Source organism: Acomys russatus, chromosome 23 (genome assembly GCF_903995435.1).
Source record: "Acomys russatus chromosome 23, mAcoRus1.1, whole genome shotgun sequence".
Lineage (NCBI taxonomy): Eukaryota > Metazoa > Chordata > Mammalia > Rodentia > Muridae > Acomys > Acomys russatus.
The window spans coordinates 42,328,962-42,905,677 of record NC_067159.1 but is presented as its reverse complement, the minus strand read 5'-3'; the positions used below and the strand labels follow the sequence as shown (position 1 = coordinate 42,905,677).

At 38.1% G+C, this 576,716-nt stretch overlaps 3 protein-coding genes across 5 annotated transcripts; 2 read left to right on the top strand and 1 right to left on the bottom strand.

The window, feature by feature from the left end:
• Nucleotides 1-89,766: 89,766 nt before the first annotated feature.
• Nucleotides 89,767-90,039, top strand: LOC127206584 (60S ribosomal protein L36-like). Its single transcript, XM_051165901.1, has one exon. It carries the CDS (start codon nucleotides 89,767-89,769, stop codon nucleotides 90,037-90,039), a length of 273 nt encoding a protein of 90 aa, XP_051021858.1.
• Nucleotides 90,040-122,384: 32,345 nt separating this feature from the next.
• On the top strand, nucleotides 122,385-168,923 carry Bmpr1b (bone morphogenetic protein receptor type 1B). Of its 2 annotated transcripts, XM_051165898.1 has the most exons (10): nucleotides 122,385-122,541; nucleotides 130,977-131,079; nucleotides 131,552-131,654; nucleotides 138,340-138,436; nucleotides 139,381-139,519; nucleotides 148,152-148,344; nucleotides 149,088-149,385; nucleotides 163,001-163,176; nucleotides 165,170-165,300; nucleotides 168,558-168,923. In XM_051165898.1, the coding sequence occupies exons 1-10, from the start codon at nucleotides 122,399-122,401 to the stop codon at nucleotides 168,681-168,683; spliced, it is 1,509 nt and encodes a 502-aa protein (XP_051021855.1). In that variant the 5' UTR covers nucleotides 122,385-122,398; the 3' UTR covers nucleotides 168,684-168,923. The 2 variants fall into 2 exon arrangements, with proteins under 2 accessions (XP_051021855.1, XP_051021854.1); XM_051165897.1 differs by lacking the exon at nucleotides 122,385-122,541 and having other exon boundaries at nucleotides 130,971-131,079.
• A 10,285-nt stretch (nucleotides 168,924-179,208) lies between these two features.
• Unc5c (unc-5 netrin receptor C) lies at nucleotides 179,209-531,048 on the bottom strand. 2 transcript variants are annotated; one of them, XM_051165895.1, is made up of 17 exons: nucleotides 530,499-531,048; nucleotides 322,846-323,067; nucleotides 289,169-289,312; nucleotides 270,223-270,326; nucleotides 247,816-247,996; nucleotides 243,633-243,800; nucleotides 240,964-241,128; nucleotides 224,656-224,712; nucleotides 222,468-222,659; nucleotides 221,440-221,784; nucleotides 219,226-219,313; nucleotides 210,381-210,549; nucleotides 207,984-208,217; nucleotides 192,247-192,396; nucleotides 191,038-191,202; nucleotides 182,507-182,685; nucleotides 179,209-181,737 (listed from the first exon to the last, which is right to left on the bottom strand). In XM_051165895.1, the coding sequence occupies exons 1-17, from the start codon at nucleotides 530,620-530,622 to the stop codon at nucleotides 181,572-181,574; spliced, it is 2,853 nt and encodes a 950-aa protein (XP_051021852.1). In that variant the 5' UTR covers nucleotides 530,623-531,048; the 3' UTR covers nucleotides 179,209-181,571. The 2 variants fall into 2 exon arrangements, with proteins under 2 accessions (XP_051021852.1, XP_051021853.1); XM_051165896.1 differs by lacking the exon at nucleotides 224,656-224,712 and having other exon boundaries at nucleotides 530,499-531,047.
• Between the last annotated feature and the right edge of the window lie 45,668 nt (nucleotides 531,049-576,716).

The following is a 576,716-nucleotide window of genomic DNA, read 5'->3' as shown; positions in this document are numbered from 1 at the left end:
TGGGTTAGGAATACAGTTTTAAAATATTATGGGACAGAGACTGGGCTGGCTGAAAAAATGTGAGTGAGCTAACTTGGCTGAAAAGAAGCTGTAAGTTTTCATGTTCCGAGAGGCTAAGGACATATAAGATAAAGGATACGTATTCTAGAATGTTTCATAATCTGTTCTGAAGTTTTCTGATCCCATGAAACATCTATTGGTGATTACTGAATTGGCAAAACATATGAGGAAGTCATACTTCCTTTTCCCACAGGCTTCTGCATGGTTGACATACCCAGTTCTATATTTATGCCTTACACAGATGGTTAAAACCAATGTCTGTCACCACATTTGAAATGATCTTCTTCCTTATCCATGCTGACAGGCAGTAGGATATTAGGAGACTCATATGTCATGTCCCCTATTGCATGCTGGTTACTCAGCCCACTCAGTACACTCGGTGACAACATAGGTGATAAAGACCCTTGAGACCCTGTCATCTTGTACCCCAGTAACCCTTGAGAGAGTCTATAAGCATTTTATAGGCCCTCCTGCAATTTGGTACATTAAAATATATCTTATTTCTCACATTTCTCTTAAATATTTTTGTCATTACCCTCTGAGCCACATTGGCTATCTTTTTAAAGACAACATTCTTCCTTGAAATGTAATATAAAATTTCATTAGAAAATATGTAGTTGGGTTCCATTTCATAAAGTTAATTTATTTTGCAGAGTCCTGGAAATGTTTTGGTCAGTGAAGTTTTTGATCTTTGATTAAAATGTCAGGTAATAAAAATATTATGTGAGTCGAGGCCTATCTGAAATGAAATCTAGAGTGGAGAGTATGGCTTTAGTCGCAGCTTGTAGAAGATTTGTGGATTTGTTATTTTTGAAGTCTTTCTAAAAGTAAAAAAGAAGAAGAAGAAGAAGAAAAGGTCAAAATGAAAGATAATTTGAAATTTAATTTTCAAAGATTTAAATGTTAATTGAATTGTCTGCATGCTTTCCCTGTCAAAAGCTTAACGGTCTTTGAAGTAGCCTTCACTGGAAGGTTAATGTCTACACATTGAATTATTAGATGCTTGTAAAACCCAATAGTCTCTTTTACCTCATTAAAATGGTCTGGAATGCTAAATTTCTATTTTCTTTTGCAAATTTGAAGGGTTGGAAATGAGGCAGATCTTTAAGATGTCAGTTGTAGACTGGGAAGCATTATGAATGCATTCGTGAGGCTGAGACAATGGGGCCGTGAGTTCAAGAACTATGTTACATAGAGACACCCTAACTCAGACACAATACAACCTCATACAACCCAACCCAACACCAGAAACAAACACAAGTGGAACTTTCAGTTGTGTTATTCATTATTATTATTATTATTATTACTATTATTATTATTATTATTATTATTATTATTATTACTATTATTATTATTATCGGTGGGAGAGTATATATGTATGTGTGCCCCCCTGTGTGTGTGTGTGTGTGTGTGTGTGTGTGTGTGTGTACATATGTGTGCACCCCTGTGTGTGTATATGCACACAGAGGGTAGAAGTGGGTTTGGGTGCCCTCTTCTATTATCCTGTGCTCACTCATTTTGAAGCAAGGTCTCTTCCTGAACCTGGGGCTCATGGGATTTCTCTTCCTTTGACTAAGCTGGAAGCCAGCAAGCCCTGGCAATCCATGGGGGTTACAGAGACACACTGAATGCCTGGCTAGGGTGTTCTACATTGTGAAGTCTCATCTTCATGCTGACATAGCACATTCTCTATCTCTCCAGCCCTTTGTGTCAGTTTCCTCTTTGAAAGTCAAATTCTGGCTCAGTAGAAGTAAATAGTATCTGGTTATTTAACAGTTCTAAGTGAAACATCTCATTATAGGTAAAGGACTTCAACTTTACTATACATCCTTTTGTAGCATATATATATAGCCTGTGGACTGTACTTGATTTTTAAAGGTCCTTATCAGTGGGCATAGTAGTTTGTCTCATTTCTTTCTTTTTCCTTTTCCTGTCTTTTTTTAATTTGTTCACTTTACATCCCAATTGTAGCCCCTTACCTCTTGTCTCTAGGTCCCACCCTCCCTCCTTCTTCCCCTCCCCTATTTCTCAGAAGGGGGACCCTCCTCCCCTATCATCTGGACTGCTTACACCCTCTTCTTCTGTGGCCTGGCAAAGCCACCCCTCAAGGGGGAAGTGATTAAGTGGCTACCAGAGTCTGTGTCAGAAGTAGCCCCTACTCCCCATGTTATGAGACCCAAGAGGAGACTGTGCTGTCTATCTACTTCATCTGAGCAGAGGGTCTAGGTCCACACCATGCATGGTCCTTGGTTGGTACATTAGTCTCTGAAGTGCTGGCTCCATTGGTCTCCTTACGGAGCTCCTGTCCCCTCCAGATCCTTCTATCCCCCAACTGTTTCATAAGACTTCCTGAAGTGTGGCTGTGAGTCTGTGAGTCAGCATCTGCTTGGGTCCCCTAATGGGTGGAGTCTTTTGGAGGACCTCGGTGGAAGGCTCCCTTCCTGTTCCGTAACTGCTTCTGTTGTCTATTCTATTTGCCCTTCTGAGTGAGAATCAAGCATCCTCCGTAGGGTCCTCCTTGTTATTTAGCCTCATGAGGTGTGTGGATTGTAATGTGGTTATCCTCTATTATGGAAGGAACCATTTCTGGGATAGCTTCAAGAAGGTGCGGTGAGTGCCTTACGCAGCTTCATGGTTTGGAATCTGAGATAGTAGGGTTACGGCACAATAGGAGCAAAAACACTTGGCATTTAGAGACAAGTTAGGCTTTAGAGTCTGCTCTCATTTTAAGAAACAAAAGCTATACTGTTTGTAGCCAGAAAACCACATATCTTGGAGTCAAACATGGAAAATGTTTATAGTGTTGTATAGTTTTATTACTACAGACAGGAGGAAATCGTTTATGAAGTACCTTCCAGCCAGTGAGGAAACTTTATACAGGCCAACAATAAAGAGGCATATGAAAATATTTCTTTCTTTACTGAGAATGGGTGATAAAACGTTAAGATACTGAGGCCTTCACTTTTTAACAAGTGGGGTCCTTTTCTGGGTTTTATGTGGCAACAAATAGCTAACCAAGTGGGAAGGCTTTGTGAGTTAGAGCTGTCCTTGAAGAAAGATCTTGCCTTATTTCTTACCAACTCTCCTTGCTTAGTGGTAGGCTTGAATACCTGGAACTCAAGTAGGCACTCTGCTACAGTGGCGACAAGTCACACCAATCAGTGGTGACTGAGAAACATGGGTCTTTTTAGAGCTGAGGAAATACCATAACAAACCTGTGTTACTTGAGGATTTTGTTTAGAAGGGGAGAGAGCTGAACTGCTCTCCTGCCACCACTACAGACTGACACAAAATTTTCCTTATTCCTGGGGTGGTTAACTGAGAGAGTTCATTTATTTTTCTTGAAAATACCTATTAAAATCTTCTATCAGTGCTGCTTTCTTAGCAGGCTATTTTTTTCCACATCATTTCTTTATTAAAAACCTTTCAAAATCATTCATAATGTTATCACTATTGATCTGAAAAACTATAACGTGTTAAAGTTTCTCAAGCAGAGTTCATAGCATGTCACTCTTAAGAACTCAGTGACTATTTCCTACACTATTAGGACATAGCGTTTTTAGCTTGGCTTTATGATTCTCAGTAATTTTAATATTTTTTTAAAAATTGACAATATTGATTAATCACATGTGTGTGTGTATGTGTGTGTGTGCGCACGCGCGCTCGCGCACATGCGCTTTCATGTGCATGCCTATTACAGCATGCTGTGGAAATCAGAGGACAACTTTGTGGAAGGTTTTTCCACCTTTCTTTGGCTTCCAGGGACTGAACTCAGGTCAATAGGCTTTCTTGGCAATGCCTTTATCTGCTGAACTGACTGTTTCACAAATTCTTACTAGTATTTCTGTCTTAACACTAGCAGGTCAACATGATTTCCTCTTAGTCATATAAGCTTATTTAATGTATGTGGTAGAAAATATAACACCTTTGTCTGAAAGCTAGGAGCTTCTGACTGGTCACTATGACCATCTTCCTGTTACTGCTCTCCGAAGGCAGATGCATCATCCACTCCTAACAATAGCCTTCAGTGACTCCCAGTCCTCAACCCTACAGGTCATGTGGAATAATGTCAGTTTATTGGTACACCATACAAGCTTTTGTGTGGTATGGCAAGCTTCTGTAACACTATTTCTTTTGTGAGTCAGACATGTTTTATTCTGTTCTTGAATAGACCTCACCATTTCTGGAATTTCTACCTAGTAGCTTGGATATATATATATATATATAGTCTTATAAAGCCTTTCCAGATAAATATATATGCTATTTTCACTGTGAAATGACCCTGCCTCCTCTCACTTGGTTCTTCAAGGGCTTTGCAAGGGTTGGGAGAGGAATGGTCAGCTTTGTTGTTGGCCCTTACATTTGTAATTATTATTTTTTTATTTTTGGTTTTTGCTTCATGCGTTCACTTTGCCTCTATTAGATTGGAACTCTTCACACAATCTACTTTTTTGGTTTTGTAACTATTCCTCATGCCAGTCATATTATGTGTGTGTGTTGTGTGCTATGTGCTGTATATTGTGTTATGTTTGTGTGTTATGCGTATTGTGTGTGTTGTGCATTTTGTATGTGTATTAATAGATGATTAATGACTTTCTACTTCTAGTTCACCTACCTCTAACCCTATAACAAACTTGCATTTTTAACACATTTTTATTGAAAGATAAAATAATTCATATTACGTCTCATTTTCTATCCCATCCCATACATCCTCCCATTCCTCCCTCCCTCCCACCTTCACCCCAATCCCCCTTCCCTATGACTGTGACCAAGGGGGACCTCCTCCCCCTGAATATGGTGCTAGGGTATCAAGTCTCTTCTTGGTAGTCCGCTATCCTTCCTCCGAGTGCCATTGGGCCTCCCCAACAAAGGGACATAGCCAAATATGGGGCACCAGAGATCCTGTGACAGTCAGTCCCCAGTCTCCACTTAACTGTGGAGAATGTTCTGTCCCTTGGTTAGATCTGGAGCTGCTTCGGTCCGCCTAACACAAAAGACTATACAACAAACTTGCATTTTTTAAACTCATCCAATATATAGCTGAGTTTTTGGCTTTTACCATTTACATGGAACATTTGTTACTTAATAGTTGAATTTATTTATTTATTTATTGAGGGCAAAGACTGCTTTCATCTTTTCTATTATGTCAGTAAATTTGATTATAATTATTGTAGCCAGGAAGAGTGTTTATTTTTCAATGTGGAAATATTCTTTAATGAGTGCCATCAGACATTGAGTGCATAAAGTGACCAGAGCAGAAATGCCATGCCTGAACATCTACATCCCAGCAGGCCACAATGCTCTTAGGATGACTTCTGACTTATAGAATCCCTGAACCCTTGTGTCTCAGAGTGCATGGAAAGCCACAGTGTAAATATGAGCCACATGCTCGGCCTTTGCTGTTTGAGTTTAGGCAAACCACTTAACCACTTTTGAAGTTTGACTTCCTATCTCTGGAAAGTGAGATCCATTCCAAACATTTCTTTCTAGTTATATAAATATATCCAAATATTTCAAATTTACCTGACCCTTGTTAACTGAAGTTAGTACCAGCATGGTCTTGCCTCTGTTTCTTCTAATAGTTAAATATTCCCTGAAACGAGGGCAGTTTCTACCTGACCAAGGAGCCTTTGGGGCCTCTGTTTATTGTTCTTAGCATGCGTGTTCACTGTCCTCAGAACATAAATTATATTCTGGTCCACAGAGCTTCTTCAAATCCTACAGCAGTGCACATTTACATTTACTACGCAGCTGTGTAGACCTCATCCCATACCCTTGAATGCTGTAAGATCCTAATATTATTTCAAACTATTAACGTATGCTCTCCCATGTGTGGATGACTTACCTCTTGACAGCTATTTGTGTTCTTTTGTAATAGTGTGTTAAGGTCTTTTATTGGCAGCTTTGGTTAGTTTTACCTGCATAGCTATAGAGACCGCATGCTGTGTTCATCCCTGTGTATGTACGCCCTCTCACTGACTGCTTACTTGTTGGTTGATTAGTTCAAAGTCAAACACCATTTTAGTTGATAAAGTTATGAACAGGAGAGGAAATTGGGCTTTCAACGTCTATGATAAGGTTGAAGTTCAAACCAGTTTATACAAGGCAAACAATCCACTAAACTTTTTTTTTTGTCCACTTTTTGTTAATGTGGAAGAGAGCCATGCCATTGGAGTCACACAACTGAATGTAGAGTGAGAAGGAGGGTTGAGTACTTTAGTCAGATTCAGCTCCCCCCAAACTTTTTTTGTAACAGAGTTTACTTTGTAACCCAGGCTCACATTTGTGTGTGTGTGTGTGTGTGTCTGGGATTATAGGTGTGAACCATGTTCAGGTTTGGATTCTCTCTTCTCTTTTCTCTCTTCTCTCTCTTCTCTCCTCCCCTCCCCTTGCCCCAGCCTTCCCCTCCCCTTCTCTCCTCTCCTCTCCTCTCCTCTTCTCTCTCTCTCTCTCTCTCTCTCTCTCTCTCTCTCTCTCTCTCTCTCTCTCTCTCTCTCTCTCTCTCTCTCTGTGTGTGTCAAATGAGTCATTGCTTGTCATTTTTGCTAGCTTTTAGCTTGTGATCATTTTGCCTCCAGCTCCCAAGGAAATCTTCATTTTAAAATGGAAATAGGCTCCTCTTTCTCAGGATCATTGTGCTGATTATTTATTTAAACTAACACATATTAGATGCCTGGCTTATTCTCAGAATTTAATTGCTTTATGTTATTTCTTAGACCACAAGGATTCCGAGGAACATCCCCTAAGCTTGAGTGTTGATGGGTACGATTAGGAATGTAGGTGCGCAGAGTCCATACAAATATACTTATTTTTTGACTCAAGTTATGTAAGATGTTTTGAATTGAATATACAAAAAGTTACAGGATGCTTTTCTTCAACCCTACAAATTTTCTCCTAGCTCCAAGTACCAAAAGACACTGAAAAAAATCAAAGATATGGTAACTTTGGTTACAGCTAGTCCTACTTTGCAAAGCTGACTTTGCTGGATTCAACTGGTGGCACACTGGAGAAGTGTTCTTCTTGTTGAATGTGTTTCAAAGAAAACATATTCTGATTTAGTCTTTCGACTGAAAGAGCAAATTGTGCATGTCTGCTTTCATGTTTACACATACGCACTGGAGTATTGATACGGTAAACACATCTTATGGCACTCAACAACTCTGATGCCTACATAGGCAACGACCCTGTGAGCCAACAATGGAGCATCTGTGAGCTCGAGAACACAAAGGCACACTGGAAAGCAAGTCCCTTGGCACATAGAAAAAGCATCCATCAGGAGAGAATGTAGGGAACAGACATACAAACACAGAGCTGCACAAGCAAGCAAACAAACAAACAAACAAACAAACAAACTCTGAGTCACTTAACACAAAATTTTCGCTTCAGGCTCTTTTAATTTAAATATTGACTTTGAAATAGGATGAAATTTGGTTTGTGCCATTTTGCAGCATTTTTTTTTTTCAGCACATGCTAAGTGGCAACAATACCACTTTTTTTTTGATAACTAATACCTGTTTTCCTGATTGACAGCCCTGGTAACTTTTCTTATTTGGGGCATACATTACACATGGCATATGTTGGAGCTCAAATCAGCTTCCAAATTACCTAATTATTCTGATATTTCTGGCTTATAAATTTTGGGTTTTAAAATTGCATTTAAATGTAGAGATGTATCCTCTTTTTTTCCTTTTCAGAAGAACTGCAATCATAGAAAAAATAACAACAGGAGTAATTGCAACACATGTCAGTTAAGTTTTACAAGAAAATGCAGCACTTAAGCACTAAACAAACACACACACACACACACACACACACACACACACACACACCACACATACACCCTACTCACACACACACACACACCATTCACCTCTCTCTCTCTCTCTCTCTCTCACACACACACACAGCATGAAAACAAACATGTTATCACATTTAAATTCTAGAGAAAACTTCAGTGTTAAATTGGTCATAGTAATATGTTTTCAATGGAAAAAATCATTCTTTTTATAGTGAATATTTTTGAATAATGAACTCCACACAGAATGATGTGGAAAAATCTCCCAGGACCTAGGTGATTTCAGGACCTTTACTTGCTATGTATATGAGGCAAAGGTGTCTTCAGTAGGATTTATGACTTGACTTTCATGCATGAAAAAGTATTACATTTTATTAGTTAAATTTAAAGTGGGCATAAAAGTCGAAACCTAAAAGTTTGATGACTAACTTTGTTATTTCCAGTTGCTGCAGATGTGTGAGATGGCAGATTTATACTGGACAATGTTTATGAACTGAGGCAACTGTTCCCAAAGAGATAGTACAGGGGAGTGAAAGAGCTGATTGTTGAGGTCCTGTGAGGGGCAGGGCACCTTGGAGAATTATCAGTCAGCTTGTAGGGGAAAACTTACTTTATCTGGGAAGGTGACAAGAGTCAGGAAGACTTGAGCATCTGTACTGTATTTTTGTATCTACATTGGGGGGAGCTAGGGATCCATGACAGAATTTCTCAGAGTTGTATTATATGCAAGCCTTGTAAGCTTCAGGGGGAAAACACATGGAATTAAATGACAGTCCCTGCTTATATTTTTTTTCACCAAGGCTAAGCCTTTTATGACACGTCATGTACTCTTAAATGCTGTTAAATAGACACAGAATCACTGTTAACATCTTCTTGGAGTAATGAGGACAAATATATACATAGAGCATGCTGCAGAGAACAGAACAGAAGGCAGAGACCGCTACAAAACAAGCTCTCTTGTCACAGTCAATAGATGTCAGTCCTAGTTGCATAAAGTTGCCATTGAAAATTGCATTGCTTTATTGTTAGTGTAGCAAGGGGTTTTTCTATTAAGTAGCTCTTAAATCAGGATGTATATGCTGCTGTAAGTATTGCTTGGAGCACACGAGGTCACACATATTCCTAAACAACACTATTTCCTTTGTGTCACTTGAAGGGACCAACATAAAGGTTGCGGTAATAGTGGGCTGGTAGTTTTTATACTTCGTCATTAATAGTCAAACACGTATAAGCCACACATGAGCCTTTCATTTAGAGAATTTTTTTTCTCTCCAGACATTTTGGAATCCTTCCAGTCATCCACTTAATCATATTTCCATAGTTTATTCTGCGTTATTTGCTCAGAAAGCACAGAAACTGACAATGGAAGTGATTAGAAGTTGCTGGCAATAGTGACCACACACTGTTCTTAGTCCCCCTTCCTCTCCTTGATGAATGAGAACGACCTCCACCTAGAGGATTATAAGACTCAAGAGCTGGAGATGAGTGGTTTAAAAAATACAAAGTTAAGAATGATAATGTACTGGGCTCTGGACAGTTTTGTTATGTTTTAAAAATAGGCACTTTTGCTGGGTGCAATGATGCATGCCTGTAATCCCAGCATTTGGGGAGTCAGAGACAAGCAGATCTGAGTTCGAGGCCAACCTGCTCTATGGTGTGAGTTCAGGACAGTGAAGGCTACACAGAGAAACCCTGTCTCAAAACAACAACAACAATAACAACATCAAAATAAGTAAATAATAAAATTGCGTGCTCAGCTCTTTCTCCTCTTCCTTTGTGTGACAGTGGTGGTACGTCTTCTCACCTCAGCCAACCCACTCTAGAGAATCCCTGAGGAGCATGCTCATGTCCATGTCTCCTGTTAAGTTGATAATATCAACCATCACAATAATTCCAGTGTGATGTTTCATCTCTTAAAACTTTCTCTTGGAATACTTATTTATGTGACACTTCTATGCACTCAAAGCAGTAGGGGTTTACCTTACTTCGTTTATCTATTATTTTAGCTATGGAACAGATCATTGCAATCCAGAGTGGCATAGACTCTAGCTGTTTGGCAGTCTCACTGTTTTTGTGGTTTGGGAACTGGTGGAGAGTTGAGTTGTTGGTGTCCGGTCAGGGTTTTCCATGTATTTGGTCAGCCATTTACTTGAAATGGAGAAGATGGGGCAGAGCCTAGTCTAGAGTCTTTCTCTTCGTAGAGCCTTGTCCTTGCCCACTGTGCAGCTAACACAGTACCCAAGGGTTTCAGAAAGAGCATTGCAGTGAGCAAGGTGAGAACTCTGCCTTTCGTGTTGTGTTTATGAAATCAGACAGCTTCAGGTTGGGGAAGATACATGGCTGGAGTGCCTTGGTACATTGTAAAGCAGGGGTGCTACTGTGGTCCTCTTTGCAAAGCATGGTCTCTGTCCTCTGTTCACAGCTACTTATAGTTCTCCTATACACAAGGTTTTTTTTTTTTTTTTTTCCGAGACAGGGTTTCTCTGTGTAGCCTTGGCCATCCTGGACTCACTTTGTAGACCAGGCTGGCCTCGAACTCACAGCGATCCGCCCGCCTCTGCCTCCCGAGTGCTGGGATTAAAGGCGGTTTTATTGTTGCTCCCTTCATATTCCCAGTCTCACTCCGTTATGAGATGCATTTGCAGTCTAAGCTCTTGTTTTAAGGCAAATACTGGTGCAGGCAAGAGGTAAATGGCCTTGAGTACTGAAAAACTTTGAACTAGAGGGTCTTGGGAGCATTTTTTCGCCAACAAAACAAGCTTCCCGTTGGCCACACACTCACACTCAATGTTGGGAAACCTGTGGGAAATCCCAATTGCTTCTCCTGTTTACATGAGTAAAGGAGCCATAGCCATCCTGGGGCCTACTGGCCATGTAGCCATTAGATTAATGAGGCGCTGTCCTTCCTGGGAATTGTTCCTGGTGGCTCTTGGCTCTTATGTTTGTCCTCTGGATTCCATCCTTTGGGTTATCAATGTTCTCCAGAAGGTGTGGCTTATGTTCACCACTGGTGATTCCATTTCTTTTTATACCTGAGCATCTGGGGATCCAAGGGATACTTTTAATTTTAACTTTTTTTCTTTCAGTTCCATGACAGTCTCTAAAGTTTCTCATGTATCAATTTAGAAGTCAATGTATTTGCAAAAGCTATACATACACACCCAATTCGGAGATAATCACTTCTTTATCAGGGAATGTTCCCTGTAGGAGTGCTGAACACACAACAATGCTGTAGGTTTCTGAGTAGCCCTGGTTAGTAGGGAGAGTCAGCTCCTGTGTCTTTAAGAGTCACAGGAGACCTTTTAACTGCATTACAGCACCTGAGTCTCGACTCACACATTCCTGAGTGTAATAAACACTGTTTTAGTTACCATCTCACCTTCATTTGTCTTCTGTCAAGGCCTCCCTCCATCCAGTCTGATCCTTGCTTTTATTTTCAGACTGCTTCATCTCTGGTGTGAGAGGGGATGCCGAGAAGTTTTGATTTTAACACAGCAAACCTTGTCTTTATTTTAAGTAGTACTTCTAAGCTTTGTTTTAAAACAATGTGGCTTATTTTTATTTTAATTTACTCAGCTATATCTACTACTCAATGAACAACAAAAACAAAAACAAAAACAAAACAAAAAACGCCAGATGTTCTTCTTAGATTATTCTCCGACGTCTCCTGAGCTGGATACCTAGAGCCCATTAGGTACCTATTCTGTCTCAAATGTCACTGCGCTGAACTTATTGCTAAATTTTCTTCCACTCTAAGAGACACTTCACTTTCTAGTCTAGGGGCAGAGTCAGGAGTGTTGACGCAGCAAGGATCTGTCCAGTTATCTGTGACTCATGGCAGGTGCTGGTTGCTGTACATTGGAAGTTTGCTCTCTGTAACAGTGTAGTATCCCGTGGAGGGAGATGCTGCTCAGAACTTTCCAGAGCTCTGTTTAGTTGAGTAAGGTGTGACATGAATCAAATTTTATGACCTAGCCTTGGGAGTCCTAGGATGACACATTTGCCATGGTCATAAATTCCAAGGCTGAAAGAGAAGGAGCTGACAACCCCCCTCTGTGGGAGGAGTCTTGAAGGCAAGCTGTAAGAATGTTCTGGGTGGGAGAGATTGTTTTTTAGCTACCCGCTCCCCAAAAATACTGTCACAGCAATGGGGAAGAAAGAAAAGAGAATTCAACTTAGGCTGAGTATGGAACTGGGAATTGATGTGGGAAGGAGAATGTATATGATCAAAACACATTAAATAAAATTCACAGATAAGAATATAAAAACATTTGGCACATGTCTTTATGTCCAACATTTCAAATTAACTAAAGTTGGTAGAATGTTGATGTAATGAATTTTGTGTTAAAAGACAATTTCTTTTTTTAAATTTATTTATTTTTATTAATTTATTCATATTACATCTCGATTGTTAGCCCTTCCCCTGTTTCCTCCCATTCTTCCCTTCCTCCCACTTCTCCCCTTATCCCCTCCCCTATGTCTGTGATTGAGGGAGACCTCCTCCCCCTATATATGCTCTTAGAATATCAAGTCTCTTCTTGGTAACTAGCTATCCTTCCTCTGAGTGCCACCAGGTCTCCCCATCCAGGGGACGTGGTCAGAAAAGGGGCAGCAGAGTTCGTGTGAGAGTCAGATCTCACTCTCCACTCAACGGTGGAGAATATCATGTTCGTCGACTAGGTCTTGGTAGGGGTTCGAAGCTTACTGCCTATATTCTCCTTGGCTGGTGCCTTAGTTTGAGGAGGACCCCAGGATCCAGATCTGCCTGTCATAAAGTTCTTCTTGTAGGTTTCCAGGACGCTGTGGGTCCTACTATTTCCCCATTCTTCCATGCTACTCTCGCCTAAAGTCTCAATAGGATGTCCTCTCCTCTGACCCACTTTCTTGGTAGGTAAAGATTTTCATGGTACGTGTCCCTTGGACTAGTGTTTTGATATAAGTGAGTATATACCATTTGTCTCTTTTTGCATCTGGGTGAACTCACTCATTATGATAATTTCTAGATCAATCCATTTGTCCACAAATTTCGGGAATTCCTTGTTTTTAATAGCTGAGTAGTATTCCATAGTGTAAATGTACCACAGTTTCTTAGTCCATTCTTCTACTGAGGGACACTTAGGCTGTTTCCATGTTCTGGCTATTATGTATAAAGCAGCTATAAACATGGTTGAGCATACGTCCCTGTTGTGTGGTAGGGCATTTTCTGGGTATATTCCAAGGAGTGGGATGGCTGGGTCTTGAGGAAGCCCTATTCCCATTTTTCTGAAAAAGTGCCAGATAGCTTCCCAAAGTGGTTGTACTAGTTTGCATTCCCACCAGCAATGAAGGAGTGTTCCTCTCTCTCCACATCTTCGCCAGCATGTGGTGAAAAGACAAATTCTGAAACCTTTGCTTTTCACAATCAAATCTTGTTTAAACGTTCAGTCCATTTCTATTTATAGCAACTAATGTTGTCTTTACCTTTATGTTTTTCTCTTGCCAAAGCCAAAATAGTCATTGTGGGTGGCACAGGTTTTAAGTTATATTAACGTCATAGCCACACAGAATTGAATGGTAATAGTTTTATTGGGCTGGCTACTGAAAAAAATTAATAAGAGCGGAAAAGTGTCACCTTAAACATTACACCTCCTCCTAAAATTTACCTGTGCATTGCTATTTTGTGGAAGGTCCCAGCGATTCTTAAAATTAATCTTGTAAAAGACCAATAGGCATATGGCTGAATGCTAAATGAATGCTTCATTTAGCTTATGTGGTTGTAACTGTGAGTGAGGATTTCTTTACTCTTGGCCACACCAGCCTAGCTGATCTTCTATCCCTAGGGGGTTGTGGGCCACGTGGGCTTTGGCAAATATGGAACTATTTTGGATGTTTAGTCTGCACAGGCTGGACCCTTTCACTGTGTCTTATTGCCTTGGATTCTTCTCTACTTTTCACAATAGCATCACACAGCTGAGTTTTGAGAGAGTGCCAGAAAGCAACAGCATTTAAGATCCAAGATCCAGAAAATGGCTATGCTTGTCAAAGATGTACATAACTTCTCTGTGCTTTCAAGGGACTATGTTCGGTGCAACCCTTTAAAATAAATCAAAGGTGACAAAAATGTATGGAGAGCCAGGGTAATTCATCCTAATTCACAATAATTATTGTGCCTAAGAAGTCACACACATAACTTGCCTATTGGTGTCGTTATTGACAATGAAAAATTCAGCAGTCCCAAAAATGAACCAGTGTCTCTCGGGAAACTAAGGTTTTCAGTTATGCTTTCAATGCACTCCAAAGTGGGAGTGGTGTATAATCTAGTGCAGTGAGTTATGGAATATTGTAACTGCTTAGTCCAAGTCACGAGTGCAACTTGCCTCAATAGCTCGTGTTGAGTGATCTACTGAGAATCCTAGGAATTAGTGAATGTAATATGAACACTAGTGGAATTGTTGGTGTGGTTCATTTATTAATTGCAACCTGAATTTTAAGACTTTTGGATTATCTTCAAGCATATAGGCACCTTGAGTGAAATGTGTTTTGGGTGGGTAACTAAAAGAGTTTCATAGACTTATCTTATATTGAGTGAAATTTTGATTAAGTTCCCTCAAGTAGTTATGTATTTTACCATGATTGTACGAGATCTAGAAGCTGGTGCACTGGTAACTTGCAGTAGTGAAAGCAGATTTCTATCACTTTTATTCTGAATGATAATTTGGTTTAGGAAGAAATGTATTCCTAATATATAATGTTCCTTTTAACCAAAGGTCTAGATATAATTTAAATAATTTGGTGCATAGTAAGTTATAAGTGATACTTTTGTCTTTCAATGTTATGTCATTAGACTAAAAATTGAATTTCTTGTACTGGCTTAAATTAGTATATCTCAGCTGGACTGTCCATCTGGATCCCCTGGAAAGTGTCAGAGAATGCTAGCACCTGGGAAAACTGCACTGACTCTGGGCCTGCTTATTCATGACCCAGATATCTGCATTTGGGAGAACCTTCCAGGTGGTTTTAATGGGCTACACATTTAGGAACAACTAGCTGGAAAGGACTTCTTTCAGCCCCACGTACTGGACTCCCTTCCATGTTCTTCCACTCCGCACCTCAATGGAGACAATCCTGTTCAAGTGACCTTCCATGGAAAGTTACTTCTGCTGGAAATGGTTTTTCTTGATATGTTTACACAGCAGACACCTTCACAGACCTCTCTGGGTTCAGTTTAAAGTAAAGTGTTTCAAAACACAGTCTTGTGTGGTGCTTTTTGTTGTTTTGTTTTATGTCTGTTGTGAGATATTATCATGTTCTTTGAATTTCTCTTCCTCCTGGAATATGAACCCAGCAAGACATATAGCTCTCCATCATTGTCTGAAACCTTACAGCCTCTTAGAACACAGCTGTCAATAAATACTTAGGGATAAGTGGATATAAACTCTGATGTCGAGCTGGGTGCTGGTGGCACACTCATTTAATCCTAGCACTTGGGAGACAGAGACAGGTAGGATCTCTGAGTGTGGGGCCAGCCCAGTCTACAGAGGGAGTTTCCCACCATCCAGGGTGGAACAGAAAATCTCTATCTTGAAACCCCCCTCCAAATAAAAAATGCTGATCTGGAAATGATAGTGCTAACATGTGAAATTATATTTTTCATTCCTTCAAAGTGTAATTATACTTTTAATGTTATAGATCTAGAAATAAATGAGTGAAAATGTGAACAGGAAGAGAGGCATACAACCTAGAAAATATGGATACTCTATTATTGGAAACCTATGGATGGCGATTATGACCCTGGGTTAGTTGCTGCCTCTAGTTTCCAGTGGCCATATTTTGAATCTTCCTATCACGTTTACCATGTTACCATGGTAAGATGTTTAATGTTTCCCTAGCTTTCTGGTTAACTACTGCTATTTCCAGATCCTAGATAATCACATTCTCTTCCAAAAAGTCTCTCTGAACTCTGTCTCCAGCAATCTGACCTTTTCTGTGCTACGTGTTGGCTAGTGTTGCTTGTGTCAGGCTGGCTGTTGGGATTCGCTTGCCACCATCTGTCTCCCTCACTAAAGTCACTGAAATCAGAAGAATGTGTCTGTGTGTCTTGCTCCATCAACAGCTACTCGGCAGTGTTGATTGAATGAAAGCATCAAATACATATAGACTTTTTCATAAGAACCAGTAGTTGACTACACTCCAGTTGAAGGGCTTATTGCCAAGGATATGTGCTTAGCATGCAATATACTTGATGGCTATGAAAAATAACACGAAAGACGACACAAAGTTAGAGGGTTAGCGGGTCTCAGAGTGGAGGAAGGGAGATTGTGATTAAAACACAATGTAAGAAATTCTCAGAGAACTAAAAAAAGATGCATTAGAAGTGGTAATTAAGATTGCAAAAATGTATTTGTTGAGAGTGTAAGTCAGTCAAAGTAGTTTTTAATAGTATAGTGCAATAAATGGGATTTCCCAAGCCAGGGAGTGAAGTGCGGTGCTGTGCACTCATAGGAAAGTAAGGCAACAGTATTGGAGCCAATGAGTCTGAGTACTGGCTTCCGACTGGTAGGCAGCTTGTCATCTGAGTGAGGATTTCACTGCTCACTAGGGACTCTTTATACATTATTTACTATTTTTGATAAACTTTTCAATAGCTGTCATTCAGATAGATGCGTTTTCCAGTAACACCTGACACAGGTTTTTTTTTTCATCTCCCACATTTTTTTAATTAATTTATTCTTGACACAGGTTTTTAAATGCAGCTTTAATTGATATTGATCGCTCATAGACCCCATGGTGACTTTCAGCACCATTGTTTGAACTTCATTGTTCTATCTCGCCACCCAAATGGCAGTGACATTTGCACATGTCAACACTTAATCCTCTCCCTAAAGACACTGTTGGTTTCATAGGTAGAGTTGTCAATCTTTGCACATTTAAATATGTCTTCATATCCCCTTAACACTTGGTCTTGTGCTTCAAAATCTCCGAAGTGCCACATGTGTAGTTTTATGTGATGGTAATGTTTTCCAGAGACTGCCATCTGGCTGAAATGGTCACGTTTTTATTACCTTACTTTTTATACTGCTAGGTCCCAGAAACTCACCCTGAGGGGCACAGTGATGCGAGAATTTCACTGCTGGGAGCTTGTGAGATGGATCAACTTCTCTTTCTTCCTTTGCTTTTTCAGGAGGAAATATACCAGCCAAGCAGTTTGCTATGTTCCTCAGAGGAAAGGTAGAAACCTTGATGAGAAGTCAGAGCATCCAGGAAATTTTTATTCTAATTTGCACCTGCACTAACACACAGCTGTATCTAGGCCTGTTCTACCTTAAAGGGGCCATTTTGTTAAGAGTCCTGGAAGTGTGGAAGTGCTGAACATGTCATTTAAGTGAACACGTGGTGTAGGGTATTGCAGTGTATCATGGGATTTCTGTTGCGGGCACGGAGGAAACAAAGCTGAAAGTGTAGGGTTCATTTCAACCAGCAAGAGGCCCGGAGTCCACACTGAGATATTTGACCATTTTGTCATCAAAGGAGACTTTAGTGATAGAAGATTGATGAAGAAAAAAGTGAAACCATGACTGAGAGACTAGACTAGGGCCATATGAGTTGTTAAGTTATGTGAAAGCAAAGTAAGAATTTTAGAAGAAACACAGAGAAATGAGAGAATGCGGGAACACTCCAGGTAGCTCTCAATGCCTGAATTTTGGTGGGTCGGTCTCTAATTGGAAATAGGGGGCAGTGTATATATGATTGTGTGTGTTGCTAGTTTCAAGTTCATTAGGCTCCAAATTAGAAGATTGGTTTTGTCCCCCAAGAATGAGTATTATACCATAGGAAAGATGTTGCTACTGAGACATCCTGCTACGCTAGGGGACTTGCTAGGGACTGTGAGTTTTGTGCAGTTGCTTGAGTTGAGAATTTTCTCTCAGTCTCGGACGCCATGGTTTAGTAGCTTACCCTTTTCGAGCTTCTGTTTCTCTCTGTGTTAAGTAGAGATACCAGCAGCTATGCTTGTTCTGAGCATAAAAATGAGATATATAGGGTACACAATAAAGGGCTATGTAATCGAGTTACCAGAATGTTAAGTACCCCACTTGGAGTTGGCCAATAACAGAAAAAGGTATTATTCATTAACCTAAGAGCACATTTTCTGTACCTGGTAATATTATCTCACATTCTCTACTGGTATTTTTATTCAGTTATTGAACATAAAAGGCCTATAAAAGAAACGAAATGTGAATAAGGTAGTTAATAAAACTACATGCTATTTATTAACATGATTCTGTCTTTAGTTGGGTGTTAGAGGTTCATCTGGTTGCTGCCCAATGAGCAGATTCATGTACCCCGAAATGTTTGTAACCTTGCCTAAGAACTTATTCCTGTTTGACCAATAAAAAGCCAGCACACCCAGGCAAGGCACATTGTATAAGTGTGGCTAAGATTCCCAGGCTTTGGGGAGGGAGATGAGAAGAGGAAGGGAAGCAACGGAAGGAGGAGCTGTGGGTGGAGGAGAAGCACATGGCCAGCATGGATGGAGGATTCAGATCAGACGAGGAGCAGCATTAGCAAGTATTTGGGATTATGGCTGGGAGGTAGCTCAAGAGAAATTATTAGAAGCAAATGGCATGGGTTTGGAGCAGGGTATGGGATACCTACCTCAATATGGGAGGTAGTTTAGGGGATTAATATCTGTCCTGCCCCAGGTGAATCAAGGCTATTTTCAAATACAACAAGTGTCTGTGTTTTTAGTTGAATGATGGTGGGTTAGAAAAGACCGCCATAATAGTAGTAATAATTAGCCTAATAATAAATTTTTATTAGGCCCTACTTCTAAATTAACCACCACAATTGGGTCATGGGAAAACAAGTGCAAACATGCTCTTCATCCTTATATGTGCTACTTTAGGCATCTGTCCACAGCCAAGTGTCAGCATTGCTTTTTGTTTTGTTTTGTTGTTTTGTTTTTGTTGTTGTTTTGTTTTTTATTCACTTTGTAGCCCTCTCCCACCAGTGGGAAGTGATCCCGAGACAGGCAACAGAGTCCATGTCCGAGACAGCCCCTGCTCTCCTTACTAGGGGACCCACATGAAGACCAGACTGCCCATGAGCTACGTCTCTGTAGGGGGTCTATGTCCACTCTATTGCATGGTCTTTGGTTGGTGCTTCAGTATCCATACTCTCCTCTGGGCCTAGGTTACTTGGCTCTCTTGGTCTTCTTGTAGCGCTCCTGTTCCCTCCAGGAGAGATCAAAACAGACACGGGGACCTACTGCAGAGTGCAGGGAGTCTTGTGGAAGAGTGGGTGGAAGGATGAAAGGTCAGCAAGCTATTGTTGGTTAAACCCAAAACTCATAATGAAAGCAACCAGAAGAAAAAGGACATAGTATGTCTCTCCATCATATGCACCTATCTCTATGGCGTCTTACAAACACTTCCAAAATAGCTGAAAATGCCTAGAAAACGGAAAAAAATCACTTCAACTTGCCTCACAACCTAATTAGCTCTTGTAAATGTATTATACATGACACTATTATACACAACAGTATTCAGCTCTAATGAAAAATAGACCTATAAGACAAAGATTCCCCATCATTAGACTTTTCATTATTTATTGGTCATTTTTGACTACACAGAGGACAATTTCAGCTTCTTTCTGTCCATTATGACAGCTACTTAAAAATTATATTTCTATATGAACCAAATAAAGCAAAAGATGGTTCACACATTTCTTACTAAAACTGTTATTCTCTGTTGGTGGTGGTGGTTGTTATTGTTACTTCCTCTCCAGTTTCTTGGAATATATTTTGACTGGAGAAAGCCAGCCCTAAAACGAGTGATGAGGACTCTCGGTTTTGCAGCTTTAATCCCCCCAATGAAAGCATGCTTATTATGAAGAAGCAAAATAAACCGTGTTGTTTTTGTTGTATTTTCACTCATGAATTATTAGACTTAATTTACATTGCTATTTTTACTGCCCCGCTGAATTTAATCATCCAGCGATATTTTTATGAGGTACTGCCAGATGATTAATAAATAATTTTTTAAAAGTCAGTATAAATTTGGAGGATGAGCTTTAATGGCAGACCTGGTATCCTTACTCCTTCTGGGCTGGAAGAGGCAGGGCCAGAGTAGAGTGAGGAATGCCTCATCATTGTTTCTCTCCTTGGGCTGATACAGATCTGTTCCTGTGGGTGGCTTCAAGGTGGCCTCTGTGACCTTCCTATTGTTGAGAGGGGCACCTGTGCTTCTCCTGAGTTTGGTTCCATTTCCTTGTAAAAATGCAGATTTTTTTTTTCTAAAACTAAATATTCTATTAAGTTAATGGATGTTAGAGAGGTGAAATTCTGGAGGAATTTAGGGAATATGATCAAAATATATTGTATTTTAGAAATTATATATTATGCAAAAAGATTAATTGTACATTTTAATGTTATGTATATATATATACATGAAAGTATCTTCACACAAGTCATTCCTAAAGAAACAGACATAAGGGTTGGAAAGATAGCTTAGGCATTCAGAGTGCATACTGCTTATGCAGAGGACTCAGTTCAGTTTGCTGAGTACATAAAGGCAACGCAACTACTTATAACTCAATCACCATCTGGACACTAAAACTCTTTCTAGAGTCTTATTGTCATATGGACCTAATTTCTATTTTGCAATGATATTAGACAATATTGAATTAATGTGGAATAAGTTTAATAACTTGTTATGAAATGCCCATGTTACATTTTTTATAATTGTACAGTTTTAAAATATAAAATGCTTGAAAGTATAATATGGATACATATTTACTATGTCAAACTACACTTCTTACATTTTTAAAATTACATCCTTCATATTAATTGCTTTCTAATCTATATATTCGTGTATAAATATCAGAAACGTATGTCATCTTGTAATTTAGGTATGATTAATAAACGAGAAGTAAAATTAGCATACATGCGCAGGTAGCAGCAATAATAATGTGACAATGACAGTGTTCCTGATGCCTTTTACTGCTGCAGACTTGCTAAACTAAGCACGGTTGAGCACATGTTTGGCTCTGCTTTTGTTTGTTCACTCCACTGTGGAGTTTAGGACATTTTCTATTCATTAATGGCACGGTGCTTTATTTTGGTTTGGCATTAGTTTGTTGTGCTGTCAAAGGAAAGTTAAAAAGGGCACGCATTCTTCGCTATGGCTCACTTATTTAGGATACTCTTTCTTCTCCATTTACATATGACATTGTTCCAGTTTCAGAGAACAAATGGCCTATTTACAAATTGTGCAGTCAATATTTCTAAAACTTATAATGGGCAAGTGCTCAAATAAAGGGCAATGGTAAAGGTTAGTAGACTTATGTGTGATTTTCCTGTGGGGTCCTGGGAACACAAAGTATTTATTACTTGAGAACAAAGAACCTTAGAGTTAAGGTAACTCACTGTGTATATGATATGACTAATAATAGGTCCCCAAAGGAAAGAGAAGGGAGAACTCAGTCCACAGCTTGCTTTTCACTAGGCGTATTGTGTGCTTTCTTCTTCTTGTCATTTATACTGAAAGTGACACACTCCCTCAGGTGTACAATGAGCACACAGTTCTGCTTATAGCTGTTTGTCCCTGAGATATGCTCATTCCTTTATAGGGCAGACAACTTTATATTGCTCATATCCAATTAAGTTTTTCAACAAAATAGTTCAAAATTATTCACTGCTTAGCTTGGTTTTTTGGCCTCTAACTTCAAGGAATCATTAAATGTAAGCATTAGTATATACAGAGTAGAATACCTGCTTCTTTTAGTGTATTAGCCAGCCACACGTGCCCAGTAGGTGCCTACAGTTCTGCATAATCAACTCATTTTCTCTAAAATTGTTTTCCTTTTCAAAGTACTAAAAAATTTCCATAAACTTTATTGTTTAAAAAAAAAAAAGCCTTGCAACTAAATAAAAACTCCATCTTTGTCAAAGCTTTTTCTGCTAAAATATTTTATTAGCAAATATGTGTGATAGTTTTGAAGCAGATTAGATGGCCTTTTGTTCTTTACAAAATGTCTATTGAAACTGTAGATGAATCTAAATTTAGTTTAAAAGCTGAACAATGATACATAAATAAAAATTCTAATAGTCTAATCTTTGATTTGTCTACCAGCCTATTTAGTTAGTGTGTAAGTGGCGATGACTATGCAAGGTCAGCTTTGGAAGATGAAAATACACTTGTTTGGTCTGTATTTCCTGAAATATGTAGTGAACGTCAATCATAGAAAAACTATTATTAGCCATTATAGAGAAACCATTGAGCCTGGACTTCAACTTTACTAATTTCACTATGAAAAAAAGAGAAATAATTATAGATCTTTTAGGGATGTAGAGAAATTAAAAGCTAAGTTGCAGCCTATCTAGAAAATAATTTGGACTATTTTTTAAATGTTGGAATTTATTCCCAAGAAATTTCACTCCTTGGTATTTACCAAATATTAATAAGATTATACACTCAAGGACAACATGTGTGTGTATGTTCATAACATCCTTATTTATACTGGTCCATCAGCTAAGGAATCAGCATGTAAACTCTGACATATCTGTATAATGAAACAGCAGTCTATAACATGACGAAGAGATCTCAAAGACTCTCACACTATTAATCCCAGTTTAACAATGAAGAAGCAGAGACATGGTGCCCCTCACTGTTCACCTTGAGAAAGGAGCACAGACTTGACACCTCCCCTGCTTCTCTTCTGCTTCTTGGTTGTTGCTTTAAAGCATCACCCATGTCTCTCTGTGTGTCTATCTGTGTGTCTGTGTGTCTGCCTGCCTGCCTGTCTCTCTCTCTCTCTCTCTCTCTCTCTCTCTCTCTCTCTCTCTCTCTCTCTCTCTCTCTCTCTCTCTCAAATGCAGGAAAGGCTTTCCAAAGAATAAGTTTGCTCTTGTCTAATTTTGCATGGTGACCTTGCATCCCTGGAGAACCAGCTTAGGCACCAATGCTCTCTCTTTTCTATCTTCTTCACAAATGACAGCTTGTGTAATGTGTTGATGGTTTTACATTGCACATGGTAGTGGCTTCAGTGCCATGAAACTCTCTGCTTCCTGTAACAACCTCTCTTCTGTTCCTGCCCTGCAGGATTTTTCCAAGCATTTGGCATTCCAAGCACTGACTTCTCCCTAGTACTCCAGCTCCACATGAGTCCCTTTCTCATTCTCCTTAGGTTTTCAGTGTGTGTACATGTCTCTTCTTTGGTAGATCCTTAAGGTACTGACTTTGGCTGACTTCTTGCATGGTGCCACTGAGAGACCTCATGACTGTTTTAATATACAGCTGGCCACTATCTTTTTCAGCCATGTATCCAGAAAATTCTATGCATTTATTATTTTCAAGGCTCACCTTGGATACTTGAACCTGATGCTGTTACTGGGCTTACTTTCTGTTGGGCATAGAACAAAGTTTATCATTTTAGGGAGTATTGCAGAGGTAGGGTTTGTGGAGAAGGCGCCTGTATGAGAAACACTCAAAAAGGTGAATGTAAGTAAAAGTTTATCAAGGGAAATTTTTACCAAAGGAAAGGCCTGTTAGGAAAATCCAGAGGGTAAGTAAGTTGCAGCTGACACAGAGATGGGTTACAGTTGCTACTGTGTAAGGCAGAGTGATGAAGAAGATCAACTAGATCTACAGACCATTGCTTCTACTGAGTAAAGTGAGGAAACAGTAGAGATGTTGATAAGAAGATGACTATGAACTGGGGGGTATTTTAAGTAACTTGTATGGATGCTGTATAGAATTGTATGCCCATGGGATTTGAATAACTAAAGACCAGATGTTTCCCTTTAACATACATCAGTATATTTAAATATCAAACTCATCATGCCTAAAACTAAAACTGCCTCCTCTTCCCAGGGCCCCGTGGTGATGTTCCTTTTCTTGTAACCTAGCTTGGCAAAGCCAAGAAGAGACAGCCTTGACTTTTCCGAGGTTCTTCATCCATTTTCTAAGTTGAAGAAAAGGCATTTGATCTCTTTCATGCCACCTTCTAATCTGCTAGCCCCATCTTTTTACCATCTTTTGGTACTCAATATTAAAATTCTCTTCATTCTCTGAAAGAAGTTCAGTTGGCTCATTAGGTCCTTCTTTGTGTGTCACCTGAATTACCTGTCCTAGGTGGTACCTGTTCTTAGTTAAACAAGTGATGCCCAGGGGCGCAATGTGGCACATAGTCTAGTCACAGCCTGGGGGTCCATCTCAGTTCTATGACTAATTTGTTACATGCCTTCTGTCAAGACATTTAATAACTTAACTTTATTTCATTTATCATAAAGCAGCAAAACCATTCAGGGTTGATTTTAGTGTTAGAATATTTTGAAATACCCTGCTGGACAAAAATTGCTCAATAAACAATATCACTTCTCAGCCACGTACTTCAGCAAGTCAGAGAAGATGCTTCATTCTCTTCATATTGAACACAGGAGTTTTTATTCAAAAAATGTAAAGTGTGTGTGTGTGTGTGTGTGTGTGTGTGTGTGTACTCTCTCATGACTATACCTTCTTCTGGAGGCCAAGCAGTATTGGATCCCCCTGGAGCTGGACTTATAAGTAATTATAAGCCACAAGAAATAGGTCTTGTAAACCAAAGTCTCATCATCTGCAGGAATCGCCAGGGTTGAGGCATCTCTCCAGCCTTGTGCTTCATTCTTTGTGTTGTTTAATTCTGCACATTTGCTGCATGCATGACATCGTGCTGCCATCACATCATCCCAAGTGGCCGTGCGTCCATGAGAATCCTCCTTCATGCCCTTTGTCTCCCCACCTCCCAACGCCTGGAACCCATGGAACTATCTCCTGTTCCCAAATGTCATGGAACTGGAACCACAGGCTGTCAAGCTTTTAACAGTAGTTCTATTCAATTAGCAGCTGAATGGATAGTTTCACTGGAGTGTCTATCGTTGCAAAATTTACTTGTATTCTGTTGGTATTGATCTTGCTGACAGAATGATTTACTAAAGGCAGTCTTTTCCCTGACCACAAAACAACAACCACCAAAATAAAAAAAACTCACACCCTCATTCATTCTAAATCATACTATGGTATTATGGTTTGTACATGACAGTAATAGAATATTTAATAAGTAAAAATTCAATACATTCAATTTTATTGAGGAGACATATGAAGCACACGAAAGAACAATTAAATACTTCATATTACATGCATTTCACAAAAATTCTATGAAGAAATTAGGTGGATAAAAATCAATAAAATAAAATATAAAACAATTTTCAAATCTTAAATGAGTATCTATCTTTATATTTCTAAACAGATAATGGTTGTTGACAATTTACAATGGATTGACTGTGTATTGTTGCTGAATTTTATTTTTAAAATGTCATTATTTTCAGAACAGTAAAAAATCAGGTTTTTGGGTTTTTTGTTTTTTTTTTGTTTGTTTGCATGCCCCCATGCTACTATGGCTGAAAATTATAAATATAAGCTTGATGATCGTGTGATGATTATAGAATCTTCTAAATTCTCTTTCTTGTGAAAAATACCTGAAGCCTGGTAGCCTACCCTAAACAGAAATCCCAAATTTGTTAACATGACTTTTAAAGCCCACACTTCTGTCTCTACTGCATACGACCCCTAAATTTTTTTGTCTTCTCTGTACCTCAGCTAGAAAGAGCTGTGTGCAGGTGCACTTGTGTGACATGTTTGTACCTCAGCTAGAAAGAGCTGTGTGCAGGTGCACTTGTGTGCCGTTCCTTTTCTGCCCTCCTTTACCCTGTCCTGTCTGTGTGCCTCAGTAACCTTGCCTGGAGTCTTATGGGACAAGCTGCCTGTTGGAGTGTGTGTTGCCTGAGATGCTGGCTGCTCCTGGTTCCTCACTGCCCTTCCCTTCCCTTCATTGTTTAGCGAATGTGCTGTCTAGCCATTAACTAGTTGTCCAACTTAGACTGTAAGCTCTTTGAGAGTAGGAACATTGCCTTTTCAGAATCTAGCTGTATGTGTGTCCCAGCAATGAGTTCACTTAGTAAAAATATTAATTACTGACTTAGTTCTAGAAGATTGGATTTCAGTTGTTTGAAACAAATTTATCTAACAATTTTAGGTATTTTGCTTATCACAAATTCTCTTTTACATTGATTTTGTGCTGTGAATTTTGTTTTGATTTGTTTTTGTTTGCTTGGTTTGGTTTGGTTTTTTGAGACAAGGTCTCACTTTATAGCTCTTTCTAGATGTCCTGGAACTCAGTATGTACTCCTGGCTGGCCTCAAACTCACAGAGATATGCTTTTCTCAGGCTCCCAAGTACTGGGATTAAAGGTGTGTGTGAATGTATTTTCTTCTGGGCAGGGCTTTCAGCAAGTGTTTATATGGATATGAAGTTAAAGATAGGGTTTGAGCATCACTGTGCTGGTGGAAGTTGCCTACCCTCTGAGTAGTAAGGGCAGGCTGTGGTTTGCCCACCCTCTGAGTAGTAAGGGCAGGCTGTGGTTTGCCCACCCTCTGAGTAGTAAGGGCAGCCTGTGGTTTGCCCACCCTCTGAGTAGTAAGGGCAGCCTGTGGTTTGCTTTGGGCTCTGCTACTATTTTGCCACATGAGCCTGAGTAAAGTAAGAGCCTAGCTGAATGTGGATCTCTGAGATCTAGCACCAGGTTATTTTCTCAAGATTCCTTCATTTGATTTAATCAAGAAGTACTATTTAATAAAGCAAACAAGTGATTATTATTGGCAAAAGCATGAATATTGAAAATGATATATTTTCTAATCATTTATAATGTAAATGGTATGTAATATATATAATAGGAAATGTATATTGCCTATAATCTACATCTTGGGATGACTTAGTTTGTCCTTAATCAAAGCGTCTATCATAAAATAATTCAAATTGTCAGGATTATAAATCTAAAGGTTAATAAAGCATGTTGATTCACATAATGTTTAGATTACATTTTAGTTTCTTTCATGAAATACATAATTTATCTGTTTAATATCATACATTCCAATTTATCTCTATCATTCTGCAAGTGAACATATGTAAAAAAAAAATCTCTGTGGCCAATTACTCATTCCCTGAAGCATTTTTTAAGTAAGAAGCAATATTAAAATAATTATAAGATTACTTTTCTATGGTTTAGGTAATTTGTAATATGTATAAGCAAATTTTGCAAAGCTTAACTGAATGGCATTTAGGTAGGAATTTTATAGAAGTTTGAGATGGCGCTGCTTGGACCAAACAAAGGCAGGAGTTCCTCCCTTGTCTTCCCCTCCTCCTAGCCCTCTTCTCTCCACCTGCTTGAGGAAAGCTGTATTTCTTCAGACAAGCCTCATAATTGCCCCTCTGTGCCTGATTTGGGGCTCAGGAAAGGCCCGTAGCATCTGTAAAGCTGGCAGCAAAATGGTATTTCCAGGCAAGCACAGGGTTGCTGGCTAGTGAGCCAATCCAGTGCTTTGTGCGAGCAGCTGAGAACCTCGCCGGAGTATTACCACGGTGTTCAGTAACACAGACCTGTGCCATGAGCAAGGAGAGCTCTGAGCAAGTGTGAGGGTCAATATTTATAGACCACTACGTAGCTGCCTTGCAGAGAGACACAGAAAAACACGCACACACAGAGAGAGCAGGCAAAGAAGAGAACAGTGGAGGGAACTTTAATTCTGGATATTTGTTCTGAAAAGAAAAAAAAATTTTTTTTTCTGTCAGGTTCAAACTTCGGCTGAATCACAACTATTTGGCGCTGAGCTATGACAACAGAGGAACCTAAACGTTAAAGGAGCAACCCAGCCATACGTGACGAGGTAAGTAATTAACCAGTTTAGGCTGGCTGTTACTTGTAAAGCCCATCTCCCTGATGGCTGCTCTGCGTCAGTGGGCAGAGGGCTGCAGGGCTTAGTACAGCAGTGAGAGGGAGTCCACTGCTCTGAGTGTTCTTGGAGGCAGCATTGGTTTGTGTGCTCCCATTGAGAATGCCTGAACTGTGCCAGTGCCCCTAGTGCGGGTGGTGGGAGTCAACACTCGCACATTGATTTCGTGTTCTCACTCCACTCTCCATCAGACTGAAGCCTGCCAGTTGGTAACTTTCTAACATTACATAGATAGTAAGACGTTAGTATTCATTAAGTTTTGTGGTCTAAAGGCACGGCATAGAAAATTCACATCAACTTATAGAGACGTACTTACTAGGCAGTATGAGAATGTGGGAACAGGCGATGTGGGCAGCAGGATCTTCTTGACAAGACAGAACGTCACTGGGCAGTAACTGAAATAGTTACTGCCGTGTTTGGGAAGAGATGAACCCAGAGTGACAAGAATTGTCTTCTCTGTACAAACAATCAAAGACAGGATTTAGGAGACAGTCCCTGCTCGTCCAGGTGACTTGTTGTCCTGTGGATTTTTACAAATTGTATTCCTTTTCTTAATATTAACCCAAGTCAGTGTCCCTCGCTGTGCATTACACTGGCGTTTTCCTGTTACTGCAGGTAGCTGGTCAAAGGCTTCCCTGTGTGCGGGTATTGCTGTGGTGTGCTTGGCTTATCTCTGATCATCCTAAAAGCACTAATGCTGAAGAACACAGGAAGCACTTTCTGTGTACCTTCCTGTTAGGAACACTCCTGATATGTATATGCTTTCATTATTTATATCTACAGTGTGTAGTTTGCAAAGTCAGTATTGTGCTTCATTAGAACCATGGCATTAAGCACATGAAAATAACCTAGCAATATAACAAAAGTTTACCTGTTTGAGTTTTAGACTGTGGAACTATAAATGCTTGCATGGTATTTAAACATTTTAGGCTGTGTTATCGAGGATGGTTTGAGGTCAAGTGAGTTTTCTGTCCTGTTGCTGTACATATTTAAGTTGAAAACAAAAATTATTCTGCTGTAGGGTATAAATGATGGGCCGGTAGATATTCAAGGCACTGATTCATGTAGGAATATCAAACAGAAAGAAACTCATTTTGAAATGCGATGAGCCATATCAAAACAGTAGCTGGAATTGCTCTAAAGGTAAAGTAAATGCCTTTGAATGAGGCCGGAATTTATGCAGAATTACTGTAATTGACTGATGTATAATTTGGCGGCGGGGCAGGGGGAGAGGGACGTTGTTATTGAGCCTGGGTCTTTTTTGTAACCCCGCTCATCTGGTACTTCTGTAGCATGATCTGGTGATTATGTTACACTGATCACCATCTCAGCTTCCTGGGGATGATTGCAGGTGTCAGTCACCAATACACAAAAGTGTATGCATAATTTTTGGGTAGGGGGCATTCTAGACAGGGTTTCTCTGTGTAGCCCTCGCTGTCCTGGATCTTTCTATGTAGACTAGGCTGACCTTGAACTCAGAGATCTGCCTGCTTCTGCCTCCCAAGTGTGGGGATTTAACGGTGTCCTCCACCACTGCTTGGCTGTATGCATAGTTTTTTTTTTAAAGGTTTCCAAAAACCATCAGTTGAGGGACATCACATAAGCTGTTTCTATATTCTGCCTATTGTGAATGAAGTGCCCCTGAACGTGGATGAGCAGGTGTCTCTGTAGTAGAAGTGTGTTGGGAATATGCCCAAGACAGCTATGCCTGGATCATGTGACAAATGTCTTCCTGGTTTTTGAGGAGCCTCTACACTGATTTCTTCGTGGCTGTACCAGTTTGCATTGCTATCAACAGTGAATAGGTTTTTTTCCTTTTCCCACTGCAGCATTTTTTTTATTTTTTTAAGGTTAGCCATTTAGACTGGAGGGAGATGAAATAGTAGTATTAATTTGCATTTCCTTGATTGGTAAGGATGCTGCACACTTGAAATATGTCTCACCTATTTGTATTTATTCTTTTGAATTCTCCATTAAATTCCATGCCCTATATTTTAGTTGGGTTGTTTCTTTTCATGATATTTAATTCTTTTGTCTGTTTGGCTTGTTGTTTGTTTGTTTGTCTGTTTGGCTTTTTGTTTGTTTGTTTGTTTTGGCACTAACCCTCTCTCAGATGTATAGCTGATGAGATTTTTTTCCCCCATTCTCTAGGCTGCCTCTTCATTGGGATGATGGTGCCTCTTGCTCTACAGAAACTTAGTTTCATGAGGTCCCGTTCATCACTTGTTGGCCTTAATGCCTACACTATTGGTGTCCCCTTTAGTAGTCCTTCATTTTAAGACTGAACTAATCCATATCTATTCTTAAAGTTTATGTTACATTTAATGCTTGTTTCATCCTTATACTCAATTTTTTTTATATTATTTGAAATTTCGCTTTCTGGCTTGTAAGGTCTCATTTATGTTTTTAAACATTATTTATTTTGAAAATGCATAATGGTTGATCTTGAATGGGGAAAAAATGAAACTTGCTGACTAAATACATCAGTAAATTTTTCTTTGCTTTAAGGTGAAGACTGTAATTTCTTTTTCATCAAGTATCCTGTTTGGTTTTTATGTTATATAAATACATCATGTATTTTGATCTCCTTTTATAAGTTTTCTTTTTATTCCTCCTGATAGCTTTATTTCTGAAGTTTCTTGCTGACTCTTTATTGAAAGGAAACATGGCAAATAAGTCATCACAAAGAAAATAAACCAGAGAAAGATTTTCCTTCAGTTTAGGAGAAAAGAATAGAAATGATAATACTGGTTGATAATGTCTAAAATAGTTTATGTTTGAAGACTTTGGATACATTCTCACTATTATTTTTGGCTTTTGGATAATCCTGGTATTGGCTGCCTATCATGTTTCTAAATAACATTTCTATTAGGCATATATCAGAAAATTAAAAAGTCTGGAGACTTTTGCTATATGTGTACTATTTAGCATCCATTGAAGCAATAATGAATTAAGACCAGAATGTTAATAGGTACTTCTTAATGGTCCTCACTCCCTCAGTCTTGCTTTTTGTAGTACACATCCATCTACCACACCACCCTTGGAGGGAGTAGTCCACACTCTGATAAACATAGCCCATTCCTACAAAACTCCTCCCAACTCTGGCCTTTCATTGTCCTAGAAAAAAGGTCACTGTTCTTGGAACTGTTGACATTTTTTGATCTTGTTAACACTTGTGTTCTACACTCACCTTCTGCTGATCCTCCTGCAATGCTACCTTCATTTCTCCTGTCTATGCAGAAGAATGTCCCTCTTTTTCTGTTTCTTGCTTTTGTTTTTTTATATTTTATTAATTTATTCATATTACATCTCTATTGTTATCCCATCCCTTGTATCCTCCCATTCCTCCCTCCCTCCCATTTTCCCTTTACTCCCCTCCCCTATGACTATGACTGAGGGAGACTTCCTCCCCCTGTATCTGCTCATAGGGTATCAAGTCTCTTCTTGGTAGCCTGCTATCCTTCCTCTGAGTGCCACCAGGTCTCCCCATCCAGGGGACATGGTCAAATATGGGGCACCAGAGTTCGTGTGAAAGTCAGTCCCCACTCTCCACTCAACTTGGAGAATTTCCTGTCCATTGGCTAGATCTTGGTATATATTAGCTACCAAATATATAACTCAGAATATATAGATCCCAAATGTTTTCCCAGTCATATTGCTCAAATTTGTCACTGTAGTCAATAAATTGATGCTGTGGTGTTGAATGCAGTGATACAATAAAGGATTCCACCAGGGAACAATGTCCCCCTTTTCAAAGGCCCAGAGCTTCAGGGGAAAATAGGTCTGCCCTCATGTGCTTGGGAAAATTAGCATTGCAGTATGGAGTTGCTCCCAGTGATCCCAGTAAAGGCATTCTTTCAGTTATATTTACTCTTGCAGGCAGAGCTAGGGACTTAAGGAAATAACACAAAAGCATGGCTGAAGAAGCCTCAAACATGAAAGGTGATACTCCAGTTAAGTCGGAGGAAGAATTTACTTCTCAAAATAGAAATGTTGAAAGAAAAGGAAGTCAGTGTTTAAAAAAAAAAGTTGAGAAATAACAGCTGTTTCTTTAAGCTCTGAAATTAAAAAAAAAAGTATTGCTTTGTTTTCAATTGTGTTTTGTTTACCTAGAATGAGCAATGTGCTTGTTATCTGAGCATCAATCTTCATGAAAAAATTAGGGAATTGTGGTTTCCCAATGCTGAGTGTTTTTGCTCCTTGGTGCATCTCTACCATTGTTTTCACTACTACTTAAGCCTGCAAAACCTCTTCCAGACATTGAATATGACTCTTGTTTGCTTAACTTTGACTTGTATCTGTCTGAGGAATGAAAACAATATTGGTATTTTATAGGAAAATATAGTGACGTTTTAGTTGCTTAAAGTAGACCACAGTCAGTTGTAATTTCTTTTCATATGTATTTTGTCCACATAACTGTCCGGCATTAAGCTTGTATTAGAACAGGTGCCAGCTTTTAAAGTTTACTGGTAAAACTTTTGTAGATCTTTCGGGCATATCATATGATATGAGAAGACTGGGCAAATAGAGGTTTCTTTGATCATGGTATAGACATGTACCTGCTTCTCCATATTTAGTGATGACAAAAACAAGAGCTTGTCTCAATATACTCTCAATGAATACAGCAAGACCAAGTCACAAAGCCCCACCACTGTGCCTGAGGATAGATAGGTCAGGGAGCTTTGTGCTTGAAATATGACAGAAGGATTTTAAATTTTTAAATATTTTTTTCCAAATCAGTAGTAGTCTCACTTTATTACACTAGCAGTTTGCATTGCCAGTCAATATTTTTCTGTAACTACACATGGCATGCAATTCATAAAATATAAAAAAAGTAGAACCTATTAGCTTTTAAATTGGAAATCTTTTGTGTTCAAGATGGGCAAATGCATGAGAAATTTTATCCAACTTGTCAAACATTTAAACTTTAAAATATGTAATTATAAAGTAAATCACAAAGGAAAAATTCCTAAGTTTAAAGACAATATATGACTTTTGGGGGCTATGATTATACTTTTTACTAATTTCTAAATGTTAAGTATTGTGATGACTATCCTCAGATGAGCTAATGTACTTTTCCGCTCATAACGATACTTAAATTTTTTCAAACGTCACTCCCTTCCTTTCTTTTTTGGTTTTACCGTTATTCTTGGTAGTACATCACAAAAACTTCTTTTTTTTTTTTTCAACTTGAAAATATGGCAAATAACCTTAAAACAAAAGTAATGAAAATGAAAATCCTGTGTTTTGATAATACCTTAGGAAACAAAATAGGGAGTGGAGGGCTATATCATTCATAACTTTGTTTTAGAGTTGATCTGTTTCTTAATTTTCAGCACATAAAAGCTTTGAATAAGATAAAAATAGACATTTCTAGATCAAACTGAATTCTATCTATAAAAGAATTTTTTTTCTCAAAACATTTAGGCTTCATCAATGATTTAGGTGGAAATCCTTTTGTATTTCATGGATAGTTGAGAATTATTGATGTTAATGTTTTAAGGGACTGATAATGTCAACAGTGACTCCATTTGGGCCTGTACTTTTAGGTAAGACATTTTGAAAGAAAATATTGCTTTAATCTAACTGGTTGTTATAGATCTGTTTAAATATTGTCATCTTGGCTTAATTCTATGAGGTTATATGCATCTATAATTGATCCATTTCTTTTTGATTTTCCAATTTGTAGAATATAAGTTTGAATCATATGTCATTAAGATTTCCTGAATTACATTGGTAGCTATTATAATTCCTTTTGTTCATTTCTAATTTTATTACTTTATATTGTCTTTTTTGATTAGTTTAGCTCGGGGTTTCTCAACCTTTGTTATCTTTAAAAGAACCAACTCTTTTTTCATTGATTATTTGTAAATATTATATTTGTTTTGTTGACATTATATTAATTTCTGCCCTGATGTTAATTATTTCTTTCTGTCTCCTGATTTGGAGTTAGGCTTTTCTATGTTTTTCCCAAGATTCTAAGGTATTGGGTTATGTGATTTATTTAAGATATTTATTATATTTTAATTTAGGCAATGGAAGCTATTAGCTTTCTTTTTAGGGTTGCTTTAGTTTTAAGAATGTTGGACATGTCAAAAGCCTTTTCTGCATTTACTTAGATGATCATATGTTATCTATCCTTGAGTTAATTTATGTAAAGTATTACATTTGCTGATTTACTTATGATGAACCATCTCTGCATTTTGGGGATTTTTGTATATGTTAATTTTTACTGGTTTCAACGCTTTCTGAATTTCAAACATTTTCTCCTTGATCTTTTTGATGATTCACTCACCATTCAATAGTGTGTTGTTCACTCTTCCTCATACCAAAGCCACATAAAGACAGGAAAGCAACAGTAACAGGAAAGAGACTTATAGGTCCATCACTGTGATGAGCCTGAGGAAAATCTTCAGTAAAATAGTTGAAATCAGAATTCAGGAACACACCAAACACCATCATTCAGCATGGTCACCTTAGCTTTCTCCTCGAAATGTAACATACACAAGTCAGCAGGTGTAATAGTCCACTACATGAACTATAGCTAGCACATGATCATTTTAGTGAATTTAAGAACGGCTTATGATGCATTCCAATATCCTTTCATGATTAAAGATTACTGAAGAGAATAAAAAGAACACATTTCAACATTATTGAAAGCTCTATAGTACAACCCTATAGCCAACATTATCCTAAGTGGGGAACAAGTCAAACCATTTCCACCAAAGTCATAAACAAATCAAAGGTATCTAGATTCTCATTTGTTATTCAATTTAATGTTTTGAAGTCTTGTCTAGAACACCGATATAAAAAGATATAAATAGGGAAGGAAGAAGGCAACATAGCACTCTTATTTGCAGATGATACAGCTCTTTAAATAAGAGACCCTGAAGACTTTATCAGAAAACTCAATTCTGATTAATACTTTCAGTAAAATGCCAAGACAAGTAATTAGCATTCAAATGTCCATATTTTTCCTGTAAAGTGATAACACTTGCGCTTAGAAATAAATGAGGAAAGCAGCTCTATTCACAGTTGCCTCAAATAAGATAGAATACCATAAAATAAACCTAGCCAAACATGTAAACATCCTGTACAGTGCAGACTCTGAACCACCAAAGAATTTGAAGAAGATAATAGAAGGTGGAGAGACCTCTTGTGCTTTAGGATTAGAAGAGTCACTGCTGTGAAAATTATGATTTTCCTAAAGCACTGAAAATATAGATTCAGAGAAATCTCCATCAAAATCTCAGTGATGTTCTTCACACAAACAGAAAAACAAAAAACAACTTTAAACTTCATATAGCACAAAAGACCCTGGATAGCACTATGCCTGATTTCAAGTTATAAGCAGGGCTTTAGGAACAAAACCAACATGTTACAGGCACAAAACAAATATCTTGAACAATAGGACACAAGAACCAGAAGAAACTCACGCAGCTAAGCTCCTCTGTTTTTTCACAAAGATGCTAAGAAATACACAATAGAGGAAAGATAGTCTCTTCAGCAAATGGTCCTAGCCAAGACTGGATACCCATATACCAAACAAAACTGAAACCACTCTGTGTCTCTCTCCCAATACAGAAATTAACTCCAAGTGGATCAGTGTAAGACCTGAAACTCTGAAAGTAATAAGGGAAACACTTTTATGATACAGGCATAAGAATGTGATTTTCTTCAGTCACTCAAGAAATAAAACACACTTATTATGAGAATAAATAACTGTGAGTGCTCACCTGAAAGTGGGCCATCTGGGTCAACTTTCCCCAGCCACGGCTCCAGGAATGGTAGTGAGGAGTGGTAGAGAGAATGTAAGAGCCGGAGGATAGGGTGCAAAGCTTTGCCATGGAGCACATTACCTCATTGCACCTCTGGTTGTTTGCACAAGACCTGTACAAGATCAAGCCAGTCAAAATCCCAGCAGAAATGACAAAGGAGAACATGAATGCCCAATCCTAAATGTGGAATTTTGGAAGTTGATGGGTGCTGAGGGAGGGAGAGATATTTTTCTTTGGGGATGTGAACACAGGTAGGTTACTCATGCCCCAGTATGTGGCTCAAGACCTATTTACTTGTTATTAGCACTGATTGAACTCTACCAAGTGGAGACAAAGACAAGGACAACTACTACTACTAAAAGAAAGGCTGAAGTTGAGAGTGTCTCAGAGGGTGTCAGAAGGGGGTAGGAGGAAGTTGGTATTACAAAAAAAATAAAGGTATCAAAAGTGAATGAATTTTTCTTTTTATTAGTTCTTTGAGAGTCTGATCATGTTTACCTGCTCCACTACCTCTTCTTTAACACACAGCCTTCCCTACTCATTCTTTTGCTAGAGAGTGGCTGACTTACCAGGGCCTTACACTCTTCAAGAAAACTCTTGGCTCCCTCTCCCAGCAGCTAATAACTGCCAGTAGATCAAATTTGGGCTAGGATTCTGTGCCCAGGTTTTCTCTCCATGCTAGGACTGGGTCTGGCTTGGGCTTGCACAAGTTTTCTGCATGCTATCAAAATCTCTGTGAGTTCAAATGTGCAGTTGCCATTCTCTGCCTAGAAGATAATATTTCCTGGTTGTCATCCACAACTTTGGCTCTTACTCTCTTTCCACTTTCTCTGAGTCTTGGGAGAAAGGATAAGGCTTATATATTCTTTAATGTCTGAGCCTTCTGCAGTCACTTAAACCTTGGACAGTCATGGGGTCACAGTTTTGGTCACTTTCCACTGTAAATAGAAGCTTCTCAGATGTAGGATGAACAATTCACTGGTCTATGGCCATGACAATAAGTCATCTTAATTTCACAAGTTTTCCCCCTGGATCCTATGACCTGTTAAGCTGTAGGTTTCTACGCTAATATTGGTGCCAGGTATGACTTTTATCTTGAATGGCAGAACTGGAGTCCAATCAGAAAATGGCTGGTTACTCACCTGATGTTCATGTTACTTCTGTCACCTAAGTGGGCACATCTTGTTGGCCTGTCATTGTTTCAACCGGCAGGGTTCAAGATTGGTGGTTACTTTTCTCTGCCAGTGGCTTGCTTGCCATTCACCCTCAAGCACAATGAAAGCTAACTACTAGGGATAAAGCATTCAGATTGTTCCCAGCTTGATTTCACCATGTTCTATGACCCAACTAATATGGCGTCTTTGGCAATAGAGCCTTACTATCAAGAGCTTCTCTGTGTAGTTGCCACCTTCACATTGCTATCCTCTTACCTCAGCCTCCCAGGTGCTGGCCTTACACGTTCCTTTTGTTGAACTCACCTGTGGAGAAGTTGTTTCATGACTAACTGAAGGTTAAGCCCAACCTCAGCCTGTGACGATGCATTCTGCAGTTGTCCTTCCCTTACCAGAATTAAAGTGACCTTTGAATCTGTACCTTTCAGATTACTGAAGACAGTTTTCATGGCCTTTGAGGAAGCACATTCCACTGGGTGCCTGCCTTTTGCTCTGGGTTTGAATTAGCCACTTTTAAAAATTCTTTCCCTGAACGTACTTATAAATCTTTTTTAAAATCTGTACCAATAAAAGTTACAATTATTTTGATTTATATCTTCATTACTATTGAACTTGAATTTGAGGAGATTATTAGTAATTATAGTTTTCTTTAAGTATCTATTTATGCTTTTTGCAAAGGTTGTATTTCTCTCTTTTTGTTTACAGAAGTCTTTTTTTTTTTTTTTTTTAGATGAAACCAGATAATCCTGAGTCTAACTGATCTTTGAAGACGCTTTCTTAGCAACTTTAAAAATTTAGTTTGTCTGTTTTGAAATAAAAACATTTCCTAGAATATCTTTGTTTTCAGAAGTAATTAGAATTTCCTTCATCTCCATTGAAGCATGGAAAGCTTTTTATATTCAGAAATAGTAATGTTGGTTGAATTTGTTCACAGCCGCTGTGCTTTCTTGATCAAGGTTTTGTTTGTATGTTTGTTTGTTTTTTGTATTTGTGTTGGATCATTACCCATTTCTACTCTCTTTGTGAGGCCATCTTTGGTTCATGATCCTATAGCACAACTTTAAATCTGTGTGCTACCTTTCAATTTGTATTGCATTTATATTTTTATAAGTATGGACTAAAAATATATTTCTTGTTAAATGAGAGTTAAGCATCAGAGCATGTTGCAGTGGTTATACTGGCATGGCTCTTGAAAATTCTGTAAACCAGAGAATATGCATAATGCTATGTTAAAGCAGACTTTACAGAAATATTATCTGTGTGAGAAATTATGCATGAATAATAGCTACTATGAAGTGCGTGTCTGTAAGCCCAGTGGTATGTGTGTGGGTCAGGGCTGGTGTTGTTGGAGACCCTGCATGCAGGTCTTTGGAATTGTCTGTGGAACACGTGATTATTTAGAGTGCCTTTGCTTCCCCTGCGCCAGCCCCCACCCCCACAATTCTGTTGCAGCCTGTTGTGTCAGAATGCAAAGTGCAAAGGCAATGTAAGTTTTGCACGTGTAGGGGCAATTGTCCTTGTGGCGTATTTGCAGCTTTTTAACCTCATGTTCACCTGGTAGAAAGGAAATGGGATCTTGATAGTGACATGATTTCAGTTTCTTAAGACTATAAGCGTTTGCCTGGATAGTAAATCAATTACGAATTTGGCTAGGTTTTAATAAGTTATGTCCTGTGAAACATTTTCCTGTTTGATAACTTTATTACTGGTGGTAATTGATGCCCATAGCCAGAAAGCTTATACGAGATAAAACACTGATTCACAAATACCTCTGAATGTATGTAGAGCCCCCAGCTGGCCAGTTCAACATATTTCTTCTTCACTGTAATGCTGACATGGTTTACATATGTGGGCATTTCTTTAGACAGCTTGATTTGAGCTTAGCCGGTGGCCTGCTCTGAGTCCCGCATCAGCTGCCAGTCGGTCTCCTTTCTTTCCCCGGTCTTTCCCACTTTCTTGTTACTCTCTTTCTTTATTAGTTCTTCACTCCCCCTTTCTTTCCAGGGTTTTTTTTTTTCCTTAGTCTTGAATGTCTATTGTACTGCAGGTTACCTATGATACCAAATTGTTACTTAATCTTTTTTTTTAAAGTTTTTTTCCTTTTTTCTTTCATTTCATTTCATTATTTTATTTTATTTTATTCTGTTTGAAAATGGGATTTCATGTAGCCTGGGCTGATATCAAACTCCCTATAGTAATGATGGTCTGAAACTCGTGATGTTCCTGCTTTCATTTCCTATATACTGGGACTGCAAGCATACACTGCTATGATGATTTATACTATGTGGTGGGATTAGAGTCTTGTACATGTCATGCAACTCTGCCAACTTAGCCATGTCTCTAGTTCCTTAACTTGTTTAAATTTAACTTTATCTTTCACCTTCAATTTCCTCCCTCCTTATATCAGAAATCTGTACTTTTATGCAATTTGAAGAAACTCTTTTAAATTTAATTGAATATTAAATATATGGAAGTCAGAAAAACTTTTATCATAAGAATTTATAGTACAATTACTATCTTTCACAATGCATGATAGCTGTTTACTCTTTCATTTTATAATGAATAGCAGTTTGATCAATGCTATGCCATAGATATTTCTATATAGGACAATAGTTTCATTTAACAATTATACATAAGTATTAATTATATAGAAAGGTCTTTGTAAGTTCCATTTTAAAGATGAGTGAATAGAAATCCAAGAAGGGAAAACAGCAGTGCTTAAGTGATACAGTTTGGAAAGTATATGGGGTAAGAATGAAATCAAGTTCTTTCTGACTGCAGACACCATTTCATTTGATGTGTTACTTAATTTGAAATAAACAGTAGGCTTTCCTACTCTTCCACATGCCTAAAATGAAGAGAGGTCAAACAGCAGTACAGAGGCTTATAGGTGAGGTGCCTGCTCAAACCAGACATTCCAGCTCTGTTCTTTACAGCAACAGAGCCCTGTCTCTAGTCACCACAGAAAGGGTCAATCCTCATTTAGGTAGAGTAGTCTTATTTTATTCAACACTGTGCTACTTTAGCAATTTTCTCAGTGCTTGTACAGACAGACAAAAATGGTCAGGAAAACATGTTCTTAAAGATAATTCTGTGTTTCTGAGAGAATTCAAATCCTTGTCTTCTGTGCAAGGATTTTGCTTTAAACATTGCATTTAGACTCTATTGGTCTTTTACATTAATTATATCACACTTGTGTCAGTTCTTACAGCAGATCACTCTAAAATTAGAGGGATTTGGTGATTCGGAACTGAGGTTTCCTGTGTAGAGTTTAACCTTTACCTTGCTCTGCTTTCCAGGAGCTTTCTTTGAAATGATATGAGGCAGGAAATCACATTAAAAATGAATTTTATTTCTGATTCCTGTCCAATAACCTCGTGCCCTTTTTGGAAATGACTTAGGTATGAAAGAAATAAAAATAAAGATTACAATGAAGAAATGGTCCATTGATTTTTTTTTTCCATGATTGCTTTGGTCCTGTATTTAGATGAAATAATTTAAGATGATTATAAGTTGTAGATTCTTTGCAATGTTTTTCATTATAAAATCATCTTCACACTACTTCTTTTCACTTTGCTGACCCACGTACTTTGAGGTGAACATGTGTATGCACCACATGCATGAGGAAGTTATAATGCAAGGAGTGAGGTAGCTAAAAATACCCTGGACCTGACTACTTGGTTCTAAAAATTGGGTATCTTATTTACAATACATGAAACTGTGAGTAAGTACATATTCGATTATGTTAAGATATAGTAGTAGAAATAATTAGCAGCGAATGCAAATCATTAAAAATACTTCTGAGAATGATGCCTAATACAGTTGCCGCAAATGGAGAAGGGACTGTTGTGATTCTAGTGGGAGAAAGGTTGTACAGAGCTTGGGGAGCTGGGGAGAGTCTGCTTTGAGAGCCACAGAGTTATCACATAGAGATTTTAATTAGAGTGTAAAGTGGAATTAATACTTTCTTAGATATTTGCATAAACTGTGCTAGTATGTAAGTAAAGAGTTTATATAGAACACAGGGCCATTCAAAGAAACTCCTGAAGACCTCCAACTCTGGGGAGAGGGAGAAGTAAAGTACCGATAGTGAGATGCATTCTCATATGAACTGTATCAAAAATCCTGATTCCCCTTTAGCCCTCTCTACTTCATCCATCTGTGATATTGTGCTGTCTGCTTCAATTGTGATGCCTCATTCATACAGGCCATCACCAGGCAACTAGGACATCCATGAAGTCCAGTGAGCCCTGAGTGCAAATAGAAGACAAGATATTTTAACTCCATCTTTCTCCAAAAGACTTAACATTTCTAGCTAAGGCTTATCAATATGCTCCTTGTTTTTGTATGGGTACTTGTAAGTTGATGTCTTGTAGTTTCTGTGTAACTTGGCCTCTTTGTCAGCTGTCTCTTAGATCCATTTTTATTTTGCTCATTAGTATTGCTTTCTTAGCATGCCCTAAATTTGTTCTTGTAGTAGTGTGGTAAGATTCTGCCAGTGCCTCACTAGCCTTTTATTCTTCATGGACTCAGATTTCTTGAGCTCTTAAGCTCTCAGGAGTCCAGCTGCTGGACTCTTGAGTCTGCCTTTTCTTGTTTCCTTTTCTAAACCACACTGTTTCTGGGAATTCTCAGAGGGCTTCCCACCTCCACATCTCTTCAGATGCAGCCAGGCCACCCCTGGGAGTCAGCACTGGCCTCCCAGGCTCCCTTTGTTCACCCTGGCACCACGTTCTTCAGTGCCCTCCATCTTTGGAGCTTTCCTGCTCCTAGGCAGAATCCTGACGCTGGAAAGTGGTGTTACTTGGAATCATTGCAGTTAACCAACATGCTCATGTTTTTACCACTGCTGGTAAAAACCTTGTGGACTGGGAACCATTAGGGGTCCAGTACCCATCACTCTTCTATCATGTTTGTGCCCTGACAATACACAGTTCTGAAAAGTGAAAATGTTTTCCCATTGTGGCTTACTTTTGTTTTGTTTTGTTTTGAGGATCTTCACTATAATAGAACCCTGACTTCTAGTTGTAACTCTTCTCTCATATTGGCCAGCGAAGTTGATAGACGAGGAAGGTTGCCTGGGCATTTATCAAGTTTTAATGAGAAACGTTACTGTCCGAGACTTTAGTCCTGTGATGGGCACAGTTTGCCAAACCTGTCTCCATCTTCAAGAGAAAATTCTATTATAAAGTTCTTATTTCTACCTTGAAAAAAGGAGCTTTAAAAATTCTATGCAATTCATTTGCAGCCTCAGCCCATAAGACAATAATCAGTTATTCACAGAATCTCAATCTCATCCTGTCTGCTTCTTTCTCCTTCCTTCCCTCCTTTCATCTTTTCTTTCTCCTTCCTTCCCTCTGGTCTTTCTTTCTTTCTTTCTTTCTTTCTTTCTTTCTTTCTTTCTTTCTTCTTTTTTATATGCACATATGGCATACACCTGAATTTTATTTTTCTTTAAAATATTTTTATTTTATTATTTTTTCTTTTTAAAAATTTAATTTATTATTTTTTTTACACCTGAAATTTTTACATGGTTGATTGTGCTATATAGTTGAGAACTAGTCTATGGATCAGTCTGACTTCCACTAGTCATCTAGAGGGTAATATTAACGTATGGGCCTCCCAAGTGATGAGATTCTTGACATCTGATAACACCACTGGCTTGCTTTTCTAGACAATAGCCAGAACAGTTGTCTAAAATGTAACTTTGTGCTACACCAGGACTCCGTGATGGACCCAAGCTAAGTTGCTAAGTGTTCTTAGGTTGATAAACCACTCTTTCTCTATCAACAAGTCAGCTACAGTGTGGTCACTTAGTGATAAGGTGTGTTCTCAGACGTACACACATGGATGACTTGCCATTGCACAAACAGGACAGAACTCATTTGCACAGTGTAAGCTTGCTTTCCTGAAGGGCTGTAACTGGTGGGAATATCATCTCCTGTGTCCATCACTGACTGAAATCACCTCATGTGGGCATGTAAATGTTAAAGGCTGTTTAGACTCCCTTTTAAAAAAATATCAAAAGTGTGTTTATTCATATGTAATAATGTAACTGGTGTGTATACCCAATTGCCTACAAAGAGCTGGCTCCCTTTAATGTTTTGATACCCTTTGTACTTGGAAACATTGATGCTGATTTTTTTTTTTTTTTAAAGCCCAGTACTGGTTGAACTTCAAAGCAAGAACCTCTGCTCCTTGGGAAGTGGCTTGGTTCACACAAAGCTTTGTTTGTCTCCTTTCCTGGAATAGCACTTCAAGCTCCAGAAATTGGGAAGAATATTGTTATGAAATCAGAGTTTAGTCACTCTTTAATCCAAAGTATGGGTACGATTTACCTAAGTTTTAATTCAAAGAATTCCACCCAGTGTTCAATAATAGCTAAGATGACCACCATGCAGATCAAACTATTTAATAAATTCTCTCATTGTCCAGATCACTCTCATGAAGCAGCAAGACATAATGTCTGTTTTTGACTTTTCATATCATGCAAATGCACATCCTGTTATGTAGCAATTTACATTTACATGGGAGTAAAACAAAGCAGAAGTGATCGAAGGATAAAATAGAAGCTTATTTCATTTGTAGAGACAAGTGTAGAAGTCAGAAATTACACTAGACATTTGCTCTCTTTCTTTCATTCCTCCCCAGTAGCCTACCACACAGCTGTATGATGTTCCTGAACTTTCCTTCCATTTCAATGGCCAGTTTTTAAGCAATTGGCCACATTATGAATTTTTCTTTTATTAAGTTTAAAAACATTTATTTATTTTATTTCACATGCATTGGTGTTTTGTCTGCATGTATGTGTGTGCCACGGTGTCAGATCTCCTAGAACTACAGTTCCAGATAGCTGTGAGATGCCATGTGGGTGTTGACAATTGAACCCCGGTCTCTAGAAGAACAGCCAGTGCTCTTGACCACTGAGCAATATCTGCAGCGCCCCCCCCCCCCATTATCATCTTAACTAGAGTTATTGCTACCATGAGAGACCAGATTAAAGTTGCCAAGAAGAAGAGATGATTAGTCACAACTTTGCTGCTCCACCTAAACTTTTATGCTTCGGATAGTGATAGATACATTACATAGATGAGTCAGAAAAAATATCAGCATATTTAGCCATGAATTTAATGTGTTGATTCTCTATCCTAAGACAATCTTCCTAGAATCCAGTCTATTAACCATTTAAAGATGTCTTTTAAGTGCTTAGTGATTTTCTTCTCCTCAGTACACTGAGTTGTGTAGTTCCATGACAAGATTTGGACATCTGATCCCTTGAATATCTTTGACAACTGAACTAAGCAACCAAAGAATGAAGTCTGTATCTGAATGCATAAAAATGCTTCGAACATTAGGATTGTCAGAGATGTCTATGTCTTAGGAAAACTGAGAAAATGAGGTAGTAATTTGTCCAAGTTCACAGGTGAATTATATCAGTAAGTTACAATGGGGCTAATTCAAGAGAGAATGATTGGCATGTATTCAAATGAGTCATTTCTCTTCTTAAACATGCATACTTCACCTAACCTTTATGAACTTTGATATAACTGCACCTATGCTGCTTATAATTAATATTGATTTGGAATTAAGATTGGCATAGTCAGAGTTGTTTTTGGTGCATTGCCAGCTGTGTAAATACCCTTATTGCATAAATAGACTAAATTTAATCACAAAATTTATATAGCTAGCAGTATTTACAGCTTCATTGTGAACCTGATGTCTTAAACATCTGTCTTTCATTTACTATTTCTTAAATATAGACTTTTATAACTCAGACAGGGTTATAAGTATTTATACAGAAATGCTGTAATGAAACACTCCTTGGAGGAAGGAATAAAATCTCTGAGAAGAGTTTCTTAATAATTAACATGGTTTGAGTCGGTAACCCTTTCCCATGGAAAGAAGTAGATGCCTTATCAGATAGGAGAAGAAAGCAGTTTTGAGAAAGCTCTTGGGGTGGGGAAATTTAAAATGATTTTAAAGAGCTTAAAAGTAATGTTTCAGTATATGTAATACTATTGATTTTTTAAAAACCGTTTTTGTCTTGTGCTTAATTATGTAATGGTGTCAAATAAACAAAACTTTGTGTGGTGTTCAAAGTGAGTTAGTAGGACATACAAGGTAGAGAAACAGATTTAATACCTAAATTTCAAAGATTATTTTCTCTCAAATAGTTACTATATATCTGTCTAATTCAATTATGTAAAAGAAGATTTTTGTTTTTATAGTTAATTTTTTTGTTTGAGCCCTGAGAGGCCAATTCTCTGTATATTTCCTCCAGCTGATTTTATTTTGGATAAAAATGATTTTTATCTGATTTTCCTTTGAGAGAACATGGACGTTCGCTCCCTTGGCTGACTTACAGGTAAGGGTGAGTACTGAGAGACCCACATGAGTAAACTTCACAGATGAGAGCCCACCCCATGCAGAGAAGCTTTCCAGGCCAGCTCTTTGTGCTAAGTTGCATGAGGAAACAGGTACTGAGACTGCCTAGTTCTCAGGTCTTATACGCTCTTTTATAGAGGCACACAGCGTTCTTGAAGATGGTAAGGGGAGATTAGAGCATGCTCACTTTCAGAGTAGTACAATTGGTGTGTGAAATAGAAGAGACAGAGAGGACAAAGAAGAAATGGAATAGAAGGTTCTGTTTGGAGTCTTCACCGTGCATTTGAGTCGAGATGTGTGTTGCATTTATTTTATGCTGTACTCTTTGCTTTGTGTTTGTGGTTATATTCCTACCTTTGTGGAAACTACTGTCTTTGACTTCAGCATTGAATGTCATATCAGATACTTTCTAAGCCTCAGATGGAGATGTCTCACCAGACCCAGGTGACATTTGATAAGTAATGGCTTATTGGCATAGTGTTTTGTTGGCATAGTGTTTTTAGACTCCTGCTGCTACCTTTCTGCAGTTAAGAAAAACTATGGTAACATAAGGCAGGTACTATCGTAATTTTGACAATATGCATGATTCTCAGAGTGGTACCTGGCAAACTGGTTTGTTTGAAGAATGAATAAGTAATTCTGCAATAGTTGAGAATACAAGTAAGTATCAAGCATATTGGCCATCCCATCCCCATAAAAATGTGACAATCTTTTATACTTTTTAAACTCTGTAATTAATATAAGTATCTGTTGATTCATTATATACTAAACTATCTTTAACTAGCTGTGTTACATGGGATAAATTCCACCCCACACATTTAAAGTAAAAGCTATTAAGGAGTAATAAGTTTGAGGAAAGATAAGCTTTTCTGGTATTCAGTCATCATTGTTTAAAAAACAATTTTAAAATTTCAGTTATTGATGAAATTATGCCAGTTTTATTATGTCAAAATCCAACTAATATTAAACTAACAAAACAGTCAGAATTCCTCAGTTTATATTGCAGGGTATATAACACGAGATGCCAGCAAGAAAGGTTTGGGTATGATTGAGTTGTCTGTTTCATGTAGGAATATACTGTGGGTTTTGTTTTTGTTTTTGTTTTTTTGTTGGTTTTTTGGTTTTTTTTCTTTGTTTTTCAATCAAAATTTAAAAGGCAGTATACCTTCTCCTTTCTGCTTATTGTAAGGATGATTAGTTCTTAGAAATGAAACTACATATGTAGATTATTATTAGCAGCTATAGTATACCACTGGGTTCCACATTTCAGCATTGGTAACTTTGAAACGTTTTTGCTGCTACGTTTGCTGTAAGGAAGATTAATACTTAGAAATGAAATTAGATTTGTACATTGTTGTCACAGGGATAGTTGACCCCCAGGTTCCTGTTTGATGGAATGTTTGAAATGATGTCATTTCCGTGTTGTCTTTCCATCAAACACTGCAGTGGACATCCTACTAAGAGCAGGGTGATTATACACTGTGCAGAGGTTTCCAACTGTTCCTTGGAGATCCTCATTCTGAGGGGGAAGGCATGTGGAGCAATGATTCTAAAAGTGTGGTCCATGTACCTGCAAGGGGTGTCTCAGAATGTTCTAGGGATTTTTTTTTCCAATCCTGGAGATTGTTTTTGTTGTTATTTTGGTTTGGTTTTTTTTTTTTTTTTTAAATCCCAGTGATACTTAATTTTTCATTCTGTTGACACTTGTTTCAGTGGTTCAAAAGTTTTACTTTGTTATAGTTTTGGTATCAGAGTACTGACCAAGGTCATGGCAATGGGCTTTCTCTTCTTGCTTTTACTCAGAAAATTCTTGCTAAACTAGACCTTTCTCAACAGGACATTTTAAGTTGAAAATATGACTGATAGAGCATGATAGTTCACACTTGGATGCTGCGCAGACATTTTTGAAAATGAGCTACTTGGGATACTATCCAAAGAAAAGTAAGGAGCAGTGTTTGTGCTGTTTATTAAAAAAAAACATCAGGTTTAACGTGACATCCCCAACTTTTAAATGTGTACCCCTGCTATAAGCACCTTGAGAATGCTCAGATATTTAAAAACTTGGTTTGTTTGAGTTTGTTGTTATTGTTTGCGACAGAGTTTCTCTTTGCAACCCTCGCTGTCTTGGAACTCACTATCGATGCCAGGCTGCCCTTGAACTCAGAGATCCATCCACCTGCCGCTGCCACCCAAGTGCTGGGATTAGAGATATGTGCTATCACCACCAGGCTTAAGATCTTTTTGATGTTATCGGCACCGGCATTACTTGACATGGCATTTTTGTGTCGCATAAGGAAATGCGTTTCTGCATGGAGAGTCTTGACTCGGTAGCTGATATTTTCCAGATGATCGAACCGTGACATTCCAGCAGTCGTCATGGATCACAGAGCCTTTCAAAGTGTAAGATAGCTGGAAGGATTGTGATGTAACAGATTATAAATAGGCTGCTGTGCTTCGGGCTCTGCATCCTAAGCAGGCTTTAAGAAACCAGCACTGGGTGAATTGGAGTAGCATTAGGGAGGTGTCCATACTATCTGACAATTACACACACACACACACACACACACACACACACACACACACACACACACACACACAAAAGAAAGTAGCATGCTCTCTCAAAGCAGTTTCTGATGTGCCCTGTGCTTACCTTTTCCAAGCTCTACATCAAGAGTACACAGAGAACTACAAACCATATTTAAAACATTCAGAAGTTATACTGAATAAACTAATGCACTATTAAAATGCTTAGCGAAGTATTTATCTTCCTTTGATGGCAAGTGTGCCGTCTTGCCCACAATAGAAACATACATGTAGCACCCTCTCTAGTACATAACTGATGGTGGCGCAGATTCAAAATGATTTTCATTTTCCATTGAAAACTGTGTTTAGTTCTTGGGAGGTCTACTGGTTTTTGTGAGACACAAAATGAGTAGGAAAAAGGACTTATTTCCTACTTTGGTCCTTTAGCCTCTTGTTTAAATTTTTGGATAAAACTATAGAAAACACTTGTCACTTGTTTGCTCTATCAAGTTGGTCTTTGTTTTGGCACTATGAAACTCAGCTGCTCTTCTCTGTGTCCTTCCCCAAGCTCCATATTCACACATGCACAAGGACATGAAAAGAAGAAATGTGTGAGGGTTCTGTTTTCAGCAGTGCATGTGTTTCTTCTCCCTGGTAACAGTGAACTTTAAAGTGCTGAGTGACTTAAAGGAAAGTGAAGTCAAAAGGCCAGGTGCTAGTTAGAGTGCAATGGATGCTGGGAAAAGTTACTGCTGATGTAACAGAAAAGGTCTTCTGAGCATGGTCCAGAGCCCTGGGTCTTCTATCCTATTGCCTTGTTTCTGAGCCACAAGGAACTTATTTTTACACTGATGTGGACACTTTTTTCCCCTCAGAGGATCACCAGTAAGTTTTCCTTGACATCTTTGGGCCTGTTGTTATACACTTAGGTCTTGAGCCGGAAAATTTTATGCTTTCAGGCCCATTTGCCATCTTTGAAAGGAAAAAATGGTAGAGTCTAGAGAGGTATAGCCCTTGATTCCATTGATCTGGTAGCTGGTAGCTTGTGGTTGGAAGGCATTAATTCAAAGATGATTAGATCCATTATCTCCAAAATTTAAACTTCAGCATCGAGATTTTCTTTGGCTATAACTAAGTCTAGTATTGGCATGGATGAGATAGAATCTATGATGTATTAGGATCATCAACTGTGATTATTAAAAATTCAAGTTCTTGGGCTCCCCCTACACCTAGACTCTTGCCAAGACAGCATTGCATTACCATGTAAGGTTTAAGGTACTGTCAATCATGGGTCTTTTTAGAGGTGTTTCTAGGCAGATGAATTTTCTGCTTAGCATCCGAGTTTCAGTGTGCCCTTTAAGATACCCATAAAACATGTAATCTAAACCTCCTGGCTGTTCTCTGAGTTTGTTAGTTCTAATTTTTAGAATGCATGCTATAACTTATGTGAGGAATAGTGGTCCTGAGATGGCCCTGGGATAAATTTTCCTCTAAGGTGAAAGTTCTATGTCATATCCATCAAGATTTGCACATAGTGTTGATGGGAGACACCTGCTGTACAGTGTGGAAGCACGGGGTGCAGCAGGCCTGTAGTGCATATATTGACATAAAAATACTCTCCTGAAGTGGGTGAACAAATGCAGGATATTTGATCACACGGTAAACCCTGAGATTGTGTAGTGGAAGAACCTGTTTCTAGTTGTGGTGTGGCTCAGTCCTAACACACATTTAATCCAAGAGCTTTTTATAACAAGGACTAAATAAAGTTAACCCTAGGTCAAGAGGCAGAGCAAGCAACCACTTGACAGGGAGTGAACGTAGGTAAAAACCATAGAGAGTGAAAGGAAGTCTGTAGGATGGATAGAGAGGTGCACATAAGTACAACTAAGAAACATTTAGTTAGAAGGGATTTTAAGACAGTGTGAAAAAGGAGAAGGGGCTTCTTTCTTCTGCGTCATCTGAGTAGGAAGGTCAACTGTGTGCTTTCTCTGCCTCTCTGAGCTAACAAATTTTCACCCCAGCATCTTCCTCCTGAATCTTCATTGGTTAAGTTGAACACTTGGGATTTTGTCTAAAAACAACACAGATGCCTTTTGTAGAAGGAAAACCTCTCTAAATTTTTATGAAAACACTATCTTTCTTAATAAAATCAATTCCCATTAAGCAAATTAAATGCTACTATGTTAGTTAAAGTTCCTGATGAAATGTGAAATAATTGTTAATGAATACAAGAAAGTTTTGTGCCCGTAGCGATGTTTGGAGTGTCACGTTGAGATTTTTTACATTTTTAGCATTTCTTTTTAAAAGCATGCCATCAGAGACTAGAATTGTATTCTGAAACAGGTTCAGTGGATCAAAATAGGGATTACATAGCAGCACTCATAGTGTCTTTAAAATTAATTTTTAAAAATAATGAATGGTCAGATTTAAAAGTGACTAATAATAGTTGTAGGAAATAAATAATCACTCACTTTTTAAAAAGTGTGTCCACATGAAATTCGGTCTCGTAGCCAGGGGGCGCTAGTTAGCACTAACTACACAGTACTCCAATTGTTCTCTAGAGCTCACTGAACCACAGTAGATTTCTAATTTATAATGCAAAAATATTTCATACAGCTGAGAAGCCTTCCTAAAGATGCAGAACTTCTGTGTATTAAAGCTGCCAATGAAGCATGGTATTACAAAGAAAAATGAAGGTAGTATAGGTTAGAAGTGCATCTGGAACTGACAGAGTTAATTTTCAATTTCAGCTGGTGTCCTGTCTGCTGATGCTTTATGTGGCTGATTGTTAATTGACACCTCAGCCTCTGCACTAATTAAGGGAATGGCAAGGGGCAGGTGGCACCATTATATTTTCATAATCCTCATCAACAAGACCTGTGTAATCTTCTTGTTTAATTATAATGAAATGTTCAGTTGGAGTGCATGAACTTTCTGCCACATTTTCACTGGAAGTTCACTGGTCAAAGACAGTTTAGCAACCGTCAGACACTGCCATAAAGTTTTTTTTCTTATTTTTCTTCCTTCCTTCTTTTCCTCCTTTCTTATCCCTGCAGATACTAATTCATAGGTTTTTAAATAACTAAAGGATAAAACTTGTGCTTGTTTAAAAGAAACAGACAACTGTATCTCAACCCAGAAAACTGAAGCATACTTGCTACAGTTGTGCTTTTGTTTGTTTGCTTTGTTTTTTGTTTTTTGAGTGAGAATGAGAAAGTTTGTTTAAATAGAGACATTAATGTTAAAGTGGGTGAAAATATTAATGTTTTCTCTGGAAGCAAGCTCCTAGGCAGGAAGTCAGAATCAATGGAACTACTTTGATTATGAATTTGCAGGATTGAGCTGTGAAATGACTAGATAAACGATTTTTATGGAATGGAGAGACCTACCAAAAGGTACTTTCTCATTTCCACTTTTAAAGATATTATTATGTTTTTATTTGTAAGTATAAAATTAGACAAAAATAAATTCTTGATATTAATAGTTGTAAAGTTTGGTAACTTGTCTTAAAATTGTGACCCATACAATACATTATTTATTTTTAGAGAATCAAAGAAAAGGGGGGAGGAAAAAAAAACCACTCCTTGGCTGTTAATACCTTGAAAGTTAGTAGAAAGGAAATAACACTCCATTTATAAGAATTCCGATATAAGCAGGAGCTGTGATAGGAAATAGCATGAGAACCCATTTATAAGACTTGGTCCATGCTCCCTTTTCAGATAATACTTTCTGTGCTTATTCTTTTGGGAGGAGACTAAACTCCAAACAAATCTTTCTCAAATAGGAAAGAGCATCATTTTCATTGTGTAATAGTTTTAGAAATCAGAAATAGTTACTTCTACTTTTGATACTTCAATACATTTTTTAAACAAATTGACGATAAAAATATGTAAATTTGGATGCTATGCACTTTGCAGTTTGTTACATGATAACGGAATGTGATGCGTTTGTAAATAAGCAAAGAATCTTGGTAATATTGATTTACATCTATAATTAAAATGAAAATCCATTACCCCAAGTCTGTGGCTTCAGGCCCAGGAGCAGTTCTGGCACTGAAAGGGCCGTTTGGCACTGTTTGAAGATGGTTCTAATTTTTACTGCTGCGAAGGAGCTTTGGTGAATTGTGCTGCTATCGCAGTCCCCTTTCTGAAAGTTATCCATGCTGCTGGGAGGGCGCGATCTCTCTAAGTGATGCTGCCTTCTGATAAAACACCATCTTCTTAATGATTGCTGTGTTGTGAGACTCTCCCTCAAGAAATGCTGTGCACGAGGAGAATGTCATGTATGAGCACATGTTGGGCTGTGTGGAGTCATTAGCAAGAACATATTCCTAACGCTTATTTTATTTTCTTGCAAGTTGTTCGTTTACAAGGAAAAAAAAAAAGGTTCATGGAGGGGAAGATTCTCAGATATCATGGAAGCAGCAACTACGGTTTCTTTATGGAGATTTCCGCTTTCCCTACTATGTTTGTATGTCCAGTGGGAGGAAGCACAGTGCTGGCGTGGCGTGGGAAGAGTAGATGCAATAACATGTCCTCTCGCAGTCCCTTATGTTCTAGGAGCTTCACAAAGTAGCTGTGTGTTAGGGACTTTTAAGGGGGCTGTAAACCTGGCAACTAATATAATGGATAGAAATACTATAAATGGTGGAAAAAAAACCCAAGGCGCATAGCATTTTTACATATACTGTATATATGACATGCCCATTAGAGATTATAAAAATATTTCTGAGTCTATAATATGTGAGATTTTTAGAATGAGCCCCATTCCCACTGTGAGTCTTGGCTGAAAAAGTTGGAGATGTTTGCTCTTTGCCTGGGTCCTTCCTCAGGTGCTTTTGGCAAAGCATGCTATTTTTAAGGGCTTGAATGTGTGATGGGAAGGGCTTCTTTCACCTATGTATTTCTGAAAATAGCTTGCTAGGTAATGAAGAATCATGTGTCAGAAAACAGCTTAGTGTGTTTTCATGTTTTATCCCTGGGAGAGAAGTCAGACATGTGCCTAGCTGGGGGAGCCCCCGCGCCTCCGAGTACTTAGATGGCAAGAGGCTTTGTTCACAGAAACACGGAGGCTCATTCAGCTGTGGAGCTGTGGAGCATTTTATAAGGAAATCCCTGTCTAAAAATAGATGCAGATTGAAACTTCTTTTAAAGCACAGGGCCATATGTTTTTTAAAGGACCACTTTGTTTAATGGGAAAGAAAGTATGAGAACTCCCCATTTAGATACAAGGGTTACTATTAACTTTTCAAAAAACGTCTTTGGGGCACCATTACTGAGTGAGTGTTCTAAATCAGGGATTTTTCTGAACATAGTAGATAAGTAACTATTTGAATTTATTAATAATTCTTATGATACTATCAGAGCATGATCTTTTTGAATGGTTGTGGAGGCCGTTTGCAGTTATTTGGCACAGATATATATTTTTTACTGTGGCTTTTGGAAGGTGTTCAGTCTGAGACATAAGATGTGAAATTGAGGAACAGTGTGAAATTCTAATTGGCCTTTGCTGTTCATGTGTTAATTCTTCTCTGAAGATTTGTTCTTAATTATGTGTAACCCTGCATGTCTGAGTGTGGGCTTGTGCACACACATATAGTGCTTGCAGAGGCTGGAAGAGGGTTTGGATCCACTGTAGCTGGAGTTATAGGCACTGTGAGCAGCCCAAAGTGGATGCTGGAGTGTCATCTTGGGTTCTCTGCAAGGTTAGTAGCTGCTTAACCACTGAGCATCTCTCCAGCTCTGGATGTTACTTCATTAAAAAGTTCACATAATATGGCCAGACCATAATATTAATGTTATGTTGCGTAATGGAAAAAAACATATTTCTATGACACTTAAACATTCATGTACCAACAGTCCATTGTGTAAATATAGTTTCTAAAATTTGAGTTTAGGAAAAAGACTCTTAAACCTAATTTTTAAATTAAACCTTTATTAAGACGATGTTAAAATAGTATATGTCTTGAAATTCCTGTTAGTTTAAGTGACTGATAAGGATGTTTTATATTACATCCTTCCCTTTTGGTTGCAAGAAAGACTGTGTTATAGATCCAAGCTTTTTAAACAGGGTCTTGAGCACATAAATAGCTATGTAACTGAATGTAGGAATCATGAGACATTGGTAATAGTAGAAGGCTTCTGAGTGTGCAAGGACCCAAGTCAATTTAAAAGCAAACATGTGATGAACTCAAGGCATTTTTGCAGAGTGTACCCTTGCTGCTTCCTGTTACTTCCCTGAAGTCAAAGCAGCCAGTGTGCACACAGCACAAGCATGCTGTCATGCCAGCGGCAAGAGCTCACCTTCCTCGGCATGACTCACACTCAAGACTTTCGTAAGCTATGAATAGTGTTGTGTTCATGTACATACAAAGCTTCTTCACCTGTGGAAATGAAACTTAATAATAAATGCTTTAGTATTTCCTGATGTCATTAAAAATCAAATGAGTTTAATTAGTCAAAATAAGTATTGAGGTAACAATTTCTGAATAAATGCTAAGTGTACTTCTGATACATTGTGTTATATATTGATGCAAAGTGGCCCTTCAGAATCAACAATTATATAATTAAAATATTAACCAAGGTTGAAAAACATTGAAAATTTCTCTCTACATCTTGCAGTATCAACTATTCAACCAATATTTAATTCATTATGCAAATATGTTCAAGGACATTTGCCTCATTGGTGTTCAAATTTGCTTTAATCTTTAGTAGGTGATAAATTTATGTATGCCAAAGAATTGTTTCAAAATAAGATCGCTTATGATTTGTCATCAGTAAAAGTTTGTTTTGTGAACCTGTTTTATATTTATCTACATATACATGGGTCATGTAAACATTTCTCCAGTATAAAGGGCTTGCAATGGGAACAGTTTAGAAAGCTTTGTTATATATCACAAGTCATTTGTGATAATTCATGTTGGATGTAAGAGATGAAAACTTCCCTGTCATCAGGGCTATATGCTAAAATTATAAATGCTTTCTTATTTCTTAAAACCAGAGCAGGCTGATTATTTCTCATCCAAGTGCTCACAAGTAGGGATGTTTTGGATTTCTTTTGGATTTTGGAATACCTACACAAAATAAAGACATATCTTTAGTGTAAGAATCACATCCCATCATGAAATTTTATTTATGCTTCATGCACACCTCATATATGTAGCCTGAAGGTAATGTTATACTATATTTCTTGCATACCTGCATTTTGACTGCAGCTCATCACAGGAGACAAGTGTGGAATTTTCTACTTGTAGTGTCATGTCAGAGCTCAAAAAATGTTCAGTTACGTAACATTTTGGGTTGGAGATTTTCATCTGAAAACTTTAAGGTGCAACCCGAGACTCTCATGGTTACATACATGCTTCATATTGGAAATTTCCCCAGTTTAATTCTTCTTAATGTGAGAGCATTTCCCATTGGTAACATGAAACTCATAGGGCTCAAAATAAACATAACCAAACATCTCTCCAGTTTCAACATGCATTCAGTCCAAAGTCTTTCCTCCATAATTTTTGTCCCTTTCCTCAGAGACTTCTGCTTTCTAAAAGCACGTGCCTGCCAAAAACACTTCTAGCGTGGTGAAATGTTTTATATTTGTATGTTCTTTCCAACTCTTATGTCAGAGATCCTTGGATATAACTCAGATCTACAAGCAAAGATGGCAAAGCTTCAAGACTCCCTTCTTTTTTAATGTGTTTATATGCATTGTGCAATGTATTTCTGGGACATGGCTTTGAAGCATGCACTTATGAGCAAAACTTCTCACATCACCTGCATTTTAATATTTGTACATTTACTCACATGCACAAGTAAGTGTGTAAGCTTAACATGTAGGCTTCAATTTTATGCAACATCTAGCAAATTCCAAGCATTTACAACTACTTCTGTTGTTCAGTGTGGCAGTATTGTGATGCTTAAGAGGAGTTTGGTTTTATGGCAATGAATTGATGCTTCAGGGGGTTAAATGACCGATTCTGAATTTTAGTGGAATTTGGTTCAATGGCCATAAGTCAAGGGCTCTTTTCATTTTACCACCATCAACATATATTACAACACAGTAGGGTGATACTCCTTCATGATTATTTTGTTGGATTTAGAAGTATTGATTCTTTGCCCCAGAGGCTCAAATACTTAACTACTTGAAAAGTAAAAATTCTAGTAGCTAATATATTAGAAATTATATCTGCATACTGCATACTCTGCCTATTAAAGGTTCAAGCAACTTTTACCCTTCTTGCTTTGAGAAAGCACTTTGCTCCTGATGATGATGTGGTCTAGGGTTTTGCATTATTGATTGAGAGTGGAACTTACTTTGGCTATAGAGCTAGTACTTCATACCTTAGCTTGGTCATGAGACTCAAGAAAAAGAGAGACATCAGAAAAGACTCATGAGAGGAAAGCATCCTTTTTTTTTTTTTTTTTTTTTTTTTTAGTGATATTTACTGAGTTCTGAGCAATTACTCCATCACTATTTTTCAGTACCAGTCAGGAGAATGAGAAGTTTATAGAGTCAGCATTTATATTTTACAGTGGTTTTCAAACATATTACTCTCGTCATTAGGTATAGGTGTCACTTTTTAAAAAGTGTTTGTGACAGAGCTTGGATCATTCTCACTTCAGGGGAATGTTTTTCTAATCCTCCATACATCACAGAATACTTCATCAAAATTAAAAAAAAATTAGTCTATAATTTTGATGTGGATGTAGAAGACTTGCTATGATTTTTATAATGCTAAGATGGAAGACATTGAATTTATTTCAAAATTACTTGCTTTTCCTTCCAGTTAGCATAGGTTTTTTTATTGCACTTATATGTACAAGTCAGTTTGATATTGTGCCAGGGCTGCTTTTGTAATCCATGTGCAAAACATGTCTCTGTTCATTGTGTAGAACTTGGAACTCAACTTTATTGTATTATGTGGAAGACTATAATATCTTAATTTATCATATTAAGTCATATGTATGATTCATATGCGTCAATCTTTAATTACAGCATTCATATTAATCCTTCAATTATAGGAAGATGAAGCCTCAGCATAAAGTTGTAAGCCCCCACGTCTTACAAAACACCTTTGTGTCCTTACAGATTGCTCACACTAAATACGAGTCTTATTTTTTCCTACTATTTGGTGTCCTATGTTCTCAATATTACTACTAGTGTGTTTTAATTTTCTAAAGAAAACTTTCTTTCAATATTACTACTTTTTGAGTCCCCCAGGTTTTTCACCATGTTAACATTGTTTTAAATCCAAGTTGGAAATTATAAAAATTATCTTTAATCATGATTTGCTTCCATATTGTCAAATGTACTATAGTTGTTCTGCCGTCTATGCTTTTTATGAAACAAATGGTAGAGTTTTTCAAAATCTAGTAATCATTTCTGTGCACCTGAAAGAAACATCTTAGGGGAGAGATTGTGTATTTGGTTCATGGTTTCAAAGGTATCAGCCTGTCATGATAGGGACATTGTAGAGCAAAGGGCTTCATCTGCATCAGAGAAACAGGAAGGAAGGCACAGAGACAAGACACCCTCAGGAGTCCCTTCCTAGTAAGCTACTCCCTCTGCCTATGTCCAAGCTCTAAAGTATCCCCGGATGCTTAATGGCAGCTCAGGACAAAGCTCTCAGCCCATATTCATAGGTATGTTTCATATCTGTAACATAACATAATATAAATTAATATTAATAAATTTTGAGACCACTAGCATTTGAACCCTAACATTAACATTTACATTTGGAGTTACCTATACTCTGATTTAGTTTTTCCTGTGGCTGCCCTTTAAGAAATTGTACTCCTTTCAGATCAGAAAATTAAATCACCTTGTGTGTAGAACATGATTAAAACAGGTATTTACAAACCTAGAATAATCTAATTTAATCTTCTTTAGTGTTTTCTTTAGTAAAATGAAAAGCAGAGTGGAAATTAGAACACATACTATGAAGGGAAAAGTGGAAGTGGGCAGAGGGGGGCTTTAACTGGGGAGAAGGTAGGTAGAAGGAGAAATAGCACTGAGGATGTTTGAAAAATATATGAGAAAACATTATTTTAAAAGCTTAAAAATACTTGTGATACACACACACACACACACACACACACACACACACACACACACACAATGGTTTAAGTGCATATATGTACACCATGTGGAACGTAATGCTGCCCCAGAGAGCCATGAAGTAGAAACAAAGCAAAACCACTCACAACATTTAAAGTCAGTTGTTGGTCAGAGGGTGTCCAAGAGACTCCAAAAACAATATAAATTATTGCCATTGCCTTTGCTACCTCCCAGAGCTTGAAGATAAAAACCTATTGCTGAAGAAACCACATACTTTGCACGTAGGATTATTGGAGACATAGTCCTGGACCTGGCCTGGATGGGTCCTCCTTTGCTTAGTTCTTGTTTTATCAGAAGGTGCTATTTATGTTGCCAAGAGAGAAGAGACATCAATTGTACTATCCTGCTTTAAAGCCTACAAACCAAAGCAATGACTGGTCTGGCAAGATATACTCAGTGATGCAGTTAGTGCCATTTTTATCTTGGGTAACCAACTTTCTAATAGGAATTATGACCCAATAAATAGGGAATTCATGTCTGGTACTGAAAACATACCAACTACTCATGGGTGGGGTGGTCAGAGAAGAACAACTTCTACCATTCTAAACCAGTATAATTTCTGACATTTTGAAATAGTTATTTATGTTCCCACCGTTAGTATAGCTTTTATCTTTCATCAAAGAAACTTCTTTTTCCAATAAATGGAGACTCCAACAGATACCTACAACTTGTCAAAATACAGAGATTAAGTAACCATGTCATGCTCAACCCCAGCTGATACATCTATAATGTAACCCATACACATAAGGCTCAGGGAATGTTACAGAAAAGGGAATGGGACGTTTGTAAAAGCCAGAGGACCAAGATGCTTGGAGGTAGATAGTGTCTTCTGGACAGTTTAGGGTAACTGTAACCATGAAGTCTCAACCATATGGCTGCCTAAACAAAAACTGCACACTTGTAACAGCCAAGATGGCTAGGAAAATTTCACAAGGTCTCATCCCTAAAGGAAGAACTACAGCCAATTAATGGCTACTAAGACAATGAATCAGGTTTTTTTCCAAGAATGAGCTTACTGATGGATTATCTAAAACCATGTGGTCAACCCAAAATATATATACACATGAGCAATACAAAATAGGCGCAGTGGGTTGTATGCTTATGTATGTGTGTTTATATGCATATGTATCAATAGTAAAAGGTTATGAATTTGAGATGGGTAACATGTGATGTATTATAGAGAGGAAAGGATGTAGAAATAATGCCAATACAGTGTTCTAATGTCTGAACGTTTCAAAAGTGCATGTAAATTAAAAGTATTCTTTAAAAATCAAAATATGTTGAGAAGTAGAAATACCAATCATTTTTATGAGTAACTTTCTTAGAGTTTAAATGTAGCTTGGTGGAAAAAATGGAAATTTCTTATTTTCTTGTCACTTTATACTGACTGCTTTTCTCTAAGGTGTGATTTTCAGAGGAGAATTCTCTTTGCTTTCATTTTTCTTTTTGAACTGGATGATAAGTGTTGAATCATCCTGAGGAGCCTATTCTAAAACTGCTCGTAGTACAATAAACTCTTTGTGATGAGGACAGCACAGTGTGACTATTTATAGTGCATTGTCAGTAATCAGTTGTGCAATTGTTACTATACCCAGTGTCCATGGCACTTGGATTGTCTTTAAGTTATAGACTGAGAAAGCACGCTAAAATAGAATGTAATTCTTTTCACTGTCTTGTGCTTTAATCCCAAAACACATAGATAATTAAGTTGGTGTGGGGAATGCCTTTGTTTATGGATATACATATGTAATGTCCTTTGTATTCTATAATTTTTCTTAGCGTTTGTGTGCATGATCTTCTATTTGCCCATTACTTTTTAACTTGATAAGTTCAACTACATCATAGACTGTGGTAAAGGTAATTCTGTCCCAGAGTTAAAGAAAGCATTCTATTATTTAAATGATTTGGCTTAAGGAAGATTTTTTTTTTTTTTTAAGTGGTGAGGCAACAAAAGGCCCAGGACATTTCTCTGGGAGGCCAAACGGGATGGTGGGAGACATTCCTAAAGACAATGCAGAGGTGGCATTCTTCTAAGAAGGAAGCCTTTCCCCCCTGAATCCAGCCCATGTTGGAATTAACTGGTGTCATTTTGAAGGAGTGGTCTGCTAATTGGCATCTCCTGATTGTATATAATGCCAACACCTTTCTCTATTAATTATTTCCCATGCACATAGCTGCACAAGGGGAAACTGCCTGAAAACGTATACATGTCTAAGGGGAGCTGTTGCAGTTTCATTAACTTCCAAAAGTTCTCGGTGAAGGTTAACAGTTGGTTGGTGTTATTTGTAGATTCTTTTTTTTTTTTTGAGGCTGGAAGCATGATGTGGTGATGGCCTGCTGAGTAATTGCAAGGTTCATTATACTACCACGACTGTCAAGGGGTATTTATGGATATTCATGTGCAGTGAACCATTGAACTTGAACTGGTCATTTGTGTCTCCCGTGGCTGGAATTGTGTTTACGCTAAATAGCAGGAGAAACCTTAATTACGAGACAGGAAAGAAGCAGTGTTATCCAAGTTTAAAGTGGTAGATGGACTAAAGACACAAACCCCTGCATCTTCACCCTCAACTATTGTATTATTACTAATCTTCATTATCAAAGAAATTAACTGCAATTCTTTTGCTTTTTAAAAAAATGTTTTGTGGGTATTTTTTTTTCCTTCAGGTTTTTCAGTTGAAAGTGACAGAAACCAAGCATGGTAGATGTATGTAGAAAATAAATTTATTTGAAGAGTATTTGTTAAAAAGAATCAAGCTTGGGAAAGTCAAAGCCAAAAGGAATAATGAAAGTTCCATTCTGTAAGAATGCCACCATTTCTAAAACATTTACTGGGCATTCCAATTTATGTTGCTTCCACATCCTGCTTATGTCATGCTAAGAAGTGTTTGTGCTCTCTCTAGACACGGATTGTGGCAACTGCTTCCACAGTCACCAGTCAGAATGAACACCCTGAGGCCCTTGTTTCTGCGTTCCAAAGCCTGGAAGACACACACATCACATAGAGGATTTCAGTCCTGTCCTCATGTCTTGGCAATTTTAGCCTTTGTGTTTTCAGAGTTGTGCCTTAACTAAATAAAGTGTAGCCAACGTTCACAAAAATGCTGTAAGTAAGGACTGGAAATAACTACTTCCTGGGAGAGGTTGGATTTGAACTGCTGTAGGAAAAATAGGGATATTTGGACCTACAGCTTTACTTGAAAATAGGAGTATTCATTTGGGAAAATATTTAGCTCAGTGGTCTACATGATGTAAACTTAGAGCCATATCTGGTATGAAGAAATACCTTTTAGTGAAGCAAGTTTGAGGAAAGAAATCCAATCACTTGTGTTGTGGTGAATGGAAGAGGGAACCTGGGTAGACAAGTCTTCATCAAAATCCTAAGGCAAGGCTTCGAGGAGGTGCCTAGTTCATGGAAGTTGTTTAGTTTACTTCCAGATGACTAACGAATTTGAGGAGGGAAGTAGTCACTGCACACAGCATTAACTGGGTCAAAAAGGACAAAAATCAGGAAAAAGTGACTTTTTGATCTTATTAGCCTAGTAAGGGAAGAAACTAGAGGACAAGTAGGAACTTGCAAGCAAAAGTGATTGAGACATGAGTAATTGCTGGCACAAAGGCTTGGAATTTGGAAAAAAAAATGTCAGAGACTTTTCAAACACTTGCTACATTACGGTGCCCGGTGCTTGAGTTACGGAAGTGAGCACAGTGGACACAGCTGAATGATCTCGGCAACCTTATCGTCCATTCAGGTTGGGTGGAGATGTATTGCACACAATAAAAAAATTATAGTAAATACATCATGTCATGTTTGGAAGGTGTTTTATCCTGTGGAAAACAGCAGTAGAGCAGGTGAGGGGGTTGGAAGTTAGGGTAGAGTATGTTTGTCGTGCTGCCTGGTAGTGGAAAGGTTGGCATTATTGAGGAGGCCATATTGAAGGCAAGATTTGTCTGAGATGAGAGGAAAGCCAGTTGATCTGGACGTCTTAGTATGAGGCCCAGGCAACACAAAGCTAGGACATGAGTCATGTATTTGCTGAGAGGAAGAAGCTAGGCTAAGCAAGGGGAGTTGGGGAGAGGAGCAGCTCTCAGATGTAGCTGTGATAGCATGGCAGCCTTTTGATGTTTTCTTCCCCTTTTCAAGGTATTATGTGTATCTGATAATAACAGTGTACATATATATTTAGTGTTATGAATGCCTAACCCCAAGCTCCTTTTCTTTCTTTCTTTTTTTTTTTTTTAAATATTTCTTTATTGATTTTACATCCTATTGCAGCACCTCCCCGCCAAGTCCCCCTCACACACACACACCAATTTCCTTTTTCCCTTCTCCTTAGAGAAGGGGGAGGTCCCCATGCTTACCAACCCTCCCTAGCACATTAGGTGGCTGCCAAACTAGGTGCATCCTCTCCCACTGAGGCCAGACAAGGCAGCCCAATTAGGAGAACAGGATCCGAAGGGAGGGATCAGAGTCAGAGAGGGTCCCTGCTTCAGTTGTTGGGGACCCACATGATGATCAAGCTGCGCATCTGAAACATGTGTGCAGGGGGCCTATGATGAGTCCATGCATGCAGGGGGCCTATGATGAGTCCATGCATGCAGGGGGCCTATGATGAGTCCATGCATGCAGGGGGCCTATGATGAGTCCATGCATGCAGGGGGCCTATGATGAGTCCACGCATGCTCTTTGTTTGCTGGTTCAGTCTTGTGTGTCCCCATGGGCCAAGTTTAGTTGTCTCTGTAGGTCTCCTTGTGGGGTCCTTGACCCCCATGATTCCCTCAGTCATTCCCCCAACTCTTCTACAGGACTCCCCTGAGTTCTGCCTGATGTTCGCCTGTGGGTCTCTGCATCTGTTTCCATCAACTGGTGACTGAAGGCTCCCAGAGGAGTTTTGCTTGCTTCCTGCCTACAAGCATAGCAGAGAAACATCAATAGTGTCAGGATTGGTTGGGTCTCAATTAGGTCCCATCTTTGGTTAGCCATTCCCTCAAACTTTGCTCCATCTTTGTCTCTGCACATCTTGTAGGCAGGAAAAATTTTGGGTTGAAGGTGTTGTGGGTATTTTTCTGTAGCTCAACAGGAAGTCAGTGTAAGTGTACAATTCAGAGAGGCTTCGAGCTTTTTTCCCTATTGCTGTCCCTAGACTGTGATAGGATTAAGGTCAACACCAAGGGGTGGTGTTGTAAGACCAGTTGGAAGAAAGATCAGGGGCTGTGGCCTACATTTGTGGACCAAAGCAAAAGACATTTTTGTTCTTTCGTCTGTTTCTGCTCCTGTGCTTTCCACTCCGAAGAAAAGGAGCTACTTTTTAAAGCAAGCAATTGTAAAGCAGCTATCCCGGCTGAACTTCCTCCCTCTTCTTGTTTCTTTACACATCCTTGGTGGAGGTGCTAATGAGATGTGCTGAGCACTTTGAAGAGTTTCCACCATAAACCTCTGAGAAACCTCTGAGTGGAAGTGATGGTGATGGTTTAGACCATGTGGCTGCCTTAATAGGTCTTAAATCATTTGGATAAATACAAGTTTTACTCATTTTGGTTAAGGTTGAGTTTGAGTGTTTCATTTGGCATAATCCTTAGGCTAACTCATTGCTTGTCTAAGTTTTCCCTTTCTGGCTGGGCGTTTGGTCTTTGTAGTCTTAACCACATGGAATACTGACTGGAGTGAAAGGGAGAGCAAGCAGATCTGATAAAGGAATGACCATGTAGCAGGCAGCCTTTGAGACAGGAATGGGGGCTCAGTTTCTTGTCTTCACCCAAGAGTACTAGAGATATGATTTTGTGTCATCATATCCCTACTTGCATTATCACTAGAACTCCTTTTACTTTTGTTTCATGATATAAAAACCTTGCTTCTACCATATTGTATATGTTGAGTATCTTCTGGTGTTACTGTAATGTGATTGGCAGAATGACTTGCTGTATCTCTACAGTGCTGAGTTCCATGAAGGTCAAACCCTCTCCTGTGGTGGAATAAAATTTGTAAGTGAGATTTGACTATACTTTCAAAAACAAAAACAAAACGTAACCTTGCTTGGTAAATACCATGCAAAAAAAACCTCTTCCTTCTAAAACATTTTATTGTGTAGAAACTGGTAGAAAGATGTTAATGAAGTTTCCAATGACTGTTACTTTTCATACAGACAAAAATTCGAAGTGGTATAGAACTATGATTTTAATCTGGAGACAGGTGAAGGGGAGCTAAGGGGGTGGATGTGTCCGCATGTGCACACACACACACACCTGCTGAAGAGATAGACACCATATGTTTTCAGGCATCATTTAGCTGTCAGACATCTGCCATGAGGAAAATATTTTAATATAGAGAATCAATTGTGTGAATATTAAGTTTAGCATGTTATAAACCTAAGCCAAAAATTATGACATCATTATTGCTTTTACATGAAAACACTTTTATATGTACAGAGAATTTCAACATAACTTTCAGTAAAAAAGTTGGTTTTCATAAACCTTTATGCTTTTCTTAGCATTAATATTTGAGGACTATTTTGAGCCAAGTCTAATAATAAATGCCTAACTTACATATTTTATTATTTAATAGTATTATTGTCAAGGTAATCTGTAGAAAGGATAGTATGTGCTAAACAAGAACAAAATCTCATTGTGAAGAATGTCTTCAGTTCTACCTTTATAAACTTCTTATATTTAGGTACTTTCCAAATTGTGGGAACCAGGTTTCCTAGTGATCGTGTCATATGGTGCATGGACAGATGACAGCCTGAGCACCTTCCTTGTGGTATTTAAGCAGGAGGTGTGCTTGCGTGCTGGATGCCCATTCCCAAAGCCCACTCAAAGACAATTGCAGGGAATGCAGAAGATGATAAATGGAATTCTTTTGATAATATCATCCCCATTTCAAGTTTTATTTCAGCCTCCTTCTGTAGGGCACAGGGCATTTCCATGAGCTTCATGTGTACTTGATGTTAGGATGGAGGGAGAAATGGTGACCCTAAGAGACTGGTTGTCTTATGGGACTTTGCTTGTCTTCTTTTGTCATTGGCAAACACTGGAAGCAAACAGATCTTAGGGGTTTGACTTTTAGGGATTTTGAATTCCTGTATGAGGATGCTGTGGCACTGCTTTTGTAGAGAAGACAGTGGCCTTGGAAACCTTTTAAGAGAGTTTCTAAAACATCAGTTTATCACAGGGACTTGGGATTGCCATAATGTGCCTATTTTAGAGCTCAGGTGTCGAGGGTCTCAAAGTTACAGTGCGTCTCCTGCTTTTTAAACAGACAGGCATACAGACAACAGCAAACAGTCATTTATGAGTTAGCTTTCTGTAAGGGAAGCAGAGTCCATCTTCAGAAGCCCTTTTCTAAACAAGAGAAAGAACTGTTTCTCTGCTACGGGAGACTCATCTTGTTTCTTCCCCCACAAGCCTCAGTGCTGCCTCATAGCCTCCCATCACACAGACGTGCTCAGGGGAGAAAAAAAAAACATTTTCCCCAATCACAAAATATTTCATTTTCATTTGAAAAATATGTGGTTGACTGAATGGCTACAGAGAAAGAGGGAAAATGATTACAGAACACATCTTCTAGCTTAGATACTATAATTATTTTATTACAGTTATTCTTACAAATAACTCATATTCTGTTAAATGAATCTGAACCACCTGATCTGTGACTTCTCAACTGTAGATTCCAGGGGTCAGGTGGGGTTGGGTGGAGTTGGGTGGAGTGGTGGCGTCAAAATCCTATTAAGTCACACTACCATCTAACCTTTCTGTTTTCCAGCTTTGTCGGTCATGTCCCTTTAATGGATCTTACCAGTCTCTTGGATGATCTGAGGCCTCCCCCTACTCAAGGGGCTATTTCTGCCTCAATATTTTTGCAGAACAAAAGCACTGTGTTCCTCGCCTGTAAAGTATGGGTGTCTGAGTGTCTTACTCATAACTTGTTTGCAGACCCCATTTGTTTACTCATAGTGTTCGCATCTGCAAATGAAAGTGTGATTACCTACTACACAGGGTGAACACTAGATGTGGAACTATATTAGAGATATAATATAGAGCATAACAAGAATTAGCAGAATTGTATTAAATGGAAAACAATTCATACTAAGGACCGCTGGCCCAATTTATGTTAAGATGTTCAAGGTGTTTCCTGAAAGTGTGTTTCTTCTGTTACCTATGGGAATGTCTCAGATTCATTTTAATTTGTTTTTTATATGAAAATTTACACTTTTAGTTTTTTAAAAAATACATCCTTAGTAAAATATTATCAGGGGGCACGGGTGGGGGGCATCTGCTAAGGCTGTTAAGACTTAGTTTACTATAAAAGTTTTCTAATTTTAAAGAAAAGACAAAGTCTGGTTGTCTGTTTGTGTGTGTGTGTGTGTGTGTGTGTGTGTGGAGTTTTCATTGTTGCTAGTGGTAACTATAGAGAGTTATTTTAAACAGTACCCTTTAAATAACAATAGTCTTCCCCAATGTAGTGTGGCATAGCTTTAAACTTTATTAAGTCTGCCTTGTCCCCCTTCCTCTCCCAGAGTAAATGGAAGAAAAGTTTCCAGGCTCCATGCTGTGAGTTTGATTGATGTCCAGAACATCTGAAGGACTTTTGTGTCCTGCCTGCTCTCCATGGGTTCATAATGTGTGAATACGGAAAGAAGGTCAGCCCTTATCACATGTAATCGAGGCCTGAAAGCAGATCTGCAGTGACAGTCAGGCTCTGTAAATAAGGGCACACATCATCGCCAGCGCAGCTTAGACAAGTTGTGGGATCTTTGCTCTCCTCTTTACCCCTTCCCACTCAGGGGGACCTTGGCAGAGCAATGAAAGCCGAGCGAAGACGTGCTCAGAATAACGTGTCACTCTTGCGAGGGAGGAAGGGATTGTGTATTTGTCATGATGTGACGGTCTTTCATTGAACAGCTGAAGGCAGCTCCGGGTTGTTAGTGACTAGTGGTGTGGAATGCTGCAAATTAGGACAGGGCAGGGAGGTGGGAGGCCTGAGAGACAGCCGAAGATGTGGTCTTTATACACTCCAAAGTTGGGGAAAATGTTTTAATACCTTGAGCTGTTTTCCAGTTCCCTGTCTCGGTGGAATATTCATAGTTTCTTTTTAAATGTGAATTCAGTGTTAACTTAAAATCAGAAAAATGCCAAGGGGTTGCCAGCACTGTCCTTAAGGCAATACATATATGAACTTTTGAGAATATTGTTGTCCAAAACTCCATGGAATAATAGGGACCAAAAATGCTATAGCCTCTGAAAGGAAGATGAAAGTTTTTACCATCCTGGCACCTGTGCACTGCAACTGCTATTTAAGTAAACAGTCTCTCAAGCAACATTAGTAGAAATGCTCAGGTAATAATTACAGTAGTACAGATGTTACTGTTCCTTCTAACAATAATCAAAGATTTGTGACATTCTCATAGATACAGAAGAAAATATTATTCATCTTGTTTCCAAATCTTTAGTGGTTTCCTTCAAAGTATAATCAGCTACAAGATGGAAATATTTGTGGTAGTTTTGTGTGATAGAGAAATGGAGAGAGAGCCACAGTGATGCCTGTAGGTTTGGAAGCATTCTTTTCCCAACATGATAAGATGAAATTGAAGCTTCTGTTTTAGGATACATGACCCTTCCTGGCTTCTAGTTGCTTTTCCAGACTTTCAGCTGCTGCTCCCCACCCCAGATCTCTGGATATTTGAGCATACTCCATTTCTCATATCTCCTTCAAACATGACTCCTAACATTTATTCATAAATGTATATGATATAATTTCCTCCTCTGTTCCAAGGATTCTTTACATTGTTAATATCTTTGAACACAGAGCTCTGCTTTATTTTTTAGTTTTATTTTATTTGTGAATCCATGTGAGTAAGTGTGTGTGTGCGTGTGCATGTGTGTGTGTGTGTTGTGCATGCATGTGTGTTCCTGCATGTAGAGATCAGTGTCAGGTGTCTTTGTCTATTGCTGTCTGTCAGTGAAGTTTAGATTTCAGCCGTCTATGCCTCTCCCCCTCCCCCAGGTGCTGATATTACTGATACGCACATGCTACTGTGTCTGCTAGGGATCAGATACACACATGCTGCTGTGTCAGCTGGGGATCAGATACATACATGCTACTGTGTTAGCTGGGGATCAGATACACACATGCTACTGTGTCGGCTGGGGATCAGATACACACATGCTACTGTGTTAGCTGGGGATCAGATACACACATGCTACTGTGTCGGCTGGGGATCAGATACACACATGCTGCTGTGTCGGCTGGGGATTGGATACACACATGCTACTGTGTTGCTGGGGATCAGATACACACATGCTATTATGTCTGCCGGGGATCAGATACACACATTCTACTGTGTCGACTGGGGCTCAGATACACACATGCTGCTGTGTCGGCTGGGGCTCAGATACACACATGCTACTGTGTTGCTGGGGCTCAGATACACACATGCTACTGTGTCGGCTGGGGCTCAGATACACACATGCTACTGTGTTGCTGGGGCTCAGATACACACATGCTACTGTGTCGGCTGGGGATCAGATACACACATGCTACTGTGTTGCTGGGGCTCAGATACACACATGCTACTGTGTCGGCTGGGATCAGATACACACATGCTACTGTGTTGCTGGGGCTCAGATACACACATGCTACTGTGTCTGCTGGGGCTCAGATACACACATGCTACTGTGTCGGCTGGGGATCAGATACACACATGCTGCTGTGTCGGCTGGGGATTGGAACTCAGGTTCTCATGCTTACTCTTTGCTGTTGGCACTGCACAAGGAGACCTAGTCAGGAAACCTTTCTTATAAGTACAGCCCTACCCTCAGGCACCGCTGCGTAGTCATTGATTCTGCTGCCTTCTCCTCCCACTATAAGTTTAGACAAGTTCTTTCCTGAATGAGGCTATTACCTCTTTTTATTCTCATAGCATACTTACTAGATGCAGGCATACCTCCTCCATCACATGCAGAAAGCAAAGTCCCCAGCAAAATGTGAGTTCTCACATTATATTATATATGTGACAATCAGGAAGATGGAATTTCCAGCTGAAAATAAATCACAAATTGAAATTGGCAACAAGGTAATCTCAATTTAGAAATAGTCTTCTGAGACTTGATACCCTAGGATCATATTCAGTGGAAGGAGGTCCCCCTCAGTCACAGTCATAGGGAAGGGGACTAGGGTAAAAGCGGGAGGGAGGGAGGAATGGGAGGATACACAGGATGGGATAACAATTGAGATGTAATATGAATGAATTAATAAAAAATTACAATGCAAAAAAATGTCTGGCACAATAAAGAAAAAGAAATACTCTTCTGCTTCAAATATATGAATATTTAATGGATTAAGTCAAAGTAAATGCATCCAAAGAGATACCTTCCTGAGTATAATTTGAATTATTTTGAAACGTGTGTTGTTTCAATGATAGCACTACTTGTCACAGGAATGGTGTGGCTGGTGTAGCTTTGTGTCTTGTTCTATGAAAGGAGGATCATGAAGGATCTCGTTTCAGAGGGCAGGAGAATGGTTAGCAAGGGATGTCAGGACATTCCTGCTTCTCTCTGATGCCTTCCTGCGTTCACATCGGACTCAGTTATGTGCCAGTTCACTGGCTCCCAGCACAGTTATCACAGCGGACCTGCCAGTTCACTGTTGCTGCGTGTTTGAACAGCTCCTCTGGGTTGTGCAGATAACACAGTCATAATATATTATACTGCAAGGATGCCGTGTGTGTAGAGGGTGTCATTTTGTACACAATTTCTGCAGATGTGTAGTACAACATACTCTCATGTTGGGGTATGTCTTTGACCTCTGTTGTGCTCACTGTTGAAGTGAGACCTTCAAACAAAATTTCCCCGCTGCAGATTTATCAGAACCTCAGTATATAAATTGACTGCAAAGTCACCTTTGTTCAGTAAAAGCTGAAGAACACCTAAGATGTAAGCCATCGCTATTCCCTTTTCTTCTATTTCTTCTTATGGATAAGGACCTTTTAAAGTATTAACCTTTTCAAGCTAAAATAAAGCCTGTGGGTACAGCAGGGTTAGCTATGACAGCTTCATAAGAAAGTCTTCAAAGATGCCATCAAGTGTGTGTGGCCCAGTGGCTGTCACCACCACTGTTAGGGAAAAGGGTGAATGTGGGTTCAGCCATGAAGACACTGGTACAGAAAAGGCTTAATTAGATTGGACTTTGGAAACTAAAATGTGAGCTCTGAGGAAATGGTATACATTAGGGAGAATGAGTTAAATTATATAAACGTCTGCAGGTTTTCCTGAGCTGGATTTCTTGAGAAGTATAGGTGCTTTTTTGATTTTCTTTGAGTCCAATAGTCTGAGACCTGACTTTTTTTTTTTCTTGAACATTTTTATTGTTGTCACACAAGACATGTGACAGTGTAGAAGGGACACAACACATGTGACAGTGTAGAAGGGAGCTGGTAGATGCTGTGTGAGTTTTTTGATATTTCAAAATGAAACCCACATTAGTAAAAGCTTGATTAACTAGAAACTTCACTTTGTAAGTCTAATTATCATTTCTCCCCATGTGGTTACAGATGGAGGGTTATCCTACATCCAACATCCTAACTAACTTTTACCTTTAAGCCAGCCAATTGCTTGAAAGCCTTTAATATATAGACTCAGCCTTGTAACCTGTATTCAGAGTCCTGAGCACTCTGGTTCCACTCTGTCTGGCTTTTTCTCCAACCCACTTTTGAATGGGAGCTGCCTGTTCCAGTAAGCTTTGTCTGTCCCCAGGCTGCTTCACAGATGAAATATTATTCTTACCTCGAGGCTGACTCGTTCGTCCTCCCCCTCCTGCTCCTCCATGGCTGCACACATTCTGTTCCTCCCTCCGCACCTAGCTGACTCATCTTCAGCCCACCCTAATCCATCCATCCACTCTGCGTTTCTGCAAATGCTACTGAAGGCGGGTGTCTTAAAATGCTCCTCTTTCCACACTAGTTTGTTATCATGGAGCTTATTTCCCTGCGGTGTTGAGTGCATCTGCTTCAACTAGCATTTCATTCAAAAATCAGAAATAGCTGCACATATAAGTAGGTTTTTTTTTTAACTCAAAAGTGGGGTTCTGAGAGAGAGAGAGAGAGAGAGAGAGAGAGAGAGAGAGAGAGAGAGAGAGAGAGAGAGAGAGAGGGCGCTGGTTATGCTCTGAAGAAGTCTTCTTTGCCCTTTTTTTAGGGGTGGGGGCGGGGGATGTGACAATGGAGCTGTCCCACATTTCAGCCATTCAATCACTGCCCAAACCTTAGGCAGAGCTCCAAACTGGCAACAGACCACAGGGCAGTGTGGCTCTGAGCCCAGCAGAGAAGATTTGAATAGATTCCACTACTTGGTTTTTGGTCCCCTTTCTCCCTCTTTCTTGATTGCCTCCACTCACTTGCATGTCTACTATACATTCATGTTATATGTTGCTGTTACTTCCATCCCCTATTACCCTCTTGTACCCCTTCCTTTTCCCACAAACCCCTTCTTCTCACCTAGTCCTGAAGCAGCCCCATGGTTAGAGAACACGACACCCTTCTTCCAGCAATGGTCATTAATTCTCAGGAAGGGATGGGAAGAAGGCAGAGTTTTTGTTCTAAATCTTTTTTTTTCCATCAAACAGCAAACAAACACATCACAGTGATATATATTAAGTCAGTTGGCTGAAATGTATTCACTCATAGATTTTGGGTGTGTGTGTGGAGGCCAGAGGACAAAGTCGAACGTGTTTATCACTCTTCATCTCATTTTAGACAGGGATTCTAACTGAACTGGGTGTTTGCTAGCTTACCTGGCTAGAGAACACCAGGGATCTGATCTGTTTCCCCTGTCTCTGCCTGCAGTGCTAGACTATAGGTACAGGGGATAGAGGATTTGAACTCAGGCCTTACTTACAAAGCCGTCACTCTTACCTTGCACACTGAGCCATCTCTCAGCTCTTCTCATAAATCTTGGTCAGGTAAAGTAACGAAGTTTAAGAAGTACTCTGCTATACCTAAAATAGCATTGCAATCTTCATAGGCACTGACAATTAATGTATGCCTTTTGGTTTTAGTAACAATCACAGAATTAAAAAAAAACAGGGCTGTCTCTCTCCCTCCCTCCCTCCCTCCCTCTCTCTCTCTCTCTCTCTCTCTCTCTCTCTCTCTCTCTCTCTCTCTCTCTCTCTCTCTCTCTCAGAACCTTTCCGTGGGAAAAGTTTATTCCATCTCCTGGAAAAATAAATATTTATAAAAATAGTGTTCTGCAGTTAAAGTAGAAGAATTAAAGTAGAAGGATTTTTTTGGTACATAAACTTGTTAATATTCAAAAGCACAGGTTTTTGTTTCTGTTGAGGTAATGAAGGCATCACTATTTAGAGAAAGTTGACAAATGAATAGGAAGCCCGAATATGTCACCTTGCAGCATTGGCTAACATACTGTCAGTATGGACCTTTTCCTATTTGTGAGTTGGATTCAGTCATTTGCTCAATTATTTAAATGTTGATGCAGCATGAGAAACCAAGGGAAAGTGTCACTTTGATGTGTTCAAGTATCTCTGTCATTTCATCCAAGAAAAGAACACTATTATTTCTCCTTGTATCCCCCTCCCGCCGCCCCCCCCCCCCTTCTTTTCAAATTAACAATTCTTAGGGGAAAAAATGCTGACCGGAGAAGTAAACTGTTTTCTGACAGCAGAATGGTGATCTGGTTTGCAGTGGCTTCTCTCATTGCTCCCTGAGAGGGGGCGACTTGGGTGCTGCCTAGGCAGGGTGGAGCCTCTTATGCACTGGCCCTGTGTGGGCGTCTGGGTCAAACTCCTTTCTTTAGAAAACAATAGGGGAGGGGTCCTTTCCGCCTTTGTTGTCCTCTCCAGGAGGTGGTGCTGAAATACTGCAGTGACAAAACCAGTTTGTAATAGACTTGTCTTTGGGGCTTGCTGGCCCGCTTGCAGGGAAACCTAGTATCCCAAGTGGAGGCCAGGCAGAGCAGGCAGGTCGCAGTCACTGCTTTCCTGCAGTGGGCTGGCTCCCAGAACTAGAGGAGCAGCTTCTCAGTTCCTTGATTATTCTTCTGCCTTTGCACAGGAGGGTAAGATCGGTGGCACACACCACAGTGCTGACAGGGGCTGAGTTCGCGTGTGATTTCGGGGCTTTTATCACACCGAAGGGCAGAAGTTCAATGGGTAAAACCTCCCATCCTTGTCCTCCAACTGCTCTGTGGTTTTGCTACCGTCTCTCTCTGGCATAACTCTCTAGGTAATTCTGTAGAATAATTGCAAAATGATTTAAAATTTCTTCCTTTTATCTTTTTTTCTAACAAGAGTTAATTTCAGCTCAGTTTGGCACTTTCAGTATGGGCTTTAATATGTGAAGAAGTTAAGACCATAACAAAGTTTATAAACTTTGTTTTGACCAGTAATGCTATTAGAGTGTGTAGGTTGGTTAGTTAACTTTTAAGGCCATGGTAATATCTCTGTGGCTGCATTAAGAAAATCTCTTAACTTTACAACTGCAACAGTTACAGTTTGTGAATGTGTGAGGTATTGTTCTGCATTTAAAAACAGTGGTTTGTTGTATAGAATTCATCCAAAGCCATTCTTACATAAAGGTGACTAAAATGAAGTAATTTCAAAAGTGTTTTAATTGTCTGAATAAAAGTATAATAATTTTAAAAGTAAGTAAACTATTTTTAAGGTAGAAGGTAGGCAACTTAATGAATATGAATATTTTCTTGTGGTAATGACTGAAATGATGCATTTATGATGTTGGAAATGAGGAGAAAACTGGCTTTGTAAATTTAAAGCAACTGATAACAAATGAGTGGGACTGAAATGCATTAACAGTTCAGCCTTGTACAGACTGCTTTTTGTTGGATCAACTTGACTGTACTGTTTATGTTAAAAGTATCTCTTATCTATTATCTTGTACTTTTTATTGGTATGTACAGGGCAATTTCTTTTTCTAATCTCCAAGGTTTCATATCTGTTAAAATATTTTATGGCTTTGCTCTAAGAAAAAATGCTCTGAAATAAAAAGGAATGGATGGTGTAAGTCAGAGCAGTCGTTACACAGGCATGTTAGGTATATCACCCATCCAGCTTGTTAGCTCATTCTCCACACGCTGTTATGATCCGATATCTTCTAGAAGAGAAGACAAAAATTTTAGGAAACACGCTGCCTGTGGTAGTTCTGGAATGCTGTGCATAAGGGGCCCGTGCAGCAGAGCTCTCATTTCTCTGTTCAGATTGGGAATGCTAATTTTTAATTTTCTTTTAGTATTTTCTTTTAAAGATAAATATCTGAATGTGGCTTCAAATTATGCAATAAAAATAGAGGCCATGTAATATTCAGATCTACGAATCATAAACTACTAGTTTAGGATATAGCTTCATGTATAAAAATGCTCTCATTTGTCATAGGAGGAGGTAGATTCTCAGAGAGAATCCTTGTTGCCTTCAGCGTCATAGAGCCTTCCCTGTCTGGGGTTCCTTTCTGCCTGCACATGCGTGTGCGTGTTGTGTGTTGCAAGTATGCACATGTGTATTTTTATAAGCATGTGTCTCTGTATATGTGTGCTTGGGCTTTTACTCATTTACCTTGCAGCACAGTAATTGAAGTCCCTGTGTCTACCATGCCTGGTTCTGACTCTTGGCTCTACCACATCTGGGTATGACTATTTAAAACAGTTAACTCTCATATCTCAGTTTTTTCTACTATTAAGTGTACATGATACTTATATTTCCTACAACATTGGTCTTATTCCTTAATCAGCATATAGGAAGTTTAAAAAAATTGGGAATGTATAGGGACCAGATTCTGAAGAATCTTAGTGTGGGTTACATGCCACATTCCAATAGATGTTTGCTTCCAGAGTAGTTATCAACTAGCATTAACATTTTATGATGAATTTTCTGTTAATACCATTGTGTAAAATAAGCTTCATTTTGCTAATGGTCTTTCTTGTCTTGATGAATATAGACTGTGCAAGGGCTGTGAGTTTAACCCGTGAGTAACTGCCAAACATTGACTGCCAGATTTCAATATTTATTGACAGCTTGCATGTTTTATAGTAATTCTGTAGTAGTTTAATAAATAAAGTCATTCTCACATACAACCTGATGTGAGCACAGATCAAGGAAGATGTCACGGCTCTGAAACAAGTGACAAATTGAAGACTAACATTGTTGGGTTCGTGGATCCTTGTGTAAAGTAACCGTTTGTGAATGGTTACAAGTCACATGTGAAGAATGTGACTCCTAAATGTGTACAGCCTTGCTGTTCTACCCACATGACACTAGGTCACGTGAAGCCAGAGTCACTGAACGAAGAACTCTTTGGTACTGGGACAGTGGTGTGGGTCGCCTGTGTGTAGGGCACTTGACCAGCTTAAGTCCTCCCACCACAAGATCTCATCTCAAACATTTCACTAGAGCAAACACAGGCTTAGAAAACGCAAAGTAAGAATGGACCTTGGTGGAGATTTTGAAGGCCATACCTTTTACATTTGGACACCGTGACTGTTTCCGAAGTAGAGTTTTTGAAAGCTAGAAAGTCCTTCAAGGCTCTATTGCCTTCCTAACAGTGAAGCTATGACCCTTTATGGGGAAAATCTATAGTGTTCATTAATTCTCCAAACCAATTAAATAGTGGAACACACACACACACACACACACACACACACACACACACACACACACACACACACACACACACACACACCCCCTTTGACCTTTGTTGTCAAAACATACTACAGAACTATGCACAGAATAAGACATGATGGAGCAGCATGAACAGTGTTAAAATACTATTTTTGGTCTCCGCCACTCCAAAAGTTCTGCTGAAGGGACTTAAGTGGCATTAGAAGTGTTCTAGATTCACTGACCTAAAAACTAATAGTAGATAGTTTATTGGTCTTCACACATGGAGGGGAACAATGTCTGCTTCCTGACAAGGACTGGGCTTACATTTTGACATTTAGCCAGGTAAAATTCTCATTCAGAGGCCTGTTTAATGCATATATGACAATTATGACAGTTTCTCATCTGTACCATCATGGTGTGGTTATATATAAGTAAAATTAAGCTTATATATATATCACGTTGTCGTGATAGTTACAGGAAAAAATAGGGCAAGATAGGAAATAGAGATTGATTTTTTTTTTCTCCCTAAGTACAAAATATTCCCAAACCCAATGAGCAAAAATAGATCTTGGTCTCCAGGGTCCCTCTAACTTTATATAACCCAGGTTTAACATCCTGTTTCTTCAGCGCCAGGCAATATGATGCAATTTTTTCTAGTGTAAAATATTTGTTTCTGACCTGGTTGACACTAGTGTATAGTCTGAAAGTCTTTTATGAAACATTTAAGCAAAACTGGGGGAAATTGAGAGTCTAAAAGTGGCTGTGCACATGTGGGCTCAAACTAGGATGTAATACTGTTGTGAACCAAGTTTTGGTAATATTTTAGGTGAAAACTGATCCTTGTTACCATATGGCGAAATATAGTTCAGAATTTGAACTGTTAGACCGACACAGCTGTTGAATGCATACATGTGTTTAAAGTGTTCTCTGTCGGAGCTATTATGCGGCATTTCCAGAGATTAATTTTGGGCTGTTAATCGGTAGTAACTGCAAGTTGTGGTGAGCATCACAGATGGAAGTAACTTGATCTCTGTGGTGATTTACCTGGGAGGAGAGTGACCAAACTAAAGTTTTCAATCTACAGGGTAGATTGGTTAACAACTAATAGATATAGATTCAAATTATTTAGTTCTATCTTTTCACGAGAAATTGCAGTATTTAAAATGTGCTGTTAACTGAACATGTCTTACATGTGTATGCATGTCTGGACAAACATAATTTTAACAGTAGATTGCAACTATGTAAAGGCCTTTGGGAAACAAATAGTATTAAGAATGTCAGAGTGCCATCTAATTAATTCTTGTACTCTGTAAGGCAGTTAGCACAAAGCAGCATTTTAAAAATCATTTATTTGATGAGAGCTGCCCTAACATTTCAACCAAATATTTATTTTAAAAATTCACACAAGAAATTAAACAAATCAATACAAAGTGACTATACAAAGATTGTCTTAATTTTCTGTTGGTCTGAATTTCTTCCTTCTGAGACCAGATAACTCTTGATTTCCTATTGTTTTTATCTATAAGTATCTACTTTGCAATGCTAATAGATGCGCCCTTCAAAAAAAATTAGTATTAATGCATATAAGATGATTTTGTGACTCTGCACTAAGAATAACTGTCTGTGTTCTAAACTCCTCCACTGTTCTCTTACCTCTGAACAAAGGTTTGGGAAGAAGTAATTGTATGCAGATACTATCTTCAGTCACATTCCTATCTCTGTACCCTCACAGTATTGGGCTGGAGAGATGTTTTATTCAGTAAAGGGCTTGCTGAGCAATCATGAAGATCTGAGTTAGATCCCCAGAACCCATGTAAAAAACTGAACATGGTGGCACAGGTGTGCAATCACAGCACTAGGGAGGAAGGGACAGGTAGGATGTGGGGCTTGCTGGCTGGTCAGCCTAGTCTACTGAGTTCCAGAACAGTGACACACCTGTCTCAAAAGACAGGGTAGATGGTACCTGTGGAAAACACCTGAAATTGACCCCTGCCTTCACATGTAAGCACACACGCACTCTTACCTCCACCCACATGTGCACTTAAAAACACAGACACACGTGTGCCCATGTGTGCTCACCCATTATTGTGTTTATATTTTGGTTACTAAAAAACAGATATTTTGGTAGAGAAGAAAAGTTGAATGTAGACATGGCAAAAAACTGAAAAGAGTTCACAGGTATGCAGGGGGACCAGAGGCCCACACTTCCTCTCTCAGACTCTGAAGCTGGTTTTTCTGGCATGAGATACAGAGACTTCTCCCTGCCTAACTGTTTCTCAAATACTGAAAGTCAAAGCCCTTTCTGACTCAGGTATTTCTGATTTACTGTTTCCATAGCTTGAAACTTCTCTCCCTTTGTGCGCTGCCTATGCTTGTTTGCATAAGTGTCAAGTTAAAATGTCCCTTATGTCTAAATTTAATGAGCTCCTTGATGTCATCCCTCAATGTATGTTTTCATGTTCTTTAATAGTACCTATTATTTCTCATTGCATATGCCACTTCATTGGTGGAAGCCTACATCTCAGAATGAGATCTGTGCCCTGTATTCATAGCTGTCTCCTGAATTCATAGCTTCTGCATGGCATATGACTTGCTGGCTATCCTCATTCTCATTTGGTCTACATGGTTGAGGGATACTGGTGTTACAAGATCTTCCTCTTCCTCATCCTCCTCCCTTCTCCTCCCTCCTTGTCCTCCTCCTCCCCTTCATCCTCCTCCTCCTCCTCCTCCTCCTCCTCCTCTTCTTCTTCTTCTTCTTCTTCTTCTTCTTCTTCTTCTTCTTCTTCTTCTTCTTCTTCTTCTTCTTCTTCGCCTCTCGGCTTGTATCTGCAGAGTTAATGGATAAATTGTTCACTGTCTTTTATTTTTAGCCTCTGGAGAGAGAACTTGTTTAGCTACTGACCTTAAAATGGTCGAATGAACCCAGCTCTAATGAACGTTTATTCACCCAATACCAAGATGGCCCTTCAGGAATAGCACTCTGGGCAGATGTGGCTGTGAAAGCAGCTTTCATTTTAAGTTAGAATAAGAAACATTTAGAGCTTAGAATGTAGCTCAGTGGAACATTGCATACCTAACATGCTCTAGGCCTCAACTCTATCTCTGTCATTACAAAAGCTAATATTTAATGTAACTGCTGTTGTCGCTTATAGCGCTGTGAATGTTCCTCAAGCCCCCTTATTTATGATGAATTAGCTGATGTTTACTAGGTATTGTGTTTATTGGGTATATTCTTAAAGAGCAATAATTCTTATTGAACTTAATTATCAAGAAAGGGTTACCACCATAATTAATGCTAGCACAATCCATTTCAGTAATATTTTGATCTTTTTGTAGCTGTTCTTTAATGTGAAATTCTAGATGCTCAGTGGTGGGAAGACTAGTACATGAACACAACAGTGAGATGGGTGTGAGAAACAATGATTCTGTAAGGTTGGTAAATTTGAATTTCCACTCTCAGTTAAAGTAACAGTTAAGTACATGATATCTCATGAAACAATTATATACTTGGTACTTAGAGTCCTTGAACAAGCCCTGGCCTTATACACCCCTCATTGGAGCAGATTCTGACAACTTAGTGTCTGAAGCTGCTTTTCATATCTCCTCTAGACCAGTTGAAAATTAACATATGTATCTAATACACTTACTAATGTATTAGTGTGTATTAAGTGTATGTTGAAAAGGCTTTTGTCCATACTAATTTCTCCTCTGCAGTATTTTTCCCACACAGTATCCGTAATCATCTTGATATTTTTAACTTCAAGTGGAAGGTGTCATGTATGGGGAAATCATAACTTAGACTATTTTATTATTAACTTATTATAGGACCTCAAAAATGTGGGAACAGGATCAATAGGAGCTATCGATTCCTACTGTGAGGCCAGAGAACATGACATAAGTAGATGCTTAGCTTTCTGTGGGCTCTCAAATATAAAGTAAAACAAGACAAGAAATTGCCTTTTGGTGACTATGCTTATATAACTATTCAATTATAAAAGCGAATAATATAAGAATATTGTATTCTCTCTGGAAATAACCTTTGTCCTCTCTCTAACAGATTACCTTTTAACCCAAAATGAAAAATTAGATCAATATTTTAGATGAATACTCTCTCCAAGTCTAAAAGAAAAAAAATTGCTGATTTGTGGTTATGTTTCACTTTAATGGTTATTCGTTTTGTGGGACAAATTTTCAACAGTATATTTACTTTGGTTAATGCTAATATGCTAAGATTATTATTCCATTACAAAGAAACAGTCTTATGTGTCTCTTTTGATTAAGAAGAAACCCACAAGGTTGGTGTTTTATGTGTAACACACTGTATCTACACATGAAATATTAGGGGCAGTTCTGGCAGCTCTGGATATAGCTTTGCCATTGAAATCAGGTGAGCAGTGACCTGGAAAACAGCCTTAGAGAAACTCTAAGGTGACACAGTCACAGAAGAAGGGCAGATGGCACTTTGCTGAGGTTTCTGACAAATTACCCTTTAATGTCACACTCTTTGTTCTATAGAAATCCATACACATATTTTTTATACATATGTTTTTATAGAATTACTGGAGTTTATTGAAATCAGACAATATCAGTAAATGTTTTCTACTTAATTTCTTATGCCCTGAGTGAAAGCATGTTATTAGGCCTGGATATAAAGAACTAAGAGCATAAATCATATGATTTTTTAACAGATATATGGCATTCTTTTGATTGTTTCTGACTTGGATTTTAGAAGTATATACCAAGCCGTTTGTTTCTAGCTCAAGCAATTTACTGGCAATTATGTGTGTTGTTAATCTATACTACTTAGCCTTTACAGTGAAAAAATTGTTATTTTCTGTGTTTTTTTAAAAATAGACTTAATGACAAACATCTTGCAAATTAGATTTTCATACATTTCATCTCTCTCTTATGCTCAATTTAATCTATCAAAGCCACACATTGTTGAAGACATCTGGTATTGAGCTTAAGCAGCTGGATTTCATTTGTTAGATTTTAAGCAAATTTTGATACTTGCCAACAATAACACAGCAGTTGGCCAGGGTGGTTTTTTTTTCCCCCCTCTGGCAGCTTTGTGCAAAGTGGCAGAGAAGCCCTGAGTTCAGAAGCAGGTGATTTTCTGCTTCCCTGTGCCCTGACTAGAGGAAGGTGAAGGTTTTCTTAGGTGATTCTGTATTTCTTCATAAGCTATGAATGTAGCACTTACTATAGAATGACAAATCCCAGTGTGCATGTGTGTGTGTGGATATGCGTGTGTATGTGTGTGTGCGCGTGTGCGTGTGTGTGTTGTCTCATTCCATTGCCCTCTAGTCAAGGCTCGCTATGCTGCCTGTGGAGAAAGAATCAGTGTTGAGCCATGGGCAGCCAGCTGGGCAACTCTAGTGACATAGGTTATAGGCTCTCTCAGCAGGATTACTGGTTTCTTGGCTCAGAATCACCACAGATCATCAAGATATAGGTGCCAACACTACATTACAAATCTTTGAAGCAAATATCTGAGTGCTCACACTAGGCAACCCCAATGTAGTCAGCTCTTTTGGGGGGGGGGAATCATCCACACCTTAGCGAACCAGGAGAGCTTGTTCATTCTTTGCTGCAGAGGCAATCTCCAGAAGCCCCGTTCTTCTTCTAAGGAGAAAATGTTCTGTTTGTATGTATTTAAAAGGAATAGAATTGATTTGAAAAGTGGCTTACTTTCCCAGGTTACAATGGGCATTTTTTTTTTTGTCTTTTATAAAACATAAGCACGTCCTATTATTTGATAAAAAACACCTGCTCATACATCATGGAAATGTGATCCTCAATGATAAAAAAGGTGCAGGTAGTAGCAAGCCTTAGTTTCTTTGAAACAATCAATTATGAGCTGAGAGCCTTCTGAGATAGTAAATCCAAATAGGAATACTAGATTTCTTTCTTTTTCATATGTATGTATATATATGTCTATACATACATTCATATAAACACAGGTATACATGTACATATACATATATACATAAGTATACACATATATTTATACATATGTACATGTATGTGTATGTATGTGTATAAAATCATAGATCATGTGTACGTGTATAAAGATATATACACATATATAAATATATAAAATTAGTTTCTGTCTCCTGATAATCATTAAATACCTGTTTGCCTCTGGGAGTTTGCCTCAGAGTTTATAAAGTTTCATAAACTACCTTCAGAAAGCACCATATTGTTGACTGCCTGAAGGTCTGTGCCCACCCCTAGTCACATTAAACATGTTCCCAATGAAAATAATTTATGTGTTTGTCACTGTCTAGCAGTGCGGAGGGCTGTTCTGGGAAGAAACAAAGTCATAATTCTCTTCTATTGGAAAAGTTCTGTGCCAGGATTCTTACTACCTTAGTTGAGTATTGTTTTGTTCTTTCTGAGTCCAGGATTGAGTTTTCCAGACACACACTTCTGAGTGCCAGGGAAGTGTGGAAACATACCAAGGGAGAGAGAGAGAGAGAGAGAGAGAGAGAGAGAGAGAGAGAGAGAGAGAGAGAGAGAGAGAGAAGAGTGAGAGTTGTCTCTTTGAAGTTAATAGGTAGTAAATGTTGTGAAAATGCCATTATCTGCAAATGTGCTCTTTTTAACCTTATCTTGCTTATAAATTAGCATTCTGGCATTTACAGGAGAGTGTGTGTTCCCTTAGGGCCCATGCTTACAGCACTTACTGTACTCAGACAAACCTACACTATATATGTCAAAATAAAAGAGGGAAGAGAAGGGACACTGAATGCTTGGGATTGTCTCGTCATGTTGCATGAGCCACATCTGCAGCTTTCTGAAGTTTCTGCAGGAAGCTGAGCAATGCAGCTGTCTCTAATGTACTGTGAACCTTGAAAGGAATTTCCTTTCAAGTAGGAGCGGAAGTAGTTTGTGTGTGGGATGATGGAGCAGAGAGTTTTATTTAACTGAAAGTAAAGCATGATTATGTATGAAAAATAGCCACACATCTTAGAACAAGCCTAGCAGGAAGATATGTTAGAGGGACCTGCCTGCATAGTTGAATGGGTCCTCTCCAACATTCCGCAATCTGCTTCTATTCCCTTATCTTCGGTAGAGTCGAGTGGTGCGTATACTTTTGGTGACTTAACAAAGTCTCACAGGCAGTCCTAGAGGTGGACCAGCAGTTCCGGTTCTTCAGAATTTACACTTTCAGTTTAGGACTACAGCTGAAGCAGAGAAGAAATAAGTGACAGCCTAGACAGAGAGCTACCAAAGAGAATTCTTATAAATTGTAATAAGGATGCTGAAGTGTAGCTCTCCAGGATTGATGGATTCTGGCAGGAGTGTGGGTGGCGAAGGACTCAGTTTTCTTTAAGGGCTGGCACCTGGGAGTTTGACCATGCTCCAGTGCGTATGTAGGCAACATAAATTGGATGAAAACAACTACCACTTCTGTTATCACTACTATTACTACAAGTAGAACTTTGTTTCTCCTCCCTCCTCCTCCCCCTCCCCCTCCTCCTCTTCTCCTTCTCTTTGTCCTTCCTTCCTTCTCTCCCTTCCTCCCTTCTTTCTTGCTTTCTTATTTCTTATTCTTCTTGCAAGGGGGAAGTTACAAGGGTGGAGAGACAGACCATGGAGGTCTGAGAAGTGAATATGATTAAGGTTTGTGATATGAAATTCCCAAATAATCAAAATTTACTAACCGAAAAGGGGGGATCTGAAGCAAGTGTTTGCCACATGAACATCTAACACATGAGTTACCACACAAACATCAGCACACTGGAGGATCAATTTGAATGTCTGAATAAGACAGAGCCAGGGACTTTTCTTTTGCCTATCTTCTTTATTCCATTATATTCTAGTTTATTAAAAGCATTTGTGCTCATGGCAACAAATTTTTATGCTTGTTTGTTTGTTTGTTTTTTCTGTTCATAAACATTCAGAAAAATTATAAAGACGATGTTTAAGTTCGAGGGGAAAAATACACACCGCCTGGAAGAATAGAACAGCTTTCCCGTTTCTTCTTGAAATACTTATCTAATGAGGTAACTTGCAAAGTATCTCAAATATCCCTGCCAGCAAAGAAGACATCTGATCTCTGGCTTTACTCCTGGAGAGTGAGTTTTAACACCTCTACAGATTCATTTCTTAATGCTAAAATTGTGCGGTCATTGTTCCTTTCCAGTGCTGAACAGCACTTGTACAGTGTGACCCTCTAAATGTTCACATTGGGTTTCATAGAATTGGGCATCTCGGGTAGAAGGTTTGGGGGAAATGATCTGCTGTTTTTAGTAGGGGAAGTTGCTGTAGTGCTTATCCTATTTTTCTACCTCTCTGTCGATTATTTATCCAGTGAGCATACGTGTACATGTTGGTTCAGAAAGCTGAATGAGAACACTTGTCCTTTGTCTGTGGCTTGTTTTTATTCTTACATCTGCTCCAGAAACAGTTTTAAAGGTCCACTGAAGATGTCATATCATCTGTTTTTATTTTATAAGACACATGGGCAAAATTATGCTCTAAAAGTTCTATATGCTTTACTTCTTAGTCCATGGATTATTTTATTATTCTCAGGCTTAAATGAATCATTACCTTACTACCTACAAAATAATCAAGAATTGGCTAGTAAAAAAGCGTACTTGTGGCTATATTAAATATTAGTAATGTAACAGACAATAATTGACATAATTTATTGGTTCTTTTGCAACTTAAGGATACACATGTCAACATTTTTTAGTATGACAATTCTTGTCATTTTTAGATATTAGGCATAAAGGAAGCTAAGAAGAACTTTCTTTTGAGAAATAATAAATTATGCTATAGATTTACTACTTTACATAATGCGATTATGGCATAAGATAAAGCATTAGTGCTTTGTTATCTCCTTGTGTAAACCATGAAGCAGGCTCAAAGGAGGTAAGTGACATACTGTGCCATGAAGGGTAATTCAAGGGAGTACCTAGTCTAAGCTGGCCTGACTATTATGCCGATTCTGTTATCTACCCTTTACGACTTTAGAGTCTCATAGTGGAGAACTTAATACTTTAGGAAACCAAACCACAAAAGAGCAAGATAGTCTGCACTCTTGGAAAATGTGTTGTGTGGCATATGAAACAGAGTGACTGTCAGCTGTTATATCTTTAAAGAACAGAAATGGAAAGCTAAACAACATAAACATTGAAAGTAATGAGCAAGCTATTCAGAGGCGGAAGACGTAGATATGACAAGCAGCTAACACGAGAATTATAGGCTCAAGTAATAGGAAATCCTGAGCTGCAGTAAGCCATCTGACAAAGTAATTAGCAGTTTGGAATTACTGAGGTTTGGCAAGTCAGGAAGAGACAGAAATGCTTTACTGCCGTTAGTTATAAATTTTCTTCCAAGTTTGAAGAGTGACCAATCGTTCACAGATGTTGAAACTGAGTAGACATAGCCCATAGAGTAAAAAAGAAAGAGATATCCAGATCATATATATGATATTAAATATTTATTCAAGTGAAATGAAGAAATTAATAACAAGGAATTATCCTATGTATAATCAGGCAACTATCTAAAGAGAATTTGTACAGTGGCCAACAAATGAATAGATGATCAGCATTGCTATTTATCATAGACTTTAAAATCAGAACCACAGTGAGATGTTGCTTTCACATCTGCTAGGATGATTGTAACAAAAAATTATAGTTAAGTGACCAAGTGGTTTAAAGAAGAATGTGTGTTCATACATGCACATGAATGTTTATAGTTGAATTACTTAAAATGGACAGCTCACATATTCATCAAGTGATGCATAGACTAAATAATTACAGGATTTTATTTTTGTACATTTATAGATTTTTTTATATACTAGAAGATAACCAGAAATGATATCAAGTACGTATGCCTCCTACACCATGTCTCCTAGAAAACATTGGCTTTCTCCGCCTTTTCTCTTTCTATAAATTGAAGCAAATGTTGTCTATAATTAAAACATTGAATTAGGGTTCCTACCTTGACTTCTGCTTGCTTTCATGATGTCAATTACAGTTTTTTCATATTTAAGATACAAACTTTAGTGAAGTAATTTGTCATTTATTGCTTTTTTTTTTTTTAATAATAAAAACCGTTTGTGAATAAGTTTTGGTCTTGGTTCAAGTTGGGTTCATTTCCCTTTGCTAACGTAGCAAGAGTGGTCCACCTGCAGTTGTCCTTTCGTTCTCAGGTCAGGGGAAACAGTATCTTGCGGTACAGCTGCTATGTGTAACTGAGAGTCTGGTCCTATTCCCTTGCCTGTCAGCCTTTAACATGGCTTCTTCCTCTTCACACTTAAAACAGTTCATAAAGGGAAGGCTCCTTCCTGAAAACGAGTGTTCATTTCTTTTCTGTTGGAGATGTAGTGGAAATGCTTTTCCTTCACATGGCATAGTGCCTAGGTGAAAACTCACCCACAATGGCATGCCCATCTGCAGTAGGAGCATCTCATAGTCATAACAAAAACATATTTTTCTAGAATATTATTTTCATCCTTTTCTTGTTCAGGGCCGTGGCCATGGGCAGGGCCGGGAAATCAACCTTGGGCGTTCAAATTTGTGTATCAGAGAACTCAAAGGAAGCCCTGAGGCAGTCTCAGAACTGGTCATAATACAAGTATGGGAGCATTCAGACACAGAAATGTGGTGTACATTTTGTAGTACATTTGGAAATGTAATTACCCTATAGAGTGCAGATAGAGTAAAGGGTTCTCCTTCTCAGGGTAGCACCTATAGACAGAGTGGTTGGAATGAATGAACAAAAGCTAAGAAGTTAGAGTTTGGTGAGGGGAGCCAAAAATGCCAACGCTAGATAAGCAACAACAACAATAACAAAACCCTACTTTTCAAGTCATGTGCCACTGTCAACACTGCGAGAAAACTCGATGACTTGACAAAAGGAATTCTAAGATCCTATCCCAGATCCATTGAATCTCGAAACCTACAGAAATGCATTTTTAAAAGGCTTACATTTGATTTGGCATCCAGTAAAGTCTGAGAAGCACCTGCCTGGATGATGCTGAAGACTTGGAGCCAGGTGCACACATCAGTGGGAATTCAGGGAATATTTGTAAGCAGATATAGAATGCTTCAGGGGACTTACTAGCTATAGATATGAGTCCTCTGCCTTATTTTTCTAGTGAAGAGAATACAGCTTGATTATAAATGCTAAATATCTGTGATCTGATTTAATGCATACAACTTTAAAGAGTATATTGACTTGTAGTTTCTTTTGATTAAATGATACTTTTATATCCATGTAGAAATTTGGAAATTTCAAAGGAATAATTTTTTTTAATTCATACAAGTCATTTTATTTTGAGCCATTTCTTCCGTAGTACTTCTCATCTTCATAGATATATCCATAGAAATATATATACATGTATGTAATCTTATGATTAAATTTATAAAATATACCTATTTCTCTTTCCACTGATTGCCAATTTGAAGGACAATGTCCACAATATGTTGGTTTCTGGATGAATATTCCATAACATTATGTAATACAATGAATTAAACATCGGCCACAGTAGAAAAAAAAGATGTCCATTTATACAAATGGATAGCATAGAAGACAAAATTGATCATCAGAATCCTACCCCTGTTATGAATAAATTAATAAAAAAATGTAAAAAAAACACCAAAGGTAAAGTTAATAACCATGTTTTTGTCCTATTTTAAATTTACCTACAGTACTTTTCGTACCAATTTAGGAACCAATCTAGTACAATACATTTTCTGTACTGCTCATCATTTTTCAAGAGAAAGCAAAGCCTAATCAAGCACTTAGAAACATTTTCTTTGAATTTCAGCAGATACAACTTCAAATGTGGCTTCATCATATACTACGTGACTTTTAGACAAGTTGTTTTACATCTTTTCCTTTTCTCAATGACAAAATGGTGATAAGGCCCACTTAGTAATTGTTCTATGAATATTAGATATGAAAACACATCTAGCATGTTATTAGTCATCAATAAATAATAGCTTGAAATATCAGAGAACTAGAAAAGATGTTTCAGCCTCACACTTGGGCAGATTTGAGTGGAACTCTGCTAGTTGGAAGGTAGCCACAACCCAAATATTCACTGTAGAGTAAATTATGCTACAAAGATATCTGTATAATTCTTGATGTTCTCCTTGAAGTTTTGGTTTCATTGCTAGCCTGAACTAGCAGTGAGCCAAGCTACACATGCTGTTCCAGCTGCTGATGTTCCAGGCTTTCCACTGTGGTGTTAAGCAGCATGACACAGATGTGTGGAGCCAATGGTATGTTTGAACTAGAAGCAGCAGTCTCCACAGCAAAATCTTCTGTTACAAGGATTGCCTAGAATTTTAATTTTATAAAAATTGTATTTTTACATTTATTAATTCAAGTATTTGTATATGTATATATGGTGCACATATTCAAGTGCATTGTGTGTCACAGTGTAAAAGCAGAAGTCAGAGGACCTCTTCTTTCAAAGGAATAATTTTTATTATCTATAATTAAGTTTCTTTATTTTATGTGCTGTTTTGTTTGTTAAATGCAAACCATTTTATGTATTTTTTTCAGACCTAGTCATGCTTTTAAATCATCAAGATATCCTAATAATTTTAGAAAATGGCTAAGAACATTTCTCAGGTCATTTTATGGTATAATTTTTCCAAAGTATGTTTTGTATTTTAGATATTTTCATTTCTCTGATAATCTTATTATATATTGAGACCACATGAAAGGCAAATTTATTCCAAATGCAAATGGCTAGACTCAGTAAATCTAGTCATCCATGAAGTGTACCCAACAGAACCTGTGCTGAAGCTAAAACTAATGGTTAGTTTTCATCAGACTGACTGTGTGCTCGTTTATACCAAGTGCACAGCATTAAGTAACTAGTACTGAAATACGCCATTTAGCCCTGTGTATAAGAGACTGTGTGAAAACTGATTATTTCTTTGTGGGGAGTGCTAATACATTTTTCTAGGCTGGTCTTAAACTTAAATGATCAAATTGTCCTCCCAGAACCTCTGGAATACTTACATGGCAGGACACGCATCATCACGCCTACAGGAAATTAGGTCTTTTGTCTACAGATTTGACATGGGAGTGACTTCACAAAAACCTGATTACACACTCCGCCTTTCAGAGTTGTTTTGATCATAGTTGGAAGGAATTTAGTTTACCACCAGAAGACCATATTTTTATGTTCCGATCAGAAGTGAGCATTAAGATACAGTAGGCAATTTTCTTCTTGATCCACCTAATCTTACAAATAACTGAGAGTGTATTATCCCTAGTTCTTCTCTAAGAGCTATCTCTTTGGGGAAAAAGTATGTGTTTTTGATGGTAATAAGAAAACCTAGATTTTTACTTTTGCCCTCTGGTATTAAGTTCTTATATGTATTTGGATATCACTTTTAAAATCTCTTACTAGTTGATATAAAAATGCTGAAATGTTTCATAGGAAAAGTTAGTTGTGGGCAGTATTACTATGTCTTTAACACACAGAGAACATTTTTCACTCATTTATCACATCATTACAACAAAGAAGGTTTTCTAATGTTGTATGTGCTCTGTACATGCAAGGAAGGTAGCCCCAGGTGGGACCATGTGGAGATGAGAGAATATCAATACAAAGAATAGTTTCAGAAGAGAGTAGTGTAAATGTCAGAGCTGTGAGGGGCAGATCAGCAGGTGGTAAGCAGGGGCAGATGAAAGTAAGGTGTGTGGCAACTCAAATTAGGGAGCTAGTGCTTTTCCTTCGGGTCACATAGATCCTTGTAATAAGTTCCAGGCAAATAACAAAATTCTAATTCCCATTGTCTTTTGTTAATGGCAGTCCCACCCTTTTAATTGATTGAGATAAAACCCTTGGCACCATTTCAACTTTTCTTTTTCTCTTATATGGTGTATGCAGTTCATTAGAAAATTATCTTAGCAGTACCCAAATTGCATCTTCAGATAGTGTTCTTTGCAGCTCTTAGACTACAGCAAACCATCCTGTAAAGGCAAATGGCCAGCTTTGTGCAGGTTACACTGGACTGCCCTTCCTCTTGCCCTTCAGTACCTTCTCCTTTGATGTAGCATCCACACCTCATGCAGAAACCATACCATGTCCGTCACCTTCAAAAAGTGACAGAAAGGTGTCATGGGACAGTTTGATAATGAGAGTAAGAGATGAGGGGTAGTCATGGATGGATGTACTGAGGCATTTCTTGGTACCATTATTTAGAGATGAACTAAATAGTAGCCCCTAATTACTATTTTTTCCTTCTCTGTTTCACACCATCCTGGAGTGCCATTCCAAAGTAAGCTACTTTACTTTGGTTTTACTTTTTTTGTTGTTGTTGTTTTTGTTTTTTCAAGACAGGGTTTCTCAGTGTAGCCTTGACTGTTCTGAACTCACTTTGTAGACCAGGCTGGCCTCGAACTCACAGAGATCCGTCTGCCTCTGCCTCCTAAGTCCTGGAATTAAAGGAGTGTGCCACCACCACCCGGCTTGGTTTTACTTCTTTAAGAAACTAAGGTCGTTGTCTTCCTGTCGCGGCCGCCATTGGAGAGCAGCAGCCATGGCCCTGTGCTACCCCATGGCTGTGGGCCTCAACAAGGGCCACAAAGTGACGAAGAACGTCAGCAAGCCGAGGCACAGCCAGCGCCTCACCAAGCACACCAAGTTCGTGCGGGACATGATCAGGGAGGTGTGCGGCTTCGCGCCCTATGAGTGGCGCGCCATGGAGCTGCTCAAGGTGTCCAAGGACAAGCGCGCGATCAAGTTCATCAAGAAGTGGGTGGGCACACACATCCGGGCCAGGAGGAGCTTAGCAACGTGCTGGCAGCCATGAGGAAGGCAGTGGCCAAGAAGGACTGATGCCCCCTCCCTCAATAAACGTTTGTGCACAGTTAAAAAAAGAAACTAAGGTTGTAATAGTAGCTTCAATGTGTGTTCTCAATAGAATAATTTCTCCTCACCTCTGTGCTACCTCCTACATATGTGCTTGCTTGTTTGCTTTAATGATTACAGTAGTCTCCTGGCTTCCTTCATTTTGTTTTGCTGTCTGTAGTCTTATCTTAACAGCCAGAGTAATGTTTCCAACAGAGGATGGGAGGCCTCTCCCGTCCGGTCTCTATTTCTTCTCTGATCTCCTACCTCCTATTGCTGGACAAGCCGGGCTCCACTATTCCCTTATAACACAGGTGTGCCTTTGGGTCTGCTTGCTACTCCTTTTATCCAGAGTATTTTTGACTTTTCTTTATGGGTCACTGACTTCCTTATCTTTATTTGCAAAGATGACTAAATAGTGAGAAAACTGTAAGCATCCTCTGAAATAATGGTTTCCAGTATGTTCTGTCTGCTTTCCACTTTCTCTCCATAGTGGTTAGAAAGATTTATGTACATTCATGTTATGCTCTCTTCTGTTTCTTTTTTCCTGCAGTGACTGAACGAGCTGTGTTGGCGCCGGGGGGGGGGGGGGGCGTGGGAATTATGCTGATTTCTTTCCCTTGTTCTTGGACTGAACAGTGTGTGATCATAGGCTGGTACCTACCTGGAAAGTACTCAATAAATAGTTAACCTAGTGATTGAAAGAGGGCATATTTTAAGAAATGTAATTCTAACTGTAGTATAAAAATATTAAGGGAAGGTAGGGCTAAGAAAGACACACTGAAATGCTCGTGATGACCATCAGAGCAAAAAAAACCCAAAAAACCAAAAAACAAAAACAAAAAAAACCCAAACAAACAAACAAACCCAAAATATGGCATCTCTCAATGGAGTCAACAGAAATGTGAGGAAGAAGGATAGACATATAGAGAAGATTAAGGTGAAATTATTATATTCTGGACAGTTTAACAGAAATGACAAGAGATTTGTTTAGGATTCTGAGGGCTTGGGGCATCGGCAGCTGATTAATCATGGCTTTTTCCATCAGAGAACACTAAAGAAAGCAGATGGAGTGGAACACGATGGTATCCACAGGACATTGTGTATTTGAAGTCAGTGTGGACAACCACATGAGGAAATTTCTTTAAAAAACAAAAAAAGACTCAGAAAGAGACAGGAAGAAAGGCATCAGGCAGGAGAAGGAATGGCTTCAGTTGTTAGTTTTGATGTATGACTGATTATCCTGAATGTTAAGTAATCAGTTGAATACGCAATCCTCAAGTCCACGAATACTGTCATGTCACCTATAGAGTGGTCAGGGAGTAGAGCCTTGTGTAAGCCAGCAAACCTAAAGCATATGTTCTGATGCCAGCACAAGAATTCCTAAGTTATAAGCAGATTGATATATTCTTAGTTATACTGAAAGTATTACTATAAATATTGATATTATAAAAGAGGAAACAAAAAAATTTCTGTATTTCTCTGTTAATATTTTCTCCTTGGTTAACTTTTGCTGCTACAGTGGGAATATGAAAAAACAGCTTGTATCTAAGCACTTTTGCAGTACAAAATATATACCATTGGCTTGTCTGGCCAGCTATAAACTCTGTGTATTGATTTCCTAATCATCACCTTTTATTGAAAACATGCTACTCACTGGAAATGAGTAATTTCTTTAGCAAAACATTCAGAATATATGTATTTGTTTGTTTGTTTCTGGTTTTTTTGTTTTGTTTTGTTTTTTGTTTTTTGTTTTTTGTTTTTTGTTTTTTGTTTTAGAGACAGGGTTTTTCTTTGTAGCCATGGCTGTTCTGGACTCACTTTGTAGACCAGGCTGGCATTGAACTCACAGAGGCCTACCTGCCTCTCCCTCCCTAGAATAAAAGGCCTGCACCACCATGCCTGCCAGAATGCATGCATTTTTTTTTTTGGCATATAATTTTTTTTTATTAATTCTTGTTACATCTCAATGTTTATCCCATCCCTTGTATCCTCCCGTTCCTCCCCCCCCCCCATTTTCCCATTATTCCCCTCCCCTATGACTGTTCCTGAGGGGGATTACCTCCCCGTGTATATGCTCATAGGGTATCAAGTCTCTTCTTGGCTACCTGCTGTCCTTCCATTTTTAAAAAATGGTTTATATGTGTTCAAGTAAGCCTGTTGGCATGTATGTATGCTAATAATACCTAGTTATTAATAGCTTCACAAACACACTTTTGTGTATTTTGAAGTTGAGATTTTGCCAATAGTCTTCATACTTCTGATGAGTTTTTGTTACCTTATTTAGTAGTGGAGAGTCAAGCGTGTTGAAATGGTCTTCAGTCTAGAAATTTATTAAATGATTTAATTTCTCAAAGGGACCCTGTTGTTGGAAAGGTTACTGGATGCAGATTGCTGGACCAGAATAGCAACACAGAAATGTATGAACATTTATGGAACTGAAGACAAAATGACCCAGCCTAATCAGTGAGCATCCCTTCGTTGGCACGGGCACATAGGTTGTGGTGAGACCCTTGACCTGGTACCTGGCTGTCATCCTGCTTTAATCTCATGCCACCACTTTGCAGGGAGCTCTGATGTTAGGATCTCTTTCTTACCTTCCCTTGGAGACTCAGTGGGGTGCAGAAGCCTCAGAGGCCACATTGTCTTGCCTGGATTGCTATCATGAGAGCCTGATTCTGGATATGGATAGCACAGGTTTATGGATAGCAGTGAAATAGCAGTTATTGCATTCTTGTTTGGAGGAACTGTGAGAACCACATTTCAAAGATCCAACTAGCTCAGATTTAATTAAAATTCAAACACTTGGCTATTTAATACACTTCACAAACTTAGAATAATTGTGTTTTGTGGCTTCTCAGAGACAAAGACAATGACGTGTATATGTGTGGGCATCTATATAAAGAGACTGTAAGGAATTGTGTCACATTAGAGAGGCCCCAGTCTCTGTGGATGGAAAACTGGAGATGCAGAAAGTCTGATATGTAGCTTCTATAAGAGGCCAGCAAGCTCTGGACAAGGAAGACAAAGCTTTCAGTTTGACGTAAAAAAAAAAAAATCACTTTAAAATTATTTTTTGTTGCCATTAATGTGTATGTGTGTAAGAGAGCGGGTGTGTGCTTGTGGGTACAAATGTCACAGCTTGCATATGGAGGCCACAGGACAATATTTTGGGGGTGGCACTCTCCTTGTATGTTTACATGGGTTCTAATGGTCAAATTCAGGCTTGTGCTGCAAGTGCCTTCAACCACTCAGTGTCCATCAGTTTGGTTTTGAAAGCCACTGCTCTGAGGATGCCTGTCTTTGTTAAAGAGTGTAGGCTGCCCTTCTAATTATTCAAATATTAACACCCTCCAAGAACACCTGGAAGATGGCTCATTGGGTACAATGTTTGGTGCTTATGCAAGGAAGACCCCAGTATAGATCCAGCACCCACTGCCGTGCTGCCTATAATGGTGTCTGCCTGTAATAACATCACTGCTGGGGTGGGAAAGTCCACACAAGCAGATCCTAGAGGTATGGTGACTAGTTAAGAGAGCCAAACTGGTAAGCTCTGGCTTCACTGAGCAACCCTGTTGTATATGGTAATGTGCAAAGTGAATTTTACAAGACAATGAATGTTGATCACCAGTCATGCACAAACACAATGGTAACCTCCCATAGAAAAGCTCAGAATCCCTGACCCCTTTCTACATTTCTCTTATTGGCTCTCAAAAAAAAAAAAAAAAAAAAAAGTGACACATTTTTAATCAAGTTGCTGCCTTTCCAAAGTTTAAACAACAACAAAAACTAGTTTAAAAGTTGCCACCCAAATGCTCACAAGTATTCTCCTTTCATAGCTTAGGTTGTGTTAATATCATTAGGAGTCTGTTAGTATTAAACATCAGTGCTCAGTTGGACAAGCTGTTTTCCACCACTCCCAGAACCTGGGGAAGCAGGTGTTAGCAATCATACTAATTTTTCAGTCTTTAGGGTTTTCTGGGTCAGATTGCAACTCTGGCAGTCTTTTGTCTTCTCACTGATAGCCACAGGTACTGTCTCATGTCGTGGACTACAAAGTGACCCAGAATAGGATCATTAGAGCAAATCTCAACACACTGATACAAGCATGTCAACATAAACAGTATCACGGGTTGTAAGAATTCAGGGCCATCCCCAGCTTCTTCGTAGCACAATCAACATTGTTTTGATCTATCTCAGGAAACTTCCGCTGGCGCATAAGCTCAGTGATAATCCAGTGCAGGGACATTACCAGCACCACTGTGGCCAGGATGGTCCACAGTGAAGCTGCCTGCATTGCGGAAGTCCATTTAGAAAGACTTGTTATTGACATTGAAGCCCATGTGGTCCCCAAGGAGAGTTTGATTCCATATTTTATGGTACACTTCAGTTAACTTGTGGTGTTGAGTAGAAGCAAGGTGACCACCATGTTGTGTTGGAGAACCCCAGCCTCCTCAGACCACAAAGGACAGCACCAACACCACAGGTTTGGTAGGTACTCTGAAGGGAGAAGGCACAAGAGCTCGTCAGGTAGGTGAAGTGACTGCAGAATGCAAAGGAGGGGTCCATACAGTGGACATTGCAGGATTTATGTGACTTCCATTAATAGAGCCAGGGAGGTTCATACATGGTTTCCAGGTGCTGCTACAGTACCAGGCAGAACCTGCTACAGGCTCAGCTAGGTTGGATGTTTACCAATTGTAATGTGTGTAGTAAATTCTTTGATCATTTCTTCATATCACTTCAGGTTATTGCATGGATCAGTAGAATCCTTTTTTTTTTTTTTTTTTTCCCCGAATCCATTTTGTTACTGGGAACAAGTAGATTTTTTTTTCATGTATCATTTATAAGCCAGCAGACATGGTTGATGTAGGCTTAGTTGATTTACTTCTTGTCATGAACTCCATCATCAACACTCAGAGCAGCATAGCCAGCCTGGGATGTGTCTATGCTCCCATTTTAAAACTGAAATTTCTGTACCATTATGTAGCAAGTATAGTCACATAACACTATCTAGTCTCAAATGTCTGTGTGGGGATGACAATGGGAATACTACGCATGTCCTTGGCTTTCAGTTTGTCTGATTCTTTGGCATGCTTGACGGAGCTGTCCCCACCCGCAGCCTTCTTGTCAGATGTTTGAATCCTTCTTTCATTGGTCCTATCACGCTTTTACATTATTTGATGAGTAGTGAGTGTTAGCGATGTCTGAAACTACTTTGGTTATCTTCTCCCATTTCAACCTGAATTTACTATATTTTAGGGCATGTGTTCTGGCATCAAACCTTGTAAAAGGCCCATATTAATTTTTAAGGTCTGTCTTTGCACTCTTGTCTCCAGTTATTTTTCAAAACAACCCAATTTAATATTTTATTTTATTGCATTTATTTGGTATTTGGATGTGTACTTAGAGATCAGAGAGCAACTTGAGACAATCAGTTATTTTCTAATACTGTGTAGTTCCAAGGGGTTTAGCTAAGATCACCAGGCTTGGTGGCAAGCACTTCTATACACTGAGCCATCTTGCTGGCCCTACATTGCCTATTTAAATCTTATCCAAGTTCATGCAGTTTTCTGGGATGGAGTCTATAGAGTGAGCAGAGATAGGACTTATAAGATATTCTAATGAAGGAGAAATGGCTAGGAAGATGATTTATTTGGTGAAGTGTTCATCATGCAAGCAACACAAGAGTATGGATCCCTAGCACCCACAAAAAACCAAGATGTGGTGACATGCATTTGTGAGCATGATTAGCAAATTTGCCAAGTGCCAGGTTCAGTGAGAGACCCTGTCTTAAAAATAATGTGGAGAACTAGGGAGATGGCTCAATGCTTAAAGCATGCGTGTGCATGTGTCCATGTAGGGGAGGGAGAGGTAAACAAGAAGAGAAGACCTCAGATCCCCAGAATCCATGTATAATTGTTTGGCTGTGGCAGCATACCTATGCTTCCAGACTTGAGAGACAAATGGAATCAATGGAGCAAGTTTACTCAGAAGACTTGCAGTTTGACTGAGCTTTTCATTTGATTGAAAGATCCTGTGGCATAAGGGTAAGGTAGGAGAGTGAGGGAGACAGAGTTTCTAGTATCAATCTTGGGCCTCCATGTGCACACTTGTGCAAAAGCATCTGCGTGCATGCGCATGCGCACACATACACATAGCATAGCATGCGCATGCGCACACATACACACAGCATAGTTATGTATATACAAAGAAAAAGGTAAATATCAAGTACCCCTTGACAGTTTCTTTAAAAAAATGTATGTAGCTGTATGAAGACTTTTCCCATGCACATGTTTCTCAGTTTATGTGGAAGTTCCATCCTAAGTCCACCCACCATAAATGAAAATGCACTCCACCAACCAAACAGCTCCACTCAGTCTGGCCTGTCTTCAGCATGCTTGGAGCCTCACATCAGGCCATGTCATCCAACATGAAGTCCCTTTGAGGGCTGAATGGCCTATAATTTACTTAATACTATCCCAAAGGGGAAGGATGCAACAATTTAAGGATATATTGCTGCGTCATTGGAAAGTAAAAATACCCATAAAGGCGAAGAAGATCACTGTGTAGAGAGGCTTAATATCTGGCACCAAAATTAAGTTAATCTTAACTTTAAACTAATTAACAGACAATATGAAAGTATATTCTTTAAAAATCATTGTGTTTTATATTTGTTTATACAGCAGCAAATATTAATCATAAAGCAATGGGCCAATAAAGCCTGGTTTCTGACTTTGTTTTATATTGACACATCAGAGTGCCACATATTGGGTAATTGATGAAGAAAATAGCTTGAGGTTGAGGAAGCAAGTGTCAGATACTAACTTCTAGAAAGGGCTGTGAGGCTGCATGATAACATGGGGTTCTCACAGCATGAAAAGGCAAGAGAAAGATGAGTAAGGCCCACGGTAACTTATCAACTCTTGAGATAATGGTCTTGATGTGGTCATGAAGGTGGAGTGCTGATGACCTAATGACTCCTAAAGCTCCTTCTTTTTTATGCTACAATGGCAAATACATTTTTTTGAGAGTTTTGGAGAAAATGTGTAAACTGTAATATGTCTTTAGAGAAATGTTACTATAACATTTTGTGGCCAGATTCATTTCGTCCTTACCACACCAGGCTTCCTCCTTCCCTCCCTCCCTCCCTCCCTCCCTCCCTCCCTCCCTCTCTCCCTCCCTCTCTCCCTCCCTCCCTCTCTCCCTCCTCCATTCCTCACTCAGTTCCTCCCTCCATTCTTTATTCTTTCCTTTTCTCTCCATTCTTCCCATCCTCCACCTCCTCTTTCAAGACAGGGCCTCCTGTACACCAGGATGGCCTTGAACTTGCTATGTAGCTGATGACGCACTTCTCATCCTCCTGCCCCTACCTCTAGGAATTGGTGCATGTTCAACTACGTGGCATGTCTCTGTTTTTAGTTTCTGCATATAAGCACTAGAAAATGTTTCTTTATACTGGTTGTGATAGGCAAGCAACATTTGATTTTATGTTTTATTTGAAATCATGGGCTGTGAATGGTGGTGCACTTCTGTATCACCAGCAGTCAGGAGGCTGAGGCAAGAAAGAAAGAAAGTAAAAGGCAGTAAGAAGAAGGGAGGAGGGAAGAGTAAAGGGACTGGAGGGAGGGAAGGAGGAAGAAGGGGGAAAGATGGATAGCACTGAGCATAATTATTGAATCTTATTAACAGCATTACTGTACAGAAGGAGAAAGGGAGGGAGGGAGGGAGTATAGTGCTGAGAAGAACCCTCGTGAGTGTAATCTTACTAACTTGGCATTACTGCACGCTTAGTTGGTGCTTACTCTGTCTTTGCAATCCCAGACCAACTTATGAAAATTAAAAATATAAGGACAACAAAATATAAAGTGTGTCTGGTTGATTCTAATCACTTTGGAGTAAAAGACAAATTAAAATTATTTGGTTAACAACTGCATTTAAATTAAATATCCAAAGCCACGACAGATTAATGTTATCTAGACTTGGTTATAATGGAAATTATTATATAGAAGTGGGAATCCATTTAAAACAGCCTAGTCATACTCTTAATTTACTGTTGAAAAGTCTCAAATCTCAAATCCACACCTCACTGAATATTTTGTTATTTCTGGTCACATGTTAATGATGACCTAGTTTCTTTAGCAGTTCAGTCATTTTTGGAGTATACATTTATAGAAACCTGTTGTCAATGTTTCTTAGTCAGAGAAAAAAAAATAACTCCATGGCCATCACTGTTCAGCTGGAAGGCACAGACATGACTTCCTCCTTTCCAGCTTCCTTTCAATGGTGAATCAGAGGTAGTAGGTTTGGAAAGATTTTTGTGTAGTGACTGAAGGTTGCTGATTCCTGCTCTGACCTCAGGAAGCCTGCCATTGCCAAGATGCCTGGTGGCCATTCCCTGCCCTTTGACAGCTAGAAATACCCAGGGCAGTGACTCCAAATAAGAGAGCAATGATGTCTTCTGACTTCTGTGTTGCGTTTATGGAACATGAGACACTTCGAGGAACACTTTCTTTGGAAACCCAGATCCAATGTGGAAAAGACTGTAAGCCTTTCATGGTAGCAAGAATTGCCTTATTAATGTAGGTCAAAGCAATTTCCTCCCAACGTCATAACCATTGTGCTATTCACTGGTGCAGAAGTCATTAGAAAGAGCTGGCAAAACTGTTATGGACTGTTCAGAACAGTATGAGAGATAAAATAAATGACCAACACTGCTGGAGAACAACTTTTAAAGGCAAAAGTCAGAATGTTTTTACTACGCAGCTTTAAGTATTCTACCGATATGAGTCATTGTGACAAACACTGACTTTAAAATGGAGTGTTCACAATTCCCCTCCACATCTGCTGCGCCTGGGAGCCTTACTGTTTTGTCTCCCAGCTTTCAGGCAAGGGAAAGAAAAAAAAAAAATAAAACAAAACAAAAAAACCAAAAACTGCTCTTAAGGTCTAATGAATATTTATGAAGTCCTTTGACAATTAAAGGCTCATTAAAATTCTCTTCAAAAGAAAAGATAAAAAGCACTTTTAAGACCAAAGAAGGATGCAATGGCAAGTAGAAACTCAAATTCTTTTTCATTGCAAATTGCCAGGTCGGAAAGGCTCTGCAAATGCGCTTTAAAAAATGACTTTTGATAGGAGGCGTATCTCAGTGCTGGCACAGGTTTTGGACTCAGACTCTCGGTGTTTATCTCTGGTTCTGCTGTTTCTAGCACTGTGACCTGTAGCCTATCCTGTATGGCCACACTCTGATCAGAAGAAGCAGCCGAGTCTGCACATGAGCAGACTAAGAGTAGGGACAGCCACACTGGCTTCTCTGTCTCAGAACTGTTTCCTGTCACTCCAAAGTCATTTATACTCCTCACATACTCCCGCCCATTGGGAGAATCCTTATTTTCCTGTTTCTGAAGTGGTGCAAGGGAATGTTTAAGGAATCCTTGTATCTGATAGGAACATATGAGTTCCCTTTATTTCCTTCTTTTTCTCTGTGGTGGGAGATCAAGCTAGAAAGTGGCTTGAATCCATTTATAAAGACCTTCCTTTGACTTTCTTAACTTCAGATGGGTTAGGGACTTTGTTTATTTTGCTTTATTTGTTTGTTTGGTTTCTTGAACGTATGCATGTGTGTTGTGAATTTTATTTTATTTTATTTTAATTTTATTAATCTATTCAGATGACAACTCAATTGTTATCCCATCACTTGTATTCTATGGTCTTCCTTCTGCAAGATGCTGACTGGCATGTTAGCCTGAGAGACTGTTTAGAAACTTCCCAACTCAGGCTACAGTGATTGGCCTTTTAGCCAAATATGATTTCATTGCCTATCTCTGTCAAAACCTGTATTTTTTTAAGTAGGGAGAAAAACCCAGCTCTGTTCTCATCTTTTGTTTTTAGTTTCCTGAACTGGAGATTGTACAAAGCAGCAGCCACAGCAGACTATCCACAGCCCCATCAGAGGTGGCAGCATTGCACTAGCAGATGTAAAGTTTGTTAGTTCTGTCTAACTAGATGATCCATGAGACCTTTATGATAGGAAGTTGTGCACACACCAAACCCATCAATAGAAATGCATTGCACGCCTTGGTACCTGGCATCTAGAGTGTGAGATAAAGAACCATGTTTAAAACATTCTGTGAGTAATGTACTTCTGTATTCCTTAGGCATCCATATAATATGAAAAAAGAAAACAAAATATGATAAAAAGAAGTCTGCTAAGTGTATCTCTTCTTAGGCTGTTATATGAAGAAGCGTGATCTTTCTTTGGTCAGAATTAGCCGTTTCCTGAGGCATGGTTGAGAGACTAAATTGTGCTTAGAAATCAAGATTTAAACTAAGTGAAAGTCAAGATGTAAACATAAATTTAGAAGAAAATCTATCTCAATATCAGTCCTCTAGTGTTCAGATGTGGAAACAAATTCATAAGAAACAGAATGTGCTGACTATGGAAGCTTAAAACCCATCAGATAAATAAGCTACTCCCACCCCACCATCAACTACTACCACATTTGAGGAGCTTTTCCTCTTTAAAATTACTGTGTTAAGAGTGGCAATGTTTTGTATTTGTTTGCTTTATTCTCATATTATTGAATATTTTCTGAAGTGTTTATAACTATTTCATAACTTGAAGAAACTAAGTGGTAATGAGTTGAACCTGGATTTGTAGCTTAATTTTAATATTTAAAGATGGACTAAAAGCCTGAGTGCATAGCTTTTCATTAATAATTTCTTCCTACTACATTTACTGCACCTAATAGTTTTATCAGTGACTTGCTGATTCTCAATGGAAAAATAGAATTACCTTTTAAGAAGATTCAGATTTTTAAAATTTTCTTTTAAAGAAGGTTATTTTTGTTAGACATGTATGCGTATTTCGCCTGTGTATGTGCACCACATAAATGCAGTATGCTTGGAGGCCAGAAGAGGGCACTGGATCTCTTGGATAAAACTGGATTTGAGGGCACTTGTGATTCACCATATAGGTTCTAAGAACCTAACCTCTCCTCTGGGAGAGCAGTGCTGTTGCTTGTAACTACTAGGGTCTCTCTCCAGCCCCCAAATTTTTATTTTCTCCATCGAATAAATCTTGGGCCTGCTTTTGACTCAGTAGAGAAAGTGCTTGCTGAGCAAGCATGGGGACCTGAATGTAGACCTCAAGCACCCATATAAAAGCAAGGCAGAGCTGTGTTCAACCTGGAACTCCAGTGCTGGAGGCTAAGGGGAAGTTGGCAGAGAGGTGTGTTCTAGGCTTCTTGACTAGACAAAGTAGCTGAAATGGTGAATACTTGGCTCATTGAAAGACCTTGTCTCAAAAAACTGAACCAAACCAAACAACAACAACAACAACAATAACAACAGAAAATAACCCCCCTAATGGAGAGATAAAGAAAATACTCAACATTGACATCTGGCCTCTACATACATATGTGTGAGTATAATGGTACACGTACACAAATCTTATTATACATCTGTGTCTTCCATAGCTAATATTTCTCGGTGTATAAATTTATATTTGTAATTCTGAAGACTAGTTGGAACTTGTTCTAGTTCTCAAAGTATGCTCACAAATATAGTTTGTTTTGGAATGTGTTAACACTTGCGATGCTGGTATATAACCAATGATGGATGGATGGATCCTTGGCACACAGCGAGGCAGGATGCCAAATCATCATCATCGTTGCAGGAAATTCTTAGTGGTGATAGACAGTTCAAATAATAAAGAGAAGCCTTTTTTAAGGATGTCCAACTGGAGCAGTAAATATTGATTTTATTAAGTGTATGTATGTATGTATGTATGTATGTATTGGTTTTGCAAGACAAGGTTTCTCTGTGTAGCTTTAGCTGTCCTGGACTCTTCTTCGTAAACAAGGCTGGCTTCAAACTTAAAGATCCACCTGCCTCTGCCTCCCAAGTGCTGGCATTACAGGTGTGCGTCACCAAACCGAGCTTAACATTCTGCCTGAGTGAACTCTATCTCTTTCTGGCAGCAGAGATGTGGACTATATGAGGACACCCTTCAGTGTAATGGAGAGCATGGGTTTTCTTGAGATGAGTTCCATGGAAGAACTGTTTCCTGTGGAGAATGACTGACGAGCAACGGCTACGCTGATGAGTGTTTCCAAAATGAACAAAAGGGAACCAGTCACTTCACGGAAAATGACATGATTAACTACCAATGACAACACATAAAACCATCAGGGAGCAACAGGGTTTTGGGGATTGGAGTGATGGCTCAGTCAGGAAAGTGCTCACTGTGCAAGCATCAAAACCTGAATCCAGATCTTCAGAACCTAAAAAGCTAGACATGGCACATGCACCAGTAATCCCAGTATGGAGGGCATGGAAGCTGAAGGACCCACAGGGCTTGCTGACCAGCTAGTTGAATCAGTGAGAGGCCTTGTCTCAAAAAACAAACAAAAATAGTTGAGGAAGATACACAACGTTGACCTCTGCCTTCCAGATGCATGTGCATATTAACTGCCCCCTCAAAAAAAAAAAACCCTAGGATTTTGAGCTCACTTCCACATAACTCACCTCCATCACACAGTGAACCAGACATTATCAAAATCTAGAGATGTCTTGTGATTCTACCAGCCATTCTGTAGGACTTTACCTAGGCTCTTGCATATGAAAGAAAAATAATACTGAGCTATCCCTCTAGCCCTAACCTGCAACATGTTTAACATAATTGTTATTTCTCATGGTGGCTTTTTTTCCCTCCCAGTAGTCTCACGATAATCACCCAGAAATTATTGGCAAGAACTCTACGTACCCATCACACACAAATGCCAATGCAAATAAGGCAAAAGCCAAATTACAATGAGTGCAGAAAGTTATGGTAATGGCCACGTGTAGATAGTCATGGCCTTCTGAGACCACTGACTAATTTGCATTGTTTCTATTCTTTTTTTTTTTTCTTCAAGCCTTAGAAACTTTATAATTCATAGAAGCTTAATATGAACTAAAATGTGAGTGGATTGCAAGGCCCAATACGGTAATTAGGAAGCAAAACAAACTGGAAATGTTTGGAATAGGAAAGTACATATCATAATTAGGATCAGACGGCCTTTTTCTTCAGCCCAGTCCTGAACAAAAAAAAATTTATTGGGGGTCTAAAGTTTGTGGCACAGTACTATCTTTGCATGTTGAGACTTATTCTCCTCATCCATCATCCAAAGATCCTTGTGGGGATGGAGTTAAGGTTTTTGTTTATCACACTAGGGTATTTCTCTCTTCTTTTTGTGTTAGGTCATAATATGTTCCCAGTTACCAAGTCAAATTAAAAACACTATCAACTGAGTCTGAATCTGAGTCTCTCTCTCTCTCCCCCTGTGTGTGTGTGTGTGTGTGTGTGTGTGTATGCATATATGTCAGAATAAAATATGACTTTTATTTAAATAAATTTTGTATGAATAATCTCAACTGTTATTTCTAGAATCCTCTACTATAGGTATATGTGGTACCTCCCACCCTACCCTTTCTAGTAAATATCATTCAGTTCATTTGATCCTTATCACAGTAACTTTAGTGATGCAAACTCACAAGCATAAATAAGTTGAAATGTTCACGATAGCCTGTAAATGCATAAATGCAGACCACCACCTTAAAATCTCTCGAATTTAGGTGGGTCAAGCAAAGGACACCCACATACATCTGTATCTAATATATATTCAGAACTCTGTGTATTCACATGATCTCATATGTATAATAGAAATGTTTTCCTGGTGGGTTTAGATCTGTTTTCATTCTTCCTGCTTGTGACTTTAGATATTCTTTCCCCAAGTTCTTGCTTGGTAGGGTAGGGCTGGAAGTAAAGGTATAGTGTGATAGGATGGCAGTGGAACAAGGGAGTTGCCAGATGGTTCCCTTCTATAGAGACATCCATTAGCACCCTTTGTTTGCCCATCCTGGGGTTGGGGTCAACAGTGAAGTCAGAATCGCTTCCTGCACACCAAAGTGCTAATCAAGACAGATGTGTTCAACAAAGTCTCCCACGTCAGGTAATGAAGTCTGTAAGTATTCCATAAAAAAAAAACCTTCTGTTATGTTTCCTGAGATGCTGTGTTTGCTGCCTATACCTTATTTAGAGAGTATCATTGTGCTGAGCTCCACCCCTCGCCCCTCGCCCTGGGGGGGGGGGGAAGACACTGTAGATTCCCAAGTCAGTGGCATACCCAGACTAGAAATCATTATTCCTACACCTGTTTGGAGTCCTGTTACCCTGTTACACGTGTGACTTGGTCTATTGTGAGAGGCGGTGCCTGGTTACGTGTTTTGTATGTAAGTTTCTACCTTTTGATATAAAGATTTAAGTAAAACCTCTCGGGCTCTTCTTTCAGTGTTCACTTGCTTGCTGTTTTCCTCCAATAAACTTACATTCTCTTTGTCCTAAACCCTTTCTTCAGCTGGGCTGAGTGGGGCTGGGCCAATTCCTCTGTTGGTATCACCAGGCAGAGAGATAGCTGGGAATTTGGGAATAAAAAGAAGCGGTTCAGCACACAAATGACAGGCAGGGCAGCTCTGGAGATAGCATATAAAAGGCAGTTCACAAGGAGGAGCTGCTGTGGCGTGCATGGGGCAAAGGCAGTTTGTACCTAGTGTTTTCTAGCATCTGAGACCAAGTGAGAGGGAGGGAGTTTTTACGAATATTTTAAGTTTTTGAGGAACTACTAGGAGTTGGATGATAAGATACAAAGGGGATGGGGGTTAGAAAATATTTACAATTTTAATAATACTCCTCCAATGAAAAGAGCCATCCCCCCTCTACTCCATGTCCCCTGTGTACCACAGAAGATTAGCGGAGGCTTCTGAGTTTGCTGCTGTGGAGGGAAATGTGACTGAGCCCTGTTTTCAGTAGCGAGACTGGCAGTTCCAGTTTAGCAAACACTGGCTACCACTTTTCTACACCAGGCTTTTGATGCCAGCCATAAACACCATGTCTTTCCTAGACAAGCAGCTTTTGGTATGAACCAATTCTCAAGCATTTTGTACTTGATTCTGTTTGTCTGTGTGTGGGGGAGGGGGTTGTAGTTTTTGTGATATAACAAAAATATATGTGCTAATAATTTTTCATCGTTCAGTTTCTTTGTACTGTCAGAGAAATGGAACAGAAGTGGTGACATTGGAGAAAACATTATAGGTTTCTTTAAACCTGCCTGTGAGTTTGATTGGTGACAAAGGTGCTTTGGACAATGCTGGTAGGGAATGGATCTCATGCTTTCTGGGGTGTTTTTTAAAAATTAGCCTTTGTGTACTATTCTTTTCAGAGGGTGTTTGTAATGCCCCCAAGAATGTGTTGGAACGGGGATCAGATTCCACACTCACCTTCAGGTTCTTTTCACTGGTGTAGCGCACACCTGTGTGTTCTGTGCCCTGACCTCAGAATTCTTTTTGAAGAGCTTCTGACATCTGATGTGTGGGGAAAAAAGCAGATTCCTGTTAGTCTTCTGACAAGAAAGTTCACATCGTTCCTGTGCATGGTACTTCTGAAGAGGTCCTTTTTGGCTAACATTATGCTAAATCATGTGCAGAATGAAGTCTCAAGTGGTCCTGGGTAGGTTATGTTTAACTGTATAGTGTTTTCTTGAAGCACTGAACACACATGTTATGGACAGATAAATCCATATAAACACATTTATAGTAAGATGTAAAAGAGCCCTAATGTTTTTTGGGTTTTATTTTTTTTTTTGGTTGTTTGTTTGTTTGTTTGTTTTTGAAGGGCCCATTTTCAGTGTTCTCTTTTTAAATAGTTTGCTGTAGAAATGGTGATTAAGACTACTGACCCAGTTACATTTTACATTTTATGTATACAGAGGGAAAGCTTTGCTCGATGACTCGCATTCAGTCAACATTTGCATTACCATAAATGTTGTCACCTAAGAGAGAACATCAAATTTCTGCAAATGTTCTATAACTCTGCAATACTTTTGATAACTGAATTAACACACTTGTGAAATATCACAGGTATTTTACATGTATTTTTTTATGTTAGAAGATATTGTAAGCTTTTGTATTTCAGCATCCTGCATTTGGGTTTTATTAAATTTACAGATTGGCCCATTCAAAATCAAGGTACCTTTGTCTTAACATCATTAGTAGATTTCTTGCATTCTGTAAATGAGTGGTTTCTGCTGTTTCCCCTAAAATGTAGATAAATAGCTTTCAGGACACAGTTTATAGTGGAACAGCTTCTGAAGAGAGCCAGCCTTATCAGCTAGAGTCTTCATGCCATAACTAATGATATCTCTGCTTATACCTCCCTCCTAGAGAGAAGGCATCAAATGTTGCAGAGGCAAGACAGAGGTGGTACAGCCAGAGTGGGTGGACTGGCTGGTAAGGGCGCCTACAGGGAGGATTCTGTTTCTCTTTACTGCCAGGAAGCAGGGAGGGAAGTCTTGTCCATGGTTTTCCCATATACAGAGCAGCTACCATGTTCTGAGAGCTAGGGTAAAGAAGGTCTATGAGGTAACTGTAGAGGTACACTGTTTTTGCAAATTGCATATTTAGTAACCAATGCCATTTCAAAACATCCTAGGCCAATGGAGACGAGGACAGAAAGGGAGAGACTTCATGTTACTGCCAAAGAACGACTATGGCTTTAATAATGAAAGTAAATGGTTTTCTCTCTTATAAAAGATAGAAGGAAAATAAACAGATTCAGCTAATCACTTATAAAATGGTCTATTTATTCAGAAAGGTCATTGTGGTCTTTCTTAAGGGAATCAAAAACAGCTGACCCGAACAAGCCATTTCTGGGTTTGTGGATCCCAACAACCCCAATTTGCCTAGTAGTTAAAGCTGGTAGACTTTACCAACCTCTGTTTATTTTTCTGGTTAGTGAACATACATGTGCAGGTGCAAGGTGTGTACAGGTTCATGGGCATGTGGGGGGTGTGTATGTGTGTGTGTGTGTGTGTGTGTGTGTGTGTGTGTGTGTGTGTAAGCCAGAGGACAACCTTGGCCACCATTCCTCAAGTGCCTTGTGTTTTCAGACAGACTCTCTCATTGTCTTGGAGCTCCGGAAGTAGGCTAGGATGACTGGCCAGTGAGGCTTAGGTACCAGTCTCCCCAGCACTCAGGTTCAAACATGTGACATCATGTACTTGTTGTCTTTCTTCCCTCTTCTTTTGATGAGGAGGATTTGATGAGGAGGCAAGCACTCTCTTGAGTGAACTATCCTTCTGGCCTTGTTTTGCTGGGTTTTTACATAAAGTACAGTTGTAGGTAAATAGGAGTGCCACTTGATAGCAAAAACACATGCTGATACATTTTGGGAAAAAATATCTGCTCAATCACATGGTGTAGAGGCTGTGGAAGAGCATCGGATGAGAGGAGTAGTTGAAGAGAACCGCTGTGTTAGTATCATTAGTATCATGAGGGTCTGGAAGCACTTACTTTCATGATTCATGTAAGGTATGCTAAGTGTGTATTTCCTATTTCCCTCCTTCATTTCAAAGTTGACATTATATAATCAAGTTACTGATGTATTCAGGGTGAAACAGTACAAGACATAATTCATCTGCTTTAGCTTGATGTGAGTCAAAGTACACAAACAGGTGGGGAAAAAGTTTATGAAGGACAGTTGTTTTTATGTATCAGCTTACAGTCAATCTTTAGGATTTTTTTTGGTGGTTTACCTATTATAATAACCCATATGATGATGGAAATTCTGAAAAATAGTAAGGAAACATCTTGAATTTAAAGTAAAATGTGTGATGATATTTAAGCATAAATAGAAGTATAGGAATTGAATTAAAAAAAAAAAAAAGTCATGTATTACCATACTCACCATTACTCACTCCTCTAATTCAGCATTTAAGACCTATGCGGGGGATTACCTTGATTTTGAAATCAGTCTTGGCTACACAGTATGTTTTAAGCCACCGTAGACTATAACATAAAATCTTGCCTCCAAAAATAAAACTATGCATAAAGAAAGGAAATGGAAAGAAAAGTTAGGAAGACTTTCAAAGAGAAAACCATTGAGCACCGAGTGTAATGCAAAAAAAAAAAAAAAAAAAAAAAAAAAAACCCTGAAAGTATTTTGGAAAATGTTTTGAAAACCAAAATCTTTTTTTATCAAAAGAAGGACAGCTTGAGCAGAATGAGGTCAGAGTGTTCCAGTGTGTGCCTTACACAGATTTAAGATAGCACTATGTTTATGGTAACATAGTTTCACTTAAGATGGTTCCTAATTGTTTCTGCCCAGAATGCAGTCTTCTTCCTTCAAACCATGTGGCGGTGGTGGCGGTGGTGGTGGTGGTGGTGGTGGTGGTGGCGGCGGCGGCGGCGGCGGCGGCGGCGGCGGCGGCGGCGGCGGCGGCGGCGGCGGTGGTGATGTGTGGTGTGTGTATGTGTGGTGTGTGTATGTGTGCGGGGGGCATTCACAGTTTTTGCTTAGTTAGCTGGTTGGTTTTTGATTTTTCCAATCAGGGTTTCTCTGTGTAGCCTTGGCTGTCCTGGACTTGCTTTGTAGACCAGGCTGGCCTTGAACTCACAATGAGCTACCTGTCTCTGTCTCCTGAGTGGGTTCACAGTTTCTGAACCGCTTTAATAGTCAATTCAGTATGGTTAGCAGAGACAAATGGTGTTTTGCTTCCCTCTGAAATTATCAAACTATGTCTTCTAGTCTTACACATCTATGACACTATTCAGATTTCTTATTTTGGATTTCAACATGGATAAAAATGGAAGAGTTAGGGGAAAGATTTGCATCACACATCTTACTTCAGGGTTGCTTGGAAATTATAATGCGTAATTAGATTATTATTTTAACTGTGTTATCTGCATGTGAGAGAAAACTGTTGAGACTTGTCTGATGCTGATGACAAAGAATGTCCTTGGGGATGTAGGGACAAATTTCACTTTATTGTTCTATAAACATGTCATTTGTATACATAGATCTTTTCCTAATTGAAAAAAAAAATAACTGGTATGTGACAAAAAAAATTAATGTATTAAAAAATACCCAAATAACAAATGTGTGTGTGTGTGTAAAACTCACATTTTGGAATTGATACAATTTTCTTATTTTAGACATTTATTGTGCAAAAAATGTTTGCTTTTTAATCCTCTGCTAATTAGGAGAAGATGCATGGCTCCTAGATAAAGTTATAAGCTGTAAATGTGGAACAGAAAGTAGCCTCAGACACAGAGTGTGGCATTTGCCCAGCATATAAAGGAATACAATGAAAGTTTTGGTCTGAGTAAATATAGTCAGGAGAAAGGAAATGTAACATAATTGTTGACTGGCATGCTGCTCTCCGGTTGGAACTTAAGGCTCTGAGAGCACAGTGAGTGGCACTTTCTTCTCCATCCCCTCAAGTCTCCAGTATTTTGATGGGTGGTGCATGATAGATACTTCCAAAGGTACTTGTCTTTTTTAGCATTCCTGTGATGCTTAAAGATTGCAGCAACTTCAATCATTTGGTCTTCTGCTTTCCCAGCAGCATGAAAGGTTTGAAATTACAAAAGAAAACCTGTGAAAGTAAACCTCTCTGAAGAAGGTTCTAAGTATGAAATCATGCTGAAGCTATACTGGAGGCAGTGCATGTTGCCATAGTTTCCTGGAGAATGGTGGTATTACTTTGGAGCTCTAGGTATATAAGTGACAAATTTTAAATTATTTTCTGACTTGCATAAAGCCAGAGAAAGCTTTTAGTCATCTGGGAATCTGCAAATGAAGCATAATAATGCCCTGTGGTAATTGCCTTTCTTTCTTTCTTTCTTTCTTTCTTTCTTTCTTTCTTTCTTTCTTTCTTTTTTAGTCTATAGTTTTCTTTTCTCTATTACCTTTGCACTGTCATATGCTGTGTATCCTGGGCATAGCTCAACGCCTGACTGGAGTAATCTCCTTGGCCAGCTCATAATCAAAGGGAGGACTGAGGGAGACAGCTGAGCTGCATTAGGCAGCCACAGCCTGGGACACATTTCTTAACTGCTGAATAACACATCACAGGTGCAGGATTAGTGCTGCCCACGGTGCTGGGCTTTTGAGTGGGAACCCCAGCAATTCTGTGCCTTCTTTTCATGTCTCTCATCCCAGGAAGCTTGGCAACCATACATCAAGCATGCGGAAATCAAAAGTGAGTAGTGAGAAATGCTTTCTGTCTCACAGCTTCTTGCATCCTTCTCCAAGAAATGTGAAAAAAAAAAAAATCCACAAAGTCAGTCCTGGCACAGGCCCATGTGGACACACACACACACACACACACACACACACACACACACACACACACACACACACACACACACACACACGGGCTGTTTTAACCTTTCTCTTTCTTGGCATAGAAGATGGAATAGAACAACTCAGAAGGCTACAACATCTGACGCACAAAATCCAAATGACAAGTAAGCACAGTTCACTCGCTCTGTCCTGGCAGTATGTAATTTATTCTGCTTTATGACAGTTGAAACATCACATACGTCATTTCAACATTCATCTTGAGTGTATTGAAACGAGGCTGTCGTTACCCCAGCGTGTTCCAAGACTATATAAAGTCAAGTGGTGTGATTGTGTACAGTCTTTGTGGCAGCATTTGTTGATAGCCTCTGACATTCCCAGTCCCTTTACTGGTATGATGTTCAACTCTCAATTTATAGAGTATAAACATCTAAATTGTATTCCTGCAATTCCTTCTTCCCTTCCTCCCTCCTTCCCTCCCTCCCTTCTTCCCTTTGAACTCTATAGCGAAGGCTAACACTTCCTCCTCCTCTTTTGCCCCTATGTCCTGAGGGCTGGGATCATAGTCATAAGCCACAATGCCCATTCCCGTCTGGTGCTAGAGCTTCAAGAATGCTGGACAAGGTTGCATTCTCAGCCTTCAGATTCAGTTTTAAAAGACCAAGTATAAAAGTCTGAATACAATTACTTAAATATGATTCCAAATGAAGGTTTTGAAAAAATAGGTAAGTAAGCCATTCTTTTTATCCAGATGGTTATAATTATTTTTAATAAGAAAATGTATAGCCTTGGAATAACGAAAGTAAGTTTATCTTAGTAACTCTTGCCATTTTTGGTTTGGTTTCTAGGAAATTTTTCTATAATATGTAAAGTGCAAGAAACAAACAAACAACAACAACAAACAAAAACCGTGCAGACTCTAAACAGTTTACTTTTCAGAGATTTCCTGAGACTCTGTAATGGGCTTTGAATATTCTAATCTCATTTTAATTAATTTTGTCATCATAAATAATCTATTAATATACTGATAATGATTATAATTAATAATTGGATTCTAATGTTAGGTATGTATATACTTTAATACACCAATTTTATATAATGTATGTTTAGATATGTGAATAATCAGTATATTTCTGTATGGTGGTCAATATTTATGATAATTAAAGTATCTTTTAATAGTTATTCAATTAAGGATTAGAAACTGAAAGATTTTAAATGCCTTTTTAGGGGCTTGTTTGTAATTTTTTAGGGAGAAATATATCTGGTATAAGACAGGCAAGCTTCATTTCTTTCTGGCCCACTGTTTGTACATACATACATACACACATGTGTATATCTATTTAAATACATACACACATTGTATGTATGTATGTATGTATGTATGTATGTATGTATGTATGTATGTATGTATCCTGTTCAATCTGGTGTTGTAGGTCCCTGTGTCCTGGGCATGTTTGGCAGGACCGCATAGTAAGGCCTGGTAAATCCGTCTGATTAGGCCCAGGACTTTGTGAAGCAGGGCACAGATGGAAAGACCACTACACAAAACTACAGCTCCTGGCTTAGAAATTGGCTCAGATCTAGCTAATTCTGTGGCATTGACATTATCATCAGACAGACCATAGTTCAGTTTCTTTTCCTACTCTGTTGACCTAGCTGGTGTATAAAATATTTTAAACTGCAGACACAAGTAAAAGTTTTTAATCTTCCTCAGAAAGTATGCTGCTGCATGCGTAAGGAGTCAGTGTGATGTTTAATGTCTGTAAACATCATGGTGACCTGCTAGGTGGGTTTTTTGTTTTCTTATTATGTTGAAGATTTTATCAAAATGCTTATAACTTATGCTCTAAGACATTTTGCATAATTTTTTATTGAAATAAACATTTTGATTGAATTTCTGTAAATCCAAAAGCATTATAAAGCCTGAGTGAAGGCCTAGCTCCTGTTTAATGTATAAAAGTGATGCTAAAATACCTTTATACCTAAAATGCTGACTCAGGCTCACGACTCTGCATCAGTTACATGCAAAACAAGTAAAAGAAAATGCAGGTTGACATTTATTGAATATTTAATCTTTTTATGACTTGCTTAAATTATAATCTGACATCAAAAACAAATGACCAAAGCTTTTAATTTTTCTTTAATCAGCTGGTTTGGGGTTTCTAGCAGGTTTTCAAGTGACATGTAATGTTGGCTTTTGAGCATTGAACATAACCTGCGTGATGTAATGTGGGTATGCATTATGGGGAAGGAGCCACATTGTCAGGGCATAGGACATGCCCAGGTATTTAATGATAAAGGGCATGTTTCGTAGCACTAGCATGTCCCTTAAGACTGTAGCCAATTAGTATTGTCATTTGCCACATTGTTTAAAGGGGCTCAGTTAGTCACTAAGGCCCATTAATAAGGAGGGAGCTGAGCTGAGAGGGTGAATCTATTTGTCAGGCTCCATTAGTTAGTGACCACACATCTGTCACTTGACATTTCCCCCAGCCATAGCACCCCCAAACCCAACATATTCCCACTCAAGTCTGAGTCTTGAGAAGCAAGCTTTTTCCTCCAACATTAAGTTTTCCTTTTGTCAATTTTGAAAATTTTGTCAATTTTCTGAAACCTTAGACAAATAATTGTTCAAAGAAATTGGAAAAAAACGGGTATTTAAACTACTGACTGAAAAATGGAAATTTATTGACATAATTAAATATGTGAATGAGAATGATCATTATTATCATCAAATTCTAGCAATTTGGTAGTTTTAATTTTTTTCTCCCTCTTAACCTCTTTTTTTATATAATTTCATGAATATTTTTATCTATATGACACACATATAAAACCAGTATATACTTAATCAAGCAATAATTACATGCAAAATTCTAGTTTTTCCCTTTTTCTTTTTTTATTTTTAATTAATCTATTCTTGTTACATCTCAATGGTTATCCCATCCCTTGTATTCTCTCATTCTTCCCTCCCTCCCATTTTCCCCCTACTCCCTTCCCCTTCCCCAAGACATTGACCACTTTTGATTTCCATGTCTCTTCTTGCTCCTGCCTGCCCTCTAGTGGATATCATATAGAATAGAAAGACAGTGGACATTTCAAGACCTGAACAACAGTATCAGCAGACTTTGTAATGTGAAAGGGGGAAAATCTCACAGGGTCCAACCCCTAGGCAAAGAACTACAGGCAACTAATGACCGCTGAGATGTTCTTTTAATTGAACATCTGATATTTGGGATGCTTCATTAAAATAATCCTAACGTGTTCATCTAGATTCTCACATATTTAATCTTCTATTTCTTTTTTTTTTTTTTTATTAATTTATTCTTGTTACATCTCAATGTTTATCCCATCCCTTGTATCCTCCCATTCCTCCCCGCCACATTTTCCCCTTATTCCCCTCCCCTATGACTGTTCCTGAGGGGGATTACCTCCCCCTATATATTCTCATAGGGTATCAAGTCTCTTCTTGGCTACTTGCTGTCCTTCCTCTGAGTGCCACCAGGTCTCCCCCTCCAGGGGACATGGTCAAATGTGAGGCACCAGAACACGTGAGAAAGTCGTATCACACTCTCCACTCAACTGTGGAGAATATTCTGACCATTGGCTAGATCTGGGAAGGGGTTTAAAGTTTACCTCCTGTATTGTCCTTGGCTGGTGCCTTAGTTTGAGCGGGACCCCTGGGCCCAAATCTGCCTATCATATTGTTCTACTTGTAGATTTCTAGGACCCTCTGGATCCTTTTATTTTGCTGTTCTCCCATGCGTCTCTCATTTAGAGTCCCAATAGGATGCCTTCCCCTCTGTCCCAGTTTCCTGGTAAGTGAAGGCTTTCGTGGGACATGCCCCTTGGGCTAGTATGCAGATATAAGTGAGTATATACCATTTGATTCTTTCTGCTTCTGGGTTAATTCACTCATTATGATCATTTCTAGCTCAATCCATTTATCCACAAATTTCGGGAATTCCTTGTTTTTAATAGCTGAGTAGTATTCCAATTGAGAAATGGGGCTTGGAACTAAACAGAGAATTCTCAACAGAGGAGTATCAAATGGCTGAGAAACACTTAAAGAAATGCTCAACCTCCTTAGTCATCAGGGAAATGCAAATCAAAACAACTCTGAGATTCCATCTTACACCCATCAGAATGGCTAAAATCAAAAATTCAAGCGACACCACATGCTGGCGAGGATGTGGGGAGAGAGGAACACTCCTTCATTGCTGGTGGGAATGCAAACTAGTACAGCCACTTTGGAAATTCTATTTCAGCACTTTTACCATTATTTAAAAAATTATTACATTTTAAACAAAATGAGTTTTTATTGTATATGGATCTAATTGATTGCCTTTCAGGCATTAGCCGATTATACTGTTTTGCTTACAGCTCTGGCTTCTGTGAGGCTGGATTTTATTTGAGCGCAGGGTAATATGATATATGAAACTAACCCTTTTGTAAATCCCTTCCCACAATTATAATGTTAGAGCCAAGCAGTTTCTGATGGGCCACTTTGCACTGCTATTCAGAGACTGTTCAGCCTTTCCTGGCCTTACTTAGCATGTGCAGGGTCCAAGGGTCTGGCCACTGCATTGATGCTTTAAACTCTCTTCAGAGCAGATTATCTTTTTTTTCTTTTTTCTTCTGGTTTTTACTCAATTTTTCCAGTGTTTTCTGGTGTTTATGAACCATGATATAATGATTTTCATCCCTAGGGAATTAAGTATATACAAATTTTAAATAGCAAGTACATCTATAAATTATTTCTTTGTTCTGGTTATTTTGACAGAAACCAGAAACTCCTCCCCAGTTCTGGCAGATTGGCAGTTTACTGGTTACTAAATGGTTAATCTAACCAGAAGAAGTCACTGTCTCATCCCCCTACATTCAGTTTACTTAGTGTACATTGCATGAAAACCACCTTGATGTTCACTCAGGACGGGTATCTGCTCATGTTTAAAGAAGTTTTGTTTCCATTATCAGTTAGTGATGGTTACATATCTTTTTGGTCTTGTTAACATCTTTCTGGTTAAAAAAAAAAAAAAAAAAGCCTACATTCTGTCTGCAAAAAGATTTAAACCAGTAGTTTATCTTCATCATCTTTATGTGAGGAGTAACTTTTAATTGAGTTTTTTCCCAGTGTTTCAAAGATAGCTTTTTATTTGAAAGGGGCACTTAAAATTACTAGATTTTTCCTTTGCAACTGAAGTGGTTAGCCTATGACCATCTGCAATATACTGCAGGCTGAGTATTCATTATCCAAGGTATTTGAGAAACAATTATATGAGGTTTATTATTATTATTGAATATTAGCTTCTGTATAATGAGATACCATTGTGGTGGGATCCAGGTTTAAATGCAGAAATAATCTATGTTTCAATTTCTATATACAGTGTATAAATAGCCTGAAAGTAAACTTATGAAATATTTTAAAACAATTTTTACATGCAAGTTTATATACATTGAACTCTGTGACTTAGCATTTAAACATTAAAGAGATTTGGAGTTTGAGGTGGTTTCATATTTGGGGTTTTCAGGAATGTTTAACCTGTAACAAATTATTAATAACCAACAGTATAGAATGAAGTATGCTTATTTTTCAAAAACTGTGCCAAACATGCACGTAAGCACACAACAGCATATTCAACCAACTGGGCATGGCTAGCTCATACCTGTAGTCCCAGCACTCAGGAGGCTGAGACAGAAATATTACAAGTTGAAGACATTTGGGACTACAGAGTGTATTTGAGGCCAGTTTGTGCTATTTCATGAACCATCATCATGAAAGAAAAGAAGAAGCCAAAATGAAGCAAAGCCAGAACGATTCTTGGGAGTGACCATTAGTGTCACTCCTAAGAATCGTTGCTGTGGCTCAGCAGTGACTCCTCTGAGGGAAGATGAGCTACAGAACAGGATCTTCCTGACTATGAAGCTTTTGATTTTCTACTTTGTTTTTAATTGATGTTTTTCATTCTATATCAGGACCTGAAAACAATCTTTTCTTTGTTTTTAAAAGAAAAACAGTTTGTAAATTCACCTAAATAGCTCTTAACTGTGATCAGTTCAGATTTGCTATCCCACAGGTAAATCCAGGGATAGAAACAGGAGTTAGAGCCTATTTGGATACACACAGAATCTTTTATATTACATTCTTCCCTCGCAGATAATTTTTCTCCAACTACTCAAATATCTACATAACGATGTGAGGCCATCTATGTCTCCCATGTACTTGTTTTAATATAATGTAGAGATACTTATATTTTAAATAATGCTTTCAAGTTCTCTCTCTCCAATAACAAGGGTGTGTGTGCTTTTTTCTTTTTTCTTTTCTTTTCTTTTTTTTTTTTTCTTTCTTCTTTTGTTTTTTGTTTTTGTCAAGACAGGTTTTCTCTATGTAGTCTTGGCTGGCCTCGAAGTCACAAAGACCCACCTGTCTTGCCTCCCAGAGTGCTGGGATTACAGGCATGTGCCACTGATTCTGGCTTCAATTTTTATTTTTATTTTTTTAAGTTTCCTTGGTATCTAGAAATGAGCACTTACGGCAGTACTCAGTGCCACTAGGCTTCCCACAGTGGACAGGACAATTGTATTCTCTCTCACCTCCTTCTCTCCCACTGTCTACACTCGTATTCCTATCTGTTTACAAGGATAGAAGTAGCAGTTTCCATATATTCTTATGTTTCTATCACATTTTCATTTTCAAACTTTCAATCAGCACAAATGGAAAATGCATGAGTCATTCCGTTAGCAGTACATCATTAATATCTCCATTTTACAGTCTTGTGACCTCCTTTAATGAGGTATTAGATCTGACATGAGGACTAATTCACGTCCTTTGACAGTTGGGTCTCTACCTAGCAAATGCTTATTCTTCATATGGATAGGCTATCTCTTCCAATATATTTTAGATAAGGATGCGTAGAAAGTACTTTGATACCTTGAGTATTAAACTGCTTTTTACTACCGTCGTGTTTGATTTATATTTTGCCCACATGTTGATCTTTGCCTTTTTAGACTTTTTACCCAGATTTTGCACCACTGTCTTGTATACCTGTTTCCAGTTGTAGTTTTTATTATGTGGGAACTACAATGCCATTCACATTTTATATTTTCCCTTAATTGAAAATAGATTTTTCACATGTATATCAAGTTTATGCACACACATAAATACACACACATATTCACACACACATACACATATATATATGTATGTATATATATATATATGTCCTGATTATGTATTTTGCCGCTTCTACCTCCATACCAGGTCCACCCCCTTTCTGTCACTCATTAAAAAACAAACAGGCTTCTAATATAATAATTAATATCATATATAATAATCAATATAATATAAAAACCAACACATCAGAATTGGAAAAAACTAATAGGAGGGAAATTATTCAAGAAAAGTCACAAGAAACAGAGACCTATTATAATAGAAGTCACAATATATACACAAAGGATGCTTTTTCAGCCTCTGCTTCTGCAGTGTTCTCTGATCCCTAAAGGTAAAGATTTGATAAACACATCTCCTTTAGGGCTGAGCGTTCCACTCTCACTCTTTGCTTACTGTCTGGATTTGAATCTTCATATTTGCTCTCATCTGCTGCTTGGAGATGCTTCTCTGATGATGGCCGACTATAACAGAATTATTAGGACTCATTTTATCCCTACTGAAAACAAAAACAAACATGGGAAAAAAAAGCCTAGGTCCCTGGGCTGTCTAGTCTCAGGTTCTTGGTCACTCGAGGATGTTGGGTATGCATTCTATCTCATGGAGTAGGCCTTAAGTCAAATCAGATTTTGGTTAACTACACCCACAAGTTTTGCACCAGCATTGCAGTGGCATATCCTGCAGGCAGGACAGCAGGGTAGATGGAAAGGCTTTAGTATTCATGATTGTTTTTAGCTACTCTAGGTTCTTTGGAATTTTCATAAGGAGTTGAGATTTGTCCTTTCAGAATCTGTGAAGAATTATGTTGGAATTTTGATGGGAATTGTATTCAATCTATAGATTGTTTTTATAAAATTAGGTCATTTTTACTGTGTTTATCCTTCTTGATGTATGAGCATGGGAGACCTTTCCCTCTTCTGATATCTTCTTCTGTTTCTTTCGGTGACTTGAAGTTTTTAATCATACAGGTCTCTCACTTACTAGGTTAGAGTTAATGCAAGATATTTTATAATATTTGAGGCTGTTCTGAAAGGTTTAATTTCCTTGATTACTTTCTCAGTCTGATGTCATTTGTATACAGGAAGGCTACTGATTTTGTAGGCATTTAGTGGGATGAACTTTACTCTTAAAACAGCCTTCATTGTGTCCCATAAGTTTGGGTATAATCTAAATGCATTTTCATTCAATTCTAGAAAGTTTTAAATTTCTACCTTGACCCAGTTTTCATTCCCTAGTGAGTTGTTCAGTTTCCATGAGTTCGTAAGCCCTGTGTTGTTTCTGTTGTTGATGCCCAGCTTAATTTTCGTGGTGGTCTGATAGGATGCAGGTGTTATTTAACTTTACTTCTTATCTCTTGAGACATGACGTGTCTCTGAGTATATGTGGTGAATTTTGGAGAAAGTTTCATGAGGTTCTGAGAAAAGGTTATATTCTTCTGTGTTAGGTTGAAATGTTCTGTAAATATCAGCTAGGTCCATTTGGTTTATAACATTAGTTATCTCCAGCATTTCTGCCATTCTCATTTTAATCTTATTTTTTTTTTTTTCACCCTGGATTCTGATTATTTAAAATTTAAGGTCTTTAGGTCTGTGCTGGCTAGTCACACTTATGTCAACTTGATGAAAGCTAGCATCATCTGAGAGATGGAACCTACAAGAGGGACCCTTCATAAGATCAGGTTGTAGGCAAGCCTGTGAGACATGTTCTTAATTAAAATAAATTTGGAAGAGCCCGCCCCACTAGGTGGGACCATCCCTGGCCTGATAGTCCTGTATGCTATAAGAAAGCAGGCTGAGCAAGCCATGAGGAGCAAGCCAGTAAGCAGCATTCCTTCATGGACTCTGCATCAGCTTCTGCCTCCAACTTCCTGCCCAGGCTTCATTGCATAAAGTTATAAGCTGTAGGTGAAATAAATTCCCCCCAATGTTGTTTTCCTACAGTTGGTTGTTTGCTATCAGTAGGTTCTAGGAAATGAACCAGAGTACTATGTAAAATAGCAAATATTCTTAACCTCTGAGCCTTCTCTCTAGCCCCATGGTTCCTATTCTTATACTCTGCCCTTTCAAACCAGAAACTCGTGATATTCAGTGTGTGTGGCTTACTGACTTGATGATTGATCTACTGTTTTCTCCAGTCTCTCTGATTTGTCTCCTGTGCTGATTTTCTATGAGTGATGCTTATGAAGTTCCTGAGCCTTTTCCTTGGTCTGTTCTTCTTGTATTAGCTTGCTTTTCTAATGCTCGTCTTTGAACTCAAGTGCTGAGATTTTCACTGATGCAGCCATATGTTTGGAGTTCCTCAATGAACTTTTGCTTTGCTGGTGTGCTTTTCAATAATCTAAGAAGAGTATTGATAACAGTTGTTTTTACAGTTGCTTGCTTTCATACACTAATCTGTTTTCCTCCTAGTCGTTTTTATATAAATGTGTTTTGTCTTCAGTCTCTAATGTTTGGGGTTTTCTTCAGACATCTCCTGGCCCTGAACTCATGACTCATGCAAGGGAGATGGCACAGTGAAAGAGCTGATAGGAAGCCTCCAAATAAAAGCCTTCTCTGGAAGATCTCCTTGTAGGATGGCAGTGAGGAGAACTGTTTTCGCTATTTCTTTCTTTAGTCCTTGGCTTGCTCTTGACCTGCTTAAATTCCTCAGTGAAAGAGACAAAGCCTAGTGGGGAAAGAAGACAGGAAATCACTGTCCATTGTGAATTAAAAGTAGTTCTCCAGCCCCACACCCCCATCACCTGTTCTTTAAGCTTTAGTTTTGAAGAACCTGAAGGGAAGAAAAGGGAAATAAAAAGTCTGATATTGTAAGCATAAGATTTACCCCTTCCCCTCCTTCACACATGGGTGAGAAAGGTTATCAGCCCATAGTGCATCTGCATAATAAATGAATATTAATTGTTTTGTTTTTAAACATCTAGGAAAAAGGGTCTGCTATGGGAGGAAACAAAAAATAATATTTTTGCATACTCTTTTTTTTTTATCATACTAGGTCTAGAGGTAACTCAGGTCATCAAGTTAGTATAATTTAGGCCAGATTTACAAAGAAGGAATTTACTATGAGAGGATGGACATACCTCCATGAACTGATTTAAACAGGTGTTCATATTCTTCTGTTAACAGACGTAACAACCGACTTCTAAGACAAGCTATTATGGTAAAGTGTTTAGTGTCATTGTATCTTGGAGTTTAACTTACACATGAGAACACTATAATATAGAAGAGTATGGACACAGTGAAATCTATTGTATGATTGGATTAAATAAATGCTACCCAATAAACCCTGGGAATCTTCTTATCTCTGCCTTTCCTGCACTGTCATTATAGGCACAGCTATGATCAGCTTTTAAATATAGGTGCTTCGGATCAAATTTAGGGGCTGACACTTGTCTAGCAAGCACTTTCCTGACTCAGCCATCTACCCAGGCCACCTGCTTTGACAGATTTAAATTATTTTTACATAAATTATTCACTAAAGTTTGACTAATTGGCTCAATATATAGAAGGGACAGGAAAAGTTATCACACATATTTTTACTAAATTTCTTGTCATGACTACAATCACATATTAAAAATATAACAAACGTAGTATGTATAATACCATACTTTATTTCATTTGTTGCTTCTGATATAAAACTTTAGTTTTTTAACCAAAAATACATATTTCAATATTTTGTTGAAATTTGGTACAATCCACTTAGATGTGGTTTGAGATTATTTTTAAGCTGATCATTGGTTAAGACATAATTTATTTACTCAGTGATGTGTTATGTAAGAACTCTGATCACAGAGCCTGAAGCAAAACAGACATCAACTATGCATGCTCTTGTCATGTAACATACACATGCTAGTCTCTTGATATAAGAGATAGGTATTTGTAATCATTATTTTAAAAATAACTAAATGCGTTACAGAACATTATAAAGATATCTAAGACAACTATGTGGAAGACAGACATGCCTGTTATTAAACCCAGAAAATTGCCTCTAGGAAGTCATTCCTGCATAATATTTTCTATAAACGATGGTAGACCCATCACTGCAATGGCAGACAGACACTTTTGTCTGTAAAAAGCTGATGGAAAAAGATATCTCTTTTGAAATACATTTCTAATTTTTTGTTTTTCTACACATTTTGCAGATTAAACATGCCCGGTTGTTCTGGCTATTTTTGTCAACTTGGCACAAACTAAAGTCATGTGGGAAGAAAGACCCTAAATTGTGGAAATGTCTTCATCTGATTGTCCTATGGGCATGTCTTTGGGACATTTTCTTAATTGCTAATTGACATAGGAGGTCCCAAACCACTGTGGGTGGTTCTGACCCTGTGCAGGTGGGCCTGGGCTCTACAAGAAAAGTAGCTGAACAAACCTCTGTACATAAGTAGAAAGCATCCATGAATGCTGTTTTAGCTAATGCTTCCAGGATTCTGTCCTGATTTCCCTCAGGTATAGATTGAGACCCAGATGTTATAAGGTGAAACAAATCCTTTCTTCTCCAAGTTCCAGTGTTTTATCACAACAATAGAAAACATATTAATACAATGATGTACCTCAAATCAACTTTTTTGACATGATAAAAACAGTAATGTTAGGTTTCAGACAATCTGGACTTAAAATGCTCAACGCATAATTGAAGACTTGAGTTTATTATCTAAAAAAAAAGACTGATAACATTTTTAGTATTAATACAGTAATCTTTACTATTTCACTGAGCTGTTTTTATTCAGCTGAATACAATTATACTAATTTAGTGAATAACATTATATCCTGAAAGTGTTGTTTATATTTCTTACTCACTAGGAGACATAAACAGATGATGTACACTTATGAAAACATTAGGATATCTGTTGTTTGTTTGAATCTTTGTTACAAGTACTTACTTTTTAACTTAATATCACATCGTTTCTAGGATACAAGGCAGGAAGTCTGTCCTAATCATCATTCTTTATTCTCTACAGAGACGTTCATTGATAACATGCTCTTAAGAAGCTCAGGAAAAATAAATGTGGGCACGAAGAAAGAGGATGGTGAGAGTTCAGCCCCCACCCCTCGCCCCAAGATCCTTCGTTGTAAATGCCACCACCACTGTCCTGAAGACTCAGTCAACAACATCTGCAGGTTGGTGATAGAAATCATTCAAACATTGCTTTTACAAGTGGCCACATACCATTTTGAACTTCCATTAATGCTTCCAAAAATAGAATCTGGAGGATGGTGTTGTATTAAGAGAAAAATTTAATCACGTTTAACCCTGAAATGGTACTTGAGACTTCCCTTTCCCTAAACATGTAAACAGAACAAGGGTCTCAGGTTCCTTGTCAATGAAAAAAACAAAAACAAAAACTATTGTGTTTTGTGTGTTTCTAAAAAATTTTTTTATATTCACTTAGCATAGATTTTATGTAAATATGCTGACTTTGTCTTAATCACTCATTACAGTGATGTTGTTCGTGTTTTACACCAGCAGGGCATGTCAAACTGAGTCAAATGTTTCTGTTATTGCAAAGAGCTTTTATTAAGTTTATCATGATAGGGAGTCTAAAACAGGTTATTGCACTAGTATCCCTGGTCCCAAAATAACAAACTTAAAATGTTCACAAAGCACAGATGTGATGCCACTAGTGAAAAATTCCCCACCTGATGTCATATGATGGGTCACAGTCGGATTGTAGCCATGCTAAAAATATTGTGTAAAATTATGTCTCTGCTATGTTTGTATAAGACATAGAAGATATACATAAACTTCATGGTTAGATGTAAGTCCCATTCCCAAGATATCAAATTAATAACATGTAAATATTCTGAAAAATCTAAAAAAACACACAAAGCAGTGGCCAGTGTTGGCTAGGGAACACGCTGCCTTAAAAACATAGACTTATGAGTGAAATGTTTGTTTTTCACTTGGAGGTGCTGAGCTCTGCTGGCTAGGGTGTCCCTGGCTTGAGGGTGATTGTTGGACTCAGCTTTGCTACCTCTCTGACCTTTCTTTGGGGGAACAGCAGCTGTGCAGGACATACTTTCTATTATGAATGTAGAAGAGCCATATCCTGTGCTTGCCTCCCATGCTCTCACAGTGCACTAAACAGATCAAGTGCTACAGGGAAGCTCAACATTGGAGGAAAGCCGTATCTATGGAGAAACAACTGGGGTCAGCAATGGGGTCTTAAGACAGGAAATCTTGAGACATTGAAGACTTGGGTCAAAGAGAATTTCTAAGGGGCCAAACAGAAGTGTCATGGAAACTATTGCTGGAAAGGAAGATAATTCAGTCAGCTGCATTGGATGCCATTAGAGGTCAAATGTGACAAGGACCAAAAGTGGAAATCAGAATGGATAACTCTTATCAGATCAACTTAGAGATACTTAAGGTAGTAGAGGTAGAAACTAGATTGAGATGGGGTTTTAATTTTGATGTTTTCAACCTTTGATTCACTGTAGTAAAGAAAATCAAAACCCACAACAATAACAACAGAATCCCTCAATAGAGAGTGAATATACCACTCAATATTGAGATGTTGATTTGAAGAATGCAACAGAAAACTAGTATTTACTCAAAAGATCATGTTTACTTTTACCTCTCTGATCATCACAACATTCTTATGAAGAATGCAGTTTTTGCTATTTATTTCTAGGTAAGAAATGTGAGGTTCTAAACAGTCACATTATCCCTAGTCAGTATGATGGTATGAAAAAAATACATTGTCAAAGACTCCAAGCCATGCATTCTTCAGCAGCAGCCGACCCTGCTGGGATCTCTGAGGCTTTCTCTTTTGTGTGCACCGCACATTTTGCCAGTGAGGAGCTGACTCCAGTTGAGCCGCCTTCTGTGTGAGTCACAGGGACTCCTTTGTTCTTTGCCCTAAGACAGTGGTTTTCAACATGTGGACCGCAACCCCCAAAGATCATTAGGAAACACTGATATTTGCGTCATAATTCATAACAGTTGCAAAATTACATCTATGAAGTAGCAAGGAAAATAGAGCTCCTACAACATGAGAAACTGTGTTAAAGGGTCATAGCATTAGGAAGGCTGAGAGGCACTGCTAAGAGCTAGAAGCACATGACTTTGTCTTATTTCTGGAAGACCATTCTTTGTTCTTTCCCTCTAAAGCAATACTTCTCAAGCTCTTTCTGTTAAAAGATCCTCCCTAAACACACACACACACACACACACACACACACACACACACACACACACACACACACACACACAGTCAGAGTTGGGCATGAGTACTTTCCTAAAGTACACTCAAGATTAATTATTGAAGTCTTTCATGTAAAAGCTTATAAACTATTTGTCCTTTTAAATTTTTTAGTAAGTTTCAACAGGCATGAATTTATTATATCAAATTGCTATACAAGTTTCAATTTCTGCTTTAATTTTTTTTTTCACAGACAAGCTGTGAGCAGTTTGCTGTTGTGACTCTTGTACTCCAAGGCAAAGCAGCTATAAAGACAAGGGCATACTTTTCTATGAATTAGATAATTTCTGGTATATATTGTTTGCCCTTAGACTTTGTACCAGGCAAAACACCTCCCACCTTCAAGCTAAATGTCCCAAGTAGGTTGCTTACTCACCATCACTTCCCCCACCCTGCAGAAAGAAATCCAAAAAGGGAACAAGAACTAATAATGCTTTATACTTAAAGTTCTAGTGAAATCTCACTGGCCAAGTCAGAACAAATAGATGGAGCTTAGAGGTTTGTAAATTCTTTAGTACTCTCAGGTGTTTTATCAGCCAACAGCAAGGTCACAGGTACAGATGCAACTTTAGCAAAATTCATGTCATTTTGAGCCAGATGGGTGATGAACATCTTTAATCCCAGAACTAGAGAAGTAAATGCAAAGAGATTGTTGTAAGTTCGAGACCAGCCTGGCCTATTTTGCAAGGAAAAAAAAAAAAAGAAACATAACTGATTACTACAACATTAGTGTAAGAACACTGTTTTTATTTGTGATCAAGAGAGGAGTAAAGCCACTGAGACTTCTCTCTTAAGACGATGTCTGTCTTCCAGTTATGCCTCCAAATGTCATGTAGCTTTGTAGTCTCTCCATTTCCTGATTTTGTTGGTGAAACTACAGATCATCAGTGCAAAGCCTAGCACAATTCCTTGTAGGTGGTTTTCACCATGTCATGTTCTGTGTCATTTTCACATTTTTCTAGAAAATATTCGCTCAGTCTCACTTATTTATTTTTCCTATATATAGATATACTTTCATTTGGCTTTATAAATCCTTTCTTATCTTCTTAGATTGGTCTTTAATAGTCATTTTTTCCTTGACTCATGACCATCCTCTAATTTCTTCAACCTGTTATACATTGGTAATAGCTATTGTGATGATTTTAATAATCCTCATTTAAATTATTGTTTTCTGATTAAAAAAAAAATCCCCTGCATGGGTAGTGTTCAGGTATAATAAGTTGGCATGCTTATTTATATAAAGAATGGGCAAATGATACTAGCTGCAAAAAATAGGAGTCAAATATATCTCAACTCTTGTTGTTTTTGTTGTTGTTGTCATTGTAGTCTTCTTTTCCTTCTCTTCCTTCCCTCCTTTTCCTCTCTATCACTCTTCTCTTTTTCCTCCTCTTCCTTTAATACAACGTACCATTATGGAACCCTTGCTGGCATGGAACTCTCGTTATAGGTCAGGCTGGCCTTGAACTCATAGACTCCATCTACTTCTGCCTCGCAAATGCTGCCTTAACTGTATGTCTTAAAGTATAGGGATAAAAGGAAAAGCTAACAGTCATGATAGATGTCATTAGAACCATCCAGTTTTTCTAGTATTGGCCAGTTCAACTAAATGCCAAGGATTGTGAGTTTATCTTTTCTAGTTGGTACTGATTTCAAACAATTTTGTTAGGAGGACCCTAACTGCACTAGAACCCATGATGTAGCCATTACTGATATTTTGAAGTCAATGATGGAGGTTTTTAAAGGAATAACTATTATTGTTGTACATCTTATTGTCATACATTTGGTTGTTTGGTTTAATTGAAACTGAAGAGTATTGGGCTTCTTTACATTATCCACTGAGGCCTCCTGAGCAGAGAAGGAAAATGACATAACTCTCAGACAATACAATTCATGTAGAGATTGGCCAGGTCAAGAGACAGGAGAGAGGAGTCCTCTTAAAAGACTCTTAGAGATGTTAGGGGTCTGCACAGGGTAGTGACAGTAAAGGACTGTAAGCAAATATCTACAGATACACAGTGAATGTAAAATTAGGACAATGGTTTAAAATGTGTGCTTCATAGAAAAATAATCTCATCTCTAAGTGAGTCACTATGAGTACCAGAGAAGGCTACTGGCTGCCGGAGAGTCATTGTCCTTGAGGATAGAATCAAAGGCAACACTCATGCTTGGGCTTTGTTGTCAATGCTGTTAACTTCATACCCTTACAATGACTCAAAATAGGAAAAGACAGAGAAGGGCATAGGAGCTGTCTTCAAACTGATGGAATCCATTCGTCCCAGAGCTTAAGGAGCAAGGGGATCAGTAAAATGCTTAGGAGTCTGCAGCTTTGGCCACTTCCACTGCTCATCACTCTTTGCTCTTCCCCCAAATCAGCTGGAAACACTAGGTATCTTGTGATTTATATCTGTGCAGCTTGAAGTTGATGGTTTTCTTTCGTCTAAAACCAGAGTCTATGGTCTATGTGCTCCTTGCACCAAGAACTTCTTCCTCATGGTTCTTCCTTTGGTTCCTGATTCTTCCTTCTTTCTTTCTTTCTTTCTTTCTTTCTTTCTTTCTTTCTTTCTTTCTTTCTTTGTTTTTCGAGACAGGGTTTCTCTGTATAGCCTTGATTGTTGACTGTCCTGGACTTGCTTTGTAGATCAGGCTGGCCTTGAACTCACAGAAATCCTCCTGCTGGGCTTTCAGGAGTGTAGTACCAAGCCTGGTGAGAGGCCCCTGATTCTTGAATATGATCCACAAATGAAAAAACGGACTGCCCTGAACAAAGTTACACATGGCCATGGGCCACTTGTTGATACAAATCTGCAAGATCAAACAGCAGCTGTACAGATTGTATGTACCATTAGATTATCTGTGTTGGAATTTTTTGAGAACTTCCTGTGCTCCCTTGAAAGTTAAATAGGTATGTTCAAAGTCAGGGTGTGTTTTGTCAGTCGGCCCTTTAAAATGGATTCTGATTGCAGCCTAAACTTAAAGGAAATTCAAGGATTCCGGAATTTGGTACAACTTTAGCAATGTTCAGGGCTTATGTATTGATCATTGAAGAGAGCTGTAAATCCTTGGAGGCATGCAAGAGTGGTTTGCTCTCATAATCTCTGAACTATCTTTCTAGCCCCATTTCCCTCACTTTAAATAAAGGAATTGTTGAAATCATTTTATATATAACTCGAGAAATTGCTTCCTTTCCCTCAACGATAACTCACAAAGCAAGAGGGTCCCAGAAGGCTGTTCTAAACCCATTTGATGAGAAATGAGAGGAGTTCAAATCTTTGCAGTTTCTAGATGCATAGCAGCCTAACAAAGGATCACTACCTCCCTCAAACCTCCAAAGCAGGCATACCCCTTCCGGGTTAGTATGAGTTCACTAGGTGACATTGCAAGTATTCTAAAGCAGTCAGCCTGCTTCCCACTATGTGGCTGTTTCAAACTTTCCTTTGCTTTTGGAATACTGGAAAAATTTAAGAGACTTGATATGAAGTGCTATCTACCCAAGGACTGTAACAAATGTTATTACTACTCTGACCTCATATAACCTTTGGCTTCCTAAGTGTTTTACATTTTTCTTCAATAAGTACAGGAACACTGAGAATCCATGACTCATTTTCTTGGTATGCACCCTACTTCCATTCGATTTGTCACTGGCTCTTCCCCACCTGTAACACAGAGGGACTGCACTGACAGTTCTATTAATTGAGTGTGTCACGGCCCATCTCATTCATAATCATTATTGTAACCAAACGATTCATTCTACATGCATTATGTAATTCACTTCTTAAAACTTTTTCCTGCTTTGATTTCCTTTGTGATTCTTCATTGTACCACTTCCTACATTATGAAAATGATCACACAAGCTTGGACACCCAGGCAGCAGAGTATTTAAGAAAAAAAAAAAAACTGCTATCAGAGAGTAATTGTCCTTTATGACACCTAATAGCCACCTTGGTAGTGAGAAGGATTGGTTAGCTTGGACTCAAGACGATTGGTGCTTGCTACAGAGTTAAAGGCTTTCAGGTAATGCTTAGGCTTCTGTAATTGTCCTGTACATTTCTAGGTAACGGTGCTTGTTGGACAGAAACTGCAGTGTGAAGTTTATAAATTACATTTGCTATGTGGCAGATAATAAAACACTATGATAATTATCTCTTTTCTTAGTCTCCATATATTTTATTTCTATCTGAATTTATGACAAAATATACTGTGATTCTTTTCTCCGAGATGCCTATGTCTTGTCTTCACATGCATACATACATACATTTATATATATTAAATTTATTTTTGTTTTATGTGTTTGGGTATTTTGCTTGCACATGCGTATGTGTACCACACTTGTTTATAAACCCAGGAGAAGTAAAAAGAAGGTGCTGGATGTTTGAAACTGAAGTGACAGATGGTTTTCAGCCACCATGTGTGTGTTAGGATTCAGGTCTTCTGGAAAAGAAACTAGTTGCTGTTAATTTCTGAGCCATAACCTCAGCCTCACCCCCTTCTTTTTATTTGTAGCTCTCAGATCTGCAAACAGGTTTGTATTTTTTTTAAAGCTTGATTTACTCTCCCCAGTGTTTGTATTGTAAGTTGCCAACAAATTTATTCCCATTTTATTATTTATTTTGAATTGCCTTGATGCCTATTTCTGGACATTTTGATTATGAGTAATACATTATATTATCTCAGATTTAATGTATTATGTTGACTTCTCTACTGGCTAGGAATACCAAATGAGAAATATTTTACACAAATAGACTGAATACGTAGGAAAAACATCAAAAGATTCATCATTATTTACTCACATTGTTAGGAGTGAAGGTCCATCTTATTTATTGCCTTCAGTAGTGTGTTTACACTGCCATTGAGGTGTCAAGGAGTTGACTAAAGAGCTCCAATGAATTTGAGCATGGGCTGTTCAGAGGCAGTTTCTCTTCTACAACAATATTCATACATTTGACCTTAGTGTAACACAGATTTATCACTGGCCCCTCCTTGCCATTTATTAGTATGTTTCAACTCTGCCCTTCTAGCTTGTATAAACTGAGACATGCTGGGTCACTTGAGACTTTAAAAGTAAGTAAACGATTGCAAGGGTGTTGATGCTAACTGAAGGGCTCCTGCATGGCAGAATGCTGCTTGCACTGATGCGAGTGGAACCTACAAATCATGGGTAATACTTTTCTCACAGCTTTGTCCCCATGCCTTTTGGAACTCCATTGTCATATTTGTCTTGAACATTCCACATGCATATGGATGAGAAGAGGATGGGAGCTGTGGCTCCATACTTTATTTCTGAGGACACGGATGGCAGCTTGTGATCTATTGGGAACCCACAATAGAAGTCCTGATTTATGAAGAGAATATATCTGATTGCACACTGTCCTGTATATACAAGTTACTGTTTTCAGTTTAGTCCCAGGAGAGCAGAGCACAAGTATGAGTGAAGTAAGAAGAGCTCCTGATGCTGTAATTATTTCTGTTCAACATTATATGGTTGTATTTTCTCATGAAGTCACTTCTACCTTGTGCAGAATAGGAATAGTATTTTCTTTAAATTATTGATAAGAAGATGAAATGTCCTAGAACAACTGAAAGTTAATTTTATAGATAGAAACATTAAAATGTAGTTATATCAAACCTTTCATTCTATTTTCCATTTTTATCCATGCCCAACAGTATTTGCTCCATGCTTAATTTCTTGCTGTCTACCCCTCCAGCGCTAAGCCAAGCACTTAGAACCATGACCTTTATTGCTTAGCCTGTATTTGGCTGACCCTGCTCCTGCCTGTCTTCAACCACTATGCCATAGATGGGTGGTGTGTTACTGCCACCAATGAGAGACCCAGCTCTCTTGATAGCATAGGTTCCAGCTTTGCCATGCCTTACTCTCTCATCTCTGTCTCTGTCTCAGTTTCTGTCTCTGTCTCCCTCTGTGTCCCCCACTTCTCTCTCACTATCGCACTGACCTTGTGATATTTGGGGAATTACTGAAGCTCTCTGACCATTAGTGTCCTCACATAAAGGACAAGGATAGGACTATCTTCCTCAGGTTGTCTGTCTGGGAAGGTGAAAGAACAAGAAAAGTTCACTAAGAGTGTCAGTGCTAAATGGTAATAATGATGTGAGGAAATTTTGATCCTTCTCTCTCTCAAGATTCTAAGTGAAGATGAAGCCATATGCTTTTAATGATTGGTGCATCTGCTTTCATATATGCAAATGCTGAGATGTCTTCAACAGTTTGTAGTTAAAAAAAAATAATCGGTGATTATTTTCTGTGCAATGAAGCCAGTGGTATCACGGTTCACTATTTTCCTAAGTCCTGTGTTCTCTTCTCTCACTCTCTTGCTTTTCCTATTTGGTCTTCAGCACAGATGGGTATTGCTTCACGATGATAGAAGAAGATGACTCTGGGATGCCTGTTGTCACCTCTGGATGTCTAGGACTAGAAGGGTCAGATTTTCAATGTCGCGTAAGGACAATAACCTGAATTTACTTTGTAACTTGCATTGGCAAAATAAAATAACCCCTTTGTCATGGCTATCCCATGTTGAGTGGTTTGCAGAATAATTGAAAATTCTCTTTATCCTTTGTTTTCAAACCATGTTTTTTTAAAATCAGCTATTAACATCTTGCTTAGTTTCCAATTAGACTATCCTTAAAAATCCAGATTATCTGTTGATTAAACTGAGACTTCATTATTTACCTATTCAATTTATGCTGATTGTTACAAGAATAATAATATTTTTATTGAAGAGGAAATGATGTAATGGTACATGATAGTTTGAAATAAATTTCCTCGTAGAAAGCAACATTTCCAAGATTTTGAGCAAAATCGTTAGCATTTTAAATGTGTTCTCTAGTGATAATCTGTTAAATTTTTGATGATGTGACATTGAAAATGTAGAGGAAACCTACTAATAGCTGTTTGTGTTCCATTTTAGGACACTCCCATTCCTCATCAGAGAAGATCAATTGAGTGCTGCACAGAAAGGAATGAATGTAACAAGGACCTGCACCCCACGCTGCCCCCACTGAAGAACAGAGGTACGTCAGGGGAGGAGGGGCTTCGGCTTCCTGAGGCTGAGCACTGGGCTCTTCCTCCTTGCCAGATTCCGTGGTGCCCTGACCATGCTTCGTTTTTAATTGGTTTCCTTACCGGCTGCTGGAGTAGAGAGCAAGATCACAACTGTCCTTGTCCTTTGACCACTGTGCAGACAGACTGTGGCTGTGTATAGCTTTATTCTTACAGTCCTTGTTGCTCTGTTTGTTCCCACCTCTCTCCAGAAAGCTCCAGCTCAGGAAGTGTACTGTGTGCTGCTGGGAGGTAAAGAAAGAAATAGTACTGTACACCTACTCCATAAAATGATTCAGGATTCGGAATGAACTATATCTTATATGCCATAATATGCATTCAGATAACAAAACCCTTAGAAATGACTGAATAAAAGGTTGTTTGGTCTACCGCATTTTACTTTATCTTCACGGCAATCTGTTTTATATTAAATTAATAGCATATTTCTAAAACAGGAAATGTGTTTAATAGTTTTAACTTCAAATTTTATATACTTGGATATATTTAAAATAATAGTCATTGCATTCTTAAAGACTTTTGGTACAGGTTTTGACAACAGCTTCTAGATTTCCCCTCCCTTGTGCTCATCACAAATAAGTGATTTTTAAATGTTGTGGACTCCTAATTCTTATGTGCATAATTTAAAATGAAACTTCATGATTGACATTATTTCTTGAGAGCATAATTACCACAAAATATAATGGCATTTTGTATTTTTGATGACGTTTCATAAATATGTTCCCATTATAGTGTTGAAGCTTTTCAGATTAATGTATATAGATTCAGAAAAAAAAAACAGGTTTTTAACTTATTTCTCAAGCAGCCTTGTGTTAGGGACACAGAAATGGATGAAGAAAATATTGTTTGCAAAAAGGGTACACCAAGTTGTAAGAATTAACATGTAAAAACTTAGCTTGCGTTTGATCTTTAGTATCTCATTAGTAGAATTAGTTTACAAATTATATTAGGGAAGGTTCAGTAACCTTATTGTTCCTTTGATAAAATACCCTGACAAAAAGCAACCTTGAGAAAAAAGAGCTTATTTTGATTTATAGTTCCAGGACACGAGGGGGTGGGGGTAGAGGTTGGAGTGGAGTCAGCCTATCAAAAAGTAATATGCTTCTTCCTTCAAGTCTTTACCTCAAACAGTGCCAGTAGCTGAGGAACAAGTGCATAAGCCTGGCCGGGGAGCAGTGGCGGGGGGAGGTGCGAGCATGTCTCACTCAAAGGACAAGATCATACTCCTGGCCCCCATATGCTTATTGCCATCTCATAATAAAAATGCATTTAGTCCAACTTCAAAGACTTACCTATTCAGCACTGTTCAAAAGCACAAACTCTTTTCTAAAATCCAAGACTATTTCCCAGTATTACAAACAAACAAACAAACAAACCTAAAGTATGTGCTTTCAATATCCAAGGCATAGAGTGTGGATTCCCATTCCAAAATGAAGGAATAAGGCCATCAGAAAGAAGATGTTGACCAAAGCAAAACAAAAAACCCAGTAGCACAAAAGCCACCAAAGTTCTCTTTCAAGGGCTTAAACAACTGTATCCCTCCACCTCTGCAATATGCAGCATCTCTCCCTTTCTTGGGCTGGTTCTACTCCCAAATGCAACCCTCCTTAGATGTCTCGCCATTTTGGCATCTCCAGTAGCTTGGGATCTCCATTGAAACATAGACTTTCGTGAGGTGTTTTCAGCTGCCCAGCACACAGCTCTCAGTCATTTCTTGGTCTTGATGAGAATGAATGGGGTTTCCAGTTCAACTTGCTCTTCCACTGCTCATTCCCAGGGTGGAGAATTTTTGGCTGAGACTAGCAGCAGGAAGAATGGCATTTTCTGTAGCTACAGCAGCCAGAGCCATAGCCACAGCCATACCTGGAACCATAGCCACAGCCATACCTGTCCAAATGTGTTTGTTCTTGATATAAGCTAAAGAGTTTGGCTCATCATGGAAGATGGATTTTATTTTACTGGATTTTGGAGTGTAATCTATACAACTGTCTCTGATCCTGTGATGCAGCTGTCTTCACAAGCGTAGAAGAACTGTACAATTGGAGTATACAAATGTGGGGGAAATGCCAGTTTCTAAATAAAATAATTCATTCACTATTTAAAAAAAAAAAGAAACATAGACTTTCTCTTCATAGCTTTATGCGGTGGACTTTGGAGCCCCCTCACAGGGACTTTCACTCTGTTGATGCCTAGGCTTAGAGACTCTCTGCCATCATGGTGGAAGAATCTGTCACATCCTCAATATTCTGTCTTTCATGAGCCCACAATAAGTATGGCACTGACATGAGATTTTGCTGCCAGCTGAGGATGGAGCCTACTGTCCTTGAACTGTCTGAAGCACATTTTCTATGCTAAATCCACTAAAAGTATCCCTAGATATTTGTTTTCTTGGAGTAGGAAACTCCTCAGGTTCTCTCCTTTGAGAGATTAAAGGAGGTTCTCTCCCAGATTAAATCTGACCTTTAATCTGGTGGTATCTTGTCTCTAGGCCTTACCTGTTGCTCAGTGAAGCCCAGGAGGGCTCTTTTCAATGGTGTTAATCTTATAAACAGCAATAGCTACTTTTGAGCACACAGCTTGGCTGGAGGCTTACACTTCCTAATACTTGTTTCCTCTCCATACAGCTTTACATCTCTTCTGTATAAGAGTAATCAAGAATAACCCTGCCACAGACTCCACATTATGCTGCCTGAGATGTCCTGTGCCACAGAAATTCGCCCACTAGTTTAAATTCAGCCTTAAATAAATTCTCACCACATATGTAGAATGCAGCCAGACTCTTTACCCAAAATATTACATGAATTGCCATTAGCCCAGTTGCCATTTGAGTCTTTGTTCCCCCCTCTGAGACTTGAAGAGATGTGCTTACAGTGTCTTGTGTTACTCTGCACCCTCCTGTCTTTCAATCATTTACAAGAGTAGCCACTAAGCTTTGCCCACAGCGCTTTCCAGCCTGAAGTACAGAGTCTTCCCCGTCCCGCCACGTCATCGTCGTCAGGCTCACCACAGAAGCAAACCCACTTTGCTGCTACCACTTTCTGTGTTAGTTACTTTCCTTTTGGTATGACAGAATATCCTAACACATGGCAGCTTTGGGTAGAAATAGTTTAACTTCCAGAGTATATAGGGACCCTCAGGCTGTAGAAGGCACGTCGGCAGGACTGTGATGTTGGCAGATCATAAGGGCATGACAGCTAGTTCTGTAGCAAACGGCAGAAAGGCACAGAATCCTCAGAAATGACACATGAACAAGAATCAGGGATGGACAGGAGTTTACTAATGGGTGAGACAAACATATTAAATGAAAATTAAAATGACTAGTGCAAGCCCGGCATTATGCTAAGTATTACATGAACTAAACCATTTGAGTCTTATAACTCCATGAGATATTTAGGATGCATATTCAATTTAAAGATAAAAAAAATTACAGCATGGAGGATGTGACAGGATTTAGTTTTGTTATGGAACAGCTGGTGATTCTGTCTTGTTTCTCTGAGGGATCTCCACTTGCCTGCAGAGTTCTCAGTTGGTTGTACTTCCTGAGAAGCTAGAAGGGCAGCACAGGCAGAAACATGCTATCCTGAAAGAGACTGCGCCTCACTCCCCCCTGCCCCGCCCCCCTCCCCCCCCAGCACTGTCCTTCTCCTCTGAGTGTCTGGAAGAATTTCCTTCCAGGAATATTCCTGTTAGTACTCCAACTGCAGCCAATGACAGAGTAACACAAGACAAGCACAAACAGTGGAAACAGATATTTATTGATAGGGATTCATCTGTTCATGACCCGAGACAAGCAGGCAGCAGAGTTGACTGCAAGAGAGAATTATTGGGGAAAATACAGAATAACGCTAGCCCTAAGTACAGTGCTGGATGGTAAAGAAAGACTCCCTTAGGTCCTTGTGGTTTTGTTCCTGTCATAAGTCAGAAGTGTAAAGAGTAATCAAAACATGGTCTGCAGTTCACAGTGCACTCTGTGCTCTGCATCTACACGAAAAAGCAAAGAGGAACTGCAAAAATCATAGCATAGGAGAGAAAAAGGATTCTGGGCTTATTGAAAATTCATTATGATCCTTTGGTTAGACTTAATTTTAGTAGAGGAACATTCTCTTGTATTCCTAAAGTTGTCCTTAAAATTGGAAATATAGTGTAATCTGTGTTTTCCAGGAGAAGCAAATATTCCAGTCTTTACATGTATATGTGGGACACAGAGGCAAGAAGCTTAGTAAAGTACTACACTGAATAAAATTATAGATTATTTACTTTTGAGAACCTATAAGTTATTTTTAACATGTATTAAATAATATTTTGCAAGCGGTATGTGTGCTAATTATGACTCCTGTTTGTAATGGCTTTTAGGACAATACTTAAGTAGTTCAAGCTTCTAAACTCTTTACCCTGGGCTACTTATAACAGTTCTGAATTCGATAATTTTTTTTTAAAAAACCTACTAATTTCCAATGATTTTCACTTAGTCTTTAGAGATACCGCCTACTTTCACTTATATTTACAGATAGTATGAAGTAGGAGTGATAAGAACATATCTCAGGCCACCGAATAATCATATCAGCGACTGTTATCAGATTTGTCAAGAAAAACTATAAATATCTGTGGGTAGAGTTTGAAATAACTAATCCAAGCATTTTATGCAGCGTTGCAAAGTAAGTTTATTTTCAACTAGCTGGTTAATATTCCAGTAACAAGGGAATATATATATATATATATATATATATATATATATATATTGTATTATGTACCTATTTGTAAAACAGTAACCTTGTTCATATTTGTAGTAAGAACTCTGAATTATTTAAAAGTGACTAGCATAACAATATTGTCCTGCAACCTCAGATTGTGTAAATGAATACAGGCACACAAAATGAATAAAGGAAAAGGAATGTGAATACAAATGCATATATATATATGTTTATGAGGAATGTTTTGTGTGAGGAGTGATCAGAGAGCAAGAGAATTATAGCACACATGATAAAATACAAATAGTGAGAACTGTGGATGAAGGATATCTTGGAAGTCTTCATTCGAGTTTTTGTCCAAGTATAAATGATTATATTGATAATTAATTAGAAATTGTTTCAGTCTTCTTAAATGGTATTTGGTAATGTGTATGAGGAGATTTGTAATACCTGTCCTCAGAAGAAATAGTTTTACATCTGAGAAAGTTAAAGAAGTAGACATAATCATAATCAAAGACATGTCTGTGTTAATTACATAATTGTATATACTATAAAATACCTGCATTATAACAAAAGCTCTTTTTTTATATATAACAAAAGCTCTTAAATACATCACAACAAAGGGGTGGTTTCTAATTGGGATGCATCTATGCAAAATATTATCTCATCTTTGAAGACAACTTATTGTGGGAAATGTTCACAATATTTTAAACAAAAATAGTTTAGCTAGCATAGTGGCAGATATTATAACCTCAGTCCTCAAGGCTAAAGCAGAATGATGTGAAGTTTCAGACAGCCTGAGTTATACAGTAATAATTTCTCCATAAAAGACAGAGAAAAGAATCTAATTCAAGATGATATAATATCCTTGAGAAATACCTTTTTGGTTAATAATTTTGTTCATTGAAGTGATATAATAATGGCACATACTTCTGTCAGCAATTTGTTAGGAATGTAATGATTTCATATATTATAGTTAATTGGTCATTTTAAATTTTTTTCATGAAGCATATACTACTTTTTACTGGAAAAAGTCACATTTTAATGAGAGAAAAATATCTTGCCAAATTTGAATATGTCTTATCTATGTCTGGGAACAGCTGGGAAAACATCTTGTATTGGCCAAAGTCATACCTTATAATCCTCCCCTTTATAATTAAGTAGTAGCCATTGTTGCTTTTCTCAGGGGCATGTTGTACCTTTCATAAGGCAGCTAACTCTGTCATTGTGTGATTGTACTTGATTTCAACTCATTTTTCAAAAAAATGTCCTGAGCCACATGCATAAAAGTCACTTGGGGTGATTGGTTTAAAAAAGTTATTTTGAATAAATACATCTAGGTTTAAACTCAATAAATGTACATTTGTATCAATGGTCCCCTAAGACATTTTAATCCACATGAAGCTTGAGAAAGCTCACTTTAAGCAAATCTGATTGGTCTAGAACTTGAGTTAATAAAAAGTACACTATAATCATATCTGTCTTTTAAAGGCCATGAGGTGTCCTTATGCTGTGCATCTATCAGACAGCAACTTTGGGTATAGTGAATTGAGATTTCTTTTTGTTTCTTATCCAAAGAATATTCTAGATGCCAGGTGAGAAGAGCCTTCCAACCTACGACTTGACTCTGGGATCCATGTCAGTTCCGGCTTGGATGTTAGGTCCAGTGACCCATTTACTCCCCTTGTATTCCTCTTGTTGGTTCATTCTCTGTCAGGTCAATCCGTCCATGGAGGGGATGCATGCTATTGAAATCTCATCTAGCTGAGTGGATTCATCCTTGCCAAGTACACTGTTTTGAGTATATATGCCCCACCCCACCCCCAGCAAGTTAAAAGGTTTTTTTCTGATCATTTATCATTATTGACAATTTCATTTACTGTCAACTTGTGGAAAAGAGTTCAACCATTTTAAGTAATGATGTATGCTGTTTTGTGGCCTTCTTTTTCAGATTTTGTTGATGGACCTATACACCACAAGGCCTTACTTATATCTGTGACTGTCTGTAGTTTACTCTTGGTCTTCATTATTTTATTCTGTTACTTCAGGTAAGTGTTAAATATATACATGGAGTTTCACACTCAGAGTGACATGAGATACTGCTGTTGCCTGTCAGGGTTTTGGATCACAGCTTTCTTTGCCCCTAGAGCTTAGGTTTATCTGAAAAATATCTATTACTGTTGACAAAGATTTACCCCAAGCTATAAATAACTACCTGTTTCATTTCCTTTTCAGACATCACAACATTTCATATAGAATTTTCATTCCTAAGGAAACATGGATAATTGGAAAATGTAATGACTAGCTATGACTTAGGTTAAACAAAAAACAAAAACAAAAATACCAAAAACATATGGGAGTCCAAATGCGTTCTGTAATTTCTTATTTCCTGACTACAAATTTCTCTAGTATTACAACTTTTATAGAGTAAACATTAAAATAAACTAAGCTTAGTTATATTAATGTTTTAAGTCAAGAAGTTATTTTCTACTTTGTGAAATATAAAGATTTAGATGTCTGTAGCATTTGAAATCAGGCTATTCCGCTGTAGCACTCTACAAGTATATCAGATAGTTAGGATACATTTTTGGAAGACATTAGAATAGCATGTTTTAAGGCTTAATTTGATGTCGTAGTTACTGTATTGTCTTGTACATCTTCTTATGTGAAAGGATTTCCTCATATATCTTTTATAAATGAAAGAACCTCCATGTTTTATTACTTAGGGACCTTAAAGGAAGTGCTTCTAAGAAACGGATATTGGAGCTATTTGGAAATGCCATCAGAATTTAGTCTGCTTATATATAGCATTTGAGAGGCATAGAGAAGAAAGATTGCACATGATTGAGTGAAAAACATTCCCCGGGTAGCAAATAGCATTTGTCCTTGTGTTTATTGCTAAATTCCACGATTGAAGTTTCTCTGTAATGTTTCACATTGTCATTGCATTTCAATGTTTAAAACTATCTCCTTCATCCATTCTTGTCTCTAGGTATAAGAGACAAGAAGCCAGACCTCGGTACAGCATTGGGCTAGAGCAGGAGGAAACTTACATTCCTCCTGGAGAGTCCCTGAGAGACTTAATTGAGCAGTCTCAGAGCTCGGGAAGTGGATCAGGCCTCCCTCTGCTGGTAGGAGACGATATAACATGAATTCCAAGGAAATGTGTTCTCAGAGGCATTGTCAGTTTCGCTTTAGCTATACAGAGCAGTAGACAAGGGGAGGGCTCAGTGCCTGTTTGGTGTCACATCTTACATGCTGGGCTTCCAGATAACATTTGACATGTGGAGAGTGAGGTTATGGTTTTCAATGCAAGTATCTATTTACAAGCCAGACCTCAGACATCCTGACCAAGAGTGAGTTAGAAAACAGTAACTGTGGGCCCTCTGCCTTCTGTTTCTGGTGAGGATAGCATTACTGTGCTTTGATCTGGTTTTGAAAGCAAAAAACATCACCAATGTCTGCGAAGGGAGAAGGCTGCCCCTCAGAGGCCGGGTAAGGTTTCTGTCTGAGCTCTGTCTTTTCCATTCATGAGAGGTAAAACTTCTCATTGTGAGCCCTGCCAACTTCGTTGAGAACATATTCTAAATCAAGACACTTGCTTGGCTGAGAAAAGCGTTTGATTCTTTTATGGACCACAAAGGAAAGTGGCTGGAATTAAGTATGAAAGTAATTTCAATGTAAAATTAATTTTCTGAACAGCTTTATTATCATAGAGAGAAAGGAGAATGAGAGAGAATACATATGAATATGTGTGGGTACATATATGCCATGGTGTGCATGTGGAGGTCAGAGGTAACTTGCAGGCATTGGTTCTTCGCCTCGCATTGATGGAGTCTCGAACTCAGGCCTGGTGGCACCTGCTTTTACTCACTGAGCCATCTCCCTGGCCCCTTAGCAACTCTTTGACTCTCAGACTTCAGGGTTTCCTTCTGACTTGCATGTCTTCTTGACTTCTTGTGCTTATGCATCCATTTTAGTCACTATAAGCAGAATGATAATACGCAGGACATTAAAAATTACCGTTTCTAATGATCAAACCATTTTTTTTTTAACATTTAATTTGTGTGTAACAATTATACTGGCTATATTTGTAAACTCTTTAGTTTTGTATTTTATTTGTAAACAAATGCACAAAATCCACTTGGCACTAACAAATCTGATGCTTCTGCTCTTAGAATTGTAACTGGTTTGTGCTTAGTTTCTCATAACTTATCTCATTAAGCTGCAATTATCACTTTGAATACTGTCTTTGGTCTTGGTCGGGGTACAATAGTCTACCACCTCCCATTTTCTGTAGCTCTTCTTTCTGGGCTTCATGTGGATAGTATTTAAACTCCATCTGACTCCTGCCCTTTCCTACAGGTCCCTGGCTTGTAGCCTCAGCTCCATCATCACATGTGAGCAATTGTTCTACAAACAAAGCACAGGTCTCTGTATTCACAAATGTAATGGCCTTGCAGATCATTCCACTAGTTTATGGCTCAAGGCTGTCTTTGTGTTTTTCCTCTTTTTTTTTTTTTAATATTTTTTTATTAATTTATTCTTGTTACATCTCAATGTTTATCCCATCCCTTGTACCCTCCCATTCTTCCCTCCACCCCCCCCCCCATTTTCCCATTATTCCCCTCTCCTATGACTGTTCCTGAGGGGGATTTCCTCCCCCTGTATATGCTCATAGGGTATCAAGTCTCTTCTTGGCAACCTGCTGTCCTTCCTCTGAGTGCCACCAGGTCTCCCCCTCCAGGGGACATGGTCAAATTGAGGCACCAGAGTACATGAGAAAGTCATATCCCACTCTCCACTCAACTGTGGAGAATGTTCTTACCGTTGGCTAGATCTGGGTAGGGGTTTAAAGTTTACCGCCTGTATTGTCCTTGGCTGGTGCCTTAGTTTGAGCGGGACCCCTGGGCCCAAATCTGCCTATCATATTGTTCTACTTGTAGGTTTCTAGGACCCTCTGGATCCTTCTACTTTGCTATTCTCCCATGCTTCTCTCATTTAGAGTCCCAATAGGATGTCCTCCCCTCTGTCCCAGTTTCCTAGTAAGTGAAGATGCTCCAGCATACAACAAGAAAATTTGCTCAACCATGTTCAGAGCAGCCTTATTCATAATAGCCAGATCATGGAAACAGCCTAAGTGTCCCTCAGTAGAAGAATGGATAAAGAAACTGTGGTACATATACACTATGGAATACTACTCAGCTATTAAAAACAAGGAATTCCCGAAATTTGTGGATAAATGGATTGAGCTAGAAATGATCATAATGAGTGAGTTAACCCAGAAGCAGAAAGACTCAAATGGTGTTTTTCCCCTTACTACTTCTGAGTTACTCCAGCCTAGAGCCTGTTTTTTTTTTTTTTTTTTTGGTCATATATTGTCCTTTTACTACTAATGTTGCAGTTTAAATGATGTGCCTTGTTTGTGTGGGATATACTCCATTATATTCACTTCCTTTCCATCTGAGAATCTCTCTAATCTATTAAACAGATTGCTCAGTCATTGGCGTAAAAAACTTTTAGCTCTAGATTTTTACCATCTTTAGGGACCCTTTCTGTTTTTATGTGCTGGGTCCCAGCACACCACCAATGTGTGGCTTTTCTCTGGATCTGCTTTTTATTGCTTCAGCAAAAGACTCAAGGAAAACAAATTCAAGAGAAATTCTTAATTTTTGCTTAATTCTCCATACCCTGTTTAGATCCTGGCTCACCCTGCCCGCGGATCCTCTCAGAACCTCCCCACCTTCCTGTCTGCCCCCATATATTCTCTCTGTTGTACTTGTTCTCTCTCAGAACACAAAGTAAAACATAACATAACAAAACATAAAACTAATAATATAAAATACCTCCCCACAAACCAAAATATGCATGGAGCCTGTTGGCCAATGTTTTCTTATTTGTTGGCCAACTACCCCTAGGTGTGGAATCTGCCCAGAGACATGGCCAATTGAAACCCCGTGTCTACTCCCTCCTCTTAGTGCTGTGATTTTTGTCTGGCTTGAACTTGTGTAGGTCCTGTGCATGCTACAAGAAGAAATGTCTCTGATGAGAAGTATATCTGGTGATGCCCATATCTATGGGCATATCATTAGGAACCATTGTATTGATATGTTTCTCTAGCAGAACTGCAGTAGTAGGTTTTCCTTTAGGCCCATGATGTGTAGAGTCTGAGATTCTTGTCCACTTTAGTAATGTCAGATGTGAGTTCATTCTTGTGGAATGGGCCTTTAAATTCCATCAGAAAGTTGTTGGTTACTCCTATGACATTCTGTCACTATTGCTCCAGGATATCTTGCAGGTAAGCCACTGCTGTTGTTGACAGAGTTTGTAGCTAGTAATTATTGATGATTGCCTTTCTTTTCCAATGGTACCCAAGAGTTGTTAATAGTATAGATTAGCTAGATTAGGCTAGATTGGCTGGGCTTTCCAATCCAAAAATTGCCCTTTATAAAAGCACTTCTGTTGACTATTTATAGAAGCCTCACAAGGTAAGAAAGCCATGTGATCCTTAATTATGGAAATAGATTCTAAGAAACATATCTCTAGACAATCTTGTTGCCATGTAAACATTAAAGCATGTTTTAACACAAACTAATGTAAGTCTGTTACCACTAGCGAATTTAATCTTATAAAACAATCATTGTTCATATAGGTCATGGTTTACCAAACAAACAAACAAAAAAAAACCTCCAATATTTATCACTTGACTGCACTAGAAACATATCCTTGCATTAATTTGGGGACACAGACCCAGTTAAGTTAGTCACTTGGTATATACAGAAGCCAGATTCCAATTCAAACTGTGAATCTGTAGAATCCATGTTATTGACATTTTTAACATGTGAAATAAATATTAGCCTAAGAAAGAAATATGTATAGATAGCAGCATAGAAGAGAGGCTAGAGGACCTAGATCCATGAAAAAAGTAATACAGTCTCAGCATTATAGCTGTAATATCTAGTCTTAAGATGTGAGCTTTGAGATAAACAGTGGTGTAATACACCATAGTCAGTATTGTTAAGGGAATGACTGTCTCACATTAAGACTAATTGATTGCTTATCATTTTAACACAAAGGCAATTTTTCATGCTTCATCTATATGCGTATAATTGGACATAGTGTTTTCCAAGTTACTTTTGGAGACCTCTCCTTTTAAATACGGCATCCATCCCCTTTTCAAAAACAGGTCATAGAGCTATTTTAAGAATTAGGATATGTTCTTCTTCTCTTGTGTAGCAGATAGTTATGTGTTATTTATATATACATTTAATATATAACGTTTAAAATATTATTTATATGTGTATGGTATAATATAATAAAACATTACTATTTATATCCTTATTTGACCTTGTAAAGGAATGCGAGATAATTTTTTTAACTCATTGAACCTCTTAAAATTTTTTTCATTTTTTATTAATTTATTCTTGTTGCATCTCAATGGTTATCCCATCCCTTGTATCCTCCCATTCTTCCCTCCCTCCCATTTTCCCCTTATTCCCCTCCCCTATGACTGTTCCTGAGGGGGATTTCCTCCCCCTGTATATGCTCATAGGGTATCAAGTCTCTTCTTGGTAACCTGCTATCCTTCCTCTGAGTGCCACCAGGTCTCCCCCTCCAGGGGACATGGTCAAATATGAGGCACCAGAGTTCATGTAAAAGTCATACCCCACTCTCCACTCAACTGTGGAGAATGTTCTGTCTATTGTCTAGATCTGGGTAGGGGTTTAAAGTTTACCGCCTGTATTGTCCTTGGCTGGTGCCTTAGTTTGAGCGGGACCCCTGGGCCCAAATCTGCCTATCATAATGTTCTACTTGTAGGTTTCTAGGACCCTCTGGATCCTTCTACTTTGCTATTCTCCCATGCTTCTCTCATCTAGAGTCTCAATAGGATGTCCTCCCCTCTGTCCCAGTTTCCTGGTAAGTGAAGGCTTTCATGGGACATGCCCCTTGGGCTAGTATGCAGATATAAGTGAGTATATACCATCTGAGTATTTATGCTTTTGGGAAACAGCCTAAATGTCCCTCAGTAGAAGAATGGATAAAGAAAATGTGGTACATATACACTATGGAATACTACTCAGCTATTAAAAACAAGGAATTCCCGAAATTTGTAGACAAATGGATTGACCTCTTAAATTTTTATTTAATTTAATTTGTTGTGTGCATCTCTCTGTGTGTGAGCACAGGCTCTGTGTGCCCCAGTGCATGTATACTATTATAACAGCTCTCAGGGGTCAGTCCTTTCCTGCTATCTTACTGGACCTAGAGAGAAGAACAAGACCATTAGTCCTAGCTACTGAGCCACCTTGCCACCCCAATATTAAGGCTCTAGAATGAAGTCCAGTAAATATCTTTCCCATATCTAATACTTCAGCCTAACTAAGCCAAATATTTGTGTGTGTGTGTGTGTGTGTGTGTGTGTGTGTGTGTGTGTGTGTGTTTTGTTAACTCAGTAATAGAGTATTTTATACTGGTTATATTAACCTGTTTTCTACTTTTCATGTGTGTTTACAGATTTACATATAGAAAGCAGACATCTAATCATTAACTGAGATGACTTATATTTTTATCTATGTACATATATTATTTATATACAGTACATAGGAGATCATTGTCATTTTAGAATCATGGTTATAGTAATTAAATATTACAGATATAAATTGGTCATTTTTCCATGGCAAGTGGCTGAGATATACAACTTATGTAGACAAAAGCTTTGTTTGGGCTCACAGGTTGGAGGGTTAGAGGATTTAGTTGCGGTTGCCTGTCCTCCTCCTTCGGGCTTGTGGTTGCACCGTGAGGTGAAAGTGCATGGCAGAGCAGAACTATTCTTCTCATGGAAAGGAAGTGAAGCAAGAAACTGAGAGTTCTATGCTCCCCTTCGTGGGCCCATTCCCTGTGACCTGCAGATCTCCTACTAGACCCCATCTCTTGCAGTTCCCACTTGCTCACACTCGAACCTAGCAGGGTACCAAACTTTGAACACAGACCTTTGGGGAACTCTTAAGATAGAATTTATAGCAAATTATTATAAATTTTGTCTACATACTCAACTTTCAAAAAAAAATCATGAATGTAATTTAGATTGATATTTTATGTGCAGAAAGAACAGAAATGTTTGTGAAATCAGTGTGTAAATTTCAAAAATATGTTCAAGCTTCTTTAAAAATATAATCTCAAGATGGAAGTAAATTTTGTTTCATGGTCTAACTTAATGGCAAAATATCCTGGAGGTCTGTTGTTTCTATCCTATTTAGCATGGCCATTACTGTCCATAGGTTCATTAGAGAAGACAGCTTATTTCTAGAAAAGAAGCAGAGCTGTTTGTTAGGTGGGGTTCCAGAGAGTCACAGAACAATACTTGCAGCATATGTAAATTGAATACACTATTTCTTTAATAAGCCTGGCAAGTTTCCTTCCAAGTGGATGGTTTAACTGCGTGGTACCTGGTTCTTAGCTGCCTAGTGCTCTCTCTATGTTCCTGTTATCTTGTCAGAGTAGTGGGCATATGGTATACCAAAGATTGCCTCATAGGCACTGCCAAGCTTTGTGAGAGGAGAGATGCTTCGTGCATCTACTTGTTCGCTTATTCCCACCTCACTTTATGCTTCCTAGGTTATTAGTTGTTCTTTAATTTTTAAGATCTTAACTTTAGGAAAAATACTCTTTCATAAAAGGCTTCTATTCTGTAGTTGGAGTCATTACAGTTTTAAGAATAAACTCAGGGGACACATTTAGTTGGTATTATTATCCATCCTGGAAACAGGAGGATCCTAAATAGAGGACCTACAGAATAGTGTCTACGTCCTAATCCTTAGACTCTGTTACGTTGTCATGCGGGAAGGATATAGGATGCCAGCCATGGACTAGGAATGTATTACATGGATTTGTTTATCACAATTGAATATTCCTAAGACATACACAAACGGAAAGGAAAGCTTTTAAGTTTGTATTTGATATATCACTTCAAAAAGGACTTTGTGTTTACTATGGTAAGATTTTGTTAGCATCATACGCTAGTTTGTATGTTCGAGGCAGCATATATCCTACGGAGACCAGGCTGGCCTTTCAACTCATAGTCCACCTACTTTGGCTTCCTGAGTTCTGGGATTACAGGTTTGTGTTCAGACCTGGGTGTACCAAGTTCTTTCTGTCTACTTCCCAGATTATATAAATTGCCTCCAGTATTTAGTCCTTTCAGCCAGGGATTCGTTGATAAAGTACAGGTGGTATAAATACCATGTAGACAGAGGCATTTAACTTTCAAAGCACAAAACTCAAAGTTTTCTCTTTGTTTTTATGAACTCTTTCTAATTCTTCAGATCTATTTTATAGATTGTTAAATAAACTTTCTCTCCAGCTTGTTAACTTTCTTTTATCAGTTCTTTTGTTTGAATGTCTGTCTTCTGTCTCCATTCTGTATTTATTTTTACTGTGACAAGCATCTCTTTTTCTTCAAATGTGATATTTTTTACTATCTCACTTTGCTTGTTTTGTCTTCATTTGGTTTGTTTCTTAACATTCCCTGCAATTACTTGGCATTCTGTAACTAAAAAGTTTATTATGTAATCTGAAGGGAGTCAAGACAGTGGCATATTCTTTTTTTGTTGTTGTTTTGTTTTTAATGAGCTCTCCTTTGCCCTTTCCCCTAACCCTCCTTTTTTCTTTTTCTCCTTCCTTCTTTCTTTTTTTTTAAATAATACTTTTATTATTTTAATTTTTCTAGTGAAAAAATGAAACCTAAAAAATTAACATAAAAATCTTGTTGTGGAGACTAGAGGGATGGCTCAGTGGCTAATTGCATTTGCTGATCTTTCAGAGGGTTTGAAGTTTTTCTAAGCACCCACTTTGCGGGTTATATCTACTTGAAACTCTACTTACTTTAAAGGAATATATGACGCCTTCTTCCAGACTTTTAATGAACTACGTTTGCACATGCACTCATACATGAAGAAAGTACTCTAAGTGTTATAAAAAATTAAATAAATATTTTATTTTACTTTTTAATTTGTTCATTTTTACATCCCAATGGTAGCCCCTTCCTTCAAGGAAACAAAAGCTACTGAAGTAAACTGGGGACCACGCCCACCTCTTAATGCAAGAAAGGCAAGCAGGTTTAGTCAATACCAAGTACTAACTACTGCTAACTAAAACAACAACAAAAAAATACTCTTTGCTAGAATATTTGTAACAATCATCAATAGTAAAGATAATATGTTTAAAAACTCTCCTTTCTTTCTTTCATTTTTCTCTTTTCTTCCTCACTTTAGGAGTTTTTATAAACATTGTAATATTGCTGTGTCCAATATTTTTTGTCTTGTTTAGTGGATTCATGATTTGTGGTGTGTTGGTAAGAACTCTTTCACAGTATTTAATAAATCATTATATCAGTGGAACACTTTGGTCTACCTGGTATGGTCTCAGTTACTGTGAAACCATTTTTGTTCTTTTGTTTGTTTTGGTTTTTGTTGTTCTTTGTTTGTTTATTTCTCTTTTTCTCTGAAAATTGCAATAGGTAAAATGGAAGATCTAAAGATTTGGAAGCAGTATTTGATATTTTACATTGACACCCATTCATCTGAAATACATTTAAAGGAGACCAGCATAAATTAAAAATACAAATGACTAATGAGTGTAAAGAATAATATTGACTACAGTCTTTTAGATGCAGTCATTGCCCCCCAATGCCCCGCTCCTGGAGGAAAGCTTAAACAGATCTGTAGTGTTATAAATATGGTAATGAGGTGTTTTGGGCCTTACCAGGTACAAAGGACAATAGCTAAGCAAATTCAGATGGTGAAGCAGATTGGAAAAGGTCGCTATGGGGAAGTATGGATGGGAAAGTGGCGTGGAGAAAAGGTCGCCGTGAAAGTGTTCTTCACCACAGAGGAAGCCAGCTGGTTCCGGGAGACTGAGATATATCAGACAGTCCTAATGAGGCACGAAAACATTCTGGGTGAGTCACAGTCCACACCATGATATTTGGGGGTTCCTCCCATTCTTCTGTCTCTCTCTTCACATCTGCATATGAACTCCTCTGTCTAGACTTGCAGTTATGTTCATTTTTTGGCATGGGCCCCACAGCTTCTGAGGAAGACCTCACCGGAGGCCTGACTAAGTGCTGTAGATGAGTCGTGGGCTGGGAATGCTATACTCTCTAACGATATTTTCTTTCCTTCAGAAGCAGGAAGTGCACATGAAATGCGAGAATTTTTTAAGGTTTCCTAGGGACTTGAAAGAACATGTTTAGGTTTAAATGTTGTGAAAAGTTATAGGGATCTTATTTTCAGAGTTTATTTGTAGTAAGTGTTTATGTTGAGAATTGATTTCCCTTTCCTTTCCCCAGACTAGACATGATCTTCCTGGGTCAGTTGAGTAGGAGTGGACCTAGTCAGCAAAGCTCAAGTCTTTCACACAACATGCCTTTCTTGTAACTGGAATACCGAAAGGGAATTTTAATACCATTGATTAAAGAATGGCTTAAAATCCAAACTTCTAAGTTCTCTCTCTCTCCCTCCCTCCAATTGTGATTACCTCTGCTTGGTATTTGTTGTTTAACATTAACATAGGCATAGTCAGAAAACTGGGCAAGATGCTAAACCAAAGACATCTGGTGAGAAAGAATATTTGAGCACATTAATGATTCCTCATTCTGACCAGGAAACATATCCACATTTTCCCCCCTCTTTTTCCTTTTAGGGTTCATAGCTGCAGACATCAAAGGGACTGGTTCCTGGACTCAGTTATACCTCATCACAGACTATCATGAAAATGGATCTCTTTATGACTATCTGAAATCCACTACCCTAGATGCAAAGTCCATGCTGAAATTAGCCTACTCTTCTGTCAGCGGCCTATGCCACTTGCACACAGAAATCTTCAGTACTCAAGGTAAACCCGCCATTGCCCATCGAGACCTGAAAAGCAAGAACATCCTGGTGAAGAAAAATGGGACTTGCTGCATAGCAGACCTGGGCCTGGCCGTCAAATTTATTAGGTTAGTATCCAAGTCAGCAAACACCCATTTTTGAGATAATTTGTCAGTGTTCTGGTTACTTTCCGTAGCTCCATCCTAAGATAACTCAATGGTTGAGGAATATCATACATTTCAACCTTATTGGAGAGAAAAATATCACCACCATTTTGGTAACATGGTGTGTCTGGGTCAGTCCTCTTGTTTCTGTTCTCATCAGTGACCTGGCTCATCAATTACTGATGTTACATTTGCATGAGCGATGCTGCTGTACTGGAAAGAGGTATTAATGTTTGTGCTATGTGTTTTTATGCCAAGTTAACACAAGTTAGAGTCATTTTGAAAGAAGGAACCTCAACTGAGAAAATGTTCCAACAGGATTGGCTTGTGGCAACCTGTGCTTCTTTTCTTGATTGATGATTGATTGACAGGGAAGGGTCCAGTTCACTATGGGTAGGGCCACCCCTGGGCAAGTGGTCTTAGGTTCTATTACAAAGCAGGTTGAGCAAGCCTTGGGGAGCAAGCCAGTAAGCAGCATCCCTCTATAATTTTCTGCGTTGTTACTGCCTCCAGGTCCCTACCTTGACTCCCTGTCCTGACTTTTCTGAATGAACTTATAAGCTGTAAGGTGAAATAAACCCTTTCCTCCCAAAGTTGCTTTTGGTCAGTGATGTTTTATCACAGCTATAGAGACCTCTAACTAAGATGATGCCTGAGGAACTACAGCCAGAATTCTGCATGAAATTTGTAAGTATGGGGAGCTTTTTTAAAAGAAGAACCAGCAACTATGTAGTGGCTAAAACCATGCTTTGTTTGTGTGAGGTACAGTAAGGATAACTTCTGTAAGTTTCTATGGGAAGTACTATACACCAACAAACAAAACAGCTGGTATTCAGTGCTATCAGAGAATATAGCCGCTGGACACACATACCCCTCGGATTTGCTGATGGTGGTACAGACACTTCAGGCTTCTTGGAACATTGGTATCCCCTGTGCAGTGAGGAGGGTTTCACACTGAGGAGCCTGGGACCCTGTGTCTTTCTCTTTAATTAGTGTAGCTCCTTTTAGCTAGGAGCGCCTGCCTTTGTAACCCAATTCAAAATCACAAACTTAAAACATTATTCTTATAATTGCAATTTGGTTTCGTAACTCAGTTGCCCAATGCTCCAGTGTGAACTTTGTAGATTATAATGTGTTGTTGCAGTGGGAAAAGGATGGGCACAACAGGTGGTGGGGAGGTGGTTTAGAGGAAATGGCTCCTCCAGTCTGAGATGAAAGCAGGCTTGATTTGGGTAAAGACATCGTTGCATAACTGCCTTTAGAATCCCAAACCTAGGCTGACCCTTCAGTGCATCTCTGGACCTGCTTGTGAATATTTTCCAAAGAAGATTCTCTAGTGTCTAGACAAGGACAAAAGGAAGAGCTGAGGCTGATTGTATGAAAGCACTAATAGGTTTTCATTTTCTCCTGAATGTAAAATCTTCAATGTGATTTAATAATGAACTCAGATAAGTGGAGATATTCGCCATTTAGAAGTAACAAGCGAAAACTTAAACAAAGAAAGTTAAATGTGCTAAAAATTTAAGTTTGAGACATGGGCCTCACACTAATAATTTAAAGCATTAAAATCTAGCTTACTTTAGAATTCATTTCCGTGAAAGGCTATTCTTTTAAAGTCTACTACTCTACAGCAACCGAACAAATATAAGCAATTCATCTGTTATGCCTCTATACCAGGCTCCACCTTCCTTGTCAAATTTCCCCGAAGCAGTCCGAGCAGAAATAGTCTTTCTCATCCTCGTCATTTGTCTCCTGCCCTCCCCTCGCTGCCCTGCTTTATGGAGAAACCATTGCTGTATGCACCGAAAGCCTTAGCTCATTGTGACAGCATTGTCCCCGGTACCCAAAGTGCTCTCAGCATCATCCCACAATATGTCACTGTGCTTGAGGCTCCCTCTCCTATCTCTCCATTGGCTCTGCTCATCTTTCACTTTTAAATGCTTCCCTTTGTGAGAGCTCCAGCCTCATCTGACCTTTCTTCTCAGCTCCGAGAGTTTGGCTGAACCACGTTAACCCATGGAGAGCCTAATTTTTGATTTGTACAATTGAAAGACTTTTATCCTCATGAAGCGTAAGCTTTACCTCACCGGGTTATCCCCACGGTAATAGCTCATCTAGATCCTCGGGTAAAACATCGTGCAGTGGCTTCCTTTCTGTCTTTCTGCTTCTGGGCTTTTCTTCACGCTGCAGAATTTATTTTCTCAAACTGCAGTAGGACATCATCACAATTTTGTAGTTTCCTGTGGCCTGGGCTTAAACTCTAGTTAGGGTCCCTTACTGTGGTGAACTCTTTTTTGACCATGCGTTGTTCTAGAGATTTATCCCCACTGCACTGCTTACCTTTCCCTATTCATTCTGAACACCGTTGACTTCTTATACCCACAAGTGCTTCCAGTGTGCTTTTCTTATTACCCTTACAGCTTAATCCCCTTCTCTCCTTCACCACCGATCTTCAGAGTGCAGGGATGTCTGTTGCTCCTCACAAGTGGCCCTGTACAAAATGTCACAGCGTTTCTCACACTGCTGCAGGGATTGTTGGCTTCTTATTGTTCCCCTCCTGGTAGAAAGTTCCTGTCAAAGTTCATCCCCAGTGTCTTTGCCGTTGACTCTGGAGGTGTTTTCAGTTCTGAATTGTGGGTCATTGAATGGTACATATGGACTATGCAAGGAAGAAAAGCATGGTGCCCTCGCTTCAGAGGAGCTACACCCTTCGTAGCTTTCTATTGTACCCATATCCTGATTTCTATTTCTTTTGCAATAGTGAACTGCTGTGTTTTCCCCACATATAGCCCATGTTGGCTGAAGCTCAGCTTTTGCTTCTAGAGTTCGTAGCTTGAGATGTCCTTGTCTTTTCCACATACACTTCCCCAATGAGAATGACCTCCCAGTCAGCACACTCATCCACACCTAGGAGGAAAGATATCACCTGCTGTGTTCTAAAGCTACTGTTCTAAATCAGCACATGTAGGGACGGTAAAGTAATTGAGACAGCACCTTCCTTGTGAATCTTAAAACACAGTGAGTTTTTATTTCTGAAATGTACTTTTGTTTAAGGGGAAATGAATTAAATGGCTTCTTGATTTTATGTGGATCCCAGCTCTGGGAAGAAAAGGAGGCTCTTCGGGGATAAATTGAGGTTCTTTGTTATATACTGTCCTGTTCACCAGAGGAGAGGGATGAGGATGCTGGCTTCACACTCATTTTCTTTTCCAGATGGAGGTGGTACTGGATAATTTCAACAGATATTTTGATTTTTATTTCCTATGTGTCAAAGTTTTGATGTCTTCCATTCTTAGCCCAGGGTTTAGGCTTTGTTTTACCCGTTTCATTTTTATCCCTCATGATGATTTGTGTTGTGCGTCTGTACACGTGTGGCTGTGTAGAATGTTTTGTTTCAAATGAAGTCATAGCTAACCTTCGTTCATGTGTTAGTTTCCTTTGAGACTTTAATCTTCACTGCATAGGCAGTAAGTGGTCTCTTAGGCTTTTAGGTAATTTCTGGAAGGTTCCCAGGGAACTTGAGAATCACAGAGAGCACCATTGGTACCTTGGGGACTTTCTGTTCACATAACACTTTTGCTCTTATTGGCTTCTTTCGCTGATCCATTTCCTGCTGAAATGAGATGTAATCCAGGTGAGGTCAGGAAATCCCTGCTGTCCCTGGGGAGAGGGAAACAATGCCACATGAAATGTCTTGAAGGAATTCACACAGTTACTGTGACTCCCTCTAACTGGTTTCTAGTAGTTCAATGTCCAAATAAAACCTTTTCCTTTTTTTGAAATACTTTATTGAAAATAAATTTTTTATAACAATTTATTCTGTTCATAATTTTCCTCACTCCCAATTCCTCCCTCTTTCCCCTGACACCTAACTCCACACTCTTTCTTTTTCACTGTAAAAAAAAAAAACAAAACAGAAAACCAAAAACCAACCAACCAACCAAAAAAACAAACCACACACACACACACACACACACACACATACACACACACACATTCACAAACAAAACAAAAAGCAAAGGAGTGCACACACACCACAAAAGCAAAAAAAAAAAAAAAAAAAAAAAGGAACCAAAAGAGCCCAAACAAAGCAATATAAGACAAAGAATCTACAAAATGCCCTTGAGTTCATTTGAATTGTGTTGTTTATGTAATACTGGGTGTGAGGCCTATCCTGAGCTGTGGGTAGTATACACAGTGAGATCTTATTGGAAAGAACTATTTTTCCTTTGTAAAAGGTTATCAATTGCAGATAACAATTGATTTTTCATTTGCAAGAGATTGGTTATCAATTGGTTAGGGATGAGAGACCGTGTCATTATTGTTAGAATACTGCCCCTAGCAACCTATGATGTCATTACTTACCTGCCACTAGGCATGCTCCTGCCCAGGAGTATGTAAAAGGATAAACTCTCTGACTTACTTACTCTTTTCCTCTCTTATTTTCTCATTCTCTTGTTCTTCTTGTTTTCTTTCGTCCTTTCTTCCTCTGTCCCTGTCTGTCTCTCTGGGGTCCTCCCCCATTCTTTCTTCCCCCGGGCTCATATAATAAACCTCTCTATATCATATCTGCTGTGTGGCACATATTTCATATCTCATATTTTATTTTTAATATTTAAAAGGTCTCCTCAGTGCTGGGACCCAGTCTGACTAGAAGCTGTGCAGGCCCTGTGCATGCTGCCACAGTCTCTCTGAGTTCATATGTGTATCATTCCTGTTGTTTCTGGAAGACACTGTTTCCCTAGAGTCATTCATTGGCTCTATCTCTAATAAGCTTTCTGTCTCCTCTTCTTAGATCCCCTGAGGGGAGGGATTTGATGAAAACCTCCCTTTTAGGGTTCAGTGCTCAAAAGTCTCTAACTGTGTGCATTTTCCAATTGTTATTCTCTTGTGTTCATTCCCATATACTAAAACAAGTAGCTTTCCTGATGATGGCTGAGCACTGATCTATGGGTATAGCAGAATGTCATTAGAAGTCATCTTACAGCAATAAAATATTTCTTTATCAGAACAATAGTATTTGGTTTTTCCTAGACCTGTATCCAGCTAGTCTTGGGTTCTTGGCTACCCTTGCAGTGTCAAGCATGGGCTCCATCTCATGGAATGGACCTTCACTCCAACGAGAGAGTGTTTGGTTACTCCAACAGTGTTTTTCCCAGTCTAGTGGCAGTGCAGTATATTTTGTAGGCAGATCGCTACTGCACACCACAGAGCTTGCAGGTAGCTTGGTTACCTTTCCAGTACCATAAATGCTCTCTAGTAGGGCTGAAGCACCAGCTTGATGTCTCTGTTTTTTATGAGATATACAAAACCCTTTTTCTTTTAGGAGAGATAAATCCTGGAGCAGGGCATCTCAGATGTTGAATCTTAAACAGAAAACCTATAGTGACCATTGTATCGATCTCCTTCCCCACTGAGGGTTGTGAGTTGTCCAAATACAGGAAAAAAATTGGCATCATGCAACAGATACTGATTTTCCAGCATCCTTCTGATGTCATTTTCTGCACTCTCTCTCTCTCTCTCTCTGTGTGTGTGTGTGTGTGTGTGTGTGTGTGTGTGTGTGTGGTGTATATGTATGTACTAAGCTCACTAGTGATGGTGTCAGTACTCCCAGTAAATGTCTTTGCAGATGTCTCTATCTTTGATGAAGTTTCAGTTCTGAAATACATTGAGATTAAAAAGAATTCATTCCATTTTACATCCCCATTGGCTCAGTGGTTAAGAGTACTGTCTGTTCTTCCAGAGGTTGTGAGTTCAATTCCCAGGGACCACACGGTGCCCCACAACCATCTATATTGAAATCACCCTCTCCTGGAATGCAGGTATACATTGAGATTTTTAGAAATTTGATTTTTGCAACATCGTTTTAGTTCCTTTTCTTGTTGCTGCAGTACAATACCTGGCAAAAGGAAACTTAAAGCTCAGTTCGAAGGTAAAGTGTAGCATGGCAGGGAAGCCAGAACTGTAAGCAGGTGAGATGCTGGCCACATTGCACCCATGGTCAGGAATCGGGAAGAGACAAATTCTACCTCCATTTGGATTCAGTCCAGGAGTGCAGCCCATAGAATGGTGCCACCCGCATGTAATGTGGGGTCCTTCTCACCTTAACCAATCCAGTCTAGAAAGTTCCTCAAAGACATGCCCAAGAGTTTTTTCTCCTGGGTGATTGAGATCCTATCACCTTGTCAATAACTATTAACTATCATAAGCATTGAGCTAGGGTGACAAGTCCTGCAGAAAATGCCCCACACCCAGCGAGCTTATGAATGTACAGGGTTCAGCTCAGTAAGTTAGTTCCACAGCCACTGGGAAAATAATTCAGGAGACACAAGTAGTGTGTGTATGACCTTGTGTAAGCCATGTGTCTCACACTTAGGATATATCTACCATGACCAGAGATTTACTATTCCTTCACGTATATTGTTTATAATTTCAAACACCAATTGCACCCAGCACCTCCTTTGCAGTTTCTTAAAACAGTTCTTTCAACATGCTTAGGTTTCAGAAGCTTAGTAGATTATTACCGAAGATGGTCTGGGTTTACTTACCATCTTTCTCTCACCCTGATTTCTCTCCCTCTGTCTTGGGTATCAGTGGTTTCCAGCAGGAGGCCCACCTCAGGTATAGAAGGCTAGGAAGTGGAGCCCCCACTGACTTGCCACTGCTCCTGATTGTTTGACTTCCACAGTAGGTTCTGTTCAGGCACTTCAGGAAACACATGCCCAGTTTGTTTCCATGGGGAATGTGCACTGTGCTGAGCTCCATAGTGGAACTTTCCATTACTAACTCTTGTTGCCAGAATTCCTGGCACAGACTTGTAGTTGGGAAGCTAAATTAATACAAGAGATTTTGAGTGTGTCATAAGGCTAGCGGAGGTATTATTTTAAAAACCCCTTATTCTCTACTTTGGAACTATGACCCTGTTACCTGACCTCAAACAGTGCACTGAGCACACAGGTCCCAGGCTACTCACTAGGCTTCTGGTGTTCAGGGATGCCCTGCTGTGGTGTACCTGGCCTTGAAAAAGAGTGCTCTGGCTTCCCTGAGAGAATGAGGCCAGGTAAGATTTTGATCTTTCTTCACCCCACATGACAACATTCTAAATGAAGCCTGTGGTAACATGCGTTTCACAGCTGTATGCCCGGTTCTCCTGATCTGATCCCCTCTTGGCATGGCTCTGCCCGTTAGGGGAGTGGGTGGCCTTTCTCTGCCTCTCAGGACACTTCTTTTCTATGTCTCTGTCATGTGCACAGTTCTCCCCTCTTGCCTCTATCCCTCATAGAGACATTATCCAGGAGAATTTACACTTATTCCTCATCATCCTGATCTGGGCTAGAAGATTCACAAAGGAAGCCCTTTGTCACCCTCATGAATCTCTGATTGTTTTTGCTGTCATAACACCACTAGCCAGTGGCAGGGCAGAAGTGCATACTTGCCTTCTGTATCTCCACTGAGGCCAGGCACACAGTTTGAAGTTCAGATAAAATGAGTCATTATAAATCCAGCCTCAGATTGAGGTAAAACAAAGAGTGAGGAATTGTAAAATCCTGGTGGAAAAGAAGCTCTTCTGAAGAGAAATTTGTGTCTCTAAATGTGCTGATCAGAATACTGAATCAATGGACGCCAAAGAAGTAGGAATCTCCCCAGGAATCTAATGCCGGGGGAAAGAGAGGCCAGATACAGAGGGGAATGTGGCCTCCAGGAAGAGGTTTCACAGAGTCTAACACCTGAACGGAAGGATGGCTCAACACTAGGTGGGAGCACACCTTGAAAAACTGTGTAAATGCACATATCCTTGGCCATCTATCTAAACTAGTCCTCACTTTGGGGCATTTGATGGAGCTCTTTCTTCCTCTTTGTGGGGTGGCCACCTTGTTTATATGTCCTTTTCTGTTTAAGAGAAATGTTTTCTGCATTCTTATCTGGTACTTCCTGACGGGATTCTCAGGAGGCAGTTTCTTCTCAGGCATGCCCACTTTACCTTCCCCATACCTGTAGAAGAGCTCCCTCAGGCTTGCTATAACTCCCTCTGTGATGTACCTATCCCTGTAACTTAAATTTGCCTTGATTTATGTCTTTCTTCATTCTGCAAAGACTATAATAATTCATGAAACAACTTCCATATTGAAAGGAATCTTTTTTCCAGGGCCATTGTCACTCAAAATGGCTCTGCCCCTTATTCCCTTTAAAATGAGAGCCATGGCTTTTGCTTCAACATTAGTTATCCTCAAATTACATCTATTTTCTAATTCTACTTAAGTTTATAACCCCTTGGTACACACATTAAGAAGAACAAAAGCCTTGTTGAGTCTAGTGAGAATATTAATTATGGGATAGAACTGAGATAGACAGTCTATTTCTGTAGTTCTCTAAAGCCTCTGCCTCTGCCATGAGGCTCTGGTCATTAACCCAATTCCTGTTCACCCAAAGGGTAAAGAGAACCTCCCATGTTTCTTATGGTAAATGGAAAGAGCTCATCTTTCCTTAATAGTTAATGCAGAACCCACATTTATGACAGAGTATTTTAAGTGCTTAGCAGAAATCTATTTCTTTTAGTTTGCTAATTTGATCCAGTTTATAAATGACTTTTGAACTCCAGGATCTTTTGTCGTCTTCTTCTTCTTCTTTTTTTTTTTTGCCATTATTATTTTTTTTTTTTTACTTTTATTGAATGTCTATGATTTACATGTCATGCACCAAAATCCCTCTTCTCTCCCCATCCCCTCATATCCTCCCTCTGCCCTTGCAACCTTCCCCCAGTAAGATAAAACAAACAAACGAAAATTGTGTCACAGAAGCTGTAGTGTATCACACAGTATAGCCTTTTGTCCACATATGTTTACTTTCAAATGTTCATTGCTATAAGTCATGGGTCTGGTTTGAGGCCTACACTATCGTTACCTGATCCTCAATGGGACTGCTGTCAGATATCCCGTAGTTGCTGTGTGTCAAGGAGATTCTTAATCTTTGAATCTGCAGGTCCGGCCCCTTCATGTGTTCCAGCGGGTCATACATGGGGTAGATGTTGGGGTGAGGTCCACTCAGAGCCCTGGATCAAGGCCCGCTCTCCCATTCTAGTGTCCTCAGGGGAACTTCAGGATCTTATGCCTGTAGTTTATTCCTAGTCCTTGAAATATAGCCTTTTCAGTCACTGATCCTGCTGGATTATATTATATAGTATATTTAATAATGTATATTTATATTTATGATATATTGTGAACATATTCACAAAGAGAGTTATTCTCTCCTCTTTGCACCTCTATTATAAGGTGTCAACTCTGCTTCTCCCTGCTCTGCACTCCTCCATGGAAAAGGAGGTGCCTGGCCCTGACTGCTGTTTTCTTTCTCTTTGACTTCCTTCTGTGAGCCTCTTTCTACCCTCTTCTTAAGAGTATGACAGCTTATTAATCCATGTTTTTCTTCTTTTATTTTGGTACACCAGGGTTCAGTTTCATTTCTAGTTTTAGTCTTGAATATTAGTAGAAGCTCATTTTTTCCTGTTATTATTTGAGAATAGGTGTGATCCTAATGAAAGTCAGAGAGATAGCCTTTAATTAATTCCTTGTGTTTATTTGCATGTTTAATTTTGAGATTTTAATTTAATTACAACATTTCTCCCTTTTCTTTTTTCCTTCCAAACTTTCCTATATATCCTATGCCACTCTCCAACTTCTTCCACCTTTTTTCTACTGCTTGTTATTGCATGAACACACACACGTGTGTGTGTGCATGCATGCGCATGTACATGTGCACACATATACATATTTATTCCTAAATATAACCTGTTGGCGTCTGTATAATGTTACTTATATGTATGTTTTCAGGCTGTCAGTTTGAACTGGACAGCCAATTGATGTGCTCTGAGAAGGATCATCTTTCTTGCTTCCAGCTTTATTCAGCTGGCTATACTTCTTTGTGTATGGTTGAGACTTCATAGGCTGCCCAGTTTAGCATGTTTATTGGTATCATTCCTTTTCAGTTCATGTTTGGGCATCATTGATGTGTTGTCATTCTTTTCACTGGTAAAATGAGCCAATCCAAGACAAGTTAAAGTATGTAAATGCAAGTTTATTGGGAGCAGCTCTCAGTAGGTTCACTGGTAGGAAGGAACTTGCCCAGAGAGCTTGCCATGCAGGGGGTAGGGGAGACAGATAAGTGCAGGAAGAAATAATCTGCATGCTGAGAGAGGAGTGAGGGAAGCAGAAACACACACTCACAGAGAGAGAGAGAGAGAGGGGGGGGGGGGGAGGAAGAGAGAGAGAGGGGGGCGCCCAGGAACCAAAATGTCTGGTTTATATAGTGACTCTCTGGGAGAGGGGAAGCCCCGCCCCTAGGTAGAGGGCAGGGCATGCCAGCCTTGCTCTACAGCAGGACCTAACATCCCAGCCTAAAATCCCTGATGTTAAATGGATAAAGGACGCAGAAATCTGGTCTTTTGACTGCTTCAGGCTGACAGTAGGATGTCGACGGGAGGTCAAAAGGCTGAAGCATTGGCCAAGTCTGGGAAGAACAGGCTGTTGTATTTGCTGGTCAGGATCTGTGAGACCATCTGTGGCTAAGAAACTGCAGGTCCAGCTGATGCAGTCTGTGAGGTTTAGGCTGGAGCACCTGTGTTCTGGATGCAGCACCTGGCAGGATGCTGGAAGATACATATGTTAGGGGCAGAAGATAAAGTTAAGGAGTTTAAATTTGAAACTTTTAGGCACATGGTCTTGGTAATTGGGGGTGGGGAGTCCCAAAACTGGGGAATGAGGGAGGAATCCCACCCTTTGGAATGGGAAATACTGATCTGTGGATTCCAGTGCATCTTCTGAAGTTTACAAGAATCTTTTTAAATGAGACAACTTAAAATCTGATTGGTAAAGCTCAGAATAGTCTAAACACAGTAGTAGTATAGTGATGGAAGATCTTTTATGTTCCTTAAATAACTCTCTTATTACCAACCTTAAAACACCTTCTCACCCTCAAACACATCTTTAGATCCTCAGACCTTACATACGCTTCACACTTTTCTGAGAAGGCAGCTGAAGCCTTGGATTTTGTTGTTAAACTGATCTTCAAACCCATCAGAGACCTGAGAAAGATAAATTACCACAGGGAGCATAGTCCAAGTGGCCTAAGTATTGATTAATCTGACAGAGAGCCTTTCCAGTAGGCTCCTGTGGAGTTAGTGGCTTCATTCTGGCCATAGATCTTAGGGCAGCATCGCAGAACCTGGGCCAGCAAATCTGAGAGGTCTTTCTGTAGAAGAGGATTTTGGGAAGAATTAGTCTGGGCAAAATGGGCAATCAGCTCTCCAGGTGTCCACAGTTCCGCTCAGGGCTTTTCAGTGGGCTAGTTGGGGCAGATTTGACCAGTATCACAATCCAGAAGGAGGAGTCATATCTGATTGCATCCGAGTCTTCTTGGAGGCCTTGGGGGTCACTGCTAGGAGCTGGGGTCTCTGTCACATTAAGCTTTTCTATTAAGCATTTAGATGTACTTATTCTACAGATTATCTGACAGCTTTGAGGACCCTCATTTATAAAAACATGGCTAATCTAAACAATGATAGCTCCAGGTAAGGGAAGATGGGGTAGTCTCCAGGACTGCGAAGAATATGCAGAGGGGGCAGGATTGGAGAAAGCTGTGGGATTTAACAGACCATGTGGGGGAAGGGGAAGGGCAAACAGAGATTCCAACTGAACATCCAGAGTTCAGGGTAGAGGGCAGTGTATGCCAGCCACCACCCTGTAGGAGGTAGGGACTAGGACCAAGGAATGCTGGGAAGCCAAAAAGCCATGTTGATATATAGCTTCTGATGTTACTAGGAGACACAATCTCAACAAAGTCCCTGATCCTCTGTCGTTTCTATAGAAACATGCAGAAGAGGCAGAGCTCTTAGCTCAGAGAATATGAACCCTGATAACACCCAGAAGGAGTTACTTCTAATTAGCATCTTTGTTTTTTAAGTGTAGTGCTTAAGGCATTTACTATTAGGTTAAAAGTAATTTTTCACAAAATCAATTTGCAGAACAAAATTCCATTTATCCATCTACACATTGGTTCCAACTCATTTTGTGTGTGTGTGTTTTTTTAATGTAACAGCTTAACATTTCTCTTTAAATTTTCCAAGGGAAAGGTTACTGCTAACAGAGTTTTTCATTCGGCCCAGTTCACTATCTTTTCCAACAGTGTGCAAACTACGTGATGAGTGAAGATGAGTTAAAGCTTCCATCTTTAGGGCCACACCAAATGACTGTGGCAGATAGTCAGGAACTTAAACCCTTCACATTGATAGATACTTGTTCGAATAGTACTCAAGAAGATGTTTTCTGCTACTCATGGAGAAGATGCTATACAGATACTATTGGGAACCATGAGAGTGAGGGTGAGGGCGAAGGACCAGCCACTGTGACCTGCATGTGGGAGGAGGCACTGCTATCTTTGCAATTGGTGGATCTTGAAAGCCTTGATATGTTGGATAGTTGAGAGGGAAGAGTTAGAGTCCTCTTACTAGTGCCCCTTGGTAACCATAATCTTTCAGTTCCCCAGCAGAGATCTATCTTTACCACACATTTCCCAACCACTGCCCATCCTCCCAGATTCAAATAGACATAAAGGAGCTAAGAGTTGAGCTGTCAAAAAAAAAAAAAAAAAAATCATCAACTGGGGCCAGAATGCATCTCCAGCATTCCTGATACGCTCTTGGGTGTCCTAGCCTAAGATGATTCTTGTTTTCCTTTTTCAGCATGTACTCATGAATATAATTAAAGGCTATAGTTATCCTTTATCCTTTATTTATTGTTTTCTGTCTTGAACCTAAGATTTCATAATTAGAACCACCGCAACATCCTTTTAATGATTAAAAATGACACATCGTAGCACAGACGACATGTCAATGGAACACCTCCTTTGTGCTCATGTAGTATTTATCAGCAGGCATAGTAGGAGGGGAGAAGCCTTTCATTATTAGTCCTTTGAGAATTATCAGCATCATAAAGTGTGTATAAAACTTTTCTAGCTTCCCCTTGAGCCTTTCCTGGCATTCTTTCCCTCCCTCACTCCCTCCCTCCTTCCCTCCCTTTCTTCCCAAGTTTAAGCCAACTTGGTATATATTCTTACCAATTATAAGGACAAGTCAATTAAATATATAGAGAAGAAAGGTGCATTTTAGGTATTTATTTGATACTGTTTATTTTTTGAGGCAGGTTTCATGCAACTCAGGCTGGCCTCAAATGCATTACACAGTTGAGGCTGCCCTTGAGCTCCTTATCTTCTTGTTCTATATCCCACGTGTCTGGACTGCAGGTGTGAACTACAATCTCAGCTTCATTAGATAGTCAGCAATAGTTGACAGCTTAAATTCAATTTTGTGCTAATATAATTTTATATGTTGGGGCTTCCTCTTCATTCAGTTACACATGGTCTTGATGTTCAATCTGTGAATGCTAAAGTTTTGCCAAGAATGATTTCTGAGGAAATGGGCTGCTTCCTAAAAGCTTTTCCCTTCGAGTTGCCACTGATGCTTGCTCAGAGAGCCTCAGAAGCCTCCAGTGCTCTCCAGGGCTCACGATGGCCTGCTTTACTTTTCCCTCAGTGACACAAACGAGGTTGACATCCCACCGAACACACGGGTGGGCACCAAGCGCTATATGCCTCCGGAAGTGCTGGATGAGAGCTTGAACAGAAATCATTTCCAGTCTTATATTATGGCCGACATGTACAGTTTTGGACTCATCCTCTGGGAGATTGGAAGGCGATGTGTTTCTGGAGGTAAGAAAGAAACATCTTTGAAAAGCCACCCAATGGGAGATGCTTGCAAACAGTAAAGATTAAAGTTTCATTCAGTATCAGATTTTCTTTCTTTTCCCCCATTTATTTCTGTTGATGTAGTTATAATCCTTTGAGGAAGTACTTGATATTTTAGGATGATCTTTGGCTGGCTGCCTCCTCCCTTTTACTGACCAGTGAATGTGTTTTTCCAGACTCCATGCCAACTTCCCTTCTACTTCTGTTTCACTTCTCTCTAAGACTTTCTTTGGCAGTTACTCCAGCAAGTCTACACCCTCTCCTACCCCTTCCAGCTTCTCCTCGGCTACCTGCTGGACCTCATTCCTAACCCTTCTGCGACATTCTCTGTACTTCCTCTGCAGGGGTAATGCAGAGAGTCCTGAACATTCCTGAACACTCAGGTTTTTTTGTTAAAATGAAATTGAAGCATCAAAATATTGCCACTGTTCATGATAATTTTCCTACAAGCATAAGGATTCCCAATAAGGATAGCTGCTTGTCATGGGTGCTGGGAATCAAACTTGCATCCTCCGCACAAGCAGCAAGTGCTCGTAACCACTGCTTCATCTCTTCAGCTCCTGGTTCTGCCCGTCACATGTAGTTTGTATACCTAGCTTACCATCCATGAGTCCATAGAAGTAATGAGTTAAATAGGTACAGTCTTCACCTTCACACTGTATGTGAGTCAATGTCTTGGAGTTAGAAATGAAGCACTCAAGTGAAGGGAAGCATCCTATGAGTAGAACACATTATTTCATGACCTGTATATTGAGGTTACAGTGAGTTCCAGTAGAAGAATAACAAACACAGATAATACATGTAATAATACTATGTGGTCACAGTATGTGTCCACAGGCAACAAGCAGGCATTGAGTTTGAATTGTCTGAAAACAAGTTTTGAATCTTTGGGTCTTTAATATTCTATGTGGGCTTGATTTTTACAAAATTGGGACATAACACAAACCTCAGGTTTGTTTGTTTTTTTTTTTTTTTCCCTGAATAAATCTTCAGTCAAATTCATCATAGTTGATGTTTGCTTTTTGAGATAGAATTTCACTATGTAGTCTAGGTTGGTATGGGATTCTCTATGTATTCCTGCCTAGCTTTGAACTCTGTATCAGGTTCCCTAGTATTGGTAGGTAGATGCCATCATCCTAATGCATTTAGTGCTGTGGTTGGCGATCTTATGAGGTGATGGTTTCATCCTAGTCTGATAAACAGTGAGAGCATTTGTCCATTGAAGTGCTTGAGGGCAGAATCTGGGAAGTTGTTCAGAAACCTTCTCCATCATTTGAGGTAAGGGGTTACTTAGAATTACGATCATCAGTTAAAGTTAAAAAGAACATACTAAAAATCACCTATTTAAAGGACAGGGCGAACAATAATTATTATCAAAATTAGCTATTAGATATGATGAGGTAAATAAAATAAAAAGCTAAAGGAGAAAATGAAAATCAGATAATTCTCAAGCCAAAGATGAGTCCTGGCTAGTTTTTTGGACATACCACTTTCCAATATTGAATATGCAAAACTTTTTATGATTAAATACAAATATATGAATCTGGTGTTTGTTTAAGTAGGAAAGTCTTCCACACTTATGATGCTTTCAGTCTCAGATGCCAGAAACAGAAACAGTTACATGTGATGTGGCATTGATTCAAGATGTGTCATCTAATTTTACATTGAGACTTAATATGGACTTTAAAAACATAACTAGCTCATGCAAATTGTAGATGCCTGTTTAAAACAGCTTTTGGAAATTGGACAGTGGCTTGTGATAGGAGAAGGCTTAAGGATCTATGACAATATGTATCATGGGACTTACTAGTATTTTTTGTAAATTTTGTCCTTTGGGTAAATGGTTGTTAAGAATTACTTTGTTGTTAAGCCAAGCCTATGTTATTATCAGTAGAGTTTTTAAAAATATAAACTGTCAGTTAACAGAAAATAATATAAGTAATAAACATGTCTTCAGGCATAGTGGAAGAATACCAGCTCCCCTATCATGACCTGGTTCCCAGTGACCCTTCTTATGAGGACATGAGAGAAATTGTATGCATCAAGAAGCTACGGCCTTCATTCCCCAATCGGTGGAGCAGTGATGAGGTGAGGCCAGACTCGGGGAGGGTATGACTAACTTCTAAATATGCTTCTGTTTCGCCAGAATTATTGATATGTATCACCAAAACTCATTTCGGTGGTGACAGTATTTGTTTTTTTAATATATTTTATTAATTTATTCATATTACATCTCAATTGTTATCCCATCCCTTGTGTCTTCCCATTCCTCCCTCCCTCCCATTTTCCCCTTACTCCCATCCCCTATGACTGTGACTGAGGGCAACTTCCTCCCCCTTTATATGCTCATAGGGTATCAAGTCTCTTCTTGGTACCCTGCTATCCTTCCTCTGAATGTCACCAGGCCTCTCCATCCAGGAGACGTGGTCAAATATGGGGCACTAGAGTTCATGTGAAAGTCAGACCCCACTCTCCACTCAACTTTAAAGAATGTCCTGTCCGTTGGATAGATCTGGGTAGGGGTTCAAAGTTTACTGCATGTATTGTCCTTGGCTGGTGCCATAGTTTGAGCAGGACCCCTGGGCCCAGATCTGCCCGTCATAATGTTCTTCTTGTAGGTTTCTAGGACCCTCTGGATCCTTCTATTTCCCCATTCTCCCGTGCTTCTCTCACCTAGAGTCCCAATAGGATGAATGACAGTATTTGTGTAGAACTATCTGTAGTGCATCTACTCCCTTTTTTTCCTAATTTTATTTTGTCAATTGTACAACATCGTGAATGGTCATGATTGCGCCCACATACAGAACATTATCTCCTATATCGGCTGTGACATTTGCATAGCTGCTATTGTTTCTTTCTTTCTGTGTTTTAAGGCACCATGATTTTTTTTTTCTCCATGACAAGTCAGACCCTTCTTTCTGGAATTTGGTAAACAGCAGAGGACTGGGTTTTCCATAGAGTGACACGATAAAGGGGCACTCCACTACCCACCCTGATGGTGCTGGCTGAGACCTTGGCGTGAGAGAGAGGATCACTGGTTAGAAAGAGGGACTCATTTTGAAATGGACCAGTTCACAACCACCCATAACAGTAGCTCCAGGCAATCTGATGCCCCCTTTTAGCATCTGAACACCTGAACTCATATATGTATGCACGCACACACACCACACACAATTAAAACTAAAAATATTTTTATTTTTTATTTTTCTCTTTTCTTTTCTTCCCCAAACCTTCCCATGAACTCTCTTGCTCACTTTCCAAATCAACAGCATCCATTTTTAATTATTGTTTTACACACAGACACACACACACACACACACACACACACACACACACACACACACACACACATTCCTGATTATATAAATACAACCTGTTCAAGCTGTATAAAGTTACTTGTATGTATATGATTTTAGGGATGAATATAATTAGTGTGGGAAAGTGGTCTTTCTCAGAGAAGAGCCCCTCAATTAGCTATATAATAATAATAATAATAATAATAATAATAATAATAATAATAATAATAAATGTATAATAATAGTAAATGTATATATATACTATGTGATACATGTGTATGCATTAAGTTGAAGGCTAAGAGGTAATGTGAGCAAATCTATTTATTGAAAGGGTTTAAATGAGAACCCCAAATATGTAGGAAGTCTGCTTTCAAGCTGGATAAAGTGAGTGAAGCGACCTGGATACCAGAATTGTTTCTGCTCCAGTGTCTCTCCATCTTCCTCCATGCATTCACTCACTCTGCTCTGGCATGTTGGAAGCACATTCAGATAAAGAAGAATCTCACCAAAAGTGTTCTGAGCCCAACAAAGACAGGGCTGTAGAGCATTGTTCGTTAGTAAGGTGTCCATGGACATTCATTTGAAATAAATGGCTCATTGGCCGGGTGAGTAGTTTCTGTTGTGACACAGTATGTGCTTTCCAACAAGCTATACTGAGAGCATCATGAGATGCTGGAGTTACATTCTCCTGAGGGAGACTGAGGGAACTGGTATCATTTGAAAGCTCTTATATGTTACTTGGCCTTTTTCTCTTGCTGCTTTTAAGAATTTTTCTTTGTTCTATATATTTGTGTTTTTATTATTATGTGGTGGGAAGATTTTCTTTTCTGGTCTATTCTATTTGGTGTTCTATAGGCCTTTTTGATATATATATATATATATATATATATATATATATATATATATATATATACACATCTTTAAATTGGGGGAAATTTTCTTCTATGATTTTTTGTTGAAGATATTTTCTGGGCTTTGGAGTTGGGTGTCTTCTCTTTCCTCAATGCCTAGTATTCTTAGGTTTCATCTTTTCATGTTGTTGTTGATTTCTTGCAAGCTTTGTGTCAGGAAGTTTTGAGATTTAGCATTTTCTTTGATGGTTGCTTTGAGTTCTATGAATGTATCTGCTAGTCCCGAGATTTGTTTCTCCCTTTCTCGGATTCTGTTAGAGAAGCTCACCTCTGTGTTGCTTGCTTTCTTCTCTAAGGGAACTCTGGTGTCCCATATTTGACCACTTCCCCTTGGTGGGGAGGCCTGGTTACACTCAGAGAAAGAATAAGCAGGCTGCTAAAATGAGACTTGATAGCTTGTGACCATATAGTCGGGGAGGACGTCCCCCTAGGTCTTAGACCTAGGGGAGGGGAATAGGGTGAAAGTGGGAGGGAGGGAGGAACGGGAGGATACAAGTGATGGGATAACAATTGAGATGTAATCTGAATAAATTAATTTTAAAGGAATAATAAAAAAAGAAAAGAAAATAGTCATTCTCATAAAAAGAAAAAAGAAGAAAGCTTTTCACTGACGATTTCTAATGAAGGGAAATTGTGCTTTGCAGCCAGCACAAATGCTAGACCACAGGAAAAATACAGGAGAAAGTTTTAGCAAAGCTGTGCACAGGTCATTAATCTTGTTAAGTGGTACAGCACTGTGCTATTGTTAGAGCAGACTGCCATGATTTAGGAATAGCTGTGTTTCTTTGAGCAGTACAGAATTAGATAAAATGTTGAAACATATTCATGTTGTAAACAATCTGTCACTAGAGAGTAGAATTCAGATTCACTGGGTATCCTGTTTGCTTAATACTGACTTTAAAGTCATCCTTTTTTGTCCACAAAACCTTCTGTTTTCTCTTGTCACAAGGGAGATAAGAGAATCCGTGAGCCATGATCATTTCACATGAAAAAGAGTTTTAGGGAAATTTTCTGCTCGTAATTTATTGGTGCCTTAAAACTATATTCAGACTTTATGAACAGCAACTAAAAGCCACATATTGAGCGCTTTGTGTAGTACATCTCTCTGGTGTCACACCAATATTCCTTTCTCTTTCAGTGTCTCAGACAGATGGGGAAGCTCATGACAGAGTGCTGGGCTCACAATCCTGCCTCCAGGCTGACCGCCTTGCGAGTTAAGAAAACACTTGCCAAAATGTCAGAGTCCCAGGACATTAAGCTCTGATGGCAGATGCTTGTGGACAGAGCAAGAGATTCCACAGGAGCATCCCTAGCCCAAGCCTTGAACATGGCCCTACAGCCCAATGGCTTCAGACTTCCCCTCTCAGGGAGTATGCTGGACAGACACAGAGGGCACCAGATTCATCGTGACTTTCTGAGGATGGGAATCCATTTGGGTAACTTGTTCAAGATACGATGCACACTGCTTTCTGAGAAAGCCCTGTATTTTGGGATTGACATTTTTTTTTTTAAAAGAAAGATACTTTAATTTTACCAAAATAAATACTCTAGACGTTTTAAGGTTTGTACAACTATAGCTTAAACAATAACAAAAGTTCTTCCTATAAACTCTTCTAAAAGTCAAAATGATTTTCCATTGGCCAATACTCTTACATTGCACAAACCAAAGCAGCCTGCGAAGGTAAATTAGAACTCAGCTGACTTGCTTTGCTTCCCTGGCCTAGCCACCCAGGATTGTTTGGGCCAGCCCTGCAAGTGCAGTGTGAATGCACCCCCAACCCCCACTCCCACCCCTGTCTGGGACCACAGTTTGCAGTCCTACAGGTGGACCTCTTACAGCTTCAGCCAGTGTAGAACAAATGAAGGCTTACGTCACTCATAGAAGTGTATGTTGAGGGTTATTCTTCAGAACCTTCTTGTTTCTGGTTATATTAGGCAGCTCTCTCAGGTAAGCCCCCCCCCTCTTTCATTAAACACAGCAAAGCTTCCTCATGTGCAGAGAATCAACATGGGCTGGCTTTTGTTCTCGTAAATCAGAAGATCAATATTAAATAAAACCACCACGAGTGTGGTAGAGACAAGGTACTTTAAAATGGAAATGATTTGCTCTTGTGTTGTAAGAAAAGCATGCCAATAAGGCAGGGCAGATGTCGAAGGTGTAGGCTTGTTTCTTATATATGCACAAGAGCTCATCACAGAAGCACAGGAAAGAAGTATGCAACCATAATTTGTATAGATACATCTAGTATTATGTTGTTGTTGTTGTTTTTTTTCTGAATCTCTGATTTAAGAGGCAGGAAGCATCTGATGGGTTAACATCTCTAAACTTTATTTTAAAAATAAGCTCCACATAGCTGAGCAGAGGGAGGTTAATGAAGGTGGTCAAACATCCTGGCTGCTGTGATTTATTCTAGAATAGACATGGATCCGGTACAGACTGCTTAAGTGGTTATTTCACACCTTAGGTACGACTCATTCATTCTCATGTGCATTTACCTATTAACTTACTCTGTTTCTCCTTTATAGCATGTGTACAAAACAAACAAACAAACAAAAAACAACTTGTGATTCAGTCCTGTGCAGTTTTAACTTTTGACTGAATGAGCAAAATCACTGATAAGGCCAATATTCCTCAGAACCAGGACTATGATAAACTGTAAAATGGCACACGACCCTCTCAACTTTCTTATTTAGTTTCCATAATGAATAGAAAGTGCCTCTTCGTCATTAAGGAATGTTGAAGTACTTCCTTTGCCTTAGAAAATGGCATTCCTTCCAGAATACTCCAGGGGGCAGTGTGTTTTTATACATCTCACCACTGGGTGCTTGAAATATGGAGACTTTGGGGGGAATTGGCAGCTGCATGACAAGCGAGGACATGTTTTATCTTTTCTGGAGCAGACCGTTCAGCCACTTCAGCTGGTGGGCTGTTCATCCGGAAAAAACAAAAATCCTGGAGCTGCAGTGTCTGTGAGCTGTATTCTGAGTTTAAGAAAGCTGTAAAGAGAATTGCCCTTCTATGTCCCTATTTACAGTGTGGTGTTGCAGAGCCATGTTTTGTTTTCCACTAAGAAGAATTTCTTAGTTCTTGAATATGGAAAAAGTCACAAAACAACTAGTTGTTAATTTAATGGTTATCCACTCTGTTTCTCTGTTAAATTATATTTGCTACAGAAATATTTCTAAGTGTGTCATTTGAGCCTGGAAGAAAAGTCGTAATGCCAAGTAAGCATTTTACTAGTTAAGTGGGTACATTTAGATTTTTTCCAGGTCTTTCTTAGGTTTAAGTGAGGTTGCAGGAAACTGTTTTCTTATTGGTAGATTTTAAACATGGACAACTTCAAGTCAGAATGTTTTGCCATGAAAACTATTTATAATGTAAAATTTACTAGATTTCTAGGGTTCCAGTAAAGAATGGGGAGAAATTAAGAGTGTCCAATTTCATCTATATTATTCATTTTGTTGCTTTGGGGAAAATCAAAAGCTTACTTGCCAGTTATCAACTTTATTTATTCAGAATGAAACTCTTGAAATTATTGAGATCCTTAAAAAAGATTCACCCAGTTATTACCAATTTTCAAGAAAAGAATTTATAATTTATTTATGAATATAATTTCTGTCTTATTAAAATCTAGTTAATAAAACTGAGTTCTTGTTAAGGACTACCTGCTCAATTCCCAGTAATCCATTATAATTTTTAAACTTCTAGCATCTCAGAAATGAAATTTTATTTTATCCTTTGCTTTGGCTTTCTGCAAATTAATAATATAATTGACTGCTGCTTATCCTCAGGACTTCTGCAAAGAGTAAGATTTCTTTCTAATTCCTCTCCCCCAAAGGAATCCTAAATTATTAATTGTTAGATAAGCTTTGTATGTTCAAGTTTATGGTTGCTGTATGTGTGTATATATTATATAAATATAGATGTATATGTAAATATGTTCATTCTGGAGTCTGGCACAAGTCTAGTATGTGGATTAGAGAGTAAAATATTATGAATGATAAAGTCCTAAATAAAACATAATATTTATTTATGGAGGCATGTACATTGTTAACTCACCAATGAAGAACAGTGGGCACTCTGTCTGTCACGACTGGCCATTCTACATATTCCTCAAACAGACAGCTTCTTAGATGACATGCTGGGGTTCCATTTACAGGGAATTCTTTGACATAGTTCAATTGGTGTATAGCCAAGGATAATAAGTACTTAATAATGATTGACTTCCTTGTTCCTAGAGTCATTCAAACTCATCAGGAGTTTTATGTTTTTCATCTGTTCTCACACTCCTTTATTTTTGTTGATGGAAAGGCAGTGAGAAAAAATACACTAACAACAACAATAACAACAAAACCCTTGAACATGTTTTGGTGGTTACACCATCTCAGAAACCCCCAGTCCCATAAAAAAGTAGAAATGAAAGGGGCTGCATAAAAAATAATGCCATTTAACAGTTAAAACTAATTGTTACAGCAACTAATACCATAGTTACGAAAAGAAAAGTTGGCAATATTGGGGGGGCAGTTTCTTTTCTATCTGTTTTAAAACAAGACTCATTTGTGTTCTTTTGGGGGAACCAGTGCCTTATTGAATTTGTATATACTACAATTAATCATAATTAGGGAACAAACAATTGTATTTGTTACAAATTGTGTATGGCTTGTTTTCATATTTCCCTCAATAAAATTGTTTCATCCTCCCCATAAAAAAGTATGACTGCTATCTCATAGTTGTGCCTTTTTTGTGTCTTTGGATGACCTCATGGCAGCAGGTGGGAAGACAGCCGTGAAGGAGCAGACCAAGTATGTGTGTGCACTGTGCATCATGTGGGTCAGAGTGGGCTGTTACCTTCTACTTTTTCTGTTTAGGAAACACAGTCTTCCAGTGGGGTGGGATGGGGTGGGCTGGGTAGTTGGCGATTGGAGAGAAATGAAGAAAGTGTGAAGTTGTACTACAGAACAATGCAGCTTACTTGGGGAAACAGCCAGCTAGTTCTGGGCAATGCTAAGAACCAGTAGAGGTGGTTGATATGAAGTGGGACACCAGACCCCAGAGCCGTGTTATGACCAACGCTCACTTCTACGTGAGTGCTATGAAAACAGGATGTGGTCTAGACTTTTCAAGTCTGTTTCTTCCCCTTGAAGGGAAGCCCAACAATAACACCTGTTGCATTCAATATTTCAGAAGATGGCGTGTGTACCCAGCCTATGGTAAGCACCCGGCTAATCTATCAGCTCTTACTATGGGTTTATGGTGCCCCTTGTTTTGTTGCTTGTATTTCTAAAATCTCACTCCAGATATATCAGCACAGAGACAACATCAGTCATGGAAATCATTGTGCCAGGGAGAGGAAGAATTCGTATCGAAGGGCTGTGTGTCATGGGCCTCCAGAGTACAGCATAAAACACAGTTAATGAACGGAAAGAAACTAGGTAAGAGAACAGGATCCTGACAATGCTTGAGTAGTGTGTTTGTGATTACTGAGGCACGTGATTGAAATATGGATTTTGAACAAGACTGAGGAGAGGTAGAGGGTGTCATCCGAGGTGGTAGGCTTAAATTAGTGGACACGATTGTTGGTAATGGAAACCCAGGGGTCAAGTTTTGGGATTTGCTCTTGTGGAGTTTAAAATCCACAGGATGTAGGTAGCTTCAATAAGATTGGGAGGTCCAATTCTCCAAGGGCCCTGGGAGAATGAGTAGGAAGTCAGTGAGTGGGGGCAAAGATTAGACTTTAGAAATGGACTGAGGGGCCTAATGATGAAGGACAAGAAATAGGGTGATGGCAAGGATGCCTCAGAATGGCATGGGAGAGACTGCTTCTCTTGGGGGGTGGGGGTGAGAACTTTGCTCTTGCCTCGGAAGCATTCTCGTGGAAAAGGGGAAAGGAGGGGCCAAGCTAGTTCTTCCATTGAGTATGAATCTGGAGGATAGGTTGGGAAGCTTGTTTCTGAGGGAACCTATTTGAGATTGGAAAGAGAGAGGAAGCCAAAGACTGTTTGGGTTCATATGTCATAATAACCAGGGATTGGAAGGCCTGTCATTTGGCATTCTAGTCTACTACACTGCTACTACCACACAAGAGACTATAGCCCAATATTTGAGGTTCAGATTAACAACTCTATTCCCTCACTTTTACAACCATGACTCCTCAGAAATCTTTAATCTCTGAACACTAATATTTTCAATATACCTTGAGATAAAATGCTTTCCCACTCTCAAACCCTTCCCCCCTTCCAGGGCTCTGTGAAAATCAGGATGACTATATGAGTATTGAACTGTCCATGTTGGGGCTTTGTAGTTGCTCATCCATCTAGACTTTCCTTTCTGACAGTTTTTCTGGCTGTACAGCTGACGACAGGTCAAGCCTGAGGAGGCTTCCTTTTGGAACCCACACTCCCCGTTCTCCAACTTCTGCATGCTGTGGTTCAAGCCTTGCTTCCCGTAGTACTCAAAGGTAAGTATCAAAGTGCGCTGAGCTAAATGGGTTCTCTTTCCGTGGGTCATGTTATATGTGGCAGATTTGTTTTCTCATCTGAAATAGCAGCAAAGTACAGAGTACAAAGAAGTCTACTCCTTCAGGGGAATGATCTCAGATACATAATTCCTACCCAGGCTTCTGATATTTACCCAGTTGGAGGGTTCCTAGGACTGAGGAAGAGTCTTTACCTGGTACCATACGTTGACAGAGAGGAATAGATTCAGGGCAAGGCCGATCTCAGAACTCTAATGAACTCATAGACTGGCTTTTGGGGTGCAGACTCACTGATGGGACCTTGAAAAACATTTGCATATTCTCTAAAATGTGGTTGAGATGTCAGTGGAACTTCCAGCTATTGAAGATCAAAGGAGGGACAAACACTGTGGCTAAACTGTATACTATGGAACATGTATTGTATTTTCTTTGTAACTAACTGGTTTTGTTTGCTTCTTAATCAATTTTTCATTGTTTTATTCACAGACATTCCATCGAGTCTGTGTATGCAAGGTCCCTTTACATATTTTACTTCTTTATCCCATGAATAAATACTTGAGTTTGTCACCATTGTGTAACTCCGGGAAGGGAAAGTTTTCTTCATTTCTGCTTACCTCTGTTGGCTAAGGGAAAGGTCAAGGGTCAGATGGCATGCAATCTACAGTACTTCTCCAAGTCACTGTGTCACTGAGGAATGTGCTGACACTGCCCTTTCTCCCCAGAGGCATAGCTGCTTTCCACTTAAGCTTGGAAGCTTACTGCTTGCTCACCTGAGTACCTGGAGTCCTAAACTAAGGCAGACACATATTCTGGGATTCACAACAATCTGGGATGGGTCATGGGGTTTGCTGTTTCTTTCCTGTTGCTGTAGGTATTTACAAACTCCACTTGAGATCAGATCTTTGAGTGTAGAGCATGGCCATGTTTATAATCTTCTTCAGAAAATGTTGATGGCTGGAGCCAGAAGATGCTGGCTGTATTATCTGCTTACTGGTACCACCTGCAAGATTTTTCACACTTACTATTGAAACTGCATCCAGACCAAGGAAACCAGAGGTGGGTCAAGACAATAGCCCAGAGATTGCTATATGTAATGGTGCTGGTGCTGGAGAATCATTCTTCTAGAACATCGCCATACCATGGAGGAAGGTTGTGATCACCATTCATACAAGACCCAAAATATTCTGTCTTACTGAAGAAATCCACAGTAACCTCCTGACACAAGTGTGTGTTGTAAAGATACAGTCATACAGTCTGCACTCTCTGTTGCTTATAAATATAATTTATTACCTGTTTAAAAATTCTTTCTTACATTTGTACATGTTGGCTGACAGAATAAATGCAGGCAATTTACAAACCAAGGGGACTGCAGGAAAATTGGGTGAGGCAACCAGGGAGAGAGAAGAGGCACACCCAAAGCTGGTATCCCTCACCTCCATCACACAGCAAGGCAATGAGGGGAATGCTGGAGAGCGCCCCTCTGCCACCAGGGGTCGTTAGAAAAGGAATTGCATAGAAGATACAGCAAGACAGAATTCCATAGCAAAGAAAGAAGTATTCCATATTGGAGAGGCCAAAGATGTGTAGTTTTGCCAAAAAATAAAGGAAAACCTGACAAAGCACAAAATTTCAACCTGATACTTCTGGAGTTGAGCTGGTCCAAAGAAGACAGCAGGTGGATGACCCAGCCTCTCTTTAGCAGAAAGCTGGGGATTGTTTTCTGATGAATATTGGTTTTCTTCTTTAAACCAAAGGGGAAGGTTACTGGTTCCTTACAGCTCAACATTAAAATCAACACACACAACGCTGTGACAACATCCAACACACACACACACACACACACACACACACACACACACACACACACACACACACAGAGAGAGTAATGATATTCCCTGGAACTTGGCTAAATACATTGTCTGGAGGGTGAGGGCATCACTACCCACAGTTGGACTAGGAAAACATGAGAAAGAAAGAATGCAAGTTTTGTGTTCAACTGGCTCCCTGTTCTTTTCCAAGATCTGGAGAAAAATGTATCTGAGTCCATATGTGTCCAGTTATAGGTGCCACTGATGACTTTAGAAGCATGGAACAGCAAAGGCATTTTCTCTTGCCTGTGGATTCTTGTCTATATACTGTCTTGAAACTGGTTTAGCATACAGCATAGTGCATACATCATGGTGCTTTGATGTTGCCACATCACAGTGCTGAGTGAAGATCAAAGGCCGAAAGCTCATCCCCCTTTAGGCAGCTGATCAGTACAACCAGCCTACAGTTCCTAGTGACCGCTGCTGGGTGTCATCACGTTCCATTGCATTAGGCCTTTGGCATATGAACATGATATGAGGCTTAGGCTTATTGAAAATAGGTCTTACAGTACTATTACCTGCAATGTACAATTCTGCCATAGAGCAAGTTCCCAAATGATATATAGAAAGCTGGTGTACCATAGCAAATAACATGGGTGGTGGACAGCTGATTGCATCTCAGAACACTTCCTGTGCTTCTGCTTAACAACTAGTGGGTTGGGCCATAATTGTCCTGATATATGACAGGGACTTCCAATTTAGGATCCTGCAAGTTCTTGGGACAGATCCCTTCATATAAAGACTTGTGGGTAGCCTCTTACATCTCATTGGTTTTCCCTGCTAGCATGTTTATGGAAGGTGTTTGTTTGTCCTGAGGATGCCACCCCAGCCACACTTTAATAAGCCTCTGGCAGAAAATACCTTTGGTTGAATGAGCCCATTAATATCCTACCGCAGATCAATAAAGGAAGCAGCCAAGCCCGCTGGACTTTCTGAAGACTATTGCAGTAAGTTTTCAGAAAAAGGACAACCATTTGTCTGAAAGGACTAAAGGATCCATAACTGCATTGTTGGTTTGAAGAACTACTCCACCCACATGCATGCCATCTCCACTCTTACTTTAAAAAATGAGCTTAAATGTCAGACTTCTGGAAACATGACTCCATTTGGCTGATGAAGCCTATATGACTATAAGCTTAACTTAGTATTGGTTATAATGTGTGTGCTCCCCGTAGTCCCAATTCCATCAAAAATTATCAGGGAACTGTCAAAGTGGTCAGTATAAGCAGAAGTGACACAATCGGATCACTTGGTGGCAGAGAAACAGCATTTTGTTGCACAGAGGGAGAGTTATAAAGTTTTCAGTCAATGTCAGCCCAGTATGCTTAAAAATACAAAAAACAATACAAAACTAAAGGAACAAGATAGTTGGTCCCACGAGGCACTCAGAAGGCAAAACCAGTTTTATTATCTTGAGATAATAATAAAAATATTTTTCCTTTTGGATCTATAAAATAAGATGCTCATTGGTCATTATCACCTTTACAAAACTGATTTGAATAATGATGTTCTAATTTACAAAGCTTCTCAAAGATGTCTCAAGCCTAATTCCATCCACACTGAGTTACTGTACTCCTCCTTTCTGCCACTGGCCTTGGACTTGCACCAGCATCTCCATTTCAACAGGCTACTTCTCCAGATCAATAGATCAGCTCAAATTCATGTTCATCTTGAGATTGGGAACAAGTAAACCTTTTGTACTTTTCCTCACATACTCTCCAACATCCTCCTTCAGTTTTATATTGATTAGTCCCAGAGCATGGGCTGTATGGATGTCAATGGACTCTGTAAGCTCCCTCCGTCTTATGCCTATGACCTTGGAGCCCAGCTGCAGGTCTTCAACAGAAACACACAGAAATGCAAGACAAATGCCTGTTCTTCTTCAGAAGTGAACTGTCTAGATGCTAAACTCTGAATGTTTCCTTTCTATCACTTTTAGGAAAAATGCCTTTAAAAACCTAGTTTTAAAATACTTTGTTTCTAGAGGGTCCTACATATAGTCATTGTGACTTTCCCCTAAAGAATGTCTCTACTCTTTGATAGTGGGATGATTAAAATCTATAGAATCATAGCATATATGAAAATAGCTGATACACCTTGATCCCGGATCTCTCATCCCCCATAGTATCCTTTCCTTGAAGAGATTAATTTGCTCGGGTGACGATGGTGTTCTTCGTATAGCAGAGGTACTGTGTCTGCTTTGGAGATGTTTGACTGTGTGTTTCTTAACACAAACTTGTCATCATCCTGTACTCAGCTACCAAGTCAATTTGAATGAATGACATGAGAAGAAAAATAGAACACGAAGCCTCTGCCTTTAAAGTCTTAATCTCAGAATGATCACCTTCATCTGAAGGTCATTCTTCTTGATCAACAGCCACAATGTCCCTATCTATAAACACAGGATTCTCATTTACAAATACAGAGAGTGTTTAAGTGGCACGTGTTTAAAGTCTCATCACTTGAGAGGCTGTGGAAATAGGATTATGGGTTTGACACCGTCCTGGGATACCCAGCAAGAATATATCTGAAAATACTAGGTCAAATAACAAAAACCCCAAGGAGATGCCAGGTGTATGTAGATGTGTGTGTGGAAGTGTGGGGCAGGGGGCACTTTCTTCTTTATAAATATACTTTATTTTTCTAAAAGTATCCTGAAATTAAAAGATTTTAAATATTCAAAACCCAATGGCATTCATAAATAAAAATGACTACTTTCTGAGCCTTTTATATGGATTTCATATATATGTTACAAAAAAGTAAAGATGTGTATGAGAAAGTTAATGATATACTGTACTATCAATTTTGAAGTGGGTGACTTAACTGAACAAATATGAAAATACGGGCATTAAACAGTTGAAGGGAAAATTTCCCCATGTCTAGTTGTCCCAAATGTCTTGTCAAACTCTACAGGTATTTACTCTCCTTGTCAACTTTTAGTAAACTGTATATGAAACTGAGTAACTATGTGGCAGGCCACTAGATGGCACCATGCACAAATGATTAGTTTTTCTACCTAAATGCAGCAAGCACAGCTCTCCTCAGAAGCTGTGTAGAAGTTGGACATGCCACAGAGGTGATGATGAAGCTCCCTCTGAAATGAACTGTGGCAGGTGAACCTTGTATGTTAGAAAGCAGCGATGTAACAGCTATTACTTTTCTCCAAAGGAGAAAATTATTTGATATATGAGATGTTCTAGTTTGAAAACTGTCACTCACGTGAGAGAAAGTAGTTTTATGACAAATGAGTACCTCATAAGAGATCATTCTTTTCCTGTTGTGAGACTGAACGAAAACCATGTATCTCTAGATGCTTGAACACGAGGACTCGCAAAAGCCTCAATAATGTCGCTCTAGTCATAGTCAACCTTTCTGTGTTGGTGATTTACCAGTTTTTATGATAGATTTAACCAGAATGGTAACATTTTTTTCCTCTCAGCAGAAAGTATTGAAGTTACATAGAACATCCAGTACAGATCTCTAGGTTTTGATTTCTATGATGGTTCGAAAATCCCAGGACTGAAGAGGAACTTTCACATTTGTTTCAAGAGGCAGCAATGGACAGCTCTTTCTTCCTCTTGTCTTTGAGGAATATCTAAACTCTTGGAACTTTTGCATTTGTTTCAAGAGGCAGTAATGCACAGCTTTTTCTTCCTCTTGCCCTTTAAGAATATCTAAACTCTTAAAAGATCAAGTTCATTGTTATAGACATCAGCCACTGCACTTGTTTAGGAGTACAGAATTTCCCTTCCACAATCAATGTGTCCAGCATTTTCACATATGAGTATTCTGATGGTTAGAGAAAGAGATTATAGAATACACATCTGGAAGATAAGATAAACAGCACGAAGGATGAGCCTCCATAACCATATCCACAGTTCTTTAATGACTAAGATGGAAGAGTCAGAGAATAGCAGTAAGTAACAAAAATTAGAGGGGAAATGGATAAAATGATTTCTAACTGGAATCCATTCAGCAACTTAGACACTTCTGGCCCCAAAGTAAACCAGCATCATATTTTGAGGGCTCTGGCTTAAGGACATGGATGCCTTCTAGTTATTTGTGACGATGGGGCTGATAAGTTCTTATTCTCCTACCTGCTAAATGGAGTTCCTATGTCAAAACAAACCATGATGATCCCAAGGAAAACACATAGCTTCTACAACTAACATTTTGGAGGATAAAGGAGATCATTAAATGCTGTAAATACAACTGAGTATCATGAAAACAAAGATTAATGAAAAAAAGAAAAAATGTACCAATTCCTTGAGCTGCATTGGCTTTTTGTAGAAATGGTCTCGAGATCCAGAAATCAATAAATGGAGTAGAATTTACAACTAGTTGGAAGGCTGTAGGGAAGGGCCCTGCCAAAAGACAATACAATGATAATACAGGGATGCCATCTCTCTGTCAGCAACATCATACAACAGTGATACAAAGGCTACGCCAAAGAAATATATGCATGTTGAAGTAATCCCCTGTCAAATCAATAATGCCTGAAAGATGTGAAAGGCTGATGACATCACAATGGTAGTTCAGCATTCTGAAACCTTGAGATGATCTGATCTCACACCATTGTTTACAGATAAGGAAAATGAGTTAATTGAGTTTCAATGTTTTTCCCCAAGTTCATACAGCCAGCCAATAACCAACCCTGGAATGATACTGGTTTCCTAATTCCATGTTCAGAAACTATGGCCCACAACCAACCGCACTGCTTCTCAGATAGACAGCCACAAGATAAACTTTCCATGGAGAACACCCCTCTTGATAAGAGCCAGAACTGAAGACTTTGCCTGAGCAAGCTGAAAGAGCAGACAGAGCCAGTGAACATTTCAATCTTTTCCACCACTGAATGGTAGCTCAAAGGTCAAGGAAACAAAAGCTACTGAACTAAACTGGGGACCACGCCCACCTCTTAATGCAAGAAAGGGAAGCAGGTCTAGTCAATACCAAATACTAACTACTGCTAACTAAAACAACAACAAAAAAAACTCTTTGCTAGAATATTTGTAACAATCATCAATAGTAAAGATAATATGTTTAAAAACACTTGAAATTGCATATTACAAACACACATGTGGTACAGCAATGTTTGTGTAGAGGAACATGAATTACTATCTTCCCTGCAGTGCTACAGCTCTGTTCCCAAAGGATACAGATTGGGTTCTCCCACGGCATCTTAATAATTTCTCCTTTACATTGAGATTCTCCACTTCCCTGATACAAAAGCCAACAACTGATCTGACAAGTTTCAGAAACAGAACACTGATGGGAGGATTATCTGAGACACTTGATGTACACGCTTTGTAGCAAAAGTTTGTGATTTCTCTGTAAATTGCTAATCTGAAATAGACACAATAAACCGTCCACAGCTTCAACTTCAAATGATCTGAACAAAAATAGAACGAGCCATGGACAGCGTCTGCATCCCTGTCCATTTTGATGTAAACAACATTTGTAGAAACTGGGTTTGTTAAGAAAGTTTATCCATACATCTGGATAGCAATAAAAAGCGTTTCCTAGGAAACTGTAAGATCCTGTACCATACAGCATACAGCCCAACGAAGAGAAAATTAGATTGATTTCTAAATTCAAGGTACAAATTTACACAATTTTCCTTAACTCCTGTGGTGGTGCTGTCTGAAGTGGGCGTGTACCTTGGTGGTAGTTTCTGGCCCCCACCTTTCCTCTTGCCATCTTGCCTATAAAGCGCCTTGGTCCTGTCTGGATTTCCTCCTCAGCTGTGTTTCCCCTGGACACAGACTCCCTGTGTAATTTTGTCCTTCAGTTTCAGTTCCAGTGTGGTCAATACTGCCCTTCTGCTGCTAAGGACACTACTGTTTCGTGTCTCCCCATTTCTTCCAGGACAGCTGCCAGCATGCTCAGGTTTCCATCGGGGAAGTTCTGTGCTTCCCAAAGATCCAGGATGACGCCAGTTGGGCTTGATTTGGTGGCAAAGTAATTCAAGTACCTGCAATTAGGAATGAGAAAATATGCAGAAAGGTATGACTTCCAGGTTTATTGACACTGTCCTTTTCTCCTCTGCTTCTGTGCTAAACCTGTCTGTCTTGAAGTATTTCAGTCCCACTGTGGATTATAGTGAAGCTCACTAAATGATTGTTCCATTCCTAATTAGATCAGTCCCAGACAGGACATGTGCTGCTTAACTTTGTTAACCTCAACTCTGAATAGGATAATTTAAGAGACAATGTGTCTGTGGGTTTTGTCCTAAACAGGAAATCAAGAGGCTTATGTTTTCTGTCCAGCCCAGGCTCTGATGATCTTTGACAGGTCATGCCACATCTCTTCTTTGGAGGTGACAGCGACATTCTACAAAACAGTGGCTCTCAGGGTCTCTTCATAACTTAATACAAGTGCTATGTGAGCATGTAAATTATTCATTACACATTACGTCTTGCTCAACTGGCGATGAACAATAATTACTTTAGTGAATAGACATGATGCTTAGGTGCACATAGCACATAAGATAGACAAAGTAGATCACAAATCTTGATTCTGATAAATGTCATATGACCCAGAATTTCTCTTGGAACTGTTTGGAAGCTTATTGTACAAGGTATACAGGAGCTGAACCCATATTTTCAGAATGAAAATGTAAACAGATATGCAGTGGGAAGGAAAATAAAAATAATATTGTTGTTTTTTTTTATCTACCCTTTTTGGTCCTGGAGACCTCTACTAAATGAAAGTAACAGGTCCAGAAGCCTAGACACACTCACCTGTCCAGGTTGAGTTTATGGGCCAGCATCCTCCAGTCATGGCCTCTCGTCTGGGGGGCATCCAGGCTGCTGCATAGCTTCTGCCGGATAGGGAGAGGGATGCTAAAAGCACTTGGTCCAGTGACAGTGGTGATGGTGCTTGCAGGATCCAGCAGAGGCAAATCGATGCCAGTAGGTTCCTGTAGAAATGACACACCTTTCTTTTTAGAGGAAAATGCAATCCCTGTTGAATCAATCAGCATAAAGCCTGACTCTCAGTGAACTGAGATAGACACGGAGAGTGAGCTCTGTTCACTTCAGGAAGGACAGTTTCTTCCTGGTCTGAAAGTAATGGGTGGTTAGTATAGGCAGTTGGGAGAGAAAAGGGAGGACATTGTGGGATAGTCTTGCATAGACGGCTCAAGGGTCATTGATCAGGACTGAGCAGGACAAAAAGCTCTGGTGACCTAGCAGATGGCTTCTCTAATGAGACCCTCCAGTTCTCAACCTATGGGTGGTGAACACCAGAAAACACATATTTCCAGTGGTCTTAGGAACTGAGACACCACTAAGTAGAAAAATGTCAGTTACAAAGAAGCAGCATAAATAAATTTATGATTCCTAAGACCATCAGAAATACATGCTTTCTGAAAGAATAAAGGGATTGCCAATGTTTGTGGAGGTTTATTCAGATGTGGGAAATGTTCAAATGGCAGTTCTTTCTGGAGGAATAGATCAATCTGAAATGAATAAGATCTGGAAGCCATCTAACCCTAAAGGCATGCCCTAGGTGAACATTTAGGAAACTCCCATCTAGCCTTGTAAAAGTGGCTCCCTTTGGCTCTTGCTTGATAAAATGGGAGGATGCTAAGAGATATCAAATTAAGACAAACTTTTTAAAAAAGAAAATGGTAAACACAGAATATTGCCTCAGGGTAAGCCACTAATGGTATCCTCTAATTGCTGAACTTCCTTGCTTAGGTTTTTTTTTTAATCCAATTTTAGTAGAGAAAACCATAAATTGGCTCTTAAAATAGTTTCAGCTCATAAAACAGCACAAATGCAAAATCTAAATTTCATCTGCAAGAGAAACTAATCATTTTCTGATCATTTCTGCTGGTCTGAAAGCAAAAGGAAATGTTGCCTGGGAACCACTAAAGCAATAACAAGAAATTTCCTTGATCTGCTTTAAATGTCACCTCTTTTTCAAAGACAGGTAACTCCTTGGTGTGCACAATTAGTTGCTAAAAGATACAGTGGACACAGACTCCCGATCATCATGAAGTCTGTGATGTCCTGCCAAGTGCTCAGCTCATGGGTCAGTGGTACTTGCTGTCAGAGTTCCTATGTCCTGCCTTGATTCTGAGACCTCTGCAGACTTGTGAACTCTGGAGCTTTGAGGGGCATTTGGGGGATCAGTGGCCAATGCTGATTTTTCAACTTCTGTAATACTTCCAGACATGGCCCATTGAGGAGTTGGGGCAAATGTTAGAGTAAATCCTTTTTTTTTTTTTTTTTTTTTTTTTTAATTAGATAATAGACGCAGTAGTCTTGGCTTTGATCAAAGTATCAGGGTTCAAAACCTATAACTTGGCAAACAAATAGATGCCATTGGCTCCTCTGCTGTAGCTCTGGCTCCATGGCTAGACTGTGGGCTGCAGCTGAGAAGCAACCAGCAGGATTAAAAGGCTCCATTGAGACTCAAAACCTGCAGCTCTTCCCCTCAGGCACAGAGTTCTGCCAAGAAGCATGAGTTCATAACCTCTAGGGTCACAGGGTTTCAAAAAGGCAAGCAGCAAGTCATTCAGGGGCGCATATCAATGCTTATTAGTGGATTCATATTTGAAATGTTGTAATTCAAGCATTGCAGTGCTTCTATTGGGCACAGTAGTGTGCAGGAGTGCATTGTTGTAGGGAGCAGAGAAGTCCCACACTATTGCCATTTTAGTGACCTCACCCTGGTTCAAGTCCTCTCACTCTTTATGGAAAATTACAATCCAGACTACTCCTCAGGCCTGGAAGGGGAAACTACCATCCCCTCAGGTACACCCCCCACCTTGATTGTCCTTGGGTGGGAGGGCAGGTTAAAGTCCACAGGGAGGAAATGGCTTGTGAGGTGTGGACTCTTGTCCCTAAAGAGTCTCCTTATCACATCATAGTATCTTCTTTTTGCTTGTCTCTTATCCACCCTGAACTCCCGCCAGACTGTCTTCACATAGAGCTCACCCTTCTGCATGACTTTCCCCTGCCCCTCTCTGCTCCTGTTCATTCATGTAAGGAACTGTTCAATATCCTTTCTCTTGCAGGAAGTTCCATCCTTAAATTTTTGTATCGGTGTGTGTGTGTGTGTGTGTGTGTGTGTGTGTGTGTGTGTGTGTGTGTGCGCGCGCGCGCCTGTGTGTGTACATTCATAGGTGCACATTCAGGTGTGTGTGCATTCACAAGTGACACTCTGAGTGTCATTCCTCAGGTACTGTTTTTGAGTCTAGATCTCATCTCTGAGGCTAGGCTATTGAGTCTATTGAGTACAGGGAGCACCAGGGTTTCTTCTGTCTCCTCCCCTCCTCAGTGCTGGCATTATTATTGCATGTTGTGCCGTTTGTAGCTAGCTGTTTTAATTTTATTTTTTACATGGGTTTTGGAGATCAAAATCAGGTCTTTGCACTTTACCAACTGAGCCATCTCCCAATCCTAATATTTCAACATGTATTTAACCATATACAGCTAATGTTCTGTCTTCAAACAAGCATAAAGGGTGATGTGACAAAATATCATCACTCTTCTTTAACCTCCACCTTTTCCAATCTCTGGATCTTGATATTTGACCTTCTGGTTGGTGTTTCATTGTTGTTCTTTGTTTGAGGGAGAAAGGGAGGGAGAGAGAGAGGAAGAAAGGGAAGGTGCGAGGGACTCATAAACCCACACGAATTTACTCTTCTATGCTTGGCTTATTTTACTTATGTCCTGCATTCAGTTCTAGGCATTTCATGACACATTACAGGATTCCATTCTGTATGACTGAGTGTATTTATTTAATGTTGAGGGTGCCTAGGCTGAATCTGTGACTTAACTGTTGTGACTTATGCTGCAGTACCCAAGGGCATGTGGCCATGTTTGATTTGCCATACTGGCTCAATTTCCTCTGGTTCTATACTTAGAAGTGAGAGAGCTGGATCATCCAGTGGACTATTTTTAGCATTTTCAGGCACCTTTATAATGACTGTACCAATTTTCCTTCCCATTGACAAAGTGAGAGTTCCTCTTCGCCACATGCTCATTAGCATTTATTTTTTGTCACCTTGATCATAGCCCTACTACCTGGGGTGAGTGACATCACACAGTGCCTTTGATTTGTACTCCCTGATGCCTAGCTCAGCATTTTTCCACATGCATGTTGGCCATTTGTATTCTTTTAAGATGTGCCTTTGTTATAATTTGCTCATTTTAAAACTTAGAAGAAACTAAAAACAAAACAACAACAACAAAAAAAGCACTCTATTTCCTAGCTTGGAACCTGTCACATTTAAGGCTGGCATGTGAATTCTCTGTTCTGCAGCTGCATCTTCATCTGTTAATCCTTTCCTTTGCTGTGCAAAAGCTTTGCAATTTGAGGTGATCCTAGATGTCAATTCTTGCCCCATTTCTAGTGCTTCTTGCATCCTAGCCAGAAAATCATCGCCTTTAACAAGGTTTTGAGTTGTTTTCTTCCAGTAGTTTCAACATTTTGAGTCTTAATGCTGAAGATTTTATCCAGTTTGGTTTGGTGTCATGCTGTGGTTTTGTTGCTGGTTTTGTTTGTTTTTTTCTTGTTGTTGTTGATGATGATGATGATGATGATGATGATGATGTGTGTGTGTGTGTGTGTGTGTGTGTGTGTGTGTGTGTGTGTGGAGTGTGGAAGATTACATCTCAGTCATCTACATGTGTTAAGTTTCCCCAGCATCATTTATTGATGAGGTTGTTCTCATTTCAGTGTGAATCTTTGTTGAAAAGTTTGATCCCTGAGATGAAACCTCTTGATCAGAATTTTGTTGAGAATTTTTGGTGTCTATTTTGTCTTAGGTATTGGTCTATAGCTGTAAAATCATACATATGATTTCCTTCCAAAGCAATGCTGGTATCATATAATAAACTTAGAAAACTACCCTCCCTTGAAAACTGTGTAAGAGTTTGGCAAGAATTGGAGTTAGTTCTTCTTTAAAAGTTTACCCCCTAGTTTTGGTTAAGCATGAAGGACATGGACAGCTGCTGCCCAGGCCTGCATGGGCTCTATAGGTGATGGTGGAAGCTGAGCTCCATTTCTGACTTGGGGTAGGGAGCCCCTAGAATTCTGCTTCCCTCCCTCTCCATTCTGGCCCCAATCCTTTTCAGGTTACCATCTTCGGTGTTACTTGACCTGGTTCAGTGCCAGAAAAACTGCCCTGCTTCTTATTCCGACCACCCATTACAGAAGCAGCCCTCTGACAGTTCATTTGCCCTCTCCTTTCATTTCTTTTAGATAAATGCCTCAGAACTTGGCCCAAAGGATATGGGCTGCAATGCTCCTCTTCAGCTGTGCTGAAGACACTCTAGCTGGAGGCCTGAGAGCACATGGCTATAGCTTTTCTTCAGGTCCAGCCATGTGCAGACTGGATGGGCTGAAAATTCTTTGATTGTCTTAAACTTCTTGGCAGGTAGAGTATTTTATCTGTTCTTTTATTAGCAAAGATCTCTGTGCTACTTACACAGGGCCCTGTGCATTGAAGTTACTCAATTACTGTTTGCTAAAATGGGAAAAAGTTTTTCCCCCTAGGTAGGAAGGCAGTGAAGCCCATTCCTGGTAAATTCCACCTGCAGAGTAGGATGTGGGCTTGATGTTCTCATTGGGAAACCCTGAAGAAAGGCCAGTTTAAGATAGGTATGGATCTCAGGAAGGTATGGATCGCACACACACAGCTCATTCCTTTCTTGTTGAGTAAGGAGCCAGGACCATTTTATGAGGGTGTTGCTCTCACTCCTAACCTGGCTACTATGCCTGTGTCTTACTGGCTGGCTGGCTGTATACTTTTCTAATACTTTGAAGGTAATCAGAAAAAAAAAATACACATATACATTTATGTTTAAATGTCATGCAGTAATCTCAGTTGCCATTAGTTTCTCCTTTACTTCCAGGTAAAAGTAGGGACTACTCTCCCAGAATGTTTATTACAATAATATTTTATGATATTGGTGCCATCTGCTTTTGATGTTGTAAATCTCTTACTTAACTATATGATTTTTTTTTTCAGCATTAACCAAATATCTGTTCTGGGTGATTACACACATTTCAGCATTTGTGCTCTACTACTGAAGTACATCCCCAGGCCAAACTGTTAGGTGGCTGATCTTTATACAAGGTTTCTCTGTGTAGCCCTGGCTATCCTGGAGCTCACTCTATAGTCCAGGCTGGCCTCAAAGTCAGAGATCTGCCTGTCTCTGCCTCTCCAGTACTGGTGTATGCCAGCACTGTCAGGCTATTTATTTCTATTTACTGTATGTATGTATGTGCACCATGTGTATACATGATACCACAGAGCATAGAAAAAGAATATCAGATTTCCTGGAACTTGAGTTAGAGATAATTGTGAGCTGCAATGTGGGTACTGGATCTGTACCTACGTCTTCTACGAGAGCAGCAAGTGCTCTGAACCATCTCCACAATGTGAGTTGTCCTTTTCTAAAGACACATCTGATGCTTAGAATGGTGGTGGGGTCCACAGGTTGGAGAGGCAATGCTTATTAAGGACAGTTATTCTAATAACAAAAATAGTGGATGTGATTATGTGCTATGGAGCAAGTTCCATTTATGACACCTCTTAAACATGCTCTCATTGAATTATCTCAACATCCCTAACAAAGAATGATATTCCAGTCATATACATACATACATATATATATATATATATATATATATATATATATGGAAATGATTTTGTGTGGCTATATTGGGAATGTATTATGATGGGTCTTTGGCTACAACTAAATTAATATCAAAGCCTAAAACCAAATTTCCAGTGTTTTTTCCTTCTCTGTATCATATTTTCATTTTGAAAAACTTTGTCACCCTTCCCTGTCTAAATAAACAAAAAGTGAAATATCTTCCATCATTTTCATTTTGATATTCATTCACACCAATATTTTAAGTTTCTAGGCATTTTCCTTCTTAAATCTCTTTTCTGCAGTTAGAGAATTTTGAGGAACATTTGTTAAAAGGGACACAGAAGAACAGGTAGTGGCTCCTGAGAAAACCCTGTCCCGCCTGGTCTCTGTGATGGGCAGAAGACTCTACCCCAGACTGGAGAGGCCCTGAGCTGTGTAGCTTTATAAATGACCACTTGTGAGTGACCTTCATTAGTATGTGGCTAATGGGAAAAGGCAGTATGTTCTAAACAAGGCAGATCATTCAAGGAGGGTCAGGGTATGACATCAGAATTCGAACCTCTTAAAATCTGTTACCTTGCTTTGTGAAGGAAGGAGCAGGGCTCAGAAGAAAGTAAGCACAAATGAAGGCTTTTCTCTATTTGTTTCAGCTTGTGAGTCAGACTGGACCACTTCTGAGTTTTTCTTGAGGACTTGGGTCACTGGACTCCCTAGAACCTGCTGTTCTTCCACATAGAGGCTCACATTGCTCTAACATCAGCACCGTCACCATCACCAGATCCCTACTCCCTCCAGTAAAACCCAATGTGCATTTGAATGTTAACCACAGTAGTGGAAGGCAGTGACCCAGAAGTATAAGCAGTAGAGTGCCCCTTAATCCCCAAAGTCTTCCCCAGTTTGGTCACTTCTTTAATCCTCAGTACCATGTGTGTGTTTGTCACACATGGGCAAATGCCTGGCACGTGACTACAGGGCTGGCCTCTGAGCTTACTGCCAAGTTGCAAAAGGAAAAAATCTTTTCTCTGTGTTGGCACCAGAAAGAAGTCCTTAAGTTGTGATCACACTTTGCAAAACTGCCCTTTCTGTGTGAGGAGCTAGCAGCCCTGGTGGGGGAGAACTCAGAGCAGCTCTCATTTCTTTGTGGCTGCATCTGATCCACCTTTTTAGTGCACAGCAAATGTTCATGCTGAACAGAAAGCATGCATCAAAGGGCCAGACTCCTCACCCCCCTCCAAAATTCCTCAGCCTTTGTTGTCACTGGATCTGGGTGGTTATTGAACTTTGCAGACCTGCTGGGCCAGGAAAGTGAAAACACCCTCTGGAGCCAGCAGGGGTGGTGCTGTGTGCCTGGGAGATAGGGCAGTGCATCCAAAGGCCCGGCGGTTGCCATGGCACCCTGACACAGAGATCATTCCTTATGAATGTCACTGAGGTCTGTGACTAAAGTTGTTTATGAGTCAAAAGTCTCATGAAACTGCAGGAGGAGAGGATGACTGCGCCTCACAGGCTGTGGGAAAGAATATTGGAGCTTCAATGAGCTCACATGCTCCCCAACACCCTCCGCCCCCCACCTCGTTTGCTAAGGAAGATCATCTTTAAATAGGACATGTGGCGCAAGACAGGCTGAACAGACTGACATGGCAGTAATCTCTGTGCACAAGACAAAAAGTATTTTAAATCATACACGGCTGGCTGTAGTTTTCCTGGGCTTTGTGGCTCAGGCAGCAGCATGGAGCTGAGCTCCAAGGGGCCACAAGGGGTAGCTTTCCGACCATTTGGCTTATTCTTCCTCCTTTGTTCCTCCAACATGAAGGCTTACCGCTTTTCAAACCATAGTCTTTGCATCCAAAGAGGACAGATAAGGTCATGGGTACCTCCTCTTTCCTTACAGAGAGGTCTGAAATAACAGCAACTATTGTTATTGCTGGAATATGAATGTATGAAAATGTCCAGCTGAGTGTGTGAAAATCATAGCAGAGAAAAGCAGCAGTGACAGCTATGGAAGGCCTGGATTTTCTACTATTCCGGGAGTATCACCTCCACCATGAGATAAAGGACATCCCCTCTGATATTTGGAGGTTAGAGAAAGAAAGGAGACCAAATGGCTTCTCTTTTCAATGTGAGAGAAAAGTTGGGGAGCAGGCACCCATCTTTACCTTCATTCTACTTAGTAGCACGTGACTAGGACAAAATGACAAAAATTTTTGTGAGAGAAAGGCATGGCAGATGAAAGATGCTTGTGGAACATGTCATGTGCATGCTACTAATACTTTGCACTTGAAGTTTGGCTCTCTATTGTATTTGTCTGTTAGTGTTTTAAAATGTGGTCTCACTATGGGGCCATGGCTGGCCTGTAACTCGCTATTTAGGTTGAGGTAGTCTCGGATTTGCAGGAACTCTCAGGACTGTTGGGGATTACAGGAATTTACTGTCATGTCTTGTCCTCAGACCTCTTTTTATAAGTTACACGATGGATGTTAAATGGATGGCATGAGAAAACTCTGTTTTGAAAAATGATTCCTTTCCCAGTTGCACTAAATGCATAGGAACCAACTTGTGAGATCTTCCATGTCACTTACACAAGGAAAGCTTTGCCTTCCTTTGGCTATTCTTTCCCCTGAAACCTTCTCCAAGGTCCTCGGAATGTGTCTTACCTCTGACACAGTACAGTTGAGCTGGAAGATCTGCCCTTCTCCTTCCACCTGCCGCACACAGAGTTTGCAAACCAGCTCCATTGTGTTCAGGCTGAGTCTTTCCAGAGTGAAGGTACAATGGAGGTTTCTTTGAGAGCCACTCCAGATATGGTAAAATGGAATTTCCTGGAAGACATGGGGGTGGTTACCACAACCAAGAGATACTGGATGTACCCATAAAACACAGCTGCTTCTCAGTTTTCACCTCATTCAACTGAATGACTGCCCTTACCTTTCTTCACACAAGATAACAAAGGTACAATTACAGCCAACGTCCAACAGTAAGGAAGTAGATGACCTGAGACTGAAACCCACCGAATCAAGGTATAGACCACACTTACCTGAGTGCCTGCCTCTTATTGAGAAAATCAGCCACTGTAGAGATGTTTAGAAAGTCTCAGAGAGTTCCTAAAACAAACCCTCCACACTCCATCTTCTCATTAAAAGGAATCCCTGGTGTGACATAGTGGAGAACAGCAAAGCTTGCCATGGATGGAGTGAGAGTTCCACAGCTTTTCATGCCTCTACTCTCCCTGTACTGAGGTCAGTGAAAGCTTGCTCTAGTTGGGACTCAGGCACCACAAAAAGTCTTAGGCCTAAGCAGCACCAAGCTCAAACCAGATGCTCATTTGTAACCATCTAAACCACAGCCTGGAACCAGTCCTATATTCTTGTGGCAATTAAGCCAAAGAAAGAATTCATGAAAGAACATGGTGTTTAGGCTGAGGTTCTGGTGCCAAATCCAGTACCGGTGAGTGACAGTGTGCCATTCACTGACATACCATGTGACCAAACTCTGGTTCCTGTAAAATGTGAGTGCTGTGCTAGCAAGCAAGATGGAAGCCCAGTGCATATTAAATCAGGTATGGTGTATTTCATCTTTTGGATGCATATGAGGTTGTTCCTGGTAATGTAGTGAATGTTGAAAACTACCTTCTAAAGCTGAAGTAACAGTACAGCTATCATAAAAATAGTACTTTAAAACATTCCTTTAAATATGCTTATTGGGCATTTTTAAAAACTCGGGCCCCCATACTGTTTTGGAGAAATAAGTGTTGACATAGAAGACATTAGAGATGTCTCCAAGAAAGGAGCCATCTATGTCCATTAAATCTCAGTCATCTGCTTTATATCTGTCTCCAAGCAGTTGGTAATTCTTGGCAGACTCACCTGATACTTAGCCAGCAATTTGCTTTTCCAGAGAGAATGGGCAATGTCATGAATTGACAGGCGCAGGTTGTGGATGCTGCCTTTAAAATGAAGAGCCTTGGGTTCCTCCAGGAGTTGTCCTCCCATTTGCCTTTCCAGTTGTAGAACTTCCTACAATGACACATTCCAAACCACGACATATTATTGGTGGACTGGCCTAATTTCCATCAGACCTCCCCTCAAGTGAATACGTTTCTTCGCCGTGTCAGATGGATAGAGTACTGTACTTAGCCAATGTCATGAATACTTCCACCAGTGGGTCTGAGACCCTCACTATGAAATCCTGACCAACTTGCATGGGACAAGTCCCCTACTGACAAGTAGCCTGTGGCATTTGCACCACACCACATGGAAGAAAAGTTAGCACTTTGTTTCTTGTAGGTGACAAGAACAAGAGACTGGCATTAGGAATGGGAAGAGATACTAATACAAGAAAAATATTGGTAGAAATATATGTAAACAAATAAAGTATATTTTCATTGAAATTTGAGAGAAATGCCTGACAATTAAAAAGCAACCAACCAACAAGAAATGTGGAATGCTTTAGGCATTTAGTCCAGTCTCTTTGAGAAAAGTTATGAAGTACCTAAGTCACAGTTACTAGAACATTCCCATGTACAACACACTAAGGCAAACCTTGAGGGCATTCATTTCATGGCCACCTGTGGGACTGTAATGGCCCAGGACTACAGAGGAAGGGTCCAGGGATCTTCAACCCTAGATATGAGGACAGCAGGCATTTGCTACCTCCCCCTCCCACCCTGGAGCCATAAAGCCAGCTCCCCCATCATATACTCTAGTAAAGATTTATTACCCTGACAAGTATCAGACTTCACTCCTTGTTTGACCTTGTAAGTCTCCTCTCCCTACAGTCCCTGAGTAGGAAGATGAAGCATCTTCCAACACCCAAGCCCTGGCCAATGGTAGAAGGCAACACAAACCTTGCCCCAGAGACCCTGGCCACCTCTCCAGGGGCATAAGTACACCCTCAACACACACACACACACACACACACACACACACACACACACACACACACACACACACACACACACACACACACACACACACACACACACCAAACCAGTTTTCTAAAGCTGTTCCCAATGTGTCGATTGCCCGAGCACTCACTGTGACCAAGATCTTGTATTGCACTAACTGGTGCCTGCCTAAGCTTCCATCCCTTCAGTCTAGCGCAGTGCACAATGGGCCTGGCTACACCAACGGGGAACTGGACACGGGTCAGCATCCACCTTTGTTCAGAGACAGTTGCTCACCGGCCTTGACCTCTTCAAATAGGCTAGTCAGGGTACCTCAGAGGCCGACCTTTCTGTCTCCCTGGTTTTAGAATTACAAGCATGTGCCATCAACATTTTTTTTTTTTTGTAACATGGATTCTTCGATTTCATGGCCAGAACTTTACCAACTGAGCCTAAAAGAGGATATATATCCTATTGGAGATAAATCTGTGGATATAGATAATAAAGATTTTTTTTATACAACAGTTTCTGAACCAGTTGCCCAGATTAAGGTTTAAAAAAGAATGCCCCATCTATCAAAAATTCTAGGTGAATTTCTACCCCAGCTTTTATTTACAGTATAAAGATGTAACAATAAGACAAAGGCTTAATCCACTTTCATTCCTCAAGCTACTTAATGGGACTTAATGAAGCATTTCCAACTACAGCTGAAATTATCCAAACAGCAGCGCACTGTAAGTTATCAATATCAATGCACAAATGGACCACCCTTGTATGTCACGCCTCTCATGCCACCAAGGTTTTAATGATTAAAAAATCAATTGTGTAATTTACGATCTTTTAAAAGTGGGGATCCAGAAAAATAATGACATCTGTAAATAACATAAAGTACAATCTGATTGTCTGTTGTGGTGATATTTCAACAAATAAAGAAATATCCAGAATACATTAATTCAGAATGTCTTCTCCATGCACTTAGGAACACCTAAAGTGTGAAATCCAGAGGAACCTACAGTGCACAAGTAGGGTCCATGTTGCTAGATACCCAGAGACGCCTGTGCTTTGTATTTGTTGAGTGAATACTGAGCCACACTGTGGCTATCTAGTCACTACTGAACATCATGGATAAGAAGCAAACAGCTCAGTGATGCTGGTGCCTGGGTTCTTAGCTTCCATCACCAACCACCAAAAGGTCCTTTGAGGCATAGAGAAATACTAGGATAATGGGGAACATTGTCTCAGATAGGGAGTCCTCTAATTAGTGTCTGATGGAAGGCATGAGACAAGACCCCTCTGGCACAGAGCAGTGTGTGGTCCAGATGTCTGATGGTATTGACCTGTTCTCTTCAATGGCTGAGGATGAGTAGCTATTGCTTGTGACAGGAGCCAAGCAGCCAGCTAGCCACACTGACACAGATGCCATGTCACTGTGCTTACCTCAACAGACTCCCAAGATCCCAGTAGGACCTACAGATCAAGCCAGCGCACAATCACACACAGATGCCCTCCCAGTGTACCTAATATACTGCATACCCCATTCCCTGACAAGAATCCTCTGTCAGCCTGTGGAACAGGGAAGAGACGTGAGGGTTAATTGCAGTTGCTTCTGCTTCAGCAGGAACACATAATGAGCTTATGTTGATCATGTTCAGTGTCTAGTTAGCATAACAGAGAAAGCTGATGTTCCCAATGAACCTGGCACCTGACAAATTTTAAACTAAAATGATGTTTGTTTATAAGCCATTAGAAGAAAAGAAACATAATTAGAAATCTTTGAGATTACAGTCATGCCAATCAATCAGTTCTAGCTTCTTTCCAGTATGCCCTAATTACCTCATCAAGACATCTAAAGAGCAATCGATAGTAATTATCTGATTACTATAGATCTTCATTACATCCAAATTATCTCCCTGGGATGTCTGAAAGAAGATGCATTGTATTCTGGGAGGTAATTGTACCCAACAATGTAGAATGCATACCCCATCCCTACAATCAACATAGAATGCCAGAAGACAGCACCGTATCATTGTATCATTATCAGTTTTCTTGGCAGGATGGCCCACCTGACAAATCTTAGCTGCCTGTTCACCATGACCTTGAAGTCAAGAAATTTTGAATCCAAAGTCTGAGTTGGAGTCAGTCCAAGAATAAGGCTCAGTATTTGGTTTTTCAGAAGCCATGCTAGGGAGTACTCTCTCATGAAGAGCAGGTCTTGGGCAGGGTTTGGGGGAGCCCGAGAGAGAGAGAGAGAGAGAGAGAGAGAGAGAGAGAGAGAGAGAGAGAGAGAGAGAGAGAGAGAGAGAGAGAGAGAGACCTCAAACTACCACTTAGTAGAAGTGGAGCCACAGAACACACTTTCTCCATATTATTTTGTTTTCCATTTCTCCATCAACCAGGAGGCCCATAATAAGCTGCTGTGCAGAACTAGAACATGACCTCTTTCACCTTCTTAGCAGTAGAACAAAAGGTTGTATCATCTACCAATTGAAACTGATTGTGAATTTCTAAACAAATTTTTAATTAAATATTTTTTACATATACATTGTTATTATTACACATATATACAATAAAGTACACACAGTAAGAAGAACCATGAAACAATTAGGAATTTTACACACACACACACACACACACACACACACACACACACACACACATACACACGTTATATTCATAGTCTTTTGGCTGTTTGTATTTCACAGCCTCAAAGAACTGATTGTGGATTTTATACTAATTTCCTTAAAAATTATAAACCCATATTAGCACATCGATATACCAATATATTATGTTATAAAAGTAAAGTTATAAGCTGAAATTAATAAACATAGAAGTGCTAATGTTGTCTTTTGTTGACCAATAATTCACTGAGCCTGGGGTGTGTGAAATTGTCCTCTATCTTAGAGATAGTTGGTGTGAACAGCTGTCTTTGCACCACTGTCTGGGTGAGGAACTAACTCAAGAATAAATAGTTCAGCTATATACATCTTTACTCAAATTTAACATATTTTAACTGAAAATTAGTGACTAGTGTTACTACAGTTAGGATATTCAACTTGGGAAAAAACAATAAATTCCAAGATACTGGAAAAAAGCAGTGGATAGATGTGGTAACATATACTTTTAATCTCAGCACTCTCAGGAGGCAGAGCAGATGGATCTTGTGAATTCAAGGCCAGCCCAGTTTACATAGTGAGTTCCAGGACAGCTAGAGCTACATAGTCAGATCCCTTCTCAAAAAACAAACAAACAAACCCAACCCAACACAAAACCCAAAACAAATCAAAACAACAATAGCAGCAGCAGCAGCAGCAACAACAACAGCAAAAACCCTATGAAATCACAAAAGATACTCAAGCACAAATAGAAGATATTTTAATGAATAAGTGGAACACTCCTTGGCAATAAAAAAGCATGTAAAACACAGAGTTGCCCCAACCCACAGTTTCTCTTTGCTCTTTTCTCTACAGGCCTTCTGTCCTTCTGCCCCTACTCTCCCGAGATCTGATCTCTACCATTGTGTCTCTCTGCACTCCCTTTCCCTTGTTTCCCTTCCTCATCTATACCTCTTTCCATTCTATTTCATCTTCTGTTTGAGATTTAAGCATCTTCCCATGGATCCTCCTTTTTACTTAGCTTCATTGGGTCTGTACATTGTAGTGCTTCATCCTGTATTATATGGCTAAAATCTCTGACAAGCTAGAAGCCTAAATCAAGGTAGGATCCTGGGAGGATATGACAGGGACACTAGCAAAGACATAGAGATTGAAGAGGACACCCTCTAACTAGACAAGTGTCTAGTAGATGGAAGAGAACACCAATCCACTTACAAAAACTCCAATCCAAAATTTACCCTGCCTACAAGATATTCAGGAATAAAGATAGAGCAGAGATTGACAGAATGTCCAACCAATACCCGGCCCAACCTAAAACCCTCTCCCTGGAAGAAATCCAACCCCTGACACTATTAATGACACTCTGCTATACTTGCATGTAGAAGCCTGGCAGAGTTGTCCTTAGAGAAGCTCCATACAGCTCTTCAAAACAGATGCTGAGACTTACAGCTAAGCATTGGGCAATGCATAAGGAATCTCATGGAAAAGTGGAGGCAAGAATAGAAGGACCTAGAGGTGACAGGAGTTCCACAAGTAGACCAACAAAGCCAACTAACCAGGACCCAGAGAGGCTTGCTGTGACAGAAGCACCAACCAAGGACCATACATGAACTGGATATAGGTCCCCTACACAGATGTCACCAATGGGCAGCTCAGGCTTCATATGGGTTCTCTAGTAATGGGAGCAGGGGATCTCTCTGAAATGAACTCTGTTGCCAGCTTTTTGATCACTTCTCTCTGGCAGGACTGCCTTACCAGGCCACAGTGGAAGATGATGAACTCAGTTCTGATGTGACTTGATGAGCTGGGGTGGATGGGAAGGGGGGCTTCCCCTCCTCTGAGGAATAGAGGAGGGGATACATGAGAGAGGGAGGGAAGGTGGGGCTACAACTAGGATGTAAAGTGAATTTAAAAAATATAAATCCACCTGTGAATCAAAATGACTAATCATGCTCAGTGGATGCCACCCCTAAGTTTTGTGTCAAAAGAGTGGTCAACCCATGGGACATGCTACCAGGCTTGGTTTCCATGTTGTTAGTGCTCAGTGCTCTAATCTGAGATATGCTATGGCCATTTACACTTAAAAATACACTGTGACTTTTACATAACAACTTGGTTTTCTGGATTCTTCCTGCACAAAATCATGTTGGTTAATGTATGTGATACGGATACAAGGATGAAATAAAAATAACAGACACACTTATTAATGAAACATGACTTTACAGCTAAATGTTTTCCTTTCCTGGAAACAGTATTTCAGTATCACTGTGAAATATGACTTATGTCAGGAAGTGTGTGCTTGGGATGCCGCTTCTGTTCTGCATGGTATAGAGACAATGTGAACCTATAACCAGGCTGAAATGAGTTCCACTCTAAAACAGTTCTTGAAAGACTGTTTTTTGAGTCACAAAGGTCAGGTTATTTATATACCTTAATGGAGAATAAGAACCACATATACTGAAGGTCAAAAGATTTAGGAAGATTTAACAAAATATCGTGACCTTGGAAAGAAATGTCATAATAAACATTAGGATCATCTAGGTTGTTTGTACTTAGAAATATAAAGGTCACCTTCTTTTGTTGAGGTTGTCTTTCTTATTGGCAGTCAGTCTCACTTTATGGTTAGGGTCCTGGATGAACCTATGCGATGACCTGATAAACTGTCTTTGCCCCTTGTTTTACTTTGAAAAAGAACCTCAAGAGTGACTCAAGAGTAATCGACAACAGATATCTATCCCACTTCTCCATGGGAGCATGCATGTGTACAAGTACATGAACCATAGGTTAGTGTCACCAGGAACTGTCCCTGGGCTCTTGAGCAGCTTCTTGGTGCAGCACCTGGTTCCAGAAGAGACCTGACTGAGGGCTGAATTGATTTCAGAGGCCTATGAAAGACTGCAGCAAAGGCAGCAACATGGAATTCCACCGCAGACACAAGCAGCTGGCACAATAACCAATTAAACCAAGGCATTACCCAGGCCGAGCCATTAGCCTGGGCCACTTCAGAGGCATAATAAATCCAAGCTCCTTTAAAGGCCTATGTGGAAAAATAAAGCAGCTCTGTTGTATGCTTGCAGCTCTCGCAGGCTCCCCTATAGTAAGATATCTCCACATTGGGCATGACAGAGGAAGGGAAATGGAGGCATACTTGGGAACTCATGACTCTTGAGTTCTTTCTCTACCACCAGAAATTCTCACTCATCAGGACTGTCAATCCATGTGTGATTAGCCACCTCTCTACCCCCTACCCCCTTGTCTCCTATTGGTCCTTCCAACTATGGGCAAACTTCCTTCCAGGGACAGTCTCTCACAGTTAGGCTTCCTGATTAAATGTCAGTTTCTTTTAGTTCACTGGTGACTAAAGAGAGGGCAGGAAGGAGACAAAACCACCATTTTGTTTCACTTGTCTGGTTTCATTGTTGATACTGTTTCTGCACTTAAAAACAAATTCAAAGAAAGAATTCTGTGTACTCTATTTCCAACGGAAACATAGAAACATGAACAGGCTCCATCTACTTCTGCCAAGGAGCTGGATCATCAGTATTGGGATCACTAGAAGGTGGAAGGAGATACTGTGGAGAAACCCTTGCGCCCTAAAGAAAAGAAGGCCATAGCAGCTAGCTTTGTCCCAGGACAGTCGCTTTGCTCTGTCCATGGTGCTGACCTAATCCAGGGTACTGCTTGGGTTATCCTTACAGAACTCTTACTTAAAAACAACCCACTATGGAATACTACTCAGCTATTAAAAACAAGGAATTCCCGAAATTTGTGGATAAATGGATTGAGCTAGAAATGATCATAATGAGTGAGTTAACCCAGAAGCAGAAAGAATCAAATGGTATATACTCACTTATATCTGCATACTAGCCCAAGGGGCATGTCCCACAAAAGCCTTCACTTACCAGGAAACTGGGACAGAGGGGAAGGCATCCTATTGGGACTCTAAATGAGAGACGCATGGGAGAACAGCAAAATAAAAGGATACAGAGGGTCCTAGAAATCTACAAGTAGAACAATATGATAGGCAGATTTGGGCCCAGGGGTCCTGCTCAAACTAAGGCACCAGCCAAGGACAATACAGGAGGTAAACTTTAAACCCCTTCCCAGATCTAGCCAATGGTCAGAATATTCTCCACAGTTGAGTGGAGAGTGTGATACGACTTTCTCACATACTCTGGTGCCTCACATTTGACCATGTCCCCTGGAGGGGGAGACCTGGTGGCACTCAGAGGAAGGACAGCAAGTAGCCAAGAAGAGACTTGATACCCTATGAGAATATATAGGGGGACGTAATCCCCCTCAGGAACAGTCATAGGGGAGGGGAATAATGGGAAAATGGGGGGGGGGAGGAATGGGAGGATACAAGGGATGGGATAAACATTGAGATGTAACAAGAATAAATTAAAAAAAAAAAAAAAAAAAAGAACAACCTAATATGTATGTGTTCAGCACACCAAGCACATTAAGCCCCAGACCAGTCCTCGGTGATTGTGGTGACTGTCTGTACAAAGAGTCACATCTGCCTTTCAGATTTAGTGAAACTTGCCTTGTTTTTAATGCAGTCTTTATTCCTCTATTGAAACCTGCCCTGGTCATTCGGGAATGAGAGTTTCTCTCTGCTACTGTGGTTATTGCCGCTGCCCCTGTCACAGCAGTGTGCCTGCACTCTACTAAAGCAGAGGCCAAAAAGAGCAGCCGTCCTTCTCTCCTGTTCCCTGCCAGCTTATCAGCAGGCAGCTCTCAGCCCTGCGCCTGCTGTCCCCTCCTCTGGCCTTCAGGCCTCTGGCTGCTGAGCTGGGCAATGGGGAACAGCTGACTTTCAGTCAGCCTCTTCCACCTGCTCAGGTCAGTGTCACCTCATGCTGCTACTTTCTCTTCCTGTATTTACACTGGGGTGCTCTGCCCTCCCCCCCCAAGTCTGCCTGCTTGCCTTCATCCTTAATAATAATAAGGCTAGATGCCAGTGACCATGTGTAACCATTCCCCATCAAGTCCCTTCATTCCCAGGGCTCTGCCTGCTGTTCCAGCAGCTGCTGATGCCACAGATGCAAGAGCTGAGCTGCCACTCTCAGCCTGCCCAGTCAAGAAAGTGTGTGACGCTTTCAAAGCAATGTGCCAAGAGTCCCTCTCAATAGAGCAGCCATTTCATTTGTCTCCCTTGGGTGTTCCAATAAAAACAAGCATATCTTACATAGTATTATGGAACAGGACGTTTAGATCACTCTGTTACTTGTGAGTTCAGGTTGAATTTCTGTTTACCCTTTAACATGTTATTATTCAAATTCCATGTGAGCACTCCATAAGAAATTACCATAAACTGAGGGCAATACAAACTTACTGTCTTGTGCTGTATAGGCCAGCAGCCCAAAGCAGGCTTTAATATCTGCAATTAAGGTGCATGTGGGCAGCTTTCCTTTCTGGAGACTTGTTGGGAGAGGAATTCAGTTTCTTTTCCTTCCCTAGTTTCTCCAGTCTGCTTGCTTTCCTGTCTCATGATTCCCTTCCTCTGTCTTCAAATTCAACAATAAAACATCTGCCCCATCTCCCTTCCATAGTTATAACACCTATTGACCAGATGTCAAACAGGTTCTCTACTTTATAAGGGCTAAGTCCAAATCTCACAAGAAGGAGACAGTGGGAAAATCAATTCGAAGACACCATAAAGATCTCCTTGACAACATCTGACCAGGTAGACTGCCACCAAAGAGGAAACATTCTGAAATTAGATGACAATTAAATTTCACATCTTTCTTGACTTATCATCTTCCAAACACCACAATAGTCTTGATGCCATGGAGGGATGACTAATGGCATCTAGTCTTTATTTTGTGCCAGATTTAATAACTTTATTCTTGAATCATCCAGGGGTCCTGGAGGTAGATGCAATCCCTGGAACCTTTAGCACATTTTTTGTTGGTTTTTATCTAATATATGTGTCATATGCATGGATACATTAATGTTAGCTACCAGGACTCTGAGAGTTGCATACACAAGTCAGGTTAGTTTGGAGTCATCTGCTGCTTGCCACGAGGCAGTAGCAAATGGATAACAGTGTGGTTGGCAACAGGTGGCAAGATGAAAATAAAGCCAGCTGCCCCCTTTAACAAGCTGCCTAGCAAGCATATCCCAGGAGGACATCACACAATTGGCAATTAAGCATCATCCAAACCATTTTGTTTTCTCTACTTTTCAGTGTTTCATTCCTTTATTTTCATCCCTCTTTTACAGAGTTACTGTACTCTACTGGAACATACATTAGGGTAGTGGAGAACTACATTCATCTAAGGGAGGGTTTTCTCTGTGCCTAAGGACTCCAAAGAGAAAACCAGATTGTGGTAATGTACATTATTTGGTCTGGATCACAAATCCATCTGTCGGAAACTCAATTAACCCCATGCATATAGAGTGGATGCAAATAACTTCTTTTAAGTTTCAGCATTTATTGAGGGCCTTTACTATAAAGAGACATCTCCGATAGTGGAGCAGAAATTACTTATTTCTACATAGATGTATTTTTCTCTTTGGGTGTTTTAAAACTTATTCCAAATATAACCTTGTTCTCTGTTAATTTCTAGTCTATTTATACTAGGATTTAAGTCTTTGCAAATAATGAAAGGAAAACATCATTTTTATTACTTTAATCACCCAAGGAAGAGGAGAATGAAAGAAACTCACTGATAGTCCAACACCATCTTTTTAATATACTTGACCTCTGTATTTGGGTTTATTCCAAACTATTTTCAGTTTTCAGCATCTTTATCTCTTTGTGTGAACTCAACCTGAGCTTTGCTCCCACTGGTCCTTCATGCATGTGCACAGGGAGAAACTGCCCTGAAAAGTATATAAAAGATTCCCGCTGTCTTCCATCGCCCTTGACTTCTACCCCAGCAGTCACCGCTAGAATTCTGATTGTACATCAGTGCCTCCAAATTGCTAAGTGCAGCTTTTAAGTTTCAGGTGACCATTTTTGCTCCAGGGCTTAACAAAATTCAGGAAAATTGTTACCAAAGCTGCCAAACTCAAAGAGGTAGGCAGAAAGATGAAAGAATCCATTGGGGCTTATTGAGCTTGACTGACAGAGAGGCCTCCTTCTCTTTTCTAGCCATACACATAATAATATAACCAGATTAAAAAAATTTTTTTCCAGGACAGGGGTTCTCTGTGTAGCCTTGGCTGCCTAGGACTTGCTTTGTAGGCCATGCTGACCGCAAACTTACAGCGATCCACCAGCCTCTGCCGCCCCGAGTCCTTGGATGTGCACCACCATGGCCAGCTTAAAAATGTTTCCAATATATCCAGATTTGATAAAAAATAATAATTAATATTTTAGTATTTATAAGCTATTAGAAAACATGATAGTCTGAATATACTAAGTAGTTGTCTCCATTGAAATTGAGTACTCCTCTGGACCTCCACCATATTCTCATATTTCTATCTTTTCACAATCCAGAAAGACTCCTTACATCCATCTGTAACCTTATGAAAATGTCAAACCCTTGCAGACACAACACTGGGCTGCCAGTGTTACTGGCAAGGAAGTTAACTTTAAGCATAAATCAGGAAGCAGGCCCTTCCTCCCAGGGCCCAGATTTAAAGAGAAGAGATCATGTCAAAGACAGGGAGGTATAAAGGTTGAGATGATGGCGTATGCATGGAGAGGGGAGATCATTGTTAGGCATGAAGATGGCTGTGGTGCGATGAGGACATGGGAGACATGAGAGATGTTCCAAACAACTGCACTGTGAAATACGATGTGCTAAGAGGAGATCAATAAAGGACAAGGGAAGCAGAGCAGGCACTATTTGGATTAGCCATCTTGGGATTGTGATGGACCAAATGGGAAATGAGCCTGAACAAAAGGTAGAGAATTTGTTAATGTGTAGACATTATTGGTGGTGGGAAGCCATGCAGCTGGCTGCAGCTCAGCATAAGAATGTGCTTGACATGAGTTTTATCTGGATATGGATAAAGGTAGAAGGGGATTTTTTTGGGTCAGGAGACCAGGGAAGGTTGAGGCAGTTTCTCCTAAAAGCAAGTGACAGCTTCACAGTGACAGAGATAGAAGCTCATGTGCTTTTAGTCATGATACCGGGAGACATGCTCTCCTTGGAGATCCTGACATAGGAGAAGTTACTGCCAAGACTAAATTATGAGCCCATCTGCATGGACGGATGGGTGATGTGAATAGAGTGAGGAGTAAAAAAAGTTATATCTATAACAATTCTGAGGGTAACACTGAATTTGAGAGAATGTTTTGAGTGAAATAGGTTGAAAAAAAGACCACAAGGCAGGTCCTGTTGAGGCTGAAAGGAGCAGTGGTCTGCACTTAAGGAAATGCAGTGGGTAATAGACAGCATGAGAGAGGCCTAACCCATAAGTGGAGCGATGTCCTAGAGCAGCTATGGAGTGTTAGAATGAGTGCAGTTTTTTTCTTTCAGTCTTGTGAATTAAGAGAATGGGGCTTCACTGTGGATACTGGGAGGGATGAAGAGCCATCTGGAAGGTCTAGTAGTGGCTAAGATGAGCAAGTGAAGGAATGGGGGAATGGATGATTTGAGGATGCAAGATATTTGTCCTTAATGGAATCACGTTTCCCAAAAATGATGTGTGAATATTAAAAGCAATAGTCCTTAACTGACAGTACAATATACTGGGGTATAACTCCAATTCCAGCCAGTGTTGCTCACCGTGTTTGTGGAAGGACCCTGGATCAAGACTCGGAAACCCCAGCAGATTTTTTACATGTAGTGTGATAAAGAATAACTAAGTGAGAAAGAGACCTAGGAAGGAGAAGCCAAGGAAGAGAGAAGGAAGGACTGGAAAGGGTGATGCAAAAGAGCCTGCAAATGGAAGGACCACAAAATGAGCATGGAGATAGCATACCAGCAGAGAAAAACAGCAGGAGGTATGCGAAGAAGGTATGCTTTCCATACTGGAGCGTTCTTTAGAGCTAATCAGCCTCCAGGTTCCAATTCAAGTGTGGGTGTGGTAGTACAGACATGACTGAACTAATTGTCTCTTCGGAGTGTTGAGTAGACCGTATACTTATTACCAGGATTTTGGTATTCCTGCATTATTAAAAGGCCAAAAGGTGCAAGGATGCCTCATCCATTATTTACATTTCTTTCCAGCTAAGTGCTGGATCCCCAGATGCTGAGAATTTATAAATGTCTGTCTGGAAAGCACTGACCATAACACACACTGCTCTTGGGCTGTTTTCTCTGCTGAAAGCAATCTGCTGGTTTCCTTTCACATTGACCATTTCCACCCCTGTTCCATAATTAACATACTCAAATGTGGCTTTTGCAAAGCATTAAATTTTGCATAGATCTTTGTGTGTCTCCTGGGAAAGCAGGTCAGGAGATCCGGAGTATTGCTGTGTCAGAACAGGAATTGTATGGCTGAGATATTTCAGATCCCATTAATGTCTCTGGCTATGCGCGTCTTGCAATAGTTTCCCATGGAATTGTTCAGAAGATTCACTTTAATCAGACTCCGTGGCTCTCCAACAAATACAGTTTTCCCCTAGAAGGATTTAAACCTAGCATGATTCGTATTCTGACACTGACTTAGAAGTGTCATGTGCATCTGCAAGGAGGATAAAAGAAAGAGCCCGAAGCCCTACACAGAGCCACATTTACCTCACTTAGTTCTATATCAGGAAACCCAACAAACTTAATCATGAAGAAGACATGTAGTGACCAACAAGGTCCCTTCCTCTCCCTGGAGACTTTGCTGGCCACATCCACCATGAGATCTGCCCAGTTGCCTATGGCTGCTCGTTTCTCCACAAGTCCCTTACCACCATCCACTGAGATTGCTTCCTAGGAGCCCTGATCTTTAACCTCCATTTTTCATAATCCAAAATCATTCTCTGGACAAAAACTTCAGAAAGAAATAACCTGATAGCCAGAAAATGTTCTTCCCTTGGCTTTCTTGGCTCTTTTCACTCTCATTTTCCTCCCCTGGGTACTCTAATTTCCATTGGTTCTCTGGCCTTCCTACTCCCATATCATGACAGCTTCTCCTTAGTCCCTGTCTGGATTTTCACTCAAGTTGGTTCCATAGACCAACTGTATTTAACTTCCTGCACTTGAGGCTTGCTTTATCTACACCATTGCTGTGTGACCTAGAGCCACTCCTGATCTTTGGAGTCCATATCTGTCAAATAGAAATAATGATACCTTATGGGGCTATGGTAGAGACTGAACGGGTTAATAAAAATATGTAGGATTTTGCCTGGTATATAGAAGCACTCAATTATAGTCATTGTTTTTATTTTTCCACTGTTCTCTTTAGGTATTTTCCCTTTTAACCTTGGCTAACATTGGAATCTGTTCTCTGTTCAGAAGAATAAAACCCATAAATAATTATTTGAAAAGCATATGTCATTTAAAAATTGCTGCCCTGTGTAATAATTCTACATATTTATGGAGTATTGTATGTTGATGGACAGATACCAAAAGCTAAGGAGGGTGAAAAGAGGGAGGGAACAGAGACTGTCAAATAGCTATAAGGCCACATACATATATCTAATTTGGATATCTTTGGATGCCAGGCTTCTACCACTAACTCAGTAGTCCATGAGTAAAAACCCTACTGCCCGCAAATGTTTGTGTCATCCAAAATTAATAGCTGATAATCCTGCTCCACAGAGTCAGACTTTTAAAAGATCGGACCTTTGGAAGGTAATTAGGTGATGAGGGTAAGGCTTTCCTGAATGAGATCGATGCCATTATAAAGGAGACTCCACGGACCTTCCGAGCCATCTCTCTACCCCATGAAGACACAGCAGGAGACTGGCTCCCTTAAACCTGGAGGAAGTACTTACTAGAGCTCGACCCTGATGACACCCTCACACTATGATTCCAGCCTCCAGCATGATGAGGAATTAATGTCTACATTTATTTAGGTCACCTAGTCCATGGTATTTGTTACAGTACCCTGAGTTGACAAAGCAGCAAAGCCACACACCCTGGACTTTGCCATTGTCATGGAGAGAAGTTTGATCTTCTATTCCACTACTTGAGTGGTAGTCATCAGGCTATTTTCTCAGGACTTTGTATCCCTGTTTCCTTCCTTTCATTTTTCTTGCATCACCCCAGCTCTACCACATCTTCTTATTAACATGACATTATCCACTGAAGTCAGAGTCATGGGTCTAATGTATATTTCCAATCACACCTTGTTTCTGTTTAAACCTCTGTAGACTTCATTGACTCTCTCTGATGGCTAAGATCCATCTTATGCAAAGATGCCATTATGCTTAGCTTACTGGTATACCTCTGCATAAAGGCCATCAATTACTGTTCACTTTTGTGTGTTTTCATCCTGTTCTGATTATCTAGACATCTTGAATGTTCTTTCCTATCAAAGATGATTAAAAACCTTACCCTCTATTCAAGGTTCAAATGTTAGCTCTTGCTCAGATTTTCTTAGAATACTGTGTAGCTTCCCTTCCTGAACTCTTACAGAAGGCTGCATCTCAGCTGTGACACTCATTCCATTCTGGCTTATCTCCTCAATCCTGGCATACTTCCTTTATTCCTCCTTCTAGATCATAACTTCTTCAAAGGCACTTATTATATCCCTTAAAGCTCCAAATGGGATAAAACGAATGGCAATAATCACACCAGGAATTAAGCTAATTTATTCTGCAAAGCAGCAGCCTGTTGTCAAATGCTAACCCTCTCCCTCACAGCCCTCGTAAAAAGAATGGGAAAGCATATAAATGAAGTAGCACACAAGAGGAACATACACTGTGAGCAATTACACCAATTTCTTTTATAGGAAGAATACAGCTGAGATAAACATGGAAGCAAATTATTTACCATCCATGGGTTTCATTGCCAAATTCTTCTACATTTTTCATTAAAAGAGCTCAAGTAAGGTAAACAAAAGTAGCCCTTGGGAGGAATCAGCACAGAGAAAATAGCTTATCTATCAGCCTGGCCTCTGAGATATGTCTATTTGTGTAACTGCTTCCTCTGGGACATAATGCATGTGTTTGCACACCTGCACAGAGCCACTCCAGGTGTGTAAGGTCTCTTCAAACCCTAGCTTCCAGGTGAAGGAGAAGAGGGCAAGGCAGGTGGGAGGCACTTACCTTCAGGGCATCCTGTGTGTCATCCAGGCAGTAAACTCTGATGCTATACTCCAGGGAAGAACAGCAGAGTGGCCCAAAGATGGCCAACTTCAGGCGCTTGGCAGCTGCCTTGTTGGTGGACTGCCCAACCAGGGCAAACGTACTGAGGTTCTCTGTGAGGATATGGCAAGCCTCCGCATCCAACTGAATGTAACAGGGGGTTGTGAAGTTTTCCTCTCCAACCACCACCACGTCCTGGGAATGAGAGGGAAGGGAACCTGGCTAAGCTACCAAGAACACATGTCTGCCACCATGGATGGAAGTAGATAAAACAGGAGTATATCTCTGAGTTCATCTTTCACTAACTTTGTGGTACCCATTTTCACTCTCCAGCATTAGCTGTCTTCTATCATTGTCTATATATGATGCAATTATTGACATAAATATCCTGAACTGTACATGAAAATCCAAAATACACTAATAAATTATACCATTTATTTCAGTATTAAATATCTTATTAACTGCTTCTGAGAATTTGGCATTTGAATTGTTCAATATCAAATTTAATCTAGAAGTACAAATTATTGACATACTACCATAGCATATCAACCTTTCCCTAAGAATCCACATTTACACATAATTCAAGGAATTAAGACATTATACAATATAACTGCCATTTCAGAAAAGCATACTTTCCCCTAAATAACCTCAGCCTGCAGAATCTCCACAAGGTAAACTGTGGCAAGTTCACACAGACTTTGACATACTTCTCTGGTAGTTTTCTTATGTAACCCGTTAAACAGTTCATTATTTTAGGCATAAGAATATTTAGTAAGAAATAAGTGGAAGTGGTGATTTTTGTAAAAATAATTGCTAATTCAACCATATTTTGATTTATTGTAACTAAATGGCTTAGCTTATATACTAACAAAGACAGAGGATCAGGTCATTAAGGCAAGGGTCAACATCTCACTTGCTTTCAAGGCCAGGGTGGAAAGCGATAAGACGAGTTGGGAAAAGAGAGCATGTGGCTGGGTTATGAGTCCAGTGGCCCCTGAGCTCAGCCAATGGGATGGCAGGATCAGGGCCAGCAGGGCCAGATTTACCGCAGAGAAGTACACATTTTGATTGCACATAGGCTCCCAGCTTTTAAGTAATTCAGATTGAGAAGGATGTGTGTGTGGGAAACAAAACACATGCATGAACATGTGAATTAGATAATTTTCTTTCCACAGAACAGAAGTCACTTCTACAGTGCTTTCTACTGTGCCCCAGTGAGTCTAACTCATGACGAGTGCCAACGACTCAAAAGAGTGAGTGAATGAAAGGCAGTCTCCAGGTCTGGATAAAGACATGAAAAAAGTAGCCACCTCAGGTAATAGCTTATTGGTTAGGCCTTATGGCATCATCTGAGATATGATGAGCTGTATTTTAACAAAATCAATGAAATCATATTTTGAAGTGAATATAAAGAAATCTTACACAGATGAGAAAAGGCATCTCAAGGCCTCTAAGTATTATAGGCCCCGGGCACTGGAGAAAGAAGGACCGGTGTGTGTATGTGTGTGTGTGGGGGGGGTAGAATTTAGAGCCTGTGGCCAGCAGTGGACACAGTGGACACCATCACCCGAGCCTGCTTTGCAAGAGTTTGAACAAGAAAATTCTTTGTGCTTTCCTGGACTTTTGAGTTCATTGCTCTATCGTTGCTAGCATCACTTAGCCCCAGATATGGAAAAAGCATTCAGCAAAGAATCTTGCAAATACTTAAGATAGGGCCATTTAAGTCTATTTAAAGACACTAGTTGAATTGTATCACCAAACTCAATCCTTCCTGTGGTGACCAGATAAGGAATGATTTCCTCTTATGGTCAAGTGTAGCCAATGTTTGTAGAAAGGAAATTCTAGTTAATCCCAGAATACCATGCTTTGCTGCTAAGTTAGTTTTTCTAAAATATTATATATAGGCTTAAGCTTTCATGTATATCTTCATAATTTCTTTTGCTAAAAATACATAAGTAATTATATTGTAACTTTACATTTTACATATGGAAATTTTGTATAAATATACATCTATACTATGATTTACATATGTATTTGATGAAGATATTTTTGAGAGACAGATGCTAAGTGAAGAGTTCTGATGTAAGTTCCGATGATTTCTCCTTCCCTCCTTTCCCAACATGTGCTGCCTATGCTCCCAAGAGTAGGTTTCCTGGGATGTCCTTTCATCTATGAGCTGGTTTTGAGGATCCCCTTCCTTTTGCCCATCAGGCAGAAGATAGAGAAGTAGTTACTGGTCCTCTCTCTCTCATTTTGAGTGTGAGCTAAAGGCCATCATGTTTTGCTTTAGAAATAAAGGCCTCCCCTGCTTGCATCAGTGGTGGATATGGGTGTCACACTTCTCCCACAGACACTCACCTCCCACTGTCCCTGCACTGCCTGGTTTTTTAGCTGAATCTTCCAGTCCTCAGTGTTGGGGTCTGCACAGTGATGCAGAGTAAGGATGACAGGGCGGGTCAAGAGAGCTCCAGGAGGCCCACAGCTCACCACAGGGGTCAGGAGGGTCTGAGAGTCTTCCATGGGAGGCCTGCAGGGAGAGCAGAGAACCATGCCTATGACATTTCCATAGTGTTAATGCACTGTGTCATCATGGAGATCTAAAGTTGGATAAACAGTTCAAATCACTTCCTCATAATACTTGAGGGGGATGGGTATTGGCCAGAAATAAATGGACACCATGTTCTCTATAGACAGGCTTTCATCTTGTAAGACTGGAGGTTTTTCTGACAGCAGAGCATCTCTTTGCCCAGTCTCTTTGATCCCTATCCTCAGACACAGGGCTGCCTTGGGAGGCTTCCTATGAATTCATGCTCTGATACTTTCAGGACGGAATGAGAAAGAACAGAATCCTTATGAAGTTACATAACCAGCTTGTCTGATAACTCTCACCACTGGTCTCACAGTGTTTTAAATACTTTTGTGTTTTCAGGGCCTAACTTGAAAAATACTTAAAAAAAAAAAAAAAAAAAAAAAAAACCTCACTTCAGAATGAGGACACCCTAGAGCTAAACTTAGTCTAAATGATTTTCAGGCATAATTCAGTCTAGTATAGCAGATTCATTCTTTCAAATGTGAGTAGAAAGAATATAGAATGGCATCTCTATAGCAAGTTAAAATGAGATCACATCACTTATGTATTTCATATACAAAAAAAACTGGTCATAAGGGACTCAAAGACACACACTGTTCTTCCTTCCTTCCTTTCCTTTCTTTCTTTCCTAAACTCTGTCAGTCTGTTTAATTTACATGACTAAACAACAAACAAGTGGACTAATTAGTCCAAGCTGCCAATTAGTATGTGAGGAAGTCATTCCAAAGTTCCTGAGGTTGTTTAAGTGTCTCACAACTCACAATTGCTGTTCTGTGATTAGACTAAACGCATGCTTCCCAACAGTTTTGAAACTGACTGCCAGAGAGCACAGCTATGGAAGTCACAGGCCCAGGAAATTGGAGGGTTTCTCCCCACCTAGAACAAGAGACTGACATGTGATTAGTCATAACTGACATGTGATTGATACCTTAGGTATTTCCAAAGTCACAGACCATGGTTACTAGAGCAACTTCTATTCATTATCAACTCATATTATAATCAACTAGCATGAACACAATCTGCCTTTCCATATATCTTTGACCTGATAACTAGCTGGCTTTATATCATGTACTTGGAAATTATTTTGATATCTGTTCCATTACAGAACATTCTCAAATTTTCCAATGTCATTTGGGAGGCCAGGATTCTAACTCTTTGCTTATGTTTTTCTTCATGTTCATAAGGAATTTGTCAGTGATTTGGTGTCTCATTAAATTGGGAATCCTGAAATCAACCTAAAACTTAAGTGTATTGCACATGAGAACTGCTATTTTTTTTTTAAACTTTGACTATGTGGATATAGTTACACATTACAAAATCATTGTAGTGAATTATTTTCAATCAACTAATAACTTAAAATTTTTAGGTACCAGGCTCCAGTTAAGAAGGAAGGATGGCAATATTATTATTAAAAGTTTCCTTTATAGAAGTAGACAATGAAAGCCACTGGAAGCTAAGTAATTTTTAAAAGCTAAGCCCTCAAATATTCCTAACATAAGTGTTCTTAGGCTATGTTAAGTCTATATAGTCTTATACTTGTTAGTTAAAATTTGAACCTAGACATATTTATACTTTAAAGTTTGTTTTAGTAAATTTAGCATACAATTATTAATGCAGTGCCATTCCTCCAAATATTGTTTATCCCCTACAGTGACCTGACCTTCACGAATTGGATATGTCTGCCATTTTTGTGTTCATTATAATCACTGCCAACATTGTAACACAAGAGTAAGTCAAGAATATAATCTTTTCAAGGTTACCACTTGAAGTCTCTCCCTCATCGAACATCAATACCTCCAAGTTATTTAGCTCAACCAAATATAAACCCATTAAAATGCATATCTCAGTGACATCCTTCTGTCTTATTCATGTGGACATTTAAAAGGACATCTCAAATTCTTCCATAATTGCACTGGCTACCTGAAATTGATTTGTCTCTTAGTGTTACCTATAGTTTATGCATTATTTATCACATCAGCTAGAAGTTGGTAAATATCAATGCCCTACCCTCATCAAATGCTGCATAAATGAACAAAGATGAATGAATGATGGCAGTTATTATTGTTTTTAACTGTTAGAAGATAATTCCTTATAGATTTATTATGATGCTTGTCTGCAGTTTCCTTGGAAAATAAAGATGTCTGCATCTGCAGGGAACAATATATAGGGCTACCTGTCATTTAGAAAGACTCAGCTTCCCCATCCTCTCTGAAATACTCCTGAACTATATCGACGATGATCTAGAAGACCCCATTGTTGTGATTAATGAAGTTTCTGACCTAAAACTATGTGCCTTCTATCAGTATTGACACAACAGGACAGCTAACATGGCAGCTTGCAAGTGAGGCCAGACATTAAAGCCTTCCCAGTTGCTAGTCATCATCCCCAAAGCTTACAGTGTGGCCGTTATTGGCGTTAAGAATCCTGTTCCTCGCTGCTTCTCCCCTTCCCCGGATCTCACCAGCTTCTGTCTTTTCATTCCATCTTGCCACATGGAGGCCTCAAATAGGCTTTGGTTACTTCCAGTTCTTTAATATCCTGCATAACATGTCTCCTTTATTAAGTCCACAATTTCCTAAGCACCTGGGGGATATACTTATTTTTGGAATCATAAGGTTTCTGTCAAGAGGTTGAAACTTCAATACTATACTTTCTACCATTTTGGTTTTCATTTTCTCCTAACATATTTTGTCTTTTTTCCTTTGTCTACACCCCTCTCCCATATAGCATAAGTGATGCTTTGCTTTATCTTGTCATGATTAATACTACATTGTCTGCCTTTGGCAGTTATTTTATTGTTGCTTATTATCACTTTACATACCAGGAAAGAAATAAACCTGCAATGGTTGTGGTTTCCTGAGGCACTACTCTTAACCTCTGAGTTACAAGTGTACCTTGAGAGGTGAACACTCACCTTTTCAAGGAGGGACTTCAAGTGGATCCATTTCAAGTGGCCCTAGCAGAGAGCTGGGTTCTATTCCCCCAGGCTGATGGCAACAGCCTGTGCTTGGAGAAGGGAAGGAACGGCTTCCTCTCAATCCCCCTGCTGGGTTGGAAAATTGTCAGCTGGACACTGTCTGGGCACACCCCTGGCATGCATCATTAAAGGACACTGTTCTTGGAGGACGGAAACCAAACGAAGGATGGGGAGGGGAGGGGCAAATGAATGTCAAATGAGTGTCAAAAGAATTTATTAACACAGTGAAGTGCAAACATGTAATGCATAAGGAAGTGATGAAGATGAAGTGGAATCCATGACGAGGTAAAAAAACAAAGAAGTAACACTCTCATATACTTCTAAGACGAAGGAAGCAGTTCCCATCATGTGTGACAGGAGAAACTTAGGTAAATAATAACTTTATTAAAGAAAATGTCAGAAGTGTCTTAAGTTCACACACATTCCAATGATCAGAATTTTTTAAAGTATTTCAAAAACAAACAAATAAAAAAAGTAGCAAGGAAACAGGTCCCAGTGCTCCTTCTCACAAAGTTCATGGGGAAGAGAAGAAGCTGGTTTTCTGTCAGAGAGGTTTGCTTTCAGCTGTTGCTGGCTATTGCCAGTGAGAAGAGCATTGTCAGTGCTCATGTAAGCAGCAGCATTTAGCTGCCCAAGCACACTTGTAAGTCAGGTGATCATGTGACTGCTTTTTAGAAGAGGAAACCAGAAACACTAACACTTCTAAGGATACAGGGCTAAAGATTAGCACCACAATCTCACACACAAATCATGTTGCTTCTTTCATACTGGTGTATCTAGGTGTGCTGCTCATGAGCTTAGGGACTTTTTGAAAAGAATCTGCCTCCATCTACCTTGTGTGGACATAAAATGCTTCTGTGAATGCATGCCTTTCTGTCATGTCCCTCAGGGTGACAATCCCACCCTAGGCTCAGATGTCTTTTAAAGTACATGCCTTCTCACATAATGGGCAATTTGAAATATTTGCTCTTTGGGGCTTCTGACAGGGAATATTCAACTGGCTTCCTAGCAAAGGCTCAATTGAGAAGAAAAATAATATATATATGGAAGCCACTCTGAAGGGCATGTTGTCATTATCCCAGACACACAGCGTCTTTCACCAGACTCAGTCAGGACAGCTAAGCACTGTGTTCTGGGCCGGATCCTTGTGGAATTATTTTACCGAGTGTTTACTTTGGTTCCCCACAATCTGCTTCCCTTGGGATCATTAATATAAACAGTCTTTAAACTCCTTGCTATTTTATCCTAGGATCTCAGTCGCTCAAAATGTGTTCTTTATGAGGAAGCAGAGAGGAAAAGAAATAGACTACTTCCAGCTCCATTGTTGATATGGATCCTAAAGCTTAGTGAAGCTCGTCTTTCCTTTTTCCCTTTTCATTCCTTCTTTTTTCAGTCTCTCTATAGCCAGTGATGGCCTTGAACTCATGACTTTGCTGTCTCAGTGTTGTGAGTGCTAGCATTTCAGACATGCCCCATGCATCTGGCTACCTTCCCCCACCCCCAGAGGAAGATATGAAGCACGCAATTCATTATCTATTTCCAGGAAATGGACTTCATTATGATTTTGTTTTATATTTCTACTGCCCACCTGACTTTATCTATACATCATTATGCACTTTGTGGTTTATATAGATTATATATGGTCATTTCATTGCCCTATCACTAACTTATACTTTACACTAGTTCTATGGGGGATTTCACCAATGTCCTACAGTTAAACAACCCAGAAGTTTTAAAAATGGTTCTTCCTCACCATTTTCATTTCAATGTATTATTACCACTGTCAACCACCTCTTTATTTTTTATTTTTAAGATTCTTTTATACCATGGCTTATTTATCCTTATGCATTTTCATCCTTTAGTTCAAAGATCCACAATGAGGAGCCATTATATAATACCTCTGTGTCAGATATAAACCATGTGCTCACCTTATCCTTTCTTATTTAGTTTCATTAAAAAATAAACCAGAATAGGAATAATTCTGATTCCCGCCACCACCAACCCTGCCTCTTTGTGTCTTAAACATAGCTTATGTACTCCTCTACAACACTTCTCATTGGTTAAAAAATACATTTTTTTTTTTTTTTTGCTCTGTAGTAATTTTCACTTTATACTCCCCTGTCTTCAGTTTGATGCACACCTCTTTCACCTCTCTGAAACCCAACCCAACCCAGAACCTTCAGGAAGATGTACTGTTCCCTCTTCCAGCCTGTCACATCACCAGTCATGATACCACTCTTTATTAAAGAAGTGTTAGTCCTGTGTCATTAAGTTATTCATGACGATCCAGTGGCAGCCCACAGTTTACAGAGAGTCCTGTTCATTTTCACATCTGGGATTTCTGAACTGGTTGATCCTTTTTGGCGGGCCAAGAGAAGTAACTACGAGGCCAGTATGGGATACAGAAAGAGGGGAAAACTTGACTTTCAGATCTCAAACCAACTTGTCCACAAGAAACTGATAAAGGATCATGTTTCGGTCTCAGTGAGATTAAAAATAAATCATTCTAGAAACAAGACAAAAAGGGCCACATTCCTACAGAGCCATAGAAATTGTATTCATGAGAAAGGTGGGTGGAAACTGAGGCTTTGTGGTTTTTCCAGAGTTCTGGAAAGTAGAAAAGGACGAAATCTTTGCAAACTCAGCCTTGCAACTCTTCCCCGTCTTTCGTCAGATATCCTTTGTCCCTTCTCTGGCTCACTTAGGCCAGGCATCTGTCAGTCCTGTGCTCTGTAAAGAGCACATTCAGTAATAATAAGGAACCCATTTGTCACAATCACTATGCCACATGTAATTAAGTTCACGCCTCCCTTCAGACAACTCACATCAGCAGATGACCAGCTGGGTGCCATCCAGATGGACACACACCCAGTTCTGGATGCAATGAAAGGAATCAGAGAGAAAGAGAAAAACAAATGGAGAAAAATAGCGTTTCCACTTTTGCTGCAAATGCCTTCAAGTGTCTCTCATCTCCTGATCTCCTTACCCTGACTTAGACAATTTTCTTCTGTATTACATGAAGATCGTAAAGGTCTTCATCGAGCATTGGCAAGCGTAGCCAAATGTATGATAAGGAAAAGGTGAAGATGGGGCTCTGGAGTGGTACACACAGGAAATGTCACCTTGGAAAGCAAAAGAGCTGTGGGTTCAGGTGAACCTCAGTTGTCTTTAGCCCTCCTCAGTCACTGAGGAAGCCATGTTGTTGAGATTTGATTCCCTGAGATTACATTCCACCACCATCAAAGTGGGGTTCGTCATAATGTATGGAGCTTTACTAAGACAGAAACACACATAAGAGTCTGCAGAATGAAAGTCAGCTTAATGATACCCACTTTGAAGTATCCCTCCACCACCACCACGGTGCTTTTACAGGGAAAACACATTTGTGTCACAATAGAAAATTAGTGGTGTGAGGTCTTCTCATTTATCTGAGGGGTCATCTTGTGTTCTGTCTTTGACTCACAGACTCTGGTATGTATTTTCTTTGCAGGTGTATGTATTAATGTGTGGAGGCTAAAAGTGGATCTTCAGGTATCTTCCTCAACTGCTGCTTGCCTTATTTTTCTGAGACAGAACGTCTCACTGAAACTGGGGCTAGTCAATCTGTCTAAAGTGGTTTGCTGGCAAGCCCTTCGAATCCTTGTGTCTCTACCTTCCTGGTGCTGGGGTTATAGGTGTGTGTGTCTCTGCGCCCATATGTTGGTGATGGGTATCAAAGTCAGGACTTCTGGGTCCTGTGGCAAACAATTTACATGCTTAGCCATACCTTGTACCTATTTTTTGTATTTTTTTTTTCTTTTGAGAACTTGAGCTTTCTCCACAGACACAACTTTCTTGATACAAACCAAATTCAATAGAATACCCTCCCCAGCACCATATCCGTATCTTTCATTTAAAGCCAAAGTCTTTTGGAACCTTGAGGTTGAGCTGTTTGACCTTATCAATATTCTATTTTTCCCTCTATCCAAAATGTACAGTTATGACTTTGATTAGGATATCCTGAAAGGATGGAAAGAAAAACTAGGGGAGAGTGGGAGAGGCCCAAAATGGCCTAGGTGTTAGCTGGAGATAATGGTAATTAGATGAATAAAGGAAGTCATGAACACTGCATGTCATTGTGGCAAAAATGCATGACACTTCTCATTCGTGTCAAAGGCACTGCCCAGAACATCAACAGCAGCTATTGAATGCTCACACTGGCTTAGGACAAGAGTAAAGAAAATGAATGACATCTTGGAGTTTTAAATTACTTTTCTTGCTCCCAAAAAAGGGAACCCTAAGAGTCTGTGAAGGTTGCTATGCGGTAGTGATGAGAAAATGTTTGGTATAAGTAAATACAAATCTTTTAATTATTTTTCTGGGGCTCGAATTTGAGGCATGAATAATGCTCAAAGATTCATTGCCTTTTTAAAAAACTTCTTAGTCTGGCCACTGTTTGTGTAGTTGGAAGGATACTACCAGAGGGGAAAAATGTTCTGGGTCATACTGTTATAAATACCAGTGTCTCCACATGGGTGCACAACAAAAGAGGTTTTCAGCTTCCAAAGTACCAAACTAAAAAGAGCTGGTTTCCTGAGGATGAGGATGAGAGTAGGGAGTGACACAAACCAGGGTGGCCACCTTGTCTGCATTTGTCACTACTCTGCTCAGAGCCAGACCAAGGAACATGGCTGGACCTGATGCTAGCAATGGTCTTACACAACGAGCACCTCCATTTTCAGAATGTCTTTTGCTTTAAGATTTCAATGTGGTTTTGAAAGCATAAATCATCCAGGTTTGTAGTGCACTGCTTGCATGAGTGCGCATGCACGCTTGCGAGCGCATGCACAAACACACACACACACACACACACGCTACAGATCATGTGGGGACTAATCGAGAAAGACCATTTCTGCTATGTCAGAAGGTAAACTGAAAATGAATTTAGGACATCTAACCTATTGTTTATTTATTTATTTATTTATTCTTAAAATAGCTTCATATTGATGAATACGACACATTCAATATAGAACTTTGGATTCAGTCTAGTTTTAATCAACACTAGGCTCATTTTGAAACATCTAATGATAAAAGCTAAGCATAAGAGGAAGGTGACAACTTTTATGGTGGAGGAGAATTATAAAGGGAAGAATCTTCACAAGGGGTATGCTAGGCTGAGGTGGGAGGAGCATGTCAGGGCTATGATAGGCTGAGAGGGGGGCAGAGCAAGTCAGGGCTGTGTTAGGTTGAGGTGGGTGGGGCATCAGAGGCTAACGGGTATCCACTTTTGTGACCTTTATCTCTACAATGGTGAGGTTCTTGACCCAGGTCACAGGAAGCCAGTCTATCTATTTAAATCCACACATCCCTTTGGATAATCTGTGAATCATGGTTTTGGCCATATTTTTCTTCTAAAGGACCATGTGTGCACTCAGAAAAGATCTCTAGCATTCCATCCACATTCAAGATATGACGTATGTAAAGCTTCAAAGGGGAAGAGAAGTAAAAATTGACTTCTTTTTGGTATAGGTCTAGAACCGAATGTATACCACTCAAGACCAAAAATATATTGGGTCTGTGGTTTCTATTTTGCAATTCTCCTCCAAGTTAGACACTGACAAAAAAAAAAAACATGTATCAGAAAAGACCATACTTACCTCATATTTTCTTTCCTGTGTACAGTTACGTACATCTCGTACACTCTTCCTTGGGGAATGGCCCCAGCGGGAATCAGCAAGCTTACTCCTGAATAGCAAAAGAGAAAAGTAGTGTATAAGACCTATGAACCCAATGGAAACTTCTAGGATGCCTTTGTAGTGAGCAAAAAGGAATGAGATTTTGTACCCATGTAGCACTAGTTTTACATTTTCCCTAAGGACATGTAAAGGTCTATAGCTGCCCTCCCTTCTTGAAGGACTTGCTTTCCGCCACAGCTCCCTCTGAACTGCTATGGAATTACTTCAGAGACTGATGTCATTTTGAAAATTCGTGTTTTATTTAAGGAACAGACAGATGGTTCCACTGTTGTTTTTCTTGTAAATTGAGGGGGAACCAAAAACTGCTATTAAAATTTTAAACAGCTGCAATGATGCATTGTTTTTATTTAAGAAAAAGTTCCCCATGAAATTCAAAGTCAGGGAAATGCTAACCTCAGCCATATCAGAAAACTTGTTTTGTTTAGTCCCCCCCTCCACCCCGAAATATCTGGTGAGCATCAGTGTTACTGCACAGCACAGTTAGAGATGGGAAGAATTTATGACATACAGCTATAGAAAATGAGCAACAACATTTCACTTAGCTGCAGCACGTGAGAATGCTTCTTTGTTGCTGCCTGGTTCCTAGGAGAAGGATTGTTGGTATGATCTGTGGGAATGGGGATGGACAATGCTGAAACAATATGAGCTGGTGTCTGGACCACCTGGGGGTCCTGGTTCCAAAGGCTTGGTATAAACTTTGTTTATAGAATATATATGTTAATGTCATATAAATTAAGTATTATACTCACAAATATGTATATATACTCTCTATATACACTATGTAAATGTATATATATACTCTATAAACTCTATATGTTAAATGTTATATATAGCATATGCAGTTTATAGAGTATATATACATATATATACATATACATGTGTGTATAACACAAGATATTGGTGAAGCTATTTTTGTTATTTTATTGAATAATATTCGGTCTTTCCCAAAAGAGTTAGCTGTGCTCTGAAAGTAGGCATTAGCTTTCTTATGACCTATGGCTTCAAGTCCATCAGTACTACTAAAAATGAATACCAACTTTCACCATTGGCAGCCAGTGACTTAGGCTTACTATGGAAGACTGTTATGTTTTTCATTTTTAAGGCTTTGCTAAACTCTTTAATAAACTTAAACATAACCAAAAACTACAAATGGACACTAGATTAAGCTGAGATTGTAGATCAATATATCACTGACTGGAATAAATTCCTTATAGATACTCTGGTTGAATGATACACTGAATAATTAATAAATGAAGGTTTTGTGTCTATTGTTATATTTCCAATCACTTATGAAACAGTTTTCTGAAATCTATCAGGAACACTGGACTGGGGCAACTGATTTCATTTTCTAATTTGTTCTGAAGCACAGGGACTAAAATGAGGGTTCATGGATCAATTATGCCTTCAAGTTGGTTGGTGCCAGTTCTGCATCACAGCTCAGCAGAAAGGTCTTCCTAGTGGAACAGAATTCAGGGTCGGATGGAGACAAATGGGTTGAGAGCCATTGAATGGAAATTTGAGGTAGACTATATCTACCATTTCAGGCTCAATAAAAACAAACAGATAAGATTTCAGAAATACAAGTGAGGGGGTAACAATCAGAATGTAATGTGAATAAATCATTTTAAAAAGGACTTATAGAGAATGATTCACAGGATAATTTCCTTCAGACATAATTTATGTATTCATTTTGTCTATGTATGTACACAGCATATGTCTATGTGTTTTTAATAGATATAAAAGGTAGATAAATTTAGGAATATAAATTTTCTCAGTGATAATATTTATGCACAAGTGCATATTTATATTTAGTTCTTCATATATGTACATTATATATTATAATATGTAATATGAATACATATGTACATTATGTATTATTAAATGTGAATATTGCTATTTGAATAAATGTATACTCACACATAGGAATGTAAATTATTCTGTTGATTTCTTATTCATATAGGTAGGAAATAAACTATGTTTGAGGGTTAATAAACTATATATATATATGACACACACTTTTTAAATAATAAATTTAATATTTCAATTAAAAAAGATTTTAGAGACTCTAGTATAATTCCAAGCTGCATCTTTGTCGCTTACACTTTTAGGAACTACCTGAGTTAGGAATGATGAGGTGACCCCCAAGGGAGTTGAAGGTGCCAAATGCTGTGCAGGATGGGTCAGTCTGTCTCGCAAGACTCTGATTCTTCAGGTTCAAGGCTTCATTCTCCAGCAAAGATTGGGTCATTTGGGGCGAGAGCTTGGATGTGAACTCAGAGAGGTCGTCCTGGGGAGTGACAGCACCTGAGGTGTTATAGACTTTGATTTTCAAGTTGGGTAGTGGGTCCAGAATTGGAGAATTGGTCATTGGGATCTTGTCTGAGACATCGTGCAGAGCATAGACGGGTCCCCTGTACATGGCTGCAGCTGAGGTGAGGTCTGGGGGGACTGCCAGGAGATCTGAGGCAGAAAGAGAAAGGAATTCTATTTGTATTCTCCATTCAGACCAAGATAGATTAGTAAGAAACCACTTCCCACCTTTAAGCCAAAGCAAACCTGCTTTGCTAATAGTGCAAATGAGCAGATCCAAGGCTCTGGAAAACAGGACAAACATAGTGCCAGTACGTATCTTGATACGGGCCATCCATAAGTAACCTTGATCCTTCTGTATTTTGCCTTGAGGTCTAATACTGATACTTAGGGTATTTGGCTATTTCAGCAGATTAGAAAGAACAATAAGAGCTCCTGAGTGACTATCTGGTAATGGCTTTGCTTGCATATGCTAAATTTAGATTCATCTGTACATCATTGTACTAAAAGCATTATAAGAAAGGGAAAAGGGACCAGAAAAAAAAAAATCAATGAATCAATGTACTTATTCTTTCAAAAAGAAGTTTGAAAAACAGGACATTGGTACCCGTCAGAAAGGCAAACCAGAAATGATCTGTGCAGCTCATCAACTCTGAGTAATTACATAGAATGATTTTATTCCTATAATGAACAAAGTCAACCAAAGTTTCTGCCTTCACTCAGTTTATGCTCTGACTCAACTGGATGTCACAAATGCCCCTGAATCTGAGGCTATGTGGGCACACTGCTCACTCACATGTGTAACTGCCCCCTAGGGTGGAGAGCCTACTGACCTTGTCTAGCAGCCTTGATGTTCACAGGCTGAAAGCCTCCATTGAGTGCTGAGGAGTCGATGATGTCAGACTCAAAGTCACGGTGGTTCTTCCGATACACGAACAGGGCCACCACAACAGTGATTGCCAGGCAAACGGTGACAGCTATCACGATCCCGACATAAAGCGCAACGTCATCTGAGTCAGGAGCAGCTGGAGAGAGAGAGAGAGAATGAAACATCAGACCAACTGCTTCTAGAAACTTCCCGTAGAACACATATGTATTGTGGTAATTTTTTTCAGACATTTATTGCCATTTTTTATGGGTTAATTTCAAGTCTATTTCAAAAGCTATATAAAATGACTGTGGCTTTTCAGTGGAAAATTATCTCTGATTTCTTTTTCTTTCTCACTCTGCATCAATCCACCCACTAATCTATCTTATAATTGGGCAGCATAACGGACTATTTATTGCCAGGCATTTAAAGAAACTGGAGCCCAAAACGTCTCAAACCAGAGGAAATAAAAACTTTATTACTATTCCCTTCAGGTGAGAAAGTTTAGAAGGGTTTTTGAATTCACTGAGAGTTAAAAACAACAACAAGAACATAAACACTCTCAGAAACATCTGGTATGATTTTAATATGTATGTGGATTGAACCAAGATGTTTTTCTAAGTACCATTCCAAGTCATAAAATTACTTCCTGTACACTCTTCTCCTTCCCCTTAAATCAGTATGAGAATGGATGGGAACTGTGCAAACACAGGAAAACAATGGTAAGAAGCAAAGCATATTGGGTTAGAAAGGTGTGCTTTCAGAAGCCCAGAGTCAGGGCAAAAGCAATGTGAGTTCCAGGTTTTGATGCAGCTAGAGTATTATCTCCCAGAATCCTGAGCTTCCTGTGGGCCCTTGATGGAGCTTCCCACCTAAGATTCTCATCACTGGAATAAGCTATAGGTTCCTGATATGTTGGTTGAGTTAAAGGTCTTGGTCAATAATCTGAAAGGTCAGGCTATTCCAGGATGCAGGTAAACAGTTGACCAGCACAAGGTGCCATCCACAGGGGGCTACCTCTAGGTAATATACATATGTATGTATACACATACACACATATACATGTATGTATACACACATATATACATGCACATACATATATATACATATACATATATATATAATAAAATTCTTATAAATGTTGCTTGTTTTGGTGGCATGAACTGAACAAAGTGACAGAAACTGATTATTAAAACAAAACAGATAAAAATCAGAGTTTTTTTTTTTTTTGTCTGAGTTTGACATTGTTACTTCTTTGTTTTTAGACCTACCAGAAATATTCAACAGAGTTAAACAGAGCTGTAGTCTCCTCACCATAAAATAATGTAGTTAAATTGATGCTTCAGGAGTCTAGAACAACTCAAAATGTATATATTTTGGGGAGGGGAAGGAGAGCGGATTTTCAAACTTTTAGGTTTTGTGTTCTAAAATTTGAGAAACCTTCCCTCTCTCCTAAGACACAGAGCCACATGGTTTACATGTGGAAAGAACTCATCATTTTATCTGCCAGGTGCTCCCAGCAATTACCCACACTCTTGTGTCCCAGTCTTTGATTACAATGGCTGTTTATATGAATCTGGGGCTGGAAAATGCCCCCCTTTACAAACATTACCCTTCCTACTATTTCAGCTTTTGCATCGATCAAGTCCGTATTGACAGCATCTCCCCAACATCTCCATCCTCCTCCTTATGTGAACACTGCTTCCAAAATGCTGGCTCTAATTTGCTTTGGGGTTTTATTGGAGACCCTATAGAAGAATTTGTAACTCTGATCAGAATAATATATCTAATCCTTAATGTTTTACTTTATTTATTCATGGTTTATAGCACAACAGATCTGCATTTTTTCAACCTTTCCTTTTTAGTGTTTGAACCCTGCCCGTTACGTATACCAACCAGTTACGTGATGCTTTTTCTTAGTGGCAGAGACTACTGCTTTCAATGGTAGACTGATAGCTTTTAAAGCTGGCAGCCACTTGAAATGACCCCTTTTTCTTTTCAGCGTTGAAAATCTAATTTGTTTTTTCATGTTAGAATACATTAGGCTCCTATTTCCTGTGTGTACATCTGTGAGCCAACCAAAGGCAAACTTGAGCAGGGGCAACGATGTTAAAGGGTTATTTCCCAACATAAAACCCAAACATCAAACTTACAAGAAAATCCATATTCATTCTGGGTTCTGGGTTCAGTTGAAATAGGGTAAATGAATCCTTGAAAAGAAAAGAAAACAATGAAACAAAAACGGGAACAAAATCAAATTAATGAAGGAAAACAAAATAGGAAGCATGGAAAAAGTGGTTTAATTAAAGAAAAAAGGAAAAGAAACCCATAGTCCTTTAAAATTCTGGTTCAGTATAGGATTATGAATTTTTGCTCCCTGTTTGCTCTGGAGTCTTACTAAGAATTAATAAGTAGGCAGATTGAATTTCAGAGCAAAAACTGGTCTCGAGTCACTAACTTTGGAGTGCTTAAAGTCTTTCTTTTATTGAGCATAAACTCTAATGGATCTAATTTATTTCAGACATCGAGGGTCATTAGCATAAGGAAAATCTTTTTTTCCTCATCCCTGCCATATGCTTTAATTCCCAGGACATGCTCAGAAGGCTCTGAACAGTTTCCCTTTCCTTTTTTATTTAATTATAACAGCTTGCTTTTGGCCTCATGGAACTAAAGCAGGCCTGTCGTCACTGGTCAAAGGTTAAGTACCCATTTAACCAGCTGAGCAGTGCTCACCTCTCCTCCATCTCAGACTCACTTTTTGGATTTTTGGTTATTTCTTGTCCCTTTCATTTAATAGCAATCCAATAGAGACTGCCTGAGGACTGTACAGATTGTCAATACAATGACAATTGGGTGTTGTTGTTGTTGTTGTTTTTATTTGAAATCATTTGAAAATCAATAGGGCTAAGGATTATAAGGTTATTTATTTTAGGTCTTTTGAGAAATGTTATTCATTGGCCAGATAGTAACTAATAACCTCTTTCTGCTGAAAGTGCAGAAATAGCATGATAAGGTTTCTTTTTCTTTTGAGTGTATTCCGAGTAGGAAATATTAACATAATACTAAAAATGCCAATGCAGATTGGAGGGCGATGGGTACAAAACAGGTAAATAAATGAGAACAGAAAGTTTTTGAAATGATAAAGCCATGGTAAGAAATCTAAGTCTAACTTATAACCAGTACCCAGTGTTCCCTAAGATTTAATATTCTTCAGCATATAAATTAATCAAATAATGTAGCACGGTTTGTATTAATCAAATGAAGATGAACATGGACATGTGAATTAAACATTCCTAATAATACTCAAGGGCAAAAAACTAGAGAGAAACCCTAAGAATCACAATTAATTAGTTCACACTGAAGGTCTGGAAGGCTTCAGTGGTAAGGATGACTCTAAATCATACCGCAGGTAGCTCTTCTGCAGCCAGCGGAGCGCTTACTGCTCACCAACTATTTACCTATTTGGGAGTTAATTCCAGAGAAACACACAATGCTACTTTAATGAAAGCGAGGCTTGCCAGAGCACAGATAGGTTTGCTCTGAATTAATATTTAATGCTTTATTTCAGAGCAATGATTGCAACCTCCTACTCCGTTTTATAAATATTATATTCCTTATCCCAGTTGTCGGACTCCATGTATTAGTTTGGTTTTCATTTTTAAACATCTCTGTCTGGTAATAGCCTTTTTCCATTTGCAGTCTGTGAACTCAATAAAAGGACAATTGGGACGAATAAAGGCTTTAGAAACCCAAGGACTTAGGGCAAACCAAGTTTACTGCTATGGGAGGAGAGCTGAGGGTGAAGCTGTTCTCTGGGAAGTAAGGATGTTACTCAGAGGAATGTTAAGACACTTTTTTTTTTTTTTTCATGTGACATGGCAAGGATGTAAGTGTAAAATAGAAACTTGGAAATGGTCTGCTAGTGATCTGGAAAATGTTGGTAAGCACTTAAAGGGGCCTGCTTGGGCAAGCAGGAACTTCAAATCTCACGAAAGAAAAGACCGAGTAGAGAGACAAATGACATGCTCTGAGGTGCATCCTCCATAAAGCAGTTCCTGGCTTTGCCTGATGGCTTCTTTTCCTACTTCTCAGTAAAATTCTGTTCTTAGAAGGCAAAACAAAGACTAATAGAAAATTATAGTTTCTATTTTATTTTTTAATGTCCCATATTTTCTTATATCTAAATTATTCAATAAGTATATTTATGTTGTATGGTATGATTCTGCACTGTACCTTTAATTCCAGGCAAAGAATTTGCTCATTCATTCATTCATTCATTCATTCATTCATTCATTCATTCAAACACTCATCCAGAATGTACATTTGAATTCTACTGTAGTCTGAGTTCTAATCTAGATATGACAGAGAGGCTTTCCTGCTGCCATGGAGCTTTCATTCTGCCATACACTTAACAGGAAATAAGTAAGTAAATGACATGACACACAAGATCATTTTAAATATTGAAAGTGTCATTAAACATCAAGCATACAGGCTCAGGTAGCTCAGCTGTGGAAGGCTTGCTTATGCAAAGCCTCGGGTTGATCCCCAGCACTGACTATGGGCGGCATCAGGAATGGTGATGTACACTTTTCATCTCTACTTGGAAGGTAGAGGCAGGAAGATCAGAAGTTCAAAGTCAGCTATGTAGCAAATTCAAGGATAGCCTGGGGTCCATGAGATGCATTTCAAAACATTGTTGTCTTCATCACTGCCATTGTCATTGTCATCATCATAACCACCATCATACTATATAATGCAGGAAGAGTATGTGGTCTCATTAGAGATATAAGCAGCAGCCGATCAGGTAGGCCTCCTGGTCTATGAAGAAGTTATAATTTTATTACAAACAAAATGAAAACTATGTGTCTGAAACATGAAAAAGGTCACTTTGGATTCTCTACAGTGAATGAATTGCAGAAGGAACAGAGCCATAACATTTCTGTGAACACACAGCTGGGAGTTCACTTTTAATATTCCTATGTGTTTTGTGATATACTTGCATTTGAAGTTGCTTTTTAGTAAATCAGGAAGTACAAAACTGAATGCCTCATTCACTATTAATTATTTTTCATAGTCAATTAGGACCAATCTAGGGAAACTGTTAGTTTCCCACATGGAAAAACCTAAAAGAGGCCAATGTTAAGAGTACTCAATGCCCCAATTTACTATGTTATGGATGCATTGATAAGAGATTTGTTTTGAAGGCGACGCTGTGAAACCACTTCCACCCTTTCTAAACACTTCTGCAACTACATGAGGAAAAAATGCTACTTAGGAGGCTGGGTCAGAGAAGGGGCGATGCCTCCATTCTGTAAATGAGGGAGCATTTTTCCAGAGCTCGTTTTTATGATTTTTCCATCTGATTTGTCTCTCCTGAACAACAGGGGACATTTTCTTCAGTTAATGAGGTGGCCCTGCTGAGTGCCGTCCTAGCAATAATGAAAAATAACATGTCCCGCACAACATAGTACAAAATGATTGTTTTATAGGCTCCCTTTGGAAATAGTTCATATCTCAGGGATTTCACTTAAGTTCTCTGAAACTTGAAGTAAAGTCAAGTGAAGGGAAAGAACCCCAGGGATGCTGGCCAACATAGTGACCTTGAGTTCATGAACTTGAATTTGTCAGCCTGGTGAACTCCTGTTCAAATCCCAGCTCTACCATTTCTTAAGCTGGGAGAGGCTGGCCAAATGACCTCTTTCCCCTAAGTGCCAGTGTTCTGATCTTTGTAGAGGACTACAGATACTTACTTCCATGGCTGTAGAAAGGAGACATCATCATTACAAAATGTTTATAACAAATCAATAAACGACAAACTGTTACGATCAATGCCTTCATGAAGCAGTGTTAAGCTGAGATGACTTGCTGGGTTCTAACGGATTGTCTTTTTGTACAATGAGTGTGGCCTATTTAGTGAGTGACCTCAGAAAACTTGCATGAATTTTAGCTCCCTGTTTACTGCAGAGCCAAGGAGCCTAGTTTCTCTGAGAAGGCATGGGCAATGCTCTTTTTTAAGTACTATATACTCTTTCACTGCCCCTGTTAAAAGGGGTTTGTGCTTGGCCTTTGTGGCTTCTGGCAACCATTCAGTGACATGCTTCAGGAGCAAGTTTCCAGGAGCAGAGTGAAAATTGACACTGACCTGATTTCCCAACTGAGAGTGCTCTATTTCTCAGCAAGGCATTTGGAAGGGGGAAGAAGTCCTGGCTTTTATTCTTTGGATTCTCATGTTTTGGGGGCTTGTTTTGGCATGTAGTAACTGAGGTCCAAGGACACTAAATGTCCTGAAAAAAGACAAACATTCTTGGGAACAAATTGCACTCCATAACCTCCAACTCACATTGCTGAGGCCCAGGGCAGGACGCAGTAGCCTTAGCCAATTCCAGGGCAGGGTATATAACCTCTTTTGAAAATAACTTTTTATTCTCAAAGAAAACTTCCTTTTTAGAGAGGAAGTTTTCTTAACTTGGAGTACTAGAAATTGAAAGGTTCAGGATGGTGAAAAAATTCATTATTATTATTTGCATTTATGAGTGTATGTGTAAGTGTTAGCACTTATGTGACAAAGCACATGTCTGGTGATCAGAAAACAGTTCTGTTCTTCCACCACAGAATCCAGGTACTATTATCAGACCATCAGGCTGCTGATCCATCTTATTGGCTCTCGTCATGGAGAAAAAACTTTCAAGGAAGGTACAAACAACTTGAAAACAAAAGCAGGTCTCTCTCTTGAGCAGTCTGTGCAATATTCCTTTGGCTTTAAAAGCATCCTATAATGGCCCCGAACACCATTTCAAGAGATCATACCATCTAGCCACTTCCAGGCAAGAAGACTGGACCCCAAAGGCTAGAAATGATAATTTCAATAGTATCCAAGTTTAAATTCAACCAAATGAAATTGATTTTAGCCATTCTTGCAATCATGGTGATATGTGAATTTTGCCTTGCCTAACCCCAGGGTGTTCCATTCATATTTTTTGTTGACTCTAAACTTGGACTGCAGCTATCATTCTCCCCATTTCCTGGTTGGTGATAGTAAAGTGACACGAGAAAGGTGTGATGTCTATTTTACTCAGTGTCATCTATTAGTCCTGGGATGAGACTGTCAATATTTTCCAACTGATGTCACACTCTTACAAAATCAGAACCTATATCCAACTATCTTAAAATGGAAAGAGACATTTCTTTAGTTTCAAATTTTAATAACAATACAGTCTTTGTGAGCATGTCTATTACTTGAGATCGGCACAGTTACACGCCTGATAGCAGCTATTTGGTGGAGCTGTCATTTGGGCATTAACAGGAGCAGTGCTAGAATTTCTACTTTCCCCAAAAGGAGCAACTACTTTCATGTTTCTAGTTTTTTAAAAAGAGGTTTGCTTTTAGTGAAATATGAACATTGGAGGATAGTAAAACATCTTTATAATTAAAATAGTTTAATGTTAAGTACTTCTATGTATAAGTAATATTTTCATACAAAAATTTTTGTGATGGCTAATTTTGCTTGTCAACATGACAGGATTTAGAGTCACCATGGAAATGAATCTCTGGGCACATCTCTGAGGAATACTTTAGGTGAGGGCAATTAAGCTAGGGAGACCTGTCCTTAGCAAGAGCAGTAGCATTCTACTTATAACCCTTAGCTCAGTGGTTAAGATATACAGGCCAGTCACCAAGTCCTAGGAGTCCTCCTGTCTCCATCTCCCCAGTGCTAGGAGTGTCACTGCACTAGCAGTGCAGATCAGCACTCATGTCCTTAGGCCTGTACACTATTCCTCAGCCCCAGAAACATCATATAGAAGGATAAATCACTAAACCCTGGTAAAAAAGAACTGTTTTGGTAAGAAGAATAAAAGAAAAAAGGAAACAGATTTGGGCTTATATGGTGGCTCCAACATTTGTTTGCGGGTCTCAGAAGGGTCAGTAGTTTTTATTCAGTGTTTCAATGTCTTACTTTGCACAACAGAACAATTATTAGTGGTAGTCAAAAGATCCATCTATGAAGTTATTTGTTCTATCTTTTGAGTATTAATTACGTTGAGCTCCAGTCATTTCTGTCTCCATTTGGCCATGTCTGACACTGAAGTGTAGAGTTGGGACAATTTAAGCTACAGTTTAACAGTTCTTCGTGACATTAAAACAGAATAGAATTAAAATTAGAACTGAAATCCTTTTGACTATAGAAACAAGATATGACTATTTCATGTTCTCCAAAATTTGAGAACTCCTGACTCAGATGTAGGGAATATGCAAAAGGAAAGCATCCATGTAGATGCTGTAGTAATTAAAGCACTCTGCATTTGGAACCAAGGTAGTAAAGATGGAGACGCTATCATACTACAAGGACTTTTGCCTGCCTCCATGGTTTACTTACTGTCTCCTGATATGGAGTTGCTTGTATTATCATAAGATTCTAAACTGACTGCTGGATGTTGACAGATCTTTGAAAAAGAGGACCAGTTCTTCCCAGAGATGATGATAACATTGTATCAGTATTAACTCAATAGTTGCACATCATAAGTCAACCGTCCAAAAGGAGGTTATCTGTGTTCCTTGCAACTGGTGGTGCTTTTGCTTTACTTTTTTTTTATTTTATATTTTCTATGTTTGAGAGAATAGCTTATTCTATTCTGGAACTCACTAGGTAGCCTAAGCTTGCCTCAGTTTTCTTGCTTTACCATCCTGAGTGCAGTGACTATAGGTATGAGCCACCACACCTGCCTCAAACTCCTGTTTTCAAACCATCAAATTTTAGTTAGTTGTAGTTGTACTTATTTAGTTGAAATACAGTCACTAGAAAACTTCCTAAGACTTTAAAAAAATATATATAATTTAATATCTTATCATTAGAAGGATCTGCTCCAGGTAGACTTGCCCCTTTCCTTGACCTGGCTACGTCGTCTGTTTGCCAGTAATTGCACACCAACCTAACATGGGGGATATTCTCATCTCAATCTCATTTCTTCTGGTATAAATTTTCTTGTTAATCCTCAAGAGTAGCTCAAAAATAAACATGCCTAGGTTCCCTCTCTTTCCCTCTCAAGTCAGGGATTATGTTATAAACCCATCAGAGCACTAATAATGTCAAAGGTCAGGTTCATTAAAAATACTCAAGGTCGTTTATTATAATTCACCTACTCTTCTGAGGGTTTATTATTGATGGGGCTCACAGAAATCCAAGTAAGTGAATATGTAAAATTTAAGACATGACAACAAAAACTGGAAGGAGCATTTTCTTATCCTTGATGTCAGTCATCTGGAGTAGCTGTGGGTATCTGTTGCTCCTTTATTTAGGGGACACTGGCCATGCCACACTAAGTTGGTTTATGACCTTGTTTGTAACAGTGCCAGCACATGATCTGAAAGCAGGCAGCAAATGATTAACTACCCAGCAAGGAAAAGGTCTTATCTCAGGATTCACAGTGGCTGAGGCAAAAATGCCTGAGATCCATTTCAGTTCACCAGAATCAAGCTTATGTGTGCACCAGCTGGCCACGAGCTTTTATGCTGGTCAACCTCAAACCATCAGACTTTTAAAAGATGAATAAAACATTACACATGGGTTGTAACACTCATCATGCCCCCATCATAACAAAGTCTTTAGATAGAAGGAGTAAAATAATATGGAATCATGACCTAAGGTGATTTATTCCTAAAGAGTCTCAGCCAATCTGATGACTTTTTATACTAAAATAAAAGTCAGTTTAATACCCTTGCACTAAGCCTGTTTTTGCTCTGTTTGCATTTTTCTCAGTTTATATAGCTGCATCTTTCCTGATTGCTCCTGATTGCCAATAGAGGTGAAAGCTCTTGCCTTTGTTTCCTCACACTAACCTTTTTTTGGGCTCAATAGGTGTTCATCAGGTTTCTGTGGCCTAAAGTTTGTGACCACATCCTTGTTTTTAAAAGCAAGAAAATGTTTTTACCAGAATGTAGAAAGGCAGGCCACACTGATTATGCCAGAGAATATCGAGGACTGTGTCGGGCAGGAAGTCTATGGACAGAATATTTATTTGCCTTCTGGGACATCGAGCATATGAAGAACTATAATAACACAGCTATGACATCAACTTCTCTCTGCAGATAAAAGTGTTCACTGTCTAACACTCACAGCCACGCTTTCCTATCAAACTGCTGGATTGACAAGAATTTCACTGGAAAGTGACTAGCACCATGGCAAATGCCCAGGGCATGCAGTTATAAACACATCATCCTTAAGTCAGGGAATGGAGATTTGTTAGGTAAATGATTTCCCCATCTTATAAGCACCTGGGGTTGCAGGAGCCCAGTATGCAGCGTGTCCACACTGAAATTTACATGCGGAGAGTTCTGCTACTTCCTCTGGTGAGAACTGATAGAAGAGCTGTGTGACTTGCAAATGCTTTAATGAGTAGAAAGTGCTAAATTTGCACAATGAATAACATTTTAATTTCCCCAGTCAGGGGGTGCACTGGTGTAGACACAAAGCAGTTCTTCTTTGGAAATTACAATGTATAATTTATCTTCTATAGCATAAACTCTCTTCAAGCAAGAAATAATTCTAAGTTCATGTTTGTACTCTTATGTACACTGGTGTAGAAATTCAAATTTCAATTGGGATTAAAAGTTAAATTTCACAGGAATGTTTGGAGGAATGTACCAATTCAATCCAATAATCCACATTTATGAACCAGACTACATTTAGTCTTTGGATAACTATTTTTCCAAAGGAAGAGAAACATGGATTAAACTGCTATAAATATTACTTGCTCTTAAAAATACCAGTGCATTTCAATGTAAAATAAGTTTACCTGTTGGGTTAGCATTAAAAAAAAAAAAAAAAGCCTTCTTAAGGGCTTTGTTCTCTATGGGTGTGTGTCCTATTTCTTTCTCTCTTGCTGTGTGTCATCAATTCACCTCAAACAATCTTATTTCCAATGCAGCAAGCAGCTTCTACCACATAATGTTTGGATAATAAACTGAATTATTTTAATAGACAATCCGTAAGCACAGTAGCCCCTACAGCATCCCCTTCTGAATAGGCATTATTACATAAAAACACTGAAATACGTTGTGAAGCTAATTTCTTTCTCACGTCAGAACTAGATATCTGTTTTTCTTATTTTCAATATGAAAAGCCTATCTTTGCATTTTGTTGTTGTTTAATATAATCCATGCTGGTCAATGCATCAAAAATTCTAGTGTTTGAAATGATTGCATTCTTTTACAAGACTAACAGTGTGACTATAAAAAAGTCCAATTTCTTTGGTGGTGATTTAGAGACTCTGATGCCTTTAATTACATTTGCTAGTGTGTTTTAGTCCAAACACACTCATCTCCCAAGGTTTTGGTTTGAGTGAATGATGCATTTTGTTATCTCTAATGTAGAAACTGCTTGCTTTATTTTAGGTCAATACAGCTATATCCTACCCTCCCTCTGTGTGTGTGGTGTGTGCGTGTGTGCATGTGCGTGTGCGTGCGCGCGCGCGTGTGTGTGTGTGTGTGTGTGTGTGTAGCTTCTTAAAATGAACTAATATATGTGGATTGCCTAAATGGAGCTTTGAAAATATCCAAACTATTTATGTCCTGTTGCACAAATGTCATTTCACAATGCATCTGATATACCAAACATTCTAATACTAAGGTTAGCTGCAAACATTGGGTGATATGTGCATGACAGGCAACTGAGAAATATTGGGAAACCATAATTCAATTCCAAATCTCCATGTCTTCAAAGTACATGATATACTGGCTTTTAGTATCTCTTGCCAACCTGGGTTTTCTACAATATTCTTTTCTGCAAGTATTTTATTAAATATTGTTATTAGTAATTTATTTTGAATAACATGACCAAGATTTCAAGTTATACCAACAATAATTTTATATCTCAAATTCAGCAGATCCATTGTCACTCATGCTGGGACACTATCCTTCCTTCAACATTTCTTTTAAAAAATGCCATTTATGCCTAGAAACATAATCGATTACCAAGTAAGAAATGAATGTGCAGAACAGAAATCACATAGAAAAAATACTTATAATCTCATAAGCTGAGGAACAGAATACTTTTCAACAATCTTTTCCTGAGATCACTTTTGCATAGTTATAGAAAAATGCATGTATAAATCCAAAACCCACTTTTCTGGATATGGATCATAAAAATATTTTAGTACATGCACCATTATGCATTTCATAACCACTACAATTTTAATTTTTTTCTTGTATGCCTGTGAGTGCTCAGCTTTGGAGAGACATGTCTTTCAGCTCTAAGAAGCATGAGAGCCAGAGGGTGGGGTCAGCACCATCTCTGGACATGGCTGCTGTGCACAGGAGCTCAGAGCAGCTGTGGTGCTCCCTGCACAAGATCCGCACACAATAAAACCAGTGCAGACGTCCAGCATAGAGAAGGGGCTCTGGAGGCCTCACCCCACTGGAGGAGCTCTTGGCAGTTCCTGGCTGCTGGGAAAGTGAGAGTTTCTTTGGTTTGTTGCCACTGGTAGGTTGCCACAGTGAATGATCTCACACATACATGTTAGTAGTACTGATTGGACTCAGTGGTTTTACACACACACACACACACACACACACAGAGTTGTGAATGAGGTGTTGAGGGGAGGTGGAGGGAAGTTCTGGGAGGAGTTAGACAGCGAATAAGACCATATCTATTTTTTATAGACATGAAATGTTCAAAAAATGAAAGGGGATTTATAATAATACAAATTTAAACAGACAAAAGTATATAGATATACTTGACATATACATATATATGTAGTGTTTATATTAATTACTTGAAATGTATTCATTCAGGTAAAAGTGGTATGATATTGAATATTATTAGTTAAATTTTTCCTGAAGTAATTATGAAGATCAGAATATCTACTAGTAAAACACAAGTTTCTACTACAAATGCATCAAGATTTAGCATAATTTCATATTTGAAATATTAGATAATGTTATAACTGAACCTCACAATTGTGTGTGTTTGTGTGTATATGTGTGTATGTGTGTGTCCATTTGCAGAGCTCAGAAGTCAACACCAAATATCTTCCTCTGATGTCAACTTTAATATTGAGACATAGTCTCTCCAGTAAGACCTCTTATGAAACCATCAGTGGCCTGGTAAACAATTGAAAATTACTTCAAATGGAAATTGAACATTTTAAACCTACAGAGCCCAAGCAAATTAGCTCTGTAAATTAGAAGTATGAATAAAACAATAACTAGCATGTACTTAGGCATAATGAGAAATGGAACTAAAGAATGATCAAAACAGATAGTTAAAGATATTAATCAGCTTTATAAAATAGACATTGTAAGTTCCTTGTCTTAATTTTTAATCTTTCCCAGTATGATAAATATTGAACTCATAAAAGGCATAAAACTGGATCTCTATAGGTCTTAAACTTCTATGAAAAGATGAGTTTAATTCATTATATTGTAGTTCTTAAAATGTGTATATTTCTTTCTGCTACCCTATTTATTGTTTGTATTTACCATGGACTTTTGCTTTTATCCTTTCTACCCTTACATGTTTTACCTTAAGTTTCTAAACTCAATTCATACATTTGTCGACAATCTTACCATTCTATCTTGATTACTTGAGTCAATAAAATACAATGCGAAAAGCATTACTATCTTCTTCCAGAATCACAAATGGAAATTTGGAATCCTACTTTAGTTCATAGCCTTTTACAATCCATATCAATATCATTTAGTTTCCCCTTAATTTCAGCTAGTCTTCAATTATTGTTTGATTATATCATTTTTTAGTTTACTTTTTGTTGTTCACTTCCTGAGTTTTATTTTTTATTTTTTAAAATTTTATTGATTTATTTATATTACATCTCAATGGTTATCCCATCCCTTGTATCCTCCCATTCCTTCCTCCCTCCCATTTTCCCCTTACTCCCCTCCCCTATAACTGTGATTGAGGGGGACTTACTCCCCCTGTATATGCTCATAGGGTATCAAGTCTCTTCTTGATAACCTGCTACTCTTCCTCTGAGTGCCACCAGGTCTCCCCCTCCAGGGGAGTGAGTTAACCCAGAAGCAGAAAGAGTCAAATGGTATATACTCACTTATATCTACACACTAGCCCAAGGGGCATGTCCCATGAAAGTCTTCACTTACTAGAAACTTGGACAGAGAGGAGGACATCCTACTGGGACTCTAGGTGAAAGAAGTATGGGAGAATGGCAAAATAGAAGGATCCAGAGGGTCCTAGAAACCTACAAGAAGAATATTATGATGGGCAGATCTGGGCCCAGGGTCCTGCTCAAACTACAGCACCAGCCAAGGACAACATGTGCAGGAAACTTCAAACCCCTACCCAGATCTAGCCAATGGACAGGACATTCTCCACAGTTGAGTGGAGAGTGGGGTCTGACCTTCACAGGAACTCTGGTGCCTCATACTTCCTGAGATTTTTGAAGGCAAATGTATACTTTGTCTCTTGTCTGCCAATATCTTTTAAGTTTGTTTTCTTGATTAATAAATGTCATAGTTCCTCATGTTAACTTCCAGTTGCTGTGCTATTGTTCATATAGCCTACTTAGAAAAATATTTATTTTTCACTTTACACCTCCATTATATCCCTCCTCTCCTCCTGGTCCCTCACTTCCTTTTTCCCTGTTCCCACTTTCCTACTCCTCAGAAAAGAGGAGATCCCCTACATAGTCTACTTTTATTTCATATGTTTCTTTCAGTTCTATTAGATCTTTATTCTAATTTCTTGATTTTTCTCTTCATCCTTCTTTATAGCTATATCTAATCTGATGATAAATCTCCCAAAGTTTTAAATTTCAACCACTGTGTTTAATTTTTTCAACATTCCATTTAATTCCCCTAAATGTACCCATTCTTATAACGATATTTTGTGCTTCTTTTCTTCCTTTCTTTCTTCCTCCTCCTTCTTCTTTTCTTTCTTTCCGTGTGTGTGTGTGTGTGTGTGTGTGTGTGTGGTTTTTTGAGACAGGGTTTCTTTGTCTGGCCTTGGCTGTCCTGGACTCACTTTGTAGACTAGGCTGGGCATGAACTCATATCAATACGCTTGCCTCTACCTCTTGAGTGCTGGGACTAAAGGCTACATCACCACACCCAGCAAATCTGTGCTTTCATTGTAAAATGGAGTTGTCTTTATATTTTTACTTACTATATATTTTAAATCAGATTGTCCTATGTCCCTATGTTAGAATGTTAATTTGTTTGCTCTGTCATAGGTTTTCCCTTACACTTCATTTTGAGAGACTATAAACTGCATATTTCATGTTATTTTCAGGATTTTTTTTGTCATAGACCAGTGCACTTAGATTGCAGAGGGGAGCTGTATAGCAGCTTGCTGTCTGCTATGCCACCTCAGAAGTTGCTCCAAAGATGCTAATTACATATCTTTCTGGTTTTTGCTCTCTGCAGAAGATCTTAAGCTCCACACCACAGCTGGATATAGCACTGTGGGTTTACTACAGATTTTACTTAAATAAAGACTTCATTTTTTGTTTTCTCTACCATGATTTTCCTGTGGTTTTCTTGGAATGGTGGGAAAAATGTTCTAGTTTTTTTTTTATGCTCTGCAGAAGTTAATGAATTACAGCTATATTCAGAGTTCTTGTTCCAAGTCTCGGCCCAATTCTTTCACAAAGTCTCTCACACTAAGCCAAATCCCATGTACTCTATGAACTAAATCATATCCAAATCTAGTCATTCCAGTGTCTGTCACACAGCCTTCTCTACCTTTGCCTTGAAACTGCCTGACTGGCACTTGTAGACTTCTCTCCCTACTTTGTGTCCCCTCTGTCTCTGTCTCTCTTCTTCCTCTCCCTCTCCCTTTCCTGTATGTATAATGATAGTTAAGTCTGTAACACTTTATCTAACATGTCTTCATGATTTGAATCAATGGTACTTATATTTAGGTGGTAAAGGAATAAGTGTGCCAGACTTTGGTCGTTTTGAGGAAAATAATGACTAAATATTGACAACACCATTTTCTATTAATGTTATCTTTCAGAGATCTTAAAGGCCAGTTTACTTTATTGAGAAATAATGTAATATAGTGTCTAGGGAATTCTTAAATCTTACTCAGATCCATCAGAAACTTTGACCTTCTTTTACCCAGCAGCATACGCATATTTATAACAGAATTATTTGTTTATAATTTAGAGTAGATTTAATTGTTTTATTTCATACCTGGTTTGACATTGAGCAGACAAGCTTTGTTTTTAATATAATATTATTGTATTACTAAATAACAACATATTCAAGCTATGAATTACCTCAAAGCAAATGCATATCAGATGATAAATTCCCCATTGGCAATTGCAAATCTGGGGCTTTCTATTCTAGTCCATTCCTTTTTCTTAACATGAAAATTGTCTGTCTTCCAAGCTTTATAGTTTTGTCATTAAAAAGGCTTTTGTTTTCCAACCAAAGGAAGTATTATTTCTTTGCAAAACTTAGGCAGCAATTCTTCACCAGAAGTTCTAAGCTTAGTGGTAAACACTGTAAAATACTGTAATTATATAGTGAAGCAATATCTCTGTCATTGTTCTATCCCCCAGGAAATCAATAGTGGAATAGACTACAATTCTCTGCTCAACCAAAGTAGATCTAGGAGGACAGATGAGAGAGTTTATTGACTTGGTAGGAACTGCTAGCATAGGAAATCACAGCAGCAGGAAAATATGGGTTTTTACCTGAATGACTTCAATCCAAATTCCAAAATGTTATTTGTCCAACAAGAGACTTGGTTTTAAAAAATCAAGAAAGCACATAAATAAACAAGCCAAAAACACCACCTGTGTCCCAAATCATCTTTCCTAGTTATAAGTACACTGCAAGCCACTGTTGCTGGCAAATATCCAATCATAAGGAAAATTCACATTATGGCTATGAGAAATGGTTTAGGTGTTGAGGAACTACTGGTCATAAGGTCTTAGCTTAGATGTCTTGTGTTTGACAAATGTCTTAATTTGGAAAGTATTTTGTACATGAAAGGTCCAATGTCCCAGAATGTAGAACTATATTCATTGTTAACTATGTTGCCCAGAATTTTAAACATATGGAGTAGAAGCAAGAGGTATTGTTTTACTCCATTTTGAGTTATTATATTGAGAGAGGATGAAATTATTAAAGAAAACAACAACCCCTCATAGCCTTCCAAATACTTGTACATTTCAATTACATCAATCAGTTTATTTCATACTGAAGAAGAATATAAAATAATAAAAAGTGGTACGTTTATGCTGTTATTTTTGGTCCTCATTTAAAACTTGTGCTTGGGGATGAAGCAGGTTATCTCTAGACAGACAATTAATAAAACATCTGTCTTCTCTTTATTTTTGCAATTATGGCATGAACAGTGTGGTCATGGTGGCTGTCCCCAACCCTCAGAAGCTTAGCACCATGGCAACGCTTGTGGAGCTAAGTGAGAGGCTCCTGGATTTCTATTCAGTGCGAGCAACATGATTATGTATTTGTACTTTAAGTAAGATTTCTTTTTAAAGGATCATTGCGTATAGACTGAAAAGTAAACAAAGTTGCATGAATATTATGAAAACAAAATACTTGTTCTTGAATAACAAACACAAATATTCTTCTGTGAATCCATCTCATTACATTTGCAACATGTATGAGGAATGTCAACATTTGGCTACCATTAGTTCAGATTCACAATGGCACATTGTTTAATCCATTTGCCTGAGCAAATCTATGCACTTTATTTCATGCTCAGGAAAAACGATGATAAATTCTGAACATCTAAGGGCTCTTTAACAATTGGTTAGGTGTTTGGAAGTCTTCAAAGCAAGCCATCCTTTCACTGAAAAAATTCTATGCATAAGACATGAAAAATAAAGAACATAGCTCATTAAATCGAGCATATCACCTGAGCCAGTTTCTATACACATTAAAATTGTTTTACCAATAATATTCTCCTTGAATAAGCTAAACTATACCCATGATGTAATTTCCAACACAGACCCAGCACCTTTAAGAGGTTGTGAAGATGTTCTTACTAAAGATTTATTGTACATTCATAAAACTACCTGCAGAAACACTTATTGTCCTTGTATATTTTATATTTCAAGGATGTTGGTTCTGTGCCAGGCATGAAATACAAATAAGTAGCTCACTTGTTGGAAGACATGCTTTGATTCTATGAGGAGTTTAAGATACCCTTATGTGCAAGGTAATACAACTGAGTTTAACAGTTTTCTGTTCTAGAAAGACTCACAGCCCCTCAACGGAAATGCCAAATTATTTCTTGCTTGGATGGAAGCAACACTGTTACATTTGTTAACTTAGACATTTATTTATTCTAGCTCCTGAGAGATTGGCTTTTACCAATTATTAAAGAAAGCTGGGGTAGAGCTGTATCATTATTGTTATTTTATTGTTTTTGAACATTCTTAATTACTAATATTCCTTCAAGATATTTAATGGCTTGGTCTCAGCCCCATCAGTGTCTGCATTTCTTCAGTTTGACTTACCCTGCATGCACAACCCATCAGTGCAGTTCTTGGATTGCAGGACCAGGCCATCACAATCTTTGCCCCCATTCTTGGGTGCTGGTGCTGTACACTCCCTCCTGCGCCAATGGGTGCATTCAGTTCCACAGGTTGACCATTTGCTCCACGAGGTCCATCTTCCATCCACTGTCATGAGAAAAGCCAACATGAGTTCAGAAGAAGCAGCTACTTAAAGGGTAAAAGCAGCACAACTCAATTCCAACACACCAACAGGAATGGAAGAAGGTACCGAGTGAGAAGCCTGGCATTTTCTTTAGTCTCTAGTGAAGGAGTCAGCTTTGTCTGTGGGAGTTCTGTGCATTTTGTTCCATCTGATGGGTAGGGAAGGCATACTGGGACTTATCAAGAGCTTTTCGAGCAAGTCCTCACACTTCTGCTTTATTCTTTAAAGAGGAGGCATCTGAATATTGTATTGATGATTAGAGGGTTTCCTTTTTAATCAAAGATTCCTTCATTTATAGTGTCATATAAAAAATGAAAAGAAATGTGTATGAGAGTTAGAAGCAAAGGATGTGTAGTGGTGAAGAAACATATCCATTATCTCTGTGTCTCTGTGTCTCTGCCTGCCTGTCTGTCTCTGTCTCTTTTTCTGTCTTTTTCTGTCTGTCTGTCTGTCTGTCTGTCTGTCTGTCTCTCTCTCTCTCTCTCTCTCTCTCTCTCTCTCTCTCTCTCTCTCTCTCTCCTCCCTCTCCCCTGTGTCTTGACTTCTATACTCTATATTTTCTTTTGGTCATCCAGACAACTAATTTTGGCTGAAACCTGTGCCATGCCTTCTTGTAAAGGCAATAGTATTTGAAACTTATTTGATGATTCTATTCCATTATTTGACGGTGTAGACATTTCTATTAATGCTGAAATAATATTTAAGTAAATTGACAGTTTTGGCAGTGAGATAGTAATTCTGAATTAACCCAGTTTCATTTGAATTTTGGTGGGTTACTTGTAAGAAGGTTCAGTAATAATAAGCTGAGATATCTCTTTCTTGAGAATATACAACTTGATGTTAATTTGAAAAATAGAGTGAATTGTCGTACTTTAAAATGAATCATTTTAAATATACCAAAGATAGGAATAAACTACTAAACCAAGTTGAAAAAGTGTTTGATTTTTCCATGAAATACGTAAATGACTATGATTATCCAGGATTCCACATAAAACAATGCCAAGCTTCATTTATTGAACCCTTAAACTTCTCAAATCTGAACACTGGAAAAAAAATATAAATTTTAGTAGCTTAAAGCATTTAACAAATATGTCTTATTATTGAGTAAATATACTACTCATAATGTGTACTAGAATATAAACATGCCTTTGTGCAAAATTAAGGAACACATTACTCTTTACATAATACAGAGTCAGCTATGCATCAACTCCCAGTTACCCAAAGCATTTATATTTGCTTTGTTGTCAACAATATGTGTCTGTTATTTAAAGTACTGGCACATACATACGTGTGTGTGTGTGTGTGTGTGTGTGTGTGTGTGTGTGTGTGTGCGCTGCGTGTGTGTATACACACATTGCTCTTTCAGCTCAAATTGGTCAATGGACTCTGAATTATAGGAGTCAGAACTTGGGTGAAATAAAGGTCAGAGTATGATAGAAGCTGAACTTCTAAGCTTACCTACAAGTCAAAATTTGTTCCATAAATAAGAGCCCTCAATGGCTCAGTGCAGAAAAGCATTTTGATGCTTGGAATCAATACTTGAAAATATAACCAGTAGATTACATTTCTCTCTCCTCCTACTTCTGAAGAATGTTCTATTGGAGGATGAACAGTAAAGAAAGAAAGAAAGAAAGAAAAAAGGGCAAAGCAAAGAGAGCTAAGGAAGCTATGTATTCAAACACTGATCTTGATAACAGAATTCCTAAGCATTGACCATATGGATTACTTTAAAACCATTTTAGTTTAACTTCTGGGTATGCTATAAGATTATGCATTTAACAGGCTTGGGATTTAGTTAGTATTTGGCTAACTATTATCTAAAATTTACCTAGAGTCAAGTGCTGATAGAAAAAAATACTACAAGATGAATCCAAGAGGCAGAGGGACACAATCTTGGTATAGGAACCACTGCAAATAATTTATAAGACAGATAGCCAAGATATACAGATAGTGAAGAGCTGGCTATGTTGTATTTTCCAAATCCATTATCTCATGTGTCAAAAAGCTTAGCCTTTCTCTTAATTCATTCCAAATGTTTTATTTGCCACTGCCCAGAAACTGACACCACATGTCAACTATTCCAGTAACAGACATTTTTTTTTCTAAATTTTAGTTCCTATTTATTTTCATAGGTTTTTTTTTTTTTTTTGAAGATCAAGGGTCGTTATTTATAACTTTATATGGTTTTCAAAATTGTTCAAATCATTTGAATTAAAGGATATACAAACTTGCTTCAAGCAGGTTAGCTGAGAAACATAGGATGTATTAATGGGTGTTTGTTCTCCTATATAACACACTGCCTTCCAGGTGATGAAGTTAAGGGCCCTTGTATGAAGCTTTGACTTCTCAGCAAGGTAAATACTGAATGTTGAATGGATTTAAATAATGTTTATCACAGATTTCGGTCAAGGTTAGGTTTTTGCATCTAGTTCTAGTACACGTTTTCAGAAAGGAAAAGATTGTTTACCTGGGCATAATGTGGTACATGCTATTTTCTGCACACTCTGCCCCTCACAGAAGGCCCCACCATTGAGTGGGGCAGGGTTGGTGCAGGTTCTCGTGCGTTTCTGATATCCTCGCCCACAGCGGCTGTTACACACAGACCACTCTGTCCAGGTGGACCAGCCGCCGTTCACTGAAGGAGGCAAAGCACAAAGGTGGGTTACACATATGGGCATGTCCGATACACACACAAACCACATACAGGCCAGAGTCATTTCCTACGTAACCATCAAAGAAGCAAGAGAGAAACCACAGATACCAGTTCAGAGTTTTGTTGTATAGCTGAAGAATCTAAACAGAGATATAAAAAAATATTTTCTACAAGTAACTCACTTATAAAAATAAATAAGACAATGTTCTCTTTTCCTTGGCTAGCATTCTTTTAAAAAACACATCTTGTTACCTAGTTAACCTCCAAAAAATTACATTTGACAGCTTTTCTTGCATAATAAATGTTTACTTCCTGATGCCAAGGTTGTGAGCCAAAGCATGGGAACTAAATAAAATCACTTTGACTCTTTAAAAAAACAAATGATTAATTATTTTACTTCAGCATTTGAAAACTTCACAGCTTTTCAAGGAATTTTACCTGTTTCACAAACCCACATGTGAATGCAATTACTGAATTAAATGTTATAGTATTCAAGTTTTAAAAAATTATATGAGGTTTATTAAGTAAGCATGGGGGGGGGGGAGAACCAAAGGGGGGAGGGGTACTCCAGAGAGAGAAAAGAAGAGGGAGAGAGAAAGTAAGAGGGAGGAGCAGGTAGAGGAGGGGAGAGCGGTAAGAGGTAAGAGAGCTAAAGTTTTAAACAAATTGGCAATCTGATTGAGCTGGCAGTTGGTTGGTGCATTTCAAATGGATCCTCATCTTGTCCAGAAGAGTAATCATGGTATATGATGGAGGGGACAGTATATATGTGACATCTTGTGGAGAAGGCTATTTATGTTATATGATGGAGGGGAAAGTATCTATGTGACATATTGTGTATAAGGTTACTTATGGTAATATGATGGAGGGGTGAGTAGATACGTGACATCTTGTGCAGAAGGCTAATTATGGTATATGATGGAGGAGCCAGTATATATGTGACTATAAAACCAGAATAGCACACAAATCATACTTTTTATTTTTAGACACTTTCCTTTAGAAGAAAAATCATGATTAAAATACTTCACTAATATATGTAATATTTATGTAATATCTTTAACAAAGCAATTTTAAACATGAATTATGTGCTGTTAGTTAAAATACTATGGAACAAATATATGCACTTGTCTGCTGAGGTAAAGAAGAGCGTTAACTACTAAAGCAAAATAGATTATGCATGCAAATAATTTGCCACAAATCACATTTTCTAAGAAATCTATTTACTCATCAGAAAGTAAGTATGACAATATAACAATTTTGTAACATATTATTAAATATAGTGATAAATAATTAGAAGTACCTATGATGTTAAAATATAGAAAAATTATAAGTTGTACATTTTCATACCATTAAAATGATAAAAAAGAGCCTATCTAATAAAAATGGATGTTTAACATTGTACATTAAATAAAAATAACATGCATATGTGTTACTTTAATGTATTGCCTATGCATACAATATACTACTGGCAGATTAATTCCAAAACCACTATCTGCACATTACAGGATCAAAGATATTTTTTCTTAGACTTTTTCAGTGTGTTCTAAATTTTCTCTATTAGATAGATATTTATAAGAAAAAAGTAACAGCAATGAAAAAGCAGACATGAAACCAATTCAGAAGAAATGATGATTAGATGTATATTTACATAGAGTGATGAAGCTCAACCCATGAGCCTTGGGCAATTCAATTTATAAAGCCATGAAAAGCATGAGCAGACAGTTGACAGGTGGGTTTCAGCTGGAGTTCCCAAATCAAGGTCCTGGCTCAGCTTTCTAGAATTACAGATGTCACGTATATAACTTACTAACATTGGAAGCTGAGATTCTGAGTTACAGCTCCAATTACCGGTCTGCTGACATTCTACTGTTATATGAAAATAAACCTTTTAGATATTCATTAATTTATTCATTATTTACTTATTTATTATTTATTGAAGATACTATAAATATCCCCTAATTTTATGAAAAAAGAGAAAAGGACTCCAAAACTATAAGTTAAAAAGCTGGATGATTACTGATCAAGGTCTAGCTGTTTCATCTTTGGTCCTGGCCCTTGTCTAAAAACGCTGTTGTTATTTGTGTATGACCATTTCTAATAGCAACGGTCTCTTTGCATTTGCAGGTATTGAACTAATGCAATATGTAGAAAGAGATTGGCATCTATATTAAATACATATAGAATACATCTATTTATAGCATGCCTTCATTAGTTATTTACAATTGGCACATACTATAATTGGGCCTCATTGCTTCTTTGCATTTTAAATGCAATTAATCAAGTGTTTCAGGCAGTTTAGAGTAAGATAAAAAGTACAAAACAATTTCTTGTGATTTAAGGAATACAATTGCTTAAAATTCAACATAGTCGTTATCTGGACTAGGAAATTAAACTCTAGAGTAATCAGAGGATTAAAAAAAAAAATGGAATGCTCTGTCCTGTAATTAAAATGCTGGTTTTCAAGTATTACTCTGTGCAGCCTCTGAGACACCATGATGTTTTCCATTCCTGGCGCTCTTCATCTTGTCAGCACACAAGCACACAATATGATGTCAGAGAGGAAACAATTTAATCTTTCTTTTTAGTTTGATATGAGACAAACTTATAAGATGTATTAACAGGTAACAAGCACATAAGTGGGTTCAATACATATTTATTCATCACAGGAATGTCACAAAGTAAGCAGCAGCCACAAATGCCATGAGAACTAAACATGTATGTTAGGAAGTGTCCCAGAAATGTAAGTTATGAAAAGGTTACTCAGAGTTAAGAGTTAATTGAATAAGATCTGTACAGCAACAGAACTCTTAAGCTTTCAACTTCCTAACCTCAATCGTAAGATTTTTTATTTTCTTTCTAGTGTGTGGCAGGTAGTTTTCTCGGCAACTTCTCTTGTATTTAAGGCAAAGGAGAAAAGTTGGGGCGATCTCTTTGGATGTGCTCTTAGTAAGTTGGGGTGATCTCTTTGGACCTGCTCTTATTAAATTGCCTTTAACTTTAGAAAATAGCCAATAAGCTGTAACGGCATATTCTTTGGCACTGCATTTTATCTTACTCTTCTCTTCTTTAGGACTCTCTGAAGTCATTGCCGGGATATTCCTGGTGATAGTCCTCCCTTCCCAGGCTATGACAGTCCAGGCACATGGCAGACCACCAAAGTGAGGAGGGACAGCTTCACTGTTTTCTAAGCAGAGGTGAAGTCTGGGCTCCTTGTTCTAGAGAAAACCTCACCTCAAATACTTGGGGTTTGGTTTCTTCTGTGACAAGAAATCAACAAAATGAAGACTCAATGCTCCAAGAATTATGTAAATGCGCGGTGAAATCTCTTAGTTTACAAAAGAGCTGAAATCATAGCTGGGGGATGGACCACCTTGTGAAATACATAGGGGATAATGGAATGCTGGCTGCTTAGAGAAGTAAGAGCATTGATACCGCACCAAAATGCATGTGGAGCCGTTTGATACCTGAAGAGAGTCAAGAGATTAAGAGATGAGCAGGGTGAGAAGGACCAGACTGTGATACAGTCTTTCATGAGGCTCTGCCATGCTGTTAGAATGACAGCCCTCCATTACAGTCCTCTGGTGGAGGCAGGAAAGCAAGTTCTGGAGTGGGTGGGCACCAAGTGTGTTTCAGCTTTCTTGTGTTTCTGTAATCATGAGTCTGAGGCTAGAGTCAGAGAAATATCATTTGTCTGTCTTGACATTTGTCATCTCCTAAACTCAGTCAGGTCCTATTGCTACCAGTTCTCCTTGAGAAATGAGACCTCAGAGAAGCAGCAGACACTTGGGTAGGTTTCCAGAAACTTCTAAGGCTTAACAGATAGATTCATCACTCTATGAGCCTCCTGGAAGTACTTAAACTTACTGACCATGCATGAGGCTGCAACAGTGGTGGAAGTACAGAAGAGATTGGTAGCTGGACATTTTAAAACAAAATAATGCTCTTGATAAGAACGAATGTCATGACATGTGCTGGACAGAGACTGGAATTCTCTTACCATACACGATTACAGTGGCTGTGGTGCTTTTCCTCTTGGCAACAATGTTTTTGGCAACACAGGTATAATTTGCTGTATCTGAGAGCCGGGCCTGCTTGATGATCAGGTTGTGATCAATAGTAATATAAAAATTCCGATCTTCAACAGGATCAATTATGTCTTCATTCTTTAGCCACTCCACCTAAATATGCACAAGAAAATTTGATAAAGCCCTAGTCTGGGGCCCTGCATGGCCGCTTGTCCTGACCTGGGTTCTGTAGTGTATACAACATGGTTTCCTGCTATGAACTGCTGGCAAGCAGAGGAAAGTCACTTTCGGAGGTCATATTAGGTATCACTCACCTGCCAAACGTGCTGATTCTGTCTTTACTACATTATTCTCAAATGTCAATGAACCAGTGGGGAAATACAGAGCTCAAATTGTTTTCACTTTGCCCCGCAGGCAGGAATGGAGAACGAGCACTGCCAAGCACCCAATCAAAAATAACAGGCAAAGCATTTCAAAATGAACCCAAATCTTTCACTATTTGATTTATGTACTCTTGGCAACTTACCTGCTGTTTTACGGAAAAGAATGTAAGACTATTAAAAAAAAAAAAAGCTCAAAAGGCATTTCAGATATCATGGCGCTCTAATAAAGCAACATTCAGATGATTTACCTGTAGCTTCTCTGCAACATATGGATTAAATTTTCCTGAAACTGCACAGACCTTAAAATGTAGCCAAGCACAGATTTGGAGATGGGTATAAGCCAAAATATTTATTTGAGTGGGGGAGGGGTTCCCTACCAACCCAATGCAATCCAAATAGCTCATAAGTCACACTCATGCCTCTTTGTGAATACTTCTAGTATTCAAATCTTTGGCTCATACTATGCTTTTGGAAAATCTGGCCTAAGACATGACTATTGAATACTATCAAAGCATTGTTTTGCTATGCAAATGCTATTGACTTAACAGCAGTGGTATTGTCCTTGGTGAATAAAAGCACAGAAATATTCCCATGCAAACTCACTTTCTGGAGGGTAAACTATTTTTTTTTTTCATCCTGGCAAGATTTGTTTCCCTGTGAATCAGTTTTTCCATAAAAGAAAACAACATTGATATTTACCACAGTTAAACGTCCCTCCTGCCTTACAGTGGATGTGGAGGCAGGTAACCTTTAGTAGGAGGGAGTCAATATTGTTGCCATTTTCAAAATCTTAAAGAGCTTCTTCGGCACTGTAAGAAGTCTAGAAATTAATCTCTAAATCTGTCAGTGAACTTGACAGAGCACAGTTCTAAGTTACTTCTATAAGGCAGGGGACTGTCAGTTACCCTTCTGTAATCCACAGAAGACAACTGGCATTAGGAGGGAAAATCAAAAAGCAAACATACTCCTAAGAAATAGAAGTGGGTGGAGGTACAGATGAGAGCCGTTATTTGTAATCACATCAATTTGGAATCAGTCAAACATTCTTGATATTTGCATTAACGGTAGGGAGAAAGAGAATAGGGTCCTTTTAAGTATGAGTTTTGTTATCTGATGCAGACCACACATGATGCCATTTGCTAGTGTGTATGCAAGGCCCCAAAATAGACTATCAGACATCTACTTGACAATACTGACAGTGGACGTTATTATTTCTTGGTCTAGTCTTGGCCTTGGTTATCTCTCTGTGGTCGTTTAAATAAAAATGGCCCCATAGGTTCACAGGGGGTGTCCTTATAGATGGTTTGGCCTTGTTGGAGTAGGTGTGGTCTTATTGGAGGAGGTATGTTCCTAGGGGTGGGCTTTGAGGTCTTAGAAGCTCAGGCTCACCTAGCAGATAACTGTCTCCCCTGTTGGCTGTAGATCAAGATGTAGATCTCTTGGCTCCTTCTCCAGCACCACGTCTGCCTGCATGCTGCCTGCCATGATGATAATGGACTGACCCTCTGAACTGTAAGCCAACTCCAGTTAAATATTTTCCTTTATAAAAGTTGGCATGGCCATGATGTCTCTTCACCGCAATAGAAACCTTGACTAAGACACTGTCCCATCTTAAAGAAAACTTTCTTACACACTGAAGGTGGGATTGATCATTTTGTACTCACAGCAAGTCATGTTATCCCTCCTTGAATGCCATCCCTCAGACATGGATTCTCTTTTCCTTGGATATGTCTTTGAGTTTACATTCTCCCCCACAACTTCCCTATCTGTCACTGTTCTGTGTATATATATATAGACTCATAAATTCCAACGGAGTTCTGGGATGCAGTTCTCTGATTCCATGGGATTGTATGGAATATTTCTCCTAAGATTATATTTGAATCAGTCTCCTTGTTTCTCTTTCTCCTTTTGCTCATATTATCCCTGCTCATTTTTCTTAAAGAGTGTCTCCTTAAATAATGACTTGCATTCAACCCTTAGGCACATGACTTGCCTCTGTTTTTTTTTTTCTGTATATAGACTGATAACCTGTTTAACAACAGTGATGCTATCCTAATCACAATTGGCATAAAGAGATCCCAAAAATAATAGAACCTCTAGTTTATTTGAAGGGTGTATTACATGGAAGAAAGAATTCAATTTATACAGTTGACAAAAGATTTTTAGAGCCTGAAACTGACTGTTTGGTGTATGATCTTTTTGTTTTCATACATACAGACACATTTTCTTTCAATGGTTCAATGAGTGTTGGGGACATAGGACCTGAGAAGCTTCTGTGTTGAAGTGGATGCCTCAGGTACTTAAGGAAGTGCGCTCACTTTCTCCCCTAATGACTGTTTTGATCACAGAAGCTCTGCTCTAGCAGTTCCCTGTACTGACCTATAGAGTGCCCTTGTAAGAAATGGTGGGCTATAAGTACTAGAAAATACCACAGAAAAGAAGAGGTAAATTTTCACACTCCCAGAGTTCCTGTACCCCTGCTGTGCCACAGCCTCTGCTCTGAGATCAGACCCCTGGTATAAACAGGTTAGGGTTCTTTTGCTGTGGAACTAGGCAGCATCACTCTCAAGAGTGCCATGTTATTATAATGTCTACCTTTTCTGTTCCCCATCTAAACTTCATGCCTCTTGACATGAGTGTCCCTTCTGGAGTCTTGCTAAGTAGAAGATATTTTGTCTCCTGAGCCTGGGTTTGGGTAAGTGTCTTAATTTATACTCTTGTTCCAGATCATTCTCTCTCATCCCTCTTGTTTTTATTCTCAGGCATCAGGTATCAGTTGATACCTTCATTATTTTTGTAGGAATCTAGAGGTATATGGGCTATAGTCACTGATGAGACATCTTATTTCTTGCACTCCCCTCCCAGGCCTGCATCTACCTGCAACAGCTTTATCCTCTTAGGTCATACATTCTTTGTAAAGGTTTTCAACTTTGGCTTCACAATAGGATAATTCAGGGAATGTTTCTAATATATCAGTGGTAAGTTTGATTCCAAGAGTAAATCTTCCGCAGAAAAATAAGGATTCTCAGTCTGAAGGGTTCTACATTCAGTGTTTTTAAATCTTTCTGTGGTTATACATTACTCTTATATTATTGGCTTTCAAGATGAGATCTCTGGACTGACAGTGCTTGCACTACCCCAGGAGCAAAATGGGATGCACAACTCCACCCACCTAGCCTCACTGACCCAAGTCAGGCATCCAAACAGGAGTTGCAGGCACCTCTGTGTACAATGACATGTTGGAAGCATTGGTGTAAATTGTGTCCTATCACTACATGTCAACCACCTGAGGATGCAGTCAATGTCCAATACCCTCTCCTTTCACCATTGTTTCTGTCATCTATGTCTTTTTTCCCTGGGAATCTTTGGTCAACTTCAGCAGAACTTCCCTCCTGGTTTACCTTCCAATTTTATTTCTCACTTTTCTGGATCACCTTGTCCTTCTTTCTTAAATGTAATTCCAGTGTTTATTATGATGCACAATTTTGCATCATGCTTCTAACTTTACTCTTTACTGTCAAGTACTGGCTTCCCCGTACAGTGCTATGCCTTGAAGCAGAACATTCATGCTCAGAGCCATTCTGAATGGGCTCATGACAAATTCATGGAGGAGAATGTGGACCTTTAGTTTTGTCAAGCCACACTGTAGTTTCATCTGTTTGCTCCACTGTCTTGGACAACTGCTTCTTGCTTTGCCCTTCATCCTTAAACATTGCTTCCTTGTCTGTCCTTATGTTATCTAACATGACAGAGACAATGGGCAATCAGGGGAAAGCCTCCTAGTCTGCCGATCTACTCCGACAGCTCACTATCTGAGGGAGCTCTCTGGGATCCTATAATGCAACGCTAATTGGCGCCTTCTTTCCCTTTCTCACTCTCTTATTGAAGGGCGATTCCAAGAAATTCTCTTTCTCTTGAATCATTCAATGATTCCATAAACCGATACACACAGTGTTTGTTATTTTTCACGACTTCAAGCAAAGCCCTTCCCACCTATTTCCACCTCTTTTCAGCCTCACATCCTTCTGTGTGTCTTCTAGGGCTTCTTGGAATTGACTAACTTAAGCTTCCTATGACCCTCTGTCTTCTTCATTTCTATTGAACCCATCCTAATCCTTCTCCATGTTCCTTTTCATTGAGATTGCCCTCAGTTGTGAGTGACTTTGACACTATTGGGGTAGATCTCAGGGCCCATCATACTTTCTCAGCAGCAGCATGTAGTCCTGTTAGTTCTCTCCTTACTTGTTTTCCATGGACAGTCTCTGGATTTCTCAGCACATTACAGGATCTGTCCACAGCTCCCTCATCCTCCTCAACTGCCTTAATCCAGCTTGTACAGCCACAATCTTGATCTCTTTGCTGTTTTCTACTCAGATTCACTTTTTGATGAGTTCATTGCATATAACCCCCAAATATATTCCCAATCGATACTCCACCTATGATCTCTGGGATCATATCTACTGTCTTTAAAAAAGAAGATTTAGTTATTTATTGTGTATACAGTGCTCTGCTCTGCCTGCCTGAACACCTGCAGGCCAGAAGAGGGCTTTAGGTCACATGAGCCACCACTTGGTTTCTGGGAATTGAACTCAGGACCTCTGGAAGAGCAAACAGTGCTCTTAACAGCTGAGCCATCTCTCCAGCACCCGATATCTGCTGTCTTGTAATGCACTCAGTTGTTTGACAATGTCCTAAACAGACTTTTCCAACCTGCCCTTCCTGCTCTTGCAGCTATCCCAAGCCAAGGCCAAGCTCAGCCTACAGCTAGTTAAAGATATCTCTGGGTGCCTATCGCATTCTTTTTCTCTCCAACCATTTACTGTTGAACAGCACAGCAAGATTCTCTCAACCCTACTACTGACTCCCTTCCTAGTTCAAGTCACCATTTCTCTCCTGGGTTGCGAGAAGAATCTTACACCTTCCCCTCTACACTTCTTCTTGCTCCTCGATATTTGGGGAGACACCCAAATCTCCCAAAGCATGCTACACATATCTGAAGACCTCCAACGACTCCTTAGTTAAGTCAATATTAACCTCACGCCCTAACAAGAAACTAGTGTGGATCCCCATGCTGCCAGAGAACTCCTCCCTTTCAGGGCTTGACTCCTGCCCTCCGCATGACACTATCTTTTAGACTCAGGCACTTCATATGACACTATCTATTCATTTGCAGGCCCTATTGCAAAGGCCTCCATGCAAACCGGTGTGTTCTTAGCAGGAAGATACTGAATCTGCTGGTGCCTCTAAATCTGCATGAATCAACCTCCCCTGAGATGCTGTCATGCGTGCTGTCCCCCGCCCCTCCCGTATCCTTGTTCTCGGTTTATCTGTTCCTGATCAGCCTTTGCACCTTCAGCCCCCATTTATCCCTATACTCCAACCTGTCACCTTTTCAAAAAAATTTTTTTATCTCATTTACTAGAATTTTTACCAATTCTGTTCCTCTAGAATGTATGCTGTATGGATTTTTGATCTGGTATTTGGTTGGTATGTAGCCCAAACTGGCCTTGAATACATGACTCTCTTGCATGAGTATTTTTTAAGTACTATAATTACAGGCACAAGCCACCATGCCAGGCTTTTCAGTTTCTCCCCTCTTCCTTCTTTATTTTTTAATCACTGCTATCTCTTATGCTCTGGAACTTGCCTATCAATGCTTAGCCAATATGTCCTCACATATGAATGAAAACAGGACACACAGTGGAGTGAAACCTGCTATGCACACTTTTAGGTTCTAATAAGAAGGTTTGTGTTTGGATGCCAGAATTAAGACTACATATTTTTAGTGAGGGCCATTCTGTAAAACATGATTTTAATTAAGTAGAATTAGCAACGGCTACAGTTCTTCTAGGGACCGGAAATTCAAACCCCCAGTGTCTGTTGTTGAGGATAGCTGCCTCACCTCTGTGTGGCTTTAGCAGAGAAGCATGAACTAAAGGATAAGCTCCAACTACTCCAGAGGCTCCCAGGACCTGATTGCCATCTGCATTCCAGTCTATCTGTCCTATATTCAGTGAGTCTTTCTTCAAAGACACCATTTCTACACAGTATATATAAAACTCGTATAGCTTCTGAATAATAATAATAATAATAATAATAATAATAATAATAATAATAATAATAATAATAATAAAGTTGGTTGAATAACTTCTACAAATTTATCTAGAAATCACAGAATCTGTTTGTAAAATGGCTTCCTAAGAAGTTAGATCTATGGCTTAATGGTAGAGTCCTTACTTGTCTAGCATGAGTGAGAACCAGGATTAAGACTCAACCAAGTTAAACATTAAAAAACAAATAAACAAAAAAAATAGGGCTGGGTATGTGTCCGAGTTGGCAGGATGCATGGCTAGCACACACTAAGCTCTAGCTTTGATCTCTAGCCTACACAGTCTGGGTTTGATGGTGCATAACTGCAAGTGTAGTCCTCAGGTGGAGGAGCAGATGTTCAAAGTCATCCTATGCTATATGGTAAGTTCTAGGCTGCCCTGGGACACACAAAACTCTGTTTTAAAAATGAAAATAATTTTAATCTGTGGTTTCAACTCATCCACAAACCTAGTGTATATGTGTGTAATCATTGTGTTAAATGCTGGATAGTAGACAGGAAAAAAACCTGCTGATGGAGTTCTCAACCAAAGCAGGGCATGAGACATACACACAATTGCAATAGGACACGTGTTAAGATAAAGAAAATCTGAGGCTGAAACATATAGAGGGTGAACTTGATGGGACTGCACATCTGCACTTGCTTTTGGTGAGGAATTCTGATTACTGAGAGGCAAAGGGGATTAGGGTGATAATGATGGAGATATTTGAGGAAGAGCATATGCTTGGGTACAGGCTGTAGAACCTTAGTTCATACATACACACACACACACACACACACACACACACACACACACACACATGAAAAAGAGTACAAAATGCACTCTGCAGTTTCTGGCTTGGGAATCTGTGTGTAGAACAGTATTACAGAAGGCAGAAACAATGTGAAGGCCAAAACAATGATTTGTTGTTGGTCCAGTCTCATGAGGAATCCATGCAGGAGTACATATCATTGGCAACAGTGCGATTACTCAAAATTGCGTTTTTGGTAAACTGAATTTTGAAATACTTAAATCCTGATGACTTTTTAAAAAGGTGTCAGCTATCTCTTTACATTAAAAGTGTAAAATATTGATTTAAAAATATTTACAATGCAAGTGGACTGAAATAATATTTAATTATTATTATTTTTGGCTTAGATAAAATGTTAGAGCAGTTATAGAAACATAAATGTATAAAAAAGAAAAATGCATGATGGTAATTCTATTTGTCATGTAAAAGACTAGCTGCATCAGCAGGAGAAATCAAGATGCAAAAGCTATAACATCTAATTTTTATAAATATGTTTCATGTACTAGCTCCAGAATCAGCAGTGCCAGAGAAAAGGGCTCCTTCATTTTGAAGTAATTTCTTGGATATTATATATAAAATTGTGAAAAAAGATATAGTATCTCTTGTGTTAGGTTTTTATTATATTAAACAGTAATTAATTAAATGGTTCCAAAGATATTTATTCACAGTGCAATCTTGGTTACTGAAGTGTCAGTACCTGTTCTGGCTTCTAATTCTCTTCTTATTTTGGTTAATTTTACATTTTTTCTCTTTTCTCTTTCATATCTCCCACTTCGCAAACTGATTTATACAACATGGAACTCTTTCTGAGTTTGTAGTTATCTTTAACTGTGTAATAAACACTCAAGAAGCCTGAAATATAGGTTAAAGTGCAGAAAGCAATGAAGGGTTTTTGTCATAAACCATGACTTGACATGGCTGCAGTGAGCTGGGCACCATTCAGTTTCTGTTCATGGGCTCAGTAACTGTAGCCTTTGCTGTCATTGGGGGACATATTTGACGTCATTTTCTCATGTTCAAAAGGTGTGGAATTTCATTAAACGTGGGAAGAATAGTTAGGAGGAAATATTGGAATGTCCCACTTGCGTATTCTGCTGCTTTGTTTGATTGGAGTCATCCTGCTGCTTACAGCTGAAATGTTCCTCTCAAAAGGCAGATCCTAAAATCCCAAAGAAAAGGCTGAACTGACTATGTGAGTTCAAAGCTGAACTTGGCCATGTTGGGTTATGTAGGTCTGCTTTGAGTTGGTTTTCTCATCTATACAACCTGGTCTGTTTATTTATAAAAATGAGAATAATTCTAGACCACATTTCCTAAAGATTTGAAGGCTCAATTACCTATGCCTAAAATAATCACAAATATTTAATAAACAGCCTAAGTGTCCCTCAGTAGAAGAATGGATAAAGAAACTGTGGTACATTTACACTATGGAATACTACTCAGCTATTAAAAACAAGGAATTTCTGAAATTTGTGGACAAATGGATTGAACTAGAAATTATCATAATGAGTGAGTTCACCCAGAAGCAAAAGGAGTTAAATGGCATATACTCATTTATATCGAGACACTAGTCCAAGGGGTATGTCCTCATGAAAAACTTTACCTACCAGAAAAATAGGTCAGAGGGGAGGACATCCTATTGAGATTTTAGGTGTGAGAAGCCTGGGAGAATGAGGAAATAGAAGGATCCAGAGGGTCCTGGAAAACTACAGGCGGGTCTGGGCCCTGGGGTCCTCCTCAAACTATGGCACCAGCCAAGGAAAATATAGGCAATAAACTTCGAACCCCTACCCAGACTAGCCGATGGACAGGACATTCTCCACCGTTAAGTGGAGAAGGAGATCTGACTTTCACACAAACTCTGGTGCCCCATATTTGACCATGTTCCTTGGATGGGGATGCCTGGTGGCACTCAGAGGAAGGACTTGGTACCCTATGAGCATATACAGGGGGAGGAGGTCCCCCTCAGTCACAGACATAGGGGAGAGGAATAGGGGGGGAAGCAGGAGGGAGGGAGGAATGGGAGGATACAAGGGATGGGCTAACAACTGAGATGTAATTTGAATAAATTAATAATAAAAAAAGGAAAAAAAAGAATCTACAAACGGAGGTGAGATTGAGACAACATGTACAGAACTCAAAATATGAAAGAAATAATGTTAACCTAAAAAGCTTGAGCACTACGTAAGTAAGCATTGGATAGACCAATAGCTATTTGGTGCATATTAAAATATAATGGTTAATAAATTAACTTGCTAAGTGCTTTTTAATCATGTTAGACAGTGCTATTATTGCATAACTTTCTAATAGCATCCAAGAATGCATTTTTTAAATCGAAGATATTTTAACAATATTAAATCTAATGGTTATTTTTATTTTGGTAATAAGTCTAATAAATATGATAAATGCATACTCATATGACAAATACATATTCATATATATATATATATATGTTATTCCTCATATGTATTTCAAGTCATTCTTCAACACTTGTTCTTTGTGACATCTCTCTTCTTATCCCATCTTGAACGTGTGGTACATCTCTCATAATCTCTATCACGTTAACTAGGCCCTCAGGGATGGTATTTCCTGTTAGTGACTTCAAAATGAAAGCTATCTAAAAATATTTTCAATGGGCACACTTTTTTTTTTTTAAATCAAGCAGCATTCCGTTATGATCTGTCTTATAGACACCACGTCTTTGCACATACAGAGGAACTGAAATTCATGATGTTAAATCTAGACATCCTGTGGTTTGTGATATTCTTGCTCTGCGGCAAGTATGCTGAGAAAGAACATGATATAGTTCTGCGAAGAAAAATCTCACATTGTGAATCCTGTTTCAACATTCAATCGAAGAACAGCGAACAAATATACGTTCATACAATTCTTGCTGAAAGTGTTAGCAAATAGCCAAGAGAGAATATTTATCTAGAAGACATAACCCGAAGGTTTATGTACCACTCCAAAAGCCATCTACAACTCCAGGTTGCTGAGTATTTACCTTTAGAAACTGCAGCCACTGGTGATTCATATAATATTACTGCTTAGACCCTCTGAGCTCCTGGGTCATCAACAAACTACTCAATATTTTTGTAGCTCCCCACTTATCTGAGCACATGATGTGTGTCTTCCCAACAGTCATGCTTCAGTCCTTTTATCTCATAAAAATTACAACCCTGTATGGACCCTGGATGTACGTATTTTCTCACTCACTCCCAAGATGGCAACTCTCTGGGGTAACGCCCATCATTCTGCTCCAACTTTACTTTCAAAGGCAATCAGTGGTTCTGTTTAATTTTCAAATGCAAAGGCATCTTTTGTTACTGACCTTGCTATGGCAAGAGGCTACCCTGGCTCCACCTCAGAAAACCCTATCTATGATGCTTACATGCCGTTATGCAAGCCACTCACTGTCCCCATTATGTCCTCTCTCTCCTTTACATGAGTGTTCCTTAACTTTGTGCCCAGAAATATCCAGGAATCTTTTACACCATCTTTGTGTCTAGAGTCTGTTGGAGAGGCTCTTATTTTATTGGTTGCAGGATGGGCCTAGGTACCTGGATTTTCCAAGCTCAACAGAGAAGCCCATTGTAACTCTGCTTGAGACCTGAAAAGTCCTGTGCACTGCACAGCCAAATCGGTCCTTCATTTATGCCTGATAATTTTCAAATTGGCAACACTAGTCTCAATTTTTGTTAAGTTCTGTGATCTTCCCAATTATTTTCTATATAATTTCATCTAGACGTTCAACAAATATGAAAGTGTAGGATCAGTCATAATTTCTGTTTCAATTTGATATCTTGCTGCTTATCTTAAAATAATGGAGTCAGGAATGGATCTTCAAGTTGAGTGTATTTAATTCCTTTTCTACGTCCTAAGATTTTCCTTATTTAACAAAGTATGACTTTCACACAAACTCTGGTGCCTCATATTTGACCATGTCCCCTGGAGGGGGAGACCTGGTGGCACTCAGAGGAAGGATAGCAGGTTACCAAGAAGAGACTTGATACCTTATGAGCATATACAGGGGGAGGAAATCCCCCTCAGGAACAGTCATAGGGGAGGGGAATAAGGGGAAAATGGGAAGGAGGGAAGAATGGGAGGATACAAGGGATGGGATAACCATTGAGATGTAACAAGAATAAATTAATAAAAATTAAAAAAACACAACAAAGTATGTGCAGAGAGTTATTATCTACAGTGTCACAAAATGGCCTCACTATAAAGCTGGTGAGACAATTCAACACTTTAAAATTTTTTCCCAAGATGCTTTTAAAAATATTTTATTTGCTCATGGAAATAAATAAAAAAAGCTCACACACAATTTGTACCACTTCAATTAACCAAATTTCAAAAATGTATAGTCAATGAAACTATTTTGTTACTTGGGGGAAAAAAGAATGTAAGAGTCTAACAGAATTGGCTATAGTCTTTACCTGTACAAGGTAGAGGACTACCTGGCCAGAGGTTGCTGAAGGATTTAATGAGGTAAGTGTGAGGAAGTGTATGGTAGCAGGAGCTAGCCAATAGTCTTAATTTTTCCCCCTTGGTGCTAAACTTAACTCAGAGGCTACTGTCAAAATATGGTGTTTTAAACATGGCCCAGAGTCCTCAATGTCTCTCTTTTTTTTTTTTTATTAATTTATTCTTGTTACATCTCAATGTTTATCCCATCCCTTGTATCCTCCCATTCCTCCCCCCCCCATTTTTCCATTATTCCCCTCCCCTATGACTGTTCCTGAGGGGGATTACGTCCCCCTATATATTCTCATAGGGTATCCAGTCTCTTCTTGGCTACTTGCTGTCCTTCCTCTGAGTGCCACCAGGTCTCCCCCTCCAGGGGACATGGTCAAATGTGAGGCACCAGAGTACGTGAGAAAGTCGTATCACACTCTCCACTCAACTGTGGAGAATATTCTGACCATTGGCTAGATCTGGGAAGGGGTTTAAAGTTTACCTCCTGTATTGTCCTTGGCTGGTGCCTTAGTTTGAGCAGGACCCCTGGGCCCAAATCTGCCTATCAATGTCTCTCTTAAAAAGTAAGTATTTTAAAATTTTCTAATACCAGCCAGGCATGTAAACACTTGGGAAGAATACGACTTTGACTTTATCATTGTATGAAAGTCCATGAATACTGGCTTCTAAATCCTCATGCTGGAGGGCAGTGAGATAGCTCAATAGGTCTTCTCTTTACACCTAGGGACCTGAATTTTATCCCTGGGGCCCACATGTTGAAATAAGGATTGAGGACTAAAAGTTGTCCTCAGATGTCCACTCACAGAGGAGATGTTATAGTTCCACTCTTCTTGCACGAGGGTGGGTTCCCAGGTCTTGCTGTAGGAGGACCATATGCTTAAGAATTCCCCAGATGCTCTCATCATCCAATTCAAATGCTAGGATGACTTTAGTAATGAAGCCGAGTGATTCTCAATTTGATTATAGGTCCCAGGACTGAAGCATACTGTCCCCATTGTGTGTTTCTAGAAAAGGTTTATAAGACTGCCAACTCTACCTGTGCAGTTTGATTTAAGAAAGAGCCTTTATGGTTCTTAGATGCATGGTTTTATAGTTTCACAATGACTGGTATTTTATAAAAGTCAGTACTACCATCTTTATTGTCAGGGGAAGCAAGGCTTTGCAGTAAAACACCGCTCAATGGCCCAGGCTTCTATAAGTTCTACTGAGAGGTCACTCCAACATTTTAAATGTTATCTATTCTCTTGTTTCTAAATACCTTATATTTATTTTTAAGAGAAAATCTATACCATGGACAAAGACAGAAAAATATATGGTTCCCAATAATAGAGCTCACAATTGCATATGGAATAAGTAATAACTCTTAAATTGAATCCCAGTTTTGAAAACTCATTTGTTCACATTTATTTACCTAGCATTTTCCTAACCAAATCTCACAATAGTTGTGCTACCTAATACTGACCTAAACCTTTTAGTGTTCTTATAGCTAAGAGAGTAAAAAACGGGGAGTTATTTAAACAAGATGGTCAATCAAACATTATTTCTAGTAGTGTTTGGTGATTTTACGTTAAAACATCTGCTAAGAATATATTGATTTTCCTGTTTTACTACTGGAGAATCAAACTCAAATACTTGGGGATAGAGCAAGAAAAAGTTAAAGCTAGCCACCATAGCCTCTTTCTTAGTTCTCTATTCTTCTCAATCCCCTGAGTAAAAGGAAAATACACAAGCACGATTAATGTGTGAGGAACACTGAGTGCTAGGAACTATGACTGTCTTTCAGAATTATTATCTTTTCTGAGCTGTTTTTTTTTTTTTTAATTAAAAGCATCACCGTAAGGGAAAAATTACAAACAGGAATTGTAGTTTCATTTTCTAACCAACTGCTTCTCAAAAACAACTGGGATGTTATATTTGAGGTCTCAATAATACAAACTTTATGATTATTTCTGATGAGATCCACAGATGATAAATATATAGTGGAATGTTATTAAATGTTTACACACACACACACACACACACACACACACACACACACACACACACATATATATGTACCATATTTACTAGGAAATTTTGAGTTTCAAACTTTGAAATTCAAACTTTGAATTGGAAACAAATTCACAAGCTTTCTGTTAGGATATTCTGAGACCCAGTCAAAGATGGCAGTAAGGATGGAGATGTTGCTTATAGCATTAAGTAATTTGAATACAACTTCATCTCTTCCCTACAGTCCTACAAAATATGGGCTGTCAATGCCAATAAAATTACAATGGGATAACATGAATTTTCCGCTAACCAGAAGCCTCTGAGGTTTAGATCCATAGAAAGCTCTAATAGAGACTGTAGCAAACTAGAATGCCATTGTGGCTTCTGTACAGTCACAATCCTTTTACTCCTGTCCCACAGGCTGAAGTTTGTGATTTCTTTTAGCACAATCCCTTACAGTAATAAAGCCAAATTATTTTCTGGAGCTTAAAATAATTCTACACAGGAACTTATTCATTTATGTAGATTAGAGACAAATAAATACATAACTTAACTACACATTACCAATAGGACTATGAATTTTGTTTTTTGGTATGAAGGAAGAAAGGATGGTTTCAATTCTTTGCAGAGAGCCTTCTCACTTTGTGGAGCTATTCAGACCCTCAGTGGCCACTGGCACCCTGTACCATTTTAACACAAAAACTTGCTGAGCCAGCGATTGGTTAAGTAAGGTATTGTCTAATCATATATGTCAATAAAGGAAGCCAGGAACCTTATACTTTTTCTATTCTCCTCCCCTGTGAAAGACAGATGTGTTTTGTCTAATTATTCACTGATTGGTATCGAGAGAAACATTAACATAATTGGCACATTTGTCCTAATTAACCAAGGAAACTGCCACATGCCATCCAAGATGAAAAAGTGACTCCAGCAACCATTATGTAGAAAAATTCACATCTATCAGAAAGGTTACATTGTTAATAGCAAATTGGGGCCTACTGTGCCAGAACACTACACTGGAAAGAGACACAACAGAATTCTTAAGTGTGTGCACACCTATGAGAGTGGGGATTTGGTAGAGAATTGTATATAGGTACATTAATCAAACGAATGGGAAAAGCAGTTATTGGGCAATTATCAAATGCACACTCAGCCAAGCTAAGCTTCTCATAGGTGTATTAGTTAACCTCTGGGAGCCTGCCAAGTTTCACTGACTGGTTTACAGATGACAAGTCTGAAGTATTATTATTATTATTGTTACTATTATTATTAATTCATTTGCTTGTTTTTACCTTCTTAAAATATGCTAGAATATAGAAAATATAGGCAGTTTTTGTAAGTTTTAGTAATCGCATTGTACACAGTACCGGTTACTGTCAGGTTTTCCAGGGGAGAGCTTCCATGTAAGTTACACTTGTAGACTGAAAAAGGCATACGCTGATGAAGTGTGTGCGTGTGTGTGAGTGTGTGTGAGTGTGTGTGAGTGTGTGTGTGTGTAGGGGCTGCCTAAGATTTGCTCTGCTCATAGGTTTGAAGTTCCAGGTTCCTTTCCCTTTTTTGCTTGCTCCACTGGCAAGAAATATCTTACTGTCTCCTTTGAATGTCTCAAATAACCAAGAAAGCATTCCAAGAAAGGAAGGCCACATTCTCTTTGCAGCTATTTGCTTTTCAGATCTGAAAAAAGAATTCATCTACTTGTACTTTGATGGTCATTATTCAGTATTCTTTGCACCTTTCAGTAGATCTGTGAAAATAAAGGTATTTCATGTGCTCTAAAAAGTGTCAGTCTTCAAACAAGGTAAATTCTATCCTTAGGCACTTGTAAAAATAAAATGGGCAAAGAATTTAAAAAATTCAAATGGAAACTGCAGTGACATTTTGCTCAGTTGTTGTAACTTCTGCAGAAGGAAGGAATTTGCCAAGAAAGGGAATTTGTTTTCCTCCCCTAATTGCACATATGTCTGGCTCATTGCTTTTGAGAGCTGAATGTACACAGACCATATTGTGGAGGCGAACTCATCTTCAGTTCTGTGAACGTCTAAAACTGGAGTTAGACCGTGAAGAGATAAAAACAAATGGACAAAGAAGTTAACGTAATGAACACTAATGGAGAAATGAAATTAAAAACCAGAAAAAAGTACCAAAGTTGAATGACACCACAACACAAGAGAACAAATCAGCCCAGAATTGTATTTAAAAAGCTAAATTTTCTACATTAAAAGAGCTGTAGGTTGACAAGCAAGAGTATTGGTGTTACTAGTCTGTTATTACTTTTCACTAAGAACTTGACTTCCAGATAGATAGGCAATTCTTAGCCTTTCTTACTCAAAACTGTGGTAAGTCTGACCATGACCAGGAAATGCAAACCTTCTTTCTTTTCTCTGGAGATATCTTGTCCACGCTGACCGAGGTAAATAGACTGTAGACATATGGAATTCCCAAACAAGAAAACGATCTAAAATACAAGATAACTTTTCTTTAGCAACAAATCAGGGTCATGAAAATAGAAGGCCTCTCTGTCCTGTGATTATGAATCTCTTTAGTGCTTTGCTCATTGCCGAAGCACAAATGAGATTAGATGTAGTAACAGATTCCACTGACCACTGGCTTTAGTCCATTCAGAAGGAGCTTGTGCTAGTTGGTCTGCTGAACGTGGACATGGAAGACAGAACAAACAATTTACACATTTTCTCCATTTTGGAAAATCATATTTAAATGGCACATTCAGAAAAAATATGTGTGTCCTGTGTTTTCTTGTTTTTCTCATGACCTTCTATTTTTATCTTGGGCTAAGCAACTATTTTCTTTTGTTTGGATGTCAATGAGAGCCAAGCAAGAACTCTACATAGTCTCCCCACCTCCATTATCAAACAATGAAAATCTATTTTCCATGAAGTAGTAAGAGTGATCTTCTAAAGCTACATATCAGGTTGTGAAAATCCTTTATTTAAAATCTCTAGTGGCATCCCATGCATTTAAAGGTGGTTCTAAGTGGCTTGTCATATCTATAGACCCTGAACTCCTCCCTCAGACAAATAAGGTCTTCCTGTCACTGGCTCTCAGATGACAGGTATTGGAGACCATCCTGCTTAGGCATTGGAAACCATCCGTGCCTAGGGGGATTTGTGCCATTCCTCTATTGCCTGGGGCTTTATGACCCAGTTTGTTTCAAGACTGGCTCCTTCCTGTAGCTCAGGTCTCAGTGAAAACTTCTCTTCACACAGAGTTTCCTTGAACACTCTCAACCCTCAACAACCACCTAACATGTCCTTGTGTTTGGCTTCCCTCTCCCATACAATCTTGCTTTATTCTCTTTCTCTGGAGGTACCTAAGAATGCCTTCATCCTGCCTTTTCATTTTGTTTTTTTCTCTCTCAGGATAATCATAAGAGTATTGAGTGCACAGTGAATCTACAAGAAGTATTTTTGGATAAGTGGATTGATAATACATAGAAGATAGAATATGCATTTTGCATCTATCTCCCTGAAGGAAAGACTATGCATGTTTGAAAATTGAACCCTGAGTCCGTAGCTGGTAAGACAATGTGTTTCGTAGCTTACATTTGTTATATAAATTGATGTGTTGAATGTTAATTTTGTCATTAATTTAAATATTTAAATATCCACAGATATATGGCTTTGTATTATGCTCAGTGTATTAAATAATAGAAATAGATTAAAAATTAAAGGTTTAAGAGTAGACAATGTTTTTGGAACAAGGCAAAGCTTAAAATGACCATTCTAGGAACACAAGGCTTAAAAAATAAACCTACATTCTAGTTTTTCATGCTGCTATACACAAAAGGAAAAAATTTCAGTAGATATTATAGGCACTGAAACCAACATTCCCTCCCAAATGAGGACCACCAAACTCTTCATTTCTCTCTAAGCCTCTCTTACCTGCAAAGAGCATGACTCACGGCTTGGTAGACAGTGCACCTGCCAGAAAATTCATCTCCACCAATTCTGAGGGGGGGTGTGCCATATTAATAAGCAATTAGACAGAAAGCCACCTGATGTTGCACATTTGGTATTGCCTCTGGCTGCCAGTAGGATTTGGTCTTGTCAGTATCTACTTAAAAAAATCTGTTTCCTATTTATCATGACTAAACTCAGCAAAACAATCTATGCTTTCACACTTCACCCCATATTTTCCCACTCACTAATTAGAGATGCAAATGTTGATAAATAAGAAGACAGGTTTTAAGTACAACTGGGTCAATAAGTTGAACACTGTGCCCTGTTCCTCCAATTAAACTCCTATAAGAAATAGCTCAATTATAATTAGAGAAGCAATTATCCCCTTGTTAAAGGTGAGACAAATCGCAGGTTTTAGTGAAAACTTTTGTTTTTTTGTTTTTTTTTTTCTCCTACCATGCCAAAAAACCTTGACTCCATTGATGATTTGATCCAGTGATCCCCCAAAGAAATAATCTGATGATAAAGCATCCCAGGCTTGCTGACTGATAGTAACATTTTCTAGGCAGGAACTCAAATGAGAGAGAGGGATTAATTTCATGGAGAGCTGCTATTATGCCTTGAGAATGACCCAGCACCCACTCTACAGCATATTAATTTTCTTGCTTCTTCGGGGAGATGGGAGAGAGACTTGTTATTGAAATGGAGTCAAATGCCAGCAGAAAGACAAAGAAAGAATATTTCCTGTACTGATACTAGGAAATATGCTGTAAAAGCACCAAGCAATATTACCAAACAGTGTTTCTGGGAGGATTAGTTTTTCTTTCTTTCAAATTGTCTACTTTGTAATTTCAATGTGGCCTGTGATCTCCGGGCTGAAATGTCTCCCAAGCATCCTTTTATTTCTAGTCCTGGTGAGTTGGATTCCTGCTCTGGGAGTTCAGATTATAGGATCCTACCATCTCACATGAGGTTCTCTAGATGGGGTATACCTTTATAAGTGAAGGTATAATTATTCTTGACATTTTTATGTTTTATTTCCTTAAGGCAGCCTATCCATTTTATCAAACATACCTTTCTATTTTTTTTCATTAGGTTTAATATACTTTAGGAATCTATTGTGACCTCTAGTTTGATGTCATTAGAGATACAATAATAAACCAAATTTGTGTTCCTTTTCTCTTCATGTATAATCAGACAGAAGAGTAAATATATGAATTACCATACAGTTATGAAATTACAGTGAAGACTTCAAGACATTTGCCAATACTATGGTTTGAAGGTGAAATGTTCCCCCACAGGCTCCTGTGCTTGAATACTTGGGCCCCACCTGACTTCTATTTTGGAATGCTGTTGTACCTTTTGGAAGTAGAAACTTGCTAGAGGAAGTCAGTCGTTAGGTGGTATGCATTGGGGTTCATTGTACTGGGGGTAAGCATGGGGATTTGCAATATCCCATTTTCTGTCTTTTTTTTTTTTTTATTCTGACTATAGCTGCAATGTGAGTAGCTGCCCCTGCCTTCTCCTGAAATACCATCCCTATTGCATTCGACTGTATTCCCTATGATCCTAAACAGACACTTCTTCTCTGAAGTTGCCCTTTGTCAGATCTTTGGTCGCATCAATGAGGAAAGCAATACAGCAGGTGATTTGGTTAGCATCAGCAGAAGACAATGGTGTGTTCCAAGTGTCACATTTATCTGTAACACTAATGATCTTCAAGCAAACCAATGGCCATAGAATGTAGGTGGTGTCTTGGTGATTCTTCACACAGCTGAAGTTTCTCCACCATGTGTCCCAAAGTGCTTAGGGTGAGAAACGTTCAGTGGCTATTTTATGATACTGAGTTCAATCTCCTGGGAATTTATAACATAAGATAATAATAGTATAAATAATGGTAGATAGCCCTCTAGGAGTCTAGATATATTTAAGTGGTTTTCATGGACTATGTTATTAAATATCACAAACATTTAGTACATGAATAATCTCTTCCATATATGACTGAAAAAAAATTCTGGATACAAAATACTTAAATATCTTGCCTAGAGTCAAAGAGGAAAACATGATCATACTTGAATTTAAACCTGGATTTTGAAAAGAAAATCAGTTGCTATTCCATAAAAGAGGCAGCAGGATGCCCAAATAGTACCAGGAGGGACCAACTGTTACTACCTGAGCAACACCTATGACATTATATGCACAAATGCTGTATTATCATAATTGAGGTTAGAAATTTTTTCAATGAAGGCTGGTTTAGATATTTAGAAGAAAATTTCTGCTCCCTGATAATCTGTAAATACTGTATCTTCCTTCATGAAAGCATCCACATGCATGAAAAGCAAAGATCATCTGACTGGACCAGCCATGTGTTCATGGAACATTCACTGTCAGCTTTTCTTTCAAAAGTAGTTGCTTTGGACAGCAGCAAAGCACACATCTACCTAGGCTGACCTCCTTTGGGATGATCTAATGATCATAAAACACATGCATGTTACCTGCTGGTTTTATGTTACAATCAACATCTTATTTTATGTCACTCTTGTGCTTTCAAGTTTCATAAACAACAGAAAATGAATATAAAATACCGAATGTACTTATAGTAAAGCTAAAATGATCAAATAATCTCTTAACTCCTAAGATCTCTTTTATCCCTTTCCTTCTACACTTTTTTTTTCTCTTGGTATTGAGCAAATAGCAGCTGGAAAGTGTCATGTTAAGACATCCACTGGTTTTCTGATCTTGGTGATTTTAATGGTGTTAAAAAGAATCTACACAGCAGTTTATTAGCCTGCTCTTAAGCATGCTTGTTTGATCTCTCCTCTGACTGAAAAAAAAAAAAAAAGAAGGAAAAAGTAATATGTATTAAATATAGTTCTTTGAATGTCAAATGGGTATATGATTTTTGAGCTTGCCAAATGTTAATTAGACTCTTCCCCAATGATGATACACATAAAATTCATAGCCAATTAGTTTGAAGTCATGAATCTTTACTCCTTGACAAAGTGAACTGCTTTGTTGAGACTGAACAAAAAGAGTAGCATGGTATTCTCTCTGTAAGATTCTTCTGGGGGCTGTTGCTTTTAAGCTGTGTTGAGTAAAAGCTAGACTACAGATGTTTGTGCTCACAGGATGCTGGGACCTCACAGTGGCTTTAGGGACAGGCTTGCCTTAGAACTACAAGTAAGGAGGCAGATGCACTATTGCACAACTCAAATGAAATGTTGCTTAGAAAAGGGGGTCCTTCATCTCAGCCACAATAAATCATACCCTGTGCTTCGGGGCTGCAAGGTGTGGACGTGGTATGGTACAATAATGAGTGATAATCACGCAATTTCTGATATGGTGCTGAAGAGACATGACATGCCAATGACAAGGAAAAATTAGGTGGTTTTTTTTTTTTCAGAGTAAAAAAAGGAAATATGTGATTTTGCATTGAGTAAACGTTATGGCAGACAAAATGGAATCCTTTTGCATATATTTTCAAGTAATTTGTTGCCAGTATTATTAACTCAGAAGAATCAGATGCTCAGTTTTGCTATGGTTGTGGGGAGGGGACACCTTAGCTGATTCCTACCTGTACCAGTCTTCAAAGGACTGAAAAGCTACTAGAAATCAAATGGTAAATGAATTGTTTATAACGAATCACTCAAAGTTTCAACGTTATTATGTCTCATTTGTTGGAGAGGCAAAATTTCAAGATTTTGTTGCATGCAAAATGAGCAGAACCATGCCCACTGAATCCATATTAGGTTTGAATAGCAACAACTGGCATATGCCTCTTTGCACCTATGCAAAATAGAGTACATCCTTCCAATGACTTCATGAAATTTAGTGGATAGCAAGGACCATCAACAAACCTTGTTACTTGTCAAATGGAGGTGTGTTTGGATTTGTAGAACTCTGTAGCAGCTATGATAATTATGTTGGAAAATATAAGATAGTTTTCTATTAATCATATAAGAGAAAGAACGTTTTAGAGTTATTTGGTAACAAATGAAATACACGGTATTAGTTTCCTTCAGCAGGGGTGTTGCAGCATCATGGTGAGTGTCACCAGGAGAACATGCATTCTCCTATGGGTCAGGTAGAGCAGCTTTTTCAACTACAGTCATTTTCAAAGAGCAATATACTTCTGCTAATGAAAAGCCATGCCAAATATCTGATCCATAATATTTCATTAGCTTTCCCTAGGCTTCATTTAAGCAGAACCAACACATTGAATAAACTACTAAAATATTACTGAATGAAAGTGAACATGTTTATGGCAAGAGATACCACCTTTCAATCTCAGTGATGACATCATGAACTAAAAAACACACATGTACAGTGCAAACTCACAGGACAGGCACATCTTTCTTGCACTAATATTTTTAAACATCATCAGGAGCAATAATACAATAGTTACCACAATAAATCACAGCATCTCTTTCTATAGATGCCAGATAAAGTAAAATGCCATTTCTGATTGTTTTGAAAGAGAATGATAAAATTAAACCATGCTGCCTGTGGCTTTGTCCAATGGGGCATTCTAATTGACTCCCAAGTCATTAATCAGTTCCTAATCAATCTGTTTTGCCAGCAGCAGGCAGTTAGGACTCCATTACTAACCATTCATCATGCCATGCCCTAATTCACTGCACCATTAGCCATGGATTAGGCCTCTGTTAGAATAACTAAGTGCCAACTGCTAAATGCAATGCATTTTTGTTACCTCAGCCACTGGGATCCCTTCAGGTGGACGACACTGGAGTAAGACTTCCTGTTCCAAGGACACTTCCTTTCCCAAGGGTTCCTGCTCAAATGTCTTCCGTAGGTCTGGAAGGTGAAGATAATAAAGTACATGTCAACACAAAACAACATCTTCTTACAGAAAGCGTCAAGCTCTCTGCAGTTTAGTATTTTACGTCTTTATATCTTATCCATCTGTTGATATTATACCATAGTCTGAGGAGTAACATTCTATGTGGAAGATATTATGAAAGTTAAAGGCTATTAACTGTACTGACTTTAAGCTTTAATAAAATCCTTTTATAGATCATTTTAATAGTTACTGAAATACATTAATTTCACTTCAATACTTTTTGGTAATCTGTTGTGATGATCACATTTTTTTTTTTAGCTAAAAGAACCCTAATATTATGAATCTTACTGGCAGAGTTCCTTATGGACATAAATATTTTTCTTGTAATTGATATTAGTAAAGTTATAGTAACTCCAGGATATTTTCATTCATAAATCAAAAGTGAGATTCTATTCAGGTTGAAAAATAAGATTTTTTCATGAGCCACAAAGGAGGATTATAACTTTTGGAATAGTTTTAAAAACTCAAGGGAAAAGAGGATACTACTGAGAATAATCTAGAAATAATTTAATTTCTGATCATGTAGCCACTTTCAACAAGAAGATTAAGTATTCATTTCTGCTCAAACATGCCAAGTACCTAATTATGTGCTTGTATGGCTAGAGCTATTATAGCAAGATGCAGCAGCTTTGGAAACTACACAGAAATGAAAATGTCAGAAAACATCCTATCAGCTTACAAATATCACTGGTACACACAGCAGGAGGCAGGTTTAACTACCACATCCTTGAATGAGATATAATTGTTTTGTTTTCACAGTTTGGCTTTAAAATCTAAGTAAATGCTATATAGTTTTCCAAATAAAATGTGTTCAGGGCATTTCTTAAGAACCTTTAGAATTTTACTTTGTATGTATAGCTCAATTTTTTATAACACAGTAATTATCTTAAGTCAAAGGATGGGCTAACAATTTAGATGTAATATGAATAAATTAATAAAAAAGATTAAAAATTAATAAACAGCTACTTTACACAACAACAACAACAAAAGAGTGTGTTTCCATAATAATTAAATGCTTCTGCCCTTTTGTCTATGTCTGTGACAAAATATAAGAATCTGAAAGGACCATTTCAGCTGACTGAACTACTAGATAGAAATCCAAAGGCTCTAAAGATGTGGATGTGTCCTAGTGGGTTCCTTTCAGAAAGTGTCATCTAGAAAAAGTCAGTGAGGGAAAAAGACGCACTCATATATTTGCTATATTATTGGAATATCTTAACAGAAGAAACTCTTCTAAGTTTCTGGTGGTTGTAAGAAAATGATTGATAGATGTGAGCTAAGACAGGAGACTCTCTAAAGAATGAGAGAAATCCTTTCAGAAGGACATTTTTAATATGATTATCAATAAATTGAATATATATTCAAAATGCATATTTAGAATCCAGATTATTATCACAACTTGAATGATACCTCAGCTATGTTTCTCTTTCAGAAATGAGGAATATGCTCCATAAGTCACCCACAACCTCACAGCAAAATAGTTGATACTAAGTTGGAATGTGCTGGCCTTTGGCTTTATATACCCACACACTCCTCTTAATACTTTCTCTTCCATTTGTGCCCCAATTGTACCAGGATATAAAAATATTTTCTTTGTTATAGTAACTACTATTTGTTTTTAATCTGCATTAATGGAAACATTTTTTCAAGTATGGCTGCCAAAGGAAACAATAGTAGCTAATACGTTTTATAGGGTAAAACACTATCTATTTGGTTTGTGTTATTTGCAGAAAACTACCGTAAAGAGATTCCCATGTAGTGTGAAGTAAAGTAGAGATGAAAAAACTGGGATTTGTTCTAAAATTGATAAGATGCTGATTTGCTTTCACTTAAATTTACCAGGAATTACAAAAGGGCTAAGAACAAGAAAAGTAGTTAAAATTCACTTGATGTTTATAAATTACATGCTTATGGTAGTGACTTGATGAAAAGCTTAGGATGAACTTGTGTGAGTTACAGAAACAAGATTTAAAAGATAAGCTGAGGTGTGTTAATGAAAAGCCTTTTTCCTCAATAAGCAATGGTCAGAGCTCCAAGACCGTAGCAAAGGATTGAGGTCAACTGCCATATTACCTTTAGGATGACAGATGGATCATGGTGGTAATGAAGAGTCAGAGTTAGGGAATACATTGTGTAGACAGGTGGGAATGAGAGGGTCAAGGGCTCAATAGATAGTTGACAACATCTTCAGTGTATGTAGATCATATAATCAGGAATATTTGCATATTTGGAGTGTGTCAGCCTCTGATAGGTGATTGTTACATTTGAAGCTACTGCATTATACCAAAATGAATAGTATTGACTTGGACAGAAAAGATGGGGAGAAAAACAACTTGTTCTCGTTATGGATTGAGTTTAGTGTTTCTATAGGATACTCAAATGAAATATTCCAGTGCATCTAATAATACTGAATTTGGGGCCTGTGCCATTTCATTTGGGAAGCTGCTCTTTCCGTAGCAGGTGCTTACTGCCATCAGTAATCTCTACTCACTATATTCTAGACCCTTTCTCTGCTGTGACAAAATAAGTGGCTGTAGAAAATGCCAAATGTTTACAGAGATGACCTGTGCCAAGAATCACTTAGTGGGCTTGGCTGTCTCAGCAGTGGCTGAAGCACTTGAAATAAATGCTACTGCCCAGGAATGGAATACAGACAGAAATATTGAAGTAGAAGGGCTCCCAACAAAAATGACAAAGAGTGAATGGATAAATGGGAGGAAGCTCCAAAGAATAAAGAAAGTGGCAGAGGGATCACAAGGAAGCTAATGTTTGTGGGGAGTGGAGTGGGCGGGCATCAATGGCACAAGGAACATTTTGAGGATCTATTGTTTTCCCTGATTAAGGTACAGTTTTTTGTTAGGATATGGTACAACTTTTTACACTGTATTTATATTTCTGCAATATGAACGCGTATGACTGTGGTCATTGTTTCTTAATTGAGAAATACTAAGCACAGGAAATGTTGTCCATAGGTTTCTACTTAAGGGAAAGATGTATCTAAATCACCAATAAATGAATATTGTCATAATGGCTGGGCCTTAGATTACACATACATTTTATTGAATTTCTAGAATAAAAATCACACTTAACCCCATAAAACAGTTGCTTCCTACTGAAAAAATATTTTAATTTTTTTCCCTCAAACTTTGCTTTGGGGTTATATAAGAAGTATGGAATATATTTTGTTGTGACAGTGTAAGAGAGGGTGACTAACATCCTTTATCATTCAGAGAGTTATGATAGAAGGTAGAGAGGATGCCTGTCAGGCAGAGTGAATACACGGGTGATAGAAAAATGGGTACCTGTCTGCTAAGAATTAGATGTAAAACATGGTTCAGAATAATATGGGAATTCAAGTCAGGGAAAAGAAAGATACACTTTCCTGTCAGACAGCCTTTAGGATTCTGTATTTATGTTTCTTTTTCATTAGTTCAAAGGCTGCTACTAAAGTATGTGTAACAGGCTATTTCTGCAAAGTCAACTTGGTGTAAATATGATTTACATATTGATTCTACCTATTAAAAGAAAAGTCAGTGTTGTTGTAAGCATGGATCCAGAGACAGGTTGACTCCTAACCATGAATATTGGCTTTCTAAATCCATTAGCTGAAATCCAATTAGCGGATGTTGGATCAGACCGTCAAGGACAGGGATTTCAATCAACCATTTATGCTCAATCAAGGAATAGCTTTTTGAACATGTGTGAAAAGACTAATTTGTCATCCTAGTGTGTTGTGGCTAGTATGTTCAAGCTTTTGTACAATATACTGTGGTTGCAAAGTATGTATAATATGGAAAACACCAACCCTCAGACCCTTGCAGTGGCAAGCATTATTGAGGCTTTTTGATGATGCATTAAACAGATGGTTAGATGAGAAATAGAAGACTTTTGGGCCTTTACTTTCCTTATTAATGAAAAATAAAAGCCTGTTGTTTTTAGGGTCCTTTGCCTATTGGGATCTATGCATGAATATTTCAAATATGTACTCAAGAGGGCAGGAATCTTATTCTTCATGATATAAGATGCCACTTGGTTGCAGTTAGCAGTGCCCAGAGGATTGACATAATAAATTGCTTTGTAAACTGTAAGAGTAGATGCATCTTAGAAAAATTAACCCTACTTTCACTGAGATGTCTGACACTTGGGTCTGTACATAAAATGCATAGTGTCTATTTCTATCTAGAAATAGAAATTGAGGAGAAGGGTGGCTTCCAGAAGATTCGGTGTTAAAAATCTCAGAAGCTATACTGATAAGTCTCCCCAACATGACTGGCTGAAAATGAGCGATAGAAGGACACAGAAACAGACAGGGTAAAGTAGATAAGCCCAGCAGGCCTTAGGACTACAGAGAAACTACAGGCTATTAAAGAGTGCTGAGAATGGGGAAGAGTATACGAACTGGTTATTTAATACCAAATGGTCAGCCTGAAAACATATAGACATTATACAGACTGCGAAGATGTTATATAGACACACGCATGCACACACACACACACACACACACACACACACACACACCATCATTCAATGAAAACAGAGGACATGAGATTGAAAGAGAAAGGTGAGGTATGTGGGAGGATTTAGAGGGAGGAAAGGGAGAAGAGAAATAATTTAATTATATAGTTATCATAAAAATAAACGAAAATATCAAAGTGTCATATAAATATTTTAAAGCAATATGTAACATGATATAGAAGAAACTTGAAATTTTGATTATTATAATACATCCTGAATTACTTTGACAAAACTAGAGAATCATAGAGAAATCCATACGCAACATACAAGAAACTTTATCATGTCAACTAGTTCATTTAGAAGAGAAAGCAACATGTCTCATCCCAAGGGATGGCCTTCAGGCACCATTGACTGACAGTCTGAAATGGATGAATGTATACTCTGATGAGAAAGCTGAGGTTGTACAGGTCTCAGTTTTGAGTATGATGGACCACACTAGCTTCTATGCACTTGAGAGCCCTGCTGATGTGGGAAGGAGGTAAAGAGAAGTTGTCAGCAAAAAGACCTCCCAATCATCTTAAAGCAGGCAGGTAAATTTTCAAAATACAAATGCTCTGTAATCCCAAGCTTCAAGGAAGAGTCTACATTTGTTAAAATTGTCCAGTCTTTCAGGATTTACTAGGGAAACATAATTTTGAAAAAAATGATCTAGGCATTTTGATAGAGTGTTTCTGTGAAGTGACAACTTTTCTAATGATTTATTCTTTAGGAAACTATTTGGAATTCATATTATAATGTACATAGAATAAGATATAAAGAAAATATTACATTATTGATATTGGTTGTTTTTTTGGCTTTGTTTAAACCTCATAAGGTGGTATGAATATTAAAATACATATTGAATACTAGTAGGGGTTGGGATATTTAAAAATATAAAATATATATAATAACCATTATATACAGAACATTCTAGAAGATAATGATTCATCTGTGCATTTTTAAAATTTCATCTTCTTATAGAGTTTTACCATATGATAATTATCTTTAAACTCTACTGTGGAATATTCTGTATTGTTCTTGCAGAATTTCAGGCTTATTGTTTTAAAATATTTTATTATAGTTTTTAATCATGAAAACAATTTCTCACCCTTCTCTAGGGATTCAGTTTGCTTTAGGAACAATGAGATCTCTTTCCTTCTCCATATATGTTTGTTTCAGATAGTGTTAAATGCCTCACTTGTATAAGTAGCAAGAAGGACATCATCAACACCTGAAATTACAGTCTCCTGGGCTTGGGGTGTTGTTAATGAACATTTATTTAGGCCTACATAGTCAAAAAGTAGAAGTCTTGAGTAGTACTTAAAGACACTCCACTTAAACCTAATATTCACTTGGGGGTTCTGTTAGATAGAAATTTGCATGTTGAACCACGCTAAATCCCTGTCACGGCCATTTGTAGGGTGACAAATTTTGTCAGAGGATTAAAAGCCAGCACTAAGGAAGTGTAATTGAATAAAATAAAAATATTAATATGCATATGAGTCCTATCATGTGTTCTGCATGTATATATATACATGTATATGTACATATATTCACATATGAGCATAGGCAGGTATATGCTCAGTGAATCATGATATGGACAGGTTTATTACTATTATTATTGTTATTGTCATTATTTATTATTATCCATTGTAAAATAGATCTGGAAGCAATTGGAAGGGAGAATACTATAATGGCCAATAGCAGGGTTTGATGTAGACAAATGTGGTTACAGGTGTTGACCCTACCACTTGAAGTCTTAGCTAAGTAGCTTCAGCTGGAAAAAAGTAAATATTGTAAGAAGGATTTCAGAAGCTGCAGTAGTAACCTATAAAATCTTTAGTGTTATATTAGCACATAGCAAGTGCCCATGCAAACTAACCCCATGCTTCCGCTTTCCCCTTGTTATGAGAAAATTTTCATCATGACATATCAACATTTGGCACTGTCACTATTACTCAAATATAAGAGATGCAAGACAAGGCTATTACAAATATGGGCTGACTAATGATTGATGGGAACTTCATAAGGTGAAAACCAAGGATTTCAAGCTATGATTGATAAACCCAGACTTCTTTTGTTCAGGTCAGACCTTCATATGCCACTTCTGACAAATCCCACAGGCTGTATGCAAACAACTAAAATCTGAGAACCATGGATTGATAATTAGTTGGCTGGTCTATCCTGATCTATGTAGCCCAGTGCCAAACACTACAGGCATCATGGGCAGCTGAGAGTAATGAGGTAGATAGGTATGGTCTTGAATTGTGGCTTTAACCAGTTGGTTTGAAACTGAGCCCTTGCTGGCAATTGTACAGCATCGTCAGAGTTCCCTTCTCTCCTGGCTGATGGCTGACATGGCCTAACACTGTACTCAAACCTTACATAACGATAAGGACCATGTAGGTAGCACAAATAGCAGAAAACTAGGCAATAGTTTTTTCTGTGAAACTCATCACTCACTTGGGTCATTTCCCCCCTAAATTTTAACAGATTTGAATAGGAAAACAAACCCACAACAAAACACTTCTTCTCTCTTACTGCTCAGCTTGATTTCATCTAACTGAATGGGATGCATGTTCTGAGGGCCACAACCCTAAATATAATTGCTAATCCAGGGTTGGAATGTACATTTTTGTGCAAGTTTTATTTATTAACTATGTGGTCGAATACCTAAAACTAGTGGGGCAATAATTTGAGGGTTAAACACAAAAGTGGATAAGCCCTATGTGGCCTGTGACTGCTGCTTTGAGATCATCAGTCTAACTAATTCAATGCTGAAAATAAATGTTTCCCAAGGCCTCCCTCCCGCCTTGGACAAAACCCCTGAGATTTCTCCCCATAATTGTCCTGCTTATATGAGGTTTAGATACAGAACCTGAAAAGCTGGCTAAGGTATTTTGGAAGGTAAGCTGACTTTGTAAAGTTTCAATGCCTAATATTTTAATTAGTATTTCATAATTACTAATATGTGTTCTCTTACCTACTTTAAGAAAGAATGTTACATGATAAATGTGTGAAGTTCAGAAGACTGGTGACATTTTAAATAGATGGAGACTATTAATGCCAGAGTTAGGAAAATGAGTTTTAGATGGCTGAAAAGACAAGTTGTCATCCCTGTAATTCTTGATGATCACATATGATATAAATACCCCCACATTCTGGGCTGAATGAGACCCATTAATTGCTCTAATGGCTACATACAGAAGCCTGAAGCTCTTTAGGCACAGCAGGAAGCTGTCATGATCAATTACGGTCTTTCTCTTCCTAAGAGTAGGAATTGCAAATATTTGGTACCACTGGCTTCCCGTACAGCTCAAATGTCCATAACCAATCAATTACTTCTTTCTATGGTATCTGGATGTGTGCTTATAAGCCTTCTCAACACAGGGTGCCCATAGGCCAAACCTAAGCAGTAGCCTTTAGTTAGGAGGTAACACTTCTTTCTCTACCTTGAAGTTTAAAAGCTTCCTGACCAAAGGGGAAGGAAAAGTGCAGCAGCAAGACCATCTGCCCATGAGACATATCACCAACCTGTTAGCACTGCAACTGAGCCTAGAACTTCAATCACTTAAACAAGCACATACTTTATTACTATGCCACATCTCCAAGTCTTTTAACTTTCTTTATATTTTGAGAAAGGGCTCATTAACTTGCCTATTCTACAACTGGGCAATTCTTCTGCCTCCGACTGCCAAGTAGCTAGGATCATAGACCTGTATGATCTGAAAGTGTTCTGATGTCAAATATAATTTCACACATGTGTGTATTACACAGCAACTCTTCTGACAATACAGAGCTCTAGAGGTCAGAGATTTGAAAAAGGTTTTGCTGGGTCACCATGAAGGAATCAGCAGGGTAGCAACTCTTCCAGAGGGTTTTAAGGAGTGGTCATGGTTTTGTCACAGGTATTGGATGGCATCCAGCATCCTTTGACTTGTGGCTACAGCTCTCTTGCTTATGTTTTGGCTTTGGAATTTTCATCTGTACCCAACCTTCCTCTCACTCCTTCTCTCCACTGGATAACACACAATCTTGAGGCCCATCTACAAATATCCTTCTCTAACATTTACACCTTCTAGGACAGGGCATAATGCATTTGGGTTTGGGGGTGGGGAGTGACTGGAGAGTCACATTTAAGCCAACTACAGTGGCTATTAGCATGGATCTTGGGTACATGGCCTATGTTTGATTGTGATCAGCATTGGGTTAGGTTTCTATACCTTTCAGTCTTTATGCATAAAATGATGATAACTGTAATAGTTACTGCATAGTGACTATGAAGATTAAATAAGGCAGTCATAATAAAGCTCTTAAGACAGTTCATCTTCATTAAACGCTTCCCCTTGTATGCCATCCCTTGGATACCCATCTGCTTGCCCCCTTAATTCAGTATAGTTGTGGATGTCCGGAGTCATGGCCATGCAATTAACTCATTTAATTTTTACCAAGAGGCTGAACTTCAAGCATCAGGATTAAGCTCCCTGCCCTTCAAACTAAGCTTGTTTCGGCAAAATGGCTCTTGATTTAGGCAAACCCTTGACTTCTGAGACATTCTTGTTGCAGTGATGTGTTTAAGGCCATCTTCAGTACTTTTGGGGCATGTCTGACCTCACATTAAGCAAACACAGTTGCTTTATTGTACTTCACAGTTTTTAACTTTCAAATTACTTCTCCACTAATTCCTTTTACAAGTTCAATGGACAGGGACACTGAATTTACTTTTTATTTAAAAAATGTTTCACTGTATTTTTAAAGTGCTCCTTTGTCAAAATGAAATAATTCCACAACCATATAAGACATTAATACTTGTGTTCTTAAAGGGAAAAATGTACCTGTCCTCCAATGATGATGGAAGGGGATAATTATGTTGTCACAGTAGAGTAGAATTTATGCTTAAGTCACAAAATTTGGCTGTTAACAGGACATAACTGCTGATACCATGCAACAGGGCATATTTGGGGAGCATTAGATTAGTCTTCAGAGCTTTGGGCACTTATTAAAAGTGAAAAATGCCTGGCTTAATGTCTAGGGGCCGAAGTTCATGATGGCTTTCTCTCTTATAAACAGAATATTAGATCTGTGCTGGTTTTAAAATCATAATGTACTATATTAAGTAACTCATTGCTTATATTTTAAAATGTAAGGACTACAACATGAGAAAAAGGAATTTTCTTTTTACACTTGCTCTTCTTTCTCAAATATTATAAATAATAAGCAAGGAGCCACTCACCAAGCCAAACTGACTGAAGCTCACATTTGCTACAAGTGTTAGACAGTGAAGTCAATAATTGCTTCATGTGTTTGCAGCTGTATGCAGTGAGGCAGAATGCAGTGAGAAGACCTTGCTTCATTTTCAGATATATCATTAGGTAAAAGGGACGCTCTGGCAACTTTCCTGATATTTTCACACCTCTACTTTATTATTCATAGAATGTGGGTGATGACAAGACCTGCCTCATGGGATTCCTGGGTAATGGCTAGAACACAATTAGGCACAGAGTATGAATGCAGTGCTGTTGGTTTGCAATACAGTATTTTAAGAAGAAAGAGCAAAGCTAATAGGTTTTGACTATTGACTTTGTAACCTTAATTCTTTGTAACCCCATTTTCCTATTTAGGAGCTAAAGTATTTGGCCCTTCCTAAGATTTGACCATGAAACCTTCCACAACATCACAATTCATACCTGAGGACAGAGGTTAGGCCACTATCGTTAAGCAGGAGGGCATAGTCGCAAAGCCTTTAGTGTACGACAGACCGCACTACATCAGGGCACCAATATCATTTCAACTGATGAATCTCAAGTGAACGCAGTCCCTGAAGTAAAGATATGCCATCAAGCCATTCTTTCTTATTTCTTGACTTTAGGGCATTTATAGGACAAATACATTTATATTCAGATAGTCTTGCCAAAGGGTTTTTTAGAAAAAAATTCTTCAGAGTTAGAAGCGCAAATGACATCCATTACAAAAAAGAGGAAGAGAGTAACAGCCATGCAGGTCACACTTTTTATTCATACTGCATTTTTAGTTTTAGAAAAAAATTTGATGTCATCTCCGTATTTTTTAAAGGTATGTCTTAGGGATAAATAATGAGAAACATGCCAACTTTATGGATGGAGAACTTTTTGGATCATATTCCAAAACTTTAAGGCTTTCTTTGCTTCATCCAAAAAGAATTCAGTTCTTGCAGATAATACTTTGGCAATTAAGCATTTAAGCCATAAACTTCCCTTTTCATTAACATAAAATAAACTTTACTGTCAAATTTCAGTCACATGGGTTACATGGATGACTTTGCCTAGAATGTAACTGTATGAGATAGTTTCCAATCAGTTACCTGTACACTTCCCATAATAAATCTGGGTTAGAAATGTCCATGAATTGGTGAGCCTTCATGAAATTTCAGAGCTTTTGCCTATAGACGAAAGCACACATATTTGGGAAAGTACATTCAGCAATAGGCTCTGGCTTCTAATCTTGTCATATACCCCCATAATGAACTGTTAATAGCTACATTAATTATTGAGACCTAAATAAAGTAAAGAGTAAGTTAGATCTCTCCCTTATATAGCAGTGTCTAATCTATGCAGATAATCTCTTTGAAATCTGCCATTTACAACAGGCTGGGGGGGGGGGGGGGGCGGGGCGGCTAATGATCACCTAAAGACCTGGAACCAAAACTAAGAAATTCACAATAGTGAATAAGTTATTTATTTTGCTATTGAAAAATCTGTCTGTTCTACCAACACTCTCAGTAGTAAGCTGTCAAGTTCATGGTCCATGCCATTAAAATGTCTACTTAAAGAAACACATTATTTAGTTAAATTGTTTAATTTTTATAAGTATTTCAATAATGTAGGAAATTGAAGAGTAGAATGCAAGGCCCTAAGAGATATGATTTTCATGAATATATAAACAAACATGATAACTCATGAGAATAGCTATATCTTTAGCTAGAAATGTCTGTACACAAAACTGCTAATGTAATCCTTCCTTGGGACAGTGTTGATTCCCACACTAATCCAGGAATATTTTATGCTAGATAATTTTGCTTCATCATTGGGCAATAAAATATCTTTCTCTACATGGATCTGACGTTCTAAAGGTGTCATGAGGGATACAATATAACCCATGAACATATAACACATATAATACATTAATAGATGTCCCTAAGTGCTATAAAAAAAAAAAAAAAAAACAGCAGAAAATCAAGGAGGTGCTTATGGCGATTTGTGGGGAAGCACAAAAGCAATCCTTTCCTAAAGATGCCCTTGAATTCCTTAAAAAATAAACTGATTTTGCTAAATGGACAAAAGCCCAGCTTGCATCATCATTTTGCCCCATGTTTTCAATTTAATTTCATGCATTTGCTATCTTCGTTTGTTTACCACAGCCACATATATGCAAGGAGCTAGGTTTATGTACTCTGGTTGTAACATCGAAGCCAAAAAGTCTTTGAGCTTTAGGGGCTTCTATAATTCTAGGGGATAAAACCAATACAAATGAAAATAAATAATGAAGGAGAAAAAGTACTATCAAGAAAAAATGTGCTTAAGAGAATGACAAGATTGAGGCCCTGATAGGGCCAGCTAAAGGAATGATTTCAGTAGAAACACAGCTGAGAGAGGCAGAGGAACTGGCCTTATATAGGGGAAGAATATTTGAGACGGGAGGGAAAGGTTGTGCGAATTGTCTGTCTGTAGAATGGCTATTGCCATTTGGGGACAAGGAAATGGGTGTAGTTACATACACCATGTGAAGAGGAGAAATTTGTGAGGCAGTGGGTTCTTCGTACTCTTCTATAGTAAATACAAGGGAGCTTGCAAGAATTCATTAAATGGAAAAGATAATCTTGAAAACTTCCACCTGACCAAAACCAAAGCAAAAGAAGGAACAACAAAATGCCATTATCTCCTTTGATCTCAGTGTGTTGGTTAAGGCATAGAATTGGCTTCTGGATTTACAAGCGTTTCTATGCTTCACCTGCAGGACTTCACGCAGAATTTTTCATCTCTGCTCTTAATTTCCTTTACCTATAAACTGTAGATGATAATCTCACTTATCACACAGTCCTTGCAAGGACTGAACAGGTAATACATATACAGGGTTCAGTAATACCTTTGTTAATATTATATGGTCATTCTACATGTTTTAACACATTCTATGTGTTATGCCATGTGGGGCTCTGGAGCACATGCCCTGTGAGTGATCTTAATTGAGAGGTCCTGTAAGTATGCACAGAACAGATCCCAGAGACTAGTATGAAAACTTGTTAAGAATTCAGGTAATCAATTTTATTCCTTCTCAAGTCTCTGATGGGGTTGGAGACCAGATAATTGAGTTTTACAGTTAAGCTTAGTTGTTTAGGAGTTAATATGTTTTTAGGTCTAGATAGATATTTTAAGTTGATAATGATGAGGTATGATAGATATTGATTTACATTCAGAATTATAGACTCACCAAGATAGGAAAGATGTTTTCTTTAAGGCTGCCAAATACAAATAGCCAAAACACTATGAATGTAACATTTATATAATTTCTTATTGTTTCATGGTTTTTCTTGCTGTAGGTAGTTTATTGTATATATGTATAATAATATAAATGTATATGAAAAGATAAAAAATATTTAATAATAAAGAATTTCATTGATATGTGTTTTCCTGCATTCTATTGTTGAAATACTCTTGTATATATGAGACTCAATGCAATACATTATTGAAGTTAATTTCCTCTGCCTATGCTTACTTTTGAAATCATGGATGTTAGTAGGTGACAGATGTAGCCAATATTACATTTCTATTAGACTCAGCTCTCCTAGACACTGTGCTAAGTGCTATGGACTCACAAACCTGAGCAAGGTTGGTGTGATCTGCGAGGTGGCTCAAAATGCAGTTTTGATAATGTGGAAAAGGCCCAGAGAGCTGTTGGAGAAGGTCAGGAAGGCCACCTTGGCCCTCCTTAGCTCTTTTCAAGAACTCTGTGATGCCTGGCTGTGTCAGTGGCCTTTGAGACTACTTTGACTTACAGGTTAGTACATGTGATTCAGGAATAATCCTAAGGAACTGTCCTGACATCTTTAGGAAGATGGATCCTCTATATGCTCAACATCCTGCTGTCACCCAAAATTTGTAGATGAACAGTGACTATGTGGCTCATTTTTTTCTCCTCAGGCACTGGGAGAAATTATGGCCTCGTATTGTGTGAATCTGGAGACAATTTCAGCCTTGTGGGTTGAAGGTCTAGACAGACACAAAGGGGTGAAGGAAGGGGTGATTTTCACTTGCAAAGTTTGTTTACTATGTGTAAGTTTTAAAAAGAGTGTATAGAGCCTTTGAAACCATGGTAGCTGGTAGTACAAGCACCTGTTATCACTCTCTGAGCAATTGATTTGTGTCCTGGCACTCTGCCACATGCTTGGAAAAGTTTATCTTCTTTAATCTTAAAATAAGCCTATCATTTTCATCTCATGGTTCATGACCAATGTCTCACTTTTTAGTGATGGAGGATGATTTCAACATAATACAGCCTGGTCAGAGGCAAATGCTTTAACTGTTGCATTTCTAGTTGTTTGTTTGTTTATATTTTTGGTTGTGAGCCTAGCTTTAATGGCTGAGCCATCTCTCCAGCCCTTGTTTTTGTTTTTGTTTTTGTTTTTTTATGTCACTCCCTTTCTACAAAACTACATCAAAGGACAACCACTATTACTACCAGTACAGAGGCATCTATAACAGCCAGAATATTGATCCCAAGTCTTTTGTGGACAGTGTTGTTCAGCAGGTTGCCTGGATACCCTTTTTCCTGCCTCAGACTTTGGGGTTCTCAAATTGGCTTTGAACTAGAAACACTTGGGAAACAAACCCTTCACTTCTTAGGATGGTTGCTGTGGCATGCCCTTGGGTGCTCTCTGGGGACGTTTCCCTCCACAGGGGAAGTCATCCCCCTACTGGAAAGATGACAACTCTAGTATAAATGAAGGTATTTGATGAGGTAAGGCATGTTCTCAGTTAATTTCTTGCCAAATATTTACTTTTAAATTTCCATTTCTTCCTCCCTTCAGATTGTGTCACTAAGTACTTTTCTATTTGATAGGGTTTGGATATGTGAATTATTGGTCACAAACTGAAAATAGAGCTTTTTAATGGAAGAATGACAGAGGAGCATACATACATTCAGGGTAGAGCTTACCAATTACACTGACTTAAGCACTGCTTTGTGGTTATGTTCACCTGTGACAAATATGCACTGGAATTGCTGTTTATGATATGACCATCCATCAGGTATCACTACTCAAAGCACATAGTTTACTCAGTGTAGGGAAGACTTAGAAACCCACAAATGTGCTGCACGAGGGAGATGAACTTGGCCAGGAGCACCCTTGACAGAGGAAAAGGGACGTCCTTTCTGAGTGAATAGTCATGAGTGAGATTGAGTGCCTTGGTCACATGCATGGCAATGTAACTGATTTGGAAGTTATAGGCAGACCTCTCTTGAGACTGGTCAGGCAGTAAACTGTCTTAAGTCAATTTGTGCATTTTGGAAGCTGCTAACCCGCACCGCTGGTTTACTCAGGAATTTAAGTTTTATTCCTTCTCAATTCTCTGAGGGACATTGAAGACAAGATAGTATCATTTTACAACAAAGTTTAGTTGGTTAGGGAATAAGATTGTTTTAGATCAAGATAAAGAAGTTAAGCTATTAGAGTTGAGATAGGATAGATATTGAACTTCATTAGACCCAACAAGACAGGAAAGACACCTACTTCAAACAGGACAAATGCAGATGGCCAAGTCACTATGAATGTAACATGTATAGAACTCATTATTCTCATGATTGTCACATGGTTCTCCCTGCTGTGTGTAGTTTGTTTTATACATGTGTAATAAAATAAATGTAGGAAAAATAAAAAAGAGTCATTACCAGAGGGAAAAGGTGCCAGGGAAGAGCCTGTTCATTGATTATTTTAAAATGCTAAACTCTTTAAAAACAAGGAGTTAAAGAGTAGAGTTTAGAAAAGGGAGTGTGTGTGTGTGTGTGCTACAGAAAGAGCACACACATATCTAATTTTAAAATAGAAAATGAATGAAGACACATATATGTATGTATATATACATTTCTATTTAAAATTGGAAACACAAACTTTTCTTTAGGAAAATCTATGAACCTTCAATGCTTATTATATAAGAACACATTGTGTGGAACTCTGCAGCCTTAAACAATAGCTATAGATTAATTTGATGTAGAGTCTAGGCTGCAATTTTAAATATGTACTGAGCTTGATGCTCGTGAGTATGCAGAAAAATGGGATTGAAACTAACTTCCATCACATTTGTCTTTTCATTACAATTCAAAGCTAATTTCAAATTCATTTAAATCTTATGTGGAGGAGGTGGGGCTGTTCCACAGGGTTTTCTTTTTTTTTTCTTTTTTTTTTTTAATTTATTCTTGTTACATCTCAATGTTTATCCCATCCCTTGTATCCTCCCATTCCTCCCCCCCCCATTTTCCCATTATTCCCCTCCCCTATGACTGTTCCTGAGGGGGATCACCTCCCCCTATATATTCTCATAGGGTATCAAGTCTCTTCTTGGCTACTTGCTGTCCTTCCTCTGAGTGCCACCAGGTCTCCCCCTCCTGGGGACATGGTCAAATGTGAGGCACCAGAGTACGTGAGAAAGTCATATCACACTCTCCACTCAACTGTGGAGAATATTCTGACCATTGGCTAGATCTGGGAAGGGGTTTAAAGTTAACCACAGGGTTTTCTTTGAAGCCAGATTCCACTCATTGGCAGAAGTGATGGTGAAACCCTCTCTTCTTTTTGGGAACTTCTTTGGGTGAAGAAGCTGTTTCAACCTGGATCATAGGCTGGTGGGGGTCAAAAGTGAAGAGGGAATCCATATCCTTTGACCAGCCAATGTGGAAGAACAGAAGCCCATTGTTTCCTTCCTCCCAAGAGCCATCCCAGCTGCAGGTCTTCCTGCGGTATTGCCAACAGCTCAGTTTCTCCTTATGCCCAATCCTATTGATGGAGCCCTTCACTTAACATCTGTAATGCCCTTAGTACACTGTTGCTAGGAGCAGCCGTCTATAGTTTTCCCGTAAGTGTGTTTTTCATCACAGCAGCTCAATGGGCAAGCCACTGAGGACACCAAACAGATCTACAGCTATATTAAGAGAGGGCTATGCATCCTCAATGTTGACGCAAGCTTCGCAGAGGATTCATTCTCAGGAGTGTCATTCAGATACACCCACAAAACATATAGTATGTCCTAGGCATTGTTCTGTGAATGGGCTTCTCACTAGTGTGCAGCACACAGTGAGTCTGTGACTGGAGGTGATATGGGCTTCTGCTGGGTTTTCAAATCATTCTGAACCCAAATATCCAACACCTGCCATGTCTGAACTTCCCCCCACCTCCCATTTTGTCCTGACTCCCAGGCCTTGCCTTTCTCTTGTCATCTAGGAATCTCTAGTATCTGTACTAGTCTGCTGCAGTTCCCCCAACCCCCGACCCCTCACTTTCAGGGTTAGGAAGGACTCAGAGCTTAGCTCTACAGCAGATCTCACTGATATCTTTCTCCCAGGCACAGCATCTTCCTAGTCTGCTTGGTTTATCTGCAGTGCACACCACTTGTTCATTATTTACTTTATGTAGAGTTTACTCTGCCTCACCAAGTCACTCCCAAAGTATAAAACTGTCCAAGGACAGAAAAAAAAAATCTTGATTAGATATTTGCTGACGAAATTAACTTTTAAAACTCACATAGGCAAATAAAGGCTGTAATTCATAAGTACTCATGAATTACAGTTGAAGGGCAAGGAAACTGCAACTGTTCACATCTAATGTGACTAACATTTGGAAATCTTTAGTGATCAGAGCTGGAGGCTTCGGTGGAGAGATGGATTTTGGTGCGTGATTGTTATATACTAAGCCATATCCTTCTCCTCAGTTCAAATGCTTAATCACAACTTTCAGTAGCTTAGACTGTGATGGCATTGGAAAAATTAGGCCTTTAAAGAGGTGATTAAGTTAAAATAAGGCTGTCTGGATGGGTCATAATCCAACTTGATTTGCATTTTGTAAGGAAAAGAAATGTAGGCACATAAAGGGACACCAGGAAGGGTCCTGTGAGTCCTTTGAGGCCTCCAGATGAAGGCAGCTGTCTTCAAGATGCAGAGAGGCCTCAGGAGAAACAGAGTCTGCTGACTCCTTGATCTTGGAACTTCGAGCCTTCAAAACTACAACAAAGGAAGCTTCTGGTTTTAAGCCACCTAGTCTCTGGAGTTTTGAAACGGAATTGTGAATTTATGTGACAAGGCTCAGCTATTGTGAGTTGGGGTGGAAGTGAGACAAGAGGAGGCCTGTGTTTTAGGAAGGCTGCACTGAACAATGAAGTGGGGGACAAGAAGATGCTAGCTCACTGGGAAGCATGGCAGCCCTAGATCAAGAGGAAGAGAAGGCGGAGATGAGTGTATATCAGTGATGACATCAATCAGTACTGAAGAGAAATTCTGACACAGTTGTGATGCTGTGATATTGACATCTGCCACAAAGTATAATTTATTAAAGTGCAGTGGTACAAAAGTTCAGCAAATAAAACATGAATTTCAGCGGTCATACAATTTCTTAGAAAGAGTGTCAATGTGGAATGTAATATAGGCATGCTCAGCATACATACTGCTCCAGTGGGAAGGGCTATGTGTTGATAAGGGGCGCTGTGGAGGTAAGAACCCATCCCTCCATTAGCACACCAAAGGCATTTTATAATGAGATCTCTGTAACTATCTAAAACAAAAATGTTCCTTACATTTAATTGATTACTCTTGTTTGAGAGCCACTTTACCCCATTCTAAACCGTAATGTTTTGGAAATTAACATCTCTGGAGTGTGTTCCAGTACACTACTATAGCTTCAGCGTAAATAGAAAACCTTGGCCTGGGAACCTTCTGGTTCTCATAGAAATACTGCTCAACATTATTCTAACAAGCTAGAAGAATCAATTAAAAACAAAACCAACCAAGCAAAACACAGAACAAAAGACAACACTTGGTTCTTCCTTAGCCTGATAGCCATTAGACCTATAAAACCAGTTAAAATTGTCTGACAGCAGTTCCTTGGTACTTTTAAAGAAAAAAATTAAGGTGATTTCAGAGGAATTATGGTTCAAATGCAGAACTCTGGGGTCCATTTTTTAGTTCAAACTCTGACTAGGGTTCTTTCATGCCAGATCAACCACTTTCTAGGCTTTTGTATATTCCCATCAGTTTTGTACCCAAGTGCCCACATGCAACAACTCACAAGCAATGCGCACGTATGCCTTCCGACTCTTTGTGGTGCCTGCTGAACTCCAGGCCACACACTGGCACCAGTAATCTTCAGGCCCAAACAGTTCCTCCACCTGCTGGCGTGAAATCTCAATGCTCACTTCCCTCACAATGAGACCTGAGAAAAGAAAGAAAGGTTCAAGTCAAGAGATGACCTGCACTAATGAAACATACTGCAGCCATATTCTCTCAAAGGTCTCCACTTGATGCCACCGATCACCATCCAGCCATCGCCTCCCAACTGTTATTTTCCGAGGGCTCCAGTCACTGTACTCCACACAGTTATTATTTTCTCTGCTATTTCAAGTCTTCAATATTCATCTGAACATCAAAGTGAGATGGGTCTATTTCCTTCTATCTAGTTTAGTAATATCCCGTTCTTACTGGAATTTATCCCTCTGTTGCTAAAATAGTATCATCTGGTCTCTCATTTTTCCTAATCTCTATCTTATTTACATAGGTTGTAGTTAAGGTGCTCAGGTCCTGTAAAGAGCTTGCCACAATAGTGTCTCCTTAGTGCTTCCCAAGAAAAGAAAGAAAATAACCTTAATCTGTAAAATCAGTGGAGACCATTTAAAAACAACTTTAACAGATGTGCTTACAATATAATACTAAACCATTTTTATTGAAATAAATTATATTTTCAATTAAACAAAGAATACATGGCTAAAAAGGTTTTCCTGTATAATCGCTTAGACACTCAGATGTTTCTATGTAATTGTAATGTAAGTGTCATCCCAATGAAGTGTCTTCAACTACAGTGTTAAAATAATTTCAATTTTTGTATCTTGAGTAGCAGATACTGAACCAAGGATCTAGGGTTACCATTTCAATGACATTTATTTGAGATATTAAGGAAATTTCAGAGATTCATTCTACAGTGTGTCTCTTTGTGCTGACCAAGAGAGATAACGGAGCAATATATGTGGGCAACTGCCAGTTCACCTGGAGAGTGAATGTACACATTTCCAAGATGAAGTGTTCATTGAAAGCAATAGCAGAACACTCAAAAAGATCAAGGGAATTTGCTCTGAATCAAGTGTAGACATAGTAAGAATGATGGGATAAACTGCTTTTGTTTATTAACTTTATATTCATTAATCCCTTCATTGTCCATTGAGACTTTATCAAGTATCAGTTATGTTAAGGACACTGTGTTAGGCATTTGTGAAATATTTTTTTAATTCTGTAAATGTTATTTTTTTTTTTTTTTTAAGATTTGTTTACAGTGCTCTGCCTGCATGTACACCTGCAGGCCAGAAGAGGGTATCATATCACATTATAGATGGTTGTGAGCCACCATGTGGTTGCTGGGAATTGAACTCAGGACCTCTGGAAGAGCAGTCAGTGCTCTAAACCTCTGAGCCATCTCTCCAGCCCCACTTGTGAAATTCTAACAAGTAAGAAAGTTTATTCATTCAAACTTAATGAACTATAGACAGTGAATTATTTTTATGGTGAAGAAGGCTTATCTTAACAATAGAGTAATACAATTTATTAATGTGGAATAAATATGTCATGAAAAGAAGCTATATATAAATGAGAGTGAGTGACAAGAGAACTCGGTCTATTATGAAGGAGTTACTTTATTTACATTAAATGTAGAGAGGTATTTAACAAATGGGAAAGAGTAATGAGAATTATAAGATTGTAAACCAAAAAGGTCACTGAAGCCTGGTCATAGAGAGCAGTGATATGAAACGGAAACAGAGACAAAAAAGGGTCCAGTTTCAACATTTGTATTCTAATTGTTCTCAGAGTGGGACTCCTTGATTGGCTTTCTTGGCATCACCTGAGGGCCTGTGGGAACTGCAAATTCTTAGACCTTGCTCCAGATTCAAGCAATAGAAAAGCTTTGGGGATGGGGCCGTCCAGTTTATGAGCTTTTTAAAATTTTATTAATTTATTCATGTTACATCTCAATGGTTATCCCATCCCTTGTATCCTCCCATTCCTCCCTCCCTCCCATTTTTCCCTTATTCCCCCCTCCTCTATGACTGTGGCTGAGGGGGACTTCTTCCCCCTATATATGATTTTTTAACAACCCTGCCAAGTAATGGTGTTCGCTAAATTAGTTAATTCTTGTACACAATGCCTAAGATTGTTTCTTTCTGAAACCCATGCCTATCTTTGAGGTGTTTAAAGTAGATGACTTGAGGAGAGGATTATTGAATATATATGTGAGATAGACAATATCTGCACATTCATATACATTTAGTTAGAGATTAATAAGCTACACAGTATTATGGTATTTAAAAATGTTTTTGTCATAGATGACAGGAAAAGGTAAAGCTTCTGGAAACCTTGAAAGGTGGGTAGCCAAAATATTTATCTAATACCTAAGATGTATTCAATCATTTCAGAGAATCCAGAGAAGCTCACAGGTACCCAACAGATAGGTGCCATCCTATGGAAGAATGAGCAGTATTTTCTACCAAGAAGCCATGGGGTCTGAGTCATAGACCCTTAGATCTCCTGAAAACTGAATTATACTGAATCCCAGCAAACCATGTATCACATGTCCAGGGCAGGACAAAATCCTGAAAAAAACCCACTATGGTCAAAAGTATATAAATTTATCATTATTTCAAAGTTTGAAGATTATTAATCCTTTCAAATCTATTTACTAGCCAGTTTAAAAGTACTTTCAGGTAAATGGCAAAGTATATCCCTTCATCCTGCTCTGAAAAGGACATAAAGAATTACACCCATCAATTCATGAGTAATAAAACAATCTTCATAGCACAAATCACTGTTTTTCTTTCTATTTCCTGGGTCCTCCCCAGGTCCCAGTTTTCTAACCTTGCCTCACTTTTCCTCTTTAACATCTAGAAATCTTTGTCAAATAAATGAACACAGCCTCCTTTCCAAACCTCCTCCTTTTTCTCCTCACTTTGCAATGTGTAGTGCTTTCACCCGTCTTTCTTGCTAAAGCATGCCCTCTTTATGTGGAAGTCCAGTTACTGGAAACAAAGCTCTTCCTTTTAAAGCTGTTGCAGGAAATTTACAGTCACCAAAGGGCTGATAAACCTGCAGTGTGTATTTACTTCTAAGTATAATGGTTCTTTCTAAAATGCAGAACAGCAACAAATAGGCTACGGATATTAAAACCACATACAAATATTTTGCATCCCAAGATGATAACCTCAGGTTTCATCCCCCTCCCATTTACTTGAAGTAATTACTGGAAACCTAATTAAATGCTGGTGGAACTTGACCGGGTCCACTGTATCCTTAAGACTGAGTAGGTACATGAATGTTTCTACTAACCACAAATCCGAAACCTTTTAAGAAGCCACAGAGCAACCCTCCTGCTACAGGAGCTATTCATAGTATGAATGTTCTGAATTATGTGGCCAGGCTCCCTGTGGGCACTGGAGTCTAGCACGCATGGAGGGCTGTGTTTAGCTTCACAGACACCCCATTCAGGAGCACATGAACTAATTATGGTTGTGTACAGTTGCTTGGCCACATGGCCCACACCATTTGCCTTTCAATATTTGGTCAGTGGCAGAATAAGAAAGCACTGCAGCATGAAGTATCTAAATCTTAGCGCTCAGGAGGCCCTGCAGTCCTCTGCGTTGCTCAGGCTCTCAGCTGCATAATTAGGTACAGGTTTTTTTTTTTCCATTGCCATATGCAATTTCATTACCTGTGACATTTTGCTCACCAAACCAGATCCTAGTGACTTCAATAAAAGTAAGTAATATCTTTTCTCTTTGAAAGCAGAATTTCAGATCTTCTTGAAGACATGAGATGCAAGAAAGGAGCTGCCTTGAAATCTGAAAAGCCATCAGCATTACCTCCAAGGAAGACTGCTTTGAAAAGCCTTTTGGGAAGTTGTTTTCAGGTTATTTAGGGTTTGGGGGAGGGCTACAGAATTTACACAAATACAAATGAGTAGTTTCTATCACATGTGATAACATCAAAGGTTTCCTATCGCTTTCTTTAATAGTGGCATCTCAAAGATGCAGGCTGTTTGAAGTTTGCAGTCATTTGTGTCTATAATAGGATTCATTGTGATTTGGGAACCAGAGCACAAGGAGCTGATTAGCGTGTTATACCAAGAACTCTTACAATGAGTATGAATGTGCATTTAATAAAGGGAGTTTCGAACCGATAAAAAAAAAATCCAGATAGAAATTCAACACTCTGATTGAAATCTTGGGAGACCCACATAGTAGTAAAACAGGTCGATCACAAATATATGTAGAATTGATTTTTAAAAACCCATATTCCCACAGAAATATGATATGCAGTCCTCTCAAATGACTATGTATTAAAAGTTCACCACTGTCAGGTATTTTGTTGAGTTGTGTAAGTGAAAAGACAGTCTAAACATTACCCAGTCTGAAGCTGTTAATTTATTGTATAAAAGGTCTTGTTTGTAAGTCAACTCTTAAAAGTTATATACCTGCTTGCCACAATCATCCTGGATCAACCTACAGCATGGATTAATAATTGTAGCACATAAACAGACTCAAAGGCGGAAGCCATATAATCCCATGGAATACAAAAAATGTCTTTGACAAAATACAGCATCTCTTCATGATAAAAGTGATGTGCAGTTGAGGGACACATGGGGCATATATCAACATAATAAAGGTAGTATATGAAAAGTCCATTGTCAACATTATGCTAAATGGAGAAATATTCAAAGCACTTCCACTAAAATCAGGAAGAATAGAAGGGTGTCCACTCTCTCCACAATGTTCAGTATAATCACTTGAGGCCTTAACTAGAGCAGTAAGACAAAAGAAGAGGATAAAGGGAATGCAAATAGAAAGGGAAGAAGGCAAAATATCCTTATTTGCAGATGATATATTTTTAAAAATAAAATAATTGAAGACTCAACTAGAAAACTCCTACAACTGCTAAAGACATTTAGCAAAATAGTAGGATACAGAATTAATACCATAAAATCAGTAGCTTTTCTATCCACCAACAGCAAATGTACTAAACAAAAACAAACAAACAAACAAACAAACAAACAAAAAACCAGAAATACCATTCATGGTAGCCCCCACAAAACTGAAAAAAAAATTTAAATATTTCTAATCAAGGAAGTTGAATACTTGTATAGTGAAAACTTAAAGGCCCTGAAGAAAATAATTTGTGTAACTAACCAACCAATTTTTTATTGGATTTATGGCCCACTTCATGAGATGAAACCCATTCATGACATTGCTTCTGTGGCCAAGAGCCTGAGATAAGACAGGCCAGGGACCTAGGGGACTGTTGTTATACTAAAGAAACATAGCAACACAATCCCTCTACTATAATTATAGACCAATGTCTTACTCAACCATCATCAAAGGAGCTTCCCCCTGCAGGAGATGGTAACAAATATAGAAACCCCCAAGTGGACAATGTGCAGAGAGTGGGATGTCTCCATCAGTTCCCTCCCCGACACAGTTCATGGAACCCTGTGGAAGAGGAGGCAGAACAATTCTAAGAGCCAGAGTGAATGGAGAAAATAAAAGAAACAAGGTACATATGAAATCGCAGAAACTGAGGCAGCACGCACCGGGCAAGCACAGGTTTGGGGACTGAAGGGGGCCCAGGGCTGAGAGGGTACACATAAACCCAAATCCCTAAGTCAGAAGCTGTCTTCAGTTGATAAGGCTTGCAAAGGAAACAGTTTTCTCCAATGTAGTCTTACAAGGCATACAAACCGCTCTTAAGGGAAGGCCCCATGCCTAGCTGTAGTAGGTGGCCAACACAAAACTAATTAAATGGTAATTTTGGAGGTTTTTGTGTCTCATAATAATTTGTTAGGGATTTTCTTTCAATTTTTACTCTATAGGTCTTATGTGTTTGTATGCTTTTCTAGTTTTGTGTTTTCATGGAAATTGTGTATTTGCAAATGTGTACATATCTGCATCTATACACATATAGATTTTCTTGTGCTTTCTCTTTAGTTCTTTGCTTTTCTGTTCATTTGTTTTGTTTTACTCAGGTTTATTTGGTTTTCTTTTTCTTTTTTTCTTTTTTAGATGCCTGTTTGTTTTTTAATGAGAGAAAGCAAGAAAAGGGTGTATGAAGAGGTGGGGGAAATGGGACAAGTGGAGAATATATTTTATAAAAATTCCATTTCAATAAAAATATTAACTAAAAAGTTAAAGGTAATATCAGAAGATGGAAAGACCACTAATGTTCATGGGCTGGTCACATTAATATTATAAAAACATTTATTGTATCAAAAGTCACCTATAGGTTTAATAGCTTCTCCACTAACCTTCAAGATAATTACTCACCAAAGCTAAAAATAATAATTTTAAAGTCCACATGTTATCACCAAAGATCAAGGATAGTTGAAACAATCTTAAGTGATAATAATACTATAGGAGTTATCAACAGCCCTGATGTCACGGCATATTAAAGAAGTGTTGTTTAAAAAAAAATCCCAGAATAATACTGACATAAAAACAAACATATCAATCAACTGAATTGAACTGAAGACCCAGATGTAATCCCAGGCCCTGTTGCCAGATGATTTTGACAAAAATAAATCGAAAAAATACATGTTAGAGAAGAGGCAACATTCTAATAAATGGTGCTGGTAAAATTGGATAGCTACATGTAGAAGAAAGAAATTAGATGTGTCTCTCACCCAGTATAAAACTCAGGTCCAAATGGATCAATGACTTAAACATAAGACATGAAAACCTGAAACTGTTAGAAGAGAAGGGAGTATATTTCAATTTACAGGCTTAGAAAGGAATTTTTCAACAGGACGCTGGTATAATCAGGATTTGGATGCTATTTTGAGAAATAAAAATTCATAAGACTAAAAAGCTTCCTTACAGTAAAGGATATCATAATTCTAGTAATGAGGAAGTATACAGAACAGGAAAAATTCTTGACAGCTATATATCAGACTCTATAAAGCATCTTGCATAAAACTAAGCACTAATAATAATAATAATAATAATAAATAATCCAATTAAAAATTGGATCATGAGAGTAAACAGAGAACTTTCAAAAGAAGAGAATAAATGCATAAGAAATATTTTTAAAATGCTCAATATCCATAGCCATCAGAGATGTGAAAATTACATATAGTTAGAGATTTCATATTACCTTAGTTAGAATGGCTAAGACAAAAAAAAAAAAAAAAATGACAATAAATGTTGCCGTGGATTCAGAAAAAGGTAAACTTATTCAGTGTAGATGCTAGTGCAAGCTGATGTGTCAATAATGGAAATCAGTGTAAGGTTGCCTCAAAAATCTAGAAATAGACATAAGATTATAACTGTTGGCACATTCCCAAAAAAGTCTATATGTTACTTCAGAGATATTCATTCAAGGAATATTGTTCCATTTACAACAGCCAGGAAATGGAAATAGCCTAGCTACCCATCAACTAATAAATGGATAATAAAGTAGCACCTTAACCAATGGAACATTGTTCAGCTATAAATACAAATGAAATTATGCAATTCACAGGTAAACAATGGAGCCAAAAATAATAATTCTGACTCAAGTAAACTGGATCAAGAAAGACAAACACTGCATATTCTCTCTCATCTGTGGATACTAGACTTGACTCTTCAGATATATGTGTTTAGACTGTAGTACTCACAGAGAGTAGAAATCAGTGATGGTCCATAAAGGGACCTCAAGGGAATTGGAGATAGAGTGCAGGAGATATATAATGGATCAGAGGATAATGGACCAGCAAGAAGTAAATGGGGAAGAGGGTGAAATGGTAGTATAGACATGAGAGTATAGGGAAAGATAATTGACATAAAAGATTGGAGCTGGCATGTAACAGGGAGGCAATGTCTCTCCCGGATACCATAGATTATATAAAATGCGCAGTACCAGGTATTGCTTACTTAATTTTGAGTTGTTGGACAGTGTAGTCTCAAAGATCTCCTCTGAAAAGATGATATGTCCTTGCCTGATGGTGATATCATATTGTTGAAGACACCACACATACGACTCATTAAGACACAGAGAAATCAAGCTAGTACCAACGTGGAAGCTTCAATCTTACTGGCTGGTCATAGGCCCTGTGAGGGAACCAAATGCTATTATTCTGCCAAAAAAAAAAAAAAAAAAAAACCCCTCAGTAATAAACTGCACACTACATTATTATCTTTATACCCATAACTCAGTGCATCACTTAACTCTCATCAGAAATGGCTCTTTTTGTAGTATTTGGCTGTTAATACCATGACTGACAGCTAAGCAGTGTGCAGAGTGTAGGAGACTGTGGATCATGGATCATCTATATTACACCTTCTTTCCTCAAGACTCATGGATCACTTTGAAAATGGGAGTTGAAAGATCGTAAGGTTCACAGATAGTGGGTATCTATAATGAGATAGTATTTGTTAGCCATGACAGGGTCACTTTACAGATCAGCACATAGAGGCTGTGCAGATTGGGCCATTAAAAGTCCCAGTATTGGTGGGGGAAGAGGTCTCGGGAAGCCTAGCCTCTACCTGAAAAATTACTGAAAATTGATGGGTGCTGGGGAAGAAGAGATGGTTTGGTTTTGTTTTTAGGGACACAGCTCCTGGGAGTCTAAAATTACTCTACTAGTTTGTCCTACATCCATTCACATACAAGCAGCACTAAGTGAGAGTCAGTGGCTTTAAAAGCAAGAGCACATGAAGTGTGGAGGGAAGGAAGATCTGGGGTGGGGGATTGCAGGGGAAGGAACAGGAGTGAGATTTGATTAAAATACACGCATGTATTAAATTGTCAAATAAAAATTACAAACTAGATTTACACACTGCCATGGAATATTCTTTCCAATGTGGTCACCTATCTGTATCTGTGATGCACTTTGAGTGGTTCACTGAACCCCATCCTAAGCAAACAGACTTTGGGGTCATGTGTGCCCTAGCTGCAGGTTTCATTTCTCGCAATGACTTTATCATTCCTATGGCACAAAGAAGTTATACGACACCATATCCCACAGGCTTGCCAATTTAACTTCCTCTAGCAGCCCTTCGAATAGGGACAGAGCTGCTGACCTCTGACAAATCTCATTCCAGGATGTTCACAGCTAGGACGTGAACTGGTGGGAGATGCACCGAGTTGCAGGTAGTGGTGCTCTGGGATGCATTACAATACTTTATTGAATTAGTGTGGTCTCCTTCTCAGGCTCTCATTCAGATTCTAATCTTTTTAGTCTTCACTAATATGATCTGAAATATGAAACATGCCAGCTTTAAATGTCTTAACGTAAATTAAATTGCAGAAAGCCTTGTCATTCTTTGAAAGGATGTCATGTTAAAAATTGATAGCTGTTTTGACAGCCTCTACCTTTCGCTGTAGTAATGCAACTACTGTAACTTGCAAGACAGAAGTTCACAATCAAGACACTGGTTTATATTAGACAGAGCTATTTGACAGTCTTTAAACTATAGCAGGAAAGATAGACACTGCAAACACAGTTTAACTATTTTTGAGACATTTTCTGTGAATTTTAATGTAATATTCAATATGTAAGCAGACTAATGCAAATATAATTATTTAAGCAATTGTGAATAGAAACCATGGTATGCTAGCTTTGTTATGACTGTAATTTTGTTAATAATACTTATTCTTGTAATGAGGATGAATTTAAGAAATAAACACCTAAAAAGACTGAGTCATGAAGAAAGCGAAAATCTGCACAGATCAATGAGAGGTAATTAGATTGAATCAGTAATAAATTTTCCCCTCCAATAAAAGCTCAGAGAAGGGCAGTTGCACTGGTAAATTATGACAAATATTTAAAGAACTACAACTTTTACATATTTTCCCCCTGGCCAGCATTGTTCACATATGAAAACTAGACAAAGACAGTATTAGAAAAAGAAGAAGTCAATGAACCAGGTGAACACAGGTGTGAAAGTTCTCCAAGTACCAGTGAGCTGAGTTCAACAGGCTATTAAAGGGATCACACATTACTACTAAGAGAGGATTATTTCTTACATGGACAGAAAAGTTCACTGTAAGTAGATCAATTAGTGTGGCATCTCATAGTAACAAAAAGAAGGAAAGAACTTTCTGATCATCCTAATATGGACAATCATCATTCATGGTTAAAAAAAAATGGTCTCAACAAGTTAAACAGAGAATGACCACAGTGCAACATAATACAGTGCTACACTTGATAAACCCTCAAATAAGACCATACTTACAGGAAGAGCTGAAAGCATTTGCTCTAATGCCTAGAGCAAGACAGAGCCATTCATCTTCACTACTTTCGTTTAACACACTACTTACTGAAAGTCTTTACCAGAACCATCAGGCAAGAGAAAGAAACAAAGAGTGTCCAAGGAGCAAAGGGGAATGTTATACTGCCGCCCTTTGGACAATAACATTTTCTTGCATATAGGAAATTCTACATTTTACCATAAAACTGTTTGGATTAATCAACAAATTCATTCAAGTTGAAAGACAGAATCCTAATACCCCACCCATCGCCCCACACACAATTAGCTGTTCCTATATATTAACATCAACCTAAAAACATGAAGTGAGCATGCCAATTACAATGTCCATAGAACAAACGAACAAGAGAAATAATTGAAGAATGATGTTAAAGAGCTCTGCAATAAACATGGTGAAAGATGAATGAAAAAGATACAAATAGGTAAAAAATATATCATGTGTTCAGGAATTAGACAAATTAATATTGGTAAAGTGCCCATACTTCTAAAACAATCTACAGATTCGGTGTACTGTCCATCAAAACAACAATGTTATCTTTTACCAATGTAAGACCATATCATTTGGATCCAAAGAAGACACCCAAATGTGTCTATTATGAAATAGCAACAAACTAAGGGCATTACATTACACAATATCAAGTCTACTGCAAATTTACAGTAATAAAAACAGCATGGTCTTGGCATGAACAGGTGTGTAGTCCTAAGGAAAAAAGAAGAGACAGAAATAAACTCATATCTTCAGAGTCCATTGAGTTTTCAACAAAGATGCCAAAAAATATACAATGGCGAATGAACAATATTCTTAATGATAATAAAGTTAAATTTATACATGAAGAAAAATTTAAAACCAGGCACTCATATCACATATTATGTAGAAACCATATACATGTAACAACTCAACATGACTTGAAGACTTTGACTCAAACCTGTAGAATTGCAGAAAGTGGACAGCAATGTTTTGGGCAATGTTATTGCTACAAATACAAACACAGACACACACAAAAATAGAGGAAAAATTGGGAACTAGGATTTCATCAAACAAAAAGCTTTGTAAGGAGACTTTAACAACCCAAACATAGAAGGATCTCAACTATCAATAGAAAATAATCTGGTTAAAAAATGAACAAAGTACTTAAGCAGACATGTCTTGAAAGCAGACATAAAAGTACCAATTATATGAGAAGAATCTCAACAGCATAAATAGTGTTAAATGAAAATCATATTTAAAATGAGCTATGTGTTATCTGGATAAAGTAGATATTATTTGCAAAAGACAAGATGTAAATGTTGACAAGGCTTGACAATAGAGAAAGCTCTTGATACCATTGCAGGAACCCTAAATTATGACAGACCTTATGAGAAACAGTGTGAATGCTTGTCTAAAAGTCAAAGACAGAACTTATATGATATAGCAAGCCCTATGTAATTCTTATGCTGCTCTAGATATAACTGCCAGTGTTTGTTTCTCAACATGTCCACAAGTGCACTTAAGGTATTACTCACAAGCACTTCCATTTAGAATCTACAGGAGGAAATATGGGAAGGGCCATGAGAAGGCCCTAATACAATAAATACTGCTCTAAAAAACTGAGGGCAAGGCTCTGTTGATGAAGACAACACCTACACAACTTGTTAGGTGTAGAAAAGTTGAGCTGGTGCCTATATAGAGATGTTACTATTATGTGCTAATGTCTTTGGTAAAGGAAGGTACTCTGCATGGTACCAAAAGGGAAACTCTACCACAAACCCTTTATCTACAATTGTGTCCTGCCTTCATTGCTAGTCCAATGGTGGCTCAAAGCTTGTGGGAGTAACCACCAATAATAGCTAATTTGATTTAAGGCTCACTCCATGACATAGAATTCATGCCTAACTCTGCTTGGCTGACCAAGAACCTGAGAGTAGAAATGCCAGGATTCTAGGCAAAAACCAAACACTACTATTAAAGCATGCAAGCAAGCAAGCAAGCAAACAACCAACCAACCAACCAAAATAAGCAAAAAATCCAAAATGTAGCAATAAAATGACTCCTAATGACATTCTTTTATACCTTCCTAATGCTGTGACGCTTTAATCCAGTTTCTCATGTTGTGGTGACCGCCAGTCAGAATTATCTTATTGCTCCTTCATAGCTCTAATTTTTGTAGTTATGAAACTATGAATCATAATGTAAATATTTGATATGCAGGTTGTCTGTTATAGGATGTCTTTGAAATGGGTCATGGCCCACAGGTTGGGGACCACTGTGTTACACTCATAGATCACCTGCCATCATCAAACAAGCTTCCTCCTGCATTAGATAGGAACAAATATGGAGAGCCACAGCTAGAGATTATTCAGAGAATGAGAGACTTTAGAACATTCATCCCTAAAGGGGATGATACTATCAGGTTCTTCTCATCACGGCTGTTTCTTGTGTCTTTTCTTTTCCTTCTACCCAATTCTGATGTATTAGGTTTTGTCATATTATATTATAATTCCTTAGAAGTTTGTTTTATTTTCTAATGAGAGACAGAAGGGAATGGCTCTGAATGGGAGGGAAGGGGAGGAGGAACTTGGAATAGTAGAGGGAAGAATCCATAATGAGTATATACCATGTGATTAAAAAAATCTATTTTTAATAAGAGGAAAAATAGTCTGCCTTGTGAATTATACCTGTTCTCCAATTTATTTAAACCATAAACTCGATAGTTAACACATGTGCAGAAACCATCTAGCCATGGCTTTTACAATGTAGCTCTTTGCAGTATTCTTTACATTGGTCTTCTTAATAAGACCGAATTGTGGTTTAGAAAATTCTGTCATTGTTTGAAGAAAGGAAGGGTGAACTAGACTTAGACAGAAATTGGGGGAAGTGGAGTCTTGGACTATTTGAGGTCGTCACTGAGAGCAGGACTCTCAGTGGTTTGGATACAAAGAAATAGGGAGAGATCAAAGACAATTGAAGAATAGCATGAGGTGGAAGAGCACAGATGCTAAAAAACAAACCATTAGATGTAGAGGAGCTCGCATGTGCTGTAGAAAGAAATGACTGTTGAATGAGACAGAAGATAAAATCATGGTGAGCCCCAAGTAGCAGCCTGCAATGTGTGCTGTGTGGAACTGGAAGTCTGGAAATTATAAATAAGTTAAATGACATTTGTAAAATGGCACATGATTTAGGAAGATTAATCTGTGTTTACTAGAAATTTGACTTGAAGAGAATTTCAATAATTTTCATTTTAATTATGAAATTGTTTCTGATCTATGACCTTACACCAAGTCTTTTATCTAAAGTGTTGTGAGCTGTGTGTGTGTGTGTGTGTGTGTGTGTGTGTGTGTGTGTGTGACCTTCTGAAAACACTGATAACAGAAAGCAGGTGTATGCATCAGGAATAATAAACATTTGCATTACTACCTATTCTTTCTGCAGTTACTTCAAGTGACTTGGAATTAAGGATTAAGAGCAGTGACCCTGGAGTGACTGCCACTACAGTCCAGACTCCATATTGTCCTGGGATGGCAGTTTTGTTTCTCTTAAAAGCAGTATGCTTTCTATTCTTAATAAAACTTTAAAAAAAGAAAATGTACAGTTTGAGTTTTAAGGATTTCAGCTTTCTTGGGACTTTCATTACTGCGACGGAACAAATTCCCATCAAACACACACTGTGGGGATTAGTATAGGTAAGAAAATTAATCCTGCTCTGTATTTGTACCTGCCTTTAGGTAAATCCTAAAGTCATTAAGGCTTGATTTTATAATATAACATGAGATTTTTCTGTCTATTTATTTATTTTAATCATGCTGGGGTATGAGAAAAAAAATGTCAGTAGAATTAGAAATGGAGTTTGATACCAGAAGTGAAGTGAGTTTTTTAAGATTTGTGCTTTCAGCCAAGTCCTCTGGAATTTTCCCATTCCCTGGGGGCCTGACTATTAAAACCTATAGTAGTACAGCCTAGCATGGGGAGTGGAAGTGTGCTCTCACGGGTCCTTGATTCCTCATGTTTTTATGCAGCAACACATGGAAGGCAGGACATTACATCACTAGATTGGAATTTCTACGTAGGCTAGCTCTGAATAATACAGACGGAATATACAAACTCTGTATTTAAATGACAGTATAAGTGGGTTTGAATCTTCATGCCTTCAGGAGCCTTCCTTGGCTTTGCTGCTGTACCACAGTAGAAACTTTGCAGAGCACAGGTTTTGTCAGGTCTAGAATAATGCCCAGAGCATATTGAAGACTTATAGAAAAATACTTATTAATGAAGAAAACATTCCCCAACGATATTATTACCTATTTATTTAAGAGGTATGTCATCATATTTTAGAGGAAAGAAACATTTTTAGTCATGAGAGTAGTTACATAACTTCAATCTGACCAGGAAACTTTTTAAAAATCTATAATTTAAACTTTGAATATGAAGATTAAGGGAACATATACTTATCATGCTTTCTAAAGACTCTATTCTCTTCTGTAACAGCTAAGAAAATACAGATTAATATATTGAAAATATTCTTTTCATCTGCCTTTGTAGAGCACTGTAATAACACAATTATAACTAACTAAGTCTTAGAAAAATAACGTCAAGCTGAAAGAAGAGCTTTAAAGCCACGTCCCCCGGTTTTTTATTTTTTTGTTGTTGTTTTGGTTTTTTGTTTGTTTGTTTGTTTTGGTTTTTTTTTTTGTAATGAGTGATCACTGTGTGTTCAGAAATTTCCAATTTTTGAAAGCCTTTTTATCATTCTGGAGGGAAAGCTGGGTTATTAAAAACATTACCACCAAGTGTAATGTACTTCCTTATATTTTCCTTATTAATAATGCAGACACCTCTTTGCTGTCTGCTGATCCCATTGCTTATATTTTTGTCTTTCACACTTAGATTTTGATAAACAAGTTTTAATGTAGAAATACAGAAGATAGTATTGATGCAGATTTGCAGACAAACCTTATCTTTTTTTTCTGTGTGTACTGTTTGAGAGTATGCAATTTGCAAGGGATATTGCCAAGCCTTGTGTTCGTCTATTAACTAAATTTGGGGAAAACCTTACATCTTATTTAATCTAGCTTCCTTTTAAGGGACAATGTAATTAGAATTCCTATTTGGTGAGTTGTTGAAAAAGGTAAGTATGTAAAATTCTTAGCAGAGTAAATACAATGCGAGTTAGCTAATAAGGATTTAGACGCTAGAGTATTTTCATTATTCTTTTTTGCATATTAGCATATTTTAATTTTTATTATTTCTTCTAATATATCTTCTTTTTTTCATATTCTTTCTGTTTTAAAATTTTTTATTAATTTATTCTTGTTATATCTCAATGGTTATCCCATCCCTTGTATCCTCCCATTCTTTCCTCCCGTTTTCCCCTTACTCCCCTCCGTATGACTGTTCCTGAGGGGGACTTCCTCCTCCTGTATATGCTCATAGGGGATCAAGTCTCTTCTTGGTAACCTGCTATCCTTCCTCTGAGTGCCACCAGGTCTCCTCCTCCAGGGGACATGGTCAAATATGAGGCACCAGAGTTCGTGTGAAAGTCATACCCCACTCTCCACTCAACTGTGGAGAATGTTCTGTCCGTTGGCTAGATCTGGGTAGGGGTTTAAAGTTTACCGCCTGTATTGTCATTATTTTCTAAAAACATCCTGGTCTTCAACATCACCAGAAGCCCAGTAGCTGCTCTCTGACATCGTTGTCCCTCTGCTTTGCCCCCTCCTCCTGCCCTGCCAGAGCCTCTAAGAGAGAGTTATGTGTTCACAGTTGCACTCAATTATTTCAACAGGAAATGATGAGACATGGCTCAGATGAGCTTGAATGGGATGGGATTTGGATATGAGTAAGAAAAAGAGGTCCTGTGATGCTATAATTGATAAGGCTACTCTTAGACTAGAGGAATAGATTTACTTCTTAAGAAATCACAATAGCACTGATATATTAACAGTAATATTCAGAAATCAAAATGAAATGTGGATTACTGTTTTCTACAGTATGAAGTCTTTACTGACAGAATTAAATACAGGGAAAAAAAACATAATACTAGAATAAAAGGAAGAAAGTATGACTTTGGGTTCTGGCTTGGCTGGAACCATAACTAACCTTGAGCATGGCACTAAATTCCTCACTGCTTTTAAATTCTTTCCAATGATCTGGTTAAAATAGGTGCTCTTTTCAGGCATGCTTCACGGGAGCTCAGAAGCTACTTCTACAGGCAGACCTTGGGGCAGTCTGCCAGTGCCTAACAGCTTCCCTTTGATGTACTCTACCACACTTCCTAGCTTGTTCTGTTTTGGATGTGGCCACAAAGCAATGCTAGTGAACAGTGCAGAAGTGCACATGGACTTTTTCTTACTAACCCTTTGGGAGAAGCTGGTGGGCCCCTGTATTCTGGTATTTACCCTTCTGAAGTTGGATACAGAACAGTGAGGCTTGACATAATGACTGACATAGCAGGGAGGAGGCGCCTAGGTCATGGCCAACTAGGGAGCCCACCTTAGCCTCAATAGGACTTCCTCCTGCAGACTGTCACAGAAACAGGCATTTGTGCTACTATAATTGAGCTGTTTTATCTTGCTGTGGTAGCTGAATGCTCTTTAGGGTTTGTGCAAAATGAAGCCTTAATGAAGACCAGAGAAAGTTTGCACACATGCTGCTTAGTATCAGTAGGTTTCCCAAATGAAGGAAGAAAACGCAAATCACACAATGCTTTTGGAATGTGATTTAAAACTCAGCTCCAGGTTATTAAGCATTTAAGAAATTATAGTAAATTTGAGTATTGCCAAATATCTAAAAGTTTAATTCCAATGCATTTGAAATATTAAATTATTCAGAAGAACTCACTTATTATAATACATGATATTCTTTTCAAAATATGATGCAATATATTCAAACTATCACTTCTGATATGAATGTTGAACTGTAAGATGTTCTGTCATTGTGTTTGATGACTATTTCCCTTCTTTTACCAGAAACACATTTTGATGTTATAAAAGATAAATTTGAAACAACAGAAAAATAATACCTGGTATTGAATATTTTTTGCTACTTGTAGTATCTTCATGTTACTTCCATTCTGGCGTCACAAGAAAAATGGAAGAACAGTGATGGTTTTCCACTGTGACTATAATTCCCTCAGATGTTTATATAACTGTATAATATTGGCATCCAAACAGGCAGCTTCAATCATTTGCCTGCTTATATCTCTAGCCTATGTTTGTTCTCTGGTTTTACAAATGTATGTTTGTATGTATGTACATATGTGTATATGTGTGTATGTATGTACGTATCATACAAATATATTCTTCTTGAAGGACACATTCATATAATAGTGGCTAATGATTTCCAGAGGAAGAACATGAATGCAAACTAGTTAGTATGTGTAGTCACAGTTGTAAGATGTAGAATCATGATTAATGATTCTAACATCAATAAGGAGTATAGTGCTTCATGATTCAATGTTCTTAGTAAAGGGAAATTACTGCATAGGAAAATTCAGTGTGATTCATATCTACAAATTGCTGGAAACACAGCTGGATTCATCATAAAGTAGATATATCACGCAGTCTGTATGTTTGTGCATCTATCATCCTTGTGTGCATTTATATGCACATTATTCATCTATTACTTTCTTTTTATCTGAAAATGGCATGTGTGTCCTTCATATCTATTATATCCCCTTTTAACTGCACTACTGTCAGGTTCCACTTACTTCTGCACTGCTGAATAAATTGGTGGCTAATAAATGTCCTTAGAAATATACTCAGAGCTGAACAATAAGCTGCTGTATCTAATCATAATTTTACATCCAGCATACATGTTTACTCTTAGAATCTCAAAGAAATACAGCTTCACTTGGCATATGCACTGAGGGTAAAGAGAGAGAGAGAGATAGAGAGAGAGAGAGAGAGAGAGAGAGAGAGAGAGAGAGAGAGAGAGAGAGAGAGAGAGAGAGAAGTAATTATAGAGCAGGCTTGTAAGAGAGCCTCCTTTATGACTGAGCAGATATGTGGTATATAGCACAAAGTTCACAACTGTTTAAAATCTTCTACTGCAAAGGAAATGCCAAATGATGGTCTAGATCAACATTTCAATTATGATGCTCTAGGTCGTAAATCCAAAGGCTTGTATTGTAGGCTCATCCTCATAGTGGGCAAATCTATGGGACTTTCAGGACTCTAGCTCTCCTCTGATACCTCTTTTTTTTTTTTTTAACTTTAAACAATTAAAATGCTTTATTGGCATTAATATTTCTTTTTGTAGAATTAAGATAACAGTGTTATGGGTACATTAAGGAAAAACAGATCAGTGGCTGAAAGAAATGTGGGGCTTGCTATGGGCACTCTGTCTCTAGGAAAGTGCTATGGTGAGGAGAAGAGGAGGAAAGCAGAAGTGAAAATGCAGATAATGTACAAAGAAACATGTGTGCCCCTGCAATAAACAAATAAGAATGAGGTAATAGTGCAGCCAGAACAGAGGTATTAAGATGAGAATAGAACACTACTTTCTCCTTGGTAATTTTCATACTCCCATTACATCCTACGACTTTGTAAATAAAATTTATATCACTTGATCTACCTGATAAATATCATTCCATCTCCCTCAAAGCTTCCTGCTATTCAGAATGTTTTCAGGTTTGTTGTGGAAATCTAGTGTGTAGATGAACTCCTAGCAATACCGTGAAGGATCACCCTATTAAGACAGAAGGGACCTGGGCTTCCGTCATGTTGGAGGATGCCCACTACTTCAAATGTTCTTAATAGAAAGGTCACTACTTAAAAAAAAAAAAAAAAAAACAACAACAACAACCACAAGGCAAAGTAAAATAAGCTGAAGTAAAGTTGGGAAGGTAAAAGAGGCCACATGAAGTCTTACCAAAGGTTCGTGTTTTACATAAAGCCGCAGTTGGAGCTTCACAGAGGGAATCTCTGTACTTTTTATTTCGGGTTCAGAGGATTTACATGCTCTTTCTAATGATCGGAGCCTTCAGCTCCGGGTAATGTATCCCAGTCCCCAGCGTAGTGCTCATGCAAAATTGAAGCACTTTGGAGGCAGTTTAGTGGCTGCAGATGAATCTCAATGTGCAGGAAAAGGCATAATGGCTATTTAGCACTTGCGAGGAGAAGCTGAGGAAATCAGGGGGAAAAATCTATTGAACTTGAGCCATCTGGGAAGCCAACTGAGAGAGGCTACATTCGCACTGTGTTTGCATTTCCATTGTGTTGCTGGCCAAGCAAACACACGTGTGTGTGTGTGTGTGTGTGTGTGTGTGTGTGTGTGTGTGTGTGTGTGTGTGTACAAATGTGTGCACATGGAGGAGAGCATTATGGAGTGAAGACTGGTCTTTGCCTACACTGGCAGTTTGATGTGGCTTTGGCAATACATGGGCAAATGTCATCATGAGAGTTTTCATGTCTTGATGAGATGGACACTGGTACAGGGCAGGGTTGGCACAGATGCCATGGGCATGAGGAAAATGGGGGATATGTAGGGCCAGAATGAGCAGCTCCTTTCCTCTCCCTGGCTCAGAGTGTAGCAAGGCAGATCATAGGCGCTTAGGGAAGCTGATAGCAAACATTAGAGGACAGTTGCCATCTGTTATAGCTGTACTTATAAATAGGAGGCAAAGCAGGAACACAAGGCACGCAGGTACTTTTGCTTTGATGCTCCACCACTTGCCCTGACTTTTGCTGAATACCTACTTAGTAACTATACCATTGCTTTTGCAATGCTTTTATAACAACATGTCTCTTGTTTGCTGCTTTTTTGAGCTGGGTTGTATGTCTCAATCAACAGAGAATGTGAGACAAATAGGCAGGGACATAAACGGCAGATATAGGGAAATATCTACTCTGTTTCCACCCCCAAAAATTATCATGCTAAATGGTGCACACACACACACACACACACACACACACACACACACACACACACACACACACACACACACACACACAAAGAAACATCTATGCTGGAATACCTAGATCTGTGAAAGCAACATTTTGTGGCATGTGGCCTTTGAAAAAACCATCAATACAATATTATATCCTTCCTGGATCATTTAGGTGAGCACCGAAGCCTACAGCAAGTGTCCTCATAGAAGATTCACAGAAGACAGACACAGGGTAGGAAGTGAAGTAAAGACTGAGACAGGGACTGCACTAATGCGGCCACAAGCTCAGGGATGCTGAGCAGGTACCAGGAGAAGGATGAGACACAGGGTGTCTATTCCTCCTGAGTCACTGTGGGAAGAAGTGTGCTTCTGCTCCATTCTCCACTTCTGGCCTGTGAGAAAAGAAACTTCGGTTGCTTGAAGTCACCACATTTGTGCTAATTCATGGTAGCCAGTCTACTAAACAAATATGGCAACTAGAGGGGAACCCCATCCATCACCATATACAGAGTGACCAAGAGAGTCTGACAGAGCAGAAAGTGAGGACGAGCTGTCTGCCAGGAAGTGGTTTTTCTGGTTTCACAAATGCCCACCCAAGTGGGTGTGGGGAGGCAGCTTCTTATTCCTTAGCACCATCCCACACACAGGACACCATTGTGTAGGACCATCCAGGTTGCAGCTATAAAAAGAGGCCTGGCATAAAGCCCCTGCCATCCCTAGGCTTGCCCTGCTCAGCACATGCCCCTGGGTTTTTCCACATAGAGATTTTAATTCACTTCACATTGAGGGCCCTCACTTTCTTAAGAAGGCAGCTTGTTGTCCCTCAGTCTCAGAAGTTTAGTAGGTAGAGACAAGGAATATGAAACTGAAGTAAGCAGAGGCTCTCTCCCTTGTAACTTTATGAAGTGACTATGGGTCCCACAAACGTATTTATTTGGACTGCGGGAGAACTCAAGCAAATGTTAGAACCTGCCTTTTCCCTCTTATTACTCTCACCTATTTTGGCATTTTTCTGTGTCCTCTATACTTAATATCCTTTTGTAGTGCCTAGGTTATTTCTCTGCTTTCAGTTCCAAGATAAGTTTCCAGTTTATTCGTAGCTTTCGAACAGACTATATGCATGCATACCGCTTATGCAACACTTTTACATAATGTCTCCTGTTTGCTGGTTTTCAAGCTGGGTTGTATGTCTGTATTTGAGGCAGATAGGCAGACACACAGACAGCAGATGTAGGATAATATCTGCTTTGTTCCCAATAAAATTATCATTAGTATGAGTGCCTAGTATTATTGTATATTGTTATGCCGTGTTAGTTGGTATCCTCGGAGGCCTCTCTTTTTGAAGGGAAATGGAGAAGCATTGGATCCGGGGCAGAGGTGAGCTAGGGAGTACTGCGAAGGGTGGAGGGAGAGGAATCTATGATCAACATGTATGAGAGAAAACAAACAAACAAATAAATAAATAAATAAATAAACAATCATTAGAACATAGGCCAGGACATAGGTGTCTGGACATGTGCTTCCTGGTGTCTGTCAAGTGCCAGGAGGGTTAATCACATTGTTTCTTCTCCCTCTTTCCTTCACTTTCTGGGAAATTTCTTCCAGAACAGATTTTTATAATTAGTTTAAAACTTCGATGAAATTAGGATTGAATACAAGACTTCCCTCTTATTATAAATTGGTTTTTTTATTGCTAGATATTATGCTTCCTACAGGCTGTGCTTGCTTTTTATGCCAAACACACTGGTACTTGGCAAGTCGTAGCCATCGTGTTATACATGCTGGCTTTGTATTTCCAAGTCCACTTTTCAGAGGATCTGGCAAGAGTGGCTATCTGAGCAGGCATGGTAAGAGGGGTCTGCGTAGCAGTCTAAGGGATAACTCAGGATTGCTGGCAAGTTGGGGCGAAGAGCAAGATATGATCTAGTCAAGTCGTTCCCCTCCTGTTAGCATTAGCCACCAGGGTTAGAATTTGTAACTAAAGCTATTCTCTATTTCCTCTTTAGAGGCTCCAGATTATCTTAGGTTAAAAGAAGAGAAACTAGCATCAGGATTTTGAACAAATTACTGAAGAAATAGTAGGCACTAAGATGAATGAAAACAATTTATCTCCTCAAAGAACAACAGCATGGGTGGTGGTCCCATCATTATCAAGCAAGTTTGTTTATATGTAGTAAATATGTACAGACACTAAAAATATTTTTATGTATGTATGCTACTAGTGTGCATGCTTCTATATGTCCAAGTGTATGTGTGTGAAAGAACAATCTAACATTCATTGTGGAGGTATTGTCTACCTTGGTTTAAGTCTACCTCTGGCCCTAGCTTTTTCAATTAGGCTAGGCTGGCGGGCTGAGGAGCCCCAGGGATCTACCTGTCTCTGCCACTCCATTGCTGGGATCCCAGCCACATACTACCATGCTTGCCTTTATTTTACATGGGTTTGGGACCTTGAACTAAGGTCCTCAAGCTTGTGTGGTAAGCAATTTACAGACTAAGCCTTTTCCCTACCTCCTCAGAAAAGAATATTAAATTTGCAGATAAGATTCTGTGAGTTTCAGTAAGCTGAATTTCTTTTTAAGCTGAAGTTATTTCTTCTGTAAGTGCCTTAAATAGGATGCCTTATCTCTTTCATGTCTTTTTCCCGAAAAAAGAAACTACAAGCAACCCTCCTTAAAGCCCTATTTCACCCAAAGGTTAGATTGGAAAAAAAAAATGAGCTACAGCTTCTGACAATACTGTTATTCTCACTTTGAAGTGGGCATTTTTAAACTGGAAGTCACAGCAGATGCATGGCAACTGGGCAAATGGCAATATTGCCATAGCAACACAGTCACTAATGTTGTTCATAAAAGCCCTGTTTTGGTATCAAGTAACCTAGATGAAGAATGTCCTTGGATACTTGATTCTCGCTGTAGCCCCTGGGTGGGCTTGAGGGATGTGAATTGATTTTTCTCTGGATTTATGGGCACACATACCTACATATACACAAGCATGCATGCAATCACATTTTTATGTACATGCATGTTTTAGACTAAATCATATTAATCAATGATTTTTTCACTTATTTGAGGAAAAGAGGAGCACTAGATGGCAAAAGTTCTTGTTCTTAATGCTAATTTGAGAAGAATGTTTTATTGCCTTAAAAACTCTCACTATACTTTTGTTTTTCTCTAATAAAACACAGCTTGATAAAACAGCACTGAAACGTTTAACACTTTCCTTAACAATCCTGTTGTAGCCATATTTTTTCAATAAGTGAATGCTATTAAAATATTCTATGTAATATGCAATTTTCACAACAGAAATAGTGTAGCTCTGCAAGTGTACTGTAGTCAGAGTTTGTCAGTATAATGCATAGTTTATAATACTGAAATTTTCAAATTGATCTTTGCAAATATTAGAATTGTAAAATGTGAACAGAAAGAATCCAAGCATGTAATCTAAAAAATACCGGGCACCCACTTTTGTTTGTATGTTTGGAAAATAGATGCAGAGGTCATGTTCGCAAGCAATATAGGAACTAAGCCATCTGCCAAGTAGAGGGTCCATTTAGTGACAAAAGGGAAAAGGGAAGTAGAAATCACAACTAAATCTCTGGTTTGGTAACTCTAACTGAATTGGATTTTTGTGATGGCAGTTGAGACTATGTCAGCCATGTTAACTCATGTGTTAAAGACTTGTTTCAATCGATGGGAAATAAAGATTAATCAACTGTAAATAGTAACAAGCAAAGAGTAAGCAGAAGTATCTAATTCAGGATAACTGGTTTTCTCTTGGCAACTACTCTCTTGTGAAGTTTTAAGATTGACTCCATGGGAAAACCTTTTTGTACTACATGGATCCTTATCAATTTCTATTTTGATTTACCCAGCCCTGGGGCTAGCTTCATAATGCAAAGGAAAAACCTGTTAGTTTCTGGTACTGAAGTGAATACCTCTGAGAAGGAAGTCAAATGAATAATTGACTTATATTCCAAAATCATTTATTTTCATTGCCAGACAACTGTGTTATGCATAGATGTCTCTATGCTTGCAGGGGCAATAAACCCATAACTCAAAATTTAAAAGTTGGGGTATAAGGTTCAAATACACTTCCCAAATTTTGTACATCATCTACAGAAAGTTAAACAAAACACATATAGCTTTCTTTTAACATGTTCACTTTGTTAGTGAGTGTTGAGCTTAAAATGATTGTGGAGAATTAAAAAATTAACATAATGTACCCCTCGAATATTCAAAATAACTCCTCCTTACAGAAGACTGAGCTACTTAATGTAGTCATCAAATCACATACTTATGACACGGTACAGACTAATCACAATTAGAATATTCACAAAATTTCAGTTACCTGAATTTAGCAGAGTAATTTTAATCTCCCAAAACAAATGTTCCCTGACCATTTCTTGTGTTTGATATCTTATGCTTTTAACTTTTGAAGACAACCATTTTCTAAATTGTGGGCCATAATACATCATTTTAGTATAGCTTAAGAGATATTTAACAGAAAGATAATAGATAGAAGATAGATAAATAATGATAGATAGTGGGTAAATAGGTATAATGGTAAATTGATAGATGGTAGATAGACAAACAAATAGGTGAAAAATATACAATTATTATATAATAAGATTTATGATAAATTATGTTTTTATACAGGAAATGGTTATATATTGGTACTTTCTCGTATGTTACACTATTATTCATATAATGGACAATATTATTAACATAATGAAGCAAATGAAATGAAGACATATTAGCGTCATTTTTGCAGAAAGATGCATTTGTAATACTCCTTGAGTAAGCTTCTTCATGAACAAGAAAGATTTTGACAGAATCAGGAGGCAGGAAACTGGTTTGAAGAATATTTCATCCAACTTACAGTTTCTAAGTTAAGTATCCACCTCAAGTAACCATGGAGCTTGAACAGTAAAAATCACAGATAGTACCCTTGATTTCATGGAGCATGCTCTTCACACTGAAGAGGAAAGGTAAACTGGAAGCATATATGTGACAAGTATCTTTCTCTAGCAGTGAAAATTACTCAGAGAACAGAATGTGACCAGACTTCTTTATGAAGCTCCATGTGATGTAATAGGCCCCGGAAGTCAAGAGAATAGAAACTCAGTTACAGTCTATTTCATGACAAGCCTGGATCATACCAAAACATTCCTGTTAAAGTTAATGGCTACCACAGTTCTTTTAAGCAGAAATCCCTATGATTCTAAGAAATAGCAATGTAACATAAGAGACCATGTGAATACAAAACTATCAATATGACCATCACTCACTTCTCTTTGACAATGTCACAGTAGCTTTTCTTGATCATTACTCAGTATGGCAGGAAGGTCTCACGACATTTTCATAGAAGTTCACTTTCATAATAGTTGGCTTTTTTCCCGTGAAGTATAATGTTCCTAGACTTTCACATGCTAAGATTAATATAATATGGTCTTTATAGACCACACTGTATTCATGTTTCTCCAACAATTATGCATAGAAGTCCAACTCCCTAGGTGAAGGGATTGAAGTGGGGGAAAGAGGTTTTGAGAGGTCCTTTCGTCAACAGAAGACTGATGTCCTCATAAATGACAACTTGGTTAGATGCCACTTGTGAAAAAGCAGACACTCCACAGACACCAAGTCTTTACAAAGCCTGCTCTTGGGCTTCTGGTTTTTAGATCTGAGAAATAGCTTTCTATTACAATCTACTTGACAGTGTTATTTTGTTATAGTGGTGCAAGAAGACTGAGATAACTTTATACTTTCCCCTGAAGAGGATTATAATTATTATGGAATTTTAAAAAATGTTCAACTACATTGCATTTATTCATTCATTCTTTTATTTTACAAAAAAAGCATCTACTAAGGTAATTCAATAAATATATATAAGAGGAAAATACTAAGCTGCCCTATGACAGAAGATGTAGTAGAGAGAATCATCAGGATAAGACTAGGGAAACTGGTGAGGAAGTGATTAGAAAACTAGAAGGTTAAGCCAGGCACGGTGGTGCACTCCTTTAATCCCAGCACTTGGGAGGCAGAGGAAGGTGGGTCACTGTAAGTTTAAGGCCAGTCTGGTCTACAAAGCAAGCCTAGGACCGCCAAGATAACACAGAGAAATCCTGCCTGGAAAAACTAAAACAAACAAACAAACAAACAAAAATAAAAACAAAAGAAAAAGAAGAAAGAAAGAAAGAAAGAAAAAAGAAAGAAAACTAGAAGGTATCTCCAGGAGCACACAATTTATGTTATAGGTAAAGAAAAGGCTTCCTAGATTTTAATATTTATTGATTAGCATTAATATGTTTATATTTTTTGTATGATACATACGTGTGTGTATGGTATATGGGGCACATAGGCAAAAGGGTTATTTGGCCATCAAGGACTAACTTTTAGAGTCACCTTTCTCAATACAACTTTAAGAAGCCTCCAGAGATAGAAGGCACATCACCAAGTTTTCATGGCAGACACCTTTATTTGCTGAGCCTTCTTGTTGTCCCACATTCTAGACTTCTACAAAAGAGCAATCACTTGATGCTATGCTTTAGACTGGTAAAGACCTGGAGGTTGGTCTGCTGAAGGGATAGGCTAAGTCTAAGAAGGTGTAGAGAAACACTCAAGTTATCTAATAGATACATGGTAGAGGCTTATGCTTAGGGAGAGAAGTAAGACCTTAAAATAGCTGGCTTTGAATCTTAGAGAAACACCTTCTTTAGTCCTCCCTGTCCCCAAATAAAGACCTATATCAAGACTTCTTGAAATATTCTACCTTAAAAGAAAAGAAAGAAAGGCTAATTTGGAAAAGAACAGGGTATTTTTTGATCTTGTTGGATGACAAAATAACTGTTTTTTTGTTTGTTTGTTTGTTTGGTACTGGATGAAAAGATAAAATACATCACAAATAACACAAGAAAAGAAAGAATAACTCAACTGAGGTGGGCCCAGTGTGTATATGACAGGCCCTTGGTGAGATTTGAAATAGAAGCAATGTACTTCTATGTGTAGCTAGCTAGAGAGTCTCTGCATTACTTTAAAATATTTTTTTTTTCTTGTTAATGCTCAACTTTTGCTAACTGGCCCAAGGCCAAACACCTTCAAGAATGAAATGAATCACATCTTAGCCTCCAGTTAACCCCATTACATTAAAGGATCACAGAGGACTCTGTGCAGAAGAATGACAACCACAAGGAAAGCTTATGGAAGCACAGAGAGTACGCAATCGCTACCTTTTTTTGCATTTTATTTTATTTTAATATATTTTATTAATTTATTCATATTACACTATGGAATATGACTTAGCTATTAAGAACAAGGAATTCCCGAAATTTGTGGATAAATGGATTGAGCTAGAAATGATCATAATGAGTGAGTTAACCCAGAAGCAGAAAGAGTCAAATGGTATATACTCACTTATGTCTGCATACTAGCCCAAGGGGAAGGTCCCATGAAAGTCTTCACTTACCAGGAAACTGGGACAGAGGGGAGGACGTCCTATTGGGACTCTAGGTGAGAGAAGCTGCCTTTCTTAGATGGTGCTGGGAACTGGACTCAAAGCCTCAGGCATGCCGGAATTATTGCACCACAAGTCCAAGAGGGAAAAGGAGTTGGTGTTGACATCCTGGTTCTGTTTGTGTCTCTTTGTGTAATTTGGGTTGGCTAGGGGTGGGGTGAGGGTGGGGTGGGGGTGCGGATTAGCTTCTTTATCCTGCTGAGCCTTTGTTTCCTTATTCATAAAAAACAAAACAAAACAAACAAAGAAAACACCCAGAACCCATTTCATATAAAGTCTATGGGATGCTTAAAGAGCATAAGACATATGAAAGGCACAGTTTAAGAGTCAGAGCACTTTTTATTATTGTATGTTGGTCTTACAGACATTTCAACTAATTTGAGAATAATTAAAGGTGAAGGGAGAAAAACCTCAAAGATTATTAAAATTTCAAAACAACTGTGGCTTTCTTAACTCCCCAGCTTCTTCTTGGAAGAAAAATATTTGCTTTTTCACATGGAGGATTTTAGGTGCCATGGAAACAAGAGTTGAAAAGACTTCAAGTAAATAGAAAGCAAGCGACAGAGTCTGAGTTTTTCTTAAAAATATAACCTTAAAAGCTTAATCAGACCAACATTTCTTTGTGATTTGGGGGCTAGATAGGTGGTTCAGTACTCAAGAGCAGTTGATGCTCTTGCTGAGGACCGGGGTTTGGTTCTTGGCACCCAGTGTGGCTCACAGCCACTTGTAACTCCAGCACTAAATGATCAGATTCTTTCTCCTGATCTGCACAGGTACTACATACAGGTGATGGCCATATATACAGGCAAGGAAGACTCTCATACACATAAAAGCAAAATAAATACTCTAATGAGATTTTGAAAGCCATCTAGGAACACTTTACTGTGTCACCACGTCAATAATTTTTGAATAATAAATACTATAAACATTTAATTTCATTTTCTCTAATTTTTTCAGATTTTTTTTAATTTAAATTTATTTTTTTTATTAATTTATTCTTGTTACATCTCAATGTTTATCCCATCCCTTGTATCCTCCCATTCCCCCCCCCCCATTTTCCCATTATTCCCCTCCCCTATGACTGTTCCTGAGGGGGATTACCTCCCCCTATATATTCTCATAGGGTATCAAGTCTCTTTTGGCTACCTGCTGTCCTTCCTCTGAGTGCCACCAGGTCTCCCCCTCCAGGGGACATGGTCAAATGTGAGGCACCATAGTACGTGAGAAAGTCATATCACACTCTCCACTCAACTGTGGAGAACATTCTGACCATTGGCTAGATCTGGGAAGGGGTTTAAAGTTTACCTCCTGTATTGTCCTTGGCTGGTGCCTTAGTTTGAGCGGGACCCCTGGGCCCAAATCTGCCTATCATATTGTTCTACTTGTAGGTTTCTAGGACCCTCTGTATCCTTTTATTTTGCTATTCTCCCATGCGTCTCTCATTTAGAGTCCCAATAGGATGCCTTTAAATGATGAAAAAGCAAACAATAAGTGTAGTGTGGGCTTTAATCATTAGGCTTCATTTTGATCAATGACATAGCTTTGCTAAATGAGTGAAAACAACAATTTGTTACATACCTCAGAGGAGGAGGGACTGTAGAGTGGTTTCAGAACTTAAGAGCAACACTAATTTTTCTGTTTTAGTTTGTTTGAAACAGGGTCTCAAGATATAGCCAAATGTGACCCTGAACTCGCTAAGTATCCCAGGCCTTGCCTTGAAATGACCACAATCCTCTTCCCTTGGCCTTCTGAGTACTGGGACTGCAGATGTAAGCCACTGGGCTAGGATTAAGTGGAAAAATTCTTAAGAGCTCTGCTCTTAAAAATGTTTATTAATTTTTCAATATGAAAGTATCTTTGCAAGAGGCTTCGTTGAATTCAATATATTGTTCTTAATCACAGGAAATGTGATTTACGTTAAATATGTTTGCATTTGTTGCTCTAAAAAAGATATAACTGTAAAAATGAATGTGTTTGCAATGACTTCTGTCTGTTATGTCATTTAAGAACAAATTTGTGGTTTTTTAAAAAGATACTAAAACATTTCTGTTTTGCAATATATTTCAAGACTCAATATATCCTAAATTTCTTGCTATTAAAAAAAAAACAAAACACCATGTCTCCTCAAAATAATAAAATCAGAATGTTAAAGTACGGAGCTGAGGACCCAAGTTGCAGGAGAATCTAGTTTTATGAAAACATATAAGCAAGCAAAGAAAACCCACAACAAATTTTATTCTCACTCCATTCTCCAGGTTTTTCATCTCAAAAGATGCCAAAGAATTCTAATATAAGAGACCAAGACATTTCTACATAGTTTTTCTAGATTGAAGATTTATGATAGCTGGCAGAGAGGGCAATAACATGGTGTGGGCTGCTTAGGGGATTTCATTATTTATGATGAAAATAATATATTCAAAGGAAAAAATCGAACAATAAAAGTCTCAACTCATCACCCTAGATTCTTAGCTGTCAACTTCTTGGTGTGCATTTATGCAGAAGATTTCAATTTATATACAAAAGTATGTATATCCTTTTTTTCTTTGCCTATGGTAATAAACAATGGTAATGCTGTGTTGTATTGTGGTCTTTGTGTTCAATTTTATTTGACAGAACTTTGTACAGCTTCACAGGTAGAAAAACTTCACTTAAAAAGCACACCAACATTATAGTAATCTATTCTATAAATGAACATAGTCAACAGTGCACAGTGGGTGACATGCAATAGTAACTCGTTGTGTATGTCCAGAATTTTACTTGTAGGAAGTACCTAGATTTTCTTACTGAAAACAAAGGAATATACATATTTTACTATTTGTGCTATTTTCATACTGGCATTGCAATTTAAGCCTCAGGGGAAAAACATATTTCAAACTAGATAACATCTCCTTGGGTGCCTATTTATAATTAGCATTCCTTTCCCTATAATCCTATGTTCAAACACTGGTTGGTTTTCTTTTGGGTGCTGGTACATTTTCTAAAATATTATTCAAAACATATTTACATAGTAACTAAGTTATCTCTTTGACTTATATTCATTAATGTTGATATAAGTTTGTAAAAATATTCTTCTTGGATCTGCTTGTAGCATTTTAAAATTCAATTTCATAATGGTTTCCTATAGGGCTCTTTTATTTTGTGTTTTAATTTAGAAGATTTTGTTACTGAACCTCAGTAAAAACCGACAAATGGCCAAAATAATAGTGATGGTGATTATGATGATGATGGTGGTAATAGTATTGGAAGTGACGATGGGGTTAGTCTATGTTTTGTCTTCTGCGAAGGGCACTCCCCTTTAATGTCTTTTATTTTATGTTTATAAAGATACTTAGTACTTCTATTTCAGGTTTCACTCAGCTATACTTAGAAGTTACTCTATATAAAAGTATGGCAATCTTACAAAATCACTTATAAATGACATGAATCTCAAAATTATTTATCACTTTTATTCAAGAATAATATATACATACATGTATGTGTCCATGTGTGTATGTGTGTGTCTGTTCTCACAAAATTTTTTATAACTGAGTAGAATTTGAATTTTTTCTTTCTAAATCTGGTGTGTATCGCAGTGGTAGAACCTAGGCCTACCATGCATGAGGTCTTGGGTCTATCCCCAGTGTCATGAAAAAAAAAATCCTCAACTTCATAACTACATAATTTCTTTTACATTAATATTATAGGTGTCATGCCTCATTACATTTGAATTTGAATTGGCTATCTGTACATAGAAAAACTAATGAGTTATACTACTTTGACCAGCTATTTTCTGTACTTCCAATTTTGTACTTTTTTGAAACTGTGGGTTGTCTATATATACAAAATTATGACATATGTCATAAATAATAATTTTCCACTTCCTTTATAAGTTTTACACATTGTAATGGTCTATGGCAGCTAGTAAACTTGTTAACAGGTTAGAATGAGTCACTCAGTACCAGTGTCTGTAGACACCTTCCTCTTACATATGTCTAGATTGGCACCATGAAAATGGTTAGTAACTTTTTGCAAAGTTTCATTTGGAAATAAAAGTCAACAAAAATGACATTACATTTATTCTTTCTTGATCTCAGGTACTGAGACTTTTTCTTTAATTCTCATGTACCCATACTGAATTTAAATAAAAATGTATGATAATTTTTAGTTTGTAGTTACTTAAATGGTAATTTTAATTATTGATATACCATAATTAATTTTGTGTGTAGAACATAGGAAAACCAGTATTTGCATGAGAATGTGTGTTTTTTACTAATATATTAAGAAGTTATTAGAAGTTCTATTTTTATTTATAATCTTGGTATATATACATTTTCATTAATTAATAAAGACAAGCCTAAATACATTGTGATTCTCATTTTTATATTTGTGATACCTTGCACTCATCATTAAAAGCTTTTGTATTTGAAATCTTTACAAATAAATGAGCTGAAATCAATAAAATTCAGTTCACTTGAGATTTTTGTCAACATCTGGTAGAGTAATTTTCTGAGTAATTAGATGAAAGAGTGAGGCATTTCCCTGATGTAAGCTTGCCCATGATTGGATGATCAGTTATTTCTGTAGTCAGCAGCTTACAGCTAGTGAGCATACTGATGAATAAATGACCAGCAATTATGTAGAGCTGCTACTTGATTTTCTAACACCACTTATACTGTGTAAATATATGTTCCACATGTTCTGTAGAGTTGTCTCTTCTCAGTCAATAGCCTAGTCTGCCGTTAATTACCTTCTCTTCAAATGATATTGTTGTTGGGACATTAAAGTAGGTACCTATCATGTGATAGATAGTCTGTCCTTGTTTTGGATTAAGCCAACAGGTAGGCACAAGTAGAAATTATTTGTGATCTTGAAAACCTGAATCTGCTTTTTTAAATAGAGAGATATTTGTAAAATATAAGATGTAAAAATGTTTCCCATTTCTGTCATTTTATTTTCCTTTTATTTCAGAATGTTGATTAATAATATCAACATATACAATATATATTTTAAGATTATAATATTACAGATTTAGATCTGAGTTTTTAAAGTGCTATTCTCTCTCCTGAAGATAACTATACTTAAGCTCTAGAATAAACCTATCTACCTTTTTAATTTAAAAGAAATATAACATATTACACAACTATCTTTAATTAGTAATTGTGAAATAAAGCATCATGAAAGACTCATGGACAGCTAATTTTCAAAAAGTAAATTAAAATGTTATATAAAATAATATCAACTATGTATTGTATGTTTATCAATACTAGGCAGTGATGTCAACAAGCACAGCATGTTCCCATTTGCACATAGATTTCAGGAATTTATCTTTTATTACCATACATGTGAAATGCAAAGATATTACTTGCCAAAATGTTTAACATTAACTCATTCTATTGATTCTATATCATGTATCTTATTGAACAGTCATGGATTATGGGAACAATAAAGCATTTATCCTTATCTATATTTGCTTTTCATTGAATAGAATGAGATCATTAATTCATAACCAAACTGATTCAAAGCTTTTTGCCAATGAATAATAATTCTATTTCCAGCGTTTCTTAGAGTCATTTTTATAAAACTGTGTTTGTTTCTCTTAGTTTCTCTCTCAACTCAATATCACATAAATATTTGAGTTTCTTATATGTTTGTTTATACTCTTAAGCACTCTAAGTCTATTCTTAACCCTCTATGTTATCATGACTCCATCTTTGCCAAAATGCTCATTACTTGCTTTTTAGTTCTCTCTTTGCTCTAGCTGAATCTTCCTCTCTCTTTGCATTTCTGCTGTGGCTGAATCTCCAACTGAATCGCCTGTTTCCTCTTCTAACTTCTCCTCCCCTGGCTGGCAGGAAGTCCAGTCCTATTCTCTCCCTTGCTCAGTGATTGGCTGTTAGATGCTTACTGACGTATCAGGGGACAACTTGCGGGCAGTGTTTACACTACATTGAGACAGGAGAATCTCAGAGCAAGGATTTCAACCAGACATGGAGGGTGGAGAATACAGAAATCAGCATTTGAATTACATAAGAACCTTTTAAGTACAAGCCTTGATAACTAAGGTAGTATTATGACAACAGCACAGTGGAGTAAGTGAACTACAATTCCAAACTCACCAGAGGTTTCGTCTACTCTTTCATCTACTACATGGTCCTTCTGATGAACCCACTCGCTGTTGCACTTGAAGTAGATCTGGGTAGCAGGGCTGGCTTTACAATACAGGTTCACGGGCTTGTTCTTCACAATGTAAGCTTCCTCGGGCTCAATGAGGAAGTGTGGCAGTGGCTCAGGTGGGTCAGATGGAAACGTTTCTGGGAGTTCATGGAAAAAGTCATCATCTGGTAAAGGAGTAGAAAGTGGAAAAAAAATAATCAAAATATGGCACCTTATCTTTTTTTTTTTTTTTTGAACTTTAAACAAAATTTTATTACACAAAGGTTGTGGCATATTTGGATACTTGTCTACTTTGTACACAATTATTCTCTCTCTACAGGAAGGCTGCTTCTGGACTTCTCATGTGGTGACACAGAGCTACAATCCTGACTGTAACAGAACAGTGGAAATGCCTCAGTGATTTGAGTTGAAAGCAGGACACTGGCATATGGCTCTTGCACCCAGTATCAGGAATGGAAAAATGTCTTTATTCAAAAATACAAAATAAATTATCATGGCACCTTATCTTTTAATTGTAATTTTTTTTTCAGAAAATAACTCTGACTGAAAATGAAGTTTTTGAATGCTTGCTATGTGAAAATCAATATTTAGAAATATTAACAAGTTGCTCATTGAATAATCCAGATTATTATCCTATTTTTTTACATATGACAAATCTTAATCTCAGGAAGAATATTTGGTACTGAAACCTTTAGGAATGGGTAGCAAACTGGGATACGAAGACCAGGCTCTTGTCATCCATAAAAGCTAGGGTCTTCACAATGTAGTATGTACTTTCCAGTGTCCAGGGTTACTATGAATAACTGAAAAACTTGCTGGAGAGATAACTCAGGTGTTAAAAACATGTGTTGCTGTTCCAGAGGACCTGGGTTCAGTTCTCAGCAGCCAATGGTGACTAACAGCCACCCATAACTTTAGTTCCTGACACCCTGATGCCGTCCCTGGCCTCAGATAGACACTCCACACATGTAGTGCACAGATACACAAGCAAGCACAACACCCATACTCAAAAATAAATACTGAAACAAAAGAAAACATCTTCTGTTAGAAGCGTAAGGCTTATAGCAAATTTTAAATTCTTTGCAGATATCTGAGCAAAAACAGTAGAAATGTGAATTGATCATTAATTTCCATTAGATGCATTTGATTCTTTCATTCAGTTGAAACTATTCACTGAGCATTGGAAATATGAATGAGAGTATAAATCTGGTCACTCGTGTAGCCCTGATGGAAAAGCTATCTGGTCTAATCATGAAATTTTACTCCATTTGGTATCAAATGACTATTAGAAAATTGTTTAACCTCATTATAAACAAATTTCATTCTTACAGTTTTGAAAACAGTCAAATGTGCTACTTTTACTCTGGTAAACATCACTGAAAAATTTTAACCCAAATCATTGGAGAGATCTGTAAACTTCGAGGTCTTCCAGTTTCTCTTAACTTGCATCCCACATGATTTCAAGTTTTAAAGATGATATGTGTTTGTTTTAATACAGCCTAGTAATGTTTTATAAAATGAAAAGTATCCTTTTATTGTTATATGCTATGCCTGATAGTTGGTATTTAGAGACTGGCTGCATAGACGTTATGTTGAAATTCATTATATTATGCATTCAGTTGCTATCCCAGTTTTTGGGAGCTATCCATTGGTGAAGTAGACATCTGTCCACTAAGAAATCTGGCCTGTGACTTTTTTCAGCTAGGTCATGGGATAGCTTTCAAATAATAATGACACCCTATCATTGCCAATCTGTTTTGCAGTAAAAATTGGCTTTACTTGAATCACAGACAAAACTAGTTTTTGAGGTCACTTCACCAGAGTCAATCCCTGACATTGTGGGGAAGATGTCTGCTCTAGCTAGACTTCCTGTCCTAGTACACCTCCTTGATATACTTCTTTATGGCAAGATATCATTTTAAGTTTCTTCACAATTGACAAACAAGGACACAAACTGTCAGCCTACTAAAGAATAACCTTGTTTATATCAATTTTAGCTCCACTAGTCAATTTGCAACACCACTCAAGACAACTAAAAAAAAAGCAGAGCTAGAAAAGCAAAGGAACACGGAACCAAACTATTGACAGCTCCGTCTGTAAAATTTTGATGACTTGAATGCTTTACCCAATCTTTCTGTCATCTTCAAGAGCACTTCCTTTTATATGTGAGGATGTACTAGGCTGGTAATCAATACAACTATACAAAATGCCACACTCAAATTCCACTGAAGCATAGCTCTTGTTTCATTATTATTCATGAAAGCAAACAAGATAGTAACTCTAGTATATTTCACTTTTCTTTTGGATTATGTTTGCATACATATGAACACAAAAATGTACTTAAAACTACACAACCATTGCAGCATGCAAAGGATAAAATACATTCAAGCTATTGTTTTAAGCGAAGTTTGTTCCTTTAAATGATTCTAAAGTACTATATAATTATACAGATCATTTTATTCAGCAATGTAGAATATGTATTTGTTCATAATTCATAGACATAATTCATATGCACTAAAATCAGTTATTTCACCTTGCTAAAAACATACATACCTCTATTTTCATTATTTTATTGCAACTACTGAGAAGATGAATAATAATGGGATATTTAAAAAATTACATGTGTATTTTCAAACTAAAAGAAGCTCAGTGAAATGCCAGCAGGAAAAGCAATGATTTAATAAATATCCAGAGCACATATGAGCAAACTATTGAGCATGTCCTATATTTGAGTTTTCCCACAAAGTAATCATTACAAGTGAAAGAAATTAGCTAATGCCTTGGTTTGAAGTTTCATAGTATTGATTTGTCAAGACGCTTGTTAACACTCAAAATGAAATATGATAAGGAATCCTTTCTATCATAAGAAATAACCTTTACTTCCTGTGATAAAACTTCTGTTTCTATTGCATATAATTCTCATGTCCACAGAACTCATCTCTTAGTGTTCCTCTGGAGAGTTGTCCTAACAAACAATGGCTCATTAGCTTAATATTGCTGATGGCATACATATTGTAAATTCCAATTTAGAGCCTAGATAAAAATCACATTATACATTACGCCTTATTTCTAGTACTCAGTTCAATGACAATTAGCCAAGAAAATTCAAGACCTTAACTTAGTAATAAGTGGTAATATGTGTGGTGGAACAAATACAGCAAAGGAAACAGGCTGATTCTATGTACTCTCATAGACTGTTGTGCGATTTCCACTCATGAGATGCCATGTATGCCATAGCCAACCTCATAAACAAGTATAAATAACACTGCCCCAGCATAGTAAGCATGCTAAGAAAAAGCTTTCTGATTCTTGCTACAGATAGAAACCTCAAGAGTTAGTATTCATTTTCCAGATAGCATATTTTAAAAAAAATAATTTTATCCTAAAACTTTTTCTAAAGATTTTTTTTTTTGAAATAAACAAATCAATTCTCCTTGACCAAAATGATACAAATCAATACACAAAGTATCTAAATTTCCAGCATGGCTATTTATATGAGTATTTGATAAGCAGAACAGCCAGCTTTAATGCCTCTGAATCTACATGAACACATAGCTGCCTTGCCTTGTGCATTTGCTTCTCACATAAATAGTGAACTTTAATCTCTTCCTTTGTCAACCCTTTTATGCACCTACCAATACTCTTGAAAAGACTGAAAACACTCAACAAATTTTTAACACTAGAGAGGAAGTAACTTGAAGGTGAAGATTATTTTATGCTTATGTTCATTTTCATGATTCAGAATATTTTAAAATGTCACGTGTATGCTTGTGCCTGCTGAAGTTTATGGCCACAACGTTTGTGCATGAGCCTGTGGTAGCCATAGATTACCCCTGGAACTGGAGTTACAGGAGGTGGTGAGATGCCTAATGGGGATGCTCGGAACGCACAGAGGAGCAGCTGTAAAACGTGGCCCAATACAGAATGAAAACTCAAGGATCCTAGTTAGAAGATGTGAAGATTTTTGAGAGAATGAAAGAGGAATATTAAGCAAGACTCTGGTCCTTTGAGACAGCACAGGTCACATTAGCTAAAAATCCAACCCTACCTACTGATGAAGTAAGAGGGGCATTCTGCTCCACAGTGTCTGAACAGACATGATACTATTTCTAGTGGACATTCATGTTGAAATTTATTGGGGATTTCACACATTTTTAATACATATCAGGTAGTTTAAAAAAGACATGGAGTTTCAGACTGAGAAATCTAGGCTCTAGTCAATTCCTTGCATTGACGGTGTGTGGCAATCTGTGCTTAACCTTCCCTTGAGAGCTAGACTTGTTCCCACCCACTGCGATGGCCTTCAGTAAGAGCTCCCAGGCCATGCACAGGACAATTCCTTCGGTAGCAAGAGGCTGGCTCCCTTCTGAATGGACACACTTCCTACTGGGATCACTTCTTATAACCTTGGTGATTTTACTATACAAACAAACCAGCTTTCAGATACCATAAAGGTCATATCACAAAACTTGAAGACATAATAGAACAACCCTGAATTTTTACCTCACAAGAGATAGATTAGTAATTAAATCTCCTTATCACTTCATAGCTTGGTATCTGAAGAGACGACGTCAGGATAATAATAGGAACCCAGCTTATGACCACTGCTCCAGATTGAGGAGTTATATTATGTAATATATTTAAATTATTCTAAAGTATTCCTTTTTATGAAAGCATGCTTCAACTTGAAATTAAATGCACTAATTTAGGTAAAATGATTTGAATTATGAAATTGTTGTTTTGTGTATAGTTAATTCATATTAGGAAAGTAAAATTCTCATGGTGATTTCCCTTCTACATGATGAATTTAGCTTTAACCTAAAGCTAGACATGCCTTTTTGTATGTGGATAAAGCATTGTTATTCAATTTATTCTCTTCTAACATTTGACTTAATTTTCTGCTTTTTACCAGTACTTAATATCTGCATTTCAGCAGTACTGCAGTTTTTATCTGGGTATCAGTAAATCTTAGCATTTCTGCTTCTATTATCTCATACAGGCATTGGCTTTTTCATTTATATACAAGAGGGGAAAGCTTTGTACCATGTATTATCTTTATAGACTTTCATTTCACCTAATTCTTGACAGGAAAATATTATGCTATGAACATCAATCTAGGAAGCTTTAGGTTGCTGGTTTTATTGCTATATCAAGCCCTAATTTTCATCAACTTAATACATAAGTTTCTACATTTCTGAATCACAGGACTTAAACTGTTATTGCTCATAGAATGAAATATAGGACCATTATCTCTTTGTCTGAGACTTGAAACATATTCTTCTAAAATGGAATTTGCTTCCAAAGAACTAGAGAGCAATTTAAAATGAATGACTGAAAAGCTAATTTTATCTGTATTTGGCCACCCATCCATCAGAGAGATAATGTATGATCTATTACCCCCCAAAAGCAGCAGGAGTTAACTGTTTGAAAAAGACTCTAGGCTATTTTTAATATTTTGATTAAAATATCCCTTGGAAGACAAAGGCTATGTTCTATATATCAAGGAACACCACTAGGTTCACTCTTTAAATTCAAATAGTTGGATCAATAATGCTTTACATGTATTACGTATTTTGGATCTACTGACTATTTCTAACTTCAAAAGAAACCCTTTTTACTTTCAGGGAAATATTTTCTGAACCACATCCTTCTATTACGAGGAGTGATGTAAAGTTAACATGCTATTTGACCTTCAGCTGCTTCTGAAATGAAAGGCCCTCCTTGTGCCCCAGGTAAGTTCTCCTGATTTCTATAATGTTGAACTAAATAAATAAAGCAACATTTTGGCTTTATTTTTTATGTTTTCTGTATCAACAGAAACAGAGGTGTTTGTATACATGTAAGTGTGTGCATATGTATGAAGGTTATTGACCTGTAAGGTCAAAGGATGTGCAAAGAAAAGTTTTACAGCTGGCACATGCAGACATTAGAGGTCTGTACTTCCGGGGTGGGAGTGAATTGCAAGGGTTGACGGGAAGCATGTTTTACTTGAATGTTTTTCAAATATGTCATAACCGATGAAAAAATATATGATGTGACTTTTGAGCTTTTGCTCATATTAAGAGATAGAGAAATTGGATCATTCTCACATACAAACTAGTTTCAGCCAAGAGTTAACATCATGGGATGCTACATTATGTACAACTTTCAAAACCACCCACACGGACACCATTAAAATTTACTCCACATCTCCACTAAAGGCTGTGTTTGCAGACTATGATATTTGTAAGTATATCACCTTGATTTACTTATTCCTAGCTTTCTTTTATTTTTTCCATTAATTTTCCCCAAATTCCTCAGCTGTATGATCTCTGACTGTGAATTAACATAGTTTACTACTGTTTTCATATTTTCTTGAAGAATCTATATTTGACAAACCCTTTCCATATGGTAAAGCAGTGCAGTGCACACTGCTGTGATCGAAGATATATTTTATCTGCTTTATCTTTAAATGACATCTTACAGGAATAGAAACCACATGAGAAAAGATACTATGGTAATCTGACTGTATAATAGAATGATTTTGCTAGTCTTCTTATGTAAATACAATATTTATAATTAAGTAATAATCCATTAGTGTTTTTCCTTTCTCCTTTAAATGCTTAATTTTACCATATCAGAATAGATTGCTAATATGGATAGTCTTCTCCAATGAATTATGGGAAATGTCTGACTGTTTTGATTCCTTTGACTATGAACCTTAGGCAGTTGAAAATAAATAAAAACACAATTAAGAATATTATATAGAGAGTGATGGCTCAGCAGTTAAGATCACTGACAGCTCTTTTAGAGGAGCCCATGCAAGCATGTGGTGGTTCATGACCAGCTCACACTCAAGTTCTGTGGGATCCAAAGTCCTCTTCTGGCCTCTGTAGTCACCAGGAAATTGCATGGTACACAGACAAACATGAAGGCAAAATGCCCACAAACATAAAATAAATTAAAAGATGAATAAATAAATAAAATATATAAAATAGTTTTAAAGAAATCTCATAAATACTCTGTTAATCACTGACATAGAAGAGAAGATAACCTTGGGGCTGATTTCATTACTAATGAGAACTATTTATAGAAAGGTCTTTTAAAGGTGTGAATACTCAGTGTTTTCAGGTATACACATCACACATTCTGGTGACCTTCCTGGAAAATTGTCTGAAGGACTGCACGAGGCTCTGGTTTCCAGGTATCACATGTTAAGTATGTGTTCCTGTGAAGGCGTTTGTGATATGATTAAGCTCATAGGTAACCTTGAGTGAAAAAAAATCAATTATCCTAGATCATCTGAGTGTGTCTCAAGCCAGAGAGGCAGACCTGAAGGTCCCAGGATGGTCTACACCAGCCTTTAACTAAACAATGAAAACATTGGCAGATAAAACTCATTTCATCAAAATCTCCCCTGACTTTCTGCTGACACTCTTTAATAGTCTAACTCCTCTGGAGCAGGTGAAACATCCCTTGCTCTGGATGTGCCTCCCAGATTAAGCCCATGTAGCGGCTGCCATTCCTGTTGCTCCTTTTTTTTTGTGTATATCCAGTACCTACCAGATAGCAAGATCATGCACAACGATGGTGCTTATTAACTTATGAATATTCCATGTTTAGCACGCCTGTCATAGAACTCAAGGCTTTCTTTTCCTCTCAATTGTTATCCCTAAGGAGAGTTCACAGAACAACACAGCAGTGTATAGGGATTACTTCAGTTACTGAAATCACAAGAGTAAGAAGAAATCATTGTAAAACCATTGCAGAAATATATATCAAAGGGTCCCTCTGACTGTGTGTGAGTGTGTGTGTCTGTGTCTGTGTGCTTAGTGAACGAAGTATGTACTTATTAATTTGTGTACATTCATATGGGTGTGCATTCACAGGTAGGTATGGAGGGCAGAGGATGTTGGGTATATTTCCTAGATCACCTTCCACTTTTTTTTGAGTCAGGATTCTTTAGAGTGCCCGAAGCTCATAGATTTGGTTGGCTTGCCTAACAATTGAGCCCTAGCTGCCTCTATCTCCACTGCCTCTAACTCTGGCATTATAGCCACATGCCTGGTGTGTGTGTGTGTGTGTGTGTGTGTGTGTGTGTGTGTGTGTGTGTGTGTGTGTGTATTTGTGTGTGTGTGTGCGCCAAGCTTCATGTTTGACCTGTCACCACTTTACTGACTGAACCAATGCCTCAACTTCCAAAGGCATACTCAAAACTCACATGTTTGTAAGTATGAATCTACCTCCAATATAAAAAAAAAAAAACCCACTCATCTTTTATGTAAATTTTAATACCATCAATCAGGAGCTATACATAGTTTTGGACTAAGTGAATTCTTCCACAAAATATTGAAGGTTAAGTCTAACATCATGTGAGTGAGAAGTCTTAAGTACATCTGATTTTATTGCCTTCCTCTATCGAGCTCATTTGACACGTGATGTATTACATCACTCTTCCCATTTATAAACTTCCTTGTCCTCGGGGACTCTGCATTAGCTCTATATTACTGCCGATCCTATGTCTTTGACCTTCCACTTTCTCCTTTGCTGCTTAAATACAGTCAGATACTTCTCAGAGTTTCTCCTTTGGTCTCTCTCTTGGGGATGTCATCACATCAGTGGCTTCAATTATCAGATCGTGTCACATACATAACCTTCCCCTCCACTCCCTTGCTCCTTAAAATTCTGATGCCTCTGTATTGACTGAGAATGAAATCAGACTCTATCCAGTCCAACAAGGACCTGCTTGCTCTGATTGCTTCTGCCCTCCTCTATGTCTCATGTCTTAGCCTCCTGTTCTCTTTCCAACATATGGAGACAGAAAGCCTGGCACTGGATCTTTAACACACCACACTCGTCCACACTGATACACTTGTGTTTTACTTGAAGGGCATTTTTTTTCTTCTTACCTTGAAGGTTATAGTGCAAATGTTTCTCCTGGTCAAGAAGAGAATCAAGACCACAAAACGCAAATAAGTGACTCCTTCTCTGAACACATTCCTCTGTGATGTCTTATCATTATCACTATCGTTGTCATCATCATCATCATCATCATCATCATCATCATCATTTTCTGTTATCTCAGCTTGTTCACTAAGCTGATCAGTTTTTCTCCTTGTACATAACTCCAAGTTCCATGAAATAAGTTAGTGTCCATTTTGCTCAACACTGTATTCTCAGCATCAATACCAGATGGACTAATCTCCCTCTAAAACTAATCTTAATTTTTTTATATTTTTCAAAATTTTAATAATTTATTCAGATTACAACTCAATTGTTATCTCATCACTTGTATCCTCTCATTCTTCCCTCCCTCCCACTTTCACCCTATTCTCCTCCCCTAGGTCTATGACCGAGGGGGACCTCCTCCCCCACTATATGGTCAAAAGCTACCAAGTCTCATCTTGGTAGCCTGCTTATTCTTTCTTTGAGTCAGAGAAATGCAAATCAAAACGACTCTGAGATTCCATCTTAAACCCATTAGAATGGCTAAGATCAAAAATTCAAGAGACATCACATGCTGGGGAGGATGTAGAGAAAGAGGAACACTCCTTCATTGCTGGTGGGAATGCAAACTTGTAAAATCACTTTGGAAATCTATCTGGCAATTTCTCAGAAAACTGGGAATAGGGCTTCCTCAAGACCCAGCTATTGCACTCCTTGGAATATACCCAGAAAATGCTCTACCACACAACAAGGATATAAAACTAACCTTACTTTTAAAAAGAGTTGTTCATTTCTTGTTATAACATTACTTTCACAGTGAAAATCGAGTCTCTCATGAGGGTTGAATTAATAAATTAAGGAATAGAGTCCTGTGCTTTTTATCTTAATTATTACAAAACCCTTGATATTAAATTGTCCTAGATTTTCCACCTTCAATTCTATCTGCACCTGTATTAGTCAGGTTTTCATTGCACTGAAAAAACACCAGAAAGAAAAAAGTTAAAAAAAAAAAAAAAAAAAAAAACAGGCTTCTTTTAGTTCATGGCTTGAAATCTCATATATGTAACCTGGTCCATGGTCATTTGAACCCAGCATGCTGGATCCCAGTTGATGCTGTTCAGTTCATGGCAACCAGGAAGCAAACAGCCTGAGAGAGGAAGAGGCTGCTGACAGGCCAAACATCTCTAAGCGCAGGCTCCACGTACCAGTTCCTCCTACTGCTTCACTGAAATTTCTAACATTTCCTTGTAGTTCATCAATCAGGTGCCCATTAAAGGGTAAAATAGCTCCTTCCCATGTCACCTCCAACACTGCTGCATTGGAGACCAAGCTGAAGCAGGGACGGTTCAGATTAGCACTATGGCAATAGTACATGACCTTAATGAGTACGAATATTCCAAGATGAAAGTGGAATCGAATTAGCATCTGCCAGAAACTCTGACTATTGCACAGAACATGGCCCCATACCGACTAAACATCATGGTAATTTATTACCCTCCACCAAATTTAAATTTAGAGATTCTGTATCCCACAGATAGAATTTTAAAGTTTTTTTTTTAAGTTCTTTTTTCTACTTCCACATATTTCATGGCTTGGAATCCATCATTCAGAATTGACTCACTATCTGTTTTAATTCCATTAAAAATTCATTCTTAATCTTCTCACCTACAAACACACCTTGCTGTTCAGCTATAAAACTCTTACAACGCAATTTGAGGGGCCAGTGGCTTTACATCAGGCTGGCGCTGCCATCTCACAGAAGGGTCTAAGACTTTTTCTCAACTGAAGTGAACATATCTATAACTGATGACTTCAAGAACTACAAAGAAAACTGTTATCTGTATAGATTATGTGTTGTAAGTCAAAATTTGGTGTGATTTGCAGCAATGTCACTATAAACAATCCATATATCTGTAGCTGTTACAAAAAAATTCATGTTTGTATGACATCATGGACTTCAAATACCTGTAATTTAGCTTTAAAGAATTTCAACTTTATTCTCAGATATCTGTATTGTGTGTGTGTGTGTGTGTGTGTGTGTGTGTGTGTGTGTGTGGTGTGGTGTGTGTATTTGGTACTATGTTAAGGCTAAGCTAAAACAGTAGAAACAAATACATCCTTAAAATTAAGACACTGGAGCGGGGCATGGTGGTGCATGCCTTTAATCCCAGCACTTGGAAGGCAGAGGCAGGAGGATCACTGTGAGTTCAAGGATAGCCTGGTCTACAAAGCAAGTCCAGGACAGCCAAGGCTACACAGAGAAACCCTGTCTCAAAAAAAAAAAAAAAAAAAAAAAAGACACTGGAAAGATTTACTATCAACATTGTTTTATGACTATATGTTTTATCATGTATATTTAAAGATATGACAACAAAATCCCATATAAATTAACTCTACCTAAGGACTTTATAATAAATATGTTATTCTTTCAAATTAGTAAAATGACTAATATACACGAAAAGTACAGTCCTACTTTAATTCATATGACAGTTCAGGAGGTAAGAAAACATCAAGGTTTAAAAATAGCTATCATAGGGTTGCCTCAAATATTTTACTTCCTACATAAAAACGATCATGTGTGTGGCTTTAACAATTGATTCATCTGTCCATTTCCATGTCTCTGATTCTATTGCAATTATTTTTTTCTAGAGCATTTCAAAGTCTCATAAGCAGCATCCTTTGCCTCTTTCAGATATGCAACACCTAGCTCTTGGTCCTTGGTTTAAAATACTGTAGTTCCACATTTCCTGCCAGCATGGTACACAAAAGCCAGGGCAACCAAGTGTTTGTATATTGTTCTATACACAATTTGTGCTGATAATTCACCTTGTAGTTCATTTATAGTGTTTTAAATTAAAATTTATTTTTGAGACTATAACACAATTAGATCATTCCCCCTTCTATTTCCTCTCTCCAAATCCTCCCATCTACCCAACCCTTGCTCTTTTTCCAAATCATCTTTTATTCATTAATTTTTGTTACATTTATATGTGTGTGTGTGTGTGTGTGTGTTGTTTTTCGACTTCCTTAGTAACTATTGTTTTAATGACACTTGTTTCATTATAAAATTATACTGAGGTATTTTAGTAGGCAGAATCCTATAAAAACTGCCATGTGTATGTGTACATGTGGAGGGTAGCTATATGGCTTTTAAAAACACAAATGTGAACGTGTTGTGCATGTTGCTCATGCTTCAGCTACTGATTTCCACAGTATACCCTCTGGCTCCTTGGAATAATTATTTATGAGGAAAAACATTTACCTCAGAAACCTATCATATCCCACCCACTAATCTGCAATGTTTAACGTAAGTTAACATTTGTAGTATTGAAGACAAAACAATGCTACATATTTATGGGCTTGGTGGTTGTCTACAGCACTCAAATTTCTCCAGATGCTTTATGATAGAAGCAGACACACATCACAACGCCCACCCACTGCATTGCTGGCCTGCCAGGTAGATAAACTATCAATGCACATGTTTTGACACTTTTAGATCCTGGTGTTTTTGTAGCTGGTGCAGGAATTTGAGGAAAGAGTTAATTATCCTGGTGAGCAGGAGCATAGATTTTTGAACCTCCGCTTTTGCATCAGGTCTGTGTAGATGGAACCAATGGCATCCCTGCACTGGATAAACTGGATGAAACAGAAAGTGAACTGACACGAAGCCCAAGGTGCCCAGCCGACTGAGGAGCTGGAAAGGGTAGGAATCACCTCCAGCAAAATAGAGGTTGGTTAATGTTTCCCAATGTCACCTCCCCTGCCAGTGGATTTCAGGATGCTTGACACCCGGACACCAAATTATTAAAACTTCAAGCGGTGACGCTTCCTTCTCCGCGTGGGGCCTGGCTTCTCCTTGACACTTTGCTCCTACATTCCCTTCAGGCTTCTTACCCTTTCCTCCCCCCTTTAACCTCCAGAACTAATTAAATCTGGACAACTCTTGGGTGAAAATAGTTTCCTTCAAAGTTTTCATTCAGTGTTCCCCTCTGGGCGTTTTCTTGTCACTTTAGTCCAGCCTGCCCTCTTTACATGAAGTTTAAAAAACCTGAGCTATTTTTATAATATTAAAAAAAAAAACCTTTCAGAACCTAAATCTACTTGATGCTTCACATAAGGACAAACTTGTGAAATCTGACAAAAGCTCCTGAAGCCATCAGATTATTAGTTTCAGAGTTTATGGATGAATAAAAAGTTCTAAGAACTGTGGTCTTTTTGGAGGTGGCTAAAAATTTAAGATTTACTGTCTGGGAGCAGTTTCGTTTTGGATCCAATTAAGTTCTGTACTGAAAGAAAACAAAACAGCAAAACGAACAGCCAAACAAACAACCAAAGTCTAGCCAATATAGTTAGGCTCATCTTCAGTCACTTTGTTTTGGAAGTCATATTAGACATCAGGATTAAACAGCGTCATCAATACTGTTATCTAGTGAGAAGACGACTAAAGTAGAGAGGAAGAGAATAAGGAGTTAATTCTCAGAATATGGTCTCAATCTGTGTTTTTTCCCCCAGAAATAACATAAAATCATCTTAAGCAGTTAACCACTTGAGACCTGCTTCTACATCTTACAAATCGTTGTATGAACTTATTTTTTTAAAAAACCTAACAGGCAGGCATAGAGGTTCTATGGCTGGGCACAGACAGTCACAAGGCAATGGACTCCTTGTGATTTCCATCACCTTGTGATGTGGTGTGATGAAGCTCAGACAGCTGCTTCTCAGCTTAGCAATGCTGCCCAGCCTGCCTTCAGAGGAGCAGAGGGCAGTGTTCTCATGATTTGCTTTTGAGATAGCTTCAAAGAGGCCGCTCATTCTAACCTGTTCACTATATACCACAGACTGGTCTCAAATTTATGATCCTCCTGCCTCAGCCTCCTCAAAATGTATTAAAGAAATGTTTCCTTGCATTACTATGTTCAGCAATTATAACAAGACTACCATACAAACATCCATAAAGCACTTGCAAAATGCCAGGTACCCTGTAACTTTCCAATTTCTACTATGTTATATTAGATAAATTTCCACTTATTTCCAGCAATAGCACTGTGGGTAATATCATTATTTCTATTCTAAAGATGAAATTATAAGCAGAGATTGAGTGGACTTGCTGAAATATACATAGATAATAAATACCAGAAATAGTCTTTGACTATCAGAATCTAGTCCTAGAGAACCACTGATTGTCATCCACTCTGTGGAGTTGTTTATAAGGATACCAACATATATTTATGAGTTATAGGCAAAAATGAGAGTTATAACCCAAGTTCCCACACAGCTATGTTTCCAAGTCTCCTCAGAGATACCAGTAATCTGTTCTTATGTTTTTATTTTTTATAGCTTTCTAATTCCATGAGCATGCTTGTGTATCCTGCATTTTAGTTGCCTTTCAAAGTTGATGTAGGGGCTGAAGAATTAACTCAGCATTAAGAGTGCTTACACCTCTTTGAGAGAAACACAGCTCAACTCCCAGCACCATGTTATATGGAGTATAATAGCCTATAACACCAGCTCAAAGGGATCCATCTTTCTCTTCTGTCCTTCTAGTGAACCTGCACATGCACACGCAGGTACACACACACACACACAAACACACACAGATACACACACATATGCACACATGTACACACAGACACACACACTCACACATACTCATAAGCATGCATGCACGCATACAGACAAACACAGAATAATAAAATAAATAATAAAATAAAGTTATTTTTAAATAAAAAAGATGATGTGTATGCTGTGAATTAATTAGCATATGTATAGCATAGCATATACATAATATAGAGAAAAACAATAAAACACTGGTGTAGAATATGCCTATCAACCCATAAATCACAGAGTTAGGTATTAACACTTGTAAAATTACCATCAAATAAGAGATAATAAACTGAGGCAACATGAACAAAGTATAGCAAACTGAGGTAGGGGAGGGTGACCTGTGGCATGATAAGGCATTGAGGATCCAGCCCTGGCCCTCTGTGATATGAGAGGAGGACTTGTTTGAACACTGTCCATTTTCCTTTATCAAATCTCCAAAAGGAAATAGGAGTTGCCCACGTTTACAAGTACAGTGGAGCCAGTGATCTGTGGGAAGGGAGATGGTGCAGGTCTTTGTTAAGGAGGCATTCTCTCAGAAAGGCACTCATGTCTGGAAAATAGAGGTCTTTGAGCATATGTAATTCTTTTTAGGAAAGCATGCCCTTCCTGTCTTCCACTTCACTAAACTTGAGGAGTGAAAACACATTTGTGAGTGCAGCGAGTTCATTGACATTAGCAGCATATCACTTCCCCAACGTTGGAAAGAACAGTGGATTGATTTCAAGGCTCACGGTGAGACCGGGTGCGACAGCATGGCTCACATGTCTTTTGGAAACAGTATAAATTCATAGAGCTATTTCAAGGTCTTGTGAAGAGGTGATAAACTGCTGGATTTGGTTACACATTTCCTCCTGTGGGGATGGTTTTATCCACTCCTTTTAGATAAGTCAGACTGATTTGTTATTCTCATGCTCTGTTTTCCTTCAAATCTACTCTAAGTGAGCAGCTTGATTCCGGGGCAGGTCTCTTTACTCCCTCTGCTTCCACTTGGGTTCAACTCAAGTTCTTGTGAAATCATTATCCCTTCTGTTCCTTCACAACGGACTGACACAAAACTGAATTACAAAGCAAGCAAAGTGAAGTTAAGAATGTCTTCCTTAAAGATATGCTGCTTGTGCAGAGGAGGGCACAGAATCAGACAGCCACTATGAAAGTGTTGCCTTTGCAGCACAGGCTGCCTCCATTAACATCCTATGCCCATGACTCTGTGAAACACAGGGCCCCTTGGGACAGAGAGCTACTTTGCTCTCCCCAGACTAAAGTTACATCCAAATCAAAGCACAGGACCTCCTTTCAACAGTTGGAAGTGCAAAGAAACAAGGCAATCGTTGAGATTTGCTTGTCTCTCAGAAGTCGCTGCTAGTCCTTTAAGGAATGCTCTTGCTGTAAGACCTGTCAAGAAAACCGAGTTTCCTGTTCTTCATAAACTGGAAAATCAACTAAATATTACCAAGCCAAAGACTCTAAACATGCTGTTATTATGCTTGGTATCAATTTACCTGTTCACTGCTGGGTCTTTCATATTTTCAGCAAACCATGATACATGTCTAATACAAAGAAACAAAATCCATATTGCTCATTACCTACAACTCTGATCATTCCCAGGAATGAATAAGTAAAGAAAAACAACACCCTGCATTCATTGTTACAAATCTTTAGAGTCCACGCATCTCCAAGAGCTCTCACAGTTTCATTAACTGTTAAATGAGGGATAGGGGGAATGCACTGTTTTTATCTTCCTATCATCTACTTGTTTGTATCATAACCAGCTCCCCACACTCTCAATCCATCTGGCTGAGGTTCCTATCATTTCCTCTCTAGTCTCACAGCATTCCAATCTTCTGGCCATAATTACTAGTTTAGGATGAGCACAAGACTCAAGTCTGGCCACTCAGATGAAATCTGGAATTCTCACTGTAGTGAGATAAGCACTGACAGCATGAGCTGTTACTAGGAAGTCTGAGGGTCACCTTCACTCAAACTGGCTCTTTCTGTCCCTCATCAAGGTGAGATATCATATTAGATAACTCTAAGGGGCAACATTCACACTGTAGTTTGTGTTAATATCAACCCTGGCATTAAGCTTGTAGAAAAAGCCTAGCCCAACTACCCTTTGCCAGCTGGTAGACTGAGCCAGGGAAACGCTTGCCCCAGCAAGTATTTTCAATCACCATAATGGTTCTTCTTGGCTGTTTCATTGTATAATGAACTGATTATTGTCTGCTATATTTGCGTTCTGAGGGAGAGTTTCTGGAAGAGGGCTGACACCACAGGTTTACCATGACACAAAACAGACACAAATTGCCTGCCCTTGCTTGCCTGTGCTGTGTTTATTATTCAGCCACTGGTCAAGGCACTGAAAAATCAGGTTTCTGAGAACACAAAACATCTCAGGATGACACAGGTCTCTGGATGGTGGGAGATAAACCGCACATAAGAAGGATTAGTAAGTGGAGCTTGTATAACTCAAAGGTTCTTTACAACATCCTTCCAGCTTGTTGCTACAGAAACATTTCATTGTAAGTTGGCAAAAAATCAAACTTTAAGTAAACAAGTACTCATATTAAGCTAAGAGCTATGTGTTTTAATAATGATTATATGAACCACATAAAAGGATTTGAGAGAGAGAGAATATCCTCTTTGATATATTGTACCTTCTATAACAATGCAAAATTATTCATTAATTGATTGGGCATTCTGGGAGAAGGGACAGAAAAAGGAGAAGAATATCTGGAGCAATAAAATATGTCTTCTGTACATTAAACTGTCATTGCATTCATGAACTCTCTACAGAGGTGGCTGTCTGCATAAGACATGCACTAAATGGGACCCATTAACATTCATTTCATTATGAATGTAGTGGGTTCCTGAGACCCCATCTCTTACCCAGGGACTATTGGCACTTTAAGATATTGGGAGAGGCATTCTCATTTTCCTCAATGGTATAAAGTTATAAACTACCCTATTCAAGTGAATAAGACACATATATGTTCTCTCTATCTCTCTTCTCTGTCTCTGACCCCCTCATACACACACACACACACACACACACACACACACACACACACACACACACACGACAGAGACAGAGACAGAGACAGAAATATGAAAGCAGAAGGGTGAGATAAAATGGGAACAGAGCATTAAAATGACTAACTTTTTATACAAACTTATAAAATGGCCAAATGCACATATATAGATTTAAAGTGCTATAAGACATTCAGGGAAGCACAGCTTTTCTTTTCTGGTGTAATAAGACCCACAATTTCCTTAGATACCATGGGTAAGCTTGCCTGAGGAAGTTGAGGAGTCACAGCAAATCAGGGCACCTCTCCTTCAGTGGGCAATACAACCCTAAGCCTGGGTTCATAGGCTGGAGCACCCATGCAGAAGCTCTTTCTTAGGGGAAGTAATTGTCATCCAGCATTGGGACCATGTTGAACAGTTTGTGTAATATGCTTCCACATATGTACCATTGTGTTAAGATTGGCCAATTGGTGGCATGCTTGAGAATATCATCTTAGTAATTCAGGGTTCTGTTTTCTGCTGCCACCCTTGCCCCAAATAGCCAAGTTCTAGGTCTGACAGGGTTGAATTTAATTGATGTGGTAAAACACAACCGTAGTTTCCTGGTGTAAGCACCTGACCCCACCATGAATTCCCCATGTGGCATGTTGTATCTGGAGGCAGTGAACAGAAGACCAAACTGTTGCTTGTTTGTTAAGATGTATTTATCTGCTCTTTCATTCATTCATTCATTCATTTTTTCATTCATTCATTCATGATGTACACAATGTTCTGCCTGCATGTACTCCTGCACAACAGAAGAGGGCACCATTATAGATGGTTGTGAGCCACCATGTGGTTGCTGGGAATTGAACTCAGGACCTCGGGAAGAGCAGCCAGTGTTCCTAACCTCTGAGCCACTTCTCCAGTCTGAAGACCTCATTTTGAAACAGCAAAGAAATACTGAATTTCTGGTCTCCAGAAGTATAGATACTTTAGAGAGCCACGTCTTATTGATATAAGGACATAATTTGACACAGAATGGTTCCATATCTGACACCCTTTTATTTGTGCTTTTCCTTTTTGTCATTTGTTAGTCATGATCAATTACAATCTGAAAATATTTATGGAAAATTTCCAAAGTCAATGAGTAAGAATCTTAAGTTGACTCCATTCTGAATAGTATGATGAAATCTCACACTATCTCACTCCATCCAACCTGGGAGGCGATTGATGTTTTAATCAACCACGTCTTGAGTAAAGCTACATGCCTCTTGGCACTTGCAGCTCTCTCAGTTATCAGGTTGACTCTAGTATGACAGTGCATATTTTCAGTGGGAAGTACCACACCTTGCAATGTCATTCACTTCATTGCATTTCATCACATTGATGTTGTGTTTTCTATCATACTGAGAAGAAGGGAGAGACTATGGGGTACAGTATTCTGAGAGAGAACCCATAATCATATAAATACATTTAACATTTTATTTATTTATTGTTAATTTTTTACCTATGTCATCATATTAAAAAGGACATGTAATTCCATAACTGTTCCTAACAGCATTCAAGGATTCTCAGGTGCCCAGAGTCCAATCTTGAAGCCTAACTGATAAACTTCAAACACATACTCCTTTTCCTTAACTCTGATTTTGTACATGAGTCTTAATTTTTTCTTCTTCCTCCTCATTTTCCTCCTATTCCACCACCTCCTTCTCATACTTCCATACGATGTTACTCTCATTTGTGTTTATTTTGAGGATTCAATGAACCTCTGCCTGGCATATGTTAACTTACGGTGCCTGGCATGGAGTACACACTGAATAAACACATCATGTTCAACTATTCATCATTACCGCCTTTTTCATTCTTCTGTCCCACCAAACACTTCATTGACTTTTATTGATCATTAAGATTTTTATATTTTAAAGCGTTTTCAAATCCTTTTTACATCCTGTATGGCATCATCACCAATAATAAAATAGTTTTAAGTGATGCATATTTTTCAAAATTTTCTAAAAATTAGCACCTCACTGAATATTTAAAGGGCAGATGTAATTTTATAACATTATTTCTAATGGCTCAAATCTATTAAAAATGTTCTTCTTTAATTTAAATTTGTGCTGAAATGTAAGTGAACCTCTCTTTTCAAACACATATCAACTTCTCATATATGCACATTTAAAACTAGATGTACTCTAAATATCAATGTACTTTTTAAAATTATTGAATGAAAACAACATAAAGAGACGCACAAAACCAAGATACAGGCTGTCTGGATGACTGATCGCCTCCTGAGACCTGAGCACAGGCATTCATCCATGAGGCAATATTTTTCTTGTTATCTGGGGTTTAGCTGCCCTATACCAAGTGATGTTTCCCCCAAGGATTTCTTTACTTTAAAGAATTTCCTGAGAAGCAATTTTTTTCCATCTAAATTATATGATATAGTAGAATGCAGTGGATTTTTTTCCATTTGAAGAGAAATCAGATTTTGTTTTTAGAGTGTCCTAGAGCAAAGGTTCTGAAAAAAATCTCATCTCTGGGTTGCAGAGACCTAGAACGACTTCCAAAAGAGAATGAACAAGTATTATTTAGAAAATGAAAGAAGAATAAATGTTATCTTCTATTTGTAAGAAATACGTGAAGCTGAAAACATTAATTAACTGGCAATTCATGTTTGATCCCAAATGTATTGAGTGATAAGTCACTAGATCCTTTATTCTGGACTTCTGGATGGACTTGATTGCCCAGCAGACACAACTATAACAAAACAACACAACCAATCCCTGTCTTTTTCCTGGTTTCCTCTAGCTTGCTTGTTTATTATTTGTTTTGTTGTTGTTTGTTTTTGATATAGAGTTTCTGTACATAACCCCAGCTGTCCTGGAACTCACAGGCTTGCCTCAACCTCACAGCGTTCCACCCCATTTCTACCTCCTCCATGCTGAGATTAAAGGCATGCACCACCACACTGAGCTAGGTTCTTCTAATTCTTGAAGTTGGCTCATATTCCAAAAACACATTTTTGGACAAATCATCAAAGAGTAGCCTAGGAATAAAGGCGATTGCAACATGCAACCTAAAAACAGACCATGGCTGCGCATGCCACTTAGTGACAGGGGTTGGCTAAGCAGATATAGAAATCCAGTCCTTGTACACTGGGCTATAGTGATTTGTTTTTCATTGACCAAAAGAAGGGCTTACACTTGTAAATATCTCTTGCAGCTCAGAAGCATCTCCCGGTAAGACTGAAACTATCAAAAGAATAAAATCCCAGTCTCTGATCCTCTAACTTTGGTAGTTGTCAGCCAACAAGCTCAGATGGCTTAGGGGCATCTCCACCAGGCACCCATTTGGATCACTACCTCTCTGAATCAGGTTCCATGATTTCCTCTAGTTTCTTGCGTTTAGTTTGCTTTAAAATTTACTAATTCTGGAAGTCGACAGCTAAGATGTATCACATTTGTAGCTTTTCTGTTAAATAACACTTCTCTCTTACATGTATTACTTGGATAGCTTCATAACTAATTTTTAGGTATATCAAAGCTATTTCTATTGATCCCATTGTATCGACGCTGGGTCTGCACAGGTGTCTAATGGATGAATTTTCCATGCCAGGTGGGCAGACAATCTACATTCTGGTCACACTAATTACATATTCTGAACATGCATCTGGTGAACAGCCATGGCACTTTTTATTTCCTACACGCAAACCACTGAACACTTTAAAATCTTTTCCTTTTATCTATCTTCAATCCCCTGGATTTGTTACCTGTCCAGTATCCTGTCCCCAGGGAGACAGCTTTGTGACTGCACTCTTTCCCCTTTTTCCTCACCAGCTCACAATACAAATCAACTCTCTTTTTACAAAACTCATTGCTTCAGTGTCTGGCAACTCAGTAGCAGGGAAATTTGTGTGGGCTCAGTTATGCAAAAGGATCCTGGAAGACTTTCCTAACCTAAAACTCAAGGGCAAACTTCAGTTCAAAAGCATTTCAGGGGCACTTTGGCTCATGATTGCAACCCTCAGAAGTCCTCTGTAAGTCCAACCAAAAGTTGTATTTCATCACTACTTAATTTAGCTAAGTTGTATCCCTGTGGAAGAATCCAGATTCATAACAAGGATATGCATCTGACTCACCATTTGATGCTTAAATAATCTCTTCACAAGACTATATCACTGCATCTTTACTTGTAGGCTACATAGAGCCGGGCTTATTCAGCTACATTCTACATGTAAGGACACTGAGGCTCTGAAAACAATGGCAGACCACAGCATTACACCACTGTCAAAATAGGTCAGATTTTTAAACTGAATCTTAGCACTTCCTCTCCAGTCTTTTATTTTTAACCTGCTGTTTTATTGACACATGTGGATATTTGATGTACTACATGTCAAATGTCCTATATTTCTTCTATAAAATGTAATTATTTCTTCTTTCAAACCTTAATGCTAACTCCCAGGGTAACAGAAATGCACAATTAAGAATGTGTCCCCATTCCTATCCAGCCCCTTGGATATTATTACTCACACAAATATTAGTATCATTTTATATTTCCTTTTTTGATGTTTATGCTTTTCACATAGATTAATATAGGTCATTCTTGTAAATATTTGTTGTTTTAAAGAAAAACACCACACTCTTTAGTGATAGTGAACATTTAGAAGTTTTGGTTTTTTTTTTCTAACAAAAAGCTTAAAGATAGTGTTAGAAATGGAATATATGTCATACCTTTGGAAAATAATTGAGTATTATCTTTCCTTGGAATGGCTGAAAATTCCCTCTGATGACAGATAGAGGTGTAGAGTGAATAGATTCTTTCACAAAAGCATTGCCGGCTGTGAAAGGAACCTAGACATTTTCTGAATGTGCCTCGGGTTTGCTGACAGGCTGTTAACATCACTATGAATACCCCTTTCATGATTTAAAAACATTTGGGTGTCTAGAATAACAGTAAATGTAGTTATCTTATGAAATTATAATATACCCTAAATGAGCACTATAGTTGAACACCGAGGTATTTAGAAGCAAACTCAATAATCTAAAGACTGCCTTTCTTCCCTGTGGTCCTAAAATCTAAGTAAAACAACACATAATTTTGTAGTGACATTTAAAAACCCATTAATTTAAAATACAGCTTACAAGCTAGAGACATTTCAGGTTCCATTGTGATATTAATAAGAAGTATGAATTAATTTAAAATTTTAATATATGTTTTTTTAAAAACACACCAAACAACACTAGAAAGGACAGAAGGCAGAAGGGTTTACATTGTCGGCTAAGGATGTGACTCAGCCCTTGCCCAGCATGCGTGGGACCCTGGATTCAACCTCCAGCACACATAAACTGGACATAGTGTTTCATGGCTATAATGCTGGCACTCAAGAGGTGGAGCCAAGACGACCGAGAGTTCAAAGTCATTTTCATCTACATAGCAAGTTTAAGGCCAACATGACCAACAGAAGACCCTGTTTCTAAAAGGAAAATAAATAAAATAAAAGGGAAAGAGAGGGGAGGACATGAGAGTGAAGACAATTAGCCTCTGGCCACACTTCGCTGCTAAGCAATGAAAAGGTAGATAGTCTAAACTGAGAATAAATACTTATGTGTTGTTCCAAAGACTTAGAACATATTTTAATATTGAATGCATATTTAAGCAACCATAGCCAGGAGGTAGTGGTCCATGTCTTTGGGAAGCAGAGACAGGCATACCTGAGTTCAAGGTAAGGCTGGTCTACGGAGTGAGTTTCAGGATAGCCAGGACTGTACAGAGAAACTCTGTGTTGAAAAGCCAAACCAAACCAAAGCAAACAAACAAACAAACTTCTGGTACATTGGTTTGTATTTTTACACTCCTAACTTTAATTTATTTTGTTTTTAAGGAAGCTATAAGAAAGTTAAAACTTTTGTTCATGGCCATATTTTATTTTTATTATTGCGGCATGGAGAGACTATCTGTTTTAATCATAGAGTTGACAACAGGGGCTGCATTGCCTGGATATATGTGCACAACCATTCACATATAGAACTCTGTTTTCACCAATGAGCTCTAAGAAAAGGCTGCATGCATTTCTGGCCACAGGAGGGACTTATGGCCTTCTTCCTGTCATTGGCTTTTGTAACCAGAGTAAGGGTGCACTCCAGGGCCTCTGTGATAAAGGAAGGGTTATTTGTGTTCGTTCTCAGCTAATTGCTGTTTTGCTCTGTTAACCTTCTTTTGCTCACTTGTGTTTGGCAGCTTGATTTGTGCCTTTCATTCGACAGCAACAGCAAAAGCAGCAAACTGCACCACCCATTGCGGGTGACTCCATGCAATTACTGCCCAGATTTTTATATTTTATCACAGTGAGACAAAGGCGCCTTAAGAAACGCACATGAATGATTATATGAATAAAATAACCACCAGGTTGTACAAAGACTATGTAATTCAAATGAACGTGCAGTGCAAAATGGCCATTCATTTTCTTAATAGGCAAACAGTTTGGGAAGGAAACTCAGGTCTTTATTTAAGCCTCTGTCATTTAGTTGTCTCTCAGGCTATCCCAGTTACCGTGTTCTGAAGGTCCTGAAGTTGTGTGACAACGTGAAAAAATATAGGGTGGAGAGTAGGGTCTGACTTTGTCACGTACTCTGGTGCCTCACATTTGACCACGTCCCCTGGAGGGGGAGACCTGGTGGCTCTCAGAGGAAGGACAGCAGGTTACCAAGAAGAGACTAGATCCCCTATGAGCATATACAGGGGGAGGAAATCCCCCTCAGTTACAGTCATAGGGGAGGGGAATAAGGGGAAAATGGGAGGGAAGGAAGAATGGGAGGATACAAGGGATGGTAAAAACATTGAGATGTAACAAGAATAAATTAATAAAAAAAATAAAAAATAAAAAAGAATATAGGGTTACTTGTGCCATCTGCTCCAATCCACCATTGTTGGGCAGAAAGTATTAAAAAAAAAAAAAAAAAGCACATGAAGCATTGTACCAAGATACGCTAAATAATTTTAGGTGTGGCAGTACATGCCTAAACTTTCAGTACTTTGGAGGTAGTACAGAAAGGAAAAATCGTGAATTGTGCATCAGGCCGAGCAAACAAAGTTTCAGGTTATACTAAGCTGCAAGCTGAGGCCCTGTTTCAAAATGCAAGTAAATTAATAAAAATAAAAAGTAAAGAAATAAGTGTTATTTGATTTGGATTGCATGTTATCTGTACACACATGCTGCAGTGGAAGCTAGGAATATGAGAGCAAGTAATTTACAATGAGCTGGCATTTGATAAGGTATTGTGAATATTCTTGTCATAAATTAATCAGTCATGTTTTGGTCTCGGTCCTCTGGTGCCATTGACAATTCCTCAAAGCAAAGTGGCATGACGACATTTACTCAATTCCCAAGGTGCCTACCTCATGACATGGTATGTCCATGGTCCACAGGTCCTGGAATCTACCAGAGACAGTGGCCATTTGGGTCAAAACCACTCTGTGGTTGGCTCCTAAAGGAATGTAACTGTGCCTCTGGAATTATGATATACCACATTACTGCTTGACACCAGTGACAAGGAGCTGATTTCTCTGGTACATTGAAATCCTGTGGTTTACTCACATCTGAGGACCTTTTAAGGGAGCTCTTTACAATATTATAGTCAAATCTCATTTAAAAAATACAACAATCAATAACAACACTTACAAACACTGACTTTTAATGGAAACATACAAGAACCTTATTTCACAGAATAAGTTTGTACCAGAGGGCCCTCCAATTTAGTGTCCCTGAACAGGTTATTATAAGGTTGCCTGGATGAATGAAATGGAAAGCAGCTGCTGGAACTCACCTATTTGGAGGTTAATCTTGATGAGGAGGAGAAGGTGATGGGCTCCTTAAGTACACTATGACTACAGCACCCCATGGGGTACCACAAGTGCTCCTAACACATTCCATACTTTTAAGAGAACTTGTTTGCCCAGTTTCTAAGGCAGTTGCATTACTAGAAGAACTACGCAGGAGAGTAATCACCAAATATCTGCCCTTTCCTCTCAGAACAGTTTACCCAAATTCTTCAGTATATGTATTATGGAAGAGGTGTTTTCTAGGGGAAGGACTACCCAGAGGGTTGTTACACTGGCTCCTTAAAATTCACTTATTTAGCTTTCTTCCTTCTGTAGTCACTAATTCCCCTCATGACTTTATTTCCATAGATTTTAGGAATCAAGAACAAGATGCCATCTTGTTGAGCACTGCTTTACAACCACACATGTAGCACTTTTAACTTCCAATGTCCGCAATAGAAAGAAGAAAACTGTATAAAAGAAAGTTGATATTTTAATGCATCTACCATGTGCAAGGTATTTTTTTATTTGCATAAGTTATTACTGGATGAATTCAGAGACCTTTCCTTTATTGCTTAGCTTAAATACAGTCAATTAAGTCTATCCTTTTTCTCCTTATTCAGCAAAGTTAGAAATCTAGGGATAGAATTTAATTATTTTCTCTCCTTCCCCATCATAAGCATTGTATTTCCAAGTCCTGTAATTTATATCTCTGAACTCCATCTTCGATCCTCACAGTGTCCCCTAAATTTTATGAAAACACCACCCTTAATTTTTATGTGTTATTTTTGTGTTACCAACTTTCTCTAAAGTCCTTCTTTTGTTTCTTCTTTATCTGTATCATTAGAATTATATTTTACTTATATACATAGTCCTTTATTGTATGGCTGAAGTCCACTCTCTGCATCTTTTCTAACGTCTTCCTAACTCACTTTGATCAAATATGACTGTATTTCTTGGCATTAACCTAATTGTTTACCCTACTTCATTTATTACAAGTATGACCCTCTCTCTAGTCAGCACTTTTGTTTTTCTTTCCTTGGATGAACTTTGTTTCTTTCTTTACCCCATGTACTTTCCACAGCTTAAATCCACTGACAAGTCACTTATTTTTCTACTATGCTCTGTCAATTTTAATGTACCAGAACTTAGGGTCCACTAGAACAGACTATGTTTTGCTGCTCAAAGTACATACCACTGAAAATGATCAGTATTTTTTCTAAGCATAACTACTTCAATAAATACCCATTGAGTTAACTAATACACTTGATTGAAGCTTTCCCTTGTATTTTCGTCACAAAAGCACCTTGTCTGCTTGCCTGTCCTCTAGATGGAAAAATATCCTTCAACTCATAACACTGAAACTATCTGTATTCTGAGGCTTTGATTTTGGGGGTGTAATTCATCAACATCCACGATATGTCTTCATCCCAATTGTAACTTGAATTATGGCAGGCTAAGATCAGTGTATCTGCTCATCTCTCGAGCCCTGCACATGATGGAGTTGAAGACTTGCCTGATTGCCTAAGCAGGGTACTAAGATGAGACAGAAACTAAGGAAATAAGAAATGAGCATATTAGATGGATTCGTGAGTAGACTACAATTATGTTTGGAAAGAATTGCAAATTTGCATTAAGTCTTCATGCAAAAAGGAAGTAAGATAAAGTGAAGCATTCATGTTAGGCCACTAATAGGACATTTGGATTCTTACTACCAGCTAATACTTTAGAATGGCTAATATTAATCTTGGTTATATTTAAATGGACAAGTGCTGTATTTGAAACCAGGACTTCTAGAATGTTAATACAGTCCTTGATGTCTTTGCAACTCACTGTCTAACGTAGCTTAACTTAAAAGACCTAACAAAAATCACAGGAATGGATTGCTTCAGGCCAGCAGTGATTCCAGTGCTCCGGGACACTGCCTAGCATGTCAAATGTTAATTAGACAATGTAATAAATTAGAGTTGGCAGTAGAAACTGGGCAAGCATTGATTCTTCTGTTTTGCTCTTTATTTATTAAAAAATGCTCAGGCAAAACATAAACTTTCTTGACTTAATGCTTATGAGCAATTTCCTTCTTTTAATGGAAAAAAAGAAAGAGAGCCTTTTCATCCATGTTTATACCCAGTTGTGCAACTTGCTGCAACTATAATAGAGCCCTCCTTGTAACGTCTGGTAACATTTTCCACAGTTTAAACCACAGTAGTGTCATTTTCTTTAAAGGCAAAAGATGAGAAAACCCATATGCTCCTGAAAAATCTCAGAAATCCACTGGGTATAAGGCAGATCTGTCACTCATCAACAACATTTGTGCTACCTATAGTTATGACAAAATGAAGAAAAGCATTTAAGATCCTTCGGGGGGTGGTGGATGGAGAGGCTTGAAATAAAACAGGAAGGAGGTTAGAACTGGGAAAGACCTAGGCTTTTAGTTCATTGTCATCTGAGAGACTCCACCCACTGGGAGATCTGGAGAGAAGCTGGGACTCCTAGCTGGACTCTGGGCGGAGCACTGAGAGTTACTAGGGAGAGTAATGCAGAAGGACCCAGAGGGGTAAGGAGCTCCACAAGGAGATCTGGACCTGGACGTGGTGGGGAGGGGGTTCTGCATAAACTGATGCACCAAGGACAATGCATGCAGAGAACCTAGACCCTCTGTTCAGATGTAGCCAATGGGCAGCTCATTCTCCCTGTGGACGCGGGTGCAAGGAGCGGAAACTGCCTCTGACATGAACTCTGGTAACCCGGATTTGATCACTTCCAATTGGCGGAAGGCCTTGCTGGCACACAGAGGAAGGATATGCAAGATATTCTGATGAAACCTGATAGGCTGTGGTCAGAGGTTGGGGAGTAGAGCCCCGCTCCCAACCAGAGGACTAGGGGAGAGGAAGAGGAAGGAAAAGGGAGGAAGAGGGAAGAAGGGTGGGAACAGGAAGGTATGAGTGAGGGGGTAACAATCAGAATGTAATCTGTACAACTTATAAAAAATTAAAAATTAAAAAAAAGAGTTGCCATGACTATGATATTTCTTCACAACAATAAAAACCCTAAGACATGAGAGAGAGGGAGAGAGAGAGCAGTGAGAGCGATGATAGGAAGGAGTGGAGAGAGAGAGCGCGCGGGATGAGAGAGAGAGAGAGAGAGAGAGCGAGAGAGAGAGAGAGAAGAGAAGAGAAGAGAAGAGAAGAGAAGAGAAGAGAAGAGAAGAGAAGAGAAGAGAAAAGGAGGGGGGGAAGCTGGGGTTAGTGGCACAGTCAGTGTTGGGGAAGCTGACGCAGGAGAATCCTGAGTTCAATGTTAGCCTGCACCCCATAAGCTGACCTTGACACCCACCTCCCAATCAATAAACAAACAAAACAAGCCAGAAGAGGATTGTGGCAGATCAAACTATCAAGACCCACAGATGGTCGCTGTGTTAACCCTTTAGTTCCTATGTGAGTTAGGAGTACTCTAACCCCTCTGTGTCCGCAGTATTCAGCTAAGAAATGGGCATAATTTTGTGACCAATTTAAAATATTGTTATGTAGATTAAACAAGTTAATATGCACAAAACATTGGGAATCTCGTATGTGTGTGTGTGCTCAACGAATAGCTTTTCACAGAAGGAGTAAGTTAAAAACCCAACAGCTTACAGCATAAAGAACACTTGAGAAGCTATAAATCAAATGGGTATTTAATTCAAATTTCCACCCAGTAAAACATCTGTTCCCTTCCACATCAACATTAAAATGCAATAACCCTTACTAGCCATCAGCAATTTATTTATGAAGACCATGTTCTGCATTTCTTAGTACACGACTGCTAGCTACATGTCTTCCAAGATTCTGGATTGTAATTGCAAATAGCACAAGAGCCAGGGCAATTACACTGTTTTCTATGACTTGCCTCTTGAGTACAATGTCTCCTGAAACCATTTGCTAAAACAGGTAACAATCCTATCACATAATTGTGTAAAACCCAAGACACCCATGTCTGTTGTTTAAAGCTAATTTCTTTGAGTTTCCTGAGAAGAACTGCTATTGACTACTTTCATTAGAAATCTATTGACCCTTCTTCAGTGGAACATCCTGAGAAGAAATTTTCTAAATATGCCTGTATTTCATTTTTGGAGCATCAAGGTATAATATGCTTGCTGAAGGATGCAGCTTACTTAATACAAAATTAAATTTTTATAGGCTACATTACCTAAAGTAAATTGCTTAATACATTGAGAAGAGCAGCTGCTTTCTAAGTGTTTGGCATCCATGTATTTGAAACCTAAAATAAGTAACCCCACGGACACAGTGGAGAAGTAATGTTCACAGTAATATTTCCCTTGTAGCTTATCCTCCTGACCTCCCACAACCAGGAAAGCAATTTTTAAACAGGCAGGAGTTGTTCTACTGGGTGTTGCTGGTTGCATAGAGATTTCTTTCTTCTTCCTACTTCTCCTCATTCTTTCCCCCTCTCCCATCACCCCTCCTCCCTCCGTCTTTCCATGGGTTTTTCTACTTAGCTCAAGGTGTCCATGATCCTCCTGTGTCAACCTCCTAAATGTTGAGATTAAAAATATGCGCCATCACACCTAGCTTCAAGGACTTCATATCCCTTCCTCTTTTATGTTTTTTTTATTCTGCAAAAATGAATAACTGAAAAAACAAAATACAAACAAAAATCCAAGGCAAACAAACAAAAAACCATTTTGTAGACTTAAATGCTGACTTTCAGCTTCAGGCTTATTTGGGTAACACTACACCTACAAAGTTGTTTTTTAAATCAATATTTGTTCCACTGATGCATTCATAATAGAGATAAATATAAGACATATATCTTAAAATAAAGCTCCAACTAAAGTATGCTTGGTGGTTTATGATCATGGAGGAAATTTCCGTGCTGTATTTTGAATGAAGTAGTTTGGAATCATTCTATAATGACCAGGTGATATGTATGCAACAGAAGAATTCTATCTGAACTTCTGAAAAGCTGGTATAAGAAGTGACTCCAGATGGCCAGACCCTGGTCAGATGTTCACTTTGTTCAGTGATGAACAAGACAGGGGATTCTGCCAGCCTACCTTGAATTAGGTCAGAGCTGTCTTTTGCATGATCACTTATACATGAAAATCAACTGTTTACTATGGAGTCATCTGCTGCCTAGTATAAACCACAGGGATCTCTCATCTCTCCTCAGATGCCTCTCACTACTATTTCTCACAGTCAGAGGGTCTGGTTGAAAAATCTATGTAAGCACATGCCATCAGACTCCTTGAAATGCTTGGGGCCCTTTCTCTAGGATTTGACATTGTCCTCCCATCCCATTTACTATCCTTCTCCCTTTAGCCTAGTTGATTCTACTGGGGATCCCTCCTGGCTCTCCAAAGCATCTCTCTGTGTGAGTTAGGATGCATCCAACACTCTACTGTCACTTGTCTAAAGAATTCTTTCCTAACTATTGCCTTGATGTTTGTTTTCTACTTCCTTCTGAGGTTTTTATCTTTCTGTTTTGTTTTGGGTTTTAGTTTTTCTTTTTGTTTTCTGTTTATTTTTACTTTATTTTGTTAGTACATTTTTTAAAATATGGTTTTGATAAGAACAGAGGTTAGAAATTGGTTAGACAGTTTTGGAGAAAAAGAGTCAAAAATGAATACTTTTTATTTTTGTTTTGAATTTGCCAAAAAGCTATAAATGTCTTTAGCCTGTAGTGGTTGGCAGCCTACTCCTTGACATAGGCCTGAGATGCCAGAAATGTTTATGCCAAATATCTTTGGTTCTGTCTGGCCAGAGGCATGGAAGGAGAAAGGTCTGGAATCCTTATCTCTTTTCCCCAAAGGAGCACCCACTCTCCTGGAAAGCTTACTCAGGAAATGACTGCTATTGTGAGGCAGCTGGATACCTGGAATGGAAAAAAGTGGTATCCCACTCCTGGGAGGTCTCCTGCATTGCAGGAGCTCTGCTTTATTTCATCATCTTAAGTTCCCTGCAATAAAATAGTTCTTTCTAAAGCTTACTCCTTCAGATTCATCAGACAAGAATCAGAAAGCCACTGGCTTATGGAGACTTTGTTGGCTGCTGAGCTAAGCAAACTGAGAGCTGATCCATGGCTCACAAAGACACCCCAATATTCCTGCATCATTTCTTCTCTTCCTGTGTCAAGTATTTACACAGTGACTGGTGCAAGACCTCATTCAATAAGTAGATATTGAAGAAATCAATGACCTTCTGTTTTGCTAACCAGTTGTTAGAATATTGAGTACAGAATGAAAGACACTGATTAATTCACCTGTGAATTAATGACGGTGAGGAAAAAAAGAAACTGTGTCACATTGGGTTAAGAAATCCTAGAAGTGATGTAATTGTTTGGATGGCAGTGTCTAATCCAGTCAGTGAAGATGAAACATGCATAATCTTCAGCTGGCCTCCCATGCTTATTTGAAAATTTTGCACTGAGCATTTTAATTATATTATATAATCAAGTCTACATCTCAATCCCAGACTTGAGAAGTACCTGCTCGGATGTTAAGAACAAGAAAGGGATCTCACAGCTGTAGCCCTCCAAGACCAATCATAAGTGGACTTGTAAAATTATTCAAGAAGCAAAAAAGTTATATTTTCATTAACCATATCATAAACATTCGGCAAGCTTGGGGTAAAAGCATAAATGATGCTTGCACATCATATGGCTGAATATTTCAAGGTTACAAATAAAGTTAATAAACTGTTAGTTAAATTATTCTTTAGCCTGCAATCTAGGCAAACATTCTGTGCAGGGACTTCTTATAAAGCTAGCTTCCAACCTTATCATTCTTGGTTGCTTGGAGAGAAGAGATGACCCATCTTTTTTATCATCCTAATTTAATGAGCATTCTTGCCCACAGATCTATGGCTTTCCCTGTCCAATTCAGTTATGTCAATACCTGACAATCATGGATCTTTTTCTACTCTACACACCTATGGGTTTACTTACAAGTGAACAGCAAAATTTGTCACTGGGGTTACACACAGCAGGAATTGGCCCAATCAGGCCTAGTTAAGCAGGGTTCTAAGAGTCCCAGTGACCCATAATTTAGAAGAGAAGATGGGTGGAAGGGGCAGAGTTAGGGGAGGGACAAGATGAGAACCTTCTAGAACAACAGACCCAGGGCAGCAAGTCCTCCAGCCCAGCTCTCTCAGTGTGACACAGTGTGGCAATCAAATTCCTTCATAGGAAAAGACAAATTAAGAAAGTATGGGAATCGAATGTAATTGGTTACATAAAATGCAAGCAAAGAATTGTCAAAACACCACATTACTACTTTACAATCAGTTAAAAGTCTCATGGTTGTTAAATTGGAATAATACAATATGTTTGACTAACTACACAATCTTTGAATCAGAATTTCAATCAGTATGGAATAATACAGAAAACAACATTGTAACATGCATTAAAGGCACATACAGAGTCCAAAAAGCAAGCATTTTAATAAACGTATCATTCCTTTATCTACTTATGGTTTATCCTAGAGTAGATACTCAGTAAACATTTAGAAATGTACACAGATAACAAGCAGAACTAAATATCATTAGAGACAAAGACATACAGAAAAAGTACAGTGTTCTGATTCACCATAGAAAATGCATCAAATTGGTTATGAAGGGCATAATTAAAGAAATCACACTAAAACTCAAGTAAATGAAGAAATAAAGAATTGCATTTTCCTAGGATCTTTAATATAATAGAAAAATATACTTTCTATACATTCAAAATGACAAAGTCAAAAGAAGGGATTATTTTTTAAAATGCCTTTAAGAAATGTCCCCTGTACTACATTTTTTAGCCTACAACTCTGCCTGCTTTTCCAAAGGCACCAGGGACACCAGGTAAGACCCCACTCTAAGCTCTTGCCAGTCAAATTCCCTTAAAACACAACCAACAGCCTTAAACTGCATCCTGGACTCTGTTTTTCAGACTACAGCTCTGCCTGCTTTCTGGGAGGCCACTCTGGCACCAGGGATCCCAGGCCATGCTGGCACTGGGGACTCCAGAGGCAACATTAGTATACAATACCTCAGAGGCCATGCAGGCAACAAAACACCATCAAAGACCCTCTACTGGACCTGAAGACACACTAGTCACTAGAACCCCAGGTCAAAAGATGGAGAGGAAAGAGAAACCAAAGGAAAACATCAAAAAACACTCATCCAACAAATATAAACTCAGAAACCAGCACCTGAACCAATAACAATCACAAAGCTCAGATAGCCAGAGGCCAGAGGAAGACAACAGCCAGGGCAATATGGCACCACCAGAGCTTTGGTATCCTACTACAACAAGTCCTGGGTATCCTAACACAACTAAAGCATAAGAAAACGACTTTAAATACAATCTTATAAAAGTGATAGAGCCATTTAAAGAAGAGGAAATGAATGAATCCTTTAAAGAAATAAGGGAAAATAAAATAAAATGGGTAAAAGAAATGAATAAAATTGTTTAAGACCTAAAAACTGAAACAAAAGCAACAAGGAAAACACAAATTGAAGAAATCCTGGAGATGGAAAACCTAGGTAAAAGAATAGAAGCTACAGACATAAGCATCATCAACAGAATACAAGAGATGGAAGAATGGATCTCAAGCATAGAAGATATGATAGAAGAAATTGATACATTGGTTTAAAGAAAGTTAAATCTAAAACGTTTCTGATACAAAACAGCCAGGAACTCTGGGACACTATGAAAAGACCAAACCTATAGATAATGGGAATAGAAAAAGTAGAAGATTCACAGCTCAAATGTATAGAAAATAATTTCAACAAACTCATAGAAGAAAATTTCTATAACCTAAAGATATAGATGCCTATAAATGTACAAGAAGCTTATAAAACACCAAATAGAACAAATAGATTGGACCAAAAGGAAAATACTCCCATAATATAACAATTATAACACTAAATGTACAGAACAAATTAATAATATTGAAAGCTGCAAGGGGTAAAGGACAGGTTACATATAAAGGCAGACCTATCATAATCACACCTGACTTCTAAACAGAGGGTGTAAAAGCAAGAAGGGTCTAGGTAGATGTCTTGCAGACCCTAAAAAAACTACAGATGTCAGCCCAGTTACTATACCTAAGAAAAATTTCAATCACCATAGATGGAGAAAAGAAGACATTCCATGACAAAACCAAATTTAAATAACATCTATGCACAAACTCAGCCTTATAAAAAATACAAAATGAAAAACTCCAATACAAAGAGGTTAACTACACATAAGAAAACACAGGATATACATAATTTTACACCACCAAAGAAAGGGAACACACCACACACACACACACACACACACACACACACACACACACACACACACATACACACCTACCTCTAGCACAAAAATCAAAATAACAGAATTAGCAATCATTGATCACTAATATCTCTCATTATTAATGGACTTAATTCTACAATAAAAAGACACAGGCTAACAGAACAGATATGCAAAACAGGATTCATCAATCTTCTGCATACAAGAAACACACCTCAACGTCAAAGATAGGCATTACCTCAGAGTAAAGGGTTAAAAAAAAGTTTTCTAAGCAAACAGACCCAAGAAAAAAGCTGGAGTAGTCATTCTAATGTCTAATAAAATAGACTTCCAACAAAAATTTATCAAAAGAGTTGGGGAAGGACACTTCATACCCATTGAATGAAAAGTCCACCAAGATAATGTCTCAATTTTGAATGGCTATACCCCAAATGAATGGGTATCCACATCTGTAAAGGAAACATTGCTAAATCTTAAATCACACATTGACTTCAATAACCAATTCTCATGAATGGACAAGTCATGCACAGAGAAACTGAACAGAGAAATAATGGAAATAACAGACATTATACTTCATCCCATAAATGCAAGGATTGTTCATCAATGAATGTCATCTACCACATAATCAACTGAAAGAAAAAAAAAACATGATCATCTCATTCAGACAAATTCAAGAAGATATCAGAAGATGTAAAGATCTCCCATGCTCATGCATCTACTAATTCACATATTAAAAATGGTCATCTTAAAAATGTACAAAATGGCAGCCTACGAAATAGGAGAGCATTTTCACCACCCTACATCTGATATCCAAATATATAGAGAACTCAAGAAACTAGATATCAACAAACCAAATGGAGTATAGACCTAAATAGAGAATTCTTGACAGAGGAATCTCTAATGAGAGAAGAGTGCTTAAGGAAATGTTCATCATCTTTCTCCATCAGGGAAATACAAATCAAAATGACTCTGAGAGTCCATCTTACACCTGTCAGAATGGCTAAGATCAAAACCTCAAGAGACAGCTTTTGCTGGAGAGGATGTGGAGCATGGACAACACTCCTCCATTGCTGGTGGAAGTGCGAACTTGTACAGCCACTGTGGAAATCAATTTGGAAATTTTTCAGAAAATTGGGAATAGATCTACTTCAAGACCCAGCTATATCATTCTTAGGGATATACCCAAAAGATGTTGCACCATACCACAAGGGGATTTCTTCACTGTGTTCATAGCAGCTTTATTTGTAATAGCCAGGAACTGGAACAACCTAGATGATCTTCCACCAAAGAATGGATAAAGAAAGTATGGTATGTTTATACAGGCATTAAAAACAATGACTTCGTGACATTTTCAGGGAAATGGGTGGAATTAGAAAAGATCACCCTGAGTGAGGTAACCCTCACCCAGAAAAACAAACGTGGTATATGCTCACTATTCCTAGCTAAGACTCCTAGGAATAAGGCATATGGCATGGAGGGATTAGACACAAACTCAGCCACAAATCCACAGTTCATCCTGACTCCTAAAGTGAGAGTAGGATTTCATTGCCCTAACTGGGCTGCCTACTCTAGCCTCAGCAGGAGATGTGCCTAGTCTCATGGCAACTTGATATGCCTAGGCTGGGTGATATCTAAGGAATGCTTCCCTCCCCTTTTCTGAGGAGAAGGGGAGAAGGGAGAGGGGAGGGGAGGGAAAGGAAGAGGGAGGGACGGGGAGGCTGTGATCAGAATGAAAAGTAAACAAATAATGTGGTTATTTGAAAAAATAGAAAAATGGGGAAAAAAGAAATGTGCCAATATTTCTCCCATAACAAGTGATTAAAATAAGGCAAGAAAAGATGATGTATAGAGAATCTATATTCATAGAAAATGCTGAAAACCAGAACACTACATGAGATAGTTATTTGATAACAATTAATAATCCTTTAAAATGATTGAAATTAGGAGACGAGGGAGGGGGCTACAATCAGGATATAAAGTGAATTTAAAAAATAATGCATATAAATTACGAGTCGTAAAATGAAACACAGTGTTCTTGGTTAAAAAGTTCTTTAGAAAGTATCTTTAAATTTAACAATAACATAAGGGTAATCACTACTTAATATTTTGTGGAAGTTTTTTCTTATAAAAAAATTAGAAGTATAACATCTAAGCTGCAGCAGGAGATTGCTTTTAAGTTTTTCCCTGGGATGTCTATCAAGGAACTATGTCTGTAAAGAGGACAATGAATGTGTCTCATGTATGTATGGCTATGTTTAGATGCATGTAACTATATATGTGTATAAACATGCATATATATATATATATATATATATATATATATATATATATATTCAGTTTTGGTGTCAGTTTTGCAATCTATATTGTTGAGCAGTAAGTTTCTAGTCTAAGAACCAGTGTTCTCATACCAGAAATCAAAGGAAAGTTGACTCCTCAATATATTAACACTACTATCATATTTCATGTAAAGAAAGGGCCGTGTAAGTGGTGTGTTGATTAATCAGTATTTATGTCAGTTTCCAACAGGATCACCTGAAAACCAGCAATCAGCTCAGATTTTAGGAAGTTTCTTTAATTTGAATAGAATAGTTTTTTCCCTAACTTACTAGGAAACATCTTAAAATGTTGAAGTGATTCTGTGAAGTGTTTTGTTATGACCATAACTGGCTAATGAGCATATTAGTTAGGACTAAAATACAGCTTTTGACAGAGGTTTGGCTCCCTCTCTCTACATCTTTCTCTTGATTAATTCTTGAAGAAAACCATGGCACCATTTTCATTGCTTTTATCCACAACCCTCTCTCCATGGACTCTACATTAAGAGAAATCCACTATGGGTATTAAAAAAAAGAAAGAAACAAATAAACAAACAACAAAAGGTGTCTTCTTATTGGTGACAACACCAATGAATTCCTCTACAGCTACATGGCAACTGTCCTTGCCTTGCCCATGAAGTGTTAATATCATTCCAGACTTGTAGGCTTCAACTCTGTAGAATTACTTAACATTTGACTCCACAGGTTTAAGCAACTCACTATTCAGTAATATTCAGGGTGTGCAATCAGGATCTTGATTATGTGTGGATTATAATAGCACCAGGGAAAAGAAAACCAAACAATGACAAAGGAAGCAGGTAAGCAGGGTTATTTGGTAGGGAGATTGTATTTAATATTATTTTAAAAGCACACTTTTCAATTTTCTGCCTTACAATGAACTACCGCCAATTACTTTCCCTCAGCTCTGATAAAAAAGAGCTGTCCAACTGTTCAACATTTGCTTTACTAATTGAATGATCAATTATTCAAATAAATAATTCTGCTATCAAGCTCCTGGAAAAGCTTGATGTGTTTCTACTCACAGCTACGGCAGAGTATAAAGCAACAGAGAGACCAAATCCAGATCGAATTCTGAAACATTTACAGAAAATGCATCTAATTGGGAGAAGATTTTCAGCAACTGGAACTGTTTTGGCATCTCCATGCAGTCTGATCTTTCTTAGAGACTGCTCATCTCACCTTCTCAGTAGGTATTTTGCTGATTATTTCATTGGTAAGTATTCTGTAAGAACATGTACTTTGTTAGGTAATGGGTTTTAATGATTAGTCTAAATGCACTCATTCTTTGTCAGTGAAGAAAAACCTCTTCTAAGTTATCTTAGCCCCAGGAGGAGTTTGTGTGGAGTGGGAGGTCTGTGGTGGCAAGGGAATTCTCAGCTGACAGATGGCAGATGTGTATTGTATTCAGTCCTACATTTAGATGGATTAATAGTAACTGAAGGTCACTCTATGGATCTGCTCTTTTAAAGACAAAATAAGTTTTGAAAGAGTGACTGCATGTACTAGCAGATACTGGCCACAGTGTTTGTAGGTTGTACTCAAAGAACTTTCAGGAGGAAGGGACTTGCTTTGACGACACAAATGATCCTAACCCTGTAGAACTTATACTGCTGGGAGGAAGCCTCCTCCTAAATCTCCCAGGAACTATTTTCCCCACACCAGGTCAGTATGAAAGTGTTTTAATTGACTTTCATTTATGCCTTATCCTAGAGAGAATCCTATATTCTCTGTATTTACTTTCTTTCCATAAATAAAAGTTTCTTGGTTAATAGACACTGAAGACTGGGAATCTATATAGAGAATACCATAGTTTTCTTTGGCAGATCATATTCTCCCTGCCAGTAAATATTCTAGTGGTACTGAGAACTTTAGTTGAAACAACTTGGATTAATTTGCATTGAGTCATAACCAAAGTATAAGTGACTTTCAAAATAGGAACTAAAAATTCTATTCTCGGATATGTTATCATTTATCAATGGGAATATATTTACTAAACTGAGGAGAATTTTATCTCAAATCTGATTAAAGTACTGATGAAAGTCTGTACAACAAGACCTATTTCTCTAACCTTCTAGGGCTATTATGGCTGATGATCATTTCAGAAAGCCAAAATGAGTCAAAAATTATGCATTTCCAAAGTAAGAAGGCTTATGAAGACCTAGTTAGTAAGAGTGCATGAACAATTGCCATGCTAGACATATTAGGAGGGTGGGGACTAAGTTACAGCACCTTCAAGTACTTGGCATATCATAGATTAGCAATTGATACTTAGTGAATGAATAACTGTAGGTAGTTTTATCCAGTTCAAAATGCAATTAGCTATTCTTTCATAGTCAGTGTGAGAGTGGAACAATCATGTCATTTTAAAATTTTGTTAAGATAAGGAATAGAAATGTCAACTCCTAAAAATTGACATTGCAGTTTATTGATAATGGTTTAAGGATAGTTAAGGTTGCCTGGATACCAATGTGTGACGTGAACCAACTAATCATTGAGTTTTCTTTAGAAAGCTTAGAAACTTCAACCAATGGTTACTAATGTCAATATTTTGTTTTAAGACATAGGTAAGCAAATCATTAGGCTCTTGTTTTAATTAAAATAAACATATTAATTGTTTTGTAATGAGGAACTAAATATGCATTCTGAGGACACTTTATTGGTTCTGGTATATTTACTTTAAAGATTATTGGTGCAAGAGGGAAGGATAACAGGGAAAGGAATAGACAGACAATAAAGCAATAGTCTGATCAATAATAAATAGGAGACTAAGAGACACCCCTGAGACTCTGTGCCTCCAAGTTCACTTAAGTCTCAACGTACTTTACATTTCAAATCATATCTCACAAAACAAGTGATAGGATTACACTCCTAAATCCATAAGCATTGATTTTTGTCTCAGCCGCAGATGCATGCTGTGCACTATTGGGGAATTTGCTAAAATGGGTTTAGAGCATTCAGTGACTATAGTGGAGGAGGCACTGTTTTTATAAACCTGCCAAAGTCTCCAATAAGCAACTATCTAAGTTTTAGAAAGCATGACATTAAGTTCTGCACAAACCTATCTGAGCATGCTCATGAATTCTTCTCATTTCTACCTTTCCTCCTCCACGGTTTCAGAGGCCTCCTGTGCCCCATGGGGAAGATCCTGCTCTCTAAAAATCACAGCACACATGTGTGAGCTTTCAGAGTGGTTTTAGGAAATATTCCCAGTGGACAGTGGGAAGCTTGCCTTCCAGTTAGAGAGAGAAGCGATGCTCAAACAAGCTATTATTTTCACTGATAGGCTGACCCCATTTCCTTGTGGAATTTTGGGTTTATTTTCACATGATTTACTTTCACAGGGCTATAGTTACAAGAACAGCAGCCACTAGAATGATAAGGACTTGGCTTCTGAGGCAGGGTAAGGAGTCTGAGAGCATGGGACCCAAGATAGGGAGGCGACATGGCTGCTACAGGCCTTGGTTAACCACTCCTCCAGAGTTATCAGTGGCCTGGAGATGTGATAAGAGCCATCAGCAGTCAATGGGAGTGCTGTGGCTTGTGGAGTAAGCGGATAGCGATTATCATAGCATGAGTTTCACTTATCTACTTCTCTTCCAACGGAAGCTCGGGTCCCCTTCAAAGTTTCTGCTTTGAAAATTCGCTTTGTTTTTTTTTGTTTTTTTTTTTTCCTTTCTTTCTTGTGCTCTAGGCTAACTCATCTATATTTTGCCCACTCTGATGAAAATAGCTATCATTTGCCACATCTCATGATATAGCTTTTGTTTTAGTTGTTTATATATGTGTGTGTGTGTATATATATATATATGTATATATATATATATATCTGTGTGTATGTTCTTGTGCATATATGTGAATACTTAGAAATATAGCCACATGTAGAAGACAGAGGATAATTTGTGGGAGCAAATTTTTCCTTTCAATATGTTGTTGCTAGGACCGAACTCAGATTGCCAGACTTGGTGGCGAGCACCTTTACCTATTGAGCTGTTTCATTGACCCTCATATCTAGTTCTTAAATTCATTTAAAATATGCATTGGAATCATCTTTATCTAGATGTCTAAAATACTATAGACCATTTATTTTGAAAAGGAAATCAAGTCAATTCATAGTTTATGTCTCATTAACATGATGAAATTTTAAAAGACTATGTAATTCTCTGTTTAAAACCTTTTAGGAACACCTATATAATTATTACAAGTTATTTTTTAACTAATCTCATATTTTCTGAAAGGCAAATTTTCTTATCTTTTTATGTGATGACCATTTTGTGACCTTTAGAGTGAAATAAAAGATCCCCCCCAAAAGAAACAGTCATCTATCATTTCTAAGAATAAGCCATTACCCTCATATTTACATGAAGCTTAAAATGTTGAGCCCACTTAATTAACTTGAGTTCATTAAAGAGAGACACTTAGCCAAGGGCCACAAGGACAAGTACAAAGTTAAAATTTTTATTTTCTTCAATTTTCCATACCATTAAAACCTCAATTACAATAGCATTCACTCAGTACATGATTTATACTAAGAGAATTATACTTGAGGAAAAATGAAAGACTGAGATAGGAGTTAGATTTTTTTATGAGTTTAAATATCTACCGTCATCATTGTATATTAATATATTCTCAATAAGCCTTTACTATGAGCTTTACCTATTTAATTAGTTTTTTAAATTGTTATTATTAAAGGACAAGAAGGAACTTGAATTCATTATTTTTTTAAGATTTATTTTATTTGTTGCTTATATAGTATTCTACCGTATGCCAGAAGAGGGCACCAGATCTCATCATAGATGTTTGTGAGCCACCATGTGGTTGCTGGCAATTGAACTCAGGGCCTTTGGGAGAGCAGTCAGTGCTCTTAACTCTGGAGCAGCATGAGATGTAGCTGTGGAAGAAAAATGGGTACCTTTCTGTATATATGGGGCATTACCATGTTGCTAGAAGAAACAGCACTGAAAGGAACAGCCACGTCTTATTACTTAAGTCTTTTCAAATAAACATCATCTTTGTAGCTTGTCTGAGAAGAAAGAAAAATCACTTTGTCAACAGTACCAGAACAGTACTACCATATACCCTGGTCTATTCTAATCTGAATAGTTTTGATATTAACAACAACTGACTTAAAATTTGAAGACGACTATGTCCTAGATCCCATGTCAGGATATAATAGCTAGTTATAACACTTAATTTTATTACAGCTCACTTCTATATTTTGAGTCCCTTTATTGGTCAGTAATAGAGTTGCAAAAATGTATATCAAATATTGCACATATATTTACCAGCTACCTAAATGGCATGATAACTGCTTATATTTTATCCTCACATATATGCAAGAATACACATCCATAAATTAAATGTACCCCACTAGAACATTCCATAGGGACTAGAAATCTTTCTGATTACTGAAGCTACCACTGAGATATTGGAAGGGACTCTTGTGTTATTGTGGCATCTGTTCAAACATACTTGGTATTATATAGAACCCTGGAGTGTCTGAAAAAGCATGCATGTGTGGAAAGGATGGCTGGAGAGTTACAGGACCTTTGTAAGTGAGAAAGCTGCTAAAGCATCTACCCTCAAAGACAGGAACCTGGATGAGGCTAAGTATGAACTGTTCATTTGACTTAGGCATGGATGCACTGGTACGGGTCAAGGAGAGTATGGTTCAATCCATTGTGAGCATTTGGCAAACAAAGTTCTGTTTCCAGGATCATTTTCTTCCTGACTTTCAGAACACATTCACATTTTGTGTGACTTGAAACTTAATAAATTTAGAAGTATTCATTAAAAATAATTGAAGATTTCATAAAAATATTTGTAAACTTAGATATAGAATGATTTACTTTGAAAGAACAAAGATATCATAAATTAAAAATCTGCATATTGAAGGATACCATAAAGTTTATGAAAGTAACTCATTTTTTCTTTCTGTCTTGGCGTGCTTTCATAATCTACATATTTTTAAACTTGTTGTTACCTATGATTCATTAGTCTTTCCACATAACAAAAACTTTACATTCAGTGTGTACTAATCTGACTTGTCTCACCCAGATAAACTACAGACGTATTTTGTCATTTCAAGCCTGCTGTCCATCGTCATGTTGGCTTTTGAAATACTTTTTGCTGTTGGTCCTCTTGGTTTCTCCCCTCGAAGCACTGATGTTTGCTTCTATTTCTGATGCCAGCCAACAAGCTCTGTTAGTCTATACTTTTCAGTTTGTCACTTTCCTCAGTTAAATGGCCTAGTGGTCTAGCATATCTGATTGCAGGGATGGGACCACTGGCTGTTGTTTTTACTCTCCAACTTGACTCTATTATCTGCGTATCTCTGGCTTTTTCTCACAGTAAGTTGTAAAGTACAGTGGGAATCTTGAATACACATGCACACACATACACAGCTACATATGTGTAAATGAGAGGTTCATAAGTGTGTGTGTGTGTGTGTGTGTGTGTGTGTGTAAAAGAATCTTAGGCAAAGAATTATCAAAACAGTTACTCATTAAGGATTAAAGTTCCTTTAATGATGGTCCTGCCATGCTATCTCATGAGCATAAACAAGAAGTAAGTGAAAAAAATCACTGTAGAAAAAATAAACACTAAAAAAATAATATTCCAAAAGTGCCCCTCCAATTTAGGAATTGAAAATATCTTTATTGATTTTCAGGTCTTTTCGTTCTACATAGAAACATCATGTATATATCTTCCTAAGGTTCTTTTCTTTCTTACTGATTTCATGGACATCATCTTGTATGTTTTGATTCCTACTATTTTGCAAGAGAGGAAACTTGGAACTATCTGGTATAACTCTGTGTACACCAACCATTTGCGAATGGCTCTAATTATGTTTATGAAACTATTAGTACATTCACACCAGAGTGGTGGTGATTTATCACTTCCTTTGTGTAAGTTCATAGTACAGGACCTTCACATGGAGTAATGTGCTATCTACCTATGCACCCCTTTGGCAATAGGATAAATAGCCTTTCCATGTTTTAAAGTCTAAATTGATTTCCTTTTTAGCCACTGCTTTATCAATGCTTGGCTGAATGCAAAGGCAGAGTGAGCAACTTCCTCAGGGTACCCTGCTTCTGATGGGTTAGCTGTCAAATGCGCCATTGTCCAAATTACACTGCTACTGTAGAATTCCTGCTAAGAAACAATTTACTGCAGCATTGGGCTATCAATCTTGTGGGCTGTGTTAGTTTTGGGGTATCAAAATCTGATTAACTTACTGCAGAGACACAGCAGTTCCTACTGTTGCTTTCCCACCTGATTGCTATTCACTACACTGTTAACAGGAGCCAATCACAGAGACCCTATACAAAAGTGTCTCCGGGGTAAACGGTGCACAGTACTACCTCAATGAAAGCATTATCACAGTCAAAAACAAGTGTGAAAATAAGATAAAGGGAGAAAATTAAATTGTCAATATTCAGTCATTTTAATTCTTCCAACATTTGTAAATAAATTGTGTGTGTGTGCATGTATGACATGTCTTTGTATATATTTAAGAGTGTGCTAGCCAGTTTTTATGACAACTTGATGCAATATAGGGTTATCAGGGAAGAAGGAGTCTTAATCAGAAAATGCCTTCACAAGATCGGCCTGTAGAAAACACTGTAGGGTATTTTCTTGATTGGTGACTGATGTGGGAGGGCTCAGCACACTGTGAAAAGCTTTACCACTCAGAGAGTTGCCCTGAATGTGTAAGAAAATAATTATCGGGTGAAAAGCAACAAGCCCTTAAGCAGCGTGTCTACACAGACTGCCTCTATATCAGTTCCTGCCTCCAGATTCCTATCTCAAGTTCCTGCCTTGACTTCCACTGATGATGCTCTGTGAGTTCAGTATGTAAGCTGAAATAAACCCCTTCCTCTATCCTGCTTTTTGGCCATGGTGTTTTGTCACAGCAATAGAAACCCCAAAACTCTAACTAAGATAAAAGATTCCCAATGAGAACATATATATTATATATATATATATATATATATATATATATATATATATATATATATATGAAATATATAACTATCTTTCTATATAATTATATATGTACATGTATATGTATAGATACAGAAAATTCTAGTCAGCTATCATTTAAAAAATAATAATTGTTACAGAAGAATAACTAATCCATATATACATGGGTTCTATTTATTGTTGTTATTAAGTGGATAGGGCTGGAGAGATAAGTCAGGGTTTAAGAACATACACTGCTCTTCTAGGGGGCTAGTGTCCACTTTCCAACACCTGCATAGGACAGGCATCTTACAACCATCTGTAAGTCCAGCTTCAGGGAAGATGACTCCTCTGACCTATGAGGACATGTTTGCATACATTTAAACATTTATGCATACTTTCCCCAGCCCATTCACATAGTTACAATATTAAAAGCAAATACTAAAACACAATGGGAAGAACAAAAGAAATCTGTAATTATTTGTTTTATTCTTCTTGGAACTCTTCCCATAAAACCCATTCTCATGGGTATGTATTTCGGTATGCTACAACCAATTATCACTTTAAGAATTCCATGCAACAACTTAATGATGAATCTGCTTACTTTTACCTACCTGCATATTGATATAAATATACAGGGTTGCAAATCAAGATTTCTGTGATAAGGAAATGCCAGGCTGTTTACTCCTCATTAAATATCAGTCAGTTGAATGCTCGGCTTAATTTAATTATCACACTCAAGACAAGGCCTGGACATCAGCTTCATTATTGCATTTATTATAATAATGGTGCCTTTGTTTGCCAACTTAATTGAAGCACGATAACATTTTATTATAAATTTCCTTATTTTTAATAAGTGGAGAAATGGACTTTCTCATTACACTACCTAATAGTCTTGCATGTAGCCTTTCCCTCTGAATTCTCAAAAAGACCCACTGGCTTCTGCTTCTCACTGGATGCTCAAATGACTTTCTTTTAAAGTTAGAGAAGATGTTCTCAAGGTTTCATTAGTTCATCCTATTAAAAAATTTGTAAATGGCACATCTAATTTACTTCATAAATGGGCATTTATTAAGTCAGTATGACTATGGTTTAATACCACATCATCTGATTTTAAAGAAATACATATATATGCAAACAAATTTTATATGCACATGCATATTTAAATAAGATTTATATGAAATTTTGTGAAAGGGTATCATTAAGTAGACAATTAAGAGGACTAAACATTGTTTTAGCATTAGTCATATCTTTACCTAATTTTTAAACTAAGTTTATTTGAGGGATAGTTCCTTAATAATAATTACTGGTAGGTTCTGTGTTTGGTCTTGATAAGACAAAGTACTTATAGTATCATAGAAAGAAGTTAAAATGATTACAAATGCATAACGACTGTAAAAAACATTAGGCAAAGGGGCAGAAACTACAGAGGGAGAGGTGGCAATTCCTCAAGGATGTCATGCTAAGGTAGGAGGCCATGTAAAGGGAATGTTGTACACTTGCCATGTTGCAGGACACTGACAAGTATGAAGAAGCATGGATCATTGGAATATAAGTGTTATAAGTATAAATAGAGGTAATGGCTGGAGAGTTGTTGTGAAGGCTTGAAATGTCACAGATAATTAAGTCATTAAGCCCAGTGCCAGGAGTGAACTCCCTTCATATGAGTTGGTGACCAAGAAGGGCCCTGAGACCTCCAGAACATTCAGCCTATTTTTATTGCCCTTGCCTACTAGAACTAGATGGTAGGGATCCATTTCAAAAGAAAACACATACTTTGTTTCCAAGACACAGAAACCAAGCTAGAACTAACCCCAAAACTTATCTGCACACTAGATTCATAGTCCCAAAAGATGCTATGCAGGCTCTTGGGGGAGAAAAGCTACCAACCCACTTACTTAACTGTGGAACTTGTAAACTGCATTATCAGTCTGTCACACACACAAAAAAAATATGCCCACTAGAGCAATGTGGTGGAAACCAGATCAAAAATCGGTGGCTAGAGAAGTCACAGACCTTACTGAGGAACTGCTACAGTTATTTTGATAAATAAGCATGATTTTCTTACCAAGTTGCTTTCTAAATATTTATGTTTATGTTCACAGAATAGTGATGCTTTTATCTGTAGTCAGGGAAGTTTCTTTTTGCAGCATGCAGCAAAAGACTGAGAATAAGTGATTGTTGAATGTTCAGGTCAAAGTGGGATATCTGACATTTAAGGAACACTGCAGAAGAGGAGGCAGAAAGTGCAAGAGCAACAAGAGAAAGGTTTGGGATGTCGTGGATTGTTGTCTTCCTGAAATGACATGACCGTTTCATTCTTGAATTCTCAGCAGCTGCTATTACCTATGCAAGACCTGCCCTAAAGTGGACTTGTGAAGATTCTGTTACTGTGAGTGGGACAGCTTCCAAGGCATGTTCAGTAACATTTTCTTCGGTGGTATAGTTACTCTTTGGTTGCCATCGTCCTATAAGCTATTCTAGCTAATCATATTAGGTCACCCGATAGAAATAAAGTACAAAAGTAGAAGGGCAACTAGCAGAGAAGAAAAAGGGGATAAGTGAGAGTGGGATGTGGATAATGGAGGTTGAATATGCTCAAACTATATTCGCTACACATATGAAAATGTCACAGTGATTATGACATTTTATTTTGTATCATTATTATGTATAATTAATATATGCTAATAAAAAAGAAATTTGAGTGATCTCCTGGCAGGAGGTCATTAATTCTTTAAAGATTGAATGACAGTGAGAGGCGTTGGAAGCCTGTACTAAATAGTAGCTTCAGAGCAGATGGAGAACAAAGGTTGCGTCATCTTTAGAGGCCAAGTTGAAAGGCTCAGATCTCTGGTTGGATCTGGGTGCTGTGGGGCGGGGGTGGGGCGGGGGTGCAAACTAGCTAGGAATAAAATCTGTACCTTTACAGCCTAATGCTACCAGAGAACAGATGGAGGATGCTATGCACTAAAGAGAATTTCAAAGGTGGAGAAGAAACTTGAGTTATTCATGCTGTATTTATGTCAGGTAGACCGGAACAGATTTAGAAGTGGCACCTACAGATCTTCCAGAGAGAAGTGAAATGTCCTCAAAAGTTGAAAGAGCACAAAGGAGAAAGAGGACAAGAAAGGAGGATTGAGACCACCCTGGTGTACAAAGTGAGTTCTGGGCTAGCATGAGCTACAGAGTGAGATCTTGTTGGGGTGGGAAGGAGTGATACAGTGATTGGCTCCCTGTTTTTACTGTCTGTCCCCAGTGCTTGGCATTCTGTCAAACAAAGACAATGAAACAAATGCATGACTGTACTGTTTATGATTTCCTCATACATATATGTATATCATGTATATGTATGTGCAGGTTTATCATTAGCTATAATAGCATTATATTTGTATTTGTAGAAACAGAAAAATAAGCAGTGTTTATTGCTCAATTTCATTTTGTTATTGAAAAAAAGTTTATTTTTATCCTAATTCATTTTTACCACTGACCAATTAAAGTCAAAAGGTTTTCAGTGATAGTTTCTGAATCTAGAGAAAGAGGGGCCCCAAACTCAGACAACTGAAGCCTACAGGGCTGCCCAGTAGGTGGTTGTCTTATTTTAGACAGAAAAAGCAAACCCTGCTTATAAAATACCATAAATGAAAGGCAGGCTGGAGAGATGGCTCAGAGTTTAAGAACACTGGCTGCTCTTCTTCTTTTTTTTTTCCATTTTCTTTCTTATATAAATATTTGACCATGTCCCCTGGAGGGGGAGACCTGGTGGCACTCAGAGGAAGGACAGCAAGTAGCCAAGAAGAGACTTGATACCCTATGAGAATATACAGGGGGACGTAATCCCCCTCAGGAACAGTCATAGGGGAGGGGAATAATGGGAAAATGGGGGGGGAGGAATGGGAGGATACAAGGGATGGGATAAACATTGAGATGTAACAAGAATAAATTAATAAAAAAAATATTTAAAATTATCATAACTTATTTAGATTACATCCAATTGTTATCCTCTCACTGGTATCTTCCCATTCCCTCTTCCACCCTATTCCCCTCCCCTAGACCTCTGACAGAAGGGGATCCTCCCCCACCATATGGCCAGAGCCTATCAGGTCTCATCTAGATACTGGCTGTTCTTCTAAAGGTCCTGAGTTCAACTCCCAGCAACCACATGGTGGCTCACAACCATCTATAATGAGATCTGTTGCCCTCTTCTGACCTGCAGTCAATACTGAATACATAATAAATAAATAAATCTTTAAAAAATACTCACAAATATTTCTGACTCAAAACAGAACTACTATTTTTAATACCCAAAGTTCATCTTTGGAGTTTGCTCATTGCTGAAGCTCCATTCTCAGGCAGATGCTCACAGTAGGTAGCTTATTCAGATATCCCCTGGATACCAAATTATACCACTCTAAGAAATGCAACTCCCTGTCTTGCTTTTTCTAATTTAATACCTTTGAGTTCAATATATCTAGAATTATCATCATTTGTCATGCTTTAATCACTGCTATTGCTTAGAAATAACTATTAATAAATAACACACTTAACAAATAATTTTGGTCTTTTTTTCTGAGAGAGATCAGGCTCGATACAAGATATAGAACCTAAAGAGTATTCAAGCATGAGAGATTCATACAAAATTGAACCATCAAAAATCTCTAATCTTCTCCAAGTCACCTCTCCTCTCCTCTCTATATAGTGTGTCTGTTAATGGAACCATTAGTATAGCTGATACTAATTTAAAGCTTGGGTTAACTCATTTCTGGGCAGCCATTATAACCTATAGTGTGGTTTTGTCATGCTACTCCCATCTCTTTCCATTTTCTCCAATACAGACACACTGTTCTCATTTACCTTGGTGAGAGATTCTTATCTCCCCATTGCTTTCTGTTACATACCACCTTTTCACTTCTGCACTTTGCTCTGGCCTATCTGAGCATGCTCTACTCACTTGCAAGTGTTGGGTATGAACGACTTTGACCTTATCTCCTATTCTAAAGGCTTTGACTTTTGCCTCACTCTTAACATGGTAAATGAGGGTGTGTGTGTGTGTGTGTGTGTGTGTGTGTGTGTGTGTGTATGTGTGTGTGCACACACATGAGTGTGTGTGCATGTGTGTATATGTGAAAGAATGAAGATATAAACCTATTTAAGATGCCAATGCACCTGAGGATTCATACAAAGGCTTGGATTTTTATTGCAATACTAGTTAATCCAAACTCTGGCCTTTGGAAGACTATCTTCTTTTATTATTTATGAAAACAAGATATGAGGTTTAAAGACTTATAACTTAAATTCTTGAGGAAAAAATACACACTTTTAGCCATTGGAAATAATATTTTAAAACTATATTCATACTTCGTTTTAACTGGTTCCCCATTTGTTTGAATTTGATATCTGTAAGAATAAATAGACATACCTTAAAATTATTGACATTTCTCATTCCAAACACCTTTTTTCCTCATTACACTTTCAAACTGTAAAAACAAGTGCATTTTATATTCTATCCACAGTCAAAGCTAACAGCTCAACATTAAGGGATTTGGAAACAATACCTTATAACTAAAAACAAAAAAAGAAATGTTTCTAGTGTTGTCTGTGAACTTCTATGCCAACCTTGTCAAACAACAAAGTGAGATTTGTCCCAGGTGATTATGTATCTTAAAGATCAATTCAGTGTAGCATTCTATGTTACTTGGCAAAGATCCCTGCTTAAAATATTTTCACTTGTAATAACCTGATTACTTCAAGGAGCGTGCTGTTCAGTGGGAAATGTCTAAATGATTGACTGCTCCCCAAAAGCGTGGGGATGATTTCCAAGCTCTGTTTTCAAGACAGTTAGGCAGATAAGTAAAGACCATAATAATTCTGTTGAAGAGATGCATAGTCCAGCATTTGTTCCACAGGGACATTTTTCATATTCAGTGAGTAAGCACATTTGCTTTAACACTGAAAACTACATACCAGAAATGATCTGTTTTTATGCAAACACTATAAACATTAAACCTGCCACATTAATAATAATAATACAGAAAAGGATCCTGAGAAATAGGAATCCAGGAACATGAAGGATGATATAAATTTAAAAAAACAACTATCACCACCAATAATCAGACAGCAAAAAAGAACAGTAATTTACCCACATTACACAACATAAAACTTGCCAATGCAGTTCATGATGTTTATCTTTGCTATAATTTTTGGAACATAAAACCATACCTTGATTAAAAGTCTGATCTATTATTCATGCAATGGTTTTAGAGAATTTGTTTATAAATTTGTGTATCAAAACAGATGCAAGCTAGTCATCTTGGAACAGGTGGGAAAATCAAAACCCCACAGTAAAACTGACAAATAATCCAATTTGCTTCTTGAAAGATAACGTGCACTAACTGAGAACAACATACAAAGGAATTTGACGTGGGGCTTTGGGCTGTTAATTTTTGAAGTTTATGAGTTGGGGTTTACTTCACCATGGTTATAGCAATTGCTTCTTCTCTTTATAACCTTTGGAGATGGGTCCAAGATGTGATGGTGTTCATGATGCTGGTAGCCAGGACAGTCATATTCATATTTAGGCTGTTTCCTTTGTGCCTAAGATATTCATAGTCTCATATAATTAATTCCCTAAGAATCTTGTCCCTGTCTCCATTCTAGAATAAGGAAACTAAAGGCTGAAAGGAGGAAGGAGCTGAACAAATTCATACAATCTGAAAATGGTGTGAGCATGCTACAAACAGCCAATCTGACTCCATAGTCAAGTTCTCAATTTCCTTCCCATCAACTTCCTTGATAGCCACACAACAGTCAGTTCTCAAACAATAACAGCAATTAATAGGCATATACACTATACATTGAAGTGTTTCTAGAGTCTACCAGTTAAAAGTGTGGTTATTATTTTCCCTATTTTTTTTTTGCAAGACATAGAAAGTGCTGGGGAAAAAAATCTGCCATAAGCACACTCTCGATCATCCAGGTGGGAATTTGATATGCCTGCTACTATTCAAAATCACTTGTCCTTAACTATGCTAGAGCAATCAAGTGAAGTAAAAAAAAGGTTACACAGCAAATATTTATGAATCAGGAAACATGGTTATGTAGACCATAACCCAATTAAATCTGTTAGGAAGGAAATCTGGTCAATTACAGCACTAACAACCACAGTTAAGATGTATTTCCCAACCACCCAGAGTGCACAGGCTTTACTATTCACTATGAAAACAACACACAAAAAAATCTAAGTGCTAGGATTGTGTGGCAATTATTTAAATTAAAACATTAGTCAAGGAAATAATTCAAAAATAGGTTGTCAGATGGATCTTTGTCTCTTGCATAGAGAGTGCTATGCTAAATTGAGACCATGACACATCTTTTGGAAGGCTGCTGTTTTATATTGCAGCCAATAGTGACATGTGTCTCTAGTGATATTGTCATCTGACTAATATAATGGGTGAACTTAATTTTTAATTTAAAATTATACTTTTTGATTAAAGTTTTAAATTAATAAGTGATAATTCACTTGATAGAATAATTTTTTAAGCACATTTGGAACAACTTGGGTGTGTAAATTTACTTTTCAAATGCAAATTTTATAAAAATCAAATACAGATCACATGTTTCCAATGATGATTTAGCATATGAGTTGGTGATTATAAAAATAAGAAATAAAACTAGTGCCTCAATTTCAGAGGCACCATTAAAATGGGAATGTAGAATATTTCATTAGTAGTTAAGAAACATTGGTTACATGTTGAAATAGCATTTCAGATTCTCTGGCATAAAATATTAGTGAGATCAATTTCAGCGCCTTCTTATTTTTCCAGAGTAACCATATGGATGCTATACGCACACACCTACTGTAGTACCCTTTATGGTTTACTCACTAGGACTCTTCTGGAATGTAAGATTGTAAATTCAGCTCTTGGTCTAAAATACTCTATTCATTGTATTTCCCAAAGATACTAAAATGTTATTGTTTCAATTGTGGTCTTCATTCTTGCTGTTACTGTACAGAAGTTTCATTCTGATACATTATTAAGAGGTCTCACAGAGAGAAAGGACCTTAAACTCAAAGGGAAAACTGCAAAAGTCTCTGGGTTGTCTAACTCACTCCGCTGCTCCAGACAGATGGTGGGTTAGAGTCAGTACTTGATAAAGTACTTAAGCTGAAATAGGAGGACAACGAACACAAGGCGAGGTACATTTCTAACATGCTCAGAATCAGAAAAGCTCTTTAGAATGTCTAAACAGAAGCATCCAAAGTCAAAAAATCCTATGTATTTCCATTCTGAGCGTAAGACTCTCCAACTCTGTTTCTATGTGACTCTAGAAGTTTGTTACAACCTTTAGACTCTAAAGGTAAAATATGACCAAACACCGGCACATGAGCACACAGGTGCACAACTGAACATCTTAGTATCACTAGTGACCCGAGTGGCAGTTCAGTTCTGTGTAGTCTTCATTGGCATTCTTGACTCCTTATTCTTTATTTCTAAATAGAATTGAGTAGACTCATTACCAGTAAAAGCTTATTCTAGTGTCAAAAGTTGGGACCTCTAAATGAATTCTAGCAAGTTAATACTTACATAGTGCTTTACATTTCCCAAAGCACTTTCATATACTTCACAATAACTTCTTGATAGGCTTGGTAATCTTTTACAGAGCAAAAATCTAAGATTCAAAGAGGCTAAATGTCCCCTAAAGTGACACAGTTTTAGAAACTTATGATCCTCAGTTTCCAACTAATCTAAATCATTTTCCAGAAAATTATGTTGATTATCACTTTTTGGCAATCATTAAAAAGTATGCTGAGCTATTTTCACATATTAAATCATATGAGATGTGCTAGACAATCAGATATTTATCATCTCTTCACAATATCTCTCCCTTTTCTTCCCTTGTCGATATTGCTTACATTATATGCAGTCTTAGAAATTAGTATATATCATTAAATTTATATATAAATAGTTCAATAAGCATTGCAGTAACTACTTTGGTAGTGACTAATCCCTTAATTGTTATAACTGTCTTTTTTATATTAACTATGATGTGAGTCATGTTAACTTAATGAAATATTTTTGAAAGTATTTATTTTGATATATTTATGAAAATAAAAATAACCTTAAAGAGGTCCACACAGAGGTTTTCAAATGTAGGTTGAAAAATTGATTTTTTTAAAAAACAGAAATACACACACTTCTAGACATTATCCAATTTCCGGAGAGTGCTTCCTTTCACCCCAGAATATTTCATCATTTTAAAATTATAAGTTATATCTATTATATTCCATGAGTCAATAGGAAATAGTCAATCAATAATGTTTTTAGGCCCAGAAAAATACTTATAACTAAGTGGGTTAGTCATTAATTAGATTTAAAATAGCACAGATTTGGGGCATAATTTAAACATTTGGCTGAATAATTCTGAAAAGTATATGAAGTATCCAACCACCTTTTAAACCATTCATCAACCATACAACTACTATTACTGAAAGTACCTAAAATTAAAGGAGAAGGCTCCAGAGGGTCCTAGAAACCTGCAAGTAAAACATTATGATAGGCAGATTTGGGCCCAGGGGTCCCGCACAAACTAAGGCATCAGCCAAAGACAATACAGGCGGTAAACTTTAAACCCATACCCAGATCTAGCCAATGGATAGAACATTCTCCACAGTTGAGTGGAGAGTGGGGTATGACTTTCACACAAACTCTGGTGCCTCATATTTGACCACGTCCCCTGGAGGGGAAAACCTGATGGCACTCAGAGGAAGGATAGCAGGATACCAAGAAGAGACTTGATACCCTATGAGCATATACAGGGGGAGGAAATCCCCCTCAGGAACAGTCATTGGGGAGGGGAATAAGGGGAAGATGGAAGGAGGGAAGAATGGGAGGATACAAGGGATGGGATAACCATTGAGATGTAACAAGAATAAATTAACAAAAAATTGAAAAATAAAGAAAACAAAACAAAACAAGGAAAATTTAAGTGACCATTTTATAAGCCAGTAAATATATATTATTTGTTTGAAACGGTAGAGGCTGCATTGACCTGAGACTATTGAAAAGCAAAATTCTCCCAGGAGGATCTAAATAAGATATATACATCTTATGTTCCCTCAGGGAAATTCTTTCAGAGCAGCATGTGTGGTATTAGATGTCCACAAATGGACCCTTTAACCTGAAAATAAAAGAGAAAAGAAACACAAGGGATTTCTACCCTTGGGGATGCACAGTAAGTCACAGGCCAAGATTTATTATATGGCCCATGTATTGTGTGTCACTTCATGATGAAATGCATGGTGTGTTTAGGACAGATGGAAGAGTTAGATGGTCCAGGAAGAGTCTAAAAGTCATGCCTGTTGATTGCCACTGTGTTCCCTCTTCCAATTTATTCAGGGTTATTTTCTTAACAGATGTCAAAGGACAAAATATCAAATGTTGAGGGAGCAGAAACAAAGTGAGTTTTCTAAGATGGAATTGTCACGGTTTGGTCATAGTAGTTGATCGAAGAGTGCTGTTGGAACAATCAAGAGGGAAATAACAGGGAAACCTTTTAAACACAAATTGGAGGAAGGTAATTACACATACCATGTAAGTTGGCATAATAACCACACAGAAGTCTAACTGTATTTCCGCATTCTTCTTGGGAAATTTCTAAGTTAAGGTGATTCTAATTATCACTCTTATCTTGATTAGGGATTTAGATTGAGTGCCATTAACATTTACAAATACTTTCTTGTTGCTTCTAAATATTGAATGAGGGCATTATTTCTGTGATCTAATCACCCATCTCATCTCTGAATTATGGACATGGTGATTTTATCAGTGCTATGTGGTGAATACTTAATATTATTTTATTTTCTTCTTGCTACTATTTATTTATTTGAAATTTAAAATCTAACATGGATATTTTTAAATGTTTTATTCTAATCATCTATTATATAGAGGTGCTTTTAAAAACTCTGACTATTGATATCCACATAATTTTCTTTAAAAAGAAACTAGGTTATTTTAAACTTCACCATTAGGCATCAGCCCTATAAGACAATTGGATTTAACTGAGGCGTAAGTTGTGATGGTGGCCCTCAGAAGTGAAAGTAGCCCCTGGGCAGCCTCACTGACACATAGAATGAAGAGTGAAGCTGTAAGTCTGGCTAGCTAAGAACATCCTATAAAAAGCCTGTATTGTTTTTTTTTTTTTTAATTACAATTTTAAGTCAGCATACAAAGTAATGGGTTTCATACGGCACACACACAGCTGTCCTTCATTTTGCACTTCTGCCAATACCTCTCCCACCATCAATTCCTTTCCTCCATCACCTAGTCCCCGTCTGCTTTCTTATAACCGGCGTGCCATTTCCTTCTCTTCCCTTTCAACTTCCCTTACTATCTCTTCCTCTGCTCCCAGGATTCCCTTTCTAATTTCCCATACCAGCACAGAGTTACACTGAGTAGAGTTAAGGCCTGGCCTTCAGGCATGCTTTGAATATATGGAGGTTCACACCAACATTGTGAAATACATCTTCTCTGCAGAGTGCTACCCCTTTTGATTTAAGAGTTAAGTTTTGCATCTGTGTCTGCGGTTTAACTAAGCCCTTTGTCTACTTCTGAAGCTTTGGGAGCAATTTTCACAAGCACCCCTAACCTCTCTGAAACAATGTTTGCAAGGGGGTGATGGAGAAGCTGGGGGAGGTAATTGTGTCATCAGGTATTGTGTATAATATAAAGAAAACATTTCTGATCATAAAGCTCTGCATGGTAGAAGAAAGATGCACTCTGCCCATTTTCATGGCCAAAGGTTGAAAACTGATGGGATGGTACAAGGTACACTTTCACAGATGAGAGTACAAATGTTGCTTCTGTGCTTTCTAGAGATAGGTTAGCACCATTGAGAAAGGTATGTCATAGCACCTGTCCTTAGGTTAATCAGAAACAGTGACATTGATACATAGTCACCACTCTGGCATCTGCTATGCATTTTCTCACTTGTCACTTCTGGGCTTAGTTTTATATATGGCCAGTGTGATCCCACTGTCCCCTAGAATGAACTCTCTACCACAAGAAGATAGTTAGAAGCAATTCAGAAACTTAAGAGGATTGGTTATAGGCTAGACATGGACTAAGAACCAATAAATAATAAATTAATTAATAATCCTCCTTTCCTCTAAACCTTACACTGAAAACAAGAGGCTGCAAAAATAACAAGCCTGCTCACCAGGGTTACGTTGGGGAACATGGAAAGAACATTTCTTCAATTGTTGCTCAAATAGGTCAGCTAGAATTAATTCAAAGGGTGCAGGTTTAGTGTGAACTCCTCATTTCTCCTCAGCCTGCGTGTGCGACCCCCTCATCTGTCCAGGATGTAAACAGTGTGGAAAAGCCCTCTGTGCCAGGCTGGATGTTTGACATGTTCTCTGTGTATTAGGATGAAAGTGGGCCATGTCCCGGAGAGTCAAATTGGAGCTTGGACAATTGCCTAGACTGCAGTACAAAAAGGCTGCTATTTGAATCCAAAGCTATCCATGTACTGCTATGGTCTTGTGTGGCCACCTTGCCTGCCTTGCAGAGCCATTAGTACAGCTGGGTGGTCAAAAAAACGCTGGTCCCCATTACAATGGGGCTACTTGTCTTTTGCACAGTCTCTAACACAGCATGATTAGCTTTATGTTCATACGTAAACTTTGATTTAAAAAAAAAAATACAGAGAACCTTTATACCTAAGGTGAGAGCCAATAATCCATGCTAGACCATGCTTCTTCTTGTTCATTCACCCCCAGGACCTGCCTCCCAGCAAGTCTTCCCTTGATCTCTTCCATGTCAAAGCTAAGGAGCATACTGCTCCAATGACAGCACTATTTTCACTTATGGCTAACTGGGGTGATGGTTGTAGTTCCAGCCCATCCTTTGCTGTGAAGACCAGAGTATTTCCCGTTGGATTGGGACTGTGCTAAGTGCGTAGCCATTTATCACTCCTTCTATATGAAAATGGACAAATCATTTCTGGGACTGGGAGACAAATGGAAATGATGTATTTCCTGCCCCAAACTATCAAGAATCCAGAGTAGACAATGTCAGAGGCCAATGAACCAAGCACAGGGCTCTTCTAAGCTCCAGGACCCTTCTGGCTGGACAGCAGGGTCTATGCTGCTATCTTGGAGTCGCACTGAGCTGCCCTGTGCAAGTGGAGCTCTCAGAGCGCACCAGTACCTTAGACTGCACCCTAAAGCAATGTCAACTGCTCCTTGCCACTGTGACAGGAGCCGTCAGAAGGGCTCTGAAAGGCCCACAGAATGCTCCTCTGGGTTTCTGTGTCTAGAGGGATTTTAGGAGGCACAGGAGACTAAGAAGTATCAGAAAAATGAGATTCTGTATTGTTACTTGTTAATCAGCTATGAGATCTGTAGTAATTTATCTCTGAGCCCTGGGATAATGAGATGGTGGGGATACAGGACTGGAAGATCTCTGGAATATATATTAACTCTGTGGGACTAACTATATAAAGTGAAATGACTTGTGTTTTCTTTTTTCAAAGAGACTATCTCTATTTTTAATTGGTGTACATTTTTTTTAAGGGTAGCAACAGTAGTGATGAGGAAATGCTATGTGCCAGGCACTGCCTTAATGCTTCACACTCCCACTGGGCTAATTTAGTTTATATTTGGTTCATCTAATATTTATAACTACTTTATGAGGGAGGGGCTATCATAATACCTTTTAGGTATGAAGGAATTAAAGCTCCCAAAGCTTAGGAAAACTGTCATTTCCTAAGATGCAGCCAATAGCTCAATTCTGAGAATGATTCCCAGATCCTAGGCTTCCAGCGCTTAAGTACTAGGGCAAAGGCAGCAAGAGGAAGAGGATTGGTTGTGTGTGTATTGCTATATATCTTGTTGGTTTCTTAAAGAGTATAAAATAGATTCCATTTGCAGTTCTAAGAAATACAAGTACTCTACACAAAGTGAGATAGTGTAACAAATCCCCAGGTGAATGGGCTGCTGCATTCACACTTGAACCAATCTGTTAGACTTTCCACTAAACAATTAGAGACACAAGAACTTACTTTTGATCTTCAGCTAAGCTCTTCCCATCAATGAGTTTTAAATAGTAGCATTAGAGAAAAATCAGTAAGAAATCACAGAGGCACCTAAAGGATTCTTTTAAATTAAGCCCTCAGGCAAAAAGCCAGCTTATTTTTACATCCCTTCTAATTTGTCACTGTGTATTATATGTTAATAACTAACTTTCAAATATATACAAATTACATTCTCATAAAATAGAGAAAGTATTTCAATCAGGAGAAACTACACACAAAGTCTTGTACAGCTTGTATGGATTTTGAAAAATTGTGAATGCCCATGCTGCGGCCAGTAGTATCCTTACCATTTTATCCTTTGGACAGATACACACATACAGAAAAATGTGTGGATTTTTACATTCCAATTTTAACCTAGACTTCAGTAAGTTAAGCACATTTAAATTTATGGGTAAACTAGAATATGGGGGTGGTTTTAGAGAACACCACCAAGACAGCTACCCAAACTATGTCTTCAGAATGCTGTCAGTGCCTTAGCACCGTGGCGGAATTCACTGTCTGCAGTCTGCTCCATCTTCATAATTCACTGTGTCCAATACTACATTCATTCCACAAAACTGGCATCTTTATTGTACCCCTGGGATAAAACTTCACAATAAGAACTAGCTAAATGTAGCTCTCTATTTCCTTCTGCTAAGCTGTGCATCTGTTGCACTAAAGAATGTACATCTTGGTTGGATCATTACGCATACATAAATTGAAACAAAGGGATCCACGTGCATAATCAAGACATTTTACCTGTGCCAACATACCATTGTCATAAACAGAACAAACCAGTTCTTCAGAATATCAGTGTAGGTATTCCCTACTGGTGACAACTGGAATCTACCTTTTCCTTGAACCAAAGTTACAACCAAAAAAATACCCCACCCCTACCCCATGTTTGTGACTGTAGTCTTGCCCCATTCTGGTGACTAAATACTGCAAACTGTCTACCAATTTAGTGCTATGTAATTTAATCACTAGTACTTAACTTCATCCAATTGCTCATCATGCATTCATTCACATTGACTCATTCAACAACTTAGATTCCACTAAGAACAAGGCCATAGCTAAAATCCTACAACTGCAGAGAATTCACCATGTTGATTGCCCATAGCATTATTAACTGCTGCTGATTTCTTAACAAATTCTATTTGAAAATAAAAAGTTGCATTTTAATTTCTTGTTTTGACACAGTGATGAAGACATACTTCCCGTTCTTGTTTCTGCTTTGAATTATGTATTTCCAGAAGACAATAGGGCATTGATTTTAAACACAAGTAAACAAGGCATCTGGACTTTGTCTTAATGAGATAAAGTTTGGTCTGTGCTTTCTCCGTGGGATGATTTTTGCTATTTAATTGGGAGCAAAAAAAAACTTCAGTAACATGTCCTTTGCCTGCCAGCAGTGAGTTCTGTGTGGGAACACAGTTCCTCTAGAAAGCCTTCAGATAGAAATGCTATCTTAGAACTAATTAGATAAAAATCACAGGAAATTGTTATTTATGACTTGAGAGGAAATTTGAAAATATTATTTGTACTCCATGATTTCCTTGAATAACAGAGAAAAAAGTACAGACGTTGGGCTCCAAATTTCTGCACTGAGTTCTTTCAAAATAAGGCCAGTTTACTTTAAACAGGCTATTTATATCATAGAGATTTCATGAGATCTTAGATGAAACTGGGATAACAAATATAAACAGAAGTATATTGCCTACAATGTTTATGTCCCTAAAATAAAAATGCAGTCATTATAACAAAAAAATATACAACGCTGGAAATATCATGCCCAAAGCAGCATTTTAAAGATGCTATCACAGACATGATTAAATACCAATTACTTTAATTTTATCAGGGTCTTCCCTAGGGACCACCTGGGAAATCTTGTAAACACAGCCACCAAAAAGCACAGTGATATATTTTTCAGGATGTCAGGCAAGAATCCTTTCTAGTTAATGAGGAAAGACACTGTGCAGTGTCTTTAGTGTCTTTATTTTTAATTGAGTCATTTTCCCTCCTGGTTGAAACCCTTTAAAAACTTCCTACTGCACTTAAGATTAATGTCATCTCCCTCATGTGGTCTGCAGCACTTTCCAGGTTCTCATCTTCATCTGTTCTTGGATGTCTCCTTAGTTATTTTGGCTGTCACCCAGTCCCTGCAATAGATTTGGTTTTTCCTGCCTCAAGGTCTCCTCTGTACATCACCACCTGCAGTTGTCTTTGCTTCCTCTTGGATAAGTAAGTACTTAGCATGGTTTGGATGTCCAAAAGACATTTCCTTAAGTTATCATGCCAAGGTCACCAAGTTGGGAGTATTTTCTTCTAATTAGAGTGTCTTCCTCAAGCAGATTTTTCTCACTCATCTTTCTCTTAAAAGCCTGCTCTCCTCCTCCTCCTTAGTACTTATTAGAACTAATTACATAATGGAATAGGAGTTTCCATCAGTCAGTCAATTAGTCTTAATCACTAGATTGTTTATTATTCAGTTATAGGGACTATGCTGCCATTGTTTACCCAAAAGAACACAGTCCTACATATGTTTACATGTGTAATCTTTGTAGTACCAGTTAATGTTTCAGTCATTGCACTTGATTTCCAACACAGCTACATGCAGAGGTAGTCAGTCTTTTACATCTTTTGCAATCTGTTACCCAAATCTCTTCCTGGGATGCACAAGGATCTAACATGGTCAAAACCAACCAAATGTGGAAGAGGTGATACCATGCCTTTCCTGGAGTAGGCTATATTCTGCCAGAGCCTGAATGTGCAGACATCTCTTGTTGGCTGTGTTATTTGAGTGGGAGATGGCATGCTACTATTGATAGTCTGTGGAACTGAGGGCAGATCTTGCCAATAGCTCACAGTGGAGTGCATGCCTGTAATGTTAGCACTTTGGAGATGGAGCCAGAAGAATTATGGGTTTGTGACCACTCTTATTGAAAACACATCAGAGAACAAAACAATAAAGGTGGTTCTTAGACAAATATCCAGAAGGAATTGAATTCTGCCAAGAACATGGAGTGGCCTAGAGCTGGATCACCAGGCAAAGCCTCTGGAAGAAAGCACCCCTGGGCAGCACTTGGTGTGTCCTGCTGAGGCCTGAGCAGGGAGGCTAGTGAGTCCTTCCTGGGATGCAACCACACATACCCAGAGGGAGCACAAATGGCTGTTGCTTTCAGCTGCTAATTCTGTGGTAACTGTTGTACAGCAGTGGGAAACGAATATAACTGCCAAACTGAATTATGCCCAAAGCCAAGTTGTCAGGAAATGCCTTCTTTCTTCACAGTCTAATTTTATTTTCTGTTATTTTAAAAACTGAGTTTTTGGATGGTAAGGCATTTTCATGTTTTATTTTTTAAGGTGTTTTCTCACTAAAAGATATACATTTTACTTTGTGCTGTGTGTGGTGGCATACGCCTTCACCCCAGCACTCAAGAATCCATAGAGAGGCAGGGGAAAAATAATAAATATATCTACTTTGAGATACAGTTAATAAAAGATTACATTAAGAATCAATACAATTCTAATTTTATTACTTCATGTTTTGGTGACAGAGTGTCTCCTGTGTGCACTGTAGGACACCTTAGCTAAGGTGAACTTCTATGGGGCTTGAAAATGATAAACAAAATGGGTAGTTTAGTAATATAACATAGACTGGATGACACATAGAAACATGTATACGTATGTGATACACACACATATATACATATGTATAGGCACACATTATTCAAGGCCTTCTCATGCTATTATGACTCTAGTGCCAATTTCAGAGAGCTGAGATAGAACCACTGAAGATGTTCATAAGAGAATAAATGGACCAAGGGCCGAGGAGATATTACAGAATGTACCAAAGCCAAGATGTCTGATATTCTTCTTTCCTAGGAAGTCATTAAAGTGCTTTATTGCTCTACAAATTAACCATTTGCATGGCTGGCAATCTAGGGATAATGATCATTGGTTGAGCCCTCAGATATATTTGGTGCAGTGAGTGTAATAAGGATACTTTCTGAAACAAGTATCATACTGAAAGATGTGCTCTGTGGTTATTGGTGGGGAGAACGAAGAAATGTCCCTTTCCCTGTGCCTGTGAAAGCATGTGCTCTGTTTGTACAGCACTATCCTAGCTGTTGTTTCTAAAGAGGTATCTTACAATTTTATTCATTTTTTTTAACTGCAATGATCAACTAATCCTATCTTCATCTATTTCTACCAATATCCTCCTCAGTTTTTAAGAAATGGTTTTCTAATTGAGTCTATTAAGCAACCTAAAGATACCATCTTGCTTTCTTTCACTAGCTTAGATGTTTAATGGCCAAAGCCCTGTGTAAAACATGCATCAGATGTGCATTGTAAGGTTTCTCTCCTCTGTGTGGACCCAATATCTTGGCATGGTAGAAGCTTTAACTTAAAAGGGAGTTCTCTGGAGGTGGATGAAAAAGCCTTGTGTTTAAGTCTGGGCTCTGTGATGGAGCATGCTTCTCTCTGAGATGTGGTCTGTGTAATCCATGTAACGATTCTGCATTTGCTTGTTTCTTAAAGCACTGCTCAGTCTTGAGAAGAATCAAAGGACTCGGTAATGATTCCTCTTGTTTCTGATCACATGAACAGTGGCACAAATTATCAACAGTCCAAAAGGCCTTAGACTAGCAGGTGATCCAAGGGGCTGCTTTGTATAGGTATAGATATTTTTCATAAACTCACAAACTATCAAACAAACAAACAAACAAACAAACCCCATCACTCTGCAAATATGAAGTGACAGTATCGAGCTTTTATGCCTTGACTGGCGTCTTAACTCCCCTCCTCTATACATTAGTTCCTGCCACTCTTTGAGATTAGTATACACACTTAGCTACATCTTCTAAACCCACTGGAAATTCTAGTTCCTTGACAGCAATTTTTTTTTAAAAGAATCATCTTAAGAAAGCCCTCTATTTTTTCCTAAATTGACAAACCACATAAAATAATTTAAAAATCTTTGTTTGAAGGTGGTCAAAGTTTTTAATGAGTTGTTATGTTATGTATCAGATACAAGTTTTTTTTTTTTAAAATACACTATAAGGTCTTGGGTAAATTATAGACTCAGTGAACACAAATTACTTCTGTGTCCTAAAGGCTTTCATGAATGTCAGTCTTGGAAAAATAGAGAATCAGGTATACTCAATAAATTCTAAGTGCAATAAGATAATAACTTGTATACATTATAAACCAGGAAAAAGAATAAAAGTTCTAGGAGCTAGTGAAGTGGCTTACAAGGCATTTCTTGGCATGCAACCTGAGTCTGTATCCAGAACGCACATAAAGGTGAGAAGGGAAGAGCAACTTCACAAAGATGTCTTATGATATCTATATGTGTGCATATCTACACAGCATGAACATGTGAATAATGATAACAAATAAGATAATATCTTTGGGAAGATTGCATATGGTTGGGAGAATGTGGGAAGATATATCTGAATAAAGCCTTGAAATAAGATTGTGCTGCAAATGGTATTTTCAACATCATAGATGTTGGGGGGGGGGATCCTATGAGAAAGGAGAACATTTGAGGAAACAAGTTGTGCAAAAACTATTTCAGTAGAGCAATTTTCAGTGTGTTCTTTCATACATCAGGATAATGGGAATCCAACTGAGTTTCAATGTGGAGATGAACAGTAGTCACATAATTTGATGCACAGGAGGAAGTTACTGAAAGTTTCTGGGCAGGCAAGTCAGTGTACTCAATAAATATTTGCTAATTTTTATTTTATTTCTACCACTTTTCAAAAGCTATTTTAACCACAGATCTTTATTGTGGAAAGAGAATTAATATATAATTTCTCCATTCAAATTTGGATCCAGCCTAGGCACTGTGTTCATGGATAACCTCTTCATCGTCTATGGTCCATCTTTCTGAAAGTGTCCAGTTATCTCTTGTCTTCCTTGGTTGTTCTTAATCTCTTGTTTCAAGAAACCTGCTTAAGCTCTGTCCTTCAAAATGCATAGGAAATGTAGTTCATTGATAATAATGTGTAAAGAGACCCTTAAGAGATTGCTCCAGTTCCTCCTAAATTGGCCAACTCCTCTAAAATAACTTTAAAACATTTGTTCTGTGATCCTAAAGATAATGTGAGTTTTTCGAGATTTGTTCTTTTGTGTGTTTGATGCCAGCTCTTTAAAATATATTGTAAGGTACTTAATGTATTTTAGACTTGATGAGTTTACAGTATTTCCATGTTCCAGAGGATGTGAAGAACATCACAATCTAAATTAAAGGAAAGGAACACAGACAGGTATGTTATGTTTTTTGAATCATCTTTTAAAGATCTTTCTAGTAGAGAAATCAATGGGAGGATGTTTCCAAAGAGGCCAGCATGACCCACAGATGGATCGCTTTCCAGCAATAGACAACTACCTTGGGGAAGGAAACTACTTAGCCTCCTGTGTGGCGAGGACATTAGACAGCTATAACACAATAATTAAATTGATGTAGAGTCGATAAACTCTGAAGCACTGGGTGGGGTGGGGCGGGAAAGCAAAGAACACATAAACATTCTTCTCCATTTTTCCTTAAGACTCACTTTTACACTATCAGTGAGAAAACAGACATTAATAACGCGACCATATACAGTTCGAAAGTAATTCACAATGTTGGCTAATCTTCAGAATATTTTCTGGAATGGGTCAGTCATACCCCACATGTTATTTAAATCTAACAAAAGAAAGTAAAAACTTTTAGAGATAATTTTTAAAAGTATAATAAAATTTTAAAATATCGTTTTTGTTATTATCCTCTTGCATTGATGAAAATAAGTTTCTTGATTACTCAAGGGCCCACCTGGTTGAACTCTGTTTCATTTCTAAATGTACTGCATGCAAATAATATCAGAATCTATGATACCCTCACCTCTTCTCAAAACCATGATAAAGTAAGAAATATTCCTGTAAAACTGTAATGATTTAATGTGACATGGTCCATTCAGGTTCCAAGTGAAGCTCAAAGGATCACAGTAGTTCTTGGCATATATTATTTAGCCATGTAATAATGGGCCTTATAAGTTTTCTGGGATGCGTTTTTTTCTCAATTACTAAATGAGTGTGGGCAGGCATTAGTAGCCTTTATGATCTCATAGGGTACCATCAGCTCTGGGAGGAGTTACTCTGTTCTTCCATCAACCAGGTTTCCCTCAGTGGATGTAATGACAGATTACCACCATAACCACAACCTCTTTACCATGGGATTTCACCAGGTTGCTAACTTCTGATTATTTTTATCACTACTGTTACTATTATCTTTTAATATTTGCCTGAGATTGAATTTTATTTATGGTTATACTAAGCTATATTTACTATAGCATCAGCGTGAAATGCAAATGAGTATCAAAGGCTAACCTTGCAATGTTATTAAAATCATATAAAATCATCAAAAGATCGTAGGTTATTTTTCTCTGTAGAGGCCTGGCACCCAATACTGAGACCCTCTGTCAAAACAAAGAGGAAAAAATATTAAGACGTTTCATCCACATTAGCAAAAAGAAAGAAAGAGAAGGAGGGGAAAGAGAATGAGGAGGATGAGGAGGAGGAGAGGAGGAGGAGAGAAAGAAAATTACTGCCTTCATTGATCAGGACTGAGAAAACAGAAGCAGCCCACCTTCTAGTGTTTTTGAAATCCTAATGACCATCATTTTAAATAATTTCTGTAATGAAAAGTAACTTATTGTTTACCTGCTTTCTATGGTCAGCCCTCAGCAATAAAGGATGCATCAACTGCCTAATGTTAGTTTTGGGAGATACGATGTTTCCTGTTGTCAATGTGCACATTTTATATCTTGGAGGTGTCGCTATGGACCACAGATACTGTGGCAGGGTTTTCGAAGTCCTTGGCATCAATTGAAAATTTATTGTTTGATTTCATTAAGCCAGAACTGATCTCATTTCTCTCAAATGAAAACTGACAACAGCGGTGTAGATGTGGCTTATATGTGATGCAACTAGGGCAGACATGATTCATGAAGTTCAAATATATCAGAATGTGGCAAAAAAGTTATATAACAGACATAAAAGGTCATAACCCTTGATTTTTTTTTATTGTCAGCTCCTTAGGTCACTCCACTTCATAAGCATTTATTCTCCACTAATTCTCAATTTGAATTTCTGAGAGCAATGTATAACTTAAATAACTCAAATGCCGAGAATAAAATATTAAGGCTTTCAACAGTAGACTAAAGCAAGTGAGAAAATTTCAAACTGTGGATAATTTCAAACAATAATTTTTAACAAATTCATTATTTAAAATTTTAATATTTGCCTTTAAATTTTTTTTGCCTTTTAAATCATAAATCTTAATTTGATCATTATGGTTGACAAAATTATCACACATGTAATATCAAATGATCAAAACAGAGGGTTTATGAAGGAGATGTAAACCACATAATTTGTTGATTATACTTCCATGGTCATATCTTGTCCCTGAAGCTCCAAATTCCAGTAAAGAAACAGAAAAGTTACAAACATAGCGGAACAAAAAATAAAAAGGGGAGAGTAGACAACAGTTGATAAGGGTTGTAAAAATGTGAAACTAAGAATTACTGAAAGCTAAGTGTTAGATAACAAAATTCTTTTTTTAGAATTTCATAGGCAAGACAGGAAAAAAAAAACCTGACTATAATCCCTCAAGACTAGGGTGGCTGGGCCCCAGACCATAGTAGAAGCATTTGAGGTGGAAGAGAACAAACAGTGCAGATGGTCAAGTTATTAACTCAAACAAACATAAAAATGACCAAAGAGCAATTTAATCTGATGTGATGACTCATCTGTGAATAATGCTTAATAACCAGAAACTAATTTAACAAAAACTGTTACGTTCTGTTGAAGACCAGGGAGGATGACTGGGGAAAGGAAAGGGGTTAGAACAAAGCCAAACTGCAATTTGCAATGGCTGGAGTTTAATTGTGGATGATTGAAAGCATTAACAACAACAAGGAAAGACATTATTTAGAGAGTAATAGGTAAAAACAAAGAAAGTAACTAAGAGTTAAAAGGGTTCGATTTGGGAATTAGAGCACAGTAACTAAACAATTGTTTGACTCTTAAAATTGTCACATTTTGCTGTTATGATCATATTGCATTATGCATTTAATTAATCTTTAAATGGAAGCAAATGTCTCTACATCTCTAATTTATTATTAAATACACTTATGATAGATTCGTGAATGTTATCTCTGAATACCTTGAAGTAGCTATCTAATACTGAATACAAAATCCAGCAGAAATATTTTCTTGTCATAGACTGCTCCTATTTATCAAATCCATTATGTGTTTTAGTGAAGTCAAAAGCATTCGTAGAATAAAATGCTTCTGGGCTACTGAATGAAATCCTGAAATTATGTCTATGAGACAGACACCAAGAACTCCCACCTGTAGCCTCCTTTTTTGTTTCTGCATGACACGAACGCCTTTAGTCTGCCTTAATTAGTGCTTTGCTTCTGGGGCCAGCCACTCTCAGCATAAGATATTAAAAGATAGGATAAACCATAGAATCCTTCGGAATTGCTGATCCTGCATGTGAGCTTGCAATAGAGATCTTGCCTTTCTCTATAAAAAGGCACTTGTTACCAAAGAGCAGCAGAGATAATATTATTTGAAATATTATAATTGAACATTGAGTGGCTTCGTAAGAAAAGAAACTGGTTCGGCTATTTAACACTACAAAGTATTACTGCTCAGGGCACTGGTATATTTCTAATATGAAATATCATATAGATGTGTTCCTGAGATTACATTGTGTATAAGAGGACAGAGAATATATACTGGGACCTACGCAAAGGAGATAAAAGGAGAAAAGGACTCTCCTAGTTTGTCAAATGTGAGGAAAGGGCAATCCCGTTTCTCACACTCTAAGGGTCTCTCTCTCCATAGTGGAGTCTCCCTGAAGCTTATAGGGCTGAGGAAGGAGCTCTTTGCACCTTGAGCCTCTGACTGTGTCATATTCACACCATTTATATGGATGATCACAGGCTCATAGCTAATGCCTGAGGTATGTGTTACAACTCTAATCCAAGGCAGACACAGGTGGGGTAATTAGCATGGTAAATAAGTACTTTTGAACAACTCAATTGTATCCTAGCTTGTCAGAGCCTCTTATTTCAAGCCATTGTTAATACTTTATTCTTACAAAGTTCTGTGTGGCAAGAACTTTGATATCTGCCAAATTAGTCAAAATTCAGACACTAATTAGGAAGTTAACAGCCCTTACCATCATCCTTCCAAATGACAGACTCACAAATATTGTCCTCTTTGTCTCTGTTAAGCTTTTGACAAACAGGGCTAAAAATATGAACCCACTTACTCCCCTTTCAATTTGTGTCCTAGTATGAATAAAGATTCCTAAATTGCTAAAGGTACTTCATATTTAGCTCAGGCTATCCTGAAACTTACTGCAATACTCTTGCCTCACCTATGGATGTGAGCCATTATTCCTGATAGCAGAGTACAAATTATTAACCCCAAATCAAACTCAGCTTTTTCTGCAAAAAGTAACAAGGCTATATCTTACACATACTTGTGGTTTTGTTATCAAATGGATGTTGATATTGATCTAATGAGTTAAATATATATTTTGTAAAAGTTTTCAGTTGTGTATACAATAGCTTTTTATTTTTGAATATTCTCAAATCAAGGAAAATTAAAAGCAAAACTACTTAGTCAGTGGAAGTGAATACAACCATCTGATGTTGAGGGGAGATTTAGATGATTGAGTCTTGGTGATATGACACCATGGTTGGTGAGGCTGTCCTTGACTAGCCAAACATAATGAAGCATCGCACCCATTTCCCATTATTCTCTACCACAGGCCACTTAACTTTTCACAGCACCTAATAATATTCCCAAATACCCCATTTATATTTGACCTCTTTGAGGGCCTGGCCTTTCCCATCCCTCAGTCACCACTCAAGGCTCTGGTTTTGTCTATTGCCTTCATCTAAATTTGGTCTGGTAAAAGGAAAGCATTACAGTTAAGATGTCAACTAGAATCCTTTCTGGACCCATATCCAAGTTCTTTCAAGGCTTTGTTCTCTCAAAAGCATTAGATCCCCCTTGCAAATGGCAGAATAGGAAGAATAACAATAGAACTGCATAGGGTTCTTGATGCATGGCTAGTAGTGTACCTTACCTCTCTATTGTAGTCTCCGGTCTACACTCCAGTCAGGTAGGTGGGGATTACTATCTGTCCTTGGCAGATACCATGCCTGATTCTCTAGAACTGTGATCCTCAACCTTCCTAATGCTGTGGTCCTTTAATACATTTCCTCTTGTTGTGGTAACCCCCAACCATGAAATTATTTCTTTGCAACGCTGTACCTGCAATTTTGCTATTGTTATGAATTATAATGTAAATATCTGATTTTCAGGGTATCTGCTATGAGACCCATGTGAAAGGGTCATTCAACTCCCCAGGCTGAGAACTGCTCTAGACTATTTAGGCTCTCCTCTCTAGGTTGATATACACAAGTTCACTGAGCTGTACTCTCTCTACCATTCCAATTGGATGACCCTTCCTATTAGGGATATTTAATGAGAGAGGAGAGAGAGAGAGAGAGAGAGAGAGAGAGAGAGAGAGAGAGAGAGAGAGAAACAATCAATAGATTTATCCTAGAACTACCCATGTTTCTCTCTCTTGTGCATTCATTAGAGCATCCTTTAGAGTTCAGCAGATGCTTCAGCCTTAACTCACATCCCCTACTATTTTTTTAAGCTCAATGGGAGGAGGGAACCAAATAGCAAGGGCTACAGAGATGGCCACAAAGGAAGTCTGTGATGCTGATTCAGCCTCAGAGCTGATGCACAGGGTGAGAGATGCCGTAGCGCCCAGGGTGGAATGAAAGAGCCACTTTGTTATCCGTGGGGGAGAGTGTTAGGGGAAACAGCATTTAGCTAAAAGAAAGTCAAGCCTTAGGCAGAAATCAGGGCAATTATTGAGCAGATCTGGGGCATCGCATTCCCTCTGAACACCAGAGACCGTGGCCTTCTGCTTAGAAGCAAATGACAACACTCAAATAAGTCTCCCACCCTGGGTCAGCCCTGTCCCTCCAGCCAGTATACAAAATCAAAGGGAGTTCAGGACGGGCTTTGCCTCAGGGTTGACAAATGTGTGATCAGCCCCTCCTCATCACCACCTGCTCCCTCTGGACCTTCTAATGGCTCTGAGGACAGAAGCATAATGCAATTTGTCAGAAAAGGGACAAATGCTGCAATAACAATGTCCACCTAAACTGAGCCAGGGCTTGGTTTAATTGTCTGTGCCAGTCCACCTAGCAGGAGTTCAGTGGGAAAAGCTCATGATCCAAAAGAAATTATTTTCTTATCTTTTATTGAAAATTTCAAGGAAAACATAGCCCCAGCCCCATGGGACAAAACAGGGAATCGTGGGGACGGGGAAGATGGATGTGTTCCAATGTCCTGGCACATCTAACTTTAAGATATTGACGATACTATCATAACTTTCTGCCCTAAATGTCTTTATTAGAGAAACAAGATTTATGTTTGGGGTCTAGGGGGCAAAGGAAACTTGGGTGTGTGTTACCGGTCTTCTGTCAGTCACTCAGTCTATTGGATTAGGGGCACACAGGGAAAAACTGTAAAAAAGTTATCTTGTTTGGGCGACTACAATTCTGTTCCTTGCAATTCACTTTTATCCATTCCCTTGAGCTTTCTGGCATGTGATATTACTTTTTTTTTTTTTTTTTTGCATTTTGTTTTTTTAGGGGTGGGGTGGGGTGGGTAGAGGTTGCTGCAAGGAAATAGTGAGTCTCTAGTTACTCAATTTTCAAAAATTAATGTGCACATATGTTTAGCATCAGACTCTGCCGTATCGAACCATAAATCTCTACGCTACAGGAAAAGTGCATACATTTTAAATAATTCATGTGTCACAGTATGGACTTGGATTACACTGGAGAAAATTGAGGATGCTAAGAATTCATGATTGAATCATATCACCATCTCTTCTCTTTATTTGTGTAATCCACAGAGTTGGCTAGGCAGTATCTGAGAGAACAGAGTTGTTTATTAACCTGAAGCTTTGTAAGGGTTTTCAACAGGGGATCCTAGACTAGTCATTATTTTTCCTCCCACTGGTGCCCTCCTGCCTGCATATAGCTTCTGCCTTCGTTACCGTTTTCTGGGAACTGCTCCAGGAGTCTCCATGCTGGCCTCCCTGGGTTCTTGTGTTTACTCAGTTCCATCCATTTTCTACAATGCTATGGAGTGTCGTTCTCCCATCCCCCCAAGCCCCACCTCCCTGCTAAAACACAACTCTTATCACATCATCATCACTCCACTTTAAACTAGTTATTTCTTCAGATGCTAAAATTTCACATATGGTCTTAAGGTCTGAGAGAGTTTTTTTAGTTTCATTTTACCCCCATCACTCTTCTCTGCCCCAGGATTCCACACTCAGATCAAAGCTGTTGGTCAGTAGTTCTTCAAGCATCAGGTCTGCTGTTGCTTCAAGCCTCCCTGCCTCCACCCGCCCCCCATTCAGATATACTTTTTCATCACAGGCTCATAGTGGACTCACCCTTTTTCTTTCACCCTTTATTGTTATCTTAGCTTTCTTCTTTCTGTGGTTTAGTGTTATCAACTCATTGAAGGAATTGACCTTCACCTTGTAGCTGTTTTGTAAGTATTGAGAATTTTATCTGGCACATATTAATGGACATGGGACAAAGGTTTGTTGGGTAAATAAATATATTGTCTGTGCTGTAGCCTTTGGGAAGACATAAACACTGTTAATGAGAGCTAGTACAACAAGTCAGTGGCTTCTGACCTCACCTTTGCCGGAGAGAATAAGTCTGCAAGAAAAGGTGTGAAAAAAGAAAGAGGTAGCAAGAAGGTGAGGCTGTCCGAGGTAGGAGGCAGAAAAACACAGAAGTTGTAATCACTGTTTGTCATGGTCCCTGGCACCAGGCCCTACCTTTCACCTCCTATGCCCAGCAAACAGGGCAACTCTTCTCTACCAGAAAGGACAAATGTTGGTGAGTGAAAATGTGAGCTTCCCCTGAGACCCTCAGGTAAGTCCATTCATTCTTTCTTACTCTCAATTCCCCAAACTCATATGTCAATGCTCCTGCTGTATCCCAGCCTCTGGGTCTTCCAGCCACTTTGACATTTGGGAGTTATTACTTGCCTTAGTAATCCTGGGGCATATCATGTGCAGCTTTCTGGAGTGACCTCTCCTGCTCTGCTTCCAATACCTCTCATAAAGCCATGATTGCAACCCAAGCAGACTTTCTCTGCCTCTCTGCAGGGACAAGAGCACTGACCTACATTCCCTGCTGTTCCCCCAGCCCACCTGCTCTAGGCTACCCAGCTTCTAGCATATTTCCACAGAGGACCTCTTTCCAGAATTGCCACTCATCAACCAGATGTGATCTAACATCTAATTATTCTGATTATGCCACAGTTGTATAGAGGTCCTCATTACCTTTGCCTTTTGAAAGATAGTTTAGAACAATCAGCTGAATTATCTTCCCAATGCTGGGGCTGAAAATCTAAATGATTGGGAAATGTTTCTGAGCACCATCATCATTTTTTGTACCTTTTATAACAATACTAATATTCACCAAAAAACATGTTTTCCTCCAAAGAGCTGAAAATCTTTCCACGCAGCCTATTTGACGGTCTGTGTAATAGCTGGGAAATAGACAGCTACCTGAGTCATTAGGTTTCCTACTGTGATCCCCACAAGCACACCAGTGTTAAGTGAGCTCCCTGAGTATCTGAATATAAGAGGTTTTATCTTCAAACTAGGAGTTCTTACCATCAAGCAAAAACTGTAACTGAATTTGCACTCAGGCTAAAACGCAGACTAAAGTTCCTCTGTATTTTTCTTCCTTTCCTGTTTTAACACAGTAAATACGCTAGACCAATAGCATTTCACTTGCTAAGATTAATGTATCATCCGAAACAACACACCATGTTCATTTACTAAGCCCTAAACTTAGGGTAGTTCTTCATAAGTTCTTTGGGATCTCAAGTTTCCAGTTTGAGTTCCCTCTGTGACTTCCCAGTATAGACCTGAGAGAAAGAGAAAGTTTAACACAATTACCTAGATATATTCAAGGAAGTTGGCAAGCTTCCAACAGTCTGCTTGGCCCACAGTACTTTCTATGCTCTACCCTCTTTCACTGCCTACCAGGGCCCAAGACAGAGGGTGATCAGGAAACTCAACTGGTTCTTAATCGGAGAGTGACGGGTGATTTGAATTCTGCTAGGGAATGTGGCTTGAATATTTTTGGTCTTAGCTGCATATATTGGTAGATAATATAACAAATAAAGAAGATAAAGAAAATACTTAGCATCTAAAATACTTAAGCTCCAAACCTACTGTATTTAACATGAATATACAGCTTATTCCTGTGTGGCATATTGGATATAGACTCTTTAGGATGTGAAGTCAGGTTCCTCTAACCCTTATATTATATTCTAATCCAATATACCTGCCAAAGGTATGGTTAATTCCCTTTCATATGAAAATATTAATGCTTATAACTTCATCCATATGATGCAAATGGGCAGACAGAAATCCATAACAAGAGTTAGGGGTAATTTACTCAGGTTCAATAAAATGTCTTTGAACTTAAACACATTTTCAAGAAGGTTATACAGTGCAGTGAAGGAGAGACAGTGATCCAGATAATTATGCTGGAAAGATAAAGAAAAAAATTTGGAGATTATTGTGACCTTTCTTTTACAAGTGGGAAATAAGATAAAGTCCAAATCTTCCGTACAATAATATTTACTCATCATATTAAATTCATATAACCCTAAGCCTCTCCCTTGATTATAAGTCTATCTGAGCCCAGGCCATCAGAGGATTATCTTGTTGATCCTTTACCTGAGCTGTCACAGACCAATTTAACTCTTTCAAAAGGGTGCTATAGCCAGAACTGTGAAACTAAATAAGAAATTTAATAAAATATGAGTCTTTCAAAGACTTTATTAGCTGTTTATTTATGTCTCCATCAAATCTACATTTTTTTTCACACCTTATTTTCCTTATTGACAAAGATTCGTTGCTAAGCCAAACATTTGTCCTGACCGCCTCAGTCTCTTTTGCAAGACCCACCTGTGACTTCTTCCTGAAGTCAGTCCTAGCAGAGAACCCTGCTGAGTCAGTTTAGTTAAAATCCCTCATCCTCACTACCAGATTATTCTAAATATCTGTGTCCCGAGACTAGAGATCTCTTCCTCCCACATTCTAAACAAGGTCTTCTCACCCTAGTCTCTCTACAGCAAGAATCCTGCTGGTTTTGTTTAGCCAGAATCCTGTTTATGTCTGGGGGTTTTCTTAGTCATTTTTCACCCACCAAGCCTCACACTGTTCCTTTCTGTAAGTCCTCATGTTTCCACGTTGGGCTGCAGTGGAGTCCAGTTTTTTCCTTGCTGCAGAAGAATCCATTGCACAGCTCCCTAAAGTCTTCTGACAGCTCTAAATAAAGTCTTCCTGGAATTTCCACTGACTATTTTATTATCAGTCATATTTTAATCTTCAGAATTTAAAATAGATTATAATTATTATGTTAAAATTACTCAGTGAAAGAATAGCCAAAATTTATAACTTCCTGGGATGAACTCGACTTTTATTTTCTTTTTTCTTTTTTCAAAGATTTACTTTATTTAGTGTGACACACCAAACATAAGAGCAATGGGTAGAAAGAATAGGAACAAATCAATGAAAAATGGTATACATATTGCAAAAACAAATGACTTCTTCTTAGCCTGGAAGTGTCTGGGGCCACAGAAGGAAGGAACCTATTTATGACATTAAATGTCCAAGAAAAATACACAAAAGCTAAGAATTTCATGTGTCTGAAGAAAAATGGCATTTATTACATCTAGCTGCTTTCTAGATGGAATTGAAACAAGGTGGTGTTTAAAGCAGGAATAAAAGAATTTGCTAAACAAATAAGAAGCAGAATGTTTTAATTTGTTCTTTAGAAGACTTCAAGCTGAAAGATGAAGTTACTTATGATCGATTTTCTGAAACCGAACCTTGGAAGAGGATGCTGAGAACACAGATGACTGCTACATCCTCACGAAACACCCAAGTGTCTTAGAAAACCAAGCCAGCCAGAAAAACAACCTAGTGACTACAAACTACAATGAGCATACTAATCATTTGGCAATGAATTTGCATTTACTCTTTTATTTATTTATTTTAGTCCTTGGCTACTATTTATAATATCAGCAGATCTGTAATATAAGTTTGACGGATTCTGTTCATTCAGGCAACTTTATTTTAAAAATAAAATTCATTATATACATAAAACTTATTTATAAAATATCCTTGATGGAAGACCTACATGTTGGTCCATGATGGGTTATTATAAAGTATGGAACAGAGTAGATTTACTGATGGAATTCTGAATGTGCATGTTACGAAAGGTCAGCCCTAGTGTGAGCCCAGCATTCTACAAAAGACCCTTGTTTTAAAAGTACTTTCTGAAGGGTTTGAAAACTACTTTAAAATTGTCTCTTTTAAATCTAGTTACAATTGAGAGATGCTTATGCTTCTGTATCTTCCAAGTGGAATAATATCGCATAAGAACATTTGTGGGCATTGTTTGGCTTTAGTGGTGGAGCTATGTGTAGGAATACGGCTGGTCCCTTGTGGGAGGCTTTATTAGAGTCGGGTTACAGAGACGGTCTCTGGGTGAGATGGGGAAGAGAGAAAGAGTACAGGCACGGAAACAAGTCCTTTTATCAGGTGACTGCTTATGGGGCCGGTCAGAAATATCACACCTTGGTGGCTGGTGATGATGGGTCCTAACGGCACGGAGTTTCTGGGGCTGGCTGCGGGAGTGCCTGGTGTACCACTGCTGCTTAAGTCCACTGTGGCTGGCTATAGAGGTGTCCAATTACTAACAGGCATAGTAATAATAAAATTGGAAGGGATGAGAGAAAGTTTTCTTAAGAAAATGTTTACTTGTGAATGCCCATGGACTTGACATAGAACAGGAGATGAAACGGGTTAAGTCTATATAAGAACGAACCTTCGGGAACTGATTTAAGGGAATAGAAGAGAGACTTCATCTAGGATGCCCACTTCCTTTACTTCAGTCTCTAGCATAATACCAAACCAAACCAAACCAACCACTGTGTGTTGGTTTAATCTGAGCTGCCAGCCTGACTTGCTTTAGCATGGAAACATAGTTCTGGCCGTGTCTGTGAGGGAATTTCTCGGGAAGTTTCACCGAAATGCACAGAGCAGCCCTGAGTGTTCTGAATGTGGTGGCATAAAGGATGGGCTGAGGGCCTGCATTGCATGAAAAGGAAAAAGGTAAATAACACCAGCCTCCATCTTTCTCTGCTTGCAGAAAGGCTGCTGACACAATGTGACTGCCATACACTGTTACAACCATACAGTTCCCCACCCCCCACCCCCACTGGAATGCACTGTATCCCTTGAACTGTGAGCCCTCCCTGTCAAACTCTTCTTTAAGTTGTCTCCTGTCAGCTGTTTTGTCACAGCAGCCAGAAATTATTGTACATTACACTATGTTTAGAGCTGGAGATATAATTCGGTGGCAGAGCAATAACCTCTCATGCATAAAACCCTGAGTTTAATCCCAACAAAACAATGAATAAATAAAATAAAATCTCTTCTCCTCCGAAACCAGGGAATAAGTATTTGTTCTGACAGTGGACAAGTATTTGGAAAGATTACTGGCTAAATATGGGCATTTTACAATAAGAAAGACACTTGTAAAGGTGATGTGTACTGTAAATTCTCCCAGGAAGCACGTTTAAGGGAGTTTCACTCCTCAATTCACCCTTAAGTCATCTTTGTCTATAGAAACTTAGCTAAACACAAGGCAGTCACATGTTGTGTCAGTCACAGTGTGGCTATGGGCCCTCCCAATAGCAGCTAATACTAACAATAAGAGTGATGGGACTAGTGCTGGTTCTGATGGAAGTCTGCTGCTTCCAGAGGAATGTGTAAAAGTTAAAAATACTTATGTAAGTTGGGAAAGCTTTGGCAAAACAGATAGTGTGGCCTTGTTCATTTGAGAATACCTTTATCAGCATGAACAGCAACAACAACAAAAAAAGTATGTTTCCTCACTTCCAAAGCTTGAGAGTGTCAACATCAAAGTGTTCACATGTCATATCCAAGTCACAAGGCAATGGAACAAAATAGCTGTCGGATTCAAATAGCTTGTGATTCTTCGAAAAATAACTATTTAATAATGTGTGTAATGCAAAGATGTTTGAAAGGACCATTGCGTAGCAGGATGTTGATCCTGCCACAGACTAAACACAGAGTGCACAGATATGAAGGGGATATCAGGTCTACCTTTTCACTAATTTCTTAGAATGGCCTAGGAGAGTAGATTCTGCGCATCACTGTTACTAATAACAAACTGAGCCACTAGAACTCTCCCAAAGTAAGTGCCACAAATACATTATAAACTCAAGACCTGTAATTTAAACCGTGCTCCCTCACCCACTGTTAACCCCGAGATCACTGATTCTATTTTTTTCTTTCTTCTTTCCCTGGTTATTCAGACAGTTCCGAGTAAGGCCCCATTAGGGCTCATGCAGTATGAAGTGTTTCATCTCTGTCACCACATAGAAAAAAAATGACTTGCAAATGGAGAGTTTTGCCCCAATGGAAAGTTAATCTTTTGACATAGAGAACACTGTGAGTCCTGAATGTGCATTCGGTTTTATCATTTGCTTTAAGTATGTCTCCCATCACATGAGCCCTTTAACCTACATTTTGTTATTCTCATTATTAATAAACCCCAATGTTTAACATCTTCCACTTGTTGCATAGTGATTTTCACATTTAGAGAGCAGGAAGTACCATCCTCTTGATGACCATTTTGTAATTCTCTCTGAAAATGTTTCCTTGGGATGTTTTTCAGATTGATTAAAACTAATTAAGAGGAAAAAAGGAGGAAAGCGTTTTTACTTCCTAAGCTAATTAGCCTCCTATAACATCTCTGTAATTGACATAACATTTCGTATTTGGATTTCATCATTCATCTGATGATTATTCATGAAGTAGAGCAGAGCAAGCAGCAATGGGATGAGCTGGGGGACCTGAGCAGGAGAATGTGACACACAGGCTGGAACATGTGCTTCTGCCACCACATCAAGGACAAACAGAAATATGGCTGCCATTTGCTGTGCTGCCATGAGTACACCAATTCTTTTCTCTCTCTGCCTCCATTACCTAGAATATTTAAAACAATCCTGTAAATTACAGAGGGCGAAAAGCAAAGGATGTTGAGTGGGATGAGGGAAGAAGAGACCACATGCGCAAAGGCCTTTGTGACTCTTGTTCTTCCTTGACAGCAACCACAACCCATTATAGATGTGCATTCAAATGTTCCTGGTATAAATAATGATGGTTTATTCATGAATTTAGATAAATGCTTTATGAATCTGTTTTTATTTTTAACTTTGTCTCCTCAAGATAGCTGTACAATCTTTTGGTAATCCTGGCATCTCATTTCACTTGATCTGGGAGCATTTCCATCCTTCTCAGAATATTTCCAAAGTCTGAGCTTGGCAGGATGGATGTATAGCCTCACTATGGGTACAATTGCTACAGAAAGTTTAAACAACTTAAATTTGCCTTTCTATTATTCTTTTTCTGTACTTCTCTTCCTCCTCCAAGAAATGGATAGTCACTAGCTGCTGTGCCTTCTAAAGGGAAAACAACCAGTTAATAATTAATGAAGAACACCGATGGTCTCAAAAAATGATTGTAAACTCAATTACCATTTTCCTTCATAGGGAGGCATGTGCAAATAATCAGCAGGGATCTGAAGTAGAACGAGATGCTTCTGAGAGGATAATTTCTTCACTATAGGTAACTGGTTGACATCCATCAAGACCCAACCTTCTGGCCCATAATTTGAGACTATAGTAGTTTTTATTCTTAGTTGTCTTGTCTTAAAAATGTATTTTTCTTTTTTTTTTTTCTTTTTTTTTTTTTATTAATTTATTCTTGTTACATCTCAATGTTTATCCCATCCCTTGTATTCTCCCATTCCTCCCCCCTCCCCCATTTTCCCATTATTCCCCTCCCCTATGACTGTTCCTGAGGGGGATTACCTCCCCCTATATATTCTCATAGGGTATCAAGTCTCTTCTTGGCTACTTGCTGTCCTTCCTCTGAGTGCCACCAGGTCTCCCCCTCCAGGGGACATGGTCAAATGTGAGGCACCAGAGTACGTGAGAAAGTCGTATCACACTCTCCACTCAACTGTGGAGAATGTTCTGACCATTGGCTAGATCTGGGAAGGGGTTTAAAGTTTACCGCCTGTATTGTCCTTGGCTGGTGCCTTAGTTTGAGCGGGACCCCTGGGCCCATATATGACAGCACCCTCCTTTAGAATCCTGGTCTGTGGTCACTGTCCAAACCCATACAAGTCTGACAGGAAGCAGTAGGTCAAGAGGTTTTCTTTGGCATTTCAGAGTTGATAACAATTCTTCAAAATTAAGAAATGTTTCATGTTCCTGACTAAGATTTTAACAATCACAAAGTTCAGAAAGAGATGACGAAAAGAAAACACATTACAAGAACCCATGCCATGATCCAAAGTGAGCATTTAAATAGAGATGTCAAGGGTGGTGGGAAGTGCGCATAGCCACTCCAAGCCTGCCTTTTACTTTAACAACATGAACATCAGCATCTGTTCCTCAAACAGCATCACCTTCTCACAGCTCTCCAACACTTGATCATCTATGTAAAGGAAAAGTGTAATCAGGTGCTTCCAGCCATTGTGGAAAAAAATGAAGATTTCTGTAGCAACCCAGAGCACGTCTGGCTTCCTCTAGGAGGACGAGAACAAGGCAAGGCACTCTTCACTCTGCACAATCAGTGGCTGAGGCAGGTTTCTCCTAACTACACTTCTCAACTGTTCTCCTCTGCTTGCTCTGGCCCTTGGGCTTCAAGGTACATCGATTTTCTATATCAACGCCTTTGGCTCATTTCTGAAGTATCCTTCCCGCCACTTAAGACATACTCTCTTTATATTTTGTGCATCCCCTCGTTTTCCTCCCACAGTCAGATAGTAGGAATTTAGATAGCATAAGCAAAACTACAGATTTCTGTGCTGAGTAATAGCACAGTTGGTTAATACATGCAACATAAGCATGCAGACCCGAATTCAATCCTCAGAATCTATGGAAAGAGAAGAAAAGAAGAAAAATCCAGGCATGACAGAAAATACATACAATCCCAGTGTTGATATGGTGACTACAAGCAGATCCCTGGGGCTGGCTGGCTGGCCAGCAAGGCCTACTTACCAATCCCAAGCAAATGAGACAACCCATCTTCTAAAACAAAGTGGAGAGCACCAGACTTTGGATCCCGAGGGTTGACCTCTGGTATCTAAATGCATGAGCGTGAGTGCATAGACCCAACTGTACCCCTTCAGGTACATGTACACTCACACATATACACACACAGACACATAGACACACAGACACACAGACACACACACACACACACACACAGAGTGTTTGTGTGTGTTACTTTTGTTTACCAATGTTGGTATTATAAAAACTGAAACTAATAGAAAAAGATTATATCTGGGCTGTTGTTCTTTACTTAGCTTCTAAATAAACCCTTCAACTCACTAGATTTTTCACCATGAAAACCAAGGTGACAATGTAACCTTGCTATTAAATTCACTTATATGGAAAAAAAATTAATGATTTCTCAAGATGAGGAAGTCATTATAGACTATCACCATAAGTGTCAGGAAGCAGTACTGTGCTTAGTCTGCCTTTGGTCCATAGGTTACTTGTGATAACAGGATGTTTAGTTTGTATTAAACCATTTTACCTGCTATCACACTTGATCACACAGCTTGACTGCCCTCTTTGAGTAAAGGTAGATGCTAAAAGATGCTCCCTTCTACTCCAGGGAGAATATGCTACTGTTCTCAGCAGCCTAATGTAACTGTCTGCCAGCAAAGGGTTTCTGGTAAATGCTATTTATTCCCACTCAATTAAAGTAAACGGATATTTATTGAGCGCCACTGTACATAAGACAGAAGTGTTGCAGTAATGCAGTCTCCAGTCCCCTAGCCTGCAGACTCTTGGAATTTGCTTCTTCCCAAGCTCTGCACTCGGGGAATTCATTGGAGAGTGCTGTTAGTCTGGTTCCCTCTGAATATTTATACATTTACTCCTGATGCTATGTTGGATGACAGAAAGTACCCTAAACAAAGGGCTGTTGCCTTCTGCCACTGAACTTCTAAAAATATAAACTTAGGGTATCTCAAATAGTTTTACAGAGACAGGCCACATGAACCTTCTTCACAGGAGCTGAGATGTAGGCAATTGGATGCAGTACAGCATTATCATGGTGGAAGGAGAAGATGCTTGCACTATCTCCCACTGAGTAGTCAGAACTATAGACACAGAAAATCAGAGCTCATGAGGATCTAGGAAATGAGTTTATACTTTCTATCCATCTGAAAAAGTAGATGATCAGATAAACAGTGAGACTTACTGAAAGTATTATGAATCTGCCTCTGCATCTCTCAAATACAAAGAAAACTCATTTAACAAGTACCATGACAACATCTTTAGTTTCTCTCTTCTTATTCTTCATTATTACCCTCACTAATATGTCTGATATAGACTGTGGGGACCTCTGGCCCACTTTGGAAGCAATTTCATTGAGAATGTCAGATGTATTTGTGTCAATGGGGACACTGAACAACAACAGAATCAATATTTTTATAACTCTAAAGATTCAACAAATCTAATTTGTTCTAGTTGCTAGGAATTGCACAGTTTTATTTTTAAGAGATTGATAAATAAGTCAGTGAAACTTTGGAAGTCTTTGTTTTATTGGTATATAGGATAAAATGCACAAAATACTTCCTTAAAGTAATAGTCTGGCCTAAGTTCCATAATCTGTCCATTTTAAAACTAGATTCCCTTTTAGGATTTAATGTAGAGTAGGGAGGACTCCATTTTCATTGTGGGAGGTGTCTGTGGTGGAATATGCTAACACAGTGCATAACAGAAAAAATACAGATGGCTCAAAGAAAAACCAGAATGGGGGCATGGAAATAATATAGGTTACATTAAAAAAAAAAGCTTCATTTAATAGTGAATAGAATTCTTCAGAACAAAAGCTACTTTGATTGAACTATATAAAACCAAGTGATTAGCTCTCCTAATTGGGAAGCCTGAAATGAAGGCTACCCTAGAATTAATTTCATTCTACCATTTACTGTAACATTCAGGGACAATATCCTGAGATCATAATCCCTCAGTGCTCTCTCGCAGCCTTTTCACACCAATTGGGGGGGGGGGGAGAAGGGGGAAAGCCAAGCAGTACTTCCTTTCCCACGTAGCTGACTTGGGTTTGCAGCATAAACACTACTCTTGACTCATGTCCAGTTTACTCACCCTGCATCAACCAAATATGGGGCTCCCTTCCGTGTTAGTTTTCAGAATAGTTTTCTCAAACTCCAGGTGGACAACTCTCATTAGTCTTGAGTACCATCTTTAAACTTCAGAGCATTTGTCTGGCTCATTTTTTGTAGAATGGTATCAGAACCAAAGGTCATGCACATACTTCAAGAGAGAAGGGATGTTAGCAGCAGGGCGTGGTGGCGCACGTCTTTAATCCCAGCGCTCAGGAGGCAGAGGCAGGCGGATCGCTGTGAGTTCGAGGCCAGCCTGGTCTACAAAGTGAGTCCAGGACAGCCAAGGTACACAGAGAAACCCTGTCTCGAAAAACAAAGGGGAGAGAGAGGGAGAGAGGGAGAAAGGGAGAGAGGTGGAGAGAGAGAGAGAGAGAGAGAGAGAGAGAGAGAGAGAGAGAGAGAGAGAGAGAGAGAGAAGAGAGAAGAGAGGAGGGATGCCAACACACCCATTTTATCCTGTGCATTACCTCCATCCACTATTTCTAGGATATATCACTGGGAGATATATAAATTAATAAAAATTAAAACAAATTAAATTCAACATTGTTGCTGCATATCTAGTTATATGCTTGTTATTTCAGGTACTACCAGTGGTAATAATTAAAAAAATACATCACTTTGGTATGTTTCTAATTAGTCTTCTTTATGTGGTATATGATCCAAAACAAAATCCTTACAACACCAACTAATTTCGCTCTGATAATTATATCTTGAAATTTTAATTGTTAGTACAGTTTTAAAAATTACACTCTGAAGTATAATCATGTTTGGCAAATAAATGTTTATAAATAATCTAAAATCACTAATTTAGGCCCCCAAATGGACAGCGTGCTGTGCTTTACAAAGCTCTCAGTCAGCTAACTGTAGTTCATACAAGAGTCTTCATTGTATCACTATAGTGGATTTTATAGTTAACTTTATTAAAATATCTCTTCTCCTTTGTTATCTAGGACATAGCTGTTTTTCTCTTGCTAATACTTGACTACTGAGACAGGAAATCAAGTTGATAATGTTCTCTGGATCATAACAAGCTCATCTATTTGCAGTGGTAAAAAGATCTGTGGTAACAGCAAGGGCCGACTGAGTGCATGTCAGATGTGCTGGCTGATCCCAAGACAGCAGGCAACATGAAAGAAAAAAGGCAAGTTCAAGACCTCACTGAGGACAACAAGCTGCAGCACCAGCCTCCCAGCTGAGTGACACCACGCCTGTAATGGAAACATTACTCCTTGAGGTAGGCACACATGAAATATTAATCTCCTGGATAGTCTGCATTTGCATAGTAATACTAAGTTCATCTCCTTGGCTTGTTCTGGCCTCAATTAGCAATTCGACTGTCATACCTGAGATTTGGGAAAGAAAAGAAAAGAGAAGATCTGTAGAAAATTTCCCCCTGGAAACAGCAACACCAGTGGTGCTTATCACTAGCATCATTAATTTAATCAGAAACCTTGAGGCAGAAGGCTAGAGCAATCTGTTAAGAAAACATTTTCTAAAACGAGAATGCTTCCCATTTCAATTAGGGTCTTGCTCTCTGTTTTTCTCTTGGAGATGTTTTATTTCTCTGCTCTCTCTCCCACCTCCCACAATGCTACTGATTAGATTTGCAACCAGGGGATGTAGTTTCACTGAAGAATGCCTTCTTGAGAACTGACAATTTTGCAGCAACATATCCCTCCCCCAGCCTTTATAACTGGCTTTTTAAAAATGACATCTCAATTAGTTCAGACCCACTGTGCCAAAGGAAGAGTCCTTGTATCTCAGTGAGTGAATACTCCAGAGAGAATGGATTTTGCTTTACTCTGTTTGTGTTAATGCTCTATTCTCTTTAATTACTTTTCTACATATGGCTGCCAGTGAATAAATCTGCTGTGTCGGTGTGTTTGTACACATGTGCATGGTTAGGTGTGTTCCCTCCCTGGGATGCATGAAAACTGTGGGGAGGCATGTGGTGAGTAACACTTTTTGAAAGTGAATTCCCGGGAAGAGCTGTAGGAATACAGATTATACAAATATCAATAATCACTTTCAGAATCTTAAATGTGCTGATTTTGAAATCCCAGGAGAGACATTATTATTAAATATACATGTGGTGGTCGGTGGGGGGGGCTCTCTTCTCAGAGATGGGCCCCCATTCCAGGGAACTAACACTGACTACTCCTTTGACAGGCATCACTGCAAAGATACCATTCTCTGTATGAAAGGATGGTAACTTCTCTAGAGACGTTCCTGACTGGAAATCATGTGAGTATGCTGAAAGGAATTTTCTTTGGGAATTGGAGAGTAAAAACAAACAAAAATCTACAGCTGGAGGCACGCATGCTGAGTCATGCCTTTAATCCCAACCCTCATTCAGGCAGCTGAGACAGGAGGACTGGTGCAAAGTTGAGCCCCGTCTGGCCTCCACAGTGAGTTCTAGGTTATTCTATGCTACAGTGAGGCTGCTTGATAGTGTAGAAAACATCAATATGGATGTATTTTTGAGAAACCTGTATCTACTCACAGCCTCCAGTAGGTTTTTCTATAAAGGGAAAGGCAAGTTGCCTGCTATAGATTCAAGTTTTCAATGTAGTTTCATTTTAAACATTTACACCTCTAACCATGGAAGTACAAAGTCAGGGAATTGTACTCAATAGGTTCCATTTACAAACCACTATAAGACCTAGAAGATTCTCTCAATAAAATTCATTCAGAAGATATTTACTGACTACTTTGGCTCTTATATTAATATGTCTTAATAATTTTTTTCACTTTAGATCTATTTGAAATTGGGAAACAGAAATCGCAAAGTGATGTTTCAGAAAGATTTAGGAGAACTGTCTCTAAAAACATAGAGCATGCTTCCCAAAGTATATGAAGTCTCCGACTTCTTAAAAAACAGAGCTCATCTGTGTGTACTACTTCAGGAAGCAGTGAGGGTCTTGTGTTTGCATGTCTTTGTACCGCTGTAGTCAGAGTCAGACTTCGGAAACTTTACAGCAAACATTCTCCAAGACCTCAATAATCTCATAGTGTTAAGGACAAAAAAGTCAAGGTTAAAAAAAAAAAAAAAAGCATTTCAACATAGTAATGATTGCTTCTAGAACTAACAGAAATGCCACAAACATTAAGTGTATAGTAAAAGGGCACAGTCTTTATGCCAAAAGGCTGCTGTGACTAAAAGGGGCAAACACAAAGGGCTGTTTTCATTTCTTCTGCTTCACATTTTCTAGTATCATATTGAAACGATAAGAAACCAGTTGAGTGACTTTTACTGGTTCATAGACATGAATAACATAGAATAGTCCCTGATTACCCTCCTATACATAACACACACACACACACACACACACACACACACACACACACACACACACATCCTACTCCACAGAATTCATATATATTGACTTCTTGCATATTTTAGGAATCGGGTATTTCAATGGCTTCAGAACTATTGAGGTTCTCAGTGTTCTTGGCATCCTCCTAGGTATAATATTAATTTTCCAAACTTATTTTTTTAATATAATAGGCCTTCATAGTTTCTTCTATAGATATGGAAACTGGGGAGCATCAGTGTCCCAAAGCTAGTGCAAACTGCAACCCAAACTCAGGTACTTTCAGCCATGAAACTAGTTTGGGTCCATAGGATGAAGACAACCTGGCAGGTTTCAGGGAAGGGAGGCAGCAGCTGTCACGCCCACTCCCATGACGTCAGACTTCAGAGTTACTCTTTAAAATGTCTATTTTGCATGTAACAGAGATGGAGCAGCAATTCAGAGTGCTTGTTGCTTTTTCATAGGATGTGTATTCGGTTCTTGTGCCTCTATCAACAGCTGACCACTTTCTGTAACTCCAGCTCCAGGGAATCTGATACCCTCTTCTGGCTTCTGAAGGTTCTCTCTCTCTCTCTCTCTCTCTCTCTCTCTCTCTCTCTCTCTCTCTCTCTCTCTCTCTCTCTCTCTCTCTCTCTCTCTCTCTCTCACACACACACACACACAGACACAGACACATGGGGGGGGGCCTCTATTCTTTGTGACTCTTTTTAATTCTACTCTCAATGTTTCACTTTGTAAATTGGTGTTTTGCCTTGCCTCCCAGATGTTCAGCTTTTAAAGGATATTTGAGGTTGCCTTCCCAGAATCCTACTCTTTAGTAAGGAACCTATTATATGACAAATATGAACCGCAGTTTTTTTCTGCATGAACTCTTCCAATCAAGGAGACAGCCCAAAGGCCATCCATGTGACATTAAATATATAATTACCTGAAACTCTTTTGTTAACTTTATCTATACATAGATAATTTTATTTACTTGTTTCCTATAACTATTGTTTATAAACCTTTCTATAAGCATAAAGAATTAAGATTAAGATGCAAAGTTTTGAAAAATACAGGAGTAATAAAAACAAATAAAACATTGTCACTTCAAATGCTTAAAAAATACTTGTAGTTATATTAAGGCATATACTCAACCTTAAAAGTTAAATTTTAGCCTAAACATACTTTATTCAGCACATATTATAAACATTTATTCATACAACCTTTATCATTGAATGTGGCTTTAATAAATTTTATGATTTTATATATTTTACATATGATATGTTTTAAGAGTTTTAAGTATCGCAAGTATTTGGCCTCATTGATATCAACATTTCCTTTAGTAATTTTATCATTTAATTCATATATTTTAGCTCCACAATATGCTCAACATTTGCTTCTGCTACAGTTTTTAATGGTTTATTCATCATTTCTCATACCTATCTCTGTAATGCTTTTGCTATTTATCCTGTTATGTTGGCTTGAAAACTATATATTTTCTGTACCTTGCAATTTATGTATTTCAATATAATTGGCCTTCAGGTATTTGAATCATGTGGTAGCTTTAATTATCATCTATTAAAATCACTAGTTTTTTTTCCTCAATATTTACTATCATCAGTTCTATTATGAACTTTTTGTCTTTGCTTTGATGTATTGTGTTTTAGGGATTTAAAAACTGTCTTCTCTATGTGCTTTCAAATATGCATTTTTACTAGAATCATAATGTTCACGACTGAACACAACTTTTAAGATGTACCATTTAATTCCACTCATCTCATGGCAGAAATCATTACTCTACAAGTGCGGCTGATATTAAATTGGTTGTTGGCCACCACATCAATACCGTGGCACTTATTCAGCATGTACTTAACTTGATCTCCAAGATCTTTTCACATAGGTTACTCTGGTCCAGCCCAATTTCTGGAAAATGCTAGCAATTAATCTGTAAGCCTTTCATCTGTGGACCAATGTGTATGCAGTTGACTCATGTGTTGTCTTCCAATGGTGATTGAGCTTCTTATTTAAATAAGATTATATTATCCTGAACCATAAAAGAGGATCAGCAGCTGCTTGGATCGGAGTAGTAGTATAGAGACTACGGACACTAGGGGCCCTGCTAGGAATACCTTTATCACAAATACGGCATCTCCAAATGCTTTAGACATATGATGGTCATACAGCGAGTGATGCCTTCCTTTAAAACACATACCTACAGAATGATAAGAAGGATGCCATAGAATCCCTTCTAGAATGTTGCAAAACAAACTTAAAAGTTCCCAGATTCTGAAAAGGGTTTCAAGCACCAAAAGAGCTGTGGAAATCACTTTTTCCCCTTACACGGTCCTTTGTGATCTTCTTAAGCCCATCTATTCAGAGTAAAGGTCAAGTGGGCAAAACCAGCAATTCTGTTTTCCCACAAAGCGGTTGCAGTTTTCTGTCTCCTGACAGCCATCACTGGGAGCCTATTATCTACCATTCTGTTTACGCACCACCCAGATCCTTAACTGGAAACCCTCTAAACTGCTCCTTCCTTTCATGGGCTGCCTAGCAGCTCCGTGTAATGGTTTCATGTTCTACATCTAAAAGCTTTCTTCCCCTGCTCTGTTTGTTTAAGAAAGCAGGACTGTCCTAAACAAGCTTTCCATTACTGGGGAGACCAAATGCAAGCTAATTTGCTAATCAAGGGCCCTTCCAGTTCATTAGGTACCACTGTAAAGCAGCATGTTGATGGCATGCCTGAAACTGTTTTCAAAGGCTGTCTTAGGATTTGATATCTACTTGGTGGAGCACTCTGTCTTCAATTTAAGTAACAGTTAGTGACTTTTTAGGCAAACAACAGAACACTTAAGTTTGCTCTGGAATGTTTCAGACCACTGGCTAGTCTACACGGCATGGATACGTATATATGTGAGTGTGTATATGCGCACATATGTATACACATACATATGCACATATTCATGTGTGTGCATGCATGTGGGTACACACACACACACACACACACACACACACACACACACACACACACATTTTCCTTGTCTCCAACACCATTTGTATTGGCAGCTTTGTCATTTCCAATCCTAATTCAGATCAAGAACTCAAATGTAAAGAAATAAAATATTTTCATTTTAAGTTGATAGTTAGCTGGCAGGATAAAAATGTAACACTCTTATTTTCCACATTCAATGGAGCAAAAGAAAATGGGGGTGGGGAGATAAGTTTCTTCCAAACAGGCTGTAAAATGGCTGCTTAAATGTGTTTGCATGTTTACGAGAATCAGAGCAGGGCTAACAGAGCTCATTAAAGTCCAGGTGCAGTCAACATGTTAACGTCAAGCTCAGGGAAGCTGTTTTCCTTGATTTTAGAACACTGTCTTTAGCCATTTCTTCACCAGAAATTCCTGACTAATATAATTTAACATATATATTCTTAACCACGGAACCAAGGACAGATAAGCTACTGAGACATGAATGGCAAGCAACTTCTCAAGGCGTTTAAAGACACAGAGATTAAATACTTATCACTGGAAGAACCATGCTGTATAATCAAAACAGGCCTTTCTAGGAAAGCCACACTCTGAGAACCATGTAAAGATTACCCATTGATAGAGGTAATCATGAAGGAGTAAACAAAGAAGTGAAACACAGACGATTTCAAAGATGGCACTAGTGCTGCATATGATTCTACTGTGATGCCAACACACATGATACCTCTGTCAAAAACCACAGATGAGGTGACACCAGAAATACTTAATAAAACATTCCAGTGCTAGCTCACACTACTGTATCTGTGCAACAAGTAAGGGGTGTATAGTTAAAGAAACATGATAACCTAGGAGGCCATCCATGCATGGGGCATGCATGGGGCAGGTTGTGGCTGCATAGTCTCTGAATGTTCCTAATTATGGGGTCAACAAAAATTGCTCTAAAATTAAAGGCTTGAAAAGCTCCAGTCTTCACAGCAGCTTCACATTATTAATGGTCTGATGTTTAATGAGCATCCTAATATTGTTTTGCAGGGCCACAGGATATTTACTTGTTTAACTTTAAAATAAAATGTATTAAAAGTGGTTAAAAGGTCCAGTTTTTATAAAATATTTAATACAAAGGAAAGTAAAGATATAGTCCAAAAAACCTGAACACTACCACACAATGTTAAATCAACTTTATCTTTTCAGTGTGATGTTTGTCCCACCTCCACGTTACTATTCTTTTCCTAATATTTATGACTCAAAGTCAACAGGGAGAGTAGGTGGGTAACAGTTATTTTCAGATAAAATAGCTTTACTCACCTCTCAGCCTTCTTCCAGACATGTACTCATGGACTACGAACGAAGCACTACTTTTCAGTGTTTTCTGACCCTCACACTTAAATGTATTCCTGTCTCACCAGCACTTGCCCTGTCACCTGATAATCTCTCAACTGCTACACAGGTCTATCTCATCCAGTCTCAGCACTAGCACACTGCCAATGGAGGGTCTCTCCCCATGTGAAGGTTCATGGCACCCCCATTCATCCCAATAACGTTCTACACTAAGGGTGAAAAGGCAGATGTTTCCAGCATCCAACCAACACTTGTACCAGAATTATGTCAAAGGCTTGTGAAAAGTAAGAGTTCTGGGTCTCACACGTGTCTCATTGAACACAAATTTCTAGAAACATAGCTCGAAAATCTACACTTGAAACAAAGCTCCCAAGTAATATAGAAGGCTCCTAACTCCAGAGCTGCTAGAGGGGAAAGAGAGTTTTCTAAAGGGTAAAACAAACTACAGCTGTATTCATGTCTCTAAAATATCTAGAGAATAATGTGGGGAGCCCCCTCCCCACATGTGATTGCTTAAATTAGAATATCGCTCTTTTATGTACATAGAACGTCTGTCCTCTAAAGTTAGAATTCTTGAGAATTCCTATTCTAACTTCAAATATGAAATCATAACTTACCTGTATCAATTGCATTCAAAGCTACTTGAGGACTTATTTGTGTGTGTGTGTGTGTGTGTGTGTGTGTGTGTGTGTGTGTGTGTGTGCGCGCGCGCACACACACATACATGCGTGTGTGTTAAAGAATGTACTTTAAAAGGAGACATTTTAATTAACCCCAGTTTAGTAGACAATACTGAAACACAGGGGATGTAAGACATTCTGACCTATTGCCTCTTAGTGATAATGATGGTGATAAATGAGGTTACATTCTCAGTCTAGGAATATTTGCCACAGGCATGATTTCTGAACAACTCCCCTCATTTCTCAATGCCGCATATTAAGTAATAATGACATTAAACACAAGAATGAGAGAGAGAGAGAGAGAGAGAGAGAGAGAGAGAGAGAGAGAGAGAGAGAGAGAAAGAGAGAGAGAGAGAGAAGTGAAATAAGAATGATAGTTTCAAATGCAAGTTTTTTTTTTTTTTAAATCTAAATTCCAATGAAGTTAGTTTAGAAATAAAAATGCCCTTCAAGGTCAGTTCTGCCAGCAGCCTTGGTGTTTCCTGAGCAATTCTGGTGCTGATTCTTGAGTTTTAATTAGCAACAATGCCACCCTAACAAGAATCCTGACAGATCTCATAGATGCAGAACACTTGCCCTCGTTATGAAAGTCTGCTTTCATCGTTCCTGCAGAACCATTGCTCTGAGCAGTTGCTTATGCCAACAATCATCTCATTATTTTCTGTGTAACTTAAAGAATAGAAATAAGTTCTCCTGAAATAGCCTAAGACATTATTTTTTAAGTGTCCTGGTTCAGAAAATTTCAAATAATCCTATAGTTTTCTCAATACTAAATTATTTCTCTATGTGAGTCATAAACATTGATTTTGGCATTTTGCCTACACCAAGAAAATTGGGGCTTTGAAGGCAATGAGCAAGTGACTTTACACAGAGCCTGTTATCATCTCTCACCCCCTACCTTCTTAGAAAAGCAGAATTCACAGTGGTTGGTCAACATTCTGTTTGGGGCTAGAATAGGGCAAGACCACTCAGAAGTTTCTAGAGCCAATTAAATACCCGTGATTTACTGATTTAATAAAGAAACTCTGTCTTCTGACCTAAAAGGGTCAATGAGACTAAACATCAACAAAAGGGAAATGTTTTCATTGAAAACACAGGGAGGGTTCTAATGTGTGTCTGTGATGTGCTCCTTTATCAGTGGAATGTTCCAGAGAGAGAGCAACAAACCATGCAGGAAAAGACTTCATACTAGGCTGCTTAGATTTTTACTCCAGCAGCCTAGAAGCTAGTCTACCAAACGCACCATGGCTCTTGGGCACACTTCATTCACTTTCAAAGAAAAGGTGGTTCGTTCTTTCATGTCATTTTGGTCAACCACAAACCTGAAAAAAATCTTTAACAGAAACTCTTCGGCTGGTGGCTAATCAAACTAATAGACTCCACTGTTGACTTCCTTTCTGTTGTACTGACAGGCACCAGTTGGACAGTTGTGGGTTGAGGGTCTAACCTAACACATGGCTTACTCTTGGGTACTACTCAAAATAATAGACGACCAAAAAAAAATTAATAGTTTAAATGAAGTGATATGAAATGGTGCCAAAATTTAATGTGAGTTTTTGAACTATCATATATCTTTATTTAAAAATCAGTTATCAATTCCATAAACTCATAGATAAACATTCTAGTCAAAGCATACTAAAATGATACTTTATTTTGGTTGTGAGTGTTCTGTTCTACTTACATATCTTTCATTTTGTGACCATTTAGTCTTATAAATGTTTTTCATGAATATTTAAAAATATACAGAAAATTTTAAAGAAATATACAGTGAGCGCCTATACCCCCTTTTCCTGTATTTTGTTAATAATGCCACTGTACCTGTTCTTGTTTTTATCACACCTTCTATATTTATTTTCTATTTCTCTACCTGGACATTTTAGTTTGATGCATTTCAAAGCAAATTATATACACCAAACATTTCCTTCTATACATTTAAACATGCATACCATAAATAAACATTCAGTACTTTATATAATAACTATGTATAGTAAAACTACAGAGTTTTATTTCACTGATTATAACAATAGCAATCTTGATTTAATCCCACACCTTCTATAAAGCATGATTAGGTTCTCACTGTTCCTTGGTGCAGTGCCCATCCATACATCATGGTTAAATCACTTGTTACCAGTCATACCAGCTAAACCATCAAGTAACACCAAGATTAACATGAGGTGAGTTCATGATTCCAATAGCCTACACACAACTTCAACCTTCCTTTGCCAACTCAACTTTGTCTCCCTTAAAGATCTACTTAAGATAGCCTGAACTGCCTGCCCATGGAGAGTAGCTACTCAGTTAACACTTGTACTATCATTTACACTTCAAAACTACATTTGTTTGTCTCTACTCAATGCCTATGTTGATCTTTGCACACTGTCTGGTATGCTGTTCACTAAGCTCCACAATTATATGGACCTTCTGTTTTCAATTTGCTAGGTTACCTAATTCCGTGAAACACAAAACAAGGAATAGAGGAATGATTACGGAAATTAATAGTTCCCTTTGGGCTCCCCTTACCTGGACAGCACCATTCTATTCTGCAATGAATCTGAAAATTTACATTCTGTTCCTTTCTGTAAAGTTTTGAGTTTCAATGCTTAGTTTAGCGCTATCTATTGTGCACCAGGAAGTGAACTAAACATGGGAGGATTTAAGAAAGCTATAACAGAAATGTTTCTGTCCTCCTCACTCTACAGAAGTGGGAACAGGTAACAATGATACAGGCTGAAAAGCATGTTAGAAATTAAAGCAGGGGCATCTAATACTCAATCATAGAGGAATAGAAATCTTGCCATTGAAAGTGGCCTCCAGGCTGAGGCTGAGAGTGGATCTTTGCCTTACTCTACTTCCTTTTCACACTATATTCAAAACCACCTTCTCTCTCATGTGTGAACTCCCTTCCACTTTTATCAGTATGGACTGTGGAGCACTTTTCCCTACATGGAGAAAAAGCTGGTAATAATAAGGCATCAGATGACTCTCACTTGGCTTCTAGCAAGTAAAATTCAGGGAAAGTTCAAAGCTATTACTATATTATCTTTCTCCCCATTGGTCTCCTTCTTGGATATCCCACAGTGACTATGAAGTTTAAGCTCAAAGAACTTACTATGTTTCTACTCGGTGCAGAGGAGTCTAGCTCCAGAATATGAAAGCATATCCATGCAAGGGCTGCAAAAGCACTGAAGCCTGTCAAAGTCCAGTCCCTACAAATATTTGCTAGCTTCTCTCAAAGAGCAGCAACAAATCACAGGGGATTTTTGCTTCTGCTGGAAAAATGTGCAAGAAGAAATAGGCAAGGCTGAATACAGTTTATGTCTCACACTTGCACACGTTCTGTGCATTCATTCACGTCTTATGTGTGTAGAGAGTCCTGTGGCTGTTTGTACTGACTGCAGCAGCAGAGAAGATGTTTCAGAGACAGAAGATAAGGGATCAGACAAAAGAAATATGTTTAATGATTATGCCCAAGAGTGTTTGAATAAACGTAGCAACTTGGACAAAGAGGCAGAAATTAGTTTTACGTATCAGTGGATAGAAAAGTAAAAATGCTTCCCTTTAACATTAGAGTGTTAGTAATAATATCAAATAACTATGCCATTTTGACACAAGAACACACTCATCACTATTAGCTATAAAATTAAAGTGTCCATCTCTCAAATGCACACTTGGCATGCTTTAACTCTTCTTCTGAAAATGTGAACTCCTCAACAGGGAGTGATTTGAACAGGACATGAACTTCCTGGTTTGCTTTGTGTTTGAAGCAATAAATAACCTTAGAAGATTAGACCCGCTCAACTGAACTACTTGGGAAAACACAAAGTGCAAGTTCACAGGCGCAGTCATGAGTGTGAAGTCTCAGTTTGCTACATGTTTTCTGAGCTTGCTTATTCACATCCATTATCATTTATTAGATTTAAGAAAACTTATCTTTTACCTCTTTTAATTTTTTCAAGTTGGAGCTCTTCTAAAGACTGTTATTGATAAGCACATAGCAAGACTCTTTCATGGTAAAGTGCACAGTTGTGGTATTTCCTCTTCCCCAAACATTTATACTAATAAAACTTTTCAACCATTTACCCGAGTTCTGCTTCAATGTTAGAGCATCCAATTCAAGTTTACAGTGTTATTTCTCAAGTCTATTTGATTCTTTAGTGATTTAAATTTTCTAACATATATGTTGTCTTAGAACTGAAAGTAATTTTTTCTTTGTGTGTGACTTTTTCCAAGTTCTTTGCTATAATTTACAAGTATCCTATAACAGACATCATGGAATTTAAATTTAAGCATTTGAATGAAAGCATTTTCACTTTAATAACTTCCCAACAGAGTGCTGAGAGTATAGGGTGGTCTTGCCAGGCCACTGAGGAAGAGATTATATGTAGTAGGGGGACACTAGGTAACCCGAGGGCAGACATTAGGGGAAGAAGGCTGCCCTTTCTAAGGACTAGGGTAGGGAGGGAAAGGGGATGAGAGAGGATGGGATTGGAAGGTGTTGAGAAATTGGTGGAAATTGGGATGTAAATAATTCAAACTGAAGAGCAATCAGGTAATTTATATTGCTCACCCCACTACATGAGAATAGCTTTGAGACTGGCAAAAATACAAAAAAAAAAAAAAATGCATATTGAGGCTTCATGTTGGCCACATACTCTAGTTATTTATTACTAGAGGCCATTCATAGTATGACATTAAGGAAGATTTGCAGATGTCTTACTTCTGCTCATACAATGAGCAGAGATTCAGTTGCTCTGTACGTCACACACACCTCATACAATTATAATGTTAGAACAATATAATGCTTGTGAGAAATTGTGTTTTCAGAACAGAAGAACCAGACGCTGATGCTGGATCAGACCTGGCAGGTTTCATTCCTCTCAGCATGCTAGACATTGACATCCTTGCATCCTCCTTGCTGCAGCCCCAGACACCTCTGATGCCGTTACACATCAGAATTGGACAGTTTCCCTGACAACATTGTAGAAAGCTTCTGGTTCCATTTGGTCCAGCATTTCAATCTGTCCCATACAGGTCTCCTATTAAGCCTGGAATCTCTCAGCATTTAGAAACTGGACCACAAATGCAATCCTTGGCTTGCTTAACCATTTTTTCCATTTTTGAGCCCCTCTAAGGCATTATATGCCCTAATTCAGCCTGAAGAAACCTTAAGAGAAAAACCTCTCATTCCCTCTAAGGGGGGGCGGGTGGGTAGGCTTCTGTTTGCTTTCTGGGTCTACAAATGCTTATTTTCATCAGGAGGTGGTTATAAGTTATTATTGGTTATATACAGAGAGAAAACTAGGCCGAACTCAGGGATATCATCTTCTCCTTTATCTTTTATCTGTGGGTAAGGAGATAGGAGCCAAAAAGAAAGAAAGGGGGATGCAGAAATAGAGAAGGAGGAGAGAACAAAAGGTAGATGAGGGCTAGAGAGATGGCTCAGTGAGTAAGAGACCTGTCTGCTCTTCCAAAAGTCCTGAGTTCAATTCCCAGCAACCACATGGTGCCTCACAACCACCTCTACTGAGATCTGGTGCCCTCTACTGGCATGCAAGCTAACATGCAGGCAGAACACCGAATTTAAAAAAAAAAAAAAAAAAGGTAGATGATTGAACCTATTCCTTGACTCAAGGCCTTAATGTTACTTACAAAGGAGGTTATCTCTAAGTCATTGGTATAGATTTTGTATATTTATACAAATCATGGTCATGTAAAATACTAGTCTGATTTAGCACAAGAATATATATCCTGTCGAACAGATAGATATGACTCTATAGATATAGAAGGTAAAATAGTTAAATAAGGTCTTCAAAAGCCTCAGACACCCACAGAATATGGCATTTAAAGATGTTTTTATTATTCTAAAGATTCTTTGACAAGACAAGTTAACTCCTGACAACACCTTGTTGACCTCAAAGAAGATGATGAGTATCAAAAACCTCCTTACAGAGTTGGCTTCCAATGTGGCAAACAAACAAAATGTCCTCATTTTTGCCTCTGACAGAATTCTACCTAAAAATGGGCAAACTTAGATACAGGCAGAGTCGACGGCTGAACTCTGCCAAGACAGGGTAAGCAAATCCTCAAGAGTTCCTGCTTCATGAAGAAATTTGGCAGAAATATTGGGCTAGAAGGCCGAAGATGAGGCTCCAACGTTATAGAGAGTGTTGGGTGATTGTTCAGGCAGTAAACTGTTTCAGTCATTTTTTCATTTTGGAAGCTGCCAACCTGCACTACCAGTTCACTCAGGCATGTAAGTTTTATTCCTTCTCAAGTCTCTGAGGGGGGTTGAAGATCAGATAGGTTAGTTTTACAATCAAGTTTAGTTGGTTAGGGGATAAGATCTTCTTAGATCAATATAAAGGATTTAGATGAGATATGATAGATATTGAATTTCATTCAGAAATTTAGACCCAATAAGACAAGAAAGATGTTTATTTCAAGTTTGCCAAATATAAATAGCCAAATCCCTACAAATGCAACATTTATATAACTCATGATTGTTTCATGGTTCTCCATGCTGTATGTAGTTTGTTTTATTCATGTGTAGTAAAATAAATGTATATGTTTAAAAAACAAAACAAAACCAAAAATAAAAATTTCCCAAGATTTTCCTTTTGAAGTGTTAGCAATGATTAAGTAAGTAAGGAGTTATAATTTCTCAAGTAGCAGGAGGAATCTAAAGAGCACATAGCAGGAACCAGCATTAACAGACATATTGAAAGTAGGAGAGATATAGTCAGTTGACAGCACAGTCTCCTTTTGGGTCCCATAATATGGGGAGTAGGAGCTGACTCTGACATGGACTCTGGCCCCTACTCATTGATTACTTCCCCCTGGTAGGGCGGCCTTGCCAGACCATAGAGGAAGAGGATGCAGGCAGTCCAGATGAGACTTGATAGGCTGGTGTCACATGTTAGGAGAGGAGGGCACCTCCTTTCTGAGGACTAGGGGAGAGGGAGGGGGTATGAGGGAGGGAGTGTGGCACTGGGAGGCAACAAGGGAGGGGGCTACAATCAGGATATAAAGTGAATAAATTTAAAAAATAAGAGAAAGTAGGAGTCACTGACTATTCTCTGTTACCTGAGGAGACAGCCTTCAAACACCTAATGGTACCCACAATCTATTGTTTTCTTAAAAGTAACATTAGAACTTGTTTGGAAATTTGATGAAATATTCTTTAGAGTGAGAAAAAGTAAAAAAAAAAAAAAAAAAAAACCCACACAATTATTGAGCTAAAAGTAATTCTAACCACAGTGATTATACAAGTAAAGCATTATTCTACAAATATATGCAGTGACACTGATTACAGAAGCATCTAGGGGTCTTAATATTTACTATAGTGGTTTGAGGCAGTTGCCTTATTAAAACTGAAGATATGACCATACGACAACAGGCCCGAGTTTGGTTTCATTAATTAACACCAGAAGAAAAACAGTTAACAAATTCAAAGCTACCATCAGCACTACTCTACATATATATGTACACATTTAAGTATATTTGTATGAGTATATGCCATTTGAGTCTTCCTGCTTCTGGGTTAACTCACTCATTATGATCATTTCTAGCTCAATCCATTTGTCCACAAATTTCGGGAATTCCTTGTTTTTAATAGCTGAGTAGTATTCCATAGTGTATATGTACCACAGTTTCTTTATCCATTCTTCTACTGAGGGACACTTACGCTGTTGCCATGTTCTGGCTATTATGAATAAGGCTGCTATGAACATGGTTGAGCAAATGTTCTTGTTGTGTGCTGGAGCATCTTCTGGGTATATTCCAAGGAGAGCAATAGCTGGGTCTTGAGGAAGCCCTATTCCCAGTTTTCTGAGATAGCACCAGATAGATTTCCAAAGTGGCTGTACTAGTTTACATTCCCACCATCATGAAGGAGTGTTCCTCTCTCTCCACATCCTCGCCAGCATGTGGTGTCGCTTGAATTTTTTATCTTAGCCATTCTGATGGGTGTAAGATGGAATCTCAGAGTTGTTATATACTCACTTATATCTGCATACTAGCCCAAGGGGCATGTCCCACGAAAGCCTTCACTTACCAGGAAACTGGGACAGAGGGGAGGACATCCTATTGGGACTCTAGATGAGAGAAGCATGGGAGAATAGCAGAGTAGAAGGATCCAGAGGGTCCTAGAAACCTACAAGTAGAACATTGTGATAGGCAGATTTGGGCTCAGGCGTCCCGCTCAAACTAAGGCACCAGCCAAGGACAATACAGGCGGTAAACTTTAAACCCCTACCCAGATCTAGCCAATGGTCAGAACATTCTCCACAGTTGAGTGGAGAGTGGGGTATGACTTTCACACAAACTCTGGTGCCTCATATTTGACCACGTCCCCTGGATGGGGAGACCTGGTGGCACTCAGAGGAAGAACAGCAGGTTACCAAGAAGAGACTTGATACCCTATGAGCATATACAGGGGGAGGAAATCCCCCTCAGGAACAGTCATAGGGGAGGGGAGTAAGGGGAAAATGGGAGGGAGGGAAGAATGGGAGGATACAAGGAATGGGATAACCATTGAGATGTAACAAGAATAAATTAATAAAAATTTTTTAAAGTATATATGCATGATTACTAGTACCATGTATATTATTAGCATAGCACTAGTGGATCTACGATGATAGAAATATAGAATACGCTTGTAAACTATTGTAGAATGGCACTGGGGAGACGCCCTTATGGTCTATATTTTTAGAACACAGGCAACAGCATGATGTTAGAAATAATATTTGACAGAATTTCATGATTTATGCATTTTCTGGATCTGTTTTCTATGGCATGTATCATGAGATTTTCATAAGGCTTTGATGAGGCTGTGAAATATTTTTGAAGTGCTCATAAACTCTGAGTAAACTGCTTTTGTCATACTTGCATTTTTGCTTGCCTTTTCTTTCTTGTGAAAGAAAAGAAAGACTTAATATGAAACAGCAGGTCTGCAACTTTCCCAAGAAAATAGAGGGGAAAATACCTGACAGATCAAATCCAAACCAATTAAGCAGAACAGAAACCATTTTACAGAGAATAAAGGCATAGCTGTATTTGAATATAGGCCTAATGTAGATGCAAATAAATTACGCAGCTCTAATTGTGAGATTTACATAAATATATCATGCCATTTCTAATATAGTCACCATATTTTATTAAAATATTATTAAAATATATATTTAAATAGCCATGCATATTTGAATTGCTATTGCTGCATTATAATGGCTCTTTCTCTATAAGATTCACAATAACTGTAAAATTTAAAGATGTTTAAAATTACTGAGGTGAATGTTTTCATTGATTGGTGATTCATAAACCATAGTATCATACACATAGAAACCAAAAGCTATCCTTTATATAATGACAAATTGGATGAAGGCTATTTAAGAGCAGGAATAGGAAGACTTTTATAAGAGAAGTTATATAATGTTTAGTAGAAATGTTAGTTCTTTTATCATGTAGCAATATGACAGAACAAGCGACTATAGAATAAACTACTGAATATTTTGGGTGAATAAGATTTTTCTCTATTATGTATGAAGTAGAGACCAACCACACCATAGTTAGCCTTCCTTCTATCCCACAACTTTGAAAGGCTGCTGAGTCAGCAAGACCCACCCATTAGGATAAAGACCTATTCATTACCTTGATGGAGCGTCGACCTTATGATTCTGTCAAAAAAAAAAAAAAGTCTCGACTAAGAGTAATTTATTCAATAATGTTGCAGAGTTAACAAAAGGACAGATTGACGGCATTCTAGAGCCATGATGGGTTCTACACTAGTGGCTGTTTATTGGGGTAGTAGACATAAAAGTCATAGCTGAATATAAACATGGCACAACTGCTCTTCAAAATTTATTAATGATCTATAAGGAACCTCCTCCTCCATGTGACCATCACAAAACCTATGGTAAGAATCGCTCCTCCCAGGTATAGATGTTGGACCTACTCTACATTCAGAGTTCTGCAGATGTCTATCAGCACAATAAAGAGGTTTACTGCTGTTTTAATAAGATACTCCTCACAAAGATGATGCGGGTCCTGAACTCAAATCAATCTCCTTAAGCAAAAGCACCAGTGAAAATCAAACATCTGTGAGAAGTACAAGAAACATTCTTTCTTCTCTTTTTCTATTAAAGAAAATCTCCCAAAATAACCACATAATGTTTTGAAGTGCCACTTATAAGAAAAAATTCCAGGGCCTTGACAAGGGGAAAAGTGCTTCTCACCATGTGAAAACTATTTTCTTGATGATATTCTGCAAATATAATAAGCACAAAATACTTTAAGAAACTATATAACTTATGAAAAATGCATTGATTTTCACTAATAATGATCCAAATAAGCAGTGAAGCATCCTTAAAACATGGCTATACTATTATTAGTGACATTCTGATGCTGTAGATGAAAGTGCAAGTTATCTGAGAATTTCTGGACCAGAAGTTCGTTAGCATAGCTCCGTTTATTTAACAGTTTCAGCGACAGTTTTATCTTGGCCATCAAAGTGACTGGGTTGATAATTAATAAAGCACATACTCTATCTATCTGTGAAGATGTTCTGGAGAGAAGTAGCTAAGGATGGAAGAGATGTGGGCAGCCCCATTCCACGGGCTGGGAGTCTGGAAAGAGGAAAAGGAAAGCCAGCAAAGCACAGACGCCAACCTCCACCCCTTCTTTCCAGCTGCCCTGATGTGAGTTGCTTTGTGATGTCTCCCCTTCCAGGATGGCTTAAAGCATCTGTAACCATAAGTGTTACAAACTACTCCTTATTAAGCTTGTCAACAAGAAGCAAAACAATACAACTCCTGTTTTTTTATTAATTCATTTGTAAAATTTGAGTTAACATTGCTTCTTTCTGGAGAGATTTAGTTTTCCAGATATAATCCATTAGATACCTTCCCCGCTTTCCTGTTATCCATAAACAATGAGCCCTCTCAGACATCAGAGGTCCATTAGGAAGTTGTAGGCCATTCCTAAGGCTAAGTGTCTTTCCTTCTTCTCAAGTATGCATGAGATGATACATGGTTACTTTGTTTTAATCTTTAAATCTTCAAAAACTCTTACAATGAGACTCTATCACTTTCAGGCCTGTTGTGTAGCAGGAAAAATTATACCCTGGGTGCATTATCCAAGTTCATAGGCCAAATTCATCTTATTTTTTTTTTCTTTTACAGGTCCTTGCAATAAGCAGTCTATTATAAACAGGCTCCTTCATCAAGGCTAGCCCCAACAAGTACAGATAAGTAATAAAACAACCCAGGCTGCTAGAATGTAGAAGATTTATAAGGATGGCTGGCACAGACAATAAAAACAAGGGTTCAGAGGCCTTCTGAATCACACACAAGATGAAAAATCATAATCATTTAGCAAAAAATTGATACATTAGTTTTCTATTTTTTCTCTTTTTGTATTTTAATAAAATCTCTACTTAAAGTAACAGACTAGTGTCCTCTGAGTTATTGGATATGGTGAGGATCACAAATGCAGAGATGATGCTTCTGACTAACAGGAGAAAAATACTTTCCCAAATAAAGGGGAACTTTAGTCGAGCTCCTTATGAAGGAGGGTAGAATATACTTGTAAACTCATATCACACATTTGCTTGGTGATGTGAAGTTGAACATGTGACTGAAACTATTTTATTATTATTATTATGAAAGTGACATTAACCAATATGTGTTCTATGAAAGGCTTGATCTAGAGATAGAAATATTAAGTATTTGAGGGAGGATAATATGCCAAGGTCAAATACATTTAGAAGATGTTGATGTCATCTCAGATCTGTTTAAATAATGGACCCTCCCACTAAGCCTAGGTAACTGTGTGGGGAAACATAAGACCATAAAAGCACCAAGAAACAGACTGCTGATCTTCGTGAAGTTCCCTGGCACCATTCTCCCACCACTCCCTTCAAGGGGTTGAAGGGTTAGAAGGAATGAAGGAGAAAGGCTAAGGACAAGACAAGTGACGAGCCCATTTGACTGACACTCAGGGTTATTTCCATCTTATTTTCTAGGAAATATTTCTGACTTGTGTTTGGTGATCATAAATTCCACCTGCTGTTGCTAGTTCTTCTTTCCATCTGGGGTTCTGCCATGTCTGTTTTCTGTATGCCATGATGCCACCTTGCTGTGCTCCTGCATAGATACAGGTTGTAACCTAGACAGACATTCTGCTCTATGTGTATAGAGATGTCACATATAGATGCATAACTGTGTTATGAATGAAGAAACTAGTTTTCTCAGTGGGAAGTAATGTTGTATCTACAGTCATTTTGCTTTGCTATGCTGCAGTACTAGAGAGCCAATGAAATTAAAAAGAGACATCACAGGTTAATCCATCTTCAAAAATAATTCACTTGGTCAACATGAGCAAGTCAATGAAAACACCATTTTTATAACCTTTATAGGTAGTAACAGTAATAATAGTTGATATAATTTAACACAGACAGAAGATAATTGTTTCTCTTCAATTCAGTATGCTTATAATTAGTTCAAATACCAAATTATTTTTTCATTCTTAAATGTTTAATTTTACTTAAAATATGTTATTTTAAAATCACATGTCCTGTCCATTGGCTAGATCTGGATAGGGGTTCGAAGTTTACTGCACATATTGTCCTTGGCTGGTGCCATAGTTTGAGCAGGGCCCCTGGGCCCAAATCCGCCCATCATAGTGTTCTTCTTGTAGGTTCCTAGGACATTCTCCACAGTTGAGCGGAGAGTCGGGTTTGACTTTCACACGAACTCTGGTGCCCCATATTTGACCACATCCCCTGGATGGGGAGGCCTGGTGGCACTCGGAGGAAGGATAGCAGGCTACCAAGAAGAGACTTGATACCCTATGAGCATATACAGGGGGAGGAGATCCCCCTCAGCCACAGTCGTAGGGGAGGGGAGTAAGGGGAAAGTGGGAGGGAAGGAGGAATGGGAGGATACAGAGGATGTGATAACAACTGAGATGTAATATGAATAAATTAATAAAATATATTAAAAATATTAAAAAATAAAATTACATGTATTTATTGTATGCATTTGTATATGCCCATGGTGTGGGGGTTGGTTCCTGTATGTCTCAGTACATGTGTAGAAATTGGAGGACAAGAGGTAACAGTTAATTCTCTCCTTTTTTCAGGTGGGTTCCAAGGATTGAACTCAAGTTACCAGGTTTGATGTCTGAACCATGTCACTGGGCCCCTTACCATTTTATATCTGGATACACATTGTACATTGTCACAATCTTTATAAATACATTTACATGCACATGGATTAAGTAATTTTAACTCACAAAATTTGTGGAGACCACTTTACTCTTTTTTCCATAGAATAAAATTTTAACAGTATTATGCAAACAGATCATCTTAATTACACAGTTTCAAGGATTTTTTCCCGATGGTAGAAATGGTGATATTTAAGAAAAGTCAACACTGAACAATAGAGACACCCTAGATTCCTGGGGCTCTTGAATAGCATGTGCCAAATCACAGTGGAATTTAAGAGGCTCTCAGTGAAACCGTAAAATGAAAATTAAAATGGTTCTTTTGAAAAATATAGATCTAGCATATTTCAAAATTAAGCCATTATCAAGTTAATTTAAAAGTATTAAGGAATTTTATTATTGCTCAAGATTATTGATGGCAAATTTTTTTGTACTTTTTATGGGGTTATTTGAAGAACCTAAAAGGATTTCACAAATAATAAGCTCAAAAAATGTTCAACTGATTTTTAAAAGGAAAACAGAAACAAAAAGAAAAAAAAAAAAGCCAATTAGAAACAGAATCTGCATGACATTAGCATTTAGAAGATATGATTTTCAATTAGGTTTTGATTGCATGAAAGAATTCCTCCACAGAAGTTGCTTCAACCCAGGAATGCTTTAAAAACTGGTTCAAAACTGGAAGCAAAAAGTACACTTTCAGTTTAAAGCCACCAAACTTTCAGGTTTCATCTGTGTTCCATCTACTCCCTGATGAGAGGAGTCAGGCTACCTCATTACCCCTCATAATGGGAGCGAGTGCTGCTGCTGCTAACGCAAGATGTGACAAGAAAATCACTGTGATGGACTAATGAGCTTATTACTCTCCTTGTGAAAAATCACATGTTTCCAAAGATAACATTGAAACTATTTTGCTGTTAATTCATACTATAGAATTTTACCAGGATTACTAATGAAAGAACCACCCAGGATATTTTGTTACTATTTGACTAATAAAGTAATTATGAGTTGTTTGGACAGGTATTACTTGTTTAATACAGATTGTTAATCAATTTCTCTTTACCTTAGGCAACTACCAACCAAATGCTTTACAAATATCATTGAATAGGCATAGTTGATACACTCTGAAACATATTCTGCATACATACCACCAAAATATATATGTATGCATGATCATAATTTATTCCCTACAGATATATTTACTGTTTTACAGGTGAGTTAAACAAGCCACAAAGAATGGCACTCACTAAGATGGTACAGTGAGTGGATGATATAGGCATGACTGAAACTCGGTCTGCTTCAGGAGTTCTGTAGTGGCGTTTCAGAATAAGCACTTATGTGGAGCTGAATACTACAGTCAACTGTTGAGACGGTAAGATGCTAGGAAGATAGATCTGCACATTACCTAGCAGAGAGGCAGGAAAGGCAACACAGGAAGCAAAATAGATGCTGACTCACCTCATCCTAGAGAACAGTTTGTGTATATGCCTATTCTACATGGGAGTCTGTGTCCCAGGAACATTGATGGTTTCTCTCTACTTTCACAATATCACATGAGCAGAGAGACATATAATTTATAGTCTTGAAGGTCTCTAATATTTAATAATACTCTCTTCTCCTTCTATTATGTATAGCTGGAAAATTTTTGGTGAGATGAAATAATATTTGTCTGAGGTAGGATCTAATTAGTAATATATGTTAATGTAATCAATTGTATGTTAAACAATATGTATCAAATTTATTCTTGTCTGATATTCCTAGAAGTCTCATAGATAAGTTTACACACACACACACACACCCCAGTAAATAATAAAATCTCAATAGTTTCTTCCTGAATCACTAAGCATATTAGAAACCCAGGCTTGTGATTATCTTAACTCAGGAATATCACAGTGAACAAATCCTCCAGCCCCTCCAACTGCTCGTCTTCAAGCTGGGGGAGCATGTAGAGATGGTAGCTGGAGATACAGTGAGTTAGTAAATCAGACTGAAAATTTAGGGAGCTTGCTCAGAGAGAGATTAGGTAAATAGAACAATGAAGCCATATGAAATCTGTCTGATCATCTTAAGGAGAACGAAAAACCAATGCTGATTTTAGCTGAAGCTCAATTTGTCTAAGACTAGGGAGAAGACAATAAGTGCAACATGGAAAAGAACAGCCAGAGCCCAGTCTACAGGGCCTAGAACCAGGTTGGGGCTTTTCAGAAAGATTAGGGAGCCCCCTCACCTCTTCATTATTTTGCAAGTGCAATTAGATATCACGAGAGTGCCAAGAGCTATCAATTTTTACTACTCAGTATAAGTTTGTATTCTTGTATTCTAAACATAATATATTTTCTGTATTTTAATGTTCAAAAGATTCCTTTGTTCCCTGCCTCTTCTCAATACAGTTCAAAATTATGAGATCCAAACGATTTTTCACCCAGTTCCCACCAAGACTCTTAAGCATCTGGAATCTTTGGAAACCTAATTAACAATGCCTCCACTTAGAACTTGCTGAGATTTTTATATTGTTTTCAATATGCTCCCTTTGTTATCGTACTGCCTTCTGTATTTTCTTTGATTTTCTATTTTCCTTAAAGATATAAAAACAAAAACTGATGTTTCTAGATTGACTTTTACACACAGTGGAAGGCCTGGAAAAGCTAATTTCAACTTTGTGTTTGTTGTCTCTTTTTACTGTTATTTACTTGGTTGGACTTCTGGGAAGATCATTAATTTTTAACTTTAAACATTGGTAGGGTTTGTGCTGTCAGTTTGGATATGACTAATGGCAGTTTATTACTCACTAAAGATAAAATCAAGTTAATTTTATACAAATATTATGTGAAAAAAACAAGTATTAATTAAGTGATTAACTTTTTTAACATAAGTTATCATTTCAATCATTGTCTCCCAGATCCTATAGGGACACAGAAAAGATCAAATTCTTAGTCTGGGATCATGGAGATGGCCATTAAAACAATCACTTTTCCTAAATGCTGAAGTCTGCTGAATTTCCTTTGAAAACAGAAGACTTTATCCCTGTATGACATTGGGAATGGACAGAGAGGGAATGGAACCCTTGTTAACAGTAGTTTCTATTGTGAAAAGAGCATTGGCAGATGGCAATCTGCTTCTCATTAACCTCTTCTTCTTTTACTCACTGTGGGGCCTCTGGAGCTCATGGTGGGCCCTAGCATCCCATTTATAAAGTGAGGACACTTGCTTGGCTGACAAATAGGCCACTCAAATATATTGCCTTTAAAGTCCTTTTCGAAGCTGAATGATAAGCCAAGGGGCATTCAATACAGCATAGGCTTATGGATAATAGTTCTCAGAACTACAGCCATGGATCGATATTACGTCCTCCACCAACTCACGGCATCAAAGTCCCTGTTTGAGCTCTGATATTCATGCATCTGACTTGGGGGTCATCACCATCCTACAACATCTAATATTCTGCTTCCATTAAAAAATTAACTAAGTATATCTTATTGAAATGTTTTTTCAATTATATTTGGAAATGTACAGAGAAGCATATAAATAGCTACTATGAGTAGATTTTTTTTTCTAATGGAGCCCTCCTTGCAAGGATTAATTGTGTTGGCGGAAACTAAACTGACAGCTGTGGAGGCAGACCCTTAAGTGCGTCAGTCTAGAAAGATAGGTAAATCCAATTAAAAAGGTGACGTAGTCGACACTTCACCCAACTTATTTCCGTTATTAGTTGCACTTTGCTTTTCTAAGTTTTGCAAAAGAGAGAGTATAGAAATATTTCATCTATCCAACATATATCGAATTTCTGGGAATGCCTTATAAATTAAATACTAGGGAATCTACTTTCTTTCTCAGTTGCAACTATGTATTTCCATTCTTAGGTTTTTCTCCTCAATTTCATCTGTTCCTTCTTCTATCTTAGAGACACCACCTATTCAACAAACCCTTCCTTCCTTTCTTTATTTTGTCTTTTGTTTGTTTGTTTGTTTTGGTTTTTTGAGACAGGGGTCTCTTTGTGTTAGCCTTTGCTGTCCTGGACTCACAGGCTGGCCTTGAACTCACAGTGATCTGCCTGCCTCTGCCTCCCTAGTGCTGGGATTAAAGGCGTGTGTGCCACCACGCCCAGTCCCTTTCTTTCTTTTAGGTAAATAGGTTTTTTTTTTTTTTTAAAGGAGAGGGGCTGGAGTTGAGTCCCACTTAGACTTTTGTTCTCTTTGACATGGGTTTCAGCTAAGTCTTTTCTCACCACCCTTTGTCAGTAGCTGCAACATAGGCTTATTTTGTTTTATTTTTATAGTACCCTGTGAAAGATTCAGCAACAGCAAATGTGCATATTTAGTAAGACAAGGGTGCTGTCAGCAGGGCTGCTTCTCACCATCAAAGTAAGCAGTCAACCTGTAAATATTTATTGGTTTAGCAATAATATGTCTAGTGTGAAGAGAAGCTCCTCAGAGATGGAGCACATTCATGACAATTTTGTTGTCAGTATGTACTTAAAATGACTGTGCAATAAACACACACACACACACACACACACACACACACACGACAAATCAGTTTTCTGGACAGCATGAGCTCTCAATATCAGTCTTGAAGAGATGGAGGAATTGAGTGCTAAGCCAGTCAGGGACAAACAGATGGTGACTGTTAGTTCTAGAGTGAAAGCTGGGTTGTGACTTCATGTCATTACTGAGCAAATTCCACCAGAAGATTCTTACTGAGACTAGCAAGAGCATAAAACACAACAAAGAACCTGCAAACAAGTCTCTCTTTTAATTTTAAAATAGTTTTAAAAATCCAAGTGTACAATATAAAAAAATCATATCATGATTTTTGAATTATTTGAATTATTGATTTGATATAAATATACTTAGAATAAAAATCATATATCCTTAGTAGATTTTTTTACACTGTTTTTTGCGCAGGTGGGTGAGAATATGTAATGGGCATATACACAGCAGAGTGTCCCTGCAGACTTCCAAGGGCAACTTAGAGAAGGCGATCCTGTTCTTCCACCATGTGAGTTTCAGGGAGCAACGCCACATCATTAGACCTGGCCCTAAAACAGGTGGACCTTCATTCAGACACTGTTTGCTTCTAAGTAAACAATATTCCAATTGTCTACTTATTTTAATTTATTATGATACCAATAAATAGCAAAGGGAGAATAGGAGAAAATACCCAGAATGAAAACAGAGAGCAATAGATGAAGAAAGAGGAAAAACAACTCTATGAGATTGAAAAAATAATTCAAAAAATAGTTGCCCAAATCCATTTAGGTAAAATCAGAACTCTTTGGGATGAACTCATTCTGAAGGGCCGCTTAGCATCCTATAAAAACTCATACACACAGAAAATACTCAGTACTCAAAAGTCTATGTGCACAATGATGACATTTTGGAAAAAATATATATGATGTAAATATATCATCATAATAATACGAGATGTTCTGTTAAAATATTTTTATTATATTAGAGTAATCTAGAATTATTCTGTTTATAAATCAATGAGATAGCTTTAGTTTTTTATTCTCTTTTTTATTTTGGAAATAGTTTATTCAGATTACATCCCAGTTGTTGTCCCCTCACTTGTATCTTCCTGTTTCCTTCCTCCCTTCCTCTTTCACCCTATTTTCCTCCCCTATACTTGTGGCAGAAGGGGACCTCCTCCACCACCATATTAACACAGTCTATCAGGTCTCATCCTGGTAGCCTGCTTCCTCTTCCTCTGAGTGCCACCAGGCCTCCCCACCAAGGGGAAATGGTCAAATAGGGTACACCAAAGTTCATGTCAGAGGCAGTCCCCATTCTCCCCACAACCATGCTCATTAGCTAGATCTGAATAAGGGGTCTAGGATTACTGCACGCACTGTCCTTGGGTGGTACAGCAGTTTGTGCAGGCCCCACTGGGTTCAGATCCACCAGTTTTGATGGTCTTTTTGTGGGGTTCCTGGACCCTTTGGGTCCTCCTATCTCCCCACTCCTTCATACCACTCTCATCTGGAGTCCAATAGTGAGTCCTGGCATCTGTCCCGATCTCCCACTGTACAACTTTAGGTTTTTTGTTTTTGTTGTTTTTTTGTTTTTTTTTTTTTTAATAAGATTACTACAAGATGCAATTTAAAGCACCTATCATAAGACCACAAAATTCTATTCCTCTTTAAGGACAAGTAAAAGGTTATGTTTACATAAAAGCTTGTACATAGTGCTTGTTTTTATTTTTATTTTTATTTTTATTTTTTTGTAGTTACCAAATGTATTTCATCTGGAGAACTGATAAATAAGCCACGGAATATCCAAGCAAAGGAAACTACGGCATGAAATGCTGTTCCTCCAGAATTACAATCCAAACCCAGGAGTTTGAGAGTAAGAAATCAGATACCTTCATCTGCAAGGCGATCTTCATATCATATCCCAGCATCTAAAACTGCTACTAAGGAGAAGCAGGTGTGGGCGGCTAGCAGATGGGAACCAGGATGCGTACGGGCAACAGGAAAGAGGGTAGAGATGAGCAAACTGTGGCCACGAAGCTAGGTAAGCTCTAGAGGGTATGGAAGAAAGCTCAGTGACAAGGACAGAAAGTAGAGTGGCAGACTGAGGGTGAAAATTCATGTCTCCCATCACAGGTTCGAGGACCCAGTAGGAAAGTTATTCTACAACCTCCTTTGTTATCTATTTATCTCTGGTGCTTTTATAGGAGAATGTGTACCAACACTCAGAGAATTATATAAGAAGGGATGAAATCGACCGTTGTTTTGTTTTTGTTTTTGAGATAGGGCTCCCGTGTGCAGTCCTGGCTGTGTAGACCTGGCTGGCCTCAAACTCAGCGATCTTTCTGCCTCTGCCCCCAGAGTGCTGGGATTGAAGGTGTGTGTTACCACCACCTGGATAACTATGTAAATTGTATCTCCCATTTTAAAAAAAGAAAGAAAAAATACTTTAGATATGTCTGCCCATTGGTGAAGTGTAACTCTCCAACACTATCATGATTTGCCTGTCCCTGTAGTGGTTGCTGCTGGCTGTTTTTGCATTATTCCCTCTACAGGAATCAGTAGATTGAGTTGCTTGCCATCATCCATGTAAAAGGTTCTTTCTCTATTGATCACAATCAAGACTGATCAAATCACATCCCCTTTTGTTACAATTATATTCATAATGCCTTGAGCTATTGAATCAAGAATAGACTTTCCTTATGCTTATATTATTGCTAATCCTGATAGATCTATTCAAAGAGTACCTAGTTGGCCTAGTAGTAGTTAGAAATTAAATATAGATTCTGATATTATTATTACATAAAATTCTGTATCTAGTTGGTTTCTTAGGTTGATACCAAGGTGAACATTTACATAAATATAGAGACCTCCAAATAACAGCCTGATTTGTTTAGCTTCAAAATGTTAACTTCATCTTCAAATGTAAACAGGGACACAGTAAGCTCTAATTTACAGGCAAAGAAGACCACATGAGATTAAACATACCAATTTGCCCAGTGATACCTAGCCAGGCAATGCTGAAGTTAGTGGGTTAGATTTGAAGCCCACTTCGTTCTAAATTAAGAGATGCCTACTGGGAGAGACATAAAAGACTCAGTTTCTGAAGAACAGCATAAATGAAGAGAAGAGCACTGTAGGAGAATGGATCCTCTTCCATGTAGAGCAGCACTGGACAGAACTGGGCAGCACATCCACAGAGAAGGTGGGAAGGCTTTACCGGTAGAGAAGCACCATTTCTCTGCCTATAATTCTTAAGTTAATGTCCATCTGAAAGTGTGAGTTCAGTTTGAGATCAGGTATGGAGATTCCTCCGGAGCACCTTTTATTGTACAAGATTGTTTTAGCTATTCTGGGTTTTTTGCTTTTCCATATGAAGTTCAGAATTGAACTTTCAATGTCTTTAAAAAATTGTGTAGGTATTTTGATAGGGATTGCATTGAATCTGTAGATTGCTTTTGGTAGGATGGCCATTTTTACTATGTTAGTTCTCCCGATCCATGAGCAAGGAAGATCATGCCATCTTCTCAGGTCATCTTCAATCTCTTTCTTCAGAGTTTTGAAATTTTTTTCATACAAGTCCTTCACTTGCTTAGTTAGGGTAACTCCTAGATATTTTATATTGCTTGTGGCTAATGTGAAGGGTGTGGTTTTCCAAATTTCTTCCTCTGCAAGCTTGTCATTTGTGTATAGGAAGGCTATAGACTTTTTTGAGTTAATGTTGTATCCAGCCAATTTGCTGAAGGTGTTTATCAGCTTTAGGAGTTCTCTGGTGGAATTTTGAGGGTCACTTATGTACACTATCATATCATCTGCAAATAGGGATAATTTGACTTCCTCCTTTCCCATTTGGATACCCTTGATCTCCTTTTGTTGTAATTAAAACAGCATGGTACTGGCACAGCAACAGGCTGGTTGATCAGTGGAATCGAATCGAAGACCCAGATACGAATCCACACACATATGGTCACTTGATTTTTGACAAAGAAGCCAAATCCATTCAATGGAAAAAGGATAGCATCTTCAACAAATGGTGCTGGTCTAACTGGAGGTCTATGTGTAAAAAAATGAAACTGGACCCATATTTGTCACCTTGCACAAAACCCAAATCCAGGTGGATTAAAGACCTCAACATAAAACCAGAGACACTAAGCCACTTAGAGGAAAAAGTGGAAAAGAGCCTGGAACATATTGGCACAGGAGACAACTTCCTGAACAGAACACCAACGGCCCAGGCCTTAATGTCAACCATTAATAAATGGGACCTCATGAGGCTGAGAAGCTTCTGTAAGGCAGGAGACACTGTCAAGAGAACAAAGCGACAGCCTACAGACTGGGAAAAAAATCTTCACCAACCCTACATCTGACAAAGGTCTAATATCCAAAATATATAAAGAACTCAAGAAATCAAACACCACCAAACCAAATAACCCAATTGAGAAATGGGGCTTGGAACTAAACAGAGAATTCTCAACAGAGGAGTATCAAATGGCTGAGAAACACTTAAAGAAATGCTCGACCTCCTTAGTCATCAGGGAAATGCAAATCAAACAACTCTGAGATTCCATCTTACACTCATCAGAATGGCTAAGATCAAAAATTCAAGCGACACCACATCTGGCGAGGATGTGGGGAGAGAGGAACACTCCTTCATTGCTGGTGGGAATGCAAACTAGTACAGCCACTTTGGAAATCTATCTGGTGCTATCTCAGAAAAATGGGAATAGGGCTTCCTCAAGACCCAGCTACTCCACTCCTTGGAATATACCCATAAGATGCTCCAGCACACAACAAGAAAATTTGCTCAACCATGTTCATAGCAGCCTTATTCATAATAGCCAGAATATGGAAACAGCCTAAGTGTCCCTCAGTAGAAGAGTGGATAAAGAAACTGTGGTACATATACACTATGGAATACTACTCAGCTATTAAAAACAAGAAATTTCCAAAATTTGTGGATAAATGGATTGAGCTAGAAATGATCATAATGAGTGAGTGAGTTAACCCAGAAGCAGAAAGACTCAAATGATATATACTCACTTATATTTGCATACTAGCCCAAGGGGCATGTCCCATGAAAGCCTTCCCTTACCAGGAAACTGGGACAGAGGGGAGGGCATCCTATTGGGACTCTAAATGAGAGACGCATGGGAGAATAGCAAAATAAAAGGATACAGAGGGTCCTAGAAATCTACAAGTAGAACAATATGATAGGCAGATTTGGGCCCAGGGCTCCCGCTCAAACTAAGGCACCTGCCAAGGACAACACAGGAGGTAAACTTTAAACCCCTTCCCAGATCTAGCCAATGGTCAGAATATTCTCCACAGTTGAATGGAGAGTGTGATATGACTTTCTCATGTACTCTGGTGCCTCACATTTGACCATGTCCCCTGGAGGGGGAGACCTGGTGGCACTCAGAGGAAGGACAGCAGGTAGCCAAGAAGAGACTTGATACCCTATGAGAATATACAGGGGGAGGTAATCCCCCTCAGGAACAGTCATAGAGGAGGGGAATAATGGGAAAATGTGGGGGGGCAGAGGGAGGAATGGGAGGATACAAGGGATGGGATAAACATTGAGATGTAACAAGAATAAATTAATAAAAAAAAAAGAAAATGTGAGTTCATTAATTTTGTGGGCTGATCACACAGGGAGTAGGGGAAAACTATTAGCTCTCTTTCTCAAACTTATTTCTCAAAGTGTGAACTGCTTATTTTTATTGTCATGCATATAGGCTGTGACTGTATGTAGGCATGTGTGAAGACCCACTTGCATGCAGTTTTGTGTGTGTGCATGTCTGCTGAGACCAGGGATAATTTGAGTATCTTCCTTAATTGCTATCTACTTTAGTCTTTTTGGGGTAGTCTTTCATTGGAAGCCTGAGCTCACCTAAGTGAGCTTGCCCTGAAGGCCTGCCTTCTACATCCTGCTGTGAGGCTGCCATATATATCCACAGGCTTCCTGTTCAACAAGCACTATCAGCATTGAGCCATGTCCCCATCCAAAACAATTTCCTATGCACTACTACATTGCTGCTTCAATGGTATAATAATAATAATAATAATAATAATAATAATAATAATAATAATAATAATAATAATAACAAAAGCTGGATTCTGTCATGCACATCCTAGGACTTCATTGCATCTTACAGTAAACTAAACGTGAGCCATCTACCACAAATTTTCTAAATTTTATATAGGAAAGAAGTAAATGTATGCACGCACAGTCAGCCTCTTTGTCGCATCTTAATTTAAATAAAACAATACCCTTGTTGATTGAATGTATATTACTGAGCTCCTATGAATTCCAAAAAACTAGATTGGGACAGGCATAATAAATAATCAGGAGGTCTAATTTTTCCCTCATAGGCTTGGAAGTCCTAAAGATGAATGCAATAGAGATTACATATATAAAAGTGCCTAAAACTTTGTTTGACACAGAATGGAAAATGAACGCCAAAGATGAACATAAGGAGTGTTAACAGAGTCCATATAACAGAAAGATGTTATTCATGCTAAAAAACTATGGCTAATTAGAAATTTAAGTAGCCAGTAGTTTACTCCCCCCAGCAGGGCGTTTGTAGACGTTAGGATTCTCTTACGTCTCAACCTAAAACTTTGGTTTCCTTGTCTTCATCAGTGGCAACTAAGTGACATGACACATGGAAATAAACTGAACACAGAGGCCTTATTCAAAATGCCAGGCATTGCTGATATAAATGAGCTTTGAAATCCACTTCTGCAATGTGAAACTTCCCCTTCTGTTAAGGCAAAGTGGTGGTCTAGAAATGCTTGAGAGAGTGACAAAAGCAGGAGAGAGCCCTCCTATTCTGAAAAGCTCACATCTTTTACTCCTTCATCTCTAAATGGTACAAAACAGCAATGGCGATGGAACAAACGTCACTAGTGCTTACTGCTTCGAAAGCAGAGATACTAGACACAATTGTTATAACTTTACAGTATGGAAATAGAGATAGACCTTAAATATTTACTAAACTTCAAACCATATGTATTCCTTTATTACTAGGAAAGAATCCTATCTTAGAACTTCATCTTTTCTTACATATGATTGATGAAAAGTAATAAAATATAAAAATAACACAAGCATTGGCAAAGGAAATAGCCCCTATATTTTTTCAAGAGAGAATTCTTTCGATAAACATTGTTCAGTGCAATTATAAGCATTATAATATGTCAGAAAAATGTTAAACATTTAATTTTGTATTTCAGAGGCTGAATTAGTCTTCTCCTCTATTCTATAAACCCTAAATACTTAATAATCTGAAGAAATATCTTTTTAAATTTACTGTAACATTGATAACTTTTGAAACAACATTTTAAGTTATAAGCCATAAACGAATATATTGAGTAGAAAATTTAAAATAGAAACCACCAACAAACTTAGAAGATAATCTTTTAAAGTATTTGTGGTTTCATAGATGAAACTATTTGTATGTGATTGGAGATATGGTACATTGCTTTAAAATCTTTCACTCTAAAACTCCACCTTGCTGCTGTTTCTGACTTGTTTCTATATACTGATTTTCACACGGAAGTATTTTCTTCTGAGTTGCTAGTGAGGTATGTTAATTAATACAAACAATATGCCATAGTACTTTCTTTGCAACCTTGTAGTCAACCCTTTGAACATCACTTTCCAATTGTAAAATAAATAAATAAATAAATAAATAAATAAATAAATAAATAGCCGTCTGCATGCTTCCTTTTCCCTAAAGAGCAGCATGAGATTTCCAGTCCTTTGCTTGAACACATGAAATATTAAGAGCCAATTTTCAGCGGCACCTCTGTCACTTCCATTACCATTCTACACATCCAGAGGTGATAATGGACTCCGCAAATTGCAGTCTTTCTCTGTCCCAGATCACTGCGAGTTTCACCGAGGGACAGCACCACACAAAGGGTGGCCCAGATGTCTGTTAATGGCACTGTGCAGCAAACTGCAGACACCACCACAGACTACAATGTGATGTGTTACCCAGAGGACAGACAAAATGAGCCGAAAACAATTTTCTTAGGAATTCACTAAAATAAACAACAGCTCATCCTTCCTCACAAATTAAATATGTAGCCCTGTCTTCTCAGAACCCTGGAAAGAGAAGAGAAGGCAAGCTCCCAGACCAGTCACTACAAGGAATCAGTGCTGCAAAGCCGCACAGAAGGACAAGGATGTCATTGAAATGTAAAGTATAATGGACAAGGCTGTTATTTCCCATCACTTTCCTCAGATATACTGAACAGACCTGCCAACATGTGTAAAATTACCTTTCAAAAATGAAGTGAAAGAAACAGAGAAGATGCAAGATAGCTGTTTTACCATCCGCTGCTGAGCTGCTTGCTGCCCACTGAACTTTGTCTACTAGAAACAAGCTGTACAATAGGGGAGAATGAATTAAACTGGGTTTTCAGATGAAAAGCTTCTTTCCCTGCATTCCATGCAAAAAGAATCACAATTTGGGGAACTATAGGAGAGGAAAGGAGAGATTTGAAAGGATGCCTTTCCTACAGATAGACATCTAATCGGTGGTCCCCCTTTACCACTGGCTGATGATCACACAGTATCACATATTGCTTGTAGATGCTCCGCAGCAAAGAGTGGGGTCAGGACCTCTGTAGGAGCAAAGGACTCTTTAAGGGTGAAACAAACAGACAATTGGATTCTATCATCACCCAGGTAATGAAATAGTGGTTTATATATTAGACAATATATGCATGCTTATATAGCACTTAATGTGCTAATAAGACTAAATGTTGGGTAAGACAGAGCAAGACTCATTTAAATTCCATATATACAATGTAAGCCAAATGTATAACTGCCAAACAAATTCTGGCAAGAGTAAAGGTAAGAAACAAAAAATGAACCAGGTAAAAGGATACTAGTAAAAACATTTTTTTCACTGGTTATGATTAAGAAATGAGCAGTGACTGTGGCGGAGACAGAGATGGCAGGAAGATATAGAGAGTGCTCATGCAGTATGGATGGGCACAGGACTGACATTGCTTAGGGACTGATTTAATTAATTAAAAAAAAAAAAAACACTGATAAGGTTTTGCAGCCTTCCTTTCCACATCCTGATCTTTTGAGGAAACATCAACCCCTCAAACTCAGAACACCACCATTGGGCCTGAGGGAAGATAGACTTCTCCTGTTACAGCCTTGACAGGAGTACACAGTCAGCACCAGAGAAGGTACGAAAAGTTTGCTATTGTGACACTTTCCCATCTTGCAAGAATTTCCATGGCTTATCTTAAGGCCTCCATGTCCTTTTATTCCCCATGACTTCTCGCAAGAAATATAGAGCATTAAATTAATGCATAAAATAATATGTAATATATATACACACATATGTATATGAAAAACAATTGAAACCCAGAATAAATAGATTAATAGACTGTAGGCAGAGGATGAGGGGGGAATGGAGAATGACCACAATATTTCAAATTTGGGGAACTTTCTCTAGGTGATGAAGTTTTGAAACTCAAAAAGCTAGTAGTTGCACATCACTGCCTGTGTACTAAGTGGCCATGCATTGTGCATTTAAAAATGGTTGCTGTGTGCTATATGAATTACTTCAAAGTAAAAACAAGTAAAAATCTTGGCTATTATGTGACAGTTAGAAATAGTATTTCTGACATATTATAGAAACTTAAGAGAATCAATACGTCTATCTGATTCTTACTATGTAAATGCAGAGAATGATATGATTCTATCTGAGGAAAAATATCAGAGAGAAACTCCTGATATAATTGCACAGACAGTACAAAGTTAATGTCTTTGCATTATTTTTTTAAAGTGCACAAGATTATACAGTAACATAACAGGAGCTTCTTTATGACAGAACATGTCAGAACGGTAGTCTCAAAAAACTTTATTTTCTATGAATTTTTAATGATGCAAGTAATTTTTCAAGGTCACTGAGCGAGCAATCAGTTACTCAGACATGAAATTTGTTCACAGTTTCTTGGCAGCTTTGCCAGGAAACAAGCAAGTGGGGCTTGTGGAGGAGGGGGAATGATACCCTTCAGGATGTGGTGCACCGTGTAATTAGCGGGAGGTAGGGTTGACTCACTCTTCTACGTGCCAATGTGAAGGCTGTTCTTCACCAGGCCTTCCTCAAATGTGAGGCATTCAAGTTAGGCACTTCATGCCTTCTACAGACGGTAATATCATGTACTTTTAAACTGTTGATGCCTATAAAACACATTTGCCAGTAATCTGACCCTCACTATCCATCCATACTATCTTCACAACACTTCTAAATTTGCAATTAACTATGGAAATAGTATTAAGAAACATTCACTTGTACTTCTTGCATGCTGTCATTTAACTTATTAGTCATTAGCAGATCTGTAATTCAAGTGAAAATTAAAATAAAATAACACCAATAAAAGAATTTTAGCAAGGCTCTCCTCCCGAAGGCAGGACTAAAGTTTTAGAGAAACAAAAGTGACCTTGGTGGCAGCAAGAGGAATCACTTTAAATGCCTCAAATAAAAACGTGCTGACTTTAAATAAAAAATATGAAATATGCACTTGTCAATATTTGCAGTCTAGAATGAGATTCCTTAGAACTCTAAAATAATACGAAAATGTGTTGCTATGTTAAAGTTTAACTCTCAGAATCAACGAAAGCAGATGAGAATGAAAATGTATATATGCACAAAAAATATGTCTTAGTCCCTGGTGGGGCGGAGAAATACTGATTGTGTAAGGAACGACGCCAACGTGATCAGAAAGGTCAAACTATTCTCATCTGCTGTTCAAGAGAGAATAGCCTTAGGCAGGTGGACTTCAAGAGGCATTTCCCACTTACAGTTGCTTATTTAAAATTTTATTTATTTATTTCCTTTCATCTCAATTGCAGCTTCCCCTGCCTTCTCTCCTCCCAGTCCCTCCCTCTCTCCTCCCCTGCCCCCCACTATTCTGTCCTCAATTTCTCCTTAGAAAAGGGGAGGCCTCCCATGGATATCCACCTACTTTGTCATATCAAGTATTCACAGTTACTTTTAAGCCAGAAAAGAATTTCAACTCCCCCTATTGTTATCTTCCCAGAAGCAAAAAACCTTTGCTACCCTTTGTGTCTGTCTGTGATGGGTTGAAATCCATCAACCATCATTCATAAATTATTCTGAATTTCTAGCAACTTTCATTATGTAAATGGTGCAAGGACATCTTCCTACATAGAGGAAATTAGTTTGCTCTCACAGTCCTTAATATTCTTGGCTATAGATATTAGTCCTCATGGAATATTAACATCTTTGCATTCTATATGAACTCGATTTGCACTGCTAACATTATTTCTTGTTTTAAAGTGTTATTTTCATTTGACATGTTAGTGCCCCTATGCAAGAAATGTGGGTCCACCCTGTGCCTGAAGCCAGAAGCTTAAGAGAAGCTGGATGAGAGTAGGTTAGCAAAGAAGACGGCTCTCCAGTGACCTGTGGGTAGAGGATGGGGATGGGCTAAGGTGAAAAGCGGCTGCTTGTAAAGATGCTTCTCATCTTATTCTTAACTACTGTGAATAATCATTGTAATTATATAAGACAATGGGAAAACCATCAAGTATATGAAAGAAATTATAATTAAAAATGAGAGAAGATAAAATATGTTCAACTCAAGCTAAACAGTATAGGCTGTTAATTTCCCATAAATATTCTAGATCTAAGGAAGGCGGATAAGTTGAAAAGTTAAGACTGCAGAAATGCCTGGAAAGATGGAGAACTTAGTGGAGGAATTTAACCACAATACCAATAAAATAGAGTAATTTGCTTTGGCAAATTAAACACTCATCTCCATTTTTACCAACTGTCATTCAGTTGTTTTTTTTCATGTTTGGATACAATAGATTCATTTGCTTCTGGTACTCAAATCTTTTTTAAACTTGGTTTTGAGGTAATAGATATTGCATGATTTAAAAATGTAAATTCCGGAAGTCACAAACACACTGCAAATTTAAAATAGCATTACAGTAACGAGGGAAGGTACAAATATTCAATGACAAATGCAAAATGAGGACATTGTAAATGTCACATATGTGGAAGTTCTGTACCTATATGCAAAGATGAATGACATTATGTCATATTTAATGTATAGAACAAATTCATTGATGAAACTTCACTAAATGCTAGTAAAACATTTTGTTTCTTCTGCAAATATGAGAGATTTAAATAAACAGTATTGAGAGTGTTTTCAGGGACAACAACTGTTCAAAGAAACGGCTGACTTTTTAATATTATGGGTAACATGAGCAATGAATATTCTTTTCCTATATATCTTCAATGTTCACAGACTATTTTCTATGCATTTAAGTTTTTTAATATGTAATCTTAAATTAGTTATGGATCAATTGAGATAACTGTAAATGAACAAACTAAAATCTAATCTGAAATTGCCATTAATCTCTTTACCTACAGGTGTTTACGCATTCATGAAATATCACACTGGTCAGTGTTGTTTATTGAGTACTTTTAAGTAGAATTGAGAACCATCAAGAATGCATCTGTTTCCTATTATCTCCTTTTTTTGAGAGATGTTATGCATAGGACTGCAGATAAATATTCCTTGGAAAGCAGAAAATCATACTCTGTTTTATATAGAGTACATAAATAGGGTTTGGAAAACATTTCTTGAAAAGCAAACATAATAAGAATCTTGTCTATGTCTTTTATATCTACCAATGGTGAAAATACCAAATACTTCTATTAACTTTTTCACTTCCGCTGGATGGTGGTGGTGCACAGCTTTAATCCCAGCACTCGGGAGGCAGAGGCAGGCTGAGCTCTGTGAGTTTGAGGACAGCCTGGTCTACAAAGTTAGTTCAGGACAGCCAAGGGTACACAGAGAAACCCTGTCTTAAAACAACAGCAAAAACCCAAACTTTGTCACTTCCATTCATCTGATAGTAGTATAAGAAAAGCTTTCCTGTAAATCATCACAAGAAAATAGCACAATGCTGGCAGGCTTTCGACCCAACCCCTTTCTTATAGCCTGCCTTCAGTGCTGTTAGAGTCTCAGCACGTGTAGCATTAGGATCGAGGTGCTGTCATAATTATTTAACTCTGAGATCTCTCTCAGAACTTAGAATGCAAAAGAGTGGGAGCTAGAGCACATAGGTAGAGGTGGTGATGGCATTGAGAGATTGGTCCTTTTTATTGAATAAGTTAGCTTTTGAAATTATTTCATTATGACAAATTATACACACACACACACACACACACACACACACACACACACACACACACACACACACACACATATATATATATATATATATATATATATAGAGAGAGAGAGAGAGAGAGAGAGTACTCTAGCCGTATTGACTCCTCCACCACCCTTCTGGATCCCTCCCACACGCTTCTTACTTCCTCTTCTCCATGTGTGCATGCATGTGAACATCTAGATTCACATGAGAAAAATGTGTGATACTTGGTCTTTCCTTCCCAACTGCCTTCTCTGGTTCTCCTGCCATGATCTTTATACTTTTTTTTTTAACCATCCCTTCTCCTTTTACCATTCCTCTCGTCTTTACATCTACTTTCATGTCACACATGCACTCACTTAAATTTAGATTCTATACACAGGAGAAAACATATTTATGCATTCCATCACCTTTTCATGTTTTGTATATCAAAACTAAGAAATAATAAAATAGAAAATAATCCTGAATCCCATTTTAAAATGTCTTTGCTCAGGGGAAAAATAGTATAATGGGTCACAGTTTAACCACTTCTTTTAATTTTTTCAAACCCATGTTATTTTCCTAAGATGGACAAAAATAAAATAAAATTCAAATCCTTGCACAAGGCATTTATTGCCACCTTGGATTTTTTTTCTATAAGAACTTACTAATTAATAGGTATCAAACTGTACAAAGTCATACAGAAGACTGACGATGTGCTGTTCCTATGACCAGTGGATTAAATGTTTCTACATCCATGAAGCTATCAGAAAACACGGGCTCCAGACCTGATGTCTGTTTTATTTCAATAATTATTATGTACATGTAATTGACTGAGAATATATCAGACCCATAAGACATATTGTAAATGGACAAAATGCAATAAATGTGTACAAATAGACTGTAATTACAAGTTAGTTCAATAAAATTGATTTGATAAACTTCCTTATAAGTTATAAATATTCTAGCAGCCCTATGAATGACTCTGCTCACAGTTTCATAGTTAGAGGCAGAACATAGTCAGAGGCAAAACAATCAATGTGGATGAACATTTTCAAAGCTGAATGTGGTTCCTACACCTGTCTTTAGTGGCTAACCACAACTCTAGAAGGTCCTTCAGGAATTCCATTGCAGGATGCTAATCATTGGATACCAACTACTGATTATGATAAAATCATTAGTATATTGAAAGTAAATATTTTTCAGATTTGAAATTTATCAGCCATTCATGGGATAGTCATACCCACAAAATACACTTGTTGTAAGATTAAGAATCTTAGAATTACCATAAATGATAACAAATATCTTTCTTCATATGCATAGGCAGGTCTGTAACCCAGAATCCATTTATTTCTTTTAACAATTGTTTTTTCCTTTGCATTAAGTACAAAAAAATAATTTAAGAAAAGACAAAGACTAATGAGTGACCAGAGAGCTTCCCGTTATAGCAGTCTGGGGGCTGGAGAGAAAGCTTAGCTGTTAAGAACATGGACTGTTCTTGCCGACCCCTGAGTTCTGCTCCATGCACCCACATCAAGTGGCTCACAACTGCCTGTCACTGCAGCTCCAGAGAATCTGATACTCTCTCTGGACTCCATGGCACCTTTACTCATGTACTTATACCCACACCATACACATGATTTAAAAAATAATAAAAATAAATCTAAAAACTGCACACTCTTTCTGTCATTGTGTTTTAAAGGCCTGTCCATAGCCAGGGATGATGGTCTACTCATCAACCACAACACTTGGGAGGCTGAGGCGGGAGGATCACATGTTCAAAACCACTTGAGCAACAAAGTATCTTGTTTGCAGATTAGAACTCTACATAATATGAAAATTCAATTTTGGCATGTTTTTCAGGTTATCGAATGGCCACTTGCTTGTTCAAAAGGTCTATTAATACTTCGCACCTCTTCAATATTAATTTTAGTAAGAATTCTAACAACTTTTCTCCAGAAAAACTTAAACAGTTAGCAGTATGCTTTTCTTTCTTTCATTTAGCTCAACAGTGACTTTTTGTGCTATTTAGATCTATAATATCTCTTTTGTGAAACAATATAACATATACATGAGAATACTATCCTTCCTCACAGATCCACTCATGACTGATGAAAGACAGGTATCCAGGTGTTCACACCAGGGAGAAGTCACCACTGGTCATGTGAGGGTTCTACACGCCATACATACAAACAAATAACTATTTACAAGAATCACAAATAACATAACATTTTCCATGCATTGGTTTAAAATATTTGTTGCCATTTTGCATATTCTATATTCCTCAAATTTACATTTTATTATGACAGAACATATTAATAAGTTACTATTTTAAATTATACTATTGACAAATATCTGTTTAGTTAAGCACTCCAAATATATACACCGGTATTCTGTTGTTGAGAAAGACTTAAAGTGAAGGCTTCTTGATGCAAATTATATTTTCCTCCAAGGGAATTATAATTTACTTACTGACTGACTTTTCTCAGACATGTGCCACAAAAGCACAACCTGTGTCTAGCATGAAGCAAGAAATATGTATAAGCTGAACAGAAGTCAAAAAAGAAAGCTATCACACCTGGGTAATCACATACAAATGGACAAATGTTTATAAATTAATGTTCGGTTTTCAAAGACAAACTTTTAACCTAAGTAAGAGAATCTAGTACTTACATTAACCTAAATACCAATTTTCTGCATTGAAAACATCATCTCAGACTGACAAGTGGAGTTAACTACAGTAGGAAAAAATGATGTTTATTTATTTTTCTTTACTATTCTTCATGCTTAGGATCTACGACAGTACCTTTAACCATTTTTTGTTTGTTTGTTTAAGTAAAAAAAACAGCACAATGCCAACAACTCTGTGTTTGCAGTTTGGTAAATCACCATCACCATTCTGGTGTAGAGTTCAAAATGGTTTTCGATGTCCTACCAAGAGGGATGGCAGTCAGTGCTGCTATCCTCCATTTTACTAGGTTCCAATGCTGCTGGTACAGTCAGGCTGTTTCCTCAGCCAACTGGAGCCATTCTTTCAAATGCAGAAGTTTAATCAAGTAAACATAATTGTTCCTTTGCTTCTTTTCAGTTTCTTATGTTTATTTATGCTTTTATGATTGGCTGTTGGAACTATTTACTGACATTTTATCTGTTTATAGAGCCCCACAATCAGTGCAATAATATGGCATTGGGTTCTTTTTTTTCGAGACAGGGTTTCTTTGTGTACTCTTGGCTGTCCTAGACTTGCTTTGTAGACCAGGCTGGCCTCGAACTCACTGTGACCTGCCTTCCTCTGCCTGCCGAGTGCTGGAGTTGAGTTAATATAGAGAAAAGTTTATGCTGAGACACCATAAAATAGAACCATACTCAAAAATAGGCACTGTTGCTTTTTAACATGTGAAAATATTATCTTTAATACTCAGCTACTTTCCCTCTCTGAAGCTAAAATGCCTTTGTTTGAAACACGTATGTGTGCTCAAGTTATACCCAAGTGGATACCCAGTAAATAAGTGGTTATAAGTGTACACAGAGAAAACTAAAAACAAACAACAACAACAAAAACAAAAAACAAAAAACAAAAAAAAAACAAAAGAAAGAAAGAAAAGAACATTCAAGGCAGCCACAGGACAATGACTCAATATAGATTTACTGATAATTTCTAGAAATCTTTAATTGAATGGCAAACATGTTCCAGGGAGTATATTGGGCTATAGGGGTAAGACTATAAACAAGACCAATTTCTTGTTTGGAAAGGCTCTTATCAGCCCAGAGCCATTCCTCAGTGAAGGGTGCAGTCAAGTCAATTCAGACTGTAAAACTGAACTGTCTAGGAGTGACTCCAAGTTCAAGGATAAGTTCTTGTAAAGGCAACAGACAGGAGGTAATTTAGTCTTACAGGAGAGCCAAAGAAAGCTCTCTCAACGTAATGACTGAAAGTTCACCTCTGAAACATCTCAGGGATTTCCTAAAATGATAAAAAGAATAAAAATAAAAACTGCAGCCATCATGAACATGGATCCAGGATTTAGGTGGGAAATTTTAAAACAATTTATGCAGACAAATTTCTCCTAATGTATTTGAAAAATTAATGGACAGCCCTGTTCTTAGTGGTATTCGGAAAAGCATATTTAAGTGGTATTTGATTTTCCGGACTCTTTGATTAAGGTAGACGTCAAACTACACAGGGCCAAGTCATCACAAACACAGCAGTTAGGGGTCATGACAGGGTGATGGCCTTTTGGCTGCTCTGCTAGTCCTCACAACTTTGAAGGTGACAGTATCTTTGATCTATCTGCCTTTTAAACAAGGGGACCTGGAAATATCACAGATGCTCATCTGATCTGTTCCTGGTGGAGACAGCCTTCCTCTGCTGCCCCCCACAAGCATGCTGGGCTCTCTCCCACTGGCTAATCCCGGGCTTTCATGTTGGAGAAAAACCAGGCTTGCAGCCACCTAGAGAGCAAAAGAGAAGGCTGATGAATAGGCCTGTGTTTCTCGTGGCAGCCAGGCCATAGGATCTAACTGCAGTGCTCACAGGGACACCAATGACCCCCAGCCCCACAAACCAGGGGACTGCTAAATGTGAGGAGTCTTTTCACCACATGGAAAACAAGGTGGTTTCAGCTGCTAAGAGCGGCAGCATTCAGGAGAAAGCTGTAGGTAGAAAAAGGGTTCAGCTTGGGAAAATCTCCAGGCTTCCTTACTTATAGGCCAACCTCAGCAGGCTGACAATGGGGAACACACAAGGAGGCCCAAGCAGAGGTCCGCAGAACAAACCAGGAACCTGGGGCCCAGGACTCATAAAACCTTATGATGAAATTAGAAAGCAGAGCCTGGAACAGAGACTGGGGTGGGGGAGGGAGATTGAAAATTCTCCCCAATCAAGAGTATGAGTGACCTGCTCCACTGCCAGAACTTAGCACAAAACCAAGGGATGAAGCAAAATCATCCAGAAAATGGTACACTGTTATTATTCCCAGATACAGTAAACCTCAAAACACCAGCAATCTTAACATGGTTTTATAGCAGTTGCATCCATCTAAAGGTTCAGTCATTAACTTACCAGACCTCTAGTTAGGTCTCCTAACTATTTACAAACGTCTCAGTTACAAACCTCTCCACTGGGTTCTCCATACACAAAGATGATAAAGAAACAAGTCTGGCTATGTGGGGAAAACTCTGGGGAGGAAAAGAGATGTGTTAATACCAGCTATTTTTCTTTCTCTAGCCTAATTAATTTCCATGGCTTAGGCTGTGGTCATATGGTGGGGAAAGGGCTCCCCTTCTGCTAGGGGTCTAGGGGAGGAAAATAGGGTGGAAGAGGGGGGGGAGGGTGGGAATGGGAAGATACAAGCAAGGGGATAACAATCGGGATATAATCTGAATAAATTATAATAAATTAAAATTTAAAAAGAAAGCTTTGAACAATAAAATATTACAATATTACAATTCAGCTGAAACAACAAGACATTTTGCTGCAAACCATGTGAACTACAGAAACATGGATACTTTTATGTAAGCAGAAGGACTAGGTAGGCTTGCATCAGTGACAGCGCACTTCCTTGCTTATAAAGTACCACTGTTTGCATCACAAGACAGAAAAGTATTGCACAGAAGGTTGAAGGGAAGTATCACTTTATTGGTCCATAAATTCTATTTGGAAAATACTGATACTGAACCATGACATAAAGTTCATCCAAGAAACTCCTCTCTTATTTAACTGAAAGAAAAATATTTAGAGAAATGTAAGTAGCTTTGCTGGGAGGAGCTGAACTAACAGGCATTTTAGGAGGACTACACAGTAATGAATTGTTTCTTACAGAAATAAAACTGTTACTGTTTGTTTTGCCATTTAAAATTGATTTACGCACTGCCTTTGGCATTTTAATCAGCATTTGAGAGCCATTTCATCTTTCTTTAAGACACAAGAATTAGAGTTAAAGGCTGCAAGTGTTAAACAGTACCATCAAGGCAACTCGGATTAGAGAACTCCTCAAGCCATCAAAACTCTCATTGGACAGTATCCTGAGTGTTATGTGAAAGACCTTGGTAAGACAGAATAAGCAGGAGAATCTAAAAGCACACATTCTTAAATCCTTTAGCTTATGAACATAACTATGCATGCTTATATATTGTTGGCCACAATGTAATTAGAGTTACATTTTATTGATGATACTTCAAAGTGTCATGGATGCCTTTCTTAAGGTAAATGTGCAACATTCTGCAACTGAAATGATTTATGGGAACTATTTATATTAATTTCTTTTATAAATCACTGTCTTATTTTTCTTATCATGAACATAAGGACCATTTCTTGTGTCTATGTGAATCTTTAAGGTGTTATCTCAGCCATCGCTCATGTAGGAAAAAGAAAAAAAAAAAAACTTTTTCCCTTCATTTTAGACTAGGTTGCAGAATGGGGCATAGCAATATACTTTAATTTGGAGCCAAACCTGAATAGTCTAAATCTTCAAATCAAATAGTACAATTGGGTTTTATATAATGAAAAGGAAAATCTTTTGAAGCTTTTCCCAGAGAGCAGATCTGGCTGGATGAGTGTCCCCAGCGATGGGGCAAACCCTGTGCCTGCTGCCTCCCATCCTCAGGGTGTCATAAAAGCCTTCTGCAGCCATGCAGTTCCAGATGAAAACTGTACGGGTCACTTGCAGGCTATGCTAAGTAAACAATAAAAAATTTAAAACAGCCACAAAGCTTACAATCACTCAGGAGGGGGAAAGGAAGAAGTTATTTGGAAGAGATTCCCTCCCCTGTCCATTCCCATCAGGGGGGGGGGGGGACACTCTCAAGCTGTGTTGTGACCAGGAGCTCCTATCTCCAATGCCATAACAAGAAGTTCACCTGGAAAACCTGCCTCATTGACACATGGAAGGGAGGCGGGATGTAAACGTTGTAATGTTATACAGAGAAATTAAATACCCGGCAAGGTAGGATTTGAATCATCATGTTACAGCACACTACACTGCAAGGGGTCATGAAATGTTCCACTCTCCCTGAATGTATTTTTTTCTCTCCATAGAAAGGAAGCCATTTTCTGAACAGGCTTGGTATATGATAAATACACTGTGTGTGTGTGTATGTGTGTGTGTGTGTGCACGCATCACGCACACAAAGCTTCCAAATCAAAGCAGAAGTTGGACTCATATGTTATTTCATTTCTAATTTCAGGGCCAGAGAAAGAAGTAAGCTCCCTCGTGATCTCCTTACATTTGCATCCTAACCCAGAACCTAGGTCAGGTTTCCTATCTCCATCAGTAGTAAAAACTTTTCTTTTCTGTAGTTTGACAGCAAAGTTTCACTGTTTCTTGCTCTATATTACTTGGTGCCAATAGATTAATCAAGCACAGAAAATCATATTGATGGATTGGTTATCTTGGCAACAGCAGCAAGGCAAATATGTTTTTCAGTGCTGGGTTCCAATATACTAACTATGTAGTACTGAGAATGTGAGTCCTTAGAATGAACAGGTATCTTGAAGTTCACAAAGTAGATTTATCCATGGATTGTTATCCAAGTAAAATCCCTGAAAATGAGGCTCATGTTTGACATGTTTAGCTTGCTTAAATTAAAAAATATATATTATTTGATGGCTATTGCTGTTTTGCATGCAGCAGTCTGTCTCTACACCATGTACACACCAAGTACTATGTACTGTGAAAGCAAGACAAGGGCATTGTGTTCCCTGCACCTATAAATACAAACAGTTGGGGGCCTCCATTTGGATGCTGAGACTTGAACCCAGGTGCTCTGAAAGAGCATTGAATACACTTAACTGCTAAGCCATCTCTCCAGGCCCCAGCTTACTAAATTTTGAATAATTTAGTTACCAGACATCCAGTGACTGTGTTATATCAGGTGATATTTTATTCCAGACATATTTGGGATTTCTGCTTTGAAAAACAAAGGGCAACGTCCTATCTGCTATGGAGATTTTAATTCTCATGAAAATTGATGATGTATAGACTCATAATATCAGATAACCAATGCTAATAAAATATGCAAAAGCAACATACATTTAAAGCAGTAGGTAGGAAACAAATTACGATATTATGACATTTAAAGGTGTTTAAAATTTAAGAAAGCAAATACCCTTCATTATGCTCCCTCCATTTTCCATGATTCAGAACAGAATCAGTGGAGCTAAATGTTGACTGTGAAACTTATTTATTTTAGAAATAATATTCATGTGTGGAGAGCATAAACCAGCTTGTGGGAGTAGGTTTACCCCTTCTCCAATGTGGGTTCCTATTATGTGTCTTCCAAGGACTGAATTCTTGACACGCAGTAAAATGTTAAATATTTAGCAACCTCAACTTTAGGATGTTGATTCAATCAATTCATCCACCTATCCATCCGTTTGTTTATTTATGTATTCATTCAATAGTCATTCACTACCAACCACTATCTACTGGTTTCTATGCTAGAGTAATACAGATTGAGAAAAGTAAGATTTAAAATATTCTAGCACTGAGGTAACTTTTACTGTTATACTTTTAGCATTCTCAGAGCCCATTACATTGTTATCACAGTGACTACAACTTTCCCTTCCTTTATATCAATGGAAGTTCCAAGATATTCCCACAAATACTTTAACATTATTTCTGTCATCAAGGAGAAGGGAGGCGCACTTGATTCACATTCAGTGTGCAGTTTAGGGATACACCATGTAATGCATTGTATACCCTGTTGGTTCCATGTTCTCGGTTATATCATTGGCTCTGTTGAAGCCAGATATTGTATTGTGAGGACACTCACTCATCTATGGTAGGCAACTGAGCCTCCTATCAACAGTCATGTGATGAGGCAAGCTGAAACAGACCCAGCCCTATTGAAGTTCTTAGGTGAGTGGTCTCTGATGAGAGAGCCAGAAGAAAGCAGTGCCACTATTGTCTATTGTCTTATGTATGCCTAGTTAGTGTATAAACATCACCCACTGCAGCAATAGGTAATGAGTCAATCACTCTTTTGAAGGTATATTAGGAGGGGGAAAACAACACATGGAATGTGTGTGTGTATGTGTGTGTGTGTGTTTGTGTGTATGTGTGTGTGTGCTTGCCTCCATGTGTATATGAAGAGAGAGGGAAGTGTATAAAATCATACTTTATGATATAAAGACACACCTAGGGAAGGTGAGTAGGGATGGAATGAGGAGGAAAGGAAGTGGGAAAGGACTCAGAACCCTTGTAATACTTAGTTCTCTCTCTCTAAAAAAAGCTACAGAGTCATTACTCTGAGCAGGATCTCCCATAGTTAACCAACACCTTCTAAAATCGGCATTGAAGAGTTACAAAATTGTGTGAGAAGCAAACAAGTCCTTGTACCTGCTGATTTGTAGCATGAAACGTATTGTTTCTAAGAAGGACCTCTAAGGAAAGGTTACTATTATGGAGAAGAAAGTGAGGTTAGAGGTAGCTTAGTGGAAAAACACTTTAGCCTGTACAGGTCCTGGGTCTGAATCCCAGCACTGTAAACAAGAGGAAAGAATAAATGAGCAATTTAGCATGGATCAATTAATCAGTTTACCTCCAATTGCCTCCTGAAGAGAATGAGCCAGGAGAAATCTCAATGTGTGGGAAAGAGACAGGCTGTGACTCCATGAAGAAGTTCTCCACTTTCAGTAGCTCCAGTGTAGGTAAGAATAGTGGGGATGGTAAAGGTCACAGAAGTGCCAGGAAAAGTAAACTGCCATAGGTGGTAGGAATAAATGATTAGTGAAAGAGTACACAAAGGAAGGATATTCTGTAGTAGTTACTGAGGTGTATCAGATATGAATCAAACTTTATGTGTAATGAACACTGTGACTATGGTAAGAAAATAAGCAACACTCCAAATTGATAAATATTTCTGGCCAGTGTTAACTAACATATAGTTGGCTTGTATAGCTAAACAGAAACTTATTATTATTTTACATTTCAAGGGCTTGGCCTATGAGAGAGAGAGAGAGAGGGAGGGAGGGAGGTAGGGAGGGAGGGAGGGAGAGAGAGAGAGAGAGAGAGAGAGAGAGAGAGAGAGAGAGAGAGAGAGAGAGAGAGAGAGAGAAAAGAAAGAAAACGGGCCATGAATATTTGATAGATAATGATGCTAAAAATGTTCTAACTATGGTGAATGTCAGGGAAGTAATTTTAATATTTTATCCTTATCCAAGGAAAAATATCCAATGATAGAAACCATTATGCAAGTAAAATGAACCTCAGTTAGGAAATTTGGAAATACCCTTTCTAAAACTTCTTAAACATAGGAAAATTGGCTAGAAATAGAAAGTTCCTTGTCTCTGAGGGAGGGGCAGAGGTAGCAAGCTGGTAATGGGGAAGTTGAAATTAATCGTAGGGAAAAAAAAATCAGTTCCTTGGAAATGTTGATTTTATTTTGAAATTGGATAAATAAAATAATATTAATAGATTATAAACATAGTAATGGCATGTATAGCTAAGATTTAATAGATGCCAACATATTGATACATAATTTTTAACATTTAGCTAGGGATAAACGGATGACAACACCTAGAAGATTATTAGGAATCATCGACTATTTTAATGAAAATGCTTCCTTGATAAAAGAATGCACATAGCCAAGGGGAGTAGCATTGAGCATGGTGTTCCAGAGCTGAGGAGAAGCTTGCATGGAAACTTGCATCCTGTACAAGGACTTGCTCTGCAATGTCAGCCGCGTGGCATCCTTGACCCAGCACATGTGCTTGTAACCTTGACTCTTACTTTCATTTATAGCCATGCTACTTTAGTGGAAGAATGAACTTTTTTCCTTGACTCTTTGATCTGCTATGTTTTTTTGCTGAAGTTTTTTCCATGCATAGATATTTATATGTTTTATTTTAATACCTTTAGGGGATATTCCTAGTAATTTTATTTGTAGATCTCAAGGGCCTATTATACAAAAAACAAATGCCTTTCATTGTCAAAAGGTTTTACCTTGGGCTGGCAAGATCGCTCAGCTGGTAAAACCACGTGCTGCAAGGCTAATGACCTGAATGTGATCCCTGGAAACTATGATATAAATTGGCTTCTAAAGTTTGTCCTCCACCTGTGTGCTCTGGTATATACATGCCTCTATACACATGGGTGCACACACACACACACACACACACACATGCACACGTACATGCGTATTCACTAAGATCCCATTTTACTTTGTGTGTAGCTCAGTTATATATAAAGTCTGATGTTTATTTTATTTCAAATAACCTTAAAAGGTAGGTTAGACATAGGTTAGGTATCTGAAAAAAGGTCTCTCTATGAGAAAGTGAGAATCACATTTTGAATAAATACTTTAAAATATTTTTGAGATTTATATTTATTTTATTTGTTTATATGGAATGGTGTGTCTAGATGTATGTTTGCACAGCATATGCATGTAGTGCCTGCAGAGACCAGAAGAAAGTATTGGATCACCTGAAATTGGATAAAGCCAGGTGTAAGGAGCCACTTGGGTGCAGGATATCAAAGCTGAGTATTCTAAAAGAGTGCCCAGTGCTCTTCCCCCAGAACTGTCTCTCCAGCCCCACATATTCTTTTATTGTGGAAGGCTAAAGTATACCTTGTCCTTGGTAAATTCATTCAGAATTTGTAAATTCCTTATAAATAAAATATATAGGCATATTTTTTTAAAACCTGCTAAAACTGTTGAGCACAACCTATTAATACACCCCAAATTGAAAGTATTTTTTTTGTTGTTGTTGTTGTTCAAGAATCTTCAGGTCTGAGAATCATGAGAAGTAGCTGGCTTGCTCACTTTCTAAACTATATGAACTTTATACCGTTTGGGCCTCCAATGGAGGAAAAGGTGTGTGATTTTCTTTTTGAGATGGTAGTTCTGTCTCATTATTTTCCATATATTTAAATATCATACATCTTTAAAGTGGTCACATAAAAATGGAAGAATGGCATTCTAAATGAACAGCTCATTTTATTCTTTGCAGCATCATTTCCCTGCAACAGCCGGTTCTCTCTGCACAGCCCCATGGTACAAATACAAATCCACCTTTCAATCATCCATGTGGGTTAATGACACTGAGTAATAGCACATTAGCGAAGTGCCATTCCAGACACCAGCCAGGCATGCCAAACAGATCATCTGACAATCGTTTCAGATTCATTTTCCACGAACAGAAACACTGTTCAGGCTTATTAACTGGCAAATCTGCATAAGGCAGCGCATAGAGACAGAGCCTCCATTAAGAGTAGCATCTATCTCATTAATGTAATTTACAAGGATATTTGGCCCATTCTATTGTTGTAAAATCTTTTTTTAAAAGTTCCTATTCAACAAAGCTGTCATTTATTTGAAGTAAAAATTTATCTTGCCTCTTATGGCTCATGAAATTAAAGGACTATAAATTGGTTCATGATGAAACTTTTACTCAGGTCTCATATTTTTGCTGCCAACAATGCAGTGCCTTTAGATTTAACTCCTAATGTGTTGAACAAACACAATGATAATTTATGGGGACTGCTCCTCCTTTTATGTTTTGATGTTTTAAATTTTTGGTGTGTTCACAATTGGCTTTAATGTTTACCTTGAAATTTGGGACCTTAGGCTATTATACTGAAAATATCTGTTAATTGACTTTCAATATAGATGTTTTAATTAAAGTTTATTGTGCATACCAATCTAAGGTAGCTAAAGATCCTTGTTAATTTTAGTATTTATGAATGGAAACTTGTAATTTGTATTGTATAGTTTACTGATACATTCCATTTTTGTCTGGAAGTTTATTGCTTCTTTGTATTTTATGAATAAATCGCATGTTCTTTTCTCCCTTTGCAAAAAGATCTTTCTACATTTATCTGCAGATTGCTATGAATACAAATTTTCCTTAGAATTCAAAAATGACTTAATTTACTTTTATAGTGTCCTCTTACAGGTATAGCTCATGTTAAATTAAGATGGCCTGTTCTTACATACTCATTTTCAACAACACTGTCAGATGATGAGCTCGAACTAGAGATGGTCACGTACAGATTGCCAAGGGCTGTGACCTCCATGAATTTGCTCAAGAAACACTGCATTCTTTACTTTCTGTGACATTTACTAAGTTTAATCACTTGGATTGAAGTCTTTTATACAGGGCAGACAGTAGCTGTAAATGGCTTAATTATGAGATGGGTCGGAAAGTTTCACAATGACATAATTTTAGAAGGGAAGTGTTTATTAGGGTAATAGTTCCCATGTGAGGATCTGTTTCATTTCAAGGTACCACTTCCTGATAGACAGCACCAGGGGTTTTCAGCTCTGGTAGGCTACAATCAGAAAGTGTGTCTTTCCTCAGACCTCTGTTTTCTCTTTGATCAAGTAGTGATATGCCACAGAATCACATTCTTTGTGCATGTCACCTAAACATTCAGTGGCAAATGCTTTCTTCAGTGGTTCAACACTTAAAAGAGTTTCCTTTGGTTCAGGAACCACTGTTGCCGTTATTTTTCAGTAATCTTTATAATCAAAAAACTATTCTTGTATTTCTTCAATTGGTATGTGTTTTCTGTGATTATGCTATCGTCACACAGTCAAGATGATTCAAACTGAGATGATATAGATAGAGGCAGATGCAAATGAGCCTTGGTACTGCAGTTGCTACTTCTGCAGAGTCAACCATCATGGACTAAAAATGGAAACGTTTTTATGTGTACTGAACATACAAAGATCCTTTTTCCTGTTATTTCAAACCTATACAATATAGCAAAAATTTTTGTAGAATTTGCATGCTATTAGGTACTACTAATAATCCAGAGTTCATTTAATGTACACAGGCTTTCTACCAATACTAAGGCATTTTACATAGGGACTTAAGCACCCAAAAGTTTCTATACACCTTGAAAATCCTAGAATAAATACCATATACACTGAGAGTTCACCAACTGTATATGTGACTCGGTGCACATCTACATGCACACATTGTCTTTATACACTGTTATATACAGTAATTTTAAAAAACAAGAACAAACAGATATAAAAGTGATTTCTTAGGACTAGATAATGTAGAAACAGAATCATACATAAAAATCTAAAATGAACAAATAGCTGAATAAAAGAATTTAGATAGATACACAGATCACAATGCAGGACACAGTAAATTTTACAAACACTGCATATCTACATATGTCCCCTTCCAGGCTCCTCGGTCTTCCCTTGCAGCACCATACATTTCTTTTTTTACCTTGTTTGCCTTATAATGCCTTGGTATTGAAAGCATATTAATGTATCAATATCGCAAGATATATTTATGTTTATTTTCTTATTTGGCTGTGCTTTACTAGGGATGCTACCCCAGCTTTTGTTTGCACCAGAGTCTGCTGTGCACTCTGCCTGCATCCCCTTGAGTGACTACAGGGTTCTCCCTCCCGCCTTGGTCACTTTTAAACTATGTAAAATGTCCAAGATTTGTCAAAGAGGAAGATGCTTAACATTAAATGGAAATCCTGTCCACATACCCTCTCCTCTTGTCTTATGGATGATATGGAAATCTAGAAAACCCACCAACATTCATATGGTTAAAGAGGAGAAGTGGGACCTTGGCAAGTCAGTCTGTCTTACTTGCATCTCAATTAGGGTAGGAAGTATTACTTATCTCTCAGTGTCAAGGTGTATGCAGAGAAACTCACTGGCAGCTTAAATATATAACTGATTCTCATGACCCTTTAGTTGATAGGGTTTCAGCTTTATGATAATAAAAATACGGACAACCAAAACAAATGAGAAGATACACATAATAAAACACAATTTACACAAGTGGGAAAATGAATTTGCTATCCTTTTAATCTCACAAAAGGGATTTAAAAGTTAGTTCTCTAAAACTAAACGGCTACCCATCTAGGAGGCCTTAGAGCCTCCCAAGTGTCTTACAGCAGTTTTTCCTATCTTTATAAAAATAAATGTTTAGAAAAACTTACTTCTTGCTAAACCCTCACTCAAACTATTACCAATTTTATCATTAACCAGAAATAGGTAGTAAGGTCTGCAATTATAACCAGATGGACCCCATTAAAGTTCTCTGAGAAGAAAAAAATGTTTTAAATGTTCCTGTAATTACACAAGACACATGGTAGCTCTTATTTTGGTTGCTGTATGCTATTAAGGAGTGGCTCTCATTATTGCTCAGATAAGTAAGGATTTGTTTTAGCCTAAAGCATACGATTCATAAATTATCAAGGCCTATATCTCTCACTGTTGATTCAAATCCATCATCTGCTCATGGTCAATTTCTGGGTCCTCCAGGTGAGACCATCCCTAATGTCAGTCATTAGTCATGGTCTCTTTCATGTTTCTGCATTTGATTCATGGTTTGATTTCTTAGGAAACACTTCCACCTAATAGTAGTTAGGCTCCAGTGGTTGTGATATCTTAAAATGGCTGGCAGCACAGAGGGGCTTTGTAGTCCCCTAAGCAGCAGGGCAAATTGAGTATGCCAGTGAGCTATCTTCTGTTTCCATAGGGTAATGGAATAACATTATACCAGTCTCATAATCACATAACCTAATGATGCACCATTTTTGGACAGAGGTGTCTATTAGCTTTTACACAGGACATTTCCTTTTCTGTATTATCTCTTCTAAATATATAAGTAAGTCATATTTTGCTATGGCTTTCTAAAAGATCAGATTGCTTTATATGACACTAAGAACAACGCAACATATGTCAAATGAAATAAAATCCTATATAAAATAAAAATCTTACAGGCAAAATCAGTTTGTATAAAAATGAGAAATGCATTGGCTTAAGAGATGGGCCAGAATTCCAAACCCATGAACCCTGCTAGCCCTGGGAACTTGGGCAAGTTTCTCACATTCTTTAAGTCTCCCCATGCATGGACTAAGTAGAGGAAGACTTGACCTGTCATTTGTCATGAAGATGCAGTGACAGCTTAGTGATGCTATGCTTTCAACATACTAACTGTGCAAGGAAGTAAGAGATTAAATCCAGCATGAAAGTATACTATCATTTAGAAGTGAAGCAGGACCTTAAAAGCCCTCACAAATATGTGCATGTGTGTATGTATGCATGTGTGAATGAACCTCTGTGTGTGTGTGTGTGTGTGTGTGTGTACACTCTTGAAAACAAAGCCTAACAATATGGTTTTGGGGCAGGACATTTCTTTTTACACTTTGGAATCCAGTCACATCATGTACTTTTCTGGTGTTTCTTCCCCATAAAGGGTTGTAGATCATCTTTGGAGAAAAGAACAACAACACGTCAACATCACTCTGAAGAAAGGCACAACATGGTTTCTACTGATTAAAAAAAAAAAACTCTAGCTTTTTAATTACAACAGACACATGGAACTGTGATAAGAATTTCCCCACACTTTAATTTTTCTTTCCTTTCAACATCTGGTGTATATATTACCCTTATGCATGAGATACAGACAATAATTCTGGGGCTAGGTGAGATTCAGGAACTCATAAATTCATATAAGACTTTCAGCCCTTGTCTGACTACATCTTTTCCCCTTAAGTGAAGAAGTCACCCAGTTCATTTGTGTGGACACGTCTGGAGTCTGATTATGATACTCCATGATCACATGGGGTATCACATGCCTAAACAACAGTTACATATAGTAGTAAGAGAAAAATCATTGGTTTCAACTCAACAAGAGTATATAGATCCAACATCTAGAACAACCAAGTTAAATCGCTATTTATATATTGCAAAGGGGGCAGTTATGCACGTTATGATGCTGAGACGACTCTAAGAGAAACCGAGGAAATTTTGCTCACTGGCTGTAACAAGCCTTGGATTTCTTTTGGGTCCTCTTTTACCCAATGGTGTTGTTATTCTTTGTATACCACACATGTAGACCACAACTATGGAAATAGTATGAGTTGTGAAAGTTAAATTATTAAATCAATATAAAATAGATGAAAAGAAAACTTAGGGGAGGAGGGAGGTTCGAGAAACTGAAGTTGATGAAGTCATTTTAAGCAATTCTCAGTCACATGAGTAGATACTATTATACAGAGTTTTCCCTACAACAGACAATGACGGCTGGCTGTCATAGTCAGACATCTCCAGGACCAATATTCTCTTGAAAAGTTTTGGTCTGGCTACCACTCAACAACTAACCTGTTAATGGTACACTTGGCAAACAGCATGCCAGTGTTTTTTATCCCCTAAAATATCTTTATACTTGAACTTTTCTAAATTTGGAATATCACTCTCTTTAGAAGGGGAAAATGTTGTGATTAGCTATATAAACACAGATGACATTGGCTAGTGTCATATTTATTTTTTAATTTTTTACATGCATATTTGTATTATTGCACCTATACAAAATAACCTGTATATAGCAAAAGAACCAAAGATCATTCAGGAATTACGTTCATGTTGCATTCATAGCGTTTTGTCTGTTTGTATTTGGCAACCTTGATGAAAACATTTTCCTATCTCAGTGAATCTAAAATTCTGAATGTAACTCAACAGCTATCGTATCTCATCTCTATGAACTTAAAACATCTCGCTAGACCTAAAGCCATCTTAATCCCCAAACAACTAGGCTTAATTGTCATATTGTGAAAGCACTTACTTATATGTGAGTGCAAATTCCAGAGCAGGGTGCTGGGGTTGAATTTTAGGCTGTAGTGTTTTCTAGTCATGAGATTCTGGTCCAATTATGCATCCTTTCTCTGAGATGAATAAAAATCACCACTTCATGGTTTAAAATACTCAGAACAGTGTAAATATATGGTACATGGTGAATAAGGTTTAGATATTATTGATATTATTTCCAGGTGTTTTAAACTCAGTCCTACTGCTTTCACATCAAGTATCACTTCTGACTCTCTTTACTGTACCAAATCCTCTCTGGACTCACATCCTTTCCTGCTTTTTAAGTTCTGCTTTCTAAACTTCTCCCAGAATTGCTTGCATTCTAGGAACTCTTGTGAGTGAGATCAAGCCTTTTCTACATGCTTGTCACTATCCTACCTGGCTCATGGGACAAGGACAAGGGTTTGTTATCTTTCTTGTTTCTTATTATTACTTTAGGAACACCAACCAACCCCACTTTTTGTATTTTTGCACTACTGTGCAGAATAAGTTAGTGAAATCCTAGATACTCTTCTATCTATTTAAGTGGTCCCAATTGCTCCCATTTTTCTCATCTCTCCATGCAAGATGGAATTTGTTTGCCTTCTAATATCTGGTGAGCATGTGTAAGCTACACTCTCTACACTTCCCAGAACCTTTCAGCCAACAGAAATCTCTTCCTTTATTCAATATGCATTTTATTACTTAATTTTTCTAATAGTAAACACAATGGACTCATATGTCCCAAACCCCAAGCCTTCCAGGCCGTTACTAAACTTGCACAGTTTCTCTCACGTTCTTTATGTGTATGCTTCTTCATTATGTTATAACCACTGCTTTCGTGTGACTTGAGATAATATAAAAGTTCAGAGTATTGGATAGATTTCTGGATATGTGGTTGAAGACTGTACTAGAAGGAAGAAACATTTTCCCCAAATTAAAGCAAAGTCAGGAGATAAATTTTGTAGAACAAACTACAGCAGAAGCAGAAAGATGTATTGCCATCTAAATGGACATCACTTTCCATTCCATTGCCTAAATGAACATTGAAAACAATATGGAAGCTCCGTGTCTAATAACATCAATACCTGGAAGAAGATCCAAAGCGGTGAGAGAAGCGCCGTTAGCAGAGGTTTCAGTTCTTATATTGATAGAGAACAGTTCTATTTACAAGATACCTAAGACATCACTGTATTTCATATAGAAAATCCACTTCCTTCCTAAGGAAGCAACTTTCCATATATGGTCATAGTTATTAATTTTAAGTACCCAGATATTTAGTTAAACATTATTCTTGGGGTGTCCAGAAGATTCCTCTAGAAGAGGTTCAGATTTGAACTGGTGGACTGAATGAAGGTCATAATCTTCTGCAAAGTAAGGGGGCTCATCCAGCTTGTTCAATTTTGGAAGGAATAAAAAGAATGAATTCTGTCCTTGCTGGAATATCTTCAAAATAAACATATTTTCATATAATTATATGGATATAGATGATATTGCTGTCCTCTACAGAAATGTGACTAACACAAGAGGCTTCAATTTGTCACTTCTACAATGCCAATTACTTTAGCAAACTATTGCTTTAAATCACTAGTCCCTCTGCTCTCAAAAATGAGTAATAAGTGCTAGACACTGGTGTGTATGATGATGGAATCTGGTTGAGGGTTTTCTTAAAGACCACCTACTGATAGCTTTCTGCCATTGTATACCTCCTACTTATTATGCGTCAGATACAAAAGAGGAATGGGAGGCTCTTCAGATGACAACAAAGGAACTCACTGGACTAGCAGCAGGGCACTCTGGCATTCCCACAAGGCAGGCTGTTAAAGCACCTGCCCATCACTACCTTGTCTCAGAGCCCTCCTGCTAACATTCAATGGCTGCGCTTTGGTTCTGCTATATTAGAGTGTCCACTGGCAAGGAACTCAAGTTCTATTCAGGCATAATAAATCACTGGCCTCACACTAGAAAATAACTCACACAGCCTGCCCCGCCCCCCCGGCTCCTTCTTTGACAGTTCATCTCCTGTCAAGTGAAGGGAAAGGATATTAATGTTCTTTATTTGGCAACTTAAAGTCAAATCAGCACTCTTCATCCTGCCTTTAATTCTTTATTTTAGAAATATGCGCTGGAACTCTAACCTAAAACATGTTTATGTATATTCATGTGTGTGCATTTTTCACTGTTTGTCATGTTAATGGAAGAACTGCCCACTCAGAATCTCAAATGCATTATAATTTCAAGTTTGTAGGCCATGGTTTAGTACATAAAATGACAACCTGATAAGTTTTCTCACTTCAAAACTTGAATATGAAGATAACTACGCTAAGAACAGATGTATTTACCATTCTATGTCCTAAATAGTCACCTCAAATCAGGATTCTGTGAGCCTGAAATGAGTCTAAGTGGCACAATTTCTCAGCGACAGGGTAGCTGCACCCTAGGCTTGCTTCTGCTCTCTTACTTTTACTTTTCAACCTGGATGCCATTAAATGCAGGTTAAGACCTTAGATGGCTGATCTTAGTATATACTTCAGACACAAGGAATGGGGTAAAAGAAGGACATGGGAGAAAAAAAACAATCCTTGAGAAATGACATTCCCCAATACCATTACTCTTTCTCTCTCTCTCTCTCTCTCTCTCTCTCTCTCTCTCTCTCTCTCTCTCTCTCTCTCTCTCTCTCTCTCTCTCTCTCTCTCTCTCTCTCTCTCTCTCTCTCTCACACACACACACACACACACACACACACACACACACACACACACACTAAAAACCATTCTTGGCATCAGGCTTCAAAATGTTGAGCTACATAGAGCCCTTACTCTTTGTAACTTGCAATTGGTAAGAATCCAACAAAAAATGCATAAATAAGTTCAAGTGTACAGGTTAGATTGGCAGGTGCTATAGAGACCAGCCAAACAGGACATTGGAAAAGGGCACATTAAAAACAAAAGAAGTAAAGAAATCAGCCAACTGAGTACAAAAAATGTTTGCGTTGTGCTTTTCAGGATAGTTGTGGTTCCTCAGAATATGATGGACATTATTTCAAGGCCTCAAAATGGCAGAAGAGTAGCAGATTCTAAAACTCTAAAACAACACATTTTAATCTGCTCTGTTGAGATGATCTTGCAGTAATAGGGGACTGGGGCTTTCAACCCCAAAAGGAAGTGGTGTCCCTACCCAGCAGTGTTCAGTTCCCTTTCCTGCCTGGAGAGAGGAAATATCTCCTTTCCAGGTAGATGTGGCCCATAGAGTAGAGATGGGCTATAAAATTTGAGTAGGAATGGTGTATTTCTTTTTTTATTATTATTAATTTATTCTTGTTACATCTCAATGTTTATCCCATACCTTGTATCCTCCCATTCTTCCCTCCCTCCCATTTATTTCACTGTTGATGAGTCTTCTAGGTTCTCTGTTCTATGTTTTCCCACATAATTTTGTTGTTTTGTTTTTGTTTCTTTATTTTTTTTGAGACAGGGTTTCTCTGTGTAACAGTCCTGACTATCCTGGACTCACTTTTGTAGACCAGGCTGGCCTTGAACTCACAGCGATCCACCTGCCTCTGCCTTTCGAGTGTTGGGATTAAAAGTCCCAAATCATTTTGTAAAGATGGCAACTATCAGCCCTGAGACCCTCTTACTGTAGGAAGACTCCCACCCAGTCCTCTTCTACTTAGCAACTTAGACAAGTTACACAGCTGTTTGGGTGTTAAGTAATTGAGGTTAATAAAGGTGAAAGTTACAATGTCAACTACTTAGCAGGTTATTAATGACTCAGTTTGGAGATGGAGATGGAAGTGGCTTAGGCCAAGATCAAAGCACCAGAAGCAAGATTTTATATATATATATGGTAGGGCCAAGCAGAAGCAAGACTCTGTATATATACAGAAATAGAAGGTAGAGCCAAGAATCTTTTCCAATTCCTGTTTTTTTTTTTAAAAGAAGATATTTTAAAATTTGAAAACACTTTTTGAAAAAAATCATCCTTGTATAAAAATGGTTAACAAATGACAAATATGATTCACTCAAATTTACATAATCTGTTTGGGTCGGTGAAACATAATTTCAGTAAGTGTTCTCTGGAACTGCCATGGTGAGTATCTGACATTTATGTTCTGTTTCCCTTCTTTAGTATGGCACTTCTTTGAAAAAAATATATAATTGTCCAGTTAATGTAATGTTCTGTTTCCAATGAGAAGAAGACATATCTCTTTTAAAAGCTCATTGCACTGTGCCATACTGTGAGTTACTGGATGTCTGCTGCCAAGAGATAATATGACAACTTTCATTACTTTTGTGATAATAAATGAGTTGAAGCCGTGCCTAAAGTTAAGTGCCATAAGCTATTTACTCAACAAATATGTGCAATGGGAAAAAAAATCCCGGGTAAAAACTTGTGCCTGCCGCTTTAGTCATGGTTAAACTTTTTTAAAGTGTTGGTACTTATAACGTCAGTGTCTACGTTTCTAATAAACCAGTTAACAGAACTGCTAAGAACTGTATAGGGACTTTATTATCTTCTAGTATCTTTCTACTAAGACAAAGATCCTTGGAATGGTAAAGAAAATTATTCTATCAATTTATGTTAAAAATAAGTATAAAAATACTTTATTCTGAAAAATATCAGGTTACTCAAAAGGAGACCTTTTGCTAAAATATTCTCACTTGATTCAATCAGTTTTGATTTTATTTAAAAAATATTAGAGTTAACATTTTATTTTTTAGGGATTCAAGTTCAAAATGTCAAATATACATAAAATAAAATTAAATTATATGTATTACAAATTTTTTTTTATTATATTAACCTTAGGGTAAAAAAATGTTTCTGAGATAGCTCTGCATTCACTAAGACAAGATGAAAGTCTGAATATCCCATTTTCTTAAACTGTATAGTGAACAAGCATCATCGTCTGGGCTTCAGTTTTCAAGCCTAAGAGACATGGTCATTTGCATTTAATTTCTTTGCTCACCCCAACATCTCTGAGTCCATATCACTGTTGTTTCCACACTGATGTCTCTTGCCTTGGCATGCCTATTGCCACTGTCCTACTCAGGCTCATCCCTTAATGAGTAAGACAATGCCCTCTCAAGTCTACAAGGCCCCAATTTCTCCTCCAGATCCATCCCAGCCTGTCTCCACACTCATGACAACCGCTCACAAGTTCAAGCCTGATCCCTTACACATTACACATTTTTTTTATTAATTTATTCTTGTTACATCTCAATGTTTATCCCATCTCTTGTATCCTCCCATTCCTCCCCCCCCCCATTTTCCCATTATTCCCCTCCCCTATGACTGTTCCTGAGGGGGATTACCTCCCCCTATATATTCTCATAGGGTATCAAGTCTCTTCTTGGCTACCTGCTGTCCTTCCTCTGAGTGCCACCAGGTCTCCCCCTCCAGGGGACATGGTCAAATGTGAGGCACCAGAGTACGTGAGAAAGTCATATCCCACTCTCCACTCAACTGTGGAGAATATTCTGACCATTGGCTAGATCTGGGTAGGGGTTTAAAATTTACCCCCTGTATTGTGCTTGGCTGGTGCCTTGGTATGAGCGGGACCCCTGGGCCCAAATCTGCCTATCATATTGTTCTACTTGTAGGTTTCTAGGACCCTCTGTATCCTTTTATTTTGCTATTCTCCCATGCGTCTCTCATTTAGAGCCCCAATAGGATGCATTCCTTCTTCCAAAAGACATCCTAGGTGCCGTGATCTGACGGAGACGCTCCTGCATCCAATCCTCAACACTAGAATTGTTACAGAGTTTATCACAATGTGCTTTGGTGATTGAAACATGCTATTCCTTTGGCTAGAGTAGAGCAATCGTTCTGACATACCTGGCAACTCATACAGTCCTTGCCCCACTAAGAATACCAGCATGTGTTTGTTGAAGACAGAAGACAGTGAATGGACATTTATCTCTAAACTGAATGGGAGGATTGATGGCTTGGCCAAGATATCTCTGTATCCCTCTAAATAAGTATTTTTCTTTCTATATAGGCTCATAAGTCTCTAGTACATTTTGGCTACGAGGAATATAAAAAGATACTGTCATATAAACACTAAATTGTGGCATACTTTTTAATATTCACATGTAAAATTGCCACTCAAAGTAAAACATTGTGTTTTTCTTGTTGTTTTACTTAAAGAAACCAGACTGGTCTCTAGACTGGTGAGCTAGTTGGGCATGCTGTCTATTGATTTGGTCTACTATAAAGTACATACAGGCCAACAAAAATGTTTTTGTTTAAAGCAAAAAATCATGAATGTTGAATTATTAGCAATTTCTCCCCTACCACATCCTAGTTATTCCAAGTGGAATCTAAATTTGGGGTCTAAATTAAAAGAATGTATGCATGTCTCACATAGCATAATTTAGAGCAGGAAGTTACCTTGGTAACTTTATATAAGTTGGCAGACTGTAAGAGGAACTATAGCCTTAGGTTCTTATAAGAAGTAGGAAGTATACTTTATGACCTTGAACTTTTAGTGGCTAACTCTTTGCTTTGGCACTACGGCATTATAATTTTAGGGCTTTTTTTCTCCTTTTTTTTCATTTAAGCAAACTGTAGGTTGAAGGTGATTTTGGTAAGCCTGATCTAATTTTCTTCAAAACTTTATTAATGCTTTATATTTTTCTATCACTAGCAGTAACTTTTAGCTGTTTACTCTCTAACAAACGAGCTCAATGCACAGAGTACCCAGCCTCCTTCCTCAAACTGCAGTAAAGCCAGAGGAGTTTTAAACAATTCTTGACCTTGAAATGTTCTAGAAATAACCAGTAAGTCAACAGCAGGAATTTGATGTTAAACTTATTAATCAAGTAAGCTCATTGAGCAAAAAAGAGCTTTGAAAACAAAGTGTTCTTTGTTGTATGATATACAAAGTTTCTTGTGTGTGATATACTACCACTGTAATTATTCCTAAAAACAATTAAGCATAAGTTATTTAAGGGTAACTTTTCAGTAATTCACTTCATATAATGAAAAAATAGAAAAGACAAATGATAATAATTCAAAATTTTCTAGTTTTGTTTTAGTAGATTTTAGGAAGAAATTTTCTTCTGACATTTTATGGTACCTGAAAGTTTGATGCATACTCTTAAGTGTACCTATCTAGTATGTTTTAAGATCTTACATGTCTGTTTTTTAATATTGTGATTCTCAGAAATGAATACTGTAATTATATATGATTTAAAGAGAAAAACGCAAGCTCAGGCACATTTTACCATTAACAACAGGAACTCGTAGCACAAGTTAATGGTAGCACATGCCCCTTAGTGGTTAATATACCATTTACAAAAGCTTTTTGTTAACTGTAGCAATATGCTGGGGCTTTAGGACCATCTGGAAGTAATTTTACTCCCAAGTCTCAGGAGGAGGCAAGAGTTGTTAGCACAGAATATTTCAAATATTTAGATAACTTTAGATAAAGATAATACTAGATGAATTAGTAGCTCTGCATGCTCTCCAGCTTCCAGAGGCATCCTCAAAAGACATCAGTTTAAAAACAAAACAAAACAAAGCAAAGCAAAGCAATAACAGCAACAGACAACTCACATGGATCTGACGGAACCACGTGACTTGGCAGGTACTATTCTTTGTTAGGGTAAATGCCCTTAACACACCATGGAATGGGATATAATGACATAATAAAATGAGATAATGCAGAAATTCAAAAGAAACAAAAGGAGGGGAAAAAAGATAATAAAACCAATATACTTTTCAAGATCTAGGAAATCATGATAGGACCATGCAGTATACAAGTCTCTATGAAAGCTTGCTCACTGCAGCAAGGAGTCTTCACTCCTTTGATGAAATGGAAATAAAAGGTATTTTTTAAGGAATCGAATAAGCCAGTGAAACTCTGTTATTGTGAGTTTGGGATCGGGTGTAATCTGAGATGTTGAGAGAAGTCAGAAGACATGGGGCATGCAGACCACAGGAACCAGTAATGATTTTATTCTGTGTGTGAAGAGGAAGTGCTAGATGGTGTTGAGAATGAGAACCACTGACCATGTGGATTCTGCTAGCCAATCTGCGTGTTTATAGTTTTGTGGAGGAGTGAGTGGAAGCAGGCGAAACTGACGACTGCTGTGTTGGAGGTGCGGCTCTTACGCTAGAAGGGATGAGACAACGTAGAGAAGTGTGTGTTGACAATTAGGAGACAGATGCAGCCTAAGCAGCGGAATCTGAATTTCACATGACGCTGTTGATCAAATACTGAAAAATAAACAATAGTATGGGATGCACAAGAGAAGCTTTGGAGTGAAGAAGACCAATAATTTCATCATTGCATAAATTCTGTTCCAGGTGGACTAGTAAAATAATATGAGATTTCATGGGACAGTCCAGGGCTGGTTTTGTGGGATTTAGGTGTCATCAGCAGGTAGACGATCCATCAACTTATTGAACTAAATGATACCACCTCAAAAGAAAGTCAGAACAATACATACAAGCCAAACACAGGAATGCATAAAACAGGGATAGGGTGGAGTCCAGAGGCTGTCCGATTTGAGGAGGAGAAAGAACCAGAAGTGGGAATTGAGAATGACAGCTTTGAGAGACAAAAAGGAATCAGCCCATGATTTTATGGCCATCAAAGTCCTGTGAGAGACCATGGAAGTGGCTGAACACACTGTTCAGGCTCAAATGCAACAAGTTATCTCATGTCTGTAGAAAATAGCTGCAAAAAATAATAAGACATTAAAGTGTGTCCACTTCAAATTTCTCAGCATCTGCAGGTACTTTCATCAATAAGCCAAAATTTGCTAATCTGAAGCTCTGATCCCATTGCAAAATTTTATTTAATATAAAAAGAGCTCCTCTTTTAATGTATTCTAATATTCATGAGATAACTGACATGTTAGCTCTGACTCAGGTCCTGTGTGTTCATTACCTGTCACAAAAGGCACATCTAAAATCTACTGCATTTTAGGGGCAACTTTCAAGCTTCCTGGAATATCCGCATGACCACAAAGTCAGATGTAAAAGACAAAAAGTGTCACTCCGTGGTCATCTAAAATCTTCTGCCTAAGGGAAAAATTTGTTTCTGCATATATCCATGCTTTGAACAATATTGATTAAGAGATAGAAGATCTGAAGATAACCCACTTCCTCTGAAGTTCTTAGTTTGTGCCAAAAATAAAGAACAAAGTGCTTTAAAATATAAAGTATAACAAAAATATAAAATATTTTCAATAGAAGAACCCTTCATTTGGATATCCATACAATACCATTGTACTGGCTAGGTCCAGCCAGTAAAATGAGTTTTGTAATTTTTATGGTATCTGTTTTTCTGCTAGATAAATGAATCCTTTGATAGGGTCTGGATGTCCTCATTTCCAACACCTAATATGTCAAATAAGTAAGAACTTCAAACATCACTGCCTGAATGCACACACAAATTGAAAGTTAAAGTACAAAGTAAAAAAAAAATATATATTGCCTCCTTCCATAATTCAAAATTTTAAAATAGATCATTTTCCAGGCCTAGCAGATAGTTCAGTAGGCAAAGTATTGTCTTATAAGTAGGCTGGCCGGCATTAAGTCCCTATAAACTGTCTTACAAAAGTAAGATGGAGTGGTGGCCAGAGCTTGTAATGTCAAGGCTGAACAGGGTGATACAGGAAGACCCCAGGGCCCTCGCCTCTCCTTCTGGGTGAGCTTCAGGTGAGTAACATATGCTTTCAGAAAGGTGGATGGTATTTGAAGAAGGACTCGTGAGGTTGTTCTCAGGATTCTTCTAGCATGTACACACACACACACACACACACACACAGAGAGAGAGAGAGAGAGAGAGAGAGAGAATGCAAGCTGAGAAACACAAAGGCACACATAAACATACAATATTTTCCAGTGACTACCTATGAAACTAGATACATGTCAAATATTTATAAGCAACTAGGATGAAAATGAATGTAGTAGACTATTTAATTGGCTAATAACCACAGAATCAGACAAAATTGACAAATTGCTATTACAATCCTGAAATGCTATTTTAAAGATGCAAACAGGGCTAACAGGACCCATATTTTGTGGAAATAATTACATTCAAACATTGATAGGAAAAAAGCAGAATTTAGGACAAGTAATACTAGATGTTAGGCACAGAGGCAAAATGTAAATAATGATCATTTTCAATCCCTGTAACTAGAACAACTTCTTACCAGTAGATAATCCAGCAAAGCTGCTGGATCTTCAGGGACAAATTCATTCCACTTTATCGGTAACGCTGTCATAGGGCAGACTCAATGAACAGGAACGAAGTGCATGGACAGGGCCTCATATTAGTTCACATCAAGTGAACTCATTTAGGCTTAGACATGGCAGTCACTATGTATAATGTTTCCAGAGATCAGAAATCATGAACATGAAGTTATCTCCCCATTATAAAACACTGAAATGAGCTCTACTGCAAACAACAATTTTATTAGTGCATTTTCTAAGACATCTATCTGATTCACTCTCAAACAGAAATTGCTGCTCAAACATCAATATGTTCAAATACAATAATGATATCATCACTGACACTGTTTGCTAACATTTAGGTGGAAAAATAATTTGTCTCACAGGTAATAAATGAAATAAGTTAAAGAATGGAACACTTAGTGTATTAGTTATATATACATTTACATGTATCTGTATATTTGTTCTACATATATCTAGTATATAAGAAAGTGTTAGTTATTCACAGAAAAAATTATACATACTGCAAAAGTATCTAAACTAATAATAAATAATTAGTTACTAGGAATCATGTGAAATTTATCAGAAAGGGGTGTGTGTGTGTGTGTGCGTGTGTGTGTGTGTGTAAAAAGCCTATTCATGAGAAAAGAAAGGGAAGTAGATGACAGGACAGAATTACTATATAATATTTATAGAAACATTGCAGCACTGAGCATTATACCACTAATTTGCACAATTAACATGTGTTAATAAATTATTAAATAATTAAAAAACACAAACAAAAATAGCTCTTTAATATGATATCTTGAGATAGGAATGAGTGCTTCCAGGATTAGCTCTGCTAGTGCACTAATCTTCCTTGCACTGGGCAGCTAGGGCCCTCTTCCTTCCGTAACTCTTTCATCGTTCTGTAACATGTTTCTTTTACCATTTGGCTTTACGAAATATTACAATAACTGTTTTGTACCACTTTGTTGCATACATTTTTTTAAAGTACCATTTCTGTTTACTGTCAAAATTTACCCAGAATTAATTTAGCAGAAGCAGTCAAATTATTGGGGTATTCTTTGCCACTATTAGAAGGCTACACTATTTGCTTCCATTTTGTTGTTATGATAACAGTCTTGCAATACATGTCAGGTAGCTTAAAGGCTTGTCTTGGTTTCTCTGTGTGTTTACACATATGGTCATGTTTAAGATTTAAAGAGATAATATTTAATAATTCAGCCACATTACTATTTGAGAATTTCTACTTTGCCTTCCAAGGAGAGTAACCTACTGCTAGAGAGTTCTGGGGAGAAGTTTACTTTTGTTTTAAAATAAATACACAACCTAATGAGATCAACGGAGGAAGTTCTTACAGATTCTCTGTTTACTTTAACAGAACAAACTTCTCAAGATTTTACACAATGCTTTAAAACTTCTTTCCCCCATTCTTTCCTAAGTGATAATTATGGTAGTTCTTCAATAATTTCTAAACATTACTTTAAGTAATATATATATATATTAGAAAATAACACTTCTGTTTGGTTATTATTTAAATCTGCTCTAGACTGATACGAACTAACTAGCTTCCATTACAGAATAGCTCAAATGTCAGTTCAACACAGACTGAATTTTGGGATATCTTTTAGAGACACTAACATATAACACATCCAAGGACAGTTCTATAGGCAACCAGCCTATTACAAGGCAATTCAAGTTAAATTACAGATTAGAATAAAGACAATAAATGCAATAAAACATTCAGATAAATGAGATGAGGTGTTCCAGGAGCACGTGGACACAGGAAATAGGAAAGTGAGAGAATGTCGGGCAGTGAGACAGAAATGGCTTTGAAGCTGCAATACATTAGACTTCCTCAGAAAACTGGGAGCACAACAATCTATTTAAAAGGTAGAGCTCATGGTTAGATCAACTGCCTAAATTGTGGGTTAAGAATGGAGTTCAAGGCCAGCCTGGCCTACAAAGCAAGCCCACAATAGCCAAGGCTACATGAGAAACCCGTCTCACATTAAAAACAAAAGAACAGACTTTTAAACAACACTATGATTTTCAAATTAAGGTTTTTATTATACATATTATCTCTTAAGGAGAACGTTCTAAATATTTTTCAAAAAATACTATTTAGTCAATGGAATGAAATAATTCATAATGAGCTTTATTAAAATTCAGCAACTATTTTTTGTCTGGGAAAACAAACAATAGTACCTATAGTTTAAGAAAACATTCTATGAATCCAAATATATCTTTCCTTTTAACTTTTAACTTTTAGTTAGGCATTCATTTCCAGCAATATACTATGAAGCAGAAGTTCTATAGGTCTTAAAGGCACCCACAGGAATTTTAAAATGTTGACAAAATTTTTCAACAGACTCCTGCCTACTTCAGAAAACTTTGCAAGTAATCACTGCTTTGTTAGGTCAAAGTTAAAAATGGCTGGTTGATCAATGAGATTACAACCCAAAGCCTAAATATGCTGTTAATAAACAATCTGCAGGCCAATGATAGATAGGAAATCTCCAGACTAGGTCTACTTAATATTAGATTTCAATTATAATGCCATTTTTTTTTTTTTAGTTTTAAAAAATTGAACCTGCCAAAGATGCCAAATAATATAGTACATTTCATGATTAAATCAAGACTCTGATATCAAAATGCAATAAGGAGATATTAAAACTGTAGGAGTTAGTTATCTTGACTCACTGTATTGTGCTTTAAAATGCTTGCTGGATTGAAAAGGGCAATAAAAATCACTCTTATGATCAAAAAGTAGAAAGAAAATATAGCTTAGGTTATTGCAGAACTTGAAGGGTGGTGCTATTTGGCAGATACTGGTGTGAATCAAGTGACTCTCACCTTCATGCTTTGAAGGGCGTTTATATGTTTTTGGCAATGCCAAAGAGGGTTTATATGTTCCCACACTCAAATAGCATGAACACAGCAACAGCTTCTGATTTACTCAATGATTTCAGGACCTTAGAAAGAATTGCCAATAATACAATCTTTCCAATCAATAAGGGGGAATTCATGCCTTGCCTAGTACTGTAAACCTAGCCAATAACCTATGCCTGCTGAGATCCCTCTACTGGAGAACCTACCGTTGCCATTTTTCTAAACCAGAATAACTTCTAACTATATTCTAAATATTTATCCCTACATCCACAAAGTCATGTAGCTCCTACCCCTCATCAAAGAACCTTTTAAACCTTATGTAGTTACGATTACAGAAATATGCCACTGAACAAAACATAAAGAAAAACTGACTGTGGCGTGCCCAACCTTAAATGACAGAACTATAACACAAATCCCACCCTCAAGACTCAGGGAACATCAGAGGAGAGTAAATGGGAAAATTGCAAGAGCTAAAGTACCAGAAAATCTTCTGTGATATAGTGTCTTCTATAGATAAAAAAAGAAGCCTCACCAACAAAATCTCAAAAACGTTGTTACCTAAACAAGTCCGCCACAAGAACAACAGTAGGTGATGTGTCTACGTGGAGTGGGGGATCTCGCAGCATTCTGCATCTGGATGAAGAGCTACAGGAAATTAATGGAGATTCTGTCTTCTCCTGTGATATGTTCCCTGATAAATCATCCAAATCCAAATGGTCAGGCCTAAATGCACATACATGGGTTACAGTAAATGGACTGAGAAGTTTGTATGTGTATATGTGTGCATGCCTTTACAAACAAATATATAACTATGTCTATATGTATATCTATAAATATGATATTAATTGGAGAAATTATGAGTTTGAGAGGGACTAGGAATGACATAGAAGGAGCTGGAGGGGTAAGAGGGAATAGAAATTGTATATATACTACTTATTATGAAATTTATAAAATTATTTTAATTGGCAAAGATTAGGGGAATTTGAGGGAAACCAAAATGTTCCCAATTGCACAGGATACTGGACATCCTTTTCATATTTTGTTGTCATCCCCTACCCTTATATAGAACAGGAGACTTCTGTTGTAATTATGAAAAATGTTTATAAAATACACCTTAAAGTTATGTAGCATCCAAAGGCCTTTCTATAGTAAGAAGGATTGTTAAGGGTGGAAAAGTTAGTTTATATGAGAAAAGGCACATCTGATGTAGGAAGGAGAGGTGTCTCCTGCCTCTAACTGGCAAGGCTAAAATTAAAGTTTATTTTAAATCAAATATAAAAGAAAATTTCTTGTATAATGCACTCTTAGGCTCTCAATGTGCAGGACTCACATGCGTTTAACAGCCATTGCTTACTGTGAAACTTCATTCATGTTACTCATTACTACTTTCCCTTAAATTTATTTGGAGAAAGTTAGCTGGAGAAAATCTGATGTCATGATAAACTGACCTATTTAATATTAATATCTATAGCAACTTAATATAGAGACCACTTCAAAATGGGCTTTATATATGATGCTTCTCCAAATGTAGCCAAAGTAACAGTTAAATGCATTCGTACAAGTAAATCATACAGGCATTTCTAATTATTTTTAATAGGAAACAGCTAGTCATTATGTTGGAAAGAGTGTATATATTTTCCCCTAGTGTCTCATATTTGTTTGCAGTTTTCTTATTTCAGATGAACATTATATTTTTCTTTCTACATAATATTCATGCTCTTAACCTGAGTCCAGTAAACCTATCTCACATCTTCTGGGAAGAACCTCTTCAATGATAGAGTGTTCATCTTCTCTCTGGGAAAACTCTCAATGATAGAGTGTTGTTCTTAATATCAATAATGTTATCAGTTTTAAGACAGATGAATTATAGCCAATAGGGAGATTAGGTCCTGCTGGTCTAGAAAGGCTGCCATGTAATTAACAAAACTAGTGCCTTTAGAACCAGAGGGAAGCTTTTGTCTATTTCAAAACCAAATTAAACACTATTAGGCATTGGTGCTGTACGTTAAAAACAGGATGGAGTTGTTTGGAATTAAGATATGTGCAATAGCAATCCATATTTCTGTACATCATAACAATCTGAGTAAATGAGACATGGAATAAAATCCAGATTTTGATAGGCACCTCATGTCCCCTTAGTGAAACTACAGTAAATGTGACTGTCAAATATCCGTCTAACTAACTACACTTATATCAAGAAGTATCTTCTGTCAGCTTTGGTCAGAGAAGGCTTTGTTTGCTGTTGTCAATGGTGATGCATAGATTCATTATTGTTCCAAATACAGAAAACAGAGTGTCAAGTGCCAGGCTACAAATGAGCTAGTATCTCACCTTATCCAAGGTTGAGAGACCATCCTGAGATATGGGGTGGGAAGAATCTAGGAGCCAACTGGAGGAAGAGTTTACAGATGTGGAGCGCTGGTTTCATAATATGACATGGCTTTGAACTCAGAGCAGTACTGATCGCCTGTACTGGATCTCTGTAATATTAGACCTGTTATCTCCCTGCATGGAAGAAGGAAGGGCTTATAGTCCCTGACCCTTCCTGGAGGACGTGAATCCAGGTAATGGTGGATGGAGGAGAGAGAAAGAGTTTGTACAATTGTGTAGCCACTGGTAAGCTAACATTTACTGGAGCCAACTCACTCATGTTTTCCTAAAGAGCCCTAGTTTAACTCATTGGGTAACATAAAAATAGTTCATAAAGGAGAAGGGGGCATTCTGGAAGGTAAAGGGGAATAGCTGGATTTGGGATGGCAGAGGAGAGGGCAACGGGGTAAATATAATCAAAATACATTATGAATATATAAGAAAATGATACATTATTATCTATAAGTAATATATGCCAATAAATATGTTTTTAAATCAATGTTTTGTGGCCAGAAAGCTACAGCTCCAGAAATGTAAATAGCCTCCTAAGTTCAAATACCTATTTAACAGCAGATCCTGATTTTAAAATTCCCTTTTCTTACTTAAGAAAATTAATTTATTCTATGATTTCTTTATAAACTTTAGAAAGAGGCTCTTCTCACTCAATGATCCTTTATTAGGTTTCTTTCATGGGCAGGCCAGGCCAGTCATTGTATCTGTACTGGAAATGAATGGATAAAGAAGACATGGCAATGCTCGTGTAGGAATCACCAGTAATTTTTCATCATGGCAAAGGAATTAAGACTTAACGTAAAAGTATATAAGACTTGACTGGGATAGGAATACAAAGAAAACCAATATAAATGCTATCTACTCAATTATTATTCAGCCGTTTGGATCACTACGATTCAAAACAGGAATTTATTACCAATCATTATAGTTTATTAAATAAAGTTAAAATGTCAATAAGAGAAAAGGGAAAACAAAATAGCTTTTATTTTTACATTTTTTTGTCTTTTAGTTCACTTTATTGTGACCAATCTTGTACACCTCCTAGAAAGCGCTTTCCTAGCATCTGTGTAGCTCAGCTCTTTGATGAGGGCTTGAAGAGCTGCAGACACTCAGTACACACAGGCTACGTCGTGTCGTAAGTGGAAGGCCATGGCTCCCAACTCTGAGCTCAGGCTTCATGTTTAAATCACTTCAGATTTCTGCACTGTTCAATTTCCTTACCCATCAAGTGTGGCAAATAGCAAATTCTTAAATGTGTCTCAATCATTAGAAACCATTATATATGATGTACCTACCTCAGGCTTGAAACACAGTGAGAATTAAAAACAGCTACTATTCATAGTTCCCACTGTGTTGCAGAATTAGATTATAAGACTTTACACAATTATTCTTTGTGAAATATTTCTCTTTCGACCACATTGCATCTACCATTCATAATGATCTTTCCTTTCTAATTTTCTAGCGAGTTTGTGTTAGTTTTTTGTTATTTTGACACACATCAGAGTCAACTGGGAAGAGGAACCCTCAGTTCTGGAACCGCCTTTATCAGACTGGTCCACAGACATGGGGAGGGCAGCATTTTCTTTAGTGATTGATGTAAGAGATCTCAGTCAGCAGTGCAACTATTTGGCATGTGGTTCCCAATTACATAAAAAGAGCTGAAGAGCCATTCAGAAGAGCAAGCCAGTATGCAGCCTTCATCACGATCCCTACCTCTTCCTGGTTGAGTCTCTGCCCTGACTTCCCTCAGTGACAGACTGTGACTGTGACATTAAAGCCAAATAAACTCTTTGCTCTCCAAGTTGGTTTTGGTTATAGTGTTTACGACGACAACAAAAGCAAAGTAGGACATGGGCTCAGTGCAACCGTGCTTTGTTTTAACTTTCTTGACAACAGAAAAGATTATCCAGGAAGCCATAGGCAAAAGAATACAAGTGCAGTTGTACTGAAAATATCTGGTTAGGCGAGAAGAGTTTCACAAGGAGAAAACCATACTTCTTACCCGTAAGTACCAAAGACTATATACATAGCTTTCCTCAAGTTGAAGCATGTCAACAAATGTAGAGTCCAGATACAGCTACAAGGTTGCTCTTCATCTCCATCTCAAACTTAGAGTCAATCTCCACACATTTGTAAAAGAAAAGGAAATGTTGAAAAGCTTTTTTTTTTTTTGTACTTTTTATCTTATCCCAAATATTTTCAGAATGGAAAAAATATTTTTCTGGTAGGGCATATATCCTTTGTACTATTAAAACTGAATTCAGATTTTTGCCTATAAAATTTATTTCCAGCTGATTTATATAAAATGACTTGTACAATTTCATGGAGGTTAAAAGGTTGAGTATGACACACAGAACCATTACTTCAAGTGCTGATATTTTACTCTCCTTTGCTGTGGTTAATTTGTTTCCTTAGACAAATAAAAATGTACTTCTCTGAGCTTAGGGAACAAACAAAAATGGCTATAACATTCTCTATTGGTAGAGTCGTTGGATAATGTAACCTCTTTGTTACCATGGAAATGAAAAAAAAAAAAAGAAAGCTTATCAAGGACCTGATAATATGCAGAAACAAGAGGATATTTAAGGTACTCGGTTCTCAAATATACTTATTTTTCTACAACACATCTCATCCACTGTTATTTCTAAGTTTTAAAATTCGTGTGATTTTAGAGTCCAATGTAGGAGGAATGTAGCATGTAGACAGTGAAAGTTGTCCTGATATTGTTAGGCAACTGAAGACCTGGTCTTGGCTCCCTTCAGGAATATTTTGAAAGCCAATAACCATTCCACTGCTTTGTTTGCTCTAAATATATTTTTCATCAGCTGTGGAGATATGGAGAAATGAGCCCATGCTCCACCATGCCTATTGGGGAGCATGAGCAAATTCTACTCCTACAAAAGTAACCTCTGTAGGCCTTGGTGGGAAACCAGAGATGCACCTGTGCAAGCCAGAGGTCATGGTGAAGGCATGGACATGTTATTCCATGGAAGCTGAGTCTTATCCATGTTCCATGCAGTTAGTCACAGAGAAAGATTCAACAGGCATCTTTCAAGTAATGATTCATTTACTAAGAGACATTGGGCAAGCCTGAGAAGAACAGTGCAGTCAACCACACAGGAAAAGGGAAGAATACTACAGTCATGCAAGAAGTCTGGGTTCTTTTACCTCCACTCAGAAAACTGACTATAGTAAAACAAGCCTCTGGCCTTGGATAAAGGGAATAGCCAAGGATAGTAAGCTGAGTATATGTTAAGGTGTAGTCGAGAGTTGATGAGTGTGTGCACACACTCATTCTGAAAAGGCCAAGGTATCAGGTACATAAACTAGGAATAAAAGGATAATCATCCACTGTAGTTGACAAGACAGGACATTGTACCTGCACGATTAGCCCAGTACAGCCTAGGCCATTAAAGTATATATTTGGATTTCAAGATACAGGTGAGAGCAAACCACACCATCCTTTGAACACATGGAATACTTTTAGTGTCTGAATCAATGATGTGAAGGTAGTCTGACACCAGTTAGCATGGTAACCTCATAGAAATAATACAAGATTTGAGGACTTACTTTATTTTGTGAGAGGTTGATTCTTGAAAACTTACTTCATATAAAGGTGGTGATATTTTCTTTGTTGTTGTTGGTTTTGTTTTCCCCAAGACATGGTTTCTCTGTTTAGCCTTGGCTGTCCTGCACTCCATTTTGTAGACCAGGCTGGCCTTGAACTCACAGAGATCTGCCTACCTCTGCCTCCCAAGTGCTGGGATTAAAGGTGTGCACCACCATACCTGGCTGTGATATTTTCTTTGTAATCGAAAGTAAATTTAGTTTCCGTTTTGGTTGTATTTTTGAGACTTTGCCATCCCTGAACAAAGTTTGTAAGAAACTCCTCCATTTCAAAGGGGTTTAGATTCGTAAAAGTCTTAAATTACCCACTTAGTGATTTCCTAGACAACAACTCCCACAAAGATAAAACCCAGGACTTTTTAGTTCCTTATAATGGCCATGGTGTAGGAACACAAGACGGGACATGCTATTACCTTGAAAGCAAGCTGGCCAATTAATGGGTACATTCCCAAGGATCTATGACTTTCAGCCACATTAGTGCTATCTCCCCCCTACAATTTCTATAGGTGCCTCATTGGCTATGTTTTGCTTTGACATAGAAATAACACAAGCACCCTATTCCGAGGTCTCTCAGCTGCATAAACAACAGCTTGCTCTTATTTTGATTAAGGAGAACCATTATATGTTCTTCCTCAAGCTATTAGTCTGCCAGGGACACACTATAATTTATAAGCCCTATCAAAACTTTTCCCTTAATGAAATGAATAGAAAATTAATGCACTCAGGCAGAAAGATCTTTTAGCTAATACTTTTTAGTACATTCTTCTTTGAAGTACTAGGGAGCAATTTTCACTTACTGGTTATTTAAGGAGGAAAAATTCTGTCTCAGTGATAGCACCCTGATTGGGTTTAGAAAAAAGTACAGTATATTACTTTCCTTGTATAAATCATGTCCTAAAAATGAGAAAGTAAATGGTCCAGCCTCTGGATTTTAATGGCTATATTAAATATTATCTACACAAGCATTTAAGAAATTTGAAGCATACTACTATTTCTTATGTGTTTGTAAATGTTGTCCACACTGAGTTAATTTACACTGGAGTCATGAACTCACAGCCACAAATCCCAGAAGTTGTAGGTCCTGGTTTTGCCTTGGAATAGGGATGAGAATCAGTGTTACTAGTTCAGGCCTTTGAAAGTGGTCTACCTGTTAGGACACTGAAATCAGTGATAGTGCAATTATATTTTACTTTCTAATTGCTTTTGCTTGTTTATAATGAGAAACATTTGTAACCAACACATACCAATTACTATTTAGGAAGAATGTGAATGACCCAGAACTCTGAAACCTGTACCATGATCTAACTAGGGCTTTTATTTTCTGCAATAAGAGCCAATCATTCTTGAAATACTATACTTATGTTATATGTGTAGCTTTACTAAATAAGTACATTAGAAGGAGCCTGCTTCCTGAGAAATTTAGCTATTAACAACTAGCTTGACCACTCATTTTGTAGAACAAAGGTAAGTTTTCCTCTAACAAATATCTATTGTAATAAGCATAGAAATGTTGATTACAAAAAAAAAAGAAATGTTGATTACTATTGTAAAATTAATAAGTTATTTGGATCTTGGATTTTTCTAATACTTATATATGGATTAACTGCTGAAATGATTTATAAATATTTTTTAAATTTAATTAATTTATTCAGATTACAACTCAATTGCTATCCCATCACTTGTATCCTTCCATTCCTCCTTCCCTGCCTTCCCTCCTTCCCACTTTCACCCTATTCCCCTCCCCTAGGTCTATGACTGAGGGGGATCTCCTCCCCCACTATATGGTCATGGGCTATCAAGTCTCATCTTGGTAATCTGCTTATTCTTTTTTTGAGTGCCATCAGGCCCCCTAACCAAGAGGAGGTGGTGAAATATGGGGCACCAGAGTCCATGGCAGAGTCAGTCCCTGCTCTCCACATAACTGTGGAGAATGTCCTGAGCATTGGCTAGATCAGAGTAGGGGTACGATGTTTACTCCTTGTATTGTCCTTGGTTAGTGCAACAGTTTGAGCAGACCCTCCGGGCCCTGATCCACCCATCACGATGTTCTTCTTGTAGGTTTGTAGGACCCTCTGGGTCCTTCTATTTCCCCATCTCCTATATTTGTCTTACCTAGAGTCCCAGTGGGATGTCCTAAACTATAAGTTGTACAAATATCCTAAAAAAGGAGTCAGAAAATCCTAGCAACAGTCAGAGGATCTAGGGTTCTTCGTTTATTATCATTCATCCTTCAGGATTCAGCCTTGAGGCAGTTTTCAATTTCACAGTTGATACCAATCACCTTTGAAAATATCTTCACAATGGTGAATAACTTCTTCCATGAAAACACACACACACCACCACCACCACCACCACCACCATCAGCACCCTGAACCTTCTTTCTTCTTATATCTAAAAAGGAAATGCTCATTCTCAATTAAAACAGCCACAGTAAAAGGTGACTTATTCATTTTCTCTTGACATTCTGTTGACAAATGAAGTCACTGAGATGTACAGTCCCATTTGATTGTTTTCATGGTGGGATGCCATAAACTGAAGAATGCTGTACTTGGTAACGTGTTTACTCCTTACTGCTCACTAGCTCTGATGGAAGAACCAAATGGACATTCATACTTGACATTCCAGGAAAGAAGGAAGTATTCCAATTCTTCTATCTGAGTTGCTTATTGCCATTTATTTCACATAGCCCATCTTATATTTTGGAGGCTAGCATCCCATTCAGTCAGAACAATCTCATGGAGATTATATAATGCTGAACACAGGCTTCACTTTGTGCTTAAAGTCCTCGCTATATGTGAGCTATCATTTTGTTATTATTTTAAAAACAATAATGCAACACTTAGTTTCATTGTATGGAATATTTGACAAAAATCACTTCCATAATTTTCTTTTAGGACAGACTAGATATTTTGGCTTATGCTATTTTGAATATTGTAGTTGTAATAGCCATTACTAGAATCTTTAACATTCGTGTCCCACAAACATTTCCCCATGTAGCATATTCAATAGTTTCTAAATGATGCCTTGCCTTCTCACTGTCCTTACGATATTCCATCTCTGTTCTTAACTTTAATCTTTCAGATCTTACCTTCTTAGTCAACAAAAATATTTTGCTCAAATGTTTCCCAATTTCTTCTAAGTTGTAATTATATAACAACGTATATTTCTCTGTTTCAGCATTAATAGGCTGGTTGTTTACTTTTGCTATAACTTATTGTCTGTTAGGTTCATCTGACATAATTCTTCTAATGGAGCAAAGTCACTGTTTTTTCTAATAACAGCATTGGGTTTTATCAGTACATAAGGATTCTGAAAAACTGGAAGCCACACAAATTGAAAACTTTAGCAACTTTTTAAAGTTATATATATTTATTTATTCATTCTGTGTGTGGTTACACACACACATACACACACACACACACACACACACACACTTGCTATAGTGCATACCACACCATGGCATAATAGGAGTGTGGCAAAAAGACACTCTGTGGCAATTAATTTGTCAGGCTGAACCATCCTCCTGCCCCAAACTTGGTGACTTTTAAAGAGATGCAAAAACAACAGAGCGCCCACATGACTATCATGTGCTGCATTATGTTTCTATCCTTTTACTTGAATATGCCAAACCATCTGACCAACTCAATAGAAAATTTTTAACCTCATCTCCTCTCTACTCCTCCAAACTCTTCACAGCTGTCAACCATCTCAGCCGTCCCACTCTCTCCCTACAAACAGGTTATACTCAATGGAAAATGTCAGAAGTGTCCTCAGTGAAACAGAGAAAATACAGGACCTGCTGGCATTTTCTTCTCTTTCACCACTGTCCTTAGCTGTTAGCACATCAAACTAAGAGGAGCTTCAAATTTACATCAGTCAATCACCACTATCTAATAGCACTGGAGTCCTGAACAAATATAGCCTACAGCTTCGCAATGTGAGATTTGATCTTAACCCCACTTACATTACACAACAAAGCAAGGCTTCTGTTCTTAAAGTCTCTGTGCCCTTGTCTATTCAACAATGAACATCCTGTGCCGGGCAGAGGCAGAGCCCTTTCTGCTCCTCTGATCCTTCGAAAGGCTTTCCCATTCCTCCCAGCCTTTGACAACCGTGGCTTTTCTCCTGGTTCCACTGCAAATCACACTTTCTCTGAACAACGTTATCTGCCACTCAGCTTTAAATATGGTGGAAAAAGAAACTAGACTCCTTTAGCATTTCTTTAATTTCCTGCTTTCAAATCCCCAGTTGTCCATATGGGGCAACCATCATGACCCACACCTGTGGCAGCCATCCATACTTACCATATGAATCACCTCTTTGTAACCTAACAAGTTAACATCACTCCTGAAAACCAGTTGTCAGGATTTCAAACCAAGACAACTGGTATCACAAATTTAAGGTATGCTGATTTTATCTACTGTTTAAAGGCAAGTCAATTCTTTTTTTTAAAAAAATCAAGCTTATAAACATGATAACAGTTGAACTATAGTTTTAAAAACCATGTTGACACATTACAACAGGGATTGATAAAATACCCATTTTGTGAAAATAAAATGAAAAATTACAAAATGATTAATTTTTTTTGTTTGTTTGTTTTTCAAGACAAGGTTTTTTTCTGGTTAGCCTTGGCTGTCCTGAACTCTCTTTGTAGACCAGGCTGGCCTCGAACTCACAGAGATACACCTGCTTCTGCCTCCCTGAGTACTGGGATTACAGGCATGTGTCACTGCAGCCTGATGATTAATGATTCTTAAGTTGGATTTGTTAATTATTCATAGGTAAAAACAAAGTACATACATGCTGAAATTCAATATGATGTTTTGATTTGTGTATTCACTATATGATATTTAAATAGGTTGAACATATCCACCTGTTCATATATTATTTTCTTCTTTTAATATGTTGAAAATAAAATTATATTTTCCCTTTTCCTTTCTTCAGCATCTCCCATGTACACCTTCACTGAACTCTTTCAAATTCATGGCCTCTAGACTTCTTAATAAAAATATATACTGTGTTATATATGTTTGTGTGTGTATATATATATATATATATATATATATATATAGTGTTACAAGGTAGTAATATACATGCACGTATGCATATACTCAGATTAATCATCGATGACATTCTTTGTCTTTTGTCAAACATTCAGCTTTATTTTAAAGATGATCTTCCTATACTATTTATGATATTATGGCTTTGTACAATATTCTCTTCTAAAGTATGTTAAATAATTACTATACTTTATAATTATTTAAAAAGCAATTAAATATAATCACAACATTTCCCCTGTTCCTTTCTTGAACAGCTCTTTTGTGACCCACTTTTTTTCATGGCCTCTGGTCTCTTTTTCTTTCCCTAATGCCTGTCTCCAAGGCTGTTTAGCCTATATATTCCGGATACTCTTTAAAAATTCAAACTGAAAATGCTACTGTGACTAGAATCAAACAGCAAAATCAGAAAACACCTCTTAGCTTTAGAATTGTGATTCCTGCTTCAAGTTGATTATCAGAAATTTATTTCAATTATTCAGTATCATAGAACAGTAGCAAAGGACCAACTTATAACCTCCAAAATATAGCCACCCTGGTCCGGGTCAATAGAACGTGGCAAACAAGAGGCCGATTCAAAAATCCCTACCCAATTTCCTTCCACAGCCAGGTCTTTATGTGCGAGTAGTCACGGAAAAGATCCTAAAAAAATAAACTGTGGAAACATTTCAGTAACTTAATTGGGACTTTGCAAGGCTCTCAAAGCCTGCATTGTTACAGCCCCCTCTCATCAAAGACCATGATTCAACTTCGGGAATGGGGCTATTCAAACCCTTTAGCCATATATCTCAGGAATTTACTTCCTAATTACGTTGTATGCCTTATAAACACTTTGTTTAGTCATTGGGTGGCACGATATTTTAAGGGGCTACAGCAAATTGGTCTGACTACTATTTTGAAAAGCTCTTCCTGAGCACTTGTCATACACTTTGGTTATAGCCTCACATTGCATTTTAGTTCTGAAAAATATAGTGATCTACTGATAAATTTATCATTTGCTATGCTGCAAAGAAACTCTATGTATACATAGCATTAGTTATTTTTCAGCATAAACTGATAAAATAATTTCCTTTACTTTCTCAAGGCTCTTTGTCGTCAGTGGAAAGATATTGGAAGATAGTAAAGTTAAAAGTTATATGTGTAGATGGGCCTGTGGATATTGTTTTGTTAGTAATTTCAAAAATAAAGATCTGGGAGAGAATGGATAGAGCTTACAGAACTCCACCCCAAAACCTTGGCCTTTTAAAAGCCACATTTGACATTCAGTAGCAAAATTAATCACAGGAAAATCAGAGCCTGGATAAAATAGATACTGTTTCTTTCCCCATGAAAAATGTCCAGGACCCAGGGCCAGTGTCATCCCAGCACTCCATTTAAATTCAGGAAGTAGTGAAACGGCAAATGCCAGAGTTTCTACCAGAAGTGAGAAAGTATGTATTTTGGAAAGAAGTATACTATCATAGTTTTTATTTTGCCTTTATCTCTGAGCAAGTGGAGGGGTAGATAAAAGGAACTCAGGGTTACTTAATTTCAACTGTGAAGAGAGTCTACAGTGCTTTCTTCTTGAGTCTTGACAAAGCACACAAGGTCTTTAATGTCAGATGAGGAGAGTAAAAGTACTTTGGAAGTAAAGTAAAATCTCTAAGTAACTGCAACACATTCAACTCTGAGACAATATGTGAGATGTAATGCTATGACAGTTGTTTTAATTTAAAAATTCAATTATTGTTATGTGTCATAATGTGTGGATGTACATGCCATGGCATGCATGTATTGGTCAGGGGACAACTGTGCAGAATTTATTCTCTCCTTCCATCTTTGCATGTTTAGGTGGGGAACAAACTCCGCTTACTAGATTTGTACAAGTACTATTACTGAGTGAGCATCTCCATAGACCAACTAATGTATTTTTATTTAGAATGTTGTTTTTATGTGCTTCAGAATAGTAATCATGAATATGGTATTTCACCAATGCCACAGTACATTCAATTAAAATATGCCACAACCTATGAACATTATCTGACATTGTTTGCCCCTACGTGACCATGAGTTAAACATAATACACATTAGTAATTTGTTCTGCCACATGCATGTTTTAAAAGCGATGTTTTGAATGGAATGTGTTGCAATAACATATTACATAGAGACTTGCATTAAAAATTCCAGCATGGTTCATAAGGTTAATTGCTACAGAGAAATAGGAAAACAAGCAAAATGACTATAAAGTTGCCCTAGACAGATGTAAAATCTGGAAAAAAAAATCAAACACTATTAACTTAAGTAATCTGGAGTTGTTAAACAATTATACTGCATTAAAAATATAAAATGCTTTCTTCCACATAAGAAAGTGAAATTTTTTTAAAAAAATATGTCCAATTTTCCTCTAATTACTGTGTTATGTTGAGTGTGAGTATACTAAAAACTATAGCACAATATGTGAGTGATACGAATGATAAACCACACTTGTATGCTAAACCCTAAGCTGTCTATAGTTTACCAGAATTTTATTGTGAGTTTAAGAGTTAGAACTCTGAGAGTATTTGAAAACTTAATGAATGTGTCACCTTTTCTAGTTTTAAAGTTTTACTGAAGTGAATCTGAGAATAGGTCTAAAAAGAAAGACCAGAGAGTAGTAATCATTTTAACTTCTAATGAAGTAATTGCCAGATACGCAGAAAAGTGATCATCTATTTAAACACACCAGGAAGAAATGCTAAAGTAACGATGCACAGTAGGCAACCGAGAGAGTTAAACAACAGCTGAACACTCTGGAATGTCTTGTGGCAGATGAACAGTCTAGCACTGGAAATGGCTTCACCGCCACTTTTTCTTAATTCCCTTTTTAATTGGTCCCGCTATTATCATTTAAAAATATATCTTTCTATATAGGATTGGCAACAAAACAGTTTCCCTTTCCTAAATGAATTTTCCCCCTCATACACTTATAACATTGAGCAGATCCCATGGCCTCAGCTGCTCCTAGTTTAGCCTTCACCTTGTAAACCTCAAGTCCTCTTTTGAGCTTAGCCATCACGTTGATGCTGAGGACACCAAGTCACGATCTATAGCTTTTTCTTCCTTCCTGATACAGTTGTATACTTCTGATATGCTGACATCATTTCCACATCAAGACCCCTCAACTGTATCATCCATATAGTCTGCTTGGCTTTGTCAATGGTGGGTATTATCATTTCTCTATCTTCATGCTCACAATGCCACCATCAGCTCCAACCACTACAGGTAACCCCACTTCCCTGGATCAATGTGAACTCATCAATTCAGTCTAAAACTGAAGCTTAATGTGTCTTCTAGAATATCTAAACTCACCCTTCTCATCCCTGGAGCCCTCATATAAAGACTTTAAAAACATTGTTGCAGCTTGGATCTATTTTTCTGATAGGTTCTAAACTATTCTCACTATGTATGATTTTCTTTATGCAATAAAATATAAGTTGAGGAAAACAAAGGTCCTGGACCCACCACACTGCTTTGAAAAAGATGTGTGTCAGCTCCAATAGTTACTAGATTAACTAGTCTTAGAACTAATTATTTGCCCTGTGTTATCTATTCCCTCCGATAGCATGGGTTATGAAGCACTATGAACAAATAGTGCCCAAGATAAGTGCTCTATAGATGGCTGTCATTGTCATTGTCACTATGTCTACTTCCGTCATTAAATGCTAACAGCTCTCTATAGATACTAGATGACAAGACTAAATCCTCTCACTTTCAACAGATCACCTACACTCTGTACAGTTTCCAAATGCAAACATTTGTCCAGATAGTAGTATTAATAACATATATACTTTTATGGGGGTGGGGGAAAGGGTGGGAGGGAGCGAAGAGCAGGTACAGGGAAGAAGTATGAAACCTTTGAACTCATCCCTTCTACTTTTGGTGATTCCTGATTTTCCTCTCTTCTTCAGATTTATTTCCTTTCTCTCCATTTAAAAAAAAAGTTACTCCTTTTAATGACTTACTCTGTTTTTATTTGTTCTCAAATAAGATGAAACAAGTCACAAGTTTATGTCTCTAGAAGCTTCAGAAAAAAAAATAATAAAAGGACTGCCCAAATAAACTTTGAAGGAATTGCGTGTTGTGCCACTTGGAGATTAGCATTAAATATTTAGTGAGCTCTGAGATGGCCTAAAGACTTTTAAACATGGTGTCTTAAATTTCCCTTTAGAAGCCAACTGAGGGCTAGAGAAGAGTATTCCAGGGTTGTAAGCACAACTTTTAATTTTAAAACTGATATAGAAATAATTTGTTGCATAATTCCAAATTTTAAAATTGTATTCAAGTAGATCCCAAACAATTGACACCACACAACCCTTGTGTTTCTATCAGATCTGAAGCTCAAACTATGCTATGATGCGATAACAAAGACTAAAGTCTTATGGGACACAGCTCTGGCTAACTGTTAGCACACTTGTCTACCTTGCACCAGATGCCGAGTTAACTCTGCAGTGTAGAAAACAAGAACATATTTAGTTATGTTTCCTGTTGACTAATGCAGCTTTATCAATGAAGACTCAAAATAGCCAGAGAAATTATGTTTTAAAAACTAAGAATATTAAAGTTCTTACACTGTCAACTCTTATTTTTCAATGTAGTGATTGACGTTATAGTTAGCATAATTAAGCAAAGAAGTAAAACCAGGAACTGATGGAAGTTTTACTATATGTGTCCTCATCCACGGACTGACTCCTTACTGTCATCTGTAAATCTAGGCTCCTCCGCACACACTTTTCAGCCTATAGCGCCTAAGGTCCAGATTCTCCTTTATGGCTGGTAAACAAACCCTACCTTTACTCATATGATACACCTTCTACACTAAAGCAAAGCAAAGAAAGAACATAATGGCATAAAACAAATGAGGAGACTTAATTAAAAAAAAAAAAAAATAAAAATAATCTCAAGACTGACACCCAGTCAATTTGGGTGTCAGATAACGTAAATAATGGAACCACTGCTGCTTGAGATATTATTTAAAATGTAAGCACCCTGCTAGCAATTCAATTAAAAAGTAGTTATGACCATATAGATTGAAGATAATTAGTATATAATTAGTGAGTTGAGAGGAGCACTTTTCAGGAAATGTTGGCTTTATGTTTGCTCATTTACTGTAATTCCCAGTAGATCCTCATACTCTGTGCTAGAATAGCAGGTCATTTAAATCAAAATGGCCATTGTATAATAACTAAACATGAATAATAGAAATAATAGAAAATAAAATTAAAAATAGTAACCAGTGGTATTTGTGTCTGTGCTGTCAGTTGGATTTTAAATAATTACAACATTCTAAATGAAGAGCAATCTTGTCTTTATTTTCATAGACTATAATATTTCAAGGGAGATTTTTGTTTCTCACCTGTGAAATACTTGACTAGTAAAAGGCAAGAAAAAAGTATAAACTTTTATCTATATTTTATTGAAGACAGAAAATAAAAATTATCCTAAAATACAGCAATATGTGATTTAAAACAGCAATGCCACATAAAACATCACTTTGCTAAGGATAAGTCTTTTGTGTTGGTTTCCCAAATCCTCCTTGATAGATTTTACTTAATAAATTTTATTAGGTATGTATTTATTAAAATTGAGAACATTTTACTGTTCTTTTATGAATGCTTCACTATAGTAGTTTACTATTATCAAGTAAATAGTTATCTTCAGAAGCCAGGATTAGAGTCCATTCAACTAGACCACTAGAGGGCAAGCAACACTGAGCTCAGCTATAACATGTGAATGAGCATAACTGTAGTAACTCGTAGGTACTTCTATGTAATACTCTCTTCCTCCCTTCTTCCTCTATTTTTTTTTTATGTACAACTCTTGCATCACTGTACACTGTTGATATAAGATTAAAGTCCAATAAACCTCCAATGAGCCTTGTTTCTCTTTAGTGTATGAACAATTTTACACACAGACATGTTTGAAATGTTTAATATACTCATTAAAGACTTTCTTCCTTAGCAATTCACCTTCAGTTTGTCATTGTAGGTAGCATGTGCTATAGTGAGATCACATACACACTGTTGATGTACAAGTTGGAGATGTGTGCCTTAAACTCTCTCATACTCAACATCAGAGAACTACTTTGATCATAAGGAATATTAACAACAAAATTATAAATGGAACCTTTGATTATATCATATGAAAAGCTCAGTGGCATTGTCTAAAATTTGGCTAAACATTCTCCCAACTCAGTTTTTACCTTCTTTTACTGGATGGAGCAGCATTTGTACACAGAAATGTATGTGGTTGAGTTGTCAGAGATAATCAAGTCCTTTTCAGGTCTCCATTAGCCATGCCCCGAGAAAGGGGTGAAGTGATTTCATAACTTCTGATCAATAGAAAAGGACACTGATACCCTGGGGATATTGATTCAGAAAGACAGAAAGGAGAGCTGGGAAGCACTTTCAGTGATACAAGAGTTAATGATTTTGTGATTTATCCAAGAGAAACGCCCTACAACCTTTGGTAATTGCAAGACAGAGAGAAGCACTGCTGGCCCTGTCTAATTAGCAGGAGCCAAACCCTAGCACCATAAACAGAAGATTAACAGTCCTTGTATGTGTGTTGGGATGAGCTGGGGGGTACTTGCTCTGTAAAGAAAGAATACTTAAATCCTTGCTAATCTTGGGATCAAAAAACATTTACCTTAATACATTTATAGTATTTTAGATAAGCCAAGCCATCTCTGCTGAATTTTTAAGGGAAATCAGTAACACTTTAAGTATTAAATTCTCAACATAGTTAAAACAAGTATTGGGGGGAGAAGTCTATAGAGATATAACATTCGCAACCTTTCACAACCAAACAACAATCTTTATATAACTGAGGGCATTTTCCAATATTTAAGTGAATCTTTTCACCTAGAAAATACCAGCACATGGCAGAGCTGAATCAGTTCCTGGGTCCATCCACACACAAGTGAGAAGTCCCTACTAAGTGCACAAAGAGCCCTCCTTAAATATTTCCTTTTATGTGATAGATACGCAGCAAAAGGTGGACATTTGATTCTGAGAGCACAGCAAGAGCATGCGAGGACCTGGTTTGTTAGGAGACCCAAAGACGGTTGCTGATGAAGCTCTGATCATGTTGGTGGGAAATGAAGGAAAAACAAAGAAGATATATTAAACAAGAGAAGAAGCAGTACCCAAGGACTGCATACCAAGTGCATGGAAAAATATAGCAAGAGAAGAGAATCTTGAGAGGTTAGCCTTGGCCAGAACAGGAAGGGCTCACAAATTCTGTCTACTGGGATCTACAATTTCCAGTGGCCAGTGTCAGTGTACTGATGACTGAAAGGTCCAAGTTGGAATTTGAGAGGCAAGTTTGTGAAAAATATGGAAATAAAACCACTTTTCCATTTTATACACATGAATGCACACACATGCACACACTTATACACTGGGTTGAAGGTACAAAGAAAAGACTAAAGCGAGGCAAGTATGCTTACTGAAAGTGACTGAGTAGGTTTTATTCAACCAAATAGCAAGGCAAAGTTCTCCTGCACAGTTAGTGATTGTTTAATTCCCTTCTGTCCAAACAGTGTTCTATGCAAAAAAGTACAGTCCATAGTTCTGGAAAGAGTCCATATGGCAATAGAGCTGAGGACTTCAAATTTCACTCTCACACACTTATGCCAATCAAGCCCCTGCCCCAGCAGTGTGCTTAACTAATATCTCTTTATAATATTAATATCTCAAATTTTACCAACTTTTACATGTCAATAGGAATTGAAAATGTTTTACCTGAACTTAAATTTGTCTTCTTAAGAACTGTGACCAATTAGATTTTCATTGATTTTTATTTCAGATATTGGGTATAAATATCATTTGCTACTACCTAATAAATTATTTTGCTTAAAGTAAATATGAACTTAATTTTTAAAATAATAAGAGTATTTTCAGAGGTGTTGCTCTAATACCATGGTGAATATTTTAAGGATGTGATAGTCTATGATAAACTTTCTATATATAAATTATGTATTGTATATGATATTTTGCCTCTGGGAACAAAAGAAAGTGAAAAATCAAATCCACACTCACAACCCTAAGCACCTATTTTTCTATCAGAGGTTAGCATGGCAACATCCACAAGTGGTTTGACAAATCTAGTCTTCGTCATGGTGTTAAATATGTAAATTACTCTGAGTGACCAAGGCTAAAAGCAAAGTGACAGTTGAGTGTGACTGCCATTAACTGTGGATCACATCCCTGCATGTAATGCAATTATATGGCAGGAAGCGACTAATGCGGGCTGTTCTGGTGGGAGAGGGGAGAAAATATTGAATTTTTCTTAATCTATTTATGTCTTGAAGTAGGGGCATTAGCTAGATGGAGGTTCAGCATGCCAGGCAGCCTCTTGTTTGGTGTGCTAACTGGTGCCTCCATTCATAACGTGATAAGAAGGTAATGGTTAGGGAAAAAAAAATACATTATAATCCTGCTGAGCCAGAGGGCAATTTTCTGTTATCAACTTCTCTTCTATCACACCAGCCATGATATAGACAAAAATCTTTCAGACTCATGCAGCTCTGCTAGCATTACTAAGCATGGACATTACTTCTCTTTTCCCCTCCTGATATAAACATGTTGAAAATCTCAAAGTAAACTATTAATATCCTCACAAGTTCAAACTTGACATATTATCAAGACACATGAACAGGATATATAAACATCTCTCAGTGTTTTGTTTATATTTATAAATGAGAAATAGATGACAGATAGGTGATAAAAATAAATGATAGAAGATAGGGACAGACAGACAGGTGATAGAAAGAACCAAATGTAAGAAAGAGGTAGATGAACAAGGTTGGGTGCTAGGCAACATCGTCAATGAAGCTTGGCTTTTAAATACTCTGGGAGTTTGAAGATTCAAGCATAAGTATATTTTTCTTGGATGCAATAGATGGTTAGCCATCATGACAAGTCTCTTAATGTGTATCTAACTTGTTTCGACAGTTAATTTGTTTTGTGAGTACACAGATTTTAATTTTTGAACTGATAAGCTGCTTGCCTGACAACTTGAACTTTAAAGCGCATCACTTATATAACGCAGGGCTCTATAAATACGTGCTCTCCTTTGGGCGAATTGTCCACTTTCAAGTCAATGTCAAATCTGTTAACTTGGGCACAGATAAACTCCCAGTTTCTGAACACAGCATTTTGATAATCACCAGTTATACATCTATCACTTTCCCAAAGTCTGTTTCCCTATAATGTGTTTGTGCAAGACTAACATTCAAGAATTATCAACAGTATATAATAACCCAACACCAAACCTACAACAAAGAAGCTTGATATGTTACAGAATGGCTCAGGTATGAAATGAACATTTGTGTTAATTTATATTTATATTATATATATTATAATTATATTTATATTTAGTTTGTATATCTAAATTCAGGCAAAACAGGAAAGTAATTTTTCTTATTATCTTATCTAGCAGGAGTTTTATTTAACAGGATGTATCTTAGCACAAACACAGACACAACACAAAAATCATTTGTAACAAGTCTTACTTTTAGAGATCACAGTTTTCTGTTCAAGAACTGACTGGGGGCTTCAGCCAAGTGGAAATTGGCAGAATCAAGAGAGAGATGGATTAAGATCTCTCAGAAATATGTGCAAACATTAGCCAAAACTTCCCTGCAATGTATACGTGCATTGACATGGAATGTGTAAATATATATTTTATTAAAATTATACTAAAATTTGTAAATTATCCCTATATACTCAAGTAAAAAGTAATTATTTGTACATGCATTTGGACTAGATTTCCCCCTACAAAGTACTTTCTTTCTCCCAATATTATGCTATAAAGGCTTACCCATAATTTCAGAGTACAGTTTTACAATAGGCTCATTGTACTCAGTTAATTGATTTGAATGCTAATAAATTATAGATAGACATGGTGGTGCACACCTTTAACCTTAGGACTTAGGAGGAAGATACAGGTGGATCTCTGAGTTTAAGGCCAGCTTGGTCTACAGAGCACACTCCTGGTCAGCCAGAGATATACAGGAAACCCTCTGCCTCTGCCTCTGCCTCTGCCTCTCTCTCTTCTCTTCTCTGTCTCTCTCTGTCTCTCCGTCTCCCTCTCCCTCTCCCTCTCCGTCTCCCTCTCCGTCTCCCTCTCCATCTCCCTCTCCGTCTCCCTCTCCGTCTCCCTCTCCGTCTCCCTCTCCCTCTCTTTCTCTCTCTCTCTCTCTCTCTCTCTCTCTCTCTATATATATATATATATATATATATATATATATATATATGTGTGTGTGTGTGTGTGTGTGTACATATATATGACTTTGCCATAATAAATATTTAACATTATGTATAATTAAAATATATACTATATTACTACAATGCATTATATATTATATAATTAAAAGTTAATATATATTAAAATCTGAAAATACATGACATGGAATAAAATATCTTGAATTGACCTTGAATGGATTCTTATAGAAGTGTCTAAAATACACAATCTGATTAAAGATTCTAAATGTAAAAAGAAAAATGAAATTATTGACTTTGACATATTATTCTTTAATTTCAACAACCTTTGTTTCCCTGAGTATCAGAAGAAGGGTACACACGTGCATGACCATCAGTCTAAGTGAAACAACTAAGTTGGAATCTCAGTGGGTAGTGTTGGAGAGTGAAAATCAAATGCTTATTTTCTGAGACATCCTAGCAGCTGGTGAGAGCTCGTGGACAAACTTGTTTGTGCATACCTAGCCTGGTCAGCTGCCCTCTGCAGGGTGCACATGGGAGCCTTCCAAATGGAGAGAATAATAGGATTGCAAAATCTCTCCCTGCTTCAACAGCTTCCCTAGCACTGTCCCCAAGTCCTTGTGCTCATCAGCCTGGAGAATCACTGTCACATCACTGCCTGCATCTGGTGTTTATCTTCTCAGAGAGCCAAGCGACAGAAGGTTACATTTCAACCACACATTTGAAGATCTTTTCTTGGAATGATACTCCCTGTGCCCTGAAGGACTGACAGTGGGTGCCACACAAGGAGAACAGGAGGAAGAGAATCAAAGCCTCCAGGATGGAGGATTACAGGCAGTGCCATGACGTGCGAAGACTCAGAATGGTTCATGGCTCAGGAATTTACTGCTTGTCTCTTGGTTAAGTGGATGCATAACATCAACATCTATTTTACCTGCCACACAGGCTAATTATAGAGGCTGAATGACATAACATGTTAACCTTGCTTTCTAAATAATGAACCAAGGAACAAAATACTAATCCTCATAACTATCACGAAAATACTTAATTGGAATTCAAATTCAAGACGCTATTACTTCTTAAATAAACCCAGAGACCTATTTCCTCCAAATCTGATATTTACTTTTTTTATGCTTTCATCTTCACATTTTTATCCCTTATATCTGAACATGAGAGTGAGTTAGCTTATAATTCCCAGTACCTGAAACTGGAGTTACACTTTAGGCATAGGTATATGATATATATATGTATATGTATATATATATATATATAATATCACATATTCTATATCTATATAGATAGGTATGTCTGACTAAGCGAGACCTGAAACACAAGTGCACAGAGGTGAAAGGAAAAGAAGTCATTCCAGTTTTTATCATAAACATACACAATGTCTAAGTTTGAACAAGTACAGAATCAACAAAAATAATCAGAACAAGTGCACTTAAAAGTATGATGCAAGAAACATTTAAACTAGCAAGCTAATATTATTTCCAACTTTACATTGAAAAATATTTCATTATCATAAAAAGATAGAGTTGGGTCACATCAATAAGAAGAGACATATGGTCATTTTGGCAAGACACCATTTCTGTTAGGGGGTCCAAACATGTTCTTTATGAGAAAGTATCATCATCGGCCACAAACTCTGCATTTCAGCAGCATTTCCAAACATACTGTAAATTATGATAAGTAAGTCATTGAGTCTATGATTTAGGTGTTTTTTTTCCCTTCAAGCAAAAGATAATGTTTGCTCCAAAAAGAATAAACCAGTACACAAATCACATTTATAAACTCTGCAAGCTATGTGAGTGACTGTAAAACATCTGGGAGATGTTAGAGGCTGCGTTAACTCTAATCAGGAACCACATTATGGCAGAAGGTTTTTTTCCTTTTTCTTTTTCTTTTTTTTCTTTTCTTAATGAGGAGTAAAGCCTGATAGTGAGTGTGTTACTCAACACAACCCTGCAGTCTTTGTCTGATAAAGCACCAGAGAGGCTTGGCCCTGCCAGATTTCAGAACTAAAGCAAATATCTTCGTTTATACTTGGCCAGTTGGCCAGAGTGTTCCTGGAGATGGTGCCTGAGAAACAAGGCCCATTCTCTCACTCTAGATAAATCACAGTCTGCCACGTACCCAATATTTACATTTAACAAGATCCTTCTCCCTTTCTTCTTGCCACACTCCATTTATCCATGAACAGAGAAACCAGAACAGAGGTCACTAAAGATAAAACTTGACATGAAACAATAAAACGGAAAGTTCGAAGCCTAGTAATGATGCCATTAAATCCAAACAACATTAAAACTTATTTTAAACATATATCCTTTTAAAGAAAACTGTACGGTCTGATTTTTTAAAATGTACAAATATGGGGAAAGGCCAATAAAATTGACTCTACCTTCATTAGCTTTCCTAGGAAAAGACTTAGTTATCATTTTCAATATATCAGAGAAATATATTTTAGCTATTTCACCTTCAATAACTATATTTTAATTTAATTTATATACAAGTAATCAAACAAGATTCACTTTTTATGATGCTCAAGTTCAATGCATAATCAAATAGAATCTTAATAATTAATATTTGCTAAAAGTGATTGCTATCCTAAGAGCAAGGACTTCATCGACATTTTCACACACTATTTTCTCAAGAGATATAAATGAGGCTCCATTGAGGAGTGTACTGACTTGGGCATCATGGTACTAGAGGATTAAAGGTGAAGCCTCTTTTGAAATGGAGGGAGAGAGAGAGAGAGAGAGAGAGAGAGAGAGAGAGAGAGAGAGAGAGAGAGAGAGAGAGAGAGAGAATGTATGTGTTAATAGGGGCCTAGCAGGGCTGAGCAGTTCCATCTTTAAAACTAAACTTTCAGGCTTACCACTTCTGACCTATCTCTTCGTGGTTAAATCAACACATGGTGGTATTGCTTTAGGTCATACAGAGAAAAACCAAGAGAGCTAAAGGGAGCTTTATGGCAATTCTTAGGTGGATCCTGCTGAACTGTAATGGCTAACTGAAAAAAAAAAAAAATCCCAGTAATTAATACAAAGCACTTCAGAAATGGGAATGGGTACTCGGGTGTGAGAGCAAGGCTGGAAACTCCCAGAGGATCAAAATCCATTTGTAGAGAGAAAACAGAGACCTGCCTTCAGGCCATGTACCACCCTCATCATTTCAGTGTGATTAAATGATTTTCTTCCTTTATAGACCATAAAATAGACTAGCTTATCTCATTATCAAACCATCACCATTGCTTCTGCCCAATGTCCCAAAATATTGCTTCTCTTAGTCAGAAAACTTCACTGGAAAAGAAAATGCCATCAAACACACACCCTCAATGCTCTCATCCACCCATGCTCTGCCACTAAAAAAAATTAAAACAAACCCAAAACAACTTTTCATCCTTCAAACATTGATTTGTATAGTGTGTTGACAGGAATGCTTTACACTAACTTAGAATCAACCCACACGTCTAACTACTTTCCAGCGCCAATACTTTTCTATATCAATACGAGGGATGGAATTAATTGGAGAGTGTTCATTAATTCTGTTTTAATTATCTTGAGTTCACAAGGGAACCAGAAAGGAGAGACATCATGGATTTCCCATGTCTTCCCATGTCTGCCCTACTTACCTTCAAACCTAGATTGCACACAGAGCTAAAGTATTTTTGTCTTGCAGATGCTTGCATCTTTCATAGAGATTGTTTATTAAAAAGGTCATAGTACACACTGACTTAATAATGAAGGAGAGCCACTCCCAGAAGAACAATTAACCCAGACATCTCCAGTGCCTGAAACCCTGGGAATTATCTAAAACCATCCTAGAACCAATGCTGAGATTGTTTCCTGCATTTGCAGGAGTCCCTATTCACCTTCTAAAACCTTTGAGAAAAATAAAAGATTAAAGTCGCAAGGGGTTAAAATGACTTTCCCAAAGTAAAAGAATTTGGTAAGTCTGTACTTGACAGATATTTCTACATCATTTTTCTGAACCACATGGCTTCCTCATACAGAATATGAGCTACTGTTATAGGTACAACTTTGCTGTGTCATTGTTCCAAATTAATACAACTAACATAAAAATGACGATGTTTATCATAATACATAAGCAAAGGATTAACATTAAGCCTTTAAAAACAATGTATAAGTCATTGACTCACTGTATTTATTGGCATTATAGTGTTTACAGTGACTCCAAAATTTAAAAAATGGTTTTTAAAAAAAGTGCTCTTAGAAGATTCTGAACTTTGATTTGAATGGTTTTATCCAAAGAGCTATACATTATTTCTTTGAATAAAGGATCAAAAATAGAGCATCAAACTCAGGTTTATGAGGTTACCAGAAACTATCTTCTGGGAAAATACTTTAAATCTATTTTTCTTTAATTGTCAATCTCTGTACTTTTCACTCCTTTATTGACTTACAAAGAGTCTCCTACTCCGACACTCCCCACAGAAACACTGATGAAGACAGCTACTGGTAACACATTTCCACAGACTGCTTGGCTTAAATGTTAGGCATTCATTTTCATGGTTCTGGAAAATGAGAGTCGGTGATACAGGTGTGGCAAGATTGGTTCATGATGAGGGCTTGCTTCCTGGGTATGTCCCACAACACCCGTCATTAGCACACATACTCTATTTCTTTGTTATGTCGCCTCAGTTGCCCTAGAACTTATGTTTTCCTGCTCTGGCTTCCTCAGTATTGAAATGTCAGGCAAGCATCATCATGCTTGGCGCCTACTCTTTTTATAGACACTCCAATAATTTAAGAATTTTACACTCGGAGTACATATAATACTAACTCCCTCTCCAGTGTCCCTCTTCCACAAACAGTCCTGTGGAGAATCATGGTGTCAGTCAGTAAGTTTGGAAGGAGAGAGGCATTCAATTCCTAGCAAACAAACATAGATAACAAAAACTGTGAGAAAGGCAGTAAACCCTCCATAATGAATTATCTGGATTCTACACATCAATCATAAGAGTTTTACAGTTTTCATTCCATTTTACAGTTGAGGGAATACATAGTCAAATAAAATGGTTAAAATATTTAAAAGTCACCATGATTTTTTATTTAATTTTCTCATTCGATTGATTCTTAGCTTAGTGATGAGAAAACTGTCAGTTATGCATTGTATAATTTAACCTAATGAACATCAAACTGAAAGTAAGTCACAAATACACATTTCCCCACTTTGGGAAAAGATTCCCAAGTTTCTTCCAGTAATTTATCTCTGGATCAATTATATTGTAGATACTAAATCATAATCAATTTTTCAAGATGATCTAGAAATGATTATCTGATTGAACAACTGCATGTGAAAACTAACCATTATTTGAACATTATATGGACATATAACATTTATGTTCAGACTTAATCTATTATGTTATATATGCAAAACATTATAAAAAGGAGATCCCAATGGGTCATATATATTGGCATGCTAAAAAGTGACCAGGAGCTATAATTGTTCTAATATGAAATACTAATATTTCTTTCAATAAAAATAGAGCAAATTTGATAAAGCTTATTGGGTAAAAGGGAGTAGGAGGAGAGATGCGTGATATTGTCTGTGAGAGAAGAGTGAGTCAGGGAGGAGAGGAGCCAGAGGCTCATTAACTACTATCATTTAATCCTTATGAAGGAGATAAGATGAAAATAATGCAGGAGGAATGTTGTGACTGGGAGAAATCAGTCTATTTCTAGACTATTTCTAGAGAAATTTTTTCTGTACTTTCCAAGTAGTCTTTAAAACACTTAAAGCACAGAGAGTCAACCGCCAAAATCATAGTGTATTGCACTGTCACCATTAACCTCTATACTCAGAGCTATTACAACCCCCTGCACATTTATCGAAATCACTGCCATATCATTTTTTAATGTTATCAGTCAATGTTATATCTTTATCAGCTGCTATAAGAGAGAGAAGATATATTCTGAGATATTTATTGTAATACTTGTTTTGCTCCAAAGACCCCGAAGTCTTTTCTGGTCCTGCACAATCCTGGCCACCAGAGTGAAGCATAAGATGGGAGAAGCCTCTCACTTACAGGCACGCTTTGTCCAACACCAATGGTGGCACTAAGTTCTGCTTAGTAGAAGAACTGGGCAGAGGCATTCTGCACAAGAGACTGAGAGAGCCACTCCCACTGAGGCAGTGGAGGACCAAAGGAGGAGGGCAAGCTTCAGCCTAATCTGGGAGCCGCCGAACACAAAATGCCATGCAGAGTTCTTCTCACTCTGAAGATGCCTGTCACGTGAAATTGCTCTTGACTGAGCAAAAGAGATTCTTCATAGATAGAAATGGTCTTTAGCATCCAATATCACAGCAGCTGGGGGATGTGTTCACTGAGCCAGTGAAGGAGATCAGAGCCCAGAAGAGAGAACCTCCACTACGGCCTCCACTCACGTGAGACCCACCACCAGCTTCTTTGAGGCACAACTGGTCATCTCTGCATGTAGACCTAAGGGCAGACTGGAAACTATAGGCAGAAGGTGTTCCGCAGGGGGTAGGAAGTGTGACTTGGCACCTGTGTGTGCAAAACACACAACTGTATTGTGGGACAAGAGAGTTGAAGTCACAAAGAAAAGTTTAAATTCAACAAGGTTTGTTACAGTGACAATGACACTGTAGTAGTTTAAATGGGGAGAATAAGATAATAACATGTGATTTGCAATTATGAATAAATTGATACAGTATAAAAATCACATATAACTTAATCATTAGAGTTCTAAGTTGAAAATATATAATAAATCAAGGTGCAATAAATGGCAAATGTATCAGTCATCTAAAAAGATTTTAAAGTCAAAGCCCACTCTCCACTCAATTGTGGAGAATGTCCTGTCCATTGGCTAGATCTGTCTGGTGCCCCATATTCACCACGTCCCCTGGGTGGGGAGGCCTGGTGGCACTCAGAGGAAGGACAGCAGGCTAACAAGAAGAGACTTGATACCCTATGAGCATATACAGGAGGAGGAGGTCCCCCTCAGTCACAGTCATAGGGGAGGAGAGTAAGGGGAGAATGGGAGGGAGGGAGGAATGGGAGGATACAAGGGATGGGATAACAATTGAGATGTGATATGAATAAATTAATAAAATATACTTTAAAAATTAAAAGATTTTAAAGCTTTAATTTAATGTCTGTTAAAGGTATTATTTCCCAGGAAAAGCCTGAGAGTACATGCACGTCAACTAAATAAGCAGCTAGAATTATATTAACACAGAGCTGTGGTTTTAAATTATAAATCATTGCTTTAAGTAATCACTAGTTTATATGCTTGGTTTATTCACAAGGCCAAACACCAAGTTCTGTACAACATTGTTCCTCACCTCCAGAGTATATTACTACATTTTACTTAGTGGTGGCCCAACCCAGGTCTGAGAAGCTTCAGTAAAATAGAGTTTAGGTAACTCTATTTATTCACCAGAGACCTAAATTCAAGGAGCAATAGCTGAACCCACAGCAAGGCTAAAGGATATTTGACTAAGGTTAAAAGTAGTGGGATCAGAAATGTTCCATCATCCCAGCCCTGAGTTTAGCTGTTTCACATGGACATATGACTGTTTTACTGGGGAGCCTCAGTTTCTTCCTTCTTAACTCTTCTCTGGATTGGGAAGACTAACTATGGAATTATGCCTCAAATACATATTATGTTTTAAGGAATAGAGACCATCATTACTGCTGCTGTTGGAAAGGAAGCATGCCCTTGAGAAGCACAGGCTACAGTCTGTAAGGCGGCTGGCAAATGTCCATTTGGATGCATGCTTTCTTTGGCCTGCCTTGCACAAGAAATTTCAAAGAAAAACAGACCTGGATTTTTTTTTTTTAATAATTAGAAACTGCCACCCTATTGGACCTATACACCTCTAAGGCAGACTTAGAAAGTTTTATTTTAAACAGTATTTATGTGTTCTGATTTGCCACAGTTCCCAGTGGTTTCCATCAGCTTACACCCAGCCCACTTACTCATGTGACTTCACTGTTCCCCGTAGGAATTGGAGCTTGTGACTGCCTGACTTGCCAAGGGAGTCTCAGACTCAAAAGCATGAAATATAAACCTGGGGTGGGGGAAGTGGAAGAAGCTGTGCTGCATGCTAGAAAACAGCTGGAGCTGGGTGACAGAGGGTATGAGATGTAGTCCTGGGTCCACATTAACACCTGTGTGAACTCTGGGTTCTGAGGAGGTCTGTTTCCTCATCTGTGAAATATATGTTCTGGGTAGGTCAAATTTCAGAGCACAAGGCAAGTCAGTTTCCCATCTGGGTTTCAGTTTCTCATGTGTTCTTAAAAAGAAAAAAAATGATGCCATATTAGTGGGTCACTGGAGCCTGGCTGATTAGGGAAAGCCTTGCCTTTGCATAGCCCTGTCAAAAGAGGAAACACTGCACACAAAACTAATACAATACTTTTGGAAGCTAAAATGCCCAAAGGAAGCTTACATACACAAGACCAGCAGTTTTGAGAAGGGCCTCCCCTGTGATGTTGGTTTTATGCATTACTTATAACTGACAAAAGAGAGCTAATTGTTTCACCCACGTTTATTTTATTCCTCTTCCCCCAAATGCCTGTGCATGCTCATGGAGCTAACACAAATTGGATCTGATTTCAAATTCTTGAGCAAGCCTTCAACTTTAACCTGTTCTTAAAGAGCTTCTTTATGGACTTTACAGCCGTGAGTGCTGTTGTTTATTCATTTACCCAATCAGTACTCCTTTTGCACTTTCCTTACCTAGTTAATCAAATATTTTCTGTTTAATTTCACAGTATAAAATAATGGGAAACACACATAATTTAAAATGTGTCATTAAAAATTTCGACCAAGATACACATTTTCAAGTACTCTATATCCAATATTCATATAGAACTGCTGAAACTATTTTTAAGTCCTAGAAATAAACACCTCTAGGTCCTCAGGCTTTAATAAGAGAGAAAGTGCTCAAAGGAATCATAATGCAAATTTTTTAATGTAAGAATAGCCTAAAATATGCCTGCATGAAGATGGAGGGACTGCCATGTTCTCAGGTGGTGTCATGGGTGAGGCCAGCAAAGGTCACAGTGAAATATTTACATGTCAAACTATAATAATAAGTAATGATGTCTAAGACACTTGTTTTAAAGTCTTACCTTCTGGTCTAAGGGCATCATTATTTGGCTCATTCAGTTAATTAAAGTTGCTCTTTAAGTAGAAATTAATTTTAAAGAGTAAATCAACATCCAGAAAATTACTGCCAAGGCTTTCTGCTTTGGATTTTGCTGTTGAAGAGAGCTTTTTGCTGTCCTCAAAGGAAGCGGTCATTTAGTTCTGTGTGTATGTCTGCATCTGAGTCTGTCTGTCTGTCTGTCTGTCTGTCTGTCTGTCTCTCTCTCTCTCTCTCTCTCTCTCTCTCTCTCTCTCTCTCTCTCTCTCTCTCTGTGTGTGTGTGTGTAGGTGGGTGGGTGTGGGTGTGTGTGTATGTCTGTCTGTCTCTGTGCATGTGTGTCTGTCTATCTGTCTTAGTGTTGTATTGCATTGTATGTGTCTGTGTGTGTGAGAGAGATGGGAGCTAATAAGAATGGGAGAAAAAAGGTCAAAATATAGTTCAAGTACAAGTTTTGATTTCTATATTTTTCAAGTATGATCTGCACTTGAAGACAACTGTTCTCCTTCCTGTACACTTAGCATAAAACTCAAATCTCAAGGTACACACAGCTGAAGGCTGCTACTTGCTAGCAAAGATGGGAAGGTAGCTGTCTTGGGTACACAATCATTCTCTTTCTGAAAGATAGCAAATTCTCAAAGACATGAATAAAGTGTGTTTAATTCTAAAAGCACCATGAACTCAACCTTATTTCTCCCCTGTGACTGAGAAGGCATTTCATGATCTCACGGTGCTCTGTAGGGTGACAGCCACTGAAAAGGAGTAATCATCAGTAACCCATTTTATGTACAATGTGACTCAATGTAGGCAATAAAACGTGGCCTCTCTATGCCTCACTCATAGTAATGCGTCCTGTCCTTTATGGACTTTATTGATGATATACTGACAAGAAATATTAACAGTAAGAATGAAATTGATAGGGGAAAAAGTATAAAGAGATTGCCCATATGGTGCCCACATACATGCAAACTTTTTTCAGTCTCTCCAATAGGTTTAAGTGAGTTCTCCAATGTCAATGTGCTTTAAAAAGTAAGGTATTATCAAAAATAGAGTAAACTAATTAATGTGATAGTAGTAATTGGTCTTAGAGCAGATTGCAAATAGTGACACTTGCAATATTTAAGACGTTCTAATTAGAAAATCAATGTAAAAGTAAAACAATCATTTAAATAATTATCATAAACTATATTAAATAATTATCATAAACTATATCCCCGTCATTTCACAATAAGTGAATTCAAGTGAAAATCGGCTCCAAAACAAGACGCTTGTTTTCCGAAGTTGAAATAGCATTTTTATAACGTTCATTTTGTTGTGCACTGCTTGGAACTTGCTTGTGGGCTGGAGACGATCTAAATCTCTCATCAACATTATACACAAACAGCAACAGCAAAAGAATGATTGTTTTTACTTATTCTTTCATGGAGATAAATAGCCAACAGTTCATTTTCAGGTCTGTCAAAACAACGCTAAGAAGACAATAATGTGAAGGAAGCAGAATATCTTTAATACAAGCACAGGCCCAGCTTAGTAAAATTGGCGATGATATTAACAAGTCAGTCCTGGCATGTTTTTGAATGAGATTGGCCCCCAGAGGTTCACATGCTTGGGAACTTGTTTCCAAGTTGTTTGTGAAGGGTTAGGATGTGCGGCTTTATTGAAGGAGATGCTTGGCTGGGGTTGAGCTTTGAAGCTCTACCTCCATACTTGTGTGTAAAGAAATAAGCCCCTAGCGATGGCTTCAGCACCATACTTATATGTCTGCTGCCATGATCCCAGCCATTATTTTGGACTCACCCTCAGAGCTGTAAGCGCCAAATAAACTCTTTGTTCTGTAAATTACCTTGGTCATGGCATTTTCTCACAGCAGTGGAAAAGTAACTGAGACATCTGTGAAGCTGCATCAGACGGTAAGAACACTTAATGCTCTTACAGAAAACTGTGTTCAGTTCCCAGTTCCCATATAGCAGTGAGTTCCATGGACTCCAACATTCTATTCCTGCCTACATGGGTTACCGAATGCATATGGTGTACAAATAGTAGTGCAGGATAACACACACATACACACATAAAAAGAAAGTACAAGTCTTAATGTGAGAAAAATTTACATTTATGCATGTATCCTTAGTTCCAAAGGTTATAAGAGTACGTTCTCTGGTGCCTCACATTTGACCATGTCCTCTGGTGGCACTCAGAGGAAGGACAGCAGGTTACCAAGAAGAGACTTGATACCCTATGAGCATATACAGGGGAAGGTAATCCCCCTCAGGAACAGTCATAGGGGAGGGGAGTAAGGAGAAAATGGGAGGGAGGGAGGAATGGGAGGATACAAGGGAGGGGATAACCATTGAGATGTAACAAGAATAAATTAATAAAAAAAAATTTTTTTAAAAAGGCTTCCTAACTGGTTATTTTGAAAAGGACAAGACAAAATTGAAATAAATGCAGTCCAAATAGTATGAATTTCATTTTTGAATATTATATAACTAAAGATAAAACATACATCTAATACACATTAAATTATTATTAGATTATATCACTTGTAATTAAGCATTATGATTTTATTAATGTATCAATCATTTTACAATAATAAAAATTATAATATTTTAACCTTTTATGTTATTTTTACTTTTTACCCTTAATATATTGCATTTGTTGAAAATAAATTAAGTAATATATATCTATTTAACTCATTTTGTGGAGACAGAGTCTCAGTATATAATTGATGCTGGTCTGGAATTTACCCTCCTTATCTTCATCTCATACAAGATTACCTGTCACTTTTAAACACAAGGATACACAACTACAAATTAATATTTCTAATAAATATTACCAAGCAGAATCAGTAAAAAAAAGACTTCTGTGGTAAGCTTAATTTTTTTTTTAAATACTAGAGTAATTTTTAGGCTTTGTTTTCTTCACAGATTTTATATTTCGAATCGTAAGGAATATCAATACTGATAAATGTATTTGTACAGTTTCATATAACAGAAATGTAGGATTACTTCTATAATTGCTATTTTCATATATTTTATTAAGATGTTATTTTTATTTTCAAAATTTCATGTGTATGGTTTTGTCTGGGTGTAGATTGGTGTACATGAGTACAGTGACGTGAATGTCAGAAGACACCCCCACATAGGTACTAGAACCAAACTCAGTTCTGATGCAAGAGTAGCATTCAAGATCTTTGAATTGCTAATTTTGTAATTAGTAAGCTAAGTGAGAAGAATTGATTTTAAGAAATATGCAGATTTCATCTGAGAACGTATGAGATGATATAGTACATGTTACATTTGTGTGACTGGGCAGAGTTCCTGACTGAACAATTCAGGAAGGAAAGATTATTTTAGCACAGGACCTTCAGTGCAGTACTGTATAGATGGGATGGTTGTGTGGCTCAGGGGACAGAGTTGATGAATAGAAGTAAAAAGAGCATGAGAGAGGAAGTAGGAGTGAGTATCTTCTTTAAAACCTACCTCTTAGAAGCCCACCTCTATCTGAGAGGCTCAGCCTTCTAAAGATTCTCGAAGCTTCTATATAGAGCTACAAGCTGGCACCAAACTCTCTGCATGGAGCATTCAGGGCATTTGGTTCAAATCTCAACAGTGATTTCATTTTTCCTTTAAAATACTAACTTTCAGGTTCAGAGAGCTGGAGGAAGGATTCATAGTTTAAGAGAATCTAGTCTTTCTGCAGAGGATGTGGGTTCTGTTCCCATAACCCACATAAGGCAGTTCATAACCATCTGTAACTACAGTTCCTAGGAGTCTGGTGCCCTCTTCTGGCCTCCATGGGTACCTGCACTCATGGTAGAAATACACATGAGTAGGTACACATATATACATAAAATATAAAAAGTAAAATAAAATGAAGCTTTGTTATGTTCATTTTTAACTCAATCAATTGAGACAATTTTAACATAAAGCTATATCACACGAGGCTGACACTATCCCCAAAACTCACTTTATCCACTTCACCCACACTTTTCCCACACTTTTATTTTTAACATTCACTTTTCTAAAACTAGAAAATACCAAAGCCTTGGAATCATTCATTGGCATCCAATCCACTATTTACTCTAGCAATACTAGAAAAGGAAAGTTAAAAGGTGCTCAGCAAAGCAAAGGGCTACAATGAAGAAACTGCAACAACCATAAAAACACTGCATGGTCACATCAAAACTAACAATCTATGAACTACCTATATTTTAAAACTTATTTGTAGGAAACTGAATACAAATTATCTTATGTTTTGAATTCAAAATAAAGTTTCAAGGTTGTTCATCTAAATCCCTCTTGTCCTTTCGATTTAATGTTCCTTGAAGAAACAGAAATTTGTACAAATGTCTTCAAAATAGTTCTACAGGTGGCTTATGTTTAACTCATCAATTTTCCCACCCATGGAGGTTTATACACTAGGCCCTCCCCCTCATATAACCTTTAAATGGATGGAGAAATATCTGTATCATCAGCCTCTCCAAGATTTACATCATTTTATAAACATTTGAATACCAAGGGGACCATCACTCAAAATCAAGACACATAATTAAAAAAAAATGTAAAAGTGTATTTTAAAAAGACAACCAACCTGAACCACTCGGCAAACTCGAAAACTCAAACACTGTTGCTGAGAATGTAGTCATGTCTGGGCCAAGTGGCTTAGCTACAGAGCATGTAATAAAACAGCTAAACTTGGATTGGAGGCTCATTTTGCACTCCAAAATGGAATGTAGCACCCCAGAGAGTAAGGCAGAAAGAGACTCTAGAAATCAGAGAGCATGCCTCTGTAACTCCTCACGTCAATGTAGATAACGAACCATGAAAGAGAAGCCTGTGGTGCGGTGCTGTAAAAATTGAAAGGTGAAGAAAACGGAACAACATACACACAGGACACAGAGACGCACAGCTCTAACAGGACCTTTCCAGGCAATCTCCATGTTAGGTGAGATTAGTGTTGTTGTGAGCTTATACCACAGTAGAAAGTTCCAGCAAACCAATCGCGGCTTCAAAACTACTTTTTATTATTGCCAGTATCAACCTATCCTTTTATGACTTGACAGACCTTTCTGGAATTTTTAATCTCCCTAACAAGATTTGAAGTTTCTTAAAGACAAGCAGTGCATGCTTAGTGAAAATAACCCAATTGGTAAAGTGCTTGCCTGGAAGAGTATGAGGACCTGACATCATCCCCAGGAGCCATGGAATAAAAAGCAGGTGTGCTGGGACATGTTTGTCATTCCCTTGCTCTCAGCAGCAGGCAGGTGGATTCCTAGGAATCGGTAGCCAGCCAGCCTAATTCCTAGGATGTTGAAGACACTCTGTCTCAAAATAAAGCATGGTGGATGGCTCCTGACAAAATGATCTTGGGTTTTTTCCTCTAATCTCCACATGCATGAGCACATATGTGCACTCCCTCACATATGAATATGTAACACACACACATACACACACAACACATGTACATTGTGTTCTCATTTATCTCTGTAGGACAAAACAATAGTCCTTTCTAAATTAAATTACTTTTAGCTGTATTAGACTTTTTTTCCTTCCATAAGTAAATATAAACTCAATCATCAGTGTCTGCAAGACATATAACATGTTAAAATACCTGGATACATTGTGACCCCCCGCCCCACAGCTAAAACCAGTTACAACTTAATCCTTAGAGAAGCTTGAATTTGAGCTAGCAAGTCCTTAGGCAGCTATTGAGATACACACTGAGGTCTATATTAACCACTGCCTTGATGTCAGGCATAGTTTAACACTCAACAATCTGAAGTTAAAAAAAAAAAAAAAAAAAAAACTCAAGTAAGTAAAAATAAAGAGATATGTTACACATCTAAAAGTTATTATTTCCTCTCATTTTGTATCTACCCTCTTTTAGATAATTCTTTAGTCTCTTCTATATTTGGTATTTGCTTTGAACAAAACTGAGGCATTCAACAATGAAGATACATATTTTTTAGGCAGCATTATCCAAAGCATAACTTTTGTCAGCTGTGTTAAGTTTATTTTAACTTAGCCACAGAGATCTTTATCCTTCACATTTTTGAGGGCTAATCTGTCCTGGCTAATTTCCAGAGTAAATTTTACATATTCTGTTTAAGTAGGCCAAGATCTTGACATAAAACTACTGTGGAAGCTAAAGGTATGCCTGGAAAATGTAGTGAAGGACTGCATTTCCCAGTTGTTTTCAGAGTGATAAGTATAACATTGTATCAGGCAGTAAAATGATTCCCCCCTAAGGATGCACTGGACGCACCATAGAATGGAGCTAAACAGACTTACCATCATGCTTTTCTCTACTATAAGGTCTTCTCTCCCCACCCCCGAGATTCCCATGGCACAGAAACAACCAGAGTGTACCCTTATTTGGAAGGGGTAGTGAGGGGAAAAGGGAAAGGCAAGAGGGAGAGGGGAAAGAAAAAAATATTCTATATAAAAACTCACTCCACTTTATCATGGAAAAACATAAAATGCTTCAGAGAGAAAATTCTAATAAAACAGACATCCCAATATGATACAAACACACAAATTGCAACACAGCACAGCACTGAAGCCACACCATTGATTCTATTTTGAAACACTGAACTATAATGCTGAATTAAAATACCACACTAAGCACAATTCTTTTTTTTTTTTTCTTTTGGGCATTTTTCTTTATTAATTTATTCTTGTTACATCTCAATGTTTATCTCATCCCTTGTATCCTCCCATTCCTCCCTCCCCCCCCCCGCCCATTTTCCCATTATTCCCCTCCCCTATGACTGTTCCTGAGGGGGATTACCTCCCCCTGTATATTCTCATAGGGTATCAAGTCTCTTCTTGGCTACCTGCTGTCCTTCCTCTGAGTGCCACCAGGTCTCCCCCTCCAGGGGACATGGTCAAATGTGAGGCACCAAAGTACGTGAGAAGGAATTACTACCAAAGCGACCGTCTTTTCTGTAAGTTAATTATATGATTTGTTGCATACACTTTACTATATGACTTATAACTCTTTTAAGCACCTCTAAAGATAATTGTTTCTTTCTTTTAGAAAAAGTTAAAATTAAAATATGTTAGCACAGTAGGGTGCGGCAACCGACAAAAAATTCAGGCTATACATGGTCATGAAGCCAAGAGTTGGTGTCTTTGAAGTCATGAAAATTACTCTGTAAATGGAAACTAATTTCCACTCAATTTTTCAAATGGCCCTTAATAACACAAAGATCAAAACAGTTTTATATCACAAATAAACATTTTAAGAACCAAAAAGTTTGATGTTTAATCACTCCTCTAAAACCAGTATTCATCTCTTCTTTAAACATCTTCTCTTCAACATTTAGGTGTACAGGGTGAAGATGTTAACTTCCATTAAAGAGTTTATTACATTTTTTCTTGGTCTACAAAGAAGTATTCTTTTAATACTGCTCTCAAGTCTTTTTCTAACCCCCCTCCCTTTTTAACTTTAAATGCCTTTGAGTCTAAATTGTCTTTGCTGAAGTAGCATTTGCCTCTTTGACCATCTCTTTGGGACTCCATTATGGGCACCTGCTGTTGATAATTACAGGTCTTTCTCTCTACCACTTCCTCTGCCCTATGCCAAGGCAAGCTTCAGACTGCCTGATTGCAAGCAGCACCAGTTAAAGATCCTCACATAGCTCTCCACGGTCATTATCCAGAGCAAGTTGGGGCTTTGTTTACTGTAGTCTTAAAGAGCTACTTCTTGTTAGAATTTTCTCTTTGCTAGCTGTGTAGTATAATCTAGTGCCTACAAGAGCTTTTTAAGTCAATAATGGTTTGTTTCACCATTTTGCAAATCAAAATATCTGCCTTAAAAATAGCAGGCCACAATCACATTGAAAATATCTTCAGACAATAGCTACCTACAGGACAGTGATTATGCATGATACAAATGTATTATTTTTCCTGATTCTGTGCCAGTAGGCCTTCACAGGAGAGCTACCCTTCATCAGACAGTTCACACTCTCACATCCTGCCAGGGTGAGAAATAAGAAATAACCACTAGATCAATAAATAATGAAAAATAATTCAATATAAAAACCGAAGTTTAACTAATTGGAAATTCAGGTTTTACTATCAGTATCAACAAGTGCACAGCTGGGGAAAGTCTCTGGTAATCTTGGAGGACTTCAAACTTGTAGACCTCCACAGCTCCCTATTCTCTTTTGCAGTAGACTGACCAGGCCAGTGAGAGTGCACACGTCTTCAGAGTGCTTGTACAGAATTATCTGAGGCTTATTTGTTTTGTATACCCCAGAATCAAAGTTCTTCATCACTACAAAGCCATGAGCTGGATGAAAGAAAATCCAGTGGGAACATATTTCAGGGGTGAAGGAAACTGACCAAATGGTTAGACTATTAGTTTTCTGAGACTGTGGTATAATATCTGAGCTAACCGACCAAAAATAAGAAAAATCATTTTCACTATTGTTTCCACAATTTCAGTCTGTGGTCCTTTGGCCATGCTGCTCTTTTGGGGTCTTTGACGAGACAATATATGGTCATTGGGAATGCAGAGTTGGGGCAAACATGCTTTCCCTGTGATGACCAGAAAGGAGAGGGTGAGAAAAGGAGAAAACAGAATTCCAATAACACATGACCAGTAACCAATAACCTCACTTCCTCCAATTAGGCCCTTTCTTTTAAACATTCTACCAATTCCAATACTAATCCTGGCTGGGGATCTGCCCACCATATCTGGGCACTTGAGATCTCCACTAAAAACAGTCCTAATGGATGGTGGATGCTTATTCCTTGGTCCATCTGGGTTCCAATCTAGAGATCAACACCCACCTCACTTGATCCCGGAACTCTTAGATCAAGATACAAGGGAGAGATGCCAATTCTACTATGGTGGACTGCCACAAAAAGCCAAATTCTGTTATTTATGCCAAAACCATAAATTCACTCAGTACCATTCAAACATTAGATATCACATATTAACCTTGTGTCAAATAATACATCATGTGCTAAAGACAACGGGATGGTTAGGCGCTGTGCTGACATGTAGCTGGGAACACACAATGAGCAGAGCAATCCAGATGGGTAGGAGAGGCCATTTTACAAATGAGTGAGCTAAAACTGAAATGAACAGTGGAAGTGAGGATACCCAGGAGGAAGGGATGGGGCATGAGAGAGGAATGTCCAATGAAAGAGGAAAAGAGAAGAGGGGTTTTAAGCAGCTTTCTACAAAGGCTTGTGGGGAGGGCTGCCCTACAGGGACTGCACCAGAATAATAAATCCATAATCTGAAGCTGGTTCCTGGTGCGGTGAGACTATTACCACAGAAAGGTTTTTAGTTTCAGTAGGACTAAACACAAATAATCCTGCAAGCCATGTGAAATTTAGAACTTCCAGTTAGGCAGGAGTTTGGAGAGAAAGAGCTCTGCAGATGGCATTACATTTACCCGACTTCACTTTGCAGGCCAAAGGGGAGTGGAGAAGAAACACGTGCCACTTCAGTGCGGTGACTATATGTGACCATATTTAGGGAATATGTGTCTTTCATAATACAACACCATTAAATGCATAAGAATATTTCAATTTTTGCTAGCATATAACTACATGAGGCTGTAAGAAAGAACTGACGGTTTCAATAACTTGGCTTTCTGGGTGGCTCAACTACCACTTCAGCAAAATACCAGTAAGTCATGTGTTCTGGAGAAAAATAGGTAATGTTTACACCAATTTAAAAAACAAAACAAAAGTCTTTGGCAACTGCATACCAACAGTCTGTAAGACAGCTTTAGTGTTTAAAACACCAACATTGAGAAGCTTGATTTTACTTTAATAAAACAGCATAGGTATATACTAGAAGGAATCAAAAGCACAGGCTCATCACCTGGTCATTGTGCTTTTTACTTCTGAAAATCTTCCAAAAACTTACTAAAAGCTAACTGTTATATACCATGATAAATCTCAAATAAACAGCCAATCGATCATCAAAAACATTCCAGATTGCTTCTGTTGGCTTCTGTTCTGTTCTGTTCTGTTCTGTTCTGTTCTGTTCTGTTCTGTTATGAAGAGAAGAGAAGAGAAGAGAAGAGAAGAGTAGAGAAGAGAAGAGAAGAGAAGAGAAGAGAGGAGAAGAGAAGACACTACACTGATGATTCTAGAGTTCCTGTTAACTTTTTTTTTTAAGTGAATGTTTCTTAGGACAGCACTTAGGAAATGGGGGAGGTTAAAAACAAATGGACATTAAATCCTGTGTTTGTATAAAGCAAACTGCAAACAGATCTCCGCCTCCTAAGAGTGTCATTCTGATGTGCGAATGACAGGTCCTTGTTTTCTTATTCATTTAATCCATCTCTGTCATTCTGATTGCTGGAAAGCCCAGAACGGCTGTAATTGGGGGGGGGTGCCCTTTGGTTATGCATTTTCTATCAAGTGTACATATTTTGAAAAAAATTATGTGTTTCCTTGTTTAAACGTTAAAATGAAGCATATCAAATGACATAAAACAAAAGAACAAAAGAATTAGCAGTGTCACTGCAGATCATAAACTGTAAGGTTGAACGTTGTTTGTCGCTGAGAAATCCCTCTTGTGCCAATATTCTTCTCAAAATACAGTCATTACTAAACCAATCATAATTTTTTCCTTTATAACTACACACCGGAAAAGTTTGTTTTTCAAACAGGACTATAATCTTTGTAAATGTTCTTTTTTATTCTTATGGAACAGAAGTTGATGTGGCTACCTCTGAGAAACTAGAGAGCTACACTGGCCTTTCCTTGGATCCATGTAAAATATTAATTACATGAAGTACATACATGGCCAGTCCCAATGTATACACAGATACCTTTTTCCCACTATATGTGCACATATATTGAGCAGTTCGGCATCTAATTAATTTCTTTTTCATTTTGGCTTTTATGATAATATGTACCCTGAACATATGAGGAACTCTGCCCTTGCTTTAAAATTTTAGTTTAATTTTTGCTTTTATACTAGGTACAGTACATGCTTTGTAATGTTAAAACTTTTGACATAATGAAGAAGGTTAATTGTTTCAATTCCTTTAGAAGGAGTTTAAATATTAGCCAAAAAATCGAGTTCTATAATTATTTTTCTTACTCTTTAACCTTCGCTTTTACAAACACAGCAATAAATAGTTTAAAAAGAATAAATGGGCATTTTCACCTAAAGTTGTCAAGCACTACTTTTGTTGAAATATATTTGAGATTCAGAACTCAGCATTAAAAAAATAAATTTGTTCTTAAACACATAATGAAGCAATTTTTTTTACTTTCCAAAGTATTTTCATGTACAAATATCATAATTTGTTATAAAACATGATTTTTAAAGTGTGCCAATTTCTTTTTAACAGATGTATTGCCGATAGCACACTTTTTTTGGTCCATAAGCTGTTCTTCCATTTGATATTAATCCCGACTGAAGACAGTCCTCTTTCTCTTGCGATAGAGCTTTAGCAATGCCAAATAAAGCTTGTTCCATTGCTTAGACATTTATGATAAGAATGAAATATTATCAGCAATGGCAAGGGCTAAAGTGTATTGAGTGTTTGCCTAGTGCCAAGAACAGTCCTCCACTCCTCACGTCTCACTTCCCCATCCCTCCTTACAGTTTTATGACATCACTACAATTATTCTTATCTTTTACTCCCAATGTAAAGCAAAATATGGATTTTTTATACCTGCATGCAATTGCCAGCCACAAAGCTCAACGCACTTTACTCGTCTTTGCCAAGGGACTCACAGACAGACTGGTAGTATTTGCAGTACCAGTTGTCACAAGATACTGTTCATATACATGAATAATTTTTGGTTTATTTTATAGATTTCTTTACTTAGAAATTTATCAGATTCAAATACACAGATGCAGGCACACATTCACAGGTGTACACACAGGCAAAGAGTATGTTTTTAATTTCCTGGAAGTCAGGGAAAGAAAACTAGAGACCAAAGGAGGGGAGGAGGGAAGGGGGAGGGGGGAGAGGGAGGGGGAAAGAGAGACAGAGAGGGAGGGGGATGAGGAGAGGGAGGGGGAGAAAGAAGGAGTTACATAAATGCAGTCAAGACAAATCTCAGAGTGGATATCAACTATTTTAAAGAACAGTTTTGCAAGCATAAACAAATGCATTCAAGAAGGAATGTGTTTACTCCATTAAAAAAAAAAATGTAGTTCATACCAAGAGGGGAGTGTACTTTTAAAACTGTCAAGGAAAGTAACAGTGTACTACACAGCAGGGAATTATTTTTCTAAAAACTGTTCTAAACTAATGTAATAACTGTCCTATTATAATCAATCTAGGATCATCTTACTGTATTTCAACATAATTCAATTTTATAACACAAGTTTATAGATGGGTACACATGTATTATGCAGCTAAATACAATGACATTCTCTTTTCATTTCACAATAGAATTAAACTTCATGCATTACAATAGGAAAAATATATGGAAATAGCCATTTTAAAAGATGCTTTAGTCTTAAAAATAGGTTGGAAATTAAAAATCACAGTTCACTCTGTTGGATGGAGGCATGCCACCATCTGTTATTAATGTCTGAGTTACATACTAGAGACAAGATTATTCACCAAGGCCCTCATATAATTTGTCAGTAAATGGGATTTTGGCTAGTAATTTAATTATATAAACTTTGACCATGTAAGCTCACAATTCATTCAAAATGAACATTTGCAGTGGCCTGAAATGAATTAAAACAGTTAATGATACTAAAGAGGACTTGATTTTATTAAGACTCTTGTGTATAAGAATCTATTCACACAAAAGGGAAATCTTTGCTATGGCTAAAGAGTAAGGCTTTTCTTTTTTGTTAGTATTCTTTTCAAGAAATATAGGGTTACGTAAGGATTTACTTTTTATTATGTAAAAAATTATACTTTCTTAATTTCAAAGTACAAATAAGTAAAATATGTGGCCTTTATAGTCAGAGAAGAGAACTCAGGACTCTGAAGGCAAGAGCAGAGAACCCAAGGGGACACCGTGCAGATGCTTGGGGAGCATGTGCAGGTGGGACTGTGGTCATGTGCTGACTTGGGCTCCACCCTCCTGACTTGGGCAGGGTTTTGCTAATGTCCTGATAATAGGATAGGGGGAGGTGGATGTGGAGGTCTCCTAGTACTTCAGAGCTGCGTTAGCAGGACAGCTGCTGATTAATTACAGCCCATTTCTCAATTCACACATCAGACAACTGAGCAGCCCTGTTCAGCACCACAATGGTTACACAGTTACAGAACACTGACTTAGAGAATACTTTCAGATGATTACAAGAGATTCACAGATTCCATAACAATTGGCAGTATCCTTTTTTTTTTTTTTTTCTTCTTTCAGATGACTAAAATGTCCATCAGAAAATTTTCTAAATGTGAAAAATAGGGTTAAGAAATGGGTATGGAGGCTACTATGAGCATTTCAACCTTCACTTTCATTGCAGATAGCATATACATATCACATAGCTTTGAAAATATTACCCCAGAGATCATTTATAAATATTAAAAAGTGTTAAATTATACCTGTGCTTTCCTTGTTCCCTTTCCAGATGCTGGCTCTCCTCCCCACTCATACACACAACTATGTTTCCTGCAGTTTCAAAGTACAGGGAAAAATAAACATTGTAGCTAATAGAGGAAGAAAAAAAAAACCCTTCGTTTTAAATAAACTTCTCAAGGCATCATATGTGAATGCAAACTCCTATGGCAACAACTCCTTTACAATGTCAAGTTAAACTACTCCAGATGATTTCTTTCAAAGCCTCCCTTTTAAGGCCATCACTGTCACCTATTATCTTCCTGTTATATAGACTGCTACTTTTGTTTCATCACAAATCTTTGCCTGTTTCGTAGCAGCCTGCTACTACTATCAGATGGCGTTTGTTTTACTTAATGTACATAGTTTTAGAAAAAAAACCTATACAACTGCTATTACTGCATTCTATGAAAACATGCCAGCATACATTTAGCTGACACGGCATCAGCTGGTATTTAAACTGGGCTTAGCTAATGGACTTTTAATGTCAGCGGGGTTATGTGCAGTTACTGGCTATTAGCAGAAATGGTTCCTTTCTATAAAAATCACTTTTCCTCAAGTGTGTTGTTTGAACATTCCTTTCCCTAATTTAGTGACTGTCACTGAATGCTAAATAAACCCAAGGACTCTGGAGTCGCTGTTATCTTTAAGAACCTCTTTTTAACTTTGCAATTCAGCATTAAACAGGCAACCTTTCCCATTAACTTTCAGACTTGTAATCACAAAACTTTGTGAGGAATTATATTTAACTTGTCATTTTTCACAGTGTACTTTATATATTTCTATGAGAACCCTTTGTCAACCATGGATGATGGCATGTCTAATATAGTTATCCGAATCCTCGAATTTGTGTACTTTTAACGTCTCAGTTCAAAACTGTCAAAATTTTGAAAATGTATATATGTTAATAGCTTCTACCAAATGACATTTGACTGTGTCTATAGATTTTTATTATTGTACTTAATATAAGCAAGAAACATTGCCATATCCTGAATGAAAATCTGGATAGTCTTCTGCACAAGTAACTTTTTTTTTTTTTTTTTTGCCTTTTTAAGTAAAATATTGGATATTGTGATAGCACTAGAAATAAAGCCGCTAATATGGCATCTGTGGGAAACCAAGAAGATTTATCACAATTCCAATTTTTCTCAAGAAGAAAACAGACTATTCCTGGATTCTGAGCAGGAAAGAAGACCCCAGCTGCCTCCAGTGGGACCATGTATAAGATCACTTTACAGATGGCCCTTCCAAAGCACTGCTGACTTTCTTAGAGAAGTCCAAAACTTTCAGGAACTTGTGTAAAACATGTTCTCCTTGCGTGCTTACAAGTGGATATTTTACTGAGCATAGACATTTAGCTTAAGTCAGTGAATGAGAGTTCACCCTAAGACTATGTGGGAAAAAGACAGGAGTTTGTCACAGGTCATAGAGAGGAGACATCACTTGGCAACAGGAGACAACTTGTTTCTATGATGAGACAGTCTATGCCCCACACAATGAAATGGCTTAGCAACTTGCCAAGACAACTTTTGCAGAAAAGTGGGATATAACTTTTTATTAAGAAATATGTGATTAAATCAGAATTGCCAGTTTATAATCACCTTCATGAATGAGTTTTATAAGTAAAAGTAAAACATTCATTTGATAGGTTCCATTCTTTTGGGTAATTGCCAAGTCCGTTTAAAAACAAATGTTTTTTTTTTCTAAAACATCAAAACATGTTACAATGCACACTCATATTGTTTTATACACACATTCATAGGAAATTATCAAACAGCATTTATGTACTTTTATAATTACTAATTTCATTAAAACTGCTGTGAGAAATTATTCTAGAAAAAATAGTTATTTAATTCAGTAAAAAATAACATGCAAGTCTTTCATGTGGTTTATAATAAATTCAATAACATGATTCCTTCCCCTTTGCAACTGGGAAGGCACTCCTACAGCTAATACTTTTCCTAGCCATCTTTCTACTTTTCTTACTCATGTTATTGTAAATAAATGGTAACTATTCCAATGTAGTCCTTTCATTATTTATAGAAAGAAAGGTATGGTAGTAGTGGCATTAAAAAAAAAGAAAACACTTCGTTCAGCCAGTATACCTGGAGAAGCAGACAGTGATGTCAATCTCTAAACGCACTATAATTCTATTAAGTCAGCTCCACTTTAGCAAATTCTTTTTTTCAGGACAATTGTCCCTAAGTATTCCCACACAATTTGGATATAATGCTATCGGATTTCTTCCAAGCAGGTGAGCCATGGGAAACAACAGAATATTGTTGTCTATGATGGCAATGTTTAACAAGGCAGCTCAAGATTAAGTAACACATTTTCTAAAGATCACTGGTGGGTCCCTGCCATAGCACTCATCAGTCGAGCATGTCCTGCCCAAAGAAGTACACAAAAGATCAAGATGCAACTTCTTAACAAACACAGCCTTTGAAAATACTCTGGAAATCCATTTCCTATGTCAGTTCAAGTAAGACAACTAAGACATGATTTATATAAAAGTTTTATGTCATAACTTCTTCAATATTATGAGAGAAATCCATCTTAGGTCTCTATTTCAGACAGAATTAATAATGAATCATAAACAAAAACAAAACAAAACAACAACAAAAACAAAAAAAACCATTCATTTCCCTTCCATTCCTGACAGCAACCACAGAAATGAGTCTCTGTTTTCCAAGGCAGAAGCCCTGTGGGTGAGGGGCAAGTGTCAGCTTCCCCCATCCCTGTGCTGAGTGCCCATGCCAATTTTAAGTTACAGTCTCTCATCATCTTATAAAAGACCCAGAGTGAAGGCCGAAGATTGCCAAAGAAAATGAGAGGCAATATAATTACTGTTTTATTTAGAATGATTTCAGCATTGCTACTTGCTAAACTTGAGTCTTTCCACTGGGTGGCCACAATGTGTACATTCTCAAAGTCTTCACTCAAAGGACATACAACATATCACTTTTCTTTTGACCAAATGCCAAACAGAGTAAACATATATGGAATACCCATAATCTTCAAAGTTTAGTTACTAGAATTTACTCGTCTTTGCTGTCTTATAGTTTTTTTGGGAGGGGAGGGATAGTAATTTGTGGGTTGTTCAGCTTAGATTCAAGATAACTCATATCACAAAACCCACAAAACAGGAACAGTTCTATGGTTGCTGACTATCACATTTAGCTTCTGTCAAGGAAATTGACCATCTGCTTAATTTTCAAAGGAGTTGTTCAAAGGACCTTTTCAGCCCTTGTTATTCCAAAAACTATAGCATAATGATTTAGGATATTTAAGTACAAGTAACAAACTTGTAAATTTACAGAGAATAGAGTTGTCCAAAACTCTTTCTTTAATTTTAAGCTTACACTTGACTATTCTTTGCCAATGATTAGAAATGTTGTTACATCATGCAGGCTAACTAACATATTGCACAAAACTTCTCTTGTCTGAAAGAATGTGTCTTCTGAATTAATTTTATATAATCTTTTCACAATGTGTAAGTTTCTATCTTTTATATTATTCTTTTTTTATAGTACTTTTATACTTTCTACACACACCTACATTTTAATGAGCTGGAAGAAATAAAAGTCTACATTTATCTTCTGTAACATACTTGAGTTAATAAGGAGACTACAAATACATTTTAATATGTAAACATCAACTTATTTTTTAATTAAAATCAACTTTCCTATATAGGGCTTTCCTTTTAAAAGGAAAAAAATAGAACACAATCAATTATAGTTAAGTTCAAGAAGTCTACAATTAAATAATCAATTAAGACATCGATTAAATATGAGAAATGTTAGTACTCATCAATAAACATATCAAATGTGATGAAGGAGTTTCTGCTTAGCATCTGTATCTGGACAAAAAGATAGTATGTGTTCATCTTACAAGGCCTTTTTACTGCTCTCATAATTGCTGAAAAATGAAACTAGCCACAGGAGCCACATGACACAATGATTAATGAATGTAAACCCGCCTATCCTCACAACATTTTAAAACAAATAAGGCTTGTTACTCTGGAGTTAAATTTGATTAATCAATATTGTATGTTAATAGGATTATGTTATCCTTATTATATGAAATAAGAACTCCAACAGGCATGCCAATATGAGGAAGGTTCACCTTGTCTCCTTTCTCTTCCATGGGAAAATAAAACTCAGTGTGTTGCTTAATTAAAGGAAGATATTCCCCAAACATTGGAGTTTTCAGATGTTGTGCTTCACTTTGCAGTGCAAAGCACTTTTGAGATACTGTTCATTGCTAATAAGAGGTATACTGAGGTAAGGACAAAGATCTGCACACTAGGCATTTTCAAAGCTGTAGCTTGCTTTCTACATTGTAACTTCAGTTTAATTGATGTCACGGGACTTTAGTACTATGTGGAGAAGGACAAATTTGTTTATGGTCCTAATCTCTAGCAATTCTACTTTTATAATCCCAGTGTCTTTCAAAATGTCATTGTATAATTCTGTGGGGGAAGTAATACTGGGAATGAGAGGAAGCCCACATTGTAAATACATGTCAAAACTCTTCAATAAATTCTCATTATAGCTTGATAGCTTCTAATATTTTCCTTATAAAGAGTGCAATTATTTGCAACATACCTTTTAGATTTTCATAAATAGGCATTTTGACATATACAAACTAGCAGAGAGGATAAACATACTCAATTCTTCGGATTCTGTGAGTTCATAGAAATATTTACCCAAAATAACTTTTATAAACTTCTGTAAATTTTAACATAGAAGTTCTCACAACAAGAGAATCTATAGGTTACAATTTCTTAAAAAAGAATTACAAATGAAAATACAGTAGCATTTAAGATTACTCCTGAAAAATGTCCTTCAAACAAGTAGCACAAAACCAATGCTGAGTTTCTACTAAAAATATCATTGACCTGATGCTCTTTCTGGATAGATAAGGTCTCAGATTCATGGGATGCTTTACAAATACAAACAATAATAAAACAAGTTAGGTACTGGAACCAGAGTCCATTCATAGGTTCAAAAAGCTGCTGATTAAGAGAAGGAGACAGAGACAATGATAAAATTGAGAGGTAAAGAGAGGAAGAGAGAAGGAAAGAGAACTGAGAGAAGATATGTAATTTGGGATTAAGTGCATAATTCAATTATTGATAATTTAAACCAGAATGAGTATATGACCAATTTGCAGGAAAAATACATGTTTGTCTCAACCACAAGTAAAATAAACATAAAGGTCCCTTGAAATCTTAGTTTTGTCTTAAAAGTTGGTCAGAAGCGACATGCAAAGAAATATCAATGATATTTATTGTTTATGTCACTATATTTATAAGCAATTAAATATTAAAATTCAAATAGTGTTTGACTGACTTTAAGTCCTGGAGCATTCCTCTCACTTTGTGTCAGTGTTTTGCAAAGCTGGAAGCCAGAAAGTGATAATTTTATGTGAGCTACCTATTGCTCTAGTTGATTGACATACAGTAATTCAACCCTAGTATGACATGGTATGTATTTTTTTCTCATTTTACATGTGAGAAAACTGAAAGGTTAAATAAGTTAAACATGGTCACATGGCTAGGAGATGCCTCGAGAGTTATGAGGCATTTTGCTAACTAAAAGAACAGGCACATAGTATTAACAGTTGTTAGCTTGTACCTGCCCAAACCCAGATAAATAGTCATTGACTAATAGAGGTGGGGCTACAGCTTCATGATGTAGCATCACTTGCCTAGCACACTATACACAGCCACCTAGATTCAATACCTTCTACCAAAGTGGCAGAGTCATCTGAATATAACTAATACTTTTGAAATGCAAACGTAACTTCAAGAAAATCTCATTTCCAACCTGAGCATGGTGGTAGACAACTGTAATTCCAGTAATGAGATGGGGGTGGGGGCCAAGATTGGTAGGTCAAAAGATCATAGTCTGCATGGGGGTGGGGGTAGGGAGTGTGAATGAGAGTATATATCTGAACTGGTTCAACCCTCAAGTTTCTCTTTCGTACCATTTGCATCCAAATCATTACCATTAATCTTCTATATATAGAAATTTTGGAACTGTCTCCAGTACCAGCATCACTCACAGTAGAATCCAGGCCTCCTTGACACAAGGAACATATATGTACTCACTATTATAGTTTAGAAAGTTATATGCTGATAAGTTTGTCTTGAGGTCAAAGACAGTTTATTCAAGTCTAAATCTAAGTCTAAGTCTCCAATAAATAGCACACAGAATGGGATTTGTTTGCTATGCAACACCACTCCTAATAATCACTCTATCCAAATGACCTCAAAAGTGTAGTATGCAGGAAATGGGAACAGATTTGTTCTTAAGGTCCACAGATGCAAAGCTCAAGTAGAAAAGATCTAGGTTGAAATTTCAAGGCTGGAGTCTAGGCTCAACTTCTTACCCACAGCATCTTCCAGAAATGGCTACAGCCTCCCTGTGCTAATGTTTCTTCTGAGAATGACTCCCTCTGCTGCCCCAGCAAATCCTGGCCTAAATAGAAAAGTGCTATCTGCATTTAAGACCTAATGGAGCACACTCCCCTGTTCATGCTAATAGGAGAATATAGCACACATTAGAGGAAAGTTATATTTAAGTCTTGACAATAACACTAAATAAGCAAAGAGGGTTAGTCCCGTACAGCTTTCATACCTTCCTTACGTACTTAGGCGAGTTGTTTAAAATACATTGATATGGATTCTGATGAGGATCTGTGCCCAGGGTATAAAGATAGATACTTCAAATGACCCTTCCCTGCTGAACCCTGATGTTTATAATAATGTAACAATTTCTCTGTTTTACTGAGAGTCTGTCTTTGTTGTACAGGCTGGCTACGTTCCTCATACCTAGGGTTCCTAAGTGGGAGTCTTACAGATATACACCACCACACTCAGCCATGATTCCTCATTTTTTAAAAGCAGGTGCTTGAAAAGTTTGTCCTCTGAAGGCATTCTAATCATCCTGTAAAGGTAGAATGCACTGAGCGACTTGCCTAACCAAAGCCAACTTGTCTATTTTCCCTTACTGTAAATCTCCGGTGTCCATACATGAATTTGTCCTTCCATTGAGGCATATATGAGAAAAGATGACAAACTGTGTTGTCATCAAAACCCACTGCCAATTTGTAACTTACAAAACTCATAAAGTCATGGAAGTACTCTTTCTTCCTCTGTGGAAAAAAGTGTGTTACTTGCTGTCTAAAAACACTATAAATTTATGCAATAGGAGAATTATCTCTGAATAGTCTTTAATAATTTTCTGGTCTGAATTTTGAAAGTGTTAGTACACATAACACTAGTCGGTGGCAGATAAGGCAAAAATTCATAAATACACAGAGGCACAGACAGACAGGCATGCGTGCATATGCGAGAGCATGTGCGTATGTGTGTGTGTGTGCGTACACACACACACACACACACACACACACACACTCCCCTTGCCTTTCCTAGTAAAAATATTTCATTCTTGGAAGTCAGGAGCCCTGAAAATTTCCAGGAGTGAAGGTTTCCCAGCTATCCTCAATGAAACAATTAGAGGGCCAGGCCGAGAGGGGAAAGTTGTTGCCCACAGCTCAGAGAACCTCCCAAGGACCTGTTTAAAATGACTGCTGTCTGTCTTTAAACCACAGCTGAAGCTTGTTCACTCACAAATAACACTCACTCTGTTCTTCTATCTTAAGCACTGTGTTTTGTTGTTTGTTGTTGTTTGTTTGTTTGTTTTCTTCCCTGGGCTGTTTTCCAATTATATATTTTCAAAAGCTTCTCATTTTCAAAGTACTGCTCCAACAGATGATAACTCTTCTTTACATGGTAAAGTACTCAATGAATGCCCCTGTTCTAATTGCGTATGTGTCCCATTCATAAATAGTCCACCAGGGTCATTAAAGTATCAGAACAGGCAAATGGTACCTTCAGGGTATATGTGCGAGCTCTAGTGTAAAGTGAAGAGAAAGGAGACACTGGAGGAAATGGGAGCCTGCCTACCAGACCATCCTACACTAAATGACTTCAGAATAAAGTGTTAACAGCAGGTCAGTAGTAAACAGGCCTGGCTAATGAGTAGCAGCCACAGGGACAGTAGCTGATAGCAGATTTTTTGTGCTTTACACTTCCTTTGATGTCTCACAAACAACAGGAGAAGAGCTGGTGTTCTGGAACATGGAGGATAACAAAGATAAAAGTAAGAGTCCTGCATTTCAGACCACATGATTTGAAGAAAAAAAAATTGTTATTCTCCCTGAATGAAAGTAAATGGAGAAAGAGCACACTAAACTCTCTCTCTCTCACACACACACACACACACACACACACACACACACACACACACACACACACACCCTGCTGAACCTGCTTTTCTTTTTCTGTCTAAGATCATAATTAATCCTCAACCTTTGACTTTTCTGATGTAGGCGAAGAAAGAGTGCAAGAGGCATTGAGTAGCTCCAGTTCCTTTCCTTTCAGTCTCTGCTCCCTTCTTTCAATATTAATCCACTTACAGTCCCCCGTTTGATTATCTCTATCGATCCTTCTCCTACCCAGTCTTTTTAATTTGGCTGTTGTAAGCTCTCCACAGGGATCCTGCCTCCTTTTGGCATGTTGGGGGACTTTTAACTTGCCCTTTTCCCAAATCATTCCCTTACCCTGCTCCTCACCCAATGGATTAGTCCTTTGTGCATTCAGTAAAGCCAAGGGATTCCAGCAGCAGTCACACAGCTGATTCTAGAACTGGTCATCAGGTTCCTCACTTAGGCTTCATAAGTTCCTCCTCTAAGCTTTCCTGGATAATGTCCTGTGAACTTCTGACCAACGTCAAGACATGTAGGCTTTCTAACACAGATTCCCTTGAGAATGGTGAGATATGCTCTGGGGGTATGCATAAGAAATCCAGAGCTGACACACAAGGATGGGAGGCAGAAAGGAAGGAAAGATTTATGACCATGGCCACTTAGCAGTGTAGCAGAAAAAATTTACTCCTTGAGTAGCTAATCACTGACTCACAGTGTCTTGCTAATCATGTACCTCCATGAGGACCAGACTTGCCTGACCTCTGAGCTGGCTGCTTCTACTTTTATCAGCCCCTCCCTGCACCAGTGTCTTTGATTATAGGACATATAGTCTACATTTGGGATACACCAGTCTGTGAGCCTTACTGAAGCAGTTAGGGCTACTGCTTGCTCTCCCAAGCTCTCCAAATTCATAAAGAAGTGGAACAAGCCAGGTGTGTGTGTGTGTGTGTGTGTGTGTGTGTGTGTGTGTGTGTGTGTGTGTGTGTGTGTTAGGGAAATTATTGCCTCTCTCCAGGCAAAGCTTTATTACCTCCTGGCTTTATACATTAAATAAAAATAAATAAATACATTCATTTTTAAAAATGGGTGAGAAGGATCCGGGTGGGAACTGGGCTTGGATAAAAGATTAGCTACATAGGTGGCCAGAGAGACTCCAGAAAGGGCAGCCTGTGTTCTTTCTCTGCCTTTCTCTTTTATCCACTTTCCAGACCTAAGGCTGGAAGCTGGTGAAACTGAAGGAGTAAGAAGGGAGCTCCCAGGATGACACTCAGTCTAGGTGTCTCCCCTCTACCCTTACACATCCCAACTCTAGACCACTGTCCTCCTAGCTTGGCTTTGCTCGGGGGCTCCAAACATTTACTTCAAGGCTTACATACATTAAAATGTCAGTTATAAATTGGTTAGCGGAGCCACTTCCTCTGGGGGGTCGCCCATTTGGTTCGAACAGCTAGAATCTCCCACCTGAGCTGTGGGTTTGAAGTTTTTCAAGGGTCTCTTGGCGGGAGGGTGACACGATGGGGTTGTGAGCAGAGATGCAGGCGCACCAGGAGCCTGTCCTTTCTAGAAGAATTAAACATCTCCATAGCTCCTCACCAGCAGTCTAGGGGCACCAGCGCCCTGGGTCCTCGGCAGTAATGGACACATATTCTTAGCTGAGATGGGAAAAGATCCTGCAAGACCAGCCAACGCACACCCCGGGGAGCTTCTGCACACTAGACATATCGGGGCGCATGTATGGCACACCACACCGTCATTATCCAAAGCCTCTGGAAACCTCCGTGTGTACAATATTCAACAACGTGCGCGTGTGGGGCTGAAAGTGCAAAAGACACTCCAGAATCTCACAGGCGCAGAGGCAACTGCTACACTTACACACCCTGGGTCCATCCTTACCCATCATCTCCGGAACTAAGACTGGAAAACCTGGTTTCTTAACTAGTTGAAAAAGTGGAATTTAAAGTGGTTTCCATCGAGGACAACCAAGCAGATAAGGAAGCTAGGCGTACCGAGGACAAGGAGAGGTAGAAAAGAGGGAAGACAGAAGCAAAGAGGGAGGTGACCGCCGCGCCCTGCAGACTCCTTACCTTGAGCGGCCGAGCCAGTGCCGCTGGCGCTGAGCAGGGCCAGGGCAGGTAACACAAGCATCTGCAGCACGTATCCTAGTCCCAGTCCGCAGCGGGCCGCTGTCGCCCTCAGACCTTTCCTCATCGTCGGCAGAGGTGTGCGGGAAAGGGGAACGCCACCAGGAGACGCACAAACAGCAGAAAGCCCCGCCGGGCAGGAGGCTGAATCCGGCCACCGCCAGGCAGTCCAGAGAAATAACAGCAGCACGAGAGCCACACTCCACTTTCTCCAAGGGCAGGGGCCAAAGGGGGTGGAGAGGAGCCTCCGAGGAGGAGTTTGAAGGTCCCTCGTCCACTGCGCCTAGCCACTGACGTCTCCCGCCTGCGAGAGCTCTGCCCCCACTCGGGAAGTGCAGGGAGGCGCAGCGCGGCCACCACGGGCGCTCCCGCAGCTACACCGCCAACCTAGCGGGCGCTGCTCTCGGGTCCCCGCTCCCGCGGGGATCGCCCAAGCGCCGGGGAGGGGAGGTGGCAAGAGTGGGAGGAGAGGCGCGCCGGCGAGGCGCTCAGGGTTCTGATCCTTAAGCTACTGTGCCAGAGAGAAGCCCAGCTACCGCTCGTCCGCCGACGGTCCAGCGACAGTCCCCTTCTGGAGTGGGGCGAGCGGGGGTCCTGGGAGGCGCTTGCAGAGGAGGCGTGGAGGGCGCGGCCCCACTCCGCGCGGGGGGAAGCGACTGCGGGAGCGCGCTCGCTCGCCTTATGTAAGCGAGGACGGAGCGAGATCCACGCCTCGCGCGGAAGGTGGAGTCCGCTGGGTTCACTCCTTCACTCGTTCCAGCGCTGACAAGGGACACCTGGGGGCAGAAGCAGCCGCGGCCAGGGGCAGAGCTACCTCCCGGCAGGCGCCAGACTCCTGCTCTAACTGCGCGGCAGGCGCGCCTCAGGCCACTTGGCCGCGTCGAGCGGAGCTCAGCCTACCGCCTGGCTAGGTACCCCAGCCGGCCAAGCCTCAGCCAGACGCCCCAGGAATGCACTCGCACTAGGATTTGGGGAGTTGCGCTTGATTGAGCCGAGGCGGGCTGGAACTTGTTCTCAGATGGGAAGGAAGGCAAGAAAGCTTTTGCAGTGCCACAGACCCACTATCTTTGGGTTGTCAGCGCCACTCAGGCTGTTTTATGCTCTGCGAGCCTGTGACCTATTTGCCGTGGAACAAAAACTAAAAATCAATGGAAACTCCCCCGGTACTGATTCCTCTGCCTGCTCATCTTGGTGGCCGCTGAGATCGAGCTTATAAAGAGTGCTGAAGCGATACCAAGAAATACTACCAGATAAAAGAACAAAATTTGTAAATACTAAGTGTGCAGATTCCAAACCGCAGCAAGTGAGGACTAAATCTGTTCTGATTCAGAAAAAAAGAATTGGGGGGTGGGGCAGAGGAGTAGTTAGGCTGTGAATTCTTGATACAAGGATGATGGAAGAATGTAACGATGGGTGGGTAAAGTAAGACCAATCTAGACAAAAGGAGGGCGAATGTATGAACACACCAGCTATGCTCCACAAGACAGCACTGGGAGAAAAATCTTTCTTAGACTAGTGCATTTTAAAATTTTACCTTATCAGGTAAAAGTTCAGTTTAAAGTGCGAAAAGAGTCATGCGTGTGTACACACACACACACACACACACACACACACACGGTAAGTCAGGAAGGAGGGGGAAGAAAAATACATGAATTTCAAGTCTGATTTGAACTGTGGTCATAACTGTTGCGGTGTGATCAGGCCAGGTACCCTTTGCATGTCTTGATATTTTTTTTCTCTCTGAAATATTCTAATTCTAATGCCTCATGATTCTGCCTGCCCAGCTCTACTGAATCCTCTACCCACTATATATGCCTTCGATGAATTTCATAGACTTGGAAAGGTCACTCTTGGGAGAGACATTGACAAAATTAGCCCCTTTTTTATTTCCATGGAGACTCTGCCTGCCACAATGAAATTGCTTAATTTTCTTTAGCTTCCCCCCTCATGGCCACATCATGATATTTAGGTAAGAGGTCAGGTGCTGGTGCCAGATGGGCGGATCAATCCACAGTGATTTAGGAGTTGGATGGCATGGCTCAAAAGACCAGGTGTCTCTATTTTCCAATCTGTGAAATGGGTTTATTAGAAGCAATGATATATAAGGTTTTGTGATATTTGAATGGGTTAAATACAAGTAAAATCTTCAGCATAAAGTCATTGTTGATTGCTGTTCTGATCTAGAAGATTCTCAGCTTTTCTTGCTACCTCAGTCAGGTCTGTTCATCAGTTCTTACTTCAGTTAAGGTTGAGTGTATGTTTGTATCTGAGTTCTCCAAAATTGTAGTTATTGGTTCATACACATATCTACTGGGCGTTTGAAGTGTGGCTTCTGTGAAATGGCTTAAAAAATTGTTAGTAATCATCAGTATGTGAATGGCCATATGGAGATAGTGCCTACCACGGTGGGTGGTGCTGATAACCTGTCACTATCTTGAATAATGCACCACCAGAGGAGACAGACCCTGGCTAAATCTAATGGCTTTATCACTTTCCCCAAGAAGGATAAGAGATTACAGTCCATGAAAGAAACCCCTGTGCATAGTCAGTGCCATGTAAACAAGACTCCAAAAGAGATGTAAAGTGTTAGGTTTCACATCTCAGTAGGCCAGTGGGTGGGGGTGGCCACAAGCAGGAGAATCTCTATAAGGTCAAGGCCAGCCTGGCCTATACAGGGAGCTCCAGGATAGCCAGGGCTACATAGAGAGAGCCTGTCTCCGACAGTAACAGCAACAGCAAAGTTGTAGAGTTAATCATTTATTCTTTGTACCATCCTTTGGCTTGCTAACTGGAATTTAACTCATTTAAAGCAGACACCCTGTCTTGCATATTCTCCTGTCGTCCACACTGCTAACACAGAGCCTAATACCCATAACTTGTTATTCAGTCAGGATTGGTTGGCCTGTTGTCAGAAAGGTTCACCTCAGAAGAATCCTCAAAGTCTGGGACGACTGAGGAAGGTTAAACTGATCTCATCCTCTTGTTTGGGTCTTTGAAGCACTCAGCAGTCGATACTGCATGAAATTAATTCCTTAAAAGCAGCAGTAAGCGATAAGGCAAAAGAAAGTAGTTCAATACTGAAATCCAGCCTAAAGAGGGCAGGAGCATGGTTTGAGAAAGGAAGTGTGGGGATGAAGGGGAGACAGGAGAGTGAGAGTGCAGGGGCTGGGGCCCAGCACACAGGCAGGCTACACACTGCTTTTGTATCAGCACTCTGCCTAGTGTCACTGACTGACACAATCTCGCCTTCGTCTTCAGGAAACAATAGTGCAGTGTTTTAGAGGCTTCTGTGGGAGGAGGGCTCACTAAGTCTCTGAGATGTGGGTACAAATAGCTCTGCCCAGAGAGGATTCTGACTAATTTCTCAGAAAAAGAAAGAAGTTATCCTTCATTTCACTCACCTTGGATTTTCTAACTAGTACTTATTTTACATATCTGCCCACGTATTCAAATGCTTATTTTGTGCAGCTATATGTGTATGTGCATGCATAAATATGGGCAAGTATAAATACTTGCCCATAGAATGTATGCAACCCAAGGGGAGGATATTTTTCCTATCACGTGCGGCACTCTCTGCCCACAGTATAGAACACAGCCTAGACATAGTCAGTAAATATTTCTTGGATATTAAATAGAGGAATATGAGCCAGTGGACTTGAAAACTGAGCCAAGTCCTGAATAGCACGCTGTGCAATTTCAAACGATATGTAGACTTTTCTAACTGTTGAATAAAAATCAAGTGTGAATAAATTTTAACCCAAAGTGTATCTAAATGTGACCTTTCAGGTTTGGAATAACGCAGGTGTTTAAGGAACCAACATGAAAAATAAAAGGCTTCATTTCAATCCATGTACAAGGGCTTCCTGTTTCTTGGCTCCGGTAAGTGGAGAATTAACTGTGGGATAATAAATCCCAGTGACAGGTGCTAATGGGAATTAAGCATGCAAATCCCCTGCATATCCCTCCAGAAATCTACACCAAGAAAAGTCTGCTATTTAGTATGTGGGCTGCTTAGTAATAGTAGTATTTACACTAAACCACTGTGGAAAAAGTTTGCAGTGCAGGGATAAGTAAAATGAACTGAGCATTATATTTTCATTGCAGACATGTTTTTTTTCTCACTTTTATCTCTGTACTCATATTTGACTCTGCACATTTGTTTTGGTATTTTAATGGATATCTAAAAATAATTCTATAGAGTGGAGACCCTGCTAACTGTCTACATGGATGCAGACTTTAACAAATAAATAGCATGACAATAAGGAGAACTCCTCCTAACTACGAGTGGGGAATAAGTGTGCAGGCCACAGGTAACATGACTGGTAGAACTCAAGTAAGGAAGGCCATATGGTCCAGAACTTGCTGATTCAATCCCTAGTCTCTTTCTCAACCTAGAGAAAGAGACTCATCCCAGTGCAATGGGGATCTTTGTGTTTTTTGTTAATCATGTTAAACAAGACTCTTCATAAAGGAAACCAACCTGTCTTAAGCAACCTTTTATAAAGTGATAATTTATGACTCTACCTAACCTAAAAACCGTGGGGGCAAATGCATGTGTTCCTAGTAGCTGACACCTATGGACTGATTGGAATGTGCAATCTAAGCTCTTTGTGCACTATCTCACTTAATTCTCACACTGAATATTGATTAAAGTACCACTGTTGGCTTACTCCATTAATACTGCTATAACAAAAGAACTGGAAATAGTAATGTGTGTGTGTGTGTGTATAAACACATTTATCTCCCTATGTTGTGAAGGCAGAGTTGCAAAGGATAGAGTTACTGGCAACTGAAAATTTCCTTCTTTCCTGCTTGCTGACTCATCTAATGAATAGGTAAAGACAATGAGATAGTTTGATAGAGCAGGAGCAGGTAGGCCTCTCATTCTCTTATAAGAAACCCATTTATACACACACACACACACACACACACACACACACACACACACACACAGGCCTACTCCCATGATAACTTAATATATTTATGAGAGCAGTGTAACATGACTCAGTTACCTCCTAGAAGGCACCATGGTAACACTACTGCAGTGGAGAGGGATCAGCTATCCAACACATGAACCTTTGGGGTCTCATGAAAACCTAAGATTTATTATTTTTATGTGGAAGGAAAAGAGTGGCTAAGCACCACAGTTGATATTTCTTAGTGCCAGTTAGATTGCAACAATTGTGTTGAAGACCCAGGAACACACTCATTACTAACAGAATTGATTCTTATCCCCATATTCCAGATCTTGATAAAGTTCACTTGTGTTTTGCCTTCTTGAAGAGACCCCATGGTTGTATGCAAGCCTTGGAAGCCCCTGGTTTATTGTGTTTTTAACCATTATCAATACCATCATAAAGACTAACTCTATTCTCATCTGGCCAACAGAATCCAGGAAGCACGCCCTTGACCAATCCTCAGCCTCATGCTTCTGACCAAGGCAATCATTATGACCATAGGAATGACGTTCTATTGATCTATGTGGGTTGTGCAAGGTGCACATTTTTGGAAGCTGGAAACATGGGCTGAAATTGGGAAGAAGGGATTTCCCCCAAAGGAGTACAAATACAGAATGCAAAACTACTGCCAACACAATGGAGGGAGTCCCATCAGCATGGCAGATCTCTGTTTTGTATGGTGTGTAGCATATTTGGTTCTAAGGTAGAATTTCATCCCATAGCTCAACACCATAGCAAAAGAAGCATTGCTTATGAAGAGAAGAAAACTGTAGATAGTGTTAACTGACAGGAAGAATTGAGTATAAATTTAATTCAATTTATAACATTATCATATTACCCCTATTATATTGAAGCTCCAGTCTAGGTCTCCTGAAGATGAATACCGTGAGTAATAGTTACTGTGCACTAAAGGATGATACATCAATAAACAATATAGAGAAAAAAATCTAAGTAATGATAACATGTGGGAATATGGGGCCTCAGGAAAAGTCAATGAAGAAATAATAGGAAGAAGATAACTAGAAGTGAGACATAAGCAGTTGCACTGGCAATGCCCATGGCTTCAACACTGAGAGCATTTTTCTCTATCAGCAAGAAATCTGGGAGTAGGCAGTACAAGATGGCTCTGGGGACTCAGTTGTGTTCTTGTAAATGACTTAGCTCTTGATACCCATAATATGTGGCCTTTGTTCTCACAGATGCTGATGGCTTTTACTGCTCTAGGCATCATGTCTGCCTTCCCTGTTGGAATAAGGAGCAGGCCTCCAGTGTGCAGCAATGTTAGGTCCATTCTCAACAGCTTTTATGGAAACCCATAGCCAAAGCAGCTTCATTGTCTAGTCCTGACAGTTTGACCAGTGACCCCCTTGAGGTGCTATGGATGAGGAATAATGTTCTGAATGCTGGTATGGAGGTACAAAGAAAGGCACAGAAGGAAAGATATTTAAGACTCTAAGAGATATTTGAAGACACAAAGGCAGATAGGAAGTAGCTCTAATACTGGCTGAGTCAAATGGATAGGTGTTTTCCATTTAATGAAAAGGATAGACAGGGGAGTAAAATTATGTCTAATAGGATATATTAATAGAACTGAGGGGGTCTGTAGCATTGGGGTAGAAATGTCATGAAGTATATAATCAGATTGTAGAGGTACTGTTTACAAAAACAAAGTAAGATAGCAGAGGGAGTAATAACGGGAGAGCCTAGGAAGGAAGAAGGAAAAGGAGTAACAACATGCAAAGGGAGGAATTAAAAAGGAAAAGAATGGGGCTGGGCAGATGGCTCCATGGCTAAAAGTACTAGCTGCTCTTGCAGAGGGCTTGGCTTTGTTCCCAGCACCCGTTATCAGGTGACTCACAACTGTTTGTACTTCCAGCTCCACGGGCTCCTACACATACGTTCTGGGAAACGTAGACATGTATGCATAACTGAAAATAAACCTTAAAATTTACACAAAAGAAGAAGGTAATAAAAATAAAGTAATAAACAAAAGCTGGTATGATTTCTGCATATGAGCATCATATTGTAACTGGCATGTGGAGAGAACAATCAGAAGTTAGTCTAGAATATGGTGAAAATAGAATATGTAACTTGAAAGAATGTTTGTGGACAATGGTGCCACTTCTTATTTTTGCAGACTGAAGAAATAAGACACTGAATGCAATGGTAAGAAAACCCTGGATCAGTAAAAGCAGGTTTCAGTCTCATTTTTTTTTTCTATAATAACTGCTTTTTTATTTTCGGGAAATCTCTATGACTTCTAAGCTTAGTATCTTTGTCATAGGGAACTAATAATTTATAAATATGTAAGATTGCAATGAAGACTAAATATAGACACAGTTTTTCTGTAATGTGTAGGAGACGTTGTATGATATGCCTGCCTTATGTAGTTTGCTTCACTTGAGTACTCAACTGAAGAGCAGGGATTGTAGCATGATATCACTGTGGAGAGAGCATTCAACTATTAGATCCTCTCTCTCTTCTCCCTGTGTCACCCAACAATCACTAGCCAATGTTCCTACTTACCGGTCTATAGGACTTATCCCAGCCTCACCAGCTTATAGCTACACATAACCGCAAGTGCCAACTGACCTTTTAATAGTTCCTAAGTAATTTGTATGCCTTCACTTTCTCTGCCATGCCTCCCACAACTCCCAGAATGACCTACATTGCTAAACCCTCATATTATTGTCATAAAACCGCACTAAAAGTTTTTCATTGTCTTACATTTGCTTTCCCAGAGTCCATCATGAGGGAATCCAGAGCAATCAGTTGCATTTCTCATTCTTTATTCTCTCTCTTAAGAAATATCATCACCAAAGACAGGCATGGTGAACACACCTGCCTCAGGGAGGCAGAGACAGGGGGATTTCTGTGAGTTCAAGGCCAGCTTAGTCTACAAAGTAAATCCAGGACAGCCAAGGTTGCAAAGAGAAACCCTCTCATGAAAAACAAGAGAGAGAGAGAGAGAGAGAGAGAGAGAGAGAGAGAGAGAGAGAGAGAGAGAGAGAGAAGGAGAGAATAAAGAAATAGCATCAACAAAGCACCTCATGTTGGTTAGTTTTAGTCAACTTTACATAAACTAGAGTCACCTTCAGTTCAGGTTTTGCCTCCCTCAGATTGGCCCATGGGTGTGTTCATGGGTCATTTTCTTGCAAAGCTTCACTCTTTGGTCTGTCTTACATAATGTGTACATTAGAAGGCTACCAAAGGTTTTATAAGATAACGTAATTTCAGGGGCTAGAGAAGTGCCTCAGTGGTTAAGAGCATTGACTGCTCTTCCAGAAGTCCTGAGTTCAATTCCCAGCAACCACATGGTGGCTCACAGCCATCTATAAGATCCAATGCTCTCTTCTGGCATATTGGCTCTTTTAAGTAGATAGAACACACACACACACACACACACACACACACACACACACACACACACACACACACGTAAATGGCCTTAAAAAATGAGGTGGTGTTATAACCACATTTCAGATATGTGCAATATGTATCCAAGTGTTAAGGAAATTACAGAGTATGCATCAGAAGTCTGCTCTAATAATTCAGACAAAAAACAGTGATAGTGCCCATGTCAGAAGCAATAAACAGAAAATGAGCAAAGGGAACATATTCAAGATGTTTAAATGGGATGGAGGCTGCTACGCCACAATATAGGATGAAAAACATTGTATTATTAAATATTCACGATGTAATTAAGAATAAGCTAGGTAACCCTGCAAAGCTACTTGCAGCAATAAATTACTCTTAACTTAATTAAAGCCATTAAAGAATTAAAGAAAAAGATTTAAGGGGTGAAAGGGACACATAGATTTTTAGGATTACTGCCATGCATTGGGACTGAAATGCTACATCCAAGTGTAATATGGCTCACCAGCACACATAGCCATGTTATTTGCTTTTCATAGTCCTTAACTGTATTTGGCACATAAAAGGTAACCAAAAAATATTTTTATAATAAACAAAACAGTAATTTATGAGAAACTTTTATAAGATGCAGCCTATGCCAGTTATATGTGTATGGTGTCTTTATCTTTATTTTTTTCCTGAATTTATTTACACATTCATTGTTAGAAATGTAAACTGCTTTGTCTTACAAAAATATGCCATAAATTACAGCTTAGAATTCAGAACAGACAACCCTGTTAACCACAAGTCATTATGTGAAAAACAATGGCATTACAGTATATGTAACCCAATCAAAACACAATATGATTAAACCAGACAAAAGAGAAAGTGTTTGACCTTTGGGCTTATGACATAAATGAAGAATGAAACAAGTTGTATGGGAATTGCCAAGTTCATTTCATGATATCATTAACAACTTTCAACATAAAAATACACTCTATAATTTTCTGTGTAGATACATTTGTCTGTGTGTAAGTGTGTACAAGTGTGTGTGTGTGTGTGTGTGTGTGTGCAGGCACATCTGTCCAGCAGGCTTTTTGGAGTCAGAGGATAACCTCCCTCCAAGTCCTTAGATACTTTCTTTTTGTTTGAAATAAGATCTCTTGGTTGGCCCAGATCTTCACTGTGTACATCAGTCTGGCTGGCTACTAGTTCCCAAAGTCATCTTGTCTCCATCTCATATCTTGCAGCACCAGGGATGCTACTATGTTTGCTTGGGTCCTGATGATCTGAAATCAAGCCCTTGTGATTCAAGTACTTTGTTTACTGAGCCATTTCTCCAGTCCCCATTCTGTTACTTAATTAGTTCTTATTAGAACTATTAATTAGAACTTATTAATTCTTTTTTTCTTTAAGGTAGATTTTTTTTTTACTGGTGTTGCAACCCATATGAGGATGCGTTTTGTCTTTAATAGGTTGGCAGACTTTACCAAAATGAATGATGACTGTAAAAAGGGAAATGAATTCTTAAGAATTATTTATTCTTGGTAACCTGCTATCCTTGATACCCTATGAGCATATACAGGGGGAGCAAATCCTCCCCAGGAACAGTCATAAGGGAGGGGAATAAGGGGAAAATGGGAGGGAGGGAAGAATGGGAGGACACAAGGGATGGGATAACCATTGAGATGTAACAAGAATAAGTTAATAAAAAAATTTTAAAAAGAATTATTTATTTATTATATATTGTGTTCTACCTGTATATAGGCCTACAGGCCAGGAAAGGGCACCAGATCTCATTATGGATGGTTGTGAGCCACCATATGGTTGCTGGGAATTGAACTCAGGACCTCTGGAAGAGCAGCCAGTGCTCCTAACTACTGAGCCATCTCTCCAGCCCAGGAAATCAATTCTTATGACAAAAAACAGGTAAAAATACAGAGATAGAAGTGAAGCAATTCAAATGAGAGTGTTCCAACATTCATTTAAAGAGACCTCTGTAAGACAAAACTCAAACAAAGATGATGCCAAGTGGTGAGGAAGCTCTGGTTGTGATGATCACCATCATGGCCCACAAGCTGGCCTGAGGAGCTGAAGGAAAGCTGGTACTGCTGACGACCATTCAGTGAAATTTAGGAGAAGGCCAAAAGTCAGACACCCTCAAGATGAGTCCTTGCATTTTGAATGCACCTTTATGTGGGGTGCCACCCTGGACTAGGAATATCTGAAGAAGAATTTTACTATAATAAGGCAATAGTTGAGTCACTAACAGTGTTTGCCCAGCTACTTAACTCTTGAGAGTCACAGACAATATTTGCATAATGAATAAATTAATCGGTAGATTATTTAACATATATATGTATGTGTTTTATCATAATCAATATTATTTTCTGTTGCCTTTTGCTATTTCACTTTGATTTAGGTCCTGGAAAAGTCTCTTGATCACGATTATTCGGGAAAACAAATTTCACCTTGTGCTTCTGTCACCAATGAGGTCAAAAGGAGAATTTCACCATTTGTTAACTTATTTGTGTGCTAACACATGGTTTTTGTGAAAACTCTGAGGCAACCATTTATAACTAAGAGCCTACTGTCCCTTTTTGATCATTTGATCTAAGGACTACAAATACACGGACTACAACCTAGAAATAACATGAAGAAAATCTACTTAAATAATTGAGAAAACTTAAATATTGCAAGAATCAGTAAAATGAGTTATTTAAAGAGGTTATAGAAGTGAGGAGATATGTGTTGCAAATTCTCCTCTTCGTCTATGTCTTTGATATAGTGGAATCTGTTTTTCAGGACGCAAATTCCCTTCAAGTAACAATTGCTAGAGATCAAGAAAAGTCCAAATCTCATTGCTTTTACTCAAGATCTTTGGTGTATCTAAAATTTGTCTCATCATGCCAATTCTTCAGAATCCTGCTAAACTGCTCATTTTTTTAAAGCCCTCAAGTACACATGGTCTTTGATGGTATGTACTCTATGGTACCTTTCCTTACACCTATTTATATTGCAGAAGTGATACAAATTAACATCTCACATACCTCAGACTCTTTGACAACAGTTAAGAAATTTAATCAAATTTTTTGTTCTATAAGTAATTGAATATAGTAATTGGAAACATATATAAACAAACATACAAATATTTAGTTATATTACTGTATAAAGGCAGACATATTCTGTGTATTATTAAATCAGGCATTATGAGAATAAGAATGCAATTAAGCAATTAACTTTTTATATGATACATATGCTTAGTATTTTAGAGTACTATTTCGCTCATGTGCAAAAATGCCTTAATAAATTAAGGAATTTCACTTAAGTAAATCTAGGATATAAGTCAAGGAAAAGTAATATATGTATACATGATAATGTTTAGTCACTATATTAAAATAAAATACATTATTTAATAAACCCTGAAAAACTGATCCATACAGAATAAATGTCCAGTTTTAAAATGCATTAATATCACCCTGTCTGCAAGACTAGCCGAATATTACTAGTAGTGTCAGTGGTGAGCTCCCTCCCTCATGCCTTTGGACTGAAGTTGGGCCAGTCATTGATTGATTGGGTCAAAGGTTTTATTTGTGGGTTGATGTCCCTCTACCTCCACTAAAAGTCCTGCTTGGCTACAAGAGGTGGCCACTTCAGGCTCCATTTCCCCCACTGCTAGGAGTCTCATCTAGGGGCAACACCATAGACTCCCTGGAGTCTCCCTGTTCCACAGGTCCTCCCTCCCTCATGATTTTAGATCTATCTCTCTCTCTCTCTCTCTCTCTCTCTCTCTCTCTCTCTCTCTCTCTCTCTCTCTCTCTCTCTCTCTCTCTCTGCACTCCCCTACCCTCACCTACCATTTTTCCCACACCTGACTCCCCATCACCCCTGACACCCAGTTCCCTCCCTCCATCTACTTCTGTTTTGTTTCCCTTTCTGAGACAGATTTAAATATCCTCCTTTGGGCTGTCCTCGCTACTTAGCTTCTTTGAGTCTGTGGACTGCAGGACGCCTATCCTGTATTTTATGTCTAATACCCACTTATAAGTGAGTACATACCATGCGTGTCTTTCTGGGTCTGTGTTACTTCACTCTTAGTGGCTTCACACAGCAACTGGTGAAAACAGATGCAAAGACCCATAGCCAAACGTTAGGCAGAGCTCTGGGAATCTTGTGGAAGCGGGGGTAGGAGGGGAGGAAGAATTGAAAGAGCTAAAGAGGTCAAGGACACCACGAGAAAACCTATGAAATCAACTAACCTGGATGCATAGGACCCACAGAGACTGAGAGCCTCCATGGGACTTTTCTAAGCCCCTCACACATATATAGCAGACGTACAGCTTGGTTCTCATGTAGAACCTTTAACCTCAGGAATGGGGCTGCCTCAGACTCTGTGGTCTGCCTTTGGATCCCTTTCCTCTAACTGGATGACCTTGTTTAGCCTCTATAGAAGAATATGGTTCAAGACCTACTTGGCATGCCAAGACCAAGATGGGTTGATACCCATGGGGAGTCTCTCCTTCCTTGAGAAGAAAGAGAGGAGGCACAGGGGAAGGATGGGGAGGTGAGAAAGGAGGACTGGGAGGTGGGGTGAGAGTAAGAGACTTGGAGGAAAAGAGGTAGGGGAACTTCCTACCAGGATGTAAAGTAAATAAACTAATTAGCGAATGAAAAAGAACAAAACATGAATTAAATGCTCCTATCTTTTGGCTTTATGTGAACAGAACTTTCTTTCCTCTCATCTTGAAATGGGCCTCATTCCGGGGAAGGAAAAAACAAGAAAATGACATGCATTTCTGGTTAGGGCAGAAATGAACTTGATGGGGTTCATCTCCGTAAATATAAAGAAGATGTCAGTTAAACTGAACCTGGGGCCATTTATTTTGCTGACTTAGAGGAGCACCTCAGGACCCACATCTAAGGCCACCAGATAATCTTCCTTCTACAGGATGTGTCCTTAGGGAGGAGCAGAGTATGGAAACTCCCAGACCAGAAAGGAACTGCTGTAAGTGAACAAGATGAGTTAGCCACATGTTAATGAACCTCAGCAGAATTTTTTTTTTTAAAAAAAAAAAAAAGTATTAAAAGCAGCTTTTCTGTATTCTGACTCTCTGAAAGTAATTTTGGATTAGAGAGGCATATAAAATGCTATGAACTCAGGATGACACAACTTTGAGTACCACCGTAACTACCATGTGTCTCTCAGTGGCAGAGGCCAAGTGCATGGGAGAGATGGAAGAGGAGGATGAGACATCGAAACCAGTGCAGTCTCTGCATCGAGTCTTTCTGAGAATAATCTTTGAAATAAAAGCACCTGCCTTCTAGTTTGTGTCCTGCCTCTGACTAACAATGTGACCCTATAAAATTCCACTCTTCTCTACTCATCTGTAACTTGACACAGTAATGCTACATTATAGTAGCATCTGCCATAAACTTCTTATTTTGGTCAACATGATTACCACAAAATATGAGCAACTAAAATACCATTATACTTTGATAAACACATGCTAACAAAAGACATTCAAAAATCACACATAGGTGTAATGCTTGTGATATAAAATATTGAGCAGTTTTATATTTATATGTTTTTATAATTTGAAGCATTGTACCCACTCATAGAAACATTTTAATGGAGAGCACCCTATGAAAATTTAGTTAAAGACTCAGCGTATTGCACAGTCAAAAAGTTGGCAAAAGAATACAAGAGTGAAATGATTCATATGATGGTAGCATATGATGTGAGCAGCGTGTGTGCTTATCTTTGTACCTTATGTTCACAACTTCATGATAACACTTTCAGCAAAGGAAGCCTAGAAGGTCGGTTGTGTAGAAAACAGAACAATACCTCTAAATCCTCACCATCTTTCTCAAAGGGAGACACAGCACAGGGAACGTGGCATATGTTCCCAGGAAGGCAGAGGATGGGGATTGTGCATATTACTGGAATGTACGACAGAGTCGGTGTAACCCAGTATGGCTTTCTAGTAGCCACAGCTGATTCGAGCTGGGCTCTTACTTTTTTTTTTTTTTTTTTTTTTTTTTTTTTTTTTTTTATTAATTTATTCTTGTTACATCTCAATGTTTATCCCATCCCTTGTATCCTCCCATTCCTCCATGCTGGGCTCTTACTTAATTCCACAAAGATTCAGAGTAGTGAAAGTCTCCCAGAACCAAGCCAAGTTTACTAAAGTTTCATGACCTATATGAGAACTTAAAATATCATTTTTATCTCATTAGTACAAGAGGATAACCAATTGAATGCATCACTCAGAATATATTACAGGTATAGATATTTTTGACTGGTCAGCATTTATTGGAAAGATTATGTCATTGATGTGTGTTTCACCCCCATTCCTGCCATGTATGTAAAAGGTTTGTGTGTACAATCCTGCCCTTTTGGAGATAAAAATGTCTATCGTAAGTGAGCAGATGGTATCCTAAAGTTTAAAACACATCTCAGGTAGAATCTCAGAGGGAGGAGATCTAATGTCATTGGGAAATGCCTCCTGGGTGAGGCTGATAGCCTCTCCCTTCCCCTCCACTGTGTAGCACTGATTTATGGCTTAAAGATACATAAATGTCATGGATGTGCTGAATTGAGTCAAAGAGTAAAAAATGAACTCTTTCCTGAGTAGAAGCTTCTCTGCTTATATTTCTGTGCATTTTGAGTCATGATTTTTAAGTCTGAGCATTACAACATTATTTTAATAGGTTGGTAATTTTAAATTTTTTGATTAGTTCAAATATCACATCAATTTTATTTATATGGTGTCACCAAATGGCAGACCCCACATAGCCATTCAATACTTTTTGGCATGGCTTCCATGTACAGGTATATGATAAATCCACCTGTGACTTATAATCTGAGCAAAAACACCCACCTATTTTTTTTATTTAATTTTTTTATTCTTTTCCTACTTATTTTTTTTTATTAATTTATTCTTGTTACATCTCAATGGTTATCCCATCCCGTGTATCCTCCAATTCTTCCCTCTCTCCCGTTTTCCCCTTATTTCCCTCCCCTATGACTACTCCTGAGGGGGATTACCTCCCCCTGTATTTGCTCAAGGGTATCAAGTCTTTTCTTGGTAACCTGCTGTCTTTCCTCTGAGTGCTACCAGGTCTCCCCTCCAGGGGACATGGTCAAATGTGAGACACCAGAGTACATGAGAAAGTCATATCCCACTCTCCACTCAACTGTGAAGAATGTTCTGACCATTGGCTAGATCTGGGTAGGGGTTTAAAGTTTACCACCTGTATTGTCCTTGGCTAGTGCCTTAGTTTGAGCGGGACCCCTGGGCCCAAATCTGCCTATCATAATGTTCTACTTGTAGGTTTCTAGGACCCTCTGGATCCTTCTACTTTGCTATTCTCCCATGCTTCTCTCATCTAGAGTCCCAATAGGATGTCCTCCCATCTGTCCCAGTTTCCTGGTAAGTGAAGGCTTTCGTGGGACATGCCCCTTGGGCTAGTATGCAGATATAAGTGAGTATATACCATTTAAGTCTTTCTGCTTCTGGGTTAACTCACTCATTATGATCATTTCTACCTCAATCCATTTATCCACAAATTTCGGGAATTCCTTGTTTTTAATAGCTGAGTAGTATTCCATAGTGTATATGTACCACAGTTTCTTTATCCATTCTTCTACTAATGGACACTTAGGCTGTTTTCATGTTCTGGCTATTATGAATAAGGCTGCTATGAACATGGTTGAGCAAATTTTCTTGTTGTGTGCTGGAGCATCTTCTGGGTATATTCCAAGGAGTGGAATAGCTGGGTTGTGAGGAAGCCCTATTTCCATTTTTCTGAGATAGCACCAGATAGATTTCCAAAGTGGCTGTACTAGTTTACATTCCCACCAGCAATGAAGGAGTGTTCCTCTCTCCCCACATCCTCGCCAGCATGTGGTGTCGCTTGAATTTTTGATCTTAGCCATTCTGATGGGTGTAAGATGGAATCTCAGAGTTGTTTTGATTTGCATTTCCCTGATGACTAAGGAGGTTGAGCATTTCTTTAAGTGTTTCTCAGCCATTTGATACTCCTCTGTTGAGAATTCTCTGTTTAGTTTCAAGCCCCATTTCACAATTGGGTTATTTGGTTTGGTGGTGTTTAATTTCTTGAGTTCTTCATATATTTTGGATATTAGACCTTAGTCAGATGTAGGGTTGGTGAAGATCTTTTCCCAGTCTGTAGGCTGTCGCTTTGTTCTCTTGACAGTGTCTCCAGCCTTACAGAAGCTTCTCAGCCTCATGAGGTCCCATTTATTAATTGTTGACATTAAGGCCTGGGCCGTTGGTGTTCTGTTCAGAAAGTTGTCTCCTGTGCCAATATGTTCCAGGCTCCTCCCTATATTTTCTTCTAATGACTTAGTGTCTCTGGTTTTATGTTGAGGTCTTTAATCCACTTGGATTTGAGTTTTGTGCAAGGTGACAAATATGGGTCACCTCGTGCATTTTTTTTTTTACACATAGACCTCCAGTTAGACCAGCACCATTTGTTGAAGATGCTATCCTTTTTCCATTGAATGGATTTGGCTTCTTTGTCAAAAATCAAGTGACCATATGTGTGTGGAGTCATATCTGTGTCTTTGATTCGATTCCACTGATCAACCAGCCTGTTGCTGTGCCAGTACCATGCTGCTTTAATTACTATTGCTTTATAGTACAGTTTGAGATCAGGTATGGAGATTCCTCCGGAGCACCTTTTATTGTACAAGATTGTTATAGCTATTCTGGGTTTTTTGGTTTTCCATATGAAGTTCAGAATTGAACTTTCAATGTCTTTAAAAAATTGTGTAGGTATTTTGATAGGGATTGCATTGAATCTGTAGATTGCTTTTGGTAGGATGGCCATTTTTACTATGTTAATTCTCCCAATCCATGAGCAAGGAAGATCACTCCATCTTCTCAGGTCATCTTCAATCTCTTTCTTCAGAGTTTTGAAATTTTTTTTCAAACAAGTCCTTCACTTGTTTAGTTAGAGTAACTCCTAAATATTTTATATTGCTTGTGGCTAATGTGAAGGGTGTGGTTTTCCTAATTACTTTGTCTGCAAGCTTGTCATTTGTGTATAGGAGGGCTACAGACTTTTTTGAGTTAATTTTGTATCCAGCCAATTTGCTGAAGGTGTTTATCAGCTGTAGAAGTTCTCTGCTGGAATTTTGAGGGTCACTTATGTACACTATCATATCATCCTCAAATAGGGATAATTTGACTTCCTCCTTTCCCATTTGGATACCCTTGATCTCCTTTTGTTGTCTTATTGCTCTGGCTAGAACTTCGAGTACTATATGGAAGAGATATGGAGAGAGTGGGCAGCCTTGCCTTGTTCCCGATTTTAGAGGAATTTCCTTGAGTATCTCACCATTTACTTTGATTTTGGCTATTGGCTTGCTGTATATAGCCTTTATTATGTTGAGGAAAGTGCCTTGTATCCCCGATCTCTCTAAAACTTTAAACATGAATAGGTGTTGGATTTTATCAAATGCTTTCTCTGCATGTAAAGAGATGATCATGTGGATTTTTCTCTTCAGTTTGTTTATATGGTGGATTACATTGATGGATTTCCGTATATTAAACCATCCCTGCATGCCCAGAATGAAACCTACTTGGTCATGATGAATGATATCTTTGATGTGTTCTTGTATTCGATTTGCCAGTATTTTATTTAGTATTTTTGCAGCGATGTTCATAAGAGAAATTGGTCTGAAATTCTCTTTCTTTGTTGAGTCTTTGTGAGGGTTAGGTACCAATGTGACTATAGCCTCATAGAATGAATTTGGTAATGTTCCATCCATTTCAATCTTTTGGAGTAGCTTGAATAGTATCGGTATTAGCCCTTGAAGGTCTGGTAGAATTCTGCACTGAAACCATCTGGCCCTGGCCTGTTTTTTTTTTTTTGGTTGGGAGACTATCAATGATTGCTTCTATTTCTGTAGGGGAAGTGGCACTATTTAGCTTGTTTATCTGTTCTTCACTCAACTTTGGCAAGTGAAATTGTATAAGAAAATCGTCCATTTCCCTTAGATTTTCAAATTTCATGGCATATATGCCTTCAAAGTAGGATCTTTTGATTCTTTGTATTTCTTCAGTGTCTGTTGTTATGTCTTCCTTTTCATTTCTGATTTTGTTGATTTCAATACTGTCTCTCTGCCTTTTAGTTAGTTTGGCTAACGGTCTGTCTATCTTGTTGATTTTCTTAAAGAACCAGCTCTTGGTTTTGTTGATTCTTTGGACTGTTTTCTTAGTTTCTAATTTGTTAATTTCAGCCCTGAGTTTGATTATTTCCAGATGTCTACTCCTTTTGGGTGTTTCTGCTTCTCTTTTTTTTTCTAAGGCTTCCAGTTGTGTAGTTAAGATGCTTATGTGCGATGTTTCCAATTTCTTTTTAAAGGCACTTAGTGCTATGAATTTTTCTCCGCACTTAGTGCTATGAATTTTTCTCTTAGCACTGCTTTCAATGTATCCCACAAATTTGGGTATGCTGTTCCTTCATTTTCATTGAATTTCAGAAACTCCTTGATTTTTTCTTTATTTCTTCCCTGACCCAGGTGTCATTTAGCAGAGAGTTGTTTAGTTTCCACGTAGGTGTAGGCTTTTTGTTATTTCTGTTGTTGTTGAATTGCAGGCTAAGAGCATGGTGATCTGATAGGATACAAGGTATTATTTCAATCCTCTTGTATCTATTGAGTCTTGCTTTGTGACCTACGATATGATCAATTTTGGAGAAGGTTCCACACCCACCTATTTCATAAGTGAGAACATTGCTCTTGATTTCAAATGCACAATTATCAAAATTAATAAAGCTAAAATTTCCTTTGAAAATACTTTAAATATGTCGTAAAGAACAAGACATATTTTTATCCATATACGTTTAGGTAGTTTTTTGTGTGTGTTTGTTTGGTTGATTTTTTTTAAGGCAGGGTTTTTCTGTGTAGCCTTAGCAGTCCTGGACTCTCCTTGTAGACCAGGCTGGCCTTGAACTCAGAGAGAGCTGCCTGCCTTTGCCTCCCCAACTGCTGGAATTACTGCACCCTGCACCCATGGTAAATTTAAGATCTGTTTTTAATCTACGAAATGTCTATTTGCAGATGTATGTGTATTTAAATCTATATAAATTGCATGGAGTTTTCAGATTCCCAAAAGATGCCAGGGAGGTGTGGCCTAGAGTTCTTTATACCTCTGGAGAGCATAAATACCATTTATACCTCTGGAGAGCATAAATACCATTTATACCTCTGGAGAGCATAAAGACCATTTATACCTCTGGAGAGCATAGATACCATTGACTGCCCCCAAGACAGGTGATTTCATGAAATCTCTGAAGCTTCTTGCCCTTGGGAGGACAGGGTAAGTATTTTACTTTGGGCAGCGCTTTAATCAGGTGGATTTTGCATATTGAAAAAATTTTGTCAGAATTGGAAAAACTATGTGCACTAAGGAAAGATGCATTTACAACTCACTTTGAAGCGTTCTAAATCCATCCTTCCATACCATGTGTTTCCTGGAAGGTACTGTAAAGACATCAGAGAATTAAGCAAGTTAGAAACAAACTAGAGGGGCTAGAGAGATGTCTCAATGGTTAAGAACACTGACAGCTCTTCCAGAGGACCTGGGTTGAATTCCCAGCACCTCCATGGCAGTTCTCAACTGTCTGTAACTCCAAGATCTGACAACCTCAGAAAAACATATGTGCAGGCAAAATGCCAATGCGCATAAAATAAAAATAATTAAAATTTAAAAAAGTGAAACAAGCTGGAATTCATTGCAGTCTTGGGGAAAAAAAGTGTCTTCTATTCCCAAGAATGTACCTGACTTGCTAGTGCAAAAGCTACTTGGTTAACAGCTGATCAGTAGGATTTTGTGTTTTTCTTGTGAGACAACCATTCTGCACTCCAAGGCTGGCAATAGAGTGTGTGCTTTTGTGTGTGTGTGTGTGTGTGTGTGTGTGTGTGTGTGTGTGTGTGTGTGTGAAGAGCAACACGCACAGAGGGAAGGAAAGGGGAAGGGAGAAAAGGAGAGAGAACGAGAGAAAGGAAGAGGGAGAGGAAGTTATTGAGTTCTTTCTTTAAGGATTTAGCTAAATGCTCTTCTGTCATTAGTTTTACAGCATTTTCAGATAATTCTGAAGTAGATCACTCTCATGTACACACACACACACACACACACACACACACACACACACACACTGTACATAATACAAAGTTGAATTGTATGTATCTATCTGGCTTTACATCTGTGCCAATAACTACAGATGGAAAATATTTGAAGATGAAAGGCATACCATCCTGTTCTCTCTCCCATCCCCTCAACAACAGCACAGCAGCCATTGTAAGCCATCTAGAGATGAAGGAGTACGCATGGGAGGGCAGGTTATATTACACATGAACATTAAGTAATTGATATAATGGAGTTGAGCATCAGTGAAATTTTGTGTACATAAGGACGGGTAGGTGGGTTCCTAGAACCAAACTGCCACTTTTTCTTGTCTTTAGATAGGAAATGATTATAATGTGACCAAATAGAGTTGTTTGAAGAATCACTATGTAAATGCATATAAGGTAACCTCACACGGTGCATGAAATGTACTACTAGAAAACTAAACAGGACTTATGTCACATTTTCCTGAACTTCCTGTTTATTCTTTTTTCTTCAGAATATTATTCCTTTTGTCTAAGTACATTTTTTTCTCTGCACATTCACCTATTCAGACTTCAGTGGCTGATGAAAGCCTCCTCCAGTTCTGTTAATGCCATCTTGAGTGATAAAGAATATTTTCCTGCTTGTCTGAATTTCTCAGTGGATGGCCAGAACACTGGCAAGACTTGAACAGAGTGCTGGCGAAACCCAGACTGACAGAAGCTTTCCTCCTACACATGGTGTGAACCCTCCAATTCTCAACAGAGCCTGCAGAATCATTGCAGGGGCTTTCCCCTTTTCTGGATCTCAACCCAGACCCAGTGTATGATGCTTGGGGGACAGCTGGGGAATATGTATGACATGCACAAAGGAATAAGTGATGGAGCGGATGAGTCCTTGCATCTCTCTCTACAAATGCCAAGGAACAAGTATTTCTGAGCCAGTATGAGTGTCTTACAATGGGGGGTACACTTGTTTTTTTGTGTAGGACTTTCAAGCAAGAGGCTCTCTGCTAGTACCTTAAGTTCTGTTCCGTTTTGATTTCCTTTTAGTAGAAAGGCCAAAATACCTAAGTTTAGTTAGTCCTCATAAAGGATTTCCTTACCAGAAAACAGAATAATGTCCTAGTGAACCTTCTTAATGCTAAAATCGACCCTTACACTCTATGCTTCCACCCCACACACAACTCAAGGCTTCCTTTGTATGACTTCCCTTGTGTTCTTTTCTGTGTCAATCATCAGAGTTGACATTTTGACTGAGTTGTGCACAGTAACCCCTTTCTCTCAAAACAGGTAAGGCAATAAGTAGCTTTGCAATGTCCCAAGAGATAAAATAGACATGATTTAAAATACAAGCGTATATTCATTTTGAGAAACACTGATTTTAAACACCCTGTTCGACTTTATGGTCTTCTAGGTCCTTGAGGGTTTCATTTGATGTAATTTTTGCTCTGGTCATATGTGGAAAAGTTCATCAAATTGAATTAGAGAAGGTCTTATGCCAATTTTTTTATCTTCTACCTCCTCTATCTTCCATACCCAATGGCCAGACTACGGATTACAGCAATGCATGATCTCCTCTCTCCTGTGTATTGTCTATAAGTTAGCACAGCCCTTGGCTATTTCCAGATTTTACTGCTTAAAATATCTTTTACGTCACATGGATAAACTTGTTAATGCTTACTTATTATTATTATTATTTTTTTCAGTTTTTCGAGACAAGGTCTCTCTGTGTTAGCCTTGGCTGTCCTGTACTCCCTTTGTAGACCAGGCTGACCTCAAACTCAGCAATCTGCGTGCTTCTGCCTCCTGAGTGCTGGGATTAAAGGCGTGTGCCACCACCGCCCTGCATTAATGCTTACTTACTATTGGTGTTTTAGACTGCTCTCTTGCTAAATCAGCCAGGTATTTTCTATGAAACAATTGCTGAAAACTATAAGAAAAACCAATCACTCCTCTCCCTTGCACATTAGTTTGCATTATGTGCAATGACTCAAAAGACTAACTTCCATGCCTTTGAAGTTTATATCCTTTGGTCTTTGAACAGATTTTCTCAGATTTGGGATTCTCCAAAAATCTAAGCAGTGACTTTGAATAACAATTTATGTCTCAATGAATTCATCATAAATTGAAAATGTTGTAACACTAAACACACTTCCTACACACATTTGCATTATTAGCCTAGTCTACCTTAAATGTGCTCAGAACCCTTGCTTCTGCCTCCTGAACAAAACTGCCTAACATAAGCCCTGAATCCTGACTTTCTCCTGAAAATGAAAACTACAAAGGTTGTTCGTTCAGTAATACTTTCTATTGTATGCACATTATTTTTTATATCCTCAAGAAGCATTAAAAACATTAGTTAAACTAGTGTACTATCTATCAACATCTGTTTAACTGAGCCATGTGATGTTATAGTGTAATGCCTCCAGTTCATGACATATTTATAGTTCTCGTTTTGCACTGTGGGTAATGCTAATTATTGTCTTTCATTTCTTACACACTTTCATTGTAAAATTTCCCCTTCTTGTGTGGGTTTCTTTCTTTCACTAGGAAGGATTCCCATCACAGAAGAAATGAATGTTAGCCAGAACATTGACTTTCATTATTTTCCTTATTTGTATAAATTCCCCAGACATTCGTGGGGTAGAAGACTGCTAATATTTGTTCATATAACTCAAATAAGAAAATGAGATAAGAAGGAAATGAAGAAGAAATGCTTTGCTTCTCCATAACAGAGTGAGGCAAGAGAGTTAGTAAGACTTACTCAAGTCATTTGAAAGAATTCCATCAAAGATACTTCTGTTTCCCATGTTCTTTCCATTCTCCATGCTGAGTGTCATTCACGTGACTTCCACGATCAGGAGGCTCCTATTCTTAAACCCACTTTGTATCACATTTCTCTGAATTTTTCTTTTATAGTAATTATGTTTAAGATGTGCCTCAGTCTTTACTGATTTCTCACTGCCTTTCACTCAGCCCAATATGTAGTCATGTTCATTTGGAATGACTAAGTGAATACCACTTAAAAAAGTCTGCTGCATGGAAATTTAACTCATACTTAATATATCTATCTTAAATTATTAACTAATATTGAAAACAATTTGCTATTTCCACTTAATTAAAAATTGTTGTGATTAAATAACACTTATTTTGTGAATATAATTATGAAATATCAAATTCTGAGAAGAATTGCAAGTGTAGTTTGAGACTAACAATTATAATTACAAAAACTAGAAAAATCATATTAATATTGTTATGGTTAAGAGAGTTTTAGAACCAAGACGCCTATAGGGAAAACTTGGTGCTTCCTCAATAAATGCTTCAATGGAATACATATTTTAGGACACAAATAAGTGATTTTTATGCTTATGTGATGGTAGCATTACAGTGTTTTCATTAATCATGCATAGCAAGGGGTTAGAGAGAAAGATCAGTAGTTAAGAGCACTGTCTGCACAGGCCTAAAATCCCACCACCTGTGAAGCAGAGACAAGGGAGTCCAAGGCCAGCATGGTCTATGAAAGTGAGTCCAGGATAGCCAGGGCTACACAGAGAAACCCTGTCTCAAAAAAAACAAAACAGAGAAATCAACCCCTCCCCCCTCCAAAGTGTACTGTCTGCTCTTCCAGAGGTGAAGGTTTGATTCCCAGAACCCACAAGGCAGCTCACTACTGTCTGTTACTGCAATTGTAGCTAATCTGATGCCCTCTTCTGACCTCATCGATGTAAACATGGTGCACATACAAACATGCAGGCCAACACTCATAAAAAAAGTCTTTAAAAACCCCCAGTGTTTAAAATAATCATCCATACTAAAGTGGGTAACATTCAATATCTAAAATACCTTATTCCAACAAATATATATTTTGGTTTAGCTCGTGAAAGGCAAATGTTCTAATCTTATAATTATTATAGATGCAGAACATTCTGTTTCATTTGATAAAATTATATAAAACTATTTCTTTTCTCAATTTTTTCCTATAACTTTTTTCAAAATGCAGAAGGTAAGATATTTACTTATCTTAAAACAGCGAGCCAGATGATAAAATATCTAGGTGTCTTATCAGTGACCATGTGAAGAGAAAAAAAAAAATCCTAGGAGAGAAGAATACATATGTTATATAGTCTTGTACTACCTGGTGAATCAAGGTAAATGGTAGAGGGGACATAAAGCTGGAAATTAGTAATGTTAGAATCCTTTCCCTAAAGGAAATTGGGAAGATTTAAATATTTTCAATTGAAAGCTCATGTCAACATGTGAAAACATTTTCGGGTGATTTGCAAGCTTTCATGTATATTACTGTTCACTGATCACAACAGTTAAATCAGTTTGCAAACTTCCTATCGACGTTTCACTTTTTTTTTTTTTTTTTTTTGCACAGTTGTTGCCTAGATTATCTCAATTAAATACTATTGATACAAGGTTGGCTTTTCCCTGAGGTTAAGTGTAGTCAAGTTTCTGAAATTTGATCCTATGTTTACTAAACAAAACAAATGAATGAGATTATGACTGAAACAAATTCATCAATGACTTTAAATCTCCAGTATTTGCAGAAATAGACCTGAACTACCAAAAATTTGACAACTAGAAAGTGATAAGAGAACCCCTTCCTATGCAATCCATCTTTCATTCCAAACTGAGAGTATTATCAAATAAATTTGAAACATGGATTGGGCTGTTGTGGCCATGGGTGCCTGGGAATACTTGTTACCATCTCTTAAGATACTTTTTTGGTTACTATAACCCTGAGCTACAGAAAGGTCTCCTAGTTCCCGGAAGTACTAAAAAATAATGTGGATGGTTCTAAGAAGGCCCACCAGAGGCACTGAGCATTGTTCCTTCCCTGCTTACCTTTCTACAATTGCCCACCACTTGCCTCACAGGATGGATCATTTACGATCCTTCCATGCTATGTTGCAGCCATGGTTGGTTGAATGGTCTTTGTATAGAAGCACAAGATGATAATTACAAATGTAGGTGATCGTTCATCGGAGTTAAGTAGTCTAATAACAATAACAAATCCACTTGCAAATCAGATGGTGTCTAGTTCTTGGCTTTCAACAAAATTGGAGGAGAATTTAATTGATTTGTTCTTTGACAAGAGATGAAATGGAATAGAATTGATAATGAACCCTATCTTATTTTGACAATAAATAATATTCATTCTTGGCTACACAAATTAATTGAGGGAATAAGACTACATCCATCTTATCAAGAAATTTATTTCTAACAAAATGTTGCTTTTATGTGTAATTGTCATTACAAAACACATAATATTATGTTATTTTGCTTAAGTTTTTACTACTAAGGTTGAGTAGAAAATCCACAATGCTGTTTCTAACTGCTGAAGAGATTTTTCCCATATTTTGAAGGCATAGATAATGTAAATATAAAACAAGTGTCATATTAAAATTCTGCTAGATATATTTGTATAGGATGTAAGATTTGATTTTAAAGTATCAATAATTATAATATGTTCAAAATTACCTAATTTGCAAGCACCTGAGATTAAAGAAAGTCAGTGGTCCACAAAAAGTTCTGTGACAGGTTTGTAGGTTTCAAAGATCATTTAGATGGTAGAAAAGCAAAAAATTGGATAACATGACTATAGATACAGTGTGTTTATGTAATGCTTCCTACCCACAATGAAAGAAAATCTTATTCAGGTCATAATAATTGCCATCTTGAAATTAATATTAGTGGAATAGACAGATTGGCATAAAGTAAACCTCTGACCCAGTTCCTATGTGACTATCCACATGGCACCTTTTTCCTTTTTTATGTATATTTTATTTACTATAATTTATTCACATTACATCTCTATTGTTATCCCCTTGCTCTTTTCTTCCTGTTCCCATCCTCCCTCACTCTTCTGCCCTATTTCCCTCCCCTAGACCCGTGATTGGGGTGCCCTCCTACCACAGTTTCTGATCACAGCCTATTAGGTCTTATCAGAATAGCCTGCATCCTCTTCCTCTGTGTGCCTGAAAGGCTTTCTTGCGAAGGGGCAGTGACCAAATTGTGGGCATGTCAGAGGTTAAGCAGCAGTCCCATACCTCCAATGTGGAGATTCAGCAGAATATAGGCTACATCTGAACAGGAGCTTTGGTTCTCTGCATGCATTGTCCTTGGTTGTTGAATCAGTTTGTGCAGGGCCCCATGTGTCCAGATCTACAGGCCTTGGCCATTTCTTTTAAAGTTCCATGACCTGACACTATTTATTGTATTAACAAATAATGGTCTTAATGCTTGAACTTGTAACATGCAAAAAATCATGCTGTGACTATGAACTTGGAATAAATTATATTCAATGTGTATGGAAAGTTAAAAGCTGAAAAAAATGAATGATTGTAATTGTCTAAGCTTTCACAAGTCGAAAAATACAAGCACAGTAAATCTGAAAGTGGGAGTAGTAGCCTTCCACAGGGAAAGAAAGCACCAATTGGTTGCCCACTGCTAAATGGTCAGCCCTGAAAACATAGATGCAAGTAACACTGCATGGACCAAACAGGTTATATTTGTGAATATATATGCATATGAAAATGCATATATATATAGTGATAAAAACTGTTGAAAAGAGAGACCGTGAATTTTAATGAGAGCAAAGAGTTACATTAGAGAGTTTAGAGAAAGTGAAGGTAGAAATGTAATTGAATGCAATCTCAAAAATAAACAGAGAAGAAAAAAAAAGAAAAATGCACTAACATATGAAAACATGCATGCTATATAAGGCATATATATTTTACATATAATTTTATTAAGTTACACAGTGAAATACTTTGATTCTAACTTAAAGTTCTTTTTATGTTAATACAGTAATTACATGGAGAGGACATTCAATAGATGCTGATTGTAAAATACATTTTAATTTTAGGATACGTAATTGTATGTTTTTCTCATGTTCATTTACTTTCTGTATTTATTTATGTCAATTTCTTTTAACAGTTCCTAAAAACTACTCTTTTATTATAAGACTTAGAATACAAGAACAAGGTAACATATTTTACAAATGTAAATTTATTGTCCTTCTCAGAAACATTTTTATTATTCTCAATATAATATTTATAGCCAAACAATTTTAATGACATCTTATGGTTCATAATGGATCAGATTCAGTGAGATTATACAGTTAACAAACTATTAAATTACCTTATAGTAATTAGACTTTAGGACATTAGATATGATGGTTAAAACAAATTGTTATCTGGGTTGAAACTTGTAGGCAGATGAAAAAACACAGCTGCCCTTAATAACTGGATGTGATTTTGTTTTATGTGTTTAAAATACATTTTTAGATCTTTAGTGAGGAGTTTATTAGATGAGAGAAAATAACCATAGCAGTGCGTTTTGTGTCATTATCCTAATTAAAATTGACAAGGTTCTTAATTTGAAAATGTTTTCCAGAAAACAGATGCACATTCTGAGGATGACTCATGTTTTATATAAGGAGAGCTGAGGATGCAATGGCAACCTGTGCATCTGTGCAGAGCTTAGTTCAGTAGGACGTAGGCACTGCTAGATATCTTAGCACCTTCCCCAGAAATCTGATACAAATGCACTGATGATGGAGGTATATTTTGGTATGGATCACTTATTAATATGAAACCTATGCTTTTATTTTGAAAATCTTAAGGTTCATACACTCAGTTAGGAGGAAAGCTTGTGTATGAATTAAGGTAACCCAGCCTAGGCATAAGCAAATCCTTGGATTTAGTTTGAAACCGTTTGAAAACGATGAACAAATGGCACAAAGTAATAAGCTCACTTTACACAGTGAGGAGCAAATAATATGGCAGCACAGTGTTTACAGTGTCTCATAAGTTCATGTGTGTAGACTTGTGTGTACACACACATCCACACAAAACACAACACAACACATGGTGCTTCTCACAGGCAGATGTACATTTTAGAAGCACTGGGGAACTGCAAGGTCTCCAGAACCCACTCAAAGCACACATCCCAAGGTTAAGATGCTCAAAGCCCTGAGCTATTGAGTCTGCTGAAGATTATCTCATCTGGAAAGAGTGAGTTGTGCAGAAACAACTTTGTAAAAATTAAGTATATTTTATTTTTTCTTGCTATTGCAGAATTCAAGGTTGATGGTGTAAGTAAAACCAATACAGAGTTTGTCTTATATAAGAGTGAGGTTTAAAGCCTAGTTCTTTAACATGGAGATAAATAATATTATAATGTATAGGGATTTCAATCATGAAGCTATGTAAGGAAACTATCTTTGAGAAACATCCTAAAATATACATTAAATGCTATGATTCTTATAAATATAGGACTTTTACAATAATTTTGAACTCCTTCAGAAAATCTAAAACCCAATGTTCAAATGTAGGTTATGTTCTGCTTCGTTCCTTGCTTTTTATTCATGATGATAAGATTGTTTTAATTTTGATATAACTTTTATTTTTAATCAATGGATATGTATGAAACAGTTACTATGTGCCAGTTTTACTATCAAGCAAGCCTAGGTTAGAGAGTCAAATTAAATATGACAGCTGCTCTATGGGGATCAGAGGTGAGTAGTAGTAGGGCGTCACTCCACAATCATTTAATAAAGCTAAGCATCCTCACACAGCAAGAAGCAATCTGGAGAAGGTACATGTTTGGGATGCATAAACACTTCTGTCCTCAGTAACTCTCAGATCATCCTTTACGTGGAGCACCACACAGCCTACTGAGAAGGTGCTTCGCTTTTACTCCTCACTCAGGCTCCAAACCTCCTCATCCCACATGAGCAGAACTTCTCGTAAATGAAAATCAGATCATGTATATACCTTACCAAACAACCCTCAGTGCTTCCCATGTCTCTAAAGAGAAAAAACCCACCATTCATACCATGTCCTGAGTAGATTTTCATAAAAGGGCCCATTTGCATCCCCATGCCACATGCATAACTTGATGCTATTATAATTGCATAATTGCATGTGTATATTTTTTGTATATTATATGTGTAGTGTTCCTGTGTTTGTTATATATGATATTATAGGTATATCTTTGTTATGCATCACAGAAGAAGGTAAAGAATATATTCCTTTCAAAAATTAATAGAATTATTTGAATTTTATCTTGTTAGTATGAATATTAGATTTATGAATTCATGGGTAAGAGTTATAAAGTATATGTCTCTGAAAGCAAATGGCTATTAATGAATTTCCCAGTTATTTATTCCAAAGAGTCTTACTCATCATATTTCAGTCAGTGTAGGCTTGGAAGCAGTCTCCTGTAAATTAGGAAGCCTTTTCACTGGCCTGAGGACTTTATAGTCCACCTAGAGAAACAACATAAATACAGTGATATGAGGTAATATATCCACAAAGTACCACAAAGATAGTAAAAAAGTGGACATAAAAGAAGAAACAGAAAAACTTTTCCTCACCCCAATTATTTTCAATTCACGTCCTTATTCAGCAAGACCAGAATAGTATAGTCATGAATTTATGTGTTACCTCAGCTAAATTTCACAAATCAGACTATGATTTCTTGTAGGAAACAGCAGCTAACTAGTGTTTTGTTTGACTTAAAAAATGTAGAGGCAACAACCATGAATTTTTTAGGAACTTCTGGAGGCAGTAGGTGGGGTTGGCTTTCTTTTATGATTATAAAACCTCACTCTAAAGGTTACACATGTTAAGGATATTAAGAAGAAATAACAGGTCAAATAGAGTTTCTACTTTGCTGCTCTATGAGACCATGAAAAAGGTCAAGGGCAACAGCAGCAGCTGTTTAGAGGTGACAGTCTTAGGCAGGAGCTTCTCACAGTAACTGCATCGCAACCCAGCTGTGACACGGCAGAGAATCTGCAGCACGGGATGGAGGAAATCTCACAAGATGAAAAGTTCACTGGTCAATGGTCTGTATGAAAGTATAGTCAAGAAAAATGGAGAACAAATTTCCATGCATTTGGTGTTTAGTAGCCTTGGAGACTTCAAATAACATTTTCCCAAATAGCTTTTAAGTCCTTCAAAGGTGTAATGCTTTTCCTTGACTCACAGGATGGTCCAAAACTCTGTTAGGAGTTGTATAACACTGCAAAGGGGATATAGAATATATTTTTCTTCTGAAGTGCCACTTAATCTAATACAATTTGTGCCAAAGGTATATATGAATTCTAAAGCTTACCACTGGCTCTCACAGCTTTGGGAAGTCTCTTGTTTGTACTCAGAAAATTCTTTATTTGATTCCAGACAAAACTATTGGCCTAAGAACTGTTTTCAAAAAGCACAGCCCAATTAGTTGAATTATTTAATGTTACTTCAGGTTTGTTATTTATGCCAGATGTTTTGTATGTAGGGCACACAGTTTAAAATGGTGCACTCTGTAATATTAAATAATATGAAAAATGAATGCTGAGAACTGAATTTAAATTTGAAAAACTGAATAGGCTGACAATTGACAAATGGCCCAATTAACATTACAGACATTTCAGCAACTTGAAAAATTAGGAGCAAACAAGAAAAATTTTATTTGTATTAGGAACAAAGTTTAGGAGATTATGCAATCATTGTATTTTCCATTTGATGAAAAAGAGCCAAATGATTTTTCTCAATTGTTTATTTATTTATGGTGTTTTAAAGGAAGAACAGTAATGTGTGATTAAATGACTAATGATTTAGAAGTGTTACTGAAAAAGTTTTGTATGAAATGAATAGTCATACTTCTTTTTTTCTATTTTCCTCTCTCTCTCTCTCTCTCTCTCTCTCTTTCTCTCTCTCTCTCTCTCTCTCTCTCTCTGTGTGTGTGTGTGTGTGTGTGTGTGTGGTATATGTGCCTATGTCCATTGTTGCAAATGGTGGCTGCATGTATGAGCACATGTGTGTGAACACTGAAAGTTGATGTTAGGATCTTTCTCCATAGATCTTCCACCTTCTCCATTGAGGTGAGATTGCTTAGTCAAACCTAGAGATTAAAGATATTGTTAGTATTAACAGTTTAACTGACTGGTTAGTTAAGATTAACTCTTACTAACTTCTCCTGAGCCCTTTCCCCTGCCTCAGATAAATACGCTACAGATTACTCTCCCCAGAATGAGCTTCTTAACTACTTGAGGTCAATCTCTTGATCATGACTACTGCCCTAAATGCTTTACATTTGTGAGCACAGAGACCCTTAGATGGTAGGTATGGTTTTGGTCACTGAGATTCGGGCACACAGCACATAACATATCAACTTAATGGAAAAGAAGTTTTTTGCCTCACAGTTTGGGAAGTTTCCATTTAGAGCCAGCTGGATCCATTCAGTGCTCTGGGACTGAGACAAGGAATAATGTGGTAGAGAAAATTACTTGCCTGGTGACATCAAGGAAGAAGAAAGACAGAAAGGGCCCCAGCACATGCCATATAGCATATACTCCAAGTAACTCACTGAACTAGGCCCCTCTCCTATTTTCTACAAACACTCAATAATGCCATCAAAGTATGTCACTGTTGATCAACTGATCAAAGCCCTTACTATCCAATAACATCACAGTGATTTTATCCACCAACTGAAACCATATCTTCAGCACCTGAGAGAGCCTATTGGGAGGCACCTTATACATAAATAATAACAGTTTGTCAAGAAATTTCCCAGGCCAATGAGTTGGCTCAGTAGGTAGAAGCACTTAGTGCCAAGACTGTGACCTTAGTTTGACCTCTGAGACCTACACTATGGAAGGAAAGAACCAACTCCTACAGGTTGTCCCATGACCTCCAAATTCAAAACATACCATAAATCCCCTTCAGTAAAATAATTAAACAGATGGAAACTATTTTCGATTATTCAGGTATTATCTTAACAACGCAATAAATACTGACTAGCAACATAATTTATACTACAGAAGCATTCAGATGGAATGCCTATAGTATTGAGTTCAGGATAACAAAACTAATCATGCCAAGTTGATGGAAATAAATAGATTTACAATATCACACAAAGGCAAGATATTCAAATTTTGTCTAATAATTTTCACTAGCTTTTTAGAAGCAAGAAAGTAATAAAATATTAAATGTATTTTAAAATGGAGTTAATATCATTATACATACTTAGCTGTAGAGGTAAAAACAAATAAAAATGAGCCAATCTTTTTTCTTTCCTTGTTTTAGAAGACTGTTCTTCCATAGGAAAATGTAGGCAGAGAAAGTCAAAGCCCAATGGTGATAGATCTGTTTTCAAGTGACATCCCTGTGTAATTGATGGGCTTTTGCCTGAACGTATATATGTGCCCAACACGTGTGCCAAGTTGATGGAAATAAATGGATTTACAGTGTCACACAAATGCAAGATGTTTGAATTCTGTCAAATAATTTTCATTGGTCCATGGAGGTCACAAGTGCTATCGGATGCCCTAGAACTGATAGCACCAATGATTGTAAGCAGACTCACAGGTGCCACAAACCAAGCACAGCCACTCTGAAAAGATACTCTAACCACCAAGCCATCTCTTCAGACCCATACTTGATGCTTTTAATCATTTCATTACAATTTCCCACTAAGAACTTGTTTGTTTGCTTCCTCACACACATATTCATTTCCCCCCTCCCTTTATGTCTGCAGTCACTCTTGTTTCCTACCTGTTCAACCTTAGGAAATCAAAACAGTCCAGGGGTCTGCTGGCATTCTGGTCAGGGTAAGGGACTTTGCATGACAGTACCCCAATAACAGACATTACAGGTACATCTCAAGGAAAGTTTAAGGATGTAAAAATGAACTGCCCTGACAGATATTCCTATATCTCTGTCTGTGCTATTCCAAGACTTCTCCAGCACCCACCATGCACAATAAATGCCTCAGTTGATTTTTATCATTTATTTATTCCTTCAGTGCTTTTATTAGGTTTATCTAAATCTCTAAGGGGTACCTTAACATGATAAACACCTCATATTACTAAGCCTAGTGAGAAGATGTGACTGTCTGTCTCTGTACTCGGTGGCCCAGTTATTTATTAGATAACACCTCTTCCCAATGTTTTTATCAGTCATGGCAGAAGTGTGCTCCCACTTGGTGTACTGCCTGGTTCTCTGCAATTAAATCATTCGAGGGCATGATGACCTTAAAGTGTAAGGAGATGGAGATCAATTCTTTGCCACCAAGACTCTATTGGAGATTATACCTGCCTGGGGAAGTGTCACACTCTCTGAAGGAGCCCAAAGGTTACCATAGTTAAATGGTATTGGGCTGTTGGGTGCCCGGAGTTTCAAATCAGATTCATCTGAAAAAAATCAATATGGACACAAGACATTTATTGCCTTATTCCATTATACACCCATACCTCAAACATTTAACATGTTGTCAAGAATAATACTTCGAGCTCTTGAACCTTAACCAAATGTAAAAGCAGAGAGCCACAGAAAATTAAATCTTCAGTGAACTAATACATCAAATTTATGATTTTTATTCTAGTTATTCCAATGAGGTTATGAAGAAGAAAAGAAGAATATTAAGAGCTGTGTCCAGTAACAGAACATTTTTGAAGAAGCACTGGCAATATTCATAAATTAAATAAAAGTCCATTTGGTTTACCAATAGCAATAAAAAGAGGAGTAAAGGGTTTATAGAAGATGACTTTGAGGAATACATTGATTCAAAGGTGTCTAGTTCTGCAGGGATTATGTTGATTTGAAATAGCTCATTGTGCTTTTTGTGAAAAGAGCACTGTGGTGTAGCGGCAAGGTTTAGAATACCAGGCATGATGGTTGAAGAGTGATATGACCTGAGAAAGCTGATGACACTCTATAAAACAGAATTAAGATGAATGAGTTCCTGAAGAACATCAGTCTATGAGGAGAAACTGCAAACTAGATCTTTGTTTATTTTGTTTGCATTAACCATTAAATTCATGCTTAAATAATACCCACTACATTGAGGAAAAGAACACAATGTTCTATTATCTAGGCCTTAGTCTGTTTAAAAGAAACATATTCAATTAAATGATTTTCCAGTTTATTGCTTTATAGTATAAACATGAGATGGATTCATTTTGAGTATTAGTGAGAACACATTAAAATTAATATGAACAAAAATACAATGCATACCACTTTATGGAAGATAGTCACTAGATATAATTAGTCATTTGTGCTTTACTCTATTGCATTGCTAAAATATTTTTTATTGAAAAAATTGTGGTTTCCAGTATTTTTAGTTCAAATAATACTGAGCATATTCTTTTTTTTTTATTAATTTATTCTTGTTACATCTCAATGTTTATCCCATCCCTTGTATCCTCCCATTCCTCCCCCCCCCATTTTCCCATTATTCCCCTCCCCTATGACTGTTCCTGAGGGGGATTACCTCCCCCTATATATTCTCATAGGGTATCAAGTCTCTTCTTGGCTACCTGCTGTCCTTCCTCTGAGTGCCACCAGGTCTCCCCCTCCAGGGGACATGGTCAAATGTGAGGCACCAGAGTACGTGAGAAAGTCATATCACACTCTCCACTCAACTGTGGAGAATATTCTGACCATTGGCTAGATCTGGGAAGGGGTTTAAAGTTTACCTCCTGTATTGTCCTTGGCTGGTGCCTTAGTCTGAGCAGGACCCCTGGGCCCAAATCTGCCTATCATATTGTTCTACTTGTAGACAAAATTTGAGTATATCTGTATTACCCAATTTAGCCATATAAAACTTATACTTATAAAAGCATAACTGGATAACCCCTACCACCTATTATTCTAATTTTAATTATTTAATATTATTAGACAATCCCAACATCTAAGTTCTTCTGGTGTAACTAAATATATTACGTTTGCCAAATACATGCATGTTCAGATAAGTGCCTATATTCAGTAAAATATATTCAGTTAATCAGCTTCTTATCTATATTACAAATTTTAAAATACATCACAGAAAAACAGTAGATAAAATAATGTTGCTGTTTTCAGTACCTTGATTTTTATGTTATAAATAATGTACCTAACGCGATGTATTGGCCTTTACATCTACAACTTTAGATGAGGAGGAAGGCAGATGTCTATAAGTTACAGGGCAGCTTGTTTACACAGTGAGGTCCAGTCCCACCATAGCTACACAATGAGTGACAGGCCTTCCATGGGTAGATAGTGAGTTCCAGGCCAGCCAGGGATTCATAGCAAGACCCTGTTTCAAAACAAAGTGAAAACAAAAGACCTGAATAACTTTTGGGCAATATACATTCTGATTGATTTCCTTGGCTTTTTCTTGTATGTTTATATTAATTAAATCAATGTTTCCATTTAGTTTCTAGAAGAGTGAAAACTATCAAAACATTCTTCAACTATTACAACAAAGATAACAATATATTGCTATAAATCAAATCCACATGGAAAGATAGACTGTAGGATGATGGAAGGAGATAAGAACATTTTATTGAAGATTGAGAAAGACAAGAGTTGCTACAGTGCAGCGGGAGGAAAAAAGAAAAGGAAATTTATCCTTATGGGTAATAAACCTGTGCTAGCTCAGTGAAGCAGTATTAATATTTTGATAAGAGCAAGATTTAATATGAAATCTTAGATGACCAAAACTTGTGGTAAATATTGTGCTTTTTTGAACTACATATTACTCTTGTTGAAGGTAATTTATTTTTCAATTTGGAAATGCTCGAGACACTTGCCAAAGTGAAGATGCACAAAGAGGCCTAGCTTTCCATGGTGCCAGATAGCTAATAAGAAACTGTTCTTGTGATTGAAATAAAACATACTGAATTTATCTATGGGTGATGGCCCTTTAGTCACAGAGTAGTCTTTATGGCATTTGTGTACAAGTCTACCTGACAGAGTGTGTGCAAAGGCAGACATGAACCTGGAGATTTGGTTATCTCAGGTATCTTGTCATGTTATCCTTTCCCCTGTGTTTAGAGAAATGATTACATGAAATGTGAGTCTGGAAGGCAAAGACTGTGAGAGTGTGACTAAGTAGTTTGTTTTCTAGTATTTTGCTGCATTTGTGACTCATAATGTTGGCATTAGTTGAGTAAGGAGTTGTGTCATTTGAGGATATACAGAAGTTTATAGTTACTTAGGATCTCTGGATTCCTTTGCTTTCTTGTGACTTTTAATTTGTTGTTTGGACTTCCTTTGGTGTCACACTGAAAGCCATGCTCTGTAATTTGTATTTCAGGAACCACAGCAGGATCTAATGTTCTGAACTGTGAAATGGGTATACCCACAAGAATTATCTAAATAAGTAAGGTAAACATTTATTGTATTGCAACTGTCTGACTCCAAAAATGCACAATGACACATTAGGTTCATATATATTTTATATATGTGAACTCAAGGCAGTTGGATATTAACATAAACATAAATACAAGTAATATTATACAGACTAAGCAAGGTGTATTTAGGAATATATAATGTAATATTTATGTATATACATATAAATGTGTATTAACAATTAAAGAAAGAATAAGCCATGAATTTGAAAGAGAAGATTGTATATTGGATGGTTTGGAAAGAGGGAAAAGAATAAAAACGTAGTATAAATAATTATAATCTTAAAAATTAAAGAAATAATTATAAAAAGCCAAATAGAAAAAATAAAATATTTTAAAACAAACAATAAATTCAGCAGCAACAACAAAACCCTTTATAATTCTATAAGCACAAAAAACTTGAAAAAATAATTCTCCAAACTCATCCAAGATAACATCATAACAACATAGAGTAAAGCTATTTCTATAATCCAGAAGAGCTGTGTGAAGGCTACCAGTAAACTCTTTCCATGAGAGTGGCATCTCAGATTTAAGCTCTGTTTGTGCTAATTATCTGATGTCTCCATGGTTTAGCTTGCTCACCAATATGTGGTAATAATACTCAACCGTTGGGTCACATTGAAGGTTAATTCTCATATCCCATGAAATATTTTACAATTTAGTTATTATACTATTGTTAGAAAAAGATTGCTGCAGGGGATAGGAAAGGTGAGTGTATAGGGTATATTCACTCACATATTACACATATATAATATATGTATATATATGGTAATAAGAGATCTATACTTAGAAGATGCGTGGGAGCAAGAGAACTGCAAAATGAGGCAGTGATGAACTGTACTTTAAGAGTGTGAAAGTTATGCATCCTCTGCCAAATCTGAAGCCACAACAGCCAGAAAAACAAGCAAGCTGCCCTCAGACCTTCTCCCTCTCTCTCTATTCCCCCAGACCCAATGGAAAGAGCTCAATTTGTGGATCAGTAGGATTAACATTGTAAAAATATCCATCCTACCAAAAGCAAAGCATAGATTCAGTACAATCCCTATCAAAATTCCAACACAATTCTTTACAGACCTAGAAAGGACAATTCTCAACTTCATATGGAAACACAACACCAGATAAATTAAAAGACAACAACAACAAAACAAAACTCGGAATAGCTAAAACAAAACAACTCTGAACAATAAAAAAATGCTAGTGGTTCCACTATTCCTGATTTAAAGTTGTACTACAGAGCTATAGTAATAAAAACTGCATGGTATTGGCATATAAAGCAGAAATGTTCATCAATGAAATCAAATTGATGACCCAGACATAAATCCATACACATATTCATATCTGATTTTTTATAGAGAAGCCAGAAATACACATGAAAAAAGATCATCTTCAAGAAATAGCACTGGCCAAATTGGGCTGCTGAATGTAGAAGAATGCAAATACATTCAGATTTATCATCCTTACAAAACTTAAGTCCAAATGGATCAAAGACTTCAACATAAAACCAGATACACCGACCTTGATAGAAGGGAAAGTGGGGAACAGCCTTGAGTGCATTGGTATAGGAAAAGACTTTCTGAAAAGCTTTAACACAGACACTAATACCCTGATTAGTAAATGGGGACCTTATGAAAATGAAAAAGTTCTGTCAGTAACAAACAGTGGCAAGCTACAGAATGAGAAAATGTTTTTACTAACTCCACTTCTGATAAGAGAACTAATATCCAAAATGTGTTTAAAACCCCCTCAAGAAACTGTATATCAAAAAATCTAATAATACAATTTAAAAATGGGGTACAGTCAAAACAGATTTCTCAATAGAACAATTCTAATGACTGATAAAAGACTTAAAGAAATATTCAACACCCTTAGCCATCGAAATGTAAAGCAAAACTACTTTGAGACTTTATCTTACTCCTGTCAGAATGATTAAGATCAATAACACAAGTGACAGCTCATGCCAGCGAGGATGTAGAGCAAAAGGAACGCATCTCTATTGCTGGTGGTGTGCAAACTTGTATAGCCACTATGATTATCAATATGGCAGTTCCTCAGTTGGAAATCAATCTACCTCTAGACCCAGCTATACCACTCTTGGGCATAAACCCGAAGAATGTGCCAACCTACCACAAGGACACTTACTCAACCATGTTCATTTGGGGCTTTATTCATAACATCCAGAAACTGGAAACAACCTAGATATCTCTCCCCAAAAGAATGGAAAATTTTTGGGTTATTTATACAACAGTGTATTACTCAGTTGTTTTAAAATGACAATATGAAATTAGCAGGAAAATAGATGGAACTAGAAAAAAATCATCCTGCTTGTGGTAACTAAACCCAGAAAAAATAAGTACGGTAACTATTCACTTATGAGAAGATATTAGCCATTAAGTAAATAATTAAAAAAATGATTCCACAGAACCAGAGGTTTGATAAGGAGTAGGCGTCCAGAGGCAGTCCATGGATCTCTCTTGAATGAGGAATTACAATATATTTTACGGGAGGCTGTGAATGGGAGCAGGGGTATGAGGTATGGGTGCAGATGAGGAGGAAAGAGAGAAGATAGGGAAAGACAGCTTGAATTTGGGAGCCATTTGGGGGTTTGTGTGGAAACCTAGTGCAGTAGAATTTTCCTGAAGTTTGTGATGGTGTTACTAATTAGGACTCCTAGTAATGGGAGATTCAGAGCCCAATTGGCCATCTCTTGTAAGCAGTCAAAGTTTCCATTGGCTGGACTAAGTTTTATCTCATTAAATTGTTGACCAAGGGAGTCTCTTGAAAATCCCCAAACAACCGAAGTTGTTGCAAGAGCAAATGATTGCTCTCTGAAAACTGAAAGTGGGATCCAGTTGTCAATCCAGTTGTCAAGAACAACAACCACACAACTCATTGAACATGGAGAAGTCCAGATGTTGCCCAAGTGGAGCTTTAACCTCTATGTCCTGGTTTTTTTTGTTGTTGTTGTTGTTGTTTGTTTTTGTGTTTTTGTTTTGTTTTGTTTTTTGTTTTTTGTTTTTTGGTGCAGGAACGTACTGGTCAGGCTACTGAAAGAGAAATGTGAACACTAACCCAGCCACAAAACATTTGACCTATAATTTGTTTTGGCTTTATAATACACTAGGGCAATGGTGGCCTAGATCTTGGAAGAATAGCCAACCAATGTCTGATTTAATCTAAGGCCCACTCCAAGAAAAGGATACTGTTTCCACAACGAAGAATCAGAGACTAGATAGCCTAAAGACCCAGGGTAAAACCAACCACTACTGGTCTAAGAAAAGGAATAAAATGATTTTTAACGATATTCCTTTATACTCAGAGGTCAGTACCTCCTCTTGTCATCATCAGAGAGACTTCCTTAGGCAGTAGATGGGAACTGATGAGAAACCCACAGCCAGGCATTATTTGGAGAATCTAAATGAGAGGTTTCCATCAAATACCTCCCCTCAGAGCTCAGGGAATCCTGTGGAAGAGGAGGCTGAAAGAGTGTAAGATACAGAGGGATGGATGACACCAGAAGCACACAGTCCTTTGAATCAACTAAGCAGGATTCACATGAGCTCACAGAGACTGAAGCAGCAAACACAGGGCCTATAACAAGTTATCTGCATATACATTATAAGTACTAGCCTAGTATTTTTCTGGTTCTCCTGACTGTGAGAATTTGTGGGTCTCTCACTCTTATATCTGCTATTGGAACTTTTTTCCTCTTGTTGGGTTGCTGGGTCCAACTTTATATGAACTGTAAAAAAAAAGCAAGATTTACACCCATAGTGGCTGAGGTTGAAGAGAAAGAGGGTCCAAAGGCTTTTGCTCTGTAACTATCAGGGCTAGGAGCTAGATGCTTCTAGCATTTCTCTCTGTACTTTAACTCTTAAACTTTCAGGCTATCTGGGGCTTCTGGTCACAGAGAGAAACTCAGAACTTTCTTAACTCATAGCTGTCAGGCTGATGGCTCTGACTCTTAAACTCTCAGGCTGGTAGTCTGACTATTTGGGGCTCCTGGTTACAGAGTGAAGGAAAAAAGAGATCTATGAAAATATTACTTCATTCAATAATCATTACATAAAAAAGGGAGTTACAGTAGGACTATTGATTTTAAGTTCTTTCATTAGAACTATATCTAACTAGTTACTGTTGTTGTTTCAAGCAGTGGCTTTATCTATATGCTCCTTATGAGTTCAAAGCAGAAGTTTTATCTTTTCCTTATTTCAGATGTATGCTATGTGTTCAAAGAAAAAGTTTCTTATGTCATGTTTTTTTTTTTCTAAGAAACAGGTGTCTTGTCTTGTACAGCCAATCATTTATTCTTTGTTTCTATATTCATATGGTCTTTCTGATCATACTGTCTACCTGGGCCTTATCCTTGGACTAAATCTAGAGTTAATATATTTACTTGATTATTAATTTGTTTCAATCTTGTTTTCCTCTTGGTGTAATTCACATGGAGGTTCATATAGCTCCTAACAGTTTTTGCTGTATTGCAGGAGGGTTTTAAAATTTTCTGAATCAATTCGGGAGCCATTATCAGTGACTATAAAAATCATCTGTAGGAAATCTGCCCAAAAGAGAGAGCAGCACCTATGGAGGAATAGTATGCTATAGGCAGTGACGGTCTATTTATGCTCAACTGCATTATTCCAGGAATATAAGATAAGCACAGAAAGGTAGTATAGAAACAATAAGTAGTTTGAGGTAAAATCCCTTGGGGTTTTGCCTAAACCAGGGAAAAACCCAATCGTTAGTCATGCAAAAACAACTGGGCTGCCTCCAAGAGCCCACTTGTTTACTTTTGCCAGTCTAGCATGTATGCAACTGGTCCCAGTACGCAACTTCTCTTTGTTTGTTTGATGGTTTGTTTGGTTGGTTGGGTTTTGGCTTTTGTTTTTCTCTGTGTAGCCTTGGCTGTCCTGCAATCTTTTTGTAGACCAGGCTGGGCTTGAACTCACAGAGATCCTCCTGCCTCTGCTTCCCTGAGTGCTAGGGTTCCAGATATGTACCACCCCCCTCAGATGCTATGAACCCTCTGCTTCATCTTACTGTATTTTATATTGTCATAGTTGGTTGTTTGTCTTACAATCCTCTTTTCTAATGCGAGAGAGAGAGAGAGAGAGAGAGAGAGAGAGAGAGAGAGAGAGAGAGAGAGAGGGTCTGGAGGGGAGTTGAGGTGTGAAGTGACTGGGACGAGTAAAGGGAAAACTATAATCTGGTCATATTCTATGAGAAAACAATCTGTTTCTGATTTTAAAAGGTGAAGAAAAAAGTATGAAAGTTATAAAGAGGTCAGGAGCTAAAATGGCGAAAGAAGACAGTCACTAAAAGGAGCCAGAGAAAAGGACTGAAAGGCAATGTTGGCAAGTTCCTAGTTAATCTCCAGATTAGATTATAGTTGGGGTTTGCTTTGTGCTTCCAGAAGCAGGATTGCTGTCAAAACAAGCCTATGGCATCCACACGTGAAAAAAAGAAAGGAAGGAAGGAAGAAAGAAAGTGGAGGATAGAATGCAGATCACATGCGCCAGGCTCCATGTTTACTGGCAGGCAGGAGATCCAGGAATTCAAGTCTGAACAGTTTTCTCTCAGAGCCTAAGGACTTTCAGAGGATTGCACAGTGCATGTGGGTCCAGGTGACCACTGAAAGGACACACTGGGAACCACTGTTTAACAGGACGAATAGAAACTAATGCTGGTTGTCACATAACTTTGGGTTGAAGTCAAGGGCATCTGCCTTTAATTCCCAAAAGTAAATTGACTTACAACAAATTTAAAATGTAATTTACAAGTATTCACTAGGAGTTTTGCTTGGGAAGATTAGATTAAACACTAAGTTAGATTAGTTAAGTTAAATTAAGATTAGATTAGTTAAGTTAGATTAAAACACTAAGTCATACAACAGTTCAGGTCAATCCCAGAAATAATGCAGATCCAAGAAGCTAAGAAATGAATGTAGTTAATGTAGCCACACTATAGAATTCCAAGCCATTGGGGCCATGGTGAAGGTAGAGAAGTGATTGACAAAGGAGTGAGGAGAGAGTTCACTTCAGAGATCACCTAAGAAAAAGAAGGAAGGTCGGGAACAGAGGGGGAAAAGCTATAGAGGACAGAGAAACAAGGCATCACCAGACTTTACAATATTTAGGAACTAGTTTCATGCGTGAAATATATTTGTCTCCAAGTACGTATCAGAGTATCAGAGTACGTATTCCAGACTTTTAAATGAATTGCTCATTGACAAAATGCAAAAAATAAAAATGTTCAAAAGAATAGAAGATGAACTAATTGGTAAGATGGCTTATCCAGTAAACTGTTTGTCATATATTCATGAAGACCATAGTTTGATTCCTGGAATTGTGTAAAAAACCAAAAATGCAGGACACATTACCACACACTAGTAATGTACAAGGACTCCTGGGCATTTATAATCAGAGCCTAGTAGCATCTTCAGGTTCAGAGAGAATCAAGCATTGGTTGAAGAAAGCACTGATGTCAACCCCTGGCCTCCATGTGAACATGGGTATACACATACAAACACAACCTCCACAAACATGTGCACACACAGGGAAAAAAATGAGAGTTTGAGCACATTTGATGTCAGGAAAATAGTTTCATGAGTTAGATTATTTGCACTTACACATCTTCCATGAAACCAGTAAATAAAATCTGAAATACAATATTATTTCACAGGGCTGGAGAGATTTCTCAGAGGTTAAGGATGTTTACTTCCTGGGGACCAAGTTCAGTTCCTAGCACCCATGGCAGAAAGCTCATAGCTGCCTGTAACTTCAGTCAGGCACCTAGCGTTATCTTCTGCTCTCCTTTAACACACTTTTACATAATTACAGACACAGAAATGAAAATAAACCTTAAAAAGAATCCTAAAGGATGTGAATGAATGTCATTGCATGTCAGCATACTGCTGCATGTCAGTAAAAAAAAAAAAAAAAAAACGTGTCCGGAATTTGTCAAAAATACAACAGAATTCATTGAATAACTATTTTTATTTAAATTTAAACTATTTAATGACACATTAGCAATTATATATTTATGTATATGTGTGTCAGAAAACATATCCATACAGATGACTTGATAGACAACATGTTCCAAATCAGTTTAGTAGTTATTACAGAAATTCTGCCTAGCTTAGAACTAAAGCTAATGCTATTATTTTTAATACTTAGTTGTTTTAAGCCTTGATTCTTAGTTGCATAATGTTTCACTCTTTTTATATTCAAAATACACATGGCTGTTTTGAAATTTTCTTGCTTACTTATAATCTCACATAGAATCTGGTTTGAATTAAAAAAAAATGATATTGTAGAAAGGTCAAAATTGAGGCATAGCACTAAACCTCAAACATGGCTGGCCTCTTTAGATACGTGATGTAATTTCTGAGTCTCCACAGATTCTTGTTTGTAGATAGTTGAAAAAATAGGGAGAGGGAAATAGAGAGGGGAGAGGGAGGGGAGGAGGCACAGGAAGAGAAGGGGAGAAAAAGATCCCTGGGGCATGTGTTTAAATTATAGTGCTGCCAGAGTTTCAGGTCGCCCTTACGTATGCCATAAAGGGCTGTTTGTGTTCTCCATTAGTCAGCTTCTTATTGGCTTTTCAAGATTAATGTGATTTACAACTTGAATGTACATGCACACTCTTCCTGGGAACAGTGTGGGTGAAATGCATCTTGCCTTTTCTCTGCCCACTTCCTTGAGCTCGACCTTCAGCTATGCATCTGGATAGTGGCCCAGAAGCCTACACTTCCTAAAGGGGCTCCCTGCTAGCCTCCCTGCATTCCAGCTGATGGAGAAGAAGAAAAGTGTCTGGAACTTTCCAGGCCAAACTCAAATCTTTGGAGTGATAAGCGAGCCCCACTGTTTAAATCTGTACTGTTTTTATTGATGGGATAAAAGTTGACTTTATCTACCGATACTTATTTGTTCCCATGTTGAAAACCTTCCTGACCTGTAGTATCACCATGGGATTGATCCTCCTCTGGCCTTTTCTCCTGTGTAATATCCTGTTATTTTCTCTGGCAGCTGTGCTGAGTTTTTCTCCCCTAGCCCCAATCCTATAAAGGCCAATAGTTAGTTTTGGCTATGGAGACACAGAGACAAAATGATTTCTATTCACATCGAAGTTCCCCATGCCACCAGTAAAAGCAGGTCCTAAGCAAACTTCATTCTAGGCATAATGAAGCTGTTGTCTCAGGATGAGTGGTAAAGCAATCTGAGATTCTGGAGTTTTCCTTCACTAAACCTGGTCCTACCTCAACAGATCAGAGGCATTTTGAGAATATGAGTGAAGTCATTCTAAGATTTTCTAGGGGTACAAACTAATAAATAAAGCTAAGAATCTGGAAAGTTCTCATGAGCTTATTTCCACATAAGCATTGAATGTCAGGAAGCTTTACAAAATCAGATTGATTGTCAGTATCTTAACAACACTGTACATTCACATTGCAAAACCGTAATCCCATCTCAAGGATATCTAGTAGGGCATGGTCTCATACACAATTCACTTCGTCCTGCACTCCCGGCTTCCTACTTCCTTCCTTTCCTCCGCTTCTTTATTTTTCCTTCTTCCCGCCTTTCCAGATTTCCCTCCTCCTCCTTTTATTGTGTGTAGATACTTCAGGTGAATAGCTTGGAGAAAGGCATTCACTATTTCTGTGCTTAGCTCAGAAAACTCTGCCACAAGTCAGATCGCCAGGCAAGATGCTGTACTCAGGCGTCAGTATGGCTCTTTAATCTTTACTTCATCTATTTTGGAAACTATCAGAAATAATACATTAAAAATGACTTTACATTTGGCACCCAATAAAAGGAAATAAGAGTATCATTTCTCTTTCTTTCAGAATAACAGATAATGTCCTCAAAGAAAAAAACAAAAGCTCAAATCTCTCACTTAATAATTCACAGGCAGCATATGGCCAGTTAGAACGTATTTGCCTTTTAATTTGAGTTTGGTGGCCTGCTCTTTGGGTCATTGTGTCACTATTGCCTGAATGTTATGTTAACAACTTTCTTTCATAAAATAAAATGGAAATTACTTCTAAAAAGAAAAAAATGTCCTTACCTCCAATAAGATAAATGGTAGTTTTCACTTATATTTGAAAAGAAATCTTTTCCACCCCTCACATAGGGAACATATATATGCATATGTGTAAAACAAAATCTCCTTCCAGATAGTAGGAATTCTAACTAAATGGGGAAAGAAAAGAACTGAGCATATAAGTTAATTTTGATTATTCATAAATCAAACATGTATCTAGAAAACTGCTACAAAGAATTTAAACTCAAGCAGCAGCAGCAGCAACGTAACTGTAGAAGGCATGCCTCTAGCCCGGGGGAAGGAGGAAGAGAAGATGTATGTCCCTGCAAACATTCATGAGCACGCCTATGGCTTCGTGACCAGGAGGCAGGTTACTGATACACATCCAGAGGAGAACGTCTTTACATTTTTAACCATTAGGATTCTCCCTTTCCAAATGAAAGCTCTATTTTGTTTTCTAAAACATGCAGGTTCTGAATACCCATCAAAGT

Bases quoted from the DNA above. Each gene is read 5' to 3' on its own strand.
- LOC127206584 (XM_051165901.1), top strand. From the start codon at position 89,767: ATGGCCCTGTGCTACCCCATGGCTGTGGGCCTCAACAAGGGCCACAAA.
- Bmpr1b (XM_051165898.1), top strand. From the start codon at position 122,399: ATGCTCTTAAGAAGCTCAGGAAAAATAAATGTGGGCACGAAGAAAGAG. The intron at 138,437-139,380 runs GTAAGTGTTAAA...TCTTGTCTCTAG, and splicing joins ATTTTATTCTGTTACTTCAG to GTATAAGAGACAAGAAGCCA. The intron at 149,386-163,000 runs GTTAGTATCCAA...CTTTTCCCTCAG, and splicing joins CTGGCCGTCAAATTTATTAG to TGACACAAACGAGGTTGACA.
- Unc5c (XM_051165895.1), bottom strand. From the start codon at position 530,622: ATGAGGAAAGGTCTGAGGGCGACAGCGGCCCGCTGCGGACTGGGACTA. The intron at 241,129-243,632 runs GTAAACAATCTT...TTCTCATGACAG, and splicing joins ATGTACCACATTATGCCCAG to TGGATGGAAGATGGACCTCG. The intron at 182,686-191,037 runs GTAAGACACATT...TCATTTCTACAG, and splicing joins TCAACTGTACTGTGTCAGAG to GAACCTACTGGCATCGATTT.